The sequence below is a fragment of the Phoxinus phoxinus genome (genome assembly GCF_949152265.1).
Source record: "Phoxinus phoxinus genome assembly, chromosome: 11".
Classification (NCBI taxonomy): Eukaryota; Metazoa; Chordata; class Actinopteri; order Cypriniformes; family Leuciscidae; genus Phoxinus; species Phoxinus phoxinus.
Genome location: NC_136886.1, coordinates 4,654,954 through 5,141,114, shown reverse-complemented (window position 1 = coordinate 5,141,114; position 486,161 = coordinate 4,654,954). Strand labels below are relative to the sequence as shown.

The window sequence follows — 486,161 nt, the reverse complement described above, 5'->3', positions numbered from 1 at the left end:
TTAATGACGTGAGCGTCAAATCAAACAGTCTACTAAAGATTTATGTCCCTGAAATTTACTCAGTTCACCTGTCCAAAGTTCTTTTTGGGCCCTGGATGCAGCGAGTTGAAAAGGCAGGAAATGTCAGATTGATTGTTGAAACATTTGCATGTTCTAGGCAACTCTGTAAAGATCAATTCATCCTGAACCTGACTGTCGTGAACAATCTGGCTTGGCTGATGTTTTGAATTGTTAATTAGGTAGCGTAGTCAGCTGTGCTGAACGTGGCACAATGTTTGATGTGTATCTGGAGAGACAGGAGCACAATTTATAGTAAATAACAGATGATTAATTTACATGAAATTTATTGGATCATTATGATATGAATGCTAACAAATTTAAAAATGATTTCTTCTCTGCTCATAAAGTGCAGAACACTTCACCCGGGTGCGGATTTTAATGCCAAACCTACATTATTAAAATCTCATCAATCAAGAGTTTAGAGAACTATGTGCTTAGGGTAAAAATTGTCTTGTCATTCTCGCAGAATTGTTCTCACGTGTGCGGTTTTACATTTTCTGAAGAAAATGTTTTACAATGACTGTTTTGCATTTTCTAAAGAAAATTTGGGCCTTCCCTCTCCGTTAAAATGGCAGATGAGACAAATATAAATGGGAGATAATATCAATGCTCCCTTTTGCCCCAAACCTCCACCCATGAGCCTGTCCTGAACCTTTCTCCAGTGTGACTTTATGAGATCCCACCGCACAATTGTAAGTTAGATTGTTTGGAAATAATACATTCTGTTCCACAAGGTTCAAAATCATTTCTCTAGCAAATGTAGTGCACTTTTTTATTGTTAATGTTGCTTCAATACTATATGTATCTGACAGAAAGGACTACGTTATTAATACACTGGCTTAATAGCTTGTCTTATCAATGATCCAGTTCCTTCAACTATGGAGAATGTAAACAAATTGGCACCTGTATAGTTCTCTTCTTTGCATCTGTTATCTGATTTCCTATTGGCTTAGAAGTGACACACATCTGTGGCTTGTCACACTCCACCTCTCTGTTATGTTCAGATGACGTAGATATTAAAAGTTTTTGATGTAACCTGATGTCAAAACAGATTCCAGAATGCAGTCCAGGTGTCTGTTAGTCAACCACCATAGCAATGACAACCACAGCAGAACATGCTGGAATATTCTGTTTTAACTGGGAAAAAGGATATCATTTGTGATAATTCAGCCTTTTAGATATGTCTGTTTGGGAGAACTTTAGTTCTGAATCTGATAAATGCTTTTAACCTGTTCTTGGTGCTTTTACTCACATTGATCATGGATATATAGCCGAATACTTTTTTTACAGTTGTGGATGGGAAGTGAAATGACTTGACCTTAGTACATTCCTTGCACACATGGCATATGAAAGGTGCTATGAGTAAAATCAAAAGCTTGTTAGTGTACCAACCTGGCTTCAGGTTACCCTTTATTACATACTGTGAATTTACGATCAGGTGATCCAACGCTATCTCACGACCAATTCGTGTGAATTTGTATGAGTGATTAAAAGATGGCTAATTCGTACAAATTTGTACGATTTGTCTAAACCCCCGTGATGGGTAGGTTTAGGGGCGGGGTCAGGGGTAGGTCATTCGTACGAATTCATACGAATTTGGCAACTCGTAAAATATGTATGATTTAGCAAGAATCATAGAAATTCGTACGAGTGAGGTGATCTCAGGGTTTCCTCCCCAGTGCATTTCCCCATGCAGTGGGTTTGTGAGTTGATGAACCACTTATATTTAAATAAATCATAAAAATATAAAACGTAAATAATATTGAAATAAAAATAATAAAAATAAACCACTAAAAATGATTTACAAAAAATATTTGTAACCATTGACCAACATTAGATATATTAATTTGTAGTATGCCCAGATTTGTATGTAGTCATGCATTCTGACTAAAAACAAATTTTCAAGCAACATATAAATATTTTAATATTGAATAATAAAATATTAATATAATATATAAATAATAATATGAAATTGAATAGGTTTTAATCATATTATTGTAGATCTTCCACCAGGGCCTTTATTTTTGTTATATTATGTGATGTGATGTGATGTGATGTTATGTTATGTTATGTTATGTTATGTTATGTTATGTTATGTTATGTTATGTTATGTTATGTTATGTTATGTTATGTTGTGTTGTGTTGTGTTGTGTTGTGTTGTGTTGTGTTGTGTTGTTTTGTGATGTGTTGTGATGTGATGTGATGTGATGTGATGTGATGTGATGTGATGTGATGTGATGTGATGTGATGTGATGTGATTAACGAACGAATGAACGAATGAATGATTTGGTAACTTTATTTATTTCAGCATCAATGTTTCTACAGTATCACAATCTCCCAACCGTAGGCATTTGGGAAACCCTGCTCTAGACAACAAATGTCTTACATTTCCCCTCATAACACTGCCAGCACACATTGCCAAGATCTTAGACTCTTCAACATAATCTGTTTCATTCTGTCTGTCATATTCATTGTAATCATTCTGACGTTGCCTTTCATTTGTTACAGCAGGAATGCTGAGTACTGACTCCTGCTCCCAGTGTCTAACTTTACACAGGTCTGGCATTGGGCCTAGAAAGAAGACCGAGCCAAGAGACACACTCTCGCTTGCATATCTTTCAATGCCACAGATATTCAAGGACAGATGAGAACTTTATTTGAGCACATATATTTACATTTTGGTTTCAAATTTAATTGACAGTTAGTGTATATATGCTTGAATTTTATGAGCTGAAGAACCAAATCGTAACTTGATTTTATGATTTAGCTGATGTACAGTGAGCTGATGCCGATATACAAGCTCTGTTCCAAAACCGAGTGAGCTGTCTACAGACAGCATTAAAAAGCACAATTACGGCATTCTCAACACTTATCATAATTGTGATTTGCTATCACACAGTTGGATCTTTGAAATTTATAATAGTGAAACTTAATTTTCAGAAATGTTCTTGCAGTTTCTTCAAAATCGTATAATTCAATGGCCCAGATTCATATTTGTATTTTTTTATTCTAACCCCCCACCTTTACTTCTTGAATCTGACCATTTTTACCCCGCAACATCTGTAGCCATTTATCAAATATGGACTTTTCACCAAACTTCTGCATTTATCCACTGCTTATGTATTAACATACACAGCCTAATGTTAATGAGGTCGCCGTATTGCGTATTAGCATCAGTGGTGGCTTCATTAGCTGTGGTTAATATGGTGTAAAGGGTTCACACTGCTGGGCTGCAGCCAGCTGGCGCTTTAGCACTACAGTGACAGAGGATTGGCATGATGGGATTGCATGTCTAAAATGAGAGCATGATTTGGGGGGTTAATGACACAGTGTCCTTGTAGTTGTGTAGACAATGCAGATGCCAATGCTGGAGGCTTGCGTCAATCTATTAGGCCTTTCCTGCAGAAAGAGACAGAGGAACTTTAGACCAATCCACCGAAGAGTTATGAATCGCTGACTAAGATCCTGAAGTTTAAAGAAACACGCCGACTTTTTGGGACTTTAGCTTCTTGACCGTATCCCCTAGAGTTAGATAAGTCCATACATACCCTTCTCAACGCCGTGCGTGCCGTAACTCTGTCTGACGCACCCACCGTTAGCCTAGCTTAGCACAAAGACTGGAGGTAAACAGCTCCAGCTAGCATACTGCTCCTAATAAGTGACAACATAACGCCAACATTTTCCTATTTACATGTTGTGATTTGTATAGTCACAGCGTGTACAAATAACAAGGTCACATGAGACACAGCCATCTTCTAACCGTATACATACTGGGAACTATATTCTCAGAAGTCGAAGCACTGCTACTTCTATCATGGCATGGCAGTTCAATCATACAATGATAAGAAAATGCAGCACAACATTTTTACATTTAATAGCTGTTAACATTGTTTTAGTAAATAAATGTTTTTAAAATATCATGTAAAAAATGACCTTTATTTGTTGCATTTTCATGTGTTGTTGCTAATGGGGCAGAAACGACATACTTGACCTTCTGAGGAAACCTTATGATGGGATTGCATTCCTCACTTTCATTTGGAACAACCCCACGAAAACTGTTTCTTTCCAGCTGTGCCCTTCAGGGGCTAAAAGTGTCATTTGGAATTTGCTGACATTGACAGAGGGTTTTCTGCCAGCACTTCACAGCCAGAGCAACTCTATAATACAAAACGGGCTCACAAATATTTAGCATTTCAGGTGGTTTTGGATGAATTCTGAGCATGGTACTGAAGCAGTAAGTACTGAGATTTCCATATTGATAAGCTCTGCTTTGATCAACGCCCCTTTACGCAGGAAGTAAATAAGTAAGACTATTGCAGGGTAATGGCTGGCCTGAGATAAATCCCTTTTCACCTCCTTAATTATTAACATTGCATTATTTTTCACCATAGGGGTCAATACCTCTCTAATGACACACAATAATTTCAGGCTGAATTACAGCTATAATCCTGTCCCTGCCGGCTTCATCCTTCAACACACACACACACACACACACACACACACACGCACGCACACACACACACACACACACACACACACACACACACACACACACACACACACACACACACACACACACACACACACACACACACACACACACACACACACACACACACACACACACACACACACACACACACACACACACCTACTTTTAAAAAAAATGAAAATGTGGTTAGATGAATTGGTTTAGTCAATTATCAGGCCATTTTTTATGCTATTACTTTCTTTTCTTAGATATTTTTTCTTTGTATCCTATGATTGGCACCAAATCACTTGTGCACTGTATTTGTACCTAGCAGACTAAATTTTCATGACATATTGTAATTATTTTCTTTTAGAACCTGATCCATATGTGATTGTGTGAATTCTGCAGTTCAATAAGGTTGTTGATATTTGCCACAATGTCTAACAAAAGTGTCTTAACAACCTTCAGATGGCGTGTATGTGAGTGGAAAAATTGAATGATACTGGCCACTCAAGATTTTTGCAATTTGTGCAAAATCAATATGCTTTTTCAGTAGCAATGATGTGAAATTGTTACTCGTTTGCAAAGATATGCTCTCTAAAAACTGAACAATGGAATACAATTGTGTAAGCATATAGTTAAAATAATCTTGAGTGCTACAGTATCTTTGATATTGTGACTATTTTTTTTCAGGACAAGGACCAGTTGAAATTAATTCTGCATACGTTTAGGCCATTATAATATGGCATTATTAAACAATAAATTAACTAGAGCTCCACACAAGACTGGTTTCCTTTAAACCACAGTTTTATTGCCATGTTTTATTTTAAATCACCAAATAATCTTTTTTTAACAACAATCTTTTTCTTTGCATTGTGCATTTTTACACAATGCATGGCTTTTTCTAAAATAATATACAGTATATAATATAGTACAATAGTTGATTTTTTTAATATATACATTTTTTCCTGGTTGTTAAAACGTAATGAAGAGTTCCTGGTGCTGAACATGACTAATGCACTGATTTTCTATCATGTTGCACGTGTTAAAGGTTAATTAAATCTTGTTCATTTCGAAGCTGAAATGACAAACACATTGAGGCTGATAACTCGGGCACCTCTAATGCTTTCCACGAAGATTTGACTTTCTGTGATGTACACCTTGATTAACAATTATTTTAATGGAAGAATGAATTGGTTCAATTAATTCACCTCAGATCTTGACATTTGACACAAATGTGTGTTTTGGTGCCTGAATGATGGCATTTGACTAATTTGGCACAACAGTAGTCAGAAATTACTCTCTTATCCTCTCCCCATCAGTTATTAATATATCGCCTAATTTTTTTTCATTTGTGAAATAACACTTTTGACACTGATAAGAAAAATAATCAATGTGAATGCTTATTCAGATGATCATATTTATTAAAGTTTGAGGGTTTTTTCACAACTTACATGATGGTAACGGTGATTTCGCTGTCTTCAGAATTTTGTTTCCTGGTTCTTGACGGACAACCCACTTTGTCAGATGTCTTTATGTACCTATGCGTCTTGTCACTCTTGATCAAATAGGTTTGATCCGTCATTACTACAATTAGCCTGAATAATTTGGGTAAATGTGTAAGCTAGATTTCTGCCTATTTTTTATCTTCATGGACACAACAATGATTTCCCTCGTGTTGTAATATTTTTCCATGTAATTAATTGCTGCATCTGTGTAGATGAGGGAAGCAAAGTGTATGCGCACACTACATTATGGCCAAGCATGCGCCCTTAAAATAGCATCTGAATTACTGCGTCACTGACTTTTTAGTTTTTTTTTTGTTTTTTTTCTGGTCTGTGGCGGAATTGTTTTCTGAAGCTGTAAAATAGCACCAGGGAAGTTTTACGCTGGAACACGCCTCCTCTTTTCGCTGAACCGCCCCCGCGAGCGCAAGTTCATTCCCTAATTTACCGACGTGCATCTGTGGAGAGAAAAGTCCAAAAGTCCAAAATAGGAATGATGCATGCGCCGGCGTACAAGGTCATTGCGCTGGGTGCAAGATAGGGCCAAGAGTGTTATCGTGTAATCACGTGTCCTCCTCTCATGAATATGATAATTCTGGAATGAACTAAAGGTCCTGGTGGACTCAGAGCGCACTGGGTTGCCAGTGCTTGTTTGGTCCTCCTTCATTGTGTTTTAATTAAGGACAGGTATTGTTATTACTCCTCATGATCACAGTTTGTCCAGGAGAGGTCTCGCCCTCACTGTGCACTGATGAATGTGTATTGTCCTTTGGCGTGTTGGCACTGGCCACTTTGTCATACATGTTGGCATTATGATGCGTGTGTGTACGGGTACGTGTGCCTCAGATTCCCTCGCGTAAGCAAGTTTGGCACTGGACAGCGGGCATCCGCTTTGCCAGCAGCTCGATTCTCTTGGCACCATCACCTCTCGCAAAGCAAAGAATCGAAATGAGCTTTCAGCTTCAGAAAAAGGCCCTTGTAGGCACACTCGTCCAACGTCCAATTCTTCGTCCAAAATCAGCCTTTGAGCTCATTTTGCATGCTGGGAATTTATGCTAGTTAGCATGTTTAATTAGTATGTTTTGAGGTGTGTGATTATTTGTGTTATCGCAGATGTGTGTTCTGAGCACAATAGTCACGTTTGGATGACAAGGAGGAACAACAGAAGGTTCTGGATGGGAATGAACTCACATTCAGTGTTGTACTGTAGTGGTCAGCAGGACATCCCCTCTGGATCCCCAAAGCCTCAGCGCTCTCCGAAGCCATACGTACAGAAGAAGAAAGCACATCTCCATATGTCCATCATCACTGTATGAACCCTGGGCTCTCAGAAGCCGAAGTCATCATAGTTGGGTAAACTTTGACACAACTAAGACTCCATCATAGTTGTGAATGGGAGATGAAAGCAAATATAATTATTGCATTCCCATTTTTTCCAATAGGAAAAAATCTGTGATAGTGCTTCCACGACTTTCCAAAAAAGGCAAAAAATATAGAGAGATTGATTACAGCGGTCAGAAGAAAGAAAGATTTTTCAAATTTGCACTCTAAAAAATGTTGGGTTGTTTCAACCCAACTTTGGGTCAAATATGGACAAACCTAAACGTTGGGTTAAAAATTAAATTTAAAAATGTAACCCAACGGCTGGGTTTGTCCATATTTGACCCAAAATTGGGTTGAAACAACCCAGCGTTTTTTAAAGTGTGTAATCACTCCTTTAGCCGTTGAATTTGAAACACTCACACAGCAGTATTAATTAGTTTAATTTACTGGCAAAGTCATGCAACACAAAGTATAGCATTATAAATGTATATAATATTAAAACAAATATGAAAAACTTTACTAGATTTGCGATGTTGATGACACAGTCCGTAAAATGCGTCCATCGATCTATCGTTCGATCTGTCGATCACTCTATCATTCTGTCTTTAACTCTAAAGATATACCGGTCTATCAGTAACCTGGAAAGTTGCCTATCAATGCCCTAGCAACCACCTAGAGCACCCTAGCAACCACTATGAACATAGTGACCACATTAGCAATTTCGCTGTGGGTTTTGCAAAGGTACCACTAAATTATTTTTTCCCCCCAGATAATATGAAAATAGTTGCACTTTTATTGAATTAATAAAGCCACATTTATGAGTTTTCATAAAGTATTTTTAACTATATAATAATGTTACAAATATCCCAGATATTTGTTTACTGTGAGGGAACAGACTCATTTATCACTGCGAGCCGGTGTGAGTTTTTCTTCTGAGCAAAGGCGACGCTTCTCCAGCCAAACGATGGCAATAAAAGAGAGTTTTATTTGCATGAGGTGACAGTGCGGTGGAAGGCATCAGCCATTATCTGTTATCATAATAACACATTAAAACACCACAAACTCTCTTCTCACATTTCTCCCCTAGCTTCTCAAAGTGCTGTCTTAGGGTTTCCCTGCCTTTGCCCTTCTCATCCTTCATTGAAGCGTTCAGATATGCAAACCGAGCCCAGGGGGAGGCTATCTGTGCTTGACAGAGGGGTTAAGATGGTTAAGACGTGGAGCTCGCTTCATTTCGGGACTCTTTCAGAAAGGGGAGTGTGTCGCTCTGCTTTGGAAAAACAGCTTTTGAGAGATTATCGTATGTGTGAACAGAGGGAAAAACTCGACAAAAGAGATGGCTCTGTTTAAAGCCGACACAAAGCTGGGAGTGTTTTTTTCAACCATGCTTTGGTGATTGTTCACAGGATTTTATGTGCATAGCTGTGTATTTTTCTTTTCTTTTCTCTTTTCACCCAGCCCCTTTCTCGTCTACACACAATTTCACACAAACATCCTTTTTTTCCCCCTGCACTTTTTCCTTATGTTCTCTTCTCATTCCCTTCGGGTCAAGCATGTGGCTCAGAGATATGTGTGCATTATCAGATGAAAGATGAGAAGAACCTGCAGAGAACCTCTCCGTCTGAGACTGAAATCTCTGATTAGAACTTCAGTGAAGTTACAGAGTTCCTTACAAAAAGACGTTTGAGAAGAGAATGTTCTCTGCTGGAAAATCCAGATAAAGCCATATTAAATTGGTAGATGGTCTTGCGTGATTTCTAGCTTGTTCAGACTGGTCACTGATTTAAACTCATCGTTTGTAACCATTTGCTGGTTCAATCTGGTAATTTATGGTCCAAGCTGTTGTTGACAACAAAGTGAATAGAACAACCTTAGGCTACTAGTCGGTGCAAGTTTTACTGTTCATATAAACTCATCGTGCTGTGAAGCTGTTCGCATCAAGGACGATAAAGATATAGTTCTAAAAATGTTTAAATATGAAAGAATAGCATCCACACCACAACTATAATGGCACAGAGGAACGAACTTTCAGAATGATTTTTTTCCAGTGACAAAGATATTGACAGCCTATCAGAACCAATCCTTCTTTAAAGAGCTCGAGTATTTAAAGTGGCAGATGCTGGTATGGACACTAATAGTTCTCGTTATAGTTAAAGGTAAACTATGCAGGTTTTTTACCTTAACTGAACAGCTTCGGAGCATTGGAATGGTTATATAACTTTTTACGGGTTGAATGGTGGTCGTCTCGCACCCGCCTATCGTCTGTGAGCGGAAAAAACACCCTTGCAACGCCGGCGCGTCAGGAAGTATCGCGTGATATCACGTCTCGCGATGTAACAAATTGATTTACGGCAAAAAAAATCTGCTAAAATTATGTAATTATTGCGCTCCCTCACGCTGTCCGAACCCGAATGAAGAAGACGTTTTAAAGAATGTCCCGTCTGCTTTGATGTCGTTGATCTACTAGCCTCTGGTATCTGAGAGTCGACAACGAAATATATCTGAAATATATCTTCTACTACTCAACTTTCATTATGGACAGTGAGCCACAACTGCACCTTTTCCATATGTTACCTTTCCAATGCATTACATCAGTAGATGAGGACTCCAAACCCTTCATCTGTGAGAATTACTCTCTGACCGTGTGTGTGTGTGTGTTTGTTTTGGAGTGGTGGTCATGCTGCTTGAAGATATTTTTTGTCAGTGTCAGTGTCTTTCACAGGATGAGAGCATGTTGTCTCACTTTCCTCTCTCTCTCTCATTCCTTCTGTCTATATATGTGGGTAATCTAGTTTTAGTTTTAATAGTTTTATATTGTTTTATTGCTATTGTATTAGCATGCCCTCTTACATACAGTATATAAATATTTTAATAAATATTTTGTCTATAAGCCTGTTACTGTAATACGGACAAAGTTTCATATTAATTAAATAAAATACAATAAAATAAATACTTGGAAATCAGAATCTCGTCTTCACCCCGCACTTCCACAGAGTGTCCACAGGGGGAGACAGAGTGATTCTGATGGCGCTCTCTCATCCCACGGGCCTTTGAGGTCTGTATCAATATTTACAGGCGATAATTCTACAAACACGCATGAACCTTCAGATAGCACTTCAGAGGAGTAAATTTATATTTATATTTGGGAATTTGCAAATGCACACAGTGCCTGAGTTACGTTTCTTATTTCTTTGAACAGAACTTTTCTATCAGTCCAGCAAGGTTTAAGCTCTGTCTTCTTCATAAAAGCAATACGAGCATAGATGTTTCCATATCTTGTTGAGCCAAGAGTTAGGAGGTGGATCATTTCTGTTCTGCAGTACATTTTTTTTTATATGCTTATACTTGTTACAATTTAAGGAAATATTTCTACCAGTCTTTTGAAAAAATTGTCTGTTCAAACTTCATTAGTTATATGACTTCATTATTTACATAATGGGAAGAAAATTAACTTGTTAGTGAGGGATTGACCTTTATATTGCTTGATTGCTGTGACACTCATTTTATCAAAAGAATATGGAACATTTTAGAGTGATACAAACTGACTAATAACACAAACCATCACACAATTCCCAAAACTCATTGCTAATACATACTGATGTTTTCCTCTCCAAAATGATGTCACTTCCTTAAAGATGAAATTCACGATTAGGTGATCTACCGACAAACTTGAAATACGGTAATTTCTCTATTTCAGTTTACGTAGATGTTGACACTTTTTTGTTATGTCCCTGAGTGGTGCACAAACTTTTAACATGGAAATTAAACAAAACTTGACTTTATATAGTCAGTTTCAAAGAAAAGGCTTAAGCCTATTCCCAGACTAAAATGCATGTTTGAGCTGTTTTAACTGAAAGAAAGTTGAGCTGGCATATCTTAAAATGTCAGTGTCATTGTTTTGTCTGAAGATTCACACCAGGAATGTTATTTTTCTAAGGCACGTTTATAAAAGCTACTTAAATGCCCTAATTGAAGGCCTAATCCTGGCTTAATCTAAGCCTTGTCCCAGGCCTACATATTTTATGATTAAATATTCTATGTGATTCTAGAATTTTTGCTTTCTCTAATCAATGCTTCAAACAAATCACATTTTCTTGAGAATGTCATTTTTATTTAGTAATGAATTTGTAGATTGTTGACTTAGTATCACTTTCCATCCCTATCACTAACAAAAGCCAGTTTCTAATGACATCATCTTTAATACGTTTGAGTTTAATATTTTACCCAGGAAATTAAGACATATATGATATGGGACATGAAAATGAGAATGTCCGAGGTCAGGAAACTGTCTCTCTCCACCTGGTCTTACAGGGCGCATGATTGCTTCTAGTGCTGTATTAGAAGTGTGACAGGGTGTTGGTGTGAATCCCCATCCATCCATAAATCCCTCCAGTCAGAGAGAGAGAGAGAGAGAGAGGGAGAGGATGAGTGAGATTGAGAGAGTGAGAGATAGTATGTCAAGTGCCACGCTTTAGGGGACTTTAATTAGGATTTGTCAGATTGGAAAAGCTAATGCCTCTCCCTGACTCCGACACGGATCAGAACAACTGGAGTGGGCTGAGAGAGAGAGAGAGAGAGAGAGAGAGAGAGAGAAAGAATAAATACTTGGAAATCAAATAAACTGCAAAATGGCCAACCGTCTCTCCAGAGAGCACAGGGAGGTTACACTCGCTTCACTGGAGTGGAGAAATGTGGCAATGAAGAGCCGTGCTTAGCTTTTCCACACACTTTCTGAGACTGAGGGGAGATTACCATGCTCTGTAATGTTCTGTGAGGTTTATCACTCATTATTTGTATCTATTCAAAGTAGCCAGCAGGGCTTTAGAGTAGACGGGCTCCATTTGAGCTACACTGAGAGTAGAACGATCCCGTCGAGTCCTCGGAGGCTCCCAATCCAAGGTCATTTTGAGGATTGCGTGGTTGAGTTACATCCAAATCCCCCGAAATCCCTCTGCAGCAATTTAGGGTCTTTCAATCCAAGCTGACCCCTTTAGGTAAGCCGGAAACTAACCTGGATTGAAAGTAATATTCTCGTTGTCTACATCTTTCTATACTTCGTGCTTTGCTCCAAAAACTGTGTTACTCTGAAACCGTCTACAGTGCCATCAATGCATCTTTTACATTTAAAAATGTTTGAATGTCTTTTGCATTAGACAGAATATCAAACCAAGTGGTATCTACAGTACAGATACCGCTGGAACTTTTGTTTATTATTTTTGCACAATGACTTTGGTTCAAATGGTGTTTTAGTGGATATATTATGAAGTGTTTTTTTATCTTCATTGTAGTCATCATATCTATTGTTATATAATTTTATACCTAAAAAGCTTTTTTTGTGAAATATTTTGCTTAAAAATGCGTGCCTGTGCTTTATTCTGTAAAATAAATGTTATTATTTGCTAGTGCAATGACATTCTACCGTTAAAAATTATGGGGTCAGTTTGATTTTATATGGAATAAAGCTAATATTTTTATTTAGACAGTAAATACAATGTAAGATTTCTATTAAGTGGCACAACTGTTTTCAACAGACTGCTGAAAATTCAGGATCACAGAAATAAATTACATTTTAAAGAATATTGAAATACAAAAAATAACTAAACAACATTTTTGTTTAAATGTAGCCTTGGTGAGCATATGAGTCTTCTTTCAAAAGCCTTTAAGAAATCTTTTCAACCCAAACTTTTGTAGTAATGTACATTTTTAAATGTCCCTCTGTACTGTCACTCAAGCCAAAATGCCTCTTTAAAAAATATATAATAATAATTTACTAACACTAGCCTATAACATGAAGCCTTTAAACAAAGTCAGTGAATATAATTTGTATGATTATGAGTTCATCCACCCATAAAAATCACTCTAATACTGACTAAAAGACACAGTAGAAGTCATCAAGGACGTTACGGCCAGCCCATCATGCTTTTTTTTTTCACTCTGCGCGGTTTGTGGGTCTCTATCACCTTAGTTTGACTCAGTTATGTGTAAGTGTGTGTGTTTGTGTGTGTTGGTTGTGAAGTCATCTTTTTAGAAAACAGACTCTCAGACCTCCCACTGATGTGGCAAACACTAAGCGCAAAGACACATATTTGCCAAAAACATGTTGAAAAATCTCTAGAGCTGTACACACTGGAGAAATATAAACAACTAAGGAAAGAAACAACAGTAAACATATTATTGTTATTATTTTTTATCAAACTAATGGAACTGTTAGCATGGGTATATCAGATTCAGAAGTCTTTTAGAAGTGTTATTTCCAGAGCTTTTTGCAACTTTTTATTATGAGATACAGAGAGAGGGAATGGAATCGAGACAATTTACAGGCGGGTTCAAACTTGTATCTCCCACAAGAGCACCAGGAGAATATGTTCACTTACCTGTTTATTTTAATATATATATATATTTCTTTGTTTGATGCTTGCCTGGTATACTTTTCCATTCATCTTTGGAACACAAAAAAGATATTTTTGATGAAATATGAGAGCTTTTCTGTCCCTCCATTGTCAGATACACAACCACCACTTTGAAGCTTCAAAAAGTTCTTAAAGAGATCGCAAAAATAATCCATATGAATTGAGCGGTTTAGTTTAAATTTTCTGATGAGACCCTATCACTTTATATAATGAACAGATTTCATTTAGGCTTTTATTCACTGCTAAACATAGATCAGCAAACATAAGCAGAAGTTCAACCGAACCTGCTTGACGCGTGAGAACAAACCTTACTCCTTTGTTCCTCAAGGACAATTGGTTCTTGCTGAAGCTCAAAGTTCATGAAGAATTCTAAGTTCATGTTTTTGATGTGAAATGGCGAAAACTTTCCACTTTCTTGCTGGAAACATCATAAAATGACCATTTGAGACACTATCTGCAACTATGCAACAGTCATGTAGAGGCCAAAGCCGTACATGCGTTTACATAAGTCCCGTGAAAGAGCCTTAAGTCTTCTCCTAGTTTTTGTGGACAACATCTTAATATAAAACTAGGGCTGGGGGAATTAACGCGTTAATCTTTGCGATTAATTTGAGATGTTTAACGCATAAAAAAAAAAAAAACACAACAGCACTTTTTTTTTGCCTCGTTTTAATGACTTCCTGTTGCGGCTGCTATTGTGAGTGTGCCGAACCAAGTCACCCTGTCATGATGAAGGACAAGGATTTAGTTTTAGAAGGAATGTTTGCATTTAAAAAGTTGTCTAATGGTGTGTTTGACAACACATAGATGCTGTGTACAATTAGCAAAGCTGAATTCAAATGCCATAGAAGCTGGATGCACCAAATTTTCGGCCGCCGAAAATTATCGGCATTTTCGGTTTTTGGCCGAAAGAGAAAAAAGGCCAAAAATATGCCGCCCTGCTCCTCTGTGTTCGGCGATCAGGTTTCACGAGCGGGTCTTGTGTGTGTGTCGGTGCGCTGCGCGTTCTGCTCTGTCGTTCACGGCCCAAAAAAACGCTTCAATCATGTACGGATCACGCACTGGAAAAGCAAAGTCCGCTAATAACGTGAAATTTCTCAGTAGACTTCTGTTTGCAATAGCCCTACTGAGCTGGTATAGTCATGCTGGGCAACAATTTCTGCACTGATCACATGCTCTAATAATAGCTTTGTAGGACAATAGCCTACTTTATTTTGATAATTAGTAAAAAAAAAAAAAAATCTGTTAAATCTGAGTATGTTGCATAGAACTGAATGAAGAATAATATATTGATAGGCTATTGATATTTAATATTATTTGAATATAGGGCTATTTTCTGTTCCTTTTCCCCCCTCTGTGTTTAATTTAATCAGGTGATTCTACATTTAAATGTTGATGATTACAAGCTTGGGGGAAATGCGATTAATTGCAATTAATTACAGCAAATTGCGCAATTAATTAGTTATTTTTTTAATGGATTCCCAGCCCTAAAACGTCTTGTCTTGTTTGGTTCTGTAATCCTGCTGTGACCAAGCTCTTGACCACCATTTGTGCCTGTGAGGGTTTTGGCTGGCGTGAGAGTGTGTGACAGATGAGCGGGGAGTGTTCGCAGGTGCTGGTTGGCTCAGAGTAAGACATACTAAGACTGGAGCCACACAGAACAAACAGAAATCTGATAACTGTCCAAATTTGATCTCATTTGTCTTCTGGACCACAAGCCCTCAGGTAAATATGAATGTATGCCTGCATACTGGTGATAGTCTCAGTATTCTGTATGTGCACAGCATTTCTACTCAAGACAAAACACATACACACATGACATTCAATTGATATTAACACCGCCAAATGCGGGTGGATTTCAGCAGTGGTGTGTAACGCACTCAGTCCTATACTAGCCACTTTGTCGGGTTGAAATTTTTATAGAATATATACATTTTTGTCAAAAATATAGAATTTTTGAAACATATCAATATTGATATATCTAAAATGCTTTCAATACACACAAACCATCCTCCTCTCAATCACTTGTTTAATTTGCTCTGGATAAAGTTGGTGTAACAGGGTTTGAATTTCGCTGTGGGATTGCGCTTATTGCGCATAATTTGACTCATAGCCGCAGATTTTGTGCTCACACCCAAATTGCGCGCACATAAAGCTGCCTCAGAACTAAATTGAGTTATTTTTCTACGCTTATTGCGCTTAAACAGACAAATACACACAAAATCATGTCAAAATAAACGTATTTTTGTGTTTTAAGTCAACGTAAACAGTTGAGAAAGAAAACGTATGTGTAACAGTATAATGGAGCCGTGTGTCAGGTCTTAAAGGAACAGCAGCTTAATTTACCTGCTGCTGATCTTTATGGCAGTTTTTTCCCATGGTATCGATGTTAAAATTGTGGCCAGTGAGAATGCAGAGAGGCTTGTAACTTTGGAAAACCACTAGCCACAGTGGTTAATATCAAGCCCTGCATGTACATACAGTGCTCAAAGTGCACTTCTATTATTTATTCTGATGCATACCCTCACTTTTTCTTGTGTACCGGCACTTCTCACATGTTTCCAGTACTCTGACTGTCCGGCCCACCGAGACAAAATTCAACTGAGGAGGACCCCTCGCAAAATCTGGTGCCATATATATATATATATAATTTTTTTTTTTTTTTAATTTACATCAGAATTAAAGGGATAGTTCACATAAAATCGAAAATTCTCTCATCATATACTTACCTTCATGTTGTTTCAAACCTGTATGATGTTCTTCTGTTGAACACAAAAAAAGATATGTTGGTAATCAGACAGTTGACGGTAGCCATTGACTTCCATAGTATTTTTTTTCCTACTATGGAAGTCAACGGCTACGGTCAACAAAAAGGGCAATCCCAAAACCGATACTGTTGCAAAAATATGTATTTTATTACACAGTTCTAGGGGAAAACTTAATGAAATGAAAAACAAAGAGAACATTCAAACGCCGACCAGTTCAACCATGGCCACAAGGTTGATGGGACAAACGAATATCTCATGATGGTAGTCAGGAGTTCTAATCCAAGGACACCTGGCACTTATCCATTTCTGCAAAACGCAAGAAAAGAACAAAGAGCATGAAACAACTCTACACCACACCACGGTTAGCAAACAGCCCATCCAGACCAGGTGCTCCTAATATCACAATCACATACGGCAGTGAAGAATAACTGACAGAAAGAAAAACAAAACCAAAAGAACCGTGACACACCATTAGCATTTGAATTAAGATTTCAATGATGAAATGAATTAATTTAGTTTTTTTTTTTTTTTAAATCTCCCCAAGGCCTAGATTCTGTTTAAGTACTTCAGTGGTGTGAAGTGATTAACTTTCCTGTGGGACTGCAAAGAAGATCAATGAACTTCAGTGTGTCCTTGAAATAATGCCACTACATTCATACTACAAACATCAGTGGGACTGAAGGTAAGCATCTGAATTATTAAGCAGACCTTTTAAACGTAATTAAAAGTGTAACTCGTCTGACCTCATTTGTGTTATAGAAATGTTTGTAGAATGCTGGCTTAAATCATAAGTGATCAAACTTTTTCTGTTTTTCCTCTTGGTCTTTCACTTTTCTTCTTTGTCTTTGAGTCTTTCTCTGTCCTTTTGCACTTTGCTTCCATTTCCAGTGTGACGGATTAACCAGAACGGATATCTGGCGCAATTTTTTGCATGTTTTACTTTACTTTTAGAAGTCAAGATATTTCTATGCAAAGCGGATTTATAAATGCAAAACAACATTTTTATTTCTTAAATTATACCACAACATTATTTTTTCAACCCAAACAAACACCGCTCCTTTCATTGCTCCGCCCCCAAAATGCACAAACACACAATGTAAGAGTGGATGTCTCTTTATCATAGCAGAAGCGAAGCAAAATATTGCTTTTATTGCATTTAAAATGCTTGAATTCTTGAATTCTTGCCTGATCATAACCCTTCTTTTTCAAGTGTGACCTTTTCTCTTTTGACATGAAATCCATTAATAGCAAACCACAACCATCCAATCAATTCCCTAACGGGGAAGAAAAGATTTTCACAACTTCCGTTTCATACCAACTTTAAACATGCAACTCAAATAGGTGAAATTATTAAATACATTTTTTTGTTAAATATCTGATTGATATTACTATCACCAATATAACAGATCAGATATGGAGAGTTGAGCATTGCTTTGTGGGATACAGTGAGTGTTCAGAGAAAATATGCCTACCTCTGCATTTATACTGTAGAAATAGTATGGTAGTATATTCTGAACACAACCTCTGCCAGACTAACATGTGTGTGTGTGTGTGTGTGTGTGTGTGTGTGTGTGTGTGCGCGCGCGGGAGATCCATCTCTGATTAAATCATGTTCCAGCTATCACACCACCTGTTCAACACGTCCTGACTCACACACACCTCATTACCCCCAATATGGCCATTACATTGATTAATCACGAATGTTAATTGAAATATGGATCTAAAGCCTGCTACGTATAAATTAGAACATTTAATGAGCATTAGCGGCGGTGGAAAATGTCTCAGCAATGTGAGACTCACTGAAAGAGTGATCCCATTCTGATTTTCCACTTCCCACTCGTTTTCCAATAAAAGGTCTAAATGTCCTAAAACAAAATGCTTTTAATAAATAAATTAGATATTAAGATGTGCTTTTAGAAAATATGGCTAATTAGGTTTGTTTTTCTGACCTCCCTGGCCAATTGTTTTTAAACATAATTCTAATGAAATTTAGAGAGGTTTGTGCCTAAAAAGTATTTATATATATATATATATATATGTATGTACCGGTATGTATATTATGTATGTAGCCTATGTACAGTTTTAATTTATTTGTCTGTTCCCTGAAAACAAGTCTCATTATTTTACAGTTTCTTAGAAAATGTGTCTTGATTTAAAGATATTTAGATTTTTTTCTATTGAAAAATAAGACAGAAATCTATATTATTTTTATTATTATATTATTTGTGCATTGAGTACTCAGAAGAGGCTGAAGGGAGCAAGTACCACCACTTGTGTCTCCACAAAAATAATGCCACGATGCCCCTCCTTTAATAAATGTTTGAGTGCATGACAGTATAAATAAACAATAAATAATGCTGCAAGGCTTTTAAAATGTTCTATAGCTAATATTATACACGCTTTAGGTCATGGACTTTAAGTTGCATGTGGGTAAACATGCATGTGATTTGAGCTAGTGAGATATTGGATGGTGAAATATTTATGGTGCTCCTCAGGGTTGTGAAACAGCTGAACAGATGAAAAACTAAAACTAGCATGAGAAAAATATTGAATGAAAAAGGAAAGAATGTTTTTTTTTATGTGACTTGTCTCATCTGATGAAACATCACGCACAAATGTGGGCCTCCTGTTTTAATTTGCACACTCGACGAGGATCACCTGTCATAAGCCTCAGCTTTGAGTATCGGAGCCGTGCAGAATAAATAACCATGAATGTGAGAAAACTCCCACAGACCTTAATTACCACCGTAATGGAGCCAGAATTCACATTTGTCTTGCTGTAATTCCAGAGCTGGAACCTGAGCGTATGTGTCCTGAGACAACCAAGATTTACAAGTGCTCCTGATGGTCGAGGTGCAGATTTATTCGCCACCGCACACATACACACACTTACTCTGGACAATGAAAGTTTAATGTATCGGGGGCTGTAAGGCAAATGACCCTGCTGATTACAAGAGGGAGTATGTGTACGTACACACACACACACACACACACACACACACACACACACACACACACACACACACACACACACACACACACACACACACACACACACACACACACACACACACAGGGGAGATGGAAGGAAAACAAAGAGCAGAATGAGAATAGCCTGAGGATATGAAAAGAGCTCATATCTTATACAATGGCATAAAGTAATAAAAACACACACACACATACACATAAATAGAAATTACTGATGATCTAGGTGAAATCCAACACTCTCGGCATATTATTTCCCAATGTCACTCTTTGTAAATGTCATGGTTTGAAAGTCTGTAGAGGAGATCCACAACACTGGGCAGCTTTCATAATATTTGTCAAAGTGAAAATTGATAGATTATGTGATGAAGGTATGCTCTACATTTAAACTTAATTTTATTATATTCTCTCTCTATAATTAAACAACTGCTGTGAGTTTTATTTCAATAAAGAGGGCCTACTTAATATTCTTTTTTTTTCATATTGCATTGTCTAATTTGTCTTCAAGAAACTAGGACATCAATTATGAAAACCCGATGAAGACTACTGAGGTGAAAATGGAATCCACAGGTATGAAAATGACTGATAGTATCTCTGTTGTTTCTTCTTGACAATAATGAGAGTGAATGGAGCCTATTTATAGCCAATATCTATTAAATACTGAATATTCTCAGATGTTTCCTGATAGAGAAAATAATGATCTCACGTTTTAAAATCATGTAACATTTTCCGTCTCAAACATTCTCAGGACGTGACTGAGCTATACCGTTCAAAGTTTGGGGTCTGTGAGATTTTAAATGTCTCTTCTGCTCACCAAGGCTGCATTTATTTGATAAAAAATACAGTAAAATCAGTAACATTGTGAAATATTAGAATAACTGTTTTCTATTGTAATAGATTTTAAAATGTGATTTATTTGTGATGCAAAGCTGAATTTTCAGCATCATTACATTAGTCTTCAGTGTCACATGATCCTTCAGAAATCATTTTAATTTGCTGATTTGTTGCTCAAGACACTTTATGTATTATTATCAGTGTTGAAAACAGTTGTTCTGCTCAATATTCTTGTGGAAACTGTGATTAATATTTTTTTCAGGATTCTTTCATGAATATGAAGTAAAAAAAAAACAGCATTTAAAAAAATAATCTTTTGTAACATTAACCCTCTAGGCGCCACGGTCGAGTTTACTCGACAAGATGCGGCACTGAATAAAACCATAGACAGTATATGAATAAAACGGCCGATTTTGTCAAATAGGGTGTCAAATTTCCTTCGACCTCCCATCCACTAGTTGGCAGACATGTTATACTTCATCCCCAACTCAAAAAAACGTCATGTTTTTATACAAAATCTTCGAGCTAGAGCGCATTGAATCAGCGCGAACAAAAGCGGAGCTAGTGTGCGAGTGAGTCATTTTATCAGAGCAATATTGTCAACGTCAGCGAGTATTTGCATTAGATTATTATTATTATTATTATCTAATTGCATCAATAAAGCTTACCCACAATGAAGTGTTGGGTCTTCTATTCGCGGACCCTGGTTCTGAAGGGAAATATCTGCATTCAGAAGTTCACGGTGATTATGAAAGTGAAAGTATAGCGCGTACGTTACAACAAGCACAAGCGGTGAATCCTTTGCCCAATGTAGATGGTCATTTGCCCAATGTCAGTGGTGGAAACAATGTTTCCCGGGGTTGGAGTGTTCATCGCGAAGTTAGCAGGTGTGTTATTGTTGTGGGGAACGAGGCGGGAGATTTTTTTTACCGCGCTAGTCATGTAGTTTGTCTTCTGACCGTGTGCCTCTCCGCAATCGCGGCAACAATATTGTTGTGGAGACTTTGTCTAAAGCTACTGGGTATGTTAGACGAGGTCAAAGTATTCATAGGACAGTTATGGGGCAGGGTGGGGAGTCGCAATGACAATGACAGTAGTCCGAGCTGTGCGCACTCGGCGCGCGCGCGCGAGAGAGAGATCTGGCCGCGCCCACTTAGGTAAAGTTGGTTTTATATTCGCATATTCGCACATTCGCGGACTTCCGCGTTCAATAACTCGTGAACTAAACGTTGTTGCTACACAAAACACCTATCACATATAACTACACATATAACACCAGAAGCTACAACCTATTTTTCCTCAAAACGATCTTTCCTTCGCAGTGGACAAAATACATTGATCTCTATGCGCAGGCTTCTAAGAAGGGACCATCTGCAAAGTGCAAACCTGAAGGAAAGCTCGTTTTGAGGAAGATTAAAATATTGAAACAATGTTATTTGTGTAGGAACAATATTCAGCTCACGAGATATTGAATATCTCGGTGAGTATATGAATATAAAACCAAATTTACCCAAGGTTCAGACTGGATCATGACCTTCAGTACCACATACGTGGACAGCGCCACGCACATAGTCAAGTTTTCAAAAAAAAGTTGCCAAACAGGGTAAACATAGTTTTAGGTTTGATATTTGATGCGTATTCACCTAGACTGCTTTAGTTTACTTTTGTGTATTCTACATACAGTACGCAAATATTTTTATGTAAAACTTACAGTAATTCACCAAATGGATTTTTTCATGTTCCAAAGGTTGTAGTACTTTCCTAGTGACTGACTTACTACAGGCCAAATTGACAATACCTCCCTTACTGTACGTACAATTGACAAATATGTTTATGAAAAAATTACTGTAATTCGCTGTAAGTATTTTTTCGCGTTTCAAAGGTTGTAGTACTTTCCTAGTGACCAGACTGACTTACTACAGGTCAAATTGTGACAATACCACCCTTACTGTACGTACAATTGACAAATGTTTGTGAAAAATTACTGTAATTCACCTAAAGTATTTTTTCGTGTTCCTAAGGGCGTAGTGCTTTCCTAATGACCTGACTGACTTACTACAGGTGAAATTTTGCCAATAACTCCCTTACTGTACATACAGTACACAAACATTCAGGCTAACCATAAGCTACATTAGCATTAAGCTAATTTAGCTTGCTAATCTGGTTAACATGCTTTTGTGTTCTCATTTTTACACTGAAGCCTCTCCTCGGCAATTTAGTAAGACAGTGTCAACTGAGTGGCACAAGCTGCTAAACCACGTACCACGATCCCCGAACCATTCCGGTTGTGGGTTCGAATCCTGTGTGGCACATGCCCAGACCGCAAGAGGTACTGTGGCCTTAAGTGGTGGAAAAGTTGCTTCTTTTCCAGATATGGTGTCTATATGTGAAGCAACTCAATAAATACCAACATGCAGCAAATGTATATAAAAATGTATAATTTTGAGTTGCTTCTTACTTGAAGTATGGACCTTATGCACAAAAACACAACTTCCCAGTGGCGCAATGGGATGAGAGTCAGGCATCTCACCCAGAGATAGTGGGTTCAAGCACGTGTGGAACGACTTTATAAAATTGTGTGTAATGTTGTGTCATATCGATTCCTTTATTATTTAACATTGTACTAATCTTTCTTCCTCTTGGGTTAGAAATAAGTTTGTCTTGTTCATTATGTGTTCATTCTCATCTGAACTTCTGTTCATTTTGAGTTAATTTTCACCTGTACTTCTGAACCAGCTGTTTTTTCATGTATGTTCAATTTCTGCTGTTTTTACTCTTCCTGCTCTTGCTGCTGCTTCAGGGGCTTGGCCCCGTATCGCTGCTTGCAGCTATATTTCCACTTGTTCCTTAACCTGTAACCAAGAATACTAACACACACAGACACAGTTTATTCAAGATTGGATTTGGCCAGGCTTTAACAATAAACAGGAGAGTCTTTCTCTCAAGGAGAGAACACTTTAAATCAACTGTAAAGTAAAGACTTTAACTAAGAAATGGTCTCTCAACTATAGACTTCAATGACCCCTGCTGAGACCATTGCTATCAGGGTACCCTAGAAAAGCAGATGGATGTAGTAACACCTGTTAAAGAAGTCCATATTTCATCTCTGGAATCCGGGCTAAATGAGCAAGCACTGTTACTGCATTCCTGGCATGGGCCAGACCCTTCTGTCACACCTCAGATATCAAATACAGACATTTAAAGGATACATTAAATAACATTTTCGATAATCACACTGGTAATTTCTATAACAAAGTAAAATCTCATAAGCCTAGAGAAGTCATTCAACTCATTTGATATTTAGAAGGAAAAATATTGATTAATACCTTGATTAAAATCACTCATTAGATATACATTGAAGCAGCAGTGGATTCTAGAATCCACTTCTTCGGGACTTCATAACAAAAACTAAACTTGAATCATTACACTAAGGGTGTTGCTTATTTATAATGTTGAAAATATGATTAAGCTAAAATCTTTACCGTTATTTTAATCAATGAAAGAAATGTGTTGTACATGGAACAGCAGTTCTAATACTTACTTTTATCTAAAACATTTATCAAAATGAATTGAGTAGAGTGATCACTAGGAACATACTATAACCTTTGGAACATGGAACAAGCTGAAATTACAGTAATTTTTCATAATAATATGTATGTAGGGTACTTACAGTAAGGCAGATATTGGCAATATTTAAACTGTAGTAAGTCAGTCTAATCACTAGGAAAGTACTACAACCTTTGGAATATAAAAAAAAACATTATAGGTGAATTACAGTTTATTACATAAACATATGTAATAAACATGTAATAATGTGTATTACATAAACATATTTGATGATTGTACAGTAAGGGAGGTATTGTCAATTTGACCTGTAGTAAGTCAGTCTGGTCACTAGGAAAGTACTACAACCTTTGAAACACGAACAAATACTTACAGTGAATTACAGTAATTTTTTCATAAACATATTTGATAATTGTACGTACAGTAAGCGAGGTATTGTCACAATTTCACCTGTAGTAAGTCAGTCTGGTCACTAGGAAAGTACTACAACCTTTGAAACACGAAAAAATACTTACAGTGAATTACAGTAATTTTTTCATAAACTTATTTGTCAATTGTACGTACAGTAAGGGTGGTATTGTCACAATTTGACCTGTAGTAAGTCAGTCGGGTCACTAGGAAAGTACTACAACCTTTGGAACATGAAAAAATACTTACGGTGAATTACAGTAATTATTTCATAAACATATTTGATAATTGTACGTACAGTAAGCGAGGTATTGTCACAATTTGACCTGTAGTAAGTCAGTCTGGTCACTAGGAAATTACTACAACCTTTGGAACATGAAAAAATACTTACGGTGAATTACAGTAATTCTTTCATAAACATATTTGATAATTGTACGTACATTAAGCGAGGTATTGTCACAATTTCACCTGTAGTAAGTCAGTCCTTTCACTAGGAAAGTACTACAACCTTTGGAATATTAAAAAAAAATCACTATAGGTGAATTACAGTTTATTTCACAAACATATGCAATAAAAATATGTAATAATATATGTAATAATATGTTTATTACATAAACATATTTGATAATTGTACAGTAAGCGAGGTATTGTCAAAATTTCACCTGTAGTAAGTCAGTCTGGTCCGCAGGAAAGCACTACAGCCTTTTGAACACGAAAAAAAACTTACTGTGAATTACTGTAATTTAAAAAAAAACATATTTGTCAATTGTATGTACAGTAAGGGAGTTTTTGTAAAAAATATCACCTGTAGTATTTCAGACTGGTCACTGGGAACATGCTACAACCTTCGGATAGTAAAAAATCCCTTTGGTGAATTAATGTAATTTTATTCTAAAAAGTACTTATGTAAATTATGTACAGTGAGGCAGGTTTCCTAAATACAATCATTATAATGCACTTTTTATTGTTGCTAAAGTACAATCAATAGCATTAGAACACACAATGTGAGAGATATTTGCTAGTACATCTGTAGTTTGCAAAAATGTAGTTGTCTGTTTGCACACAATGAAAAAAAAAGACAACTTTTTAGACAGTCCCTATCTTGTTCACCGCACTACATTGGACATTCAGTGAACATTCGCAAGTTTGTATGCCATTAAAACAATACTTGCCCATTTTGATCGATTGTGGAAAATGTTGTAGTTCACCATCCTTGTCCTAAAGATCATGTAGCTGCTTTTATTTTGCAAATATATGCTTTATTGCATATGTTATTGAGACACTTTTTAAGCAAAAAAGTGTGAATGTGCGAATATAAAACCAACTTTACCTAAGTGCCGCGCCCGCGCTGCTCGTAGCAGGAGCAGAGGCGGTGTGACACGGGGCAACTGAACAGGTCTTGTCTACTTGTGTTTGTGTGTCATATGAATAATATATATGTGCCCCATACATGGAATAAGAGTGCCTACTGTATGTAAATGGATAATTTCTACAGCAAAAGGCCAACCGCTACATGCATTCGGTTTGTTTCTACCATTTATTAGTAATGATTTACAGTTTGTTTACTACTTACTATTTACCTGAGCATTCAGTATCGTGCAATATAGCATACAGAAGGTGAGAGACATTTTGGGGGGAAAGAAGTGCTGCATTTTATTATTTAAACATGTGACTTTTCATGAAAATTCTATAATCCATGATTGCCGCCACCATATGACGTCATAATATGCAAATTAGATGGGAAAATGTAATCCCTACATAAACTTTGGGTCATCCTTAATATTTCTCTAATTTACAGAAAGTCTCTATCTTTTATCACTTTTAAGATATAGACTTTTGAAATTAAGATGTCAAAATCGAACGTTTTAGGAAAAAACCTCTGGCGCCTAAATGAATTTGCTGTCACTTTTGATAAGTAATCACTGAAAATTATTAGTTTCTTTAAAAAACAAAACAAATTTCTTACCTCATACTTTTCTATCCCTCCAACTTTTGAAAATTTTGACCCCAAACTTTTGAACTCCTACAGTATATTATTGTCTCATTTGTTTATTTTTGTGTGGCTCCAAAGGGATCTTTAGGAGAAACATCTGAGACAGTTGATACTCAAATAACTGAGAACCCCCTTTATGTCTTTCAGGCTTTGAAAGAGCAACTTCTGAGCAATTAGTTTTCTTTTAGGCAGATATAGATGAAGGAAGTAGAACAAAGAGGCAAAAACAAATCAAGATAAGCATTTCATTGTACAAAGTGTCTGAACATTACAAAACACAATTTATCATCAATTTCAGAAGTTTCTTTTGAAAGCCAAATGCTTACTGAGGCATGCAAGGAAAGCCGACATGGACACGACGACGCTGAAGTCCCACAGACTGGCAAATCGCTGACTAACAGACTGTTTGAATCCCTTTATAAATGTGACAGACACTGATGCCTTGGCCACAGCCAGACAGTTATCTCCAGAGTGAAGGAGACCTTTTAAAATGTGACGGTTTGAATCGCATCTGTCAAAACTGAAAGGAGAAAATGAAGATTTCGTCCCAGTTAAGCATAAAAGATGGCATTAACCTCCACTGAGCTTTATGCAATGTTGAAATACTGCTTTAGAACCTCAACAGTTTTCACAGGCCATAAGACATGTTTATGGATTCATATGTGATGTCCTTTGAACATTAGACAACTTCTCTTTTTGATCTAGTCAATTTTGAAAGTGCAAATTTGACATCGCTAATACATCTAGTTTATGTACACGATTAATGTTGCACATTATTCCAAAGAAATGTTTTTCTTGGTAATCTGTCATCAAACTTGTTCCACCTCTGAAAAAAACTTTCCTTTTGGTGAAGTTTTCGGTTGCACTTTATTTCGATGGTCCACTTTAGACATTCTTCTTAGTAACTTTGAAACTAAATGTCAACCATCTCTCATTGACTGTTAGGTTAGGGTCTTGGTGTTAGGGTTTGGGTTAGTAGAATAAGTTGATGTACTTGCAAAGTTACTTCTAGTCAGCATGTCTGTTAGGGACTTGTTAGTTTTGCTCGTGCTTTTATGTCTTTTATTTTGAAATTTTCCATGTTTCCTGGTTCCTTGTCATGTGTTTCCCTTGCCCTCATGTGATACTGTCGTGTGCTTGCCTTGGTTCATGGCTGTGTCCCAATTCAAAGGGCACGTCTTCAAAAACCGCAAAGGTCGGACTGAGCTTTGTTAAATAGGACGGTCTAGCCTACGGAGCAACTAGCAACCGTGAGAGCTGCCGTTGATGAGTGGCAGAAACGCTTGTAAACGTTATTTTAAACGGTCTGAAAATAAAACTGCGTTCACAAACTGTCTAAATATGTGCACCATGGCCCATTTCTGTATATAATCAAGAGTATAAACTATATCTAAACTCATCTTAGTATATAAGTCAACATTTGAACCGCTTTAAAGTTTTATTTTTACATTTGTATTATTAGATATTTGAGTATGTTGAAACCCAATACTTGTGTAATTCAGCAATTTCTCTCAAAAAAGTCCTGTTGTCGACTCTGGGGTAAATGAATTCTGGGGTAGGCAAGGCCGCGAAGGATTCATCTGTGTTATCCTTCATTGCACGGGAAACAAAGGACGCATTTGGAGGAGGATTCCTTTGAATTAAAACTTTCGATTGCCGCAGTGATGCAATCGGCCTTCGAATGTGTCCTTGGAGGGATGCAGCCTCTGAATTTGGTTGCAGCACTTGTTATGTTCTCATTGGTTTGTCTTGTCGTACGATGCTCTGCTCTGCTTGTCATTGGCTCTATTTGATTGCTTACTGGTGTTTCTTGTTAGTCATTAGTCCATGTATTTAAGCCCTCATGTTTGCCTTGTTACTTTGTTGGGTATTGAAGTAAGTTGCTGTCTTATATATATAAAAGACTGCACTTGGGTTCATTACATCATTGTCCGTGTCAACACTGTTACAGGGACCATCAGAATAAAGTGTTAGCAGATATTAAACAGTTAACTAATACTCTAATCAGAGTTAGTTGACATGTTGTTCCAAAGTTACGTATTAGTAGAATGTCTAAAGTGGACCATCGAAATAAAGTGTTACCAAGATTTATTTTCTGATTATTTATTTCACCCGAATGTAGGCCTACGTCACAATATATCTGTCGCCACTCCTGTTGCATTGCTTTAAGTACATCAAAAGTGGTCTGCAACACCCTAACCGTGTTCCCTACACAGCATACATCCACTATAGCTACATTAAAACCGATAATTATACTCTCGAACAGCCCACAAGTTTAAATTAATTTAGAAATATCCATCCATCTTCATGATCGGGTTTTGTCCCCCCACCTCCATCACCCCCCATAGCGCGGTGCTCCTCTTTAGCCTGCACTGGGATTAATTATTTTCATTCTCCATAATTTGGTCCCAACACCTGTGAGCAATGAGGACAGAGAAGTCTATAATTACAGCACTCCATCATCCAAACAAGGTTTCCACCCTTAAATCTAACGCAATGAAGTCGTGATAACGAAGGAGGCTGATGTGTGTCGTGGGAAATGTTAGGGGTTGATGGGGTACGTTTCTAATCATTCTAATCATTCTTTTATTGATGCGTTTCATGTGGTTTGTTTTCTTAAGATGGAGAGTTTTCGGGTTTTTAGACAGCTGCACATGAAGATAAGGTAGATCTGAGAGTATTCACAATAGATGTTATGGAGATTAAAATGCATTTATTAAAATAAATGTACAATTATATAAGCTAAATCATATAGGAGACAGATTGATATAAATTTATTCAAAGCAGTGAATGTTCATTTCATGCCTCATTATGTCACGAATATAAACTTCCTTTTAGAAGTATTTCACTTTTTTCAAGCCATATGCTTTACATAGAAATGTTTTTAATGTCAATGTATTTTATGTTTTGCTTTTTTGGAATAGGTGAAGGAGATGTCTTTAATATCTTCATTGTTTCTTGTAGGCCGTGATGAGATTAAGTGAAGTGCAAATGAAGATGAAGTGTCTCACTTTCTCAGACCCATCTCACGATTCTTCTCTTGAAGTTCAGAAGAGATCTCAAAAATGTCTGGAACTGCTCAGATCAAAGTCTGCAAACAAAGGTCAGAGGTCTCAAACATTCCTCATCAAATTCTTCCTAGACCAACTGATCTGAACTGATATCCACAATCATTTTATTGCACTACATTCTTGCTGGATGTCAAACACCGTCTTATTTGTGTTGATTTTTATTCACGTGAAGAAAAAGTAGGTGAAAATTGAGTCTGAGTTGATACTTTTAAATGAGTCATAATTTTCCTCAGGGTTCAGAGGAGCCGCGTTCATTGTACATGGCAGTGCTGTAATTTAGGATCATTGAACGATAGACTGTGTTGTTTTCATCTTTGTTGACTCTGACAAGTCTCGCTGTGTTTGCAGCAAATGTATTGTGAGGTTGTCATCAATAATCCAGTCTGCAGCTGTACGGAACAAATCAGGGAACAATACACGGTCTAGAATTCAAACGGAGTGTAGTCTGCAACTTTAGACGAGTCTTTCTCCGGAAAGCACACTGAAAATGCACTCAAAACGTCATGTTTTCAGCTGCTTTCTTTGGAGTTGGGCAAACACTGACAGGGGCAGCTGTTGAGATCACAATGTGACCGTGAAATGTCAGTATATGTTCTTTTGACCTCTATTTTATCTGAAAGCCGTTTATGTCCAATAAGAAGGTCATGTATAAACAATAACGTACATCTGTAAGTCAGGATAATTGGACATTTTTGAATTGTATTCTTTAATGCCATTTAACCACATGTTTAAAGTTATCCTAATATTCTTACAGGTGTCATCAACTGGCATTTTGTCAGCTTATTATGCTCATGTCTAAAATGACCTTCATACTGAGCGATTTGCAGGGAGGATGCGACCAGTTGTCAATGATTCAGTTGTTTTTATCCATCTTGAACCAATTGGATTTTAAAAGTAAATCCCTTTTGATTTTAGGTCAGAACAGCTTCATACTGTATAATAAGCAGATTTTTTGAATGGCTATCAGGCGTTTGATGCACATGTAAACATGCTGAATGATTGATGGGTCATGTGCACTTAAAAGCTTCTTTCTAACTGAAATAAAATATTTTCTCTGTGCAGCTACAGAACACATAAAGATGATTTAACTGCAAGCTTTTCCAGAGAAGTGTCTCTTTACCAGCACGACGCTTATAAGCAGGCTAGCTGTCAGAAATCAGCTCTTCATCGAGAAAATGTTTTCCCATAGGATACTTCACGAAGAAGACCTCTCAGCTCTGACAAATGTCGATAGATCAACCTCAATGAAGCGCTGTGATGCCTGCAAGAATCTGCTCAAATCCGTTAGGATGAGACAATCAATTTGCAGAAGTAATTAGCATACCAATTAAAAGTTATTACATTGATTCTCATTATATATCAATTTTCCACTCTGTTCTCTCTCTCTCTGCTGTTGGAACATCTAATGAAATAAATTGAATGTAATTGATAAAATAATTAGGCATCATTTAATATGTCAATTATCAAAACGAGGTTTTTCTCCATATTAATTTTTCCCAGCACCAGGGGATTATGTGAAAGCATGTGCCAATTTTGAAAATCCAGTAACTCGTGAAGAGAAAATAATCTGAGGATTATGTTACTGACATCCTTTGCTCACATTTCATGCCAGATTAGTGTGATGATCTCTATTAGACCCATTTTGTTTACTTTCTTTGATAATTTTCCCTCCAATAATTATTGATTGCATGTTTCATGGCAGAAGTGTTGCACTTTATTCTCTCTTTAATCAGTGTTTAGTTTAGTCAGTCTCTACTCTGTTTTGGTATGTTGGAGTATTTGAGAAAGTGTTTGATCTTGGTGTGGGCCAAAGTTATTAGAAATCAAACCTCAACCACACGTACATTTTAAATGCTTTATTTTGATTCACAATTAAATCCAATAACTTTTTGTGAAAAAACAGTATTCTTTATTTATAATTTTAATAACATATTTTTGTATTTTTTAATATATAAAACTATTTTAATTGTGCCAGTTTATTTGTATTTAAGAGTATGGCGTTCTAATTTATTATTATTATTTATTTCAACAACTGCAAAGCCAAAGTTCTTGTGTGTTCCATCTTACATTGCCATTAAATAAACATTAGATTTTTATTTTGGTACTAATTTTAAACTAGAGCACCTCCACATATTCTATTTCACAGAATAAAGAGCGAGTCGGTGTACAGAACCGTTTTCTGTTTTCGAGGGAGGCTGAAATCAATAGGCTTAGGTAAATGTGCAGCCCACACACTGCTCCCTAATTAATGGCAGTAAACATGTCATAAAGGTCGTAAAGGATATAGATGAACATTCAATAGTTGCTCATTTTCAAAGGATGTTCAGGAGGGACTTGTGGAATGTTTATAGTAATTACTTGTTGACCGGGGGAAACGTAGGCGTGTGTATTTGCCGATTCACACACCCGCACGATTAGATCTGCCTGACAGAAGATCCTGATAGTAATCTGCAGCACTGAGATAAAAATGTTTTAATGTCCATCTAATCAGCCCTTTTCTTGCTTTAGAGAACTCTATATGGTAATCGGTTGTCTTGTTTACATTTTGTTTTCTGTAGTCTCTTTTATTGGAATAAGTTAAGGATGACCATTATTATATTTCATACACTTAAAAAAAATGCTGGGTTGTTTTAACCCAATTTTGGGTCAAATATGGACAAACCCAGCCATTGGGTTACATTTTTTAATTGCATTTTTGATCCAACGTTTGGGTTTGTCCATATTTGACCCAAAATTGGGTTAAAACAACCCAGCATTTCTTAGAGTGTACTTTGGGTTAGTGATTTGAACAAATCCTTAACCCTATAAGATTTAATGCATAACTTTCATTGGATATGAATGATACCTCCAATTATGCAGCATGACGAGGAGAGGTGTGCTAACAAAGTAAAAATTCAGGTTAACATATTAAATATGCTTTTCACCCGACAGTAATGTTCAGCGCTAGGTCTTCAAGAGTGTCATGACAGGCTTTGCCCTAGGCAGAAGTGTTGTTTAATATTACAGAACTCTGGAATTATTCAGTTCAGATAATCGCATTCTCAGGCACCTGCCTCGGGCTGTAACTGTATACATATTTAATTAATTTGAGATTTTATGGCTGACTATCCGAGTGTCACCTTCGCCAGTCATTGTTTGTACTCTTGAATCTCTTCAGAAGTCAATTTTCTTTTTCAGAAAATGGTCAGTGAACAGTGGAATATGTTGATCATCAACCTCAGGATGTCAAACCAAAAATGATATGAGGTGTTTAATTTTCTATTCATTTTGGATGAGGTTTGCTTTTTCATTAATTATTATGTCAAAAAAAGATATTATAATTATATAATAAAATTTATATCAGAATATTCATTATATCAAAAATAAATAGACAAAATGTCAAATGTAAAAATAAGCCAGAATGGGTAAGTGTAGTATGTGATCAGATGTTATCAGATGTTATGTTTTTTATTTATTTATGGAATTCAAATGGGTAAGGGGCATGTTGTCAGTCACTTTTTATTGAAATGAACATGTTAATTTGCCATCCCTAATTTTTAAGGTTAGTTTTGTGTTATACAAGTTCTGTCATGAAACTCTAGATGGTGCAGGCTGATAGGTCCTTAACTCAATCTGCTTGCAATCAAGTCATTCTCTATAGAGCACTGCTGATTTGTTCTTGCTGTATCATTCAGTGGCCAATGAGCTCTCTGCTCAAACTTCAAATATTTGTAGGAAAATCAAGTATTTGCTTTAGCAGTGCAGTGCGCTTTCAGAAACCCTCCACCCTCCCCAGCTCCACCTGTATAGATCTGCTACGGGTAGTTAATGTACACTATATTGTACAGCAGCGTGTCTTTTTTGCTCACAGCAGCGTGTCGTGTGTGTATTGCCAGAAGCAAATCTTGTACTTGCTCTGCAGCAACATCAGCGTATAGCAGATCTATTCCGCCAAAACCAAACATATCAGCATTGTCAAATCCATTACCATGCAAAACACTCAGAGTTGTCATGACAGAAATGAGTGTTAACAAGTTCTGGTTCAGACCTTTTGTATGTGTTGTGTTAAATATATAGCTGTTTTACTCAAGATGCCTTCAAAGGAGTGAGCAGAGATGAGCATAACCAATGTCCATCATATGCAGATTGATATCTAGTTTTTTTTCTTTCTCACTAACATTCAGATATTAAAATTGAATAAATGGCAACAATAAAATAACAAACTATTTGCGGATTACCTTAAAAGTCCATATATATATAGCACTTTCTCCGACAAGCGGATCCGATGAGCCCTATTTTCACATTAGTTCATGTGACGTTTGACATAAAGCCTATAGTAAGTAGTTTGTGTATAATCATGTTCTCACTACAAAAGGGAGACACGGGATTTAACACTTAAAAAAAAAGTAATGGGACACCAATTTGTACGGAAAATGTCATATGCATTGCTCCCGCATTGCACCTTTCTGTCTCTTTTTCCTATCCCCCCCCCCCCCCCCCCCCCCTTCTGTCTTTCAACCTTCTTTTTTCTCGGTCACACTTTTTTTTCTCTGTGGCATCAAGGGAACAATAGCAACCTTGAACTGTTGAATTCGTTTAGTTAGACCGGCTGACTTCTTGTTCAGAGGAAATCATCCAAGACCAGCATGTCTGTCTAGATTAAAGGGATGCTGGGGAGGTTCTGAGATGTTGAGGAGAGAGAGAGAAAGAGAGAGTAATTAAACCTAATAAGTCAGAGGGACCTTTCATTCGCCCAGGGTTACTAATGAGACCAGCTCCACCAAATGCTATACCCGCTAGCCGGAGACCACACGCACTGCAGGTGGAAAGACACATGAAGGAGAATGAAAGAGTTGAGCACAAAGGAATCTGTTTATCTGGATGTAAACTAGTGGATACATCTGAGTGAATGCTGGAGCCTTAGATGATGTAAATGAACCACTGTGAATGTTGCTGTGAGCCTTGTTTGACTCATACTGACTAGTCATTAACAAATCAAAGTTCATGTTTGGGTGTATAATATATATGATAGTATAATAACATTTATGGACGACTCCTGCAGCACAATTGAACCTCTTTGTTGCATACGTTTTAAGGCTGACAATTAAACATGTTAATTTACTGTGATTTATTGTTTTTTATTTATTTATTTTTTTACAAAAAATCTACAAATAACATTTTCTTTCGAGGAAAATTAAGTAAAGTAGCTCAACAAAAGTTGAATTCCTGAATTAATCAGTGTTTGAAATTGAACAGTTCAATGACTCACTCATAGAGATATCCATTTGTTTCATTCCCAAACATGATTTGATTTAGTGAATGTCTGTATCGAGGAGTCATTGAATGATTCATTCAGCTCATTTATTTAAAAACACTGATTCATTCAGGAACGAAAAAACTGAATGTTTTAATTAGGAGTAACTGCACCCACACACCGGACGCGAATAGCGCGTCAGGCGCGAGTGATTTCAATGTTAAGTCAATGCAAAGATGCGTTACACGCGAAACGCGTCTTTGCATTGACTTAACATTGAAATGACTCGCTCCTGACGCGCTATTCGCGTCCGGTGTGAACGCACCATTAGTCATTGAACCATGTCACTTCTTCAATGAATTAATCATTACCAAACAACAGGCTGAGGGGGGAGAAATCGAACACTGGTTTGGACCAGGCAATCAAACTAAATGTGAATGCAACCTATGATGTACCAGAACCAAAATCTTATTACAAATGTTTGTTTCACTGTTTCCCCCCCTACTTTTTACTGTCGTCCTAGCCAGTACAAAAACCACAATAACTCTGTTTTGAAAAGTTACTTATCAAAAGCAATTTTTACTCTCTTTTGAAAAGTGTTCATTTAGGACTGTGGATGTGCCGTTGATTAAACATACTTTGACAATACATCACCTTTTCCATTCTTTTCAATCCCACTCATCCGCCCCTTCATCTACCCACCCTTTCATTAAAATGACAGTAAACACCCCTCAAGTAAAGCTCACCCCAGGCTGCAGAGGGTGGCAATCTGAGTGATTTGTGGAGTGCAAAACATCTCGCAACATTGATCGTCGCAGATTGAAACTCTGTCTCCTTAACCATTCATTTGGCATTTATAATGGCCTGCAGTTTTCCTGCATCAAACCCCAAATCTTCTCCGCCTCACTAGACTTTTACCATTTAGCCAAGCTGTAAATTCTATCATCACAATTTCATCATTATATGTTGCACTAATCCACAAAGCTAATACTGTTTGATTTGTACTTCAAATAAGATGTTTAACTTTCTCATCTGCACACTAAAGATATCTCATCCTTTAATTGTCTTTATTCCTTTCTCCCTTAAAAGGTGAGAGTGACGGTAACCAATTCAGAGAGGAATGAAGCACAGCTAAATCTGTCTAGAGGACTGTGCATGACACAAGAATGACTCATTACAAAAGAATAATATTTGTGCTTTATGTAATGTATTTCAAAAGCAATTTCAGCACAAAGCCATGCATTCTGGGTAGAGCTTTTTACAGGAGCCAATGCTTTTAAAATAGTTCTCTTTTTGGGTAACAAAGGAGATGAGAAATGGTCAAATGATAGATGGACTTGTATTAACTTGAATAAAGTTAAAGGGCAAAATAAAGGGATCTTGTGAGATTTTGTCATGAATGGAATGCAATTTTCTGAATATAGGAGATGGACCCAAGGACAAAAGTAGTCAGGGCATATGGTTCACAATGAGCACATGCTATACGGCTCGCTCTCTACCAGAGAACAGATGATTTATGAGCACGGCTCATGAATTCAGACACAGAAGCATAATATTTTCTACGTTTGTGAGCGTGCCCAATGCTTATGATCCATGGAAATGTTTTATTGGCTAGAAGTGGCTTTGTAAGGCTCAGGAGAATGAATGGAGTTCTCAATCATGTCTCCTTAAATGCTTTAGAGAAGCAAATAAGACAATTGTTGACATGTATTGTTTTGACAACACAACCTCTCTTCCCAGTCTGTCTGTAAAACTGTTTTAGTTCCTGTCTCTATGAAGCCCCTCCTTCCAAAAAGTGCAATGTGCTTTGATTGGTTGGCTTGACCAGTGTGTTGTGATTGGTCAACCGTTTGGGAAGTGTCACGCCCCTCACCACAACTGCAAGTTTTAAAACACAGTAATGCAACTCAACCAGCCGTCGTTCCTTTTTATTTAGCATATTTGGACAGGAATTATTTAAATGAGGGATATTGTGACGTACGTTCTCGGAAAAAAAACCCTCAAGACTACAATCGAGGCTTTTTAGGGAGTTCAGAAACACTGCGCACTGATATAGAGAATAACTCTTTTTGGAGTGACATTGTGCTTTGTTACTTTGCAAACCTTTTTCATGCTCAAAAAGCAACATTAAACACTAAAGAAATATGAAAATGTAATATGTCCTCTTTAACACTTTACATCTCTCAAATCCCATCATCACCGGGCAGCTGAACCCCTCTGTTATCTATCCTCAGAAAGTAGAGATATGTTTATCACCCCTTGACTCCCGACCAAAAATCTCATTAATGTAATTCCATTATCTGTCCCTGGTAATTCTCCTCTAATGATCAGCTTTTTGTAAGAGTTTTATCTGACATGGAGCTAGCCCTCCACAGTAATCCCTTTACGACCCGCCATTACTAACTAAAAAAGAGAGAATGATGAAAAAGAACAGAAGTGTACTTTTTTTTTTTTCTGAGAGCCCACCTTATCTGTAGCATTTGATACCTGTCTCCCCTCTCATTTAAGACCCTATGACCAGGCAATTGCTGAAGTAGGAGGTGTCAGTATACAACAGCCAAACCTCAGCCAAAGGTTTCCTGTGATGGTGACCTTTACTTTTATACCTTGACCTCAATCTTGGTTTTATCTGTCCTTTGCCCTACATAAAGGCAATACACAATGCTTTCTTTGAAAGAACTCCAGCAAAGATAACTCACAATGATATTTTGCTTTAAATGGGGATTGAAGTCATGGTTTTAGTGATTGTTCAGACAACCTTGACAAAAAAAAACAAAAAAACGAAATTAAGTCTTCACAGGTAGAACAATTAGTCTTTTTTTTTTTTTTTGGCAGCCTACAATTTGAATGTTCTTGCCAGATAATCTTGCCAGATAATAAACAAACAGGTTTTAAACAAGCAGTCTTTACAGCTGTAATGTGAAGAATATTCACATTTCTTTTCTCTTTTCACACGGTGACAAGAAATTGAATAAATACCTAAATTGAATAGCATAACTGTTTTCAACATTGATGATAGTAAGACTTGTTTCGTGAGCAGCAAATCAGTATATTATAATGATTTCTGAAATATCATGTGGTCTTCATAAAAGTTTTTTTTTCATAAAAGTTTTTTTTGTCAATTGTTGGATTGACTAAATTAGGCATCAGTGACAGCGAAACAAGATTTTCCAATGATTGTAAAGCCAACCAATATACTAAACAAATGTTAACATTTGGCCTCATAAGATATGGAGGAAGGTGCCATATCCTTCTATGCTATTAGATTCACTCCCAAATGTCTGCCTTTTTTACAGGCGTATTCTCTCATTAAGGTTTGCCCTCTGCAATCAGGAGCTCGAGCTTATTGTTGGACATTAACAATTTAAATTGTTTTTGCTTTTTATCCTGCCAATTGCAATTACACTCTTCCAGAGGCACCAACTAATGAGTTTCCTCTTTCATACTCCCAAGACTTACGGCTGAATAGATCATCTTTCCCTCTCTGTATTAAATATATAAATAATGGCTGACAAAGATTAACACAAAAGGTCTGCGTGAACATCTCGGGCCGCCTGGAGACCGCTGTTAGTGGAGATTGTTTTAATGAGAATGCAGCGGAGTAGAAAGCTGCGCTCACGGGTTCTGTCCCAGCGTCATTTCCACACATCTGAGGTTCTCCCTCTCTGGCCCGTTGAAGCGAATGGGGGTGTGTTGGTAATTATCAGACCTCCGCTATCGAGTTCTTCGTCAATGGACAGAAGGAAATTGCTCTGTCCTCCTGGAGACTCTGAGCTTCTGGGTCGGTGCGGGTTCATAATCATCACCTCTGCGGGCACCAAAAGTGATATACATACAGAACATGATCATTTAGAGCTATTTACATATAAACCTATATAATCAAGTACACTTGGACTTGTCATATGAATATTTCTAGAGGTTTTAAAAGCAGTAATGTGAAGCTTATCTTTTATAAGCACTTACATTATTTCTTCTGTCAAAACGTATGTATTATTTAAGCCTTAACTTGTTTTAAATAATTTTACAGTTGTTTTAAGGTTTACAGCATTACGTTGTCATGGTAATTTTTCACACTAAATTCATGTTAACATGCATATTGTTTGTTTTGTGGCTACTGACCACTGAAACAGTGAGCATTTACTGTAAACCTTTGCAGATTGGCCCTATTGGCTTTCATTTTATGTGGCTCATTGTAAACCCAGATTTTTTTTTTGATAATTAAATATTTTTTTTGCCAATAAACATTTAAAAAAAAAGTTGCCAGCCACCATCAGCATTTTTTTCTCTGAATATTTTGTTGTATGAATCTCTGAACATGCAATATATCAAAATAAAGAACAGAGCCTCTGCTTTTAAACACTTTATTCTAGCTTTGTGCATTGTTTTTTTTAAATCAACATTTGAATGTGGGCAAGTTTCATTAAAAGAAGCAAAAAAATAATAATTTACGAAAAGCTGACAAAATCGTGTTTTTGTCAAAGACTACAAAATGCATAGGCAATGCTTTTATCCAGAGATTCTGAAGATGATTCTTTGAGAAAAGCGCTCCCTACCACATAACAGTAAAAACATGGATTGCCAAAAATTCCATCAATGGCGGGGAAAGAGTTAACATGCCACAAGTGCTGTTCATTGAGTCTAACCCATAATATTCCTTTTATGCATCTTTCTCTGTTGACGGCCATTCAAAATTAGCACTGCATTCTGTCTTTTCAAAACTCTTTCTCAGTGATATTTCTCAATGGATTTGAAGGCTTGAGGTTGTTTTAAAATGACATACTTTTGGTATTTTTACTAGTTTTAGCACAGAATATCTCTTCTACAGTGGACCAATATCTGTAGCAAAAAAAAGTCAAATGCATAAAACAAGCACATTTGTGGGGATCCTTCACATTGTATCCAATTACCGGCAATGTTACACTGCAAGAAGGAAGTTCCCTCTATAGAGATTAACGAGGATCGATCGGCAAACAGATTCTCATCTCAGAATCAATTAGCATCCCCTTTAGCTCTGAGAGAGGTTTTATAACGGTGACTTTGTGCAGGATGCAGTGAGAGCATCGATCAGACCGACATCACTTCACATTCTTAATGCTCTCTACACTCTGCTCTCTCATCCCTCTTGTGTTCTGTGAAGCTTGTTTTTCTCTAATTCATTTAATGTAATTAAGGCAGAGGATAGTAAGTCAACAAACCTGAAGATCCACTAAAGAATGAGCAAGCGACTTACGATGAAGAGGGTGTGATTACACATGGATGCAAGTCAGTAAATAAAAGTAGGCTATACTTGATACAAGACTCAACATTGTATTTGGCTGTATTGTGTTTTAAGTAACCACTTGAGGGAATAGAGTTTTCTGATTAAAAACTAATTATCCATATTGACATGATAGCAGTTTCTGCAGATTTGTGCATGCACATTCAAGATGTGAATCTCCCGATCCCCCACATGCCAAAGCTGCTCTATTGAGATCTGCTGACTGGAGGCCATAGTGAACTAGTGAAACCAGTTTGAGATGATTTGAGCTTTGTGACATGGTGCATTATAGTGTTGGAAGTAGCCATCAGAAAATGGGACACCGTGGTCATACAGGGATGGACTCAAGTCAGGATGGATCCATGCTTTCATGTTTACACCAAATTCTGACTCTACCATCTGAATGTCGCAGCAGCGTTTATCAGACTAGGCAACGTTTTTCCAATCTTCTATTGTCTAATTTTGGGTGTGTATTGTAGCGTCAGTTTGCTGTTCTTAGCTGACTGGAGTGGCACCCAGTGTGTCGTTTGCTGCTGTGGCTCTTCTGCTTCAAGGTTGGACGTGTTGTGCGTTCAGAGATGATCTTCTGCAGACCTCGGTTGAAATGTGTGGATATTTGAGTTACTGTTGCCTTTCTATCAGCTCGAACCAGTCTGGTCATTCTCTTCTGACCTCTGGCAGATTTCTACTCACAGAACTGCCACTCACTGGATATTTTCTCTTTTTTGGACCATTCTCTGTAAACCCAGATGGTTATGCGTGAAAATCCCAGTACATCAGCAGTTTCTGAAATACTCAGACCAGCCCGTCTGGCACCAACAACCATGCCACTTTCAAAGTCACTTAAATCATCTTTCTTCCCCATTCTGATGCTCAGTTTGAACTTCAGGAGATTGCCTTGACCATGTCTACATGCCTAAATGCATTGAGTTGCCGCCACGTGATTGGCTGTTTAGATATTTGTGTTAATGAGCAGTTGAACAGATGTACCTAATAAGTGGCCAGTGAGTGTATATATATTCTTTTGTGTTTCACAAAAGAAAGAATGTCATACAGAATTTCTATTTATGGCTTAACTATCAAACAGAAAGCTTGCATGACCTGGTACACCAATTGAAACAGTAAAGCTGGCTTTCATATGATAGCATGTTTGACGCCCTTCCTCGAACATTATTTGCATTGACTGTCTCTCTTTATAGAAACCTGGCAGCAGACTTCCTCAATCTCACAGTCTGTTGGAGCTGCACATGACCTCCTGTTCTGTCTGGCACGTTTCAAACACACACGCACACACGCACGGCAGACTGACTCCCACGGAGCCGTGAAGGTGCGTGTGTGTAGGGGGAAAAAGTCAGCCGTGTCAGACCTGAGCGCTGTGGAAAAATGTGAGATCTAATGAGTAATAACGTGCTGTAGCTGCAGCTGTGGTTGCAACTGCTGTTTTTTTATTTTTTTATTCTTACAGTTCTAATTTTCAGCTCGTAGTTCACAGTATTATAATTCACTAGATAGATAGATAGATAGATAGATAGATAGATAGATAGATTTTTTTTATGCAAACATTTATAAACTGTGAAGACTATCATGCAGGGACTTCTCTGAAATCTCAGACGCTGTTTAATATTTAAACTGTTGTGTTTTCATTATATTTCTTTCTATAGATTGCTATGTGATTGTTAACTGGCCCAAGTCAGAAGAAGTCCTCCCTCGAGTCTCTCTGTTGTTCCGGTCTGTAGATGTGGTCCCTCCTTCACTGTAAGATTGTGTTTTATCACTCGTTTTATCATCTGCCATCGTAAATCTGATCGCTTAGAAAAGTAATGAGACACACCTCTCCTCAATAAACCACTCGATATGCATTATTATTCATGTCTGTAGCACAAACGGATGGTTGCCTTTGCAAGCACCACTAATAAAGCAACTGACCATATAAAAACACATAAACGCACTGAAGAAATATTAAGCTAAACGCTCCGCTCACTACTTCACTGATACGTATTTGGCAGTTTCATTATTGCTCATTATTGACTGACATTTCAGCTTTTGTTTGATTAAACTGTAATGTCCATATCATGTATCAGCACATTTGACATTTACCACGAGAGTGAGTGTGAGGTGAACACTCATTTACTAAATGAGCTCTATCGCTCGGCTGAAAGATATGAACGACTGAAGAAAACGGATAGGGCCATTTCCTTCCCGATATGACCTGCTTCTCCTCTTTCTGAGTCATACTCCACAGCGCTCATGTTTCTGTTTAATTATAAAATATCTGAGTATTCTGATGAGCACGTGCTTCATATGGGATTATTTAGGGGAAATGCTTGTAATTGCACATCATTATGGCTAAAATCATTAATTATATTACCACAGACACTTTTTTCATAGCTCCCAAGTTCTCGTTTTCAACTTTATCTCGGATGTTTCTTGTAAAAAAAGGCGAATTACTAAAATGTTATGAGAAATGTTTGAGGTCATTTTGGAAGTCCTGATATTTTTATTGTAATTTATTTTATTTTTTTTGTATTATTGAGATACTATAATTTTGTATATTGTTTTGAATTCGTTTTTATTTTGACATTTTCCATTTTCATTTTAGTTAAAATTTTAGTAATTTTGTTGAGTATTTTTTGCCTTTTTAATAAATCGTTTCCCCCGATTTTTTACCCAAATTTCCCCAACAAGCTCGAAGCGGTTGACCAATCACAACACACTGGTCCAGCCGACCAATCAGAGCACAATACTCTTTTCGCAAGGAGGGGCTTCATACAGACAGGAATTAAACAGAGCATTACTGACAGACTGGGTAGAGAGCAGCTGCAACAATGTCAAATATGTGAAAATAATGTGTTTTTTTTTACATTTCAAGCATGAAAACCTAGAGCCCAAAAACAAAATCAAGATAAGACATAATAGGTCCCCTTTAAAATTGTGCAAATAGAAGGGGTCAAAGAGTAATTATTCTAATGCCACTGGGCGGCAGTGGCTCAGTGGTTCATGTAGGTTGTCTACAAACTGAAAGGTTGGTGGTTCAATCCCCGGTTCCACCTGACCAAGTGTCGAGGTGTCCATGAGCAAGACACCTAACCCCAGCTGCTCCCGACGAGCTGGATGGCGCCTTGCATGGCTGACACCGCCGTCGGTGTGTGAATGTGAGGCAATGTGTAAAGCGCTTTGGTGGCCATTGGGTCTGTGAAAGCGCTATATAAATGCAGTCCATTTACCATTTACCATAATGTGAAAAGCACATAAAAATCAGGATATTCACAGAGTTGTTTAATTTTACTGTATATCACTAGCTAAATGATTGCGAATATACAGTGAAAATTTGAGTGTGGACGGCTCTAAATGTTCATTATCAGTGGCAAAAAGCCATGAACTCTAAATCATATTTAACAAGTCCTGTCCTTCTAGTGCTCCACAAAGAGCTGCCAGCTGAATGATACTAATAGACCTTTGTTACTGTTTGATGTGCCACATGGGAAGTGCCTCCGGAGCTGCGATGTGTCATTGTTCATTCCTATTCTCTCTCTCTCTTTTCCCTGATGTTATTCAACTTTCAATCCGTTCTATTTTTCCTCCCCTCCAGGATATTATTCCACTTTTAATTCTGTCGTCTCTTTCTCTTTTTACCTCACCACGTTCCTTAACGCTGCTCTTGTCCTCATTCTTTTTCCTTTTGTTCCAGCTAATAGTCTCGGAGATGGTAATAAATCTCGACTGGCCCGGTTGAGACAGACGAGCGGCGACGTTGACGGATGGTGAGGAATTTACAGGATTACAGGTGGAGTCGGCTGATTGATTGGGTTTGCGTTGCACACGAGAAGAATTACTGTCGGAAGATGCGAGATGATGGGCTGATGTATTGCTCAGCCAAGCCTGATGAAGAGGAGAAAATGGACTTGAACAATGGTTTTACAAGCTTCCATCTCACTCCCATTCACATCTGTGGCAGCATGTCTTTGTGTACCTGGTGGTGCTCTTCCAGAATTCAAAAAAGAACCCAATTATTCTTTGACAAGAACAAGCTGGCAATAGCAGTTCAATCATATGCTCCTGTAGGACCTGTAGACACAAACACACTGCAGCTAAATACAGTTGTCACTCAATCCTGTTTTGTACGCAAAATTTGGTTATTTATGAAAGTGACAATAGCATTCTACAATCAAATTTGCTAGGTGTTAATGCAGTGCCGATGCTGACAGCTTCTCTGAGGTAAAAAGAGTTAGAAAACCACATGAGGTAGTTGACACACAAAGGCTGATATCGTCTCTCTCCATCAAAGATGTTTCCTCTAGCCATGCGGTTGCAGAGTAACCAATACGCTACATGTTGCTGACAGCAGTTTATTAATGATTGCTAGATAATTATACATTACTGTCCAAAAGAGATCCACCAAACAGATTAAAACATTCCTATGGTTATCAATATGTCAATCATCACAGCTTTGGCCGTTACTTGCAGTGGTTCTTAACTGGCGACCTGGGCTCTGCCCTTGCGAAAAAGAAGTTTATTTAAGTGTGCTATTAGTAAACTTCTTTTAAACTAAAAATATATATTTTTCAATATACTTTATATAGCCTATACTTCTCAATTGCACTACTCTAAGTATACTTGACTTATATTTGGCCTATACTAGTACTGAATATTTTGAAAATGAAAGTTATCTTGTTTACTTTTTAAGAAAATTATGAGTTGAGTTGCCACTTGATGTTCAGTGTAAAATCTTACTATTGAGGTACTTTGGGCATTGAACCAATTTTTATTAAAAATAAGCATAATGCTGTTTTTGCCAATATCTTCAATCAGCCGTATAATCCAGGCATGTAATTATGGCTGTATAATGATGAAGGGTATTTGGCTAATATTATCCAGTTCATAGCCCCTGAATCTGAACATTCATTTAGTGTTTCATATGCATTGTCTTCTGAATATATATGGAACAATGTCAGGGAATGAAAACAATAGGCTGCCGTTTGACACGTGGTAATTATGTTGTGTGATTGGATCAGGGATCTGAACCTAACTTTGAGGTTGAGGAGTACTGTTAATGAAGTACTTTAATTATGTCGCATAAGCAATTAGTCATAAACTAGCAGCTGGTATTGAGAGATAGATTTGCTGTAGATTTTCTTTGGTAGAGCAATAATTAAAAGCCATCTAGGGTCTGACCCATTGACACCAACTAAACAGCTAATTTGAGCTCAAATGAACCATAATAACTGTTAACACTTCAGAATATATATATAAGTATTGGATGGATGGATGGATGGATGGATAAATAGAAATGTAATCATATTCATTATAATTTTCAATGTTTTATTTATTTTAAAGACAATCAATTAAATATATATACAGGGATAGATAGATCTTGGTCGAACCACTCAAACAAACAGCGCGATGTTTTGAAAGCACCTCAGGAAGTCATTAAACCGAGACGAGCAAAAAATATTTTATAATGGGAAAAATTAGGGCCATTTTTATAAAAAGCCTGTAGAGATATTTGCCTTCTGGAAGCTGGAAATAAAATGAGCAGTACGAACTGGATGGAAACCAGGGGAATGAGCAAGTGAATGTTCATGTAAGCGATGAATCACATCGACTCTGAACTACACCCACCACAGACTGATCCTCTTCAGCCAAGAGCTGCATAAAAGACTTCATTAACCTCAAATATATGTTTATAAGTCACGGTATATTTACAGAGATTACATGTGTAGATTAGATGCTCAGAGTGGCACTTAAGACATTTGATGTGTGTGTGTGTGTGTGCCTGAATATTTATTGTGAAAATTTCATCTCAAACTCTCCTTTTTTTGTTTTATTTATTCCCACAAGGTTCGAGTGGACAGCTCTCCATCACAACGCTGCATTTGTTGCTTTTTTCTTTTGATTGCTCCATTTGCACTCTGCCGAACTCTACAAACCTGTTTCTCGCACAGATACTTGAACGGGGAGGGAGAGTTTGTCAGACACATACTGAGTGGAGTAAAATAAAAGCTCTCTGTTGGAATGTATTATTCGTTTTATACATTGTAAACATGAACAAACAGAGGGAATCTTCCAGACATTAACACATACTGAGAACCATTGCTACTATTGATTGCCTACAAAATCCATAATGTTTTGTAAGCATATGTGATCTTCCCTATAGAGTATTCACCCAACAATCTGAATTATCCCTCTTTTTTTATAAGGAACAGAAGTTTTTGAATTATAAATCAAGTTAAACTTGTAGTATGCTCTCTTTTTGTAAGAATTCTAATGACACAAATCGTCCTAAAATGATTCACTGATTCATCAGAGAATCATGTCCCACAATCTAAATTCCACTGAATCTTTCTCAAAAGAGACTAAATAGTAATATTTAGATTTTACAAACAATTTTTAATAACCTTCAATAGTGACTGAATAATTTTTTTCATCAACATGTGCACCTTTGAGGGTTAGAGAGAATTTTTCTTTATCTGGGAAGAAATATTTTTCAGAAACATCTTTAAATTAAAAGCTAAGCTACAAATTCTAGCTATCTCACTAAATAGATGTGTATAATTAAAGCACACACTGGATTATGATGGGTTGCTACGAGCACAAGTTTCTCAATATGGAGTCCAAGCTGATACTCGTAATCGAGTGCGACGCGGAAACGACTGCACATCAGTTACGTCTTTGCCTGATGAGAGCTTAGCTCATCGTGCTGGAAAAGTCATTTATATCATTGACTTTCCCGCTGACGGCCGGCCAGATGAAGAGGTTTTCCTAGACTGTCCGTTAATGAGCAGACAGTAATTATCACAGCAACCTGAGTGAGTCAGATACGTCCATTCAGCTCAACTCATTCATTAGGCCTGAAGCTGATATATACTGCACAGTTCAGACCTGCGGTTCACACCAGCGCTGTTGCTCTTGTATGAAAATTGCTTTATATTCATGTTAGTGCCCTGTGCCTAGACCTGTACACCCACCTGAAGGCATTTCTGGGTTTATTAAAACTTAAAACCAGCTTTCGAATCTATTGTTTGTTTGGATACTGTTGAATTTACTGTTTGGATGCAGTAACGAATGTAGTTAAATAATAAACCAAGTGGCATCTGCAGGAATTCTAGAACTTTCTCAAAACAAACTTATCAAATTCCAACCGAAGTGTCCAAATAGGAAATACATTTTTAACATAAACGTGTGCTTGTGTCTTCTCTTTCTTTAACAGAAAATGTCACTTATTTTGATATTTAATGCAATGACCTTCATGAAACTTTCCCTTATTTTGTCTCAAATATGCCTTTTATTATGACAGCTTTACGGACAAATATACAAAATGTCTGCTGTAAATGGCAGAGTTTAAAAAGCACTCATGGGTGTATCATTCTTCACTTCTAACAGCTTATTGTTAATACTCATTTCCTCATAAAAAGAGATGATCCCTTAAACTGCATTTCATATTTAAGACACATCACATGCACAAAGTGCCTTTGTTGTAAAAAGGGCCTCAATCCCTGATGTTATTTACTGTTGTCTGGCATTACAGCGCCTAATCTTCTTCTCGAAGGCAGTATCCGGTCATTGTCGAACGATATGCTAAAGAGGTTTTTAGTCTCTTTTCAGCGTCACAAAGGGGTTTTTAAGTACTTAAAAGGATAGTTAATCTTTTAAGTGTGTTCGACAAGTGCATTAGGGTCCCTTGGCCTGCGTTCTGCTCTTATTCACAGTCTGTTTTTTGGCACTCAGACCCACTGACCCAGAAAGCAAAGCCCTATTGTTTTTAAGCCTCCTTTATCTCACAATAGGGATGGTGTGGTAAAGGGAATAGGACTGCGGAGTCGTGATCTTTCCTATTTTTTAAACACACAATGGTTGCTTTTAATGGATGATAGTGTTAAGACAGATTTAAAAGTCATGCAAGTGCAATTGCAGTTCATTGGAAGATGGAATCAGCCATGGGACGCTGAGTTAAATAAAATAAAGCATAGGAGTTGTTCATTTTCAGATAGCCGTGTTCTATTAATCGTATTTTGTGCAGTTACAGCAAAATACATGTAAGCTGCATGCCCAACTTTCCATTTATAGTATTCTGTCAACACAAATGAACTCTGAGCTGCAAAACAGGCATAACAACACGAATTAAATGCCGTAGGTTCTGTCTCAGACACATATCATTACACCATTGCGTGTTTGTTACTGTCAGGGCCGCGGTCGTAAATCTGGCAGCGTGTCAGTTAGAGGTGGCTGGAAAATTAGGATGTTATGGATGGGAAGCTCTCGTGCACTTACACACACACACACTCGCACTCACACACCCTTGAGATGGCAGATGAGCGATTTTCAAAGAGTAGTAAAGCTGTCTGTCTCTCCTCTGTATGTCCTTGTCCGTTTCGTTCCATACCACCGTCTGTCAAACAGAGCCCTCCCATGGAGACTGGCACTCTCTCAAGAATCACACTGTATTTCACTGTCTCTTGCAACACTTTTTCTTTTTGAGTTTCTCAATAAAGAGCTAAAAGTCTTTACTGTAAATGTTAATCATCCAACATTGTTTTTGCAACTGTTACAGAAAAAGATACACATTTTTCATGCTAGTGCTATCACATTCTCGGTAGTCTTTGTTATACTTACCAGACCAGAAGACATCAATACAACACATATCAGTGTATATAGCACAGTACAAAAAGCATACAGAGTCATCTGGGAATAAAAAATATCATTGTTCATTTTTAATAGTCTTTCGCAGTATGTTTAGCAGTCTAATCAAGGAAAATAAACAAGAAAATCATGGTTGATATTGCATCCCGGTTGACTTTTGACCTCGAATACCCTCTTACAACAGCACCCAAACACATACTACTTATTTACACTTCGAGATAAACTGGATTTATCAGTATGGAGCCAGAAAGACAGTGTTGTCTTTGATTGACTGCACATTTTCATATATTTGTTACTGGTGTCGTGTGCATTGATGCTACCTCTCTTTTGATGGATTACCCCTTTCATCCATAGACTTGATGCGAGTTTTGTAACAAATTAGAATAAGAGTGTTGGATTTGCCAATTACTGTTTGACAGAAACAAAACAAATCACCTTATAGGAAATTACATTTTGAATATGCCTGGAGATTTCGGCTGATAAATACTGTATAAATAGAGGGAGCTTGAGATTTTTAAAGGAAAAGTCAAAGAAATAGTCCACCCAAGAAATGTAAAACTCACTATCATGTTGCTCCAAGCCAATATTTTTTTTTAGAACACAAAGCAGGATCTGAAGGCTGCTGTTCTCTGTCTCTTTTCAGTGTTTTACAGTCTTTTTTAGCTGTGATAATGAATAAGTAACATTTACACACTGAGAGTTTGTTTTGAAAGCCACAGCAAAGATGTGCAACACATAGTTGTGTTTAGTTTCTGAATGATTCAGTGTTAATGACTAATTCTTAGTCACGCTGTTTTATCAGACTCTCTGAATGTTTTATCAGAATCTCTGAATTCATTCTACACATTTATAATATATAATGATATATACTATATACTTTCTTTTCGCTAAGCAATTACTTATTCAAAATAAGTAACTACTCAAGATGTGGTTTTGGAGGCAGCCTCAGACGTGTGTTTTTGTTCCTCAATGAATCGGCGTTTGTGAATGAATCGCTTGAATGAATGATTCAATCACTCACTCTGAGTAGGTACACCCTACTACATTTGAATTGGAACTTACTTCACCACCGTTAAAAGTACGTTCTAGCCTATATGAATGTGTGTAGCCTATATGAATGTAATCTGGACATACCCCTTACTATTTATATACTTCTCAGAAATATACGGTACCTATATGTAGCCTACTTCTCAGAAATATACAAATTGCCCAATATACTTGACTGATAGCCTACTGACAGAAAAGTCTAAGGGCCCTATTTTAACGATAAGCGTATGGCCTTAAGCGTGTGGCGCAAGTGCAGTTAGGGCGTGTCCGAATCCACTTTTGCTAAATGGTCGGCGTGCCAGGCGCATGGCCCGTTGACAAAAAAGAAATTTTCTTAGCTTTTTGTTAAAATTTTAGATTTTTTTATGAAACGTACCCACATTCAAGTGTTGATAAAAAAGGATGCATGAAGCTAGAATATAAAAGTAGGCCTATACTTTTATACACTAAAAAGTGGACTAATTTAGTCCCAAGTAATATTGAAACATTACACTAACAAGTATACTTCTAGTACACTGATATTAGTATACTTACATAAAGTATAGTTAAAATATATTTGAACTTTACTTAAGTATACTTAATAAAATTAACTTGAAGTATACTTATTTTTTGTAAGGGACACTCGCCAAGATGTCATTATCATTGAACCTACCACTTCCATTCATACATCCTCTCCAATGGCCTCACGGGATAGTAAAATGTCCATCGAATGCGCACAGAATCTCGTTGGTAGTAGTAGGTCATCTGGGGGCTTTTCGCCTACTATTTTTTGAAATACTATGTATTTGGACATACTCTGTTGGCGTAGCCTACTGTAGGAAAATATTTGATTTCGGACGCATGAACCAGCGTTTTGAACGAATCGTTTGAGTGAAAGATTTAACCAACTCACTCATAAAGTCACTTGTCACCACCTACTGGTGCATCAATCTAACATACAGCACTGAGAAATAAAGGAAACAACATTAGGGTGAGTAAATGATGACAGAATTTTCTTCATTTTTTGGGTGAGCTATTCCTTGAAAAGAGATTTGTGAAGCTGTTTATGGAAATGACACTTTCACTGCATGAGCTGTTTGTGATTCAAATCTGATTTAGAGGTTTGCTGCACACGATTACAGAATGGCATTATGTAGTTTTGTCATTTATTGCAAAGGTGTACCGCAGTTTGGCATTTTTTTTAACCACAGGGTGAGAGTTACCTGTAGAAGTGACAGAAGATGACAAAATCTTAAGTGTCATTTTGTTGCTCTTTTTGTTTCTTCCTCATCTTCTTTTGCTCTTTCACAATGGGCATTTTTTCAGGACTGTGTTTCAATCACCCTTTTCTGCTCCTCTCAGCACTCCTCCTCTGCAGGAGACAAACAGCACAACATAAAACCTTCTGCCTCCCGCTACTTCCCCTCTCATCTCATCCTTTTCTTCCTCTCATCCTGGCATTTTGTCATAAGCTGCAGTCAGAATCAAATCCTCCGATTGCCACATCTGCATCAGAAAGGAGGACAGAAGATTATCTGTGTAACCGTACCATTTCGGATACAACAGGTGCACAGCAGTCATGCTGACATTTTTCTTTGTCCCTTGCTGAAGAAATGTTTACCATCCAGAAAAGTTTGGAAACTCTAAACTAGGTTTTTTACTTTTGTTGATGCAAAACGCACCAAACTGATGGTGGGGTGTTGTGATTGGTTGCCAAGGTGTTGCTAGGGTTTTGTGTGGTCGCTAGGGCTTTGCTATGCAGATGTTGATGCATTTTGAATGCTTTTTTAACATGTGTTCTGTGTGGTTGCCAGGGTGTTGCTGTGCAGTTGCGGAATTGCTTTTAACATGTTGTTTTACAGTTGCTGAGATGTTTCGAAAGGTTTCTAGCAGGTTGCTATGCGGTTAGTAGGGTGTTATCAATGGTTTTGCTTTGCAGTTGCTTGGGTGTTTGTTTGGAGTGATAACTTATCCAGCACCAAATGAATGGATTTTGTCCTGGGTAAGTTATGTTCGGAAATGTAATATATGAGTTTGAAGATTGTTTAAATCTCTAAGTATGAGCAATAATAACAACAGTGATGTCTTAGAACGCAGTCAAGGTAATTTCTCTGGGCTTTTCACTGAGCAGTGTGATACTGAATATATCATTCAAAGTTTATTTGATATGGAAAAAATAAGCCTGTCAGGACTTCATGCATTGGAGGATTTTATCCAGTCTCCTGCTGTTGATCTTGAACTTTAGCTCATAATAATATTGTGTCAATACAGCAAAAATCTGTTTAAAAATGAAGTCAATGAAGTAATTATTTATGTGTTATTTGGGGTGAGAAATGTCATGCACTTCACTGCAAAGTTGTTCATTGAGCAAATCGTGAATTATTGAACATTCAATTTTCCAGCCAGCCATACAAAGCAGTACGACGCCTGAAGAGCAGTATGGAAACTTGTCGTATAACATGGTCATGTAACACGTTTCACTGAGTTGTTTCTGCTTTTTTCACTGAACTGGAAGGGGGAGACAGCGAGTCTATTGATAATGTGCCTCTGGGCATTCAGACAGCACCTGTAGAGATGTGTCTCCTCAGTGACACTGTCCTCGCTAGACAATAACCTTCTCCAATATGACCTTCAGGCTCCTGAACTCAATCTGTGTACGTAGCTGTGTTACAAAACCTAGTGAGCTGCCCTGCTGACTTCCTAGTCGCAGGTAAGTGTTTTTTCTGTACATAATCTTAGTAGCTAAAACATGTTACATTTTAATAGTCAGAAAGAGGGTGTCAAATGGTCACATCAAACTAAATTACAATAGTTTTTGTAACGAGAAACTAATATTACAAGTGCACCCCAAGGAAAACAAAAATGTATGTGATATGACAGATGATGATACACACTATAGAGTGCAACAGTTGGGATCCCGAAATAAAAACTAAGGAAATTGATTTTGAATGATAACTTATAAACCTTTAAAGACAGACCTACTGTGAGCTATGAAGTTGTCAGTTCATGGTATTTGCTTCTGCTGAAGGCGTCAGCCCGCATTCTTTCAGCTTATTTTTTAAAACAATCGTGTTTAACAGTGGAATTGAAAAACTACATCCTGTATATAACGATTCCACCAATCAGAGAGTCGAAAAAAGCAATGTGCTCCAAAATATCTCCTTAGCTCCGCCCACTCCCACGAAGCACTGCGAATCAGGTCGATCTCCCTACGCTCTAAAAATACTGAAATGTTTGTGTATATATATTTATGCATATTTTGCAATAAACTGTTTATAAACTTAATAATAAACTGTATTATAAACTGTTGCAATAAACAATGTTTTATGTTTGCTTATAATCGACATTTGTAAATGAGTAGTTTAACCCTAACCCTATTTCTCCATCGGTTTTAATTCGATTATGCTGTTCGCAATGCTTCATGGGATTGCAGTTCTTTCCCTCACTTAAATCGTTAAGTACACAGTCTTGTACCTTATGTCTTTTTGTCTGATTTTCAAAAACGTTTTTGCTTCAGTTCACAGTTTAGTGTTATGATTCACTTGTAGCTGATTGGCTTGGTTCATAGCTTAACTCTTTAATGAAGACTATTTTAAAGCAAATCGTGGCTGCTGATATGTCAGCAGCCATATCACCCTGCAGCCCAAGACTGGTTGCCCACTGAAGCTAAGCAGGGCTGAGCCTGGTTAGTACTTGGATGGGAGACCTCCTGAGAAAACCAGGTTGCTGCTGGAAGAGGTGTTAGTGTGGCCAGCAGGGGGCGCTCACCCTGTGGTCTGTGTGGGTCCTAACGCCCCAGTGTAGTGACGGGGACACTATACTGACAAAGAGCGCCGTCCTTCGGATGAGACGTTAAACCGAGGCCCTGACTCTCTGTGGTCATTAAAAATCCCAGGATGTCTTTCGAAAGAGTAGGGGTGTAACCCCGGCATCCTGGCCAAATTTGCCCAGTGGCCTCTGTCCATCATGGCCTCCTAATCATCCTCCTATATATATATACTAATTGGCTTCATCACTGTCTCCTCTCCACCAGTAAGCTGGTGTGTGGTGGGCGTTCTGGCGCAATATGGCTGCCGTCGCATCATCCAGGTGGATGCTGCACATTGGTGGTGGTTGAGGAGATTCCCCCCTTCTATGTAAAGCGCTTTGAGTGTCCAGAAAAGCGCTATATAAATGTAATGAATTATTATTAATTATTATTATAATTATTATTATAATTATTAATTATTATTATTATTTTAAAATCCCTATGGGAAAAATGTATATATTTCTTTTTAACCAGAACCAGTGCTGCTGAAAAGGGCCGTTGCACACTATTTACAGTTGTTTTTTTGCTTTTTTCCAGTGAGGGGTTTTAGACAACATCTGAAAAGACAGCTTTAATATCATAAACAACTAGTGCATAGAGGAAAGCAAAAAGCCTGTGAAATGTGTTTGGCCTGATGCTTCCTGACTCTTTCACTTTATCAGCAGCTACGGCCTGTCTAACCCCACTCGTCCTCCATTCCCTCCTTTATCAGTCACTTCTTCTCAGGGGTGGTCAGACTCACCAGCAAACATTCGATCTAACTATACGCCGCTGCTGCTAGTCTGTCTGACACTGATCCAGCCCTGGGAAGATTTGTGAGCGAAGGGAGGAGCGACAGAGAAGGTGCCGGAAAATGGAAAAACTGCTGAAAAGGAATATTTAGAGATTACAGGAGAAGGACATCATAGGGCAAAGGGAGGGAAAACAAATAGTAAACTAGATTTGTGACATTATCTGAAGAAAAAGTGGTTGCTAGAGTATTGCTGCGTAGTTGATAAGGGGTTCTGGGTGGTTGCTAGGGCATTGATATGTGGTTGCTAATGTTACTTTATTTAATTCCTGTTATGCTAGGGTGTTCTGTATCATATTTCTCTGTGATCTTCTGGTACGCTTATTTTTGAAAAAAAAATCATTAAAAGTAATTCTCGTCTTAGCAAACCCATAAATAAAGCAGAAAGATATATAGAGACAAACGGATCAAAAGAAGTGGTAATTACACTATCCTCTCACTCTGGATGTCTGATAGAATTAGATTTAGCTGGGCAGCTGTCACCTGTTGGCTGATTTGCGGATGATGATATTGCAGACGTGGTTTGATGCTTGATTATTTTACAGCAATCTACATCTGAAAGAGTACCGCCTCTGTAAAAAACAATTCTACACACTTAAACTCATTCTTTGACATCCATGCCTGTTGTTTCTCGAATCCGAATGCCATCCCCCTCAAAGCTGCATTTTCACGCCTTATTGAACACAGTATGCTAACGAGAGGAATAACTCATCAAGAGAATTTGGAATGGTAGAAAAAAAGAGCATTTGAATGATGCATGATTCAGTTTGATTTGTGATGGTCATTGAATGTCGCGGAATGACAGATCGTTATTGATGTGAAAAATCACAGTGAGAATGTCTCAACAATTTCTCCTTGACAGTAATGAGATTAAAGTGAGCAAAAGGAGACGTGTGATCTTTTCCTCCATATTGTGACATAATATGAGAGTGAAATGGCTTCTCAAACAAAACACAAAAAAAGTGATTTTGTCCAATGGGAATTGATTGGATGGTTGTGGTTTTCCATTGGTGGATCTCATGTGAGTGACAGGTAGTCCCGCCCTCGTGCCAGTAAACACGTCATCAGGGAAGAGAAGATAAGTAAATGCAAGAGGGGGAAGTTATCATTTATAATAAGTAATATTCCATAAAACAAGAATTTTGTCCATTTTCATTTCATGTTGATTTTGAGATATTTCTCTTGATAAAAAAAGATAATCTTTTAATTACTCTGAGAAGTATATTTCGGAACTACTGATATATTTGTAATGTTTTTACAGTAGTTGTTCTTGAAAATCATATATACACATGTATCCATCAGATTTTTTCAAATCCACAAGATGTCTTATTTTTTTTCCTTTCTTACACAACCAATCAAAAAAGACAGGAAATTACCCTTCACCTAAAGCCACTTCGGTTTTGTAAACAACAGCACTATCTGTCCTGTGTTGCTCATGATGGAGTGCTCCTCAATACATGTGTGTCTTCGTGTATAGCTGTCTGTCAGCCAGTGAGTGTCACACACGTGTGTGTGTGTGTGTGTGTGTGTGTGTGTGTGTGTGTGTGTGTGTGTGTGTGTGTGTGTGTGTGTGTGTGTGTGTGTGTGTGTGTGTGTTTGTGGGGGCCTCTGGATTGAAGCTCCTATCTCTGGTGTGCAGCTGTGAAGCAGGTCGTTGGGACACATCTCCTGCCTGTAAATATAGCACACACACGTACACACAAGCACTGCCAAACCAGATTAACACCCAAATAAATCACCTTCAGAGATGCTCTGCTGAACATAAAGTAGAGGATCAGGCTAAAAAAAAACCTCTCTGTACTGTCCTCACCACAACTCTCTTCTTTATCTTCTCTTAGTTACTGTATTTTGATAAGTTAAGTTTGGATGTTTTACTTGCGTTAGAAGCGTGTGGCTATTTGTCATGTTGCAGATGCTTTTGCAGTGTACAGAACAAACTACAGGGACAATCTCTAAAGTTTAAGTGTTACTGTATTTTCAGTGGTTTATGTCAGTAGCCTTCCAGGTTCACTTCTTAACTGCATGGATCAGACCTGTAAAAATTGTATTAGCATGAGCTCCTTAACCTTTAGATCACATTTCCTGCCATATGAGGTCCATGTGGGAAAAATGTGACAAATACTGAAAAAAAGGTAATTCCTATGTTTTAATGTCCCCATAATATATTGATATTGGATCAAATATAAGATATATATATATACATATATATATATATATTTTTTAAATATAATAATATTAATTAAATATAATAATAATAATAAATAAAATATGAAAATAATTTATTTACTGTAGTTTGAACAGATGTCTGTTTTTGTCATGTCTCCTTATGAACCTTAAAAAAACAGGGCAATTTATAAAATAAAAAAAATCCCCTTTCGCTTATCAAAATGATACAAAAAAAACATGTTTCTCTTGGAATTATTATTTTAATTGGTAATCAATTTACGTGTGTTCCTGTTGCGTGTCCTCATCTGGCAAACCGAGTGAGCGTCGAGTCTGAGGAGGAACAACAACTGTAATATTTAGATTTTGGCCTGCAGTACCCATTTCAAACACTAGTAGTCCATATTACATACTGCACCTTTAATATAACAACAATAAAAAAAGCCAAACCCTTAATGACATCATCCTCCAGGTCAACAGCACGAACGTGATGATCCCCTCTTTCTCATTCCCCCAGTGAGCAGTGGATAACTTCAGCTCTTTGTTTAATCAAGTTACAATGAATACATTTTAAAGGCCAGAAGAACATCCCAAAGTCTCGTTACAAAGTTTTATTCATTCCAAATAATGTGGGTGCTATTGTGCAGTTAAGCAGCATGTTTGGCAAATATCACTTTCTGCCACGCTCATGGTGTGCTTCATGTTTTCTCGCTCATTGTTTTCCTTCACAAATCCGGCATGGATTTAAAGCCCATGTAAATGCTGCAGCTTGTGTATTGCGAGTTAAGAAATGTTTCTGAGGAATTTCGAACACCAGTCGCTGATGTAATTACATTTTCTGCTTTTGTAATAGTAAGACTTTGCATTTGAATTCAGTATTCTTGGCTGAAACCGGTGCCGTGTATGGTTGCAATTTTCTCTAAAATGGCTGATTAGCATATATACTGTTACATAAAAACATCAACAGTGTCTTTGAAATAGGCCTTTTATGTAAAATGGGAACAATAATATGAAAGAACCTATATTTTAAACCTCTTCCATGTCAGAATAAAAGTATTAGGCCTATATATTTTTGTCACCACGAAGTGTCGAGATGGTTTGCCTTGACAGTTTGCCCCCGGTGGTAGATGTTAGAACTAAATTTTATGACCATAGCTGTAAAGTATAAGTATATCAAACTTCTCGAATTTAACATAGTGTGCTCTTGCTGCTTATTTTTCACTGTAATGGAGACCTAGAACATTACAGTTTAATTCAGGGTCACATAATTTTCAGACTCAAACTTCACATGTCTAATTCAACTAATTACTGCACCAAAATTACATTTCAGCCATGCACAACTGATCACTTGGCTCTCTTTGAGTAAAGAATTTTTAATTTTCAACTCATTTTTACGGTCGAGAGGTTAGTTAGTGAATGCGCTGCGTCCAACTGATAAATTATGCTTTCCTAAATTAGATGTTTTAAAAATTGCTTTAGGAAAATAAGCTCTGATTTTATACTCGTGCACAGATGGTGTCAACCAGAATGAGAACTGGGAAATTAAATGACTGACAATGGAATTAAAAATGCGACACTGAGAGCCAGTATTCAGTAGCTGTAATAGTCTGTACGGTTCATTACAAAATAATTTCCTCTATTTGAATAATTAAAATGATTATAATAATTATTAGATATTATGTATAGAAAAGCCATAGATAATTACTTATAAGAAGAGAATATTTCTTACCATTATTTTACATGACATTGGATAAACTCAGTTTGGTAATTAAAACCATGGTAATTATGTTTAGAAATCAGTCGTTATTTTACCATTGTTTGGTCCAACAGTAATTCAGCTTTTGTAAGATTCAAAGAATACTGTGGTATGATCATCAGACAACATTAATGCACAGACTAGTATGTATACCAGTATAGTAATACTATGGTATTTGTGAGCAGGGTAGCATCACACTTTCATTAGTTCAGTACTGTAGTGGTACCATGGTGTGGTGATGGTTCATATGTTGAAATACTGTATAAACCATATAATGAGTACTGTATTCATGCACCGTGGTATTTTCATATGCACCAATACAGTTGATGTTCATACCACTGTAGTTTGAATAACGTGAATACCGTGGTATGAACATCGGACAGCATTCATGTATTTACATGCTCCAAGGTACAGCATTTAAAAGAATAACATGATGTTACTATAGTTTATGTATGAAAAAAAATAATACCATGGTGCCAATGTCCAAAAAAACAACAACATTGTACTTTTCTGTACTTTTGCTAGTGTAAAACAAGTAACTATGAGGCAGCGTACATCCTCACTTTCAGCAGAATGAGTGCGCTTCTAAATGCAGTGTGTTATTTTCAGACAAATTGCTTTTCTAGAGGCTTCTGATCATTTGGAGGCAATAAGACGCTCAGCTCAGGTGAGGCTGCAAGGGAGAGAGAAAAAATCAAAATAAAGTGAGAAATTTAGCATGGATTGGATAGCACAAATTCCTTTTTTGTTTGTTAAACAAATGCTGATATCACAGTATTAAAAAGGCATTGAGGTTTAACACGATTTGTGGTTTAAAAATGAAATAAAGCCCAAGCGAGCGCGGCTTTATTGCAGAGAGAGGAAATTGTGCTCCCTATTCCCCCCGCAGTTCATTTGCAGTCATTCTCCACAAAAATCAATTTTCAATTTCCTCCATAGGAAAGCACCTTGATGCACGCGGCAACAGCCATGCTATTTACGCTTCATTAGCCTAGCCCTACATTAGTTTTCTTTTTTGTGAAGATTGTGTACTTTAAAAGCAATTTTGCAATTTTTCACAGCTATACATGGCATTACTTAAGCTAATGTCCACTGGGTGATGTTTCGCATGGGTTCTGAATTTCACTTAGTGCCAAGGCAACTTTAGCTAATGTTTTAGCCTAGAGTGCAATTCAAACATTTACCACCAAATGTGTTCGGTGTCTTTAGTAGAGGTGTTTATTGGATGTGAGTATCAATGACTTTGACATTAATTATTATACAGGAAGGTGTATTTGACTGTGTAACATAAGCATGCAAATACACATGGTAAATAAGGAGCTATGTAGTGATTTAGGAGATGCTTATATTGAAGTGACTTGCAGCATAGTTATTAAAGCAACCTAATAAGAGAATCTGCTGAAAGTCTGTATTGCCTTGAGAAAGCTACACATTAGCATTCCCATTCATCTCAATAGCTCATATCAAATGCAATTTTAAATGTCATGCGTCTGAAAACGTAAGTACTTGATGCGTTTATAAGCAGTTAATTTACATTTGCTATTTATTTATTTATTTATGTGTAAAGTATGTATTTAGTCCAAATGCACAGCTTTTGAAGAAACTTGCATCTTGCAAGCATAATGGTGTACTTATGACATTCACCAGCAGGGTCTAACTGGACCATGCTAGCCAGCCAAGCCTTGACCTCCTGCTTGGACTGATTTTATTTCAAGAAAAAAAGAACTAATCCTCAATTGAAAAGGTGTTTCTCTTGACATGCAGCATTTTTTTTTTTTTTTTTAGATTTAACACTGAATTGCAATTATGGAAAGAAGGTGAATTCCTCGGATCTTTTTGTCCTTCGACACTCTGTCAAGTCTGCTTTTGGTAATTGCTCTGAAATATGAGGTAAAAGGCACTGGAAGACATTTGGGTTTCAGGGGGAAATTGAGAGACTTTCTTTCATTCTGAGATGCTGAAATGACAAGAACAGAAATGCACATATGAGCCCTGATGGTCTATTCAAGTGGGAACATGAAATGGCTAAAAAGATGATATTTCCGGAAAAGACGGTAGGCTATTGGTAGAAAGTTGAGTAATGCAAGTGCTGTATTTTGAATTCGGGCTGATTTGAATCAAATTAATGACATGATATGCTGATTAATTGCATATGGAAATATTTGCAGAGAAAACGACATTAATTCAACAAGAATACATTATTGTGGCAGATGCATTAAAAATAGAAGTCAATTTATTGTTTATTTCCAGATCTATCGTCAGTGTATTTATTTCCTCAGAAGTTGCTGTTGTCCATGTGTTGCATATATATATTTTTTACATAATCTTGAAGTGAATTTCCCCTCAAAAGTATGGATTTTGTGACCTGAACTGACAGGAAACCCATCTAGAATTCATTAAATCTGGCTGAAGAAAAACCAAAGTAAACAAAAACACACATACACGCATGCATACAAATAAAACATGTAGACAGAAAATGTTCAATACAAGGTTGTCTGCTGTGAATGAAACTGTAAATAATAAGAGATGCCTGCACCCCCTGCTGCATTCACTTTAAAACATGTCTGTATGCTAGTATGCTCCCTCTCTTCATTATAGAAATAAGTCGGTCTCTTTGAGCAGAACCTCCAGGCCACAGTTCCTTCCTCATTCATGTGCTGCTGGTGCCAGTTTGCTGTACGCAACCAGCTTATGGCAAAAGAGAGAGAGAGACGGTATACAACAAAAGAGAAGTTCTTAATCCAGGGAAAGCCTGTTGTCTTGCTTTGGAGTGGAACAAAGTGAGACATTTTTGGCACATTCTGGGGAGACGCCGCCACATTCTCAGGCTGACTAATAAGACTGCTGAGGTAGGGGAATAGATGGTCTGGGGCTCTCAACATTTGTGGCGGATTTTTTATTCTTTTGACAAATTTTATCCTTCAGATTTTCCCTTAAAATATGGTAGTTTCAATAATGCACTTAAAAAAGAAAAAATGTGTGCATAAGTTTATAGAAGTGGAAATATGGAGATCTTTTTTGTCAGCACTTGAATTACTTCCAAGTAACTTGCTTCTTTACTAGTTTTGATTCATGACTCAATCTTCTTTTTATTCAGGCTTTTTGCTTGTTTCCAGCAATAGTCTCTGTCTGGTCTCATGCACTTATCATGAAAGAGTTGTCTGGTTCATGACTAGATGTAACTGTAGACAGACAAGATCAGGATGCAATTCTATCAAACTAGTCAACCAACACTTATATTATTTCAGTTTAAAAGAGTGTGTTTTTGATGTTTGTTGTCTGGCCCTTATAACACACGCACATACACATACACACACGCATATATATACATATATGTATGCGTATGTGCGTGTGTGTGTATGTGCATGTGTGTATGTGTGTATAGTGCCCTCCTTCAGATATTGTGTGTGTAAATTTGATTATAATGTCGTTTAGATAAAGAAGGAACTATAGAAAAATGCATTATGCTTTAAAAATCCATATAGAGATTATTCAACTTAAAGGATATACAGTACACACACACACACACGTTTGATTATCTCTCACACTTTCTCGGTCCTCCCTCTTTATCTAAAGGGCATTATATTCAAATTCACCCACCGGATATCTGAATAGCAAAGCAAAGTGCCTTTGTTAGAGTCTCAAAAGCCACTGAATGGTTAAGCGCAATAATTCAGTTTGATAGATTTGTGATTCGATGGTGCAATTAAACCCAGGTGATGTGCGCGACTAAAGATCCCAGCCTTTGTGAGCGTTTTGAAATGAAGAGGATCAGAGAGGCACAGGCTGATCTTGGACCTGTCAGCCCAGCTATGCCATCAGCATTCCTCATTTATCTTTAATGGGCTCTCGCTGACACGGGTCCTGTCAGATCTGACTTCTCAGCTCAGTATTAGCTCAGCCACACTGTTTCAAAGAGAAGCAGGACCTGGCGTGTTTGATCACGCAAGCGTCTGAGAGCGAGACCTGAGACCAGATCAGAGGATGTGAGGGCAGTTAGACCTCCACAAGCCTGACCAATCACAAATTCAGAAAAAAAATTCAATCATACAATAGTGGGCATCCTTATAAATACTTGTTTTACCTGTCATTCCTGTAGTTGTATGACTATTAATGTGCCTTCTAGCAGTGTTTGACTATATATTTAGTAAAGACAGCATTAAAGATACACTCGTGTATCCACCAGTGCAATGCCACCAGTTGAGAAACATATTTTGTGTTTCATATTTTATATTATATAACAAAAATAACATTTTAGTTAATGAGAAAGTAATTGAGTGCAAAATTAAACCAAATGTTTATAATAATCAAACATTATATATATATTAATTTAAAATGTTTGAGTATTTGGATAGCTGGTATAACTACCATGGTTCTATGTAAACCAGACAAATCTTGACCACACCACCCAAGGGGTCAAGATTTGGGTGGTTAGCATTGGGTCTTTTATTCTCTGCTGGACCTTTTAAAGGAATTGCTCACTCAAAAATGAAAATTATAGAATAATGTACTCACTTCAAGCCATGATGTATTTGACTTTCTTTTTTCAGCCGAACACAATCAGATTTATACTAAATTTGTAATGGCATTGAATAGTGCCCTGACCGAGTTTTTACAAAAAACCCGTCGCTTCGCTTCAGAAGGTCTTTATTAACCCACTTGAGTCGTATGGATTACTTTTTTGATGGATGGATGTGCTTTTTGGAGCTTCAAAAACTATGCAATGTCATTACAAAGCTGGGAAGAGACTGTTCTGTTCATAGTTCATAGCTGGACCTTTAAAGGAATAGCTCACCCAAAAAATGAAAATTATCTCATAATTTAGCCATCCTAGATGTATATGACTATCTTTTATCAGCCAAACACAATCAGATTTATATTAAATAACCTGATAAGAGACAGGATAGTATTTAATGTAACTCCGATTATTTCCGGCTGAAAGAATAATTTTCATTTTTGGGTGAACTATTCCTTTAACTTGTCATTTTATTATAACTTGTAATGTTTTTGAAACTGTTATGATACGTATCATGCTTTTTAGAATGATTTCAGGACTTTTGCAAACATCACGGTGTCACATAACCCTGTGATCACACACCCATCTCTGTTTGAAACCCATTAGAGAACAAAAGCAAACGGTTAAACCGTTCACTCAACTCTATCTATCTCGATCCCTATAGGAGCCGGTGAGTTGAATAGTTTCCATGTTTGGAAATGCATTGTACAGCGCTTCCCAACACCTCAATAACTGTGCAATCTTGCAAATTGCATCCAAAATGATTCTCTATGGATGGCGTTTCTTCTTCCAAATCCATTCAATCAGCAAAGCCTTTAGCTACTGTCTTTATAGAATACTAATGAAAGTCAACTTGTTATCATATAAATAAGAAACATGATGGGGACGAATCATAAGTGTTTGTCTATACATCAGCGCACCGCAACAATCCACTCGCAGGTGCAGACGTTCAAACATGTTCTTTTGCTGCATAATCACATCCTCCTGCAGTTCTTCTGCTCAGCGGTCAGTGCTTCTGCAAGCTAATAAATATTTTGTTATGAGACGGAAAGTTCAGGAACTTGGTAAAATAATCATTGGCGCGCGTGCTGCAGAAAAGTGAGTGATGCCTATCTCATGAAAATACATAAACCCATCACGTCTGTTCTCCCAAGGATAAACTCGTCTTGTAGTGCCTAGGAGAATTGATGGTTTTCAAGCTGCCTTACCCGCATAAATCCTGTCTGACATTCATAATTTATTATTTAAAACCTCACAGTTACAATTACAGCCCGTATAATGCAGCTCTAAAAGCCTGCGTTCTTTCCTCAAAGCTGTTGAAATGAGGTAGATGTTAACAGCCACCGATGTTGAGGAAAATATTTCAAAATCCCAGCTTCCCAAGCTACTCGTACTTTAAAGAACTTATAAACTCAAACTACCCATTTGAAAAAGTACTTAGATATACTAAAAGAAACATTGCTGGCTACATTGAAGCAATTTAAGGGAGAAGTATCCAAAATGTCTTTCTTCTACGGAACAAAAGATGTAATATTTTGATATTAAGTCTTCTCCCTTTGTGTGAGGAACAGACTGAGCTTTCCATCTTTCCCTCAGTGAGCTGTTGACCCAAGAACTGCTGCGACTGGAATGAGTCAGTGAGTTACAATCGAATGAATCTAAACTAATCAATCAGTCCATTAATCAGCAGTCTTATTTAAAAGAACCAGTTTAAAAGAACAATTCATTCACTGATCCTGTTCCAACTATTACATGCCTTCAGAAGACCTACTGTAAAGCACAACTGCCAGTTTGGACTTTAATCTGTCCTTTTGTGTTCAACAGAAGATTTGGAACAACATGATGTTGAGTAAATGGCTACAGAATTGTATTTTCACTCTTCCTTTACCTAAATGTTTTGCACAAAATATACGTAAAATGACTCAAATTAATATGTTGATTGTTAATGGGCTTGATCCGTACATGATCCGTCTGAACGTATAATTTACTAAATATAAGAAAATGTGTAGGATATTGAACTACAGATAGGCTAAATATATACACTACTGTTCAAAAGTTTGGCGCCAGTATGTTTTTTTTTTTCAAAGAAATTGATATTTTTATTCAGCAAGGATCGATTTAACTAATCAAAAGTGACTAAAAACATTTAATGTTACAAAGGTTTCAAATAAATGTTGTTCTTTTGAACTTTCTATTAATCAAAGAATCCTGAAAAAATGTATGACTCAAAAAATATTAAGCAGCACACTGTTTTTAACATTGATAATAATCAGAAATGTTACTTGAGCAGCAAATCAGCATATTATAATGATTTCTGAAGGATCATGTGACACTGAAGACTGGAGTAATGATGCTGAAAATTCAGCTTTGCAATCACAGGAATACATTATGTTTTGAAATAGAAAGCAGTTATTTTAAATTGTAATAATATTTCACAATATTAGAGCTTTTACTGTATTTATTATCATGCCGCCTTAATTGGTGAGCATGAAGATTTTTCCCCCAAAAAAATATTTTCCAAATCTTTTGAACGGTAGTGTTAGTTATTTCCGTCACTTTTAGTTTCCGTCACTACATTTCGATAGCAACTTTCCTCTCAGTCTCATCCGCTGTTCTTCTTCTTGTTTTTGTCTTCACCTCTGGTTATGCAGTCGATCTTCGCTGCTGCTCTGGCAGTTCCCTTCATATTTATAACTTTCACAATTTCACCCCTCCACACGTAAACCAATAACAATTCAGCGGGAGAAGCCCATGATTCAATTCCCTTTAATATTTTCTTATTACCCACACCGCTGGGGTGTCAGTGTTTCGAGAGGGGGCGGCGCTCGTTCCCTGACCTGGTTTGATGAAGTCACAAAGGACAGTAGGTGGGGGAACCTCGGTTACTCAATGACACTGAGATGAAACCCGGCCCCGAAAAGCATCATCGACCGGCAGATTTAAATGACATCAGAGCAGCGAGACACGGGGCAGAAAGCTCGACGGACGCGCTGGTCATTTTTCAAGGGCAGCGATGTGTGATGAGGAGAAGAGGTGTGAGGAATTGCAGTGCTAAGAACACAGGAGGGGAGGATGTAGAGTCTCTATCCTCAGGAGAACAAACCCTCACCTCAGATTTACTGTCTTCTTCAACTATATAGTTCAGACTCACATAGAAGACTGCTTACCAAAGCACCAAACTGGTTCTGGAGAGTAAATAATGTACCAGCCAGTTTGAAAATAACATCTTAAAGTCACCATTAAATCAAAATATTGGAGAATTTATTATTAAGTATTTATCCGGGCACATCATTTTACAATTCATGTGCCCTCATGATCTTTAATCAGAATAACTTCCTCTACTTCTTGCATCAACATCTCTTTTCTTCTCAGATGACGTGTTTACTGGGATGAGGGCGGGGTAACCTGTCACTCACATGAGATCCACCAATAGAAAATCTTGAATCAGAAACTTGCTTAAACAGGAGAGCGTTTGGCGCTTGCAACGCCAAGGTCATGGGTTCGATTCACAGGGAAAGCAAGAACTGAGAACTGCTAAGAATGTAAAATATGTACCTTGAAATGCAATGTAAGTCGCTTTGGATAAAAGCGTCTGCCAAATGCATAAATGTAAATGTAAATGTAGAAAATTTCAACCATCCAATTAATTCCCCCTGGACAAAATCAAGTCCCGCCTACATTTTTTCTTGTTCGAGAAGCGTTTTCACAACTAACGCAACTTCCGTTTCATGCCGACTTTAAGAAAGCAGCTTTTCATATATGCAGCTAACAACCTTAGACTGTTTTATGTTGTATTTTGTTATCCACCATAAATAGTGTGGCATCATACACTTTCATATTGGTTAAATCGGAGTTACATTTTTTTCAAGTTTTCATTTTGGATCACAGCACCAAATGACAAAAATAGTGAGAAAAGACTCTTACAGTTCAGCGTTGTTATTGATAACTAAAACCCCAAACTAAAACTATAAATTGTTTTTTGGTAATTGAAATAAAATAAATAAAAATTGTATAAAATATTAGATAAAAAAAATCTTAAACTTAAAAAAAAAACTTGTTTTGGCAACTAACTGAAATAAGTTTGTTAAATAACAGTACTAAAAAACTGAAATTAATTTTTTAAAGCTAAATAGAAATATAAAAAAATACATAATTGTTTTTTTTTTTTACTAAAATTAAATGAAAACGGTACAAAACAATAATTGAAAACAACTAATTAAATTGTTCAACTAATACAATAATAGTCATTGAATTAGTTGAACAATTTAATTAGTTTTTTTTTTTTTTTAATCTATGGCGAGAGAATCAAATCAAAATCATCCTAACCTTACTACCAACTACCAACACTCATTTTTCTCACTGGTAAATGTGGCATAAGCACCTTAGCTAGGGTGCTTATGATCACAAGTGTTTGATTTTGTGCAAGATCTCACGAAGATGAAGTGCAAATATACAAATGAAAACAGCGGAATAATTCCTTTGTCATATGGAAAACAATGTGTGATGGGTAATGTACAGTCATCTGGTCATTATCACAAAATAAAGCGTGATCTTGCCGACGGCATCCCGCTCATCACATGGCTACTTTGCAAATAAGTAATCAAATGCTCATTAATTATTAATGTTGAGTTAAAATGACTTCAATATGTGAGAGGAAAGAGACTGTGGAGTGATACGAGAGACATGCTTTGGAGGAAACCAAATATACAATCTAATAAAATATGCATTCAATGAAATAATGCAAAATTGAGTTTCATCCTCTCTTTAGGTCGCTGTAAACCGATGAGTGTGTGAAGTGCTGTAATTGGATCTTCTTATAGACCTTTCGGAGGACTCGTGCACCATACAATTTAATCTACTGTAGTCACTTTGCAACAGTCAGCCCTTCAACGCAAACATTTCATCATCGCTTTTTGGAGCGCCGCAAAACAAGCCACACGTATTTACACGATTAAATTAGCACGTCCGTCTTCGAGAGGCATTTACTTTGGGAATGCTAACGTCTGGCAAAATGGTTGCCTAATCATAGAAGATGCATCACGACCCGCATCAGACGCTGACCTTCACAGTCGGCTTCCGCGACTTAAAATTAATCACAAAAGATTGTGTTCAAAGAAAATTGCTATCTTGTGGCACATGCAATTATTGTGTTGCATAACCATTATCAGAGTGACCTTATACAACACGGCAAAATGCTGCTCTTGTGGGCTTTTATTGGAGGTGTGAAAAGCTCGCCGGAGCCACCGTGTAATTGTATGTATGCTTATACAACGTCCCACTTACACACTGGACCAAAGAGTGTATGTGAGGAAAGCACGAACCTTTGGCAATTTCGCAAAATTACATTGTGCTTTTTGTCGTCTAACCCCTGTGATTGGCCCTGTTAGAGGAATAGCAAATAATGACAGAAATGTACTGAGAAATGATACTATTAGAGGGTATCTGGGCCGTGCGCTTTACAGTTATCTCGGCTGTCTGAGGAAGAGGGATTGGAGTTTGGCTTTGAATTGTCTGGACGTGTGATTGGCCATCAGACCTGGTCCAGCTGTCTCTTTAGTTGTAATGTGTGTAATGTGGGTTCAAGTCGAGGTGGTGTTGCCCAAAGGCTTCAATAATATCATGATCATCATCATCTTTGTTCTGCAATGAGCTGGAAACAAGAACATTGGATTTGCAACAGCGACTGTACATTGTCTTTTCCAATCATCGTATGCAGTATTATCCAATGTTGGTTAAGCAAAAGTTTGGAATCTGTAGGTTTTTTGAAAGAAGTCTCTTACCTGGGATGCTTTCCCGGGATTATTTAACTTGGTTCAAAAATATGGTACAAACAGCAATTCTGTCAGGACCACTATCGTCAAATACGATTGACAATTAGCATACAGTTGGGATTGGTGGTGTGTTTCTGTTCAGGGCAAGAACGCCCTGCGCATCCATACAGCCGAGGGTAAACAGAACAGAACCAATATGAATGTATTGCAGATATCATAATTTTTTTGTGTACAACATAATTAAAGAATTTTAGTCTGATTCAAGGGTAATCAGAATGCCAAATCCTGACAGATGAGAGGTGGAGCTGGGGATGGAGGAGGGTAAAAGGAGCTTATATATCTATACAGTGATAGGCGTCGCATTAGGTAGATGTGGGTCAGCTGAGAGTCAGCCGATGCGAGTTGACTCGCGTGACCTGTCAGAACTGACGCTACGCTTAATTATTGTGAAATATCATTACAATTTAAAATAACTTTTCTCTATTTGAATATATTTTAAAATGTAATTTATTCCTATGATGCAAAGCTGTATTTTCAGCATCATTACTCCGGTCTTCAGTGTCACATGATCCTTCAGAAATCATTCTAATATGCTGATTTGCTGCTCAAGAAACATTTCTCATTATTATCAATGATGAAGAGTTGAAGAGAACTGCTTTTTGTGTGTGTGGAAACTAATTTTTTTTCAGGATTCTTTGAAAAAAAGAAGCATTTATTCAGAGATAGAAATCTTTTGTGACATTAAATGTCTTTCCGATCACTTTTAATCAATTTAATGTGTCTGCGCACGTGTGTGTGTCTGTCTGTGTGTGGAAGAAAAAAAAGAAAATATATATATACTGTATATATTGTCAGTGTATTTGGATGGAATGTATGGAAAGAGCAGGTCTGACATTTTGATAAAATCTCTTGTGTTATTTTGTGTTCCTATAGGGAGAAGTCATAGGGAAAATGTTTTGAGTGACAAAACAATAATTTGTTATTCTCCAACTGAGCCGTGGTGCATGCTGGGAGCTCCATCCCCAGGTCTGTGGATACATGATGAAATTTAGTTAGTTCAGTGTAACTATATCAAGTACATAAAACTCACACTGGTCTGCCTCTACTCAAAGAGCTTTTACTTTCTTGTCGCTTCTTGTAAGTAGTTACTTCCCAACTCTAAGATCACCCAACACAACAACATTTCCTTTGTCCAGCTCTGAGTCATTTCCAACCCCCCCCCCCCCCCCCACACACACACATACACATTATCTCTCTCTTTCTCTCTCTATCTCTACTTCGTCCCTTGTGGTCTCTCCACTCCCACCCAGCCCCAGTCTGCCACTCTCAGGAATCAATGGCGTCTGATTCCTGAATTATTCCCCTCTCTCTGCTTTCCATTTCTAAATCCGCTGACCTCCACTTGTATCAGAATCTGGCATCATCTGCAAGGCCCTCAGTCCTCTCAGTCCTCCCTCCGAGCGTCTCCAAACAGCCCTGACTCTGTGCCAAGATCCTCCGCCAACACCAGAGCGGACAGACCGGGGCAGATCCCGTCTTTCTGACCGCTTTCCCAGCTTTCAAGGTCGGAGAGAGGGGAAAATCTCTGTACTTCAACCAAATTGGTCGCAATCTTGTGCCACTCGGCGTAATGTTGCCATTATTTGCCAAATGGGTAACCTTTACAGATTAAATGTCATTCCCAGTGGATGTGTGATTCCTTGTTGCGAGCCCAGATTTAGAATTGAATTTGAAATGATTTGCATTGAGGGATCGGCAGAGGGAGGAATCCAAGTTGTCGTACAAATGACTTGAACAGTTTGTCATTTATTAAGGCCAACTAATGAATTCTACATTGTCACGGCCTTAACTGACAAAATAACTGCATTTTCACATTGCTTTTTCCAAATTTTGGATGTAACTCTTCCCACATTGTTCTCCGGATATGAATGATGCTTAAACCATATGCTAGAATATTAAAAGTAAGCAAGTGCCGAGAAGCCACTATATGAATGTGACAACCAGCACCACATTTCCAAATGTTATAAATCTAACTGTTGCTATGATTTTGGTTACTGTACTGAATGACAGCTGATCTGATCACACTAACTGGATCCTCACCGGGGCGTTCCTCCATTAACTCCGCCTGCAGGTTTGTGTTAATGTCACGGCCATTAGTTAATCGTGCTGGATAAGGTTGCAGCGACTGCCAACCGGCCCTGCGCTTGTCCGATCACATCATGTCAAGTCATTAAAACAAGTTATACAAAATATAAATGCAGATTATGAATAAAAAATATACATATTTTAGAAAATAATTAGCGATTAAAAAACGGCTAAATTAAATTTGATTAAAACATTAAAAAGGGTGCAATATTTATACAATTTAAATTAACTTTTATATTTCAATATAGATTAACTAAAATGTATATCTTTGACGGCAAAGTTACATTTTTATCATCATTTCTCCACTCTTCAGTGTCACATGCAAAGTCTAAAGAATTTTAAAGGTCCTGTTCTTCGTGATCACATTTTTTAAACTTTAGCTAGTGTGTAATGTTGCTGTTAGAGCATAAATAATACCTGTAAAATTATAAAGCTCAAAGTTCAATGCCAAGCGAGATATTTGATTTAACAGAAGTCCCCTTTAAAAGCCTACAGCGAACGGCCGGTTTGGACTACATCCTCTACTTCCTGCTTTAATGACATCACTAGAACAGTTTTTTGACTAAGCTCCGCACACAGGAATACACAAAAAAAGGGGCTGTGGTCTTGTTGCGCTCCTACAGAGAAGAGGAAGACTTGCGTTTGTAGAGTGTTTGTCGCCATGTCGTCGAGACGCTGTTATTTTCATCCCGGAGTCAAATTTGGCCATGTTTACAATAACACTGAGCGCATGCATCTCCACGTTACGGTAAGAGGCGTGACCTTTCCGGGCAACGTGCGCTAAGCTAATGTCCAATCACAACACAGGAACCGCTGGCACAATCAGAACTCCTTACGTATTTCTGAAGGAGGGACTTCATAGAACAAGGAAGTCATCAGCCCGTTTTTAGGACAGTGAAAACAGCGGTATACAGATAAGTACATTTTGTGAAAAATACGGTGTTTTTTACACGCGAAACATGAACATGTCATATTGCACACTGTAAACACAATCAAAGCTTCAAAAACACAGGAAAAACGGGAGCTTTAGGGGAAGCTGATCTTCCCAGTCAACACTCAGATATATACTTGCTCACATATGCATTGATATACTGGTATCTAAAGTTTCATTCATTTGTGATTGTTTAGTATATCTTTCATCATATGTTCGAGTCTGTAATCTATAATTAAAGCAAGACAGTTCAATCAAACACAAATCCACATTTTCCATGAGATCAAAGCATCATTTTCTTGATTTTCTCGGCTCCCCGACGATCACGCAGCAGGACAGTCCAATCTTCGGACAGCCTTGGGTGTGTTTTACCGCTGGCAGCAGCTCTCCATAGGTTCCTCACATATACCACAGGTGTGAAAAAATAATGTTTATAAACAGTGTTAATAATTCATCAGTGCTGACCTGCCTCGCAGTGGCCTTGCTGCGAGAGGGGGATTAATAATTTGTGGATGTGAGAGAAAAAGCCCGCTGGCGGACAGAACTGACTGACAGACGCTATGAAGTGATCTCTGCGACAGACTAAACCTAAACCTTCTCGAGATGATGGAGCGACCAGCGTTACAGCAGCGCCCGTGGCGGAAGCCTCTATAGTGTCTCAAACCAGCTCAGAAACCCTTGGAATAAGATTTTACAGTAAACTAAATTTGCAAAGTGTAACAGGGAAGTAGATACGCGAGTTTGAGCCTGGCCTACATTTCCTGTTTTACAAAGATGCAAACTCTGCTGATTTAGGAACATCCTCCACTAAAGGTCACACCATTTTACCAATTAAACCAGCTAACAAACAAGCTTTTAAGTCTTTCTTAAGTAATGTTCTAGAAACGGGTATTTCAAAATGTTGAGCAATAAGGAACAAATCGTCCTTTCTACACGTTTCTAGCACCGCATCACTCGGTTGATTTATAAACTCATTTAAATCAAAAGTTGCCATAATAAATTGATGAGCAGAAAACAAAACATAATAACCATAAAACCTAAACCTGTACCTACCCGTGGTAGAAAGGGGAACATAACATACAGAAGGACACGTGAACCAAAATACGATGCTCAATCATTTATTTAAATAACGAAACTAACCGTAACAAAAAGGAAACGCGTATCATAAGAAAAAGATTTCTAAGATAACACAATATAAAAAGAAACAATAGTAGGACAACTCCAAAGAACCAAAGAAACAAATTATTATCAAAACCACAATTTAGAAAAACCCAAAGAAGACAGAACAAAACAAGTCATTATTCACTGAAAGTTGTGCTTGAATACATTTTTATGGAACCTTTTTGTCCTTTTCATAACTTTTGGTAGCCACTGCTCCCAATTCACTTTTTGTTGTTGTAAATTTAAGTCTGTTCCTTACAGTTTTCTTTTCTTTTTTTGGGGTGAACTATTATTTTAATTTGAATCAAGATGTGCTTGTTTGTCTTGGTGCAGTGACATGAGCATTTAAGCGTAGCACTATCTTCTTCTTTTTTTAAAGAAGAATCTTTCACCTCTTCGTTTGAACGAGTAAAGCTTTTCCAGCTCATGAAGGAGCGTAATTGCTGTGTTTTGTGTGGAATAGTAAGAATAGTTATAATGGTTCGTCCTCAATAGTGAACGCTTCACCTATAAACCCACACAACAGGCGAACAACACAGTGATGAATATTTAAGAATTACATCTCTCTTGTGTGGCCGGAAAACAAATATGGTACAGTCACAATTACATTTTCAAGAAAAACAGCCTCTACTTTTTATTGTGGAAAATGACCCATACAGTATATCTTATATTAGTGCTTCGAGTACAGTGGCGTTGTGTACAGTACATGCATGAGTTAGTTTGAAGGATGACAGTGTTGGGAACGCTACAGGTTTGCTACAGTTTACTATAAGATTACCTGTTGTGGTGTAAAGGTGAGCTTTTGGTTAGGTCTTGTGATGTCCAGTTCATGAATGGACTGTTCTTTTGAACCTGTTAATTTCAGTGAACTGGTTGAACGTAGTTCAGCAAATTGGGCTGAACTGTCTGAACTAATTCACAGCTCAAGTCAGTACAGATCTACAAGGGATTTGATCAATACTCACTTTTGGATGTGCCTGACAGTTACTCCAACATGAAATGAGCCAATATCTCAGAGCATCTGATCTTATAATGCTGTTTTTTTACCAACTCATTCAGGGAAACACATTATTTTGATGGTTCCTTTTAAACATTCTGTTGAATGTAAGTAACTTTGAAACTTTATGTCAACTAACTGTCATTAGAGTATTAGTAGACTGTCTGCTTAATATCTGCTAACTCTTTATTGTGATGATCATTCAACAGATATTCTACTAACTATGCCATCTTTGCAAGTACAGGTCAACTTATTCAAACCCTAACCCTACCAGTCTAATACTCTACTAATAATCTACTAATACTCTACTAATAATCTACTAATACTCTACTAATAATCTACTAATACTCTACTAATACTCTAATGAGCGTTAGTTGATATGAAGGTGCAACTTTACTTATGCACAACTTATGCCATGCACGACAATTCAAAGAATCTCATCTGTCGGATTTACATCATGTAAATTCATCCTTTCTCCCAAAATACACAAAATTAAGTGGCCGTTGAACAAGGAGAAGAATAGATAAACTTCGTCAAATTATAATTGAAAGGATTATTATTGCAGCTTCCATCAGTGTATGGAATTTGTATTTAACAAACTATAAATGTATTTTTTATAGTACTTCATTTAAATGTCTATTTGAATGTCTGAAACCTCAAATTAACATGTGGTTAAAAAACACTGAATTGTGATATGAAAAGCACTGAATGGAAGCGTCCGTCTCTGGCTCAGTTAAAAGAGTGAAAGCACGTTTGAATGATCTGTGACGCACTAAACGTTCTAACCGCACCGTGTGATCGTACAGGGTTCAAATCAACCGTGTTTCGGGGGTGGTGGGGGACAAATTGAAAATTGATCTGAGGGGTCAATACCCGATTTTGCCCTCTCCAGGCACCGGTCCTGGACTGAACATGTAATACGCATGCGCATGATGTCACCGTTTCCACAAATTTGTGTTTTATTAGTTCACTCAAAGACAATAGAGGTATCGTTTACTTTGAAACCCGTTTTCCACCTTGCTCTGGGGAAAGCAATTAGCAAACTATTGATATATTTGTCTCTAAAGCTTTTCAGTGCGATGTAATTTAAAGAGAAAACAACAACTTTCTACTGTAGTTTTTACTCCTGTTTTCTCTCAGATATCCTCTGCGTATATGACATCAAAGGTTATTTCTGTACTTGGTAGTCTGGAGTGGACCTCGTCTTTATACGAGTCTCTGCTGCAGTCTGGGTCTTGACTACTTAAAGAAGCACCTTCACCCTTCAGAGTTCTCATTGTCTTTGATGTCGGTCCTGTACACGAGGGCGGAGGAGATGAACACAGTTATGATAGACAAAAGGCCATTGCATGCTCAGTAGACTATCAAAATCATTCTTTCTGTTTTTTTTTCTTCTTCAACATCTTGACTTTCTCTGATTTTTAATAGTACATTTATATGCAAATGTTTTAAACAGTATTGTTTTGATTTATGCACATGACCTCACTGCATTTCCTGATGTCATAATTCATTGCTTTTGTGATTTTTGTATAAAACTGTTTTTTTTGCAGGCCAATCAAATGACTAAGAGGCTGTTTACACGACAACTAAAAACATGCAATTTGGGCATTCATTTACATGACAAGAGTGTTTTGGGGTCCTGAAAACACAAACTTTTGAAAACGGGTTTCAAAGTGCGCGGTTTTGAAACCGATATCGTTATCATCTGTGTAAACAAAAACTCGAATTTATGAAACGGTGACGTCATGCGCATGCGTATTATATGTTCAGTCTATAGGTGTGTAGTTTCTTTATAAAGTGTATTCTGGCAGAAGAATACAGTGTTTTTTGTCGGTTTCGCAGATCCATGAGAATGGGGATCATTTTGACAACGCTGGCGTTTGTAAGAAAAACACACAAGTAAAGGTTTTCCGTTTTTGGTACATTATTCTCGTGTAAATAGACTTTTTTTTAAAATATGGCATCCGGTTCATGCAATGCATTGGAAATGAAAGGTCAAGTCGAGTGCCTTGCATTATGGGATACAGCATCCCACCTATTTTAAATCAAATGATTCAACGAAAAAATAAAATAACCCTGAAATTTTCAGCCGCAGATGGCACCGTTTCCTCAGAATGACCCCATAACAGTTTTGTTTCCTCAGTGACTGTAGGATTGTAAAGTGCTGCAGATGTTCAGATGTCATTACTGGGAACTGTGGGATAGTAAACGAGAAACAGAACTTCAGCGCTTAAGAAAAGTTGCTGTTCAACATTTTGGTCCCTTTATTAATGTTGTCACAACTCCAAACAACAGAACCACCATGGTCATGAAATTACCAGCTCTACATACCACTTTGCTAGACAAATAAATGATAAATAATCATCGAAGAAAATAATGAAAAATACACATAGTGAAGTCAAACAAAAAGCAGGCAGTGAATTCATTCAAATTCAAAAAAAAAAAAAAGAATCAGTCCAAAATAAAAAGTGCCGTAACCTTTGTTTTCAGTGAAACATTCATATATTCTTCTGCAAAATACGTTTCAGCAGTTCAGAAACAAATATCACAGTCAAGTCACAGTTTTCGTGCAAAACTCTTGGATTTACAGTTAAATTCACTTGCTTTTTATCACACTGAAAACATGTAGCTGCAGTTTCGGAAAGCTCGAGGAGTTTGAAAAGCCTCTCAACCAAATTCTGGTTTAGAAAAATGTTGTATTCAGTTGCCAGCTGTTTATTAGTCAATGTAGCGACACAATGTTCCTGATATGCATCTTGTCTATGGTTTGGTGGCAGTCCTTCAGTTTAATGTGAGAGTATGGCACTTCAAATCAAACGATGCAACAGGATTTACAAATACTGTAGATACAAATATACTTTGGGGGTAAATCTCACAAAAAAAGATCCAGGACATATTAAAAAAAGAAAGAAAAAAAAGTACATGATTTAATTTAAAATCTGTTTTTTCATAAAGCATTTTTTTAAGTCGTTATTTTTTTATTTATTTTTTACAATGGGATTTTTTTTTTTGGCTTACAGTAGACAATTAACAATTAGGCAATTAATGGTCTTAAAGTAGCCTCTATTTTCTCGATGCTAAATATAATTTCTTTAGTTTATCATTATTTGTGAGATTCACCCAGGAGGTAACAGACATATAAAGTGCAAATGACAAACAGAAAATACTTTAGATACATTTTTAATCTTTAACATTCACTGCCTACTAGAAACCAAAATGGCAACATCTATTTCTAGAAAGAACAAACACTAAAAGAAAAGACAGAAACAGCAATAGAACAAATATTACCCAAAACGTCCAACTTTCGCAAATCTTTATGCTGGTCTGCAGGCGAGCGGCATACGTGTGTGAGAAAGCAGGCAGAGTGAAAACGCACCGAAAAGAGGAACCACAAAAATCATCAGAATAACAAAAATATCCATCCTCACACTTCTCTGCAAATTCGCTTAAGCTTTGTTTTGAATTTTTTGTGAATTTTCTTTAAATCTGTACAGAGCTCAGGGAAAGTCTATTTGGTTGATCCCAGCTGGCATGTAGAAAGAAGCTTTTTTTTCACCGTTGTTCTTTACATTGATGGGTAACATTCAAGGCGTATAGCTAAAAAGGAAAAGAACTGTACAAGATCACTTCACGGTCCAGGACACACGCTCTGATGCTGGACATTGACAGAAGAAGAAAGAAATGGCAAATAATGTTTTGTTTTATTTATACAGTATTTTACAGTGAAGGGCTGAACTTTAGTTCCCTGTTCTCCTCACAGAAGCTCCGAGGAAAGCCTGAACGATGAGTTTGTGATGAGATGTCATTCTGAAGGAGAAGAGAAGATTGCTTTGCTTGTTTTTCCCTCTTCTTCACCTTTCGTACGTTCAGAAGGCGTTCAAGCTTTCCAGAGCCACCTCGTAACAGAATTTGTACTGCTCCTAAACAAAAACAGAAGCGATTGCAACATGTCATTAGCAGTTCAAAGGACATTTCCCCTTTAACCCCTGCATTAATATCGCAGTATGATCAATATACGGTCACGTTTATTAGAGCAAAAACATCTGCTTATAACAGGGTCAGCAGCCATTCCTAGTTGATACATGTTCCTTGTGCACACTGTAATAGGAATGTCACTCTAGACAATGGCTTGTCTAGATTTTTTAAAAACATTATTATTATTTATTGTTTTGCAAGCACGAATGCAATTATTTGTATGACAATGCTTTTTACATTTTCAATACTTCCCCAACCAACCCAGAACAAACTGCTTTAAAAGAAATTAATTAGTTAAAATTCAAAATAAATTAGCTAAAAAAATTATTAAAAACAATAAACAATAAAAATAAATAAGTACTAAAATTATTTAGAATCTAATAAAAAATTTAATAAAAAATAATTGAATGAATGAATTCCGGTTGTTTCTCACAAACCTGTGAGGTTGCACTCACAAACAGGAAATTATAGCTGCTAACATATTGCTAACAAGTGAGTATAAATAACATAAAAATCACAAAAGATAGTTCCATGAATTTATTCAGATAAAAGATTAATTTCTTTTCCAGGCCCGGAAATCTCAGTTTTAAAATTCTCTCCTATTTCCAGGTTTTCCATGGCCATGCCTCGCACAGCCAGACCTTTCATTGGCCAGAGGCCGTTTGACTGACATGTAAAGAGACCAATCACAGTTTGCTTTGTTACGCATCATGTTTAGGGGCGTGAAAATGTAACGTTTGTCCCTACAATAATAGACCGGTGTGTAACGTATTTTAAAGAGTCTACTGTATGTCGCGAACATTACACACTTCACAAATCCAGTGTTTAGTTGATCCTGATAAGCGCTCACTGGGTGCGTTCCACTTCACTTTTAGACACATCCTTGGCAACTTCCCTAAGCTCTTCTCCTCGGGGGAATCCCTGCCACCACTTTGAAGTGAGTTCCACTTTGTCAAGTGCACGAGGGAAGTTTATGTGAATAAGCCCTCGTCCCTCGATTTACACTTCAAGCAGCTCTAAATCCCACAATTCAGTTTGATTGTGACGTCACAGCAGATTGCGCCTAACTGTAGTGTGTGATATATTCATTATTTTGAGAATTACTTGCATAATAGTTTATAATATATTATGTTGAGATTTAATCACATAATACTTGTAGCTAACTTACAGTCAAAGTTTATACGATTGATATTTTATTTTTCTCCAACATCTCACTTGTAGATATTTTCTCCAACGACTTGTATGCATATAGAATGGTGCATAAAAAACATTCATGCAACATAACTCCCGGATATCCTGTAGAGTTCAACCAATCAAATGACGACTTCGAAACTGTTTCCAGTTAAGTGTGCCATACGCACACTAGACGTTCATCCAGCAGTCCGTGGCCAACGCGTCTGGGTAATATTTTCGTCTGGGATCATATCAGATGCACAGCTGTGGAATCTGTTTTCTCCAGCTGAGTGAGATGTTTCGAGAGCAATCAGTGAAAAAGGTACAGGACAGATGTCTAAATACGCCTGAGACGGACTTCAATTGGATACAAGACGCTTTTTTTAGAACTGCAGAAAGTGCAGCTGTCTGTCTCAGGGGTTTGGAGGGAACCAATAATTACTCTCTTTTTCTGTCTCAGAGCGATGAAGATCAGCAGACAAGAAAATAGCAAATCAAAAAATAAAACCGTCCCACTAGAGGAGACTTGTGATTGGAACTAGTGTAGAAGAAGCTAACTATTACTGTACAAATGAGAAGCAGCTCATGTTAATGCCTGTAACATAACAAGCCTCCCCCCCCACAAAAGTCCATTTATTATGTCCAGCCACATAATACTAAATCAAACACACTCATTTATAGCAGATATAGTGTTGTGCCAGACAAGTGTAGCTCACCATTGTCTCCACCATGTTGGCTTTGTTGTTCCTCAGTGTCTTTACTGTGTGGAACACGTCCACGATGTTCTGCTGCTGGATCATCTCACAGATGCTACAGATGGCACAAAACGTCCCGCTGCGTCCTCCGCCAGTCCTGAAGAGATCCACAACAACATGAGAAACAAATCACACATCCCATAATGTCGCAGATAAGCAGAGTTAATATCCCATAAAATCACAGCTTGACTTATGCTACATTTCTGAAGATCGTAGACCTCACAGCTCCAACCTTAAAGCTGAAGTGTGTCGTATTATTTAAATGTTAAAATAGTGTCTCGTATCCCAGTGTAATGTGGAGCCGTTCGTAGGTTGATTCTCTACAAACTACAACCATTGATGTCGTATTATGCAAGGTTTAGAAGAACAGTCTTTACCAGAACTGAGATTACTAAAGCAAGACTGAGGGTTGGTATGAGTCTGGGTGTCTGCTTAAACAGAGGACATTCAAATAATGTGAAATCAAATAACTATCACTGATCACGGGTCAGTTTTACACGATTAGTATCAGTACAATAATGTGAGACAATCATCTTCAAAATGAATCGTGCGCTTTGCAGAATGTCAGCATTACTGGGACATTTTTAAATGATTTCTCTCAGGGAAACTGCTCTGCATTCAACAGCTGAACTTTTCTGACAGTGATGGGAAAGTAATGAAGTTGTCAGATCTTTTGTATCTCTCTGTCTTTAATTTGTGACGGTGATAAGATTGTCCTTGGCTCAAAGGCTGTGCGGTTTTATCCTTTAGTCCTTTTAAAGCTGCAGTTTTAATCTACGATTCTGTATCGACTGGTTTAAGGTGCACACAGACTTGGATGAAAAGCTATGAAATACACCTCTTGAATGGTCAAAATTTGCTGTATTAACCTCATTGAGCTACATTAACAGTGTCGAACACATGTCAAAAACTAAAGAGAAATATGTCTGACATTAAGTACAAAATTTTTACAATTAACATGATCCGATTTGCATTATATTTCAGGTTTATACAGCACATACCATACAATATTGTCCTGCTATGTGTTTTTCTCTGATTTATTAGTCAAATCTGTTTCTCCCAGTGTTTCACCAACCAAGACGAACTCCTTCATACGTTGATATGTTTATGGGTTTGTGCATAATAGCGTTGTGTTGTGGAGGTCACACTCACAGGCAGTGGACCACCGTGCGTCCGTCGCCTCCGTCATACTGCTCCTGCCACTTGGCCAGTCGTCTGACCAGCTGCAGGATGGAGCGTTTGGACAATGGTGTGTCTCTGTACGCTGGCCAACCGATGAACTGGAAATGCTGGACCAGCCGGTAGCCGTCTTGAGGCTGGAAGCAGAATAGGAGATATTTTGAGAACATTTATCCAGACGCCATTAATGTCAACTCTTGTTTCACTAAGTAGAAGCTTTCACTTCATGATCAAATCAATTGATGGATAGTTTTTAGGGTTAAAGTAAGAAGCTTAAATGCATTTTCATGTTGACTTTAACGTTTTAGTTGTCTCTCCAATAGCAATTGGATTAAAGAGGCATTATTATGCTCTTAGAAAGTCTTGATTTAGTTTTTGGAATCTACAAGCTTGAATGTTAAATATTTCTTTTTGGACATATTTGACATTGTTGCAGCTCCTCTCTTCCCAGTTTGTCAGTAACACTGTTTAGTTCCTGTCAATATGAAGCCCCTCCTTCTGAAAAGCACACTGTACTCTGATTGGTCAGCTGGACCAGTGTGTTGTGATTGGTCAACTACTTTGAGTGTGTTTGGGAAATGTCACGCCCCCTTACCTTATCAGTTTCAACACACTAACTCAACTTAAAAAGGCTCCGCCCACTTTTTTTCTTGCATATGCCATGGGTGGGAATTATGTAAATGAGGGATATTGTGACGTATATTCCCAGAAGAAAACACAAGACTACAATCGAGGCATTTCAAGGAGTTCAGAAACACTGCACACACTGATATAGAGAATACTGTAACTCCCTTTGCAGTGACTTTTTGCAGACCCTTTTCATGCTCAAACAGCAACATTACACACTAAATATAACGGTAAAAACAGGTTCTATTTAAATAGAAATCAAATTGAGACTTTTGTTTAAGTCTACTACAATTACTAAGATTGTCTTCTAAAAAAAGATCTCAGATTTCAGAAGAGATCACAAGATCGTCTCAAACTGCACTTAGCTCTGAACTCAACATGAACTCAAGCATTTCTCATCAATCATCTTCCTAGACCAAATGATCTGAGCTGCTATTCACATTCAGTATACATGTTGCTCTATACTCTTACTGGATGTCAACTATATTTGTATCTCTACGTATTTTAGAAGAAACATCTGAAACAAAGTTGATACTGTAAATGAAAAATAACTGAGAACTCAGTTAATTCTCCCTAGCTTTGAAATAGCAGCCTTGGAACAATACGCAACTGTAAGCTGGTAAATAACTGTAAGCAATTTGTCTGGATATATAACACTCACAGTTCCTCCAATTCTTGCAGTGACACAGAAAATAAAAAATAAAACATCAAAACAGAAGCAAAAGCAAACAGAGACGTCAGCTGGATACTACAGTCAGACTGGATCAGCTAAATGAGAGTCATATTTCACACAATTTGCCATCGATGGAGCCATTTCATGGCAAATTTGTGATGCTGTGGCACTTATTTATTTTGTGCCGCTATGCTGCGCCGGCAGTGATTAGCTACCCGGTAAACCTCGCCTGTCACCAGCGGTTAAAGAGAATGAGGGGGAAGAAAAGAGAAGGAAAGCAGGAGGAGGCGGGATGAGTCTTCTGTAACGTTTGACGCTGGGAACACGTCAAGCTTCAGTAATGACTGCTAATGTGCAGCAACAGAACGCTGAAGCTAACTCGCATGGAAAAGAAGAAGAAAAAAGATGATCTGCTACACAAAACCGATCCATGGCTTATATCAGCTGGTGCAGGATGGTGGTCAAATTATTTATGTGATTTTGGTGCATATGTGGCTAGCAAAACCAATCCCGTTGAAAGACGCATGAGATGTGCTGAGTGTTGAAATCATGTGGATTGAGAAGGACTATATAGTCGCGGCACTTTTTGGCTTAATGTAATTTCTCACTTCACTAACTCAACTGCTGTCGCATTAGGAGTCAAATCAAAGGGACTTAAGTGAATTTTTATCTCTTCTTGAGCTGTAGGATTTTTGCAATAAAAAGCAGTTTTATTTTAGTGAGTCACAGTAAGGATTGCTTGATACAGTGCACATGTATATAGGGACATACGTGGGGGTTCAAAATGGCTAATCTGTTGAGGTTCATCATCAGGAAATCGGTTTGAAAACCATCATTTTCAAAACACTAAAAAACTTTTCAACATATTTTTTGATAATGACAGTACTTGTTGAAAAATCGTTTGATACTGACACTAACAGGAGTAATTTGATCGTCTTACTGTTGCTATGGTTTCCTCAGGTGAACGTGACTTTTGTTCACAAGCATCTATTTAGCAGCAGGAAAAATACACTAAATGTATCTTTTGTTTTGATGCTGAAATGTTTAAAAAGTTCTTTATGAAACTATGTTATGTACAAAAGTATTTAGTCAGTCATTATCACAAAATAAACCCCAACATATGATCAGAAAGAAAATTAAAATGCGATTATTTTTTATGTAAATATCATGTATACACACACATATCGTCGCTGTCGGGCGCAAACCTTGTTTCTCCATATTTCGCCTTTTTTTTTTCATAAATCATTCCTATTGGTCACCCTTTACATCTGTCTGTGGGGTTTGCAAATATTTAATGATTGAAAAGTATTGAAAGGAGCATGAGACTAAACCTCGTAACTCCATTGGATCCTCAAACTGTCAGTCAAGACTCGTAACTCTGACCAGCCTCAATCTTGAATGAAGTGCCTCACACATTTTGGACAGTCTCTGCTTGTTTGCAATGCAACGGTAAATAAAGAACTTGCTAAAGTATTTGAGGAGAAGAGTGTCTTAATCTATCATTTGTCATCGAATCATAGCCAAACTACCTTAAATAGCCTGTGCGTAACACTTCATCTTTAATAACATGGAATTCTGGCCAAATGACATAACAAACTGAGCTCCCATATAGCTACACTTAACTGTATAACCTGTAAGTTGATGAAAACATAATGCAATGCACTTGCTGCCTCAGATGTCGCCGTTCTAATGATGGACAAAACATGTCAGAAATTCGCATTTGAGCTTGATTTTGGTCAAATGTTAATATAATATAATAACACATGCAAGTAATATCTTACAGACCCCAAACTTTTGAACTGTAGTGTACATATGAAATTTGCACCGTGGTCCGAAAAAAACAAAACGCTGACCACGCTCTGACAGACCTGATTGGAGCTTGTGGATCAGCTAAGGATAAAATGAACACATTTCTGACTCAGTCACGCAGAGTTATTAAACATCCAACAGTCCCAGTCCCTTCCCTGTGCACTGACCCCACTTACTCGTGCCATGTTGCAGATCCTAAAAATGCGATTGATAATGTCCTCGTCAATGTCAGCGGAGATGAATTCAACCTGAATGGGGCCGTAGCAGCAGGAGCCTTTCTCTGGCCAGTACTGCATGCAGAGCTGCAGCGGGGGCAAGAATTACGGCAAATAAGAACACTGAGCAGAAGTTCACATCCAGACAACGTGACTCAATAATGGACATCTAAAGAGTGCAGGAGAAATAGAAATAACTCAATCATTTTAAAGTCGACTAATTTGAACTCAAATTGCAGTGTGCCAAAGAAATCTGTTCCAATGATCCCTCACTTACTCACTCAAACTTAAATGAGTCACATCATGATGAATCAAACTTCCTTTCATCTTCTAAGATAAAAGAGTTTGTTATTCTATGAAAATATATTGTGACTTTCAGAACTAAAAAAAAAATAGCCATTTATTGGAACTAAACAACTGAATAATCTCATTCTTAGATTCTGCACAATTCTCACAGTAAACTAAAATGCAGACAGTGATGGAAACAAAAATACAAATATGTTATCATATTAAAAGTTATATTAGTTATATATATTTTATATACACTGAATGCATATATTTCATATACACATACTGTATACACTACCGCTTAAAAAATATTTATGATCCCGAGGCTGCATTTATTTGATCAAAAATACAGTAAAAACTGTGATATTGTAAATATTAGAATTTGAAATAACTACTCTCTATCTGAATATATGTTCAAATGTAATTTATTCCTGTGATCATTACTCCAGTCTTCAGTGTCACATGATCCTTCAGAAATCATTATAAAATGATTTGCTGCTCAAGAAACATGTCTGATTATTATTTTTATTTTTTTCAGGATTCTTTGATGAATAGGAAGTTCAAGAGAACAGCATTTATCTGAAACAGAAATATTTTATAATGTTATAAATGTCTTTACTGTCAGTTTTTATCAATTTAATGCATCCTTTCTGAATAAAAGCATTAAGGTCCGAGGTCCGAGTCTGAAATTTTCGCATGCGTTTTTTCGTAACCATCATTCGGTGGCTCTGAATTGTCAAAACACCATTCAAATGCTTCACTGTAAAAAAAAATTACATCCCCAAGTCAAAATTTTCTAGTGACTGATCACATCTAAATTTTTCAATTAGTCTGACATATTATTTCTCATTGAGCCATGCAATGTTAACAGACTATTGCAACAATTAATTAAATTTATTTTACAGAATTTCACTTGGACCAATTAAAAAATTTAGATGTGACCAGTCACTAGAATATTTTGACTTGGAGAGGTAAACATTTTTTTACAGTGTTGTTACGGATGCGAAAAACGCAGAAAATCGAACCTGATCCTAATTTTTTCTATGATGGACGAAAGTTTCGGAGGCAGTGTGTAAGCGTGATTGACATAACGTGAGGTCGTATTTATTTTTTAACATGCAAACATTTCGGACGCAGTGTGCAAGGACCTTTAATCCCAAAAAAATAAAAAATCTTTTGAACAGTAGTGTATATTTTTTATATTATATATAATTTATTATATTAATGTATGCGATTTTGGATTAGCCCTCTTATTAGATTGAAAATCATCCAAAAAAAGTAATCTAACAATATGTGGAAAACGAACCGTATCATCCACCTTAAGAAGTGCAATAGAAAACAAATGAAGGCGAGGGTCAAGTACCTCACATACCTGCGCAGCGTCCATTTCATTCAGCATCACAATGGTGGAGCAGTTGTAGTCGAACACTAGCCTCCAGAAGTCGGCCACGGTGTTGGGCAGAGGGTGCTGTGTTACGATGAAGGCCGCCGGCTGTTTGTGGCTCTAGAGCAATCAATAAGAGAACAAGTTAACTCTTCCTTCCAGCACTGAAGATGTGCCCGGACCCAACACATCCCAACGTGCCTCACATGTGTAATGACCAAAACTAAATGGAGACCTGCAGAGGGACAGGAAACACAGAGACTGAGTGATAACCTTGCCAGGGGATTCATTGACATGGACCGCCGAGGCTCCGTTTGAGACAAACACACACTCTTCTACCACGGGTTGGCCGTTCAATTCATTTGCTGCTTATCTTCTTTTTTTCATCTGGTTGTTCTTTATCTGAGGTACGTGTCTTCTGCCTTGATTATCCTTTTTGGATGCTGCGTGAAGATGCTGGTTTATGGAACGAGTGTGATTATGATCTATGTGTGGAGATTACGGAGATGTGATCTAATCTTGTACTTGTTAAATTGGCTTGTTTGTGAGATTGTCACTGTGTGATCTCCTGGGCGTTCTGCTCCGCTTACCTGGGATTTATCAGAGCGCACTATGGGAAGTGATGTAATATAAAGTGTTTTAGATATTTACTTGAAAATACTATACAATTATATATCCGCTATAAATAAATAAAGGTAAGAATATTACCATCCACACCAGCGGATGATAGTTTATAATAAGCGTGATCTGCAAATTTGACGTCTGCAGCTTTAAACGTTTGATCTCTTTAAATCAGGATGGATTCTGATTGGCTGTCAATGTTTTTATTATTCATAAAAAAAAACATTGTTAAAGTGATTCCAATGATCCGTTATAGTTGTGGTGTGAAGTCTGCTGTTCTTTTATATTTAGAACGATTTTCAGAAGTCAATCTTTATCGGTATAGTTTTCGTCCTTGGTGTAAACGGGCCTATAGTCCAAATAAACTATTTATCGACACGGAGCTGCAAAATACGACGTTCTTAAATATTCACATCTGTGACTTTAAAAATGAAGGATGAAACAATGCAAAATAAAATGAATGCAACAAACTCTAGATTCCTTCTAGTAATTTAGCTCGTCCTAAAAGCTCTTGCATTTGAAACATCTGATTCATTCGTGTGAATGTGTTTGTTTAGATGACTTTAAATAAACCAATCCAAAAATGACTAAACTATTCAAGGCCCTATATGGCATTTTAGGTATTTTAAATATGTAGATTTTTAGTAGTATATAGTGTAAATGTACCAGTTCTAGTTTGATGATATTAAATGAGTTTATTCGCTCAAAAAACTGTTGCTCAGATTACATTATGAATTGCATCATTGGAAAGTTATATATTTTTTAAATATATCGTCTTTTATGTAACATCGGTGTTGCTAGCTACTTGTTAGCTAACTACCTTTTAACAAGAGTATAGCTTGACTCTAGTTTAACTATTTTAAATTACATGTAACCTAGTTTTGAGCTATATTTTCAAAGTGTAGTTTTTGCAAATGCAGCCGCCAAAGATTGCAATTAATTACAATCAATGTAAAAAAAGTGGCCTATTTATTCCAGTGTTGTAGAAAAGATGCAAAATGGTCATAAATATCTCAATTATGACTGTTATACCATTATAAGTAGGAAAAAATATTACCCCTTTAAAGTTCAATGCAAGACTAGATTTTTTACATTAAACAATGTAGGCCGGGTGACCAAGCAATGAAACTTACGTCCATCAGCGCTGCATTGATGTAATTGCTGGACTCGCCGTCAACAGAAATGAGGAAAGGCAGGCAGCGGTCTACCGCGAGGACGTCCATGCTGCGGTTCTTATCGTGGTTACGCGGGAGCAGACCAACGCTGCAGTCCTCCGGACGAACACGCGGTGTCACTATATTCAGAGTCTGAGGAAGAAGACATGAAACACCTTCAAAACATAGAAAAACAAACTGCTCTCAAACATAAAGCTCACTTGGGGGGAAATGGTGCATTTATAAAAACCAATTCCACTCGCACTGCTGGTCCAGCCACAACCAACGCAAATATTTTAGTAAACTGAAGGTCAGTCATTACTTATGTATAAGACACACTGAAGAACATAGAGACATTGAGAGAGATGCAGATGGAGAGAGAGAGAGAGACAGACAGTGAAAAATGGCTTACAAGAGAGAAAGATGCAACGCTAGATAGAGAACGAAAGATCTGGGAGGAAAGAAAGATAGAAACATATTCATCATATTTTATGAGACGCCTCACAGATCTGAAGCTTTGCTTCCCCTCAGACGGCAGAAGCTCACTCATTTCACAGGGAATACAAAACATAAAGGCACCATGAAAAGAAACAGCTCAGCTCTGGGCTTTATTGGGCTCTTGCAGATCGCCAATGGCTCGTAAAAAGCGCTTTCTCCCCCGACGTCTGAGTCACTGTCTTTACTCACCTGCCTCATCTAAATGCATTAAGGACGCCACCACGCTTTGCCGATTGACTTTTTGAAAAGCACTTCGAATTTAGGGGAAATCATGCTGAAATCACACCAGAGAGCTTGATAAAGTTGTTAGAAATAGCCGCGAGGGCTTCAGCCATAATGCAGCACTGCCAATCGACAGCAAAAAACCTTGGAGGATTCAGTAAATTAGGCCTCCATGTGGGCTGCTCACTGATTATAGTTTAAGAGCCGCAGGAACAAGAAGCATAAAGCTTTAAAAACACGCATGTTTCAACCGTTTTAAGATAAATCACAAATGAAATCTCTTCAGTATCTCAATTGTTCCTCCTAGATTGTAATGAGATTGAATATAGGACAGACGCAGGACAATATTCAGATAAATCGAATCTTCTTTAAGAGGAGATTTCAAACAATTCCACAAGCTATGTTTAAATCCAAATATTTTAAAGCAAATTTTAAGATTTTGTATAAAAAATGCTGTCTGGAAAGCCAAGATGTGCATAAATTCTACAAGTGTGCATACAAACAATTATGCACGCTCAATTGGGGTGGATAATTTTTTTTATCCAAAAAGAAGATATAAGCGTAATCTACGTTGGAAACACATTTACTGAATTAATCGCTCGATGCGCAACGAGAGTGACTTTGCCTCAACAGAGGATGTGATTAGAGCTGGACTGATTAGCAGACCAATGTCACTGCACAGCATCTCAAATGTTGGTTTGGTTATTATCAAATGCATGCGCCAACGGTTTTATGTGGTTTTCCAATTTTGTGCATAAGATAAATTCTCATCTTTGGATAAAAAACATAGCAACAGACTGATCATAGCTACTGTACAACTGCTCAAAGGTGAGAGATCTCAATATGAACTCCTGTTATTTCTGGTCAAATTCTAATAAGACCAAATGATCTGAGCTACGCTATTACCCATAATGTTTTAAGTCTGTACTTTTACTGTATGTCTACAATTTGTGTCTCCTGAGCTACAAAAGAGCAACCCGTGAGAAATGATGCACAGTGATGCACTAATTCTTGTAAAATCCTAATACAAATTTTTGTAAAATAATATATTCAAAAGAGATCTCCTGGTGTAAGAATCGATTTCAGAGTTTTTTCATAATATCTAAATGTTTTTTGTGTGTGTGATGGCAAATACCAAATTATCTGCATTTTGTTGTATCTACGGTATTTTCACATCTAAGAAGGTATTTACAAAAAAACAACAATAAAAAAACAATGCTATTTTGGTGGAAATGGTTTGTCGTGGTCCATTCGTGTGGATTTCTCACCTGAAACTCATCTTTGATCTGGCTGGAGTTGGTCTGAGGGTCCAGTCTGCTGATGTTGTAGTAGATGGCTCTGAATTCACACACTGGGATAGCCGTGTTCCCACACAAACACGCTTCCAGAATGGCATCATGCACAAACACATACTGCTCCTGCAGAGAGAGAGAGAGATCAACACTGTGGTACACTCTTGGTAAGAGATGCTAATATCATGGTGCTTATGAAATTCAGTACCATGGCGTGTGTGTATGTGTGTGTGTGTGTGTGTGTGTTATAAATGGAAGCACTATGTTTTATGAATCATGTCTTGTGCTTGGTGTCCAATATTTTCTAGTTTGCCGTGTTGTTTCTTTCTATTACTGTTTATATATACATACATGTGTGTGCGCTAAAAATATATTTGAATATTATTTAATCAGTTTAAGATTTAAAAGTAACGCAATATCTAGATTTACAAGTCAACCATATTGAAAGCACATTTAATTATCCCACAGATTCTGAATGACTGCAGCTGCTGCTCGGCCACATGAGAAAACCTCCCTTTGGCATTTTAGAGCTAATTTTTGAATGAGAAAAACAATAATCACAGCTCTAAAATAATTAATGGTTTGATTTAAACTTTTACACCTTCAAACCAGCCAATGTACATTATTCATGAACATCCAAACACACAAGTTTCAGAAGCCCAAACTCAAGCTGAGAGTGAATGCCGCACAGCATCATTGCAAATCATCAGGGAAATATGGAGTCGATACCCCTCACAAACGTTCGTATGGAGCGGTGCATGAACATTGATGCATGAGCCGCAGTTTGCTGAAGGGGAATGACTCCTGCCTCAGGGACGTTTTACATGGATTTAAGCGTTGCAACTTCTGATGCTAAAGTCCTGCGGCGACAGCAGCATCCCTCGAAACTGCTTTAACTGCTGCCTTAAAAATGAGATCAAGGGGGCTTTCAAACAGCGTCCCCATCCTGCAGCTAATATTAAACTCCTTCCTAAACCCCAGCCCCACATATTGGCCGGAATTATCCATATTTTAGCTCAACAATGCCTCCGGCTTAAAGGTTTGAATGCTAATGTAGACCTTTGATCCACGCTAAGCTACAGTCAAGCTGAGCTGACCTCTCGTACCTATTACTCCATAACCTGGTGAGCACTTCTGCCGAGGTCTGAGGACAAAAGACGAGGAGAAAGCCTTTTAAAAGATTAATTGCTGTGTGTTGTGTCTGTGGAGGATTATCTTTGAATGGAGCTGCAGGCTGACACAAAGTGCCTCCCAGAAGCCATTATCACCACCACCACTGTGTTTAGTGTTAGCCCTTTAAAAGCATGCTGTCCTCACTGCAAAAACCTGTAATATCTGAATAGATCGAATAAAACAGCACATTGATTTGATGTAATATGTGATTTAGTCATTTATTATCATAAATGTTATTAAAGTAAATGTTACATTTATAAAAGTAATCAAATGTATCTAAAATGTTATATCATTTATAATAATAGTCATTTTTTATTATACCTAGGCTAATAATAATAATAATTGTACTAAATAACAATTACTACAGCAGTAATATGATTTTTCATGTCAAATGCTTGAAAATCAAGGCTTAAAGAGTTTTTAAACAACACTAGTGTCAAAATTTGTAATGTAAATTAATTAATAAATACATTTATTAATTTATACTTACTATAATTATTGCTTTGTTGCATTTTAAAACAGTGCCATTGTAATTTTCATACACCACTAGGGGGCATGAATTTAAATTCCAATATTCAGTAAATTGTGCCTGTCGTGGTCTAGGCAATTTCATGTTCAGGCTGTTTTGATGTTATAGTGTGGGGATTAATGTAGGGAAAAGAAAGGTTATCTAAGTTTTAAGTTGAAAATAGATGTCTTCAATATCATCTTCACAGACTGGAGAGCTTAATAAAAGGCGAGTAAGCGAGTGAGGTTGCAACTGAGGGATTGAAAGTAACACATTACTTTCAATTTAAAAAAAAAATAAAATAAACTTTTTTAAACAAGTCCCACAAGTTTCTTTGTTTTCCCATTTATTGACTGGCAGCTCTCCTGTCCTCATGCTGAGAGAAACCAGGGGTAAGTGCAGAGGCGTTGTGTGAGCTGTGTGTGAACATGATGAGTATTGTCGTTCTGGACTAAATGTGAGCAGGCTTTCACTCATCTCACTCAAACTTAATAAAAACAGTGAAATGCAAGCTGAGAATATTACACAAACCTGCAATAATTAAATATGGTAACTTACAAAAATATACTTTTTAATCTCACTTTATTTACCAATGTGTTTGCTGCTGACTTTTTACAAGTGACTTTATTTGGGAGCAACACAATATTGTAACCCATTACTTTTAAAAGTACAATAGTGAAACAAAATAGTAAATGACTGCATTAGTGAGACTGAGAAAAGTTTAGTGAGTGAATAATTAAGAAAATTAACGAATTATTAATTTAGCAAATGATTAAATAATTAAACGAGTGAGTATCTAAGCACAATCTGGTTGCCTGAACGACACACTCTGAGGTGAAGCTGTACAGGGTCATGATGGTAACCAGTGCTGCTCACCTCCGTCTGGACCATGTTGACTCTCTGTGAGCGCAGCTCTCTGATGCAGTTGAAGATGTCCACTACACCCTCACTCTCTGCCATGTCCAACATAATGTCCACTGCAATGAAACAGCCTGTTCTTCCAGCACCAGCACTGCGGAAATTACAGAAGAGTGAGATTCACCTGCATGATAACCTTCCACCAGCTCCATTTCTGATGTAAGACTGTGATGGAGAGTCGAAAGTCTCATTTTAAAATATTAAATGAAAAGATAACTTAATAAATGTATATTAAATTCTATAAACTATATATTCATTTATATGACAATATTATTAAATAACTCATTCATTAATGTAATCATTCATTCATTGTTATTATTATAGCTGAAAAGCAAAAATGACTTTGGTTTGATGTCATGGTGGAGACTTTCCATTGAATAGTTTTATTTTCTATCAATGAAAATTTCCACAAAAATATTAAGCAGCACAACTGTTTTTAACATTAATAATAATCAGAAATATTTATTGAGCAGCAAATCATCATATTAGAGTGATTTCTGAAGGATCATGTGACACTGAAGACTGGAGTAATGATGCTGAAAATTCAGCTTTGATCACAGGAATAAATTACATTTTACAATATATTACAACAGAAACCAGTTAATTTGAATTGTAATAATATTTCACAGTATTACTATTTTTACTGTATTTTTGTTCAAATAAATGCAGCCTTGGTGAGATTAAGAGACTACTTTCAAAAACATTAAAACACCTTAATGTTTCCAAACTTGTAACCGGTAGTGTCACACACACACACAATTGTTCAAAAGTATGAGATCGGTATGATATTTTTTAATAGAAAATAATACTTTTATTCAGCAATGATGCATTAAATTGATCAAAAGTGACATAAAGACATTATATACCTACCCTACAGGAAAAGATTTAGCATTTTTTTCATTTATTTATGAAGGCATGTGTATTTAAGGCATTCTTCTCGCAGGACCTGCTGGTCACCACAATGTACACAATTTAATTTTTTACTATGCTTCTGGGGACATTTGGTCCTCACAACACGGATAAAACCTGACCCACACACACAACACATTCATAAGGTGGAGATTTCTGCTAGGATCCAAATGTTAAGTGTTACGCAAACAAGGTTCTGGCAGACCAAGATGCTTGTGTGTGAGAGAGAGCATTTGGACAGAAGATGTGCTATCAGTCACTCCAAAACGACTCACACACACACACAAATACAGAGCAGCTCCACGGTGCCACAGATTGGCCGTCACTCACAGTGATTAATGGTGCGAGTGGTAAACAACTGACAGAAAGAAAGCAAGGGACGGAGAGGGAAAGAGACAGGGAGGATGTCCTTTACACCTCACATCCTCAGTCACTCATTCACTATTATTATCATCCCCAAATTGCTATAAGATACGAAGAGTTCATTAGTTCAATATGCCAAAAAAAAAGAGGAAGACACATTTCATCTTTACACAATCAATATAAATGTAATATTTATTTGCTCGTGTTCCTTTAAGGAATAACTCATAACATTATGTTTTAAATCTGTAAGACTTTCTTCAGTGGAACACAAGGAGATGTTTAGTAGAATGTCTTGGCTGCTCTTTCACATAAAATTTAAGTAAATGACAGAAACTATCAAGCAGCAAAAATGACAATTGAGCTTCATGAAAGCACCATAGTAGTTCATATCACTCATAAGTCTTTAGACGTCATATGATTGGTTTTTGTTACGGTCCAAAATGTAACATTATTCACTGATAATCTTCCCCTCCTCTGCAAATCTTCAATTTGAAATGCACTTTCGTATAGAAGAGGTAAATATGGCACATCAGTTTGTTGGGTCTCAAAATACCTCATTATTGACATCAAACCTGTTGTGAGCAGCCGAGACATTCTCCTAAAACTGCTTTAGTGTTCCTCAGAAGTAAAGACGGTTTGTAACGTTCTGAAATCTTAATCTCTGCACCAGGAGCACTTGACACTTGGGCTAATCTGTTCTGGAAGTTTCTTCGTCACATCTGCTTCGTCTCCGGCATTGCAAGGCCGACTGCAAATTTACACTGCCACTTCACAGTCTCCCGCTGTCACCTTTCATTCCCAAACCTTCTTCCCACACACTCCCAATTACTCCCCACAATTGTGAGTGCGTTTCTATCTATCCATGCATCCATGTTGCGGAAAGATTTATTGGTGAGTGTCTATCCATGTGCCGAAACATCCTACATTTGTGTCAGCTCATGAATATGTGTGAAAATCATCTTTTGTCTTGAAACTCCCTGGGTTCTTTTCCTGTTACATGTAAAATTAGCGCCTTTTATGATCCGCACCAGGTTCCTTAAGTTTGGGAGTTATAGCTGCTTTTTGGAAATAGGCAAATTTTCCTACTCCCCTAGAGTTAAACAGATGAGTTTTACCGTTTTCGAATCCATTCAGCCGATCTCCGGGTCTGGCGGTAACACTTTTAGCATAGCTTAGCATAGATAATTGAATCTGATTAAACCGTTAGCATCTCTCTCAAAAAAATGACCAAAGAGTTTAGATATTTTTCCTATTTAAAACTGGATTCTTCTGTAATTACATCGTGTACTAAGACAATCAGAAAATGAAAAGTTGCAATTTTCTAGGCCAATGTGACTAGGAACTATACTCTCATTCCTGTGTAATAATCAAGGAACTGCTGCCGTACAGCAGCACAATGATATTACAAACTTAGTGCCGGTCACAGGCGCTGCGTAATATCATTGCGCTGCTGGTACGGCTGGTAATACATTCATAATCACACTGTTAGCCCAACTTTACACCAGAACTTTGAACTTGTATGTAAGAAAAGTGAGAAACGGACAGAAAAAAGAAAAAAAAAGAAAAAAAAAGAAATCAAGATAAGAACACACCTGCAGTGCACAACGATGGGCCCTGCGTCTGGAGGATTGAGGAACTTGACCTGGCGGATGAAGCCCAGCAGGCCTGTGGCGTAGCAGGGAACGCCGTGATCGGGCCAGCTGGTGAAATGGAACTGCCGGATTTCCCGGATCTCGTGGTGACCCTTCTGCAAACAAGAGCATGTGGTGAGCTTAATATCTACAGGTGTCATCATCTGAAGGTAACAGGTATGTGATTATGGTAGAAGATGGGTAGGATTACGACACCCAATAAGTGCATGTCAATAAATATCAACACCATGTGGTATAGTTTGCAGTGTATACAGTGTAAAAACAAGGTGTAGTGCAAGGCTTAACAATATGGAATAAAATAAAATACATTTATTAAAATAAATGTATTGTTGAGCCCAGGGGCACAACTACCCAGTGTCAGAGGGGTATGCAGCAACAAATTAGGCGGCCCCTATATCATTTCTATACTTTACATTAAAGATGTGATTGGGCCAGCCCAGTGTCAATCTAGAAAAGAGCCAATGGGCCGCTGATCTACGTGTTTCATGAAAAATGTCAGAAAAAAACCTAACGCTGACTTTTTTTTTTACCAATGGATTACACCAGCACTAACCCAGGCGCCGGCAATTAAGCAAAAAACAAAAAACAAAAAAAACAATGAATGGCCTGCCGATGTATGAGTTTTATGGGCCGTTAAGACAAAGACAAAAAAAAAAAAAAAAAGTATGTATCGGCCCAAAAAGCACCCGGAATCTCCCGGTAGTGCCGATGGCCTACATGCGTGGACGTCACACATTGAATCCTACCTGATGCCTTTCACCATCCACTTATTTAGCTGCGCGCATCAATTGACATGCCATCTCCTTTTTCCCTCTTTATTTTTCTATTTTTAGCCCTTAGCTTTTTTACTTTATCCATCTTTTTCGACGACAACTCACTACTCGTACCTGCTCGCTCAGCGCTATTATTCCCCCTCTTATGTCAAAATTCGATGATATAATCTTATGAGGGTGCCTACTCTAGCCTGTTAGTCCTCTAAAAGGTTATATAACATTGAGGAAATGCAGAAATGATTTAGAAACGCACAACAGCAGCTCACATATAGAAAATACCCCCCTTGGTGCTGCGCCCCTATGCGCCGCATATAACGCATACCCACTTTTTGCGCCACTGGTTAAGCCCTCTTGTAATTAAGGTATCATGAAATATGGCAATGTGACACTGTAATTAGTTTCCCAAAATGAGTGTAGAAACTGCACTGAAAAGTGCGTCAGGACCTCATGGTCAGTGTTTGAACCACAGCACAACAGTACACGTGTGGTTCGATCTGTGCGAGCGCTGAGGCTTTTCCACACACAGTGTTGTGTTACAGTAGAAACCTTTTCCCATTACTTCCTTACTAGCACTTAATGCTCTGATAAGCTTTTAATTATAATTTGGGTTTGAGAGCGGCGTAATCCATGCCTGGAGGTGCTGATACCACCAAGCGAGGACCCATGTAGCCGTTAAATGCAGCTTGTGTGCATTAGTGTGTGTGTCTGGAGAGTCGTAACTGAGCTGCTATAGATGACAGGAAGTACTGACAGATGAAAAAAAAGAAGACGCTCTAATGTCTAACACTTGGGGATGAAATGCATACCTACAGTAGACACACAAGGACACTCAAGAATGATCTTAAGAAAGAGTTAGCGTTATTTTTCCTCCCCCCAAATAAATAAATGAATACAAATAAATAATATTTCCCTTCAAGAAAATGATAAAAATGTTATTAACTGTCATTAAAATAATGAAACAATGCAAAAAAAAAAAACTTGATGCAAAATATAATTTATAAAATATACGTATAAACTTAAAAAGGTCTATACATATAAAATACACATAAATCCTTAATAAAATAACTTTTAAAGTAATTTGTATTATTTGTTATGTAATGTAACCCAGGCATGTTTTCGTTAGATTTAAGGAGAAAATTCGAGGGAGAAATTTTTCTCTGGTGAAATGTCTGAGAATCAGAGATTTAAGCAAAAGTCCCCATTTGATATCCAGAAAACATCTCTTGTCATTTTCAGCTCGCACTCATTATGAAGCACAACTATGCGCTGAGAGGAGGATGTACCCTAACAACTCTCTTTCAAAAGTTGAGAAGCGTTTGAGAGGCAGCAGCCTCGTGAGACAGATGGATTGAGTGATTTAAGAAAGTTGCTGATGACATTCTGTTCCATACCGCGCTCTCCCCCTCAAAAACGACTCTCAAACACTAATTTCACCCACTATCAAAGCTTCCCTACATCTGTTCTGTTTGGATTACAACATTCAACAACAAAACTATACCGTTCCTAAGAGCTTTCTTTGCGATATGCTTTCATTGCACAATATTGTCTGTTGGCTTATGTTGAGATCTCGTAAAGTTTGTTTGTTAAAACATCATGGTTAGTTTTTTTTTTTTTTTCAATTTATGCAGATCTGACGTCAAGCTGTTCCTGTATAATAAGAACAATAAAAGTGATTGAGTGAGAGATGCATTATGAGATTAAACACAAGCTGATGGTTCATATGGTATGGATGAACATAAGTCTGGATGAAGAGATGCATGCAGAGACTGCTGAAAAGTTTTTATTTCTGAATGTACTTGCGAAACAAAATGCATGAGTTTTCATATTTTGAATCAAGTTTATTTTTCCTATCCCAATGGCAGTTTTAATAAATGAATCTCATTCTAATATTTTCTTATTCAATATTCTATTTTGTTCTCTTCTATAAAATTGCATATTAAATTACATACTGTACAGGCACTATATTATCTAACAATCTCCCTAGAATTTCCATTTTGGACGCATTAGTATACAAATAAACTGAGAACACCTGAGCAATGAAAGAGCAACCTCAGAGCAACTTGAGAGATTTGATTTGAATGGAGTACAGATGGAGGATGAGTTTGTACCTTCTGAACAGTAAAAGTCCTGATCACATATTCTGCAAGAGGCTCCGTTTCGATCAGCGTCACTTTGATGTCTCCGTACACCTCGGTCTCGTCAGGCCAATACCGCACACATTTCACCTTTACGGACACATAGACACCCACATGTACACATTATAACACAACACCTGCATCTTTATTTGTTTCAGTATAACTCTATTTTACAGCAAGGTCTAAGTCAAATTGGCATTTGCAGAAACAGTATTATCAAACAAGTCCCTGATGACATTTGAAAACACAGAGAGGTGTAATTGGCCACCTGTCAGAGAGGATGTTATCTCTGAATGAACAACCCCTGTGGTCCGAGTTCACTGGAGCCAATCATTGAACACCGCTCAATTATACTCATTGTGACATCAAACAGCTCTCGTTGGGGATCCTGTGAAGGACTTGTGCACCTAATTGTGCTCCATTTTAGGATGTCCTCCATAATGCTTGACTCACTCATTTAAAGTTTCCCTTGTGAAACATCCTTCTATATGATTTCCGCTTGCATTTACAATAATTGGTAGATCAATCACACAAACTACACTATAAAAAATATATGATCAGTAAGTTATGACAACATATGTGTTTACAATGCTTTAACATTTTTTTTTGTCATTTAATGTAATTTAAGTTTAAATGACTTAAACATCCAAGTTGATTGTACTTAAAAATATAAAGCAGCAACCTTTTTTTGTTTGCCATTTAAATATGCCATATTTTCTGAGATGGAGCCCACAACCAAGGTTGCGATTGCTTTATTCTTTGAGATACAGAAACATATTACACGTTTACATTGATTTCTTGCTAGATTCTACTTCTAAAATACATTGCGCAAGCACCTACCTCACAGATTGATATATTTGCGTGTAGTATTTAATGTCGACGCACTCAGTTTAACTGCTAGACCGTAGTTAAACGTGTAGCAATCGGAGGAGTGCTTATTAAATATCACAGAATTAAGAATGTTATTTACAAAGGAAAGAGATAATTACAAGAACCCTACCCTGCCCACTTCCACCAGGTTGGTTACCATGACGATACTGGCAGAATTCTCTTGCCAGATCATCCTCCAGAAATCCCTCACGGTCTCCTGCATGGGGCCTACAAGAGAGGAGGAGGGACAAATTTAGAAGCAAACCACCACCAAGATCACGCAACACTCACAAAACAACTAGAAATAAGATGCAATGTTTCTTTATGGATTCACAAACAGTTCCTGAGGGAAACAGTAGTTCATGCTAGTATATCCCGGGTTGATGTTTCTGTTGACCAATACATGTAAAGTTAATTAAGCAGTCTGGTGGAATACAGCACACCAACAGTGAAAGCTACTTCAAAACTAATTTAGTTAGTAATTTGCATTTTTACAGCTGTACTATAAAATCTAATTAATTTAAATTTAAATTAAAAAAAAAGTTAGTTGCAGATGCACTAACTCCAGTAAAACTATACTTAAACTAATAAGCTACACTGACAAAGACTACCTACTCTGTTACTATTTAAGTGGCCAATATCTTTTAAAATATGAAATGTTAAAAACAGAATACATACTTTCCAGTAATGCTTTGCTGATATTTAACTGATGCTGATATTTATGCATACCTTGCATATAATCAAAAGGACCTCAAATAGGGGGACATTTTAAGAAGCCTTATATGAAGCACAAAATAAACTCACTAAACTTCATGCACAAACAATGTGGCTCAGCATACTTTTAGTAAGCATTCAAAACCCAACATAAAACTGTAGCTGCGTCCCAATTCAGAGGCTGCATCCTTCGAAGGCCAATTGCGTCACTATGGCTCGGCGAAGGCTGTCCCAATTTGAAAGGCTCCTTCAAATGCGTCCTTTGTCTCCAGTGCAATGAAGGATAACACAGATGAACCCTTCACGGCCTTGCCTACCCCAGAATTCATTGTGCGCCAGAGACGACAGGATTTTTTTGAGAGAAATTGCCAAATTACACTATTAAACGCAAATATTGAGTTTCAACTTACTCAAATATCAACTCATAGCTTACAAAGATGAGATTATATATAGTTTATACTCTTTATTATATAGAAATGGACCATGGTGAACATATTTTGACAGTTTGTGAACCCTGTTTTGCAGTGGCGTAGGTTTGATTTTGAAATTGGTGGGGACGGGGACATCAATATATAAATATATTTTAAGTTTTGATCGGAATTATTGCTAGGGATATATCAGTGTCACTGGATATTGGTAGGGACTAAATTCTACGCCCCTGCTGTTTTGTTCTCAGACAGTTTAATATAACTTTCAAAAAAAGTCCAGAACAAATGTTACTGCCAATCATCAACGACAGCTGTCACAGTTGCTAGGTGACAAGAACAATTCTCCATAGGCTAAACCGTCCCATTGAACAACGCTCAGTCTGACCTTCATGGCCCTCGAAGGATAAAACCTCTGAATTGGGACACAGATATTCTTTTAAACGGTCATGAGACATCAAATGTGCCTTGATCTTTTGACATATAAGATGTCTTTGTACCAATTTAAACATTCTGCAAGTTTCATAGATTAAAACATCCTCCTCATTATAAACAAAGCTTATTTAATCAAGCTCTGAAAACGGCCTGTTTTGATATTGAGGCATCTGTGACGTCACACGGGCAAATTCATTTGCATATGACTGTCATAAGGGAAAGACATTTACAAATCCATTCATCAATCATACATCATCGCACCATAGGCCCCGCCCACTGTTATTCAGTCGCTTAATGGCTGACATTTGCCTCCACTGGATGTGAGCGTTGTGTCGCGTCACGTCAAAAGCAAATAGAAAACATTATAATCACTGACGCTGTCTACAATAGATACAGTGTACAGATGCGCGTTCAGTTTCTGATATACTCCATGCACTTGAGTCTGTCGACAGCAGGACAAATGCAAGAGTGAAAGAACGTTTGCAACCAGTTTAAATTCCGTTCGCATCTCTGTACAGACTGTTGGACACAAGTGAATGCTTTAATCTATGTTCTAATTAACATACTTTTTATTTTGAATATATCAACATAGATGTGTAGATTGCGTTCATGTCAGAAGAGTTCTCTTGGTTTTGTTAATTACCTTGTGTGGCTATGTAGTGCCTTGGTCTGTGGTAGCCCTGGGAAACAGAATGAAAAAGGAAGATGAAATTATTCAAATGAAACTAATTTCTCTACCTGCTCAAACCACATGCAACAATGAACTTGCATAAAGACTTTGTTTGAATCCAATTCAGCACTCAATGAGACATTATAATTTCACCTTTCTGATGCCTTTGGGTTCATTAGCATTTTAACCACTGTGAAACAAACTGGCAACCAATGTAGCTTTGCTCCTGTCAAGCTTTAAAAGCACCGCTGCAGTTTACGACCGGGTCTGTGGTACGACGGAGAACATAATTGTTTTATTATCAGGAATAAGATTGGGTGGCCCGATTATCGCGGCTGCGGGGCGAGAAGCCTCGCGCTGAAGCATATCTGCACATGTTTACTCTCCATTTTGTAATGATCACAATCATATCGACTGTGTCTTTATGGTGTTTAGATCAAGTTAGTGGATTTAGAGGAGCCAGGGAAGCACTTTCATTCGAGCTGTCGCTGGCTGTGGACACGGAGCGTAGAGTCATTTGCAGCAACGCGTTTAAGCGCAGAAATCCACTGTATCTTTTATTCGTTGTAAGCGAGGCTCTCGGAAGCGTAACACATAAATGATGCATTAATCTATTAAGCCCTTCTTTGACAGCAAAGACTGAAGTTGTTCTGGCATTCTGAGGTGGTTACGCAAGACACATTTTAAAGGTCATCAATACTATATTCAAACTTGAAGATCATAATTTTTTTATCAGCATATTCTGAGCTTGTTTGATGTTTAAGTCAACTTATACATTCAATAAACAAACATATAAACAGAAATCTGGATATATGAATATACACCACCGTTCAAAAGTTTGGGGTTGGTAAGATTTTGTTACATTTTTGAAAGAAAGTCTTTTATGCTCACATAATAAAACCCACTAAAAACACAGTAAATAATAGTAATATTGTGATTTTTTTCTTTTTTCTTTTCTTTTTACAATTTAAAATAACTTTTCTATTTTAATTTTAAAATGTAATTTATTCATGTGATGGCAAAGCAACATTTACTGCATCATTACTCCAGTCTTCAGTGTGACATGATCCTTCAGAAATCATTCTAATATCTGATTTGCTGCTCAAGAAACATTTCTGATTATTATCAATGTTGAAAACAGTTGTGCTGCTTAATATTTTTGTGGAATCCATCATACTTTTTTAAAGGATTCTTTGATAAATAGAAACAGCATTTAAATTAAATTTGATACAATTTTGACATTATTTGAAGCTCAGAAAACTAACAGTTATGTCTGGGTGAACGTGATTTCACCAAGTACAACATGTTCCTTGATCAACATCTTTGTTAATCATGGAATAACACTACAATCAACCAATCAGATTTGAGGGACACGTTTACAGTTTATGCCAGGTTGAGGCTTGCAACTATGGTTGGGTGCTCCTACATCACCTATCATTTCCCTCTGATTTCAGGTTTAGGGCTACATTTTCAGACAGAAATGTTGTTCTAAGATCAACAAAAAATGTTGATCCAGGAATATGTCTTGGCAAAATCATGTATGCTGAATGCAGATGTGTCATACTCACGTCTATATAGTTGGCGTTTATGTAGTCAGAGTGGGGGTCTCCCTCCAGCAGTTGCAGTCTGACACGAGTGTGATCGTCTGTGGGGTCAAATATTCACAGAAGAGCCGGTCTAAAGTTACACATACACTTTAAAGGGGAGCTACACACACATGAGCGGTCCAAGAATCACAACTCTTGTATTCACAATGTCATTTACCCATGATAGACGTTTTGTGTGTGAAAAATGACAAACTCTACAAACAAATTTGCAGATTTTTCTCCACGTTTTTGTTTTCCTCCAGGGTCAACAAGGATGTCAATTTGAGTATACCACTTTAATATAAGTCACAGTATGAGATCTATGCCAGCAATCCATTTAAACAAAAGACAACACATTTAGTGTGATTTACCAATTACCAATGTTTTTTTTTAAAGAACCTCAGCATCGTCTTTTCTTTTACATACTTCATATATATATATATATATATATATATATATATATATATATATATATATATATATATATATACACTGTAAAAAATGATGGGTTGGTTCAACCCAATTTTGGGTAAAATTTGGACAAACCCAAACGTTGGGTTAAAAATGTCATTGAAAAATTTTACCCAACGGCTGGGTTTGTCCATATTTGACCCAAAATTGGGTTGAAACAACCCAGCATTTTTTTAGAGTGTGTATATATATATATACATAATGATGAGGAACTTTTTTTTTTATAGCACTAGTTTCTAAGCAACTCAAGTCTTGGTGCCCCAAGTTCAGCATTGCACTCTGAATTAAAAATGAGGATCAGACAATTTTCCCCATCCAAAGAAGTGGATGTACAGTTAGTCAATGATGTAATTGATTTAATTACTCCAACACCGCCAATCTTCATCTCGTCTTTGCTATAAACACTTGACCTGCTCATGTTTAGCACGGGTACCATGCCTTTCCACCCTTGAAAGGTGAAGCTGCATGTCTTGGCAATTACGACGACACTTCTGGAAAAGTGGAAGAGGGTGGAAACGGAAAGAGAGGAGGGGTAAAGGAAAGGTCTGACACTAGCTCCGCAAACCTGTGTGGCGTTCTGCTTTGATCACATGGAGAATGCAAATGCGCTGTTGAGGCATGTCGACTCCAAGCCAACGGATGTTCTCTGATGGCAGGCAGCTCCGCAGAATCCCTCCAGATTTCTCTCCGTCTTTCAGTTTATTTCATTCCAAGGAGAAGTAGGCCCGTGTCTAGAGCTGTAAGCGGGTCGTGAATGTTGTTTACTTTCAGACAGCCCCTCCTTCCCGTCCAAACCTGCTGCGTTTCTCATTCTATCTGCTCAAAATTCACCAGCTTATCTTTTTTAACTTCACACTTTCTTTATTTGCTCCTCCTCTCTCGCTCGCCTCACAAACATCTCAGCTGTCTCTCACCGGTGCTTTGGTCTGCCTGCTGACCTCTCTGCTCCCCGAAAGGGAACATGCGTGAAGGAAGCCGAAAAGAAGGAAATTGAGGGATGCGGAAAGAGAGCGAGATGGGGCTAATTAGACGCCACCGAGTCAGTTGTCATAACAGCGAGCGCTCGGCAGGGTTCTTCTCCGCAGTGAGGGGCCAGACACAAAGCTCTAATTGGGAGAGAATGTCCAGACTACAGACGAGTGCTGCGATGCATGGGTACAGTAGTTCTGAGTCAGCCCTGCAAAACTATCCAGATGTCTGCATGATCACCTAGACGTTACAGTGACGTATGTTGATGAGTAGGGTTGCGTCAAAGTTTAAACTGTGATTTTTGTACAACCTGGTACTTTTGTTTATTTGAAAGAACCGCCCCAAAAATGTCAGCAGTCTCTTAATCAGCGCGTCCTCTCTGCTGCTCTTATATATAACCTCAGTGTGTGAGTGCATTATACACCTAAACAGCCTATTAAATCCCTGCTTGGCAGAAAAGAGTGTCAAATGGGCCAAGTGCTGTCGCACACACCTCGTGGCGTGAGAGCGAGGCACTCTAATCCAGTTTAATCCATTTCCATCCGCTCTGGGATAAGACGCTCTGCTCATGAAGTCTACCTGAGAGGGTTTAAGAAAGTAGCAGAAGTGTTTATGCGAACGCTTGAGCTTTGAGAGCTTGGTGTTAGGACAAGTGTCATCCTAATCTGAAAGAGATTCATTTCGGATGGTTAATTTGCACCAATGGCAACAAAAAGGATATATTTCCCCACATATATAGGACTTATTATTAAAGAAATTAATTTCCATCTGTTATTCGCACCATTTTGAAACCTCAGATTGTAATGAAGTGATCCTATTAGTTTATATAACTAGCTAAAGGAAAGAAACATCACAAATGAGACCCATTTCAAATCTCAATTTGTTTCTCCTAGACAATAATGAGATTAAATGGAGCTCAAATAGAGACTCTTGCTGACCTTTTTCAATGTTTTACTGAGATCTCACATGTATCTTCTATCTCTTTAATATCCCAAATGCTTCTCAGGGTTTTCTCTTAAGGAAAAGGCAATACAAGGCAGAGATTTGTTGATAGGCAGATTAAAAGTTGTTACTTGAATAAAGCATTAGAGAGTTTTCTGAGCTATGAAAGAGCAACCTCTAAATATTGATGATGCCTAATCGATTAATACTTTTAATGTAAATAAGGTATGAATCTGTCTTGGTGTTTATTCTTGGTTAAGAGCATTAATCGATGATGATAAACAAACAAACACAACCAAGGGCATAATACACTACACAGCTCATGTGTGAATGCTAATACTCTTGCTTTGGTCAATACATCAGAGGAGATTTTTTTTTTCTTCACCAGAAAGACTTCAAGGGAACATGATGATTCTGGCAGCACTACGTGAAGGGAATACATGTCAGAATTTTAGGGAGCTCAGAGAGAAGAAATGAGAAGGTGTCTTCATCCCGACACATGGATCCACACATGCAGAGCACTTAAAAGAGCAAGACACGCTCTCTTCTGTGTTTGGACTAATGAAGACGAACAACCTGGACATTTATTATTCAGCAGGTGCCTTACCTTGCATATTTTAACCTCAGATCCACAAAGGAAATGATACTAACTGTTTAAAATGAGTGACAGTTTGGATAATGAGCCAATGTGTGCTGGCTATCCGCTGGGGTTTCATCCCTCTTCATGGGATGATTGTGTAATGTTAGTGTTAGCTACATGAATTGCATCATGTGAGAATGTTATTCTGTAAAAGAACCGAATTTAGCTCATACTATGACATAGAGGACCATTTCCTCTGCACTACAAGTACAGCTAACAAATCAGCTAACAGCAAAATGATGCTGCCAAAAATAAAGACGTTCATGTGCTCAGCCCTCATGTTATTCCAAACCTATATGACTTCTGCAGGACACAACAAAAAGAGCTTTTGAAAAACGCTGTTCCGAACAACATTGGACCCATTGACTTTCACTGTAATAACACTGATACATTTTTCAAAATATCCTTTTTTGAAGTTAGACAGGTTTTGAACGACATGAAGGTGAGTAAATGATGACAGAACATTCATTTTTTTGGGTGCACTATCCCTTTAATTATCCCCCCTCATTCTGGCAAATATCTAAGGCAGAATTGCATGTATGGTTTGTTGATAAGGCATTGTGACAAACCCTTGCAAAAAAGATAGTATACTTTACTATAGTATACTTTTTTTTAAACTAAAAATAAGTATTCTTTCAGTCTACTTTTTATGTAGCCTACTTCTCAGAAATATGCTTAGACTTTTCTGTCTGTCAGTCTGTATTTTTACATGCTGTCTTATAAACATGTTTTGGCATCCAATACAATAGATTTGTTTAGAAAAATACTAAAGAGTTGGCCAATTTAGTCTTACAAGTATACTTCTAGTACATTGAGATTAGTATACTTACTCCATATAAAGTATAGGCCTACATAAATATACTTGAACTTGAAGTATGCTTATTTTTTGTAAGGATACTTGTCACAGCAGCCAGTGTACCTATAGGCCTATTTCTACAGATAAAGTATTGATTAAAACTCGCTCCATGTAATATTATCATGTATTTCGCTCATGAGAATATTTAAGAAGTTAGCTTAGCAACAGGTTTATGGCCAGGCTCTATTTGCTATTTTTGTTCCTTTACAAAAATAATGTTGTCTTGGCAACTAACTGAAATAACTACTAACATTACTATAAATGAAACAAACATTAAAGTAATATTGAAATATATTATCTTAAAAACACAAAAACTAATAAAAATGACAAAAGCACATAACAAAATTACTCAAACTTATGTAAACTAAAACTATATAAAGTCTAAATATGAATACATTCTACAATACTTTAATACTCAATACTAAAATAACTCTTATTGGAACAGACTTTGCTTCAGGGAAATTCCTGTGATGCCTATGCCTATTTTCTTCTGCTTTAAAGATCTGAGGTTTATCTCCCAGCGAATGTTTATAACTTTTTTTGAAATTCGACATTAAATTCATGAAATTCGTTTAAAAAACTTCAATTTCAACTAAGTAAAGAGCTGCTATCTTGTTTGATATTTTTAGGTGCTGTTTTAACATTCCATAACCAAGCTCTCTCTGTTTCACTTTCTGTGGTGTACCGTGTTGTCATTGTCCTCAGCTTTGGGATCAGACCCTTAGCTATGCTGTGACTCATCCGTTCCTTTACAAACCTGCTGCCAAAGCATTTACTGCAATCTCAGTCCAAACAGAGCTTGCGAAGGTGCTCAACAGCATGCATCTGTCAAACGCCCTGTGCCAAATTATAGTATGCTCACTGTCTGTACATACCTCCCTCCCTCCCGACCATAATTGACGAAATATAATAATGAGGAATCATTTGGAAAAGATACAAAAATCTCAGTGTACACAGGGAAGGAGAAATTGGTTTTGAAGGTGAGCAGGAGTAAATACGAGCCCCCCCCCTTCTCATTCTCTGATATGTAAATGTTTGCCAATAACAGTTTATTTTGGGTGTAGAATCTCGTGAATTATAGATGACCATATGGGCTTGAATGGCTGACACTGCCTGCTGAAACACTGAAGGGATGAGCGAGACTGGACAGATGTCTCTAATTGAAACGGCTTTCCTCGTCTCCCATAAATTGTCAAAGTTAATCAAGCAATGCACGGCCAATTTTGTTTGTGGGTTAATTTTTTTCTTGGCTCAGTTTGTAAGACATAGCTCCAATTTGGGGTGGTTAAACATGAATTCACATAATGAAATGCTTCACAAAACATCTTCCTCCTTTGGCTGGTTGACTTAAGACTTTTCAGTTACTTAAAAACCCATTTTCCCAAGTCCAAATGCAATGCAATATTAAATGTAGTCACAAGTTAAAGCTATGAAGCTATTATCATATATAGTAGGATGGGAACTATCTCAGAATATATATAATCATAATTACTATATCATTTTCATATTTCGACCATTTTTTTGTGCTACTTATTTACTTATTTAACTATTAATGGGATGTTTTGTTAAATGCAATATTTTATTTCAGGAGAAAGTCACAGTTACAAGCAAACCAACGCCCTAGGCACCGGTGTTAAATAAAGCCATCAACATTTTCACCATTTTTCCACAAAAATGATCCTTTGTACTGATGAACAGCCTGATGGACAGTTTTCATTAGCAACTTGTATAATTAAGCGGGTTTAACTAATAGCAAATTCATCATAATACCCGCTGGCCATCAGCGACTGACAGGTTATTTCATTTAGCCCACTGTTTCATCTCCTTTTAAGAGCGCCGTGGCAGTGACAACTAAATGATGTAGAAGAAATATATGTCAACAACTAGATATTACTGAATGCTGCTACATTAACTAAATAATTACCAAAGTGTACCATGGCAATACCATGTTTTGACCTTTTTGTAAGAAGTGGTACAATATTGTGCAATAATGTGTTTTTAGGACATGGTACCACCTTAAAGTGCTGTAAATGTTGTAAATGAATATGCTAACAATTCAGGACCACACTATTTATCAAAAGTGCCATGATATTACTTTCTGACATCCTCACTGTAGCAGTGTACTTTAGTACTTTTCTTATTGTAAATATGATACATTAAAATCAGGGCTTCTCACACAATATAGAAATAAATAGTCATTTGTGTGTTCAAGGAGATAGAACCTAAAAATGTGACTTTTTAGAATTTTAGAACACTATTTAGAATCCTCGATGTTTCAGTACTCACAAGCGATGATATTGCCGTAGCGATTCTTGTTGCGGTTCTCGTCCTTCTTGGCAGTTTCCCATGGGGCCGTTTGTCCCTCAGCCAGACCCTGGAATCAAATCAAAAATACTTTCAAATCCAAATGTTCATCCATTACAGAGACTACATATACAAATATAGCTAAAAGACATAATAGAAGTTCAACTTTTCACACTTTGAGATGCTTTTCTGAAATAGCAGGGCAGGTTAGGTGACTATTTTCCCTTGATATCACTGAAAGACTCTTGAGTGTGGAAGAGTCTGGTAATTGTAGACTCATTCTTTAGCCTTGGGGCAAAGACAAGACTCTGAAATGTCAGACAGGAGTGCTGAATGGTGGCCACTTAAAGCTGCAGTCCAATCTTCAACCTGTCCACCACACACACACGACAAGCCATTTACTGTGACAGATCAAGAGAAACAACAGTGGTCCGTGTCTGCATTAAAGAAAGACTTCATGGACAAAGTGATTCAAAACAAGCACATTTTAAAGATGAATGTGAGGGTTGATGCCACAGTTAACTGAAGGCCTGTGGAATAACAGAAACAGAGATTCGGACGAAGATAAGAGTTCGTTCACAGAGCTCATGATGTGCCTCTTTAATTCGTGGTAAAACAATATGAAAAATGATGAAAATTCACTGGAAAGTTTCCATATTTGATAATGTTATTGACATGAGCTCATATACTGTCAGTCAAAAAACTCATTATAAATTCATTACCAGTTTGTATAATTAAGTGAGTTTAACTAATAGCAAATTCATAATAAAAGAACATAATATAACATACAGGATATTTCATTCAGCCCACTGTTTCATCTCATTTTAATGCTGACATCTATATATTTTAGGAAAATCAGATAGTGAATTGAGCTGCTGCATTAGTAAAATACATAAGAAAAAATGAACGTATTAAAAATAAAATATATAAAAGATCAACATTCAAAGATTACACAAAAAAATATATATTTTTGTATATATCATTCTTGTATAAAATTTTATATTTTTTTTATAACATATATAAAAATATCTACTTTTGTTCCACGAATCCCTTTTCATAGAGTGGATTTTATAGATTGTTTTGGTTGGGTGAATCAATCTGCATCAGATGGGGTCATGTATGTAGAAGAAACGTTTCTCTCTCCCAAGGCTGTACGATGCATCCCATCTGGAACTAGTGAAGCATCGAAGCCTGAACATACAGACCGTATCATCTCTGCTGTACTGTTCCTTCACGTGCATTAAACATGATCTGGCACCTGTGAAAATCCAAACCTTACAAAACCTCATTTTTGTTGAAACTCTCTTTCATGTGTGAAATAAACATGAACTGGCAACCCTTCCAATAAATCAGTCACATTCCACTGCAGGGATACTGGGATCTGGCAACTCTGTCCATGGTCTCATTATAATCACGGTACATTGAGGGTAACGGAATCAGTTACAGCCAAACTCTCTGTCTGCCTGTCAGAATGTCATGCTAAAACTGTTTGAGGGCTTCTTAATGATACATTTGAGACATCTGGAGAGAATCGCTACACAAAAGGCCTTAAACCTTTGTCTTCTGGTAGTGAGCCAAACTTATTCTTCATTTGTTCTGTGCAACCTCCAAAAATGTTCTCACTGGAGCCTCTCTCGTCTTGTGATCTTCTGTTTTTGATGCTATTAAAGGTGGGATCAGTAGTTTTTGAAAATAACGTTTGAAAATGGTGTCGGGCCGAGTACCAAAACACACTAGTAACCAATCAGCAGCAAGGGGCGTGTCTACTAATGATGGGGAGGAGAGAGCGCTCAGTGCACACAGACATTAGCCGAACCACTACAGAAACAGAGAGATGGCAGATTTAAAAAAAAAAACAGGAAATGTCTGCGGGACTTAAAATGAAAAAGAAGGGTTACGATCAGGCAAGAGGTAGAACTCGTGTTAATATCGGAGAAGCTTGAGAGAACTCAAAGAGCAGAAAGGCCTAACGATAGGTGAGTAACATTGTTTAGCTTTGTTTCACAGAAATAATATATGCTGGCCATTGCTTGAATATGCTTGTTTTTTTTTTCATTTCATAGCTATGAAAAAGACACATTCATGTCCACACCATATAAGCCTGGAGCATCTAAACCTCCTCCACTGTCTGTTTCAAGCATCGGCTCTCAAACTGTGTCTGAGTAAGATAATATACTCCTAATATATGTTTGTTTCCTTTGGTTCCTCATTTAGTGATTGATATAACCCCCTAATCTTGCTATAGTTGTAATATATTCGTTACTATGACTGTCATGCTCGTGCTATCGAGATGATCATGATATTTTTGTGTTTTTGGGATGGGTGTTGAGTGTCGTCTTCCACGTGAAACGGAGCTGAACCATGCGTTGAAACACATATTACTACCAAAACACATTCGACAGGGATTACCATAGTAACACATTGCTTTCACTTATTGATGACATTATACCCTCGGCCGGCAGGTACAGCAGATTCCGCCATAGTCGTTGCCTGGGTTACGGTCACGTACGTAAGTTTGGGGCGGAGCTATCGAATTAGGGGCGAGATCCTTTTGGGGTAGAAAGGGTGAGTTTGTTTTGGTGATTTCAAATATCAACATTGGCCAAAACTACTGAACCCACCTTTAATACTTCATAGAAGTGACGTAAAGACAGGGAACAAAAACCTGCACAAAGACAGCAGACAAACTGTCATACCTCGTCCAGGTCTCCAATACCAAACATTTCATAACCCTTCAACACTTTCTACTGTTCATCACTTTGTTATGTTGTTATCTAATGCATATCTAATGCAATTCACACATTAAATGTGTCTTAAGTGTCCAAATATGGAAAAAAATGGTTTATGGAACCACTGTAACCTTCTCCGTTTCTCTGCATTCAGCGTACCATTAACTACTCGCTTTTTCTTCTCTCTCTAACATGAGCACAGATGCAGGATCACACATCTGTCAGGCTGAGATTAATGATGCGATTGTGCTGACATACACACACAGGTGGCCATCATCAGCTTTTACCAACATGATCAGATCTGCATCATTCACTCCCTGTCCATCATATCCCTCTCCATCTCTCTCTCTCTATATATATATATATACATACACACACACACACACACACACACACACACACACACACACACACACGCGCGCGCGCACACACGCACACAAGCACGCACACACTCACACAGTTAAAACACATAAAACTTAAATTCAGAACAAAATATTTTTTTAAATGACTGATATACCCACTTCATATATTCATAACTGGGAAAATGATTTTGAACAACAGCCAATTTGAACTAATAATGTGTTAAATATTAAATTAATTAAACATTTAAAATATGAACTTAAATTAAATTAACTTAAATTAAAATATTCAATTAAATCAAATGAGTCAGATTGTCTACTGATGAATCATAAAGTACAGATTCAAAGTATTTTATAACACCTATCTGTCCTGTGAGTGGATTTTAATTCATTAGCTAATTAACTAATCGCTCTATTTTAGAGTGTTAAAAGGCAAAGTTAAATTATTGAGTAGCAGTAACATTAAAATCTCATTTGCAGTAAAAAACACAGCTCTAAATTCACAGTAAAACATGCAATATGGCAAACACAGTATTTGCCCCTAATGTGCTCTCGCTCATATCAGCCAGTCACAAGCCAGTAAGCAAACACTCCATTCAACTCAGAGTAAATGTATTGAGTTTCTCCTCCTTCACTGCATATTAGGAAAAATGACTTATTTCTCAGGCAAGGATAGAGATGGGCTGATGCAAAAAGCTGCCAACTTCATTTGCAGGAGGCTGAGAGGAACTTGTGAGGCAAATCAGGTTAGAAGAGAGAGGCGATAACAAAAAGGCGTTATAAAAACGTCTGCCTTGATGAATGACCCTTTAAACAAGGAGGCACAAGCTCTGCTGCTATCAGACTGCCTATGACAGGCATGAGCTGCCAGCAATACATCTATCTCATGTTTACCTCTACACTTCGGACGGCCCAAAGCAGCCTATATAGGCTAGTCCCATTCCAATTGTGAAATTAGTCTAGACCTATCCTAACTCTTAATAATCAAGTGATCCTGAGAAAGAGAATTGGTTAGGGCTGACCTCTTTCTAGATCTCCTTTAGGCTCTGTGTGAAGCGCATTATCCAAAAGGCTAGATTTCTTTATTTGTGAAAATGTAAATTGGACCAAATATACTACAGATCATGTACCGCAATTTTGATAAGCATTCTGTTGTCTCCGAATAGTAAATCTGATGTATGACAGACATTTCTTCTTTAAAAATCCAATATCTTTGCCCTTTTAAAGATGCTCTCAATCCAGGTGATTGAAAATTTGGACACAGAGAGCATTTCTCCCACTTTAATTCAATGATATCTCTTGTTGCCAGGGCTATCCATCAAGACTGGGTCTGAATATATAATAATAAGCAAAATATGATTTATACACTTACTCAAATAAACTTCTCTGCTAAATCATGTTTATACACTCCTTTGATAGCCTATAGACTATACCTACATGTATAGTCGGTGTATGAATGAATGAGTGAGTGAATGAATGGGTGAATGTGAAGCAATATGTAAAGCGCTTTGGTGGCCATGGGTCTGTTAAAGCGCTATATAAATGCAGTCCATTTACCATTTTACCTATATTTAATAACGGATTCCAGACAAGAATATTAGAAATTGAATAACTGAATAAGATGTTTACATGCCAAAATATTCAGAACATGCCAACACTGCTTTCACTAATAATCTAATAAGCATGATAGTAGTTACTACATGAAAACCATTTCTCTCATCTTGGAGGGCAAAAGGATCAAACATTTCAAATAGTTATTTTTCAAGAAACACAAATGACTCAAATAAAAGGAAGATATGCCCCCAAAAATGCAGAATCGTGCATCATCTTTTACTCACCCTCGCATCTTTATGGTCTGTTTGTAAAAAAAAAAAAAAAAAAAAAAAAACACTTTATAGCTTCAGAAGACTTATATAGCTCAATATTACATTTTTGAAGGTGCTTTATTTGATGCTTTAAAGCTCCACTCCCCATTCATTTTAATTGCATGGACAAGAGCGGACAGATATCTCCAGCTTGTGTTTCACAGAAGAAAGAAAGCGTTTAGAATGACACAAGGATGAGTAAATGATTACAGAATTGTCATTCTTTAATGAAAACAAATCACGAAGTGAAACTGGAACTCACACAAAGCAGCTACTTTAAAGCCTCAACTGGTACGAAATACATTTAGAGGAAAAATAAATGACCTTATCGAAAGTAAATTTTATATCTATTGTTGGCGGTATCCTTCCTCTAGCCTAGCGCAATTCAAGTTCTAAACAAAATAACAGAGCCACAACAATGCCAATGCACGCTTTCCAATCATAAAACAGTTTACACTATTAAAACATCTGCAACTTAATAATGGAGAAAATCCACACACAAAAAAACACAAATGTTTCTTTTTAAATGACAAGGAGACAATCTAACAGACGCAGTTTTTATGTTGGTGACCTTAGTGAATAAGCAAAGGAATTCTGTTTTTGTATTATTAAAGTGAGCATATCATTTGTAGAGACTGCAGACATAAGTTATCCTTCAAACTCGAGGTTGGCGTGCTTTTTTAAAACTGGAGAAAGACATGCTATTGACACAAAGGTCTTTGCATATTCCTACCCATAAAGGTTTAGACAGTGAAAGATAATTGGTTTTATTATCACAGGGGTTGATGTTTTGTGAACCACAGTGTGGGCAGATTTTTCCTAGATGAGCTTCGTATCTCACGTGACCTTTTCTGAACAAAATGCCGGTATGTCATAGAGATCCACAGTCCTGCTTCTTTTAATAAGCACAGAGGTACTTTAATTAGTTATTCAAATGTTTAGGTAATAAAAAAATATGAAAAAACACACAGGAAACTAGCAAACAAAACTCATTATGGATTGATAAAAAAAACAAAAACATGTTTGACATTTTAATAACCCCCTAAATAAAACAGTTTTAAGATTCATTTCACGTCAACATTTTTTGGGCTCACTGTGCAGAGGCAAAAACAAATTTCATAGCTGCGCGGCTGTTATAATTACCACAGAGAGGCTCGGTCTAACAAATTCAGTGTATTCACTTTTATATTGTTTTTGAACATAATCATGTGTCCACAGTGTGTGTACACAATCACCCTATCTATGGTGGTAACATTTCATCCACTCCATAAATCTGAAATATCGCACAGGCCCCGCCCACGACTGGCGACAGAATCTGCTCTATTAGCTTAGCTCCTCCCCTGAGTGAGCTGTACACAGTCTGCCATGTTTATCTCCTAGAGCATTGAACAGCAACGCTACAACGCATGTAAATAATACACTTTCATGATGATGAAGAACTGCAATGTCACGTAATGGAGTGAGAGATTAACCTAAAAAACAACAACAGATATTTAGTTCGTTTTTGGCAGAGTATCCGAGGCACGAGCTGTAAAGGCAGAGCACTATAGAGCATCACAGTCCCGCCCACAGCCCGAGAGAGCTTAGGTGCCGGAAGTAAATTTCCCATTCATTTCTCCCATTGACGTTTTGGAAAAATCCGTATCTAAAGAGTTTTAGAGCATGTCTGAGGATAACCAGCTACGGCTGAACTCATAAGCATTCAACATATCATTTCGAGTGAAAAAACTAAGAGAAAATCCCAAAAAAGTCAAAGGTACAAGACTGTGTACATATTTTTATTTCCAAGCGAAGGAACTACTCATCCCATAAACCACCGCGCCTCACTGAAGTCGACTGAAGCCACAACCGCGAAAGAGCCTTTTGAATAGATACAAAATTTGACACAAAATATTAATTGAAAAAGGAATTTATTGATTTAAAAACGATTGATATGGCTTCCGCTAAAGAAAGTTCCGTCCGTTCCGTCTCTACGGTTAGAATCCTGCTTCCATGGCAACGCTCTGTTTTTCACGGACCTTCGCGGGGTTTAACCAGACAGTTACACGACTTCCACCAATCAGATGCATCACTGTGGGATTGTTCAGGATTGTGGGTAATGAAGTACTTCTCCAAGACATCGCAAATAAAAGGCATTTATCTCAAAACAAGGTTAGTGCCCCATGAACTTTGGGCATTTATATGAGCATATACAATCAGTACATTTTTTACAAACAGTACAGCCGTAGCTGGTTTAAGTCTACCATGTATGGTTACGTTTTTATGGCTTATACCCCAACTGTCAATGGAGAAATTGTATTGAATTCTTACTTCTGGCACCGGCTGTGGGCGGGACTATAATGCTCTATTCTGGATAGGGGCGGGAGCAGTAGCTCATTTGCATTTAAAGATACATGCACAAAAACTGTATGTTTTGCTTCTACTAAAAAATGGGCATTTACAACATGATGTAATAAATGATCTATGGGGTATTTGAGCTGAGATTTCACAGACACATTCTGGGGACACCTGAGACTTATGTAAAATCTTGTAAAAAGGGGCATAATAGGTCCCATTTAAAACGTAAGCAAATGATATGTTGAGAGCTACAGCAGAGAAAGATTTTCAGTAAAGTCTCACATAAAGATATTTTATGGCTTCATTAATGTATAATTATAAGACTTAAATATTGCATGAAATTCATTGTCAATATTCTTTACTCTTGTGTTCAGGGAAGAAAGAAAGCAACATTAAAAGTTTCATTCTCGTTGATGTCAATCACTCAAGCTCAGCACACAGATTTCGTTCTTACCTCGTACTCCTCTTTAAAGCCGTAACCCTGCCCACACTTCATCTGGGTGATGTGTTGGAGTAAGTCTGCCACTCTGATGGCCGGTTGGAACTGGCCGGCCTGGTAGGACATCTCCACTGACTCACAGCCTCCATATGGGTATGTCTGGATGGTCATCGAGGGCTGGGACATCTCACTGTGGCTGCCATCTGTGGAGGAACAATTCAAAATTCTTGAGTACCCATCACCAATGTGTGTTTGCTGGTTTGACCCGAACCATGAGCAAGGCACCGATCCCTGGGTTGCACTTCCCTTTATTTATGGCATAAAGCAATGCAAAGAAGCTCTACCAGCCCTGGTTATTTTGTATTGTAAATAAAAATGAATTGTTCTGTAGAGTAAAGTTACCTTAGAGCAGTGTGTTTAATATACAATTTATCTTGAAAAGGCATAATTCATTTTTACAACCTGTTGGAATTACAATCTCCCACGTATGTTACAATCTATAAATGTAAAAGCCTTAGGCAAACTAGCTAGAACATTTGCAGGTTGAACTGTTATAATTAAAAGTGGATATCTGTTTCAGATCATCTGAAGTTCAAATTGGATTATAAATGTTTCTCCTACTGTTACTAATATTATAAATATTTAAATAAATATATAAATACACAAGTAAACATGTTGAATGTGTTAAATGGAATGACTCTCCAATATATACATAAATGTATATATATTATTAATTTTTTTCACATATAGATATGTATATAATCCCTGTACACATACACAAAAAAACAACAACATTTGTATAATTTTAAATGTGTATAATAGGCGTGCTGCAGTAGTCTGTGTTATCGGTGTTAAGCGGTTTTCGGCTGTACACGATTACATTACTTGCCCACCACAGCACCGCCCCCACTGCCTTTTTGATTTTTTTATAGAAATAAAAAGCATTTAGTTCAGTTGGACAACGGACACTACAATTATAAGCTAAAAGCGTGTGCTTTGCTCCATTCAGCAGGAGCTGCGGGGTCACAGCAGTGCAGCAGGAGTCAGATTTCACTTATGTGACGAGAGTAAAGAGAGATGACTGACAAGACAATGGCAGAGGATTTTGTGTGCAACAGATCCTGAACATCACTGACAAATATCTTATCTTGTAAAATGTGCAGTCAGTACCGCCGTGTGATACCTATGCGTGATCACGAATTCGAAAGCGAATGTGAAAAGCGAGCGCGTTTTCAAAAGCGATTGCAATACCCCGCGCATTGACAGCAGCTCCCTGATGCCCACAAATTATAGGCCTATACACAGAGTATGCATGATTGTGAAATAGAATGCAAAAGTGAAAAGCGAGCGCACCCAGTGTTATCGATAATACCGGTGTTGTCGCAAGTTGGCCAGAGGAGAACTGTTTTTTTTCTCCATTCTGTCACCTGATGAAGTTTGCCACGGTCGCCTCTGGCTTGCTTAGTTGGGGACACTTAATATTCAACCATACTATTGTTCTGACTGTACTGACACTGTTGAATGAGAACTGAACTGAGCTGGACAATGACATAATTTTTTTGCAGAACTGCTTTATAGATGAAATAAGCTGATTTAATAATTGATTATCTTTACAACGGAACTGAATCAACACTGAACTGACTTTAGCTGAACAACAGCAGAAATGCATTATTTCCCTGTTATCACTGTGAAGCTGCATTGAAACAATCTGTATTGTATAAAGCGCTATTGAAATAAAGGTGACTTGACTTAATTTTAAAAATGTCCTCACCGTGACATCCCTAGTTTATACTTAATTTCATATTCAACTTTTAGGAGTGTGCTAGCTTATAGATGAGCACAAAGCAAACAGACGTGGACTAAAATACACAGAACATCATTTTGTTGTTATGGGGTTTAATTAACCTAGCCAATCACAGCATACAGATACCACAAATTCTGTAGAACTGCAAAAAAAGAAAAAGAAAAAAAAGGAAACAAAGAAAAAAACAAATATTTGCAGTCTAGGATATCATGTTGCTCTCAAAAAAGCACAGCTTTGTTTACTGTGCACTAATACCTCTCAATCAAGACCAAACCCATGAAATCTCAGCTAAGACCTCGACTACTGTGAGCTATCTCAGCTTCATTCAATCAGACTTCAGCGGACACTTATGGATGACAACATACTGAGATGCAGACAGTCCGTCATGGCAAACTCTCTTATTTTGATAAGACTGGGAAGTAGTTTATTGATGTTAATGAGTTCATTAACTAGAGGAACGGGGGAAGCAACTGATGGAGATTTTTTTCATTTGGCCTCCTTTAACCAGATAAAGCATAATTCAGATGCATAGGGATGGGATATTACTCAACAAATTATTAATGTGGCTATTTGCATCTTAATCGCCTTGAAAATTCATTATACACTTAAAGTAATTCTGGGGCTGAAAAATTTATAATCCACACCAAACATCTACGCTTTCGACATGGCAAAATATGAGTAATTTTGCATGACGTGTTAGTGCCATTGCATTTCTAGCGCCAGAAGCAAAAAGTTGAAAGTATTAGCGAAGACGATGTATTAAGAAAACGATTATGCCAGAATCATAGCTTCAGGAGGGTCTTTTTAAAGGGTACAAAAAAAATAACAAGGACAGAGATGCTGAGACTGCTCAATGAAACTGAACAAGATCACAACCAGCACACACACTAAAAACTCGGACTGACTGATCAGTGCACTTTGACATTTGTTTAGCCTTCAAAACATACAGTACATAGACAGATACTGAGTAATGCAGCAAAGAGTTCCGGTTCCCGTTGACTTGTATAGACAAAAATACAATGGAAGTCAATCTAAAATTGTTTGGTTACCAGCATTCTTCAAACTATCTTCTTTTACATTCCATAGAAGAGAGAAAGTCCAGTCCGGTACCGGTTTGGAATGACAGGAGGGTGAGGAAATGATGAGATCATTTTCTAACTATCCCTTTAAGTTAGTTATTTACAGAGACCAATCATTTGTTCCAGATATTCACACTTTTCCAACAATAAATGGTCCAGTGGATCTCTAAAGAACAATGCAATTACACCAGCCTCAAGTGAGAAAAGCATAGCATTTTAAGCTTAAAAGTAAGACATTGAGAGCAGCAAAACATTTTTGTTCAAAAACTTCTACAATTAACACTATTGTGCACAAAACCATGATACTTAAACATTCCAAGTCATGATATTTATTTTGGACTAGGCAAATTCAAATTGGAAAATATGTGCTTATGACTTACAGTAGATGGCAACATGCAAACAGTAAAAGAGAAGAAAAGTGTGTGATAGAGAAGTATACACTGGAGACTATAAGGTCTCTCAATTTACTGCCCCTGCTTCTGCCTTTCTCCTATCAATTTTTTCTTAATTAATTATTCATGTGTTTTTGTCTCAGCAGCATGAAGCGAATCCCAAAGTGGCGGCCCAGTGGGTGTATTATGTTGTTAAAATGCGCGTCTGCCACATCCAACCCAGGGACGTATCGAAAAACTCCTGCTCTGAAACAAAAGGTCAGCTGCACTTTGTAGGTGATCTTATATATCAGACAAGTTAACACACTCTTAGAAGAAAAGGTTCTATATAGAACCTTAAAAGGTTCTATAGGCGCTTCGTATTTGGAACCCCTAAAAGGTTCTATATACAGAACCCTTTTTAAGGGTTTTAGAAGAACCCTTAAAAGTTTCAAAAGAAGTCATAAAAGTTTCAAAAGGTTCTTTGGAGTTGAGTAAAGAACCCTATGGTTTCTGCTCGTACTGCCATAGCCATGACGTAACCATGGCGACAGACGTGGACAACTGCGTAGTGCGTAACGTTCAGCGGCACGCTGTTCTTATTTAGTTCAAACATTATAGACCATGGCAAGCAGAAATCTTGCTCTAATATATTGCACTTATGTATCTTCTCTTTGTAACACATTGCTCTCTCTGCATTCCTCGCAGTTGCAAAACATTGAAACGATAAAACAATATAAATACTGTTCAGAATGAATGCAAAAAAAAAAGGTAGCAAGAGATTGTGTTGTTTTGAAACTACTTGTGCATTTAATGCACATGCTACAACGCAACTCAATATTACAATGTGTGTATTGGACTATATTATTAAGCATACTACAGTTCATACTACATACTACAGCATACTACATATCAAGTGAAAGAGAGAGAGAAAGATGTATGCCAACTAATCTCCTTACAGAGGTAATTTTCTCATTTCGGTCCTGTTCCATCCCATAATGGCTTCTTTCATTTAAGCATGAACTCTTTGTGGCCACTGCATAATGTGCATTCAGATGTAAACAGCTAAAATCACATTAAAGCTCAATTATCAGCATGCACAATTACATTATGATAAACTACTATGGTGTTTGCCATTAACAATAATTACCTGACAAGTCACAATAAAGCACAGGTGACTAAATAATGACATTACAAATTACTTTCAAATGTCATATGTGAATGGGTCTGATGTGGGTATATGGAGGAAAATATGAGTATATGTACACAGTGCTGTCAGGTAAAAAGCAATTAAAGTAATTATTATTATTTGCAACAGATTATAAAAAGCTTTACCACAGGCATTGCTGCGTCACATAAAGTATGCAATATGAGGCTTTGCTATTTCTAACTTTTTGTCCTTGGCTACAAATACTGCATGTCAACAATGCCTGTCTCATTTGTGTCTATTTTTTATTTGAAGACACTCCATTAAGTCTTGCGAGCTCTAAAAGAGCAACCTCTGAGCAATGTTATACGCTGAATGTCATTCCGCTGAGTTAAGCTGGAGTTGTCAGGCGTCCTTCAGCTTACCAGCGGAATCAAGCCCGTCCCATAGCGGGTTATCCATTTCCTGGCTCTAAAACTATTGTTTCTCCGTGAAACAGAACCCTTGTCTCTCTCTCTCTCTCTCTCTCTCTCTCTCTCTCTCTCTCTCTCTCCGTTCCAAATTCTGTTCCTCCATTCTGTTTTTTTCCCCCCAGTTTCCATCGATCCTACAGATACACTCCACTACAACATCTAAATCTTTCACTCTTTATCTTGCTCTAATACACTTCACATGCCCTTTTTCTCTACCATTATCCTCTCTTTCTAACACAATGTCCTCACTCTCTCAGGTGCAAAAACATTTTCACCATTGGACTACTCATCAAATGCATCGATGATCATCATCTCTGCGTGGTTTACTGGAGAAATGATTTTAAGAAACAGTCGGCTCGAGTCCTCCCTGACAGTTCCTGTATGCGATTACCGGGGCTTTCATCCCGCAACATGATCGATAGCCTGTAAATGAACTGGAAGCCTCACATAATAGGCAGGTTTATAAATGATTAGGGACCGCCAGTCTTTCTCGACCTCGTAATCTCAGCGACATCGTTTCGGCAGGGAGCATCTCCAGAACAGAAATATGACCGTCTCCGTTTGGAGCGAGTGATGGTGTCTGTAAAACACAATGAAAAGGCCTTCTTCCTCATTTAATGCCCCATTCTTTTATCTGCACTAGTGGCTGTATTTCCTGCTATCTTCTCTCCATCCCACTATCTTTACCCTCCACTCGATTTCCCCTTTTCAATTCTTCTCTACACAATCCCTTCTTATTAAAGTGATTGTTAGACACTAATCCATACAACCGTTGTTTTGTACTTTCAATCTTAGTTGTGCTGTATTCCTTTTCAAATAAACGTTTTTACTTTTAATTTTTAATGCAATTCAACAATAAAGTCAACATGCAATTGAAACCCATTTTACTGCCGTGACGTATTGAAACATGATATTCAATGGGGGAAAAGCAGGCCAAGACAGAATCTCCTGAAATAGAAAGTCATTTCATATGGCAATAAAAAATTGCGAACACTTGATTTTGAACAACATGCACTGATGGATTGCATGTGCACAATAAAACTAGGAGCGTGTAGAAAGCAAAACATTTGAATTTGATTTAAACTGTATCTTACTGACAATGATTTCATCATTCTAATTTGTACCTTCTGATTTGTGATTTAATCATCTATAGCAAAGACTTCAGATAAACACAGAATAAATCCCGCCCTCTAAATAAAAGAGCCAATCGCTGATTGGTAAAGTCATTGAGTCACTGCAGGCTGATCCAGCCTGAATTATTATTTATTTTTGTCATCAGAAACAGTTTATGAGACAGTTGTTGTCAGATTAATTGTAAGCTTTGGAGAATTTTATGTTTTCCATTTCAAAGAAATAGAAGCTGTACTTGCATGACTGAAATAGCTGCCCGAGAGGCGTTTCAAAGATGGCCGCTGAGGGAAATGACTTGCCTTAAAGGGACAGTTTTGTATTACGTATTGATTCTTGTGCACAGCAATACACGAGCAAAATACATTGAAAACACTTGTACCGTTCAAAAGTTCAGGGTCAGTACTCTTTTTAAAAAATAAATAATACTTTTATTCAAGACTTTTACTTTGTTACAATTTTATTTTATTTGAAATAAATGCTATTCTTTTGAACTTTCCTGAAGTTCCTTAACTTTCACAGAATCCTGAAAACATATAACATGTTTTCCACAAAAATATGAAGCAGCACAACGGTTTTCAACATTGATAATAATAAGAAATGTTTCTTGAGCAGCAAATCAGATATTAGAATGATTAGGATCATGTGACACTGAAGACTGGAGTAATGATGCTGAAAATTCAGCTTTGCAATCAGAGGAATATATGACATTTTAATATATACTAAAATAGAAAACAGTTATTTCAAACTAAAATAAAGTATTTTCTTCTGACGTCCCAGAGTTCCACTCTAACTTGTATTCTTTTCCTCTGATCCATTCCTTTCTTCCTCCAATACTTATCTACTCTTATGTTATTTGTCTGATCATCCCTCTGCATCACTGGGTCAGGTTGGGATGAATCTCTCAAACAAGAGCTATGAATGTAAAAGTATGATTGTTGCATATTCCACGTCCAGTTTACAAATATCTCAGTCCAAATGCCTGAATCAACTACCCTAGTGCTTGATGGGTTTTCCCCACTTTGCTCTCTCTCTCTCCCTTTAAAACATCACCTGTGTGATCATCTTCCACTAAGCAAGCCGTCTCCACCTTCATAACCTCTGTAAATACGTTTACTCTCAGTGGTTTATTGGCGATGAGTGCGTATGTGTATGAGGGAGTCACAGTCTCCACTGTTGAGTGTATCTCAAAACGAGAGTTTTCAAACTCCTACTAGAAGCTGTCTGGATCAGAGGTGCGTGTTTAGAGACCCCTGCATCTGAGCCTTTTTAGAGTGAACCTTTGAAATGAGCTTTCGGACTGACTTTAAGCCCCGAGCCCACAAAGATATCTATCAGAAATCCCTTTTGAAAAGCTGCCTGTAAACGCTTTCAATATCTCCTGAAGAATGAGTAAAGGATGAAGCTTTCCGTGACCAGGAAAAACTTGAAAATGTCAGCAGTCGAGCTGAAATACTGTACTTTACTGTAGCTACTAAAGTCCCTGGTATGTTTTCATTCATCAGACATTAGTCAGTGAAGGCCACGTAAAATGGCGGGTTATTGCTATAAATTTGAGACATGGTTGAAATGTTTGATTTTACAATTCAGAAAATGTTGTAAACTGCCACTTTGCAAATGTCTCTCAAAGCTTTCAATGAATCAAGTGCTGCTGAGATGAACTGAAATGATAAATAATGATGAAAAATAGTGAAAACTCGAAACACAAGAAGGAAACCATGCAAGAAGGCAAGCAAGAAAGCTAGGAAGAAAGAAAACTAGAAACATACAAATGAATGTTCAAATGAAAAACAAAAGATACAATGGAAGGAAGGAAGGAAGGAAGGAAGGAAGGAAGGAAGGAAGGAAGGAAGGAAGGAAGGAAGGAAGGAAGGAAGGAAGGAAGGAAGGAAGGAAGGAAGGAAGGAAGGAAGGAAGGAAGGAAGGAAGGACAAAAGAACACATAAATTAGTGAATGAAAGAACAAAATAAACAACAAAAGAACAGAAGAAAAAACAAATGAACACAAAAAAATAAAAGGAGAAAAATGAATTAATAAATTAAGAAGTTAATGAAAGAACTAAGGAGGAAAGAACAACAGAAATGAAGGGTGGATATGTTTTTATTATAAGCTATTGTCATTGGCTGTGAGATGGTCAAACTGCCTTTGAAAGATACATTTGTGTGTGTGCTTGTTTGTGTGTGTTTGTGTGAGCGCGCAAAACTCACACACCAATCTGGCAAATCTGAAAATTAGCATTCCGACAGCTAACGATCTGATTCAAATCACTTTCCACACATTGGGATATAAACATAGACTTTGTTTGAACTGACAGAGGGCTTTCATTCCTGTAATCTTGCTCAGCGTGGGACGGACGCATCAGCGTGAGGAGGACGCCGCTGACTCTACTTAAACCACATTAGCTGCCGCAAAATTACAAGCTGCAATTAGTTTGATCGGATGGGAGCAAAAGTCTACAGCGCCTGCTTTTGACTTCAAAGGTCAATGTTATGATCTTTCATCATCTAAACCCATACTTTATGACTCCGATTTTTCACAGATACACACGCAGGTTTGGAATGGAACTGCTAGTGATTCACCTCTGAATATTCATATTGTCTAAGATCGGCTTCCTCCTACATTCAGATCAAAAGATACAGAAGGAAGGGTTTAACGTAATCCACATCTGTAGAACTGAACTCGTGATTTAGAATAAGTAGAGGAGGAAAAGTGTCTTACCTATAGATGCTGTGGCTGGGACTGGCTCCTTAGAAACTGTAATTAAAAACAGAATAAAACTGAAACCCAATTTTTGCTTTGACACAAATGCCACACAGCTACAGTTGTAGAGTATTGTTCTGAGATACTGGGTCAGATTTACTAAACAGGGCAAATTAGTGTGAGAGGGCAATCCCATAAAAGCACAGATGGAAGTGGAAAGTTCTGGGTGTGATCTAGTGACGACGTGCAAATTAAAGAACACAGACACAGCCGCATCATTTCCATAATGGAAAACGCAATCTACCAGGAACAACGCAAATTAGCGTCTGGTTTAAGACATGCTTTTTTTGGGTGGTAAATATTGGCGCCAATACTAGTAAATTGACTAGCGCAAATCTTAGTAAATCACCTAGCATGATTCAGCATACTCTCCTCCCATACATTTTGCATCTGAAAGGGAAACTTACGGTGGCCCAGTAGTGCACAACACAACGAAATCAAGCCACAACACAACGGAAACGCTCCCGACCACTAGGGGCTCTCGGAGCGCGGGAAAGTTAGTTTTCCTTGCCACTGTTCTATAGAGTCGGCAGTCTTACAAAGATATCAATACCACGATTCGTTTTAACAGTATGTGACCATTGTATATAAACATGAAATATTCATTTTAAATCACCTACAGTACGTGCATTATAGCTTATTTATACTCGAGAAGGCTTTGACACACTACAGCGGTGCATGATGCCTAAGGTAACGTCTGTACAATTCCACCAAGTGGTTAAAACATATAATTTGTATTAATTAAAATGACTTTTAACATTTAAAAAACAGACATGTTCAAATTCCAAATTCTTGGTTGTATTGGTAAGACTGACATACTACGGGTGACCTGATTTTGCCAATATCTCCCTTCATGTATTTACAGTAAACAATTAATTTCAGGAAGAATGACTGTATTTATTTTCATGTTCCAGTGGTTTAAACATGGTAAAATGCCTTAAACGTTCTGCATTACTACTGGAAACTGAAAGCATAATAAAAATGAGGCTAAATATTCATAAAGGAACACAAAAGTGGTAGGAGAGCTTCTGCAGTTCTGCAGCACTTTCTGTGATGGAACTGCTGATACATTTTAGGGTTCAAACCCACAACATGTTAGTTACCAGTCCAGGTATTTAACTACTATGCCTCATGAACGCAGTCAACACAGAAGGCTACTGTACATACCTGAGTAGTAAGAGTTGAGGAGGGTTTTGCTCTGGAGGCCTTTACCCTGGATGGAGAAGGAGCATGGAGAAGAGGAGGCTGGGAAAGAAAGAGAAGAGCACTTAGACAATTACTTTACATCCACCACATCATGTCTAGATTAATAGCAGTGCTGCGTTGTGACAGTAACAGTAATACCAATACTAGATTTTTAGGTCACTTTCTGCAAAGGAGACATCTCACTAATAAACTGCATCATGCTGTAGTCAGCAAGACCTTTAAATGCCATGGACTATTTTGAACATATCCTAGATCTGTATAAAGTTTTATAAAGGATGTCTGATTTTTGAAGACTCACACACAGAAGGACTTGTTGAAAGTCACAAAAACACACTCTGAGCATCACACACTCCAATAAACTTCCTTTACTCTTCTCGGCTGGAGCGCATATCCTTTTTACTTTCCAGTTTAATCACCTATCACTCCAGATCTCCATTTACACAAATCCCCACGTCTCACATGTGTCGGCGCATACGCATTCACTGACTCACATAAGGATTTCTACAGAAAATGCTTTCACAGCAAAAGCTCATGGGCCAGTGAGGTGAGATCGAGAGCGTCTGAATGGGAGAAGCGTGGAAGGTTAGAGGCAGGTGTCTCTGTGTTCATTTAAATGGTAATACAGCTAAAATGCTGAGTGTGTAGGCTGGGATCGCTATGATCTCTATCTCACACATCTTACGCTGAATCATCTTTAAAAAGCCCTGATACAAAAAATAATAATAATGTGTGATTGTAACTGTGGAGCCAGTGAGAGGAAAGTGTGGATATAAATGAGAAAAAATGTCAGTTACAATATGAGTTATAAAGGCCCACAAGAATTTGGTGCCCAGATTGGAAGGTCTGTCATTCACAAAGTTATATTCTCTACTCCAAAGATTTTCCTCCTGGAATCAATGCAAATTAAAAATATAAAATTCATAAAAATATATATTTTTAACAAAAACACAGTAAAGCCAGCTATGGGCTAGTGGTTAGACATCTTGAGCAACCAATAAAACTAAAATAAATATTTTTTTCACTAAAAGAGGTATGTTGATTAGTCTATATTTAATACATTTTGTAATGTTAAGATCATGAGAAAATAGGATTTGCACTGCAAAAATAAAGCAAATAATTAAATCTAAGAAAATTAAGAAATTAAATAAATTTCTATCATGACAACTCTGAAAAGTTTTAGCATGGTTATGGATTTGACAATGTAAATATATTTGGTCTGCTACACTGCTGCTGCTTTTTATTATTGCTGCTGTTGTAGATTATTGCTGCTGCAGAGCAAGAACAGGAACTTGCTACTGCAACACATACAATACGCTGCTGTGAGTATGTAAGACAAATAGCATATATCAAGATCTATACAGGTGGAGCTGGGGAAGGTGGAGGGTTTTAGACAAACTCTGATGCGTACTGCAAACTGCTATAGTGAATGGTAACCAGCCATTTAAATGTTGACCAGCAAGCTCATTGGATGCAGATGCGACATGAACCAATCAGCTTGTGCCAAGTAGTTAACGCTATAATTATCATCAGCTTGCGTTAAGGACGAGTTTCATGACGTAACTAGGCATAAATAAAAACAACCATTTTCTTAATCATATTTTGTTTCCCTGTAAATATAACAGGACATCTTAATTCAAGATATATCCACTGAAGACAAGTTTTAATATTATAAGAGTGTAAATGAGTAAATTTATCTTATTGAAAGAATGTTTAGATATTTTTTCTGAACAACAGGACAAAATATTGATCAAGACAATTATTTTGACGGATAAAAATCAATTGCAATTTGCAGTTCCAACACAAAAACTACCTGATGCAGCTGTAAAGTTTTAGATTAAAGTCTGATAGTGTATCACAAGCCCTTTGACACTTTTTTAAAGAACTGCTTACAAACAGCAGTTATGAGCTGGACTGAGTTCTAGATTGTTTTTGCTTCAACACCACAGCTGAGATTCATGTCTATAATAAAGAGCCTGTACTTGTGCTATAATAGTGACTCTCAGACCATTAGATAAACAACAGATAAAATAACAGTCTCCAACTCCGTGCCTGTAATGATCCGAAATAAACATACCAAATGAACTGCATTTGCACATCAACTGACCAATGACATTCAAAAGAACTGAGAAACACAATACCCGCAGAACACATTGCCAATCAATGTTGATTTTAAAGGAAATAAATGTGATCATTATGCATAATGACATTCTCTCTCTCTCCATGCATCTTGCTCTTACTCTCTATTGCCTCCTCTTCGTCCAGCTCCATTCAAATTATTCTGTACACAAAGGCCACAGTGACATTTTGTGCAGAAAGCGACTCAGAAAGACCCGTCCTAATTACATCCCCTTCACAGCATGCCAGAGCCCACTTAAAACTGAGAATGAAAGCACGAGAATGAAAAAACGGCTAGTCCAAATGCCACTTGCTATTCTTCTCTAGCTCCTTAAAGCAGCACGTCAATAGCGGCGTCTCTTGATATGTAGAACGCTTCGGTCCATGCTGTTTAGTGACAAAATAGCTCTCTCCGATTAGCGATGCTCAGATCTGTGAATGGCAGGTGCGAGACGGTGGCGCCCCATCATTTGGTTTCCTGACGGACGCTTAGCACAGACAATCAAGGAGAACAGTGAGTTGAGTTAAAATGACAGATTGTTGACCCCTTTTGACACCTTTTAGGGCTTCCGAGCTCATCACCGGGATGGTGGGACGTGCAGGAGGTTCGTGTGATTGCAGTAATGAGTCCTGAGACTGGAGCGCACACACACTCAGGTGCTTCAAAAGATCGTGGTATTTGGGGAACGAGGCTATTTTCTGACCTTTGCACTTTGACTTTTGAGATTAGTGGAAAGGAGCTGGAAGTTCTCTAAAGAGAAGCAGTGTAAAATGTCTGCCAGAACATGAAACTATTGCTGTATCTTTGAACATACCTTCTGATGTTCATTTGTTTAATTTGAGCTATAACTAGTAAAGAGGAAGAGATGATCGGTTCACACTGCTTGAACTGAAGTGGCTATCAATATTACATTTAGTGTTTGGATTTCATAATAAAATTGACAGTTTGAAAGCTGAGACTGTTTCATATCGAAAGTATAATTGTGATTATTGTGTGACAGGTTTGCTACAAATAATGTTTAGTGAAGTTTTCACACAATAGAAAACAGCATAGACGAAAAGATGGATCTTGGGATTTGAGAATAGATTATGGTTCATCAAAATAATTGATAAAAATAAATAAAAAATTAACATTGTCAACCGAGCCATTGCATTCATTCAGCGTATGTTTACCTGTTCATTAATGCTTGTCATTTCATGTGTATGAAATAGATGCTGACAGTCATTGAAAAAGTGTTAGTTAAACATCACTGTTTCACTGATTTTGGTCATAAAAAATAAAATAAAAAATTCCAGCTGCCGGATTTTCAGGTTGTCAGAATTCCGGTGAATTAATAATGGCTTCCCAACTTTGAAGTATTCTGAAAATAACACTAAAGTATTTGTTACATTATTCATCCATGTGTTCATTTATTTCATTAATTTGTTCATTCAATCATTTGCTTACATTTACAGTATTTTGTTCATTAATTTGAACATTTGTTAATTTATTATTTCCTTCATTCATTCATTTGCTTGTTCTTTTAATACTTCAGTTCATTCATTAGTTAATTCATGTATTCATTCATCGCTTAATTTGTTCATAAGTGCATTTGTTTATTCTTTAATTTGTCTGTTTGTGCATGCAATTATTCTCCAATTCATTCATCCATTAATTTGTTTGTTTCTTCATTTGTTGATGCCAACTTTCCTCTTTAACTCATATTGTTATCAGAGCACAGGAACACTTGAAATAAACAGATAATATGAAACAACAGGGCAGCACAAAATTTGCTGAACTCACAGAATCCGTTGAGGTCCTGGTTGCTGGTGGAGAACGGATCGTCCTTGTGTAACGTGCTGACTTTTCCTGTGCTTTTATCCGCTGTGCCTACGGGTCCCATCTCTCTCTGCGTACTGCTGCTGGCTGTCTCCTTCTGTTTTTTAGCTAGTTTCCTTCAAATTCAGCCACAACAGGACAAGTTTATACACATGATCAAAAATAGAAACTTCATTGTGTTGTTGCAATGCTTTTGGCAAGTGCAAACCGTTTTCCAATGCATACTGTAAATGTATGAAACGTAAAAGTAACGACTTTACTGTTTTTTTGGACAAATTTTTAAAATCAGTTATAAACTTAGTTACTGCAAGACTTGTCAGTTTTAGTTTTGACATACAGTATGTACAACACAGAGAGCACTAAACCAAAGCACCGCCAAAACACTGACATACAAAATATACAAGACAAGCTCGCACAGACAGACACTGAGCACAGAGGAAAAGAAGTGAGAATGGCTTTTGACTATTCAAATGGCATCGACTGTAAGATTTCTGTAATATAATCTAAAAACATTCTGCAGTGATATTTGCCAGTAAACCTCAAATCAAGAGAGAGAAAACTCAAAACCTTGCCATGCAGAACAAAGACACTATACGTCTATTGATCAAGAAAAACTTGCACACAAATATATTCACTCATATATACTGGAAACAAATACATTATACTTTAAAACAGATGCTTTTTATCAAAAGCGTTATTATAGAACTGTTGCAATGGGTAGAACATCAATTAGAGAATATATTTACTGACACTGGATAATAGATGCAATATTTCATTACCTACAGATTGTGCAACGCATTCTCATCCTAGGGCGTCATATACTGACACTTTTGACATTTCGTCTACATCCAACGCACATGGCACCCTTTAGCGTCAATATGACACGCACAGAGCTTTGTTCGGTTATGGTTGGGTTTAGGTCTGGGGTAGGGTTAGGGTTAGACCGCTAGGAGGCGCCTTCTGACCCATATCTATCTGCATCTCATATTGACGCTAAAGGGTGCCATGTGCGTTGGATGTAGACGATATGTCAAAAGCGTCAGTATATGGCGCCTTGATAGTATTTTTTCCTGATTAAAACTGTGGCACATAGGTAGTGACCTAGATTTTAGTACTCTGACGCATTAAGCTGTTTAGTTCAAACCTGGTTTGCAACATTTCCTGATCTCATCCCACCTCTTCACCTGTAATTCCCTGCATTATTAACCATAAAAATGGGCCAAAAACAAATACAATACAATAAAAAATAGCCTATGGCACTCTTTATAAAGGTAGCAGACTTCACTTCTGCTGGTCTTTGATTTGTTGATTTGTCTGGCGGTTCATAAGCTGGAGTCTCCCCACACGTTAGCACACAAAACTTCAAGGAAGATATTAGTGCCAGCGATGGATTGGAGTCATCCAATAAAATGACTCTAGGTCCCACAGAACACCATTTGACCTCAATATGAGCTCCCTTCTCTTACGGGGCCGTGCTGATAATAACTCTTTGTTTTGTTATTTTCTCTGCTGGGAATTTATATATATATAAAAAAAATCAAATAAAGTTTCAGCTTCCACAGAAACCAGGCCAACCTTTAAAATTGGGGCCATTTTACCTAGGTTGGAAAATAAATTCAGTAACATTGTTTTTTTAGTGACTAAGGATCAAAAGAGGACCAAAAACTGTTCAGAAGCGGGTCTCAACATCAAGCAGCAATAAGAGAAGGGTCACGACTTTCCAATTAAGCAGTCAAGCATCAATGTGATTGCTATAGAGTGCTGAGATTTCACTGTAGAAACTGCAAAACACAAACTCTACACCAAAACCCAGTGTGTTCCCTAAATAGACGGCATTTTCAGACAAAAGCATCAAAAAACCATCAGCTTATGCTGAAGGTCACCGTATTTTATAATACAACACCCATCAACTAATAAAACTAATGGAATACTGCAGTAATGAGTCTCGTTTCAAGTGCCACCAAAATCTAGACACATTGTAAGTGGAATAAACTATAGATAATCCTTATTTAATTAATGTCAGAGCAGCACCTCATTAAAAGTGAAGGCTATACTATAGTTAGGGCACCATAAACGTCTTTATAGCACCAACTTTGTTAATGGCATATTGTAAAAGAGAGAGAGAGATAGAGAGAGAAGCGAGGAACAAGAGAGACATAGCTCATGTTGGTCAAATAGAGATGAAACGGTGTGAACAATTCATATCACAATTATAATGACCAAAATAATCATGGTTATTGTTAAAATTAGCTGGAAATGTTTTTTTTTTTTTTTTTTTTAAACATTAAACTACCTTAAATAATTTAACCAAGTGTATATCGCAAACCAATAAACAACAAATAAAATTAGTAGCACTATTCATATTTCAGAATGCACATTAGCTTATTTTTTATTAACTGGTAAAAATTTACAAAAGTGCATAAAAAATAGAGCTATTTCCTTGTCCATTACATGGGATAAGATGAAAAGGAATCCATTGAAACTTTTCTGAAGACAGTCGTTTCATTCAAAAATACATTCATTAAATGTGCAGTATTTACCATGACTTCTTTCAAATCGAAGGTAACCTCCAAGAATTGTATCATGGTTTATCGTCAAACCGGTAACCGTTTCATCTCTACTGTAAAATTTGTTTTGTTCAGGGTACATTTTTCTCTTCATGAAATACACCAAATGTTCATTAATAAAGATATCACATTTGGTTGATCTAAAACGTCAATGGTGGAAATAGCACAAAGCATATGCATGTGTGACATGAGAACATGCAAAGACAAGGCAGCTAGCCAGGAAAGTGCATGTCAAAGCAGTATTAGTAAGCATGCAGAACATCTCAAAATAACATTTACACTATCCCGTATTTTCCAGTTGCATGCACACACAAGGTTGCAGTAGGTTAACTTGTAGGGCAAGGCATTAGCAAGGATAAGGTCATGGGTTTGATTCCCAGGGAACACAGTGTTAAAATTGTATTGACTTCTACGAATGTCACTTTGGATAAAAGCATCTGCCAAATGTGTAAATGCATGCACACACAAACTTAAACATGCTGATAAATCAGGAATAAACATTAACACCATGATATATTATGATTGCTATATTACTATACCATCCTAAAATCATAGTGCATACTAAAAAATATGCACAGTGATATTGGTTTATATGCTAATATCTTAGTATATACTTAAAATTATGTACTTTTGTAAAGTTTCAGATTACATATCGGATTTTTATCTAAGCTTTTACAACATGCGAGATCTCAGATCTCTTTGCTAATGGTAAACTCAGTATGTGAATGGGCAAGGACAAACGGGAAGACGCAATCATCGACTGCGATACTAAATCCACATGTGCCGACCTCAACATGCATACTGAAACCATCACTCAAATATGCCCAGAACATAACCCCACTGAAACTGAGAACGACTCGCTCTCTGGATTTGGGGGATATATTGGTGTCACGGCTAGCTTTAGCCTGTAGCTGTCTGTCTATGCCCTCTCAGATGATATCCTTTTGAAAGAGCTCCTCCTGGCTGTGTTGTTGCTTTCATCTATATTTCAGGAGCAGGGAGAGAGGAGTGAGAATGCACATAGTCCGACTGTGAATCTGAGCTTTTAAATCCTTTAACGTGTGAGGTAAACATCCTCCAGCCAGGCTCTGTTGCACACAGAGCAAATTAAACAATCCCGAGTAGTAAAATGCTGAGGAAGGCATAACGGTCGAGGTAATAGTAAATAGTTTAAGCGTAACGGAAAAGTAATAAAAAGTAGAGGTGGAGTCCGCAGACCAAAGGGAATAACATAACAGCGGAGCCACATCAATTTACGCGCACATGAGGGCAATTTATAACTGTAGGCCTGCTAATATTTCAATGCAAACTGAAAAACTGTTAGGTATATAGCATATAAGATGGTTTATGGGTCGAAAATTACGGTGTTTGATGGAACATGGAAGTATAACTTAAAACATTGGTGCAAAGTGTGATGAAGTATAGATTAAGACTTTGTTCGCCATGGCAAAGTTGAGAGATATTTGGTCCTAAGATATTTGTCACTTATTTTCATTTAATTCTTTCATTATCTCACCTTATTCTTTTAACGAACTAAGGAAGTTTTCAAATACTTCTCAGAAACTGGTAAAAGTTCTTTGTAGAAATGGATAATAGGAATGCATAAATTTAAGACAGGGATTGTTGATTAGATGTTTTGTATTTAATGCTACTTACAGGTAATACGAGTAGGAATACGCATTTCTTCTGGAGCAGCAAGATGAGGACAAAATAAAATCAAATAAATTAAATATAAGAAATTTAAATGAGAAAATTAAGCAATTGTCAAATAAAGTATAATAAAATAAAAATATTTAAGTTTTAGTAAAAATTTCACAAAATTATAAAATAAAATATCAATATGAATATGTAAAATAATTAAATATAATACAATTAAATTAAAACAATATGATAATTAAAACATTATCAATTAAAATGTAATAAAATAAAAATATGAAAGTATTAGTGAAAATATCACAAAATAATAAAATGAAATAATACCAAAACAAAACAAAGGACAAAAAAAGACAAACACATTGATTAGTATCAGTACTGTAAATAAAGAGATATTTAATGATAAAACTAGTAAAAGCGTGCCACTGTTTCATGTGCTAATGACCACATAATGTTCTGATCAAATAAAAGAGTGCTACACAGCTTCATGTAGATAAGCTACGGGTTTCTGCTACCTGAGGCTGTGTGGCTCTAGTTACATTTAGGTTTGTAAATATCCTTTGCATCAGTAATAGTTAGTAATAGTAAAATGACCATTAAGCAATCAATGAAATGTATAAAACTGCACATCTGGCTCCCTTTCAAGTGGAAAAAAAAGAAAGAGAAAGAGAAAAAAGAGAAGGAAGAGAGTGTGTGTATACTGTATACATGTAGGGTACGACGGAGATAAAGGCATACCTCAACAAAAATGTGCATTTCACTGCTCTCAATCATTTTAATAAAAAAATATAAAAGTAAAAATTCTGAAAACATTCAGGGAGATCCCTTTTTTAATAGCTTTACAACAGTAACAAATAAATGTGATATTTTAGAATATGATAATTAATATCATTTTTTTTTACATTTTTTTTTTTTAAATATGATGATTTCCTTATAAATATGGTGATTATCTCTAGGTGGAGACCTAACTTAATATACAGTATGATATTTACCATTTGAATCTAACCGTGTCATGTCAACAAATGGAAAAGTCAGCCTGCTGTTTATTACCATGTTCCGTTATTGAATGTTCCGTACAGCTGCAAAAAAAAAAAAAAAAAAAAAAAAAACCATTACCAAGACCTTTGCCTCAAAATACACCAATTTTATCGATTCTCATTTGCTACATAAATCAACAATTTAAAAATGACTATTTTTAAAATATTTGTTCAAATTAGCGCAGAATAAACTTTGTGTTGCTTTCCACGATCGCGTCAAGGATCCGCCAAATTTAGTAGTCAAAAGTGGTGAGCAAAATTGTATTTTTCCTTCTAGTGTTAAAGGAGAATAAAGTCAATGACCTTTAGCCCCGTTGTACCCTACTGGTGGGAGTGTGCTTGGACAGCTAAAGGGATGGACAGGGATGGTGGGTGTTTCACAGACACATTGTAGCTCTGTTCTCTGTTATGAGCTTAACATAGACAGAAAGAGAAAAGAGGAGGACAAGAGACACCAAAAGGAGTTGGCAAACACATCACGCTTTTGCTACTCCAAAATGAGGCCTTGTCATCTACGTGTCTCAGTGTTGACGTCTCTGTGGACTGGTTCTTTCCAGGTAAAGACAAGTGGAGACACGCTAGGACAGCAATAGTCTGATATGATAATAAAGACCAGATGGTGTCTGTTAATGGCGATTCGATTAACTGTAATATTGGTGATGACATGCAAGTGAAGTTGTCAATTAGCGACTTCGTGGCCGTCTGCTTCCTGACTGCGCTCTCACGGATTTTTATCATTCTCCTGAAACATATCTCACAGAGCTTTTTTTCTTTAAAATTTACAAATAACCTTCACATTTGCCACTTCGTGCTAATCTTTACGCTAAAACAAACCCACTAAAGGAATCATGCCTTAGCCTGAGTTATTAGCATGTTTGTCAATTGACAAACCCTTTTTTTTGCCACTTTAATCTAATTATTTGAATCATAGGAATTAATAGTCACTCTAATGATATATAAATACCATTCACAATTTGCCACTTACTGTAGCTCAAAACAAACCCACAAAAGTAATGATGTTTCAGCCTGTTATCGCATTTCATGCAAACAATAAACAAATATCTTTCAAAAGTCCCCACCATGTATAAACCTTTATGATGAACTTGCTTAAGAAATCATAGACTACTACAGTAGCCTGAGTTATTAACATGTATGTCACACTAACGATATGTAAATAATGTTCAAAACCTGCCACTTATCACAAACCTTTACAATAATACACACCCGAATAATCATGCATCAGCCTGTCAGCACACAGAGCTGCATTAAGTCACACACACTAAATTCCCGCCTGTACTCTTCCTGTATCATAAAAGCAAGCTATAGCACCCAAACTGCTCGCTTTATCGCTAAAGCAGCACCAAAGTAAATATATTTAATGACCCTGTGACTTCTCTGTAGGCAATAAAAACACAGTTTGGATATGGGCCGTTATGGCAAATGTGTTTTGCGGCGGGCTGACGGTGCTAAAACAGATGCAAACAGTCGATGCGTTTGGCGGCATGCATATGCAGCGGGGGCATCCATCTTTGGCCATTTCATCTCAATGGCCCTTTAAAATGGCCTGCTGACATTGTTCTGATGATATTAATAAAAGAGAGCGAAGTGAAGAGCACCACGGCGGGCGAAGGTGGCCATAAATATTAATAGAGTAGAACTGCGAGGAGCTCACAGCATAAGTGGCCTCTTTATTATTTTTTTTGGACTCTCCTGTGATTTATCATCATTTCTGGTGTGAAGAGAAAGTGTGATACTCATGGTGATGTTACACGCCTGTATTGTGACTTTACATGGGAAAGAGTGAGGGAAGATGAGAAATGGTTTGTTAACTTGACAAAGGTTGATTTGCCAAAGACTTTGTACAACTTTATTTCAGCTAATGACTAAATAAGATGCTCTGGTTTATTAGATCATAAAATTGTTCATTCATCCATTCAGGCTTGAAAGCACAATCGGCTGACAGGCGCGTAGAAGTGTGCACACATGGACAGACTCACACACACTCTATTGAATCTATCTAATCTGTCTCTCTGTCTATCTGTCTGTCCGTCCGTCCATCCATCCATCAGTATTTAGTACAGGGTAGCTAAATCTGACATCCTCAACAGTAAAAATGTATATATCTGAAGCATTATATAATGACAATACCATAGCACTTTGCTCTATACCACAGTACTGAATGATTATCATGTTCACATATTATGGAATTTACATGGCACTACATAGTGTAAACCATGTACAATACCATGCACCAACTACCATGGTACATGACCAAAAACATGGTTTTACCAACGCTATCTCACGACCAATTAATTTGTACGAGTGATTAAAAGCTGGCTAATTCGTACATTTGTACAACCATCACTCGTATGAATTCGTACGATTTGTCTAAACCCCCGTGATGGGTAGGTTTAGGTTTAGTTCTAATATAATATAATATAATATAATATAATATAATATAATATAATATAATATAATAATACATATTACTATCTCTTCATAGTAATATCACACGCACGCATGCAAGCACACGCGCACACACACACACACACACACACACACACACACACACACACACACACACACACACACACACACACACACACACACACACACACACACACACACACACACACACACACACACACACACACAGTCTGAGAAAGTCTGACAAGCAGATGAAACTAAACAGTAAATAAATTACTTAAGTGATTTGTTACTAAGGTGCACATCAAATATGCGAAACACAGAAATTTGAACGTGTGTGACGCGCTGGAACAGATCTTATTGGTTCTAGCCACCACGCACACAGGTTTGAGTTTCCATGTTTAGCATACCGCCAACTACTGCACGACACCTGCACTACAGCTGATGTAAAATAAAGGATTGTGCTTAGATACGCCGGTACTGTTTGGTTAAAAAAATGCTTAATTGGTCCCGAAACCGATCCTTGAGATCGGCTCGGGACGTCCCTAAATATATAGTGTTTTCTGCCATCACATTGCCCTCCAGTAGCAATCATCTATTATTTATGTCATAATGCTTTATGTCTAGGTCTGTCATTGATCGAAAGCGCAGATGTGCAAGAGCGTCACTCCTGTGTGTTGAGTGCAGGGTCTCACTGAAATGTGTGAGTGTGTGTGTGTGTGTGTGTGTGTGTGTGTGTGTGTGTGTGTGTGTGTGTGTGTGTGTGTGTGTGTGTGTGTGTGTGTGTGTGTGTGTGTGTGTGTGTGTTTGTGTGTGTGTGTGTGTGTGTGTGTGTGTGGTGTGTGTGTGTTTAATGGTCTGGGACTGAGTAGTGTCCGAGCGAACTCTGTCCGAGATCGACTCCCTCATTGCTCCATCAGAATGCTGACCGAGGTAGAAATAGATCAACACTTTGTGAAATAGCTGTGCTGCCTATGCATATGATTACACACTGAATCATCACATCCGTCTATTTTCAGCAGGGTCAGTCATAAGCCACTATATTTTACATATAATATATCTGCACCTCATGAGAGCTCTTAGCAATAAAGCACTGATCTGGAATCAGATAAAGCCACTTATGCACTTCTTGCTTCATGACAAAACGGATCCTAAACCAGGATATGTGATTGAAGGTATTTAAAGGGGCCATGTCATAAAAAGTCCAATCTTCCTCAATCTTTTGACATAATAGGGTTCTACGCAAATGAAGGATCCCAAAGTTAGGAAAGTCTACTTTTAACAAGGTATTTTAAGCGTTCAGGCAGAACAAGATCAGATCATTTCAGCGTGGATTGTTCTATGAATCTCTCACAAAGAGTCTGCAAAGAAGATGATAAGATGGGGCAGAGCCAATTATTTTACCTGACAGTAAGCACTGATACTTATTTCACCTGCAAAGAGGTTAGCCAATAATAACAGAGAGTGTTCACAAATTGAAACTCGAAAAATTCGAATATGGTGCAAAAGTTCATTTATTTCAGTAATTCAACTTAAAAGGTGAAACTAATATATTATATAGACTCATTACATGCAAAGTGAGATATTTCAAGCCTTTATTTGTTATAATTTTGATGATAATGGTTTATGAAACCCCAAATTCAAAATTATAATATTGTGAAAAGGTTTTCATATAAGCTGTAAGCCATAATCATCAAAATTATAACAAATAAAGGCTTGAAATATCTCACTTTGCATGTAATGAGTCTATATAATGTATTAGTTTCACCCTTTAAGTTAAATTACCGTCCTGAAATAAATGAGCTTTTGCACCATATTCTAATTTTTCGAGTTTCACCTGTACACGACAGTCTTTGCAGATTCCTTGTACTGTGAAAAAATCAATTGTGGAAAATTATATTTTACTTTAATTTGCAAGAAAGCATGACTAAAGTACTGTACGGAGCCTGTGAAGTGAAATTTACAGAAAAAGCCCTGAAAAGTTGCGTGTGCAAGATGACATTTTTGCCACACCTTACTTAAATCTTTATTATAAAGGTATTCATAATGTACGTTATAATGCATTATATCTTTTCATACAAAATTGGAACCAAAGTTAAACAGCATTATAATATTTCCAGATTCCTTGTTACATCTGGAATAGGTTGTTTATCATGTTTTAGTGCATTACAAAGGCATAACATACAGCAAGTATTATAATGCATTTAAATTGTGGTTACAATTATTTATGAGACCATAAAATGCATTATATGGTGCAATACAAGACATAATAGAAGTACTTGTATAATGCATTATAGTGTTACCAAATTTTTGTTAGTGACTGAGAAATGTTTATGTGCATACTCAAACAATTTAGATATTAGATATTAGAACTGCACATTTTAATATTTTGGTTTTGTTTGTTTTTCAGTAAAATTGCATTTCAGTGCCTTGAAATATACAAGACAGAATTTACTATTAAAGGGCTGATGCATGTCAGCTTATGGAATATTGCTATAAATATTTCAGTGCTGTTATGTTTAAGAATTTCAAAGAGACCTTATTTTTACAACATTCTATTTAACCGGCTGTAAAGAAAGCCCACAACGCATCGGTTTATGGTTCCGTATTGCAAAAAGCCACTTTATAGCCTATATGCGATTCCAAAAAGAAAATGTACCATAAACCATAAATCGTTTACCTGTTACTGTTGCCCTCTGTAATCCAAGCCAAACGACCTTAAGCACTGACATTATAATGTCTTCTCAGTAATGTTGCAGTTGTGTGGATTTTATAAGATTAAGAAAAGACCTGGCAACCTCGGAGCTTTAAGCTAAATCCTCTATACAGTTGGCTGTGTAGGTGGCTTGGCGTAGGAGTAATCATCCTTTGCCTTCATGAACATAACATATTAGCTTAACGGCGTAGTGCAGCACACGAGGCAGGGTTGTGACAGTATTAAAGAGGAATAATTACCAGCTAGCCTGGATTGTGGTATAAAGTGTCGTTTGAAGCCACTCTCTAAACGAACAAGAGCAAATGAAGTGCCCTTTTCACTGTAATTGTTGCACCATGGGACACATGCTAATGCTATTTATGAGAAGGTGATCTAACAGGCGACAGGATTCGCTATAGAAATTAAACTTATTTTAATATGCTAATGTGGTGACATTTGAACCGCCCTTAAATTTTCCCGGCACAAATCACTGCAGATTTCTCTAACATTTAACAGAGACAATGCACAACAACAAGCAATTAAAATAAGAGTGAGAGAATGCAGATAAAAACACATTAAACACAGGCCACATTGACAGCGAGCAAAAGCGTAATACTTTCACAATTAACACCAACAACCACTATTGCTCTGCTCCAAAACCTGGTGAACTGCCTACGGAGTAAGCATTTTAAGGCATCATAGATGCTCAAAAGATGCTGCCTTATGAGACTCCTTGTTTTTAATGAGTCATTGATGCATCTTTCACCTTTCTAGGTATTTATATTCAATGCAAACCCAAAATGCATCATGAAATGCATTTGATACTTTAAAAAATCTAAAATAGAGACGACGCAAGAAAAATCTCAATTCTTTTTACTGATAGTTTTCAGTATTGAATAAAATATATAAACTATTTTAGGCAATTTAGAGTTTTACATGCTAAAATCTATTGAAATAAACATTCTGTAAGACGCATGGAGTTTTTGCATATGTACAGCGTGTTCCAGATCAGTTGTATTAGACGGCAGGTGGCTAAGTAGGCAGTAGGCAGTGAGGCAGCTCACTAGGTTTGGGAACAGAGCTTATATTTAATCACTAATACAAACAAATCAAGATGATAGATTCCGTGCATGTGCCAAAATGTGAATGGCAAATACAAGCTAAAAAAAGTCAAATAAATGAAGATACGTGTATAACACGACACAAATGGGATCAAATAAAACAGAATGGTGTGCGAATGGGCTCAGGATGCGTACTGTGGCTAGAATTAAACATACAATACCCCACACTTAGAGTTCTCCAGGTGTGGATTTCTCTAGCAGACGTAGCCCAGAGGAGAAGAAATAAAAGACAGGGTATGATTTTAGAGGTTAAGTAACATACGCTCACACACGCACACAGACTAACATCACCTCTTCATACTTCACAGCAAATAATACAGCATCTGAAGGTTTCCTGTGTGGTAGGCCAAACAGTGAGTGTATATGTTGCGCTGCATGCAACTCATTGAGGTTTGACTCTAGCTGAAATGAAGAAGCTTGAGTGCTGAGATGGAAATGTTACGTTGTCCCATGCCTCACAGATAAATGTTTCAGCTTAGCGCTTGTTATACATTAGCTTTCCTGTAGCTCAAACAGTAGAGCGTTGGCGCTTACAATGTCTCATGGGTCATGGGTTCAATTCCCAGAAAAAGCAAGAACTGATAAGAACGTGAATGTGTGAACCTTGAAATGCAATGTAAGTCGCTTTGGATAAAAGCGTCTGCCAAATACATAAATATAAATGTAAACATCAATCTACAATATAAACTTTTTTTTAAAGCACTACAGCCAGTATACCTTAAAAATGTAAAATGGCCAGTATACATCTGACATTACCATGTGAGGTTAGTTTTAAAGTGTCAAGAACATGTCTGGGTCACATTTCTCCCCAAAATCCAAAGATTTTTTTTTATTTTCAAGTCAATTAAGATTGTTTTTAATTAAGCTGAAATTCTCATTATGGTAATGTGGAGAAAAAATATTAATATATAAATATATAAAATGTACTATGTGTGTATATATATATATATCACACATAGTATTTCACCAGGGAAAATGTTTTTAATTGTCATGAAAATTGTCAAAATGCAAAAATAGCCCATAATAGGCTTTCTTTTATTAAAAATATTTTGATTTGGATTGAATTGTGACCTAGACATGTTCTTGAGAGTTTTTGCGGGACAATGAAAACTATGGCGCATTGCGCAGACAGAAATGTGAAACAGCACATTAGACTTTATGGAGTAGCGTCCCCAATGCTTGTTCTTTCAGGTTGAGTATGTTTAGGTATCCAAACTGAGCGGCACCAGAGGCAAATCTCCTGTGACTCAATGCAAGAAGAGAGACACAATTCCAACTTTGAAAAGATATGCGAGCCATCCATTATTAATTACAATCTATCCTAGGCTTGGTCAAAGATGCCTGAGGGGACATTTTATTACCAAGAAGTAAAACATCAATTTGCCATTAGGCTCAGCCTGTCCACTCCATTCATCCTTGTATTATTAGTTTAAAAATGAAGTCCATCTCTCCTGCCTTTAAAAAAAACATGCTTTACACAAGCTCTGAGAGATAAAAAAGCATAGCTTATGAGCTCGCACGCATTTTTGACGCCACAGAAATAATTCATTGTGACTGAAAGACATGTAAAATGCTGCAATTCATGAGACATCATCGCCTGACTTAAGTGCTGGTGTCAGTGGCTAAAATATGAATGATCAAAAGAAGTTGAGGGATAAGCAATTTAGTCTTTTCTCCCGAATACAAAATGCATTAGTGAGCAACTATAAGAGCAGACATCTACAATCATTGCAAATTGAATTCTTGAGTTCTCGGATGCTACATTCTTGTGCCGTAGAATTGGTTCCACATCCTCGTGAGCTGCTCCCATAATTCCCTAAATTCCCCTCAACGTATTTGAAAACAAAAAATGTGTTATCTATTAACATGGCTGATCTTTTAACAGCAAACTGAACATAGATGATATTGTTCCATGATAATCAGAAAATTAACAAATATCTGATATTATCACTACTGATTTAAAAATTCCAAATTAATTTCTGAATTTGAATTGAGGAGGAAAACGAGATGCAGAATTGCAACACGCCTGATATACTAGTCTTTCACTAGTACAGAAAGGTACTTAAAATAGTGCTTGAAAACTACCTTTAAAAGTTACTCAAATCCAACATGTGCATGTGCTATGTATTTTTGTTTTTGCTAGCTCAGCAACAACTGCCTTAAAAAAGGTCGCTGCCTATAGATAGCTGACAGGGAAGCAGCTCGCATGCTACAATGCATTGGTGTCTAAATGTATGCATGATAGCTGTAAAGTTTTCAAACCAACCACAGTCTGAGCTATTTATGTGAACCCAGACTTGTAGAACTTTTGTATTTGCATATTACTTCTGCTACTATGACTCCCACACATCAGAAAACTGACAAAAAGCACAAGCTATTATTGTAATATCCAAGCTTCAAGATTCTGCCTTATGAATAGCAGAAGTGCCCTTCCTTCATCGACTGTGGAAGATGAACACCTACTAAGGCCATGGCTAACCTTTTGATTCCTGCTCTTTTAATAGCGAGATCTATCATTAAGTTTCAATTCACACTGCTCCAGACAGTGATGCATTAACAATAGTGCTGTCAAGCACTCCTTTACAATTCATGGTAATTAGAGCTTAATGATTTAGCTGCTGGTTTTAACCACTATTGTATTTCCGACTGTGGCTCGTATTGGCAATGTGCCGTGCACTCTAACTAAGCTCCCCGTGATCGCCTTGTCCCTGTGAACAATCAAACAGGTAAAACAATAATAATACTAGGTTTAAGCTAATGTGCATAAAGCCGTGGTCAACTTAATCAGCTATTTGAGTATAGCAGCATGAGTGCGGACCCTAAATATGCCATGAAGAACAGGAACGGTCACAGTGGGTCACGGTCACGTGATCTATATTCACTACTGCCCTCCTAGTATTGGACAATGTGCAAATTATATAATGACTTTTATGGATGTCAATGTTTTAAAGAAATTTCCATTGGTTCTTAAATGTGTAATCCATATATTTACATTTTTTAAATATCTTCTCCAAGTATAAGTAAGATACGTAAGAGTCAATTATAAGTAATATTTTAGTAAGCAAGGACTCGAGAATCGCTCTAGACACTTAAATTGGGTATTTTAAATGCAGAAAGTGTGCTTAACTACAGTGTGAGTCTGGATATGTGCCTAGTTATCATGCTCTTCTCCTCCATTTGATGAAGTACTTCTGTTGTGTCTTCAAGAAAATTTACACAAAATGTTCAGTTATTCTTCAATTACCACCAGTTTTCAGTGGTCAATAATAGGACATTGTTAATTGTAACAGGCAAATAATCCTGATGTTTGTGAAACAAGCACCTTTGTGGAGCTGTTTGCCTAGAACAAATATACATTAACCTACAGTAAATGGTGACAAACTTTAGTATGTGATATATACCTGGTGGTCAATGGCCTATATAATGGCAATATATTATAAATAATTCAATTTAATAATGCAAAATGAGACATGCATTAACTTATTTCTTAAACAGACATCTATTTAATAATAAACTTTCAGTTTTTTATTGTGAATTTTCACTAAATATTGTTAAGTTAATTTAATTTCATTACATGTCTCATTTTGCAATATTAACATTAAATTATTAGTGAACACAGTGCCAATTCATTATCATTAATACAAAATGTTTAAAAACAGAAAAAGTTTCTTATCAAATATCTATATGGACAATATAATGCCAGTGCAGTAGTGCTGTCAAAAATATTATTTTTTCCGATACATATCGATACTGAAATATATGAAACTGTTCTGAAACTACTTTCCCGCAGTATCAATACACTGATACTTGCTGCGCTTTCTCACTCTCTATTCTCTCTGACAGCGAGTTGACACACACCCGCCTTCTCTCTCTCACTCATCTTATTCGCTCTGGTTGTATAGTGTTGGCGTTACAGTGCCTGAAATTTGACTAATTCTCGTAGGTTTCGCATGCACACATAAAGTCGCCTCTCAAACAGCTCACGAGTCGTAAACACAGTCGGTTACGTATATGCTGTGTGTTAGCGATTGCAACAAAATTACCTCATTGTAAAAACACAAATACATTGAGTTACCAAACATTTAGGTGAGATAAATTCCCTTTCAGTCGGTCACATTCGACGTCATCTCCGTTCCCTCCTTCAGGGGACGAGGATTACATGTAACTGAGACATTGTAACTGATCAATATAATTTGAATAAAAGCCTTAATTAAAATCTGTTCATCATATAAAGCGATCGTTTAAACTGCTCAATTCATATGGATTAGCTGTTATGATGCGTCATGTACTTTTTTAAGCTTGAAAATATTGACTGAGATTTTCAATGGACAGACAAAAAAATGTGATAATTTAAAAATATACATATGGCAAAATGGTATCAAATATCAGTATTCTTCAAGGTATCATATCAAATTTAGAAATTCCATAATGACAACAATACAATATAGTATAAACATTTATGATATAATATTATTATATATATATATATATACATTTTATAATGAAAAATGAGGCATGCATAAAATTTCTAAAAGATTTAACAATATTTACTGAAAATTCACAAAAATATTTAAAAATAAAGTTTTTTATTAAATACCGATACATTTATAATGTAGACAAGACTGCAGATAGATTTTGTAACTGACAAAAGGGAACTACCACTTCTAATAATCACAAAATGGCCACATATTGGCGTATCGATATCTGATATATCAGTTTATTGCTAATAGGATATTTTTAATCGCATCCCATCTATCTCAAACTTTAGTTTTAACTTCAATTGAAAGGGTTCAAGCCTTAAATAGCAGGTCGAGCAAAGACCCCCGTAATTCCTGTCTAGACTAAATCAACTGTTCCAGACGGACACTAGAGGAGTGTGGAGCTGACAGCGAGGTGTGTTGGTGTGCGGCAGGGACAGCAGAGGCTCTATGGTGGGCTCTTGTAAGGCACAATGACATGAGGGGGTGTGCTGGGGGGGTAAAGATGGTGAGAGGAAGTGATGTAATGAAAGAAAGCCAGTGTGCATGTTTCACCAGGAGACAGAAAAGCTGATTATGTCAAAAGCAATGCTAACTAACACCCTCAAACTCCCCTGAAAAGAAATGTGCCTCAGCTATTGAACATTCAAACATGAGCAACTATATACAGTGCATACACTCTATTATTCATCATAATGTTAAGCTAAAAGTGTGTGCAAGCAGTACCTGCGTTTGAAGGTGAGAAGAACGCCCAGGAGAATGATGACAAACATGAGGATTCCCGCAATGACGCCTGCCATCTTTACAGTGCTGTCCACCTGTTTTTCAGGCTCTATGTCATTGGAATTCTGGGTAGATGCACCTTTAAAGCAACAAGTACATCACAAAGAAGAGAAAGGGTCTTTAACTAAGACAAGAGCTGTTGAGAAATGTTCTATGGTGACACACACAAGACCAACACATACAAGAATCAAATGAAAACACGTAAAAATGATGCCCACTCAAGCACGTCCCACATTCACACACTTTCATTTGCACAATCAGTCCAAATGAAACACACATTCAAAATTAAATAATTAAATGCATTTAAATTGAGACAAAACAAATGCACTAGTGACACTGATCATTACTGTGTGGCGGGTCTATGGCAAAGGGGAATCGTTTATTGAATGGCATTAATTAACAGGCAACAGACAAAAAAAAACACCTTAAGGAGCTTTTCAAAAACTGGATCACTGTGGTGAAATGAAACACTTTAGGGCCTTTGGATTTTGTGTTAGAGAATGCAAATAAACTGAAAGACAATTCAGTGCAATAAATGCAGGCATGAAATATGGATACCAGAATGATTAGAAAAACAAAAAGAGGATGAAGGCAGAGAACGAGGGTAGAGATTCATGCAGATGTACAGTATGTGTGTCTTTGTGTACATACGGGTGTTGCATACACGCATGCACCACATCTTGCAGGACGTTTTGTTGACGATTTATTGTTATTTTGATATCTGTATAAAATCTATACAACCATGCATGACTTTTAGAAAATACTGTTCAGATTAGTGTGGCTCCACACCAACGGCTCATTTGTCCTTCATCGGGCATGTAATTCTACTGTGAAATTGCCATTATTTCTATGGAAGAATTTCAGCTGTTTGCTGTTGCCATAATTCACTTTTGAAAAGATCATAATCATCTTGATATTTTTGCATTTTATTTTCAAAACATGAACTAAATGAAACATTCCACCATTTAATAATCTAAATAAATTGCAATAATGCCAAGAAGAAAGGATGCATATACATACTTTTATTCATATATAAATAAATGGTTGCATAAAATATCTAAAGATTCACAAACCTTAGAAAAGCATGTAATCCCTGCCTTCAATGATTAAACAATTATGTTGTTATTTTTACCTTCACTTTGTATTTAAGAGAATTTTTCTTAACCTGCCAGTGCGACATCTTTAACAATCTGCTGCATATTAACACATTGATCTCTCTGTGGGTGGGTTTCTTTCATGGAAGCTCAATCATTTGATTTATTTATTTCCCTCAAACCGTACAGTTCTTTTAAGCATGAGAAGATTAAACATTCAAAAAAAATTCTGGAACTGTATACTGAAGAGCTAAACCTACACAAAAAAAGTCATTTTATTAATCAGTATTTTTGGCTTGTTTTTCAGTTCTAAAAACAAATGTATATATAAATGCCAATGGTGTAAAAATACATTCAAGAAACTATTAACTATTTCATGCCGTTTTGCTTCAAGTAAATGTATCTTGTTTTAAGGATGTTGAGATATTTTAACATATACAGTGCATATGTGCCGATTTGCAGTGACATAACAATCAGAAAACATTCATTTCCAGTGAGCTTTCAATCTAAGGGGCCATTCACACACAATGTTTTTGCGGTTAAAAACGCGGGTCAGTGGAGGGGGAAAAAAGAGTTGTGTTTTTAAAATATTTTTACTTGTTTTAATTCTCTGGGGTCGACAAACGCGCCAGCACGTTTTGGTGGATTTTTTTTATGGGTTACACATTTTATTTTTTATACAAATAAAAGCAATACATTATTAGAAACTACTTTTATATGTGTCCACTTACAATAAAAACAAAATATTGTGCTTTTGTAAAACGAAGAAAACAAAACAGGGTGTGCTTTCTGCCATCTTGTGTTTGTGAACTTTTTTTCTGGAGCACGTCACAAAAATTTAACAAAACTCAGCGAATACTTGCCATACAGACATGAACAATAATACCTATAGAAACATTTAAGTATCTACTTTAAAATTTTCTAATTCAAAACGAAAAATAAATATTTTCTGTTTATGTAAGAGCATGCATAAGACGTTGCAAACATGATACACGATACACACACGCAACAGTTAAAGGCGTAAATGTAGCGCGTGTATATTGAAAATCAATAGAAAACTAGCGCAGGAATGGAAAGGTGCATTACTGTGAACTTGACCAAAGGCAACGTACGCAAACCCATGAGCGTCAAAACCCACCCGCTTTTAAGGCCAAAGATATTAGACCCACTCACTTTTACCATCTATAATTCAGCGCGTATGTCTGTTCACTTTTCAGACCGGCGTCAGTCAAATAATTTCCACTTGAGGAATGCCCTAAAAAAAATTATACTTTATAAACTTTTTAGCTACAGCATTGACTTCCACACTGCTGCTTCCTCAAATCAAATCCACTTGGCTCATGGTAGTTCTAAGTCTGTTTAATCACCATTCTATATTAATGCGTTGTTTTCATTGAAGCGCGCTGCGCACACACAGAAACATTCAGGAGCAAAGAAACTTGTTATCAACGCTGCCCCACTAAGTAATAAAATAGCTTCGCTACTGAAACGCTACATTATATTTCTCAGCAACGAGGGGGTTACATCGCTATTCTATTACTATTAATAAGTAATTAAACTCTGCCTCGTTGTTATTAATAGAGAGAAGCTGAACAGACGCAGGTATGAATCAATCTCTCTCTCTCTCTCTCTCTAATTAATTCATATAAATGCTATAGTTTGTTCATTCAAATAAATGTAACCATATGCACTTCATAATCAAAGCGGGCAGTAACGAAAAGTAACTGATGAAAATCAATAATTAAAATGAAACGATTTTGATGCACTTTGCGTCGGGTGGTTCTCTGCCTCCACGTCGTGGATTTTAAGCTAAAATTGTTTAATGCACAGCTAGCCGTGGATTATCCATTACTTGTTTAATTAAAAGGCCCCAGAATATAGGAAATGGCATCTACTACAATAGAAAAAATTCTGGGGGAGGACCCACCCACATTTTGTTTTGTTTCGCCAGGTTTACAATAGTCACTGTGACAGATTTGAGATTTTGACTACTAAATTCTTGTCGTGTCATGGACAAGAAACATGTCTTTAATGGCTACCGAAGTGGCGTGTTAGGTAAATGCTAATTCTAGAACTCACTGGGTTTCTGAATCGTATTTATCTTTTTTCACTCTGTGAACACAACATTGTGTGTCCCTCGAGGACACAACATTAAGGCAGGAGTACTGTTGCCATATCTTCACAAACTTTTCCTCCATTGCATAATTCCACCTAGCAGCACCAATACCATCGTCTCTCTTTTGATTTGCCATGTTTGAAAGCTCTGTATGGAAGATCTTCTGTGCTCCTATTGGTCAGTGTCACAGATGTGATGGAACCCGTGGTGGAGGACCGGGAAAAAAAATTAAGCATGCTAGTCTTTCTGTCGAGACGTGGTGAAGATTTGCAGATGCGGCATCGGTTGTCGTCTACTATAACACATTACAATAGATAAAACAATAGATTCTTGCGTCCCGATGCCCATTGTCGTTTACGAATCACCACGACACCCTACGCCAAATGAATCGTGCCAAAATTGGGCTGATATTTGTAGTCTGAACGCGGTAAGCAAGACACATATGTTTTAAACTGGAATTTGAAAACGATCACAAGTTTAGTTTCTTCTGACCTTTGAAAGAACACTAAGCCCATCTCTTCTAACCTTGCGAGTCTTTGGAGTGTTTTCTAGCCAAACACTTTTTAGCTCCATCCAGAGCTGTCAGAAGGTGAAGGCAGCGCTATGGATGGTTTACGCGGATGGACTATGTGTTCTCCTGACTCTATCAATGTGGTAACTGAACTCCATGTCCTCCAGTCTGCTCTGATCTGATTGGGTTCAACAGTTCATGATCCACACACACACACATTCACACATCCTAATAGACACTTTCACCATGATGTGGTTCTTTTCTGATACCATCCTCCCAACCAGCACTATTCTTCACAACAACAATATTAATCTTGACCTACCAATTTTGACTCATTTTACCAACCCTTTAAGACATCGCAAAATCACTTCTCATAGAGCTCTATGCAGGGGAAACTCCAAAAATTTGAATTTCGTGCAAAAGTTCATTTATTTCAGTAATTCAACTTAAAAGGTGAAACTAATATATTACATGCAAAGTGAGATATTTCAAGCCTTTATTTGTTATAATTTTGATGATTATGGCTTACAGCTTATGAAACCCCCAAATTCAAAATTATAATATTGTGAAAAGGTTTTCATAGCTGTAAGCCATAATCATCAAAATTATAACAAATAAAGGCTTGAAATATCTCACTTTGCATGTAATGCATCTACAGTATATTATATATTAGTTTCACCCTTTAAGTTGAATTACTGAAATAAATAAATCTGTGCACAATATTTTGTCAAGTTTCAAGTTTTACCTGTATCAGCATACACCTAAAAAAACAGATTCACTTTTAGCAAATAAATTTAAAATACTGATCAATTTAAATGTGTGTCCAATCTACCCTCAAAATGCCATCTGGATAGAAAATGCCATCAACTTCTGACCAGTAATAGCAAGCAGTACATCATAGTTTTGGTAGTGAGCTTGAAGTCAAATTTATTGGCCACTTAAAAAAATAAAGGAAAACCTCTTTGATGTGTTTCAAGAAAGCTTATCCAAACAAAATTGCAAAGATAACGGAAAAATTACACACTTCAGCTTTCAATAGTGATTTTTACAACAGTTACCACACACACAGTACCACCCACAACCTAGTAAAGGCAATGAAATAGCTATTCTATGTGCTTGTATTTCTATAATTTTGACATATTGTTGGTTCTAATGCCTCATCTGAATCATAAGGATCTTAGCAATCATGCAGAAGTGCTCTTTTAAGACCAATGCTATTTCCGTCCCAATATACGATGTAAAATAATACAGTAAAACACAAACTGCCCTTGATTAGAAACACTCGCCATGCATTTCCCTTCAACCACTTGCTCTGCTTGTATGCCCAATAAAAATATGTGAGTATGCAAATCCTTTTATTTTGATGGGGTAAAATTAAGTATCAAAGAGGAATTATTATCAAAGCCCATCATATTAAAACTTAATCCCTACCATATACAGGGGGCGTTGGAGTGGGTGCATTTTAATTGCCGACATTCAGCGATACTCTGTGGTTCTGTTAGCGTGTGAAAAAGGTACTTTTGTATAACTTTATTTAAAGCAGGTCTGTAGGCCGAGGGATTACGCAATGGTTTATGGGGGTGCATATCACCGTTGAAATCTCCACGGCTATTGTTCGCCAGGATTACAGATGCATCGTTGGATGCATCTAACAGGATTATAATCTCAAATGGACTCAGATTAAGACTAAGCAGTCATGTAAACAACCCATGACGCTAATGGCTCAAAAAAAGTGCCCCCCTTTACCAAATACAAAGAGGTTAAAGGGTGGATTTTAAATACATTTGACTTAAAATGCCATTTGTTTCTAATTCACAAGTGTATTTGGGTTTAAGCATTGCTGGTGTTTTTGTTACATTTTGTTAAATTCCAGATGGTAGCATTGAGAAACAAAGGGTATTTGTGTAAACTGTCAATTGATTTCAAGCTCAAAGTGTCCATGCATAATGCATGATGTGCTGTGTTTGTTTCTTTTGCTTGTTTTTGGAACTGTTGGGACAATGCGGCAAACACAACTAAGGTTTTGCTTTTTTTTAATGCTTAGTAAATATTACTGGCCCAAAAAAAGGGTTTGGAAAAGTCACATTTAAAAATTTATGAATTTCATTGCATAGGAAACAAAATATCAAACTGAGTGACATTTGCAAATACATATTATTTATTGATGCAAATTTAAAGTGAAATACTGCTAAATATTCATTTAAAACCCAACAATCTTCTTTTAGTAAAACGTGTTGCTTGAAGAGTGTGCTTGTACATTCTTTCTTTACAAAAAAAAGCTTCTTGCTTTGATATTTTGCCATCTGTGCATATTCACGTTTCAATTAAGTGTGCAATTACTTTTTGGGGCCAGTGTGCACTCAAATTCAACTCTCAAAATATAATTATGATCCTTATAACTGCATGTCAAAATATATATTTAAAATGTAAAATGACGACAGCTTTAATCTGCATAATTCAGACGATTAAGCATTGTAACGGTTCACTAGCTGGCTAAAAGTCGACTATCTCCTGTGCAACGCAGATATCCAGCAAGACCCTTCAGAAATGTGAGACATTTTAGTGCAAGCAATTTGTAATTTCAGTCAGGGCAATTGAGCATATTGTATGTGACTGTAGAGTGAAATGGAGAAGCAATGAGACGTGGACCATATTGCGCTGGAACTAAAGAGCTGACACCTGTGCATGTGTGTGTGTGTGTGTGCATGTGTGCAAGGCCTTGACATCTGATCTGAACAACAAAATCCACCCTTCAACATAATAGAAATAGAAGAATTATATGAACATACAATAAGCAAATATAACAAACACACTCAATACTTCCACACATACACATTGTATTTGTGCACATGAATATATATCTGGAATAGAAACACACACAAACATACAAGCGAACTAATGTACACAAAAAACATGCTGGCAATCACACTCACATGCGCGCACGCACGCACGCACACACACACACACACACACACACACACTGGTTAGGCTGGCAGGGTCAGAGTGTATGACTGGGGTTATGTTGGGTGAAGCGGTCACATGTAAGGGGTGGAGTTTTGAGGTAAGGCAACGTATATCACTTTACGCTCACATTTTGCTCAGAAACTTATTAAGCTCTACTGTAAAATATCTTTAGGCATATCCACATTTATATAATGGTCTGAATTAATTAAAAAGCCATAAAAAGTATATATTTTATATGCACACACATATAAAGACAGCCATAATAAGTATATATAAGTATACAGTAAATTGACCCCCAGTATGCAACAGATCATTCAAAAGCAAGATTATGTCATTTCTAAGAAGGCAAAATTTGAATAAAAATCATAATGAAATCACTTTTTCAGAGCATAACAAGGTCATGAGCAAAACTATATTAGAAGGGGATATTTGTTGTTTTTAAACATGAAATATTAATATTTAATATGATCATTTAAAACATGTGGGCGGCACTATACATTCTCAGGGTACCAAATTACATTAGTGTCAATGAAGTCAATGAGAATCAGCTAGACTTTTTAGTGGACCAGACATGCAAAAAATGCATTAAGATGACGATGGAGAGAAGCAGAATAAAGGAACAAGGTCTGGAAAAAAAGAGAGAAGGAAACAACAGCAGAAGAAATGTGGATGAAAAGAACAAAGAAGAAAGAAAAGTTTGACTATGGTATAATATTCACCTTCACTGGGAATGACAAGTATGTAGGGCGTGGTATTTTGTCCCCTACCTATTACCACTAAGACAAGGTTTTACGTTCCAGGCCGGCATGCATGAGAGAAAAGAAGGAAAGAAAAAATAGTCTAAAGAATTATGCTTTCAACTTGATCATCTGAGCTTCCTTCCAGTGAGTAATATTTGGCTGGAAAGGAAACTGAAATTTATGTGATACAACAGGTCGGCTAATGCGCAAGGGAAAATTAAAATTACTCCAGAATCATCTAATGGAACTGACAGAGTAGGCATAAGAGTTAGAGAAAATCTTATAAAAAAATAAAATAAATGCAATTTATTTTTCCAAGTTGAGGTTTTATGTGGCTTTTGTGAAAAGAATAATAAAACTGCAATCAAAAATGTTTTAAAATAAATACATTTTGGGGGAATGCACTAAGACTGAATTGCGTCTACTGTCATTTATTTGCATTTGCATTGTTTAAGCACTCGATTCAATAAAGGAATTATGCAAATGAGGTGACTGTGCTAATGAGACTACAAAATGTGTGCTGAATTCAAAATTGCATGTTACGATTCCCCATCTTGCATGCAAGATGTGGAGGATGCAGCAGATTTATGCATTTGGACATACTTAACTGCGACCCACACTTTAAAATACAAAAAGTGCACTCTGTGATCACTAGAAAATGAAGACAAACATATCTTAATGATATTTCGCTTACCGCCTACTTTACGTGGGAGGTAATATTTCCGCATTAATCGTACCAGGCACTGGGTTTCGTGAATAAGGCGCAATCTTAAACCAGTCTAATGCACACAGAAAAGAAATGTGTTTGAATTGAAATGAATGGAAATTACTTCATTTAAATACAGTGCAGTGCTATTTCATTCTCATTAAACTAGATTTTAGGTGGTGAGTGAATAAGACGAATAAGGTTTTTACTTAAAAAAGTCACGCAACCGTTTTAGTGAATTCACCCCGTAATCTAAACCTACTAAAAACTCCAACATTAAAAAGACAAGGAAAGGTAGAGAAACCTTAAATGTCTGTATTCAAGGCATCACAAATTTGAAACCATGTCTTTCTAAACAAAAGTAGTTGTTTTTTTTACAATCATAAGAACCCAACTCAGGACGGATCTATCTGGGATATGAAAGGAAAACAGGCCATGGGAAGAAAAAAAAAGCCTGACATGGAGCAAAATAAAATGAGTTCAGCAAAACAAACAAACAGGTGTGTGCAGAAGCAAGCTTATTGAATAAGATGGAGAAAAAGCCAAAAGGTATGAAAGAAAACTGGAAAAGAAAGAATGGGGAAGAAAAAAAATGCGATGAGTCTGTAGTGCTGCACGGCTATAGTGTCTCTTTATCCGTGATGTCCATTAAATAATAGAAAGTCTCTTGTGATTGCTCTTTTCCTGGAAGTGATTATGTAAAAGGGTCTTTTTTTTTACGGAGAGAGGGGGAAATGAAATGGAGCAAAAGAAACTGAACAAAATTGTTGGCCAGAGGCAGATAATCATGCAGGTAAAATAAAATGGGATTTCAGTTTTTTCAATGAAACCGGGAGCGCTAATCTCAGTCTGATGCAAGTGAGGTTTTTCATACTGTACAATGAAAAGACTTCGTCCTTTTTTAAAATATTTATATATACACCTCATCATGTTTAGTAATGGGTTCCACTATAAAATCAAAGGTCTATTAAGAATACAGAGGAAATAACATTTATAATATTAGATCCGCTAAATTTCAACCAAAACATGACTTGAGTTTCATTGAGTGTGTTGGGCTACAGGAACTTAAATTAAACAGAACTATCCAAATATCAACCCAGCCAAAGAACTTTTCCAAAGCATGTCTCATCTGAATATACAAAGAAACAAGCAAAATAAGTGAATAAATCAATAATAATAATAAAATGTGTCATTCATACAAACTAACAATAAGTGAAACAATTCTCATACCTTTGGTAGCAAGTCGCACACAGTTGATTTTGGTTTCCTGGAAGAGGAGAGGAAAGTTTGTGTTTTAATTAAATGTCAAAATGATACTGTATTGAGGAACATTGTTTTTGTCAAGCTACAGTGATCTTAGTAATTGCAACACAATGAAGTGCGGGTTATTTTCCATCATGAGGTGCATGACATTAAGAAACAGTTAATTATATAACAACATTTCTAATGATAGTGAAGGATTCACAAATGCAGTGCTGAGGCCAAACAGAGAGAAGCCGACATTATTGGTACATTTCCCCATGCATGTAAAGTCACTACAGCTAAGATAAGTAAAGGCATTTAAGGTGACAAACACTATATACCACATTTCTATTCTATTCTATTCTATTCTATTCTATTCTATTCTATTCTATTCTATTCTATTCTATTCTATTCTATTCTATACTATACTATACTATACTATTCTATTCTATAGCATTCATGGCTGCCTGGAACGCCAGTTATGATGATAAAAATCTCACTTGCATCCTTGGAATGCCATGTGTGTGGCGTGACGGGTGTTAATTAGTCGGCAGATTTCGGTGTGAAGTCTGCATGGAAGTTTAGAGCTCTGAGACAGGAAGCCAGATGCTGCCATGTGTTTCTGAGAGCGTTTACAACAGACACTTGTTTTTGAATAGATCTGCTGTCCTTGTGCACCTCATCTCAGTAGACAGACACGTAAACAACAATGCCTTCACATCACAGGGCCTTGAAAGGTTTTGCTAATGGCAATATTTCATTAAGTTAGATTATAGCAGCCTGTGTTACACATCTGAAAAGTGTGCCAATCTCAGCGTTGCCATAGCCTGGTTCTACCAGACTCTCGTACATTTCATTTGTACAGAGAGTCTGGCCTCTCCATTGACAAGCGTTAACTTCCTTGAGGTGGGTACTCTGTTGAAGTTTAGAAAGAAGAAACTATTGGATCTGCCCAGAGTCACTCTGGATCTGCCATAACCAATCGCTAACGTTTGGTCGTGACGTATGACGACTCAAACTAGCGCACAACCTCAACGTCATCGTTCTCAGCCACTCCCTCCGTTCGCAGATTGGACCGGTAAAAAATTGATCGGAGAAAACCCAAGAATACACCGCAATCCCAGACGTAGTATTGAAGGAAAATGAAAATTGAGCGGAAGTACGTAGGAGGGCGGAGCCAGGCTAGCGTTGCCTCTGAGACCTCTTTAATTGTTTTCTTCTATGCTCATCTTTCTCTTTTAGGTAAACTACTGTCGTAGCGGAGCAGCAGTTTGATGAGAATATTGCTAGCTAGCTACCCCAAAAAACCTCTGGTTTAATAGCACAGACATTTGAAGGTAACTCTATCGTTTATTAGCAACACAGCAATGCAATGAGCATTAAGTTGCATTTGCAATGCACATGCCCAGAGAGTGCTCATACCCTGATCAGTGCGTTACAAGTTGCATTTGATTAAATCATCTGCTAAATGACAGCTTACTAATAAATAAATCTCACAAACGAACAGTTGTCAAAATTCACAACTAACTTTTCTTTTTTGCTTTATTTAGCATCACTCAATATCACTTAGTAGCTGTATTCTGCATAAATCATTCAAATTAATCTGCCAACTGATTCTTTGATACACCGGTGTTAGATGAGAAGTTTATCTAGTCTTTTTACTCTTTTAAATTCCTTTTATAACTGTATCATCTTTAAAAGTTTTAATTTTCCTTGCGTTTAATTTGTAATTATTTTAATTCCTTTCTGTATAAAGCACTTTGAATTCCCATAGTGTATGAAATGTGCTATATAAATAAACTTGCCTTGCCTTTACAAGTGCAGCATGTTGCTACCCAGGGACGTGACAAAAATGGACTAAAATGTAGTTTGTTAGCATGGTAAATGCTTATTTTTTGCTATTAAAGTAACATGAAATAAAACTTGATGCTATAGCTAGTGTGTGCTTGCTAAAATGCTGCTAAAATGTTGTTAGGGTATTCTGGGTGGTCAAAAGAGTCAATCCTAGACTCTATGACATTCGGACCCCTATGTAGATATGGCCCCAGTCCCTCCTTTAAAGTAAGTCAATGGGATTTATCATCTGCCAGCTCAAAATCTTAAGTCTGATGGCTTAGAAAAGCAAAAGCACACATGTCCTCAACAGGACTCGTGATTTCAGGGTAACATTGTTGCAAATGATTAAATAAATTACTAACCCTAACATAATAGTAATGAAGCTCAACTTAGAAAACACCACTAATAAATCAATCGGAAAAGCATATTGAAGAGGCAGGCAGTCTCTCTCCTAGCATTTATTTTATAACTTCACTATGCCATTATCAGCGCCACTCTTCAGAAACATTAAAAGTCCCCTTGGCAACACTTCATTGCACATATCAATTTGGCTCACGAGAATCAAAACCAATATGAGTCAGTTTCTCAAATACATCCAATGCTGATGAATGCAAACAAGACACAGACCTCAACTCACACTGTTGACACTGAAAAATTAACCGTCAATGCAGTGGAAGAGGGCAAATACTAACATGTGACCTTGCTGTCAGTGGCGGTTTGTCCCATCTGATTGTGGCATTGAAGCAGGGGGTGGATTGACACAGTGAGGCAGAGAAGGGTCCATATGTGAGCGGACCATCTGTCTGTCAGAGTGCTATCGGACATGCAGGGTCAAACACACTAGCCAATGTAAAATGGGTGAAAGTAATACTGTTCGAGTTTTAATAGGATTTACCATGCAGATATGAAAATATATAGGATATATATGGATAATGTTTTTTTCAATAAAGTTTTCTATTCCAAATAAATGCTGTTATTTTTTAACTTTCAATTCATCAAAAATCCTGAAAAACTAAAATATGAATATTAAAAGCACAACTGTTTTCAACATTAATAATAAGAAATGTTTCTTGAGCAGCAAATCAGCATATTAGAATGATTTATGAAGGGTCATGTGACACTGAGGAATGAAGTAATGATGCTGAAAATTCAGCTCTAATCACAGGAAGAAAATACTGTATGCTTTAAAATAAATTTAAAAAGAAAACTTATTTTTAATTGTAACAATATTTCGCAATATTAGTGTTTTTACTGTATTTTATATCAAATAAATGCAGTGACTTCTTTAAAAAAAAAAAGTCTTTATATGTTATTCTTTGGTACTTCAAAGAATACTATGATTGTACCATAGTAATTTTTTGTAGGTGAACTAACTGAGTAATCATCATGGTAAATGAACTTCCGTAACATAGTACATATCGAAACTCTGATTCCATAACTGAATTATGGTACCACAGTACTTTTAGTAAGAGAAAAGGGTGAGAGGAAGGAGGTGAGGACCGCATGTTAACGGTGCTTCGTTTCTGAGAGCAGCCTGAGCGCTGGGACTTGGGGAATGGAATAATAGGAGGGGGTCTCGGCTGATGGGAAACATCCCTACAGGAAGTGACAGCTGAGCTATACTGTCTGCCCCTCCAGTCAAATAATTCACTGAGAGACTGTCAAAGGCTTTTTACGATGACTGTGTAATGACGGGGAGAAAAATTCAGAGAAAGATGGAGAAAGAGGTATGAAAAAGAACAAATCTTTGCAGCTCAGGGGAAACTGCAAGGTGAGAGAAGAGACTTCATGTAAACATTTAACTCAATTATTACTGATAGACTACACTATTACTGTTGGCAGATCTCATATCAATACTGGGTTTGTACATTTTCTAAAGGAAAGGGAAGTGATGCTGGTCTGTGCACTGATGCTAAAGTGTTGTGGCTCATTTTCAGGGTGTTGCTAAGGTATGCCAAGTTTCTCTTAGCACATTGCTGTGCGGTTGCTATGGTGGATAATCTGAAACAAAATGGAAACAAAAAAGAGAAATTAAAAAAAGGGGCATGCATGACAGTTTGGAGAGAAAGTAAAAGCAAAAAGAGAGAAAATAAGCCAATAACTCCACAGACCAATCCAACTGACTGCAGTTTACTAAGCTTGAATGACAAGTTTGCATTGATGTGTTTAAAAAGAACATGGGACTCTTATGACAAATGCTTAATGGTTAGCCAGAGAAGTTGAAGAATATGGATTTCATGTCACTGTCCAGCTTTTTGCCATGCCTACTAGAGCTAATCCACATGACAGCAGATTTACAGTCAATACGTTTTTCTAGTTGGTCACTCACTCAATTCTGAAGCATGTTATGGATTAGTTAGTCATTACAGAAGTTTTCTTGACACGCTGGCCACAATTCTCTTCTAATGACAACAGCTACTGCTGGAACCCAGGAACACATCTCTATTAATTAACGGTAAAAAAAGTGCAAATACACTGTTTTCTGCAAAATTTGGCCCAATAAATGGCAATTAACTATACGCTATAGACAAACTATTAATTTCCCCCAAAACCACAAAACAACCACCCAGAACACTAGAAATCACTAACAATGCCAAAGCAATGACACCGCCATTCACACCATTAGCAACTATATCTTGGGACAAGAATGTCAGCGAGACTTAAACTCTTTTGACTTGGGCCAGTAAGCAACTTTCTAATAACCAACCAGAACACTACACATAGCAACCACATAGCAACACCCTGGTAACCACCCACAAGACCTTGGGACGGCGAGTTCTGCACGGGCAAGAACGATTTGTTTTTGTTTAAATAAAAGTAAATATCTAGTTGTTTTCTATTTTTCTATTTATTTGTCATAATCAACTGATGCATGTTGCATAATCAGGCTGATAAAAAAAAATCACTTTCTAGAAGACGAACAAAAGAGAGATAACAAAATCACAAATTAAAGTGTATCACAATTTAAGCGGAGTTCATCCAGTTTCTGCAGTATTTTGAAATGGATGCTTATAATTATGAATTATGAACACGGGTATGAATGATTACAACAAACTCCTGAGGCAATCATCTACACATTAGGGGCTCGGGAGGAAAAAAACGCTCCAGTGAGAATAAATAAAAGAAACGTGCAGTACAAAATGACAAAAGAAAAGTGGCATCAGCCAGTCGTCTGGAGGTACAGTATTTGAGACAGCGGCGCTACAATTTCAGGAGCTGTTGCTTTCGAGAGTAACACCTCCAGTCTGGTGAAATGTATTAACAAGAGGATTAGGCAAAAAATAAAAAAACAATTTAAAAAAAAAACAATAATGACATGAGTTGCTTTTGCTGTCTATAGTCTTTCCATTCATACAGAGCACTCTGTTTTTCATAAAGAACAAAGGAAAGCATTACAGCTGAGTGCAGTGTTAGGTGTAAATGAAGAAAGAAACAGCAAGAGATTCTTAAAAAACGTGTGAAACAAGCATGAGACGCTTCAAAAACACTCCCAACCGCCGCAAGAGAGAAATGTTTTGTCTCCATCCGTAAACTATCAGCCGCTGATGAACTGTACAGAACAACAGGAAGAGGGTGATGTACTAATTAACCCTTGATTAAGGCTATTCCTATTTCATTTATTCAATTAAGAAGCAATTAATCATATTCATGAATATATGAATACAGCAAAGTATTTCACTGCACTTGTAACCAGTCTAACTCAATCGATACTTTGAGCGGCGTCTCTTGCATGGGAGGCGGGCGCGCTAACGCACTCATGCGCCTCTTGAGGCCGGGGGAGTGAGGTTTACTTGCACAGCTTTTACTAGCTTGCCTCCGTTACACTACCCACCATACCTCACTCCCATCCGGGTCACGGCACCAATGTAACCGGTCCTACTTGACCCGCTCCAAGCGAGATTCAAACCTCCGTCTCCGGCATGGAGGCGGGCGTACTAACAAAGATGCTAAAAACCACAATCTCCATTCCACATTGAGCAAATGAAAACTCTAAATGCAAACCTATTGGATAGTAGGCAATAAGGCACACAATTTGGACAGGGATTTAAAATAAATCAATAAAAAAAATCTAATCAATTAAAATAAATAGATTAAATAAATCAATAACAATTTTAATAAAAATAAAAACCTACCAATAAACCAAAAAAAACTAATAATAATCATCTTCATTTTATTATTCCTATAATAATAATAATAATTATTATTATTATTATTTAAAGTCCGCGTGAACCGGAAGTTGCAAACGACTTTTCTCAAGTGTTGTGACGCATTTCCGAGTGAACCGGAATATTGAACAGAGGGCAGGGTTTTACTTCAGCGCTCCTCCTCTCCATCTCTCGCCCACAGCAGAGTAACGGTTTGAGGGGAGTGGCTAAGTGTTTAAACAACCCAAGTTCTCATGCCTACGTCATCAGAAAAAAGAACCATTCCAGACCCGGAAGTAACTTTTCAGACTTTGATTAAAGATAACTTCGGCAAACAATTTTTTTCCGTGTATTAACTTGCACGGATTAATTGTTCACCACAAGACTAGTAATATCCGCTAACAAAGTAAATAGGGTCAATTTTGATTTCATGCCGACTTTAAATTCTAAAGAGCATCTTGTACTTCAATTGAAAAAAGAAAAATCGTGCCTTTTCTTACAATTTTATTTAGAAATAGTGCTGCCAAATAAATATTTCCTAAATATTTCTTAATTTATGTGACATGTCAACTGACCATTTAACACTTGACCATTAAACACTTTGTTTGCTTGGTTATTTTTTTTAATAATAGCTGCCACACTCCAACAAACAGTGATTTCCCCTTTGACAGGTCGTGACTTTTAAATGCAAGCTGTTTTCCTCTAGAGTGTTTGTTCCTATTAGAGCGACACGTCAGTGGAAACAAAGTGCCACAAACTTGTCCTTTCACCCGGCACACACCGAAGACAGGACGTTCTTTGCGGGTTCCATTTTGTTAAAAGCTGCATGTGCCTGTTTCAATCTCTGTCTAGTGTGAGTTCAGCCACTTAAACGAGTGAGTGCCTCTTCACAACTCCGTATCCCTCTTTCAGAACAAAAGACGCCTGCAGCGGCAATTACTTGCTCTTTTAGCCCGAGTATCTGCGGTCCTGTTCACAAACACACCGGAGGGACAAAAGCAAGTGGAGGAATCCTAATTTAGCTTAGAACAGTTTGAGACCACTATTCCCCTGACTGTCCCTCCGCCTCTCGCCATCTCTGGCAAGACTGATGTGATAAACTTTATCAAAAACGACCTGGTGCTATTAGCAGTGCCAGGAGAAGCTCTGTGGGCAGCGGCGCTCTGAGATGGCATCGTTTATGGACTGCTGCTACACTGAGGGATCAAGAAAACCGCAGTATTTTTGTCTTTAAAGGTCGAACTGAAGATGAGGAGGAAGCAACCTATGATTGGCTTAAGCAGAGATAAGAAAAAGTATTTTAACACCCCCAAAATTACACACTTCATCTTTAAGCAAATGAAAAGGCCTTTAAAAGTCATGCTGGCATTTCGCCTCTATGGAAAGTGTTAATGATGACTAGCTAATGTGGACTACAGTATCCTGACATTATAGAGCAATGATCGTTCATTAGAGAGCATTGCATTACTCATTAGAAATGAGTTCTGGTTTGTGAAGTAACTTTTACAGTGGCCCCAACATGTATTTGGACACTTAAGTGACACTTAAACATCTCTGAATGTTTGGATATATTGGGATACACGGAAAGAATTTTGATAGAGAAAGACTGAAATAGTATTTTATTTGAAAACATACTCCAATAATCTTTGGATATTTACAGCTTTATTTCTTGAAATGTACACTTGGTGTGATATTTTGTTATCTAGTGTAATCATACTATTCAGACATTATTAAGTGTTGCTTTATTGTTCTAAAACATTTTGGGGACACTTTATAAAGCAGTGATATTGTTTTCTATTTTTATGCTTTAATATGATTTATGCACCAAATGCATCAAGTCATTAGTAATCTACTAATGACAACTGCTAGATCAAGCCGGTTTGAATAGCTATCAGTGTGACAGGTAATCTAACCACTGAATTGTATTGTGAATTAATTTGTTACTTTGCGCCGTGGAAGAGAAATGAAAAAAATCAAATGGCACACATTTACACCGAGCGTTTCTCAAACACACTTGGAACAAGGTAAGTTGAAAACAAATCTGAACTACCAACCTAAATCCATATTTTATGCATGAATCTCCAATCAAATTATCTGGGTCACGGTCTGAGGTTGTTTTTGAGTGCTTTTCTCCAGCCGCCTGAGACTGAGAGATCGAATTGAATCAAATCCAATCAAATCGGGAACCACATACTTCAAAACGCAGTGCAATGCAGTAGGCCCAAGCAGAGGCTTTACAGAGCGCATTATGCCTGCTAAATGCTAATACGTAAAATATATATCTAAATATTATTCAAATATCTCCCGTTTCTTTGATAGCCTTGTAAATTTGGATGAAATACAGCAGAGGTCATGTTCTGCTAGACTTTTTACCATGAGTATCATGATGAAAACTGGGGCAAAATATGCTTGATTGCCATGAAGATAATGACATTGCAAAGAAGTTTCATTTTTAAAATATAATTCATCATTTCATTCTTTTTTATTCTAGGGTGAAATATGACCCAGCCCGGATTCATGAGATTCACAAATCAATACTCAAGCGTCAACATTTATCAAGAACAATGAACTGGTAAATGAATTAAGCAGTAAATGAAATACTCACCCCATTGGCTTTGCTCAGGGCCTGAAAGTAAATGCTGTAGCTTTTGGCTGGAGACAGCGGTGCGTTCCAGTAGCCATTATAAGTCTTGTTGTCTCCTATAGTAAAGGGCTGTACCACAGCAAGGCTAACAGGGGGAAGTTCAGCCGCAAAATAGTGAGGTGAATCCAAGATGGAGGCGTTTCTGAAACTAACAGGAATGGAGAAACACTCCAACACATCAGCGGCTCGGCGAACTTTCTTCTTCCGTTCCTCTTGAACCACCACTTGATAAGCACTAGAGAAAAAATAAGTTGTACTAAATATCAAAACAAGGACCTAATATGTCATTATTGTAGTTGCTCAAGAATATTAACGAAGAGGAACTATTTAAATAGTTTTTTTCACAAGATGTTTAATGAGAAACAAGATATTCAATGAGAACAGTAGGAAATGACTTACTAGATTGAATCTATTGGAAATTATAAAAACTACCCTTTGTCTTAAGAATAACATGCACTGGTGAATAGTGCACAATAAGACCAGCAGCATGTATTAGGAAAAGTAAAAAGTGTACATTTTGACTTTTAGCATATGTTTGCAGCCTCTTGATTTGGGAAATATCTTCAGCTAGTGATGGCACATCCAGGAAAGAGAGAGGCAGTTGTGCCCGAGGCAATTTAACAAGCCCTTAAAACCATCAAGAACTTCTCTTCCCGTAGCTTTCTAAGAATCACAAAAGGCCCTGTCAACCATCAAGAATTCTCTAACGCGAACAACTAGCTGCTAAACATGTCTCTTAAACTCTCGTTTTGAAAAGAAAACCTGCATGAGACCCAAAAATACACAGCTTCTCCTCATGAGAGAAACTACGAGGCAGGCGATGCGGTAGAGTGCCAGCAGAGGGAAATCTCTACTACGGTAATTAGCTGGAGGGGAGGTGTGCATGGGGCTTTTTGAAAGTGCTCATCATGGGGAGGGATTGGAGAGAGGCGTGTGTGTGTGTTTCAGAACACGGTGAATAGATAAGGACATTTTTTGAGCTCCCTGTGCTAATAGTACTTGTTTGCAATTATGTGGTCTTACGCCAAGAACATACTTCCCAATTATGTGCAATTAGGGAAATGTATGTTTCGCCGAAAAGACGTGGCAAATTATCCTAGCCTCTAATCTGGCATCTTTCATAAGGGATAATTTCCCATGACCAAAGAGGCCTGCCTGCTTTTCTCTTTTAAATACACAGGATCTCCATTTCAAACTAATGGCTTTAAGTGCACACTGGATGTCGTGTGTTGTGTGTCCGCAGTAACCCCGGTCGAAAGCTTCTGTAATTATAAACAATTTTCAGTTGCGGATTTTTCATAAAGACGCTTATGGATTGCCAGGGTCATATGCTTTATAGAGCACACAAACAATGGAAAAACATCCCTAACACTGGCACATTTATGTTCCAACTTGCTTATTATTAAACATGTATCAGTTTTTTAGGTTTTTTGTTTCACCCTTAAATATATATGAAATATAAATATGCAAAAATAAATAACAATTGTAAAAATATCATATAATATCATATAATATAAAATCAACTCAGAATAGTGCATGCAATCAAATAATTGTCATAATTACTGATGAACTCCCAATGCACATCAACTGTGCAATTCTTCCAAGTTAGTGGCGATTTCGAGAATTTGCCAAAATCTGTTGCACATTCACAGACTGAATTTCCACACAGAGAAAGACTCTGTTTGTGTGCCAAAACACAGCCAAATGGACCAGGATCCCCTTGAAGGCTTAGCATACAAATGATGCTTATTTGAATGACTGCATTTAAAAACCCTCAGGACCCCGAGTGAATCAACAGTAATGCACTTCTTCATTCAGAATATGTGCCGGACCCCTCTTGGATGATTGGAGAGAGGGATCATGGGTAATTTAGTGTCATCTTGTCTTTTAACGTGTTTCGCATCTGTGTGCGGATTTAAAAATAATTCTTGAAGGATTTTTTTTTTCAGCATGTCAACGAGTATCTACAGCTGATGTTTTGGACCAACTTTCAGGCTCCTAACCTCGTTCATTTATTCATTTAACAGCAAATTACGATTTTACTCATCATATCCTGTCCTCTCTATATTCACATTTGAATAGAAGTGTCAAAAGACCACAATTGACAAGTACTTTCTAAGACAATGTGTTAATCGCACACAATATCAATCAATGTAAAACAAATCAGCAAAATACATTGGATGACCAGTGGCATGATGAGAGGCAAACGCACCTGACAGGAGCCCCTCGTGACTGGGCCGGTTTTAAGAGGACGGTGATTGTCGTGTCTGTCTCATTGAGAGGAGAGTCGGTCTCATATTCAGGCATGGATGGAGCTGCAGACAAAGAAAGAAAGGATGTAAAGAAAGCACATACTGTATAGCTCAGAAAACCTCATCACAAGTGACAAGGACAAATGGAAGAGAAACTGATGTCTAAAAAACTTTTATTAAAAGCCCTTTTTGTCTAAAAAGCCCTTTTGTTCAGATTATGTAACAGAAGCATGAATTAAGTGTATTTGCAAGTATAAAATGACTAATATTTATGAGTATACAATAGTGGCCAAAAGTGATATCCAGCCTAGGAAATGTGACATCTTCACGCTTTATTCAAATATTATATTTTAATATAAATTATTATGTAATAATATTAATAAAATGTTAAATGATTTTTGTAAGCATAATGCATAGTTGTGCTTGAAGTAAATTGCTTTATTTGTGATAATACAGTGAAACCTGCCAAATTGTGTGATATAATGTTTGGCCGGGCTGTCAAACTAAGAAATTCGGAACATATGCATGAACAAGAGAAAACCAATAAAATATTAATATCTGATTATGTTGTAGTGAATGTAGGCTTTTTCCTGTGATATTTTTGCTTTTCTATGCATTTGTTTTGCATATTAAAATAAAACCAGTAGCTTTTCAAAAAATATTTTTAGACAAGTACCTTAACCAAATTAGCGTTTGTTCTTCCTTCATATTTGAAAAACAAATACCCCCTCCAGACATGACTTTTGGCCACTACTGCATGAATGTCCACTGTAAGTACTGTACAACTTCTTGACTGTTTTTACAAACCAAGAGATGTGTCTACGTTGTTGTCTGTGGCAATCGACACCATGCTAGAGTTTAGAGTTTAGCTTGTTTTGAAGCCTGAACTCAGCTGCCATTCAAACCCACTATGTTTTAATATTATGTATAATTAGCATTCATGCTTTTGTAAAAACATGAATTTCACAGTATTTACTCCTATTAGAAAGCATAACGTTTGGAAGCCTGACTCAGAGGTCATTACAATGTAATCATACTGAAAATGTCACTCTCTCATTACAGTGTTTAGATTCAGTGAACAATACGGTTTTAATAAATGGTGTCTGGTGTGCTAAACAAATGCCACGTCATTATGAAACGGAACGAACTGACAGCCGCGGGCCACAGAAATTGGGCTGAACTTGTGGAGGATGTTGTTTACGATTCATGTTCTCATTATTCCGTTCACTTTACATTAACTGTATTCCAACGATATTTATGCCAATAACACAACACGCTAATGAGATTTTCGCTCCAGCAAAGCTTCTTTAAGATACAAGAAAAAGTCAAAATGACAAAACTAATTATGCAAATTTTAGAAATGCAAGTGATAATTAGGTAAGCAATCAAATGAAGCTTATTTAACCCCATCAGTTCATGTTCTCTGAAATAATTTCATACATTATCATCAGTCTGTCCGACGTGAATGCTCTATATCCATGAAGAACAAACGTCTGTCACATTAACTCAATTAAAATGGAACCTGAGGGTCTGTTTTACCATAATTGTGTATAATTATCACTTCACTGTTGGAAAATACCCAACAATCTGAGCTGAACATTTGCCTGAAACCCTCACCTGCGATCTTGGTGGCTATACGGGTGGTCACGGGTGGGCCGAAGCCTTTGTTCGTGCTGGCTTTCAAAGTAAAGTAGTATGTGGTGCCAGGATATAACCCAACGAAGAGATGATGGGTCTCATTTTGGAGTTTGAAGACCCGGCCACGTTGTGTTGTCAAATCTGCACTGGGGTCCAGGGAGCCAAGAGCCTTATAGGTGATCTAATGAAAGAGACAAGTCCATTCGATTATTACAATCACTTCATCAAGAGTCTTGGAGATGCAGTGGAGACAAAAGCATACATTCAAATGTATTGAAATTACAATTATGACATTATGTCGTTTCAAACCCAAATTACTTCTATACATTTTGGAGCAACAAGAGGCTGAGTTTTTCCTTTAAGCATTATTCTTCTTAATAACATCAAACTTTTGAAACACGGAGAGCAATTTAGCACTGAGCGCTTTTGTTTTGCTGGATCTCTTTCAGTTACTTTAAAAAAAACACTTTTACGTGGATCTGCTTCAAACATGTATATGTTGGAAAACAATATCCAGCAAAGAATTAACATGCCCCAAAACAATTACTAAACTAGGTTACAGATAACCATTTTCATGCTAAGACACCCATACGTCATATCTCAGAGGAGGCTGATGGAAATTGATGGTCACAGTGTATATGGGTAATCAAAACATTTTAGCCCTGACGTTTCACACTTCATAACTCCATTCCACAATTCAAATCAAATAAATTGACAGCTGGGTGCCTGGCAGGCCTGCTGCCTAAAAGCTTTTCATGCATAGTGGAGTGATTCAGAATGCCCTCTAAACACTCTAAACACACACACACACACACACACACATGCGCGCGAGCACGCGCTCGTGACTGCTCACTGACCACAGGCAACAAAAGAGTCAGGAGAAGCAAATCTGCACATTCAAACCAAATATCACTCCAGAAAATCCACACACACATACAGACACACACATGAGAGAAAGACGCAATGATGACATTTTTCAGATATCAAAATAAGACGACTTGTCATTCTAGTGATTCTGAAATTAAAAATAATAGCCATTATTTAATTTCCTTGCCATTTTTGGAGCTTGATGCCCCTAGAATATACACTACCACTATATACAGTGTGTATATTTAAAATATATAAGACATACAGTAACAGTATCCAAATATAGCTGCAAGCAGCAATCACCGGGGCCAAGCGCAAGCAAGACGACAAGACATGCCAAAGTGGCTGGGAGAGTGTGAGACCCACTGCAGCAAGGAGCAATTAAAGACATTTGAAGATGAATTTTGGCAAAATGGTTGAAAAATCACATACAATAACTAAAAATATGATTATCACTTTCGACCAATAGGTGGCGCAGTTACGAAACTGATGTGATGTGGTCAGAGTGAAGTGACAATGACACATACAAAGTTTGGTGTCAATATGTCAAGGCATTGCAGATATAAAGCCTGAATAGTCATTTTGGCATCATGCCTCAACTTTGCCACTGCGGTATACGAAAACGGTTTTGTCTATCGACACGAAATCCATAACTTTTACTCGGCACAGTCTGGAGATGACACGATCCGATTTTGGTGAAAATCGGACGTTCGGTCTAGGAGGAGTTCGAAAAAGTAGGTTTTAAAAGAAAATAAAGATGGCGGACAGGAACTTTGATTGACTATGGCAAAATTGGTATCTATGTTTTCAGCATAACCCAAGGAATCTATTGAGATCAGTGTCATTACTATAGGCAAATTTATTCAAAAGTTATTAGCATTTTTGGAAATTTCATTATAACTTTTGACCAAAAGGTGGCGCTGTCTCATAAATTTTTGAGTACTTTTAGGGCGTTGTACTGATGACCCATACTGAGTTTCGTAACGATACGTTCATGCGTTCATAAAATACAGCATTTTAGCACATAATTCAAAATGGCCGACAGCCAAAATGGCCGATATGGGAAAATTGGATATCAGTCGACTCAGCACGATGCCCTGAATCTAACGAGACCACTTTTGTGATTTTTGGACAAACCGTTCAGAAGTTATAAGCAAAAATATAAATTCTTCATATCTCCGGACCAGTAGGTGGCGCTGCGCCGAAACGCAGCATGTAGCCTCAGGTCATGCTTGTGATGACATGTACCAAATTTGGTCTGAATCCGATAAAGCGTTGTGGAGATACGGCCTTACGTCTGTTTTCGCAAGCGCTACGTAAAATTTATTTGCGCGGTATTCGAGAACGGTAATTCGAATCAACTTGATTTCCATAACTTTTTGTCGTCACAGTCTCAAGATGATCTGGTTCAATTTTCGTGAAATTCTGACCAACGGCCTAGGAGGAGTTCGAAAAAGTAGGTTTTTCGGAAAATTCAAAATGGCGGGAAAACTATTATGACGGAAAATGACGTCATAGGGTGCAGTCGAATCGTCATGAGCTCAGGAATCAGAGGAAAAAAGAATTTTGTTTCTAGCCCTTGTGGTTCAAAAGTTATTAGCATAAACATGAGTGAAACTTTGGACAGCTGGTGGCGCTAGAGGGAATGAGTTGGAGACTCCAAATTTGCTATGGTGATAATTCAGGCTGTCCTCTATCACTGTGCCAATTTGTATAAGTTTCCCGCAAACGGTTCTATAGGCTGCCATAGACGCCCAGTCGGAAAAAGAAAAAGAAGAAGAAGAAGAACGGGAACAGATACAATAGGTGCCCGCACCTTCAGTGCTTGGCCCCTAAATATAGGTTTTCCTTTTCAAGTATCAATTTAAACTTTCATGCTTGTTGTTTCAGTTCATGTCAAAGGATTGTTTATACTGGCACATTTTTATGCTTTCCAGTGGCATAGTTTTGATTTAATATGCTATCATGTTTCATGTTCGGACAGTAAATCACACAGTGCCACTGAGGTGTAGCGGAGCAGCCTGATGTAATATACTGCCAAACACAAGTTTACATGTTATGGATTATAAATCAGTCTTAATAGAGAATTACAGCCTGAATGTTGCTTTTTCAGCTGACAATTTACTCTACATGTGAACGGAAATGTTTAAACCCTCTTCATGCCTGTTTGGACAAACGGGTATTTCTCTTTCTCCCCGTTATAAACAGTGTGCTCAATTGAGAGTATTAACCTACTCTCAAACTCGATGACATGCTGTTGATTGCCACAGACTACAATTTTGACATATCTCTCAGTTGATAAAAACATTTAAAAAGTTGAAGGAGTCAGTTAGATACTTTCACAGGTTTTCCTTTAAATGAAAGGGCATTAGTGGTTGATGGCAGGCTAGGTGCTTTTAAAATATCATCTATTGCCTTTAGCATAGCTTCTGTGTAAATTTGTGCCCTTGTTCAGTGTTAATATACTCAGCCAACAGCGGGTCGTATTGTTCTTTACAGCTCAATGAAAAAGAAACTGTGAGTTGGCTGAAGGGTATTGTTCATGTAATATACAAGCAGCTGGATAATTCGGCTGTAAGCTGATGGTACTGTAGGTTGGTTGGTTGGATGGATGGATGGATGGATGGATGGATGGGACAATGTTATTTGACTGCAGATGTTATAGTATTTATGGCTGAAAGAGACAGTACAGTATACAGTATGTGTATTTTTCATCTTAAAAAGAGAACACTTGGTCACTTAATTTATTATATGTCATTAAAACAATGTGTCCTGCACAAAATATTCCAGTATTACGTATATTCCAGTCACTAAATTTAGGGAAAACAAACCCATACGAGCTCAAAGGCCACCATGGAGATCAATAGGCCTCCAATTACTCTATCACTTAAATGTCCTTATGGAGAAAAAAAACACAAGGGATGATCAATCCTGTAGAAGACTGAAAGTATGAAATGAATAGGTGAGGATGGGGGGATCTATCTCTTGTTCTCGTCTGTCCTCCCTCTCTCTTTTCAGACTCTGTTGTCAGGGGAGACAGGAAGTGTTGGCCAGGGGGCATTTGATGCCACGCGACAGGCTGCTAAAAGTGGCCTAATGCACTACTGAACGCACTGTGGCTCTCTGTTAAAAGAGCCGCTTGAGTTTAATTGACCACAGCTGATTTGAAAAGGGTTCATTTCCCAGTTCAGTATGGCAGCGGAGATGGGAATGCGAAGAAAACAGTCCTGTTTGTGGGAGATATTGGATTTATGGCTACTTTGCTTCAGCAATAAGGGGGAAAAAAAGAGAGAAATGCTGTTTCAAAACATAGTGAGCTGCCTTTTAAGGCTGAATTTTAAGGCATCATATGTGCACTTGCAACAATAAGGTTAAGTACGCTGCCTCTTAAGGTACTGTACCTTGTTTTGGCTAAATGCATTTTTATGCAAAATGCAAAGCTCAATAAATAATTACTAAATCATTATGTATAATTTAAAAAGTTGAGTATTATACCCATTATTTGTTTTTTGTATGTGTTTTATGCTTATTAGAGTATACCATGGCATTAGCAACATGCAGTTGTCTCAAGTCTTCTGAGTTGCTGCCTGTATAACTCGTTCCTTATCAGACATTTATGAGGAAAGTACATAGGCAGCTCACTTTGTTACAGGGATAAAGTCTATTGTGACAGTGTCATACAGTAGTATCCCTTTTGTCATGTATAAAATAACATTACAGTAACAAAAAGGGCACTCTAGGACAAAGACTAACTCGCAACCATATTTACATACATCTGTCACAGAGAAGTACATCAATGAAACTCAAAGCAATTAAACATCTAAAATTTATCCTGTATTGACATTCAACCCTTCAGAAAAGTTTGCAAGAACTTAAAATCCAAGGCAACAGTTATCAAGAGTTATACAAGCAGAAACGTGAAATGCAAAACTAAAAACCCATGCTGGATTGGTTAGTAATTCCTCGGCAGGAGCCTCCTTGAAGCTAGTCATCTCTTGAGATTTACAATTGGTAAACAGACATGCTGAGAACAGAATATTTAGTATTTTGTAAGTTTGAGGGTGAGTTTTGAGGGTTTGGGATGCCAGACAGAAACTAGGTTACACAACATTTGGTGTAGAAAATAATATTGCACTCAATTCTGCAGGCATAAAATAGAAAATCAAAAAAAGTATAGAAGAAAATACAGCACTATACAAATACTAGTAATATAATAGTAGTAACAGTCATGGGGGACAGAGTTCCAGTTCAAAATGTAAAGGATTTCCATATTTTATCCATCTAATAGATATGCTATGCAAATTTCATACACAAATAAAGTGGGATTCGGCATCTATGGTTAAAAATAAATAAAATAATGTCCCCAAGTCCCCCAGTGAATCTCTGCAAGTTCATCACTGCTTTTACATAAGGTTTAATGGTGAATAAATCTTAAAACAATGATAACAGACGAATCATTCAAATAATAGTGCAGCGTTTTTGTAACAAAAAAAGTGTACAACAATCGAAGAGAAATTTGTGAAAGATGTCTATAGACTTTGTGATACAAATTTCTATCCTCCTAAAAGTAAAAAGTACACATTACTTTCCATACTCAGAAAAAAGCAAAATGCACAATATACTCATGAATTTTGTGTTTTCTTGCTACTAAACCTCTGAATATCTTTCAAAGATGCCATAAACCTGAGTGACTACAGCTCACTGCATCAACCGAGTCCTTCTTCCCTGCCGACTACTAGCAATGATACACTAATGTCTGCTGTGCTGGACAAAACAAGAGCACTTAAATCTCACTGTCTCATGATACATGACAAACGGTAAATAAAACCCCCACTCTCAACATTAACCCAGATTTAGAGCTTCCTCCAGCGGTCTCACACATGCAGGACCGTGAGCCCATTAACCGAGTTTGTCTGCTCTAGAGAGCTAGGGGTTGCTGCTTCTCTTAACTCGAGTGCTTGCACCTCAACCGTTTATTGATGGAAATGAAAACAACACCATGACGTGAGGGGGGTGATGTGCACAGGGTTTCCTCTATCCAGTAAGGGCAGAACAGGCTGTTTATCTTCATCAGAGGTCAAAACTTTCCCCACTACATCAGCACACAGAACGACAGCTCTTTACTTTGACTTATTTAGAGACAAAAAAAAGAGATTTTTACTTAAAAAAAAAACTACTATGGTGGTACCGTGGTACATAAATGTCAAATGGCACTGAATTATAACTTTTATATACTGTAGTATTTACACTAGCATTCAAAAGTTTGAGATCAGTGTTATTTTTATATATTTTTTAAGTCTCATGCTCAGCAAGGCTGCATTTCTTTGATCAAAATTCTGTAAAAACAGTAATACTGAAAAATATTATTACAATTTAAAATAACAGTTTTTTAAATACAATTAATTTATGCAAAGCTGAATTTTCAGCATCATTACTCCAGTCTTCAGTGTCACATGATCCTTCAGAAATCATTCTAATATGCTGATTTGCTGCTCAAGAAACATTTATGATTATTATTAATGTTGAAAACTGAATGTTGAATTTTTTGTTGTGCAAATCACATTTTTTTCAGAATTCTTTGATGTGAATAGAAAAGTTCAACAGAACAGCATTTGTATGAAATAGAAATCTTTGTAACATTATAAATATCTTTACTGTCACATCCTTGCTGAATAAAAGCATTACCTTGTTTTGCTGACCCTAAACAGCAGTGTACATTCTAAGAATACTATGCATTTACCTAAAAATCATGAATTACTGTACCATGGTATCATGACCCTTACAAAGAAGTATGTACATTTATGGTATCTAATGGTAAGACTATGGTTCTTTGAAATATACAACATTACTGAAATTAATGTGCCATATTTTTTAAACGGTACTCCATGGTACTTTTAAGAATATCATGATGCTATCATGCTAGATGTCTAAAATACCATAGTACTGGGGTGCTTTTTTGTAAGTAGTGAAAAAGGCCATGGTATAATACCATGGTACATTTCGTCACATTTTTGTTGATGAATATTCACAATGCATAATACATGATGCTTCATGTAAAGGTTATAACACAATGGTAAATTTTTGTTAGTGCAGTATAACTTAAAATACAATGTTAAACTATACTACAATGGTGCAAAAAACATGGTATGATAGATATGGTGCACTCAAGAAATATTTCTGTTTCCACATAAATAACAGTAGCCGCAGAGAGTGTCAATATCCCTGTCCATCACTTCTCCAAAGAAAAAACCATCAGACATGTTCTCTCTGTAAACAAGGTGGGTGTTTTGTTTCCATGTAACTCTAGACAGTAAGCCATCAACGGCATATGAGACACAGCGGAGGGGGAAAGACATCACGTCATCGCAAACTCACAACATGTCACGCAAGTTAAACAAAACAGAGATCAAGAATTAAAAACCTGGCGTGTGTAGAAATGTTCCGCTATTTACTCTTCCTCATTTGCATGGAGATAAAGAAAAATAAAGAAGCAGGAGGACAAAAGACACCTTCCTTTTACACAACTCAGAGTTGATTAAGGAGCTGTTGAGGATCTTCTCTGTCTGACGTTCCCTGCGCCTTTCATGCACACTCTTATTTTGTCAGCAAAGCAATTAATTTCTGAAAGGCTTTGATGGTTTGATAACAGGAGGCTGTTGTGCAGAGAAATGAAGGGAGAGGAAACATACAGAGAGGGGGGGATTGATCAAAAGTATAGATTTTGATGCAGGACACATCTCAGGTACTCATAAACTTATCTATCTATCTATCTATCCATCCATCCATCCATCCATCCATCCATCCATCCATCTATCTATCTATCTATCTATCTATCTATCTATCTATCTATCTATCTATCTATCTATCTATCTATCTATCTATCTATCTATCTATCTATCTATCCATCCATCCATCCATCCATCCATCCATCCATCCATCCATCTATCTAATATGCTTAATATATACAGTATTTTTATACATTATACAGTAATTAAAGCAATACATATTCATATGGTTTACTATATAGTGCATTTGATGATATATAATACTACATGTGAAGAATGTTTAAAATATTAAGGTATATATTAAATATATATACTATATAAAAATATTAAAATATCATATACAGTATATTGCAAATAATATTTCACACTATCAAAAAAAAAAAAAAAAAACAGTATACATTTGTAATGTTTTTGTTTTTGGTACTATTTTTTGCACCTCTCTTTTATTTCCTTCTTTGCGAGTCCAAACTTTTCTAAAGCTGTGAAGCAAGAAACTTGCTTGCCACAAACAGGGTCTTTTTGTGACCCTTCCGCTGCATTCATCTCCGCACCTTCCCTTTCCTGCCTCTGAGCTCTTTGTCCTAAGTCTAATTTGTCTGAATCACTAAAAGCGAGGAGAGGAGGCATACGACTGCTCAGATCTCCAGGATAATTCTATTGGACGCTTCTAATTAAATCAATGAGGGCTATTATAGCAATTATCCGGCCAAATGGGACTGCATTGTGTCCGCTCGATACATTTAGTAAATTCTGTCAATCTTCTTATCACCAAGATGGCACATGCAGTAACCCCATTTTAATGATGCACCTGAATATTCGCAATGTCTCGCATGTGGTTTCTCTTCCTCATCAAATCAAAGAGATTGTGAGGCTCTTTTGTGCCTCCAGCCCACTCAAACACACACACATTAAAGCACAATCTGGCCATAATTTGTTTTTGTCATGCAGTGACTTCATTTCTCTGCTTGCAATGTGCATTACAATAAATATACATGTACACATAAGGCTGTCCAACAAAATTTCCTGCAACAGAAAATAACTTTTACCAAAACGTATACTGCTACCTGATTTTACCACAGAAATACACAAATAAAGATAAACTGTTCTTACTAACTGTGTTAAAAAAAATCAATAACTGTATAGCCTAACTTACTTATAAAAACTTCTATTGCAGTGTAAACCCTAACGCTCAAAATAATTAATTGGTAATTAATAGGACAAACTTAAATTAAACTAATTAGTTCAATCAAATTAACTTTTATGAGTATTTAGCACTTTCTTTTTCTTTCAAGTTCACAGAACTGATATATTTTAAGTAAATTGAACTGTTTCATTATTTTGAGTTTTAAGAAATTATTTCTTTTAATTTAGACAAACTTAAGTTTAACTGAATCGGCTGGGATGTCTATTTCTATGTCTACTTTGCCAATGTCACTCGAAAGGGAGAGTAAATGCTAAAATTAAGTGTAATATAATGTTTTTTTTGTGTGTGCAAGATTAATGTTAAGTGGGGGATTTAGTGATTAATGTTTTGTTATGCTAATTTAGAATAATTTCTGTTAATGTTGGTTTTAGGATAGTTACCATCATGGTGACAAGTGGTACATGCAGATTAATTTGAGAGCAAATATATAAAGATTTATATTGCTGCACTCATACAGCAAGTGCTTCTGTATAATATACTATTGTTAACATGTTGACAAATTAGTATGTAAGCAATCTAGATTATTAAAGCTAGCTAAGGTTATACTAATAAAAGTGTTCACATTGATGTCAAGTCAAGTCAAGTTTTATTTATAGAGCACAAGTTTAACACAACCGTAGTTGATCCAAAGTGTTTTACAGTACAATAAAATAAATCAATTAGAAAAAACACGAACGTTTTTAAGTTAAATGTATGAATTAGTGTACTCAAACATTTCAAGTTAAGAACAAGTAAAAAATTTAAATCTGCCAGTTCTGCTCACTTAAACTTTGAATTTCTTAACTTAAAAAAAAAAGATTGCCATACATTTTTTGAGTTTTGCCAACTTATTTGGGTTTACAGTGTAGTACAAGTTAGATTGTGTGTCAATATGACAAAAAAAAAAAAAACATTTGAGTCGCTCAAAACCTTCACCTCTGCTGTATAGAAGCAAATAGAATAATATAAAATATATATATTTAACATTTCCTCACCTCATAGAGAGTAATGACTCCATTAGTTTCATTCGGGGCCTTCCATTGCATGAAGATTTTCTCCTCGTATGGGCCTGTCTGAACGGACTCCGTAGGAATGGGGCCAGGAACTAGTGTAGACACACAAACACACATTTAGCATTCGAGGTTACATTTACAAATGTTTAGTCAACAGTATTATATCTATAATTCAAACACTCAACCATTACATCAACACCGTGATACAAAACGTGATTGCTTTGAGAACAGAGGTGACGTAGGGTGACAGAAATGGCTTCTGTTGCTGGGTAAAAGGTAAAGTGAGGCGAGCAGAGATTGGCTGACTAAAGAAGTAAAACTATGTCAAACACACCTCAGCCGCAATATTCGAAGTGTGAATTGTAACAGCTTTGCTACCCTTCAGTACCGAGAGGTGTTAACAAGTGCTACGAGTACCACTGCGCGCATTTGCGTGTGTCTATTTGCATATTTTGTGCGCACGTCCCCTCTGGCACACATTGCAAGTTTTCCAAATATATTCTTGCTAGAACATCATTAACACCCTAAAAACCTGTTTTCAAGATGTCATCATCCATACACAGCTTCATCCTGCTCTCATAAGCCAGCATAGCATTTTCAAAGATGCTACTGTATGACTTGACAATTTTATAAATCAACATGCAAATGTGCTAATTTGTGACAGTTTTAGCCCATACATTAACTTGAGGCTACTGTAGTTGTCTTGGTTAGTGTCTTTAACTTCTGTTAGCGATGACACACTAATGAGTCAGACTGTTCATGATGGTGTGTGTAAAAAGAGCTAATGACTTAGCTAAAAAGCCGTTTAGTCCAACTTAGCAGCCCTATAGCGCTGTTGTTTGCTTTGCACTTAGTCGTGGCTAATTGGGAGGGCAGATTAAAGAGATGAGCGAAGCAAAGCCGCAACGGGGCGAACGGGAGAGACGCCTCGGGCACAAACAGATTAGCTGGCGGTCATCTTGAGCGGCAAAAAAAGAACTAAAACATCTATTGTTCATGCAGCATTTCATTTACACAGAAACAACACAGAAACGTAAATCTTTGTCACCATCATTGCTCGGCAAGCACGGCTAATTCCTCGAGGAAAAGCTAATCTAGCTGTACTTTTATTTTGGAAATCTTTTTTTATTTCACAAAAGACAAAGTTTCTTCGATCTCATGATGTTTGCCCTTAATCATAATTTAAAGCTAAATAGTCTTTGGCATTTATTCTTCAATGGGAAAAGCTTCAAATGCAAACATTTTTTCTGTGAGGGATTCAACTGAGATCTGAGAGGATGCATTCTTAAAACATACAATCATTCCACAAAATTATGATTTATGCAATAATGGCATTTTCATCCAAAAGTTTTACCATTACTGAACAACATTTATTGTGCATATGAATTTGGTTCAATATTGATTGATTTAACTAAATTATTAGTAGCAGAAATAACTTTCCTGAACTAATCACCTGAGAACAACTGCAACAAACATATTGTACTATAAAAATGATATGGATATAAAAAAAATCAGAGTGAATACAGATAATTTGTCAATGGAAATCTCACTTATGCCGAAAAACAGAAAGTTTCTATTTACCTCACTGAAAGGATATCATCTCATTTCATTTTATCTGTTTAATTCTAAGTTCCTCTTCAAAACGTAGCGAGGTTGAGATATTTGCCCTCAATAGCTATTACAAGCTGAATAGTCACTGGCATTTATGCTTCAATGAGAAAAGAATTGAGCTAATCAAAGAAAAGGTGAAAAACACTCTCTCACTGAGGTGCTGATGTCAGATATTGTACTGCAAAGTGAGGCCAGTTCAATTATATTTCCAACAATTCTTCAAATAGCTTGATTGGGCACTAGCCAACAAGCATATTAAATCACTGTTACAATGAAATATAATTAGATCCAGTCCTCCGTCCACTGTCTTTTCCACTATATAACCATGCCTGTGCCTGGAATGCTACTTTACATATTAATCCAGCTGATTAGCTTTCCGTGGGGAGACTATGAGTGATGTTTCATTAAGTTTGAGGTGCAAAAAACCATTTGTTCCCATTTTATGCTTGCCCCTCTCAAGATACAAACACCTTTTAAAAGGTTTCGTAATTGTCACACGTTCCATTTTGTTTCTGAATCTTACTGATAATTTTCATCTCTGAATAAATCACGCTCGCTCTTTTCCTGTTTATGCTTGTTTACGGGTAAGCAGGTTTCAGTACGTACAGGGTTCGGCGTTGTTGTTGGCCTTATAAGGTGAAAATTGTCTGCCGTCCTCATGTTAATTTCACCCTCCTTCAATTATCACCATATAAGGTTACACAGAGAGACACAACAGCTTCACTATTGATATGTTGCAGCTGTCTGTCAATTTGCTAACACAAAGGACAGCAATTATAGGTTTTCATATGCAAAAATACATAAAAAAGGGAAAACATCAGTGCGGCAGACAAGAGCAGATACTGAATAACCAAAAGAGTTCTATCCATATCAAAACAGACTCATCAGAACATGAAAATGAAAATCTGAAAGACCATGAGATGAGCTTGAATTAAACGCAATAACCTAATAATCTAAGGCCTGACAACAGGCTTTATTTCACATGGTTTTATAGCACAGCATTAAAAACAAGCTGGGAGAAATTAACTGTAAATGGAGGCTGAGCGCTTCCCTCTGGGAAATTTTCAAATTAAGCGCTGCAAGCAAACCTTCCCTCCGTCTGAGAAACATTGTGTCTCTTCACAGACTGTGAAGCTTTAACATGCTCCACGTTTGGGATTTCCTTTTAACTGCAACACATCAATGGAACAGATGGATTAAAGGAGGATGGCTTTCATCATCTTTGTTTCATATTTGTTGCTTTTCTTTAGGAAGAGCAGGGCAATGCTATGGTCTGACAATTCTGTTTCCATTTACTTCTCTGAGTGGATCTGACTTCTATACAGAAGTGTAGTGATTCCCAAATACACAATGCAGACAATCTAGTATCCTACAAACACTTTCACAGTGAGCATTACAACTACTGAGATCTAAGAGGATGCATTATTAAAACATGAAAATCATATCCATTATATCTAATATAATAATAATAATAAATGTTTCTAGATCATTAGAATTATTTCTGAAGGATTATGTGACACTGGAGACGATTTTATTATTTATATATTATTTCGAATTTTAATAATATTTCATAATATTACTGTTTCTACTGTATTTTTCATTTTAAAAAAATGCAGTCTTGGTGAGCATAAGGCACTTTTTTTAAAACATAAAAAATCTTAAACTTCAAACATTTGAATGGTAATGTACATATATGTAAATAATCAAGCTAGCTATACAGGCAACTACCTGTAAAACTTACAATTATTCACACTTGACCACAGCCAAAATCTAAACTAAACTTAAAAAACAAAAAAATTCTCTAAGGAATAAATGTTGCCAATTAATCTGCATAAACTATATGTGTGATACCGTTTATACACACATACAGTTTTATAAGCGATTAAACAACCCCAGAAGAAAGTGTGGATCTCCTCCACTAATTACAAAAATTACATCCCTGAGATTATAGTTTAATAAAAGGCAAAAAGCTGCTTTTTTATTTTAGAATATCTCTAGTGAGATTAGTCTTTTGTTGTCACTAAAAACAGTACTCTTGGATTTCTTTGTTCTTATCATATGTCCCAATGCTCTTATAACATACAGAAAGACAGTTAAAAGCAGTAAGACTCCCTCTCTCTTAGGCTATAAATGAAACAAAATACAGAATTTGCCATCTTTTAAATCACTTTTGGCAAACTAAGTTTAGTTTGGCAAACTAAGTTAATTTTCAAACACCACACACACGTAAGATGTTTTGAATGACCACTATTGAAGAGTACTTCCCAAAAGATTTCCATTTCCATCCCTGCACTTTAAAAAGCTTCAGAATTGCATTCAGCCGTAAAGAACATGTGAGCGCTCCAAGACAAAGACTTGAAAAAGACCCTTCAGTCCTCAAGAACCAGAGGTAAGAGTCATTCATTAAAACGTGGATAATTGAAATAATAGGCTGGGATTATTGAATTTTTCCCATTTTCGCATTTAGGATGTGGAAAGTTCCACGACTGTCAACATTATGTATAACAGCGGAGTCCCTGATGCAAAATATTGGCTATATGAAAGGATGTTTTAGCCATAATAGCTGTTCACTGTACAAAGAAATATTAACCTCCAGCCTTTCTGTACATGTGCCATTCTTCCAGCGAAGGTTAGTGGTTAATTCACTTATTCTTGTTTTATTCAAATATCTAGTGAGATTGAATAAGCAGTGTTAATCATTTCTGTACCCAACAAACCTCCATTTAAAATGTTCCTCAAACAACCTTCAAGTAAAAAGACATCAATTCAATGAGAAATAAACAATCAATGTATTTATAATGCTTACAATTATGCCTCTCTTCTGGGACTTTTTCTAATAAGGCTAAACCAGTGTTTTTGGTATTAAAAAGCTATGCTATTCATGCTATTCAATTTCAAATATAGTTGTTTTGAGAGTTTTGCTGTCAGTATACATGAATCTTGAATCTTGTAATAATGAAATAATGAAAATCTGTAATAATGAAATAATGACCAATAAACTGTATAATTGTTGTGTCTAGCAATCGATTTCTTACCAGCTGTGTTTCTGTCATGTTTCTCATAGCACTCCATGGTCTCTTTCTTTTCAAAATATAAAATAATTTCTTCTTTAATCAAATTTAAACTAAATTTAGTTATTTATTTAGTAGCCATGGTAATGTTCAGTCAGGTCTACTTTTATAACTTATTTTAAATGAAATGAACCATGTGAACCATGCAAACTTGATTAGTGCATTTATAATTTGTTTAATTTGTAATGAGAAAAATAATAATTTGGATGTTTGTTTGCTTATCTGTGAGCTAAAGTTGACAGCATTGACAGCAACACTAAATTTAATAATTTGTATGCATACTATAAAATACTCATATTACTTTTCCTTAACATTTACAAAAAAAAGAATATAAAAGTTAAATCAGGTTCTGGCGTAAACACCTCAATTTACAACCGGATGGACAATTTGGCATTTTGTGTTGTCCATCTGCTTAAGGGTGATGGTTTCAGAAATGAAGTCATAAGTGATCATCAGTAATGTGATTACTGTTCAGACACAGTAATTAGCAAAGTAATCTCATTACAAACTGGAAAAGTCATGCTGCAAATTATGAAGGGTTTGGTGGGTCTAACCCCCCTTTACTAAAGCCTGAATCCCACAGGAAGTAAACATAAAAGGTTTCACATCTGACAACATCTATCCGATTCCACCATCTTGCTTAATCAAGCTCACCGTCTTCCTCTGTCTGCTTGACGATCTCCTCGCTCTCCTTGCTGCCCTCAGGGTTGGCCAGCACCAGCCGCAGTCTGACCGTCACGAAAGGCCTGAGTCCCCTCAGAGTGTAATGAGAGGAGGTCGGTATCAGCTCCTCAGCGGCAAACTCCTGCTGGTTGAACACATACTGGTACTGGACGGTCAGGTTAAAACTGTGGCAGCGTGTCACCGCATATCCAAAGGTCTCCCACTGCAGGGTCAGCTGACGGGCACGGATGTCCACAACGTTCACGTTCTGGGGGCCGTTGACTGGATCTGTGGGGAGAAACAGGAAGGAAAGGGAAGATCAGAGATACATTTGACAGGAAATTTTGATTACAAGGTCATCTTGACATTGAGACAATATACCAGAACAATCATCAGAAGAGATATGTTTCCTCTTTTGCTTGTTCCATACTCCATAATGTACATTTTCTATGTAATACATGTGCACGACATTTCAAACGTTTTGGGGTTGGTAATATTTTTTAGTCTCTTATGCTTACCAAGGCTGTAATTATTTGATCAAAAATACAGTTAAAACTGATGTTGTAAAATATTATTACAATTTAAAATAACTTTCCATTTAAATATTATTTTAAATTTGATTTATTTCTCTGATGTCAAAGCTCCATCATTACTCTTTGTCACATGATCCTTCAGAAATAATTCTAATTTGCTTATTTGGTGCTCAATAAACATTTCTTATTTTTATCAATGTTGAAAACAGTTCTGCTTAATATCTTTTTTTGTGGAAACCGTGATAGAAGTTGACAGAAGAACATAATTTGTTCGACATAAAATTTGGTTTGTGACAGTGAACTTATTAAATATTATCATCGCATGGTTTTATGAAATACTTAATTCTGACTGGTCAATTGTTGCATTTTGCAGTCAAATATTTCTATACAATCCTGCTCATACAAAAAAAAAAAATTCAACTGCAATCAATATTTCATGTCCAATATTTTAGGTAAGTAGCCATGTGGTTAGTGAGATAATAGACAGGAAAGAGTCACAAACAAACCATAATAACTGCCTTTACAGCATTATATATATATATATATATATATATATATATATATATATATATATATATATATAGCTCAGCATTACTTGGACAACATGCTCTTTAGATGTTGTCAAAGACCTTTAAAAAACAGTTACAGAGGAGCACCACTTTTATAATAATCAAAATTGCAAGAATTTTGAACAAATAAATACTAAAACTAAGCATTACAACTATCCTCTGCTGTATATGAGATCCTAGAACAATATTAAGCACTGAAACAAACAGTATCAGAGACTCGCCAGTGGATCCAGTGCGCTTGTTGGACAAAATCTCTCACACTAAGTCCTCTAGATTAGAAGCAAAGCATAAAAGAGGCAGGCGACTGGTTTTTGACTTTGGCCTTGGACGAATCTTAAGGGAGCCGAATGTGAAAGGGAGTTTTAACGTCTTAAGATAGTTTACATCATGGCTGCTCTCTTAGGGCGCTTTCATTCTCAAAGTTCTTAGAGTTCCTGTGTGCAGAGCAATTTGAGCAATGTGAGAACTGTGTCACGTCTAGGGCAGACATCAGCGTTTTTCAGATTCGACGGCTCACTCATCAGTGGTTCCTACACATGGGAGGCTTAGACTTACGAAGTTTGAACTGAATTGTGTTCAGTTGCATTGTGTTCAATATCAAGCAAAAGACAGATTGGTAGGGAAGTCGAGAGAAAAAAGATCCATAACTGCTTTGTTGTCTGTACCTAATAATAAACGGGAAGCCAAAGCCTCATTTTAGATCCTCTGTGGTACATTTGCACAGTTGCTTAACTCTTTTGCTTAATCTTAGCTGAGCAAATTACAGAAAATTCAACAACAAATGACCCAAAATCCCAAATCCTTTGTTCCTGAAGGCCAGATTACAGCAGCTAATCTATTAATCAGAGTTGGTTCTTATCTAAAGGTGTCATCTAAGCAGATTTGAGACAGTAAATCCTACGTGGCTAAGCCTCACTAGAATGGCTATAAATGCAGAGACATATGTCCGATCGAGCAATGTTTAGGCTCTCGGCCAGCAAGGGTCCATGCCCAACATGTAGCCCCCCGTCGAGGGGAGGTGTCGGGGATTTGCCTGGTGGACAGGTGCAGGGTAACAGTATCACCATTAATCTGACAGAAAGAGGTGAATGTGTGAGAGCATTAGCAACACGCTAATGCTAGGCTGCGGGGTACGCCGTGGTGCCATAGGTGGGCTTTTGGAGCCTGGATGAAGTTTAGCAAGGGGAGATGCTGATGGATGGCGAGCGTATAGGGTCATTAATCGCAGACGTTGGGGAGAATTGCATAAGAGAAATCAATCTTCAGTACTGCTGCTGCGCTGCTTTGGCGCGATCTCTTCAGACCCAAACGCCCTGCAACATTTATCACACCTCCACCATCCCTCTTGCTCTCTCTGGAACGAGAGAGGAAACTGCAAGCAATAAACATATCAATAGGTGTCCACCATACCCAGATGCGTGGGGTTTATAAACTGAGATATTCAGATGAGGGGAAAACAGAGGCAGGGAATGAACAACAGCACAAAAACAACAACTGTGAAAAATGAAATAAAACAAAATGCTTCTCATTCGCCATAATGAAATTATATATCGCCCTCTGCTTTCTAGATATTATCAGCATACAGCTTTGAAAACGACATGATGGCCCATTTTAATTTTTCTAAAATAAAAGCATTTTAAAAGCATTTGCTGTATAAAACGAATGGAAACAATAGCAGTTAAAAATATACATATAAAATGAAAGCATCATAAAAATGAAAATGTTAATAACATTTAAAATAAAATTAATAAAAAATAAAACTATTTATATGATAAAATAAAATAATAATAATAATAATAAAAAATGTAACAATCATTTACTTAATTATTTAAAAAATAATTAATACCCCTTTATAAATGTTTTTTAGATTAATTAAATAAAAATAAAAAATACTAAATTATAACAATATATATTATAACAGGTTTACATGCATCAAAAGGTAAAAAAAAACACTTTCATTTTCTCATAGTATACATTGCACATCACCACATTTTTTCAATTATTCTCAAACAACTCGTTGGATGAATCAGTCTCTCTAAATCCCTCCTTTCTGCGAGCTACTCTGCTCTGATTGGCCAGACGTGATTGGTATATTCCTAAAGCTTAGTGATTGTACACACCCTAAAGACAATAACGATAGTGTCGATCTTACCTTATCAATCCTAGCGCGAGTCCGATGATGAAACATTGGAAGAACTAAAGAACTGGTCATTCAACCTGAACCTCTATCACAAGGACGACTTGAGCAGGACGCTTCTCAACGATACACTACTCAGTCTGAGTAATTCCTCACAATCAGCATTAAGTGTATGTCCATCAACAAACCAATGTGTATATTTCAAATGTATTGCGGTGCACATGCAGGAGCTGTATCATTAACAGCGCATACGTTAGCCCATGCACTAACGTGAATGTCTGAATGACTAATGTAACATTAAAGTTTGCAAAACAAATCTTGCTCCATCCTTTATCTTTACTCAAGTAGTGAGAACGACAGACAATCTGCATTACCGGTAATAGACAAAGCATTAGGTAATAGTGGCCCACAGCTGATTAGCATTAACTATTTCGGTAAGACCGTAATAACGGGAGTTAGCCGGTTAGCTGGAAACTTAAACAACATAAAACTGCAAATTTTGAACACCTGGTACTTACAGGTTGTGATTCTGAGGAGCAAGCAGGTCCAAATAAACTGGGTACTGACCCATATTTCAAGAGCAAGCGTTTTGCGAATCCCGCATTGAACTCCGAGATTTGGGAAGCAGTCGTCAGTAAAATAACGTGTTTGAGGGCGGATCAAGTTGCAATTATGCAAATGTATTATCTAGCAACATAGAACCATAACGCAGTGGGATTAGAATTAGAGACGACTCGTTTAGGCGGTTCAGAGTTGATTCTTTCTTTTAGGAGACGGTAACTTTATTTGGCGTGCACTTTTCAGAACGTTTACATTCACAAATAGCTATAATACACACTGCATGAAAGGGAATATTGGAAAACCATAACAGGGGCACTGTAATTACTATTACTCAGTACTTGCATGTATAATTACACTGTAACAGGGACACATTAATATAAAGTGTAACCAACAAAAAAAACCAGCAGGCCGAAAGATTCATTAGTACATTACTAAAGAGTCTGTGCTTTTCTTGAGTGAAAATGTTCAGATATTTGTTCAAGGCTGCACTTTGCCTTCAAAACTCACTAACCTTCACTCACAATGGTCATTTGTAGGCCAAAGTGCCATCATCGGTTACATGAAAACATGACCAACCTTCAAAAACATCTCCAACCAATCGAAGAAGAAAAAAAACTTCAAAAGGTTAAAAGACAGTGTAGATGGACACAAAATACTGTATATTAGCTTTACTCCAAAAAACAGTGAGCTGCTTTGCTGTCTATTGCCATGGATATAAACAAAGAAAAGATATCAGTCATAAAGGTGCAATTTAAGATTATCTCAATAAAACATGACTAATAATGAAACTGATCTCACACATGATGCCTTAAAATGCTGTCTTGGTAGGCTTCTCACAAAGTTTTGGAACAAAGCTAAAGTCATTGTGTTCACAGCTCATAACACAATTAAGGAATATTGAATGTGGACAGGAAGTGCGCATTGTGTGCCGTTAATGCATTTATAGTATTTGATATCCAAAGTCTCCTGAAGACTCGAGTCACCCCATGCAGTGACACGACTCAAATCAATTAGATTAACACTGGGAACAGATGTTGGGTCGTTTCTCTCCTGAGTGTTTTTTAATTACTGTCTGTTTTTTTGTTGATGCAGTAAACAATACTTAGCATTTAACTCTGGGTGTAACTTAAAAACTTCTCTCTTAATTAGGTGATGCGTAAAGCAAAACCGCTGTACTTTGCGCAGCGTGAAGTGAGAGTTTGTGAATCACGCTGGGACTTGACGTCTATGCCGGGTTACATTTACAGCTAAGGATCATCTTACGGCTGCAGAAGTCACAAACATTGTCATCATATATAGAGGAGATCCTCATACATGTTCAGCATAAGCAGTTTTCACCTTCACAACAGCATTGAGATCTAAAACGCAAAGCAAAGTTCTGCTATACTGTGCTTCTGCATTTTAGCCAAGGGCAAGCTGAAGGATCGAGTGTCACTGTGTGGCAAAGTTGAACATTTTACACTGTTATATAAAGAGGGAAACTCGATTTTCATGAGGATACCAGAAAGGATGCTGCGTTGCAATTTCACACGATTCAGTGCGTTCAGTGTGTGGATGGAGGAAAGAAGGGTAATTTAAAGGGATAGTTCACCCAAAATTCAAATTTTGCCATCATTCACTCTACCTTTTGTGTTCCACACAAGAAATAAATGAATACAGGTTTGGTAAGACAAGACACCCTCAGTAATTGGTTTCATCATTTTTGGGTGAGCTATTCCTTCAAGCGGCAGCAGCTGGCAACATCAGCAAGAGTTTCAAAGGCAACAAAATACATTTGGTTTGAAGACGTTGCGATTTCACACTGATGATCTTGAGGGGAAAAAGTAGAAGGGAAACAGGGGAAATGGAGAGATAGACTCGGCAGATCAAAAGGAATATACTCTCTGTGAGGCCGACACTGCCGTCTGTCTGGTTGTCCCTTTGTGGATTTGCTGTTGTTGTGGTTTATCCTGTAGTACACAATAACCTCCAGCAGCCAACTATACTGTCTATTCCATAGTGCTTGACATTCATCTAAACAAATAAATCCTTGACTACATCCTTTTTCCTTTCCCTTTTATACCTACCTTGAAAATGCAACAGCATCGTGGTAGTACTTGACATGTTCCATAGCAATACAAATAGTGTTTTTCTGAACATCATACCATATCATAATGATACTATGGTAATAGTATACAGTAGTATTCAATAGTTTGGAAAGAAATGAATACTTATTCAACAAGCTCGCGTTTAACTGATTAAAAATGACAGTAAACCATTTACAATGTTACAAAAAAAATCCTATTTCAAATAAATGCTGTTCTTTTTGTCTTTCTATTAATCAAAGAACCCTGACTTTTTTTTCTCAGTTTCCACAAAAAGATTAAGCAGCACAGCTGTTTTCAACATTGATAATAATCAGAAATGTTTCTTGACTAGCAAATCAGCATATTAGAATGATTTCTGAAGGATCATGTGACACTGAAGACTAATGATGCTGAAAATTCAGCTTTACATCACAGGAATAAATTACATTTTTAAATGTACTATAATAGAAATTATTTTAAATTGTAAAAATATTTCATAATTGTACTTTTTTACTGTATTTTTGATCAAATAAATGAAGCCTTGATGAGCAAAAGATACTTCTTTTAAAAACATTGTATGTACTTACTCCAAACCTTCCAGCAGTGTTATTGGTTTATATTTATATTTTGGTAATATGGTCATCATTCAGTAACATGCTACAGTATATATCAAAATGCAATGGTATTATCATCAGGTACAATCAGGAACCACCACATTTTTCAAAAAGTTCTCTCTTGCTTATCTTTGTTATTTCCTTCAATATCCGTAAGAATGAAATTATCTACTTCTTCAAATCCCTAAATAACTGAGATTGCTAATGTCAACCAAACGATTCATTGACAGACAGGAAGACAAATCCAAACTGAAAGCTGCATACAAACACAGAATGCTGAAGAAAATGCTCAATGTGCCACAACTGACAGCAGAAACTGAAAGTGGAGAAGCAGCCTTTGCATTGACCAAAAACATTTAGCACATCTTATTGGTAAATTCACCTTTTTTTACAGAGAGCAACTACAACAAGACCATGTGTAGTAAGGTGACATACTCTGTTGTTCTCAGTTTACCCCAATTGGTATGGGAACTGCTGAGGTGATAAGAGGAGGTCGGATGGATTTTCTCATTTTACACACACAATATTTCAGATGACCCAACTTGATATCACTGTCATCTGATCTGAGGACAGTGTTGAGGCCTGTAGTTCAGATGTTTAATTGCTGATTGCAGATGCTGAGTATAATCTCCCACAATTGCAGAAAACAGACATTTTTAACTTTCACCCACTGGTACTCGGTGGTCATAAATGGGTTAAAAATGGACAAGAAGCAAAGAGAGATACATTGTTTCAATAAAAAATAAACAAAAAAAAGGGAAGAAAATCTGTACAGAAAAAAAAAAACAATACACACAGAGGGGTTATAAAACGAAAAGCCATAAGACACCCTCACACAATCCATTCCCAAAAGATGACTCCAAGTCTGTCTTGTTATTGTTCAGCCTTCAACTGGTTGCTGGACGGGGAAAAAAGCAATCACCCTTCCCTCTTCCCAAGTCAATCATAAGCTCCAGGATTCCAATCATTTAAACCTTCCAAGATCAAAACAGTGTGAACTGCCTTTCTCTCCACTTCCTGCCGTAATGACTTCATGCAACGAGGATCATGATATATCAAACGGCGGGCGGCGAGGAGGAGAGCAGATCGGTGGGAGTTGGGATAAGAGTGGAGGGGAAAAGTGCTTATATTCATGAACTCGGCGGGAGGTTTCAGGACATTACGGAAAGAATGGGAGTGCTTGTAAGCAATCTGTTGTAGAAGGGGGGCGATGCAGGGCAATTGTGAAGAGACTTGGAGAGCTTTTGAATCAGAAAAGCTTCTGTGGTGGTCGCTGGTGTGCTTTGTGTGTATATTGCTGGGGTGTGAACAGAGTTTAACTAACATTTAGAACTCTAATTCTACAGACCAAGAAACCAAACAATCACATTCTGAACTCACAAAGCAATTCTGCATTCTTGAGCATGCAATTTGATTGTCATATAAAACAAAATTGAGCTTTGTCTCCTCACAGAGGTGATTGTTCCTCTGCTTTTTGTTCAGAGTTGAAGTGCTTTTTGGCAAAAATATCAACTTAAATTACTACAAGAAAACTGTGATAGCTGATTACTGCAGAAAAAAATAATTAAGCCAATCACAAGCATATACAATATCATTGAGAATAAATCCAAAACATCATATTATTTAACCCATTTTCATGCATAGTCAATGTCACACTATTTAACTCAATCATTACATAATGATCGCTTTCTCTTAACAGACAGACATTATAATATGAATAGCATAAAAATATTAATGCACATGTGTGCGTAATTTTCTCAATAGCCCCTTTCACTCCCGCTTAGCAATCCCGGTAAATTGCCGTAAAATTGCCAAAATGGCTATACCGGTAAATACACAAATATGCTGTTCACACACAAGCAACGCCATTCTGGCTTTTTACCGATAAGAGACCATTCACATCAGCTCCAAAATATCGGTGTAAATTCTGTGATGTCAATCATCGGAAGTGATCTTTAAACGCTGCGTCGGTGTCTTCATCCGCCCGCTTTAGTTTCACTCCCTGCTCAATTTGACAGCATTTTTGACGTCTAAGTGAAAGGCATAAAGGGATGATCAAGCTGAACGTTTTTGCTCTTAAAAACACGAACAGCACATAATAGTATCCATTCGACAGGTTGAACGAGAAGTGGCGTAACGGTCAATGATGATCATCTTGCGCATATTTACTTTTATTTACATATATACATTAATCAACTCACACACCAGTGGTAAACAGAAGCTCAGGCATGTTCACTTGGCTTGCGAGAACCAATGAAATTCATTGACTAAAATCAGAGGACATCTTCAGAACAAAACAGTTCCATAGCTATATTTATTTCAGTTCACTGTTGGCCTGAAAAAAAAGAAGAAGGAATTTGTGCATAAAAGTGCTGATTTTGTCATTTCAGCCAACATCTCATTAGTTATTATTTCTGAAGAAATAATGCACTAGGAACAAAGACTTTAGCTGCAAGTGTGCTAGTTATAATGCTTAGTAAAAATGAAGAAGAAGGTATGAGGTATTCCAATATAAACGTTGTGTGTATCACACTTTTTCAACATTTTATCACAATGGTGATAAAATACACAATGGTGATGAACATAATGACAAACAACTGTGATGATCCATGAGTGTCCATGGAAACTGATGAGTGGAGGGAAACTTGATCAAAGGAAACAGGGAACTGAACAATAGAAATCCATGATAGTGAAAGTAACTGAACATAAACGTGACACTACAGTAGTATGAAGTTACATGATATAAATTTTAATTGGCCGCTGAATCAAAGGCTGAAAAAGGTTACAATATTGCTATTCCCCTCCTATGGAGAGAGAAAGACCTTTCTGTCTCGGATGACCTCGACTGGAAAAGGCCAAGGAGCACATTGCTATGTGTGAATTATGAAATCACTCTGAGTCTCAAAGGACCCGAATGCCTCAGACAGTAGATCTGTGATATTAACTCAAAGCTTTAAAAGAGGAATAAAAACTATTGTAAAAAATGATTGCTTCATTATTTTTGCAGTATCTTTGTTTCAATCCACTCTGATATCAAAATTTGTGGGGGGAAAAACTGCAGCTCAATTTTTCTTATGAATAATTAAATGTAAAATTGTTGAATAAAGTGCAATGAACATAAACTACAGCAGACTCAAGTATTTTGACACTTGCAAGTCATATGTCTAAATGTCATTACATTAAATGCAACAAAAATATTTAGAATGTGTAGTCTGATTCATGAACAAATTACAAACAAATCTTTTTTTTATTTTGATCAAAAACATATGGTGAACTGTTTTTTTATTTATTTAGTTTGATCAATTAGTACTTCAAAGTTCAAATTCAAAATGCTTATGCTTAAAAAAAAATCTATCTAATTTACAAGTATATACTGTATCTAATGCAATGACATTTAGACATTTGTAAGTGTCCAAATAGAATACTGTTGGAGCGACTGTAACTTATATCACTTTGATTTTATTCAAAACATTAAGGCAAAACAAATGTTTTCATGCTGAAGTGGGTTAAAACTGTTTACAGTGCATGCAGCATTAATAATCACATTATACGGTTTTTTAAATGTTTTACAAAACAACAACAAATATAATTGAATTTTTACTGCATTCCGTTTATACCCGTCTGTGAAGGAAACTTTCAAAAAAATGTTGTTTCCCCCTCTCTGTCTCTGTCATTTTTGGATATACTTTAATGGTTGTGCCCAACGCTGTGTATTTCTGGGAGCCTGAATGAGGGGGGCAGCTCCACCTGTCAGCCGCCTCTGGTCAGCACGCTATCTGCAGCCATGCACGTCAAGACGGGTGACAGCTCCAAAGGGAACTAAAGAAGAGGGCTGTGCTCGCTTTTACCCTCCAACTCGCTTTCTTCACATTGTTTTCCTGCTCTCCAGTCCAATAGCTCTTCAACCAGCCATTCCCCTCAAGATAAGCCCCCCATCTACAGTAGCATCTCGCTCATTCATTTGGAGAACTTACTCTCTAATCCCTGCACAGATCTGTTGATCTTTAAACAAAAGGTCGGTTCACGCAAAAGCAAGCACATGAACAAAATGCACCATTAAAATGAAAGCGAACACAAGCCGCTATGCCTTACGAAACGTCGTCCTCTGTGAATACATTTCACTTTTCTAGACAAAAAAAATCTGACAGTGCAGTAAAACACTTCACTTGCAGCCCCCCATGCCGCACCGCGCTCGTTCACGTCTCTCTCTTAACTCTCCTTCCTCTTTCATCAAACTGAGATGATTACGTTTAGGATAGGTTGCCTGGAAACAATTTACAGAAGAGTTGACAATTAAATCATTGTTCCTCTTTTAATGTGCTGCGGTGAACGTACCACCTGAGTTAGCCTGAGCTGGTTATTAATGATTCCTCATTTTTTGCATGCTGAGAATCTGACATTGTCATTGGCAGCTTATGTACCTGCTCCCTAACGCACCAAAACCCACAGTGCATCTGGTTGACGGGTCCAAATATAGTCATGCAGAGTAGAATGGAAGACAGATATAAAGAAAGAAAGACTAAAAATGTTACTTTATCAATGTGGATGAAACCAAATGTATCATTCACTGCTAACCTACAACCTAAGTTTGTGATTTCATGGCTGATATAATGATTAAATATGGCATCTGACAGGGTCATTTAATTTTTAACTGCTGTGTTAGCTAAGGTGAGCTTCACAATTATATGTTTTAAAGGTGTAATTAGGGATTTCTATGAAGGATTAAAAGCAAAACAACAAAAAATATATTTGATACAAATGTTGATTAAAAAACAAAAAAATCTCAAGAATTCAGTCTATTGTGTAATATCTTGGTCACTATTTTTCACAATTCGTTCCAAAAATACACATCTGCTGGAAAATTATGGTTTATTATGCAAAAACATCACTGATTAATTTGAGTTTTTTATTAATTATTGTTTCTATCTAATGTTCATTCGACCATAATAAATCATTTTTGTAAACTAAGCCAGCTATCTGTATTAGCCAACTAATTATCTTGGTGACGCATCAAAAGAATTGAAGACAACAATGTAGAATAAATCACAGAAAATAAAACGTAAAAACAAAAAAAAAATTAGGTCAATGTACAAGATCAATGACAACGCACTTTTCAATGGCAATGAAGGTCTGGGCCAGTACGACATCCTTATTTTGAGCCCTGAGCCATTTTTTTATCAAATACTTGTAGCCTTGGTGGGCATAAGAGACTTTGAAAAACATTGCAAAATCTTACTGACCCACAACTTCTGAACAGTGTAGATCTAGAGAACCGTGTGGAACTCTAGAGGCCGAAATCTCCACACTAATTTGGGAAGAGAAATGCTGCAAACAAGCTCATTTTAAAGCAACTGATAATGACCACAATATAACTGAAAGCCTTCATCTGACAAGAAAAGCTGCATTATTCATGGCCAAGTAATTAATGCCACCCTCTTCTTCTCTCTCTCTCTCTCTCTCTCTCTCTCTCTCTCCAATTTTTTCATTCTTCTATGTTCATTGGTCCATCAAAATGGAAAGATGGCCTAAGGCCAGGCCTACAAGAAAACACGATTCCAGTCTCGGAAAACATCTGGTTGTCAAAGAGGCGAATGTGAACGCGGTGTTGTGAATCACAGTAGGATACAACCTAGAGCTACATCACAAAGTCTGCTTCTCCTGTAGATAAGGGGGTCCTTTGGGGGCTATTTTTAGTATCGGAACTCATAATCATGAGAAGTTCATTAAACGTCACCCAAAGCCAAACACAGCCTCCGTATGTTGGTGCCCAGTGGGCGCTACTCTCCCAACAAGCAACCGCCTCGTCCTCCCTCAAGAAGATGTTCAAATTAATTAAGGAAAAATACATTTTCCTCTCATCTCCATTACTGAAACAGTAGCTGCAATTTCAAAATTATTGGAAATTCTTCATTTATTTCCTTCTCTCTAGAGCAGTCTTGTGTGAGACTGAGATTTCTGTGGCTATCAGCAATTACACTCACAATTCTCCTTGTTTGATACATTGTCATCTATATAATTTCAAGCATTTTATTTTAATATGCAATACAAACAAATAAAAGCTTGACAACCACTTTGGTGGGAATAATGTCCATTTAAAACAGCAGAACAACTAGGATTTTTATTATTATTTTATTATTTATTGCGGATCATTACATTTAACCTGGCTTCCCGCTCTCTTTCTAATGTGTTTAAATTAAACCATTCTATACAGTATTTGTCCCTTGTAGTAAACATATTGATTTATTCATTGTTAAAGTTTGATTTATGTCCACAGATAAATCCTTTTTTTTTTAAATCAACAAATGTGGTAAAGCCACATTTCCCACGATCCAGAGGGATTGCTGTGATTCTGTTTTGAAGTATTCCATGTTAATATATAGAGGCATGATATGAATAACAAAAGTATTTGAGAGGAATTGGATTCCACTGAGGATCCGATTGGGTCATTTTTGTTGAACAAAAGAGAAATTAATATTTATGCTGAATGTTTCTCTTCTCCTCCTCTCAGTATTTCTCCCTCTGTTTCCTCACCCATTCAAGTCTTTTGTTCAAGTCAAAACAAATTCACAATTACATTCTTTACAGTTTCTTCAAAATTAATCTTTGAACAATGTCACCTGACATTATTGAGCACCAGCTCTTACCAGAAACGCCTAAAACTTAATAATAAAGCAAAAAACATATGATATACAAAAACATATATATATATATATACTCGAGGCACGAGCTACTGGTGTTTAAAATAAAGAGGTTTTTCCATAATGAAATTTCCCAGGTTCAATAATAAATAAAATGTAAAAACAATAATAGTGTGAAATGTATTACAAATTAAAATAACTGCTATCAATATTAAAATATTGATTCCTGTGATGCAAAGCTGAATTTTCAGCATCATTACTCCAGTCTTCAGTGTCACATGATCCTTCAGAAATCATTATAATATGCTGATTTGCACCTCAAGAAACATTTCTGATTATTATCAATGTTGAAAACAGTTGTGCTGCTTACTTAAGCATTACAGACCCCAAACTTTTGAACAGTATTTTCAAAGACTTAAACATAAAATATAACTTTTAGAAGTATTATATACAGTACATGATGCTAGTGTGATAAAATCACGTACTAACCCTTTCTTTTGTAAGTTCTGTCCAATATTTCAACTCATGACCATCTAAAGCCAATAAACCTGGTAACTTTCACATTTTATGTGCAAACCATGTGAAAATCACAGGAATTCATCTACAGTACCTAGAAAAGTAGTCCCACACACTAAAAGATGATTTAGACAACTATAAAACTCAAACAACACATGTTTGTCAATAAGAACTATTAATAATTTTTGGACATTTCTTTTAAACCCTCTTAAAAGCATCATAGCTTTCATAGTAAGTGTATTACTGTGCGGCACTTTCGATTTTTGCTTGTTTTTACAAACTGAGGGACACATCATAATTATTCTCTGTGCTAATCGTGTATGGCATGTTACAGATGCTGTCAACAGAGCTTAGGTTGTTTTAAACCCGGAGCGTTCCTTTAAGTACAAGACTTTTAGGAGCTCGATCCCTTCAGTCACATTCAGTCGGAACGCCACATTTGATGAGAGATCGTGATGACAGAGTGAGAGGGGAACTACAGCAGCTGATGTAAAATACAGAACGCCAACTGTATTGTAATTCAGAGAACATCTCCCAGAGGGCAATCTGAGGGTGTGATCAACCATCAAAAACTCGAGCAGACACACAATGTATTCTGATGTGGCTCAGGGGGGCGGACGGATGCTGTGTTTGGCAAATGGGGTGTGATGGGGCCTCAAACGTGGCACAAGAAAGATTTAGAACTCCTGTTGGAATACTGTGAGCACCTAAAGCACACAAGCTTACTGCATTACAGAAACAGCTGTAGAAAAGCCTTACGCATGCTAAGATGTCTGTAATGTTAAAGGTGCACTTGGTAACTTTTTCAACTTAATAAATCCGTTTAGAAATCATTTGGATGGTTAAATAATCTGTTCTGGTGAGAATGGTTACTTTCCCTGCTCCCCCCCAGCGTTCCCAGGCGGAAAACCAGCCTTGCAACATTGGGACTAACGTCCCGGTAAGTTGAAAATAGGAAGTCTCGTGAGAAGCGAGAACGAGCGAGAAAGAGCGAGAAACACAAACTGCTTTACGGAATACAAAATGTACATGTCAATGTTAAATGATACTGTGTATGATGTATTACCCACCTCGGTAGACATGCTCCACACGATAAAGTTGGTGCGTCTGGGACTCATTTGTTCACCACACCGGCTCCGACCATAACAAAAGCACATGAGCAGCGGATGAAAGGGGGAGGAGTGCGCCGGCGCGCCGCAAGTGACTTTACGACAGTGATGTGAAAAATATAAGCACCGCAGCTGTAGGGGGAGCTCGTTGAGAAAATCAGCAAAGCGGTGGCGAGTTACCGAGTGCCGCTTTAAATGGACATATTTTTAAAGGCGCAGTTCACCTGAAAATGACATTCTATCATCATTTACTCAGCATTATGTTGCTCCGAACCCATATTATTTTCCAAGACTTCTGAAGCTATATGATAGCTTAGTGAGGAACAGACCAAATTTTACATTTATATTCTCTCGAACTGTTCCACTCGAATACATACAAAATAAACAAATATTATTATTTACACTTAAAAATAATTTTTACCAACAAATAAAAAGAATGATTTTGTTTCAAAACTATCCCTTTAAGGCTATATGAAAGTTAAGAATAATATTCTTGAGTTTCCAGGAAACTTATAATCACTGCCACAGGCTCCACTGCAGAGGCCTTAAAAAAACAAAACCAACTTTAGAATCACAAAAAAACAAAGTTTATATCTCTCTTTCTCTATATACTTGTCAATCTCCACCCTCTCCCTCTCTCTCTCTCTCTCTCTCTCTCTCTGCCCCCTGTGCATTATTCACCATCTCTGCACCGTGACCGCCTGACGTGCTGGGAAAGACAATACAGCGTATCTATGTGCCTGCTTTGTTACGATACAGAAATCTCCTCTACGTTTCTCTCCTGCCTCATTAGCTTGTCTTATTAAAAATAAAACCTGGATTTATATTTTAAAAAAATCTTAAATAAAAAAATATCTAATATACACCATCACAAAGAAATAAAGATGTCCATGCTTCAAAAAGGTAAGGTGGTTGCCAGGTGATCATTATTAGATCATTATAACTACATTATATGTAGCTCCGCCCCAAACTCATTCCATTGGCTAAACGACAAACAAACAATGTTTTTCTCAGACACTCTTCAGGCAGTTAACCTAGAAATGTCTTACATGAAGATGCCTATGCTCATAACAACAGTGGATTTTCATACTGTGTTTTTAAAATACTGCATCACTGGCCCTTTAAAGAGAGTCCACTTTCATTTCCATTCTGTCACTGTAAGGTTCCACTCACATTTTTTATGAAACTGCATTTTATTAAAAAGTCAAAAATCCATTACAAAAGCCTCACACTGATAATGGCTGTGGCTGTGTTCTCCATTACTAAGCAAACACATATTTTCATTCAGGTAAGACAATAGTGCACAAGCATGTCATCTGCTGCCGTGCTGACGTCCAATGGTTCATGACAAAAGTTGAGACTGTAATTGTTTTATGAGGACATGAGGTCATTTCAGTATCTACAGGAGCTAATAGGTGATTTTATTGCTGTCTGAAATGAAAATGTCTCTTTTTTTACACCCATTATCCAGGGGAAAATATCAAGGCTGATTGACCTACTACTGTTTAATTTAATTCCCATCTGAATTGCCAACTCTAAGTTTAAAAAGAGAAAATGGCCAAAAAATTGTTTTGAAAGTCATCTTTGACTGAAAAGTGCCCCATGGCTATTATTTGACACTTAGCACAGCAATGAGAAACTGGATATTTGGCACAAAGTTGGCCAATTAAATTAGATTCATTTTAAATTAAGTACATGAAAAATAACAAAAACAAAGACTCGTTGGAAAATTGTGCCTCCTTTTTTTTTTTTTTTTATTCTCAAAAACATTTTTGCAGAAATTTCCAGCAGAAATGAATGCAGGATCTAACCGAACGGTTCTAAGAATGGTAATGAACCGTTCCAGTTATACTTTAAGTGGGTAAGTGATGAGAATGGTTCGGCCCGATGCTGGAAAAGCGGCTCTAGTGGCCATAAAACACCAACAACATTTACTCCTTTTCACACGAATTATAATCACAGGGCAGATTATCGATAAATGAAGATTATCATTTTGCTGCAATTCCTTAAATATATTTGACCTCAAATCTCTTGTAAAATAATAAATTTTGATGTTTGCATCACATAACCAGCTCCATGTGTGTGTCTTGTCTAATGCAGCACGGTTGCTTGGTTGATAAACAATTTTTGTGTTATTTAAACCCCAACTTTGGGTCAAATATGGACAAACCCAGCCGTTGGGTTACATTTTTAATTACATTTTAGAGCATTAACCTTTTTAGCGCCACTCATCGGACATTTAATTTACGATGGTCCATGATAGCTACAATAATCAACGTAATAAGATGTTGCTTCACGATTTCACGTTTATGTTTTGGGTAAAACTGGATGCACTTTTATTGCCACTCACTAGACATTTCGCTTTGAAAGTTTCGCAAAATGTGCAAGAATAAACGTTTTCAAATTTGCAGAAATGTCACCACAGGCATTTTTTTCTTGGGTTGATAAAATGACATTGAATTTTAAAGGGGTCATGACATGGTTTTTTTTATTTTATTATTATGTTCCCTTAGGTGCAAATATAGTATTACTATAGTTTTTTTTACAAAAAACTTTTAAAATGTAGTGATTTATGACCTTTTCCCACCCAGTTTCTCATCCTCTGATTCAAACAGTCTGTTTTGGGGGTGTTTCCCCTTTAAGAGTTCAGTGTTAACGCCCACTGTTATGATTGGCTAACGTCAGTGCCTATGCATCAATTATTAACGCCCCCAGCCAGAACATTTGCGGATTCGGCGTATTTAAAAAGTAGTTTAAAGTTTTAAATACATTACTTACAGTTTGCGTCGTCGTTGTTGAGCCCAGAATAGTCAGCACGGACTTATCTTTGAGCAACAGTTTTCTGGCAAAGCCAGCATCATTTTGGGATTTGTTCTCAAAACAGTCATCCTTCAAATGTATAGAACAAACACTTAAACTAACACTGCCGTGACTGAGACGTCCGCAAAAAATAAAGTGCATCCATTTTTCCCTGACGTCTGGATCTTTAGGCAGCGTATTCAAAGATGTTGTTTGTCCACAGCCAGGAACAGCACATCTGCGGCATCGTAATTTCCCTGTACACAGACCCACTCGCTCTCCGTCGACTGAACGCTTGTGAGGCGTGCAGCGCGCGGGCGCGACAACGATACGAAATGAGCGTAGTTGCCTTGCGCTTTAAGCGTAGTTGTCTTGTGCATGGAGGCGGTCATATGCAAACGCTGGTACGTCACTTCGTACCGTGACGTCACTTCTTACCATGGATCCAGAACGAGCTGTATTTAGAGCTTGATTAAATAAATTATTCGTTTATAATGGGGAGGACGTCTTAAGCTATGAAACTTGCAGGACGTTTTAATTGTACAAAGACCTCTTATATACCAAAAGATCAAGGCAAATTTGGTTTCTCATGTCATGACCCCTTTAAAGGTACTGTATCAGCAATAGATTCCTGCTGATTCCATACGAACAGTGCTAAAGACAGTAAAGGACACGCTAAGCTGCCCGAATCTCTGCATATATCTAATATCATTAACTGATGGAATGCAGAGTGCAGGTATCTCAGAGCTTATCCGTTCATAATGTTAGGACATAAGCCAGAAGACACATTAGGCCCTCTAACTCAGAAATATGTTGGTAATTAACTCATAAAGCGGAGGTGTTTTAAAATGTCATAAATTTAAGAAAAAAATTGTCCCAAAGGCCACAGCAAATCAAAGAGGTTCTTTGTGACAGGCTTTATCTCAAGGTTTCAGGCTAGAGAGGGCATGGTAATTGAACTTAGGTGTGTGTGTGTGTGTGTGTGTGTGTGTGTGTGTGTGTGTGTGTGTGTGTGTGTGTGTGTGTGTGTGTGTGTGTGTGTGTGTGTGTGTGTGTGTGTGTGTGTGTGTGTGTGTGTGTGTGTGTGTGTGTGTGTGTGTGTGTGTGTATGTGTGATGATGAAATGATGATGAAGGACCGTCTACAGGTAGAATAAATTTGCTTTAAGATCTCAGCGTAGAATTTATAGCGAGGGGATAAAAAGATGAGATATTGCCACTGAGAGCTTTTTTTTTTTCTTTTTTTGTGAAAAATTGCTATATTAAATATTAAGAGCAGCACAGTCACTTCAATGGATATTCAGCAATTAAGAACACACACATTATCACCTCCATCTTCCTGCCCCTGCAGAGGATGAGGATTTATCGTGAGTGATGTGGAAATATATTCAAATAAATCCACTTTGCTGGAGAGTCAAGCAGAGGACTACAGTCTATCCATCAATTGTTCTGGATGGAAGAGAAGAGAAAGAATGAATTGATGAGAGATCTTTAGACCTGAATATGTCAGTGCCACAGATGGTGATAGAGCAGGACAAAAACAAAAAGGCAGAGGGGAAGATTTAGAGCGGTATAAAGAAAGCAGTGGATGGAAGGAAGGAAGGAAGGAAGGAAGGAAGGAAGGGAGGGAGGGAGGGAAGGAAGGAAGGAAGGGAGGGAGGAAGGAAGGGAGGGAGGGAGGGAGGGAGGAAGGGAGGGAGGGAGGGAGGAAGGAAGGAAGGAAGGGAGGAAGGGAGGGAGGGAGGGAGGGAGAAAGAAAGAAAGAAAGAAAGAAAGAAAGAAAGAAAGAAAGAAAGGGAGGGAGGGAGGGAAGGAAGGAAGGAAGGAAGGAAGGAAGGAAGGAAGGAAGGAAGGAAGGAAGGAAGGAAGGAAGGAAGGAAGGAAGGAGGGAGGGAGGGAGGGAGGGAAGGAAGGAAGGAAGGAAGGAAGGAGGGAAGGAGGGAAGGAAGGAAGGAAGGAAGGAAGGAAGGAAAGAAGGAAGGAGGGAAGGAAGGAGGGAGGGAAGAAAGGAAGGAAGGAAGGAAGGAGGGAAGGAGGGAAGGAAGGAAGGAAGGAAGGAAGGAAGAAAGGAAGGAAGGAATGAAGGAGGGAGGGAGGGAGGGAGGGAAGGAGTGAAGGAAGGAAGGAAAGAAGGAAGGAAGGAAGGAAGGAAGGAAGGAAGGAAGGAAAGATGGAAGGAAGGAAGGAAGGAAGGGAGGGAGGAAGGAAGGAAGGAAAGATGGAAGGAAGGAAGGAAGGAGAGAGGGAAGGAAGGAAGGGAGGAAGGAAGGAAGGAAGGAAGGAAGGAAGGAAGGAAGGAAGGAAGGAAGGAAGGAAGGAGGGAAGGAGGGAAGGAAGGAAGGAAGGAAGGAAGGAAGGAAGGAAGGAAGGAAGGAAGGAAGGAAGGAAGGAAGGAAGGAGGGAAGGAGGGAAGGAAGGAAGGAAGGAAGGAAGGAAGGAAAGAAGGAAGGAGGGAAGGAAGGAGGGAGGGAGGGAAGAAAGGAAGGAAGGAAGGAAGGAGGGAAGGAGGGAAGGAAGGAAGGAAGGAAGGAAGGAAGGAAGGAAGGAAGGAAGGAAGGAAGGAAGGAAGGAAGGAAGGAAGGAAGGAAGGAAGGAAGGAAGGAAGGAAAGATGGAAGGAAGGAAGGAAGGAAGGGAGGGAGGAAGGAAGGAAGGAAAGATGGAAGGAAGGAAGGAAGGAGAGAGGGAAGGAAGGAAGGGAGGAAGGAAGGAAGGAAGGAAGGAAGGAAGGAAGGAAGGAAGGAAGGAAGGAAGGAAGGAAGGAAGGAAGGAGGGAGGGAGGGAAGAAAGGAAGGAAGGAAGGAAGAATGAAGGAGGGAAGGAGGGAAGGAAGGAATGAAGGAGGGAGGGAGGGAAGGAGTGAAGGAAAGATGGAAGGAAGGAAGGAAGGAAGGAAGAAAGGAGAGAGGGAAGGAAGGAAGGAAGGAAGGAAGGAAGGAAGGAAGGAAGGAAGGAAGGAAGGAAGGAAGGAAGGAAGGAAGGAAGGAAGGAAGGAAGGAAGGAAGGAAGGAAGGAAGGAAGGAAGGAAGGAAGGAAGGAAGGAAGGAAGGAAGGAAGGAAGGAAGGAAGGAAGACAAAATTAATGAGTAAATTGAATATATGAATTAAAAAAACAAAGACAGCATGAAAGGTCAGATGCAAAGAAAAGAAAAAGGAAAGAAAGAGCAATATTATTTATCTTTCCGTATGAATCCTGCTAGTAAGTCTGTGAAACTGCGGATATATCCCGAAGGATTACAGCAGTGCTGTAGATGAGAGGCTGAACTGCAGGAAAGTTATTGTAATAGATCTCAACTGTCAACAGTATTTTCATCTTATCCAACACTTCCTTCACTGACTCGAACAATATTAATATTACTGAGTCAATATCAGATAGTGGATAGTGGGTGCCTTTCTGTGATCATGGCCTGATTAAGAGGATAGGATAACGGCATAAATCTGAGGTATACTGGAATGGATAAGCTATCTATTCAGTAATATTGTGAAATATTATTACAATTTAAAACAACCATTTGAATATATTTTAAAAGTAATTTATCCCTGTGATGACAACGATACTTTTTAGCATTTTTAGCAGTTACACCTGTTACATGTAGTTACTAAAGTAATACTTATGCAACTAAACTTAACCACACCCTAATACATGTAGTTCATTATTATTACTCTGTACTTACATGTTTAATTACACTAACACAGACACCTTAAAAACGGGTGCAACCAAATTCTATAGCTTGTGTCAAAGTTTGACACGCTGCATTGACTTATGGGTAATACTAACTGAAGCATGTCCAATACCAGAACAAGAGCCCTGAAAAGTGTGTGTCCATCCTTTGTCATGACACATTAATTTTCCTGCAGCACACACACACACACACACACACACACACACACACACACACACACACACACACACACACACACACACACACACACACACACACACACACACACACACACACACACAGTTCCTCAAGCAGAACTCACCTGGCCAACACCTCCACACCTGTCTGCTCTAATCAGTGCTGTGTGACAGATGTGCACCGCTGTGTGTGCGCGCATGCGTGTGTGACAGGTAGACAGTGCCGTCACTTCATAAACACATGTTCTTTCCGACACGCTTCACCTCTCCCCAATCCCTCTGTCTGTCCTGTCCTCTCACTCCTAAAATGCCTCCCTGCCTGATGCGATGAAAGCTGACAGTGGATTTCACATTGATCTCCACACACAAACGTGGCTCACGAGGCTTTGATAGGTGCTGCAATCAGCCTTATCATTGCGTTCTTTGACCTCTCTCGCTCTTATTATCCCTCAAACTCTCCTGCTATATCAGCAATTTTAGACAGTGTGGATATTTGATAAAGCCATAGACTTTTTTTTTGTGGTACCTGAATGCCAATTGGACCCTTATACACCAAAAGTTGAAGAGCTCATTGTGCTGCGGGCAAGAGTCAGAATCGTGTGAGTTAGATGCCTGGCTTCCAGCTCATTAGATAGGCTGTAGCTGGAATCTCAAGGGCAGCGTGTCACCGGGGACATTTGTGGTTTTGTTCCATTACAGAAAGTGTATGAAGGTAAAATACAAACATTATGTGTCCTGGGGTTTATATTTGTAGGTCTTGTACAATATAAAGTGTGGACATGGCTTGTAAAATAACAGGTGTAAACACACTAGGGCTGCCCGAGACTAAAGATGTTTCTAGTCGACTAGATGTCGTTCTTTTCAGCCATTAGTTGACTAATCGCACATTTATATTAAATTAATTACTCAAATACTGGAGAGAACCATGAGCCTTTAATATATATGTGTAATATAGCGCTCAAGCGCACACATAAAGCTAGCTGCAAAGCACCGGCAAAAGTAATGATTATTAATGTGTCGGAAAAAAATTGCAAGGAGACATTTTAATTATTTATTAATAAACTAGTGTGTTCTGAGTCAGTGTCAGCTGCAAAGATGAAGTAGAAAATAGTGACTCGCCATCTCTAACCCTAAAACATACTAACAGGGAAATTAGAGAGAAAATGTAATACTTTGCTATGCGGTTGCTAAGGTGTTGTGAATGGTTGCCAGGTCATTGTTATGTGGTTGCTAAGTTCTGATTCTAAGTCCTGCACTAAGTATAGCAGCTGTATTGTTTACATGCAATACTATCCTTGTATTTCTGAGTAAATATTGAAACAGAAAGGCAAGATGTATGCGTGTGTGTTTCTGTACGCATACAATGACACCCTCCAGTCTGCTGGTGTATTTTAAAGAGGACACACTTCTGTGCGACTGTATTAGCATACCAATAGAGCTCCTGTGCTGCAGAGCGGAGGAGAAAAATTGAATTGGAAGGACAAGGAAGATCAGTGCTGTCGGCTGGAAGCAACTTCATTGGATCAAATATGTGTGCGAGTGTGTGTATATATTTAATAGACGGCTACCTGCGGTGAGCTGGCATGAACGCACTGATTATGCAGAACAGTCTCACCTGGACGAGTAAAAATCTGAAACAAGCACACATATCCATGGGCAAATACTCTAGAACAATAAAAAAAAGGGATGGTGAAAATTCGTCATCAACACACCTTCACCTTTACGAAACGTGCATATTTTTTTGCTTCAACAAAACCAGAAGTGCTGTGCACGTCACACCAGAACAGGGATTTATAAAGTAACTACTTTTCTTTACTTTTGGGTTATCCAAATCAAATTTTGACATTTTCAAGGTAAATATGTTAATAAAAATACAGAGGCCAAATTTGTAAGGAACGGGGTTGTGCAAATTCATGGCTCCCTTTCAATTCATGTTCAATTTAAATTAGTCTTGGAATAACAGAGTGAGGAATGTACTAAAGTACTAGTGCTGGAAAACGTAACTGTTGTTCCACCCTGGTCCATAAAAGCTCATTTCTATAGGCATCCATCCATTCATCCATCTATCTAAACTAGTTTGTCTTAACAAAGTTTGCTTTTCTTTGACTAGGAATCTAAAACGCATTCTCGATTCAATTCTGAATGGTGCACAACCCTGTCTCTGCCTCCGGATGTCCATCGGGTTGAGTTTATGAGAGCCAATGTGTGAGCACCCGCACATGCACATACATGTATGCATGATCATGTCAAATAATGAAAGCATCTGAGGAAGTAAGGTAGAGGAAAAGAGAATGAGGGAGTGTGAGAGGAGAGAGAGAGAGAGAGAGAGAGAGAGAGAGAGAGAGAGAGAGAGAGAGAGAGAGCCTCTCTGGATCTCCCCCACTGTGTCATCAATAACAATCCAGCTCCTTCATCACATAACCCTCACCTGGATCTCACACTCACACACACGGTGACTTCCTTCACCTGGATCACAGACTTCCCTACTTCCTAGGGCTCTCTCATCTGCTCCCATCATCTCATTACCTGTCACTTTATCAGATCAAGAGTGTATCTGTCTATTTGAGCGCCGCTCCACATGCCACCCTACTGCGTTTATAATTACACCCGAAAATTGTTCCCACCCACAGCCTTTGTCTTCTCTCCTGCTCCCCGCCATCATTCTGCAGTGGAAATGTAACAATGTCAATTATCATTACAACTAACACCTTCACCCCCTCATAAATCATATCAAATCACCCCAGTCTCTCCCTATATCTCATCAGGAAACTAGACAATAACATGTTCTCATTTTCTCCCTTTTCTAGCTTTTCTTTGTAGGTGTCTGCTGACTGATAAAGGGTACTTAAGCGCTGTCTATTCACTCACTCTGCCATTACCTCAGTCTTCAGTGTCACATGATCCAGCATTTATTTAAAAAAATATATATTTTGTGACATTATAAATGTATTACAGTCACTTTTGCTCAATTTAATCCATCCTTGCGGAATAAAAGTATTGATTTCCTTTTCTTCAAAAATTAAAAGATCTTACCGACCTCAGAGCTTTGAATGGCAGTGTATTATACAAATATTGGTATGTACAAGGATTTTAAATCAACACTAACTTCAACATAATAGCTGTGTGTATTGTTTTTTGAGTTATGTTTTTTCATGTTATGTAAATTAATTTCTAAATAAAGGCTTGTTAAAATTCAACAAAACTCAAAAACCTCATATGCAAATATTACACAAGCCTCTGGGAATTCAGTAAATACAGTATATAAAAAACAAATAGTGGTTTAACCACTAATAACACACAGCTCCTGCATTTACAGTAAAAAACGTAGATGCTTTAGGGGTGATCCAATGAAACAAACAGAATGGGCACTTTCTTGTAGTAATTGAGTTTCCTTTGTGGAACGAGAAAAACACTGAAGAGCAGCAACCAGAAACAAGTATGTTACTGCTAACCTCTCCACACATTGATCTATTACATTGCTCATTTCATCGCATTGTGTACAGTATACAGACACTTACCAGCACATTTGGTCCGAGTGATGAGGGGCGGTCCCGGTGGCCCAGTGCCACCCTCTCCAGGTCGGGTCAGAAGAACTTTAATCTCATACTCCACATCCGGGTCCAAATGCCAGAGCTTGTAAGTCGGCGCATCCACGACGTGCGTCTCGGCCCAGTTCCCAGTGGTGGTGCGGTACTCCACCTCTTTCAGGATGATGGGGCCATCGCCGATGATGGAGTTGGCGTTTGGTTTGATCCACAAGTAGGTGGCGCCAACTGCAAGAAGCTCAGGAGGAGCAATAGGTGTGGGGGGCGCTGAAGAAGAAGAAGAAAGAAAGTTAACATCAGGTTCTCTTTAATAATCACCACACAACCAACTTTCATGCATCAGCATCATTTTATAATTATGCTACCTTCATGTCCTTCTGGGAAGTTCCTACTTACAAATTAAGACGACATAATTATTGAAATGTGTTGATTGATTGTCTTTTTTTTTTTTTTTTTGCACTTTACATCGAAAAGCTTTTTAGCACTATAGTGCAACAAAATATGTGCATTCGATCTATAATCCATATTTTATCCGTATTTTTGATTATTCTTCATCAATAGCACACAAAACGTTTACAATCTAATGCAAACTATTATGAGCAAAACCAAGCAGCTTTAATACAGTATATGAACAAATACATATTTAAAGAAATAAAGTGACTGCACTAATGTTCATGAGCCATCGCGGGCAATCATTTTTCAGCAAATGTAAAAAGTTGTTGAAAGAGCAATTAAGGGCTGTAGCAAGTAATCTCGCTTCACTATTACACTGTATTCAGCCATCATTTCATTTGCCTTTGTAGTGCAAAATGGTGAGAGGAAAATGAAGGCTGGAATTACAGTGAAGCGTGCGGCCGAAGCTTTGGAGCTCATTAAGGGATATCACACAGACTTGCTTGGCCGGCAGAATTGTTAGAATAAATGGAATGAAACGTTTCCTGGAATCCCAGTTGAGAAGGTGGGCTATAGCTTTTCCCTAAACACTTAGCTAAGCTCTCTCTCTTCCTCTCTCTTTCTCCATCGCTTCTAACCCACTCACATTAAATCCACTGGAGACAGCTTATGGCTTGCACTGCATTAACTTCCTGTCTCTGCCCGTCTCTTCCTTCTTTCTTTCTCTCTCTCTCTGCCGTTGAGCACCTCAGATTTACCCTCAAACCTGAGAAAGGTAAACAATACTTCTTTGTTTCTTGCCTCTTTCCTTCCTTCATTCCTGCTTTGACTTCTTCATTACTTCCTTATGCTCTTGATTTCTTCCTTCATCTTTCCTTCCTCCATCTAGTTTCCTTCCTGCTTTCTTTCCTTTCTTACTCCGTACCTTCCTTCCAACTCTTTGTTGTCCTCCTTTTTAGGATACTTTCCTAATCCCTTCTTCCTTCATACATTTCTTTCTTTCTTTCTTTCTCTTTCTTTCTTTCTTTCTTTCTTTCTTTCTTTCTTTCTTTCTTTCTTTCTTTCTTTCTTTCTCTTTCTTTTTTTCTTTCTTTCTCTTTCTTTCTTTCTTTCTTTCTTTCTCTTTCTTTTTTTCTTTCTTTCTCTTTCTTTCTTTCTTTCTTTCTTTCTTTCTCTTTCTTTTTTCTTTCTTTCTCTTTATTTCTTTCTTTCTTTCTTTCTTTTTTCTTAATTTCTTCTTTTCTCCTTTCCATTTTTAACCTTCAATCTTTCCTTTCTCCCCTTTTCTTTCTTTTTAACTTTCTCCATTTTTTCTTCAATCGTTTTTCCCCTTTCTTGCATTTTCCTTCCTTCCTTTCTTCTTTTCTCCATATTTCTTCTTCCTTTCTCCCCTTCTCCCTTTTTTTCCTTTCTCAATTTTCTTCCTTTCTTTCTTCATTTCTCCATTTTCTTCTTTCATTCTGTTATCTTCCTTCCTTTCTCCCTTTTCCTTCATTCCTTCCTTAATTTTACAGGCTTGTTTGATTTCAAGTAAATAAAAGAACCTTAGCAACCACATAGCGAAGCCCTGGCAACCTCTCAGAACACCTTAGTAATGACCTGGCAACCAGACAGCCACCAAAACTAACATTTTCTTCATAAAATGAAACAATTCAATCAGTTCAAACAATATTGTTTCCAAATGCATATGATATGTCCCTGATGTAAAAACAGAACAAATATTTTTATTTTATTTTATTGTTTTATTTCTCAGTTCCTGGCTTCCATCTTCTAATCGTCTTCTTGGCACTCTCTCTCAGCAGGAGAGGGGGCAGACAGACACTAATCCAGGGTTAGAGGTGAGTAGCAGTGCATGAAGGGTTCATCCGAGCATGGAAGAGCCACCCAGGCCCACTCTAATGAGAGGCTGCTGTCTCTACTGTGCCATGTAATCAACTGAGCCAGATTACCAAAGCCCATTTACCCACAGCTGATAACCACTGACTCCCTCAGCTGCCCGAAAGGATACGCTCTGACTCGGAGAAGAGTTTAGACGTGACCCGTCAACCTCCGAAGCTTAAGAGCGTTTAGTGCTTGAAATGAAAATGAAGGTGGGAGAAAATAAAAATGATAACAGGAAGGAAGGTGGAATAATAAAAAGTAAACAGAGATTACCACAAAAAAAGACAAGAAACGAGAAAAACTTTGTATTTTACATTTTTCTGCAGAAACTGTCCGTATGTCTCTATGATATTCTGTTTTTTAGACTAATTTAATACAAATCTATTAATTTATTATTTAGCCTTTATTGACTTTATTGAGTCTAATATACATGTAATACTGAAGCACAGGTGTTTTAAGCATATGGTTCAAATCCCTAACCCAACCATAATTTGCTTTAGTAAGCCCCAGTAATAATGACTGCAAACATCTTCAACACTTTAGTGTGAAATGAGATATTGCTCATGGACAATGTCTTATTTATCATATGAATGAACGCCAGCGTGTTGTTCATCAAGGTAGCCGTCACATCTAAATTGCAATTTTGAAATAGTGCCTTTGTTCAAACCATTAATCCACTTCCATCGTTTAATGCACTTTCAGCAGTCTTTATGTCAGCACATTGTCCTGGCGTGGGCATTTATGGTCCTGCAGTTGATAAACTCGGCGATTAGTGGAGTGTTTTTGGATTGCACATTTATGATTGCAGCTGGATTGAACTGAGGTTTGGATGCTGTTGATGACTGGCTGAATCTTGATGATTGCTTGTTGATGATTGGCTGAGTGTTATTGTGCTCTGGATGATTGACAAACTATTTTGAGCTTCCAGCCCTGATGATGTGTATATATAATGTGGTTGTTGATTAGCACAGTGGTTTGTGGCTAGAGAGATCAACAGATGTTCAATATGGGAATGTTAAAACATTTGATGTCTATTGCATACTTTGTAGAGCCATTCAGGTCACTTATTGCTTTTAGGAAGCAACAGTTTTGACAAAGAAATAAGATATTTTAGTATCATGACAAACAGCAACTAATAATTGAAAGTGCAAGAAGATAGAGAGGGAGTGCTTGTATAGAAATACTTCCGCAGAAAAAGGCAAATATATGACACACAGGCTTCGGTTCAGTTAATCTCAGCTACCTTTTAAATTCTCTAGTTCTGATGTCAGTAAATTCTCTCAAATACTATCATTCACGCAAGATGAGAATAACTAAGGAAATATGCTAAGCTCAGACAGACTAGACACACACTGCCACACAGTATGGATACAGATAACAAAAGGAGCATTACCCATTCACCAGGGGTCCCTTTCACTCCAGGAAAACCCATTTCCTACAGACATAAGAGGTTTCCTGCACACACTATTTACTATTTCAAGTGTAGAAGTTCATGTGCGTGAGAAAGCACAATCCTAAACACTCCCTCACGTCTTTTCTTATCAAATTCCCTCGATACGTAAAGTTCATTCCCATTTCCACTCATACTTTGCCATACGTTCAGGAATATAAGCAGCAATGTGGTTATTGGAGTCGGCTCGCAGCCCCCGTGCAGGTGTGTTTGTGTCCATGTGGCCGAACACCCCTGTAATTTTATCCTTTATCACCTGGTGTCCGCAGGGAGGTTTTAAAACCAGCTGGATTTGCAGGAAATCTCCAGAAATCCAACCCCGCTATCTGATCAAAGCCCACCGGGTCTGTCTGATAGCGGAGCTGGGGGAGAGAGAGATGAGCTGCACCGTCAAATGGGAATTTGTAGCTGTGAAACAACAATAATTGCAATCTGGTTTTTCACCTGTCGGAACAACCGATTCAACAGAGACCAAGAGCCAAGAAATAGACAGAGAATATGGCCACAGTGTGAGACAGTTAGATTTAACCTATAACTGGAGTGTTTCTTCATATCCACATTTCAACTGATGCATACGCATGTTTTGTAGGCAATGTGTCAATGAAATTATAAATTTTCCTGGTCTTATTGCGAATAATTCATTGGTGCACAAAAAATATGTATATGTATATACATACACACACGTTTAATATTTTTTTATCAGAAATAGCACAAACAGAAATATTGTGAAATAGTATTTAATTATAATATAATTTTAAATAACTGTTTGAATATATTTTAAAATGTAATTTATTCCTGTGATCAAAGCTGAAATTTCAGCATCATTACTCCAGTCAGTGTCACATAATCCTTCAGAAATCATTCTAATATGCTGATTTGCTGCTCAAGAAACATTTCTGATTATTATCAATGTTGAAAACAGCTGTGCTGAGATTTTAAGTTCACATAAAGTTCAAAAGAACAGCAATTATTTGAAATAACAATATTTCGTTTTTACTGTCACTTTCGATCAAATTAATCCTAGCTGAATAAAATGATTATTTTATTAAAACAAAATCTTAATGACCCCATAGATAAAATATTGTCAAAAAGCTTATTTTTATTATTTTTCGGTCAGTTATATCACCCATCTCTATAACACAAACACACACAAACCTTGAACCTCAATTTAGCATCATGTCAGGCTCTTCCACATAAGATGAATTGTTGTTTTTATCATTGAAAAACACACGTCTAATATGTTGTACAAACAGCAACCTTCGTTTAATTTAAGAATTGCATGACATTATGCACAAAAAAACAGCAAAACTCTCAATAGCAAGCTCTCTGCACATCTATACATCAGACCTCAGCAGCACCCTCACAGATCCTCCATCCTCTATACCTGCAGTCTCATGGGAAACTCTTCTGAGTGACTTAGACAGTAGTTTCGTCTCATTCACTTTATTGTTTGGATCAAACCTCGGAAGAATGGCTCAGGGGAACCAGACGGGAGATGCAGTCTGTGCCTTTGACCTGACCCTTATCCCTTGATGCAGTCTCTCTTTGGAGGTTTGACTCTCTTTGTCAGGGCGAGGAACTACATTTCCCCTTTTTTCTTCCTTCCATCTAAAAACTAATTCCCTTCTATTATTTTTTTTTTTTTTTAGTTGTGCATTGGTGTTAGAGAGGTTTCTGTTGAATGCCCTTGCAGAATGCTTTAATCAAAACACCATATTGAGCATTGTGGAAGAGCAGGGAACAAGAGAAATACAGAGGAGGAACGCTGTAAACATACAAGCGCAGTAAGAACAGCGTGAGGTGAGTGAAGGCTCTTCAAACCCTCTTTCTGAAGAAGTACATCAGGTCTGGACAAATAAAAGCAATGCACAGGGAACGGATGACAAGTGAGGGAGAGAGTGAAAATAAGGGAGGAGGCGTCTTTCGCTAGACTGAATTCACCAAACCGCGCTGTTCAAAGGCGGCATGCTGAGGACACCTGTGCATAAAATTCAAAATTCAGCTCTAAAAACATCTCTGGACTCAGTGAGACGTAAATCACACTTGCACACACACACACAATCTCTGTTCTACTGCCTTCAGAGGCCGAAACGGAGACTCATAAGGCCTGAAACGTATGCAAACACAGACCTTAACTATACAAAACTGACTGCAGAAGACAATTTACATTCATATTCAATAAAATTAGATAAAGAATTGTGTTGATGCAATTGCATATTTGCATAGAGCATGTTTTAGGACTAAAGACCGATACAAAGGTATAATAACTACACAAACAGCACTGCTTATGTGAAGGACACAATAAAACTTTACATACAACTGATTCCGTGACCTTGAGATAAAAATGATGCTAAGCTAAAGATACAATATACTCTAATATGCATAAAAAGATTTTCTAGACTTGAACACTATCTTGAAATAACTTCTTCATTGAGGGGCCGTTTACACGACACTGATTTCAACTAAAAATGGAAAACATATTATGCATTTTGGCCGTTCATGTACATGAAAACGGCGTTTTGGGGGGCTAAAAAAAATTTTTTTAGTTAAAAAAAAGTGTTTGAAAACGATAATGTTACCATCTCCATGTAAACTACAAAAAACACAAATTTGTGAAAACTGTGACGTCATGTCCATTGGTATTATGTGTTCAGTCTATGTGTGTAGTGTTTCTTTACAAAGTGACATCGCCACCTACTGGCCTGGCATAAAAATGTTTTTAGTCGTTTTCCCATTTTTGCTGTCGCTTGTACACGAAAAACACAAACCTTTCCGGATTTAGTATATCGCAGTTGTGTAAACGTACCCTTAGATTGCCACAATGCTTTCTGGGATTGCATTCTCTGTAAAGAATATGCATTATGCTATTTTTTTTTAAAAGTCAGTTCACTTTGCAACCTTCTTGGCTATTTTCTACTTATGCACAAACAAAGTTTATCCCAACATCTCTTAAACTGTTTGTTTTATTAAAAATAAGTTGAGCAATAACATCTGACAACAATTGTATAATAAATTGTTATTAAATGACTTTCAGAGTGTTGTAGAGAAAACATGGGCTCTTTTAATTGAAAGGAGTAACTTATATACGCCACCATATGGAGTGTTGTGATTCTTCCACTTTATTTTTCTATAAGTGGTCTGTCTTATATTCATTATACTCTCTGCAGCCTTTCTATCCATAGCTCACCTACGATGACTTCAAATACTATCTAGGTCAACCCGGTCTCACCCCAAAACGTCATATACTGACGGGTCTTGACCATACGTCAACATATGACGAAAAGGGTACCCCTATAACGTCAATATGAGACGCAGACATAAGCGCACCAGCAGCGCCTCCTAGCGGTACCCTAACGCATACCTAAACCCAACCATACCCGAATCGTCACACATGGACGTTATAGGGGTACCCTTTTCGTCGTATGTTGACGTATGGTCAAGACCCATCAGTATGTGACGTTTTGGGGTGAGACTGTGTTATCTAGGTAGGCTCACTAGGTTTTTGGAACAGAACTACTGTATTCCTATGACATGGAGATTCTGTGAAAGATGTATTTCAATGCATACTGTATGCTGCGTATACTTTGAAGTCTCGGTTACTTGGAGAGCAGTGCATCAAACTAAATAAATAAATATTCACACAGACAAATAAAGTGGCTGGGAGTGTTTGAAGTGCTAACTCCTCGGCTCCTGCTTATCTGGGCTGTAGTATTACTGCGCTCTAATCCATCTCTGTAGTGAAGCCCACTCGCAGGCAGTCTACGGACACACACACAGACTTCCAAAATCCTTCACTAATACTTCTCTCTGTCGGTGTGTAGATAACTCAGTGCATCGCCACCATCACCATCACACACATAAACACCTCTCTCAAAAAATGCACACAGACCAGCGATGTTGGCAGACAGAATTGTGTTGAAACTCTATATGATCATGCTGTATTTCTATCTAATATATCCTGAAACCACACATAAGCTCTGTTCCAAAACCTAGTGAGCTACATAGACAGCTGCCTAACATGGCACCTCATAAATAATTGATGTGGAACGCTCTACATAGGCTGAAAATCAGTACGCACATCCCAAACAACTCACACTTAATTCCAATATTGTGATATTAGCATGTTGCTTAATGTTTTACAATATTTTAATACGCATACAAATGAATTTTTTTTATTAGATTGAGCTCTTTTTTTATTGATACTTTGCAATACTGAATAAAATATATTTATAAATAATATATTTATAATATTATATATAATTTATAATATTTATTATTTACATGTATATTATGTACGTTTTTATATTTTGGATGAATTTAGATTATCTTGTCACAGGACTGCCTTAATTTAAATAATAATAATTTTCAAGATCTTTTTATGATGGATTATTTAATTTTTGGTACAAAATGTAAAAACAAACAAACAAAAAAAACCTTCACCATACTGTTTTAAATGCATGCTTTGGAACACAAACTGTAATCTTACATAGGCTACTATTGGAATGAACAGTATAATTAACAAATAAAACAAAAGAATAGTTCAATTTTTTTAAAAATAATTGCCGCCAACTTGAAAGAGAGGACAGGAAGTGATTGGGAACAGAAATTGATAAAACAGTATAACATTTTTATTATTTATAAGCAGTGTTTCATTAGTTAATTATTATTTATTTACTCAATGTGCACTATTGTTACTTTAATTTATTTTTATGCTTTGTCAATCCAAAATAAATCTTATTTAAATGCAGTTTCTGTGTCAATTCAATTAAATGCCAATAAAAATAAATTAAAAATGAATTGAGAAAAAATCTGCAGTCTGCTGCATTCTTTTACAGTAGGTTAATATTCCGTACATGTCCTTCATCAACTACACGGACATCATACCAAACAAGAGACTACAGAGAATCGATCCAGATTACGCCAGTCCCAGATTACAGCTGTCACCTGTCATTAGCACCTCCACCTGAGGCCAGCCCTCTGTCTATGAATGCATTAGCTATATCAACACTATATTATTCTCTTTCATTCACCCTCACATGAAAGGTCCAACGCTGACCAGCAGCATATCAATAAGGCCATACTGGACAGAGCTTGCTATTATTCTGCTGATGTGAGTCAGTGGGGAGAGTGTGGTGTGGAGGGCCCTGAGGGCTCATGTCTTGTCAGAGGCAGAAAGGGGTTTCATGAACCATGGGGACGCCAAGACCTGCATACAAACTAGTCTAGCGCATACTGCCCCTGTCACATCGTGAGGTTACAGCGCACAGGCCCAGGATTCAACGAGAGATAGTGAATCTTCAAGAAGAGGAGTTTATTTCTACATTAGAATAAAGCAGATTTTATAAACATATGGTAATTGCATTCATTTTATATCAATGATTAACCAGAAAAAACAGTTCCCTCCAAAATCCTCATTTAAACCATAGATTTGTTTTAATAACCTGTGCAAATGGTTCAAAAGTAGGCCTACCTGTGCAAACGTACTATAACCCAGAATGAACTAAAACTCTTCTTTCTCCCACATCTCTCAGCCTCTGACACTGTGATGCAAATGTGTATAAATGGGCTAATAAGGCACAGAGGGTTTTGGGTTCAAATTGCATCAGGGTGAGATTGAGAGAGGACATGAGAGAGTGAAAAGCGACTGTCAGAAAGAATATTACTTAACACAGATTAGCATAAATTAAATATGAAAAACGGGAGAGGTTTGACACCACATAGGCTTGAAGTAGAGATAAGAAAACAGAAACGGAAGAGAAAAAAGGAAATAAAGATGATAATGCAGGCAGATGAAAATTATTGTACGTCCAAATGTGTCTGAGGCAGAAACCAAGAGTAATGACAGGATAGTGCTGCCCACAGGAAAGATAAATGGCAAAAGACATCTCGATTGTTTTTCAAAGACGAAAGGAGATTAAACAGAGAGAAAATTGAGAGGTCTTCTACTTCCTCCGGAGAAAAAAATAACCCTAAGTTTTAAGTCTCCTAAGTTTGTCTTCTGGAATCTCAATAACGTCTCAGAGCATGTTCAGGTTTACCAAAGAAAAAGAGTTCTGTCAGGGCCACTGTCGTCAAAGATGATAGACAATTAGCATACAGTTTGGTTTGGCGGTGTGTTTCTGTTCAGGGCAAGACCTCTCTGGCCATCATACAGCCTAGCATGGACAAGAGCAGGAACAGCGATAACCTCCCTTAGGGTAAACAGAACAGAACCAACATGAATGTATTGCAGATATTATTAATGTTCAACATGATTCAAGAAAAAGGAGTCTGATTCGAAGAGGAATATCAGAAGGCCAAGACCTGACTGGACAAGAGGAGGAGCTGGGGATGGAGGAGGGTAATTCGCTCCTGAGCAAGGCGATAAAGGTGCTGATAATACTGAATGTTCATTATACATAGGGATGCAGTGATAGGCGTCGTATTCCCAGTGGCGCCACCAGGGGGTGGCCAGGGGTGGCCGTGGCCACCCTTGGCCGACTCCTGGCCACCCCACTGGCCACCCCACTGGCCAGTATAAATTTTAGTAGCATCAGTTATGCATTTCATCCCTAATGCACAGCCAGGCAGGCAAGCCGCTCTAGACCTTCGATCGCACACAGTAGCCCGCCCCTCCCCCGCCCCTCCGTACATGCCGCTGTTACGCGCTCAGACAGCAACAGCTCAGCGCGTGCCCGTCGGTCAACAATTTTAAAAGAAGTTAAGAAAGAAGACGAAGACTATCAGTAAGTAAATAAGTAAACAATATTCTTTAGTAAAAGAAGACAGGGAATTATGTGTCGTGACGTGCTTTTTAAGTGCCAAATGGTTACAGTATATGTTACAGCAGCTTTTTGATGCGTCTTTGACACGTTTTGACAAGAGTTACCTAGCTAACGTCGTTAGCTGGTGCATGTATATGTGTAACGGAGTTTAAACAATGCTGTTAAATTCATGCATTAATTGGGAAAACTCGACATTGGCTGTTGCATCACTCGCATTTGTGTGCGTGATATCGCGGGCGGAGCTACGTCACCACCAGCAGAGTCTCACATCTCTCGCTGCTGGTAAGTCGCATCAATAAGAGCTGCGTCATAAAAACAGAGTTTAGATTGTTTTCAAGTGCAAGGTTGGACTTTATAAACTACACACAAGTTTACTTAATGTGTCTGTTAGTTCCTAGTTCTGTCAGTCGAGTCATATGTGTTATTTGCAATGATGAAATGGAGTGTGTGTATGTATTAACCTGCTTGTGAACTCTGTTTATTTCATTTAAGAAATTCATGCAACGTGATGCACTGTCCGTTAAATATAACACAATAAACCAAAGTATATCAGTAGGAGTTTCCTTAAGTCTTTCTGATAGTTTTCTTCAGGCCGGTTTACTACAACAGTAGAATAAAATTCTGAAATTATGGTTTATTGTTTTGGTGTGCCACCCCAAGATTTTAAGTGGCTTCATCTGGCCACCCCTATGAAACATTTCTGGAGGCGCCACTGCGTATTCCTACAGGTAGACGTGGATCAGCTGATGCAAGCTTGACTGACGTGACCTGCCAGAACTAACGCTACGCTTCAAATTCGTAGTAAATTCTGTTGTCAGTTCACCTTTTAGTGCTTAATGCCGTTCTGTACGCACACAGTTCAGTAATTTACAGGAGTTACAACCGCATTTTACAACCAAATTGATAAAGTGACAAACACATTTACAAAACTTCTCCGCAGTGTGTACGGAATCGAACTGAACAGTTGTTAATGATGTATTTATCATCAGAGATCTCTCTTCTGTATATTCACGGTGCTAGAAAACCACTGAGAAAGCGCTATGAGCTTTAACTCATTCTGGTTTCCAGATCTTGCTAGAAAATTAAGACATGCAGCGAACAAGAATAAGGCCATCATACAATTAGATATATCCAAGTGCTTCATATTCAAACCAAGACCAAAATATCTTACTGTACTTAAACAATCATCTCATTTGTCTCTATATTTATTTGTCTAAATTAACTTTAGGAGAAACATCCATGAAAAGACTAATAATTAAACTACACTTAGATTTCCTTGCAAGGCGGTTAAAGTTGTAAACGAAAGTTTAGGTTTCAGGTTCTGGATCTATATACTGTAGGGGAAGCCTCATCTTTATGCAAGAATGTCAAACCAATCACAATTCAGTATGCAAATAAGTGTTAGACAAAAGACCAATATCAATTCTATATAAATATCTCAATGACATCATGAGTGTGTCACGTAGCCTATTATGAACGTATGAATGGAAGTCAATGGGAGATTTTCAAACTTTATATCAAGCATAACATTTACCAATACAAAAATTAATCTATATAGAATACATTTTAAAATTGTAGTCTGTACATCTCAAAAGATTTAAGCTTAATTAGTTGCAAAAGTTTAAGTTTAGGAGTTTAGAACAAACTAATTGTTTGAAGAAGATCTACACCTCTGCGTAATGTAATGAAACATAATTGTGAACTCATTAAAACTCATGAGCTATGAAAGAGCAACCTGTGAGCAATAAAACGTTCCTGTGGCTGAGAAAACAATCAAGAAAGGGGACACATGCATGCATAAGGGAAACATATTTACAAAGCAAATCCCAAAAGAGCCAAAGCAAACAAGAATAAAACAGCAAAATGAGAAAAGAAAAAAGACAAGTAATGGGACTTTTCCATGGTCACCAGCAGCAACATTCCCTCATATCACAATTACTACCACCTCTCTGTCTGTCTTTCTCTCTATCTCTCTCTCCTAGCCATCAGCCGGTGGTTATTAATGACCCCTGCACCCCTCTGTGAGCACCCCATTTATAAAACTCACCGTTTTAATCTCTCTCAGTGTGTGTTACTCCCCCGCGCTCCCTCAGCCTCCAAACACACTCATACATTCAGTGGCTGACACCTTTCTGGAGGATTGAGAATGCAATGGCCAGTACTTACAGTTCAGGCACCTGCCCAAAACTGAGCACACTTCCTCATATTTACACCCCATCCTTCTCTCTCTCTCTTTCTGTCAGATGCTTAACCAGTTATACAACTCATCCACGATGTTCCTTAAAGTCTTTTATGGTGTTTCTCTGCTTTTTAAAACTTGATTGACGTGTTAATGCGCATTAAAAATGAGCTGTGATAAGATTCTTTAAAATTACTCCTTTAAATTTAAGAAAGGAATGCTTTATGCTTTAAACAAGACAAAAACTATTTGCCAGTTTATTTTAACATACTCAGATATATTCTGATACTACCATTCAAAAGCTTGGGGTCAAAAGCTTGGTTTTCTTTACAGTAATAAATTCTTCTTCTTTTTTTCAGAAAGAAAGTCTTTTAATTAATTGAAAGTGACAGTAAATACATTTATAATGTTACGAAAATATTTTTCAAATAAATGCTGTTCCTGTGAACAAAACCATTTAAAGGGATATTTCACCCCAAAACAAAATTTTCTGTTAATTTACTCCTCAGGACATCCAAGTGTGTGTGTTTTTTTGTTTTTGTTTTTCCATTAGAACAGTAAAGATGATGTTTAGCTGAAACCGTGGCTCCTGACAATACTTTGAGGTCTTATGAAGCAAAACAATCAGTCTGTGCAAAAAACTGAACATCATTTACAACATGTAATCCACAGGCTGGGCAAACAGCAGTATATGCGGGAACTCAAACGTTGGGAATCTGTGAAAAGTCAATCTTCCCGATTGGGATCACGCAAGCCAACATAATCTTGGCATCCAGGATAAGCACAACTACTGTAGTACCATTTTGATGACTAATACAATATGTGTAATACTAATACTATACTAGTAATACAATACACGTGTCTACACGTGTAAACAAACACAGCGTCAGCTCACATGCGAGATTCTCCGCACATGTGTGATAATGTGAGGGCAAGCTTGCGCTCCAGACTCTCATGAACACGCTCAGGAATGTTTGCTGAGGCTGTGGATTACAGGTAATAATGTTGGAAATAATGCTTGTTTGACTTTAGAAAACCTTAATGTATCGTCAGGAGTCAAGTTTATTCATTCTGTTTTGCCTGTACTGTATATGTTTTTTTGACTCGTGAAGTGATGGTAGCCATTGACTTGCATTATATGGATCACCAATGAACACTGTTTCTGCTAAACATGTTCTTTACTTTTTAAGAGAAAAAGACACCAACATCTTGGTTGGCCTGAGGGAGAGTAAAACTTCATTTTTGGGCGGACCATCCCTTTAAGCTTTTTCAACACTGAAAATTATAAGAAATGTTTCTTGAGCAGCAAATCAGCATATTAGAATGATTTTTGAAGGATCATGTGACACTGAAGAGTTTTTGCCATCAAATAATAATAAATTACATTTTAAAACATTAAAACAACAAACATTTGATAATATTTCACTTTATGTGACACCACTTTGGTGAAAGAGACTTCTTCTAAAAAACTTTTTTTAAATCTTACCAAACTCAAACTTTTGAACAGGTATTTAATTATATAAAAATAAAAAATAAAAAGTAAAGAAAAATAAACAAACCCCAACAATTTAACAAATGTTGTGATATTCGTGCCAAAACAAGAACAAAATTAACTATTTGCTAACTGGGTAAGAAAAATAATAGAAAAAAAAATGTTTTGCCAACGAGTCAGGCATGATTTCACTTCTCCAGTAAATGTATCTTGCATTAAGGATGTTATTTTTGTGCCAGTCCACTTAGTCTTCATTTCTTCGGGTCAAGCTTTTGGCCCTTCCAGCTCAGCTAACATTGAAAGCTATGCACCCAGCAAGTTCTCTTTATTAATTGTCACTGTCTAGCTGGAATGGTGCCACTCATGCCATCCACGCTGCCCCCACCCCCTCCCCCTGGACTGAATCCTTGGCACTGCATGCATTAATTAATGCATATTTCATTTAGCATGCCTGTGCTGTGCGGCATATTGCTTTGCACTCTATTCATTTCCCCAGGGAAATGATGTTATACATCACCCCTCTGCTGGCTCTCCTAATCACACACATATCCAGACGCATCCACACACCTCTGAATTCCCAGGATGACACTGGAACCTCTGAGCACCTGAGGCGCTCACAGCCTGAGGGATATTGCCCCATCGTGAAACACCCCTCCCAGGACATGCTCAGTAAGGCCAGATGGCAGTGATCGCTGGCAAAGAAAGCAACAAACATGCCGCTCGAGAAATCATGCATGCAGCCACTATAAGTGACACCTCTGTTAGCTTCTATATTTGGCATGTTAATCAGATGCATATAATACTGTAAAGATGGGTCATTACTGTACAAGAAAATCTGTTTGGATGAGTCACAGAAAAAAGCCAATATATGATGATAATACTCTAAATCAATACACAATTTCACAAACTAAACATTGTTTATCGCAATTATAATTAATAATCATAGATATTTAATGAACATGGCAGTCTTATTTCAAGTTGTTGCAAACATTTCATAAAATCAATAAACCATCATTTTGATTTAGTGCCCAATAAAACCACTGTTTTGGTTCCTCTGTTTAGGTTCACGGACTATTGCATTGATAGATTAATTTAAGCATATTTTTTAACAAATGAGATTTACTATAAAATGCTAATCAGTGCGGAATCTTTAATTTAACACAGGTATCCCTGAAATGCACTTAGTTACATCTCTAGTTTGCTGTAGCTACTCCGAAATACAAAATGTAATCTTACAATTCATTCACATATTAATGACCTTTAATAAAATGTGGAATTCAAGCAATCACTGCTTAAACACTTGGAATGACAGATATGACAACAGCCTTGAAAATAGTTTACCTGCATGCCTAACATTGCATCTCAGGATAATATTATGTGGAACTTATTTGCAAACTTGCAAATGCTTATTTAATAACTCTACTGTGCTTTATACAGTAAATACATAAGGTTACCAAAATAAGAGACTATGTCCATTTGTACTTGAAATCCATATAATGAAAGCTATAACCAATCAAACACTACTGTTCAAAAGTTTGGGGGCATGCTTTTGAAAGATATTATTATATTATATTATATTATATTATATTATATTATATTATATTATTACTCCAGTCTTCGGTGTCACATACAAGCTCTTCAGAAATTATTCTAATATGCTGATTTGCTGGTCAAGAATAATTGATTATTATTAATAGTTGCTGTTTTAATCATTTTGAGCAAAAAATGATTTTAATGAATAGAAATCCATTTATATTATATAAATGCATCCTTGCAGAATAAAAGTATACATTTCTTTAAAAAACGAAACTTTCGAACGGCATAATCTATATATCCATATAATGAATCACATCACGCATACAGTCTAAAATGTACAAACCGGTATTTAAATTGTGAACAGTATATGCAAACTATTCAAGGTATTACTGAGCAATGTAACGAATGATGATTGTGGTTCAAATGAGGTTTTTAGCTGGTTTTTGAGCTAAAGTTTCTATTTTCCTTTTTTTTTTCTCCCAAAATGATACTGGGACAACCAGGTCTTAGAGAGCAGATAAAGGACTTGAAACTGTCCCGCAGTGTTCACTCTAGCAGCAACAGCAATGCCAAATCATCTGCAAAGAGAAGCTTTAGATTCGCTGTCATGCTGGGTACACCTGGGAACTCCAGGAACTGCAACTGTAATGCAGGTTTGTCAGGCCTTAAACTTACTTTTACTGTCGGAGTCAAAGATTCATTTCTTTTTGAATTGGTGCTTTGATTCAGAGCATTGTGCATTGACAATTATACGCAAGTCATGCACAGAACATAATGGAAATAGGTTATACAGTCAACAGTCAAACGTGAAGACTAAGCAATAAGAAAATATTAACACTCATATATGTCCTCTCAAAGTTCAACCAATTGTGTTAGACAATCTGTTTTGTCTAATAGCCGAAGAGGTTTGGGAAACAACAATTGCACACTTCACCTTAAATGATTAGTCAATTAAATCTACAATCCACCAATTATTGTTCAGTCTACCTTAAACATATTTTTTTAGTTATCTCATTAGTATTCATAGATATTCATAAATTTTTCCTACATATTCATACTATTTGAATAGACACTGATACATATAATATCAACATATGGATAGCTTTTTATGCATGACTTCACAGAAATACAAAATCATCTGTTTAGGTTCAAAGAATATTGAACAGATAGATTAAAGTTAGCGTATCCCTAAAAAGTGAGACTTATTAAATATGCTCAGCACCCACATATAACTAATTTGACATTTAAACTAAAAAAAAAAGTTTCATATATCAGTCTAAACTCAACATGAAACAAATTGTGTGCTGCAAATACACTTTACATAGAAATAAAAGGGGCGATGTTGAATTACTGGCCAAACGATGTTCTAGTACTTTATAAAAAGCCAATTTAACTAATCTTTTGCTATCTGAAATGAATAATAGCACCTTCTAATAAAGACTAAAGACAATTAGCGGTGATGTCTCTGCAGTGATTAAAGGGTTTAATCATGTCTTCTTCCCAAAACAGCTGTGAGAAACTGCTGGATTTGAGCTATTTCTCCTTTTTTCTTTCCAACTGCCGTATGTTAAGACATGCTTGAATCCCAGGCAAAGCTTATCAGGGGTAAAGAGCACCACTAAAGGTGTTTTTGGCCATGCTAATCACACACAGTACAGATACAGCCAAACAGATGCAAGCAATTTTCTCAAGTTCAGTGACCACAACCACAGGCTAACAAGCCTTGCAGAAATGGACAGACACTTTTTGTTATTGTGGTACAATGTCTCTGTAGTGAAGCTGAGGCTCTACCCCATTATATTAAGAAACAGAGAAAATCAAGGCCTCTGTACTAGTCGTTAGCAATGCTAGCTGAAATAATGAAGACTCTGTGGGTAACGATTCAGGAGGAATCCTGCTGCTGAGAGTTGAAACTAGTTATAAGTGCTGTATTGTGGGCTGTGTTTGTGTGTTTGTGTTTTAGTGAGCATCTCTCAACGCGCACAGCAGCATTTGAAAGCCAATGTCCCTGCTGAGCCACATTTATGAAATGTGAGTTATAATAATTTGCATAAAATCAAAGTAAACTTTCAACATACAGGTTTTTCAGGACACAGACAACAAGAATGCAGAATTTAATTGTAAAATGTAAAAAAAAGGGCATCAGTATAGAAAAATCTTTTAAATTATTGCTTGATTTTTCAAATAAAGTTAATTAATTAATGGTCAAGAAGTGCAATGAACAAATGCTAAACTAAATCAAAGTAACTTTTGATTTTGCTTAAAACTTATGTAAACTAAATTTAAGATTTATATTCTAGTAAGCAACTGATAAATTACACTGCACAATAATAGTAAACTGTCCTCCAGTAGACAATAATAAAACTCAGCTTTGATCACAAAAATGACACATTTAAACGTTTTTTTCCTGTGGGAAAAAAATGCTTCATGGCTTGAATGTAACTACACCCTTGCTTCATGTAGTATACACGGATCCATAAATATGCACATTAGCCCCGCCTCCAGTCACTCACACACGCTCAAAGAACTTGTCTTTGGTCTGTGTTACGTTCATGTTTCAAATTTTTCAGCGTTCTCTGTCCGCTTGTTTAGTGCACAACCGGGTTCGGATGGCAGCGTTCACACTTATTTAAATGAACCACACTATTAGAGCAATCACATCAGAGTTTGTTTTAATCCAACCAAACATGCCAAGTGTGAACACACCCTTAGATACAGCCAGTCAGCCAACTGAATTAAATAGCTTTTAATGTGGCCAAGTATAATACTGACAATTGTCTTTGACAATTGAAGAGCATATCAAATACTATATGAATACAAGAACATTTCATAAGGCCCAAACGTAATTGGATTAGTATTACAAATTCCCAATCATCATTTGGAAAGAACAAATCCTTTAGAACCAGTGTTTTCAGGTTTCCATACGCACCTTTGACGCTCAGCTCAGCGTAGTTGGACACACCAGATCCTCCATCGGAACGAATCACGCAGCGATAACGGCTGGTGCTCCGCTGTGACGTGTCCGTTACGCTAACGGTGGCGGAGAATCGCCGATGGTTCACCACACGGGTTACCATGAGAGACGTGTCTTTACCGTTCCATTGCTGAAAGACAGGGAAATTATCATCCTTGCAAAACCTTCTAACTGATAAGAAGCACACATAATATGTTTGAAATATATTTTACAAGATGGTCCATAGTGTCACATCAAGAACAGAGGCACAAGCTCTTATAACACACTGTACACAGTGAGAACTGGCGTTATATCTTCATGTCTCAGAGCTGTTGCACAGGATTGATGGAGGCTTAAGGTCTCCAGCCAAGGGAAAAAGTAATTTTATCCAAGACTTCATGAACACAGACACTGGCTTAGAAACCTTGCTGACAAAAATCTCCAACAAGTTATTAAGTTTCCTCAAGTGATGTGTCTCGGGACCAAGGTTCAAAACCTCCCAACGCACACACATAATAGAGATGCAGAGAGATTTAAAAAACATGTTAAGCATGTATCATCAAACCAGGGCCTTGTCCACACTAATATGTTTCCGTTTGAAAACGCATCTTTTTCTCTTCATTTTGGCCTTCAGTACACACTGAGAAAGCGTTTTTGTCCTGCGAAAATTGAGCTTTTTGAAACCGCTTTCCAAAGTGAATAAATTTGAAAACGCCGTTTCCATGTGAAAACAGAGGTATTAGAAAATGATGACATATTTAGTCATGTGACACATATTGAACCGATAGATATACATGTTTATACCGCTATGTGCCTGTTATGTGCTATTCACTTTTACACTAAAAACTTACGCTAAAGATATGTTACTTTGTACACTTCATATCGCAGTCCTGCAAAGATGACAGAAAATTTACTCGCAATTGCTGTCCTGTGGCAAACCGAGAGCAATTGCGTTTTAGACCAAACATGTAATGGTGACTGAGTGCGACCTGGACATATCAGTAAATGGTGAGATAGTTTGCTAAAGAAAATGATCCTGCCAGAAGAATAGCTTTATTATGTCTGTTCCGTCTGTATCATCTCAGTGAGCTTTTACGCATGCACAGTAAGGTGAATTTAGCTTTCCCCGACGTTTCAGTGTGGATGAGAAACATTTGGTAAACGCTAGCGTGGACGGAGAGTGTTTGGAAATGAAAACGCCATTTTTAAATGTATCCAGATTAATGTAGACGTAGCCCAGGTTTGCTGTGTCTATGCATGTTTCTATTGGTATGTTGATGTCCCTTTGTGTGGGAAGTGTGTGAGGTTGTGTGCGTAACTCACCTGTAGCCAGAGTTTGTCATGTTGTGACCATTTCCCTCCAGCAATGCACTGGAAGGTTGCATTCTGTCCCACGTTCACCTCGACATTCTGCAGCCGCAGAAAATGTGGCGTCTTGCCTATTAAACAAAACACATATACCTTCAAAAACATTCCTAGCACCCATGCCAATGATATTAAGCACAGACACTGATTGTAAAGTATATTGTGCTCCCTAACTGCTGACAATCACAAAGTGTTAAAAAAAAAGTTTTTATATTGTTTTAAGGCATATCAATTAATAATTTCAAACCTAACAAACATATTTTTGTCAAATATTTAGCTTATTAAGTGTACTTGTGCTATCTTTTCTTACAAAATATCAAAACAAGTGTCTTTTATTGTACATTTAATGACATTCTGTTTTTTGAAGTGTCCAAATGCTCTTTTGAGCTCTTGTATGTTCTATGACGTAAACATGGTTTCTTTATTTGTTATTTCTGATTGTACATTTAGAATCAACATCTGAGACCAAGAAATGTAATGGAGCTTGTATTGTATTTAATACTATTTGCAATATACATTCTCTCTCTTTACAGGTCATTTGTCTTAACAACAACAACACCAACTCTTGCACTATCTGAACTCACTACAGCAGTCTCCACCCACTCTCCCAGCCAGCTTCATTATCTGGGAATGTACAGTAAGCCTTCTGCACAAAAGCAATATCATTCCTTTTCAATTAAAGTAATTCAGAATATGGATTTCAAATTTAGTACCTCTGCTATAACATGTGGAAAGCATTAAGATTTAATGATGAAATCTTAAAATTGGCCACACAAATTTGTATGGCACATAAAGTCAAGAAAAGATCTATATGTGTGCCTTTTCAAATCAGCTCTTATTATTTTTATTTATTTTTAATTCTGGTTGTGTATAATAAAATACTAGCTTACAGCAATATCTACTGTTTTTTAAACATTGCATGTGTAATGAAACTATCCATTATGCAAAGATCCATTGTGTTAAGATGAATTGCTTTACTTTGAATAAAAGTGTCTGCTAAACTGATACATGTAAATGTCACAGTCACGTTACATTGGCTTTCAGTTATCACATAGGCTAGACCGTCCCATTTAACAACACTTTAAAGGAACACTCCGACTTTTTGGGACTTTAGCCTATTCAACTTATCCCCCAGAGTTAGATAAGTCCATACATACCTTTTTCATCTCCGTGCGTGCTATAAGTCTGTTTGACGCACCCACCGCTAGCCTAGCTTAGCACAAAGACTGGATGTAAATGGTTGCAGCTAGCATACTAATCCAAATAAGTGACAAAATAACGCAAACATTTTCCTATTTACATGTTGTGATTTGTATAGTCACAGAGTGTACAAAAAACAAAGTCACATGAGACACAGACATATTTTAACTGTATAAATACTGGGAACTATATTCCCTCATTTCCCTGAAGGCGAAGCACTGCTACTTGGGCGGAGTGATAACCGCAGCACCTGAGACGTGCTCTGAACGAACTCTCTGCTCCTCACCACGGCGCGTCTCAGGTGCTGCGGTTATCACTCCGCCCAAGTAGCAGTGCTTCGCCTTCAGAGAATATAGTTCCCAGTATTTATACGGTTAAAATATGTCTGTGTCTCATGTGACTTTGTTTTTTGTACACTCTGTGACTATACAAATCACAACATGTAAATAGGAAAATGTTTGTGTTATTTTGTCACTAATTTGGATTAGTATGCTAGCTGCAACCATTTACATCCAGTCTTTGTGCTAAGCTAGGCTAGCGGTGGGTGCGTCAAACAGACTTATAGCACGCACGGAGATGAAAAAGGTATGTATGGACTTATCTAACTCTGGGGGATAAGTTGAATAGGCTAAAGTCCCAAAAAGTCGGAGTGTTCCTTTAACAAACAGCTGTGTCCATGCCTTCGAAGTCCACGTCCTTTGAAGGATGCAGCCTCTGAATGCAACAGGTCATCTGAATGAAGCGTGATACGTAACATGACGTGCCATTTGCAACCCATTTTACTTCTGTAATCGGACATAATTCCGAGTGAAATTGGATTTTCAACATTTTTTTTTTTAAGTCAACATTTTTCTGGAATAAGATGCAATGATGAATCATGCACAGTAAGACTGGGGTCTTCTATAATACGCATTAACCTAATTTCCTCATTGGCACTGCTGGGTTTGCATTAGGGACAGAGAGATCTAGGACAATGGATGTCAAAGGCTAAAGTTCTCCTGTCATAACAAGAATGATGAGGGCCTGAAGTCTGAGCACTCAGCTCTGCAATCTGTCTCCCTCTCTGCCTCTCTCTCATCCACAGACTTGCTTGTTTGCTGGCCTTTTCCATCTCTGTTCAACCCTCGATCCACATGAAGTGCTTTTCACAGTAGTTGACAGACTGAGCTCCTACAGCGTAGCCAAGACTGTGAAAGTAAGCAGGCGCTGTGTGTGTGTGTGTGTGTGTGTGTGTGTGTGTGTGTGTGTGTGTACTCACGGCAAGGGTGGGCCAAAACGTGCATCTCATCCACTGCGATGAACCCAGGATGCCCTTGTACAGATACTGCCTCAAAAATAACCTAAATGAGAGAAGAGGGGAGATGAAACCAAGCGTTTAAATCAAGTCAGCTTGTTTCAGACTGAACTGAGATGGTCAATTTATTTCAAGCAAGAAAAGGATTGAAAATATTCAAATTGGCAAATCAACAGGAGAGATCTTTGCTAGATTAAAGACCTGTGGCTGGTAGCAAAAACTGCTTAGACTAGTCTTGCAAGTTAGTCACATCATTTTTTTTTCCTTCAAGACTGGTCATAACTTTAAGTCAGTTACATAAAAAGGTATAAATTATGTAAGATTGTTAGCTGAAAAGTTCATTGCTAGTTGGCCAGACTAGTCTTAACTTAGCTGCTATGTTTATGCAACTTGCCCCTGTTCACACCAAGGACGATAACCATAACCATAAATATATAGTTTTAAAAATTATTTTAAATTTGAAAGAATAGCAGAGTCCACACCATAATTATAATGAGTATGGCACAGAGGAATTATATCTTTGGAATCACTTTCAGATTTTTTTTTTTTTTTTACAACTGATGAATGATAAAAAAAATATTGACAGCCAATCCGAGTCCCCAAACTTTCAGAAAGTCAGAAGCTCGAGCAAGACATAATAATCTGATAATCTCGAGCACACACATATGGGACTGGCATGGTTTGCATGACATACTGTACATGCCATGTGGAGAAGACATGTGTGGTCTGAACAATGCCCTCTCTTTCAGAGCTGCCAAGGGCTGGCACTAGAATGCCGCAACCTGGACACAGGATGCACTCGAGTCCCTGGCTTTCCAAAAAGGCCTCACAGTGATCAGTCAAGGGACTGAATATACTTGCCCAGATTCAATTCTCACCATGTTATTCAGGGTGAGACAGTAGAGACTGAAGGTGTGTGTTTTCACAAACCATAACCAGAGAATTTCACATTTCAGATAAGAAATGTTGACTTTCAGTAGCTTTAGCTTTGTGTCGTTATTTACTGTAGATTGGTTCTCCATTCCAAACCCGACAAGAGACCAGTGTGAGTATCCTGCCTCAAGAAAGTCATACAGGTTTGAAACGACATGAGGTTGAGCAAAATGATGGCTATATTTTGAATGAGCAAACCCTTTGCATCGTAATTTTATCAGCCTTGCTCCTACTCAAGGACATTGCTGTATTCATAATTTATTCACAGCATTATGGCTGACTCAAATGATCTTTAAAATTGTCATGACATGGGGGAAAAAATGCTTTTTTAAAACAAGTTCAAACAGAGACTGAATTAATTGGCCTTTTTTCCCTTCTGCATATCATAAAACTTTACCCTTTAAACACTGTCACGTTGAAAGTGGGACCCTACGATTTAAAATGCATCACGGCAGGAAACGAGTCAATTAATCCAGAGATTCGTTTTGGCAAAATTGGCCACTTATCTGGCAAATGTGTTGCTCTAATCAAACTCTTAGTGGGATATTTTTTTGGTATAGTTTATGCTCCCAGGGGCAGATTTTCTAGTAGATATTACTGTAGTTCTTGATATTTAACAGGCAAATTATTAAGTTCAACTCAGCAAGAGAAGCGAGTCCTTTTAAAAACTGTCATTTGGTGAACACAAACTGGGAACAAGCACACACAGTGTGAATCTCACCGTTTTTGTTGAGAACATGTCCAGGTCATATTTCACCACAAAATGAAAATAAACTAAAATATTAAATATAATTGTAATATTTTATCATAAATCATAAAATACTATTTTTATTATTATAAAAAGAAAGAAAGAAATTGCAATATAAATGTATATAGACAAAATACGCACTCACATGGTAAAGTGGAACAGCCTTTAATGAACTGGGCTAATGTCATGAAGATGAATGAGAGTTCAAATACTGGTTTTATAGGTTTCTATAAAACCTAAAATGAAAACAAATTCAGGTGTTCCACAATGACAAAGAGAAAGTAACAGCATGTGTAACACACACACACACAAACAACAACTGACAAACACAGAGTGAAGGTGAGAAACTTAAATGCATAGTGATAATGAGGAGATGACGATAAGTGTCCATGACAACTGATGAGTGGCGGGAAAATCAAACAAAGGAACATGAATGAAAACAAACTGACCCTGCGTCTCAATGTCCATACTATCCATCCTAAACAGTAATGTGAGGTTAAAATAAGTGTGTCCCAAAGCATTGTATGTTGAAAAGAGTATGCCAGAAGTCCCCGGATGGTCTACTATTTCTAGTCGATTTTCGAAGTGTGGATCCGTGCACACCATATAACGGCTAATATTGCCCACAACCCATTGCGCTTTGGAAGAGGAACTACAAACACAAGTAAAAAGTGTTAAAAAAAACGACAAAACATGGTGGATATGCGCGACCGACAGTGAGAGGTTTAGATAATGGTTTGAGTGAAAAAATGATTTGTTTCATGTTATCTGTGATATATTTCATCTGTGGACTTTTATAAAGATCCATTTGACCATTACCTTTTAAATGCATCATTATGCATTAATATGAGGAGAGTTCTCTGTATGAAAGACCCGCGACTGCAGATCAACGTGCTTCTGCGATATGGTAGTAAATTAAATGAAATGTGGAGGACTTTAACTGTGACAAGATGATTGACAGGCCAGTTTACTGCGACAGAGAGTAACTGTTCAAGATGCAATTGTATGACGTGGAGATAGTATGTCCCAAAGCTTGTGTAGTCTTTTGCTACACACTCAAATCTACTTTTTCTTCACAAAAAGATATTTAAAAAAAGACATACTTTTATGGCGTAGTATAAGAAGGTGAATTGAGACGCAGCATGAAAGTGAAACTAAAGATGAATTAATCCAGATAACTGTGACAGCTAAATCATTAAAACCAGTTAAAAGTTTATCTTTTCGTGTTTCGGCCTTCTTCAATATCAATTTAATTTACAATTATAATATTTATAATATGCAATTACCAATATACTAAATAAATAAATGTATATTAGTGTTATATATACTTATTGATCATATTTACCTTTTGTGAGATTCACCCCAAGAGCACACACACACACATGCACAAAAGCTCTGATATTGCCTGCTGATCACATAGATGCCCTCAGCAAATATTGCCTTTAGCAAATATTGGTCTGCTGTTTGCCAAGTGAAGTTCAGTATTCCCAGCACAGGCTAAATATTTGCTCTTCTCATTAGTTAATTCAATTACACTGCTAATCTTATGAGGGTATTTCAATCCTCAAATTGATAGGTGAATCTATAGACAGAAGGAAGAGGAGGATAAGAAGCAGAGAGAGAGAGATCTGGGTGTAAAGACTCAAAAGAGAAAAAGGAGGAGGGGGCGAGAGTGAGAGGTAATAAGCAAAAAGACAGATCTAAAATTAACAGCTAAAAGCTTATTCACCAGGGCCATTTGTGGGTGCGATTAGGGGACAGAGATTGCAGTGGTAATTGGAGTAGAGAGCAATCTACTGCCCCACTCTGCAGTTCAATTGGAGCTATTCACCACAAATATAAGGCAGAAAATAAACTTTAGTCGATTTCAGTGGCCAAGGGGACAAAATTTGCACTACATTTAACTGTGCTTGCTATGGGGCTCCATCTTGCTAAAAAGAAAAAAGTGAGTTGAGTTCTCTTGCTAATCATGACCAAGAGAAGAGGTCCATTGTAAGTGCATATTTTTTTTCTTTATTTAAACCAGAAGAAACCCATGACTTTGGCATTGTTAGAGTCATGCTTACCTGGTAGGAGTTGGGCCAAAAGGTGCTGATGGCGAGTTCAGCCTTCACCCAGCCTTCAGTGACGGGTGCTGAGGCATTCCAGATGGGATTCCCCTGTGGTCCACCGTCCACTTTTATGTAGACATTGAGGGTTCCGGGACTTGTCCCATCCCGGCTGGACAAGGAGTAGTGGAAGTCTATGCAGTGGGTGTCATTCTCTTTTAGTGTGGGGAGAAGCAGGTGGGCCTTCTGACCTGATGCACGACCTGAAGCATTCACCATCATGAAGGAACCTATAAGAGGAAAACATAATACAATAGGTCAAACAAACTCCCATAAACTTAACTTCAAGGAACTGGATAGGATAGGATAGGATAGAATAGAATAGAATAGAATAGAATAGAATAGAATAGAATAGAATAGAATAGAATAGAATAGAATAGAATAGAACACCCCCACCACACTTCCAAAAAAAAAAGCTCTCTAAATGAAAAGGATGTTTTGATGCTCAGTTTCTCATGTGGTTTTCACACACTGAAGGCTACACTGTCATTTTACACAATCATGTTATGGCCTTTTGTGCCTTTGTAAGCAGAATACAGCACATAACTGGCTAACTGCCTGCTATAAAACCACATTGAGATTGTAAGTGCTGAGACACTATTTATGAAACGATTCTGCAGACACCTTTTCATCCGTTTTACTCCAATTTTATGAGACAATGTGCAGCCTTATTAGTGGTTTTGTACAAGTCTCTACTAACAACGGCACTGCATTAGAAAGAAGAAAGAGTGCAGGGCTTTAGAGGATACAAAAATAAAGATTTTTAGATAAGCTAAAGGCCCAAAGGTGGGTTATTGGGTTATATTTTAAATATAATTTATAGTAATTCATTTAAAGCTTTTTAAATATTCCCACAAAAGACTTAAACTCATTCATGTCGGTTAAAAGGTTTCGGCCTGAACAAAAGTGACAGCCTGGTAATCAATCAAAACTCTGGCTTTTCAATGGTATTTCTACAGCAATTATAGTGCTGGCCTGTTCATGGCTAGGTGACTCAAAGGTCTTAGAAACATTTCAGAAACTGTGTGCATATGCATCTCCTTTCGCTTGGCACATATCTAAGCTGTGAGTGACATCCAAAAATTTACTATACTCAATATACGCTGCTCGCAAAATTTTCATTTCATCAGAACCCATGGCTACTTCTGAATGCCCGTCAATGCAGAACCAGTCTTTTTGGATCCAGATGGTTTACATACGTCAAGCAATGTGCACATGTTAAGGGCTAGGTTAAAACATCACATATGTAGGTCAAAATCCGTCCCAATTTTCCCGACACCTTTATGCCTGGCTGTGCTAAATCATCACGCATAATTTGCAAGGTGGGCAGAAGAAGCCATTGCCATAACACCCTATTCATCACAAGTATTATCTAAGACATGACCACAAGCCCCGGGCGCATCACATCTATCAATCAACACAACCTTGAGCCCTGGGATGAGGCCAATCAATTCCGCACACTGATCCAATCTAGCGAAGGCCCCCTAAACAGCGGGCTGGTAGTGAACTCGCCTGATTGCATTTCATATTCAACCCTCTCGGCCCACGTGCATTTTCCATCAGGTATTCCGAGCAGACATCTATATATTCCCTACCGTTGATGATTGCCAATATATATGTTCGGGCAAAACGAGGCCTTTGAACCAAGAGGCAATTTAGACCAAACCTACAAGCATGCAATCAGCCCTACTACCACGGTCAATACGAGTGTCCTCAATCACACCATCGGCCGCTTCAGTAAATTACACTGTCTTAAGCTGAGCTAATGTGAAATCGGATGTAATGGTTCCATGATAAATAATTCAACACGTTTTATTCCAGGTGGGCTGTTGGATGCACACAAATCACTCTTGATAAATCAGCCCGCACAAGCATGACAACACTACAAACATGGCTGTGATTGGCAGAGTCTTGCGGTGGGACTTTGCATGAGAATGTCAAATGTAAATTAATGTTTACATCATGAAGAATGCGTTGTTGCCGCAGCTCTCGCAGGAAAACAGATTAAAAACATGTCGCCTCTAAATTGCTTCAATGGTATTAACTGATTTCAATTATTTCCAGGAGTCCCAATGCATTGGAGACACTCACATTCACAGTACGTTTCGTTTCTTTATGATTTCTGGGGTGAATCAAAATATATATATATATATGAGAAATACTTGTGCGCTCTCAAGGGCAACACTATTTTGAATGATAATGCTTTTTCCTAGAACTGTGGGCACAGACAAACACAGATCAATGGCGATGAAGATTTCTCTCAATACTTACTGCAGAATGAAAATGGCTTCTGGAGTAAAACGCAGCACTTGGCGATCTCCTTTTCTAAAATCGATAGCAATATGAGAGTCTTTCTCACCTATCAGCAAACGTGCCATCAAAATAGAGTCCTCAGAAGCTTCACGGAATCACAGCTACACTACTGGTGATTTAATGTTGCTGACATCAACTAATAACCAACACATGGTTTTCAAGACCAACGACGAGACAGATCCATTATTTTTTTCTAGGACAGCGCAGCAGTCTGTACAGCATCTTCATAGGGGCCACACAAGGCAACCTGATAAGGTATCGCCTCAGTGGCGCTTGGTTGACAGCTGTCACCTCTGCGTTAATATGAAGAGATGTTATGTGAATTCATTTATGTCTAAATGCCCTTGATTGGAAGATTTATCGGTTCAAACATCTGAGAAGCAGTTTTAGAATGACGTGCAATTCACATCAATCTTCGAGACGCCTGGCCCTTGTGCGGCAATTTCAACTCATTTTCTCTGAGAGGATTCTTCTGCGCGTGACTGCAAAGTACCAAGAGGACTTGCCGGTGAAAGTCATTATTCCCTCTGAGTATTTCCACAGGGAGCTCTTTGCACTAAATGTCACATTCCCGCCATCATAATATGATCCCCAACATGACAAATAGCAAAAACTCTGCAAGTTGTCACTTTAATATGCAATTATGGCAGGTCTTTGTACTTTGGGCCCTCTGCTGCTCGGTCTGATAAAGTCACGGCATTCCTCATTTCTGCCTGGCAGTTTTATCCCGGGAACAATAAAGTACTTATTTACCATTGAGCCAAGCAAGGGCGGTAATCTGCAATGTACCATGGAAGAGCTAATACGCTGAGAGGGAAAACACAGGGAGGAATAAAAAGGAAGTGAGAAAATAGCCTCAATAGGTGTGACAGCATATATCATAGATCAGTATCGCTTTCTGGATCCGCAAAAATATTCAACAGTACAAAAAAAAACCTTTGCAAATACACTACCATTAAAAAAAATGTGGTTTTCAGTAGATTTCTTTTAAAGACATTAATACTTTTACTCAGCAAGGTCGCATAAAATGTATCAGAAGTGGCAGTACTGACGGTTATAATGTTACAAAATATTTATATTTCAAATAAATTATTCTATTCAAAAATTCAAATTCTATTCATCAAATAATCCTGGGGGAAATCGGTTTCCACAAAATAAATCAAGCAGCACAACTGGTTTCAACATTGATAATAATAAGAAATGTTTCTTGAGCAGCAAATCATCATATTAGAATGATTACTGAAGGATCATGTGACACTGAGGACTGGAGTAAAAATGCTGAAAATTCAGCTTTGCATCACATGAATAAATTATAATTAAACCATTTTTAATTGTAATAACATTTTACACTATTACGGTTTTTAATTTAATCATACCAACCTCAGAGTTTTAAATTGAGAAACTGAGGTCCTGTAGCGTGAATGTGAGGGGGGGGGATTGGAAAATGCATGCGAAAAGTCACATGATAGGACTACATTGGTTGATTACACTGTGAATGAGATAATTCCCACATATCATGTTCACAACTGATCCACAAATAACCCGAGAGGGAAATGGACAGACTAATTGCTAAGTAAACAATTCACCCACTCGGACATTGCATTTTGAGTCATATCCAAAATTAACCTGAAATGACTTATGAAACACACCATGAGTCAAGTTTGTAGTGACTTCTCAGCTTGGTTAATCTCAGCTGATGTAGTTTTGTGTGTAAACCTGAGAAAGGTCAGCTGACCGAAATGTGATGATGATGCAAGTTTTGTGCAGTATTGATACTTTTTTTCCCCAAATAAATAAATAGTGTAAAAACCAGATGCATCTGAACCTTTAATTTACATAAAGCTAAATAAAAACCCACACAGTTTGCCTTCTCATATCAGAGGTCTACTATACGGAGGAAATGGTAATGTGTCAGCTGCAAACATTTCATTTGGAGCAGCTGCGAGTGAGAGAAGATGCGTGCCTGATGCACTCCCCCCAATGACAGGCTGCAGATGGGCCGTCCCATTATAAACGCATACATACTTTTCATAGGGGTCCCAAGAGCACAGTGGATCTGTGCTGTGGTCCATTTGACACATTCAAGCACAGTAAATTCCCCAATTCCCTTCTCACCTCATCCAGGGTGTATATGTGAAAGTCAGTGTAAAAGGAATGGAATGGATGCTTTTATGGCAGAGAGGCAGGATGGGAGACAGTTGGGTACTTCCGTCAGGCCCCATATGTTTGCTGTCCTGGATGTGTAATGGACCTTCATGATGTGACACTATCCATGTCCTTTCCTCCTCTCCGAAGCCCTCATTATTACTTTTCACACATGCATGATCTCAACCAGAGCAGAAACAGCCTCGCCCTGCTTGTCGCGCCAAATGACACGTGATTGGCGTAGAGTCAACAAGACCCACCGGCTGTATGCCGCAATTCGCCATGGCCCTTTGAAATCGCGCCAGCTTTTACTTCCGATTCCCTCTTTCCATGAGCTCTCACAGCTATTTTCAAGCAGACAGTGGACAGTGTCGCAAACCCCAGAGACTGTGATAATCTGATAAGTGGAAAATCAATAATTGAAGTGTCATTATCAGAATGAAGACGCCACGGTTGGGCACCTTAATGCAAATCAGTGAATCGGCCAATGGCAAATCCAATAGATACAACTTCATCTGTGGTTAAGGATTGCAGCTCACACTTTCTGCTTCACTATATGTTTGCTGATTGGCTACAGAAGAACTGATTGTGACTATTTAAATCAAGGGTAAATCCATATGTAAATAGGGATCCCACCAATTGCTTTTTAAAAAACAGACATCTAATTAATATTCCAATAAGGATGTGTTTTGAAGAATTACAGTGAACCCAATAAGTATTTTGACTCTTAAAGGGATAGTTAAAAATCACTGCTCATCACCAGTTATTAAAGTTAAATGGCATTTAAAAAGTTCTCAGAAAATCATGCAGAATTAAATTTTTATAGAATCCACTTGGTTCTAATGCAATGACATAAATGTGGTTTAAATGGACAGTTCACACACAAAAGAAGATATTTTGAAAAATGTCCATACAATTAAAGTAAGTGGGGTCTAATGTTGTTTGGACACCAACATTATTCAAAATATATTTTGTGTTCTAAAAGAAAGATAGTCAAACAGGTTTGGAACAACATGAGGGTGAGTAAATGATGACAGAATTTTCATTTTGATGTGAATTGTCCATTTAAGCCACATTTATGTCATTGCATTAGAACCAAGTGGATTCTACAAAGAAAAAAAATTCTGCATGATTTTCTGAGAACTTTTTAAATGCCATTTAACTTTAATAACTGGTGATGAGCAGTGATTTTTAATAAATATATGAAATCACAAGTTCAGCACATAAACTAAACACATAAACACATACAAATTTTAACTTAATTTTAACATTTTGTAAATTTATTTTTAACTGCTTTAAATTAGGTATTTCTTTATTTAAAAAAATGTCACTTGCAATGATATTTGTACATGATTCATATTCATTTCCAGATAGTTTTGTGGCCGCTGTGCATGCAGATTTCAAGAATGCTGGTCCAATTTGTTATGTTTATTTTTGCATTTGGCATTTGAATGTTACTTTCTGAAACTGGGCATCTTGGCATTTGAATAACTATACGGTTATTTGAAATTCTGAAATCTGCATTTCAGAATGGATTTTAAAAGAAAAAGGATTCTTCTGCTTCTTATTCTACGTTTGTGTGTTCATTTTGCAACAAAGGATGGCCTTTTATCAGTTCCTAATAAAGTCTCCCTCAGTGGCCAAGTAGTTGAATTGTGGCTATTTATTATTAGCATCTAAAAGGAATGGACTGAAAAGATCCAAAGGTGGTCAAATTGCCTGGTGAGATCATAGCTAGACTAACAAGGGAGAGGAAGAAGAAAGAAGAGAAGGTAGAAAGATAAAGGGAGATGCAAAAATGTCCAATAATGTCTAAAAATACATTCTAAACAGATACACATCTCCATGTCTGAAAAAGTTTCATATTTGCTGCAAAATAGTCCGGAATAATGAATCTCAGTTGACAGACTGCAGATATGTGTATGAATGTGGAACCTTTTAAAACAAAAAAAGGAACTGTCTAAATTGGTGCATTTGTGTCAGTGTTTTCAGAAGCAGAGAAAGACTATTTCAACTCAAACTCCATTTATACTTAAATAACAAGTAAATGTAGCTCTAGGTCAAAATATTTGTGTCAAATTACGAGTTGTGTTGGGACAGAGGACCTGCTTGCTCCAAATTTACAGTAGCCCTGGCCCTCTTATTGCCGGCCCACGTCCAGATTTGTGACAGGAACAGGTGGCTGAGAAGAGGGGCACAATAGCGGCACCCTACTGGCAGCGTGCAACGAGGCAAACTTGATGCTTATTGCACCTTGTCACACTGCCATATATCCAGTATTGTTTCTATTTTTTGAGACTTTGGACTTTCCCATGCATAGACAAGGTGTCCTTGAGTTCCAGGTATGGTACAAAAGGAGAGCATAGCAAAGGCCCGCACAGAGCGGGGCGAGTAGAACCTGATGAGTTACATTGGTGCCGTGACCCGGATAAAAACACATACCTGGGACAAACACGACCAAAAGCTGGTTAGAGTACATTCATCGATGTTGCATGAGATGTCTTAAATGAAATAAACAGAGGTTCAGAGTTCACAAGCAGGATAACACACATACTCTCCATTTTATCATCACAAATATCATACATTGACACACTCGACTGACAGAAACGGAAAGCTGACAGACGTAAGGAATAATATTATTGTTTATATTTCTTCTCATCATGAAATTATATCTTTTGTACACACATATACATACAGTATATACATACATACATACATACATACAGTATATATAAATATATACACTAGATTTATATACACAAACACATGCAATACATATAAATTCTGGTTAATATGCAATAGAAAAAATATAATGAATTTATGGGGGAAAAAATGCTTTAGAATCGAAGGAAAGATTGAAACAATTTCTCCACTGCAATGTACACTGATTGTTCAAAAAAAGAAAATTAAGGAAAAAAAAGAAAACTTATTTTAATGTGTGTTAAGCCTGACAGTCTGAAAGTTAGTCAATCAGTCAGTCAGTCACGTGTGTTTAAAAAGCACATTTAAAAGCAAGTGAAAAAGAAGCGTATAGTGCAATATATATTGTCATCGGCCAAAATTGATTTGAGATATATTTGCTTATATCATCCACCACTTATCATTGCTCTAACCATCTTGACACCTACAGAGATTTGTCTTGCCAGTTTGGTAGAGATATCTTGGCTTCTGTTAACTGTTATGGTGGGCAGAAGTCCGTTGCTGCTTAAGTAGTCCCTGTTACTGCTCCCTTGAGAGCAATTGGACACTCTCGCCTATGCTACTGCTATAAAATGTTTCCAGCTGAACTCTTCAACCTCACAGAGGGAAGTGCAGTCCTGGGCCCTTGAGAGTGAGCCACGAGCGATTTTGTCAGCCGGTTATTGGAGGTTGTCCGTATGCTTTCACACAGGGACGGCCCCTGAAAGCCAAGTTGAGGCACTCAAATCCCAGCGACAGACAAAGCGTTTACGGATAACAATCAGGATGGATCCACCTTGGGTGAAAATGAAAACAGAAGCTGCACTCGTAAAGTTAAAAATTAGACGTGTCCGATGAAACTCCATAGGGTTTTCCTGGGGATCGTACTGAAGGGCGTCAGAGCAGCAGGAGGAAGATCAGAGAGCATGACAAAGAGTTACAAAGGAAATATTGAGAGAGAAAGAATAGAAGAAGTCCAAATGCACTGTCTGGATAAGGAAATGGTCATCTTCCTTCTACCTTTAATGCTGTCTATATGTAATAGTATTCTGTGGCCTTCTACGGATCGATCATTTTGACTTGTAACTCAGTTTGTAAGAGCAAATGGAAAAAGAGTTTACAGAAACATGAACAATGGTTGTCTTGTACTCTCAAAAAAAAAAGACTTGCGACTTGACTTGACAAATGAACAACTGACTCAAGACTTGACTTGGAATTGAAGATAGAGACTCGTGAAAAAAAAGTCATTTTGATTTGGTATTCCCGATTATGTTCTCTCTTTACTACCCCACATGACAGCATTAAACACCACATTTTACTATTCATTCCACATTCATTCACTCCCTATCAATATGAGCTGTAGCAGCAAATACCACAACAATTCATCTCTAAACCAAGCTACAGTAGCATTATACATGTGTGACGTATGTCACAAGTCACACATGTTCATCGCCCATTGGAAAAGTGTTATTTAAAGGAACAACAAACAATAACAATATAGCCAAGTCTTTAACTTGTCACAATCTTCATGTCGCTTAATTTGAAAAGCAATCAGTTAATCCAAAGGGGAGCTGCGGTGTTGCACAGCACAGCTGTCAGAGGCATGCTCGCTGTACATTTTCAAGAAGTGTTTTCAAGCCCTTTTCATGTATCGGTGCAAAGATAGTAGATCTGTTACAGACATAGACAAGCCAACAAAGCTAGTACTCATCTAGGGCATAACTAAATATAAATAAGACCCAAAAACAAAGGGTAAGAAAGATTCTCTCGACTAGATGGTGGCATCAAGATTACTTAGTAGAGTGTATTAGTCAGTGAAAGGGAAGTGCACTTGGCAGGAATCAGGGTGTATGGCGTAGGGGATAATGACCTACAACTGGAACATCGCCCTGTGCTCTGTTCTGCTTCAGTGGTGGCATGGAGAGCATCACGAGCCTGGGGTTTACAGCACTTTAGGACACACACACACACACACACACAGTCATGATACAATGGTTCAACTGGAACCTTACACTTCGTTGGACACGCTGCATCATGCAACTGACAAGGGCTAAAAACATAGTGTGTAGTGATATCGATCCAGACATGCCCCCACACACAAATTTTTTTAGTAGCCTCTCTGCTCTCTCTCACTCACTCACACACACGTCTTTTATTAGTGTCAACAGATACACTCGGTGGTGCAAACACCAACACAGCGCTAACCTTTGGCTGGTTGCTGTGTTGGATGTGCCTGAGATCATCTACTAATGATGAGGTCACAGACACCAACACAATAAAAACTTCAGCTGAGAAACTTTGGTACGGACAACTAATCAAAAAACAACATTCTATTGCTCAGAGATTGCTCTTGGACATTTCAGGATACGTTTCAACATGTTCTCAGATGTTTATTTTAATATAACAAGAATTCGATTAGAAATGTTTGAGTTTATATTGAGATGTCTGACCTTGTTATTGCAGAATTTATTTTTGAGAAACATAAAACCTCTGAGAAGCATCCTTCCATTGAACAGCACTAAGCAATCTAAGCTGATATAACTGATATAGTAAAGAGATCTCATTTGAGAAAAGAAAAAAAAAAGCATCTCTTTTGCTTTTCACTAAATTTAGACATCAAAAAATGTATGTTTTTGAAAGAGATTGAGGTAGAAGCAAAGTGTTGGTTATCTGCCATCACATTAGCTAATTTTAGATTGTGACAGAACAAATAGGACAAAAGGAAAAAAGGAGGCAGGCCTTTCATACCAGAGGCTATCTATCATTAAAAACCCTACTGGGTATAAAAATATCCCTGAGCAACAAAACTGTCATTGGTCCTGTAGGCTTGTCATTTATCAAACTCTGGCCAATTGTTGTGAGGCCAGGAGGGAAAATGGGAATTCTGGGAGACATTTATCCTGTTTTGGAGCAGGATGCTGTTTTTGTCTCTCTCTTTCTTCTTCCTCTGGTTTGATGTTAGTGATTTCTCTTCACATGTATCTAGAGTGAGAAGCGTAAACCCAAGGGAAAAGATGACACCAGCAGAAAGTACGTTATCCTATCTTTCAACGGCAACGCATTTTCTAGCGTGTGAAAAGAACAATAGTAGAGGTCGAAGGCAATGACAGGAGTGTTACATTTTAAAGTTTAACATGTTACATTATTACTCATGTTACTCCTAAAAAAGGTACTGTAAGTGCCACTTGCTATGTAGATCGCTTTTGTAATGAGAGCGACATGTGTCACACTGTCGTAACTTACAGGGCTGATATGGTGTTGGATGCACTGGGTAGTTCGACATGAATACTTAAAAAAAAAAAAGAGAGACTGCATTTATCAGTAAGTTCATTTACAATTATTCACTTAGTAGACCCGTTTATCCAAAAAATACTTTCAAATTAAGAGCATCACAAGTCATTTGTCATAAAAAAAAAACAATATTTATGGTAAGGTAAGTTGAATGAATATAAAAGTAACAAACATTTAAAATTCACTTGTTCACATTCACTTGTTTAAACGAATTGCAAAATAATACATGCTTTATGTATTGTTTGCTACAAAATATAAAAGAAAAGCTACATTTCATTTTCACCACTCACCACTTTTTTATTTTTATTTTTTACAAGGATGCATTAAATTGGGGGGGGGGGGGGGGGGGGTAACAAGATTTCTATTTTAAATAAATGCTGTTCTTTTGAACTGATAAAAGAACTTAATAAAATAATCCGGAAAAAAGTTAATAATGTATCATGGTTTCTACAAAAATATTTGTATATCAATATAACATTGATAATAATACGAAATGTTTCTTGAGCAGCACATCGCCAGATTAGAATGATTTCTGAAGGATCATGTGACACTGAAGACTGGAGTAATTCAGCTTTGCCATCACATGAATACATTTTTAAATATATTCAAATAGAAAACAAGTTATTTTTAATTATATTAATGTTTCACAATGTGGCTCTTGACTCTAATGATAAATTGCTTCTGATGTTCCTCTTTTGTAAGTCACTTTGATAAGAGTGTCTGGCAAATGACAAAATGTAAATGTTTTATGTGCGTACAGTGGATTCCTAAAGCTTGCTCTTAAGATACATTTCCTCAAAACATCCATCCTGCTTCTGCCATTTTCATTCACATCTCATATCTCAAGGCTTGATGCTAAATTTCCACCAGCATATAATTAAAAGAGCTCTCAGGGGTCAATCCCGGTGTCTACAGAGCAAAAGGACAAACAGTGGGCACCTGTCCAAAGATAAGATTTAGTGTGCATTAGCCTGTCCAGATGATTTCCACATCAACATGTGCAAGACGGCACACAGATTCAATGTTATTTATATATAAAACAACAAATATCAGAAATTGAAGTCTATAACGCATGCAGGCAAGACAGCATGCAATGTATAGTTAACACTGCCTTGTGCACTAATCCATAAATGATCAAATCATGACCATAATTAGCTAATGGCTCCAGCAGGCATCTCTCATGAAGAATGCATGTAACCACAACTCTAATGACATTCTGTCAGGGAGTTTAGAGGAACGGAGAGCGAGAGAAGGTGCAAGGTACACACACACACACATTGAGATAAATCACCTGTCTGCCTTCAACAAATGCACAAGCGTAATAAATATCAATATTGCAGATTTATGTTCTTCAGACATAATTAGATCTTGAACAGTGATGTAATTCTCAGCAAACACACATTATTTTGTTCTTTACTGACTCTTGAGGATGAGAACACTTTCATTTTACATATATTTCAATACACATAATCGGTGATTCAATTTAGGAAGAAAGTGTTCTGAACACAATTGTAATCTCAACAACATCTTGATGTGTTCAGTGGTACGTGACAGCTTGTTATAAATCAAACAAATAAAAGAGACCGTGTTGTTATTCTCCTTTTCATTCATTTAAATGAATCTGGAAAATAAAATATAAGTATTAGATGAAACGTAAAATTCAAACTAAGAAATGTTTCCTTGGCAACTAACTGAAATACAATAAGTTGAAGTAAAAAACAAAATATCTAAAACTAAAATGAAAACTGAAAATACAGAAAATAATACTGTTGGGATATTAAATCAGGTTTAATCAGGCTAAATCATCATACAATGTCATTCACAAACTATTTTCCTTCTATAATGCATTTAAAAGTATTCAACAAGAAAAAGTGTCACCGTTTCATATGTGATGCATTGAGACGTTCTGAAGGGTGAACTTTTGATTTCCCCCGTTCAAAATCTCACAGTGGAGCTTTAAGTCCTTTGTTTCTACTTGAACAACAGTTTACTGACCTTTCACTACGTCAAATGACGGAAGTAAAATGGATTGCGAATGCAGTTTCAAGTTGACACGATTTCCAGAGTACTGCATCTTAAACTCATAAAGGCCATAAAGACCACGGGCACATATACACACAAAAAGTTCTTTCTTGCTTTTATCAAACATTTTTGTCATTCAGTTTATCCAGACAAAATTTCAACACTGAGAAGATGTGAGGATTGGGTTGAGAAGGGAAGATGAAAAAAGCCAGTCTTAAGCAAAAAGGTGTGGTGGTACTACAAAAAAAAAAAAAATTGACATGGTGGAGATAGAAGTAATTCTCACTCTCTCTCTCTCTCTCGATCACTATAACTGTCGGAGCAGCAATGAGAGAGAGAAAAGAGAGGAATTCGGTTTATTTGTAAAAAAAAAAAAAGTAGGTCAAATGACACTTTGGGCCCTATTTTAACGATCTGAAACGCAAGTGTCAAAGCGCAAAGCGCAAGTAACTTTGTGGGCGGATCCCGGCGCTGTTGCTATTTTCCCGGCGGATAAATGACTCTTGCGCCCAGCGCAAATCTAAAAGGGGTTGGTCTGAAGTAGCTTCATTATTCATAGGTGTGGTTTGGGCGTAACGTGACATAAACCAATCAGAGCGTCCTCTCACATTCCCTTTAAGAGCAGACGCGCTTGTTCCACGGCGGATTGCTATTATAACGGCGGATTTGCCAGCGCACGCCAGGAGCAGTTCACAGCCAAAGAGACCGACGTTCTCGTCAGGGCCGTAAAACACAGAGAGAAGTGACAATGGGGATGATGGGAGAAACCCACCCAAATTAGCTTCGGTTAAACAGGCGTATCTTTTTCACATCTTCACGGACACAACCTCCCTCGTGTGTTAATATTTTTCCTTGTAATAATGTATGATTTGCAAAAATGAAAACTGCTGCGTCTGTTTATAATTATTAGAGAATCAAAGTGTATGCGCGTTAACACACTGCATTATGGCCAAGCACGCGCCCTTAAAATACCACATCACTAACGCGCAACACGCCACTGTCTTTAGACTGTTTTTTTCCTGGTCTGTGGCGCTATTGCTTTCTAAAACTGGAAAATAGCACCAGGGCAGTTTTGCGCCGGAACACGCCTCCTCTTTGCGCTGAACCGCCCCCGCGAGCGCAAGTTCATTCCCTAATTTACCGACGTGCGTCTGTGGAGGGAAAAGTCCGCTGTGCGCGGGTGCAAAATAGGAATGATACATGCGTCGGTGTTCAAAGTCAATTGCGCTGGGTGCAAGATAGGGCCCTTTATCTGTGATAGGAAGAAAAGGAGAATGGAAGTGATACAGAAATACTGGCAGACCACGTGCAGCTGTGTAGTAAGTCTTGAGGACCAATGAAAAGGCTTCTTGTCGTAGATGCACTGCACTCATTACCTTTAAATATCCCGGTGAGGGCCTCCATTTGATCAAATAAAAGGAAATAAAAAAATAACAGCTGTACCTAGCCCAGCTTTTCTTATGGACTACCAAAGCCCTGTTAAAGAGGATTTAATAAAGCCTTGGTTATCATCAGATGTTATTACGTTTTTGAAGGATGCACAATTCAAACAACAAAACGGTCTGATATTTGTTAATGACAGCACCATATGAACAACATTAGTTTGTGTAAATGCCGTTTACTCGGCACACTATAAGCACATCAACATGTGTAATGAAACATGCGTGTTAGCAGTAACAAGTCTAAGATATGGTTAGAATATGACAGACTCAGAGAGAGAGGTGGAAAGTAACAGCGCTTTTTTTGCAGGACAATGTCAAACAGGTAAGTGATGATAATGGTTGAGGTGAACACTTTAAGTAGAAGGTAGTCAACGGAACAACAGGAGACAGACGAGCTGGAGACTTCAACTGGTGAGTACAACCACACACCTTTTTGTGGCCAATGAAGTTGAGGAATTAACTGAAATGTCTTACAGGGAATGGAGAAAACGCAGAAGAGACGCTGGAGTTAGATCACAAGGGCAGCTAATGCAGGAACAAGGTAAGAAGGTAATCACAGGAGGCGCATATACAGTCCAAGAGCATGAAAAGATATCTGAGGTCCAAGTCGAGACTAGACAGTAAGTGCAATTGAAGTGTGTGCTTTTATATGAGGGTGATAGATGCTGCAGGTGCGGATCATTTAACAGGCAGATTAATAAACAATAACGCTAATATAATATATATATTTACATTAAAAGCTGAAGTTTTTAATACAACCAAATCATAAGAAACGCAACATGTACAATACTTCAAGTGAAGTTGAACCTCCAAATTTAAAGACTTTACAAATTCTCCAAAACAAAAATAAATGTTTTTGCCCTTCAAAAAAAAAAAAAGTAGGTTTACAACTGTGTTTCAAGGTCAACATCAAACAATGTTTGCATTTTACTTCCATAACGAGATTATTTCCAAATACAATAGAATATAAAAAAAAAAGGAAATTAATTAGGAAATGATTGAATCGGGGAAAGAGGGGAGGGGGTGTAAAAAGTAAGAGGTCTTGGTGACGTTAGTAAAAAAGGAAAGTGGAACAAGTTATTATATTTTAAATAGTGTACAAATGAACCAAGTACACCAAGAGAGGCTAAAACTGCAATGGGGCAAATATATGAGAATTGGATGGTGAAAAGTTTGCTAAACCTGCAATACAAAGGAGAAGTGCTCATTTAAGATTGGAGGAAGCTTTAACTGAGACATAAGGAACGAGTCATTTTCTGCAAAATATCAAAGATGACATCTCAGTCTTTTCCCAAAGGCTGCAAGCCTCCTAAACTCAGGCTTTCTCTTTGAAACGAGAATGATTCAAAGCACACTGAGGCAGTTGACCTTCCGCTAACACAATGCAACAAATGTGGGAAAGAGAGAGAGATAGAGAGATAGAGAGAGGTATGAAATAAGTGGGGGAGGAAAGCAGATGCATAATTGTCCCCAAGGTAGCAGCAAAAGTGAAATCTGTTGTTGGTTTGGCAAAAGAAAAGGTCAGTGCTTTCAGAGGGCCTATTCAATATCGCACATACGCCCAGCCTGGTGGTTTTGGACGGCCACTCTTGAATCAAGCTTTTAGATGAGGTCCCCGAGGGTTGGGGAGAAATGCTCCGTCAACAAAGGCCACGTCGGGGTCTGATTGCAAGGAGGACAAAGAGAGCATTCAGCTGGAACCACCATATTATATCTGCTGATAAGCAATGGTTACAGTCTAAACACACACATGTGCATGAACACACACAGAAGAAGATAACCAGGCTAACAAAACAGTAAAGAAGGACAAAGACTTACGATAAATGACTTGTAGCAACTAAGAAAGCCGTATAGAATGAGGTTTGTGTTGTGTGTTGAGATATAGGATGCTACTTTTGGGCTTGAACAGAGAACAGAGAATGCTCCTTTTCGCTGGAAACACAATTTCTGTGCTTTGAACTCCTATAATGAAGTTGTAATACTATTGGCAAGTCTTTCTAAAAGGAGTTGGGAGAAAAATGAGACCAGAGGGTGTCCCTTTTTCTTGCAAAGCATCTTCCGTGTTTGACTGTTTAGTTTGGCCCTCCCAGCTTTCTGTACTACAAGCTACACTCACACACGCAATATACACATAATAGGTACTTAAAAGCCTAGTGGTCATTCTATAATGAATAGTCATTATGTTACACGAGGCAGTTAGCAAGACAACAACAGGTGCAAAACAGGAGCAGCCTAATACGCCTAGCAAACATGAAGTATGTCTGATGAGAGGAGGTTGCTCTGAATCCCTGAATAGATGACCGCAGATAAATTCCATTTTAAATCACCAATTTAGCTAATGTAAACAGCCTACTTTCATGCTGATGAATGATGTATTATATTACTTAGAATGGAGAACTGATACATTTTTAGATGTCGGTACTCAAAATATGATTAGCAGATGATGCCTTCTTTACAGATGTACTGATGATGTATATAGCTGAATCTCACAAAAACTGTCATCACATTTAAACACAAAATCAAAAGAAATTGAAAGAATATACAATATATATTTGGTTTACTTTGTATGAAATGATTACAAAATTGTACATTTAAAAAAAAAAATCAGTTCTAGGTGCGCTACATTTTTTTTTTTTTTTGCATTGTGGCATTTCTGCACATTTGCCTCCAAATGTCACATTGCTGTAATGGCGTTTACTTGAGGGATTTTTTAGTCTAATACAATTATATTTGTACTGTATTACAGTAAATAACTATTTTAAAATCAACATAAAGGAACTACAAAAAAAATACCAGTTGAATTACTTTAAAGTGCCCCTATTATGCTATTTTAAAAGTTTTGTTTTGTTTTTTTAAAGGTCAAAAAACACTTTCATTTTTTGCATAACATACATTGCACATCACCTCATATCTCAAAGTGTCTGAAAATGGTTCTTTCAAAGATTCAGTCTCTCCCTCCTCTCCAAGAGCCTTCTCTGCTCTGATTGGTCAGATGGCTCAGTCTGTTGTGATTGTTCTACCGCTTACAGTGCGTGTTGAAAACTAAACGTCCATTACCATATCTGAATTTCAGTTCCAGGGGCTTCCTCAGCACTCAATACACAGTGGTACGAACAGTAGCAATGGTGTTGGGATTTTTCCGTATCAATTCCAGTACAAGTCCTCAAGAGGAGGCAACATGGATTCACAACGCTGAAAACATCGTCTTCTCGACGTGTCGACAACATGAACCAAACTCTTCCAGTCTCAGCTACAACTACAGTGTTTGAGGGCGGGGCAAAGTAGATGTCATTCGTGGGCAGCCAATGAAGACCATAGGCTAGCATTATGCAAATTTCTTACGAGAAGTGAGACTTAAATTGCTGACGACTCTGACAGCAATTCAGAATCTATTAATTATTTTAGTCAATAACTTTATTTGTCGTACACTTTGATCATTAAAACTTTGCAGACCTTTTACTTTCACAAACAGCTATTATTAAACACTGCATGGAAGGTAATATTCGAAAAAGCAGAATAGTGGCACTTTAAGAAAAAATTGTTGCATTTCAGTAATGAGAACTTGGGTGGGAAATATGCTTAATATTGCCATGCAAATAATATTGCAAAGCAAAATCTTATTTCTTTCTTTTGATTAATGAGGTGAGATACATATGACCCAGACATGTTCTTTAGATTCATTTCAACAGGTACACGTGAATCATGATATCAAGAATGCAAATCTACTTTTTGTGGCCTAAATCTCGGTCTGAGCAAGGTACAAGGTAAGAAATAAGATTAATAATGCCATACCAATAACGTCAATGTAATTTAAATGATTCTAAACATTTATTTTCTAATTTCTTTCTTTTGATTTTTGGGGTAATATATGTGACCCTGGATCATAAAAAACAGTCATAAGTCGCACGGGTATATTTGTGGCAATAGCCAACAATACATTGTATGGGTCAAAATTATAGATTTTTCTTTTATGCCAAAAATCATTAGGATAATAAGTAAGGATCATGTTCCATGAAGATGTTAAGTAAATTTCCTACCGTAAATATATAAAACATTTATTTTTGTGAGTGAATACAGCACGATTGCGAACATAAATGCACAACTTTAAAGGAGATTTTCTCAATGTTTTGATTTTTTTGCACCCTCAGATTCCAGATTTTAGAAATAGTTGTATCTCGGCCAAATATTGTCCTATATCCTAACAAACCATACACCAATGGAAAGCTTATTTATTCAGCTTTCATTTTGAAAATTTAACCATGTGACTGGTTTTGTGGTCTAGGGTCACATATGACCCAGACATGATCTTGAGAAATTTTGTGAGTTTCACTAGTACACATGATATCTGAACAGCAAGATCAAATTGGTGATCTACAATCTGAGCAAGGTACACACACCTGCAGTTAGTGTCCTGTTGGGTATGAAAACCACCAGATAAATAAAAGTCACTAACTAACACTTCCTGAATTTAGCCTTTGTCACAAACTGGACCCAAACTTTCTTGGCGCGAGACTGAGGTTACATCACTTTAAATCCAGGATCAGTATAGATCTACTGGGTTCAACTGTTCCGAGTCGAAGCTCTCTTGCGGTATTTAATTTCAGCTGTAAAGTGGCCCTCTCATCGCCCAGAGCTCTGCTGTCTGCTTCACAATCTGTGGAAAGAGACAGTAGAACATTTCTGCTCTCTCTCATTTTTATTCCCGCTCTCATTAGGCATGCCTTGCAGTGCCTCATATGTCACCCTGGATTTATTAAGTCACCATCAAATTAATTATGCCCTTCTCTCTGCCAGCCCAATGTAATCTTTCTGGTCACATTATTTCAGATTAAACTATTCCAGTGAAGAAATGGCTCCCATGAATGAAATTTGGTGGAACATAAGGTGCATTGTCTCATAAAATCATTTCAAACAGATGTAATGTGAAGAGAGTTAACTGATTTGTTGAGGACAATTTGCTGAATTGTAATAGCATGCTTACGAACAAGAGGCGAAAAATCCAAACAGATGTTCAAACGAGAGATTTTAAAGGGACAGGAGTCAACCCAAAGGAACCGAAAGCGCTTTCATCTTTTACTCACCCTGATGTCTATTCAAACATATCCATATCTATTAGATCTGAGGTCATTTATATGCAGCGCACTCCTAAAAACATGCTACTTTTCTATTTGTCAAATGTATCTACTGGAAAAAAAACATTTCAAAATAAAAAATAAAAACACCTGGAAGCCAATCTATATTTCTGAAAGCAAGAGAGAGAATTTTGGCAAAAGTAACACAAAAAGAATTATTAGAATAGAAGTCAATAAAATGAATAGATCAACAATTAGTTACTTTTATAGTAACTATTTATTAATAAATGAATTATTAATTAATTCAGTAGCGTAGTGTGTTACTTAAAGTATTACACAGTATTTTGCACAGAAAAAAATTAAACTGTCAACAGCCGTTGTGTGATTCATCACCCATATGTGCAATACTCGAAATGAACTGTATTTGCTTATTACAATGGAGAATATTTTCCTTTGTTTATTTAAAAAAAAACTCATCACTAATACAACATATAATGAGCAACAATTCCCCGTCTCTGTGACTTAATCTAGTTTGCATCGTCTTGATAAACATTAATGATGTGTATTGCAGTTTTATTATCTTGGTTAACAAATGCACATGCAAACCATTTAAAACTGTAAGACTCAACAGATTTAAAGGTCTGTCTGCTCTTTTAAATGAATGCTCACTTAAATAGGTGAGCATTACTAGAAAAGTAAAAATATATAATTTGCTTTTATATATATTCTTTTGGTGGCTTTTCCTGGTCTGGAAAACTTTAATTACCGATACTTTTCTATTATGCATAATGTTTACACCTCTGAAATAAACTTCCAGGTTGCTACATCTTTTGATCAATGAATTGACCATGAATTTTCCAGTCATTTATGAGCACTGGATATGGATTAACAGCTATTTTCCATTTAACAAAAATGGAAAATTCTATAGTGAAAAAATACATGTTCTATATTTTAGGACATTAATATATTAAATATGATATAAAATGTATTAGATATGATATTTAATTATTATAAAACCCACTAATTTAATTTCATGTTTACTGTGTGAGAAAGCTGGAACATCCGTCTTTAAATATACAGCTCTGTGTAGACACAGACATTACATGTCTTCAGAACTCCCATACAGCATCAACCTTAAGAACTGAATGACCTATGTAATGCATTACAGTATGATTATTGCAGCGCATGCTATTCTTAAAGCACGATCACTGATTTGTTCTTACTGAGGTAGTGCTGCATAAAGCTTACTATATATACTCAGCATGAAAAGAAGTACCAACTCTCTGCATTTCTCTCTGGGGCCACATTGCTCCTGACAGCAATGGCTTTTAAATGCTCTGCTGGTCAAACAATGGCATTGACTTATGGTTACCCATCCCTGTTTTCTCTATGCGTACAAAGGAAAAGGTGACCACACAACCACGCAGCGCTCAAGGTCGTCACCAGACAACATATTTCTGGCCTTCGTTACGAGTGATGGATAACAGAAACTCCTTCATCCCGACAAATGATCAGAAAATTGTATTATCCAAGTACAGAGATAAAAGGATTACTACACAGAGGAGATGAGAATGTGAGCGATATGGGTACAATGAAAAATGGGGGATATATTGAAAAAATATTGAGGGATAAAGGGAGGATGGAAAGATGAAGCATTTCACTTTAAAAGGTGCTGTACGAGCGGAGAGACACTGTGTTTCTGGCAGGCGATCACAGGGCCTTCAAGCATGCATGTCTGTCAAATTCAACAGCGCGCACACACACACACACACACACACACACACACACACACACACACACACACACACACACACAGACGGCAATGGTCTTTCAGTCACAGAGAAACTAATGCAAAGTGAATTTAGGCTCCCAAGCTTAAAAAAACTGAAGGGAGAACAGGTAAATTTGTGAAATCAAAATATCCAAATTTTAGATCATTAATGCAAAAAATAACGCAAAAACATCATGAGGAATCAAGTTTGCCGTACTCTTTTGAGATAAGAGTTCATTTAAACAAAATGCTTAAACTAAACAGCAAAAACTCATTAGAATGGACATCAGAAACCCAAAAAATGACCATATGCACACCCACATTTACGTGCCAACAGTAATCATAATCTTGGCCCACCCAATCGTGAGGATGTAAACATTAAAAAAAAACTCATGGTGTTGTTTTTTTGCAAAAGAACTATACTAACATTATAAGTACACTTCAGGGAGGCAAATTAAATAATTAAATTGCATAATTAAACCTCTTTAAATCCTAATTCGCTCTTCGATGAGAAGGGAGGCATGAACAGGCAACGAAACAAAGCAGACATGGACAAAAAACATTCTGTTTTCCTGGCGAGAACAGATGCATGTTTTTGTCCTGTTAATCACAAGCTCTGATTCCTGACCCAAGCCACCAAGTGAGTGAGAGTGTGTGTGAGTCTGAAAGTGTGAATGCATCACTGGGAGTATGTTCACCGAGGCATGTAAACCAGAGCAGAGACATGTAAGTCGGCAGAGGGCCCGAGCGGGGCTTTAATGAAAGCAGCGTGTCAGCGGAAGGTGTGATGAATTTGGGAGACATGGGAGGGGGAGAGCGAGAAAGCATAGGGAAGAAAAAGCAAACGGGAAGATCGAGACAGTGAGAGAAGGGAGGAGCGGAGGGCTCTTAGCAGTCGGGTCCCCAGTGTGAGAGCGTGATCCCGGCAGCTCGCAACAGGAGACACAGAGAGGCAATAGCTTTGCTTTATTGGAGCTTAAAAATCAGTAAACAAGACTGATGTGTGTTGGGATACGCTGCTAAATCCACTACCTCACTCTCAATCGTCTCCTTCTATCTGTCTTTTCTGCCTATCGCTCTCTATTTCTGTCTATTGTCTCTTTTGACCTGTCAATCTCACTCATGGCAATGTGCTGCTCTCTCTCTCTCTCTCTCTCTCTCTCTCTAACATTTGAACATAGTCACTGTTGTTTAATGATCAAAACCACCTACTCTGTATTTCCAAATTACCAGATAAGACTTTATTACCACTTTAAAATGGCAGATTGTCACAAACCTCTAATACAATGAAGCCTGTTATCCTATTACTTCCAGCTAAAACTTGAAAGTATGTTTGCAGAATTTGGAAGGGGGAAAAATCTAATATTTGAAATATTCAAAAAAGCTTCAGGTTTGCTGCACCTGTTTGTAGGGCTGCACAATTTGTCAAAAAAATGTTTTTGGTTATTACCGGTATATATCAACACGACTGCAGTATAATAATAATAATAATGACAACACTTGTTATTATTGTTGTTTAATAAAAATAAAATAAGAAATATAGTAATATTTCACTGTAAACTTATGCATTATGCATGCAGGTTTATAGCCAAGCAAACTGAAGCACTAAATGTCATCTAAACATTAACTCTTACAAATGAACCTTTGGGAAGATTAATTTTAGTGAATCTGTTCACCTGGACAGTTAATTTGAAAGCACCAGTTCGTTGCTGATGTGTGTGTGCCCATCTTCCTTTTTTTATTGATATATAACATAATATTTTGTTAAATTGTGCTCATTATGTTTTTACTCAATTATAGAAATATGTTTTATTAGTTATATTAGTGGCATTTTGTGAATAGATTTGTTCATAAATCATCTTAATTAGGATTCTCAATGTTTTTGTGTCAGAAAAACACTGCTCTGATTTAAAAACATTTTTAAATTAATTCATTAGCTTGTAGTGTAACATGACTAGTTTAACTACTTTAAATTATGAGCAACTCAAAGATTCACTCAACACTGGTTTTTATGTGTCTATATGATTAAGTGCATGTGTAAGTGGGTGTACGCAAGTGCTCGCCTAGAGCTCCTTCCCTGTCAATTTCTTTTCAATTGCAACCTTTTCCGCCCCGCTTTCTAATCTTAGAGGACAGAAATCAGACTCACAATCAAGCACTGCTGCCCATGAGAGCTCTCAAATCATCACGAAGAACAAAAAAAAATATGAAAAAGTAAAAGTGAAAGGCTAAAAACGCCATTTACCCCCGTCAACCATCTGTAACACGCACATTAACGCAATACTGCCCCGACAACCTATAATTCAGAACTCAATTACCATTCCAAAAAGTGCACAGTATGCAGAGGGACTTTGGACACCCAAGAGGACGGCTGCACAGAAATCATTTGTCATGATTAAATGAAAGCTCTTTTGATTGGCTCTGATTTGTTGACAGCTCTGGCCAATCAGAGGATAGAAATAGTAGGACAAATATCATAAAGAGATGTGAGAAACAAAGAGAGGAAAAGTGAAAGGCCATGGTCTTTCATCTGTCCGTCAAAGACAGAGTAAATACGCCTGGAAATAAATGGCCTCTGTGAGTTCATTAAAGGTCCAAAAAGTTTTATAAATCAAACACATAGCAAAATATAAACGCATTAAACGTTCAAAAAGATACTTAGTTTTTCCTTCAAAGAACAAACTAGTGACCCCAAATCTCACAGACTAAAAATACCCAGATTAATCTTACATTTAAAGGGATAAAGTTCACCCAAAAAGGAACATTTTGTCATCATTTATCACTCTCATGTTGCTCCAAACCATTTTTTTTCCTTTCTACCTTTGAACACATAAACAAAAAGTCTAAAAAACATATGAATACTATTGTACATGTTAATCAAAAACTTTCTCAATTCATATGTGCACATTGCTGCCTAAAATGAGATGTTTTTGGCATCAAAGCCACTGTTGAGCTTGACTGCATGAATTAACTCTAACTAAAAGTACTGGTGCACATTCCCTCGCCCTTTACATTTGAGAGTGTGACATCGGAGGGATGATTGGTCTCCTCTCTGAGAGCAATAAGAGCGTGTGCACCTGGCCACAACATCTCATTCACAGATGTATTTTCCCTGGAGAAGCTTGTCTCTGAAGCCCTCAGAGGGCGGCGGTAATGAGAGGAATGGATTGTATTGATGCTAGTGACCCGCGGTCCACGGAGGAATAAAATGAAACAGTGGCGACTGACAGGCTTCATTACACTTCCTGTAAGAACACATTAAGGTGCCTTCATCCCCACCTGAGTCGTCTTTCTCTCTCTATCTCTCTACCTTTTCTTGCTCTGCCCGTAGAGAAAACAAAACACAAATGATACCTCCATATTATAGCAATTGATTCTCCTAGGCAGCAATGAGACTAAATGGAGAGGGAAAGGAGATATGCATTTAAATCCAAAAGATTTCTTCTAATACAAATATCCTAATATTCTCTCACACACTCTTGCCAAGATACTGAAGTTGACATTTAAAATATCAATATGACCTAAAACATTGCTCTTCAAATTCTTTCAAGATCATATTATGATTATATCTTTTAGCTCTCTGAGAGATTGGCATGGTAATAGAGATTGGCATGGTAATGGACATGGCAATATTAATGTATTTGGTCTTGGCGGGGAAAAATCTGCTACGCTGCTGCTGCAGAGCAAGTATTGAGACTTGCTACTGCCAATACATTTACATTTACAGACATGCTGCTGCTGCTGCACATGTAACATACATGTAATAACCCTATAGCAGATCTATACAGGTGGAGCTGGGGAAGAGCACTGCAGTCTGCAAACAGCAAACACTAACAGTATTTGAATGTTGAGCCGCAGCTCATTGGCCGCTGATGCAACAGGAACCAATCAGCTGCGCAATGTAGATGACAATGCAATCGCTACCAAATGAGTTAAGGACCTATCAGCCTGCCCCATCTAGAGTATCATCCCAGAACTTGGTATTTATTCTAGATACAGTATATGTAATTCCATGAACATGGAATTTAGGATGTTCTACACTGGCTGTAATCTAAGCAGCACTTATTACGCAAAGAAGCACACTTCCAAAAAAGTCCCTTTAACGCAATGACTTTACCAATCAGTGATTGGTTCTTTTATTTAGAAGGCGGGATTTATTCCGCCATATTGCGAGTTTAACTTTTTTTTTCCCATTCATAGTAACATGAGTGTGTTGTCTTTTTATATCTAAAGTCTTTGATTAGGTCTCCTGAGCTATAAAAGAGCAACCTCTGAGCAATACAATTTTCCTGTGGATACACTCTTCAATTGCTCCTTTTCATCAGGTCTTTTGCATCCTGGGCGTAATTCACTGAACACTGTATTAAGTGCCGCCTACAATCAGAGAGGAGAGACTGATATCGGTGCGTCTCCGCGGGGCTTAATGACGGAAGGATCATGCCGCGGCCCAATTTCCTCCCCTGATTAGACAATCAGATCCTGATGACATCAACACGCGCAGATGGTGCTTCTTCAGCCGTTTATTTATTAATGAGTGCTTGTGTATTTTTATCAGATGGGGCCTGATGCTAGTGCCCCCAATAGAGAAAAATTACTAGACTTTGATGTTTTCGGCTAGATTTTGTTTGATGCTGTTGACGACCTCGTTTCTTCAATACAGTTCGTCTCAACTGGTTTTGCTTTAGGACCCAGATTTTACTTTTGACATCAAGTGGCAACTCAATACAGTGTCCTAAACAGGAATCGCATTATAAAGCACTGTACCCATTCTGGCAAACGTCCTTTCAATAGAGTAATCCTAAACTTCTAGTGCTTTGAAAGGAGCCCAATACCCCCCAAAATGGTCATTTATAAGGATGTCTTTTATAAGCATCTTTCCAATGGAGTGTCTGTGAGCCGGAGTGCTTGGTGTCAGATGTAGTGTGTAGGGAGCAAATGGGGTTAAATAAGCTGACGGGGAGGGACGCAGTTGTGTAGCTGACTCTATTGTCTTTAAGGGTGCTGTGAGACAGAGGTTGTTGAGCGCTGCAGGAGATGGCTGAGTGAGAGTGACAGCGAACTTGATTGCCATTTGTCTCACTGTGAACTACTGCCGAGCTTCAGAGAGAGATGGACTGAGAGAGAAAGAGATAGACTTCGAGACAGACTGGAGGCCGAAGTGCCTTCTCCACAGGGTTTGAAATGAGCTTTTTCACTCACCAGCCAATTTGGCTGCTAAATGTTTAAGTTAGCTGCCATTCAGAACTTCTACTAGCCAAAACAAAAATATCAGAAATAAACCAGATTTTCAAAGTCACAGCTTAGATTTAAATTTGTTTATTAAAAAATCTGATTCGGAATCATTGGTTTGCTTTCAGCTTCACGACAGTCAATCACTGTTTGCGTATACCACTCCAAGTTTTAAAAAAAATAAAACTTCTCTTATATTTGCCATGAGTTTACCTGCACGTAGCAATAAAGATGTCAGGGCGCTTTTTGCCCAAAAGTCTTGAACATGCAGCCTTTATGAGAACGGGTTGGCTTCCCGCGCCGAGCCTCGAACATCTCACATGCAGGCTTATCGCACACCGGTCGCGTCATTCTGTGTTTCAAGATGGCAGTCCAAAACAGTAAATCTAATCACCATACAGGACAAAGTTCACTTCAAGAAAGAACAAAGTGGCATCAATGAGTTTGAATTAAGGTATTTGAAGAAAAAAAAACACGAAAAGGGAAAGGCTGATCTATTATTTCTCTATATGAAGCATATTTATATTTAAGCCACAAAAGCAAACCTGTTACTGAAAAATGCACATTACACAATCTCCTAGGCTAGGGTGAAGTCAGGACCTACATATATGTGTCCCAAATCGTTGTATTTTAATGTTGTTTATTAATTTCAATGTAAACTATATGTGGGTGATGCTGTGGCGCGGCATGATTTTGAACAGCTGGAGTCTCAGTTGGACAGATGCCGAGTGGTGCGTATGGTCATAGAAAGTGAAAGTGATGTGACGTGTAGCCAAGTATGGTGTATGGTACATTTCACCCATCCAAGTGCACACACAGAGCAGTGAGTATTAAACACACACCCGGAGCAGTGGGCAGCCACCTTTGCTGCGGCACCCGGGGAGTGATTCGGGGTTAGGTGCCGAGTCTTCTGCCAGTTTGGAGCATCATAGACATGCTTCACATAAATTACCATTTTCTCTTTCGAGTGAACTATTCCTTTAAAAAGTCTCCAATAGAAGAGAAAGAGAGAAATAAACCAGGGAAGAGTGAGGCATGTAGGTGTATCCCATACCTGTGGGAACGGCCGCGTCCATGGAGGGTCTCTCCCAGGTGTTGACTTGCTCCCAGGCGAAGCCATTAGTCCCCAACGCCACGCTGTAGCCACAATTACTGTAGTGCTCTTCAAACGAACAGCTGCCTACAGAACACACAGGAGAGAAAAGAGGGGAAGATGGCATATGTCAACATGATTAAGCCACGGAGTGCCATCATTACTTCATCTTCGCTAAAAACACGATTTTCCACCGCATTAAGCTTTATGCTAGCCGGGAGCTAAGGATTAGAAACCAAGGATGAAATAGCACTAATTAAATGGACTCATTTTAACATGTCTTCTTGTATCGTATTTTAGAGAGGGGGATTATTTAAGCAGTAAGGTAAAAAAGGGTGTGCTATATTGGGAATATAAATGGTCAATACTATATGACGTGCACTAGAGTGACACAATGCAGCATATAGCTTTGACTTACAGCTTTTATGAAATGGTTACCATATAATAAAAAATATTACGATCACAGATTTGTATTAAAATATTGCTTTATCAAGCAAATGTATATATATATTCTCTGAATATTTATTTATTTATTTGTTTGTTTGTTTATCATGGTTGTATATGCAGTATTCAACTTAATTTTGATAAATTCCGATTTTAATTTAAAAAAATCATTATATTATATTATTTTAATCTGGACAAAATGTGAAACTGTCATTTAAAAAAATAAATATATATATACATTTTCTTTATGCAAAAATAACTCATTGTAATTTTTTGTGTCAGATGTACAGACTTTTGTGGGCTAATAAACAGGTTTTCACATTATATTGCTATGACTGGAATTCTGTATTGACCAATCAGCATCCAGGGTGGAAACTATCCTTTTTATAAATAACTTTTTATACTTTGTGTTTCCTGAATCTTTGTAGGCTGGACTGAGCGTGTCATCCAGGCTTATTTAAATGGACGTTGTTTCTGTACGACACAACGCGGAAATCTCTTTAGCTTGTGTGCACGTTAAGTGCTCAGATTCAACATGATGAAACTTCTGCCTGCAGGATACTTACATTTACATTTCTGCATATTTCAAGGACCAAATATTCACTGGCGTCTTAATTTGCCCCTGCGTATTAAGCTACACAAGAGGATTAAAATGCTACAAAAATAATTAATTTGCAACGAGCGCCGAAAGGCGATGAATCCTACAATACTAGCAAGATTCGCAAACCACATCAAAGATATTCTCAAAGAAAACGCACAACCGTAAAAACAACAATTGTAAAATATTCAGAATTTTCCAGAGGGAGCGATCGGAGGGCCTAGTAGGAAAGAATTAGTCAGTCAAAGACGTGATTTTGTGGAACACTTCTGCCCACTGGGGTTCAGTTCAGACAGCAGCAGAAGAAGAAATAAGGTCTCATGTAGTTTATGTAACCCTCGGTTCCTAATTGACTTTGAAGTGTGCACACGTTCATACTGCCACCCTGCTTGTCCTCAGCCTACGCTGGGGAAAGAAGACGTTTTCTACTAAAAAAAAAAAAAAAAGTGCTAGCATATTAAAAAAAGTGTTAAACAATTAGCATAGCATAACAGTGCATGTGTTTGTACTGAATTTTGCGTTTGTAGAGGGATGTTTAGGTATTCGTACACATTAGTATGCATTCAATAACACTGTATCATTTATAGCATATAAAGTAAAAAAGAAAAGAAAAAGAAAAAGCCTTTTACATTTGTACAACTTTAGAACAAAGACTTGTTTACTTCTAGGTGACTGTGTTAAAAACTCAAACACAAACCCATTGCAGGACTTATAATTTATCAATAAATAATGGAGAAACTTTCACAGTAAATACCTTTATAAATGACTATTTTGTTTATAAATTCAATTAAATGAAGACTAATAAAAGTTAAGTAATTTGCATTATTTGTATGGCTCAAGAAAGCTCAATCACTATGAAATATAAGTGAAACAATATTATGGTAAAACAAACATATTTTAGTCATTCATTCTGTAGAAATCACACAGAACATACAGTCTTAGACAAAGGGTTCAATGGGGTAATATAGAACAATTTTCTTGATTTTAAATAACACTATTAAGGAGAAATGCCTTAAATGACTGCATAATACTTTCATGTTTAAATGGTTATTTCACATTTTCCTAGCGATAAATTATGTTTACGAACCGCTTAATTCATCAAATTTAATTAAAATTAAAAATGAAAGAAAAGTTAATTATAACTAAATTCATAAAATGATCACATGATGGGAACCCCTAAAAGGTCATATATAAAGCGCCTGACAAAATCCTGTTATTAAAAAAGTGATTAAAAGTAATAGATTAAACAATTTTTTTCTTTATAAAATACAATAAAATCAACCTGTCAATTGCGCGAGATGAGAACACATTTTTTATATTTCTTGGGTCAAGAAAAAGTCAGAGTTTGCGATATTTCTCTACTGCGAATCATTCACTGTGGCTGGATGCGCTCAAATCTGCCAAATACTGACGCTTAGTTTCTTGTCACACAGCGCACTTCATAAGATGACAGAACGCAGGTTAAGGTGTTAACATCAGGATAACTCCCAAAATCAGGGTAATGGGCAGAAGAAAAAAATCTAGCTCTTTCGATCGGTTTATTCTTCAGCCGTTTATGATCTTACGCCGACAAAGAAAAATGGTTTACAGCGTTTACATGACCACACGCGTTATCGCTTAAGCATAATCGGTTTAAGAACGTGCATGTAAATGTACTCACTGATATCAAAATTTATAGAAATGTACTAAAATAAGCTAGTACCGATATGCTAATGAAATCACATTGCACACACACTCACACAACTGTATCTCTCCTCTAATTAATGCTGCCTACCAATTTGATCCATTATTGATAAGTTGCCCCACAGCAACAAGCAAGAGTTTCCAAACTCATCAGTGGCAGACTCGTCCCTCACATCTGCTGCTCATTGCTCCACACCTCTCACAGCTCGCTGGCATATGCCCTACCGCTGGCACGCTGTCAATACTGTGTTTATCGAACAGAGCGCTCGTGCTGCCCTATCAGGAGCTCTTGATGAACTTCGAGATGATTTCACAGCTCAGGAAATGAAGAAGTGAGATTTGGGGCAGATGTGGAAAGGTGGATGGGTAACATCTGCTAGATTAACAGAAGGATTGGTTTACGCTCTGAAAAATAACTGCCGTGTACAGTGCAGGGTCTTTACAGGTCTATTAACAAGTTGGGCCTGTTTCTGTAAAAACAAAACAAAACAAAAAATAATATGACGTGTTTTTTTTATTTAACTCTTTCCCCACCAGTGTTTTGGAAAAATGTTGCCAGCCAGCGCTAGCATTTTTTATCATTTTCACAAAAGTTTCATGGCCCCCAGAATATTTTTTTTGTACGAATATCTGAACATGCAATATATCAAAAGAAATAACAGACTCTATGCTTTTAAACCAAAAATCGGTTTTATTCTAGCTTCATGCATTCTTTTTTATGAACATTTGAATGTAGGGTAAGTTTAATAAAAAAGCAACATTTTGAGCAAAAAGCTGAGAAAATTGCGTTTTTTGTCAAAGTCTACGTCGGGATCAGATTCAGAACGATGATCAAAACATAGATGGAGTAGATCGAGTCCAACAACACCCCCACTTCACAGTCCTATAGCTCGTCCTGGGTCGACTTTTCATTCAGTAACGTTAGACACTTTTGATTTATATTCTGTTTATTGTTGATGATCGCATTATTTTACATAAGCATCTGCTTACATATGCTATCGCTTGTTCCTGCTTCTTATTCTCCTGTGATTTGATCAGGATATTCAGGACTCTTTCAGAAGATGCGTAATACCGTATAACAGTGAAAAAATGGAAAGCCAAGGAAGCCAATAAGTCAATGAGAAGCGCTGTCTCATAAATGACGGTAAAATCTGTTTTATGACGGCATCTATTCTATAATGCCACCAATTTGCTTTTAAAATACAATAAACTAACTGAATGTTTTCAGCTACAGTTTTCGTACTTTATTTAGGATCTTAGTTAATAGATATTGAAGTTATGTTCATGTTTGAGAGTTTAATTGCATTAGTCATAAGCATATGCTGTGTCTTTCTTGGCCCTCACCAGCGGCATTTCCAGTCGAGCAGACAAATAGTCGGTTTGAAACTAAAGTGATTATTTCCACCCCACTAAACACAGATAATAGTGCAGATATCTGCTGTTAATGCAGCGATCAAAGTGATGTTTAAAATATCATCATCTGTATAGTTTATTTTCAGTTTCAAGCCACATTCAAATCTATCACATTGAAGAATCATGCTGAAAATCCAAGCCAAATGAAAGGGGGTAATTTCTACCCAAGAACATGATCTTTTCTCCATCCTAGAGAATAGACAACATTAAATTGTTAAATCATTAAAGCATTAAATTGCTCACAATGTTAAAATATTTGTTAAAAATGTTTAACGAAAATCATAATTTATTTGTCCTTTCTCTAATCCAAATTTTGCACACACAAAAAAATGTATGCGTTCTTAATGAATTCTTAAGTTGAATATTATTTACATATTTTTACATCTTTTTACATCTTGTTAGTCTATTGTAAAAATCATTTTACTTACAAAAAACAGTTCCTAATCACCTCCTCCAGGAAGTAAAATAATTGTGGGGTTTTTTGGTTTGTCTCACTCTATATATACACTATAAAACCCCTCTATGTTTAGCTCTATATGCAGCTTGAACCAGGAAGTGGGCCAATTTAATCCGTTAAACACACGTACACAAACACACACTCATTTTGAAGGCAACCTCGCATGGCTTGTCGCTCTGAATTAAGCAAGAGCGGCCTGACACGAGCGTACAACGAGAAAGGAAACTCCACATCACATGCTCACTTGTTTCCCGTCTCCCAACACCTTTTAGCACACGGACACGTGCAGCGGCTCTCTAGCGAGCCTGTCACTCATTCAATGTAGCAACTCCGTCAACCTAAGCTAATGCCACTTTTTCCAGCTCACCTGCCGCCTTTAACCTTGTCCGCTCGGGCCACAGAATCCATTGTGCGCCGCAAATCTCTCCCATCCATCATCTGTGCTACAGGTGCAGCCGTGCCTGCCGGACAGACGCTGATTTCCTAGTTTCACTTACAACAGAAGGACAAAGAGGTGCCAGTCCACCCACGCCCGAGCGGATATTTACCACCCTACTCAACGCCAACTTCCTAATTGTTCAAACTCATTCATACGTCCCCATGTATTAGCTGTACACACCTCAGTGATTCCTTCATTTAGTACACATTACACCCACACAAAGACAGCAGGACTCGGGTCCTCCAAGAACAGGCGCCCAACAGACATTCACACTTTCTCCAGCGCGAGTGGGAAGTGTTGTGTTGCTCGAGTAGGTTTTCGCACCTTTAAAACGCTACAAGGATTACGGGGTTCTGTACCCCGCACCACTCCCATGGATCCACACTTGGCGTGACTAAAAAAAAATCACATTTTACACCTTTGGTTGCAACACTCTGGAGTTAAATATCAGCATTAGAAAAGCAGTTTTGACTGGACATTCTGTGCCAAAGCACTTTCCCCCACAGACCAAGTGAAAATGCAACATGCCTTTGCCAAATACTCAATTCTCACCTTTTACAATATCCTGCCGTTCTGCTGACAAATGGCGTGTTTAGTCCTTTACAGAGCTTTTTTGTTGAATAATTGGTAATTAACCAGTTACCAAATGCTTGTGTTTCAAAAGCTCTGGGAATTTGATTAATGCTAAAAGGTGACTCAACTGAACTTGGGAAGTCTTCTCTTGACCTGGCTTGTTCTCACACACTGACTCCAGCTGGAGTGAAACTTCCTACAGACAGGGGATTCGTACAGCTATTATGCTGCTTTCACGTGCTATCGGAATTATCATAAATACAAGTTTCCTAGTTAAAAATTGGAAATGAACAACCTCTCATTTACGTAGCTCCCAAGTTGGGCGGGCCATGAACTTTAACCATGGCAGAGGGCAGAACGATTGCTGCTGTGACTGGTATTCTTTATTAGTTTTTTTCCACAACAGCAAAATCACCTTGTCTTGTCATTAAAGTAGTGCATATTTACATGTATGAATTATCATTTAAAGCATATTGTATGTTTTATACATATAGCGAAAATAGCCTGTATTCGACCGAAATCCCAGAATTCTCTGCCAGTGCTGTGAATGTTTATATGGTCGTCATTGAATGGGACGCTAAATATCATTTTGGCTTCAATATACAGTATATCAATATAGCAAATAGTATGTCTTAATATATATTAAAAATGTGAACAAGGATTGCAAAACTTGCCACCATGACGCTAAGCGGTTTATCAGGACATTGCTAAGATCTATTTTTAAAACCTTTAAAACCTGGCCGCTGCCTCTTGTCAAGGGAACCCTTAAAAAATTTGTAAATTTAAGTTAATTTGATCAAGTTATGTAAAGTTAAAGTATTTTTACTTTATGTAGCAAGTATACTAATATCAATGTACTACTTTGTAAATTAACTCTTTCAATACTACTATTCCAAAACTAACTTGGCCCACATTTCAGTATACAAAAATATACTTTTAAGCATACTTTAAGTGTAACAGTAGTACATTTTGAGTACACAACTAGAATTTTTAAAAGTGACCACTTATTAAGGTGCGGAAACTGCAATTTTTTGCAGTCGAAATTTCATTGAGCATTCAGGAATTTCAGCGAAATATTTATTCAAGTAAAGATTTCAAAGATTCTCCGCATTGACCAACAGAAAGCTGCTTTTTTTAAAAGTGATTTCCGTGTGAGTAGTGCTTCATACACTTTTTTTAGCCCGAAGAATTTCACAAAAATGTGTGACTGCACCTTTAGGCAGTTGTTTAGATTTTCAATGTTACTAAAGTGTTCTGGGTGGTTTCTTCCTGGTCCAAGTTGAAAGTTGGTTAGAATAGCACATGCAATTTGAGGTACAAATCATGTTTGAAGCACAAATGGTTTGTCGCTGCATAAATACCTTTTTCCTGGTTATGTGTATTTGTCCGTTTAAGACTTTACTACTCACTTTTCTACCTCATTTTATGGAGTTTCCCCCTGCAGACAGACAGACTCATAGTCTCAATACTGTATGTCCTTGGAAGTTAATTATTATTTTTTTCCCCTCCACAGAGGCCAAGTGGAGGTTGGCAGCCGAAACAGCAGAATTCACATTCGGGGAAGGTAGAGCCGCCTCAGGTAACACAGAACACACCTCAGGAGACTCTCTCTCTCTGATTAAAAATGACAAATGTTCCAGTGCTGCACTTCAGGTCTTAAAAATTTGCCAATAAAAATTATTAGCTGCCACAAACTGCATGTCCTGCAGTTTTTCTTCCCTTAAAAAATGATTACTGGAGAAATGAAAGCTCATTCGGGCAGTAAAACACGTCTGCGTGTGCAACTCTAAACAACTGTTTCTGCCGCTTTAGACGGGTCATAAATAAAAACGTCCTACCGCTCTCTTGTTCGTCCCGTGGTCGGCAATGAGAGGACATACATACACACACAGACAGCAAATGTCCTCACAAAGTTCAAACACCATCTCTTCAAACATCACATACTAATTCTCACAGATGTTTATGATCATACTATATATTCAGCATCTTCTACAAATTACTAATTTACAATTTATGTTTTGGTAAAAGTTATGGGGTCTCAAAAAGTGTCAAATTTCACCCCAAAATTTACAAAAAACCTACAAAATAATATATCCGTAAAGAATACGAAGAGTATTTGCTATGAGACATTAATTTAATCACAAATAAGCAAATTTCCCCCCACATTCGCAGTACTAACTAATGCTTTTTTTTTTGTAAATCCCATAATTATCAATGATTCCTGTAGTTCATTGTCACTACACTTTATTTAAATTTCTGTGTTAACTTTATTTACAGTAAAACTTACTATATACAGTGATGTTTTTATCAGCATTAATTTAAGCATAAAACAAATACTACCAAAAATAGTTCAAAAATATGTCACTACACATTTTGCATTACAGTACAGATAATGAGATACATGTAAACATCAAACATGTCACAACAAAAATCGTAATAGTTCTATAACAACAAATAAAATAAATAATATTAAATATATCAATATTTTATTTATTCATTTATTTTATTTTTATGTTATTTTTTGACAGAAATGTTCCTGACAGGTTTCATAAGGTTAGCAGCACACTTTTCAGACAGCTGAAGATTTGTATTACTAAACCACTCTCACAAACACACACAGCAGCTTTTATATGTCTGTACATAGCCATCCATCTCTGTCTACTCCAATCAGCTCAACTGCTATCACTGGCTCATATGCACACACACACACACACACACACACACACACAAACACAAACATGCCAGAGGAATACACGCTTCAAAGAGCTGTTAAACTTCCCATTTAAGGGTTTTCAGCCCAGGAGGCAAAGGTTCTCCAGGATCATACTATATTTGAAGAAACTCCTAACCCAAATAATTTGGAGTTTAACTCACCCCACACCGCTTGTGCTACAATCATGAATAATACCTCAAATTAAGCATGAAACAGGTGAACAAACATCCCATATACCCCTTTTCCACCAAAGCATTTTGAGAGCCGGTTCGGAGACAGTTCTTTGTGTTTCGACAGCCAAAGAACCGGTTCTCGGCCAGGAAAAATGGTTCCAAAGCGGCATCAACTCTTTGCTAGAACCGTTCTTTTACCCCGTCATGCTTACGTCGGGGGCTGGGGGCGGGGTTATTGTGACCAACGAAACGACGGGAAAGGTTTCGTTTGAAACCACCACGTTTAAAAGGTCACAAATGTGTTCTTAACGTCTTCTTCTGACCCCAATATAGGATCGCAAAGCCAGGAGAAACATTTTCAGAAAGACGATGTAGTCCGCCATTGTAATTGTTATGCTTGAAGTTGGCGCAAGCGTTTCTGGGAAAGCTAAGACGTATGGCGATGTACACAGTGACGTAACAACGTCGTTCGCTGGGCTCTCTAGTCAGTGGAAAAACAAACAGGTTCTGAGAAGGTTCGCAAGTTGAACCAACTTTGAACCAGCACCAGTTCCAAACCAGTTCTTTTTAGGTGGAAAAGGGGTAATAGAATTGCATGTAAAAAGTAGGCATCATAATTCTAATAAACAGACCAATGCATATAATTAACCGCAAACACTAGCCAATACCAATATGGTCGCCAATACCATACTGTACATATGTGTTGTCAGCCCATTTCTCTGTCTATACCACCAACCCTTGACTATTAATACAGTAGCAGCTCTCTATGAACATCCCGACCGCAGAGACTCCCTGTGCCAATGCAACACTGCTCTGAAACCTCTCTGAACAAGCCATAATGGATCTCGGTGTCTGAAAACTGCAAACGTATAGTGAGTGTTTTCAGCAATGCGCTTTGTTAGGTTTAATGTCACGCTGAGGCTTCAGGGTCATGCATGCCTCTTGGGAAATTTTCACCTGGGGAGATGCTTGTTACGTGTTACCTGTTCGACAAAACCTATCAGCCCAAAAAAGAAAAAGAAAAAGAAATGACAGAAGTGGCAGAGCGAAGCTCTGAAAAACAGTGGAGACATAAAAATATTGAGAGCGTTTTAGGAGGAACACTAAAAGCATTGTCAAAGTGCACTTCAAAGTGCCCTTCTGCACGGGGTTTGAACTGAACATGCTCATTTGAAATACTCCCGGCACCCAGGCTGTCAAAAACCTGAGCGTGTGAAATACCAGAGAAAAAAAAAAAAACTAAAGTTCAAGTGCTGAGTGAGAAATGAGTGTCAGAGATCTTCACCTGCATGACTGTTCTCGAGGAAAGCTCACAGTGACGTGCTTAACTGTGCAATTTGCATGAAGTTTTACATTAAAAGGTGTAATGTTGCGGTTTAAAGTGCAATAATTTAACTGCTCTTACATGCCGAGGTGCAAAGATTAAAGTTCACCCAAAAAATACATTTGTGCACCGCACAATAAAAAATTCATAAAAGCACCATATATGCTATAGTATATTCCACATGTTCTGATACAACTTTGTGTTAATGAAATGGAAGTCAATAATCATGGAAAACTTCCCCTCTTCTTAACATTGAGGTTCAAAATGTCACTTTAACATCATTGCATTGGTTCTTGTATATGTCATGACGCAAACATTTATATATGGGCAAAGGAGAATTGTAAGGGCAAAATTTTCAGTTAATAACCTGAATTTTGGTCCGTTCCTCACACAGAGCTATCAACTGACTACTTTTAGAGATGTGTGACAGATGTGAACACTATTGTTGTTATTAATAAAGTAACAAAGCAATAAACAATATTATCACATTTTCATTTATGGGTGAACTATTCCTAATTATGCTAATTATCAGGGGGGGGGGGGGGGGATATGCTCTGTCAGTTGCAATATTTATTTGACAGTCTTGAAGTCATATTGTCTAGCTAGCTGCTTGCTAATTTCTACTTAGTTTCATTTTACATTAAAAAAGAAAAAACTGAATAAAACATTTGTGTGTGTGCATGTGTGATAGTCAATTTGGCACTTATTTATGCAAATATGCAAGTAAAATGGAAACGTATTCTCATTTACTTCTTTTAAAGTTGTCGGTCAGCCTCAAGTGAGGTGTTAGTGAGAGTGGCTAATGAAACTCTTTCAGAGGGAAACAGAGGCAGTAAATTAGCATAGAAAAACATATTTCAATTGCCAATCTAATTTAGCACCCAGTGGCCTCTGGTGGGAGTGGTGTGTATATTAGTATTCTGCAAGGCTAGTGAGTGTGTGTGTGTGTGTATATGTGTGTGTGTGTGTGTGTGTGTGTTTAGGTGTGTGTGTGTGTGTGTGTGTGTGTGTGTGTGTGTGTGTGTGTGTGTGTGTGTGTGTGTGTGTGTGTGTGTGTGTGTGTGTGTGTGTGTGTGTGTGCGTGCGTGCGCTTGCACGAGTGCGCGTGTGCGTTTACCGTTCTCTGGATGTGATTGTCAGTATTCTAGTCCAGCGCCACTTGCTGAATTCTCAGCTGCATTAGGTCCCCGGCACTGTGATTAAATTGTGTAACTATGAGCTGGTGTGTGTACGCAACAGCTTTTATGCAGATGTTAAAGCAAAAATTAAACTTCTACATTAACAGTACTGTACGAACATCACACAATAACAATGAGAAAGAGTTAACGTCACGTCAGTGTTTTTTTGTGCGGGAGAAACACCGCCACGTTTCTGAGCTGATCCTTGCTTCAGGATTGCAATATTTTTAAGCTTAACTCCCACTCTTTTTGTCTTTCTCTCACTCTTTCCATCCCTCTCTCTCAGGTGCTCATTACAGGTCCATCTATTGCTTCGTGCGCTCCGCAGGGATGCCCGCTAACCCCCTTCTCTTCCTGTCTCAGCCCCTCTCTCCCCTCTAACTCCCTCCTCTCTTCTTCCCCTCCTTCCACCCTTATCACTGCCTGTAGAGGGAGTCGTGCTGTCCTGCAGTGAGGAGAGAAAGGCGGGAAAAGACACAGAAATGAATTAAAGGATTTAAGAACTGATCTAAGAAATAGGGTGGATTCATTTACGAATATTTGTGTTGCTTAAAACCTGTATTATTTCTGTTTTTCTTCTGTGGAATGCAAAATAAGATGTTTAGGACAACACATGTTTTTCAAAGAAGAGTTCTGCTCACCAAGGCTGAATTTATTTGAATAACAGCAAAAACAGTAATGTTGTGAAATATTATTGTAACTTAAAATAACTGTTTTCTATTTGATTATATTTTATAAATGTAATTTATTCCTGTGATGCAAAGCTGAATTTTTTAGCATCATCATTACTCCAGTCTTCAGCGTCACATGACCCTTCAGAAATCATTCTAATATGCTGATTTGCTGCTCAAGAAACATTTCTGATTATTATCAATGTTAAAAACAGTGCCTAATATTTGTGTGGAAACTGACAAATTTGTTTCAGGATTATTCGATTAATGGAAAGCTCAAAATAACAGCATTTATTTGAAATATAAATATTGTTTAACATTATATGTGCTAACATTGAATGTATCCTTTTTGAATATTTCAGAAAAAATATATATTTGTTAAAACAAATCTTACCCTAAAACTTTTTAACAGTAATGTATATAAAATAATATAAAAAATGGCAAAAAAAAAATCATTCATGTGTATCTGTAAGTCACAACAATTGTTCTGCGCATGAGTTGAACTCGGCCATCCGCGCTCATCCGCGGTTGAGTATACTTAGAAAGCTGTGCCGACACGACTGCACGGGAGACGCGTCTAAATGCGGAAAATAAAGTATACCTGGGCCTTAAGACATGCTGCTGCTATACAATAAAGCGTATATATATATATATATTACCTGTAGCAGATATGAAAGCTGGGGAAGGTGGAGGGTTTCTGAAAGCGCATTGCAATGCTAAGGTACAGTAAATGCTAACCAAGTATTTGAAGGTTGAGCAGCAAGCTCATTGGCTACTGATACAGCAGGAACCAATCAGCTGTGCCCTATAGAGAATGATGTGATTGCAAGCAGGTTGAGTTAAGGACCTGTGCCATAAAGAGTTTCATGACAGAACTTTGTATTTAGAAGATCTGTCCCTTTAAGGCATAAACAAAAGTACGGTAAGTCAAACTGAAAGGAAAGCTTCAGAAAGATCTGTATGAAGCAAAGTTTCAGTAAGTTAAGTACAAAGAGGAGGCATAAAACATATGGGTGACCGAAGGACAGGAGAAAGAGGACAGTCGGATGATAGAGAAGTGCTGGATGGAGTGATTAGTGAAACGAGAGCAGTAATGCATGCTGTCATCCTCACCATATCCCATCAGACCGTTCCCCTCATCAGCATGGAGGAGCTCAGATGAAATTGAATTCATTTGGCCCTCTCTCTCTATCTCTCTCTTTCTCTCTGAGGTGGGAAAGCAATGATCCATGTAATTATTATATATTATGGGAGGATTCCCAGTCAAGCAAAGCATCTAATCTTACAGTAATCCACTGCCCCTTACACACACACACACACACACACACACACACACACACACACACACATTTTGAATGTCACTCCCTGGAATAATCTGCCACTGGATATTCTAAATGGACTGGGTTGCTGTCAAAGTCATGTATGTGTTAACTAGATTGATAGACTCTTCACCTGTCCTTCATTTACTGTCAGGTCCTGTGTGTGTGTGTGTGTGTGTGACCTTCAGAATGAAGCGCGCATGCAAATGGTTCATTATCATCTGGATTGGTGGCATGTGATGGCAGATTCTGTGCAGGGACCAGTAAACACACACACACAGCTCCGAGCTCCTGTAACCTGCCATGAATATTTAGCAGACGTTCTGATTTCTTGCCGTTTAGCCAAGCTCTGCTGATATGACATTTTATTACTACGCCAATATTAACTCACACGCACACACCCAAACACACACACACGGTTAGGTAAACAGTACTATCACTGTCAGCACAACTTTAGGTCTGCCCGGAATCTGTCACACATTTTCTACATTTTTGGTGCTGATTGTTGGGGAAACTGTGGAATTCTGGGGAATGGATTTAGATATGGAAAAATATGCTAAACAGAGCTAAGAATAGTACACTTTTATTGGTAGCTGAGAGCATCATAGAAATTTGAAAAGATAAACAAACACAATTACACTAAATAAATAAAGTTATTAAAAGGGGTTTTCGCGTGATGCCATTGAAGAGCCATTTAAGGTTCCCCAAAGAACGTTTCAGTGAACAGTTCTTAAAAAATAATTCATAGTGCGAAGAACATTTTAATAATCTAAAGAACCTTTTTCCATTATAAAGAACCTTTTGTGCAATTGAAAGGTTCCATTGATGCCACCAAATTAATAACATTTTACATGTTAAATTTACATTTATTTTCCAAAGACTCCAAAGTGAAAAACAATTGCCAAAAATGAATGTGATGAGATTAAAAAAACAAGTGTACCGCAAAATAATGTCAAGAAAACTTTTGAGTTGTCCTCACAGACTGTACACAACATACAGCAAAATCTGTAGTCTGAATCACAACAAATGACTTTTATAAATGACTTATAAAACACAGCAGTTATGAATCTGAATCAGTCTGACAAATCCTTCAGCGAATGAACTCACTGAAAAGTGTTTACTGAATCGGGACATCACTGGGATATTACTTTCAATTATGTTTGTTGGATATGAATCTGATAAGAATCTGGGGGGTTGGTCACAGTTTTCAACACTGATAATAATAAGTTATGTTCTTAAGCAGCAAATCAGCATATTAGAATGATTTCTGAAGGATCATGTGACCCTGAAGACTGGAGTAATGATGCTGAAAATACAGCTTCACCCTCACAGGATTAAATCATATTTTAAAATATATCAATATAGAACATGTTTTTTAAATTTTTATAATATTTCACAATATTACTGTATTATTTTTTTACAGTATTTTTTACTTTATTTTTACTGTATTTTTTATATTTAAAAAGCCTTGGCAAGCATCAATCATAAAAAGTAATGTGAGAAAAAAGGTTGAAAACACCCCAAAAAAACAAGTCTAAAGAAGCTTAGCCATCCAAATTCAAAAGTAACATGCATTCAGTACTCTTTCTATTCACTGTTTTCAGCTCTTCTACCTTCCTTACCCACAGATTCACGATCTCAGCCAAACGTGGAACACTGATCCAGAACCAGTCCCGCTGATCTCTGTGGAAATGACTCCGCTCTATTAGCGCTTTACTTTAGCGGGATGGATTCTAGCTGGCTATGGGCTGACGCTGCTGATGAATTACACACATTTTTTGGAACACCATCAGGATTTTAAAGTTAAAATGGAAAATGGACAGGAAAAAAAAGGAAGAAGAAGAAGACTGCTCAGTCGGTCACATTGACAGACAAAGGAAGCCAGTAGTTTGGCTGTGGGGGGAGTGTGTCATGTGCACATGAACAAATCCACACACACCTGGGGTCATCCTGCCCAGCGCAGAGCATAAAAGAGTTCATGTCTCGCTCTGAGAGAGTGACGGTGCATTGAGGCATTGCTACGGGCTGCGGGCTTCCTATAAACACCTAGCAGAGGGTTTATAAGTTTGGACAGGTATGACACACACACACACACACACACACACAGCTGATCCATGCTAAGCATTATTGCCAGCAAACAAAAACTTAATTGAGGTCACCAGTGTACATGTCGATCTGAATTGCATCAGCCCATGAGCTGCACTGAATATGAAGTGCATACTAACCCTAGCAGTTCATTTAAATTGTTGCGAGACTATACGCACTCCTCCAGGTTTGCCTTTAGTCGTAAATGACCTTGCGGTACTACAGGAGCACTTGCAACTCATTGCCTAACAAGCAATTCATTACACAGCAATTAGACACCATATTAATTAGCAGTTTAGATATGTACCCCTGTTAAGCAACTTCCTTCAAGTAAAATGTCCACTTAGGAACACATTCAGACATACTCTGAGTAGATAAGTGCACACAAACACACATGCCTTACAAAACCTTGATCTCTACTGTATAGTGATAATGACAAAAACACTCGTATGGGCTGAAACAGAACTGCTAGTACACACACAACACGAGTCTCCAAAGGCCTCATCAGTCACCATATACTCAATCATTGGGGAAGGGGAGAGATAGATAGAAAACTGTCCAACATCCTCCAACTTCTATAAATGTGCAAAGAGGATCCAGACACTCCTTTAGGCCTTCAGTACAGCCAAAAATCTCATCTAGAATCCAGACACCTCCAACTGTATAAAGCTTCTTCTTTCCTTTTTTTTTTTATGTACAAACATTAACAATCTGTGTGATTTGTAAAAATCTTGCCATTTCATTACATTGAACGCTGCAATTTTCCAATCAACTAGAGGTTTACTCAAGCGAGGGATGCCTAGGAGGCCCGTCGAAGGTTGTGTGTTCAGCTACATCTTCAGATCCCAGCAATACAGTTTAATGCACAACAAGCCAACCTTTAAATGGGACAGATATTTCCCTGTCAGCTCCTATATCTTAAGAGCACCTCAGACATCCACTGTCATTTGAGTAACATATCTCAGCAAGGCAGGCTGAACCGAAACTAAATCACCCATAATGCCTTTCTCTTGAGTGGCCAAGCATTGAGTTTCCACATATCAGGATCACAGCACAATTATGGTACATTTAGACATTTTGTGAGAGATACCATTTTATTTGTTTTACACTTAAAACAGGGCTATAAGGAAACTATATGAAATCCAACAGATGGACTGCATAAAGAACCGCAGTGGGAATAAAATGAGGTTCTGTGAGCACGTCAAAGGCAAAAAAAGAAAAGTCCACTGGCCCAAAAGACACAGATGTTCGAGACAAAAATGACAAGAATGATGAATGGCTCCATCTTAAAATGCACCGGAGTTACGAGAAACACTTCTGAGTCTACTATTCAAAAAAGTTCTCCTTTCTGACTCCTTACAGCAATAAAAGTAAGAGAAATAACTCATAAATGCCCAGCACTGTTATCCTAAGATCACATTTTCATTTTGAGGACATTTTCTCTAATATGCAAGGATGTGTTACAACTTATCCGCCTTGCAGGCAGCCACACAAAATGGATCTTAATTAAAATAACAGAGAATTAGAAAACTAGATTTACTTGATTTACAGTAGTTCACCAAATGCACCACCAATCAAAAGTTTGTGTTCAGTCAGATATTTTTTGTTTTTGTTTTTGAGAGAAGTCTCTTATGCTCACCAATGCTGCACATATTTGATCAAAATACAGAAAAAAAATGCAATTTTGTTACCATTTAAAAACAAATGTTTTCTACTTTATTATATTTTAGAATGTAATTTATTCCTGTGATGCAAAGCTGAATTTTCAGCATCATTACTCCAGTCTTCAGTGTCACATGATCCTTCTAATAAATAATTTTAATGTACTGATTTGGTGCTCAAGTAACATTTCTTTCCTTCGATGCAAGTATAATTTTGCCCAAATCAGGCAAAGGTGGTAGATTGTTTAAAAAAAAATATAGCACATCCCTCTCAACAAGCCACATGATTTAAGGTATCATTTATGCCTCAAGCACAAATGGTAAATTTGTGCTTTCTATCTGCTTCCTTTCTCTGGTTTATAGAGCTGAAAGATTGACTGGCAGATGAAGAATACAAGTCTGTGTTAGTGGTTCGGTTCAGTTCATTTCAGTGGCCCTTGTGACCTCAAAGAGCTGTCAGCAGTTTTAGGGTCCAACATTGACAGAGAGACTCACAGAAACACACACACACTTAAACGCTCTATCTGAACGTACCCTACACAAAACAACACCTCTTGGAAAGAGATATGGAGCAACTATGGTCAAGCCAGTCAGACCTGCACAACCGTATGTTTTTGACAGGAAGCACCTATAGGTATATGCCTCTAATGCCCCAAGAAATAATTCTCTTTCTGTCTCTTGCAATTTCATGTTTTATAATTCATACTTTTAAAATATCAAGCATTCATCCTGCACATCAGCAAACATTACTGAATGCAGTCAAGATGTGCACGCCGTGCAACAATGTCATTCAATCTGTTCAAAACAGCCACAAGACAACAACAAAAAGAAACGAGCTGTATAAAGAAGAATTACACACACATTTGTGAAAAGAAATTATATCAGTACTGTGGTGTTTGTGTGTCCTTCAAGCAAATAATGGGCTTTACTACCCTGATATCAAAGTCAATTTGTACGATCAGTTAAACAGGCATCCAACTGCCTCTTTATTTGACTCCAAATACACAGAAATAAAGCTTTTGTTGATTTGAAAAACACTTGCTCAGTATTCAGCACCATTCATTACCATGGCAGAAAAGAAGCCATCTGAATGATGACTTGAAAAACAGACAGAAAACAGTTATTCATCAGAGTCTAATAAGATAACATTAAAACGAAAGAAAGACAAGGATGATGCAAGGGAGCAAGGAAGGAAAACAGATGGATGGATAGAAAGATGAAGAAAGGAAAATGGATTGATGGATGGATGGAAGTATGAGGAAAAGAAAATGGATGGATATGGGGGAAGGAAAATGGATGGATGGATGGATGGATTGAACAAAGCGTATTGGTAAAATAAGTTTATGTTTGACATTATGTGAAAGTTGCAAAAACAAATAGATTCAGTATTCCATATTGAATTCCTCTGCATGATATTCCTGAGAATAGAAACACAAACAAAGGATCATAGCTGAGGTCTTTACTGGTCCCTGCTAGCGTGAGACCAGGAGACCTTATTCCCGTGCCAATCTTAAAGAGCAAGCTTTTAAACACCAAACAAATTGTGTATTCAAGGTCACACGCTTAATTTCTGGGTTCATTTGAGCTGCTGCGCTCTCCCGAACCTTGTCTACAGTGATAGCGGAGTGTGTTTATGCCTGCGTGTGTATGTTGATCGGAGCAGAGATGGCTCATTAAGCAGTGTGTTGTGTAGGGGCAGGCGCAAGGCCTCGTCCTCCTGAATTCAGCAGTTTTTTACAGCCATTACCTTCTCCAGTATTAGACCTACACATTAACATTCAAGAGCTTTTTATTACAAATCTTTCCCCTACACTGAGCATGTGTTTGTGGGTAAAGAACGGCCAGTAACGCAGCAGGACACTCCAATGCCTCCCACTGTCTGATGGACGGCAACGATTTGCTCCATTTGCACCTGTGAGCAGGTAATAAATGAGGAGGTTTGCAGAGAGCTTTTACCCACAAGGACAAAGACAGCAATTTTCACCCTGAGAGAGGAGAGTTTACCTTGCACTACTACACACACATACACGCTTCAACCAGCTGCGTTGCACCATATGGACCATAATGGCCTAAAAATATGTGTGTATGAGTGTGACAAAGTGTGTGTGTTTCCATGTTCATTACAGCTTACATGGCTGTTTTTAGGGTCCATACGGTGCACAGACCGCTTTCAGCCACTTACAAAGAAATAGATTTTTTTTTTTAAGAAATAGTTTATCACAAATGTAAATTCATTAATTTGAGTACTTTTGTATGTAAAAAAATATATCAAATATTTGATCCATTTAACTTTATATAACTAATGGAATTCCACAATACATTAAATAAATAAATACATTAGTATAAATAAATAAAAAGTAATAAACATTATAAATTAACAATCAATAAACACACACACACAGCCACACTGTCAATATATACACTCAATTGAACCATTAATAAAACTCAATTAGTTATAAAAATAAATACAAATTTGGAATTTCACTGGTTGAATATCCTGAGCAGTCCAATCTTACAAAATTCTTACAAAAACATTCAATAATGTTCCTAAAAGGCAGTAAAGCAACAGCTACACGCACTGATTTAGCAATTAAACAGCAATGGAATTTAGTTAATTAACTATAATAATAATCTAGCACCATTAACATACACGTATTAACAATTAGCATGCTAATTCTCAGAGAAAATGTGAATAAAAGGCTGATGAAAATATCCCAAACCAGTGACCGCCTTTGAAAGGTAGGACACCACTTCTTTAAAGTGTTCTACTGATTGTATCTTCTTTGACCGCCGGTGTCACTCCTCTCTATTAGCATTCGTCTCCAGCTAATTTAAATGCTAATATATCCTAGCCTTTTCTCTGCGTGATAAAGCTAACAATCGACACTGGAGGCCTTTTTGCAGCTGAGCTATGAGGCAATTAGCTCAAATAGTATAACCATATACAGCGAGAGGAAGAGAATATTAAAAAAGTGATCTGACTGCCCTGAGAGAAAACGCAGGAAAAAATGTAGAAAGTGAAAGAGTGCTGGGAAGGGTGGTGAGCGGTCAGAATAATTTCATAGTTTCGTGGACTCCTATATTGGGCTGCCTGTGATAAGAGAGAGGTTAAAGGTGAATTGGTAGACTCAAACATTACTATCATGAAGTCAAAGATGGAGGGCGAAAGAGAGCCATTTCCTGTTTGCGATTTTATAATGTAATGCAGGGCGGCTTAGTCACGGTTAAAACATATTTCAGCAAAGGCATTTACAGATAACCAATGCCGAGGATAGAGGGGTTTCCTTTTATAATTGGGGATAGTGGAACATGATGGGATATGCAAATGAGGTGCATATACCATGGCTTCCAATTACAGAACTATAGACAGAACGAACGATAGACCGAACGATAGAATGAACGAGAGATAGACGAAATGAACGATAGACTGAACGATAGAGAGACGGAACAAATTATACGAACGAACTATAGAGAAATGGAACAGACAGACAGACAGACAGACAGACAGACAGACAGATAGATAGATAGATAGATAGATAGATAGATAGATAGATAGATAGATAGATAGATAGATAGATAGATAGATAGATAGATAGATAGATAGATAGATAGATAGATAGATAGATAGATAGATAGATAGATAGATAGATAGATAGATAGATAGATAGATAGATAGATAGATAGATAGATAGATAGATAGATTTTCAGCAGGGCAAATACAGCAAAATCTGAATAAATAACACGAAAAGCCCATCTGGAAGTCACATATGCGTGTGTCTGCATCCGTGCGGGTGTTTCAAAGCATTTCGGCATTTCAAAGAGAAGTAACTGTCCTGTAATCATAGCCATCCTTTGCTCAACTAGATTGTTGTATTAAATATTCAGAACCGGACAGACTGCATAAAAACCAGGAGAAAAATTATTCATAATGCAGGTAACACTCGCACAGGGACCCCTGGATGAAAGGAAATGTCATTTGTCACTGGCCTTTGTTCATCTTTCACAGCCTGTTGGGCATCCAACCATTAAGTAAGCATTATTAATTTATTTATTAATTAAAGTACCCGTGGTCTCACCGTGATGGGCCGAGGGTGCAGCCTTACGTGTTATTTGCAGCTTAGGGGCCCACAGAGACAAATCCAACCAGGAGAGAGAGACTTAATGAGAACAAATAGGTTGAGAATGCAAATGGCCGTTCCCTCAACTGCACTCTGCCACCAGTCACATCTCTGAATATTACAGCTTCATGGGCACCCTAGTGGAACCAGTGTGTGTGTGTGTGTGTGTGTGTGTGTGTGTGTGTGTGTGTGTGTGTGTGTGTGTGTGTGTGTGTGTGTGTGTGTGTGTGTGTGTGTGTGTGTGTGTGTGTGTTTATGTGTGTGTTTATGTGTGTGTGTGTGTGTGTGTGTGTGTGTGTGTGTGTGTGTGTGTGTGTGTGTGTGTGTGTGTGTGTGTGTGTGTGTGTGTGTGTGTGTAAGAGCTCCTCCTGTGGTTTTACTCATTACTGAGTGGAGAAACTAGTGCTTGTGACTTTTACACCAGATGATTTGAACACACACACACACACACACACACACACTTTCTGCTGATATTCAAGAAGCAATTAAGCTCTTCTCAGCACTGCTTCCTGGCTTGATATCCTAAGTATTACCTGAACTTCTCATCACTGTGGGTCACACACACACACACACACACACACAAACACATTTGTTTTTCTGTTATGGTAGGGATTTTCTATTGACGTATATTGTTTTATACTGAGATAATCCGTTTTTCTATCCCTTAACCCTACCCATATACAGTATATATTAAATTATATAAAAAATATTGAAATAAAATATTTTCACTGTTGTTTTAGACATTTGTGCTGCTAATATTTTTGTGGAAACGATGATACATGTTTTCTAGGATGTAAAAGTCTTTACTGTTATTGATCCTGCTAGTACCATTAAAAAAAAAATCGTACAATCCCCACAGCTATAAACAAAAAGTCAATAGGTCTTATTTGCTAATACTTTTTCTAAAAGTTATGTTCTGTGAGCAATAATAATAGTACTCATAATACTAATGCACACCTTAGCAAAGACCATAAAAGTGCACAAATTACATACATACAAAGGACACACTGACCTTTGCATGAGCAGAACAGCAGCACCGGTTCCACACGCAGTGCAGGTTCGAGACAACAGCCGTAGGGTCAAGTGTCTAGAGTATTCATCGCAACTCCACACACACACACACTCACATCAACGTCCTTGAAAACACATGAGCAGTGAAATAAAAAATAAAGCAGAAAAACAAAAAGCAGGTGATCTACTTCTACAGCAGCCTGCTCTTCTGTGGTTCGTCAGCTGGCATCAAGAACATCGGTACCCTGTGGCAAACGGGGCAACGGCAGGACCACTGAGGCAGAACGAAGGTTGTGTGTGTTTTTCAGAGCATAACGGAGGTCATGGGGTGCCAGGCCGAGCTGTGTAGGTTATGATCAGTGTCAGCGTGTGTGTGCGGCTTGTGTTTGTGTGTTTTCACTCTCCAGGGGCCAGGGTTGATAAAGTAAAATGCTTCCAGGGCCAGCGGGGGGAATGGTAGCGTTCCATTAGGAGCTGAGTAGCGGGCACATTTGCCCTGATCTATCATTAGCCTGACAGGCAAGACTAATCAAGTGCTGCACATACAAATGAAGATCTCCCCCTGTGGCCCTCTGAAGTCTCTGGGCATGAGAGCGTGTGTGCTGGCATGCGTTTCGCACCATGCTGCTGTTGCCTAATCTCACTGGTCAACTGCATTTCAACTAATGCTAGAAAGAACACATGCAGTTACAAACAGACAAGCCAAAGAACTTTCATCATAAACAACTTTTGTTAAAGCTGAAGCATGTAATTTCTGCTCCACTATACTAAACAGACTTCAAAACAGACTTCCCAAACATTCACCAGCTGCCAGTGTTCAGCAAACAGGTAGTCCTGTCCTACATTCACAACACTGGCTGTTCAGAAAGTCAACCTAAAAATTGAACGTAATGTATTTTCATTCAAAATCCTTAATGCGTTAAAATAAATTAACGCAAATAAATGACTGAAGCATGTGAAATCAAATCACTAAACCTAACCCTACGTCACGCAGTTAAACGATCGTAGAAGTCGGGGGGTTTTCACACTGAGCATCTACAATGGTAGCCAGGTTGACACCAGACCCTTCTCAGTTGTAACTGAGAGTGGGTCTGGGGAAGGTTCATTCACAGCCCATTTCCAAAAGGGGCGTCACCAACGGACGTCGCTCAAATGCCTCTGGGCGCAATTGGATAGACCTAAAACCAATCAGAGCGAGCGTCACCGTGTAAAGCCCGCCTCAACGTTTGTGATTGGTGCTTCGATTTGGAAAATTGGAAATGGGCTTGAATTTCCAATTCTGACTTGGCCAGACAGACTTGCAGAGCAAATCTCAAATTTGTCGAAAGTTTGTCTGGGTTTTCCCAGGCTACTACAATGGCACAATCACATGTAACCTTGGGTAGAATTTCTATTCCAACCCTTTTTTCGCTTCTCTGTTTGCGATCAGATCATTTTAAGCCACTGAACTCCAGGAAGGTTTTCAGTCCAATGATCCAGTAAGTGTATTCATTCAAACAATCAGTCCAAAAACCAGGATGATCACATCAAAGATAGCTGAGTGACTCTAGTTGCGTTTTCAGTGAATTATTCATTCCAGCAAGTGTTTCGCTTTAAAACGCAAGCTTTGTCATATGCTGTGGTTGTTTTTGAAGAGCTCGAGCCCTAACGTATTGTACAGACTAAACGCAATGTCAAAACATCCCACCGTTGTATGGCCAGATGATACCCAAACTTTGTTTCTCTGTTGGATAAAGCAAACCAGCATCTCGCTAGTAAAGTTTTGATGGATGCGGATTGTAATCAAGGTAAAGACGATTGTGGTGACGTACAGGAGTCAAGAACACGCGAGAGTCTGTTATATTGATGTGCACACAAACCGTGAAAAATATGTAAAATATATTCATAACATTAATTGCATTCATAATATGTATGTATTTGTTCCAGTTTTTTGCACCAGAAACACCTAGTGTCATTTTTATTTTTATTACATTTACTTTTATTAAATTTTTACTTCATATATAAAAAAAGATTATTTGAACTATCGTTTTCATTTACAAATATAAAAAAGCATGATTTTGTTTTTGTTTTTTTGTTTACTGCGTTATTTGTTATGGTTCAAGCCAAAACAAATTCTAATTCTCTTTTTCAATTGTATGGCTGTGGTTTCAAATATACTGAATCCCCATCATTCAATATGCATCCAGACAATAAGCCCTGTAAGCGTAAATGCAGCCTAGAGTGCTTGGGTTTTGGGTTTTAGCTGTTAGATTGGCGCCATGCGAATGCGTGACTCGCTGGCGTGCAACATGTCATTAGTGTACGAGATCCACTTTCCCTTGTCACACTCCCTGTGCACTGTTGACAGACTGAGGCTGAAACCAGCCGACACTTCGAGTAAACTCAATTAGTCTCCCCGCCATTATGACACGCATCAAAAATAAAAGAAAATATTTACATAGTGTCTGCCGTGGACCAATTACACACTGGTGTGGGGGAAGGGGGAGAGCGGCATTAGCATATAATTTGCATGAAGCTTTAACTTTTAAAGTTTAACAGGTGACATTTTGATGTAACTTGTACACAACAAATAGGGTGAGAGCCGGAGGTTATGAGGGTTTGTGTTTCATTGCACATTTATACATCTTTTCCACCAAATGAAAAAAGTCTGTGATCAGGGATGAAGAAAAGTGGAGGGACACAAATAGAACTTAACAGATTGACTCATGAATATTAATTACGTGAGACAATGTTTGCCCAGTAATCCTTAGGAAAAATGCTGCATAGTAAAATTGAGGATTTAACTCCATTTTCGGTCCAAAAAAAAACTGTTTGTGCATTATTGCATACCAATATTACAACAAAACGCAATACAAGTATGCATTGTTTTCTCAACGTTGCCACAAGGGGTGCTATAGTGGACATTAAAATAAACAAGCAGAAAACTGCAAAAAAAAAAATCCCCATTTATAGGCTATACACCTAATCTCAATTGCTGACTTGGAGAAACAGTTGAGATTTCGAAGAGATCTCTTTTTTTGTTTCGTGGCAAACTCTCTCTCTGTACTTTATGACAGACCATCACAGCATTCACCACCAAGAACGAATAAAGATATATTAAATATAATGAGTTATGGCTTTATGACAGTCATCCAACAATATTGCAATGTACAGCTGACACATCAAACACAGAACTAATAATAAACCTCTGAGGCTACTGACTCTGCTCATAAAGAGAGGACGTACACACACACACACACACACACACACACACACACACACACACACACACAGTCTGCAGAAATAGTGTCCTTGATACAATGTTACAATTGCATTAATGAAAACAGTGAGGGATCAAGCACATATACAAGGACAACAGACTTTTATAATGTCACAATGTCATTTATGAGCAGCGATGAGGAACATACGATATAGGTTTTATTAAAAGTTTATATAATATTCAACTCAACAATAGATATCAGCAGAGAAGCCAAGCTGCTGTTCTATGTGCAAAACTTGCGCCAAACTCACCACATTGCTATCCTACATCACTTTTCAAATTTGCCACTGAAAAATTGCCGAATCTACAAAGTCATATAAAAACAAGATAAAAAGACTTTTATTACTTATAACATACAGCGCAACCGATGTCCGAACATGCTTATGAACAAAGCAGGTTTATGAACCAAATATTTTAAGTGAATCAAAAATTTATAGCATGATCACGTTCAACACAAAATAAATGGCTCTTATGAGCTGACTCTTAAAAGTGAATCAAACTAATAACATATACATCCAGTGTATTTGATTAATAAACAACTGCATTTTATGAGGTTGTTTTAAGTGAATTAGAACAAGCTTCAATTCAAACTACATACTACAATTCAACTCAATAGAAATGACTCGTATCCATCAAATCTCTTAAAGGAATAAAAAAACTACTGCACAACAAATTTACAATCAATCAAATCATAAAGCAACTAGTGTAGTACAATTGACAAACAAATGACTCTAATGAGCCAGTTTCTATTAATGAATCACTCAAAAAGGTTTTGGTTAGTTAGATGATTCTGGCTTTAGACTTGTGGGTTTGTATAAAAATGTTTACATAGCAAGCATCACAAATAATATAGGAAAGAATTATGCCTATTATGTCTGTTTTTTTTAAAAGATTGATGTTTTCCTCTTTATCCCCTCTCACTGTCCGCATTCACTTTATATCCTCAGCTCTTTCATATAACATATTTACAGTCCCGATGAAGGAGAGTTGGCTATTATAGCGGCTGGAAGCCTGGCGCGCTAAAGCTTCATCAAATAAACCACAGGTATGAAAAGACAATAATGATGATAAATCAACTAATGGCTGGGGGGTATTGACCAGACACAGGTGCACACGAGGCCTATGAAAGGAAGAGGAGAGATAGATGATACGGTGGATAGAGACAGAATGCAGGTCTGATGGGGGCAAATTACGGCTAATGGTATTTTAGTTTTCTTTCCCACCTGATTCTATTTGTCCATGATTCTATTTCACTGGAGAGAATAACTCACCCTCGGTGTCTAATAGACTGCGGGGAGAGCCGGAAGGAAGTAATGTGCACACCGGGAGAGAAATGTGCATTCCTGGAATATCAATGTGTTATCTATTATTTAGAATAGAACAAACTGATCATTTCAAGGGATTTATTGATCATTGATCCAACTGAGCAAAATCTATAACAATATCAATTTTAGTTAGTACTCTGCCCTGTCGAATTTAAAGTTGTTTTTTTTTTTGTTTTTTTTTACTAGTGTCACTAAACGAAATTTTCATAAATAAATTACTGTTTTCAAACAGTTTTTAAACACCACCCCCATCTTCCATTGGTTGGACAAACAGATAGCCCCACCCCAAACTGATGCTATTGGTTAAGCTAGTATGGCTGTGTTGGGCTGGTCAGAATGATTGGATTGTACCCAAGAGCCAGTATAAGCATTTTGGGGGGAAATAAACCTACAAATTGCTTTCTTACATCTCTGAATAGGGCTGTGAAACGATTAATAGCGATTAATCGCATCCAAATTAAAAGTTTGTGTTTACATAATAAATGTGTGTGTACTGTGTATAATTATTTTGTATATATAAATACACACACGTGCATGTATATATTTAAGAAAAATGTGTTATTTATTTATAAAATATTTATATATAATATTAATTATATATAAATCTATATACAGTATATACATGCAAAAATTTCTCAAATGTATACAAGCATGTATTTATATATATATAAAATAATTATACACAATACACACACATTTATTATGTAAACACAAACTTTTATTTTGGATGCGATTAATAGCGATAAATCGTTTCACAGCCCTATTTCTGAATATTAAGCTGGGATAGTAGAAAGTATTATTTTATGTATTTATTTTTTTCATCTTTTCCAAAGCATTAACAAATAGCTTAATACAACTGAAATTTGCAAACTTGTACATATATTCACCTACAGTAACCCTTTCCACCAAAATAATTATAAGGTACTTAAAATAAATATCAATAATAAACTAATAAATAAATAAAATGCAATACATTTACACTTGCTTATACCATGGTCTGGGTGAATACTCGATTCTAATTGGCTGCAGGGTGTCCATTAAAAAGTGATGTAGGACACCTGGTAAAGGAGTTCTAAAACCGTTAGATTTCGATTGTAAAACGAATTAAAATATAAACTTATTTTTAAAAATGTGTTATTTGGCAAGTGAACATGGTATAAGCGGGTTAATGCCCTTCGAGGTGTCCATTGTCAGGTATTAATGGACTTCGGCGGAGGCAACCGTCCGACACGCCCCGCCGTCGTCCATTCTGACAATGGACACCTCGTCGGGCATTAACCCTTACGTCACCTTTAATCACTAAAATCCAGTTTGATTCTATTTTGAGCACGTACAAACTGTGAAGGAGACATGTATTATTGCTAGTGAGAAATAGACTGTGGTACTACATTAACTCTAAATGAAATTTAACGATAAAAAAAAAGAGTGTGTGGATTAATATAAAATGGGACAAGTTTGGTTTGACGAAACATGGCATGATCTCCTGCTAGCTTATCTAACAGCAATAAAAAGTCAAAACACTGGCAAGATACTGCCAATGAACACAACACAATCAAATATGGTATTTGGGGATTTGCAGGGAGGAAAAGAGCGAAACACCAACCGCTTTCATCATATTCTGCCACCTTCATGCTGATAGAGAAAATGAATAGCTTCTTAACCGGGGAGAATAAACCAACCCCCTGCAAATACTTTCTAAATCATTTTGAAACATACTGCTAACTCTTTTGGCATGTTAAATGTCATTTTACAAAATCACTTATAGCAAAATCACATTCACTTATAGCTTGAGATAATAAAACATAAAATTGGAAGAGGTGTAAGCTAGTCCATCTCCACAGCTATTACTCCCAATGTTCCTATTAACAGCAACTTTTAGATTGTGTATATTGTTATATAGAGTGAGGTTCAACTCCAATGTATTCAATGTGTATTTTTTTTTAGCTACACCACAGCCAAATTGAAAGAAAAACACCTTGTTTTATGCAAAACCTGCTGAAGTTATCACCTTGTGCTTAAGGTTAAACGCAACCTCAAATAGAGTCCAAGAGCGTCCAAGCACTCAGGAAGATCTTATTTCAAACCTGAGCACCACCTCAGATCAATGTCACTGCGTCCCTGAGTTAGTCAATGGATCCCAGGGGTAAGGTTGATCTATTTGAGGGAAACTTTATATAAAACTATACATATACTATATATCTATATACAAAGAGAATGACTGAATATCCATTTAAATGAATGAAATAGCGTTCCATGAAATTCCACCTCACAATTCAACAAGCGGCCTAATGCTCTGCCATTTCAAATAATGAGGGGTGCTTTGCTGGATTTAGGTCAAAAGTCATCATTTTAATACTTCCCATTAGTGGCGATCAAGGCAAACGGTCTGCACAAAAGAGTTCCTGTTGGGTTCTGGCATCTCACTGTCATGTCGAAGGCGTAACTCATCCATCATTTTTACGATGGCTTTGGTTTTCACGTAATTAATGGCCGTCAGCAGGATGTAAATGTGTGAAGATGAAAGAATGGGAAAACATTCAAATTAACACTGTCACTTTGAACAATGGCGAGCTGGAAAGACGATTGCGTTCGCATTCACAGGAGATGAAGTAGCCACCAGAAAATGAGAAAAGCGAGGCATTTATCTTTAAGCGCAGGCAAACCCGATGTATGAACATCGGAGTGCACCTTGAAAACAATACAATGTGTCTGAAAGTCACACACTTTGCTGACATTTTCAATATTCATTTTAATATGATTATGTAGAGATTCATGATTCAAAGAGAATTCTGGGAGGCAGAGCGTGACACGGGATGAGCTATGGATGTGTAATGTTCAATGAGGATTTGAGCTGCAATGTACCCAGTTTAATGATCCGATAGTATTATTTGGCTGATCATATTTTTCTCACTTTCTTTTTTGTGGATTTTAGTACTTTGGAAAATAATATAGTTAGTAGACGGGTCTTTTTTCTTCTTTTTGGACTGATCATCAAGACTTACCACAGTACAAGGATGCAAATTTCTGCCAGGTTCTGACCCACCACCAAACGGAAATATATATATTGAAGTTGAGCCACCGTAGTCAAAAGCTTTCTCGCATACCTCGATCATTAGTTATTCAACTTTCCACCTTGTAATGGTTCTGTTATCTAGTTTGTTGCTCACGATACATTTCAAAGAGTGCAAAAGAGTGTGCACCTTTCTCTCGCTCTCTCATTTAAATCCTTTTACTATGCCCTCCTCTCATCCTCTAACACACTGCTCTAGTGGATGACCTTTTCACAACGTCCAAATAATGCACAGAAGTGTGAATCCACTCCAGAAAATCGCCATTACCCACACCAATTAAAAACGTTTTTTAATCTTCCACTGGGGAACAAAGCCTCCTTCTCGAATTGCCAACAGTATCTGTTGGATGTCCACCACAGCCCTTAAAGGTTAATGGTGTCTCCGAAGAGGGAAATGTAAGGAGAATGAATGTGTGTGGGTCTTGTTACTCGCCTCTTCCTTCCCTTGACTTCTGATAGAGCCCTGACATAAGAGCCACACAGTTTATTATGTTCATCCCACAGTGCTCTGAAAATATTACTGCCCTTGCAATCTTCATGGTCACGTTTCCTTTCACTCACTCCTGTTTATACAAGCAGTTTAAGTCAACATGAACTAGCAGTTACAACTTCAGTATAGTGAGATTATTATATTATAGGGACATTTAAAAAAAAAAGAATTGTAAAGGTAAGTTCTTGCAAATAGGAACAGGTGGATGAAAAAGCTACACAACAACAGCTGTTTTTAGTCATTGAGAAGCAGCGTGAGTAAAATAATGACAGTAAAACAAGCTGAATTACAAAAGCAAAGCACTTTCAGTGCGAAAATGGATCAGCCAATTAATCATACTTCATCTCAATGCATTTGCCCACACGTTTCCGTCTGTGAATCAACTGCATGGTACGGGGCAAAATGTGGCAGACAGTAGGGTTTCTAATGGCTAATGAGGGGGCTTGGGATTTACGAGGGTCTGACTTTATCTCATGAGTCTGGATAGCTAGGTTGTTCATTCATTGTTCACTCTTATTTATTAGATTGACAGAATTAATTGTGTGCATACTAAAGGTGAGGTTAAAGTACTTTTTCCAATCATGCACATTTTAAGGTCAGAATGCTCGACTACTTGTCAACAGTCAACTAGTAATGTAATGAGTTTGATTAATGAGTTAATCTAGAGTTTCTTTCAATATTTTTTTTAAAATATTTACACATTATGTAACTCAAGAAACATTTCTTATTGTTGTAAATGTTGAAAACAGATGTGCTGCCTAATATTTTTGTGGAAACTGTGATATACTACCATTCAAAAGGTTTTGGGTAAGCAAGTAAAAAAAAAAAAATTTTAATTCTCAATGGATGCATTAAATTATCACGATTAACAGTATAAGATATTTATAATATTACAAAATATTTCTATTTCAAATAAATGTTGAATTTTTGGATTTTTTTCTATTTATAAAATACATCCTGAAAATGATTTTTAACAAATATTAAGCAGTTTTCAACATTATTAATACTACTACTAATAATAACAAAACATTTTTTATTTTTTTTAAAAAGCAGTTATTTTAAATTGTAATAATATTTCACAATATTATTGTTTTTACTATAAATGTAGCCTTGGTGAGAATAAGATACTTTCAGAAAACCTTAAGAAAAATTTATACTTTTTTTCTTATTCTTTTGGCAGGTACAGCTATATATAGTAAATTCCTTTTCAATAACATTGCTGCATAAATAAGTAAATACACACTCAAAAGACAAAAGTTGCACACTCGTTCATGATGCTAGAACACAAACTTCCTGCATCTCAAAGTTTGAGTGAACTTTAGCACACTAAACTCTCTTCTTCTTGTCAGCGAGGGCTAAAGCCTTGTTTCCAGCAATAAACGGAGAAACAGCTGGATTTTGGATAATTACCACATATTACAAGTGAACAGCCAGACCAGAATGGGGTCCTTCAACACCTTTCCAATGCTATTCAAATTAAGGTTCGCTTAGAACTAGGCTATGTGCAATCTGTCTTCATGGTGAGAGATTTAATTATCAAATTAATCAAATCTTAACTGACAATCAAAACACTCTTCATCTCAATCAAATTAGACTGAATTTATTGATGGATTCATTGATGGCAATTACCACATTTGTATGTGCACACATCTGTGCAGGTTTCTTTGTTCCTCTCCATGAAAGAACTGTAGAGTAAACAGAAGGACAGGATATTTCTCAATGCCAGCCATATGATGTTTGCTCAGCTCTCCAGATCTACACCGTCTGCATCATTCTGCCAACACCTTCCTATTCCTCCCTCTCTCATCCGCTAGAATAACCCTCTGCCAGAAAACCTGAGCCTCTTCCTCTTTATCTCAACCTCCCCATACCTCACTCCCTCTCTGAGGAACATCTACTCCGCTTCGCTTCACTGCTTACAAACATTGAGTTTCTGCTGTGTCCAAGTCCTCCAGGGAAGTTTGTACTTATGAGCTCAGAAGCCATAATTATGACGTGCATTTTCTTCGCTCTCTTTTACGCTTACTGACAAACAAAGACAACTTTTTAGCACTACTACAACCAAATAAAGAGCAAAGGATGTTCATTAGTTGTGTAATTGACGCATTATGTATTTTATCCATTTCGCGCTGCCACTGAGAATGAGCCCAAGCCACAAATTATAAAAGGTGAGCTTTATTGCTATTTTTCACAAAATGCATGTAAATACGATCACATGACTTGAATGTATGTAGTAACAACATACATTGTCTCCATTGGTTATGATACCAACATTTCCAGTACCATAGCAAAAACTATTTTTTTAATATTTTTTTGATTTATCAATTCAAAATAACAATAGAATTGTTAATAGAATTTATTTAACAAGTAAATAATACATTAAATATTTTCAGTTCAGATGCAGCATGAGCTCAATGACTGAGTGAAAAGTATCATTATAATAAAAACAAATCTGTCTATTACTAATACTACACAATGAATGTTTTATTTACATCGTGTTTATACTGTGGTAATAACAAAATGATTCGCGAGCTTGCAGAGCTCACACAGAATAAACTGGATTCTGACTTATTAAAAAGCATTGGCAAAATGCTGCAACAGAGCGCTCATAAATAAACATGGGAGCATTTGAAAGCATCCGCCGATCCGACCCAGTACTTGGTTGTAACGGGACATCATAAAGGCTGGAATCGTTACATTTTTAAAACTCAAGTATAACAATTCTAAAAACCAGTAACAACTGTGACACAAAACACATGTCAGGGAACTGTAGAGATTGCAGGGAACTGTAGAAACCAGCAGTTCTAGCTAAAATCGAATTGTAAGAGTCACATGACGTTTGAAGCCAAAATACTGTAAGTCAACCTGTGACAGGACATCACCAGGTCAATTTTTCTAAGCTCACTGACTACAAAATTGGATGAAATTATTATTATTAACAACAACCTTTTATTCTTCACACTGTGCTTAACAGCCCTTAACGATTTAGTAAAATCATAAAGCATTTTTGTTGTCTTTGTCTCTCTCCCTCCCCTCTTTTTCGGTTTGGTCTAAGTGGGAACCTCTTAGCAAGCTTTCATTGAGACACTTACGGCTGTGAATAGAAATCCATCCCCTGCTTGTGCGCTCAGGACAGAGAGGTATAAGGTGTCACATTGAAATGAGTCCCCCGCTGTTTTTGTCCAAAGCTCTTTATTGCTCTATTGATTCTGAGATGACAGCGCTGCACGGAGACTGACAGTGATTTGATGGGGCTTCAAATGAGTCTGTGTCTCTTTAATGACACTGTAATTGAGCCTCACACGCTACGGAAACAAAACAGCTCAATCTCCAACCCATGCAGAGGTAAATAAACGAATCATGGGCCAGATAGTTAATTCCATCCAAAAGTGTTTTAAGAAAGTGATGTATTTTACCAAATGGTGAGCAGCTGCAAAGCGATTTATATCGTGAAATAACGTGAAACATCGTGAAGTATTGTGTTATGTTACAGTGTTACCTACAGTGTTATTACAAAGTATCAGTGAATACTTCCTAATGTGTGTCCTAATGCAATCAACTCAATTCATTCTCGTGAATCAGTTCAAAATCTCTGTTTAAATTATTCAAAAATTCATGGTAAATATATAATAAATACGTACAATATGTATTTTTTGTCCACAAAATCACTTTAAAACTATGAATGAGATATAAAAAATATTTTTCACAAATATTTTTCTCTGTCTTTCTTTGACATTGTCTCTTTTTTTCCTCCCACAGGAGCAGTCTCTTCCGACCTCTTTCTTTCTCTCTACTCTTAAACTCTCATGAATCTTTCAGTGAGAATGTCTGTAAATCCGGCCTAGCACATACAGTAGAAAAAAAAGATAATTACTTTTTATCACACATTATATCCCTCGACACCATGGACATCAGAGAGGGTCTTTCTGCCCATCCAGAATGAGCATGACCCTGCTGGAGTGCTGACTGAAGGGGAACGGATGTTTGTGCCCCGGAGAAATGGATGAAAGAAGAGTGGAAGATCTCGCTTTCATGTTCTCTCTTAGCATAAGACTGGATCACAGTCACATGCTTAATTGATTTAATGTCAATGGCATTATACGAAACCTAATAAGATGCATGTCAAACCACAGGGAAAAAAATAAATGTAATTGGTTAGGCTGGGACTTCATTGTATCCACCTGGAATTAATCAAATATTTAAAAACAGTCTCCATATAACAGGTGGTTGAGGAAAAATAAGAGGGTTTGGTTACCAGCAAAAAGGTATTTAAAAAATAGTTATCTAAGAAAACATAATTGTAATTAAGGTTATATTTTCCGATATAACATGGATTTGAAAAGTAATTAGGGTCGGTTTTGATTTCATGTTGAAATTTAAGTTTAAAATTAAGAGAACTTGGTGTCATCATCTAAAAAGGAAAGGTATTTCAGAGGCTGGTCAATTTGATAAAAAAAAATGTACGCAGACAAAGTTTGGAAATAACAAACCAATAAACATGTTCTAAAACAGTGAATATGGTCCATTTTTGATTTCATGTTGACTTTAAGGAGCTATTGGGTGTTGCTTTAATAATAAATAAAATACAATAAACAATAATAGAATGAATAAAAACAACTTTCACTTCCTTACCTCATACACTTTCACTGTATGAGCAAATTAACATTATTATCGACTAAAAAGTCTTTGTGTTTCACAGGGGAAATGGGTTTTGAGTGACCTCAAATACACAAATTGAGCGGACTTACTCTTTTTAGGTGAACTGCGCCTTTAAATGTGGCTCATAACGCCTCGGATATTAAACAAGGTTTTCACTTTCTGTACAGTACGAAGAGGAGACGTCTCATTTATAGTGGACTTGGCCCGCACTCCAGTATTGAGCTGTCATTTAGTCAGCCAAATAGAATAAGTGGGGAGGATTAGACCAGCACAGTCATGCAGATAACACCTCTGACAGTCTTCCTTTCTCTCTCGCTCGCGCTCGAATACTAAACAGGCCACTGAGTGACAGCTTGTCAGAGGGCAAGAGTGGAGCGCTGAAACCTGGCAACCCAGGAGCAGGGCGATAACAAGCAGGTCAAAGAAAACAATTACGGCCCTGGCGCTTTCTAATGGACACACGGGAAATAATCATGTTCCTGTGTGTGTGTGTGCGTGTGTGCGTGTGTGCATGTGCGTGTGCGTGTGTGTGTGTGTGTGTGTGTGTGTGTGTGTGTGTGTGTGTGTGTGTGTGTGTGTGTGTGTGTGTCTGTGCGTGAAATCCATTATGTCCCGACAGCCCTTGCAAAGTCATTTGTTGGTCCTCTCAGGTGTCTCATTTTTTCGACCACTTCAAGTGTTGTTCTTCCACCCCTCCCCTCCCCTCCCCTCCCCTCCCCTCCTCTCTCTTTTTCTGTTTTCCATCTCGGTCTAGAGCGGCAATCACAACAAAACATAGATCAGTCCCAGTAAGGCAACTCGTTTTGTTTCCATACATGTTGAAACGGAGTGAGGCTCATTTAGACCTGGCAGCCTCGGCGAGAATTCACTCACGCTATATGTGGCGGTTTCTCTCAATGAAGTTTAAAAGTCTTTTTCTTTCCTTTTAAATTGCAATCATCATGTGACTTTACTAGGGGTTTTTACTTTTTACTCTTGTTTGACTTTGAGAGGGATGGGTTTATAGCACAGGGGCGGCTATTAGACATGAAGTGTCTCATTCAAGGGCTCAGAATAAGTGGTTGGAGAAGGAATGAGATTTCTGTTCATTATATGGAGCTTTTACCCACTGGGCCGTGTGTTCAAGGCTCATATGCCGTTTCTAATGTCTGTAAATCAGAGTGTTAGAAAACATTAGAAAAAAAAGAACACATTCAGGAAGTAGACAGTGTTGATGTGGACATAATTTTGCATCTTAATTAAGTAAAAATAATTCAGCCAAATTCAATTATAAAGCAAAATCTTGTCAAACACAATCAACATTTCTTAAGAAACTTTCCTTGTCTCATTGTGAAAGATTTACCAGTGCTCATTACTACAAAAGCTTAAAAAAAGAAGAAATGATCATTCCATTAAAATGTCCGCCTCTAAAATGACTTAATGACATAAAGTGGTTCTATATGACAGCTGAAGGTCAGATGAAAATTAATAATATCCCAGACTTATATTTCTCATTGTTTCTGAATGTTCTGTTTGAAATATTCTATAAAAAAATCATGTAAAAAAAAAATATGAATACAAAACCTTAGCTTTGATTGGAGTTAACTTTATATTGTGGTTTTGATATACAAATTTAAATATAACTTGTGTAATTTTTTTCTGAATATATATAAATATATATAGACAGTGGCATAATAAAGTACAACAAATTAAACATATACAGATGTTATTATAGGCCAGGCTTAAACAAAAACACATATTTTATACTATTAAATTTACGGGATGTTATCCCCATCTTTCTTTACAGGGAGTCCTTGGCCTGAAAAAGGTGTGGACAATGAATCTTATGTAGACATTGTGAAATATTAGACATAATGCATATGTATTCATAACCACACTCTTAAAAATAAAGGTTCTCTATTGGCATCTATTGTTCCATAAAGTTCCATAGAACCCTTTTCAATGCACAAAAAGTTCTATAAAGTGGAAAAAATTCTTCAGATTATTAAGATTTTCTTCACACTAAGGGGGGGAAATGGTTCTTTTAAAAAATGCTGACTGAAAGGTTCTTTGTGGAACGAAAAAGTGTTTCCACTATGAAAAATTGTTTGTCATGAAAACCCCGATTTTGAAACCTTTATTTTTAAGAGTGCATATCTATAAGGGTTAAATGCATTAAACTAAGTAAATTCAATTAGTGAATCCTTCAACTACGTAATAAAAACTCTCTAGAAACTGTCTGTCCTTCAGACAGACATAGCAAAGGTAAACGGGAAAACAAGCAACAGTAGCCAAAGAGAAATATATAAACTCCTAAATGCCTCAGGCTCAAGGATTTATTTAAATTAATCTAGAAGCCCTAAAGAAACACACGCACACTGAGTGAACTGGATTATCCGGTAGTCTGGCAGTTTCTGGATTAGCTATTAGGCAGTGCACAGATGATAAGAGACTTCACTGAGCTGCAAACGAGTAGCTGTCAGAGAGCAGGAGACAGACAGAGAGAGAGAGAGAGAGAGAGAGAGAGAGACAAATCCTCAGCTCCCTCGGGGTATATGATCTCTCATTAGTTTTAATTAATCATTCTTATTAATAATAGGCGTCTCCTCGCAACCTCGAAGAAATAAAAAATTCTGCCAGGAAAATAAATAAATAAAAAATATGCATCTGAGTTAGATAAACTTGCCCCACAATAAATGATCATGCTGCTGCTAAAACAGACAGGGCCGCGGGCTAGATTTACATGGGTGGGCCGCCTCACCCCCGGGCCCAATGAATAAACTTATGATTTATTACGAGAGCTCTCGTCATCACCGGTCCTTAGACAAACCTTTTTTAATACAAATTAATCTTTTTTTGCTTTAATGAATCCATTTTGCCATATAAAAGGTCAAACTGCACACACAATATATTCAAAGACTATAGGTTATTGAAAGAAAGCTCTATTCACAAGCAAGCTTGTGTTATCATTAACAAAAAGAGCACCAAAAGTATACAATGGTAATACAATGAGTACATTTAAATACCAAAGTTAAAGACACAGTACTTGAATATAGTAATTGTTCAGATACCAAAATATACAGTCAAAAGTCTTAAAATTAGGATAAATTAGGATAAATTAAACATAAATATCGGGATAAATGCTTTAATTAAGTTTATGTAATTAAATATAGCCTACATAAAAATACAGTAAAAAATACCTCTAAGAAAGGAATTCATGTTTAAAAGATTAAGTGTCCAGAAGAAATGGGTGAGAAACACCGTGTTCAGCTCTTAAAGTGGCAGTTTTTCCAGAGGCCAATAGCTTTAGCTCAGTTCAGTATACGTCACTGCAGCTGGTTCACTCTCCTTTGTAAAAAATACCTTTGCATTTTTACATTTAGTTTATTTAATAGATTTATTCAGAGCCTGAGCAAATCGGGGTTTTTTTTTTTTACTTTTTATATTGGAAAAGTTGGACCAGTTTGTGAAGATAAAAATAAGTCAACAAGTGTCCAGCCCAAACTGAAACTCTTCAATGGTGTTTAAATATGAAATATTAAACAAAAATAACACTAAATATTGTTATTTTCTAGTTTAGAACTAATTTCTTCTAAAACAAATTAGTTCTAAAATGTGCAAAATACTCATAATAAAGTGAGAAGGTCCATCAAAACCTTTCATTGATAATATACAGTATAGTATTACCATCTCATACCATCAAGCTATCACGCCCCTGTGCTCATTGTAAGGAATTTCACACTCTCGTCTATAGGTCGACCGATAGTGGGTTTTACCGATAACGATAACTAGACTGGCCGATAACCGATGAATTAACCGATAATTTTAAAAATGGATACTGAATGAAACTTAACACATAAAATAGTGCTGAACTTTAATACAAATATAAAAATAGTACTGAACCATAAAAATGTACTATACTTTTTAAATATAAATATTTACATATTAATTTTACCTTGATCATTCATGTTAGTTCCTAGTGCATTAACTAAAGTTAAGAGAATTGAGTTAAAAATGTATGATCAAATGTTGAAATTAACGATGAACGATACTTATTAACCTTAGTTGATGTTACAAATGGACTCTTACTGTAAAGTTATACTATTTCATATAAATACAAACAGTCATGCAAAGATGGCCATATTTAAATATCTACACAAAACCCATAGCATTGAAATTAGGCACATATGTATATTGTTTGTATCCTCTCCCAATTTATTTGCATTTCTGATTTGTTTATATGTTTCTGGCTGCGTGAACTGGCATAATTTGCTTATTTACATCACTAGCTTGAAAAATGCAACTTCACTGAATAACAACTGCATAAATGCGACCAGCTGGATACAAACTAATTCAAATAGATGGTAACAATCGCGACATTAAACATTTGGGTCCGACTTGCGTGTGTTTTTGTCACATTGTTTTAACTGCTTGAGGTAGAGTACAACTAATGTTAGCGTCCTCTAAGCCTCGACGGCAAACATACTGCTGTTCTCCACTCCAGTCAACAAATTAATTAGCCTACTTTAATAATGATATGTAAATATGTACTGTAGTGTACTGTATACATACCGTTTTGTTGTCTGTTGTTTTTGTCGTGTTTTAAATCCGCATCTAAAGTGTTCCACTCATTCTCACGTGTCAAAACAAACTCCTGCAGGCATCAGGGATTTGGCCTCTAGAGGCCGCTCTCGTGCTGCTGTATAAAGACAGCGGACGCCTCTCGGCTGCTCCAGCAATGAACCATAGACAGTATAAGAGCAATGAACGCAACAGGGGGAAACTATCTGTATGGATTGTTGCCGAAAGCCAAAAAACGATCAGTTGGTCGACCTCTACTCTCGTCACACGAAGACAGACAACTTTTACAGAGAAGACTACTGAAAGTGTGACATCTGACGACAGGAAGATGACAAGGAACGCTGAGAGTTAAGGCACGTTAGGTCTTCCCCGTTTTGCTCTCTGCTGCCAGCTGAAAATATTCAATTAAATGCCAAATGAAAATCTTTCAGTGGGATAACTGCCACTTTTAAATCAATTATGGCACACTCAACCGCTTTTGCCCATAGGCATAAGACAGTTAGATCTACTGCACCAGTTGTGCACTAAAATAGCTTTTAAATGAAGCAAACATCAATAAAATACAAGAGACAGCCATCAATATGCGGAATAAATGTAATGGAAGCATTTAGTTCTGTATGTCCTGAGGGTCCCATGGTACAGTAATGGAATCAAACAGTAATACCATGGTACTTTGATATATATATAATGGTACTAAATGACTATACTCGCATACCATAGTATTTACATGCTACTTCAAAGAATACCATGCGCAGAATAGAATCAAGTCCAAAAAAAGATGTACTTTTTTGTAATAGTCTTTTTATGTTGATAGCCTTGCTTTCATTTCCTCAGACTGGTGAATAAAGATAGGCCTTTACTTGTCAAGCTGTTCACTGAAGCACAGAGAAAGTCTTGTTGGCCCTGCCAAAATTACAAGCAAAGATAGAATGGAACACAAATTATCCTCGCAACAAGAGCCAGGCTACAGACGTGACACTAAAAAAGCATTGAAATTTAAAAACACTGGTCTATTGGGGCTTATTAAATGAACATGTTAAGCCATGAAAGATATTACAGAAGCATGTCGTATTTGCTCAACAGGTCAACAGCACGTGACGTGAGAAGTGTGAAACAATCAAAGCTTCCAGATATTTATCGTACAAAAGTCAACTGAAATTGCCTTGGTTTCATTAGCCATGCCCAGAAAATTAGCAATTACTGTTTTAATATTTGTCCATTGCGGTTGTCTGTTGATTAACTTCATTGTCTGAGTGTCCGTCTTTAGCACACAGACCTACAGCCAAAAGCTGAAATACACAAACGGCAGGAACATTTTGTTTATTAAGCATGGCCTATATAATAATCGGCATTACTTAACCTCTATGCTGAACTTAACATTCTGTCCATTGATTAAAATGATTTTTGTTGCATGTTTTTAATCATTTGTCAAAAATTGAATGAAGATGCTGTGTTTTCATCATTATATATCAACATCTCTGTTTCCATCTGTCTAACTTGTACAAATGGGTAAAAATGGTAGAAATTATTGTGACAAGTTCTCACAGTTTCAACTCAATTTTCTACAATTAAATTCAAAGTGGTTGAACACGTGCAAGGAACTTATTATCACCACAGGTTGCAATTTTGGAATCACTTTATTTCATTTAAGGCAGTAATTAAACTTAAGTTTTCCATTTTTGTGTGTTTTACAGTAATCCAGGACATGTTCTACTAGAAGTTATTGGCTTATTTCAACATTAAAACAGCTATTTAAAAAATAATTGACTTTTCTAACCTTCCAGGTAAGATTAGATTAAAATAGACAGCTCTCTATTTTGCTTTACAGTCAATAATTTCTTCTAAGCACATCTGGAAACTTGCTTAGTTCTTTTCATAAATCCTCCCCATCAATCAACTGCATCATTATTGTTATAATTTAGCTCTTTCTTTGAACACTTCGGGTTATTCACGACAAAGAAAAGATGCTATTCAAAAATATATATTATCATGTTTAAAACAAAAGAAATGGAGAATATTTCCTGTTCTAGGACAATTTCTCATCGACCCACGATTCAACCGGTGATGTGTGGTTCAGGGTTTGGATGTGCCCAGAGCGCCACCCGCTGGCGGAAAGATGAACTGCAGTCATTCAGGACGGAACGGACGCGGTGGCCGATTCCCTCACTCTATACGAGACTATTTTAAGATCTCATCGCAGAGCTCAACAATTCCCTTAAACCGATCACTGATAAATGAGAAACTTTATAAATGACCCCCAACACGAATTACAAATAGCTAAAATTAGGAGAAGTGACTGAGAAAACTTTCTTCATCCAGTCTGAGGTATCATACAAACAGAAGAAGAAAAATATATATATATAGCCTATATATATATATATATATATATAGCCTATATATATATAGGGTTAGGTTTTTTAATTAATTAATTTAAAAAAAATTACCCCAACGGTTGGGTTTGTCCATATTTGACCCAAACATATGGTGAAATAAACCAGCATTTTTATATAGGCTAATATAATGCAATATGATATACTATAGTAGCCTACAATATAATGTTTTAGAGCGGTCGTCTTTCCAGACAAAATCAGATAAACTTCCACAAGCTAGTACTGAGGTAATAGCCTACCGATACAGCTCCGTTTAAAACATGTCTGATATGACTATAAAAAGTCACAACAGTAAATAAAGCAAACACCAAATCTGGTAGAATTCATATTCATCTACACTGACGTTATAACATTAAGTTACATCTCCCGTCAGAATATCGTCATTAATAAACAACATACAATTATTAAAGTTTCATCCCGTATTGGGTTACGGCATTCAAACCTCGCGTAACCTCCGCAAAGTGTCCAAAAGAAAGAGAACGGAATGCAAACTTGCCTGGAAAGAACTCTCCAAATGTGAGTTGAACGTGGAAAACGAGCAGCAGAACGGCGAAGTAGTTCCTTTGGTCCATTCTTGCGGTCACTACTTCACACACTCGCTGTCCGTGCGTGCGCGAGAGAGCTGACTGCGCGGACGCTTTCCCGGCATTGGTGATGTAGCGCGCGACTCTAGCCGGCAGTCGACAGCTGTCTGATTGTTGGGTTTCTGTACTGCTACGACAGGGTGTTTGGGGAGGAGAGTGGGTGCGAATGAACGAGGAGAGGGTTCCAATATATCCCCCAGGTCCTTAGACCTGCCTGCCAGCCCGTTCTGACACGAAATACTGGTGAGATGATGGTTTAGACACTACAGCGCGCGCTGAAGACGCTACCGTGCGCACTTGCGCGCTGCCTAAAAGTAATTCTACACCCTCTGAGCAATGAGTGAGGGAGGTTCTAGGACACTCTAGTTTCTTTGTTTTCCATGGTGTTATATACAGTGGCCCCGAAAGTATTTGGACACTTAAGCTGTGGTATGAATAATGTGGGATTACATAAAATATCAAACCAGCATCTATTTCAAAGATAGGCACTTTTAATGCTAAATATCAAACATTTTTTTATTGTCCAAATAATGGATATATGCTTATTGCTCAACATGAATTTAAAAAGTATATGGAGACTTTCTGGTGGCCAAACTTCACACACACACACACACACACACACACACACACACACACACACACACACACACAGTACCGGTCAAAACTTCGGAAACATTAGTATTTTTAATGTTTTTGAAAAAAAGTTTCTTATGCTCATCAAGCCTGCATTTATTTGATCAAAAATATGTGATAATTTTGTGAAATATTTTTACAATTTAATATAATGGTTTTCTATTTCTGAATTTTCAGCATCATTACTCCAGTCTTCAGTGACACATGATCCTTCAGAAATTGTTCTAAAATGCTGATTTGATACTCAGTTATTATCAATGGTAACAGGTGTGCTGCAATATATATTTTTGGAACCTGTGACACTTTTTTCAGGATTCTTTGATGAATAAAAAAGGCTAGGGAGATCTGAGACACAAAAGTACAGTTAGTCTGAGCATAACTGATTTGCAGATGCAACTTGTTTGATATTTGTGTTAAATTGTTTTTTGTTGCCACTGTATCCTACATAGCTTACAGCATTTCCAACACAACCTTTGACTGCACAATCCCCCCTTCGAGATATATTTTGTGCATGTGTGAGCAAGAGAACACAAGATCTAGTTGAGAAATGCTCATGGTCAACTCCATGGTTCATTTATAAGATAGAAACTCCCTGAGTGGGCAGATTTCAGTTACAGTGTTTTATGGCTAGGCCTAATTTATGAATTCATTATTTAGTGATGTGGAAATCAATGCCTCATTAACACAGAAAGGTGCCCTTTCATTCTTCATACCAGCCCACACTTGTCCATGAACCTTCACTCCACTCTCAATCTTCTATTCTCATCTCATCCTATAGGTTTCAGTAGCATAAAGACAGCTTTTAAACAAAATTAATCTCTGAATTAACACAGAACAGCTATCAACAATGCAGGTTATGGCTCATTGTGTATTTGGTATGTCTTATTAATAATGCTTATTAAAGTGGCGATAAAACAGAAGTAGCAACAGATCGTTTCTTCCATATTGTGACGTCCATCCGAGTATACGGATTAAAGAATATTATAGTAACGGAGCGGGGTCTTGGTTCAGTCCCTCAGTGGTTGATTGGACGGAGGCAGCACTGAATGCAAGCTTGCACTCTATTGTGAGAAAGGGCCGGGATTATGCTGACTTTTATTAGAAAAGTCTAGCATGCGTCACCAGAGAAAAGTCTGTTTCACCCGAAGATCGAGTTATGATATTTTGGTCAAAAACATTTGAACTTAAAACACATGAATGCAGGAATCGTTCAAAATAAGATAAATAACATGCATTTAGAAAATTTTATTTGATGCCAAAATATATGCCAAATATTACATTTCTGTCCAAAATTTGAGAGCATATCTCGAATGTAGTTCCTTATAACTTTAAAATCAATGTGCACCACCATGCATGACCCCAGTCAGCCACTCCCCAACTCATAACTCTGCAAGACAGCAAGAACTTATTTCCATGCAAAATAGAATGGCTTCAGATCAGAATTACAATAAGAGGACAAGAGTCAGCGGCGTGTAGTTTCCCCCCTTCCTCTGAATGCTCACAGATACAGTGTGATATTCAGTGTGATATTGTTTTCAAAAAAGCTTAGAAGGGTAAAATAAAGTGGAGCTGTTTCAAGCTTATGACATACAATGATAAACTAATATTATGCATGTCTGTAATAACGCTTCATATAAAATATAATCACCAGATACTTTTATTATTGACGTCCAATTCAAGGCATTTGGCCATAACCACAGAATCAGCAGTTCTGTTGTTCTGTTGTTTGTTTAATTGACAATTCTTATTTTTGTATGCAATATTGCAGTTTATTGCACATCATTATTATTATTTTTAAATCCATGTGCCTCAATCTTTAATCAAATTAACTTCTGCTCCCATTTGCAGCAACAGAGAACTCTCTTAAGACTCTGATGACGTGTTCACTGGCTTGAGGGCGGGACAACCTGTCAATCACATGAGATCCACCAATAGAGCTGGTAAGTCCCGCCCCCTCCATAAAACCCCGCTGGACCTCAAAGTTGAAAAACCGTCAATGCAAGTGAATGGGAGAAAATAATTATTTTCTGGTCCCGTTTGAATTGTGCCATGAATGTGAACATATGTTGTCTGTGAATTTTTTATATAATCTTTCATGTTACAAGTTTGACAGTATATGGTATGATTCGTCGGCTAGCAGTTGTGGAAAAGACATAACGAGAAAGACTACATGTCGCCTATGTGACGTCACCCCATAAAGTTGACTTACCCGTGGTTTTCGCCAACCTCAACGATTTTGTCCTCTCCCTGAAAGAAGGCGGTGAAGTGCACCAAAGACACAGCCATGTCTAGCGGGATCCGTGAGCTAGAGCCGTGAGCTAGTGGTGTTGACGTTTCAAACGCGCCGAAAGCAGCGAAGAGTTGTAGTCCACAAAGTGCTCTCACACAAAGTCTACCCGTATCAAACTTCTACCCGCTAAATTGTAGCATTCTTCACACGAAAGATTATATAAAAAATTCACAGACAACATATGTTCACATTCATGGCACAATTCGAACGGGACCAGAAAATAATTATTTTCTCCCATTCACTTGCATTGACGCTTTTTCAACTTTGAGGTCCAGCGGGGTTTTATGGAGGGGGCGGGACTTACCAGCTCTATAGCAAACCACAACCATCCAATCAGTTCCTCATGAAGAAAATCAAGTCCCACCCTTTCATGTATGCAGTCACAATTGAGAAGAAAAAACTATCGCAACTTCCATTTTACGCCGACTTCAAGTGCATTGATATGGATTGACATATTACATATATACATATTAGTGTATATAATATGTAAGGAATAATTGACGACAGGCCGTTGAATTATTATAAAAATAATGCACACCCGAGGTGTAACGGCCACTCCGCTTCGCGTCGTGACCGCATTACCACCTTGGGTGTGCATTATTTTTATAATAATTCAACGGCCTGTCGTCAATTATTCCTTACATATTATATACACTGAACAAACTTATAAATGCAACCCTTTTGTTTTTGCCCCCATTTTTCATGAGCTGAACTCAAAGATCTAAGACTTTTTCTATGTACACAAAAGGCCTATTTCTCTCAAATATTGTTCACAAATCTGTCTAAATTTGTGTTAGTGAGCACTTCTTTGCCGAGATAATCCATCCACCTCACAGGTGTGGCACATCAAGATGCTGATTAGACATCATGATTGTTGCATGGGGGGGGGGGGGGGGGGGGGGGTGTCGAAAACCAGTCAGTATCTGGTGAGACCACCATTTGCCTCACGCAGTGCAACACATCTCCTTCACATATTGATCAGGTTGTTGATTGTGGCCTGTGAAATGTTGGTCCACTCCTCTTCAATGGCTGTGCGAAGTTGCTGGATATTGGCAGGACCTGGAACACGCTGTCGTATACACCGATCCAGAGCATCCCAAACATGCTCAATGGGTGACATGTCCGGTGAGTATGCTGGCCATGCAAGAACTGGGATGTTTTCAGCTTCCAGGAATTGTGTACAGATCCTTGCAACATGGGGCCGAGCATTATCATGCTGCAACATGAGGTGATGGTCATGGATGAACGACACAACAATGCCTCAGGATCTCGTCACGGTATCTCTGTGCATTCAAAAGTGCCATCAATAAAATGCACCTGTGTTCGTTGTCCATAACATACGCCTGCCCATACCATGACCCCACCACCACCATGGGCCACTCGATCCACAACGTTGACATCAGCAAACCGCTCACCCACACGACGCCATACACGCTGTCTGCCATCTGCCCTGTACAGTGAAAACCGGGATTCACCCGTGAAGAGAACACCTCTCCAAAGTGCCAGACGCCATCGAATGTGAGCATTTGCACACTCAAGTCGGTTACGACGACGAACTGGAGTCAGGTCGAGACCACGATGAGGACGAAGAACATGCAGATCATGAGCAAACCGATTGTTGCAGCAACTGTCCGGGTGGCTGGTCTCAGACGATCTTGGAGGTGAAGATGCTGGATGTGGAGGTCCTGGGCTGCTGTGGTTACATGTGGTCTGCGTTTGTGAGGCCGGTTGGATACTGCCAAATTCTCTGAAACGCCTTTGGAGACGGCTTATGGTAGAGAAATGAGCATTCATTTCACGGGGAGCATACCAATTGCACACTTGCGACATCTGTAGCATTGTGCTGTGTGATAAAACTGCACATTTTCGAGTGGCCTTTTATTGTGGCCAGCCTAAGGCACACCTGTGCAATAATCATGCTGTCTAATCAGCATCTTGATATGCCACACCTGTGAGGTGGATGGATTATCTCGGCAAAGGAGAAGTGCTCACTTACACAGATTTAGACAGATTTGTGAACAATATTTGAGAGAAATAGGCCTTTTGTGTACACTACATAGAAAAAGTGTTAGATCTTTGAGCTGAACTGCTCATGAAAAATTGGGGCAAAAACAAAAGGGTTGCGTTTATAATTTTGTTCAATGTATGTATATCTATCAGGTGCAAACAGAAATTGCAACATACCTAATTTAAATCAAAATAAGTATAGCCACAATGAAAATCTATTATTTACGGTAACTAAAAAAAAGCGCAATATGTTTTTGGATCTTTCTCAAATCATGCTGCAAAACATGATCATCATGTTTTAAACAAACCTGTGCGGTTCATGTCAGCTCGATGCTGCAATTAAAGCAAAAGGCAGACAAACTAAATACTAAGAAAAAGAAAATGCATATTAATTTTCCAGTCCAACCTCCCACTTCAATTATTATGCTGACACTATTACTTGTAATGAAAAAAAATCTGTATTAAATTAGAGAATATCAAAATATATGTATTGTCTCTAGTGGTCTCAGCCTTGGACCCCCACTCTAAACATTTTTTTAAAACTCAAAGGCAAAAGCAGAACTAGTGTCAGGCAGCAGAGTTATTAAACACTGGAGGGGGCAGTGGATTGAAAAGCTCCATACTGTAGGTGAAAATCATTGTGTTGATGCGAGAGCTGGGAAGCCGTCTTGAAAAGGAACATGTGGACATCAAAACATGCGAACTCAGAGCGAGGGTTTAATCTTATTGATGTATTCTCTTGTGGTATAGCGTAGGTTTATAAATGATAGCACTATGCTATTTTATATTATGATTTTTAAATTGTTTTAATATGTCATGCAGCATTATATTATTATTACAGTCTAATAATGTGGTTCATGGATTCTTATCTGTGGAATGCATAATTTCCGGTATTTTAACCGCCATGGGTAAATTGCAATCCAGGATTTTTTTTTTTTTTAAAGAATCGAGCACTTTAATATAATCAAGGAATCATGGCAGCTTTACAAATATCTTTACCATGGTTCAAGGTATAGGCCTACTGTGTGTGTGTGTGTGTGTGTGTGTGTGTGTGTGTGTGTGTGTGTGTGTGTGTGTGTGTGTGTGTGTGTGTGTGTGTGTGTGTGTGTGTGTGTGTGTGTGTGTGTGTGTGTGTGTGTGTGTGTGTGTGTGTGTGTGTGTGTGTGTGTGTGTGTGTGTCTGTGTGTGTGTGTCTGTGTGTGTGTCTGTGTGTGTGTCTGTGTGTGTGTGTGTGTGTGTGTGTGTGTGTGTGTGTGTGTGTGTGTGTGTGTGTGTGTGTGTGTGTGTGTATGTGTGTGTGTGTGTGTGTGTGATATGTAGCCTACTCTGTGCCCATATGTTTCAACCATTTACCAAGCTAATAATCAATCATTGGAAAGGTCATAGAGAACTGTTATAAACTTGATTGTCCCGCATCAAATGCATGCAATGTGTCAGCCTCACTTCTTTTCACCAATATGCAGCGAACATCTCTCGGTTAGTCAATAGATTCAATTGGGTGGCTCAAAGCCTGCTGGGTTGAGTTGGGTGATTTAAGAGGCGGCCCTAAAAAAGTTTTAACTATAACAATATTTCTTTGGGCAGTATTGGAGAGTAGTGAAATGGTATGGCAGGGAATTAGCTAGACTGTATTTTTATGAGTTTAAAAATAGCTTTCCAATCACCAGAGAGATGGACTGGCTATTAAGGATTCAAAATGTCTCTAGCAAACTAGAAGACAAGAAAGATGTGTGGTGTTAAAATCATGCATTATGTATAAATATTAGTTCTCAACTTATTGATTCATCTATATGCCTGGAATCTTCCACAACCTCCAAATGCAAATTATACAAGTTATAGTTAGATGTTTCTTCAAGTGATTAATGTAATTTTTTATAGCAGAGTTACCGTATTTTACACAATATTAAGGAGTTTCTTTTTGGAACGTTTATGATTAAAAACAACAGATTTAATTTTGCATTTCTATATAAAAAAGGACACATTAAAACTTTTGTTAGCAAATACATTTTAGATTTTTGTTTAACATCTATAAAATATTTTGTTTAAAATCCATAAAATATTTCATAATTGCACTGTATGTTGACTATTAATATAAATAATTTTCAAACAAAAAAAAATAGGTTAATTCACTCTTTGACAACACTAGTTTTAAAAATGTAAGCACAAAATAGACCATCAATAATCAATGCTCAATAGTGACATCCCTCAGCAATGGGATAATTTCCATCACAACCAACAGTTTTATATGATGTATACATTCAAATTAAACTAATAGTCACAGGGCCACGAGTGGCAAGGTGAAGAAACACCCATTAGCTCAGATAATACACAGATGTGTACTGAAATGCAAAGTATATCAGCCTATAAAACTTCATCATTGACAGTTTATTGGCTATATTAAAAAGTCTTTATGCCTGTATCTTTGTGATTTTTTAAATTCATATTTTTATAATACAAAGGCTGTTGTTTACCGAAACTCCTCAGGTAATATTCATTTTCTCTCCCATTGCAAATAGGCCCCACGACCTTCAAAACTCCTCGAGAAGTTCATTTTAATTCTTCTCGCACACCACCTCCAAACACTTTCTGTCCTTCATTAAATACACTATGCACAACAGATAATTGTGATCAGCCAGATCTGATACTTCAGCACCAAGGAAGTTATTGGAGCCAGTGTTAGATTGGAGGTTGGTTTATTGGGGTATTATGGCTGTGATGTGAAACTAACAAATCACTCATTGGGACCTTCAAATGCCTCCTATAATCACAGGACCACTGACATTGTATTAAATGTTCCCTCTGTTTAAAGGGATAGCTCAGCCAAAATTTGTCATTATTTACTCACCCTCATGTTGTTCCAAAGCTGTAGGACTTTTGTGTTCCACAAAAAAAAAAGAAAGTCATACAAGTTTGGAATGAAATGAGGGTGAGTAAAAGACAGTATTTTCATTTTTGGAGTCAGTGAGCATACAAAGATTGCAAGGTTTGTAAACTGTTTGATGTAGTGAAAAAAAAACATAATAACCAACCTTCAACTTCCAAATTAATTAAATATCTCTGCTGGTATCAATGTAGGCTAAACAAGTCGTAATTGTGAATGAAGATTAATGTTACAATAATCTGACACAATGTTAGGGTGTTTCTTCAATTATGCACACTTTTATATCCTAATCTCTGACTAAAAAATGTTATGCAAGAAAAAAAAAGGGGGGGGGGGGCCTGAAATATTTTTTTAATTATTATTTTCCTTACATAAAGAACATAATAAAACTTTGCAGATTTTTGTTTTACAACCTATTTTATTTTAATAAACTATTCATTTAACTACTTATTCAACTACTAATTTAATGACCAAGAACCGCTTGTTTTAGTAATATTCTTGAGTCAATGAGCATACAAAGATTTCAAGGGTTTGTAAACAGTTTGACAAAACAGAAAAAACTCTGACCCAATCATGACCGAGCTACAACTTCCGATTCAATTAACTACTCCGCTGGCGTCAAACTGAACAAACACGTACACAGTCAGTCGTAATTGCGAGTGAAGTTTAATCAAACCAACTTTTGTGTAATGAAGCTCTGTATCACCGGTCACTGACTTTAATCGATTGCACAGCTGTGAAACTTCGGAAACTTCATCTTGTTTGTCTTGCGTCGGGATAGTTCTTCCGTGCAGGGCTATATACCGCTGCGTGACTTCACATGGACGCAATGCTCCCTCCCATGACTTCTCTTTCAATTAAAACTGTCTCTCCCTGTGGAGCCGCTTAATGAGATGACTAATGTGTGTAATATCAGCTTCACCTCAGCGCTGGAGAAGCACCTCACTACTGGCCTTTTAATACCAACGCATGTGTGCTTGAGAGACTCGGGACTCCCTGCTGTTTGCCAGAAGCGCGAGCTCCCGGGAGGGACAAAGACCTCTTGTGGAAATGAAGCGACTTTCCTCTGAACTCGTCTGATGTCACGACCGCATCTCAAGGATGCAAATGAAGACCTGAAGACCTCGTTGTTAGATCAAAGTGTTTAGGAGAAGGTAAGTGGTGGAGAAGGGAAGTGTAGAGTGAAACTTGAGCGAATATGGAAGCCCATTACTCATCTAAAGAACTGCATGGATCAATTTTGATGCACTACCTTGGACATAATTTAATGAATGCATGATCAATAGTCATAATCTCATGTGCTGAGCACATTAAGAGGCTATCATTTGGAGAGCACCAAAGGGCAAGGACGAGGACTGGGCTGAAAAGAGTCTGAAAACAGAACTAGCACGGACAATAATATTCTTGGTAAGTGCACATGCAGTTAATATATTTTTGATTCAATCACACAGTGGCTGAATATGGCCAATTATGGATAATTCAGTAAGCACTTCCCAAAAGGCCAAGATTAGATTTCAATTTTACAAAGAAAATTGATAAATTAAAGGAGATATATCAAGGCAATGGAATTGAAAAATAAAAATATTAAAGGGATAGGTTCCTTAATAAAGAAGATTCTGTCATTATTACTCACTCTCCATTTGTTTCAAACCTGCATTACTTTTTCTTCCGAGGAACACAAACGAACTGGTGTCCAAACATTGGACTACATTTACTTTCATTGCATTGACTACATAAATAAATAAATTACATTAATGTCTTCTTCCGTGTTCCACAGAATAATGAATTTTGGGTGAACTACCTAGAAATTAAACCTAGAAATATTCACATGACTTATCCCACATGATAAGGGGATTTATGTTAGACACACTAAAAGGGATGAGAGAAAGAATTTGAACATTAAAAAACAATATTTATAATAATACACTATAACTATTCCATAAAGATTAAAACCATCTACCAACAACAACAACAAAAATAGTTACAAAACGTATTTAGAACAAGAAAAAGTGGAGGAATAAAAGAAATTGTCATTTCTGTGTTTAAACGCAACATCACAACTTCTTTGTACGCCAGTCTGGATTTCAGCAGTCACTGCGGTGGGAATTAAGATTTTAACTATATGAATAATTCATGTGTTCAAGCATATTTCAAAATATTCATCTGTGCAGTGGAAGCATGCAGTGAACAGGATGTTTGCCATCTTCAGTCTCTGTATATGCTCTCAAGTTTGTGAACTTGTGTAATTTCAGGTAAATATTTGCCAGATGATGCCATGCTGTGAACATAGTTAAAAATGATTGCCTGTCAACTATTATAACTTGCATGAATACAATTTTCTGGAATTTCATACAAATACAATACCCACCTACTCATACTCATTGAGAATATACTCATGGAGAAAAGGACAAACTATTAAATTGGCAATAAGGCTTTGGACGTCAAGCCTCAAACAAAGGACCTGAGAGTTAATTTGCATTCTGAATGGAGTGTTAAATCTCACATTGTCCATGTCACAAAGACAGCTTTCTTTCATCTGAGATGTCAAATCTTTCCTTGACTGCATTATATATTTAGTTTTGTGGATTTTGGTCGATGTCTGTTATGCTTTGAGCTCATCTGTATACTAGTGTACTTATAAAAGTAGACTAAATATCTTTTGGTATGTTTAATTAAAATAAGCATTCTTTCTCTTCCAATAAAATGGACCCCAAAAAAATGATGATGCATTATATTAAGAAATGGAGGGTACATTCGGTCTGTATTGTACCACTACACAACCTACACAGGTTCTGAATTTATAATGGCATGTCAAAACACATATATGGTTTTCATTCATCTCTCTTAGAATGCTAGACGGTGCGCCATAGCCTACGCACATTTGTCTGCATTTCATCCTAAACAATACCTCGAAACCTTCGGGGAGATGAGGGGAGAGAAGTGCACAAGTGTAATATAAGAGGAGATGAAAAATAAATAGCATTTTTATATGATTTTCCACCCCCTCCACATCAGTTTTATAAAAGTGGTGCAATGGGATGCTATGAGAGGCTTCTCTAGTAACAGGTATTGGGAGTGCAGAGTAATAATTTTCTTTCTCTGGCCGCTCAACATTGATCTGTGCTAGTGAAATCATCTCTGGGCTGTTATTAAATCATCATAGCACAGCGGTATACCACACACACACACACACACACACACACACACACACAGCTACACGGAGACAACCATTTCTTAATGTTTTACATTATTGCACCGGTAGAATATAAATTTATTTTATAGCTGAAGTCAGGATATAAATTGTGCAGTTTGTTAATCATAATAAATCAAACATAATTTGTGACATTTATCATATAAATATTAGATTTTTCTAAATTTTGATATATATACACACTACCGTTAACAGTCCCTTTTCCTCACCAAGGATGCATTTATTTGATCAAAATACAGTAAAAACAGTAACAGTGTGAAATATTATCATGAACATAACATAAGTTGTTACGGTAGATGGAAATCTATATAAATATATTTTAAAACATATTTATTCCAGTGATGCAAAGCTTAATTTTCAGCATCATTACTGCAGTCTTCAGTGTCACATGATCCTTCAGAAATGTCTTATTATTATTCATATTATATTTAAATCCCAATGTCAATTGCCAATGCAAACAGTATTTTATTTTATTTGTGTTTCGCTTTTAATCACTAAAATATTCTACAAAATGCTCCTAGCGTAATATGTAATCTATACAATAAATAGATGAATTAATAGTGGGCTTGAGACAGTTACAGTTCTCGCTTCAGTTACAGGCGGTTTAAAAAGCTGTTGAAGTCAAAGTAAGCCACTAAATACTAACCTGATCTTTACCTATATGAGGAAGTAGCACAGCTCAACTGCAACCAATTGGCTTCTGTAGTATTAACATATATGTGTGTATACACACGTCTCAATGTTTTCGCTTTGCACACAACACAGTCTGACGCTACATTTGGAGGATACACACAAGAAGCTTGCGAAGGCAGCGTCCTCTGCTAATCCAATGCTAATACTAATCTCCTCACTGAGAAATACCCGCTCACACCTCTCCCTATGACTTCTGCGCAACGAGAGACATCAGTTGCCTTCGGAAGAGAGACGTCAAACTGCGCGACTGAAAGAAAGATGAGGGAAGGCTTGAGAAAAGATATAAAATCCCTCCTGAAGGAACATAAAAAAAATCCTAGTTTGACAGTTAGGCCTCTAAGAATGGTTTGGCTCAGAGTGTTTTTGCCGTGAAACTGTGGAGAGATGGATTTGGAGATGAAAGGTGAAAAGCGAGACGGAACATTTTGTAGTTGAGGAGCATGTTTTTCCATGGAAGCAATCACAAAGAGGATTTACAAGATTTTCTTCTTTGATCTTTACTATTGTCAATAATAGGGCACGTAAATGGCAACCCTGATTCCGTGTTGTATCATGCCGAGAGGTCAGGCAAGGATAGTCCAGTAGAAAAGACAGAAACCTGGCCTTGAAAATCCCCCTTAGTCCTTGCTCCCTGTGAAAAGTGTCTTCATCATTAAATAAGGGCCAATGACACACACATGGCCAGTCACCTCCGTGGCTAAGCAGATAATGGATTAACAGATTATCCCATCTGAGCTGTGCTGTTGCGGCTTAGAAGACTTCGCAGTTCGTCAACATCCAGGCAGGTCAAGTTATCATAAAGGACGGATAATGACACATGACAAAACACTGGCACTGACTAAGCAGAGCTTTAGATAAAGATTAGGGCTGTCAATAGATTTAAATAATTAATTGGGAGTCATTTGTAGAATTAGATGAAGTTTGCCACGTATGTTTCCTTTCAAAATGCAGTGCCTTTGGGTTTTAGTGCACTCAGGTCAACATGAAATCAAAATGGTCTTACTTTATGCGTTCCTACTCTTATTGTGCACATTATTCCATTCTTGTGCATTCAGCTCGAATAGTAGAGCTCGGCGCTTGCAACACAGGGATCATGGGTTCAATTCCCATGCAGGGAATGCATGAACTTGAAAAAAATGTGTGCTTTGAATGCAATGCAAGTCGTTTTGGAAATAATGCATAAATGTAAAATTCAATTGTGTCAATATAATCTTTCATTAATTGTAAACATTGGCCAATAGTTAAGACAGCCATTAACTAAATACAATTTAAAATAACAATAGATTTGAAGAATATCACCATTAGAATATGTAAAAAAAGATGTTCTGATCAAAAAACGATGCAATGCAGCGACCATACGGGGTTTGATCAATGGTCGGAAACTCATGGAAGGCTAAATTGCATTATACACGTCCGAGCCAAAACTGCAAATGACTTTTAAATTTGCATTTAAAAAGGCTTTCCTCTATCATTAACTGATAAGCGAAAGTCTTTAGGCGATAAACAAGCCTACAGCACTGTTTTAAACACAAACACCTGCGCTGGTCCTCTTGTTATGACCAGTCAATCACACAGAACAGCCATTTTAAAGTCAAATTAGGTAGAGGCATTAAATGTGTCAAATAATTTAAAGGGGTTTCAATCTTTTAGACGCCACAGACCCTCAATAATGATCCTCCTCGTCTGAGGAACTCCCATCCTAACATTTTAAATGCAGCTATATATTTTTATGTATAAAGACCCCATTAATTCTACTGTGAAAAAATATATATTTTAAATGTTTAAAATATTATTTGTAAACTCTTTAGTTTCCACTGTGTTACATTACATTGTTGCCTACTCACTATACTGTATTTTTAAATTTATTATTTATTTATTTAAAAATATATATATTTTTTATTCTTTTTATTTTAAAACATGTTTATTTTAAATCGCAGATTTATTTTAATTAATAAAATTGTAATTTTTTTTAATCAAATTTATTATTAAAAAAATGTGTTGGTAAGTTTAATCTTATTTTAATTATTGATACAATTACTCAGTTTAAAAACCCTAAAATAAGTTACACTAATTTAATTAATCTCAGTGTTTACTATTATTGTAACCACCTTAGTACACAAGCAGACACTTTACATCATTTTAAACAGCTGAACAGTGAGAACAAACTAGCTCTCACCATTCTAGTGTTCATAGCGGTGCGTCTGTCGCTCCACATGATTCCTGCCAATGCCAGTCCCCAGGAGAAGAACCTTAACATGGGCTTGCTCTCCATTCATCCCGCTTGCTACCCCCTGGCGGTACAGAGACAACTGGGCATGTTAAAGCCAAGAACGAGCAAACAGAACATTATCTGGGATCCACGGATCACAGCCGAGCACAAAAGCCTCAGGAGCAGCAGGGAGGATATGGCAGTCTGTGGAGCAGGAGCGGGACGTCACTCACTGCTGCTTCCAACTACCATATGCTAATGCTTTATGTCCTATCTCTGCACGATTCTGCCTCTGCTCAATGTGTTTATATTTTAGCAGTGTGACAGTTCAAATTTCTCATGGCTCATTTTGTGTTCCGGTAGTAGTTCGGTAAATACTTTGTATGTTGCTATGTCTATTAAATCAGTGCTTTAAAAAAAAGAAAAAAAATGGCTCAACCACCATAATATCTTTGGCATCAGTATTGTTGACAAATGTTGGTACTTAGTAGAGTTGAATAATGAAAAATATTTACTTTTTTAAAATATATTCAACACATACTTTTAGTCAAAGTGACTGAAAAATGGTTTTGGATGCTGGTTTGTCCCTCCTCAGACCCCTGTTGGTAAATTCACACCACTGCAGACTGGGAGCAACCCAGAAGCCTTGCCGTTTCAGAGATACTCTGACCTAGTCGCCTTGACATGACAATTTGGCCCTTGTCAAAGTTGCTCAGATCTTTACTTCTGCCAATTTCTCCTGCATCCAACACGTTGATCACAAGAACTGATTGTTTGCTTACCATCTAATCTGCCCAGACCGTAATATGTGGCCTTGTTAGGATCAGCGATATTCGCTTCAACTGTGACTGGTCATAATTGTTTGGCTCATATAGGTGTGTGTGTGTGTGTGTGTGTGTGTGTGTGTGTGTGTGTGTGTGTGTGTGTGTGTGTGTTTATGGCCAGGTTTCATAGACAGGGCATAGATTAAACCTGGATTAGGTCTTAGTTAAATTAGGGCATTTAAGTAGCTTTTATAAATGTGGCTTAGAAAAAAAGCATTATTGGTGTGAATCTTCAGACAAAACAATGGCACTGACATATCTTAAGATAATCAGTGCAAGTTGCTTTCAGCTCAAACATGCATAGTCTGGGACTAGATTAAGCCTTGTCTGTGAAACCGGGGGTATATTTATACATTTTTATTTATATATGCAAATATTGCAAAATTGAGTCACATTACCAGGAAGAATGCAATTAAATTAATTGTGACTGATTAATTTAATTTATAATCTATAATCTTGCATTTGACTACAGTCCAACTCTTTATGCATGTGTGCCTAAATGGTTAAGCTTTGATTATTTTCCTGTTACCTCTTTTTCTATCCTTCCTCTCTCTGATACCTTCACTTCATCCGCGAACTTCCACGAAGAAGCTCATTGCTGTACAGACTGCGGTAGTCTTGACATGTGGGGAATTGCTCAGTCAGCTAAAACTAAATACATTGACAAACAAGAAAAAGACTTCCTCCTCCTCCGGACAGGATAAACATATCTGTCAACGGAATGCACATTTCATTTTAACCGAAATGAAGCTTCTTTTCATCATAAGATACAGTTCATCTGCAAACAGTCCTGGCTAGAGGCGCATATGAGAGAGACACTATCAAACCTGGGAATTCATGCATAAAACTTTGCATAGATTTCCCTTAAAATGTCTGTGTACGCACAAACGTTGTTTGTGTTTTTTGAGCTGCTCTCCTGGGTACAAATTCAATGCTAGACCAATACGATTCAGCCTTTCAGAGGGTGTCCTAATGTTCATTTGATAGCGTCTTTGCAAAATGCAAGATCAATGACACCGACCGTTTCATTTGTTTTCCTATTTTCTTTATTACACTCATAAGTTAGAATAGTCTTTCCCAATCCCAACTAATTTAAGGGCTAAAAGCTGAATATATTGCTCTTCAATATTTATTGAATAATGAATAAAAATGCTCAGAATATCAGATATTGTCTGGCTTTGTTTCAGAAATCCTATTCTTTTGGGTTGTGCAATATAGTGCAATAAAATAACTTGTTTTAGGCACCTGATACATTATTCATAATATTTAGTTGGTGACAGGAAAAATACAAGGCAAGGAAGGTAACACTAAAAAGTTGTAATGTCAGAGATTGTATCAGTGACTGAAATATTACTCACAGTACTACACAACTTCTGATGACACAAGCATTCACCGCTGGAGACATCTGATCCCAAACTTATCATGACCACTTGGTGAACCGAATGAATGACTTGCCATTGGTAAGGTCAAATGATGGATGGATGGATGGATGGATGGATGGAGAACAGATTGACTGAATTTTGTGATTGATTGTGTCTATATCAACAGATAGATAGATAGACAGACAGACAGACAGACAGACTCAATGCTGCAACTGACCAATCAGAATCAAATATCCTGATCTGCATCAGGGAGTGCTCAATCAGCAAGATGCAAGAAGCATAGCCCGATCAATGTATCAATGTATCAATGCAATCCAAAATTGCTCAATAAACAAAGAGTAGAAAAAAGATCCAACTTACCCGGATAATCTAGAATGCTGAAAATTACAACAAACCTGACATAAGTGTTTGGCCTGAGCTACAAACATATTCCTGACAACTGAAAAGATACAAACATGTGATCAATGGTGGCTTGAGGGAAAAAACAGTCCGTTCTCTGAGGAAGGACCTCTGTTGGAGGGAAGGTGGAATAACATCATGACTAACTTTAGCAATAAAGGCAAAGGCAAATCTTTTAACAGAGTTTGAAAGCATCTCAGTTGATAACAATATGGCATGTTGCATGGTTATAATTTCCTCAAATTATCCTCAAAAACAATTGCTTTAGCCAGACTGCTGTGTCAGCCTTTGCCTTATAAAGCCCAATAGAGTTGAGAGAAGATTATTGTTATCGATATCAGAATGAAAACACTTAAACCATGGAAGTTGTGTCATTTTATTGCACGCCTCTCTGAAATTCCAACCCGATCTCACGGCAATTCGTACGAATTTTACGAGGTGGCTAATTCGTACCAATTCATACGACCTCACTCGTACGAATTTGTACGTTTTTTGCTAAATCGTACATATTTTACGATTTGCCAAAATCGTATGAATTCATACGAATGACCTACCCCTGACCCCGCCCCTAAACCCAACCGTCACGTGGGTTTAGACAAATCGTACAAATTCGTACGAGTGAGGTCGTACAAATTCGTACGAATTAGCCACCTTTTAATCACTCGTACAAATTCGTACGAATTGGTCGTGAGATAGCGTTGGAAATTCTTGGTTCTGATTGGTCATATCAACCAACTAGGCAACCAATTGCTTCTCAGTTGAGAACACGGTCTGGTCCATGGGGTCTCAGTTTGGATTCATTCAGATAGAGGCTTATCAATAGAGAATAGCGTTTATTCACTCAGAAGCAGATGAAGGACACAAGTAAAGGGAGAGAATCAATCTATAAAGTGTTGCAGATTTAATGGCCTCTCCTTTGTTATGCAGTTTCTACAAATCCCGTCCTGTAGTGTCAGATGGGATGTCCGTGCATTAATGTGAAGTCTCTCTCGGTGATGCAACCGTGGCAAATGTTTCCCTGTCTAAATAAGGCACAGTGCGTCTAGACCTGCCCGTTTCAATTTCTGATATATGTGTACTTTTATATAAACTGCACTAATTATGTTAATCATGCTTTGCTGGCTTGTATGTTGCAGTCCATGCAACTAAAAAGTCACAAATTCCAAGTACAATAAATGGCTTCCAGAGACAAAATAGTGGCAATAAAGACATTAGTTGCTACATTAGAGGACAGTAAAAGATAGTTAGCAAACTTTAGCAGAGAAGTGTGAAATGAATATACTAGCTCTGCAAAGCATCATTATTAATTTTTTACATTTTATTATTCCGTTTGTTTTCTATATATTATCTATGTAATAAGCTGCTTTTAAATATCAAGTAGTAAATATACCAAACTAACTTTTTTATATATATGACTTAAAAAAAAAAATTGACCAGTCTTGAGGAGAAAAATTCGATGACTAGTCTAACTTGTAGGACTAGCCTAAGCAGTTTATGCAACCGGCCACTGGTGGTTAAAGGTGAGGTGAACGATTTCTGAGAAACGCAGTTAAAAGTGGATGGGACTGTGTCCACTCATGATGTGAGAGGAGAGAGAGTGAGAAAGAGGGAGGTTTGAAGAAAGACTGTAGAAAGAGAGATACTGAGAGACATTACAAAAGAGAAAAGGTCTGAGAAATATCACTGGAAATAGAAGGGTTATGATTCAGGCAAGAGCTTTAGGAATGACGTTAATATTAGAAAAGCTTTCCAGCGCTGGAGAGACCCGAGCGGGAAGGCCTGAAGACGGACACTTGAGTTGTCTGTGAATAATATTGTTTTTTGAGTGTGTGCTGCACCTAACAACAAACACTTGCTTGTATATACTGTGTGTTAATCTGTATATTAATTTTTGTTCTGCCTTGTCGTTTGTTCGTCATCTTTGATTTATTTTTCTTCGCTTCTGCTATGATCAAAAGACATCCGCTCTTCCATTGCCTGTTCCTGCATTTTGGGGGCGGAGCAATGAAGTGTTTGTGTGGGTTGATTTCAAATATCAACATTGTTCAAAAATGATTCTCAGAAATCGCTTACTGCACCTTTATGTTAGCATTCTTTGACACGCTTTATTCTTAAAATGATCCTTTGCACGGTAAGTGGGTTTTAAAATGAATTATGAATGTTAAACGAATTGGGAATATTGCAAATGTAAATGCCACTCCAGGCAGGTGACAGATTCAACTGTGTGTCACGGTGCAATCGTCAAACTTGTTCTAAATACAGATGGCCTTTCGGAAGGCAAAGCTTTACCTTTACATGTGACAAGGGTTGTCAAACCCTTCCTGTGACAGTATGGGAGGACAGGAAAAAAACAAAAATTAAACTAACATACAAGAATAGTCCTCATTATAATGGAACGCCCCACCAGAAGTGTCACTACCTCCGTCTGTTGAGGAGCAGGACACATTGGCGTGACAAGGGGGTTTCACGTATTTTCAAAGTTGTTTACAGTCATTGTTGCTGCTCCTCTCAGCTCTTTCGCAACGTTTCTCTGTGACAGTTGACTCAGCCCCGCGCACACCGGTTATATTTGGGCTCTTGAATGTCACAGAGAAATTGTGCGGATATATCATCCCTTCGTGTACAGTCACAAAGCCACCTAAAGCTGGCGGATGAGCAGAGCCCGTGTGCTGCCTTTTACCCACGACTCGCAGAGATCTGCAGGGAACACGGGGTCGACGGATCAAGCGTCCTTCAAGTTCGCCCGAATAGTTCAGCTGAAAGAAATTAGGAGGCATAGGAATACAAACAGAGAGATGGACAGAGATCCAGAGTGTCCGCACAGGCAGATGGATGCGTGGGGGAGCCATTGTTTAACCTGATAGCAGTGACCCATGAAATGTTCCCGCAAGCTGCTAAATGAGGCCCAATCAGATTCTCTACATCTGTGGAATGGATTCAAATAGTAAAATGTGCTCAAAATATTCCAAAAATACGTCATAAAGGAGGAGGCAGAGGATGTATAGAGCTTTGTGAATGACAGGCGGTCCAATTCTGCTGAGCTTTCAGTGGGTGCAGATTCTGTGTGGGCCATCATGTAGGAAAACCTCAACAGACACAATAATATATCTTCAATAACGGGTACACTTTTTAACAAAGGACAATAAACTAACAGCATGATCTAACAATGACCAATTTATACATCATAAATCCACTGTATATCCAATCCATATATACTTTTATACACTAAATAAATTAGGCTTTACTATTTTTTATTCAGCAAAGATTCATTACACCGATCAAAAGTGAAAGTAAAATGAATGAAACCATGATCCTTTTTAGAGGAATAGAAAGACGTGGCAAGGGTGTTTTCAACATCAATAATAATGTTTCTTGAGCAGCAAATCAGTATAATAGGATGATTTCAGAAGGATCGTGACACTAAAGACTGGAGTATATATAAAATATTTTAACCCATACAAATTTGAACTAAAAATATCTAGATTTTTGTGGCAAACTCATGACAGAGCATGCTCAAATTTCTCATTCATTCTCATGTAAAATGCATATGAATTTTTCATCTAACCAGGCACTGGATATTCCCGCAATGTAAGTGTTCACTTTCAAGTGTTTGCCTGGGAATACCCTGTAAACGAGGCATAAATTCACAATAGCATCACAAAGTTTGAAATCGTTCTGAGTAAAGTATTAATGTTCTTTTTTAAAGAACAGCAAATCTGAGATATTAGAGATCTAGGCTTAACTGTGCCGAACATCCGGACTCTAGACCAACTCTAAAGGATCTCAAGAGTCGAGATGTTTTTCAGTTTGACTGCAGCACTTAACAGTCAGTCATCTTTCTGAGGCTAAGGCCAACATTTCACCCAGGAGGGAAGTGTTAAGTGTAATCCCACTCAGCAAGACCCCAAGAGCAGCTGCTTCACAGAAAACCATGCCCATTATGTTTGACATTTCTCATCAGCCTCTCGCTGGAAAACCACGGGAGAACTCTTGTGAGGTTCTTTTATATTTATTCCAGTTATTTATTAATTACTTTGTGCTTTCACAGGGGTGTCATTTCATGGAGCACTCAGCTTTACCACAAAGGCCTTTGGCCATTTTGTGGTGTACCAGGTTTTATGAAGCTCTGACAGATACTTTCAGGTTACAAACTGTACTTTCTGCGGCAGACGTATGCTTCCAACAAACTTTCAATCTTCAAAGTTGAACAAACTCAACGTCATGTGGACGACATCTACTTCCCTCTCAGCTATAGAAAAAAAGTGTAGAGTATTTGTACAATTTAAGCCTATGGGGTCAATGAACTGTTAGGCTTAAAAGCACAGCTAATTTTTTTTAAAGCACTTATAATAATTATTCCATATAGAAATAAATGCAATGTGAGCTGTAAAGTTTTTTAAATGATACAATTAGTCATGAGACTACTTTTCAGAAAGGAGAAACCAGGGTCAGTCGGGGGCCAGTTCTTCTCTGGCCAACGAACGAAGTGTATGATTCAGGCAGCATTACAGGTCAGAAGTCAGATTGGATCAGAACACTCACAATATTTATCCAGTTCCATCTGGTCATCACGCCGGTACGGAGACGAGTTTGTTGAGGTGTCCAGAGACCTTCACTGGGCCGATGAGGCTGGCACTTCAGGGATGCGTTGTGGTCGTGTCCAGGCGCAGGTCCACCGTCTGATCTGGATACGACCCGCATCCGGCTGACTTCAGTAAACCTCGGAATAAATGGAAAGACTAACATTAGCGTAGATGCCATTCTCCTTATGATGTAACGAGTACATCAGGTGTTATAGGAAGTGTCCCCGGTTCCAGCTGACCTAATCTATGCAGCCAAATAATAATATAACTGATTTTAATAATAGAAATGTATAATGTTCTATGTGTATGCCAGGAAAAAGAGATGTGTTTTTAGTCTATATTTAAACTGACAGAGTGTGTCTGCTACCTGGACAATGTTAGGGAGACTGTTCCAAAGTTTTGGTGCTAAATAGGAAAATGATCTACCACCAGCAGATGATTTTGATATTCTAGGTATTATCAATTGGCCAGAATTTTGAGATCGCAGTAGACGCGAAGGACTATAATGCGTTAAGAGCTCGCTCAAGTACTGGGGAGCTAAACCATTTAGTGCTTTGTAGGTAGTCAGCAATATTTTTAAAGTTATACGATGTTTAATAGGGAGCCAATGCAGTGTTGACAGAACCGGCTAATATGGTCATACTTCCTGGTTCTGGTAAGAACTCTAGCTAATGCATTTTGAACTAGCTCGAGTTTGTTTGTTAAGTGTGCAGGGCAACCACCCAGTAGAGCATTACAATAATCTAGCCTTGAGGTCATGAACGCATGAACTAACTCTTCCGCATTTTTCATTGAAAGCATATGTCGTAATTTAGATATATTTTTAAGATGGAAGAATGCGGTTTTACAGATGCTAGAAACGTAACTTTCAAATGAAAGATTGGTATCAAAGAGCACAGCCAGGTTTCTAACCGACGACGAAGACTTAACAGAGCAGCCATCCATTGTTAGACAGTAGCTACTCTAGGTTATTAAGTGAGAACGTTTTTTGGCCAATAATTTTAATCTGTTCAAGGCAAATAAACTACTGGTTATGTATTACTGACCATCCTAGTTTTTCTTTACAACATTTAAAGGTATGTCCTTTAAATGTACAAAATTGAAACAATAAGTCAAGGCATGATCATGGGTGTATCATCATATCCATCATCACACATGTCACTTAAACGCGTGTACAGAGTGGGATAGGTTCGTTGTCACAACAAGGTGAAAAAGGTTTACACGGAGCAGCTAAATCTCCAACCTCCTGGGAATCACCCGTTTAAAACATACTCCGAACAGAGGAGAGTGGCAAAAAGAGAACGCGACAGCTCGTGATTAACCAGAATCAACACTGGCAGATGGCGAGAACTGAGGGATTTGAAATGTCGTAAAAAGCATGTTTATTACTCAACAGGTGAGTAAGGTATTTTATTGAACAGATACATTGTCATATGTAGCTCTCTAACAGAGTTCATTGTAAAGCATTATCTTTTGTGAAGGCTCATTTCATTATGGTTGTTGTAGCGCTGTGCTGGAATACATTTTTTAAGGAAGTAGCGTAAATAATTAATGGTAAAGCTACCGTCTTCAGTTAGTCAGCTTGAGACCCTTTCCATCTAAACTGGTTATATCTCTTTTAAAGGGCTTCTACGTCAGAACGTCGGCCCACTATTGGCCAGCATCACACTCATGACCAGCATCGCCCAATAGTGATCCGACGTTCTGACGTAGAACCCAGAAGCGCTGCACTGTTTACACTACGTCAGCATAGGAGAATGACATGGAAGAGAAGAGATTGTTGAATAAAGTCGTTTTATTTGTTTTTTTGCGCACAAAAAGTATTCTCGTCGCTTGATAAACTTAAAGGGTTAGTTCACCCAAAAATGAAAATAATGTCATTAATGACTCACCCTCATGTCGTTCTAAGCCCGTAAGACCGCCGTTCATCTTCGGAACACAGTTTAAGATTAGATTTAGTCCGAGAGCTTTCTGTCCCTCCATTGAAAATGTATATACGGTATACTGTCCATGTCCAGAAAGGTAATAAAAAAATAATCAAAGTAGTCCATGTGACATCAGTGGGTTAGTTAGAAGTTTTTGAAGCATCGAAAATACTTTTTGGTCCAAAAATAACACAAAATAAGACTTTATTCAGCATTGTATTCTCTCCCGGGTCTGTTGTGAATCTGCGTTCAGGACTCCGCAGTGACGCTGCTGACGGAAGACGCTGCTGACGTGTTATCTGGTGCGCCCGAGCTTCGTTTACAGTCTGAGGGAGACGCACGCTATATTCAAGCTATTCTACATTGTTTGCGTGGATATCATTTTTTTAATGGTGCGTAAATGTGCATGTCGCGGATGAGACACTTTTACAGCGTGCGTTTCCCTCAGACTGTAAATGAAGCTCGGGCGCACCAGATAACACGTCAGCAGCGTCTTACATCAGCAGCGTCACTGCGGAGTCCTGAACGCAGATTCACAACAGACCCGGGAGAGAATACAATGCTGAATAAAGTCTTATTTTGTGTTATTTTTGGACCAAAAAGTATTTTCGATGCTAGGAAAACTAACCCTTTTTGGGTAAACTAACCCTTTAAGCCCAGTAGTGAATGTTTTATGAGAAGTAAGATAATATTCATCCGCACAGTCACGCCGAGCCGAAGCACAACCAAAACAATGTTCTTCCACAAAATGCCTGCAGTTTTGTTTTCTTAACCAGATTTCTTAACCATAATTATTATTATCCTGTAGTAGCTCAAACAAGCACGGCGCTAGAATTGCTGAGATCATGGGTTTATTTCCAGGGAATTCATGAAATTAATAAAATGTGCACTTTGAATGCAATGCAAGTCGCTTGATGTATATGTATATATAAGCAACAGTAAAGAAAGTGAAAATCCTAGCCAATTTGGCATCACAACAAAACCACTGAACAGAAGACAGAGGTCTGTGTCAAGTAAATGTAATTTCTTCCTGTGAGAAGTAATAGCAGGAGGGAGAGCGAGAGAGAGAGAAGGAAGCGGAAATAGAAATGGTGTGATAGTGAAATAGAAACGTGACACTGAACCAAAAAGATAATTGGAAAAAAAAAATGGTTCCAAATCTGTATGTTCTTATCTACTGTTGAACACAAATGTTGACATTTTTGAAGAACTGTTACACAGCTCTTGCCATACACCAACAGTTCATACACTCTAAAAAATGCTGGGTTGTTTCAACCCAATTTTGGGTCAAATATGGACAAACCCAGTCATTGGGTTACATTTTTAAATTACATTTTTATCCTAAAAATTTTAACCTTTAACCTTTGGGTTTGTCCAAATTTGACCCAAAGGGTTTGGAACCATAGATTATTTAAAAAAAAAAGTTTTATCTTTAATAACAAATGTAGGGCGGGGCTTGATTTTGTCCATGAGGAATTGATTGGATGGTTGTGGTTTGCTATTGGTAGATCTCATGTGAGTGACAGGTTGCCCCGCCCTCGCGCCAGGAAACACGTCATCAGAGAAGAGGGAAGTTATTTTGATTAAAGTTTACGAGGGAACGTGATTTAAAAAAAAGTTATGTGAAAGGATAAATAATTTATAATAAATACTACAATATTCAATAGTTATATGGTGACTAAGGAAATGCAGGGGTTTGTGTGATAATGAAAAGCAAATTAATTCATTTTTAAATAAATAACTTTTAAATAAAAATCGATCATATAAAGATCATATAAAAATCGATCATTTTTTATTTGTTAAAATAAAAATAAAATCACAGAACTGTGAACTTGCAAATGTGTTAATAAATTATTGAAATATTAACTTAAAATCTCAGAGGGTACTTCAAGAAAATATTTTGCCTGGGGCTTGACTGACAAAAACTGTTTAGGAATCTCTGCTTTAAACAATTTCTATGAAAATGACCTTGCTTTTGATTTAGTTTTTTGAATATTCGATTTTGATGAATCATTTAATGAAAAATGATGGTAACATACATACGTTATGTTAGGAGCACAGTCTTGCAAAAAATAAACTGCATTTACAGTACAACCAACTTTAATGCTGTATTGTGTCAAACAGAACTTTAAACGAGGTAGAGCAAGACTGTTATCTATTGGGAATTGATTGTGAAAATGTGGGTGTAACATAACATAAATCAATGAATCGTTTAGAACAAGTAAATGGGGACAATTTTGATTTCAAAGGCAAAATAATGTCCCAAAAACCAACAGCTGGTAGTAAACTGCCATTAAGTGAATAAATATAAAAATATTAATATGTTTAAAGAATAAACAAGACCTGCCTGTAAATCTCTCTTAGATGTGTCTAGTGACAACACCAGAGCAAATATGAAGTAACCACCTTGCCATCTACAGGCCAAAATATGTCATATGGAGTACAAATGTGTAAAGGAACATGAGATGCATTTAAATACACAGGCACAGTCCAGCTAAGAACATCTACATTTGCAAAGCAAGCTTTTTGGCCAATCAAGCAAACTGTTAGCACTCCTCTTTATCATTCTGTCCTGGATCCCTGGCCATCTTGTCTTTCAGATGCTTGATTTTGAGTGAATAGTACTCTTCCTGAAGCTGTAGGACTCGTTCCTGTCTGCGCAGCACACACATCTCCAGATCGCTCTTTCCTGCTGATTGCGTAGGCGGAGCTGAAACGGTCTCTGTGGTGTTTGATTGGCTGTCATTTGCACTGTTAACTGGCTGAGCGTCCAACACCGGTGCAATCTCAGCTGGAATAATGTATTTCTCCTCTTCCTCCTCCTCCTCATCTTCCTCCTGTGAGATTGCGCTTTCATTCTCAGTTTCAGCTCTGTGAGAGGACAAAGCTGTTAAATTAGCAAAACGGTGATTGGCAAATATATTACACATGGAAATTCTGTCACCCTAATGTTATTCCAAACCCGATGTTATTTTCTCACCGATGCTGAATTTATATGAGCAAAAAATACAGTTTGTGATATATTATTACAATTTAAAATAACTTTTTTCTATTTAAATATTTTAAAATGTAATTTATTCTTGTGACACAACATTGAATTTTCAGCATCATTACTCTTCATTATTCTTCAGTGTCACATGATCCTTCAGAAATCAGTATAATGCTGATTTACTGCTTAATTATTACAAGTGCTCAATTATTTATAATGGTTCTTGTCAATGTAGAAAACAGTTAATAGTTTTTGTGGATTTTTTCAGGATTCTTTGATGAATAGAAAGTTTAAAAGAACAACATTTATTTCTAATAGAAATATTTTGAAGCATTATAAATGTCTTGCGACTGAAGTGATCCCCCGATCAGAAATGACGGGAGGGGTTGTGTCGCTCAGATTTGCTTCTCCCGGTCTGCATTTTCCCCAGACATACGTTCTTCTCTCACACAAAAACAGAATTTCATTCCAAATATGTAAAATTCCACGGAATTCCGCGTTAACACTAGATTCCACGTTAATTTGCCAATTCCGCGATTCCATGATCACGGAAATTATAGGGCCCTACATGCTGCTGGTATCGGTGTATCGATACTGCAGAAAAGCATTGGATATTTCAGTATCGCTACATATCAAATTATCAATATTCTTGACAACACTAAATGATCATGTTGAATGCTTACATTTAGAAAGTTGGACATGATTAGAAATGAAAACAGGACAGCAGAGTTCTGTGGTCATACCCTGGAGAAGCGTACGGAGTCATGTAGCTTGTGCTCGGAAACGTAGAGTGTCCTTGGTTGTGATGAGCGTGTCTGTGGTAAGACGGATGTGAAGGCAGGGCCGGCCGGTGGATAAACTCCCTCAAGAGGTTCCCTTGAAACTCCATCATCTCCTTCCACATGGCCATCAGACTCGCCTGTTCCTCCTTCTGCTCCTCTCGGGCTTCCCTCCGCAGACGTTCCTCATACTCCCTCTGGTTCTGCACATGGAGAGCTTCTTGATGTCGTACTGAGCCAGTAATTGGATGTTTTTTGGCCTTCTTCCTCGCAGGTTGAGCGAAAGCTAAAAATAAGAGCACACAACACAACAGTCTGTTACGAATGAACATCATGATTCACAAACGTTTTTTTGTCCTTTGAATTTCCCTCTGAGATTTTAGGCTAATATTTAAAAAAAGAAACAATATATTTGCATATTCAGTGTTCTCTGATGTCAATTAATGGCCACATGACATGCTGTCAAACCAATAAAATATTTTGGGGTAAGCATTTTATTTTGATTTATTTTTACATTTTATTTAAAAAATGACTGGCTTTATGGGAAACCCAAATCAATCAGATCTTTTTTTATTACTATTAGTATTATTAATTTCAAACCGATTTGCAAAACTTTATTTTTTCAAAAGAATTGTGTTTATATTTCTATTCAAAACACAAAATAACCTTTTTATATATAGGGTACATTTTTGGAAACTTTCCATGGGAAGTTAAGCAGGGGAATTTTGGAAATCTTCCAAGTTGGAAACTTAATGGGAATTTACAGTAAATCATTGGAAATGTAGGGAAATGTATACAAACTATATCATAAACAAACATAAATATAAACATTTTGATTGCAGAGTGACCAGGATCTGTCTGAATCGGACTCATTTCCCCTTTGAATGGAAGCAGAGGAGCTCTTGCCTGGGGGGGTTGCATGTTTTGAGCCCTGGGGAAGCTTTAGGCACTTGACTATATGCTGCTGCATTTTTGTGGCATTCTTAGCATAGGTCTTTGCACAGTATTTGCAAATGTACACATCCTTTCCTTCTACATTGGCTGAGGTGAAATGTATCCAAACATCAGATGGCGCACGTGGCATTGTTCTGTAGAACAAGATTAGAAAAAAGCTTGTAATGAAAACTAATGCAACGCCATGCAGAAGTGTATAGCTAGCCTCTTCAATCGTCAATGAAACTGTATTAGCTAGCTTACATTTAGCATATCTGATTTACTGGCTGGCTAGCTAGCTACTGTATAAACACATTTTGATTTCGTATTTGATAGTTTAACTTTAAGTTACAAATATGTTTACCCTGGTAATGTCATCAAAACTTACTTGACTTGATGTAGTCCTTGGGCTCAAATGAAGTAGTGTGGCTTCAATAGTCCTGCTGTAGTGTCTGTGCAGGAGTCTAGAAATGATCTGAGCATGTGATGGAGGAATGCACAGCGCATGCAGGGGGTGTGGCCTCAAGAGCTCTGCAGGAAGTAGTGTGCATGTGATTGAGGAAATTCAACTGAATTTGCATTAAATCTGGTTGGTTTAAGATGGTTTTTCCAACTACATCCCTGTTATAGGCTGACCTGCAATTTTGCAAATGTCCAGTTTATTCCCATTAATTCCCATGGAAAGTTTTAAACTTTCAAAACTCCCAGAATTCTGCAACCCTATTTATATCTGAGGTGATAATAATAACTGGACACTACTTGAGGAATTAAACATGCAAAAGAGGTCGTATGACAACCAGACAGCATACTGCAAGCATGCATACTTGATTACAAACTATTTTGAACAACTTTGTGCACATTACTAAGTGTACGCTATGCATTAGGAAGTATAAAGCTAGCATTGTACGTAAAACACAGCCTCCCCTTCAATTATTATTTATTTGGGCAATTAAAAATGTAAATAAACCGTATTGCACATAAAATAGCCAAATTAACATCCAAGTAAGGTCATGTTTTTATGTCATGTTTCTATGTCATGTGTTTTTGTAATTTATTGTAAAGCGACCTTGAGTCTTTAGAAAGGCGCTATATAAAATAAACTTATTATTATTATTATTAGTAGTAGTATTTTCATCCAAAACAAAATAATAATGGTTATATTTTGCTGTAGGCAATCTTTATTGTAAGTTTGATACAATCTGTATTGTAAAAAGCGCTATATAAATAAAGGTGACTTGACTTGACTAGGCTATATCTTTTTCTGTAGTGTGCAATAAGAAAATATCAGTTTACATTTCCAAACATTCCTTTTGCCATTAATTGCAATAATCCAGTGAGATTTTTGTACGCACAAAGAGTCTGACAGCAGCCGGTATGATCTGATCTCACCATCATCATCCGTCCGGGATTACATGAAGAAACAGAAAAAACTGAGACAGACTAAACCCAGAAGAACTGCAGCAACATCTCCATGACACTTGAAGAAACCTCCCTGCAAAGCTACAGTAACGTTACTGTGAAAAGTTTTAGGCACTTGTGTAAAAATGCTGTAAAGTTAGGATGCTTTAAAAATAATGTCACTATCTAATAGATTGTATTTATCAATTAACTTCTATCAACTAAATCAAATCAATATTTGGTGCGTGCACCCTTTGCGTTTAAAACAGCTTTTATCCTAAATAAACGTGCACATAGTTTTTCAGGTAGCTTTGCAGGAAGGTTTCTTCAAGCTCTTGGAGATGTTGCTGCACTTCTTCTGGGTTTAATCTGTCTCGGGTTTTTCTGTTTCTTCATGTAATCACAGACGGACTGGAGGATGGTGAGATCAGATCACACCAGCTGGTTGTCCGACTCCTTGTGCAAACAAAAATATCATTGGATAATTATAATTAATGGCGAAAGGAATGTTTGGAAATGTAAACTGATATTTCCTACTGACACACTACTGCAAAATATATAAATAACGTTAACTAGCTTAAAGCATATTTATTTATTTTTGGTGAAAATACTAACGTGCCTAAGACTTTTGCACAATACTTTATATTCAGTGTTTGTCATGTTTATAATTGCACACTGTTTGCATAGTTTATCATTGCACAGCTCTGTTTCACAGGTTGTGTAGTAAGCGAAATGCAGTGTATAGTGCGCATTATCTAGCATACTGTCTAGACTGCGCAGTATTTAACATGCAGTGCATCAACGCACCTCCTGTCATCATGTCCTCCGTCTCCGCGTCATGACTGACGGACACGTCGATGTCAGTGGATGTGCTCCTGCTCTCATTCCGCGCGTCCTCGATGGATGTACTCTGGGGCTCTTCGAGTTTCACATTATTATGAAGTGTTAAAGTGTTCGTAGGGCGGTTGCAGCCCCATATAGACTTGCAGAGATCATAATAATTCCAGTACACTCTGCCGTGCCCGGTGTTTTTGTGATGCTCGTGGATTTTCAGGAACTTCTGCTTGAGTGTTTTCAGTTTGGTGGTGACCTGCCGCTTGGTTCTGTGGATGCCCTGCGCCCGAAGGAGCCTCGATATTTCGGCGTAAATAAGAGAATCGCGAACGGTCCCGCTGATTTGCCTACTGATTTCTTCGTCCTGTCGGATGTACAGCAGCGCCCTCGTCTCGGTGTCCGTCCAGTTTCTCTCTACTGACATTTCTTCATACATTTCGCGGCGTGGAAACCTTGGGGAATCACGTAACGTTAGGGGGTTCATTGACTCAAACAACCATCAGTTGATTCTACACTCGCGCATCACGCAGGCCTGCAAGTGCATGACGTATGTACGTCACTCGTTCTGAACTTTCTGATTGGCTCAGACTGACGGGCCGCGGCAGCCCTCTAGCGGCAGAACATGAAATATAATCACAAATCGTTCACTTATTTCAATACACAGTAATAATAATTAGGTGCTTTCATTGTGTATTATGCGTTTGTATTAAATTTTTTTTGCCAGATAAATATATTAACCATATTTAGTGTTTTGTTCTTCTTCCCTAATATAATAAAATCCTCATATTTTTGTTTAATCAAACTTGTAGGGTCATTAAATTGTAATATCCCCTCCGGACATGACTTTTGGACACTACTGTAGTTCAGTAACCAAATTAAGAAGAGCCAAACCCTTCAATAAGGGTGCTAAGAGTGGTCAACAATAAAGTTAAAGGATATCAGGGACATTATCCAGAAATCCAGGTAAATCTACATTTATTTTCCTGCAATGTTGCTCAGATGAACGTGAACCCTTAGAGCCCAATTCATTTTGCAGATGCCAAAGTTGACTGAATTGCAGATAAATTAAAATATAATCTAATGTGGGTTTCTGTTTAGATCAGAGCTCTCCAGATCACTATGGCTCAACACTTCCTGCAGAAATGAGCCTGAAAACAGTGTCACATGAGGTCTTCTGAAGCAAGCACAACGTCAATTCCTATAAAAATACAAAAACGAATCTGAGAATTGATAAAACATGTTTTATTGTTATGTACATGCTAAGGCACTGACTGTAGAACAGACCAACAGCTGATTGGTCAAACCAACAAACACAATAAAGATAAATTACAGACAGTCACTGAAAAATAAAACATGTTTTTTTGGGGGAAAACATAATAGTGTGAAGAATTATTTCTAAACTTAAAATATTTAGGGTGTATATGCAAATATTTTAGAAGATGTTCCAAAGCTACAATACAAAGCACCAACTGCAAAGAGATCAACAGTGTTGGACATCGAGTTAGATGAAGCCAACAGAACATAAATGGATAAAATAAACAAGGTTTGTACAAGAATTAAAATTTAAATACCAAATTAACCGTCAATACTGAGAAATACAGATACAGCTTGCTATAGCAAGCTGAGACTGGTCACATGATTTGAAGGGGGAAAAAGCATTTCACTACTAATTTTTGGCATGTGACCAATAAAAGTTACTTGACTGAATAACATGAGCAAAAACAAACAGCAACTGTTAAAAAAACAACAAGTGTTAAGCAAGTTATTGTACACCACACACTCAAGACAATGGAAAAATACATCAAATTTAACATCTAAATGTTAAAATGAACTGTAAACATGACCATTTCAGGAAACAAACAAAAAACTGTTCTGATAAGAGAAAATTAATGAACCTTAAAAGGCATAATACATAATTAATGGAGAGGTGTAGATACCACACATCTGAATATAGAGCTGTACAGAGCATTTGCAGGATGGTTGCAAAACTTTAAAATGACCACACACACACACGCACACGCACACAAAAAAGCCAGGTTAAATTGCCCTGTACATTGTGCCAGTATATAATTTGAATTAAAAACAAAAAAATTCAATCAAATTATTCCATGTGATAAAATGTTCCTTTCATATTGCTACAGAATGTGAGGGGATATAAACGACTGGGAGATTCTTTACATACTTGAGGCCGACTCATCTACTGCAAAAACGATGGTCACATGACTTGATTGCAACAGCTACAGAATATCTCTGTAATAAAGAAACAAATCATAATGAAAGGATGATGCGAATCGTGAAAAAACGTGATAAATGTTTCTTAGATTCAATACAAATCATTTAAGTTTGTACTGATCTCCCTGATGGTGTTGTAAACCCCACATGGGGTTGATCAAAAATCAGTCAAGATGGTTTTTGGCTTTGATGTTGTTGTTCTGTGACATAATTAATGCGCTCGATTCGAAACTGATAAGAGACTGATTGTTGTCGCATCTCTCTCTACATCCTGGAGTCGTTGAGCAGCACATAGGAAGAGTTTTTGGCTTTTTCTTGGGTCTGTGATGAGCCTGGGCGTCCCACAGGTCAGAGACTCGCTCTCTCGCTGACCACATCCTGCAGGCGTTTGAGCAGAACGTCGTCGTTCTCCTGCCGGAGGCATTTAGACGGAGACTCGGTCTCATCGCCATCCATTGTGAACGCCCGCTTCTTGCTCACCCCACCCTGACGGATCATCTGGTTTATGTCACTCAGCTCCTGAAGAGAAAAGTAGAAGGCTTTAACCACAGCCATAACTGAAAAACCTCAATCTATCTATATTATGGAGGTCATTAGGAGTTTGCAAAAAAAAATGATGAAACTAAATTAACTGATTTTTAACTGTAATAATCAGTTATAGAGACTATAATAATGGTACCCAGTTGCATTGTATTTCATTCTATGGACATTTCTCAAATTATCTTCCTTGTGATCGACAGAAGAAAGAAAGGCATACAGGTTTGGAATAAGGATAAATGAATGATGGCAATTTTCATTTTTCCATGGAATTATTGCTGTTGTGACCAACCTTTGATGGGCTGCCAGTGAACTTGTACGTGTAGGCACTGGGGGTGAGACTCGAGCCGTTTTTATGAGGAGAGACAAAGATGGAGTGTCTCTGAGACACACGGCGAGGAGAGAGAGGCTGAGCCCGAACCGATGGGAATGGAGATAATGGAGGAGCCTCCATCTTTATAGAGAAACAGAGAGAAAGCTTGTTTCCAAACGGTCTAATATATTAGATATTAAAGACATGATTTTCAAATGAGCAAGTAATTCACCAACCTTGTTATCAAGCGTGGAATGTGCATATTTGAGAGCAAATGATTTCATCTTTAACACATAAACAGAGTTATAGAACTGGATGAGGTCTCCTCTATTGTCTGATTCGCTGTCAGCCTGTTCCATCCTCTCATTGGCTGCTAACATAAACATAAATAAAAACATTATATATACACAACCATTCAAAGGTTTGGGGTCAGAACGATTTTTTGTTTTTGAAAGGAGTCTCTTATGCTGCTCACAAAGGCATTTATTTGATTAATATATAGTAAAAACAGTGAATTTTCAGCATCATTACTCCAGTCTTCAGTGTCACATGATCCTTCAGAAATCATTCTAAAATGCTGATTTGGTGCACAAGAAGCATTTCTTATTATTATCCATATTATATCCTTTAAAACAACCTTTTGACCCCAAGCATTTTGAATTACACTACTTTTGAACATTAGTGTAATATTGTGTTTTAAAAAAAACATCTGGGACTTTGTCTACATCATCCTTACACTGGTCTGCTGGCGGATCCACCTCCATGTTCTCATCTGCCAGCTGCTCTCTGGGACGCCTCTTCAGTAAAACACTGCGGTACACCTACAAACACACAAACAGGATGTTGTGGATGCCTCATCACAGCTCAAATTCCAAGCTTCTTGACATTAGGAAGCTGGGGCACGCAACCATCTTGTACCTTTGTCAATAATATATATGTGCAATTCCACATTGCAGGTTTGAAAAGATACTCACGTGACTGTGGGCCTGAGGCTGGGTTCGGTAGCATTTCATAATGTCCTGAAAAGTGTGCTCTTCTTTAGTTATCTGCAGAAGAAGAAAGTGAATAAATTTTTTTATTTGATATTCGTTTGATATTATATTTTCATCTGATGATTAGAGAATTCTTCAGCAATATACATGTTCAAAAGTTTGGGGGCAATATTTTTTTTAAAGAACTGAGAAGATTGGTCCCACTTTATATTAAGTGGCCCTAATACCTGTGAACTAACATGGTAACTACATGTGTAAATAGTATGTAACTACAGTGTAAGTACACATTGGTACATAGTATCTAGAACTGTATTATTAGTGTAACTACACGTATGTAACAACCCACGTAATGGTATGTGTAAGTACAAATGTGTAACAGGACATTGGTAACAACACTTTTTTCAGTGTAACAGGAATTATGTAACTACATTTTGTAACAACATGTAGCCTATTTGTTGTTCCACTTCCACATGCAGTCTTAGATACTGCAGTTACCAGTTGATGTACACAACAATTACCTTAACAATTACACTTTATATTAAGTGGACAGTTCCTTAGGAGTTACCATGTAACACTGGTATCACAAGGTGAAACTTTAGTTGTAATTCAACATTAGTCCTGCCAGTCATAAATACATGTATTCCAACTGGTAACTGCAGTATCTAAAACTGCATGTGGAAGTGGAACAACAAATAGGCTACATATTGTTGTTACAAAATGTAGTTACATAATTACTGTTACACATGTGTACTTACTGAAGTGAAAAAAATGTTGTTACCAATGTCCTGTTACACATTTGTACTTACACATACCATTCTGAGGGTTGTTACATATGTGTAGTTACGCAAATGTTACAGCTGTAGATACTATGTACTAATGTGTGCTTACACTGTAGTTACATACTATGCACACATGTAGTTACCATGTAAGTTCACAGGTATTAGGGCCACTTAATATAAAGTGGGACCAGAAGGGGTATCTGATAAAATGTTACAGTAAAGACATTTAAATTGTTACAAAAGATTTATATTTCAAATGAACGTTGTTCTTTTGAACTTTCTATTCCTAAAAAAATCCTGGGAATTGTTTTTGATGTTTCCACAAAAACTGCACAACTGTTTTCAACATTGATAATGATAAATGTTTCTTGAGCAGCAAATCAGCATATTAAAATGATTTATGAAGGATCATGTGACACTGAAGCCTAATGAGTAATGATGCTGAAAATTCAGCTTTCCATCACTGGAATAAATTAAATTTTTAAATATATTAAAATAGAAAAACGTTATTTTAAATTGCAATAATATTTCACAATATTACAGTTTATACTGTAATTTTGATCAAATAATTGTCGGCATAAAAGACATTTCTAGTTCTGCATCTAGAAGATGTACCTTCGATATAATGTAGACGGCACAGAGCAGCAGCTGGTCCAGGTGTCTGTCCTTCATCAGGTCAGTGCAGTGCAGCAGAGAATGCTCGAAACACGTCCAGATCTTGCCTCGCAGCTCTGAGGAGATATCCAGCTTCAGACACAGGTCTCGCAGGCGCACGCTGGCTAAATGATACACCTGAAAGAACGAGCAACACAATTATGCACTTCAGCTAACACAGATCCTCATTCAATACCAGAGATGTCACAGATGGTGGAAGTCAGCAAAGAACACTCTTCCTCACCTTCCTGAAGAACAGCGCGAGGGATCCAGTGCGGCGGGGTTTGCTGGTCACCAGAGGCTGTGTGTCGGAGCTGGCGAGTGGAGCTGCGGGTCGGCTGGGGGAGGCAGTCAGTAAGACATGGCCCGTGAGAGGGTTCATATCATTGGCCTGAAGTTGGATGACTGTGATGCCGCCCATCTCGTTTTTCATCACTAAAGGATACGGAACACCAGCACATCAAAAACTAAATCGAACAAACATCTTTTTGGAAAATGTTTTGCTTGCTATAAAAAAAAAAGAGAGTAGTACTCGGCAGTGGAATAGTGAGCTGCTGGCCGTTTATGGTTGCCATGGAGAGGACAGTCGTTGTGGCGGTGGTGTTCTGGTTGTTTTCCATGGAGTTGGGGATGATTTTGATGGGAGTGACTGAGATTCTTTTCACTGGGGACTGTGGTGGAACTTCGTCACCAAACAAGCGTCTCTTAGCGCTGCCAGCCGCTGGAGAGCTGTAGCGATCGTGGAGAGAGAGGGGAGATTGAGGGATGTCTAAGAGAGAAAGGACAAAAGTGTTATTCAAATGAGAACATCTGATTCAATATTCAAAGAAAGCATTAAAGCCAATCTAGGATGGAAAAAAATATCAGGGAGGCTTTTATGTGGTTTTAAGTCGGTTAGTTTTGAGGTCGTGTATGCTTAGGGGGAAAAAATTTAAATGACAAATTAAATATAATAAATACCAAAAAGTACACAATATATACATTTTAAAATGGTAAATGGATCGAATATGTTCATAATAAAGTTTTTTTTGTGCTATCAAATGCTCTCTAGAATATCCTTCCCCTTTAATTAGAAACATTCAAAGGGTCTTAAAGCCAAGCATCATTTTGAGTCGTATAGTACCTTTGCGCGCGCTGGAGCCCAGACCTGTGCGGACCTCCCTGATGCGAGGGTGGATGATGGGGGATAGCGCTACCAACGGTAGGTGAGTGGGACCGCCTGCATTGTTGCCCGTGTCAAAACTATTGGAAAAATTTACCTAAGAGACACACACAAAATAGGTAATATCTGTTATTTAAATGACCCCCATGACGCTTATCTGTTCTCCCAACAATGTAGTTTGTGAGTGTGTGTATACCTCTTCCACAGTAGGGATTTTATTGTTAGATTTGTTAAGCGCGTTCCACAGGGCCGAGTCTCTAGTCCAGGCTTTGCTTTCCAGGACCTGCTCCTCGATACTGTTCAAATGCTTCACCATGTCTCGGGACAAACCCTCCTCAGAGCGGATGAACACCTCAATCACCTACACAAACACATCATGAACATTTACTGTGTTTCAGTTTCCTTTAAAAGCACAGTTTTGTTGTGATCTTCAGAGACACATCCATATCTACACTGCAATGTGATGTAATAGTACACTAAAAACTCTAACAAGAATAAAAACCACACCCTAAAACTGAAGCGTGTCTCTGCAAGCAGATAATGAGCTGACACTAGTGGTTCATCGGATCACAAAACTCATGGTTCAGATCATAATATAGTTTTTGTGTCACGGATCGGATCATAAAAACGGATCAGCAAAAAAAAGGAGGGGGGTTAGTTTTGTTAGTTACTAACAAAACTAACACACAAAACGAATGCCTGTATACTAATTACAAGCATAGATAAACACAATATAACAAAGTTACAAATAATGTACGGTCTAAATAGTTTTCAGTATTGTTTACGCCTAAATGTATAATAACACTATAGTATTCACTGTATGAATTAAATATAGATTAAAGCTGTCTTTTGTTGATTGATTAACATTAATGACACAGACAGCAGCAGGTATTTATAGGCTGCTGTCACTTTAAGACCTAATGCACGGATCAAATATGATACACATACGTTCACTTAAGACATAACAGACTGTGTTTACAAGAATACTTGCCGAGATGAGTATTTTGAGATAATTGTGTGTGTAAGTGTCTGTTCAAGTGCAAGGACATGCAAAAGAGGAATCAATTTAAATTACTTAAATGTGTTACCTGTCAAGAAAAAAACATGTGCAAATTATAAACTTGCAATTAAACTTTTGCAATTAATACGCGAATCACATGCGTGCCAAATCATGGGGGCTGGTCCGTACGGATCACGCATCAACTACGATCCTAGCTGACACCGTTCAGTACCTTGTAAAAGTAGAAAGGTGGGATCTGTAAGATTTCCAGTATCCATGGGAAGGTTCTTTGAGAGCTGTACGCAAACAGCACCACCTCCAGACAGCACGCCAACAGAGAGCAATGGAGCACCTCCTGCTCTAACAGGACCTGATAGAGATCAGGAGGAGAGAGGAAGAGGTGACAATCTCACACAAAAGCAGACAGTGAGAGCTGTAGATATAGAAAAATCCATTTTCCTCTTACTGTTTGGTGATATAAACAGTGAAGAGTTAAAATTGACTAGCATATTTATTTTATTTAGCAGGCATGGAGACTTACCGCCATATCTTTGCCCTGTAATCTCTTCATCTCCAGAGTCATGATATTCTCCAGGATCTTGAAGTACAAGATCTCTGCCAGCTTCAGACGATTCTCTGCAAAATCTACACACAGAAACCTGCACTCAGTAACATGATAAAATGTGAGGCTTTTCAGAACAGTTCGGTTTTTTTAGATGTGCAGCATGTCTGACCCATATGTGATCCTGGCAGGTCATCTGTGGGTTTGGTGTAGGCCTGTTTAAATATCTCTCCCATAGTCTTCACTCGGTTCAGAATGGATTCAGTGGGATTTCGAGAGCAGGAACTATAAAATAATGGCAAAAATAAAACACAAAATCTCTATAAGAAAACATCATGATGGGTTATGCATGCTCAGATGGATGTGCAATTTTAAAAAAATCAAACTATTTGTGCATGGTTTGGTTTTGGCTTTGATACTTGCTTAAATATTTGGACCAGAGCATCACTTGGTGCGTTTCGTAGGCCGGACACCATGCTCTGTAGTCGGCTCACACTTTGGGTGGCTGAGGAAACGGGGGTGACCAGCACCTCTTTCTCCTTCAAATACCGTCGACCCGTTAGTGGTGTAGAGGGAGCAAGAGATCGTGTCTACACAAAAACACAGCAGGATAGGTCAAAGGACATACACCACCATTTAAAAGCGTGGGGTCAAAACGTTTTTTTAAAGGATATAATATGGATAAGAAATGCTTCTTGTGCACCAAATCAGCATTTTAGAATGATTTCTGAAGGATCATGTGGCACCGAAGACTGGAGTAAAAAAAAAAAACAGCTTTGCCATCACAGGAATAAATTACATACTACAATATTTACTGTAGAACTGTGTTTTTATCAAATAACGGCAGCCTTGGTGCGAGACTTTTTAAAAATCTCACCGACCCCAAATTTAGATGAAACATCCCTCTATATGAAATAATAAATATGTACACTAAGTTTGACAATCAAGATGTTAAATGTTACTTTAATGTAGCAACGGTAATAGAAAGCTTCAGTACCTTTTCAAAGTGCTGCTGAAGGTTGTTCTCCACCTGCATGCGGGCGGATAGTTGACCTGACGGGGGATCAGCGGTGGATTTGCGAGGTGTGCCGATCTCCTCATCTGCATCGGCCCCCAAAAACACTCGCTCGTCAAAATCCCCCACAGTCAAAACATATTCCTCATACTCACGATTTACGGCTTTACTGAAAAGACAAAAAGATTCATATACAGGTGCATACTGAAAAAAGGCATTCAATTTGATGTGTTTATATGCATTTTGTGTTTAAATAAAAGTCATGGCATATGCTTACTTGTTGTCTTGGAAATTTGGGGTGTCCAGTAATTCAGTCAGAGTGTCAGCATCACCCTTTAATATCTGAGAAAAATAAAGGAATAATTTGAGAATGTGGGAAGCATGACCAAGCTGTAAAGCAGCAATTGTGTTGTTCTAGCAGTGTAGATTGGTTGTAAAAGTGTGTATTCCTCACTTTTTTCTCAAACAGTGTCTTTATGTAGGGTTTGAAGTAGTGCTCCTTTATGCCTTTGGCCTCCACCACCAAACCATCATGCAGTTCACACAACTTGTCAATGACACAGGGCATCTCCTCCAAGTTCTCTGTGTCCTTTGGCAGTCCTACACATTTACATGTTTATTTTTCACAGATACAAATCAACCTTCAAGAGTCTGTAATTGAATCTGATAAACACAATACAGTACTATGACTGGTGATTCAGGATTGTTGTAGAGTGTTGTAAAAGCTTTTAAACCACGAGTATGCCAGTTAGAAATCAATACAATGCAAATTATGTATGATAGAAACACAAACTCCTGAAAATCGGATTAAATTCATATTTTAAAAATCACCTGAAATGAAAGTAAAGTTTTTAGCTCATGTTTTAGTCCTAAATTGTGCCATATGTATGCTAGTGTACTCAAAGTTGACTAAATAAAGTGGACTGAAGTGGTCAAGTGCATTAGTCACTTTAAACGAGTAGCTATTGGGGACAATCGCTTGATATGTTCGGTTGCTTGCCACAACTTCTCAAAACGTAATACAGGAAAGAAAACAGAGGTCATTCATTAGGAGTTATAATAAGTTGTACTGTTTTAAATGCACTAAAACGTCACCTATACAGTCAACAACGCATTAACTTAATCAAAAATATCTCAAAACTAAGTGCACGACCTTGGCTAGTAACTCCTCTAACGCAAGCAATGGGCTTTCTTGTATCTCTGTCTGCCTTTTCAAGGATAATGATTTGTTAACACAAAATCAACAATCAATCAAGGAAACATATTCTCTCACAGCAAGGTGAAGGGACCTTTACCTCTGAAGTGTTGATTGATGAGATCTTTCCTGTTGGAGCACATGAGAGCGTTGCAAAACACCAGGTCCAGACAGCAGAGCAGGAGGTGATAGGAGTTTACCAGGTCATCTCCAATCATGCGGAAATTACCTGGGATAAAGTAGTACAAATCATGTCATTAAGTTTACTATAGCATTCAGATAAGTCAACAAGAACGTTTTGGCCAAATCTGCACGTAGATTAAAATACAGTGGGGTCAGTTAGATTTTTTTTTTTTTTTTTTTTAAAGAAATGAATGCTGTTATTCACCAAGTACATCACAGTCTCCATAAAAATATTAAAGGGTTAGTTCACCCAAAAATGAAAATAATGTCATTAATGACTCACCCTCATGTCGTTCTAAGCCCGTAAGACCTCCGTTCATCTTCGGATCACAGTTTAAGATATTTTAGATTTAGTCCGAGAGCTTTCTGTCCCTCCATTGAAGCTGTATATACAGTATACTGTCCATGTCCATAAAGGTAATAAAAAGATCATCAAAGTAGTCCATGTGACATCAGTGGGTTAGTTAGAAGTTTTTGAAGCATCGAAAATACTTTTTGGTCCAAAAATAAAACAAAATAAGACTTTATTCCGCATTGTATTCTCTCCCGGGTCTGTTGTGAATCCGCGTTCACGACTCCGCAGTGACGCTGCTGACGGAAGACGCTGATGACGTGTTATCTGGTGTGCCCGAGCTTCGTTTACAGTCTGAGGGAGACGCACGCTATATTCAAGCTATTCTACATTGTTTGCGTGGATATCATTTTTTTAATGGTGCGTAAATGTGCATGTCGCGGATGAGACACTTTTACAGCGTGCGTTTCCCTCAGACTGTAAACGAAGCTCGGGCGCACCAGATAACACGTCATCAGCGTCTTACGCCATCAGCGTAACTGTGAACGATTGACAACAGACCCGGGAGAGAATACAATGCTGAATAAAGTCTTATTTTGTGTTATTTTTGGACCAAAAAGTATTTTCGATGCTTCAAAAACTTCTAACTAACCCACTGATGTCACATGGACTACTTTGATGATCTTTTTATTACCTTTATGGACATGGCCAGTATACTGTATATACAGTTTCAATGGACGGACAGAAAGCTCTCGGACTAAATCTAAAATATCTTAAACTGTGTTCCGAAGATGAACGGAGGTCTTACGGGCTTAGAACGACATGAGGGTGAGTCATTAATGACATTATTTTCATTTTTGGGTGAACTAACCCTTTAAGCAGCATGTACTTAACCACAAAAGTACTGAGTAGTGAAAGGTAACTAAGGTTTAGGGGTAGGTTCAAATTTAGTAGATAATCATTACCCCATTAGTGTCATTAATACATATAAAGAATGGTTTCTGTGACACTGAAGTATTGCATTCATTATTACTGTGAATTAATGAACTGATTTATTTTATGTTGTTAATAGCATTGTTTATCTAAAGTGTAATGATGGTCTATGGTTCAAACAGGGAAGGCTTCTTTCAGTCAGCTTACCTTTTGTATACACAAAGAGAGTCCAACAGAACTTGAAGACGTCACTGATGTGGCATGGAAGACGCCTACACAGAAGGAAATACATTTGTAACCATGTTCTTTTTCAAAAGAAAGCTGAGAAAGGCGATAAAAGGCAGGCCGTTTTACCGGTGTTTGCGGCTTCTAGGCAGGCGAGGAGGTTCGCCCTGAGGATTCTGAAACATGTCCAGAAATATTGGCTCAAATTTTCGGAAAATCACTGTCGACACTTCGAAATTGCGCTCTAGTCGACCTATGCGGCTACGGAAATCCTGAGAGAGGTTCGACATGTCCGACCATTTCTTCATCTTGCTGAAGAACTGGATCAAACTAGAAGAAAGACATAACACAACACTCACATCTTAACATACACACCTACATTTATTTGAAATTAAAAGACTTGAATGAATGAAATAAATGCACTTGACATTGATCATATTGTTTCTCTTCTTATTTTTTAAAACTAAAACTTTTACATTGTATAAACTGAGATGACGACAGATGATGTCCATGTCTGTTCGAGGCCCTTACCTGAGCTTGGCTGAGCGCAGGATCCTCGTAAGGGAAACACAGTTGCCCTCCATCACGCCTCGTCCCACTGTAGGGATAGAGCTCTTCCTACAGGCAACATACAGAGAACAGGCCAGCCAGTGCACGACATCACCCTGAGACAACCAAACACATGACAAAAATTAAGATATAAATGTCGTACAGCTGAATTAACCCCATAAAACCTAACGTATCAGTATCATATTTGATACATGAATGTTTATGGCCTCTAAATTACTAACATGATCAAAACTGAAAGACTTGCCCTCTAGTTGACACTTCAATTTTTTTAGCAAGTAAAATGGATTTTAGTATAATGCTAAAATGTCCACCTTCAGGTTATGGTGCATGTGTGTATATGTGTGTTATTAAATACACGTAAAACAACTTTTCATATTGTTAGTAAGTAGCCTAATATTTCAAGATTAACATTTTCTGAACTAAAGCATCTTGATTATATCGATCATTTTCTTCTCAATTATGAGCTCCATATATACACCAGAGCATACTATACATAATAGCATGATGTAAAAAATCTGATACAAAAGAAAAAAAAAATCATATTTGTGAAATAAACTGTTCAGTTTAAAAAAAAAATATTTTATGTCTTTACAGGGTTACCCTTGAATAGTGAACACCACTCGTAAACATGTATAGAGAAGTTTACTATACATAGATCACCTAACTTATATATGACAGTAAACTAATTGTAGAACATTTAAATGTTCCCAGAATTCCCTTGACTTGACTTCCTCATCTTATATTTGTTTACATCATGTGAAGTCTCTGTCGTTTTAGACGCATAACATTAATTCAAGTTTGTTTGTTAGTTGTTTTCTGTTTTGAAAATGGTATCATCTGACATATTTTTTATATTGACCATGATGTTACTTGAAGTAAGTTACTTTAATTGCCATGGCACAATATAGTAAACAAAAACACTGTGGTGATACCATGGTAAACAAATAGAATCAGATGATGGTGCTATGTCACTAAAGTTAGCAAAATATCTTGATACTACTAAGGTATTTTGTATATGTACTATAGTATTCGTGGAAGAGCCATGTAAATAATGTATATTTTATGCTACGCCAAGGAGAGCACCAGTCCCGTAACGTTACCTGTTGCAATCCCTTAACGTTAGACTAGTTAGGGTCTGTAAAGGAAGCTTTACTAGCTGGTAATGGTTATTCGACTATATATCTGCATGAAAACAAGGGTGAGTTGAAGGCAGAGCGCGAGATGACAGCTGTTCCTGTCGTTTGGTTGTTGTGGTAACGTAATGTGAATTAAAGTGTAACCTCTAGCGTGTACGTGTTCCAGATGGAGCTGAAGTTCTGGAGCGCTTCGGCTGCCGTCTCCTCGTCCATATTGAGCTCTTGACAAAGCGCCTCGAGATTCCTCCGTATCGAGCCATCGTCCGATTTAACCGACTCCGAATCAGTTTCATCTCCCCGCATCGCTGTAATCCGTAAAATCCGATAATATCCAAAGAAAAGTGTTTTGGGTAAAACGGAATTGACCCAGAGCGCCGCGGACCTCCTGATGCTATCCCACAATGCCGAGACATACGAATGGCGCGAAAACGGGCTCCTCTCAGCCAATGGCAGAACAGGATGAGATGGCGTCATTACAACAACAAAGACGACAGCGAGGTAGCATGGAGGATTTAAACTACCCCACAGTGTTTACCAATATATTATACAACATGTAAAGGATAAAATACATGCTGTTTTACTTTTGTTCCATACTATTTACCACTTCGTACAGAAATGTAATAATGAGAATTGTCTATGCAATACTATTTGTGAATTTCACAACTGCTCTTATTTTGATCTTAAATTGTAACGTTACTTATCTTGTATTATGTGACGTTTATCCGTGAATACTTATAATTATATAAAGTATAACTTAAATTATTGTAATTAAGTAACGTTAGTTGTTATTATGTGTAATTATTATATGCTACACAATGAATATCAGCAAATCTACATATTAAAACTAGAAAAAAGCTTGGATATTTAAAAAACAATGTTTAGCATACAGTAACTAACTGATTAACATCAGACTTATTGACTTGAAAGTTGAAAGTCATCTTTTATTGCACAATAAAAGATCACATACCATGGTTTGAATTATATGATTGGTCCACATCGGTGTACAGGAGCTATTTGAACAGAACAAATAAAATATCCCAAATAATAAAAAAATAAAATAAAAACACCCACACCTCTCAGCATTGCTGCAGATTTCATACAAAGAGTATGTTCACTTTTTTGTCTCGTGTAATCACCCAAATATAGTGCACTTGCTTCAAATGTAACCACAAAATTACAGTGCTTCCTTGCCATGAACACTGACCATTATTAGTTGCATCAAATCCATCTTGAGGAGCAGAACTTCCAATATAGGGTCAATAGAGATGAAAGCACATTTCTACATGGTACACAATGCTCTAATGTGCCTTGAACACTAAGGACTTGACCCTGGATTTTATTCTGTCTGGCTAAGCAGCTCTGTTATAAGAAACACTCCATAGTAGCCTGCCTTGCATACTTAAGTTTGGGAACTGCTTCAAATGTAAAGACTGGGTCTTATTAGCAGGTCCTGGCATGCAAACACTGACAGTGGCCAAGCAAAATCCAGTCTCCTACTACGTGCATATTTAAAAGCATTGGAAATATTCAATGCAGACAGAGTCTGACCAAATGACACTGGCGTATGGTACCCAACAATTCCCAATTCTCTTGTTCCCCATCAGAAAAAGCTACTAAAATAATCTCCCTTTGATTTATCCATGAAAAATGGAGGTAGGGGGCTGAGGGGAAAGGCTTTTTGCTCTCAGAGTATCCAGGAGCAATTATCCAGAGACATATTTTTACATTTTGGATACAGTCAGCATTACCATTTGCAGAACAGTTCAGCTTTTATGGAAAATAAAATGAATCCGCGTTGAAATCAAATATAGGAAAAAATCCCAAACCTGGAGACAGAAAGTTTATGTACATGTTGCAATACACAAGGAGACAACTTTGAGACAGTAAAACACAATAAATACAGGTAAAATTTGAAATTTATCAGACTCTTGGATGAATTATCAAACCGTTCCAGTTGGGGGAGAAAGACAAAAATGGTTATTTGGAGTGTTATTGAATAGATATTCATTGATCTTAAAATGGGCCCAGATACTGCACCAGGGAGACTTTCGTTTCAAACACCATGTTTCAAATAGAATTAAACGGGAGTGTTTTTGAGTTTCCAACAATATTGTTGGGTTTTCAAACTATATATTTCCAACAAACGGTACATTAATAAAATCAATACACTTACAACCAGCAATGCAGCATTCTCAGCCTAACAGTCTGAACTCTCCAGTTGTACATATACTGGCTGTGCTTCTCCTTGAAGTTTTGAAGGCCTTTAATGGAGTTATGAATTTATCAAGATGTCCAAAAGCGAGGGTAACGTAATCATCCAGAGGTCTAGACGAGGGCTGTGGGTTTTTGTTCACCAGATGTTACTGAGACAGTAGTGTAGGGGCAATAGAGAAAGATCAGAACTAAGCTTTCAGACTAAAAAGTAGACATTTTTGAAAGTCAAATAGACTTTGTGCTTTGCAATACTGTTTTGAATGAGTTGAGAGAGGAAATAGACCTGGTTATGCTATTTGACAAGTGTTAACTTACGACTTCACAGAGGCCAGTATCTGTACAACTAGAGCGTCTGCATTTTAACTTGAATGACTGAGTCTGCTTCCCAAAACGTTGACACTGTACACAAGTACTTTGATATATATTTTCCCAACATGAAGATGTAACAAACATCCATATATAAAATGCTAAATAAGGCATTGCAAAGTGAACACAAGAAGATATATGTGATGAGAAAAGGGAAATGTCGTATTAGGTGAATCTTGAAAAGTAAAAAAGAGAAAAGCAAAATAAATTACATTATGGTGTCACAAATAGTGTGACAAGGCAACAACAGCATGTTTTTTGAAGGTGACCATGATTTTTTTTGTTTTTGTTTAGACAAGAAATATACAGTACAGGTTTACATAGGTCAAAATGTACAAGAAGTGACATGTGCAAGCGTGCGCATGCGTCCACACAAACACACAAACAAACAAGACTGAACACAATTACAGGTAAACATTCACCAAAAAGACTGTGCAAAAACGTTTTCACATCCGAAAACTGAAAAAAATTAGTAAGATGAGAAGGTGGAAAATGATTACTCCCACAAAAGAGAGACCCTGTTGCGATTGGGGGAGAAAACAAGTTAAATTATCTCTGGTTATCAACTAGTGTAAAGTATTTCAAATAATAATAAAAAATTCACTAGTGCTGCTTTTTTTCTTCACACGTCCCCCCCAATATGAGACATACTGGCAAGGGGAAAAAATAACATTGTGTGCTTGTAAACAAAAGTAACAGCAATATACAGCTAGATTGATTTACATGTTTTCAAAAATCTTGGTAGGTTTTACTTTACAATATTTTCAAATGAACCAGAGAAAACAAGAGCAATGAAACCCATGAGAACGAGACGGTCTGATGTCTTCCTGTCAACCCACAGGGCTTTAGTGAATGCAAAAAAAAAAAAAAAGATTTGCAAAGATATTTTGGTCTTATTCTGGGTTAAGTAATATATCACCCAAAACAAAACAACTTTCTGGCATCATTTACTCACTTCCAAACCTGTGTGACTTGCTTTTCTTAAGTGACACAAAAGCACAATGACCAGGACTTATCAAGCTTCAAGGAGGACAAAAACACTATGAACAGTCCAAATTAATTATGCACTGTATTCCAAGTCACACAATACCTTTGCATGAGGAAAAGTGTAGTTGCATGGTTATTTTTGAAGCTTGACAGCCATTTTATGCTTTCATTGTATGGAAAAGCTTTTGTGCTCCACAGTCAGTCATACATGTTTGAATGACATGAGGGTGACTAAATGATGACAGGGGACTATCCCTTTAAATTCACGCGTCAGGCTTTTATTTTGTACGCCCATGTACCAAAACCTTTTAGAACAGAGTCTCATCTATGGCACTAATGCTTCGCCCTTGGACTTGCAGAACCCCCAAGTACATATAACCATCTATATAAACGATTAGTAGTATCGCAACGGGGGCACTTTATCAAAAGCGACAATGTGGAAACGATACCAAAAACAAGGAGACAAACAAAATAAAGATAAATCAATTTTTGTTTTGGATTGTTCTTTGCCATCACCTTCAAGCCTTGCTCTTTTAGAGTTTCCATTGCACTCACCATGTTGCACTCATGCCATCTATAGCTTTGTTAAAATCTTGACTAAAATGAATACATAGCAGCAAGCAACTAAGAACAAAATACTGTGGTCCATCAAGAACGAATCAGACGCAGCACTGCTGGTAATCTACCAATGGGATGAGAGTTTTCTTTACATTATTCTGAGAAATGTTTCAAAACATGAATCTAGGCCTTATGCAACTATAAAAGCATGATCCGAACCACCATTATGGAGTGAGACTGCTGTCTTTTTTTTGCACAATACCAACATCCTACCACTTTCTGAGAATCAGTGAAAGATGCTAGTGAATAACACCTAATCGAGGGAGGGGGGGAGGGGGGGGGGGGATGCTGGGGTCACTAAGAGCGTTCTCCGTCAATAGACAGAATCTTCTGAGTGTCCATTCCCATGATGCAAAAGGAACCTGCTAACAACAATGATGATGTTGCCCCTTTGTAGGATTCAAGACCTCTGAGAGTTTGCATGCTTCAAGTGTCTATTTCTTTAGCACACACCCAGAAGGTAGAGTAGATGTCAGTGAAATTACAAGGGCAGATCTATAAACAATACATTGATAATCAAAGTCCTATACACAAACTTTTACCGACACGACACACACAAAAGTACTGCGGCCCAAACGTGAGGATTCATTCTAGTCTCCACCGTCACACGGGCCTTGAGAATCTTGCTCAGGTTCTTCTCCCGTTTTTTTTTTTTCCTTTTCTTCAGTACTTTTATCCTCAGAAGGATCTTGTATATGGTCAGAAGAATCTTTGACCACAGCTGAATTTACATCATGTCCATCTTCTTCCATTACACCCTCTTGGCTCTTTCGTTCGGGTGTCTGTTCGACTTTAACCCCCTTCGACTCCTCGCCGTCCATCTGCACACCAATGTTCCCGTTTCCCTCCACGAGTCCTTCCTCTCTGACCTTCTTCCTCTTCCTCTTAGGGCTGCCCGTGCTGTCTGCTGCAGGCATAGCGGGCAGTGCCATTATACTGCCTGGTGGCAAGAACATATGCGGATACAACAGACTATGTGACATTCCCGGGATTAGAAAGGGGTTAAAGGTCAAATGGCTGCCGGTGCTTGTGATGCAACTACTACTACTGCTGCTAGTGGCCGCAGCTGTAGACACCGAAGCGGACACTTTTTTCTCTTCCCCTCCTTGCTTTGCTTCCTCCTTAATCCAGTTCTCCGTGCTCATCGGAGAGCTCGTGTTATCCCGCTGAAGTGCAGTATCCGAACTATCCGGCGGGCTTGAGGTTGAGGTTACGGTTGCGGAGTTCGTAGTCATGCTCGCTGTTGTGGATGCAGTTACGGTGGACATAGTGGCTGTCGCCGTGGAAAGTGACTGACTCATCATCCCACTCATGTGAGCGCTATACATGGGCGGCTGCACGGCCGCCATGCCATGGAGCATCATGGGCAACATGCCGAGACCATTCTTGCCATCATCTCCGGATGTTACAGCAGTGGCGAAACCATGAGGAAAGCCCATGATACCGGTGAGTGGGATACCAGGGACATTGCGGAGATTGGGTAAACTAACCAGGTCCATGCTGCCAATGAGCCCACCGTTCATGAAGAGCGGAGCCATGCCAGCGGGGAGCTCGGGGGCTTTGGGCATCTCGCTGCGGGGTCGCCTGCCTCTTCTGCGTGGACCGGGATCCCGACACACAGGTCCAGTGAGGATGCGTGCGAATTTACCCTCCGGTAGAAAACCCTGGGATATGAAAACAATATATGTACATTCAGTATATCAAAGATTGTATTAATAAAGTATAAGTTAAATTTGGACATAATTTAACAAGTTTAAAGATAATTAGGTTTAATAATAATTAGAAATGAAGTACTACAATATCATTTATAACTCTCTGGAATTCTTGATTCTGATTGGTCAATCGCAGAATTCAAACTTGAATGGATTTCAGTAAAATACAGAATAAGCAGATAAGATATTTTCTAAAATAAATTTAGAAATAATACATTAAATTATAAATTTTTTAGACATTTAAACAAATTTAGACACCCTACTTACCCTTATAACATATTAATTTACAATAGAGCATGGCAGACTATAGCATAGACTAGTACAGACATCCCTATGAGGGATTTCATGCAGATGACATGAACTCAGAATCTGTGAAATGGCATCAAGAGATTAGCAGAAATGTATCAAATGCTTTTCATCCAAGGAAAACCATAAGGATTTTGTGGTGCTTGAGCAAAACTGATCTTATTACGATTCTGCCTCAACTCTACTCTAAACCTTTCAACTTTAAGCAACGTTTAGCTGCTTAACCTTGTTGATAATTAGGATATATTCAGTTATACTGTATTACTAAAAACTACATGAATATACTGTATTACTACAAACTACATATCCACAAGTGGCTTCAGTGTATGTCTCTTTCTAGACAGAATATGTATGACTTACTGAATGCTTCACCACATCCGCCCAATCAGGAGCCACAGAGTATTCTGAATTTGCATCCAGCCATCGAGAGAGCTCTTTAATGGCTGGAGCCATAGCGCCTCCAAGCTGCAACCAGAGGAATTGTTGGTATTAAAATTAAATGAAATCAATCTGAGGAAACTAACAAAAACAAAAAAATGGTATGTGTGTTTTTGTTACCCTGCGGCCTGTGTTTCTGTGCACTACTGGGACTCTCTCCTCTCCAGTTAGAGAGCTGACGTCAAGCTTGGTGGGATCTTTGCAGCGATGCCTTCTCTGCTTTGGACGCTCCAAGAAACTGTGCAACATGCTCACGTTCTGAGACTATGAAAGACATACAATATAAATTAAGTTATAGTAATGTATTAAATGTCAATTATATTATTTATATTAAGGCGTATATAAGCTGTATACACTAAACATTCACAATTAGGATCATTTAAAAATATCTTTCTGGATGAAAATTTTTTGTTGTCAACCTTTTTTAAAGCACACAAAAATACCATTAAAGTCAACATGAAACAGCATTCACATCTATTTTAGCACTAATGTGAAGTACTACTACTAATGTGATAATTTTATCCAATGGAAATGTAATGGATTGTGTAAACTACCGAATAATGTGTGCGGTATTATGCCCAAAAATAAGAGCAACATGAATTCAGAAATAGGGTCACAGAAATATTACTTTTTAGTCTCACAACATAAAACTGTTCTGTTTCTAACTTACCGATGGAAAAGCAGAAAGCTCCATGTTGTAGTTGGGGTTTTGTCGGAGCCATTCCATTAAGCCTTTATTGGCCGTTTCCCTGTCCACGCTCACATTCAGGGTCTCTGAGGCTGGAGGAGGAGCTGGAGAGTTTGCTGGAGGGTGAGTAGGAAGTGTATTCGGCGTGGATGGAGGGCATTCTGACTGAGAGGATGTTGAGGACACAACAGGCTGACTGATGCTCTCTGACCCACACTGTGTAATATACAAAGATAAACACATGAATGATTCAAATGTATTTATATTAAAATGATTAGTAATAAATTAAAATAATAATATTTTTAATATATACAATTAAATTAAATATTCATTACTAAGAGATTCATTACTAAATTTATTTATTTATTTTAGTGTCATATAAGCATCAAAGGCTATTTTCATGGCAGAATTAAATTTAAAATAAAAATTTCTTTCAAAATCACAGTAATTCAGATTTTTTATATTTTCCTGGTAAAACTTGCCATTGTTACTATTATAAAGCCATATTGTATCTATTTCAGTGATGTGTGGTTCCACAAACCTGTTGTTCAGTCAAGTTCATGGCTCGTCCCTTCATAAAGCCGAGATCAGGAGTCTCTACATTTCTTCTTCGTCCTCTTCTCCGTCTCAACATTGAATCATCACGACGAAGACTGCCGTTGACAATCTGCCCTGTGACAGGGTGAATTAAGCCAGCCTGCAAAATGCCAGCCATATCCAATCCCAGTGAGCCTTGTATGGAGCCTATCCCGGTTATTTTGTGGGGCGCTGACTGGACACTGTGGCTCATATGACTGATTGGCCCACTGTCTCCACCAACTGTTAGTTCTGTTGGTTTGGAGAGGTCAATAGCAGTATCCTGCCAACCATTAAGAAGAAGAGCATTAGCACGATGAGACACGCCAACCTGGATCTTTTCTCCAAGATGGCTTGGTTTGGCAAGAACTTCTGCCTCGAATTCAAACCCACGCCTGGGACGTTTGAGCTCAGAGAGAAATGCAGGGGCAACTAACCGCTCCTGTTGGGACAAGCGTTGTAAATCAATGGGACTGTATGTGTATGACATTTCAAGATCTCATTCATTTCCATGACCTTTCAGCCCTCAAAAATCACACGTTGGAAATGTTTTGATATTTCCAGGTTTTTCCTTTAATTTATTTCAGGATATTTCCAAAACTTGCTTTGAATTTAAGACATTTCAAAACTTAAGGATTTGCAGACACCTTAAAATACATTTTAAATACACCTTAAAATCCTGTCTGTGGATGTGATCTTCTTACCTTTGATAAGTGGGGTACTGTATGTGGGAGGTTGAAGTTAAGGCTCTGAGATATAGGCATTCTGGTGGTCAGAAATCCTGCCCTCTGGTGGGCACTGCTGGGCATGCAGGTGTTGGCCAATGCAGAGGGAGACTCATACTGTTGACTAGAGGAAGGCCACTTCCCCTTTAAGATAGTATGGCAGATACTGTCAATACGGTTGATGATCACTCTGTCCTGTAGGTGGCAAAAACACAAGACAGTGTATGAAATGGGTCAAACTGCAGCAATAGGTGACTGATACATGTTTAGTGGCGTGATGTGAGCTGAAACCAACTTTACCACTTACTTTACAAGACTTTCACATATATATATATATATATATATATATATATATATATATATATATATATATATATATATATATATAACTAATTAACGAGACATGGAATAAGACAATAAAACAGACAAAAATCACTAACATGACAATACCTTAGGCCACTCTGAGAAGGAGAAGAGTGCTTTCTCCTGTAAAAGCTGAGCAATGGTTGGTTCCCTTATTTCATGGACACTGTCTGCCATCTCGCACATGGGCAGAGCAAAACGTGGTGCATCCACATCTCCCAATAATGCTAAAAAAAATGAATACGTTTTTTTAAAGCATGTTGCTAGACAGAGACTAAATAAAACTAACTTCAATTTGTTTTCTTTGGTTTTAAAAACATTGTGAGAAACAATCATTCATCAGCATGTAATTTGTCTGAATAAGTTCGCAAAGTAACATAACAGAAAATATTAAGTGATTACATCAACCAAATCAGTCTAGTGTTCGTCAACGTTTAGAAATAACTAATGACAAACATCAAGAATTCAAATTTTAATTCTGTCATCATTTACTCACCCTCAAGTTGTTTCAAACCTGTATCAATTTATTTCTTCTGCTTAACACAAAGAAAGATATTTTGAAGAATGTCAGTAACCAAACAGTAGTCTGTACCCATTGACTTCCATAGTAGGAAAAAAAAATACTATGGAAGTCAATGGGTACAGACTACTGTTTGGTTACCGACATTCTTCAAAATATCTTTCTTTGTGTTCAGCAGAAGAAATAAATTAATACAGGTTTGAAACAACTTGAGGGTGAGTAAATGATGACAGAATTTTAATTTTAAAGTGAACTATCCCTTTAAAACTGGTTTGTACATCCTCATGGTACCAAACAAGTTAGCTTAAAATAGCCCAAGTTAGTTTCCTGGTCTCTCAACCTGATCTGGTTAGTTTGTGGGCACTAGTGCTGGGTATCGATTCAAATTTCAAGAATCGATTCGATTCCGATTCTCAAGATCTTGAATCGATTATCATTATTCGATTCGATTCGATTCGATCCGATCCGATCTGATCCAATCTTATATTTTTAAAATCAAAAGTTTTTATTGTTCATGAACAATCAAGTTTTTGTATTAAATAACATTCACAAACATACATTAATGTTGTAAAAATGTATTGTTCACTCAATGTATTGATGTTAGATAAGGCATTAATGTTAATGAATGGTGTCTTAATGTAGTGTTACCAACTAAACAGGAGATAAAACGTGTTTTATTTGACTTGACTGTCCTTTTATTTAATCCAAAACTGCGTTCATATTTAGAAGGCCTTTTAAACAAGAAACAACCGCACACGATACCACTTTAGGGGCTGTTCACATATCGCGTTTTATGCGCGTGCAAATTCAGTGAGAAGCACTTCAATGCATCTCAACAGGTCATGTGACAAAAACCAGCGGTCTTTCCGTAACAACATGGAAAGCTCGGCCGAACAGCTGATCATAGCTGTACAGGGCGGCTTTTTATTTCTCATCTCAATGAATATATCTAGTAGTAAAGCTAATGCAAGGGCTAGAAATCAATTAATTATTTGATGATACTTCCTCGTCATCATGGAGAGCGCAGTTTGCACCGCTTTCTCCTCTCCACAAGCGCGTGCTTTCCCTTTGCGTCTGTCGTTGCTACGCAACCATGAACAGAGGCGCGCTTAGAAAACGAATTTGCACGCGCAAAAAACGCGCTATGAACGGCTCTTTCCTCCTCTCTTGTCAACAAGTGGATTCAGAGAAACCGCATTAGCAGCGCCGCCGGTCGCCATGTCTCGGTGTGTTTATGGGGAAAATGTAGGCCTGTTATTAAATCGATCCTCTGAGTTACGGATCGATCTTTAGAAATTAATATGAAAATCGATTCAGAATTGGTGAATCGATTTTTTCAACACAGCACTAGTGGGCACTTATAAGTTGGTCAGACTAGGAAAACAGTTGCCCAACAAGCTGAACACCAACTTGGCCAGGCTAGAGGCAAGATAGGCTTACACCAGCTAAGACAGGCAAACCAGCCATTACTAGTTTTGTATATATATATATTTTTTAAAGTAGCTTAGTATTAAGAAACATGAATGTGGTCAACAGACCTGGAACTACTACATACGTCAGTATTCAACAGAATCAAGAACAAAACATAAAAAGGAAGAAAGCTAAAGTCTACAGCCACAATACCTGATGTCTTTGGATCTTCGTCTTTTATCTTGTCCTTTACATCCAAAACCTCAGTCTGCTCAAGGTGAGGGGTCTGTGTAGTGCTGTCTGGCTCAGGCTTCACATCTGACACCACTGGATCCATGAGGAACTCTTGTTTTGGGACTACATCAAGGACTGGCGATACAGAGGTGTCAGGTAAGGTAGTTGGAGATGATGGGAGTGAAGGAGGCAAAGGGTAATCTGTTGAGAGAGTAGTGTTAGTTAGATTGCACTCTTCTGTTGGCTCTGATGGTTCTTTGCAGGGTTCATCCACCAATTGCTGTTCCGCTGAGTCTTGCTGAAACCCTTCACAAGGTTCCTGCAGGGTCTCGTCACAAGTCAAATCATAAGACTCCTCTAAAGGCACTTTTTCTGGCTCTCTTAGAGGCTTCTCGTAAGATTCTTCCAAGTCTCCTTCATTGGAATCATCAAATGTCACCTTGCAGTCCCCTTTCTGGGATTCCTCAAGACAATTTTCCCTTGGAGACTCTATTGAAGGCATCTTGTCAATTTCATCTTGAGAATCCTTAGTCTTCAGACTGTCTGGAGAAAGGTCTTCCTTCTCAAAATGAAACCCTATGCTTTCAGCACCTTCTCCTGGACTAGGAACACCGTGTGTGATGTTGGAATCACTAAGCTTGTCCTCTTGATCCTCACTAATGGAATCTGCCTGGTCAAGACTAACATCCGGGAGACCAAGAGGTGGTGGAACATATTCTGGAAGACTGGATGATAAATCTGTCTGATCCACAGATGCCTCTCCAACATTAAGGTCTTTGAACAACATAAAGCTCGGTGCCAGTGGCTCGACAGGGTTGCTTTGAGAGTCCGAACTGGGCATGCTCAAACAGTCGGTTAGTGTTTCATCACCCTCCCGTCCATCATCTGGTTGAGGAGCATCCAAAAAGCTGGGTTCCAAAGCTTGTGCTCCCAAAATGGGATCAGTCTCATTGAACATGTCAGAGGTTTCAACATGGTCTGAGCTTTCCCATGGAGTTTGAAGTTCATCGAGTTCCACAGAAGGAGCCATTAAGCCAGTCTCCTCCGAGGACCCTTGCTCTCCCACCAGAACATCGCTGCGAAGTTTCCCAGCTATGGAGTCCGCCATATCTCCTTGAGCCCCATTTAGCTCCCCCTGCACACCATACGAATTTAGCATATTCAGCCCACCAGTTGCAGAATTGAACGGGAATCCGTTGAAGGCCTCTTTACCAGATTTGCTATGTAGTGTGTCTGATGTCAAGCCTTCATGTTGTAAAGACCCCAACTCCAGTGAGTCATCTAATGGAGGGCAGTCCAAAAACCCTTCCCTGTTTGCTGAACCTATTCCCAGGGAACTTCCAGGCTCCGACACTACCACTTCTGTGGGCTGGTGATGCCCATGAGTATGGACAAGTTGTGTTGGTGTGTGGGGTGAAGGTGTGTGGTGATACTCCGGAGGTTGTGGGGACTGACAATGTCCAAGGTTGGCATCATACAAGCAGCAATGATGGTGAGGCAAGCCTGGGACTGGATATCTGTGGTTTTCTTTATGAACATAGTTCCGATGGGCCTCCAGGAAGGATAGTTGTGGGTCATTGAGGATGTAGAAGTCAGTTCGACTCAAGCCATGCTTAGCAACACCGATGAGAAGATCACGGTCATGTTTGCCACACTCCCACCAGACGGGTAAGTACAAACTAGGGCGACAAAGTTGCAGTCGTGCTCCCAGGAGTGGGTGCCGTAATACTTGCTCACGGACCTTTCTCAAAAGCTCAATACGGTATAATGTTCGGGCAGCTCGCTCTTCTGTAATGGGTTCCACAAACAGCGAAGGATCAACGGTACCTACATGAGACAAGAATTTGTGTATACGTTATGACAGATTGAGTTGCTATTAATCTTCTCACCAAACTATCTCTAATTAGTTTGTTCGTCTCAAGTCTAATATCCAATTTTACCTTCATCTTTTCTAGGCGGCAGTCTACATGCAGTGCGACACATTGAAACAAAGCTGTGGAAATATCTCTCCAAGCTTTCGTCAGTCTTCCTCTCCAATCGAGCAAGGGCACGGAACTGGCCCCAGTCAAAGATTTTCTTGTCTGGGTCATACACTACTCCAAACGAGGACACTGTGCGATAGAAGTCAGCCTGCTCCCGACGTGTCCACCTGTGTTAAAGGCAATATGTTATCTCAGGAGTACATAAAACCTTAAAATCTGCCTCAAATACTGAATTAACAGATTTTCAGCTATCATAAACTATTAACCTCTAACCTGATGCAGTACCAAAATACTATTCTTCCAATGTTCATCACGACCTTTCAATATGTTTCAGTGTTCATACTATCCTCCAGGATTTTATGCTAACCAATAATCCTCTTTAGCTGTTGTTGCTGCTGCTGGTAACTAATAAGTCTTATGAATGCCCTGTATAATTAGTCTGGTTTCAGGTTCACCTCACCTCAATCAGGAACCTTAAGACTTAAGAAATGTACTCGCATTTAAAAAACAGCAAGATAGGGTGCAATGAAATGGATTATTTTTTATATGACATGGTATCTTAAAAACACAATGCTCTGACGGGATGCTCTAAAACAGCATAGCTAAGATGTTTTCAAAGGAAACATTTATAAAAATAAAAAAATAAATAAAAAGTTTAATTCTCCAAGAGAGTTTTATTGTGCTACCTGCCTAACAAAGAAAACCCTGAGATCGTGTGTGCTCATCGTTTATCATGATCATGTCAACATGCCTTGTACCATTATTATCAGCAATAGTAATAATAATAATAATAATTCATTACATTTATATAGCGCTTTTCTGGACACTCAAAGCGCTTTACATAGAAGGGGGGAATCTCCTCAACCACCACCAATAGTCCATTTTTCTCCAAATAAGCTAATTTTCCATTTGCAAAATAGCATGAAAGATTACATTTTATCTTGATAAAATGACTAAAGAATAAAACTGCAGCCACATCGCTTACCTTCGTTGCCACTCCAAAAAGAGTGGGTCAGGCTCAGTTGTGCAGTGTCTAAACTCTCCAATTTGCCACGTCACAGGTGCCATTCCATCGTGTAAGAGGAAATCATGACGAAGAGGCTCACGGCGCGTGTAACGCTGATATGCAGTAATGAGGCGGCGTAATCGTGCTGTAAGAGCCGAACCTGCCGGCCACTGTATCCGCCCCTGTTCCATCATCTCTGTAATTAGGTCTCCTGCGAGAGATGCTACGAAGCCCCCTTTAAAAGAAATGTTACATTAGACTCAACCTGAAATAAGATCATCTTAAGGGGTGGTCACATTAGGTTTTGTGTTGGATTCATACAGATTCCAATGAGAGTGAGCAGTTCAAAAAAATGTTTTAACGTTTTTTGTTGCATACTATACATGGGTTTCTGTGCAACGTCATCACGTAGATGCGCGCGCATCTAAGAGGCAGAAAGCAACAGTCTTTACGGCTATATCTAGCAGAAGCAGAGATGACGCGGCGCTGTTGTGCTGTAAACTAACCTAAATGCATAGGGTATGTCATGTTTTTATGATTCGCAAACTTAGTTGGACAATTTCATACTAGTCAACTAACTAACTTTTTACATAATGTTATATTAATATGCAAATGAAACACAAGCAAACAGATTCAACTCTGAAATTGCAGTTTATTATTGAGTCAACAAGAATTTACAAACAATGCGAAATCTACGTTAATTACAATGTTCTTTTACAGAACTCGGCATAACATATAGCGGTCTTGCCTCTTGGATGCGCGCGCATCCGGTATTGTTTGTATACAAGAAACCTGTGTATAAGTTTAGAGAATTCTGACCTGTAATTTTTTTTTAAAGTAAAATTATAATATCTGATCAAGAGGATTTAAACTGACCTCCAATCTGTAAATGAAAAAAACTAAAATAAAAAATAATAATAATAATTCTCAGCAGGATCCAGAACAAACACACAAAAAAAGCTTTGGCAAGCAAGTAAAACAGTTACAGTCTGCAGCTGAAATGCAAATGGTCTACTAAGGATCAGTAGCTGTTGTGTATAACCGAAGTAAGTTAGGATGTCAAAATGTGTATAGTCTTAAAACTTCAGGACCAAAACTAAACGATCTTGCACAAAATGACAAGATAAAGTGACATTTCTGCAAGTAACAAAATGTCCTCATATTTGACACAAATATACAAGAGAATGCAATATATTTATTTATAGTGTCAAAATATTTATGTCTGGTTAAACATTTCTCTTGGAAGATGTTACAAAAGTAAATAATTTAGAATATATTCAAAATAGAATTCCTGGAGTATGACATCATATCCTGTTAAGTTTGACGTAGGGTGCGAAATAACTCTGCATGCTGAAAAGCTAGTGACCACCCCTTAACAGTATTAACAAACAATGAAATGTTTAGTTACAACAGTAATAGTTACATTTCAAAACATACATGCATGAATAAATAGATAAGGAGGGTTTAAATACCTGTCACTGTAGTGTCATTTTTTCCTATTTCCTCTGACATGGGCTCCTCCTTTGTAAAAGAAAACTTTACTTAAAGTAACAGTCTGTGCATTTGGTTAAAACTCTTTAGCATAATTAATCTGACCTCATATTCTTTGTTTTGACTTCCTATTATTACCTTGATCTCTACTTTCTCTTCTAAATCCTCAGACTTCATGTCGTTTTCCTCTTTAATTTCATCACTTTTGCTGAGACTGCACAAGAAGAAATGTGTGTTTATGGTTGTAAGAGTCAAAATATGCAATTGTTGTATTCCAAAATACAGCTATATTATCTCCGCTGCTGATTTGAAAGGATATTACCTATCAGGTGCATCTGAAGCAGTTTCTGCTCCACTTTGTTCTACCGTCAGTGCAGTGACATCCGGCATACCCACCCTCTCCAGGAAGCACAGAGCAGGGTCTGCACGCATGGCGTTATACCGCTCATACCCTACATGGGACACAAGGACAAGTTAGTGCAGATGTTGAAAGCAAGAGGAAGTCAATAGGAACCATATGGACATTTAAAACATTTCAAAAGATGCTCTAAATGCATTGAAATGCGTCACATCTCTGCTATATTCAAAAATTAACTGTATGTATTTGTGTCTGCACAGATTTCCATTGCTATATTGCGCATGCATGGGAATAGCATCACAAAACTGGGTGTGACGGTTGCACTATGATGATATCTCACCATGTTTGTGAACTCCAATAAGCAGCGATTTATCCGCCTCAGAATCCCACCAAATAGTAGGGATCTCAATGTAGTCGATATCAGGCAGGGTTACCTCCAGTTTACTGCATAAAACACACAGATCCTTACATATTAGGCTACTCAACAATGACAACTGCTTTATACATAATTCATTAAGTATTCATGAGGTTAAAATGGGCTGTGGGCCATGTAGTACCTGGCTGGGATCCCTTCAAGAGCCTGATTAGCAGCCTCCCCCAGCACTTCAACCTTCAGGTAGTACAGCATCCGCACCCTCAGTAGCACCCTGTTCATGACAGGATACATGATGATCACACAATTAAAACTTGTTCATAAATTGTTATTATTTCAGTACAATATTATGAGATCAGACATATTGCAAATATATTTGTATTACTGGCAGGATGTTGGAAATGGTTAATTATACACCCCGATTATAGAACTCCCTATTTATGTAGGTATAACCAGGGTGCAAAATGTACTTTTGCTACACTGACACTAAATGCATACTAATGTTACACATTATCTACATGTTCATCTGCATGCATTACAACTAGGGCTGTCACTTTTTATTCGATATTCGAATATGCATTCGAACATGACGTGAAAAAACCGTAATCGAACTTCAAATAAACTATTCGGTTTTTAAAGTGCCATGTCTAGCGCATTTTTTACAGTCTATGATAAGACCGTTTGCTTTTTATTTTAAAAAAGCGTGTTATTTTGAAATGGTGTTATTTTGAAAGCGTGTTACAGGCTGTATGTTATAGTCAGATATGACGGCGCGCTGCAACACGCATCACCGCAGATGATCTATTCATCAAGCGCCAAGCCAATGTGCAAACTATCGCAAATCAAAGTGAAAGTAAGTCGCAGACGCTTTAACGCACAATAATAATAATAATCTTCATTAAAAGTAAAGAAACGAAATGATCTTACCAGGGCTGCCGCTCTCTCTTATTGCAGTCTTTTATGTTAGCTGATGATCAATAAAATGCAGCTCATATGTTGCTTTCGGTGACATTAAATCCATTAAATCTGCATAGGCCTATAGCGCGGGAATTGAATATCGGATTTATATCCGGTTTAAACCACATTTAGGCCTATGTGACCAGGTGTAAATGGAATCGTTTTGATAGCTATCCGATCTGAGAAAACGCATGAAGTGGCCAGGTTTAAACAGCCCCAGAAACGCAGCAGATATTCGAATATATTCGAATACATAGGCTGGTATTTGATATCCGTTCGAATTTGATTTTTCTCAAAAGTGACAGCCCTAATTACAACATGCAATTTTGAAGATGCTTTATGAAGTCTTACTTGTTGCAATGTTGTTTGAGGTGTTTCTTGTAGCTGTCGTCCTGAAGCACGACCTCTGGGTTACAATGGACCAGCCAGTCAGCATTCTTCAGCTCAGGTGGACTCAACTGGTTCTTCAGTTTCTTTCCTTTACGACCACGCGGGACAGGAGCAGACAGACCTGGAAAGGTGAAACGCAATTATTATGTTTTTTTTTTATTGTTTTTATTTTGCTCATTATGCAACAATTGTATGAAAAGCAGTCAGTTCATATAATTTGAATAATCAAATAATGAAGGATTAGGGATTCTTATGATTTTATTGATTAAACATACTGACTGTCGATCAATTTCCGCACAAATGTTTTCAGTGATCATTCAAGCAGTGAAAGCATTTCATGATGTGACTTGTTCAAAGTTTAAAAAAAAGAGTTGATATGTTTACTATTATATATGGACATATAAATAATATGTACTTTTTTAAATTGTTATTGGTAGATTAAATAATATCCTGACATTAAAATAATGATAATAAATTGCAACTAATTTAAACTGATAATTAATTTAATTTGTAATTGAATTGGTAGCAAACAAATGAAACTGTGAATTTAAAAATGTTTAAAAAGCTCTAAAAAAAATGTGGTACAATTTTAACATTGATGTTAATTATTAGTTGATTAATTTATTGTTCTATTTAATTGATTATGTCTAATCGTGAATAAAGTCATCCCAAAAATAATGAATGAATTGATGCAAAATATATATATAAATATAATTAAAGCTGCAAGCAGCGATTGCGGGCCCAAGCCGGTGGCACCGCCACCCTGGTGCCTTTAGTTCCACTAAAGGCACCGGGTGGCGGTGCCACCGGCTTGGGCCCTCCATCGCTGCTTGCAGCTTTAATTATATTTATATATATATATATATATATATATATATATATATATATATATATATATATATAAAAAAAAAAATAAAAAAAAAAATATATATATATATATATTATGTAAATTCTTTTTTCCCCCTATTTTTAACATATATATTATTATATATAATAATAATAATATATATTATTAACATTTTTGGATGCTAAACTATTCTTTTTATAGGCTTTGTACTTTGTACACTTTGTACACTCACGTTCCAATATAGAAAAATTATCCTCTTCAAATGCGCAAAAATGTGCTTGGAAACATCACAGTGGAGCGGTGCTTACTATGAACGGCACAAACTGTACAAATGACTATTTAAACAGAGCAGTGTAATTTTTATATGTAAGGTTGACGATTTTATTATTATATTTTATTAAGGCTATAATGAACATTCTGCGATGTCAAGATTGCAATGCTGGAATGCTGTGTGTGTGTGTGTGTGTGTGTGTGTGTGTGTGTGTTTGTGTTTGTGTTTGTGTGTGTGTGTGTGAGAGAGGCTCGATCGAACAATGGAGACATAAAAACATACTCCGTCATTTTGTTCATACAGAACACAACATTGTGCTTTTGTTAAACTATAAACTCTTGTCAAACTGTAACCTACAACTGTCACCCAACCAAAATCACACACACACACACACATCCCCCCTCCCCTCCCCTCACCTCCCCTCCCCACACAGACAGACACACACACACACAGAGAATGGCAGAGAGACAGAGAGAGAGAAAATACACATTCAAACCACAATATCTGACTTCCTGTTGGTCGGAGCTAATGACTGTAAATTAGAAAGTTGTCCGGATCGAAGAGAAGAATATACGTACCGAGTTTGGTTACTGTAGGTTAAACTATAACTAAGTTATAACACACTTTATGCATCCTTTTTTAATCATAAATTTGTTTCCTCGCCACGGCCAAACCGTTCGAGATATCAAAAATCCCCTGGCAATTTATCATCCTCCATGTCTTGACTTCATGCTGACCGAGTTTCGTGGTCATCGGATGAAATCTCTAGGAGAAGTGTTTCAAATGCGAGAGCAAGCGTTCTCCAATCAACCCGTAATAGCCGACTTCCTGTTGGGCTGGCGTAAAACTTGACCCAGGGAAAGTTGTTCGGCCCGATTAAATCTATATGTGTACCGAGTTTCATATTAATTCATGCAAGCGTGTTTGATATACGGACAAGTGTTCGAATCCCATTCCAGGGGGCGCTGTCGAGCCCCCCTGCCACGCCCGGGTACCAGCTTCAGCCTGGCCCTGATGGGTTCTGACCTGTGTGCAAAATTTCAAGAGTTTGAGCATGTTAAGGCCCTCAAAAGTGCCAGAGATTTTGTACACAGCAGAGAAAGGGTTAAACTAAACTAGCCCCCCTCCTCTCTCACACACACACACACACAGAGACGCAGAGGGGCAGAGGGAAAATGCTCCAAACAGTACACATTCAAACCAAAATATCTGACTTCCTGTTGGTCGGAGCTAATGACTGTAAATTAGAAAGTTGTCCGGATCGAAGAGAAGAATATACGTACCGAGTTTGGTTACTGTAGATAAAACTAATACCCCATTTTTGACTAAAGGTGGCGCTACTGAGCCCCTTACCACGCCCGTTTCTGAAACTTCGCACATGTCTATTAGACAATAAATGTCAAATGCATGTTGAGTTTCATGCAATTTGAAGCATGTTAAAAGCCTCAAATGCATCCAAAAAGAATATAAAAGTTTAAAGCGTTGCCATGGCGACAGTATTAAAGATATCAATAATCCTTTCACAGGTCTACATCTGTCGTGTGTTTACATTATACAGATGAAGTTTGAAGCAAATCGGGTAAAAATAAGAGGGTGATTTCAAAGCATTTTGAAAGTGACACACTTCCTTCTGCCAGTTGGTGGCGCTATAACGTTGACTCACAATAGTCACATCCATGTGATCGGCCTCTTACAGCGAACACACTGCTGAAGTTTCATCAAGATCAGTTAATGTATGAGGATGTTATAACACACTTCCTGTTTCCAATATTCGCCATAAATTAGTTTCCTCACCACGGCCAAACCGTTCGAGATATCAAAAATCCCCTCGCAACTTTTCATCCTCAATGTCTTGACTTCATGCACACCGAGTTTCGTGGTGATTGTTTGAATCGTCTAGGAGGAGTATTTTAAATTCCATTGCATGTGTTTTTTAAACTACGCCAAATAGCCGACTTCCTGTTGGGCTGGGGTAAAAAGTCAGAGCATGAAGGATATATGAACCGATGAGATCTATAAGTGTACCGAGTTTCATATTATTTCATGCAAGCGTGTTTGATTTATGGACCAAGTTTTCGGACCCCGTTCCAGGGGGCGCTGTCGAGCCCCCCTGCCACGCCCGGGTACCAGCTTCAGTCCGGCTCTAATGGCCACGGGTTCTGACCAGTGTGCAAAGTTTCAAGAGTTTTTGAGCACGTTAAGGCCCCCAAAAGTGGCAAAAACCTTGAAAAAAAATTTATTATAAAGAAGAATAACAAAAAACCCTTAGAAGAACAATAGGGCTCTGCGCCCTTTCAGGGCTTGGGCCCTAAAAATGTCAGAGGGTGTGAACAAATCCATTACCTGAGTGGTTTTGCAGTGTTTGATTATGTCCATCTTTAGTGGGTGTAATCAGATCCCAGATGAAGCTTTTAATTTTGTCGTCTCCTTTATAATGGCGAACACAGTAGACCAGAAGAGCCCTGCACAGCACCTCCATGTCTCGCTCCGACAGGTGCCATTTAAAACGCCCATGATTGAGAATATCCTTCCAGCGACCCCACCTGTACAATCAGCAAAGACATTTCATCAGAGTCTGAGATATATAACTATCATATAGCCAAATTTATGGCTACAAAGTTTATTCCAATATATGGTCTGCTTGATATGCAAAAGAAAAACGGCAGAAAACTTCTATGTTGAATTCCTTTAGTTGCTTGTAACAATACTTCATTTGATTAAAAGTTGGTTGTAATGCAACAGAAGGTGACCCAGAAGGAATGAGTGGGCAGCCGAAAGCAAATGAAACACTGACCCAAAAATAAGAAGGTTTTTCTCCACTCTGAAGCACTCTGCTCGGAGGTAGCGTCTGTTGCGATCACTGAGACGTCTTGTGCGACAGGGTCGTTCCTCTGAGTCGCTGTCCAGTTCAGAGAACTCCATCAGTTCATCGTCCTCAAAAGAATTATAGTGACGCGTCTGCTTCCTTACGCGAGGCGTGTCGATCACCAGACTCTCCTGGCAGACACACAGACATGAGTCAGAAAGTGTTGCCGTCTCAATATTTTTCTCCTTAAATGTCACCAACACGCAAACAGTGTAGAGCACACACATTCACAATCACACATTAATCCAAGCCATCTGTTTTGAATCAGCTGAAATTCAAATGACCCCCCCATTCACTTTCTCTCTCTGGTGAAGTCTATGAGCTGATTCTCTGGTGTTACACCACCTGAGTCACAGTGAGCTCATATGCAAAGCTTCGGCTTTTTTAAACCATCATACCTTTTCTGCCTTGGAGTCAATTTCCAGTTCAGCAATTTTGGCCCACTTTTGCCAGAAGTTTGGATCATCCAGAGAGATGTCTGTACGGTTCCCTGAAGACACAAAGCTAGCCTGGAAATGGTAAATAATAAAGGATTATAAGCATTTTATCAAGATAGAGATCACATATGTAAAAGCCTGTGTTTTACTGATACATGCAATGCTTATTCATATTTTATATTTGCATAACTAATAATATTACTAATAATTGGATTTGATCCATACCACGTCTCAAAACATTAAAATTTAGCACATAAAATACCAATATAACATTTGTTGACATTTATATATAGAGATGGATTGTGGATGTGTAGACAAACCTACAGATCAAAAGTTTGGGGTCAGTTCATTTTAAAAAAAAAATTTAAGAAAAAATCTAATTAACAATTAATACAAAAATGCATTAAATTTATCAAAAAATTGCAGTTAAGGAATTTATAATTAAAAAAATATTAAAATAATCTTTAATAAAATAAATGCTGTTCTTCTGAACCATTCATCAAAGAGTTATTTTCAAAAAAATATTAACCGAAATATGAGCAGCATATCAGCATATTAGAATGATGTCTGAAGGATCCATGTGACACTTATATTTTTAATATATATTAAAATAGAAAACAGATATTTTTAATCATATTGCTGTTTTTACTGTATTTTTGATCAAATAAAATCAGCCTTGGTGAGCATAAGAGACTTTCAACAACAACAACAACAAATCTGACTGACCCCAAACTTTTAAACGGTAGTGTATACCTTGGCAAAAGTTGATCCCTTCCCTTCAGTCTGGATTGTGATGGTCTGTGTGCGGCGCTGCAAGATCTGATCAATATCCTCCTCGCAAAATTTAGAGCCTTCATCTTCCTCATCCATGAGCGCCCCGTACGCCCCCTTCCTGAGAAGATCTTCGACCTCCATCTTGGACAGTTGCTGAACCTGAAAGAGGATGGTACAGTAATTAAACAATACTGTCCAAGTCAGTGTAGCAAGTCATGGCATAAACTAAATATAACACTTCTGAGGAAGAAATAAGACAGTCATAGCGTCCTATTCCAGTTCTGTCTGCCCAGGATTCAAAATTGAAACTCATCGTTCTTAAAAATATTCTCACTGAAATGGTTTATCTCAGTGGTAAAAAAGGGAAGCAAAACTTTTCCAAATAATGATGGGTCTTGATGTTTTATTTACATGTTTTTCTTGGAGAGACCATACAGCAGAGAGTCCAAAAGTTTTTTGTCACCTGAAACCCTTTGGCCTAAAATATTTACTTATAGTCCCCTTGAGATTTTATCTTAATATTTCAATAAATTTAACAAAACATTCACATCTTTATGGTTCTCTGATGTTATTTAATGGTCACATTACCCACAGACCAAAACAATTTTTTTTTTACTTTAATTAATAAAGTTTTTTCACTATTTTTCATTTTTATGATTTAATTAATTATTAGCCAGGGGTTCACAGCCCACAGTTTGGGAAATATATCGTTTTCTTTCTTTCTTTTATTATTTAAGGCTGATACATTTTATAAATTCAACACTGGCAGATGTGGGTAAAAAAAAGTTTAATGTTGTGGATCCCTCACCCCATTGAGACTGCCCTTGCGGTTGATGTCCTGCAGAACAGCCTTGTCCAATCCCAGTTTCAGACTGGCCTTGTCAAACATCTCCCTCTCGTATGAGTTTCGCGTGATAAGTCGATACACTTTCACCGCTTTGCTTTGACCGATCCGGTGGCAGCGAGCTTGAGCCTGTGGAATTCAAAGCATGTGTATAACAAATGAGATAATTGTGTTTTTTTGGAAAGGATTTTTTATATATGGGATGGAAATCGCTAAAGGAGAGAATCAGTTACACTGTATATAAAAGATGCTCCGCATTCACCTGCAAGTCGTTCTGCGGGTTCCAGTCCGAGTCGAATATGATACAGGTGTCGGCGGCGGTGAGGTTGATGCCCAGACCTCCTGCTCGTGTACAGAGGAGGAACACGAAGCGGTCAGAGTCCACCTTGCTGAAGCGATCGATGGCAGCCTGCCTTAGATTCCCTCGAACTCTCCCATCAATCCGTTCGTATGTATATCTACATGCAGCATACACATTTCAGATGATAAGAAATATAGTTTTTGCATCTAACCCACATAAAACTTAAAACTTACAGACCCATATGTTTTGACCAATGAATTTCGCAATTTTAAAAATGAGCATAGCTAGAATTTTTTTAATAGGCATTACAGAAATTGCTATGACTTTTTAAGATTTTTATATATTTGCACTACCTTTTTAGGCCTGGAAATATCAATTTTAAAAATGCAGTTTTTCTTGACTATCCTTGAAGAAAAGCAAAAAATGTTTTAATTTCATGTCTATTACGTCTATTTTCTCATTTACCTGCAGTCTCAAAAACAGCTTTTTTATAGAAGTACGACTAATATTACTGGATAATAACCAGCTGTCTCACCTCCTCTGAATGAGGTAGTCCTCCAGTATATCAAGGCATCGAACCATCTGGGAAAACACCAGCACTTTATGTCCTCCGGACAGCAGTTTGGGCAGTAACTTGTCGATAAGCACTAGTTTACCAGCGGCCTGGATCATTGCCTGAAGCTGAAAATCCAGAGCATCAGAACTGTAGGTTTTCCTGAAGCTCTCAAGAATTTTTTCCTCAGCACCTGACAGAAAGGTAGATGGGAGACTATGTCAGCATTACAAATTAGAGGTGTGACTCCTGATATGTAGAGAACTGCAACCAAGATATTTCAAGAATTTTCCCACGTCACCTGTAATGAGGTATGGGTGATTGCAGCACTTGCGAAGCTCCATCATTGTGTTGATGAGGTTGGGCATGTTGTGCTGGTTCGCTCCCTTGGCAAGGAAGGTAAAGTTTTTCTCCAGAATGGCACGGTAGTATTTCTTCTGAATGTTAGTGAGCTCCACCTCTATGATTGTCTCCTCTTTAGGGGCCAGATTCTTCTCCACATCATCCTTCAGTCTCCTCAACATCATGGGCTTCAGAATGGCTTGCAGTTTCTTTACCTGTGGGAATGTTCATGTTTCTCAGGTTAAAACTGGGCATATTCATTTTCACCTAAATCAACAATAATCAGGCCATGTTGCCTGGAAATAATACTTCTGGTTCCACCGTCCCAAAGTCAATGGGTTTTTTGTTAAAGGGGTGGTAAAATGCCCTTTTCACAAGATTTAAAATAAATCTCTGATGTCCCCAGAGTGTGTATGTGAAGTTTTAGCCCCACAAATATTTAAAATACCCCACAGATATTTTTATATATAGCATGTAAAGTTGTCATTTTTTGAGGGTTTGAAAAAACGCACCGTTTTGTGCCTGGCTCTTTAAATGCAAATGAGCTGCTGCAGAGGGCGGGGTTTCAAGAGCTAGTGTGTGTTAGCAGCTGCGATTACCTCACGCAGACACACTAAAATGGCAGAAACTGTTCTGCCTTTAATGTTAAAACGGAGTCAGACAAAGATTGAGAGACTCAAGAAGAAGTGAGAACATGTAGAATGCAACAGGACTTCTCTGAAAGGTTAGTTGATGAATTTATGTTGCTGATGTGGAGTTAACGATCTTCAATTAGGATATTCTGTCATGATAATCTATAAATCGCTCGTATAGGAACTGTTGTGAGATGCACACAGAGTGACTTTCTATTGCATGTGAAAAGATGGATGCTGAGCTGACTCACAAATGTACTCTTATACAACAACTTTTCCTCTTCTCAACATGGACTGCGTGTTCCCGGGGGCGGGGGGGTTTATGTACATTTTAGGGTTGCTGATGTCACTAACCCCGGAGGAATGTCGTGTAGTCGCTACCAGCCATTTGTTGTAGTCCTTTTCTTTAAAAGCAAATATCTTCCTTTGCTTTGAACTTTGAGCGTTGTAACTTTGCAGATGTTGTTTATGCTCAAACAGCAACATTACACACGAACTAAAGTTAGAAAAGTGAAATCATAATTTACCACCCCTTTAAATGCCTGAAATAATGTCTGTGGTTAACACAAGCTCAAGATATTTTCACGTTTTATTCTATGACATTAAATACATCGGTAATACCCCACTTGTGTTTTTTTAAAGTGTTTACTTAAAAAGGTATAAAAAAAAAAAAGGTTGCTAATAAGTGGCTGAATGAGTGGCTAAACATCGAGGCGAACAGGTAAAATCATCTACTCACCAGTACACTTGTACAGAATTGTTGTGTTTATACTCGTGCTCTTGAAAAGTATTTTAACACTAACTTTCCAACTTATAGATTTTTTGAAAGAGCTGTCAGAAGCTTTAGCGGTGGTGACGTAGAAGTCATGTGACTGTGGGGAGTTCGTTTATATACTAATATTAACTTTTTATTTCTGTCAATTATATTTAGGCTTCTAAATTCAGTTGTGTTCATTTGTCAAGATTATCTTAAATCGTTAATGTTTCATGGTCACAGCTTATTTTCTGCACAAATTCAAAAGCTAATGGAAAAATCCTATTGGCGTTTTGTTGAAGGAATCAGGGTGATGCTAACTTTCAGGTTGGCCTACAAAAATACGTTATCCCTGCAGCACATTATTTGGCTATTTTGAGTTGATCAGCATTGGCTACTTAGGATGTTACCTACTATCCTTTAGAATAGATAGCTCGGATAATTGGAGGTGAAGGTGTGTAGATGTTTATCTAGTCCATACAGCCCATTAGGCAAGATCACAAACTTCCTATTAAGCATTTGAGGATTAGTTCTCACCTGCTCTTCTGTCTTTAGGTCTCCGAACTCCTCCAGGAACGTGGTCTCGGAAGGGAACTGTAAGGGTTCGAGAAAGTTAAGAAGACTGAAGAGTTCCTCAACTGAGTTCTGCAAAGGGGTTCCTGTGAGAAGAACTTTGTGTTCCTTGAGGGAGAAAACACATAGAAACTTTAGGTTCAGCCTACTGATTCACTAAAATGTATGTACATTTTTAAGGTATCTATACCAACTCTCTCAACTGTCTATTTATGGACTTTCTAATAGTTTTATCTATATGGATGGTGAAAGAGAGCACGGGAAATTATGGGGAGAAGACAGAGGAACAAGACTGGGAAACATTAAGCTGGATTTTATCTAGTCTCACCCATTTTGGCTCCAACAAAAGGGTATATTTCTATATCGTGGACCAAAAATGTATTTGGACACTGAAGTCTCACTTAAAAAAACATGAATGTATAAGATACAAATTATCAAACTGGTTTGTATTTATTTACACATTTTAAATATAGCACAAATGCACAATTTAGACACTTTCTGGTTGTCATGCACTATTGCATCATGTGCCTTATGTGTCCAAATACTTTTTGTGGCCACTGTACATCAAAATGCATCTGTGAACACCAAATCCTCAGTGAGGGGAAAAAACAGCACTGCATCAAATGTAGTTTGCACACACTGGCCATCGCTGCAGTGATATGTAAAGCGAGTGAGATTACTCATTCTGTGTCCAGAGAGGATGTGCGTATGTAAATGTAGTGAAGCAGAACTCGGCAGCTAAATGAGATGTTTGCAAGAGAGATGGCACAGTAGTTTAGATCGCAGATGGCTTCACTTCCCCTTTTCTGCATTTAAACCTGAACCCTATGACAAAAATGTCTGCATCAGGTTCCTGGTCCACAAACGAGCAAACAAATAAATAAAAACAAGCAGGTTCATTAAACTGACCAGGTTCATGAGTTTGAGTCCCTCCAGCAGTTTACAGTTGCGGTTTTTTAGGCGATGGGCCTCGTCAATCACCACACAGCGCCAGTTAATCTTCTTCAGCTCCGGACAGTCAGCCATAATCATTTCAAATGTAGTGATCACGCCATGAAACTTAAACTGACCAGTCATGATGTTTCCCTGAAGGAGCAAGAGAAAGACTGATTGTATACATTGTACTAACAAATATGTAAAAGTAAGTGTAAAGTGAAGTCAGACATTAAAAAATTCTTACTGATCTGTGTCATGAACCCTAGTTAATATTTTTGAAAGTCCCTTATGCTCAGCAAAGCTGCATTTAACTGATCAAAAATACAGTAAAAAAACAAACAAAAAAAACAGTAATATTGTGAAATATTATTCCAATTCAAAATAACAGTTTTTAAATTTTAAAATGAAATTTATTCCTGTAATGCAAAGCTGAATTTTTAGCATCAGTCTTTAGTGTCACATGATCCGTCTTTTTTTTTTTTAAGCCATTCCGGCATCTATGGCTATGTTCATGGCAAGAGCCAGGTTTAGTTATTCAAAAATAAAAATAAAGATCTAAAAACCTTAAAGAAAAAATCTAAAAACCTTAAGATTAAATTAAATTATACTTGATTCAAAACTTTTTTTAAAGTCCTTTTCATGATCCTACAGAAATCAATCTAATATGCTGATTTCCTGCCTCAATGATTTTTTGATAAATAGAAAAGAACCACGTTGATTTGAAATAGAAATCTTCTATCACTCTGTTTGACCCACCTGTTCATCTCGGTAGTACGTCTCATACTGCAGGATCATCTGCCGACTGATCTGGCTGCCGTGATAGACAATGACGTTCATTTCAGTCCATGTGCGGAATTCCCTCTCCCAGTTGGTGATGGTGGAGAGCGGGGCGATGATGAGGAAGGGTCCTCTCAGACCCATGAAGAAAATCTCAAAGAGGAACGTGATGGACTGGATGGTCTTCCCCAGCCCCATCTCATCAGCCAGAATACAGTTTTTCCTACATCAGGAGAAACATGGTCAGGTGTTCATTAATCACGTCAGATTGCAGTTATGAGGAATCGGGCGCATTGCGGAATGTGCGGATGCGGAATATTTCACAATATTACTGTTTTTTTGTTTGTTTGTTTTTTTACTGTATTTTTGATCAGTTAAATGCAGCTTTGCTGAGCATAAGGGACTTTCCGCTGTCTGAAATTATTTTATCATGTTTACTAGTTTAATTAGGTAAGGGTTAGGCTAAAACAATTATAATAAATGTGCTTATTGTTGATATTTGTATTTGCTTACAGCTAGGGTTGTTAATAAAAAAAATGAAGTATTACATTATATGCTGATAAATTAACAAAATAATAAAAAATAATTACATTTCTCAGCAAATATTATAATTGATAAAAGTCTTCAGATAAAAGATAAATACATTGCATTGTTTTAGATGATATCATAAAAAAAATTGGATTTTGAAACCTATATATTGCTTTGAATTTTTTTGAATTGATAAAAAACAAATACCGGTAGTTTAATTAGGAATTATTTGATTTATCCTAGTTTTGATTATTTTACAAGATCAATTTAAATGGAAACTGAAAACAAACATTATATTACGGTCATTATGCTTGGCCTTAGTTTAATACTTAAATAGTTCTTAATACCTTAAACTAGGATCATAATTTGGTGTAGACCCTACAAGAGCTGATATTAAAAGTCTCGTTCACCTGTTGTACCAGTTGAAAAGAAGCCAGTTCATTCCCTCTAATTGGTATTCTCTGAGCTGGTTCCCATTCCTGTAGTCTTTGGACTTCTCCAGTTTTTGCCACCGTTCTGGCAGAGGCCTTTCCTGTATTATTACAAAAGACAAGAGAAATGCCACTTCCTTTAAAATACATACTATAAAGAAGAATAAACATGTTTTGGATAATACAATCAAACATAGAGCTGAACCATGTGATCATAATGTAAACATACGCAGTGGAAACATCCAATAAATCTTATCTCGTAAGGAAAAAATAATAATCTAAAAAACAATTAATTTGCATTTGAGTGCTTACCAAGAGTTTAATTTCTGGAATTTTCTTGAGGTCTTCAAACTCTCGAATTTTCACAGGGTCAACATCTTCCTGAAGCTCCCACGTACTCTCCTCATATGACAATGAGCACCATTTCACCAAGTAGTGCGTAACTTCCTGTTTTCATGCATGCAAACAAACCAAACTTTAAAAGACTGGCACTACAAGCACAGGTTTGTTTTCAGGAGTTCATTTGAAGAGTGGCTCACCTCTCCTGTTTCTGTATCAGTGGTGATAGCGATCTCTAAAACCCGATCAACCTCAATATAATCTGGATTAAAAAGGTCTTCATCCGGCTGAGGAGAAACACAACATCATCTCAAGCATATTTAGGCAAATAATACACATGTAGACAGGAAAGTCGTCTATAACAAAGCCGCAGATTTAAAGATGAAGTACTTGCACAAAAATTTCCGCATGGATTTCAGCTTTTATGTCATAATTATATTTGATGCATTTCCAGGTTTAAACTTTAAATGAGCAACAAACAAACAGCAGCATGTTTTTTGGCAGACACACCTCTGTGAAAATGTGCTTCATTTGTGCCTGCTTGTTTCTGAAGCGCTTGATTTTTTGTTGAATGCGTGGGTCCTTTTCTAGTTCCTCCAAGGTCGCCCATTTACAGTGCAGATAGGAGCTGGCAATGAGAAAAAGCTTTCATTGCTGACAATGTGCTGTAAACAACACTGAATGCATTTATCATGCATGCATGCATTTAATTTAAAATAGCATTGTGTTCAAAATATGTCCTTGTAGCATTTCTCCACCCATATTTGTGTGCATCACACAAAACTTGTCAAGAACAAATCACATTTAAACTCAAAATCAAAAGAAAGAGATAAGAAATTATATTCTGCAAAAAGAAAATTAAGCTTTTTTACGATCAATAACAACAATGTTTGTATATATTACATATTACATTACTGTATTGAGGTATTACTGACATGAAAGTAAGCACATAACCCGTTTTATATCAATACTGTAATACAAAAATAAAAACGATATATTATATAAATAAATTGTAAATTATTTATACATTACAGTAAATTGAACAATAAAATGTAAATATCTATGAAGGAAATATGAGGAAATATGCTCATCATGAAAATCCTAAAAGCCATCTTTCTTATTATGTCTTTAAGCAAAAAAAATTCTATTTTGTTTTTGAGGTTAAACTTGACCCAATAACTAGTACTGTAATTTCCAAAACTACACCACAAAAAGATGCACCCCATTGTTGATTCAGCAAATAATTTCATGAGGCAGGGTGTATTACCACTCTACCAGATGGATAATTTAATGCATAAATGATTTGAAGTAATGAATTACACAATAAAGGTGAGTTATGCTTTTGCTCTGACAGTTTGACAAGCTGAGTGTTCTAGAGTTTGAGAGCACAAAAAGGTAACAGCAGTTTTAAGCGCATGAGTACACTTACAAATTTCTGTACTTGACGTAAAACTCCTCCAACTCTTCTGGTGCTTCATCAGGGGAGGTCTAAATGAAAACCACAGATCAGACACTGAGAATGTTCTTTTTAGGCAGATGTTATTTGCACCCCAGTGTAATGAATAGTATACGCTGCAGTAATGCATTTAGGTGTATTCAGTACTTTGTTCTTTTAGCACAGTAGTGTAAATCAAGGATTTAATCAAATGTTCAAAGTGGTGGTGGAAAAAATATAAAGGTTTAAGAATCACTCATTGAACAACACATTTAATGGTAAACTTCATGGCCAAATAAGAAATATTGTTGCTTAATTTTATATAACTAGAAAATATATTGTGGCAAATTGTTAATAAAGTCTTTATAAATGTAACATGTAATCTGATCACTTTACCTCTTTCTTGACCGTTCGCACAGAGAGTATTTTCTCAATAATATTAGCCTCATCTTCAGGGGGTTCCTGGGAAGAAAGAAGGTGGGAGTGATTATTTCAGTGTGTGTTTGCTCGACCCCTCCAGAAGTAGGGCAGGTGTGTGGTGTGGCATACTGGCAGATGTTGCCTCAGTTACCTCAGCCTGCCAGGCGAGAGTAGAGGAAGACATGGCAGCAATTCGGCCCGTGCCCAACACGGCAATGGTCTCTCCGTCATCATCCACGACCTTGAAATCAAGATCTTCGTTGTACTTCCGCCGCTTCACTTGACGCCCTGATCGCCTCTTCTGCACAGAGAAGAAGAAAAAATATGAAAGAATAATTTGGTTGTTTAGTTTGTGTATTTTTATTTATTTCAAATCACACTAGATCACTCATAACACATTTAATGTTCACATTTTCTGGAAACACTCTTTTAAAATACTGTGTACTTTAACATTTATCCCACCTGACTTCCAATTTAAAATTGCTCTTATTTAAATTATTCAAAACTCTTATTACATTTTTTTGCATTTAAATGGTTACTCTAACCATGTTTTCTTTCTTTTGTAGTTTTTATTTCTTTTAAAAAATATGGAATGACGAAATTTGAAACCCGGAGGCCTGATGAAGATCGGTTCAGGAGAACTCACAGTGTTATCCATAGGGTCGGTGCTTTCCTCCCCGCCGGTGGCGAGCGTGCTGAGAGAGGCTGTGTCATCACTCTCCACCATCTCAAGTACAGCATCACTTTTCCTCTTTCCCTTCTTCTTCTTCTCCGGAGGCATGGCACCCTGCTCTCTGCATAACAGCAACACATACTCTTAAAATCCATCTTACTGGCACAGTTTTGCACAGGTTGACAAATCATATAGCAAACCACCAAGGGCTTCTTTGACTGACAAATATCAGGCCATATTATGGTCCAAAACACCAACATGTGCAGTGTAGACGCTTCCTGGGTTATAAGTGGACAACTTACACAAGCAGCACAAGAGTTTTGCTGGAGCACAGCACTTGAATAAAACCGCATCATGTCATTGCTTTACTGTTGGAGAGTGTTGAAGGGAACCACAAAGTGGATAAGGAAGTTAAAAAAGGGAATGTATCCCATAAAAGACAATTGGCATAAACTTTAAAAGCCATAATTGTGGTATTTACTGTTTATTTGCAACCCTGAGGCAAATGACATATTTTGAATACCTTATGCATGCATAAAACTGCACCTTTATTTCTCCAAATACACTAAAATAACCAAAAGTTCAAATAGCCCTTCACATGGTTGCAGGTTTCATATTTTGACCTTGGTTTCAAATTGAAAACCGATAAGCACCCACATTCACCTTGTAACCCCTGTATCACATTTCACCTAATCAAGATATGAAAAGATCTATGATTGAGCGTAGCAAGAACAGCGTTGATAAGGTACATGCAAAACTGTGTCAACTATAAAAGATGCAATTTACAGAAATGAGACTGTTTTGTCAGTTGACATTTGTTAATCAGCAGCTAAAAATAATTTACTGCCATAAAACTAGTTTGCTGCCTTCAATTAAGATGTATCTTAGTAAACTAGGCACCAAGTGTGTTGAATATAATATACTTGGCATTATGGTCTTGTTATAAAGCACATATAGAACTGAATATTACTGTTTGTAGCATTGAAAACATCTCCATTTCATGTCATGTACAATACCGTTCACAAGTTCGGGGTCAGTATGATTTTATTCAGTAAAGAAAAACGCTTTCTAATAAATAAAATAATTAAATTCTGTTCTTTTAAACTATATTAATCAAAAAAATGTATCACAGTCTCCACAAAAATATTAAGAACATTTGTAACATTGATAATATAATAATAAGAAGAGACTTCAAAAAAAAAAAAAAAATCATACTTGTGAATGGTTGTTTATGTATAATTACCCAAAAAAATTACAATTCTGTTATCTTTTAACCAACTCACTTTGGCTTCCTCCCTCTTTTGGAGGGCGGATGTGTTGCAGTGTTCTTGGGCTGTGGTTTCACTTTCACATCTTGACCTTTCTTGACCTTTTTGACCTCCTTTTGACCTTTCGCCTCCCTCTTATGATCCTTTTGTTCCTTCACCGCCTTTGACTTTCTCGGAAGAATCTCCTTCCCTTCCTTTTGCACCCTTCTCTTTGGTTTAGCGTTGCTCTCTCCATCTTTGTTCCACTCTGACTCAGTCTTGTCTTTTTTCCTTCGTTTCTTCTTCACCCTGGCCCCGCCCCCTCCATCATCCTCCTCACTGTTGATTGATGTAGGGCGGAGACTGTGACTGCTGGCCGCAGACCCAGCCTTTGTGTGAGTCATGCAATGATTGGGCGGCCCTCCGATAATCCGTAACTGTTCTTTGCCCAAGTGGCCGATGGGAAATGTAGTTTGTGCGTTTTGGTCAGAGGCATTTGAGGCAGCAGCGGATGGAGTGTGCTTTAGTACATGGGTGGCAGACATCTGGAAAAACAGGAAACAGATTAGAATTCACTCCTCGAATTAAACACTATTTGTGTTGTTTGAAACAGACACATCAAATACTGTCCTGTCCAGTCAAACCATCTGCTAGTTATCAATAGAACATATGTTTTGGGCAATTTCATGCTGGTTTATTATACATTATATATACTGAACTAAAACAAACTAAAAAAAAGTGATCAGGGTCGACGGACCACGGACAGTGTGAATGCAAAATGAACTGGGGTTGTTTTAACTTTTTAATTCATTCACAGCTCTTTTAAAGAGCACTCAAAGTTTTAAAACACTCTAAGCTGTTTTTATCAGTAGGGTAATACATGCATTACAGGTTTTTTTATGGCACAAAGTGAATGAGCTTTATAATGTATTCAATCCATATTCACTCCTATTTACATATGTGCTCTATCGTAAAAAAATAAATAAAAAAAAATAAAAAAAAAATCGTAGTGCAGTAATGAGATGCCTAATTACACATTACAGGGCAGATTAAATTAAAACCATTCTTCTACTTCAACAGGAAAAAACATTTATGAATTAAACAGAATTCACTGCCATCTGTGAGCTTTGTGTTTCTGGTACACATTTAGCCCCGTATCTCTTATTCCGTGAAGCACGTTTATTTTTAACTACGCCTTAGTGTTGCAGTGCACACGTGGAACAGCGCGCATGTGCAGGCACACACACACACACACACACACCACACATACACACACACAGACGCACTCCCCGACAGGGCATGCGACTGCAGGCAGGTATGGGGATAATGTCAATGAATCACATGCTTTCCAAAGCAAGCGGGCTGGAATCAGGGCCGTCGTCATGGCAACAGGCTCGGGACCAAGCTGTGGGAAGCGGGAACGTAAACACGCAGTCTCCGTGGTAACCCTTTCCTTTCTGGGGTCTAAAAAGCATCAACCTCATTGTTCCTGAAGGTATATTGCCAATATCTACATGGGTGAAAAAAAACACTACTTTTGTACTTAACTGCACTGTAAAGACAACATGAAGTGTAAACGGCAACTTGTTACTGAACTGCTCTTTCCACTTTTGCCCTTACATTGACCTTTTTTTTTTAAATGCTCTCTCTATGCATCACACACATATGCATGCGAAGCTAATGCACGGAAGCAAACACTGCAGACTATTCCCGTGACGTGCTGCAGTATGCATGCTTGCCAGGCAAATCTGCCAACCGCAAGCGCACACACATACACACGTTGCAATCAAATTCCCTATGAATCAATACCAACTCCCAACTCCCAAACGCGACAGCTGCAGTTCAGTCAATGCCAGATCCAAACCTGAACACACCTTGCTCAAATGTGCTTTATAAAACATCCACACACACATCGCTCCTACTATGCATTCACCTCTCCACCAAATGCATGCTAGCAGTCAAGCTAACTGCAATAACAAAAAGCAAAATCATGAAAGAATTCATTGTTTTTGTCCTTTAATTGCTCTACACATCTGTGAACATCCCTAAATAAAGTCCATTGTTTTGCTTATGGATTCAGACAAAACCCGAATAAAATTGCACACTTGGAATGAATGGAAAGACGATATGTTCTTGTGTTAAAAACAGACAGAGAAGAGGAGAAGGCATGGGTCTCAAGGAAACATTTGATCAATTTATTGGACCTTTGCCGAAAAAAATCATCAATTTCTTAAATAAAAAAATTCTTATTGACCACAGACTTTGGTTGGTAGTGTACATGTATAAAATTGTTTCTTACATTTGTAAATAAATTCATATATAGGCATAATGTGTATTTGTAGTTGTAAAGCCTCCTTTGACTTGTTAATCACTTTTTATAAACCTGCAGTGATTTAAAATTGGTCAAAATCAAATAACCATATCACTGGGAATCCCTGCTGGTTCTCCAGGAAAGCCTGATAATGAAGCTCTCAGGGTCGGAAGTGCCTTTTGAATCACTCATCTCGCAGTGAGGAAATAATAAAACTAAATTGGGCTACTTTGATTTGACACCACCAAAATTCAAATCAAAATGTAGATCAGATCATTTGTTGTGAGCACGTTTACATGCACATTTGTACATTGATAACTCACAAAAATCAGCTTATTGAAATAACCCGTTGTGTGGTTTACATGCAAACCAATAACCCGACAACGCAAGTAAACCGCTTTTACAAGACTTAATAAATTAATAAATCAGGTTTTTTCCCGGTAGTAATGTCAAAACGCAATAATTTGCATATCTGACTCAAGAGTATTTTATTTCTTTTGTCAGTTGTGATGTTAAATAAAGCATTAAAAACCGAAGAAGAGTATTGCAACATGTCAGCAGGAAACTTACGGCTCATATATTATCCTCTCATGCAGTTACAGATGAAGCATTTTGATTATACCACTTCTGCATGAGATTTCAAGAAAAGGGTGTGATCAAGAAAGAATGAGTTTGCGATGCATTTCTTCCTCCCTTACTGCAAAATGCTCACTCTGTCTGGATGTGCTTAAATCCACAGTGAGGACGCGTTCATGTCACATATCACATATGAGCACTTCAATAAGCCAACAGAAAGCAGGTTAATGCATTTACATGCTGGGCGAAAATCTAGATGTGACTGATCAGTTTATGGCCTTACTCCGATAAAGGAAAACGGGTTAACACGTTTACATGATCACATGCATTGACTGCTTATTAAGCATAATCAGGTTAAGAATGTGCATGTAAAGGCACTCAAGAGTCATGAACCTTATTGAGAAGTCTCTCAGTGTGAAAATGTTTCTTTGGCCTTTTTTACCTTTTAATCTCTTATTTTTTTTAATCTGCTGGTGTCCCCGACGTGCTTCTATCGTAAATGCGGTGAAATTCAGGTGGTCAGTTTCAAAGCAAAGAACACATGAATCCCGTTGAACACTACATACAACTGACAAAGTGTCAGAGAGGTTGCTATACTGACTACACACAACCATTCTTCACTTCAAGAGATCCCAGCGCTGAGTCTAGATCCTCTGCGCCTGACAGTAGACCAAAAGCCTCGCAGATCCGGCGGACAATCCGACAGATCCACAGAAGTGTCCTCGGCTGGTTTTCCACATAAAGGTGCAAAACGCTGTACATTTCTTGAAACCAGGAAAGACATACTACAAAGTATAACAATGATATGTATTATTTACTGACGCAGCAATAGTTATCAAGGGGGAGCACGAGAGACAGAAGAATTTTGAGTGAAGCTGACATTGATTTATGTTCTGACTAACAGATACATGATCACAACGCTGGCTAGGATTTATTCACAACTTATAAATGTCACAACTGATTCTTTGTACTAATTACTATGGTCTGTGGAAACAGACAGGCACACTGGAATACACAGACATGCCTGATCCATGATAAAAGGCAATTGATCAAAATGTTTAAAGTACTGTATTGTGGATTATTTTAGTGCACACGTAAATTTTCATCAAGGGAACTATTTTCTACCCCCTTAAATCTTGACTTAACTGAAATTTAAATTTTAATACTGATTTCACGCTCCAATGCATTAAACTCCAAGCATATTGCGGCAAAGTTCAACTTTGATCTCGTTTTCCCATGACGTTTTGAAGCACAGCCAATGATTCCTTGACAATTAGCATGATTAGCTGGGTGTTGCTAGCCTGAAAATCAAAACAAGCTGGAAGACAGATTGGATCGAGATGTACAACATCAACATCATGAAAACGGCAAAGTGAATCTTTCTACACAATGCTACACCAAACACCATCTTTATAAGTACTTAAGTTGAATTTTATAAGAAAATTGCTAAACAATATCATTGATTCCTAATCAAACATTAACAAAGCAAAACTTTAAACAAAGTTAAACATTATCATCATCTCAACGTCCTCATCTGAAAGTATCATGAATGGAGGTCAACTAACTGAAGTACTTATCAGACATAGGGGATTTCCACAGACTTCAGACTCGCATCACACACATTACACTTTCTAAGACAATAATCGTTCTTAGCTCTGTTTAACACTTAACTACTGTATAAATCAATTCCATGAATTTCACTGCATATAATAAAGTTACATAAAATATGTTATTCTTATTTCTTAAAATGTTTTTATTAAATTTAAAAAGGTTTAAAAAAATTATGCAAAAGCTTGTGCAAATAAATTCTCTGTATGCTTGATATTAATATGCAGTACAACACTGAAGTAGCACGTGTAGTAGACAAAATATATGTATTGGAGATGCATACTAATACCACGTCTTCACTGACCACTTGCGATTGGATCACCAAAACGAGTGTCAAGTGTATACAGAGCCAATACTTAATAGGAGTTATATGCTAACGCTGTAATATAACAGGCGCACATTAATAAGACATGTAGCAGTAATGTAAACTAAATGCCAATGTAACTGGTTTGCCAAAACTTCAAATTTATATTTCAAGTCAACTTCTTGCACAACATTTACACTGGGTTTAAGTCATACCATGTAGGTGCAGCAGACAGCATATTTGCAGCATATGCCAACTCTAGATATTAAATTCAAAATCTTAGCATTTGCCTATAGGAAAGCAATCTTTGCACCAGCCAGCCTGCACTGACAGAACCTACTCTTCTAGAAAGCATTTGACTCAAGCATCAACTGAGAGCATAAGTAACAGCCGTGCTGTGGTCAGTTATGTCAAACAGACGTTCTCCTGCCTGGTAACTTGTTAACTGTCAGTATAAAAACTCTTTGATTCTTCTTGAGGAAAATCTATCACCAATGTTTTCAATGAAATTTTCCAAACATTTGATCCACCACATGTTTTTATAAGCTTACGCTATGAAGAAATGATCTGTCACCAGTAATTGTGACCATGTACTTGAGATTATAAAATGTATAGTTATGACAAAATCTGATACCGAATGAGCCACATCCAAAGCCATATAAAATGCTTTAATGCTTATAAACAGCCGACAGAATTGTTTATTTAAGAACACACCTTCATCACCTCAATCATTGCAATGCAAGGCATTTTGTTTGAATTTATCAGTCAAAAGAAAATCAAAATTATTATTTACACATCTCCAAATCTAATTCTGGAAAACAACTACATTGAACTAAAGAGTAAAACTTTTATAAATCAAAAGGGCACAGTCAAGGACATTGTCTTAACTAGTCTTAAAATGTAGTCATTATTTTTTAATTCAAGACAAGTCCTAAATTGTTTAAGTCAGTTAAAAGGTAGATCGGCCTAATTTGAATTAGAAGTAAGGCTGATTGCCTATTAGCAAAAAAAAAGCGTGTTGGTCAAACTAGTTCATAAGACACAGTCTTAACATAGTGGCTATGCAACTGCCCACTCGTCTAATTGTGAAAAAGAATTAAAAGTGTTTTAAAAGTCCACAAGAAAGAAAAGAAAAAACACACAAAAGTGAACTTATGAATATCTTGTTTCTCATTGGTAGTGACAGCTATGTTTCCATACAAAGTTCAGAATTTAACATAAAACATTTGCGAATAAAGCATAATTTCCATCCCATGTGTTCAAGAGAACAAAATATTCACTTCATGGGAAATTGGATATCTGTAATAAAATTGGAAGTTGCTGCAATCGGTGAAGCCAATGGCTCTTTTTCCTACATCATAAATGACTTGTGTCTCAGAGCGCACAGATGAAACGCAATAAACGCTGTCATGTTATCTTGCATTCGGATGCCTGATGTTTGTGTATGCAATCGTGTGAGACAGTTCTGGGAGGTCATTATACCAAATATTTTGATGACAGACTTTGAGTCAGGAATTTCAGAATGATCAAACCAAATATTTGAGATGCTGTGCGATGAGGTTAGTCCAGTTATCCAATCACATTCACTGTTGAGGCAAAGTCGCATGAGTTTTTTTGTTGCGCATCGAGGGATTTACTTGGTAAATGTGTTTCCATCAGTTTATGCATATGTCTTCTTATCAGATAAAAATGTATCCACCTCAATTGAACGCATCTTGGTTTTTCTATCGAGTGTTTTTATGCAATATCCCAAAAATGAGCATTAAATCTGGAAGGAAACATAGCTTTTGAGATTAAATGGAGAGCAAATGAAGAACAATATTTTCAGAGGTTTCAGAAGAAAACTGAACACAAACTCTGCTCAGATTTGCCAGCAATCTAAATCCAGAGATTTAATTATGAATTCAACAATTTCTCATCAAATTATTCTATATATATATCGCGAGAGAGAGAGAGAGAGGAGAGAGAGAGAGAGAGAGAGAGAGAGAGAGAGAGAGAGAGAGAGAGAGAGAGAGAGAGAGAGAGAGAGAGAGAGAGAGAGAGAGAGAGAGAGAGAGAGAGAGAGAGAGAGAGAGAGAGAGAGAGAGAGAGAGAGAGAGAGAGAGAGAGAGCTATGCTATCCTCAATTGTATAGCTCTATACACATACTATGTGTCAACATTTTTCTCCTTTGATTATTTTTACTTATCCTAAGGAATTCTAGGACACACATCACAAAGTTGATACTGCTATGCAACATAACTGAGTACTCCCAAATGCCAAAAAAAAAAACTCAATTATCTTCAGGGAGGAAACAGTGTTATCAAAAAAAAAATGTCACAAGCTTTCTTCTCATTTTGCATGCAACTTAAATCCAAACTGAAACCTATAGTCTCAAGTGTTGCCCTCGAGAAAGTTATCATTATGGTTAGTTTACCTACCTAAGAGAAGCTAAGTAAGGGAAAAAACTCAAGCAACAGACTTTGGGTCAGGCATTTCAGAATGATCAAACGAACATTTGAGATGCTGTGCGATGTTAGTCCATTAAAGTCAAATATTAAAGTAAAAAAGAAGGCTAAATCTGAGGATCTTTCTGAAGTATAGCTAAAGAGCCAGGACTAAAAATTATGCTAATGATGACGATAAAAGTGTGAGAGACAGATTGAGGGAACTCTCTCAGAGTGTCTGACAGGAACACATGTGATACACTGACCTGCTTGTCCTTCTTTTGTATTTTCATTTTTTCTTGATCTTTGTGTCTGCGTCTGGAATACAGAGATATAAGGATTCATGAATATAGAAATTAAAACAAATCATAAAAAACAACTGCTAAAATTATTTTAAAAAGCATGGAATGTGAATTCAGAATGCACAATAAAAAAAATAAAGGCAGTCATCTTAGTCGTTGAATTCTTATGACAATAAATAAATAAAGTGGGAAAAGTGCATATTATGAAGACGACTGTAGTAGACATTAATAATGTTTAAGATATATAACTAATGTATATAATATAAATAAATGTATTCTTATTCAACACTTCCTATAACTATTGTTCAAGGTGTATATATTGTATTGGGGTACGACTAGAAGTAATGAGTCAACTTTATTCTATCTCTATCACCACCTGGGACCAAGGGATCGCTTATAACAACAAAAATGTTTTGTTCAAATGAATGAATTGCATTAATAGCAGGTTATAAAAACAAACATGTCCACTTAGGCAGCCTAACTAACTTCAATCTCTTAATGGGTTTGATTAAAATAATTTGAAATAGTTCCAAACATTCACTAAAAGGCCCTGCACTGTCATTGAATAAATAAATAAAAACAGTATGTTTGTACAGTAATTGCAAGCAACATTATTAGCGACATAAAGCCATTTTAATCACAGAATTACATCATAAACCAGACGGGACCCCTGATACTAACTAACCCATTACTTGAGGTAAGACAGCTGTCAGTCTACCTGTGATGCACTGTAATTATATTCAAAAGAAATTTAAGTTTCAACATTAAAACAACATTATTGATAGTGGCATAAATCCATATTATCACAAAATATTCACCATGACCCAGGTGGGACCCTTGACAATAATTAACTTATTGCTTGTGGTAAGACAGGTGTCAGTCTACGTGTCATGCATTTTAATTGCAATGCATACAAAAGAAAAGCATAACATGTTGACACTAAAGCAACATCATTAGTGATAAATCCATATGAACACATTAATTTCAAAAGGGTTACATTATAAACCAGGTGGGCCCCTTGATACTAACTAACCTATTCCTTGAGTTAAGATGGGTGTCAATCTACATGTGCTGCATCTGCATTGTCATTGAATTCAATATAAAAAAAAAATTTTTCGCAGTAATGCAACATTAATAATGCCTTAATTCCATAATAATCATAAAATTACACAATAAACCAGGTGAGACCCCAGAAACTAACTAACCCATTGCTTGAGGTAAGACAGCTGTCAATCTACCTGTGGTGCACTGTAAGTATATTAAAAAGAAAAAGTGTTTAACTAAAGCAACATTATCAGAGACAAATCCATATAAACATCTCCTATGTTTCTGATACACCATAAACCGGATGGGCCTCAGTGATACTAACGAACCCATTCCTTTAGTTTAGACAAAATCAATCTACCTGTGGTGCATTGACATTAAATTAAAAATAATATATAAAGATGTTACAGTACTGCAACATTATTAGTGACAAAAATATATAATAATCACATAATTACCCCAAACACAAACTAAGATACTGATTGAGGTATGATAGGTGTCAACCTACCTGTCATGAATTATAATTGTATAAAAAGTAAAGAATAGCCTAAGTGTTGACACTAACGCAACATCATTGGTGATATAAATATATAAAAAAACAATTTATCTCAAAAGGGTTACATTATAAGCCAGGTGGGCCCCTTGATACTAACTAAGCCTTTCCTGGAGTTAAGACAGGTGTCAATGAAGCTCTGAGGCATTTGCAATGTATAAAAAAAGGAATAGCATAAAGTTGTTAAAGTAATACAACATTATAATGTAAAAAAAAAAATCAATAAATGACACGTTAATTTCAATAGGGATGCAGCAAAAACCATGGGTTGAAGCAAACCACATGAGTGCTAGAAGTTACATTGTTCCCAGTACTTGATAACAGTCATGGGATGCTTTGTGCCTCAACAGATGCCAAACTTGCCTCATAAAACACTCTTATAAAAACACTAACATCGTGTCCCATATACATTAGCCCCTGTAGGGCGCTAGCCAGCTTGCTAACTGTAATGTCACGGCAACGGTGCTCTATATTTCAGGCGTTGCACGCGTGAAGAGCCACTCAAACTCCGCGGAGGGACCGTCAAACGCGACCTCACCTACCTGGACACGCCGGCTCCGGACATCAGCTAGCGCAAAAACCTACGCGTTCCTCTCTCCGCATTTATTTCCAAGGACACTAAACGCCATGACAGTTTAGAAAAATGCATAAAAAATTAGAGGGGGTGGGAGTCGGGGAAGGGAAAAAAAACTCAGAGCAATTTCTTTAATCCTAACGCACAAGAGCAGTTCATTCATGAGGGGATGCGAGAGTTTGACGCGTCCGCGCGCCACCTACCCCGTGCAGTTTTGCGCGCGACGCGTTAAAATAAAAAAAGTTAAAAATGTGCTTACCTAAAATGGCTACTGCGGCAGCCAAAATACAAACAGCTATTATTTGGTGAAGTTTAGCGCTGGCCGCCTGCTACAACAGCCTAACTTGCGTTTAGGCCCGTATTCTCCCGTTCGCCATTGGTCGGTTCTAAGCGCAGCTGGGCCGCTGGATGTTCCTATTGGCCAGCGAGCTGTCACTCAAGCGACGCTGCGCTAAGCTTGTCTGAGAGACACATATCGCCAGCGACCATTGTGTACTTTTAGCTCCTTGTGTGGATGTGGATGTTTTTGCTGTGATTCAAGAGGTTTTTCTTTTTCAGTTCTTCACCGGTGATCGAAAGCACGCGCTGGATTCATTCGCGTTTGTCGCGTCGCGTCCGGAGTGCAAAAACAACGTTCTTGGGTTTTATTTTTCTTCTCGCCTGCATCCACCAATCATGCTGCTTTTTACTCCATCATTACGGCGCATGAGAAAGAGAGAGAGAGAGAGAGGAAAAAAATGTAACATTCCACGTCTTTGCTCATGTTTCATATCCCGGATGTGAGAATAGCAGGGGTTATAATGAGGCGTGTGGGTGAAGCTGCATATGTCCTTGTGATGTGCTCGGTTTCCTGAAGCTCTTTTGAGTATTCCGAATCTGTGTTTGACATAGACAGAAATTCACGTTGTGCATCAAACAGTCTGGTGTATGTCATTGCTGTAATTCAGGCGTACTTGTCTTGCACTGACCAAAAAGTACCATGGTAATATCATGGTACCATTGTTTGGACATGGTGCGGTGCCATGGTCTTCTGGACATCTACTGCGTTTTCTTTGAGTAACGTTACCATGCATTTACAGTAAATTGCATGGTAAGACTATGGTGTCAGATGGTAATACTATGGTACTTTGAAATATACCATGGTGCATGTCATGTATAAAAACCCTGGTAATAGCGTGGCACTTCTTGACATTAGTGCTGGTACCACCACATTCATTTTTAAGTAATTTTGTAAGTAATAACAAAAATGGCATCATATACAACTGTTCAAAAGTTTGGGGTCAGTAAGTTTGTTGTGAAAGAAATGAATACTTTTATTCAGCAAGTATGCACACATTGATAAAGATTGCAGTAATGTTACAAAATATATGTTTCAATTAACTGCTGTTCTATTTTAACTTTTCATGTACAAATCAGGATCATGACACTGAAGTCTGGAGTAATGATGCTGAAAATCAGCTTTGTCGTCACAGGAATAAATTACATGGAAAAAAATATGAAAGTAGAACAGTTCATTTTAAATCGTTATAATATTTCACAATATTACCGTTTCATGTATTTTTTATCAAATAAATGCAGCCTTGGTGAGCATAAGAGACTTCTTTCAAAAACATAAAAAAAATATTTCTGTATAGTTGTTTGCACTTTTTGCATGCAATAAAAATGTTTACTTTATCAGTCTCATCTCCTTTCTTGCTAATGTCTATATTAGTTTATTCTGTGCCATTTATGAGCATTAAACCTGCTGGCACAATACTTTATTCCAGATAAAACTACTTCATATATGTATCTGCATGTATGAATGTACTTGTTTGTAAACTTGCAAAACTTCCCAGGAAATGACAAAAAAGCTGAATTTGGCATCTTCCGCTAAATGTTTCTGGCTGTAGTTGTGGCTTGTAATCGTGTTCTTGGGGGTCTGAGTTGTGCACCGCTGACCCAAACAACCTTATTTACAAAACTCCACCAAGAGCGACTCTAGGACTTTGAGGAGTACACTTCAGCTCTTAGTGGTTGTTCATTTATAAATTAATAATAATAAAATAATTGTTTTTTGTTTTGTTTTGTTTTACATGCAATTTACTTTTTTATGCTTTCTCTTTATAGAATGTCTAAGCATCTCTCATGCCACTATAACCACTATACTTATATTGTAATAAACTATTACAAAGCAAGTAGTTTAGGATGCAAGTTATTTTTGTCAACATATAGGTATTAAAGTGCACTAAATGAGTAATTGTATTGAAAAGTGCAGAATGCACCAGAGCTCACTGTGGAATACTGTTATCCCACAATCATGACCGTTCAGTCTCTTTCTTGACTCCTTATATTATAGACTGCAAAATAAATAAAAAGTACACAAAATATATTACAAAATGCATAACCAAGATGATAATGGTATGCCACTCATTGATAAAAACAATGCCATATGGTTTTAAATGTTTATGCATACTGCATATTATGTCACTACTGTTTTTTAGAAGTTGTAGGTATATAACGCATAGTTCACAGCATGCATTATAGTCAAGGACAAATCTGCTCAAGGCCACAGAAGTGATGCTCGTGGCTCACATCAGACCAGCCTCTGTGTTTTATATATATGAAATCACACCTCCAACAATGGAACCAGTCACTTTCATTGACACAAATGCCCATTTTGCACATAACCATAATATAAGGGCAAACACATGGAATACCTCTGTTGAGTCTGTTTTTAAGGTTGCAGTGAAGGGATGTTCCCCTCGTGTGTGTTCACCTGCACACGTCTCACTTTCACACTGATTGAGGTTCCTCACAGCAGCTGATTTCCAAACCATCTGTTCCTTCACCGCACATATGGTAAACTGACTGGAAGAGATGGAAGCAAAGAAAGAACGATAGAACTATCAGGAAGTCAACTTCCCATCTGTGTGTCCTCTGAGCATGTCTGACCATGACCATTTCAAATCTTGAAGTCTATAGCAAAATGTTTCAATTTTAATCATTGAAATGCATGTTATTATTATTATTATTATTATAATAATTGATCAATAATATTATTATTATTAAATTAAATTAAATGATTCCTTGTTAGTCCTTTACCTTGTTTTTTGGGCATTGTGAGAGTGCATACAGACTAAAATATCAGTATTATTGTAGTCTTTAATTCGTATTTTGAATTTGATTTTATAAGCTTTATAAAGCTTTTTTACTGTGTCTATGTAGTTCTTATTAATTTTTATTTCAGTTTTAGTTATTTTAGTACATTAAGTTAAACTAAATAAAAATAAGTAAGGTTGCCTTGGCAATTATAGCGGAAATAAAAAAAAATGTGTAGCCTATATGTCATTTATTTTAGGTAATGTTTATTTTTATTTCAAGAACATTTTTTTAATGGTTTTAGTATCACTTAACTATAACCCTGCAAAATATGGAGATCAGCTGACACTTTAAGTTTTTTTTTTTTGCTAAGTTTTTTTAATTAATCATACAACAATGTACTGATCCAATAAATACAAAACATATAGTGGAACATGTTCTTAGATGAACTTCACTTGTGGTTACACCCGTGTGACCTTTAGGAGAACTAACTTCATGAATCTAATGAAAACCACTAAAACCCCAGCTGATTAAAAAAGACACCAAAAAATGAAAGAAGAGGAAAGATCCAGCAGCATTTGGGCACAAAAGGAAGCGTCTAAATACTTTAGGGGCCAGATGTAGTTTGGTGTTTATATGCATATTGTGTTACAGTGGTGAAGAGGCTGAGAATGCGCAGGTAAGATGGCATACATGAAGGAAATTATCAGGGCATCTGTTTAGGAGCACGTAACAAATCCCCAAAGCTCCCTGCCTCTCCTTTGGCTCTGAGCCCAGAGTGCCTCTGGCAGGAGTTGAAGAAGTTCATTGATTCTTCAAGCCATAACCACTCCTGCAGTTCATCTTGCTTTACTACAAACTTCATTTTTCTATTTATTTCTTTGTGTTCTCAAGCCTAAACCTCAAATCCAACATCTTTAAAACAGCTGGAACCGGACACAAGTGGTGATAATGTACAACCAGCAGGGGGCAGATGTGGCATTATTTTAGAAAGCAGAGAGGAGCAGAGTCATTTTATCAGACTTTTTCCTCCAGTGAAAATTTCTCAAGGAAGGAATGATTTTTACTTTATTGAATTTTTTTATCGATTCTATATAGACACAATTCTTAAGGTCTTGACTACTTAAAAAGCTACTGAACATTTCCACCATTACTGTCCAGGAAACATACAGGGAGTTCACATATTTTGTGACATGCATAACGGGGCATGATTTCACCCTTTCTTTTTCTTTTTCTTTTTTTTTAAAAACACATCTGTATTAAAACTTGCGTATAATCTATTGCTTTCAGAGAAAATATAGGAAAGTAACATGACAAAACATCAAATCATAAATTAAATAGTAATCAAATACAGTAGTTGATAATAATAGAACTGCATACAATTTTGTTTTATTAAAGAAATTAATACTTTTGTTCAGCAAGGACACATTTGAAATGTTTTCCAACATCATACAGTAAATGTCTTGATTTTTATTTCAAATAAATAATGTTCTTTGAAACTCAAACAGTTCCCAGAAAAATATTAAGCTGTTAATATTAAACTCTTTTCAACATTGATAATAATATGAAATGTTTTTTGAGCAGCAAATCATCATATTAGAATGATTTCTGAAGGATCATGTGACACTGAAGACTGGAGTAATGATGCTGAAAATTCAGCTTTGATCACAAGAATAAATTACATTTTAAAATATATTCAAATAGAAAATAGTTACTTAAAATTGTAAGAATATTTCACAATATATCTATCATTACTGTATATATATATATATATATATGTTTTTATAAATGCAGCCTTGGTGAGCATAAGAGAAGTCTTTTAAAAACATTAAAATATCTTATAGACCCCAAACTTATGAATGGTGTGTAAAGTGTGACAACTTGCCCCACTATAAATGAGACAACCTACCACTCAGATTCACTTGAATGTGTGTTCCCAGCATTACAAAAATTGCTGGAAAAAAAGACGACAGAATTCACAAAAATTATGCCATCCTATATTTGCCTGTCCAAATCTAAACTCAGTATGCAGATCCCATCGAACCCATTAAAAGGAATGATTCCTCCTTCAACACAAGACTGTGTTTGGAAATATGTGGCAAGCAGTACGGTTTAATTCAGACGAGTCATTGGGGGTCTTGGCCAAGCGTCCCACGAGCGCATTCACAGGATATTTAATGGACTTGTACAGTTTGCACGGAAACAGTTCCAAGTTTTTCAGTTCATCCACACTGCCAAATGTTTAGAGCAGCCAAGAAAATATGGAAGATTTCTGAATTTACAGCTTTGATGTGTTTCCTGCCTGGTGTGACAGAGGAGAGAAGTGTGTGTGTGTGTGTATGTGTGTGTGTGTCTCAAATGAACAAAAATGGGAGGAGAAAAGGAGAGAGAGTGAGAAAAGTTAAAGCCGACGAGGGAGCATTGTGAGACCGGCTCAGTACAGGATGAGGGACGGAAGAGAAAGCTACAGTCGCATTTGATGCATTCAGTCGCTTTGCTTTTCGCCCTGTATAAGCAGCTTCTCAGAATCTGGTGTCATTTCTGCCTGCTGGAGAAACACACGCTATCAGGAGTCAACAGACATCTGCTGCTGCAACACACACACACACACACGCACACATGCACGCTGCAGAGATGAGCCCAAATGTGCTTTTGCTTAGTTGTCAGACATAACCCGGCTCTGGAATAGAAGAGCTCTGAACAAGGTAAGACAAACTATTATAAATACAGACTTTTATAATTATATACTGGTTTGAGCAGTCCTGCTTTGTTTTTTCTTTTTAGACAGAAAAAACAGTTGTTTTTCCCATGAAAATGTGAAATTATAGTGTGTTTTTTCAAAGTAATATAAAAATTAGAATGATTCAAACATTTTTACTAATACACGTGTTTCTGGCGGGACTATCTGTTTGCCTGACCAATGGCAGCCAGTGGGAATGTCCAGGAAACCTGTTTGAAAACAATCACTGAACAGTTGATTTCCCATTTAAAGTGAATACGAAATTAAAATATACCTTGTTTACTTTCTAAAGAGATAGTTCACCCCCCCAAAAAAAAACGATCATCATTTACTCACCTTCATGTCGTTCTAAACCGATAAGACTTTCGTTCATCTTTAGAACAAAAATTAAGATCTTCTTGATGAAATCTGAGAGCTTTCTGTCCCTCCATTGACAGTCTTAACTACCACTTTGATGCTTCAAAAAGTTCATAAAGAGATTGTAAAACTAATCCATATGAAATTGAGCGGTTTAGTCAAAATTTTCTGAAGAGACTTGATTGTTTTATATGGTGCACAGAATTAAGTTAGTATTTTATTCACTTATAAACATTCATCAACTCACACATCAGTTGTAGCAAATAGAAGCTCAAGCATGTTCACTTGATGTGCAAGAACCAATGAGGTTCATTCTTGTGTTACGCATCACGTTTGTGCTTCAGCAAGAACCAATGAGGTTCATTCTTGTGTTACGCATCATGTTTGAGCTTCAGCAAGAACCAATGAGGTTCATTCTCGTGTTACGCATCACGTTTGTGCTTCAGCAAGAACCAATGAGGTTCATTCTTGTGTTACGCATCACGTTTGAGCTTCTGCAAGAACCAATTAGGTTCATTCTCGTGTTACGCATCACGTTTGTGCTTCAGCAAGAACCAATGAGGTTCATTCTTGTGTTACGCATCACGTTTGAGCTTCAGCAAGAACCAATGAGGTTCATTCTTGTGTTACGCATCACGTTTGTGCTTCAGCAAGAACCAATGAGGTTCATTCTCGTGTTACGCATCACGTTTGTGCTTCTGCAAGAACCAATTAGGTTCATTCTCGTGTTACGCATCACGTTTGTGCTTCTGCAAGAACCAATGAGGTTCATTCTCGTGTTACGCATCACGTTTGTGCTTCAGCAAGAACCAATGAGGTTCATTCTTGTGTTACGCATCACGTTTGAGCTTCTGCAAGAACCAATTAGGTTTGTTCCCGCACGTCTAGCAGGTTCGGTTGAGCTTCTGTTTATATTTACTGATGAATGTTTAAATGTGAATAAAAGCCTAAATTCAATCAGTTCATCATATAAAGCGATCGTGTCTCTTCAGAAAATTTGGACTAAACCTCTCAATTCATATGGATTAGTATTACGATCTCTATGAAGTTTTTGGAGCATTAAAGTGGTAGTTGCGTAGCTGTCAATGGAGCGACCGAAAGCTCTCAGATTTCATCAAAAGATCTTCATTTGTGTTCAGAAGATGAACGAAAGTCTTACTGGTTTGGACTAACATGAGGGTGAGTATTTTTTGGGTGAACTAACAGAATTTGGGGGTAAACTAACCATTTAAAGCATGTTCTTGTGTTATTATAAACAATTTATCACTTTCAAAGCCATGTTTTCAAAAGACACCTGGGTCAAGGCTGTCAGAATCTCCCCTGCTGCCCTGTGTTTGTATCGCTAAATTAACACCAAACAGACGTCTTTGTGTATCAGTGGTCATCTGCAGCGTTCGGACAGGGATGAGGTTCGCTGCACAGGTTGGCTGAAAGAAAAGCGCCTCAGGCTAAAAACTGAACGCTCTTTTCTCAGTCTGGGGTTCATGTTTATTTTTGCAGCTGCTGGCACGTGCTCTTGGAAAAATGGCAAGTAATAGATCTCTAAGCTAGTGAGAGAGAAAAACAGGGATGTATTTAGGTGATTAACCTTAGGGGGGAAAAAACAATTAACAGACGTCAAAATGTAATATTGGGCATTGTTAACTAATAGACAAAAAAGTCAATATAAGTGTAAGTTAAAATCAAATATAAATAGATACACGTTAAAATCTGTAGATTATGACTTGCACCATAGTCTGTAACAAATGAACCAAACAAAAATTGATGCGTTGATGTGTTCCATTGCTTTGTCGTCGGAAAGTACTGGAATCATGTTTATTCTTTTATTGGGAGAAACTTATTAAATATAATTAAAACCAAAATTATATCTAGCATCTCATTCACTGACAACCAATGCGCTGATAATAAGCTTGCAGACGATTCTGGAATTTCGATCGAATACAGGCTATTTTCGCTGTGTATAAAATACAATATGCTTCAAATGATTATTAATATATGTAAATATGCACTGCTTTAATTACAAGAAAAAAAGATGTTGCGGTGGTGGAAAAAACTAATAAAGAATCACAGCAGCAATCGTTGGTCCCATTGTGAGTGCATTACTGTAAATACGGTTTTTGTTTGTTTATATGAACTGAGTAAAGAGTCTAAATTATTTTCTGGGATAACCGACAGCATGAGATGCTGATGATAGGGCTTAACCTGCATTTAACCTGCAACACTGCTTTAAAGGCAATAAAAGAGACTAGGCCTACAAGCATTTCCAAGAAGACAGATGATGTTTAATACAGCTCTTTGTCATGCGTTAATACAAACCAGCGGTTGTGGAAAAAACCCTCAGACAGGTTCCACTGCCCTCGAAGAATGAGTTCACAGAGAGGCTCCTCACGATTTTCAATTTACACTCCTTCACAGTCCAGTTTAGCTCATCCCTCCATTCTCCTGACTTCCCCACCTCGCTCTCCCTGATGGCCCTTTATGGGAATCTGAAACTCAATTCCCTGTTACAAGACTGCCCCGAAAACCGTGAGACTCAAAATGCAGATTCTTCCTCTCTCTCTCTTTTGTTTCTTACACTTGTCTCCCTTTGTTGGCCTTGTTTCCATTTGAATGGATGCAACACCCTTTGAAAGAATCTGGGAATCTAGAATTCCAATTAAAAACAACAGTTGCTTCATGGAAAGGCAAATAAGTCGACAGCCATTGATGGTCGTGTTACAGGATTGTCATGTTACATTACGAAACTTGTCAAAGATTTGAAGACATGCTATATATCAGAAAGTGTGTGAAGGTCTGTAATTGATCAACTTAAATATGCAAATAAGGCAAAAACAGGTTCCACCTTTCCACAGAGAGATTTTATGGATTATGATATATGATATACGAGCATTCATGGATTAACTGTTATTGAAATATGAAATATTCACATTGCTATGGCAAAGGCATTGCTATTTGACATATCTGTCCTGTGAACAAACAAGTATTGCTCCGGCTCTGGCAGACACACCAATAGAACAAGAATTACATTTTCTGCAGTTGATTAGTTGTGTCTGGAAGAATGTGAGTTCTCAGAACAGCCATAACCGATTCTTCAACATCTGTGTGAGTTGGTGGGGCTTTCCCAAGAAGCGATCGTCTCACAAGTGATGTTGTCTTCGCTTTTGCCAGTGAGAATTGAACACACCCGTTTAATCTAATTTAAACCCTCGACATAAACATTTTAACTCACCAAATGCTTGATAAATCAATTGCTTTCCTGTTCAGGAAATATGTGCAAGGATTTGCATTTCACTAATGTACAACACTCTTCCATCATGTTTATATATGACCATATGTGTATATGCAATCGTGTCTCACACTATCTACACCCATGCACATAGACGACAACTCCAAAAGTCAACTGGTGGTCTGCTTCAGATAGCACATGCCCAGGCACAAAAACACAAGTTACTATCTGTCTAAACCTTTATCATTGGCTCACCAGCTCAATCAGGAACTGGTGGAAAGGGTTAGTTCACCAAAATTAAATGTAATTTATGCAGCATACAATATATGAATTTCAGAGGCTATAGGGTGGACTGCATGATCCTATAGAAAATAAGTGCATATTTCAGTCTGTAAATTGCCACATTCATGCTATATGCCATCAGGGGGTGAGCCGTTTTAATATCAGTTACATACATTAATGCCAAGCAGGAGAGCTGGAAGCTATTTTTTCCCCTTTCGATCAGATATGAAATGCAATTTCCATGTATTTATATTACCTATAAAAGTACTGGAATGTGAGCAATTACATTGTTAAAAGGTGTGGCATGGGTACACACAGAAAGAGAAAGTGTATGTACCAGAGAAGCAAGACGAACAGTGTTTTCATAATATCCAGTCATTGACTTCAGTGGTGGTACACCCTGCTGAGATACCCACATATCCAATACGCTCTCATCCCCGATGAACTCAACCTTTTTTCACTCCATTTCTGTAATGCTTTATTCGTTTACACAAGAAAAACAAAAGGAGAGAAGTGCAGGAAGTGCAGAAAAAGGAGGGATTTGCACATCAAACATGCAGCCAGAAGTACAATCGCTCTGGTGGAAGAACTTAAAGTGAGGTGGACCCAGGTGGACCGAAGCCAGAGCGGAAAGCCCCACTTTGTAAAAACACACCGCCAAAAGTAGTTCCATCCGCAAGAACGAAGGGCTACTAATTGTGAGGACTGTCAGAAAGGGCATATCATAAAATCAAGGATTGAGGAGGTTCATAAGCTCTTTAAAATCTTAAACTGCACATTTTCACAAATCTAGGTTGGGTTTAGTCATGTCTACCTGACACCCATCAGACACGTTACTTAAGTACAACACTGGCAGATATATAACAAATAAGCAAGACAATGACACATTGCTCACATCAATCATTATGAATCCTGACATGTAAAAGTTCTTACAAACCAGTCTGGCCAAGCTGGTGTTTAGCCGGTCAGAAAGCTGGTCCTGAAAAGTACTCAAGCTGACAGCCTGGTTTAAACAGTTTTTCACCAGGGAAAAGTAGTGATTTGACAGATAGTGCTATCAATATGCTAAAACATTCATCAAAAAAAAAAAAAAAAAAAAACATTCACTAAAATATTAAGGCTAAAAATATATGGAGATAATCTAATTGCCACTAGCCTAATTGTTGACCGTCTTTATTGCAGTATAGAAACGGAAGTGTTCATCTTTTCTTCCCTACTGTGACGTATATCCAAGTGAAACGGCTTCTTGAATGATAAAAAAAATGAGGACTAAACTTTGTCACTGATGCCGAGTTCACACTGAACGATTTTAGGCCCGGTTTTCGCTCGCCGACATGTTTTGTGAGATCGCCGACAAATGCCCGAAATCATAGGCAAATCGGTGCTCGTTCATGTGAGTGACCATCCCGCAGTGTGAATTATCAAAGACGTGATCTGAGAGAATCGCAGACGCCCGTGAAATATTTGGCATGCTAAATATCTGGACCTGTTGGCGATTCACAATCGTGCTGTGTGAATGTGTTCTGACTGAAAACTACATCAGCCAATGAGAGAGCAAGAAACAGGACAGCGGGATGTTCGGGGAGGAGTTATAGACCACAATATCAGTATTTTAATAGATATATTTACAATTATATCAAACAGAAACAAAGCACAAACATTTGCTTGATCAGCAGCACATTGCAAAATTATTATTTACCCCCAACTCTCTTTGCAAAACACATAATCTTTGCTCCCCTCGTCTCCCCAACCATTTCCTCCTGCATAATGTTTTTCTCTCTCCTTTTTGCTGCAAATCAGCACACAGACAATTTGGATTGCAATCTTCTTGCAGGCTATAATTTTGAATAACAATTTTGGTCTCACACACGTGTGATCTTGCGTTATTTCCTTATCACTTTTCACGTGTGTTTGGTTGGGAAACGTAGTTTGCGGACCAGACAGAAGATGTCAGTGATTCTTTCTTTTGTAAAGTGTGAAACCTCCTGTCACTGATCCATCGTGGAGGGTGAACAACTGAATGTTACCACAGATAGTCGTGCAGTGTGAAAAGGACAGTGACCCGACTACTTTGAAAATAGTGCAGTGTGAACTCGGCATGAGGAATTGGCTGGATGGTTGTGGTTTGTAAGTGGTGGATCTCATGTGATTGACAGGTTGTCCAGCCCTCACAGCAGAAAACACGTCATCAGAGAAGAGATGTTGCAAGAGGAAGGGGAAGTTATTTTGATTAAAGATTCTGAGGGCATGTTTTAATAATAATAATAATAATAAATACTACAATATTTCACAAAAATGAATCGTTCATTTTTATTTCACTGTGACTTTAAAGTAATCTTCAGTGCATAACTTTCCAAGCAACTGCATAGCAATGCACTTTGAACACAATAGCATAGCAACACCCTGGCAACCAGCTTAGAATTTTACACTGACAAGCACCACACAATTACTTATGAAATTGCTTTTAATTCAATTACATATAAAATCAAATAATACAAATTTTTGAGGACTGTAAAATGTGACCTCAAAACTCAAGAACAAGTCTGACTTTTTGAAAAATGTCATGACTTGGAAGTGCACGAGGAACATCTCTGTAAACTATTACAGTGGAAAGAAAAAGAAGGATACTGAAAAGAGAGAGAAACAAGAAAAGACAGAGTGAAGAGTAATTACGCATACACTGTTCATGGCCTTCTTTACTGACTGCCCTCTCACACACTTAAACTCATATGGCACACACAAACAGGATGTACAGCCGCCTAAAGCTCTGGGATCTATTAAAACTCAAATGCAGCCAGAGCAAAAAGTAAATAAATAAAAAGAATCCTTAATTGAACCTTTAGCTGGCATTCTCACTGTCTGCTTTGAAGACTCTTGCACTTTCAAGTGGCCACTGGTTTGCCGCCGAGATGCAAGGTAGTCATTTGGATTTGTTTACACTCTAAGAGCAGAGCTGAAGACATTCAATGCTCTAACCGCGTAATGCATTTCCTCTGTTAATCATATAAATCATGAGATCTGAAGGCATTCATGCTGTTCTGAATTTGAGGACAGTCATTTTTGTCAGAGACTGTTTTAGTGGTGTTTGAGAAAGACAAAACAACGTTGAAGACTTATATTTTCTATTTAAAAAAAAAAGTGAATAGGCAAAACTCACTGTCATAATGTTGCCATGGCATTGCTATATGATTGCTAGGGTGATTAGGTGAGGTGGTTACGTATAGGCTTTACAAAATTGTCTCATTGCAATTGAATAGGGATGCACCTCAGGTAAACAAATACGGTTTTACTAACTTACTCAGCAAGATTCACTTCAAACCGTTGCTCTACAATGCCAGTAGTTGACCTGAAAGAGGAAACTAACCATAAAACAAGTCAACACATGTTAATAATTCTCTATAGCAACCCTTGTGGAAAATCTGAGAATGCAACTCACATTTGTGTAGCATAACTTGCATTATGAATTGTTTTCTGACAAAATGGCTTAGTGTTATGGAAAAATAAAGTGTGAAATGTAACTGCTAAAATTATAGAAAACAATAGCCTATATGCAACGAATATAGCATTTGATATAGCCTTTGATACAGAACGAAAATCCATTAACACTTTTAGGAAATTATTGGCAAAGGATGTGGCTAAGCAGCATTAAACCCTTTTTGACCTGGCGACAGTCTACAGAACAAACCATCTAGCCACAAACCCTTTCACCGAAATTCATCTTGTGTACATCTGCTGAATAATCTAAAAACCTCATAGATGGTTTGGATTGGAGAGCTGCTTCTCCAGTGTTTTGCCATCCATACTTCATACCATCCAAGAAAACGTTCAAGCCGATGTTCAATCTTCACCAGAAACCAGCCAAGGAGGTGAGGGAGTTCAAAGTGGTTTAGGTAAAATGGAGACAATGCCTCACTGAGAAATACTGGATGAAATGTTAGCCCACATCCTCTGGCAACAACCTACATTCTCATTGGCTCAAAACTTTTTTATTTCACAATTTTTTTCTCGTTACACAAAGCACTGTATTCACGTTACTGGACAAATTAATCCAGAGACTGGACCTAACCTCAATATAAAGATTTCACTTTCTAAGCTACTATTCAGAGGAGATTTAGACAGTGACCTTAAACTCTCGAGACACTAACCAATTTTGTGGCTGTCGCAACCTCCCAGACGGACTCAGAAACCAAATCCATGCTTTACTCCCGGTAGTTAACCAACTTCACAAAGCACATGGAAAAATGTCTGTCTAGTCTCAACTCATGCACAGCCTTTTCAAGAAACACTGAACGTCATACACTAAGTACACCCATAAGAAATCTATTAGACATACACTTATTGCCAATACATAAAAATCCCCTTGTGTGCATAAAAGCTAATCTTAAAATCTCGCTAACAAGCTGTCTAGAGAGATGTTTGCATGTAGCCAACCTTAGTAAACAAAAGTATTTCTATCACCAACTCTGGGCTTTTATATTCCTAGATTCACTTGGACGAGAAAAACAGCTCCATAAATAATGCTAATCATGAGATAGCCGATCATTCAGTATTACTATCATGAGAATACATAGGAACCTATTTTGGCACAGAAGAAATATGGGACAGAAATCAGGAACTGATTATTGAGGGACAAGGTCATGAATCATCATAGGACTGAGAGGAAGATGCAACATCTGGCAAAAACATTCCATTCAACCACCAAACATCAGGAGCTCTTATATAAAGACCATCTCCATTAGCCACAAACATGCTAAGCTTTGCCACATTTTGGGTTTAAGGAGGAATTACGAGCTAGTTTGTTGTAATAGTAAAACATGTGGTTTTAGGTTACCAAATTAAGACAGGTTTACAATCTACCCTTTCAACAACTGCCTTCATCAAATGACTGTTAACATTTATGCATGCACTTGTGCATGTTTGCGTGAAAAAAAGACAGGAAAACAGAGAAAGAGCTGGGAAAATTGTGCAACCTATTTATAATTATTCATTAGGCATTTGAACATAAAATATGTGTATGGTTGATTATCACAAATACATGTCTAGGGCACATATCACCCCAAAATCTAGTATTTACATTAATAAAATAATAACCAAAATATATAACAATATATATATATATATATATATATATTTATATAATACAATCAATTTAAAATGTTCAGACTATTTATTCTAAAAATCTAAACAGAGTTTGTAAACATTTCTAGGTCTAAGGTACAGGTTTAGAAGCTGCCCACATTGATAATTTACATATTAGTGTATATACGAACATATAACAAATGTATGAGTGCATTTTACATACAACTACCTATGAATACTAATGCGATCATCTTGAATTGTGAGTGAAAGCACATGAGTATGTGCAGAGGCCTCTGGGGTCCCAATGTGATGCAGTGGAAAAAAGGCATTCTTAACAATTACGTCTGACCTCCCTGTGATTTATGCAGCCTTTCTTAAGCATGCACACTCACTCACTCATATATCATACACAACACCGTATACATCACTGGGAAGCAGAGGGGCCAAACGTCCCTCAGAAAACATAAACAAAGCCATGTGAGCAGACAACCATTTCCTTCCATGTGTTTACTGTCTTTACCCACTTCACACTGATTTTACAGGTGCAGTTAGGCTAACTCATAAGTTTACCAAACTTTACAAAAAATTATAGATGGCACTAGAGAAACTTTTTATGACATAGCCTATTGTTTAAAGGCCATGTACAAATTCCATTCAATCATTTGCTATCTAAATTGAGAATGCCTCTCACTCTAGTTTCCACCTTCATGTTTTACGCAGAAATTATTAATTCTAGCTTTAGCGCATGTGCACTATATCTAATTAGTGATACTACACCAAACCAGCAGAGGATCGCATGAGTACAGAAAGAAGTACAGAAGAGAAGTTAAAATGCCTAGATGTGTATATTCTTGCAACCAAAGTTGAACAAACAAGATGCATATATCTTCTTACCTCTCCCCACGAGTGCACCTTAGTTGTTTCCACCTTTGACTTCTGTTGCTTTTTCTTGCCATGCATTTTCAATCTTCTTCTTTAACTAGTTCTTGAAAGAAACACAATTGTATGCAATGTTACAAATGAACAAAAAAGTTGCTTTGCATTTTTTTTTTCACTATCAGATCAACAAGCAGTACACGTTAAAATCATAGTTGAAAGTTGTCTCCCAAAAGACACACTATAAATTGTGCACTTATGGTTGCATCGAAAATCGCATACTTCCCTACTATATAGTAGGCGAGAAACAGTATGGGACAAAAAAAGTCCACATTCACAGAACTCATAAAAGAGTAGGCAAAAAGTACCAGGATGACCTACTACTTCCGGCGAGATTCTGAAGTGCCCGGATGATGGACACTTTCTTTTTTTTCTCATGAGGTCACGGGAGAGGATTTATGAATGGCAGTGAAGCGACTGACGCTGGTTGGTCACATGATAATGACAACATGGCGAATGTAGTATGTCCAGATTACATTCATACGACACGCACTTATAGGCCTGCTAGAACATATTTTTTAGCGGTGGCGAAGTAATTAATTATTCAAAATAAGTACCTACTCAAATATGAAAAAGAAATCATCTTGTATTGCCCCTTACTTGTGGTAAGTTCTCAGATGGCTGTAATCTTAACAAAAAATTAAAAGGTTTGTGATTTTCCCTTTGCTATTCTGTCAAATGCTTCTTTCTCCCGAGGAAATCCTTTCTCTGAACTCCTCGTTCTCCACTCACGTTTTTCATTACTGCACTAAAGACATGTTTCTGTCATCTAATATGGCCAAACTTGGACCACGTGTGATGTGTGTGTACTCATAATAACTTACAAGACTGATGTGCGTAACTCCCCTGTTAATCTCTTCACAAGAGCCCTTAAACACAAAGTTATTTAGCACCTTTACTAATTCATGAGCTCCACATAAGTCTTTTAGACTTATTTTTACAGGTAGATTTTTTACAATTTCAGTGACAGTGACATGACGTGAAGGTCATGGATGGTAATCCTTACTTGGAATTTGTCCTCTGCGTTCAACCCGTCCAAGTTTGTGCACACACATTATGAGCAGTGAGTAGTTAACACACACACAGCAATCTGTGGACACACACCCGGAGCAGTGGCCTACCAGTTTTGCTGCGGCGCCTGAGGAGAGATTGGGGGTTAGATGCCTTGCTCAAGGGCACCTCAGTCATTTCCAGCTGCATTGAGAATTGAACCGCGAGACCTTCGGGTCACCAGTCCCGATTTAAGTTGTGGTTTAGTCATATAGGCAGATCATTTAGAAAACAATTAGTATACCTCTTTTCAAAATTCAGGGCAATTTGAGGTCTCATTCATGATTGCAGCATAATCGTTATGCAAAGAGTTAAACCAAAGATTATTCATGTTTAGGACCCCGTTTTAATCCCCAACTCCAAATATGAACAATAGTTATAGTGATCTTTGCCTTAGTGAGCGCACATTAAACATTACACATCGGTCCTGCTCGTGGGTATTGGGTAATAATATCTTAAACAGCAGAATAAAGGTGGTGATTTTTCACAAAACTCAACATTATTCAATTAATGTTCTGTGTGCTGTCATCCATGGCTTTGTTCCAGTATGGATTGATAGGGGTGATGTGTTTGTGTGTGGGTGTGTATGAGCTCTATGGGGTTCGCTTTGAGGGGGGCAGAGTTCATTACAGCTAAGATCCCCTGAGATCTATTTCTTGAAAGTTATTTAAGAGTGAAATCTATGACTCAAGCGCTATTCAGCAGAGATTCAGTTCCAGATAACTGCAGAACCATAAACAATGCAAAACAAAAGGCAGAACGAAAAATTGTGCAATCAAGGAGCTCACAAATCACTCTTAATACACAACATACGGCATGGGTTCACAGAAATGCACATGGAAATGCTTTCGAATTTCTCACGTTAGAGATATTTTGTGGTCTTTAAAGTTTTGTCCGAGACCCTGTGAATGCAAGCGACGGCCTGACCCTGACTAAACTACATTCCAAGCGGGTTCTTGGCTGTAATGTATGGATATTTGGTTGATAGGTCTGTTTCTTGTTATGACTAAATTCTATGCAATGTCCAATTTGATAAAGCTTATTAAATTCTGTTAATACATATGATATTGATGGTTGTAGTCTACTTGTCCTTACAACTTCCATCTGGGTCATGAAAATAGGCAGGTTTCATATCAGCATGTTAATGAGTGTCATTAAAAACTCATTTCTATTTCAAACATTTATGAAAGAGGGACTTCAAAAGATGCTGAGGCTAGAGTTTCATCTCACATGAGGTGGTAGTTTCTTGGTTAATGATCAAGGCTAATAATTGTAGATTCAGACGGATAGGCTAGTTCCTGTAATACCTGCATGACTTTCTTTCTTCTGAACACAAAAAATAATTTGGAACAATGTCTGGTGGTTTTTTTTGTCCTTACAGTAAAAAGTCAATGGGTTCCAATGTTGTTTAGACCCCATCGTTCTTTAAAATACTTTTTTGTGATCTGCCGTTTTATAAAATAACAGGTAAAATACCTGTTTTTTACTGAATTACCTGTACAGAAGCTTTCATATCAATTTGTTATGTCCTGTTAAGTCCTAAAAAATCCATCCCACCCAACTGACCTAGATTGTGAACCCTCAACTCTTCAATGGCATCATTACCCTGTGCTTTTCTTGATCCACAGCTTTGTGTGCTCTGGACTATTATCTATTCCCTTTGGCGCAAAATCCCGTGAGTCCCCTGTGTAAATGATGGATGGCAATCTGGCCGTTTCCAGGAAGATTTACATACGTGATTGCTTAGCAATATTGTAAAGTGTTAATACATATGACATGTCAAACTATCCCATGGCTACAAATATACAAAATGCCAAAAAAATAATAATAATGTTTTGGAATGACAGCCATCATACTCTGAATCACAGTTCAAGCCAGTAAATCCACAATACCTCCCCTCTACACCCTTCTGTTTTTCTTCCTCCTGCCAAAAAACAAATGGAAAAAAGTCTTAGTATGGCAGTTTCTCATGCTAGACATGATCCTTGTGCTAATATTTTGATTGGCCAGCCCTCAGATATCTTACTGTGCATCCCACTGAGAATGATGTGTGTGTGTGTGACTGTGTGTATATAAATAAATAAATATAAATGCATATTCGCTATAGACACAGGACTAGATGTTATTTGCAAATAAGTATATTATTGTGCTTATCAAATGTTCAGTATGACTGAAGTTTCTTAAACAATCTGTCTTATAAGAATAGTATCATCATCAACATTGTCATTATTTACTCACCTGCATGTTGTTCCAAGCTTTTATGACCTATGCCATGCGTGTATGGTGACAGAATTTTCATTTTTGGGTGAACTATCCCTAACTGTTTGTGTAAATTTAATTAAAATGCTGATATAATTTATTGTAATGTCTCTCTGTGTTCTCTTGACATGTAAACCCCAAAATTTACAAGATTCTCTGTTCTAGTCTGGCCGCACGCTCTGATGTTTTTGTCCTCAAGGTCAAGGATATAATTAATCTTTTTATGCCCACCACTACTTTTGGAGAATGAAATTTGTTTTTTCGCTCGGTTTGGGGGAAAATAATCCAAAACACAGATGGATTGGGTTCATTACAATATTGGGCTGCTTTTTTGGTAAACTTACCTCAGAGCCATTTGTTAGGAGGAGGTTCAACATTTCAACACTTGTTTCAAGACACAAATTAACAACGCTTATTCTGATTTCAGACTACTTTTTGTGGTCAGATCATGGCACTATAATGTCCAAAAAAAAAAAAAAAAGAGTTTTACTATATGGTCAAAAATGCTACATTTGTTATAGATAGGTTAACTATTTATATAACTGGCAATATTCTGTCTGAATGAAACTATATTCAACCCTATTTTATCAACTGCCAGGCAAAATCGTAAGTGTGAATGCTTAGAAAAGTGATAGCTTGAGTTCTGTGATAAATTTTGCGATTTGGTTAACAGAACTCAAGCTATCACTTTTCTAAGCTTTCATACTTACGATTTTGCCTGGCAGTTGATAAAAAAATAGGGTTGAATATAGTTTCATTCAGACAGAATATTGCCAGTTACTTTTTCTTTTTTACTTACTATTTTGGTCCTCTCTAGCCTCTAACGAAAACAGGTTCACCGACCACATGAAGAGCAGACCCTATGAGGCGATTCGTTTCTGAATTAATCTGTGTTTTGAATGAATCGAACAAGTGAATGATTCAATGACTCAATTCAAAATGTTTTGTTTCTGAATGAATCTGTTCGACGAATTGAACGAACTCATATCTTTCGCGGAGATTAATTTATAAAATATTGCATCTATCTATCTTGCAAAATATTTAAATATCACTGCATGTAATTTATATAATAATAACCGCACCAACGGCTTCAGTGAGTCAGGCTGATTCAAACGAGAGTTCATGAGTCTTTTTGAAAGGATTCATCAGTTCGCGAATCAATCTGTGGTTAATGTTAGTTACGAAGGACAACTCGATGAGGCGGACAACTTTATGGAAATTTCGGGGTAAACGGACTTTTACTTTAATTCAGACAGCAAACTATTGTAAAATATGACTTACTTTGCAGGTGGCTGTAGATTTAACAGCGGCGGGGTTGTCCTCCTCTAAAAAGCGGTGTAGGAAAAACAACTGACAAAAAGCTTCTTTTTTTCCTTTTTTTTAGAGATAACGTTATCGAGATCGTTAAACTGGAAAATCAATATTTTTACCCAGCGCTAGAAAAAAAATTAACCTAACGTTTTAGACTAACAGTTAGGCTACAGTGAATTAACTTACGGACCCAAGTCAAGGTTTCTTTGAGGTAAGTTAACGTTAAACTAACGTTAACGTTAGGCTAACTAAACCCTGAACTCCTTAACAACGCCTTGCAACCTAACCGGATTTTTTTTTTTTTTTTTACAGGCAAGAAATTATAATTTTCTTTGGGGAAAAAGTACTTTAGTTATTTTAAATTCTCATGGGCTGCACTCACTCATGGTAGTTTAGTGCTGTTTTCATGGTTCTTACAAACATGGTTTTCTGAAACTCCCTGCTCATCTAACGTTAGCTAACTTACCCCCCACATGTCTTCATCTAACGTTAGCTCTCAGATCTCTCTCTTCCTCTTGTAGAAAAAGGAACATGAGTTACTGTCCTGTAGAGAATGATAACTGCCTCTGCGTTTGCAATCAAGACATCTCTCTCTGTCCCTTTCCTGTCTTCCATCTCTCTCTGTCCCTTTCCTGTCTTCCATCTCTCTTTCTTCATCCTTTCTTCCTCTCACTTCTCCACTCTGTCTCTCTCTCTCTCTCTCTTGTGTGCCACTGTCAACAAAAACGTTTCCTTGAGCCAAACAGGTGTAAAAGCCATAAGTGAACAGTGTTTGGACACTTAAATCACACGTATGCACATAAATGCAAAGTGTCAGCTGTGCTCAAATGCTGCAGGATCTTTTTGTATTTTTTTAATCTTTTACTTGAAACAAATGGCAGTTAGTTTGAATATTTTTTCTTATCTAATCTATAGACATTCAGACATTTTAAGTGAAACGGAAGTAGCGGCATATCTTTTCTTCTGTATTGTAATGTACATCCTGCATATAATCACCAGAGATCCAGCAATTTGATTAAACGTTTGATTAAAAAAGGTAAAAAAAAATGAAACCTGCACGGATGAATTGCCTACACAATAATAACATCCATTTAGAAAATAGATAGGAAGAATTTTCATTTCACAACCACTTTAAGTGTCTTTTTGGGGCCACTGTAGGTGTTTTGGGGCCTTAGTGTCTGAGGAATGTTCAAAAACTGTGTACAATAACAGAGGAGGGAAGAATTATGGGATGAGGAGAGACAGAACAGAGACATGGACATTTCTCATAGAAGGAGAATAGGGTGGCTGTCACTGAGTTTGAAGGATGAGGAGATCGTTATGAGTAGCTAGCTTTATGTTTAGCAGATACGTGTGTGCATGTGTGACAGTGACAATAATTTGTTCTCATCCTTTTCTAGTTTTCTTGATTTCTCTCTTTAGTTTTGCTTTTTTTTTTTGTGACGATATAGCCTAGGGTTGATATAAGAAAGTACATTCTTACGTTTTCTGTGAACAATGTGAGAGATGCTTGCTTGCCTGTGGAGAAATCCCTGCCACAACAAAGTGTTGTGAATGGTTGCAGGAATGCTAAGGTTTTCTGAGAAGTTGCCAGGGTGTTGCTAAGGTGTTTTAAGGGTTGTTTTTAGCGCTTAGATGTGTGATTTGCGTTGGCATGCGGATGATAATGTGTTCTATTTGTGAGTGCGTTGCTTTTTGGTTGCTGTGCTGTTGCGGGTGGTTGCCAAGGTGTTGCTATGCATGTTCTAGGCTAAGCTATGACTCTAACAAAAAGCAGATTTCTAACCGTTTTTCTTGTTTGTGTATGTTGTAGACGGGGGCGAGATGTCAGTAAAGCTGAAGTTTGATTGTCCGGCTGATGGCGGCATGGTGCAGCGGAGCCGCTCCTTCACTGGAGTAAACGCACTCGGTGGCCGGAGAAGGTAAGCGAGGATTGTTTGTGTTTGAGACTAGATGATGTGTTGTTTCCATCTGCGTCAGATTGTGTTACTTGACTTTTCTTAAGATAAATGTTCTCAAAGCAGGGGCCATGGAAGCTCACGAAAAGCATGACTCTTGTTCACTGGAATTTATGAAATGAGGACATCTTGGGGAGGTTTCAAAATGTTGCACAAAACATTTGTGAGGAGTCTGAATCTTTTCTGCTATAAGGCCAAGCGTGTTGTTGTTGTAGTTAATAAACTAAAACTTAAAAATCTGCAATTTACAGTAGGCCTAATAAAAATGAAGCTGAAATAAATTATAAATATTAGATGAAAAATGACTTTTTTCTGAGGAAAAACTAACTTAAATAAAAAAATGTAAGTTAGGATGCTTTGTAGGGCAGCTCACTAGGTTTTGGAGCTTAGTTTATATCGAATGTGGCTTACAGTTTTTCTTTGATTGCTTATAGTTCTAATTCGCCATTCCACACAATCCGAAACATAAACAAGCTTGAGTTATTATGTAACAGCAGTAGTTATTTCAAGAACCAAAGGTCCTGAGAGGATGCACGGTTCGGATTCAAGCACTAGCATCCTCTGTGAGCATTGTGACAGCTTACATAAGTAAACACAGCTGTGTGTATGTGTGTGCATTTGTTCAAGTTTTTTATTTTGTCACAATAGCATTACATTCCTGCATTCCCCCATCCAAGTAAAAGACTGAAAATAAATGATTGCAGACAAAGGCCAAAACAACTTCAGAGGCGTATCCGCCTGCTTCCAATTTGTAAACTCTTTATTATATGGCAGAAGCTTCACAAAACTGCATTGTGAGAAAATGCTTTTTAAGCATATTAAAAATATTAATCAATGCTGTCAGCTACAATCCTGTTAAGATCATGGATTTACAGTTATAAAAAAACAAAACAGATTTCAACCAATCTTTTGACTTTTGTACAGTGAGTAAATTGGATACGGTTAATTTATCCCTTCTTTTGTCAACATATTTTTGAAAACATTTTAAAAAAATCAGGCAATATCATCTTCAGAATGATGGGTGACTGACGTATGACTGATAATTTTTTTTTTTTTGTGTGTTAAAACCATAACTCAGATTTCTGTAACCTAAATTATAAAGAAATTGTTTGGCTAATTTTAGATTTTTTTAGATGATCATTTTCATTGTTTTAAGTAGGTCCTATTAGTATCTAACACAATTATTATTATTATTGGAAGAAGCAGGGGGTTGCATCAAAACAAATACCTTTGAGATTAATGAATACCCCAGAACATGTTTAATAGATTAACTTTAATAAACGTGCTCTATTTTTCCAATTCTGTTACCAGTTTTGTTTAACCTTCATTGGTAGTTGGGCGATCAGTGATGACGAGCACTGCATATCAACAATTTTATGTCGATTTTCGGCAAAAATGACCAGATTACTTTTCTTGAGACTGTGTACAACCTCTTTGGGTAGTGACTAATTTATGTAAGCAAAACTTGTATTAATTAAGCTACATTACAGTGGCTGTATTACACCAGTCCTAACCAGATGCAATTACATTCCAGAAACAAGCCATTTGTTTGTCCACAGCAGACGCAACGTGACTACGAGATGCGACAAAATCAATCAAAAATCACAACCAATCAGAAGAGCGTGTGTGGCAGGCTTTCTTGGCAAGCGGAATATAAGGATATAACCAAATTCATAAATATTACACAATTTTAACAACATTAAAAATAAAAAAGTTTTTGTAATATAGCCCCATTAAGTAAGTTGTTTTTCACTAAAAGTCTGTTGTAACACTCACATAAATAGTTTTAAAAATACACTAAAAGAGAAAGTATAGAGAATCAAGCTCTTTATTGAGAAAAAGGGCGTTACTTGTGTCATTGTCCACTGAGGGACCTCGAGTTACAGATGTCAGTGATGGAGCCAGGAAGGAATATACTGATGTGAGAGAGCCAAATCTTGTGTTATTGGTGACCCCCAGAGCAGCGCAGAGGAATGCCTTCCCTAAGAGAGTTTATTGACATTGCAGAGTCATTGAGTTTGTATGCTGTGTAAGCATACACTGTCAGAACATCGCTGAAATATGTAGATTATATTGTGGGTGTAACTAAAATGGGATGTGAGGATTAAATTCAGAATATAAAAACATATACTACTGTTCAAAAGTTTGGAATTGCTAAAACAAATGTTGTTTTTGGAAAGAAATCGATACTTCTGTTGACCAAAGTAGTGTTTAATTGACCAAAAATACATTCAAAAACATTATTAATGTTCAAAGTTATCATAGTTTGAAATAACCACAATGTGATCATGAAAACCATCATTTTCAGTGGCCAACACTGTTTTAGGAAAGCATTCTAATGTGAGAATCTGTTGTTATTCTGGCCAACTGAAACCATTGTGCTACTTAATGAAGTGTGGAAATGGCAATGCAGTCTTTTTTCTGTTTCAGATTTGATAAATAGCGTCTGAAGAACACAGTATTTATTTGGAACAAAAAGGCATTTGTAACATTATCTTTATTGTGATTTTTATTAATTATTGAATTTCACATTGATTTAATAATGATTTCAAATGTTGAACTGTCGGTCTCCATCATTCAAAAGTTTGGAGTCTGTAATATTTTTTAAAAATGTTTGTGAAAGAAGTCTCTTATGCTCACCACTGTATTTAATTGACCAAAAATACAGTAAAAACATTAATATTGTGAAATTATTATTATTTATAGGTATCTTAAAATGTAATTTATTCAGCATCATTACTCCAGTCTTCAGTGTCACATGACCCTTCAGAAATCATTCTAATGTGCTAATCTGATTAATAGAAAGAGCAGCATTTATTTGAAATAGAAATGTTTTATAGCAATATAAATGTCTTTACTATCTCTTTTAATCAATTTAATGTGTTCCTTGTTCTATAAAAGTATTAATATCTTTTTAAAAACCTTTTGGACAATAGTGTATATAACAATAGTGTATATCTTTTTTCGCCATCTTGACTATTCCATCTGACCCTGCAGATTTTCCTCGGCTCGTAGCTCTCTCCGCACAAAAGTCATAGCAGGGAAATCTCCCAGAATTCCCTCTTCGGGTCGGGTGGGCAGCAGCGTCTGGGGGCAACAGCCTGAGCAGGTGGACAGAATCTTCCAGGCTTTGAGGAAAGGGCTCAAGTATGTGCAGTCCTCGTAGTAGAGTAATGAAGCCATTTGTGGACTGCACACATAGTCTTGTGAATGTTAATGACATCTCATCCCGTATAGGGACTACTTGGAAAACCATCAAACGGAGCTGGACTTCCTGTCATCCCAGCAGAGAGACACAAAGAGGAACTCCAGACTGGTGAGACTTTGTACTGAGAATTACTAGTCCTTTTTCATGTATTTTATTATTATTATCATTATTTATTTTTACACAGTTTTAAAGTAAATATAAAATAATACATTATAACTATTCTTCATTCCTCAGGGTTTTTTCTATGACCTGGAAAAGGTACGTTGTCATTAATGCTAATACTCAATCAATTGAGTTTTGTGTCAAAAATGGTTACAAAATGTAATCTTTTTATGCCCTGCTTGCTAACAACAGGAGATACGAGCCTTAGAGAGGTACATACGACGCTTAGAGTTTCAGATTAGTAAGGTAACACAACCTAAAAATACTAATTGTATATGAACACTGGTCTGATTTGTTAAGAATAAACCTATATGGTGTAAATGTGGTCAACAGGTTGAAGAGCTGTACGAGTCGTACTGTATCCAGTGGCGGCTGTGCCAAGGTGCTTTGAACATGAAGAGAGCGTTCTCTCTGTCCCCGTCTTCACGACAGTCTCGAGAGAGTTTACTGGAGCTGAACCGTAACCACAGACACAGCCTGGAGGTAAAGTCTGTCTTGGACACCATACACACACAACAAACTATTTGTGTGGTCATTTTCCCAACCAGCGTAAACACTGTGGCTCCGTGACTCTTTCAAAACATCCCGGCCAGCCCAACATAACAAGATTGGCTTAACCACACTTTGCTTTTCCTCTGTTAGCGAATGATATCTAACCAGTGCATTGATGAAAAAGAACCTGTAATGTAAATTCAAACTTTTTTACACTCATCTCTTCCTGCAGGACATGTGTGCAATGGAAGGAGAACTGGAAATCTTGCTGGGAGAGCTACAAATCAAAATGAAAGGTACATACACAGCACCTCACATACGCAAGAATTTGAGTTTCAGATGAACGTTAGTCTCCTACATCTAATGCTTTCTCTCTTTTGCTGAGGCAGGGTTGATAGGCTTTGCCCGGCTTTGTCCTGGAGATCAGTATGAGGTGAGGAGGTTTAACCCAGCATCCTGTTGCTGGACCAGTTACTGTTGTTATACACTTAAAGGGATAGTTCACACAAAAATTATAGTTCCATCATCATTTACGCACCCTCATATGTCAGCACACTGCTATTTTCCAGTGAAAATGAATGTGGATGGTTTGATGGGGCATTGGTGGTCTCCCAGACTGACAAAAAAGCACCATAAAAATATATGACTGAAAGAAAGTAAGTCATACGGGTTTTGAAGTAAATAATTGAGTAAATAATCACAGAACTATCACTTTAATACATAAAAGAAAAAAAGACGTGGAGGCATTTGACCCCAAAACATCACTCTTAATCCATAATAATCCACAATAGTCTTATCAGCCTATGAAAGACACAAATGAGTTATGGTGCTTTTATGTTAAAATATTAGGCAGAAATGACATATTTCACCAGCTATTCGATTACATTTTTAAGGCCAGGTTTCCAGTGACTTCATGCACAATGGAATGTGGTCACAGGAGCCATCGACTGGCTGATGCACAAGACCACACATTCACACGCAGTCGCCCCAAAAATTATTCGGAAAATTTAGATGGTGTATGAATTTCATTGTGTTGGATATCAAAAATGTATGCAAATATAATGCCAGACATAAGAGAAAGTCATTCTTAATGGTTGTATGAAGTTTGTCACATTAACTATGGACATGTTCATGTAACTATAAATTACTTACAACAATTTTCAACATTCTTTCTTGATTTTGAACAGACATTTTTTCAGTTAAAACCTATTTATTTTGCTAAATGGTTTGCTCGTTCTATTTTTTTATTTTTATATTAATGCACACTTGGTTTGATATTTTGTTATATAGGTGTTGATCCGGCTGGGCCGTCAGAGATGGAGGATCAGAGGGCGAATCCAGGCGGATGACCGACAGCTGTGGGACGAAGAAGAGATGGTCTTCCTCCCTCACATCCATGGGAACTTTGAGATCAAGGTGAGCTCGTCCACGTATACTCACGCACACACCTGCGCAAATACCACTTCCTGTCAGGGTCGTCTGTGGGGGTTGTGATGACAGAAGGTTTCAGGCCTTTTGTCCATATACTGTTTGTTAGATCTAAATAGAAGAAACCGCCCACAGACCCCCTGAGAGAGAATGATAGAGATGTTTAACAGATTGTCTGAAGCTTTTTGGACCAGTGTAACAAAGCTAATGAAAGGTTTGGTTGTCTGAAATGAATTCCATCCCTGAAAATACAGACATGGAGCCAAACTAATTCAGATGAAAATTATGATTTCCTCTTTCTACTCTCTTAAACCCTTGTTACTCAAAATCAGATCTCAAATATAACATTTCAAATTAATGGCATGTGGCTTTTTTGAGGAGAGGTGTGCTGTTACTTTTCTAAGTGATTTGACTTACTATTTTGGTCTGATCTATGATGAAATGGGCAAAAAATCCCTTAAACTAGTAAGCAACCACACAGCAACACACATAGAAACTCGCTGATATGCATTAAGCTGATTATGAAGATGCTTCAAATTATATGGTTTTATCATGGTGCTTTTTGACACTGTTAATGCATGTTACACCGTGCGGTCTCTTGTCCTGTAGGTAACAGAGGTCAAGGGGTTGAGCTCTATCCTGGTCGGTATGGTAACGTGCAGGAGTGCAGATTTTTTCACAGCACGGCCACAGATGATGGTTGTGGACATAACAGAACTGGGAACCATCAAGCTACAGCTAGAGGTTGTTTGGAAGTAAGTGCATGCGTGGAGTTGCGTGGAGACAGACAAACTTTTATAAAGTGCTAAAAATGCAACTATATACTTAAAAAGTGAATGACAATGGGCACTTTAAGACATTAATGACCAGGTTTAATATCAGTGAGACCAAACTATTGACTTTTACACACCTCTTGTGAAAGTTTGGTTCAAGTACTATCAGGGTTTCCACAAAAAAATAAGAAATGTTTCTTGAGCAGCAAATCAGCATATTAGAATGATTACTGAAGGATCATGTGACACTGAAGACTGGAGTAAGGATGCTGAAAATTCAGCTCTGCAACTAAATATATCAACCAGCCACTGTTACAGAGAGGTTACCATTCGTAGGGATAGCTTAGATGCCTTGACCGCACACTTGATGGATAATTTACAGTAAGAGTGCTATTCACAGAATATTTTAGGCCACTTTTTCATGTAATTGAGTCGACAAGACACTGATCTCGCACACCCCCTGTAAAGTATGGCTTTGCTATCAGCTAACACACACCAGCTGTGGAAGAACAGCTGACTGCAGAGAGATGGATAAATAGTCCATCACTACCCCATCCCTCTCACACACACACCGCTCGAATTACATTGGTTTTTACACAGTCCAGGTGGAAACGATTTTTCATAGCCTCTTTTTACAGCGTCACTAAATTAAACACATCTCACAGCCTGTTCAGCATCTCCATGCTTGTGTGTGTGTGTGTGTGTGTGTGTGTGTGTGTGTGTGTGTTCACTGCTGTCAGCTCATTTCCTCTGGTTCTGCTTAGTCTCTGTTCACAGTGTCACTCTTCATCAACCAGTGATGACAAACACACACTGCCACTCCACACATCATGTGTAATCAGAACCTGAGCGAGTTTTATTCACGCCATTTTTGAAGTCTTTCTTCTTTATTGAGTAAAACAGTGAAAACATTGTTTAGAACAAAAGAAAACTGTTTAGACATATAACATCAGTCTAAGTTTAGTATCAAAATTCAGTTAGATTTTGAGTGTCATTTAATGGGAAATTATTTAGATATTAAAAAGTAAAGATAAATAACACACCTAGAGATAATATTTAAAAATATATAACTAACTAAAGAACTAATTATATACACTACCATCAGAAGTTTGGGGTCAGTAAGATTTGTTATTGTTTTTGAAAGAAGTCTCTTCTGCTCAGTGCTCACCAAGGCTATGTTTATTTGTAAAATACAATTAAAATTTAAAAGAACTATGTAACTATAAATAATATAATTTATTCCAATAATGGCAAAGCATCATCTTCAGCATCATATTCAGTGTCACATGATCCTTCCGAAATTATTTTTACATTTCTTATTCTTATCAGTGTTGAAAACAGTTGTACTGCTTCATATTTCTATAGAAACCATGATGCAGTTTTTCAGGATACTTTGATGAATGGAAAGTAAAAAAAAAAACAGCATTTAATTGAAATCTTTTGTAACATTATAAATGTCTTTACTTACACTTTTGAACAATTTAATGCATCCTTGCTGAATAAAAGTATCGTATAAATAGTTTGTATATTTTTAAATACAGATATAAAAGTGTAACTTAGCATTTTTAACATCAGTTGGTAGTTTATTGTTGAGTGCGAGTAAGTATAGGAGTTTCAGGGAGACTGAATTATGCTTAAGGATAGGAATGGGATTATGGGGAAGGTTATGTTTAAGGTTTGAGGGTGGGGTTTTGTGTGTAAGGCTATGGTTAAGGTGGGAGGTTGAGGTCTCACCTACAATTGTGACTATACGGGTAACAACTAGCTAGATCTGTAGTTAGCTCTAAACACAATGGGGGATGTCCATTGTGTTTAGAGCTAACTAGAGATCTAAATCTTTAAATCCAAACACCCAATATTTAATCCTTAGGCATTACTCATCTGCATTCTGTGTGTGGTGCCTAGAGTACCAGAGTCAATTTTTCTTGACAGTCTCTTGTTCCCTCACTTTTTCTTTCCTTTAGTCCATTTGATAGCTCTGAGGTGAGGCCTCTCACAGCGTCCGCCAGCCGCCAGTCCATCCACAGCAGAAAGGGATCCGTATATAGCTGGACACCTCCCAACACACCCAGTTTCACTGAGAAATACTTTCTAGTGAGTTTGTGACCTACAACCACACATGCACACACTCCCAGCATGACCGCTCACAAAGACTTAAAGGTGAAGTGTGTAATTTCCGATCCTATCTCGGTTTAATATGCAGACAACAATAACCGAAGCCAGGTGTGCACTGAGATTTTATCTGTGCTTTTTGATTGTTACGTGACAGATTGAACAATGTGACCCAAGTGAGATCTTGGGTGAAAGCCAATGCAGACTGTGCAACAACAAAAAATCCTCATTTTGACATCCTCAAGTTGAAATGGTGCAACACAAACCCAAACAAGATTTTTGCTGATGTTGGAAAGGTTTAGTCTGGAGTTTGTCGTCATTGGACAAAAAGGACGCTTATGATGCAGAAATTACCCACTTCACCCTCACTAAACTCTTGTCTTTGCCCTGAAGAGCTTAAATGTTATCACATGATTTGATCTGTCTTTTTATGCTGTAGTCTATGATGCGTCAGATACAGGATGCAGATGGCTCTTTTTCCATTGGCTCACGTGAATCTAGGGGTGTGTCTCTACTCAGCTACCTTGCTGACTCCACCCAGGCACTTAGTCCTCCAGCCTATGAGAAGACAAGCAACCCGGCACTTACACACCTCCCTGTTCTTGACACTAAGTTACAGGATGATGATCTATCAAAGACGCCCACAGAAGATGTATGAATTGATAGTTGTTTTTGTTTTTGTTTATATATATACACACAAGTGCTGTCAAAAAGATTAATCGCATCTAACATACATTTTTGTTTACATACTCTATGTGTGTGTATATATTATATTTAGTGTGTGTGTGTGTGTGTGTGTGTGTGTGTGTGTGTGTGTGTGTGTGTGTGTGTGTGTGTGTGTGTGTGTGTGTGTGTGTGTGTGTGTGTGTGTGTGTGTGTGTGTGTGTGTGTGTGTGTGTGTGTGTGTGTGTGTGTGTGTGTGTGTGTGTGTGTGTGTGTGTGTGTGTGTATATATATATGGATAAGGTATATACACACAGACATATATAATATATATAAAAATAATATATATACACACATGTATTATGTAAACAAATCTTTTAATGTTAGATGCGATTAATTTATTTGACAACACTAATATATGTGAGTGTGTGTATATATATATATATATATATATATATATATATTATACGTATATCATTGTATATAAATCACTTTTTGCTTTTGGTATTTAAAATATTGTAATTAAAATATTTTAGATATTAAATATTAAAAAAATATGTCATTAGCAATAACCACTTTTATAATAAAAAATAAAATCATTATTGTACTTTTTGTATTATATATATTTGTTTTAAAATGACATTAAAATGGTTTAATGTTTTATATATTAAGAAAACATCTGTTTAGATATTAAACAATAAAAAATAAAATAAAAAGCTAATCAGTTATGAAAAAATATTCAGAAATGACTTCTTTCCATTGCTAACCCTAGGCAGAGGAGAGTGTGGAATGGCCCTCGGAGACTGACACGGCTTCCCCCAGTCCTGCGGGCAGTAAGCGAGACTCCATATTCCTCTTCCACCGCTACAGCACGCCTGACATCCTCAAGCAAAATGGAGAGGTGAGCCCTAGCACAGGTGAAGGAGACGCTCAAGAGACGACGGCCGATGAAGAGGAGGCCACGTTCAAGCAGGGACTTGACAGACTCGCACTGAAGGACAGAAAAGCAGGCAAAGCACAGAAGAGAGCCGTGGCTAGGAGAGTTGGTTCACTGCTCGAGGAACTGAATAAAGAGCTGGAGGAAACGAGCAATGTAGAGGCGTTAAAGAAACTTGATCTGCAGATACGCCAACTCAAGGAGGTCTTGAAGGTGAGATCGGTGGACTAGTGTAAATGTATGGATGTGTAAATGTGTAAAACATATATCTGGGACATATTTCCCCCCAAAATCAAAAGAAGGATTTTTTATTATTATTATGCCTTTTTTTTTTTTTTACAAAGTGTAATGCAAATAGGCATGTTTTAGGACCATTATTTTTTTTTTTGTTAAATATAAATATATATTTTAAATAATTTTTATGACAATTTTATATATCTAAAAATCTTAATGTAAATTACTTTTTTTTTTTTCATTTAATTTGTGGGGTGAAATTGAGCTGAACATGTTTTCATGAGATTGAACATGCATTGTGATGGAGTTGGACTGTTTTTCTCTATGCATTGTGGATAAATGTCTGTTTGCTGCTGTCTCATTGACTTGTTTTTCATCTTTCCTGATGTTAGAAGGACCTCGACCCTCCACAGATGCCCTCATCTCAGACACTAGCAGTAGAGGAAGAGGAAGTGCTGGGCAGTTTCGACTTCCTCTCTGCAGATTGTAATGAAGATGAAACCTCATGTATGGGCAGCATCAGACTCAGGTACACTGGGTAAGTCCACACATATTTAGCTGGGCTGTACAAGTAAATCCCATAAAGAAATGGCAAAACAATTGCCACAAATTCAAGAGACAAAAAAAATTATGATCATTTGAAGGGCTAAAATGTAAAATTAAAACTAAATGTTGTACAACAATTACTAACATGATCTATAAATACTTTAGAATCAAGTAGCTTTTTTTCTCATTACATAGGTGGTAATGGTACTAAAAAATAGTTTACATTTTTTTAATTGGGGGGGAGGGGTAATTTGGACATGTTTTTGAGTTTAAATGGCAAATCTATTGGTACAAAAGAAAGATTTTGATCTTCAGCATTGATCCGACCATATGGGCCACTGAATAATACAAGTCTATAAATGCATGCAAAAAAGGAAAGTTGCTGTGCTAACATGGTAAACTAAGATTTAAAGTGCCATCTTGTGGATGAAGTGGAGTAATGCATGAAATGTACATTCTCAAATGTATTTCTCAGGCAAAGGTCAGATGCCTATGCATATTATTTTATGTAATTAACAATCACATAATAAATAAGATATGTTTAATTTACCTTTGCATGAATATCATGATATTCCACAATTTTTTTTTTTTTTTGCATATAAAATAGCAAATGTATTAGTTTATAGCAAATATTAATTCAGGTTTAAGGTTTCAGAAAAAAAATAATACCGGTACTAAATATTTATCTTTAGGGTTTATTTATATTGCACATTTTATACACAATGGTAATCCAAAGTGCTTTAAAATTGCTTAAATATTAAAAATGCTTATATATTAAAATTGCTCTGTCTCTGTGTGTGTGTGTATGTGTATATATATATATATACATACACACACACACACACACACACACAGTATATATATGTACATATTTGTATATTTAAGGCCAAACTTGATTTGATTTGATTTCAGGATTGGTTCGTTTAATGAGAACAGCCTGAAAAGCATGGGTCTGTTATCTCAGGATAAGAACTCTCCATCCTCTGAGGACAGGGGTGAAGTGCAGGTCAGACAGCGAGGAGACGGTGCAGTAAAGTCACTCAGTACAGGAGTCTACAGTCTGGATCAAGCTCTTGAAAGCCACCTCAGTGTGTGTGTAGTGCTGCTGAGGGTGAGGAGTCAGTCTCATTAAACCAGTGTTGATTAATCACACACTAATCAATATATAGCCTTTTGTTACTTTGTGTAAGTGTGTGCGTAAGCTCAAGTTCTGTCTTCTCCCAGGCATTGAAGCATTCTGACTCCGATCTTGTGCATGAAGACATCATGGAGGAACTGTCACGGCAAGTTGACGTGCTGGAAAAAATGGGTGCTCTGGCGCAGAGGATGATAGATGAAATCTCAGTGACAGAGCGTAAGTCTTGCAAAATACAAGGCCTTGAATGAGTAGCTATACCACAATCTGTCCTTAGATCCTAATAATTGAGATTTATAGATTTCCCACTAATTCTAACCCTTAGTTTATGATTGATTACGGCACATTTCCGTTCCCATACCATCTAAGAGTAACACTAGAATATGTCATATGAGCTATGACTGTTACTTTATACTGTTCGCGGTCACAGGCTCTTTCCCGTGTCAGTGTGAAGCGCTGTAGATGCATTAGTCATGTGTGTGTCCATGTGTCTCAGTGTTGGCCAGAGCTCCTAAGGGGATTGAAGTATTTTGGAAGGACTGCAGCGAGAGTGATTCTCCTTTCTGCTGCCCCGCGGATGCTTTTCTCAGGACACTGCGCAAACATTACATCCACAAAGTCAAAGCCAAACAGCCGGGCCAGACCGATGCAGGTGCAGATGTTCTCTTCTAATGTAATCCACAAACTACTGAAATAATATACCCTAGCAGATTGATAATGTTACAGTTTATTCTATTCTTTCTTGAGAATCTCATTCACAAAAATATTTTACTAATTTCTGCAGGATATTTATATTCTATTATATTTTACAAATATATATATTTTTGTTTTTATATTTCTATTCTAATATTTTTTTAAATAGTTTTTTTTTTATATATATATATATATATATATAATTTAAAAAGATTTGTATAAATAATTCTACAATATAAAAAAATGAAATAATACTTAATTGTCCTTTGTATAATAATCTTTGTATAATAAAATAAATGTATATTCTTGTCCCTTCGAATTCAATAATTAATTTTCAAAGAACTGAAATCCCTTCATTTGTAAATAAATATCTAATAATATATATATATATATATATATATATATATAGAATAATTGCATATAGTTTTATAGTATAATTTCTATAATAGAATAATTTTTTATATTTTAAATTACCGGTATATTATTTTATTATTAGGGCTGTCAAAAGATTAATCGTGATTTATCGCATCCAAAATAAAAGTTTGTGTTTACATAATATATGTGTGTACTGTGTATAATTATTTATATATATAAAAACACACACAATCATGTATATATTTAAGAAAATTTGGTTATATTTATATATAAAATATTGATTTTTGAAAATATTTATATATAATATAAATTATATAAATGTCTATACATTATATAAATGCAAATATTTCTTAAATATATACATGAATGTGTGTGTATTTATACATAATAATAATACACAATACACACACATATATTATGCAAACTTTTATTTTGGATGCGATTAATCACGATTAATCTTTTGACAGCCATATTATATATAGTTATTTTACTATATTTTAATTGTAGTATAATATTATATTTTTCTGAAAGATATTTCTATTCTAATAATCTAATAAACTATATCTAATAAACGAAATGTACATGTATGGTTTATTCGTTGTCATTCATTTCATTTTCAAACAACTAAAATATTAGTTGTTTTTTATTATAAATAAAATAATTGTATACATTTTATTTTACTATATTACTATTATTATATTTAGTGTTTCGTCAGAATTTAATTCTTAAACTAGCATCTAATAATTTGTAAAATAATAAATATATTTTGTGTTGTCTGTTCTAACTGATTGTTCCTTTAGAGCTTTATTCTCAGTAAAGTATAGATGTGTGTGGTCTCTCTCTGTTTTCTTCGGTCCTGCAGTTTTCAGTCAGTTGCTGTATCAGGTGCAGTGCAGCTGTATGATGGCGTCTGTGACTCTGTGCACTACAGACCGAGTGACTGTGTTTCAGCTCTTAGTCTACCTCAGCAGATGGAGTATAAGTGACTTTGGGGAGCACATCTCTCTCCTCTCTAAAGAAGGTAACAAACGTCACAGAAACTAGCCTTAATACAGATGCTTGTGTCCTCGATGGTTCCCTGCGAGTTTACTGCTTTCAACATCAATCAATCACCCTCAAGGATTCTTCCCATTAGATCTCATTAAGAGACTTCCCCCTGTCTTTCTCCCTCGGATCGGCTTGCTGCAGTGTATCTGATAGCCTGTCTGGAGAGTCCCAAGAGGAGGCGAGCTCTGCAAAAGCTGAAAGGGAAGCGCATCTCTGAGCTGCAGCCGACAGGACGTGTCCTCCAGCTCCTGGCCAAGCTACAGACGGACGCCAATCACAAGGTGTCTTCAGCGGCCTCGTCCTGCCTCAGCAGAGCCTCGCGCTCCAAATCCTTCAGGACAAAGGTAGAAGAAGCCAGAAGGCCTGTTCACATCATAGATGATAATGATATAGTATTAAAAATAATTCGAAATCTAAAACAATTGCAGAGTCACTATAACTAGAACTAAAATGGCACAGAGGAACGAGATTGTTGGAATCACTTTCAAAAGATTTTTTACAGCTTATGAACAATAAAGATACTGACAGCAAATCAAAATCCATCCTACTTTAAAAAGCTTGAGCATTGAATGTGGCAGACCGCACACGCATAGGTAAATCTTTATAGTTATCGTTCTTGGTGTGAATGGGTCTTAACTTGCTATCAAACACACATACTTGTTTTTCATTTTTAAGTGTGGATTAATAGAGCTGAGCTTTTCATGTGATATAGTTGTGTGGCTTTTCTAGGCAGTGGTTCACTACACAGACCTGTTGAAAAACAGCAACACACATGTGCGGCATGAGGCCTGTCTGGCTCTGAAAAGTCTGAAGGTAAAGAGCTGCTCTTTTAGTGGCTTTGCATTGACCTTTTATTGCTCTTGATAGTTATGATGCAATCAAAAGTGACACTTAAGACATTTGTAATGTCATTTTGAAAATGTTCTATTCATCAAAAAAAACACCCTGAAAACACTCACATTTTCCAAAAAGCAGCACAACTGTGTTCAACATTGATAATATTAAGAAATGTTTCTTGAGCAGAAAATCAGCATATTTGAATGATTTCTAAAGGAACTGGAGTAATGATGCTAAACATTCAGCTTTGCATCACAGGAATAAATTATTTAATTTTTTATCTAATAAATGCAGGCTTGATGAGTATAAGAGACTTCTTTCATAAACATGTACAAATCTTACAGACTAAATTTTGAATGTTCGAGAATATGCATTTGTGTGATGAGTTTTGTTGTGTTTCTGAGATGATCAGTTTAGATTTTAGGTTTTGTTTTCTTAGGCCTCAGAGAGTGCAGAGCATGTAGCAGAGCTGTGGCGCTCCGCAGACGAAGACCTGAGGAACGCCGCACGAGAGACCGTACTGTCCTTTGGTACGTAACCCTTGGGCTGTAATTACTGCATCTGTCATATGCCTATCAGCACATACATGCGCTGTGTCCGAATCCAAAGGCTTGCTTTGCTGCCCAGTCAGTCAGTCAGTAGCTATGTTTCCATCCAAAGTTGTGAATTTAACTTGTGTGCAAAATTTGGAATATCACATAAAACATTTGCGAATAACGCAGCATTTCCATCCCATCACTTCATGGGAAATTGGCAGAAACTATTTTCTGTAATAAAAATGGAAGTTGCTGCAATTGGAGAAGCCACTGTGGCTCTTTTTCACAAATTATAAATGACTTGCACCTTGGAGCACACAGACGACAGCAATAAACACTGTCATGTTCAGATGCCTGATGTCTGTGTGTGCAATCATGTGAGACGGTTCTGGGAAGTTATTATACCAAATCATATTGATGGCAGGCTCAGGCATTTCAAATGATCAAACCAATATGTGAGATGCTGTGCGATATAATTGGCCCGCTGGTTAGTCAAGTCTAGTCACCTTTATTTAGATTATAGATTGTTTCAAAGCAGCTTTACAGTGTTAACAGGGAAATAATGCATTTCTGCTGTTGTTCAGCTGAAGTCAGTTCAGTGTTGATTCAGTTCCGTTGTAAAGATCATCAATTATTAAATCAGCTTATTTCATCTATAAAGCAGTTCTGCAAAAAAACAATGTCATCCAGCTCAGTTCAGTTCTCATTCAACTGCGTCAGTACAGTCAGATCAATAATTGTTATAATATTGTTGAATATTAAATGTCCCCAACTAAGCAAGCCCGTGGCAAGGAACCCAAACTTCATCAGGTGACAGAATGGAGAAAAAACCTTGGGAGAAACCAGGCTCAGTCTAGTTCTCCTCTGGCCAACGAACAAACACGGTGTGATTATGATTCAGGCAGCATCACAAGTCAGAATTCATCTTAGCATTCAAATATTAATCTAGTTCCTTTTGCTTAAAGATCGGATTCATCTCGCCAGAATGGAGTCGAAACTGGCCATAGAGTCTGTGCGGAGGACCTGTCTGGTTCTTGTGGTCTTTGCTGAGGATCTGTGCCGATTGGCCGTCGTGTCGATGAGGCCTGCACAGGGGATTGTCTAGTTGACAGAATCTCTGGGATTCAGGGATGTGTTGTGGTCGTGTCTAGGTGCAGGTCCCCCATCTGGTCTGGAAATGGACCAGATCCGGCCGACTACGGTAACCTCGGGGAAACGATGAGACTGACAGACTAATATTAGTGTAGATGCCATTCTTCTTATGATGTAACAAGTGCATCGGGTGTTCTAGGAAGTGTTCCCGGTTCCCTAACAATCATTTAACGGATGTGAATTATAGAAATGTGATAATGTGTTATGTGTATGCCAGGTTAAAGAGATGTGTTTTCGGTCTCGATCTAGTGTGTCTGCTTCCTGAACGAGACTAGGAAGACTATTCCAAAGTTTGGGTGCTAAATAGGAAATCAACTGGCCAGAATTTTGAGATCGCAATAGACGTGAAGGACTATAATGTGTTAAGAGGTCGCTTAAGTACTGAGGAGCTAAACCATTTAGTGCTTTGTAAGTAATTAGCAAGATTTTTAAATGTATACGATGTTTAATAGGGAGCCAATGCAGTGTTGACAGAACGGGGCTAATATGGTCATACTTCCTGTTTCTGGTAAGAACTCGAGCTAATGCGTTTTGGACCAGCTGGAGCAGGGCAACCAGCCAGAGCATTACAATAATCTAGCCTTGAGGTCATGAACGCATAAACTAACTCTGTGTTCGTCATTGAGAGCATGTGTCGTAATTTAGATATATTTTTGAGATGGAAAACTTCTGTTTTACTGATGTTGGAAATGAGATTGGTATCAAAGAGCACACCGAGGTTCCTAACTGACGACGAAGACTTGACAGAACATCCATCAACTGTTAGACAGTATTCAGGTTATTACATGCGGAGGTTTTTGGTCCAATAATTCGAATCTATATTTTTTTCAGAATTTAGTAGTAGGAAATTACTAGTCATCCATTTTGTTATATCAACTATGCATTCCTTTAATTTTATGAATTGGTAAGTTTTGTCAGGGAGCAAAGAAATATAGTGCTGAGTATCATCAGCATAACTGAAAACGCCATGTTATCCAATCACATCCGCTGTTGAGGCAGTCATGTGAGTTTTTTGTTTCGCATCAAGGGAGATTTATTCAGTAAATGTGTTTCCATTGTAGTTTATGTCAAATCAATGTCTTCTTACCGGATAAAAAAAATGATCTGCCTTAATTGAGCTCATACGCTTTTATGTGGATTTTTTTTTATTTTAGCGTTTCCATCCAGTTTTTTTATGCAATAACACAAACTTTGCATAAAAATAGATGGATGGAAACATAGCTAATGACTCAGAATTAACTAACTCCCTCACGGTTTTCCATACCTGTATGAGATTTTTTCTTCTGCTGAACACAAAAGAAGATATTTTGAAGAATGTTGGTAGCCAGACAGTTGATGATAGCTATTGACGTCCATAGTATTTTTCTTTCTACTTTTGAAGTCAGTGGCTCTCGACAACTGTCTGGTTAGGTTACCTACATTATTAGAAATATCTTCTTTTGTGTTTTGACAAGAAACTCGTACAGGTTTGGAACAACTTGAGGGTGAGTAAATGATGACAGAATTGTTGGGTGAACTGTCCCTTTAATACACACTGTTGCATGAAGGCACCTCCTTAGTTTTGAGACCATCTTCCTAAAAATGTCACGTCTCATTATCTAGAACAAATTCAAGTCTGTTTACAAATAACGATGCAAATATTTAATGACTACGATGCTTATTTCTCAGTAGAAATGATAAAATAGTGTCTATTTTAACTTGAGGGGGAAAAATTACTTATTTTCCTACTAAGTTTCTTTTCATTCACAGGGAATCATATGTTCACACAAGTGCTTATCTTCTTTTAAATTACATGTAATTTATCCCCATACTACATATAACACTTCTTGTAAAGTGCAGAGGTGCCGTCACCGTTGTTTTATGTTGTTTCCCAGACTGAGCCCTTGTTCTTTCTTAGGTAAGAAAGGTCACATGGCATTCCAGCGCATGGATCAGATCTATGAGCTACAGGACGAGGCTTACAAGAACCTGGAAACAGAAATCACAATCTTATAGGACGATCACAAACTCAATCTGTTACCTGATTGGATGGTGCTGAGAGACTGCGAGGTTTTGATTGAATACGTTCTATCTGTGTGTGTACACATATTGCCAAGTATTTAATATGCATTTTATTATTTTCTTTTTTGTAATTTTAATTTTTTAATTCTAAGTGAAATATTTATAAATAAACTGTCTTCTATATTTCATATGTATCAAAATGAGTAAACATGAAATATATTGATAATAAATGTACATAAGAGAACTCTGACTTGATCAATTACTGTGTAAAACCACTATAACTTCCTCATAATAAGCAACCCAAAATCAAATGATTAATATGCTCACACCTCCAAACATCAACAGTTTGAATTAGTTTACATAAAATTGTCTGTAACACTTTTCCATTGTTAACATACTTCTAAAGCATTCATGGATCTTAATTCATATTAATTTAAACATTTACTAATACATTATTAAAATAAAAAGTTATGTGATTTTAATAGACCTGAGCTAACATGAATTAAAATGAATAGTTTTTTATTTTGTTTTTAATCAAGTAAAGTTAGTTATAGTTAATGTAATATATCTTACCAATTTTTCTTCTACATTCCAAAGCAATCCATTCCATGTCTAGGTTTTTCATCATACCAGGATGTCACAATTTTTTTACAAAAAAGCACAATGTCACAAATGGAGCTAATTCTTCACATCAGCCAAAAAAAATAAAAAAATATATATATATAAAATATATATATATAAAAAAATTCAAAGAAATGCAGACTTTGTTACCATACTTTCATGGTAATCGACCTGAACCTTTCATGACTTTATTTTTTAATGCCAATTTTCAAGGCGACAACAGAATATTTCAGAATATAACAAATAATAAACAAACTATACATTTAAATTTTATAGATTTTTTTTATTTATTTAATTTTTAAAAACTGTATTGACTGTCTAGTAACTGCTTTGAGACTCCCCCTGCACTATGGGTTGTGTTTGCTCAATTCCCCCAGAGAAAGGCATGTTTGTCTTGGATGGGAAAAACTTATTTCATGATTGATCCACACAGCTGTTCTGAAGTCGTTTGTAGCATCACAATGTCAAAAAGATGACAATTTTTCATCTGCACACACACACAGCAGCAGGACTTTGATCATTAGAAACTTTATTGAATTAAAAGTGGTGACAGCATTTGAGCTGACTCAGCAGTGTATAAGCACGCCTTCAGCTCAACGTACACAACAAAATTCATCCGCCGTTTATCCGCTTAACACTTGGACTCATACTGATTATTGACACCCAAAATCGCAATATACCAACGTATACACACGCACACACATTATCATCTACCCCTTTTGGAAAAATTCAGCATTCAGAAATGAAAAAGTGCACCGAACACAACGAGAATGGAACCCATGCAAGCTTCAGACGCCCTTCGCCGCGGGGGGGGGGGGAGACTCAAGTCAGGGAGCGAGGGCGCCTTGTTACGGGTTACAGCGGAGAGCGGTTTTCAACATGGGTAGAGCGAACTGAAACTTCCCAGCATTCCCCGTGGCTCTTCTACTATCAGTCCGGGTTGAGACGGCCCAGGGTCTGGGGGTGAAAACCGAGTCTAGGTGCCCACAATGTTGGGGTCGTGTGCGGAGTCCGGCAGTGGAGAATCGTGGCAGTGGTACAGAAAGCAGTTTCCCCAGCAGCTGTAGCAGATGAGGAACAGCGCCGCCAGGAAGACTAAGGCACAAATGGTACACGGCTTCCTCTCCAACAGGAAGCTGAGCAGGTAGAAGCCCATGAACATGGAGTGGTTGAACCACAGGGCTGGATTTAACGGTTTGGGGATCAGGAGGACCGGGAGTAACCACTGGAGGCAGTACATGATCTCTGCGTGTGGGGCCGCCTAGTTTGAGCTCAGATATCCGACGTGACGCTACACAATCACAAATCCCCTGTGTATCTGCAAGGGATTAGAGACAGTATCCAAATACCAGGCGAGGCCTTTGGAAAAGGAGAGAGAAAGAGAAAACAATTTGATACTCGACTCACGCCACCTTATAAGGAACCGAGGTCAAAGCATCCGTGTGTATTTTAAGAAAATGTGCAGCTGAAGGCTATTTTTAGGTCCTGGCCTTGAGTCTAACTTCTATCTACATAAACATGACAGCACCTTTAGTCGTATTTGACTAGCGCAACTTAAACGCTTAATTTCATCAACCGTTTCAGAAGAGGAAGATTTAATAGACAATCTCATACTGGAACAGTTGAGCTATTTTAGTAGCTTAACATACATTTAAAAGATTTAGGGGTGTGCAACATATTTTTAAAAAAGAGCAAATCAACCATATATATATATATATATATATTCCTATTTTCCCCTGACTGATATTACACTGTTTACATGAAGGATTGACAATCTACAAAAGTGATAGAAATTTGGCAACTAGTGTGACAATTAATTATGGACATATCCAATTGTTCAGTTCAAGTTTTTATTTTTATTTAAATGTTTAGGAGTATGACAAAAAGGCAAAAAAAATTGTCCCAATTTAGACTTGCATTCCTTACACTGTTTACACGAAGGATCGACTAAACAAAACAAAAAATATATACAAATGTTGTCATTAGTGAGGTATTGTAATTAATTATGTACATTTCCAATCTTTTACTTTGTCTTTTGAAAATTGTTCTTCTTTGCACACCCCAGACATTTTAAATGTGAGCTAAATTTCCCCATTTTGACTTCCCACACCGTTTCCACGATCGACAATAAACAACAAAAAGCTATATATCTGGCACGTAGTGTGGCATTATAGTTCATTATGAACATATCCAAAAAGTCAGTTTGTGTTTTTAAATTATGTCACCAAAAAAACACACATATGAACAATAAAAACATTGTGATGTTAGCTTGATTGCTAACCGGATATCTAGCATGTGGCTAGGTGTTACACGAAAATAAACTTTCCGACCACAAATGTAAACATATATAATTGAGGCAGTCTCAAATAGACAAGTTTTAAAACTAAAAAAGACTGAAATGATCATGTTCAGACCTGCCATTCTTTAAATTCAATCCCGATCGTGCATATAAGCCGTCGCCATTGAGCTCTTTAGGTGATTGCGTAGATTTGTGGAGCTCTAAGGACCCGACCGACGGCCTGTGTCCCACAGATGCCTGATGAAAATGCATTCACTGTTTTTCTCTAAGATCTAAATGACCACCAAAGATACATTTTTATATAATTATTTTCGCATTTCTCTCTCAGTGTGTTTATTGCATATACGCATGCCCTTTTACCAAAGTGTTGTGTCCAAAAATACCATGTTTTTTTGTATCAGGCCCGTTTTCTAAATTTGATATAGGGTGTTTATCATTGATGTAAGGTTGAAAGAAAAAATATTTGTATAATAAAGAAAACTATTGTAATGTGTTTTGCTGACCTATATGTCTACAAACTGATGCCATTGGTCCGACACCTGGTTTTTAGTGCTTAAGCATCCATTTGTGCATCCCCATTCAGACTGGGAACTAATTTTAAACGCAGTGTGTGTGTGTGTGTGTGTGTGTGTGTGTGTGTGTGTGTGTGTGTGTGTGTGTGTGTGTGTGTGTGTGTGTGTGTGTGTGTGTGTGTGTGTGTGTGTGTGAATATAAAACATATTACTGACTATAAATAAAATATAATTGATAGGCTAATATGCAGGGCAAAAAGTCTGTCAGAAGCCCTAACAGCATGTAAAATCAATTCTAATATTGGCATTTTTAATAATTAAACATAACCTATACCACATCCTTGATGTGGGCATCTTAACAGACACCATTGAAGCTGATCTAGTGCATACTAAAGGTGCACTTTTCAGAACCACGCAAAATGTGCATCGACAGCTGTGGATTGTGTCGTTCATAATGATGAATAATCTGACGTTTTTTCATTTGTGTTTAATGCTGCCTGAAAATGAGCGTGTTTGTATCGCGCATGGCTAAATCTCCCCTCGAGATCTTCCTGTCAGCATCCCACCGTTACTATGATATCCGCGGAGCGATCGCGCCTGGAGGTGAGTGCGCCTTCTCTTTCTTACCAATCATACAAATATATTAGGAGGTGTTGATCGCACGCTACATTGTCTTTTATTAAACCCTGGTTTTTAAATATTCAAAGAGAAACATAAAACTCTTGAGGTGTTACAAGGTCATATCTGAAGCTATAAACGCACAGAACGCGTAATGTGAGCGTTTACACGGGTAAATAATAGTCGACGCGTCGCCTAGATATTATCGCTCGCTCTCAAGGAATGAGATTTTACGCGTATTCAGGGTGAAGTCATGTAAAATGGGCCAGTCTGTGGTAAATCATCTGGAGCAGAATTGGATGGCACATTGTCCAGACCGCTATTTGTGTTGTGTGTTATGGTATTATTCGTTACAAATATGTCGCAAAAACAAGCCCAAGTCCTCCTGGTCATCACTGCTTGCTTCTTTCAGGTAAAACAGGCCAGAGAATCCATATGCAAAACCATAAGGAACAAAGAAACAAACAGACTGTTGTAAATTATTACAGTTCAATATAATTTAGTTTATGACATGGCATTACAAAAATGTAAGAAATGAGTGTAGCCCAGTGTGCAGTGTTGGGGGTCCTTCGGGAGAGGTTTGGGAAACACTAGGCTATGGGTTGAGAGATTACGTTGAATGTCGGGGTTATTTCTCTAAATTGTAATTTTTAACATGTAATAGTTAAAATTGACATGTAGCCTACATTACCGGCTGTCTTTATGTAGTTTTTCTTGTGTATGTGCAAATTTATAGACCGCGAAATAGACTGTGGCTTTAATGGGGAACGGTCTATTTAATTTCGCATTTTCAAAAATGATAATAAAAAATAAATAAATAAATAAATAAACATCTGACAGTTGATTAATGGTAAATGTAAAGGTAATTTTCACAGCAAATTGTTAGACTATTAGCGTCCACCTAAAAGTAGCCTAAATCTAAGATTTTAGGTGTGGTGATTGATTGTATGATAAAGTGATACTTAATTACCTTTGCCTGTTAAACGTATCGCAGCAGTGGTTGCTATGGTTACCTACCTCCCATGCAAACTCGACGATATATAGCGTGCTCTCGCTCTCTTGTAATCTGTCTTTTATAATCCTATATACTTGTATGAAAAAAAAATTATAACTTCACACCCCACCCTCCATATTTTGCTTTGGGGGAGGTGGGTGTGGAAATCACACCGTGAATACGTAGGCTAACATTATTTCTGAATGTTCTCTGTTCAGAACGTCCGTTTAAAAAAGTTATTTCTTGCTTATGCGAACGTTAAGGAAACATTCCATTTTATATTACAGGAAACATTCCATTTTATCATTTTACATTGTGTGGGATAATTGGAATGTTCTTTTGGGATGTTCTTTGAACATTCTGAAATTAGTAACATATAAAAATGTTAGATGAAGATCTAAACTTCCGTAAACAATGTATAAATAATGTTTTGAGAACATTATTAAATACCACATCATTTGAATTAACGTTCCATTAACATTATTGGAAGAATTTGAGCTAATAACATTTAACGTTATATCTGTGTACAGTTCTGTGTTAGCTGGTTAGGCCCACTATATAAAATTACATCTCTTTTTTCTCTGCTTATCTACAGAAATAATTTATGATATATTAATTTTGGATATTCAGTCGTTTTTTATATGAATATAACCTGTCTAATCTTAAATTATCCCATCCATTTACCCACAAAAAAAACATAATATTGTGGCAATTGTTTAAAATAGCTTGCAGTGATTGAATGTTATTCAATTCAGTGTTATTATTTAATACATTAAACCACTAGATTAATATCAGAGCAGAGTTATGTTGCTAATGTGACATTTCAATCTTTTAACTGTAAACACATTAACTGGTGTATTTCTTCTATTGAACTCAAAGGAAGATATTTTGAAGAATGCAACCAGACAATTGAGGCTCATGGATTGGCCTCTGCCGAATCTAACCTGTAACATTTTGGTAACAAGCTCAAGTTTTATTTGATTACTCTGCCACACATCCCAACTTTGACATGTTTCCAAAGTGAAAGACAAGTTGAATTTCAATCCTTAAGCCATGAAAACAATGCTTCTATACTTATACTTCTCTTGTTGATACACAGCCAGGCAATCGGTTTTGAATACCAGTATTATCAGTTTGATTACTTTTGCCAGACATGGTCTGAAGGTAATCTGAATTTTGGGAACAGTTTGTGTGGTGATTACTGAAACCACATTCAGCAGATTTACAGTATACAGTTATTTTGTTTACAGTGATAAAGAAAGTTTTGAGATATGTCACAGGCTGCCATGTTTAATTTTTTTATATGATTTTGTCAAAAACGGCACTGTGTAATAGATTCACTATGTGGATTATAGGAACCTGATGTCCTTTAGAATGGACTCTCAGGCCTAAGATGAGTTTTGTTCAAATCACATGTGGATGACGCTGAATACAGGTGTAAACTGGGGCTAAAACATTTTGACATTTGACCACAAAACGCATTCAACCAGATTGCTTTCGTAGTGTAAACACTCATGTTCGAATAGCCACAAAAGACGCCTACTCTCCGCCTACTGACCTAAAACATTATGGAAGTACACTAGGTAGATGGGATTCAAACTTTGTTGGCTGAAGAAGACCTGAATTTGTTTTAAAGATGACAAACGTACCAAGCACAATGTTCTCTCACCATTCCTGATTTCTAACACACACTCAACGTTCGGCTGGTCTTGTGGCAGTCAGAGCAGAAAGTAAAGCTGCCGCTCTCCGCTTGTTTCTCCGTCTTCTCTGGTCGCGTTCATATGTAAACTACTCAAGCTTATTTTGTCCATTAGATCTGAAAAAAAGGCCCCTACATTTACCTGCTCATATATTCTCCCCTTGAAGAAATCAGGACAGAAGTGGTTTAAAATGTGGACAAAGGAGACGAATTAAAACTCCAGGTGTAAACCGGAATGTCTCCCTTCGTCTACTTGTCCCAGGTGTAAACATGGCCTCATTTGAATGAGTTGGTGTTTTTAAACATTTCAAAGATGTCTATTTTATGCTTTCGTTGTTCAATGCATAATATAGGCGATATTTTCTTTTGAAGGTGAAACAAGAGGCATTTGACTGAACATGAGTGCAAGCGCTCAGTGTCGATGGAGTCCCTGAACGCTGTGGAGCTCCGTGAACTGGGGGATGGGAGCAGGCGAGAACCTCCTCAGGCCTCCTCAGGACCACGGCCGGCCACCGGCATCGAAAACGCATCGTTTGAGGATGAGGACCCGGCAACGAGGATCCGCGTTACCTCCAGAACATCTGGAATTGACTATCAGTCAAATCCGCTGCCTATTCAGAGAGAAGTGCCGTCACCGCGCACTGAAGACGAACCTGAGCTTGAATACAACGACCAATCGGTGGACTACGGGTTCATTTTCGCGCTTGTTTTCCTTGTAAGCGGAATCATATTAGTGGTAATCGCATATACAATCCCAAGAGAGGCTAAAGTCAACCCGGACCAAGTGACAGCGCGCCAGATGGAGAAACTAGAGATGTATTATGCACAGCTCGGTTCTCACCTCGACAAATGCATTATTGCGGGACTTGGTTTGCTCACTCTGGGAGGAATGCTCTTATCTGTTTTATTAATGGTGTCTATATGCAAAGGGGAACTGTATCGGCGGAGGACTTTTGCTAGAAGACCCATGAAATCTTATGGATCCATTAATATGAGGATGAGGCAGCTAGCTGAAGGTGATGGAAGGGAGACGCTCGTGGAATGTGAACCGAACGTCACCGCCGACGCCGCGAACGGTAATCAGGTTCCTTCGGAAACACTAAACACGTAGCACAAGTGAATCACATTGATAAAACACATCTGCATTCCCAAAAGGAAATAGTGCTTGCAAGGCAGCATAAATAACATGTTTAGGTAAGTTTACGTTTTTGGCTTCAATTATCAGTAAATTAAACGTCTCATTGCTGTAGCCATGACACTCAGCATTCGTCGATTTTGTCTGCTGTGTTGCCAGATCTCAAAAAGCAACTTGGTTAAAAAATAAATAAAAAAAAAAGCAAATTTCCTCACTAAACATAAGCAAATAATAATAATATTATGAAAATATAATAATTGCTTAATTGAATTGATCAACATAAAAACAATTATTACAATCAACATAACATTTTTATTATATTATTTTATATTTACACTATATACAAGGAAAAAGATGCATTTACCCAATATATAAGCCCAGTAAACTGCAATCCATGACTGCCCACATTTATTTTATAAATTATTTTATAATTTATAAAATAAGAACCAAGTCCCGTATCATAAGTGGACATGACAATGACGATAAATGCACAAGGCTATATAATATGAATAAATATAGAAAACAAATAACATTCATGATTCAGTATGCAAAAAAAAAAAAAAGTAAATGGCAGATTTTCACACTCTAATCTTAAAAAAAAAAATCATATTTTCTACAAAACAAAGTTTGAAATCAAAGAAACCTCTCATGGACATTCTCATTTTTCTACAAACTTATTCATTAACAATGTAAAAAAAAAAAGTAAAAAAAAAAAAAGTCACAATGCCAACATCTTGATGGTCTTAAAACAGGCTTCATTTTCTTTGTGCCAAAATATCTATTCTTATTTTTTCCATTTAATTCTGGGGTAAAATGTGACATGTTTTCATATACGCTAACTTGTTCATGCTGCCCTGCGAGCACTGGCGTCATTTTAATCATTTTTAAGCTGTAGGCAAACACGCAAAACACATAATGTGATGGTGCAAAAGCGATGCTAAAGACTCAAAAGACAAGTGAATGAAAGCACAATGGTGAAGCTTCATAATAACGTAACATGCTGCAGAACAAACCGCCATCTGCTACTTTACAAAACTTGAAATAAATGTCTGTATAATCTATAACATCACTAAAGACACTATGAGTGGAATATATACAAGCTATTATTATCCAAGGATGCAATATGCCTTAAGACGTTACAAATGTTCACCGTGAACACAAACATTGGCTTGTTTGTATTTGTCTACTGTTCAGTGTTTTGTATATGTGTCACACACTTGCTCGTTGTCATCAACCCACGTTCTTGGAGTAGAGGACAATGTACCGCAAACCAAGGGAAGAGACATATGAATGCTTAATGTTTTAAACAAGATATCTATTTTACAATATCTATCATTATGGTACTTTAGTAGATTTGTGCTAACAATTAACTAAAAATGTGAAGTTTTACTGTAATGGTGCAATATGCATAGATTCCAGTAGAGAAATATATATATGTATATGCCAGCGTTGTTGTCTTCTCAATGACACAACAGATATAGGTTACTGTATGCTTTAAAGTGCCCCTATTATGCTTTTTCAGATTGTATCTTTTATGCAGTGTGTAATTCAGCTGTTTGTGAATGTAAAAGTTCTGCAAAGTTTTAAAGATCAAAGAGTTAGTCTCCTAAAAAAAATATTAATTCTGAATTTCCTGAAACGAGTCGTCAGTAATTCCAGTTTCACTTACTGTACAAACCTACGTAGGTTTTGCATAAATTTGCATAATGCCCGCCTATAGTCTTCATTGGCTCCCCACGAACAACATCTACTTTGCCCCGCCCTCAAACACTGTTGCTGAGAAGAGTTTGGTTCATGTTGCCGACACGACGTGAAGACGCTGTTTTCTGCGCTGCGAAAGCAAATTCACTTTTTGCGCACTTCTAAAGGATGAGGACTCGCGCTGGAATTGATACGGTAAAAACGACGCCAGTTCATATCACTGTGAAAGAGCTGAAATTCAGATATGGTAATGGTCAAGCGGTACACCAATCACAACAGCCTGGGCCATCTGACCAATCAGAGCAGAGTAGTTCTCGCAAAGGCGGGGTTTATAGAGACCAAATCCTTTATCAAACCATTTCAGTCGCTGTGAAAAAAAAGGTGATGCTGCAATGCATATTCTGAGAAAATAACGTTTTTTTTTACCTTGGATGCTTGTAAACCTGAGGTAGGAGACCTCCAAAATTAGTAACCATTAAAGTAGCATAATAAGGGCACTTTAAGAATATGCTCATCATTCCGTTTAAAACAAAGTTATTGTAATAGCACATAATCAGGTTACATTTGACATTTGTGTGTACCGGTACTTGATCCCTGATGAAGCTGCCTAAGTAACTATTTTCTATAAGTACACTATTCAGAGATTGTAATCAAAACTAAGCAGAAACCTAACAAGAGCAGATGTCTTACACGATGTAGTAAAGATCACCCTGGCCTGCAATTATATATTTCCTGGTGTGAGGCATCCAAAATACATATCGCTCTGTGCAGAACAGCTTTATAATGGTATTAATGGAAGTGGCAACTGGTGTATAAAGTTAAGATAGGGAAAGCAAAATTCACATTGTGTCAATAAGAGTTTCAAAAGTGCACTTGATTAACAGAATGCAAGTGAGTCACTGTAGAATCATGGAGATTAGCTTAAAAAACAAAAAACACAAAGTAACATTTCAACAAGAGTTTGTCAATGTAAGGCTAAATCAAACGGTTAATGAGAGCACATTGTATCAGAGAGAGAGAGAGAGAGTATTGTTACTTACTATAATTTATCTCACATTCCAGTGTAATAAATATTCTTTACACAATATATTTACTAAAGTCTAAAGATTGTTTGAAATTGACTATATAATGTTGTTTGGTGGTGTATAAGTGATGCATCACTAACTTAAGTGCTGTTTAAATGCTGGTTAAAGTGAAATGGACTTGTTGTAATCTTTCTTTGACGCCATCATGTTTCTCATTGCATCCCTAAATTATAGTAAATATATCTGTCATGTATTATTACCTGTAAGATGTTGGTTATGGTGTGATGTAAAGTTATAAGGAGAAAGGAAAGTGGTGAATTGTTTTCATGTCTTCAGTTGTGTAAAATATTGTCTTGTAAGCACAGAGGATCTAGTATTGAGCACACTAAGCATTTATCTTGCACCAAAAGTGTGCTGTTGTCCACATTGCTCACGCACAAGCCCCTAAATGAATGTGAATGTCCTTAAAACGCATTATGAAACGTTGTAACACTTTTTCAACACGACAGCCTGAACCGAGCAAGTCACATTGACTCTATTGAGAGTGGAGTACTAGTATACTTACACTATTGTTTAAATGTTTGGCATCAGTAAGATTTTTTTTAATTAATACTTTTTTTCAGCATAGATGCATTAAATTGATCAAAAGAGAAATATATTTGTTACAAAATAAGTTTAAAATAAACACTGTTCATTTAAACTTTATATTCATCAAAGAATCATAAAAATGTTTTTTTATCATGGTTTCCACAAAAATTTAATAAGAATATGTTTCTTGAGCAGCAAATCAACACATTAGAATGATTTCTGAAGGATCATGTGACACTGAAGACATTATGCTGAAAATTCAGGAATAAATTACATATTCAAATATATTCACATAGAAAACAGTTTTAAATTGTAATAATATTTCACATATTTACAGTATTTTGATCAAATAAATGCATCTTTGATGAGCATAAGAGACTTTAAAATCATACCGACCCCAAATTTTTGAACGCTAGTGTACGGCCTCACCATATTGCATGTTATATTCAGCGAGTAGCATTAATAATTCCTGAAATTAATGTTGATTATTTCAATATGTTGTGTACTGCACATTTGATCAAATGTCGTAGGTCATCCGTGTATTTCATGCATACAAAAAAATGTGCATATATTGCAGAAATAGTAAGTGTAGTATGATAGTATGCTATATCCAAATGAGCACAATTATGGGATGTGTATAGTTGCTTGGGCTGATTAGAAGCAGCTGCTCATCTTTGTTCAAATCATCATCGTTGTACAATCTGTGAAGGTTAATCATGGAGTCAGGCTAGAAAGAGTTCCTAGAAATCCTTGAGAATTACAAACGCAGCTTTCTAACACCGCAGAGGCTTAATGATGTGCATAATAATTGTGTGAACCAAACAGACTGTTATGTATTCAAATGAAATGCAGTACCACGATACTTTGGGCCAATCACTCTGTTTTTTTAAATGTGGAGAGCGGGGGTGTTTGAATTGCATGTGTTCAATGTCCGCTGTGCATTTTAAGTCTGTTACCACTTTATGTGTGTTCAAGGCAAATGTGTCACCTTTTTATACTGTTACCATGCGTGAAATAAATCTTTTTTGTTGCTATACCTGTCTGACTGAATTGATTCATGGAACGTCGAGGAACTTTAAAGAATCGCACGGACAAATGTATCAATTAAAATCTCTGGATATCGTTGCGCAACAAAACAAAAGACACATTTATTTGCTTTAAAAGTTAGCACACTTCTCAAGCAAAACATTTTTAAAGAGGTTTGTTAATGATAACCTCCGGATGATCAAAGTTAAAGGGTTAGTTCACCCAAAAATTTAAATTCTGTTATTAAATACTCACCTTCAAGTCGTTCCAAACCCATAAGACTTTATTTCATCTTCAGAACACAAATTAAGATATTTTTAATGAAATCTGAGAGCTTTCTGTCCCTCCATTGTATACGCAACTACCACTTTGACGCTTCAAAAAGGTCATAAAGAGATCGTAAAACTAATCCATATGAATTGAGCAGTTTAGTCCAAATTTTCTGAAGAGACTCGATTGCTTTATTTGATGTTTAAAAGTGTTTGGGCACACATTCGAAGTATTTTCACTCTGTTGTGACTAACAGTTCTATATCTTCTGAATTCCCTTAACAAATAAGCACTTAATTCTCCCAGTGATATCCACTATTTTAGTGCAGTCATGCCTAGAGGACACTGGAGTGTCTTTATCTCTGGCAGTAAAGGACAGTCACACTGACATTGCGGACATCATGACTCACTGTGGCCATTACGGGCATTGATTTCCACTACATCTGCTTCTTCATGTTCCTCTCACTGAATCAACCATCTCAGAAGCTTTGCATTCATCTACTGACACTTTAAAGAGACTAGTGAACAGTGGCATAGGAGAAAAGCCCTCACACAAATCAAAGCAGTTGTAACTTCTCAGATGACTTGTTTAAAGTGTGTAAATATATATATATATATATATAGATGGGCTTTTCTTGCCTTTATTTAGTTAGGGACAGACAGAACATCATGGGAGAGAGGAGATATGGACTAGGAAAGGATCTCAAGCTAGGCCTCATTTATAAAATGTTACATAGAAACCTTATTTGATCTTACGATAATGTCTCAAATGCGTACTTCTCGTCGGTGATTCAGAGAAGGAATGCTTTCAGAGCTCCGCCTGGTAAACGCTACTTAATAAATGTCATTAACTTAACAGCACTAACATCCAAATCCAAATCTATACCGCAAGAATTGCTTGGATTTCCAAAAACCTGCAGTATTCCGACTCTCTGCCAGGAAAAGTGCGTACGTCTGCTTAGACTCTAATGTGGCGCTATAAGCACTTTCCATGTCAAAGACAAAGTATTGTATAAAGCGCTATATAAATAAAGCTGACTTGAATTGACTTAAAACCATTTTTAAAACCAATTGTTACTTATCATTTTTATTTCAGCTTGTTGCCAAGGCAAAATTTCTCAGTTAATTTAGTAACTTTATGTATTAAGATAAACAAAACTGAAATTAGAATATATAAAAAATAGACACATAAAAAAACTATTAAAATTGAAAAAAAGTAACTAAAATGACAATGAGAAATTTAATAAAATAAATTCAAATATTAAACTATTATAGTATCTCAATGGTACTAAAATATCCCTGCTTCCTACTGATGCACTGCATATTTTTATTATCTTTTCTTTTTATTTGTTCTTAATTATATTTATTTTTAAACCAATTTCATTTTATTGTAAACTAAATATTTTTTTATTATAACCTTATTTTTTTTACTTTTTACTTGTTAATTTTATTTCTTAAACATCTGTAATGATTATGTATAGCACTTTGAATTACCATTGTGTATGAAATGTGATATTGTGTATGAATATATATAAACGTGCATTGCATTTAATAGAAAGAGATCATCACATCAGAGAAATGGGACAGAATAAAAGCAGTTTAATATACCAATGCAGAATCAGAGTCAGTAGCACATAACAGTGGAAAAATAATAATTATTTTGTCAATGTCAAAATGAAAATGATTTGTGCTATTATTTTTTTTAAGGAATTCTGTTTCACAACAGTTTATTCAAACACAAAGTGCATAAGACTGCAGAGCAGTGAGAGTTATGGGATGTTGTATAAGTGCGTCCTCTTTGTTCTACATGAACATGTCATCGTAGCCTGGTGGAGGCATGTGATCGGGGTCTGGCCTGAAAGAGAGAGCCAAACGAAAGGCATTAGAGGTGAGGATATGATGTCAAATGAGGTAAGTGCAGTTTTACAGCTAAATAAAGATCCCATTACTGCTCTTACCCGGGTCTGTGTCGCCCAACCGGACCGAAGGGGTCAAAGCGGGCACCAGGGGGCACAGCGCCTGGAGGGAGGACTCCAGGAATACCAGAGGAGGGGTCAAACCCTGAGCGAGGAAACCCGGCACGTAACGGATCGACGATCATTCCTCCTGCCCTTCCCCTGGAGAAAGACCCGAGAGACAACAAGACCTATTAATAATTCAGCGAGCAAGGTCGTTCCTTGAAGGTGCACTCATTCATTTTCATTCTTAAATGTTCTGTGATGCCTTTTATGCCGTGCTACTTTGTCCAACTGTTTTATTATACATAAGGGTGGTCCAAAAATGACATTGTGCACATCTCAGGGTGCTTCCACACTGGCAGTTTAGTTCGAAACAGCACGGATCGCATGAAAAACTGCTAATGTGAAAGCTGCCATATGGACCCTTGAGCATATGGAGCAAAGGCGCCCGTTTGCAAGCAGCAGAAAGCCGAGTTCATACAGTAGACGCATTCACATAACGCTAAATTAATAAAAAAACACAATATATTGACTGGATTCTGTCTTCTATCATGCGCCGTGCATATTTGTGATGACGTAAGATGCATCGGGGTTCGATAGAATCAAATGTGTGAAACCAGACTCTACAAGGAGCGCCGGAAACAAGCGCACTCGGGTTTGGATCGTGGCAAACATGACCAGTGTGAAAAAACCCTGAGAAAGATTCTGTATCTGTAATCTACATTTACAGATGAGTGTTTCGGCAAATAAGTGATGGGATTTCTCACCCAAAGGGATCCAGATCGGCACCGCCTGCAGCAAAAGGAGCCATCGGGTCAGGCCTGAAAAACAACACACAAAGAGACATTTCAGAAGCATTCTGTATTGAATATATATATATCAATGTGATATATATTAATGTTATATATATTACTGCATAATACTATAACAATACTATTGTATGTTTCTGAAAGAAGTCTCTTCTGCTCACCAAGGCTGCATTTATTTGATCAAGAATACAGTAAAAACATTAATATTCTGAAATATTATTACAATTTAAAATAACTTTTCCCAAATTCATATATTTTAAAATGTAATTTATTTCTGTGGCAAAGCTGAATTGTCACATGATCCTTTTTTTTAAAGATTCTTTGATTAATAAGCTTTTTCAATACGAAGTAATTTACCTGAAACATATATCTTTTGTAACACCATAAATGTCTTTACTGTCACTTTCAATCAATTGAATGCATTTTTTGTTGAATTAAAAGTATTAATTTCCTTTAAAAAATCTTACAGACCCCAAACTTGTGAACGATAGTGTGTGTGTGTGTGTGTGTGTGTGTGTACAGTTTCTATATATATATTGTATTGTATACACAGTATATTGTATTTTTTTTGTCACTGAATTAAATAAAAACAAGATATAAAGTGTGTATAATTCCAAGTTTTTTTTAACAACAACAACATACGATTGTTTGATTAATACATTTTCAGTATGTAGATGATCATGTGGCTTAATCTGTGAATCTCCATATGCAGAATGTGGATTGGCTGAGACTCACTGTTTTGAAAGGCTCTTTGGCTTTAACCCGAGACACTTTCTGAGTGTCTGGCAGCCGAGCACGTTTGACTGAATTACATCACGCACACAGCAACAGCAAGTCGATAAATCGCTGACATCATAAAGAATCTGATAGGGGTCACAGTGAACCCAGGAAGGGGAAGGGGAAGACAAACACCAAACTCCACCTCTGGGTTTCTGCCATGACCTTACGAACACCACTGCGCAGTCTCTAACCACTATTTTCCTCTTCTCTAAGCGGCCTCTCCCACAGCTCCTTCCTAGTACGTTACAAAAATATATAATAGTTTGAGTGGGTTTCAACCAAACAGACTTTCCTAAATCTCCCGAACTGTCTGCGTTTGATGGAAGTGGTGCCGGCACTGGGCATCTCTCACCCAGGGGTGCGTCTCAATCCGCTGCCGGGGATCAGTATATAGTGGACACAAATTCAGGCACTGAACAGGACCCTGCGTGGCTCACTACACACTGATGGTGACATGACAACGACCTCATTGTACAACGTTACTACTGGCATCTATGAACAACAGCAGAACTGATATCTCTTTAAGATCATTTTTTTATATTATTTAAAGTACATTAGTATAAAAACTTTGCTTGTTACTACATACGTGCAACACTTCAGCCGAAAATGAACAATGTTAGATAGATTATGCTCATTACCTGTCTAGCGATGTATGTTTAATTTATGCTGAAATATAATGAAATGATTTGTTGTGTCATTATGTGTAGTGAGTTGGCTCACGTGATTTACGTTTAGGCTTCAGAACTTCCTTGAGGGAACATAGTGATTGTTAGACTTTTAAGGGAGTGAAAGTTTCAGTGCACTGGTAGGATTTTGTGATTGAGACAGCCCTTAAAATGTCCGCCTTCCTGATCAGTGCCCTGACTCCTGAACTAGCGAGCTGATTGAGACGCACCCCAGTCTCTCAGTCTCTCAGTGAACAGTCTGCAGTGCCAGACACACAAAACGCTCAATGCTTCAAAAATAGACACAGTACAGCAGTGAGAGCTCTCGCAGGACTCACGCTGGGAAATATTAAACAGGACAGAGGACATGAGCTGACACCTACACAACACACATACAAATCTCACTCGCAAAGTCCCAGCGCACCCCATAACGTCCTTCACACACACAAACTCACAGAGAGATCTATCCGAATCTATTATAGTCAATATAGCAATATAGAGTTAATATATTCAGATGGTTGTGGCTTGCTATTGGTGGATTGACCGGTTGCCCCGCCCTCCACCAGTGAACATGTCATCAGAGACGAGAGGTAGGGGAAGTTATTTTGATTGAAGATTATGAGGGCACATGAATTAAAAAAATATATTTATAAATATATAAATCAATATGATGTGCCCGGTAGATCATTTATAATAAATACGGCTATATTCCATAAATAAGAATAAAACAATTCTAAGTAAAATAAAATAAGAATTGTCTACTTTGATTTCATGGTGACTTTAAGAACATGGTTGAGCTTTTATCATGCTGGTTCACTGTTCTCAGAATAGATTGCAGGCATTATTTTTAATAATGACATTTTGCACCATTTAACAAATAAATAAAATAATACTGCACTCTATAAATCTGTCTTTTTCGTTCATGAAATAACAAAACAAAAGAAATCTTAGTCATACAGACCAGTGTTATTTTATTATCATTGAGATAGTATTATAGTTTTTATTAATATTACAAATTAGATTTATGTTTATAATTTCCATTTCCCGTTAATTTTGCTGTAATTTTGTTGTGTGCGTCTATATAGTTTTTATCCATTTTTTATTTCAGTTTTAGTTTTGAAGTTAAACTAAACGAAAATGTGAAATGTTACCGTGGCCAATTTTTTTATATTTAATTTCAGTTAACATTTATTTTATTTCAAGTAACAAAATTTTTTTCATATGGTTTTAGTCTTAATTTCAGTTAATAACTCTCAGACCATGAATACACAAACGCAAAGGACTGACCCACTAAAAGGTCCTTATTTCATAGTTTAGCTGTACAATACAGACCACAAAAGTGAAATCAGAGTGCATATGATTTTCACTGAACAGATTGCCAACAGAAGTTAGCATCACCCGAGGCGGTAACCATAGCAACAGCTGGCTGCTGGAGTGCTGTTAGGTCGGATAACTGTGCTATACAAATCTCCACAGACTGCACCTGAAAATGACCTCGAGACATTCCTCTAGAAAGATGATAGCTACCCTTGAAAACCAATGTATAAATTGCATGAAAAGAAGAATGAGAGAATGAACGTTCACCAGTTAGGAGGCTGTCTGTTTGAAGGGCCTCTGGTCGGGATCAGGAGCGGATCCCGGTGAGGGTCCCTTAAGTTTGAAGATCTTTCACTGTCTTTCTTCCTCTCTGTCTTTCCTTGACGCTCCTCTTTTTTAGTGGGTAGCAGTGAGGACTTTAGCTTTGCGGTCAGCTCATCTGTGTTCTTAAACACGCTGAAAGCAAAATAATAAGTTGAGAAAATGCATAACTTTTTTTGATTTACCGCAACTGATTAGTCACAGATATGATCACAGATATGCTGGTATTGAGCTTTTTTCCAGAGAAAGTTTGCATATAATCAGAAAACTATGGAGAAACTTTTTCTTTTCTTTTTAAAAGAAGTCTCTTATGCATCAAGTCTGCATTTATTTGATAAATAATATTGTAAAATATTATTACATAATGGTTTTCCATTTGAATATACTTTAAAATATATATTTTTTTCTGTGATGCAAAGCTGAATTTTCAGCATCATTACGGTCTTTAGTATCACATGATTCTTCAGAAATCATTCTAATATGCAGATTTATTATCAATGTTGGAAACAGTTTTGCTGCTTAATATTTTTTTATAACCTGCATAAAAAATAACAGCATTTATTTAAAACAGAAATATTTTGTAACAAATCCTAACCCTAACACAAATTGTTCAAAAGTATGAATACTTTTAATCAGCAACGATGTGTTAAATTTATAAAAAGTGATAGTAAAGATTTATAATGTTAGAAATGATTTCTATTTTGAATAAATGCCTTTTTATTAATCAATAAATCCTGACAAAAGTATCACAGGTTCCAAAAAAATATTAAGCATCACAACTGTTTCCAACATTACTAATAACTGAGTATCAAATCAGCATATTAGAATGATTTCTGAAGGACCATGTGACACTGAAGACTGGAGTAATGATGCTGAAAATTCAGCTTTGCATGACAGGAATAAATTGTGCTGTATATCAAAATAGAAAACCATTATTTAAATTTTTTACATTTTACATTTACAAAATTACATTTTTTTCTGTATTTTAGCTCAAATAAATGCAGGCTTGATGAGCATAAGAGACTTAAAAATATTAATGTTTCCAAACTTTTAACCGGTTCTGTACGAGTAATGGACACCTAAACATTGTGCCAAATGAATACACAAACCTTTCAAACGTCTGCATATTGGCCTCATCAACATACTCACTGACGTTAACTGTGAGATCGGTTACTTTTTCTGTCGTGGAGTCCTACAAATGATTCAAAAGAAGTGTTGAAATTGAAAACCATCCAGTCTAACACACTATTATGTCATCTATGTGATGCAATGCATTGCATATAATACAATTGAATTACCATTAAATTAAAGATCAGGGTTGAATCCACTGTGAAGGCTTTGAGCAGTAGGTTTGACCTGTCATCATTTGATCTGTATCTGAGTGCATACAGCTCATTGCTTTCATTCCAGCCGGGTGGAAGCAGTTCTGACGACTTCTCTCCATCTTTAGGCTGTGTGGAAAATCAATCTTTTATAATCAGGCAAATATATATCCGCGCGCCTTCAAAACAAAACAGTAAAGCGTTTTCTGCAAATGCCTATTGGCTCGATAGTTCATCTAATGCAATGACAATCAGATTTTTTGTTTTTGTGTAGTGTGAAAAAGTGTCTTTTAGTATGACATTTCAGTTAGGACACAAAACTGCTAGTTTTTGTACCATATTATCATCAGTCATCATTCACTTACATCATCTCCAATGCCGAGACATTTATAGCCACCTTTCACTATTTCCCAGTGTACAAAACAGATCAGAGCATCTTGAGAACATGTTATAGAGTTTGATACGCAGTTGAAGAGCAGCTCCAGTCCAGCCATCTTTAAACAGAGTGATATTCAGCAGAAATGAAACCAAAACAAACAGCGGTCTGTGTAAAAAATAAAGAGCGACTTAAACTCTGAATGCATGGCGTATGGACGCCGCAAATGTGACCGCAATATTCCGTTTGAATTGCAATGCTACGCGCGCTTTGAAATAACTATATGTTTATTTAAATGTAAATTCTACCAATGTTTATTGCTAAATGTGTTGGTCATGCACAAGTGGTCCGACGATAAATGTTCCCGACTGGAAACAACAACAGAGCGAACGTTCATTCCGTTTATGTAAAAGCGATAGAACACTTTTGGAAAATAGATTTTCATAATTTCTAAGTTCTGATTACTAACATTCTTTGACTAATCCGAAACATACCTTATATAGGCTAATATAGCATATTTTATATTAATTAAATACATTTCAGCCAGTTCGAAAATGTTTGTTTGCCTGGAAATGGGCGTTTTATCTGTGGAGTTTGTGTGCTATCCTAAAAAAGTATTACAGCTTTTATTTATTTATGCTTTACCATGTACCAGGGTATTACCACCTGATACCATCATTGTATGGTACTGTCACTGTGCTTTCTTGTAACAGCAACCATATATAGTTCCTCTCTTTATCACCACCTGCTTGAGCTTTTTGATTAATCCATAATTAATTAATGAAATATGTTTTCATTATGTTCCATTATATGCATATGATGTTTGCAGGCTGCAATATTAATTTATAAATAGGATGAGACAGTAAACACAAAAAGCTACAAATAAAACAATACTTGATCACAATGCAATGGTGCATTAGATCCCTTCAAGTTATCTTTGTCAAATTTAATCTTTGTTCATGAAAGAATGGAAAGAATCACATTCATTGTTCGTGTACATGGATTGACTTGACATTCTCAAGCTAAGAATAAAGATAACATCAGCATCTGGTTCGACTTACAGTGCATTGAAAACACATTGCACAGAAGCTCACTTCAGAGAGTAGGCCGGCCATCTAATCAATGCTTCAGTGTTGCTTACACTCATTACAGTTCTTAAAAGAGACCTTTGAACTTTTATTTAAAGAAAACTCATACACATTGAGATTCACTGCTTTGACAGAATTTCTGTGACTAGTTGTATACTGTAATAAACAAAATCATACCGACCCCAAACTTGTAAATGGTAGTGTACATAATCATTTAAAAAAAAATGAACACAGAGCAGAAACACTTTTCCATTTGCTTTCGAGGGCGCTTTGAAGAGTGTCCTTTTGCCATTATGGCCTCCAGATGTCTGTGTGATGCCAACATCTACCCTGTATGATGGCACTCAAGGTTTAAGGGTTTATGAATCATGGCTCTCCCTCCTAGAAAGGTTTATTAGCTCAGCATTACATCAGAAGTACTGCCCTTCAACATTACCTATGTGCACTCAAAAACTATATGCTTCAATGAAAAGTGATATATAGCCTATCAGGGCAACAGTATATGATGTCTAGCTTGACTTTTGACATCATATGGTCCAGTTTGTTTGGCTATATTTCTTTTTCTTCATTTTGATGTGCTGTTTAAGAGAATAATCGAGGTATGCTGTTACTTTTATAAGCAATGACTTGTGATTTTCGCTGCCATATAATTAAAAATGTGTGAAAATCTAAAGGAGCTATATTTAGAAACAAAATATGCTCTGAGATCACCCTAACAACATAGCAAATGACTAACAGCAACATCCTAGCATCCACAGCAATCTAGGTTTTGTCAGGTTTGTCTCGTTAGACATGCAGGAAAACACAAAACAGGTGCTTTCATTACCATGTTAAAGACTGTAGGTATTCAGCTTGGAAAGATTAGATCAGTTCAGTTCTCAAAGTCTGGAGGATTTACTGTCTGATAGGTATGAAGTTCTAGAGCCAGCCGTCTTGAAGGCATATGTTGACTTCAGATCACGTACAGGTCTTAAAGCACATAGTTTCATAGGTTTGTCCACACAGGTTCAGGTTTGTCTGAAAATAAGGCCACCATGTGTGAAGGTTTTCCACTGGTTATCTAATGAGGTCCAGACATGACACATTGTTATCATGAAATACGAGCTATTCAGTTGCACATCAAAGCCGGACCAGCTCCATGAAGCTACCTATCACACCACAGTCATCGTGATTAAACATCCAAATAAGCTGTATTATGAAGGTTATACTTCCATTATTTAATTCATTTATTTTTTATTTATTTTTATATATATATTTTATAGCATTGTGCCATTACATCTGCAGAACTTTAGATACAAAAACATTTCTGTAACTACAAATTGTGGTTGTTTGGTAAAGGTTTCACTGCATGACAACATTATAATAATGTGGTTGCTAGTAGCATTGTAGTAAAAAACAAACATTATCCAAGAATGCATGAAATCCTGAAAGCATTTCATTAAAAACAGACATAGATACACATGCAACAGAGCTATAAAATACAAAAGAAAAATATCTGAAGTATATTCCCATTAATATTTAAATATTTTAGCACACCAGGTTGCCGACATTAAATTGTCTATGACTTCTCGGTTCACAGGAGTATAAATATGAGAAAACACAAAGGCCAAATTCCCTTAATCATCCATCACAAGAAGTAAAACCAAAGAATATAGTTCTGATGTGCAGCAAGAGATTGTTGAGCTTCACAAGATAGAACGTGGCTGTAAGAAAATAGCTAAAGCATTGAAAATCCCCAATTCCACCATCAGGCCAATATAAGAAGTTCCAATCAACTAAAGATGTTACGAATCTGCCAGGGAGAGGACGTGTGTCTGTTTTGTCTTTGAGTGGCCAAAGTCTCTCCAAGGATCACAGATGGAGAATTGCTGAGATTAGTTGAGTCTTGGGGTCAGAAAGCCTAAAAAAAAACATTAAAAAAATCAAACAACCCCTACATCACCACATGTTGTTTGGGAGGGTTTCAAGAAAAATCCTCCTCGCTCCTCCAAAAACAAACTCCAGCATATTCAGTTGTCAGACACGATTGGAACTTCAAAAAGGACCGGATTTTATGGCCAGATGAAAAAAAAAAAACGTTTTGGCAGCAAACCCGCCAGATGGGTTTAGAGCAAACAGGGATAAGAAATACCCCATGCCCACGGTTAAATATACTGCTGGATCTTATATGTTGTGGGCCTATTTTTTTTCTGAAGGTCCTGGACATCTTGTTCAGATACAAGGTATCATGGATTCTAGCAAAAAACAATAAATCATATCAAAACCTGACAGCCTCTGCTATAAATCTTATAATGGGCCAAGGTTGGATCTTCCATCAGGACAATCAAAATCAACACAACAACTGAGCACAAAATGAAGCTTCTGCCATGACAATCCCTATAGGAAATGAGTGGGCTGAACTGAAGAGAAGAAGCACCAACATGGAGATGGGAATCTGAAGAGATTCTGTGTGGAGGAATGGTCGCTGATCTCTTGTCAGTTGTTCTCCAAACTCATCAGGCATTATAGAATCAAACTCAGAGCTGTTATCTTGGCAAAAGGAGGTAGCAAAAATGATTTAATATAAGGGTGCCAATAATTATGGCCAACGTGTTTTGGAGAAAAGCATTTATTTCATAATGTGATTTACTTTCAATTTTTTTTTTACTTCAATGAAAGGTTAGATTAATTAAAACATTTTGAATGAAAGATCAAAAGAATAAACAATGCCTTTTTTTGCAGCCATCTTTGTAACAGTGCCAATAATTCTGACCACAACTATAGACGTACTATAGAGTTTTAGGGTTAGTTACTGTAATTATGCATAATTTACTGTTATTACTATATAGTAACATGTATAACTACGCCACCTTAAAATGAAGAGTTGCCGATGGTTGTTAGCGTGCTTTATGATTGTTAGCGTGCTTGGCCGCTCTTGTCCTGTTGAGCACATTACACACACAGTTCGGGTTGAGCATATGGTCCTTGTTTGGGATGCCCTGCTACTTTATAGATGTGAGCTAAAGTCTGTAAGCACTTGAACTTATTTTCTTTGCACCTCAGAGCGAGTCTCCACTTCGTGTCTTTCTCTTTTACAGACAGATACTGCTAGACCATTACGTACATCTCTTCAACCTGTCAATCAACTCACATTGTTAAACTGTCACTTAAACTTGTCTGTTAACTGAAATGTTTAGTTTGGATATATCCGACAGGAGTGTAAATTGACCCCTGAATGACTTTATAAATAAAATGAATAATCAAACAGACATTAATAATAAAAATGAATTCTACATTATAGATATTTGACAGAAATGTGATGTCTTCAAAACTCGCTCCCGCATTCCTTCTGTGGAATATTGAAGAAATGTGTGTTTCATGCATTCCATACATTCTACGCACCAGTCCTGCAGACTTTAAGAGTGTCAGTCATCATTATGTGTGTGTGTTAAAGTCAGATGATGAATGGGTTCAGGCTAAAGGGAAACAAGAAGGTGACCAGGTCAGTGTTAAACGAAACTGCTTGCTTTAAAAGTCGGTAGCAGTATGTTATCTTTTTTGGAGAGGCGAATCAATCTTCCTTCGAGGACTAAAAGTTATATTTTGAATTTATAAAAAAATTGTTTGGGATTTTTGCATATAGGCCTAGCAATACTGAAAAGTCATGTTTGGTCTTTTCCAGTAAAAATATGCATTTATCTAAACTATATACATTTTTTTTTTAAGAAAATATATTTTGAATTGTTTTCTCCCATTGGGAAACTGCATATTGTTTTCTATTTTTTTTTTTTATCTTTCATTTTCAGTATAAATATTTAAACATCTTTAGAACAAGAAACATCCCGCTAAACAAAAGAGTTTGGGTGTTTTTGTATTTAGAAAATATATATTAAATTATTATTATTTTCTCCCATTGTGAAATTGTTTTTTTAAGAATTACAAAAATAGTGATGTTTATGAATATCAAATATTTCTTGGTTTCACTGTATGTAACTTCATTACAGCGTTTTTAGTCGTTTTTGTGGAGCCGTGCAAATGGGGGATCGTTTTGACAATGTTATCGTCTTGTACGCGGAAAACTCAAAGGAAAAACTTTTAAGTATATGGTAGTTGTTTCCCGCCAGTCATCAGTTGTCATGGACACTCATCTAATCATCACACCTGTTCGTTATCATCTCATTATCACTGCTCTGTTTCACCCTTCAGTTGTCCGCTGTTGTTTGTGTGTAGACACGCTGTTACTTTGCCTTCATCTGATTTATTACTTGAGATTACTTTTTTTATTGAAACCTTTTTGAACTCTCCTTCATTTTCATTTTCATTTTCATTTTCATCTTCATCTTCATCTCGTAAGACTTCTATGCTTTTTTGTCCTTTTATTAGCTTGACAAGCCAAGGACACAATATGCTTTCATTTTATGGAAAAGTGCTGTGTATTTCTCAACAACAAAAAAATCGTATTTTGTTTCATCGTTTCATCCTGCAGGAATTGGAACAACATGAGGGTGAGTAAATAATGGCACAATTTTCATTCCTGCATGAACTTTCCTGCTAAAAATCTCAGTCAAAGGAAATGTTAAAGGGAAAAGTGATTTTACTCCTTACACCGGATACAAGGTTTGATAAAATGAAAAAATATCTGCCATTTAGGGTTGAAAAACAAGAGTAGATATGATATATGTTATGTATCTGTAACTCTGTGCATGTCTTTATCTTCTGATAAGATTGAGTACCAAGTACTTCAAGCACATGGTGGGGAGATGCCCTTCTCACTACATCCATAACCGCCTCAAAGGAAACCAGAGAGAGACAATCCAACAAACGAGAACCAGCAGGGAAGTGGGCTCCCCGACATCACAACAGACCAGGGCTGACGGCACGCTTTGAATCCAGTGGTGTTACACTGATTGGAAGAGAGTGCAACAGAGACGTGTGGTGTCACTGCCTCATGGCGTGCCTCAGACCGGCCAGTGTCTTCCCCGCTGCATCTGGTGCGTATTTAGTTGGATGTTATGAGTGCAACGGTGCCTATCCCCCCTCATGCACTTCTCAAACACAGTCACACAGAGCCAATTCAAGAGTTCACAACCTTACTGGAGCTGCACACCTCAGCTCTGGGTTTTTGGCATGTGTACATGACACAGCGATTACACCAAATGAGAATGGTGCGACATGACAAAAGCAAATCTACACTGGATGCACGTGGCCCGTCACGATGAATTATAGAGTGTAAACTAATGCCCTGTGCTACTTCTGATATGAAGAACAAATGGATTTGCAACGGTCGCTTCGTAGCGTCCAGTGTAGACAACCACAAGCTGTTGCGGGACATCCAGTGTAGACATGAGTAAGAAGATTTCAGTTGCTCTAATATAACGCATAACTTCAGTTACTGTAAGTCCCCCAGAGAAGCTGTAGGCTTCAATACCATTGTAGAGTAATATCCGATGCTTGATAGTTTGAAATTTACCATCATTCCATCTGACACAGTTATTGTTTGTAAGGGTAATTATGTTTGATGAATGTTGCATTGAATATACCATGGTACTGAATGATTACCATATAGGCTACCATGCAATTTACATCAAAACTACCAAAACATACCATGGTTCTACTATGTTTTTGGAAATGTACAATGGTAGTACTATGGTGTTTTTGGAAATACCCTCTTGGAGTACCATACGAAATACCATAGTACAATAATTTTAGGACCATGGTGTAAACGTATTTCAATGTACTATAGTATCCCCATGGTAACATGTCCAAAGTACCATAGTAAATATACCATGATACTGTTTGGTACTTATTTCGTAACAGCTATCATGTGATTTAAAATAAAATAAAAACAAGTACCAAGGTAATACCATGTTTTTTGGATGAATGCCATGATGGAATGATTCCTTGTAATTTGGATATAAAATACTACTGTACATACATATTTGTTCCATGGTATATTTCAAAATACAGTACAATGATACCATGGCCAAAAAACAAAAAAACAAAAAAACTATCATCTAAAAAAAATAATGAAACTTTTTTGATGAAAACCATGGTATTCTTCAAATCACCTTAAAGTATACTGATGACCTAATTCTTGTATTATTGAGAACATGGTGACATTATATTAATATCAGTCATTTATTCTGATTTAAACAGGCAATGCACTGGAGATGGACGTAATAGGGAGAAAACCTAAAGCAAGATCTAACTGCATACTAATGGAATTTTAAAGTGTGTTGTAAACAGCCCTCTTGCCAATTTGGAAGCGAGAGTAGCCCAATTACCCTCGAAAGCTGTTTTCACTGACTGTTTATATCTGGTCATTTTCAGTCTAATTCCTGCATTTGTTTTTTTGTGGTACATTTGCTGTAAGTTAAGACGGGTCCATGAAAAACTGTAGATGGCAGCCACAAAATGTATTTAATTTATAAATATAAGCTCACTTTTTCCCTTCACAGATTTTTAATGATAGAGAACACGAAGGATATCTGCATGATCCAGGCCACCACAACCACAGCAAACTGCAATATGTCTCCCAATGTGTTTGGAAATATAAACCTAAAACTTCTGAACCGTCTAAATATAGAGGGATGAAATAGTTAGGCTAAGGATTATGGTTTGACGCAAAGGTCAAAAGTTGAGTTTTGCCTCAGGTATGCGAAATTAAAGGTGGAATCACGCAAAACAACATCCTGAAACGAGCACAATTACTCAACAGCTGAAAAGTAAATTGGACAGATGTTTGTGGAGATCAGGTGATGTGGGCAGGGTGAGCATCATGCTGTTAGCGATGAGTTTCCATGAGGCCGGCTCTCTTTCAGAGGCAGTCTTTCAGGCAGATGTTACGGAACCTGTTCCTTGTCGAGATGCATTGGCAACATTTGGCTCTCCTCTCGCTGTTTTGTCAGACGCTTTTACCGCCGGTAGCTGCGGGAAAAAGAAGTGGTAAGACAACTTTTATCCATTGATAATTTCTATTTCATATCTGCTTATAAATAATGCAAAATAGTATTCTTGGAAGTTACCTTCACTGATAAAAATGATTCTGTGGTGAAGTAAATACTACAGAAAAAAACAAAAAATTCTGTCTGAATAAGTTAGTTCTAGGCAATAATTAAAAAAAAAAAGTATTTTCTATATTAGTGCTCATTTTAATCTTGTAGAAATTAAAGTGTAAATTTTAACGTTAAAAAAATAAGCAAAACCAACTCAACTTTCTGTTCCCATCATGCACTGGGGCATTAATAATTAACAAGGTTGCACTTTTCACTGTTTTCCATATTTACACTGTTTTATCATTGCTTTTGTTGTTAGGTTTAGTAACTTGCTGTTTTGTGACATCTGGGGTTAATTTTTCTACTCAAAATGACACATTCATACTTAAAAATGATCTAACGAATATTTCCGTTATTGTGTAATTGTAATCTCTGTTCTGGTAGGTACCAGTACATAACTATGTTGTTTACAGTTTTATTTACTGGTATGTTCTAAGTAAAGCATACATATTCAAAGAATGGCTTAAACCAATGTTAAATAAATGTACTTTAAACATAAACTTGTAATCTTCCACTAAGTACAAATTACTCAAACTTTAACTGGCCAGGTTAACGTTACTTATTTTATTTAATTGTACTTAACTTGGATAAGTAGATTTAACTTAATGCAATATGTGAAATTAACTTAAATATGTATGCAAAATCTTTCAAAAGAAAAAAGTACTTTTATATGCACAATGGTAGTGCAATTCATGTGCCATGGTGCTTTTTTGTAACAGTAATTTCAATGTATGCACCAATTCACAAATATTGCATTTTTATTTTGACATGTTATTTTTTTGTAATGGAAAGAACAGTTCCGTCTCCCAAATCCGATTAGATGAGCCAGATTCAAAGACATTTAAATAGCTGATAATGTGATTTCACAGGCAGGTGAATGATTATAATGTTGAATTTTATATTAATGTGAGGAATCGCTAATTTGTAAATTACTGTGTTGCAGTGTTTCCCTGCATGCCTTTTAATTTACTGTATGTCTGTATTGTATTGTATTCTTGTTGTGTTTTGACATCCCGTTGAAAGAAATAACTTATTGAATAAGCATTATAAATTGGCTTTAGAACTCAAAATTAAAATAAAAAATTACGCTTTGTGAGTGGTTTTAAATCCTTCATTTATATGGGATGTGTCCAATTGGGAGGCACGGGTCTAACAGCTGAATGGAGTTGATAGCGCTGTGAGTCTATATGTGCTATAGATGAGTATCTTATAGCATCCGTTCAGTGCTGCTATAGAAGATTTCTCTCATACATTACTGCGATTTGTTGTCATCCAACATGTAAACAATGTTCTTACAGCAGCTATCCATGCTACTACTGTAACAAGGTTTGTTGATGAGGGGGAAAAGGCAAACAATAAACACACTTTAACCATAGAAGAAACATAAACAACAAAACGAAAGTAAACTAAAACAAAAAACATAAAGTCCAGGTCTGGTCCTCTCTCGTCCTTCACTGTCGTCACTTCTTCTTTTATCCTTCCGGAGCTCCTCCGTGGGACTCAAGGCCATGATGGACAGGTGACACTCATAATCACTGGCTCCATTCCCACGGCTCTCGGCCCCGCACTGCTTGCCACAAGCATTTTTTACTGAAGAAAATGACTGTGTAGCCTGTAAAAAAAGTTCTGGGTGGTTGCTATGATGTTGTTAAAGAGTTCAGGGTGGTTGCTTACTTCCCTTAAAAGACACCCTTGTTTCTATAAAAATAATATTTCTCTTATTTGCTGGGTAAAAATATAGATTTTCCAGCTAATCAGAACCTTTATTTATTTAAACAATTGTTACTATCTGATTTTAATGATCCCAAGTATACAGTATAACAATTCAAAATAGGTTTTATTTAATATTAAGACTGCAACCCGAATGTGTGCAAAAAGATGTTTAGGGCCTCTGGTATATGGCAATAGTGAGTGATTGCGCAAACTTCACCATATGAAAATACTTTTGATACAGCATGCTAGTCATTATACATAAATCTGCAACATTTCTTAAAAAAACAAAAACAAACCTTAAAGACAAATATTTTCTTTGCAGTGCATTTAGACAAAGTTTTTTTTTGTGTGTGTATGTTTTTTTAAGTGTATCTGGTACAATTTGTTTAACAACTACCGAGGCTTCAGTTCATCCTGCATGAAAACTTCCAAAGGTTTCCAAAAGTTAATTTAGGCACCCAATGGTTCAAGAGTATAGGACTGTATATGATAGTGTGGTTACATTTTACATCATATGATATCATAAATATTTTTGCTATAGAGCTGATATTGTGGCTTTTTGATGTGACTACTGTAAATAATCCACTTCTACAAGAAGTGGATTAGAATTAAACATCCATGAATTAAACATCCATTTGAATGTACTATCTGACTAATATATTTCATTTAGCCAGGTATTGTTTTATATAATAGGCTATTTTATAAAGCGCATATCATTTTGCAGCTGATGTCTTAACCATGATGGCTTCATATTTATGTGCTTATTTTCTGCAGAACATGAATGAAATATAGACCATTTGGTAATAAACGTTGATGTACGGCAGTAATATCTATCAGCTGATTTACCACTGATTTTCCAGAATAGTCACAAAGCTTTGGATTTAATTTATGAGCCTCTTCAATATGCATTGCACAGACCTTTCAGGCTCAACCATTAAAGAGCACATTCACTTCTCCATAAGCATTGTTGAAGTATCTGGCCTTCATTTCTTACTTGTATTTTCTCCCATATTTTCTCAATTTCATTTGATTGACATCCATGTACAAAATATAGAAGGATATAATGATGAGAATGCAGCAGATGCTGCTCGGCTTGGCTCACCAACATCTTTTTAGACAGTGGTGTCTCTCTTTATTTCCCTAATGAAGGACATGAAGATAAGAACCATCTGCCACTTCCCTCACATCTCCCCCCTGCGAACCCTCTCTAGTGGCTCAGTGTGACACAACACACAGACAAGAGCCCTCAATCTCCACTCTCTGGCTTTGGCATTAGTCGGATGTGAACATGCATGCACTCTGTACATTAAGAACACATTTTGCGAAAAGAAAAAGAGAGACCGAGACAGAGTAAATGGTTATAGCTGATGCTTTTATGCAGTTGAATTACAGTACAGGGACAAACTCTTGGAGCAGTGTAGGGTTAAGTGCTTTGCTCAAGGGTACAATGGTGAAGGCTTATATCACTTTCTTTGAAGGGATTGAACCAGTAACTTTGTTTACTGGCCACGACCTTTGACCACTAGGCCAGTTGTTGTTGCTCATCCTTAATGGTTTTAATGATAGAACAATCTAAAAAGTGGCCAAAAATATATTGCTAAAATCGATTTTTAAAATGTGTTTACTGTAGCCAACATAAATGCATTTTTAAAAACATTTATTTTGTCCTATACATTTTGTTCAAATCAATTTTGCATTTTTATTTGGATATATATAGCCTAGGCCTATATATAGACATATATCCAAATACAAATGCAAAATTTATTGGAACAAAACTGTTGTTGCTTTTGTCTACCAGAAGAAATTCTTAAGTCTGATTGCTTCATTAATCACCATTAAACCATGACAATTCACACGTCAAAATTAAAATCTGTTCTGCCCTGACAAAATACTTTTTTGAGTTTAGCCAGTTGACAGTAAGAAACCCGGCCCTTTTCAAGCAGCCAAAGAGACATGCGTGTTTATGGCCTTTATAACGTCACCTCAAAGCCCCAAATGTCAGCGCAGAAGGTGTAATGTGTCAGAGAATTGCACATAAATCCCAAAGCACAGTTCGAGACACGTCCCCTTGCGATGCTACTTTCCCGGTTTTCTAATAAATCATTTGAACTGTTTTTCAGAGAGCTGGCGACAGGAGTGCAGGAGCTGTCTGGAGTGTTCGAAGGAAAATGGCTGCCTGCGCTGCTCTGAGCGGCTCTTCCTGTTCCTGACCCGAGATGGCATGAGTCACCGCGGCTCCTGTCTCCACTCCTGCCCCTCTGGACACTTCGGCCTCCGCGCCAAAGATCTCAACCGCTGCATGAGTGAGTCCAAATCACTGTAATATCTAAAAGTCCAAAAGTTTTAATTAACTTATTATTTATATATTTATTTAAAATTCTAATATTCAAAAATAAAAAATCTGTGGGATGAATTTAAACAGTGAAATTTGTCATGGAGCTGAAAATAAGAATAATAATGTTTTCAAATTTAAATGTCCTTAATATTCTATCATACAGTATAGGCTAGTGTTTATTTTTTATTATTTTTTTTAATACGATTTATTTGTTTGTATATTTGTTTGTGATTTCGTTTTTTTTGTTTTTTTGTTTTTAATGAATATTTTTTTAAAATATATATGCTAATATTTTTAAAAGAATTCTGTGGGATTTGTTTTATTTCCTTCCTTCCTTCCTTCCTTCCTTCCTTCCTTCCTTCCTTCCTTCCTTCCTTCCTTCCTTCCTTCCTTCCTTCCTTCCTTCCTTCCTTCCTTCCTTCCTTCCTTCCTTCCTTCCTTCCTTCCTTCCTTCCTTCCTTCCTTCCTTCCTTCCTTCTTAATATCTTGAGAAAGCTTGTAACAATACCATGACTGTAATCCTCATACATCTCCCAGAATGCAAAGCTCCAGAGTGCGAGAGGTGCTTCAACAAGGACTTTTGCACCAAGTGCAAGGGCGGATTTCTACTCTTTAAAGGCAAATGCTTCAAAAGCTGTCCAGAGGGCACATTTCCTCAGTCCACAGACTGTGTGGGTAAGAGCTTCACTTGTTTACAGACCTTCTTTATGGGTCGATGCCATTAAACTCTCATTACCATACTGAAAGAAACCTATCAGTCATGTTTTACATAGAACAATCACATCAAGATGTTTTCTCTGTGTGGCAATAAAAAGCAGCAGATTTGGGCTTTCTGGTTGCATTTACTAGTGTATTCACATGCCATTAATTTGATGTTGTGCAAAAACAGCTTACTGACACAGTAGCTTTGATAAAAAAAGTCAAGTCGCATTTCATTATATAGCACTTTATAAAATACAGATTGTTTCAAAGCAGTTTTACAGTACATGAAAATAACAGTATTAATGTTGCAAAGTTCGCTAATTATGAAACGAATACAACGTCAGCTGGAAAAAGACAAGTGTCATTATTCAGCTCAATTTAGTTCAGTGTGTTGATTCAATTCAGTTCAATAACCATGTCTGTGCTGCAAAGTTCATTAATTTTGAAGCAAACTCAGTTCATCTATGATGCTCTAGTAGTGTGACGTGTCATAATTCTGCTGAAGTCAGTTCAGTGTTGTTTCAAGGTGCAGTATGTAATATTGACAGCTAGTGGTTGAAATGGGTACTGCAGTCCAAATTCAAAATATTGGAGTTGTTTCTCCTGCCAACTCCTCCGACTTGACACTCACACTGGTTGCCAGATTGAGGACACGTAACAGGAACAAGTGCAATTGACAATGGAAGACAAGCTTTACATTGTAAGTTGATGCGTCGATTTATCTGAGTTTTAATATGCCTCTGGTCATAGTGCTTTTTAGAAGGATGCCGAGGCATTTTAGGTTGGGTAGAATCTGTGATCTCGGACATAGTTTGTTTGCTAGTGTCCGTAGCTACAATACACACTGTTTTCCGCCAAATGGCAACCCGTGGTGTTGAAATACTATTGGGTTAATCGGCAGTTGGCTGTAGTATTGTTTTTAGGAGAAACAAGTAGGCCTATGTGAACTTAGCATGTTTCCTAAATCTGTACAAACATATTTTGTGCTTTAGTACAGTAAACATTTTTTTTTTTTTAAATACAGCACCTTTTAGTTTAGTGCGAAGTTAATCAAATTATGAAGCAAGCTTAAAAGGTTAGTTCACCCAAAAAAAAAAAAAAATTGTGTCATTGATTACTGGCCGTCATGCCGTTCCAAACCCGTAAGACTATATAAGACTATATTCGAAACACAAATGAAGATCTTTTTGATGAAATCTGAGAGTTTCTGTTCCTCCATTGACAGCTACACAACTACCACTTTGACGCTTCAAAAAGTTCATAAAGAGATCGTAAAACTAATCCATATGAATTGAGCAGTTCAGTCCAAATTTTCTGAGGCTTGATCGTTTTATATGATGAACAGATTTAATTTGGGCTTTGGCTTTTATTCACGTATAAACACTGATCAGCAAAACATAAACATCTGCTCAACCGAACCTGCTCGACACAAACACAGGACCTCACGTATGATAAAACGCTAACCGACAAGGCGAAAATAATGGAAGACAGGTGCAAATTATAAGTAACCACTTCAGTTCAATAACAATGTCGATGTTGAAGACCTCATCAGATCAGGAATAGCTCATATCTTGCAGAGTAAGTAAAGATTGGTAACGCAGTTTGCTTTTATGATTCAGTATTCTTTATCTCTTTGGACTCCAGAAGGATGTGTGTTTGGCGTCTGGAGTGAATGGAGCCTGTGTCAGCGCAATGGCCTGAGCTGTGGCGTCAGATGGGGACAGCAGATCAGGACCCATGAGGTGTCCAGCAGAACGCCTGAGGAGACAGAAGTGTTATGTCCACCTCAGACTGAGAGCAGAAAGTGCCGGATGAAGAAAAGGTGTCCAAAAGGTAAATAATATTTTTAGTATTGTTCTTGCTAGTAGCAGAATTTCTTTCAATAGCTGACATAAACCCAACGTGACATTATAAAGCTCAGTGATCCTCACTTGTTTCCACATCGAGCTTCTCTATATATCGTCTTGCTGCCCAATGATTTACACATTACACTAAATACAAGATCCAAACATTGTAACTTAAAAGAGTTGAAATGATCCCTTTTCCTTTCTCTTTATATATGTTTATGGGTTGTGCACTCTTTATTGTGGTGCATTATGGGATTGAATAAGTGCACTTAATAACGTCCACTGTTTCAATTCGGACACACACCACTACAAATGGCTGTCCCCCTTTTATTTTTTTGGCGATTTTGGACACAGCCCCTGTCAGGACATGAGCAAGTGGAAGCAAGCTTGTTTCTGTGCATCAGAACTGTGAGTTTAAGAGGACCCTTACGGGCTTAGTGATAAATAAAGTTGATAAAAGCAGTACCGGAATTGAAGCGTTTCTTGTTTGGATCTCATGCGTCTGAGTGACGCCTCTTAGTGACTAAATGGTTATTTATGTCACTTCTTTTCCATTTGATGCTCTACTGGAAGTGATTTGTTTGCAGCAATACTCATCATGAATGTCTGGTGGCATTAGGAAACCGAGACGTGATATTTTCTCTCTGTCACCTTCAGCCGCACTTAATGGCAGCCATGTGCGATGGAAAGACTTCATGACATTTCATTCTATTTCTGTCATTATAATTTCCATGGCTGTTGACTTCATTTGACAATGTGGTATGGCATACTACATACTATTTTGGTGAGAATAGGGTGCAAAAATGCTGTGTCCTACAATGCAATGCGCTCAACTTGATACTAAATTTCTAGTTTGATATGGGGGAAAAATGTCCTTGACTCATTGGGCAGATGAAAACATTTTAATTGGATTAATAATGAAAAATAACATATTATAGTGTAATGCAAAATAATATTTTTTTAAAATGATATTGCAAAATATACTTTTTATATTATATTAATTACATTTTATATTATTCTAAATGATATTATAATGTTAAATAATATTTGCATACACTACAGTTAAAAACTTTGGGGTCAGTACTTTAAAAAAATTAATTAATTAATACTGCTATTCAGCATGGATCCGTTAAATCCGATAAAAAACATTTTATCACATTAAAGGCATTTACAATGTTTAAAAATATTTTATACATTATAAAATTTTAAACAATTCTGATAAAAAAACATATTAAGCAGCACAACTGTTTTCAACATTATAATAATCAGAAATGTTTCTTGAGCATCACATCATTATTAGATCACAGGAATAAATTACACTTTACTATATATTCACATAGAAAACAGTTGTTTGAAATTGTTAAAGTATTTCACCAGATTATTGTTTTTTATTAAATAAAGCAGCCTGGTGAGCATAAGTGACTTCTTTCAAAAACATTAAAAAAAACTAAAGACCGCAAACTTTTGAATAATATAATATAATATAATATAAGAGATAAAGCAGAATTCAACAGAAAGTCTACTCAAATACAGTAACAAGTATTTTACTGTTATTATCCACCCCAGATGCTCTCCATCAGTGCCAAAGACTTACTCATGGTGTGACCAATGAGAACCCGATGAATTAATTTAGTCCTAGGGTGTCCTCTAGATTAACAGAAGATCGTTTCCTTTCTTCTCAAGTTTCCTTTACTTGTGTAACTCTGAGAGCTAATGAAAGTCAGGCGGCACATCTCAGAACGGATCACAGCAGAAGATTTGCCAGTGTTTTCTTTCAGGACCCTACAGGTGACCCAAACTTACCTGCCTAAATCATAAAGCACAAACCTCTGATCTTATTAACCTGGAGATTTATGTTGGTTTTGGGATTAAAGGGTGGGGTGGTGCCGCTGTGGGACTAAACCAGATGATCCAGGGCAGTAAATATCGGCTTTTAGTGCTTTGTGTGCCCATAAGTGGAGAAAATGAAAAAGATAGGAAGCTTTAATCATAGCAAGTAAAAAGCAGGGCAAAGTTGGGCAATATTGAATAACAACATATAAAAGACCGAAAGAGAACCAAGAGGAGAAAAATGATGGAGAATGTGATGTTCTTGCCAGGCCGTGGTGTTTTCCAGACCACAGACCCCATTCCTTTGGCCATAATAACTGTTTACTCCAGTTTTATGATGCCTTTATTATGTCCCCTTTAAAAAGACAAACATGGATTATAATTTGGTTTAGCTAACAAAAATGTTGAATAAATACTCTAAGCACCCACCTCTGCACACTATTTGTTCCGCTTTGGCTCCAGTGTAATTGTTCAGCTCTTCTCTGAGAAGGACAGTACACACCACCCTGAAGCTCCTCTGGTGTTGATTTTTTGAATCTTGAAGTCAAACCAGACATGAACATTTGAAGCACTGTTAGAAACTTGACGCACCATTCTCAGGTTATGAGCTGTTAACCAGAAACCGACCGCTAACACAGAAGTTATACAAAAAATAATCCTTGCTTTTAGGATGTAGAATTAAAATTAAGGCAATGAAAGTCAATATAATTATGATGATTTATGTGAATACTGCATTTTATTTTATTATTTTTGTCCTGGCAGTTAGAAGGGGATGAGGTAAAAAATTGTACATGCTTGTCGGCTGACTTGTATATATTTGTATATGGAAAAGTGTGTTTAGATGCTGTAACTGGTCATCATTTCTGATTTTTAATAAACTCAAGGTATTCAGGTATTTGTCACATTGTTTATAACCTTTAGATTCCCATATAAATCAGTAAACAGAAGTTTGGATTTGTAAAAATGGATTTTGTGAGTCACAAATTATAGTATTTTGAGATATTCTTGTGTATATTTACAGCAAGTCATTTTTAAAAATAGTGCCCTATTAGATAATGCTAATATATTTAAACAGTATTTATATTAACATTGTTTGTTTTGACATGCTTCACATATTTCACAGTTGAAGATGAGGACAGCCATCGCAGGATTTTAATTGATTTCTTTTTTTAAAAATGAAGATGTCATTTCATTTTTTTTTTATTGACAATTTGTGTTCTTGCTGTCCAAATTATGCTAATTTAAAAGAAAAAGAAATATGTCCTCTTTCTTCGAAGACAGCGAAATGTCCTGTCAACATGATTTAAAAAAAGTAATTTCTATAAGTGGTGATGTAATAAAAATGTCACTCGGGCTAGATTTTGGACATCGCCAAACTGAATTATTAATGCTTTACATCAGTAATGAACATATAGGCCTATGACTCAAAATCTGGTAATCAATTAACAAATCATTAAAAAATGTATCGTCTTTTATTGGAAAATTAAAAAAAAATGTATCAAACTTTGAAACGAATGAGAAGATAATGATCAAACTCCATTTGATAAAAAGTCACCCGTCAAGTTTATAATATATATTAGATCAGCATATGAGTCAAATTGGACGCCTACAGGGACTAATTTAACAGCTCATCTATTGCCAAAATTATGAACAAAAAGATCATGTCAGATCTGTCAATGTTAGAATCAGAGTGTGTAGTTTGTGCATACAAATATCTGTCAAAATCAACACGTTGAACAATGTTCAAAAACCCAGAAAAGTGTTGGGTTGGGATTTGATCCCTTTAGCATGCAGTGTGAAGTATTTCACTCAGTTCCCTGATCCTTCCGATTCAATTTCAGAGTGAAGAACACATGTATACTCCCGTGCATTATGTATCACGCATGCTATCATCTCTGATGTTGAAGCTGCTCATTCTGCCATTTTATTGGAAAGCGATGATGTAGTCGACACATCCGGTGTGTGTTTTCCAGGAAATGCATGACCTCTGAGGGGTGGTCATGCATGAGGGGTGAACTATCTTAATTATGCAACGTGCTGGAGAGTGGAGATGTTTGAAATGCTTTTTGGGTTGGTCATTATACTTAATTTATGGAATGAAATTTATTTTGTGGCTTGAAAAAAGTACATCACTCAAGAGACTGACATGTTTGGCTTGTCAAAAGTGTTACATTCAGCTGTCGCAAATTTGTTGACTTTTTAAAAAATTTTAAAAGTTAATTTTTTATTTTTTATTTTATTTATTTTTACCAGGAGAGCAGTGGTTTTGATGCAATAAAAAATGGTGAATAATCACTTTTTAAAACAGTTTTTAGCATATTTTGACTTGTATGGTTCCTATATTATTGAACTTTAATATGATTCACTATATGATATGGTTTTATCTTGACAGATAAAAGGAAAAATGAAAGGATAGAAGAAAGAAGAAAGGCACAGAAACATTTGAAGCTCTCACCCGTCACAGAACCTCCATGGGGAATGTAAAATTCTGGAACGGAAGACACTTTTATTCCTTTTCTTAGTAATATATGTAAACAGTTTTTTATAAACAATATATTTTTGTATAAATGTTTTAATTGTAATATTGCTACTTTAATCATCAGACGATCTGATATTGCACATCTTTTTTAATGCAGATGTATTTGTTTACATTATTACGGCAGATCCTAACCTGTATTTATGCATTTATTTTATTGACAAGTTGGGGAGGGTGGGGTAAACCCGCATGGTTTAACAGACTCGATCCATGTTGGACTATGACACTGTACATTTCCATCTGATGAGTAACAGACGGACAGCTTCATGTGGTTTGAGCTTTATCTCCACAGATTTCTGTACATGCCTTGCCCTTGGGCTGTTCTGTTTTCCAACCACATACTCTCCCTATATTTGCACTTCTTAACTATAATTGTATTAGAGTAATAAGAAAAAAGAGACATGGAACAACGTAAAGTTGTGTAAAGGGATGCCAAGCTCATGAACTTGTGCTCCATTAATTCAAGGTGCATTCACAAAGCGTCCTCGTAGAGGTCATAATTACAACTTGTAAGCTGGGAATTTCGAATAGCTTCTACTTGTACCACATGACCGCTGTATCATCACCTGACTGCTGCTGGTTCATTTAGGAGTTGATGCTGCCAAAGAAATTAGGCTTGTTTGAGATGAGCAAAATCTGCGCAGAACCGATCACCGGTGATCAGCGCGAGATGCATGCCGGTTAGAAAAGTGTCCGAGTGCGGTCCGCCTGGCTCTGATGTTATGCTGACGTATGTCAAAAAAACTCTCGCGAGCGCAAGGCGCACGTGTCGGATTCTGCAGTCGAGCGCAGTTGCTCTCCACCGACTGCGCTGATCAAAAGCACGATGAGAAACGACTCGCTGAAGACACAGCTTAATGCTCATTGGTTTAAACAACCTTGATGTATTGTTCTCTTTTAAAATGTTTGAATTTAAAACTCTGATTTCGTGTTTTTATGTGTATAAAGTATGTGTGAGTACTCCCAAACTCTCTGACAGTGTGATCTCATGGTTATTTGATTCTTGTCATATTTATAAAAGTTTATAAAACATATGTAATTAAAGTTAAAAAAAAAATTGATAAACACGTCTTTGGTATGTTGTTTTGTCTTGTTCATTATATTTATTTTCTTATAAAAGCAACATAACTTAAATTACATCCAGACTGGACAACACGTGCACGAGCGTGAATCCCGCGATATCCACCTTTGATCTCGTTGATGTCTGATCCACTACGAGAAGAGAGAACTGTCCGGCTTGCCTGCACTTTTTTCACTCCTCCTTTAATTCACTACTCTCGCATACATTTCAGGCGAGGCAAGGCGCATCTCAAACAAGCATATTCATACTTCCCATTCTGATAACGTGAACAGATCTTATAGTTTTATACTAATTGTCATCTTATAGTTGTGATAAGTACGAAATAGCGTGAACGCAGCATCATTTCAATAGATAGATATACATAGATGCCTCATTGACAGCTGTTTCGATGGGTCTCTATCATAGACAGTATATAAAGAGGCCTCTATAGGTAAGCCGTCCGCCATATTGGAGTGGTCAAAGGTGTGTGAACATTCAAAAGCAAGTTAACTGAGCATTTGCAACCATAGTTAGACTCATTTATGAATATCTATATATGAAATAGACTTCAACAGATGATTTTGCTAAACTAAAGCAATACAACAAGATACAAGTGCCATATCACATTGGAATTGAGCCATGTTATTGGCTCTGGAGATGTCATGTGACCTAATTTGTGAGACAGGTTTATTCTTAATAAAAGTGATAAATAAAATATTTTCATGTAAATTCCTAAGATAACTTGCCACCAGTGTGCATTCTTTGTCTAAAGACTGAAATAAAATATTGTCTGAAATTAAATATTGCATTATTTTCTTAGAGCCTCAACTGTACCGTTAAACTGTTTTCTTCTTCTTCATAACTGATTATCGTCCCCCTGTGAAAACTGAAATGTTGTACAACATATGCTGCTTTTGATTTGAGATGGATGGGAATGTGCGGAATAGAAGATGATTTTTTTTTTTTGCACTTTCATGGTTGAGTTGTATTTACTGGAAAAACCACAGTTTTGCTCTCTAAAGCTATTAGCCCCAAAGGAATATTTTAAGGAGTTATGAAAATGATACTGATAAAAATTGGATATTGTATTGTATTATGAGACTGCCAAGTTATTTGAGAATAAAAGCCTTTTCTGAAGAGGATTGCAGATGTTAACCGTGACTTTTGAATTTTAACTAATTTGTATTTTTGCTATATACATTTACAACTAGCCTAATTAATTATAATGCCTATTTTTTATGTCACCTTGTTAGTTTTTGCTGATACATGAATCGTTTTGTGTTTCATAATTGTGTAATTATTTTTTTGTTGAAGAACCAATAATAAGTTTTAAATACACACATAGTGATTTTTTGTTAGCTGTTTTTTTTTTTTTTTAAAGAGTAGGCTAGTTGTGTTAGTGTCAATAAACAGCAGCTTTTTATAGTGGCATCTCTGTGCATTTAGTGTGACAACATATAAAGTCAATGTGCATTTCCTCTGCAATTTCAGGAAATGCATAAAACCTGACTTATAAAAGCGAAATTTTAGCTGGAGTGAAAAGTAACCCTGGCCTCCCCTTATACTTGTCAATAACCATTAGTGTGTATGTTTCAGCCAATTTCTAAATTGTTTGGTGATTTATAATAATCCAAATCAACCCTGGTAACTGTAACTTTGAAAGAAAATCTTTAATTTGTTTTGCATTAAACTATGATTAGATAGCATAGATCTTCTTTTAGGATCCTGTTTTTTTTTAAGGGCAATGCTCAGAGCATTAACCCACATTCAATCTAAGTGAAAAGCTTAAATATAGCACTTTTTTTATTGTTCCACAAATGAGTAGAAACAACCATTTACTAGGCCTTGCTCCCAGAGTGTTGTTGTTCCATATTCATGCACCAGATGGCAGGGTTCACCTGAAAATAATACATGTACATTAAAAGTCAGTCTTCTGTTGGAAATGAACATCATACTGGAGGCACTAAGTTCAGAGGTCATCCGCTCAGCTCAGGGTCACCAGCTCCCAATGAAACTTCACAACAAACCTTAAACATCTCTGTGGGAGTCTCGGAGAAAACATGCCAAATACAATGTGAAGTGACACATTATATGATGTGCTGTGAGCTTGATGCTGAGCGAACAGCATCAAACCTGACACACGTCTTCTTAAGAATGCAAACACCCTCCTTTTCCTAAGATTTATGAGTCCTTGTGATTAAAGCGCCTCTGTTTGAACTGTTATCAGTGGTGTTTTCTATAAGAGAAGCATTGCTTATAGGGTTATGTTATTGCTCTAACAATATTTGCAACAACAATGAATGATACGGTCTCTAAGTTGCGTTTATTCAGCTGTCTTCAGATGCCTGTAACCTTTTAACCCTGCACACACATGCACACACACACACACACACACACACCCACCATCTGTTAATTGTCAACAAACTCTGCTATTAATAAAAACTTTTTAATACTTTTTAAACCTAATTTAATACGTTGAAATTGGGTAGTTGATAGGGAGTTCTGGATGGTTATTAGGTGGTTGCTCAATGTCTCAAAATGTCCTAGATACTAGGCTTTTTTGATTTTAATATTGCAATCCCTATTCACATGTTCACGCTCTCTGGTGTAGGTTAAAGGTCACATGACATGCAGGTAGACAAATAAGGCTTGTTCGACTTGAACCCTCGAACTGGCGCTGCACAGACCGATCGGTTTATGACATCAAAGTACCGCGAGAGCGATTGAAAAGCATACCGAGCCTTGTGTACTAAATCGCTCTCGCGGTATTTTAATGTCATTCACCGATCGGTCAAGTCGAACAAGCCTACAGCCTAATCTTCTTCTTTTTTTCAATCTGTTTTAGTCTTTTTTTATATTGTTAAAAAAGGGAGAGACGTCAGCGAACGAACATATGAACAATACGAGAGGTAATCATTCGTTTACTTTAAAAAAGATTCGTTCAAAAGATTCGTTCACTGACGAAACAATAGCCTACGAGCATTTCTTGAGCGATTTATTGTTTTCTACAGTTAAAGTGAAGGTAAGCCTACTTAACTTACTGTATTCATTAGATTATAGGCCGTTGAAATTTCTAAGTAACTTTAGCTAACTAGCAATCAAATGTTTGGATCGTGTCATAGTAATCAACATATTTTAACGTTAGATGTTCACTTACGAGAGGTTCTCTCGTACTGCGTAATGTAAAATTACGCACCGGGTAAAGTCTCTTTGCTCGAGATACTGAAGCCAAAATGTATCCTTAAATTTGTATACATTGTCAACACAGTGCAGCAGCAGGCAGACCTAGAGAAACATTTCGTATTATTATCATCAATGTTGAATTATGGTAGCCTATGGAACCTTTTTTTCGCCACAGAATAAAAAGTAGCTAAACAAGATAATTGCGATCTCCCCCCTCACAACTCTGTCTTCTTCTTTTTTTCCTGCAATGCGAGTTTATATCTCGCAATTCTGACTTGTCTCGCAATTCTGACTTTTTATTCCTCAACTGCGTGAGAGGATACCTAAACTCACAATTGCTAGTCATAGATAGCCTACTCGCAATTCGGAGAAAATTCTGTCTATTCCCTCAGAACTGGACTTTATAAATCTTTCTTTTTGAATAATATAAAGTTCATAGAAACAGCATTTATTTAAAATATAAATCTTCTGTAGCATTATAAAAGTCTTTACTGTCATATTTGATCAATTTATTGTGTCCTTGGTGAATAAAAGTATTTGTTTCTTTTAAAACAGAAAAACGTACCTATACCTCAAACTTTGAACAGTAGTTTATCACAGTTTCCACAAAAATATTAAGCAAAAACTGTTTTCAACACTGATAATAATAAGAAATGTTTCTTGAACAGCAAATCAGCATAATATAATGATTTCTAAAGGATCATGTGATGCTCACTTATTATAGATCTACTGTACAGCCGAAACAAACTTAGTTGCATTATTGTCCTGTTATCACTGTAAAACTGTTTTGAACAATCTGTATTGTAAAAAGCGCTATAAAAATAAAGTTGACTTGACTGAAGACTGGAGTAATGATGAGAATATTCAGCTTTGATCACAGGAATAGGCTACAGTACATTACATTTTAAAAATATATTTTAAAAGAAAACATTTCTATAAGGCTAAACTGTAATAATATCTCACAGTATTACTCTTTTTACTGTATTTTTATCAAAGAAATGCAGGTGAGCATATAAGATACTTATTTTTAAAAAAATCTTAAAGGTTTCAAACTTTTGAACAGTACTGTGTGCTTATGTGTATATATATAAATAAGAGAGATTTATTTAAGATTTATGAAGCTCTGAAGTGCTTATGGCAAATGAAGAAAAAGTAAATCGTTAAAATATATTTACAGTATAAACTTAGATTACATATGACTTTGGCATTTGGAAGATTGCGCAAATGCATTCACACATAGGCTCCATGAACACACTCATACACAGACTATAATTCAAAACATCTATTCAACTATGGGAATACAGACATTAACAAATTATTATCATTGCTTACCCTTGTGTTGCTTTTAGGGCCACATTCTAGAAAATGTTTTCCCATTGTCAAACTGCAAAGTGCGAAACAACCCCTCTGGGACATTGTCAGCTTTGACCTGAACAGACATCAATCGCGGTCTTGCCTTTTTGTGTGTGTGTGAGGGTGGAGATTGGACATTATGGTGTGTGTTTATGTTTGTGTGCACATGTGAAAGAGAGAATGCTGCGGACAGTGATCATGAACCAATTGTTCTGCAGTCTGTAAATTACATCTCTCCCGGGAGCAGTGCTCTTAGCTGCAGGAAGTTTCCTACTCAAAGGAGGATTAATGAGGGAAGTTTGAACACTGCACAGACCCCAGACCCTCTGAAACTCTGACCGTAGTTAAACATGCCCCCTTAAACCTCGCATGCTCTCTCCGAGGAGGAGGAGGAGGAGGCTGATGCAGATTCAGTTTCTAAACAGTCATTTAGCAGACTTTTCTTGACATAGGCCTGCCAGGTTTAGTGCAACTCTTAACTTGTTCTTAATCTTTGTGAAAGGCAAAAATGTCATAAATGTCATTAAAAACTTTAGTGTTTCCTAAATATCATTGCAACAGCAGTTTGAGACCGGACATTGTCACTTTGAGTGACCTTTCAGTGTTCATTGGGTGATATTTTTAATAATTTGACAATTTTATATGCATTTAGACACTGCCACAATAGAGCAAAAGCAAACCAAACTAAACAAATTCCTCCCTGGTGTTTTGTGAGCTGGTACTGGGAATTACTTCAATACCATGTTTAAATTGTCATCACAAACATCACATTTTGTTTCATTTGAATGAATAGGTTTCGCATGATACTGTTGATAGTATAATGAAAACCGTATACTGTATGATACAAACACCGCATTCTTTGTAAATCACATATTGACTGGTGGTTACATCTTTCTTTTTAATGATCTTCTTTTTCCCTGAAGTCTATTTATAGTGCTATAGTTGAGCTTCCTTGCGACAGAAGTCATCATTTAGTTTTTACACCCTCTTTTTGAGCCATTGCATTAAAGAAAGCTGTTTTTGCTTTTGTATCAACAAATAAATGACCTGTGTTTTGATTGGCTAACCCCTTCAACAATGATTATATTACTTACAGGTTAGGGGGTTTCTGTCAGGTCCTGTAGTTAGTTTGCAGTGCTCAATCCTTCAGCCCCTTTTTCACAGCTGATAATTTCACATAAAAATGATGTATAAAATTGATGAATTACTGAACATTTCTGAAATGGTATCCATGAACATTTCTTGGCCATTCTTGCAGCTTAGTTTGAATAGATTAAGTTTTGGGGTCAGGCAATTTTTAGTTCTGGAAATAAAAATAAAGTGTGATTTTAATTGGGCGTTTACATCTTAAAATACATCTGAGGTGATTTTAGATGTTCTATGTATGATCATATTCATGTACAATCAGCATCTGTACTAAATATCAGGGAAAACTCAAATCAAATGTTCATATAAATCTAAGCACACAAATTGAAATGCCGCTCCAGTTGCACAATTGAACTGTATAGCTGTACACAAGTTGAGAGATATTAAGCATATCCTGCCATTCCTGAAAACTTTTATCTCAGATGTTGATTACTATGACACGTTCGTTGTTTTCAGATCAACAGAGCACATGTAAGTGCAGCTTTTCCACATAAAATTAATGATTTGCTGACTGATATATTAAAGGACATATAGTGTGTACAACATCACATTTAAATCGCTGATACTGCACTCCACCAGATAAGATTGATTGCTTTTTCGTTGAAACTGTTTATATTTTCTCTCTTGGTATATTTAGAAGGTCATTCCTCAAAGCTTAAACACATTTCTCGCTGGCTCGGGTTTTGAGATTTCAAATCTGGTCCATGTTGCCAGCTCCAGTGGTCACTCCAAAGGAAACAAAGCTTGTAGGGAACGTGTTTACGAGTGGTTCTGATTTCGTAGAAACGTACTCCAATCTCGTAAGGAAAACAGAGATAAGATAGGATTTACGCAGAGCTTGAACACAGCCAGAAATCCAAATGGCAACGCTCGACAAGTAGTTTAAACACCCCCGGCCTTAATTTGTTTAGGAGGACCTGATGGAATCGCAGCCGTAACATGTTGATTGTTGGCTTTCGGGAGATAATTGCGATTCACAATCAAGTACCTACTGGTTGATAAAACGGCACCAGAGGCTAAAATAAACAGAATAATCAAAAAGAGTTATTAAGAAGACAAGCCTGAGATTGCAATTAAATTTCAGTGGGTTCATGTTGTCTTGGGAACTGAGCGCTGTGTTTATGTGAAGACTCTAAAATTGTCAACCAATGCAGGCATTTGCTTGTGACCTTTTTGTTGCTCCCGTTAAAATGTCCAGCTTTTGCCAGAAAACAAGACGTCCAAGCTATTCACGGTCATTTCAACCATATGCATGTTTTATGAAGACCTGGTCCAATAAACACAATGAACGATGAGAGAGACAGGCAAAGTATAAAAGCTACAGTGAAATAACGATAAAAACATCAGGTGTTAGCATCTTATTTCTGTTATATTGTCTTGCATTATACATGGGTCATTATCATATAGCCTCTGCCTTAATATATAGGATACACATTAAATTAACATTTTAAAAGATCAATTATTTTCCTTGTAACACTGTATTAAGGGATACAGTGTTACATTTGACATAAGTTTACTTCCTTGATTTGAGCGAATGCTGCTATTCTGATTGTCATGAAAAAAAAAACTTTATTGAGTTGTATGTTAATGAAAACATGCTTTCTTTGAAATAATTCAGCTTTCTGTGTCCTCATTCTTTTGATAAATCTATTTAACTAATACGAACCAGTTTCTAATGACATCATCCTTAATTAAGAAGTGTTTTTAGTTGGAAATACAGTTTAAACATCATTAAAAAAAAAGAAGACATTTATATCAGTTTCAGGAGTGTGTTGGTGCTGAGAGATTAATTTATGGAAATAGAAAGAAGGATGTTATCATAATAGGGCATATAGATCCACCAATAGGAAACCACAACTATCCAATCAATTCCCCACGGACAATATCAAGTCCCACCCTACATTTTTTTTTGTTGGAGAAGCCGTTTCACTCAGATAATGTCACAACATGGAAGAATCACATCTTCCTTTTTATGAGGACTTTAAAGGTATGCTATTATAACCGGTCCTACTCGACCCGCTCCACAAACCGGGGTCTCCGGCATGGGAGGCAGGCATGCTAACAAGGCTAAAGACCACAGCCTAGCATCAGTCGCTAGCGCGTCTGTTACACTCTCTAATGCCATCTATGTTTTTTTGCAATTTTATTCGCAGAGACGTGTTTTAGTGAGTTTGCTCTTCTATACATTACATGAATCTGATGGTATTAGGTTCCCAGTTGCCTGTGATCACTATACCAGAGAAGTCCTCCATAGTGTACATTTATACTATAATAACACAATATTCATTCAAGTTAACAAGTTCAAGTTAATAAGATGATCCTAGAGGGAGTTATGTCAAAAAAAATCATTTCCAGGACAAGAAAAGTCAACACGTTTCTTAAGTTTTACTATTAGGCTGTTCTTGTATTTCATAGCTCACCTTTATGTTGTCAGATATCTGTGGAAAACCTGCCTAAAAACAGCCTAATTGCAATGCAACCAAGCCCCTTAAGAAGTGTAGGTCAAATCTGAAGCTAAGGCTTCCCCCGGAGTATTAGACCTCTGTAGATCACGTACATGATTAAACAAGCTTGAATATGTGATTGAAAGCACGGTCTAGCTCTCCGGCTGCAGTCATCGCCTTGACTCGCTTCAAGCTGCAGGATAATGATTAAAAAGCAATCCAAAGCAATTAGCCATATAGCTACTCGGTTTCAAAATATATCAGCCAATTTGTCAAGATTTCATCATATCTGAATGATTGGGCCAAATAGCGTCCAGTTGATTGAACTTTCTGGGAACTGAGATATGACTAATTGTTGGGGTTCCGCTGGCAGTGAAATCGGACTTGCATAACAATATGCGATCACAAGGTAGCGATCAGCTTTTTGACCTCTTTTTACACATTTTGGGCTTGTTAAACGTTTTACAGTTTACAGCTGTTCTTTAACTGCCAAACCTAAACGTGTTTATATTCAGAGTGCATGGAGATGCAGCTCACTCGGGTTTGACCTGATGATTTCAAGCTCATTGTTTCTGGTGTTTTTTTTTTAAACAAATTGGGATAATATGGGGTTTCAGAAGTCTTTGAATGCCGTGCACATGCCGAGTGGACCTATTTTTTAATTACTACTATGTTGCGTTTTGTCTTTTTCAGAGTCTGGTATGAAACATGTGGTAGGAAAAAGAACAGTGTGACACAACACTGTGCTAAACATGCAGATTTAAAATGACATGAAGGTGAGTAAATGATGACAGAAATTTAAATTCCGGATGATATGATGCTACATGGCCAGGCTGTAGCAAAGGCCGATTTAGGCAGTTTTCTAGAGTGCAAAAAAGAGTGCGCACGAGAGGAATGCCCTGTTCTACAGGAGCTACGCACCCTCAAACTAAAGCAAGCATCCTCAGTTGATACTGTAATAATATAATATTAATGAAACTGATTTGACAAATGCTCCAGTGCGTATTTGTGTTTGTGCTCTGAAGTGTGTCTATTTACAACGGGTTTTTGCAGAGTTGAAAAAACACAGAGTTCTGCATGCTTGCGAATCCTCTCATTAACAAGCGAAGTGTAGACACGATGCACGTAAGAGATTCATTGTGCACTGTAGACTGCTTCATTAATTATAATGGAACTTTATGAACTGAGATGAGTGACAGCTTTTTAGTGATTTTAAATGAAGCGTGTTTATTCCAAGTAATATCCTTTTAGTACTTAAGAAGATAACAATGTTTACAATAACATTGTTGATATCAACAAAAAAAATGTAATAGTTGACAACATGTTATGTTGGACTAATTTAAACGGCCTCATGACGCAATTATAATACATCACAATAACTTGTTAATTATGTATGGCAGGCAGCACAGTTACCTTAGGTATTAGTTTTGCCATTAGCACTCGCCGTTTAAACTATACTTTGGAAAAGTATAAAGACTCTTCATGGCATTGATGTTTGTGTACTATTCTGAATGGCTTTTTGTAGAACCTCTTTAGTCTTTACTGGCAACACTTACACTGGCCGTTTTTGCTTGTTTTAAACTGGAAGTGCTGTGTATTTCTTTAAATTAAATTTTAAGCTTCTTTATTATTATTTCAGTTATATTGCTACTTGCTTTTACTTGACCAAAAAAAACTTTTAAAAGAAACCATGACCTGGACTGTAAAGCATTCATGAATTGCAATCATGAATGCTTAAGGCCCCCTGAAATCAAAATTTTAAGTTTTTTAGCTTTTAGTATGAATGTGTTAGCCTTGCGATTATGAGTAAGCTGTGTTCCAAAACAATGACAAAATTCACATTTAGGAGATATAAGCAGTTAAAACTTACAGTCCCTCACTTCCTATAAAATAGATCACAGATTTTTATTTCATCACCGCGGACTTCCGCTTCTCATCACATCTTGTGTCCAATCAGATGTTCTCTAGTCTAGAATGTAAAGTGTTCAGCCTATAAATATACATACTCCGCTATAAATACCACCTGACCAAAGTGATAGAGATGGGATTTATGGCTCTTTGAGGGGATCCGGATCTTGGCGATCCGTTCCTTTCAAAGAGCCGTTCAAAAGAATGGCTCTTTTGGCTCTTTTTAAATATTTAGTCAGTTTTAAGAAGCCAGCTTTGGGGCATCTCAGTTTATCCTGGAAATAATCACTGGGAGGAATGATGAGGTGAGATTTGTAGTCAAATAATTAAAACACCAATATCTGAGTTTGAATTATTCTGAATATTGATTATTACCTCATTTGTCATGTGTGGACTATATTCCATAGGGTTCCACAACATCCCTCTGCTTAGAAAGTAACATCACTATTTTGGATTTACCTTTAGTACAAAGTGTGTGTATGCAAAGCTATGTTGACTTATGTTATTCATATAATACCTACTCACAAATAAACATAAAAAACAAAGCCGGCTGCAATGAATTTCTGTGCAAAACAGCTTTTACTACAAACACTTCCACACAAGAACATTTTGATAAAAAACTAAAAATATTTAAAGTTTTAAATATATACTGTAGATAAAATTAGAATAAATAAAATGGAAATGTCTACATACAGTCCACTATTACTACTATTACTTATAATATTATTAATAATACTATTAATTATAAACTTTGCAAATAGGACATCACCCGATGATCGATGATGTGACTTATATGGTTATTTTTGTGTGATCAACTCCTTTGATAGGCCTATTCCTAAATATTCCTTCATTCAAAAAACGTAATTTGATTTAAGGATGGAGATTGCACAGGAAAGTAAAGTGAGTGAAAGCAATTGGGACATTGCTTAATTTGTATAATCTTTACTCTTATTGGTGTCGTGCTACAGACCTAATTTAAATATTATGCAGGAAACAGAAATCCGATCGGTTATCCAGATACAGAGGCTACTTAATATGAACAAATGTAAACGCACGGTGTCCTGATTGGCTAATGATCCGATCTGCTTGATCGGATCATGGTGATTGATTGCATGTTAATGCCAAGTGTAAACGCAGCCTTTGTGCGCATCTGTGTGAAACACGCATAGGAAAAAAAGAACGACAGAAAGAACGGCTCCCCTCCCGCCGCGACTCGGCTCCCATCGTTCATGTTTATGAGCCGTTCAAAAGAATCGGTTCGTTCGCGAACGTCACAACTCTACAAAGTGACCGTTGACACGTCACAGAGCAATATGGGTTTGAGATGTGTGTTTGGTTGCTCAAACGCTCGAGTGTTATTATGTTTTCCAACTGTTGGTTAAGAATGATATGTACAGAATTTATTCCCATCTCTACTATTGAATCCAACGTATCACCAGCACTCAGATTTGCTTCCATGGTGCTGTCAAGTACATTTTTACAAGTACAGTCTGTGAAGTAAACTAAACCCTATTGGCTATTTGAAAAGGAGGAGGAGCCATTCAATATGTCCCCCCTTAGCTTCCTGTTTCAGTGGAAATCACGTCAATGCATAATACAAAGTATGTTTAAAGGCCTTTGTCATTTTCCAACACGATCTCATGAAAGTGTGTATCTATATCACGAATGTTATTTCTCGTACTATTTATATGGCAAAAATATTTTTTTGCGTGCATATGCTACTCACTGAAACCCTTGGGTAGGATTAGGGGTGGGGAGTGCGCATAAAGTGCGTATCATATGCACGCAAAAACTATTTTTGGCGCATAAATGGCACGAGAAATAACATTCGTCATATAGATACACACTTCAGGTAAGAGGATAGTTTATTGCACTTTTCCGTCGATTTGTAGTTTATTTAATTCATGTGTGATTCCTTTTTCCAGATTTGTGAGTTTTTGTTTATCATAGTTTTTGTGGGAGGGGGGGGGGGGGTAGCAAGTATGATTCATCTATTTATTGAGCATTGTAATACTAGTATTTTAACAAGATCTATTTTTAAAGCTTGCTCAGCAAAATATGTGTTTCTGTTCAGCCTAATGAAGGGTTTTATGAGGTCTTTAATGCATTTCCATGGGCAATCATAAACGCTACTGAATCATCGCAGGGGAAGTGAATTAATCATCCTTATCATCACACTCAGACAAGCCCAAACTGAGAGGCTGTCACACTGTTCTGATGGTTTTATTTTTGTAAGGGTTCAAGAGTGAGTGTGTGTGTATTTGTGCAGGTGGAGAACATTACTGAGAGAGTGAGGCACGTCTTGACCTAATCTTTGAAAATGAGAGAGTACGAGAGCAAAAAGAAAGCATGGATTTATAATTATGGCTTATACATCAGTATCATTTTCAGTTCATCTAATCTTTCAGACATAAATGCTGTCTGGATAAATCTTCACACGTTTGATCTCTCAAAGACTGATTTTTATGTAGGAGAAATGGCCAATATGTAAGCAAATATCTACTTATTAAGTGTTCAAATTTCACCATTTATCACCTTTGGAGTCCAACAAAAAAAATGTGTGTGAATGACACATGGTGGCAATTTTAGGAGTTTCTCAAACATTTTAGCCGAATTTGTGAGGTAATTCCTTTGAAACCAGTATCGGTACAACAAACCTCGCACATGCATGCATGACCTAAATGTCAAACGTGCTTTAAAATCACTGTTGTATTTCAACAAAGCACGCTTTGATTCAACAGAGGCTGAAAGAGTGAAATTAACCTTTAGGATCATTAACTATGATCAACATCTGTACTATAAACAATGTCGTAACTTGGAACCACGAACGCATGCATGATAAATCAGCGGTTTACTGATAAATTATGCCGCCAATTGCTAGCTGGAAGCTAGCGGTCTCTTTAGGCATGATAAGAGCTTTCATTAGGAGTACCAGCACTGTTAACACTGCAGCGTCAGACGTCAGACCCCCAAAAAACACAACATAACATTTCCCCCAACAATTACCTTGGGCGGGAGTAGTTTAGGTCATACTTCAAAGTTTGCCTTATGCGACGGACTAGCAAAGTTATGTTTGCAATTCAGAAATTAAATTAGAATGTATTAAAAAAAAAAAATAAGTAGGCTATGTATTAAAAGTATTAAATTATTATTTAATTTAGATAGCACATTTAAAGTAGGTTTTGAAAATGTATGAAAACAAAAAATAAAAACTACCCTAAAAATGTTTTCACATGTACTGTATGTTGGTTTCATTGTGTTTTGGTTTGTTTTAGTACTAGTTCCTGTTTCCTTTGTTCTAATTTCCATGCCACTAGTCTCATTTCATCCTGAAATTATCCTCTTTTCTGTTGATTAGTTTCCCTTTTGTCTTTAAGCCCTTGGTTTTCCTCAGTTCCCTGTCTAGTGTTAACAGTGTTAGTGGCTGCAACCCGAAATCGCATACTTCCCAATATATAGTAGGCGAAAA

The 486,161-nt window shown here is 37.2% G+C and overlaps 9 protein-coding genes across 35 annotated transcripts; 3 read left to right on the top strand and 6 right to left on the bottom strand.

Annotated features, from left to right (window-relative positions):
- Positions 1-76,649: 76,649 nt before the first annotated feature.
- On the bottom strand, positions 76,650-305,012 carry ptprt (protein tyrosine phosphatase receptor type T). 13 transcript variants are annotated; one of them, XM_079628114.1, is made up of 35 exons: positions 304,642-305,012; positions 262,494-262,619; positions 235,434-235,705; positions 231,651-231,732; positions 229,151-229,266; positions 227,804-227,978; positions 209,153-209,446; positions 184,227-184,523; positions 178,873-178,982; positions 169,022-169,223; positions 167,365-167,467; positions 165,114-165,387; positions 156,516-156,552; positions 154,559-154,615; positions 147,098-147,233; positions 142,055-142,087; positions 134,617-134,646; positions 130,358-130,509; positions 126,421-126,498; positions 125,212-125,247; positions 116,506-116,693; positions 108,744-108,831; positions 102,562-102,638; positions 100,967-101,003; positions 98,880-98,977; positions 97,853-97,969; positions 94,912-95,066; positions 92,006-92,141; positions 89,425-89,574; positions 87,416-87,589; positions 85,641-85,781; positions 83,951-84,076; positions 80,639-80,802; positions 79,448-79,583; positions 76,650-77,503 (listed from the first exon to the last, which is right to left on the bottom strand). In XM_079628114.1, the coding sequence occupies exons 1-35, from the start codon at positions 304,715-304,717 to the stop codon at positions 77,450-77,452; spliced, it is 4,527 nt and encodes a 1,508-aa protein (XP_079484240.1). In that variant the 5' UTR covers positions 304,718-305,012; the 3' UTR covers positions 76,650-77,449. The 13 variants fall into 13 exon arrangements, with proteins under 13 accessions (XP_079484240.1, XP_079484235.1, XP_079484241.1 ...); XM_079628109.1 differs by having other exon boundaries at positions 262,494-262,615; positions 304,638-304,820; XM_079628115.1 differs by having other exon boundaries at positions 85,650-85,781; positions 262,494-262,615; positions 304,638-304,820.
- A 24,516-nt stretch (positions 305,013-329,528) lies between these two features.
- On the bottom strand, positions 329,529-335,400 carry LOC307007331 (uncharacterized protein). Its single transcript, XM_079629232.1, has 3 exons — positions 334,673-335,400; positions 331,499-331,820; positions 329,529-330,637 (listed from the first exon to the last, which is right to left on the bottom strand). The coding sequence occupies exons 1-3, from the start codon at positions 335,181-335,183 to the stop codon at positions 330,313-330,315; spliced, it is 1,158 nt and encodes a 385-aa protein (XP_079485358.1). The 5' UTR covers positions 335,184-335,400; the 3' UTR covers positions 329,529-330,312.
- Positions 335,401-335,921: 521 nt separating this feature from the next.
- Positions 335,922-349,022, bottom strand: rbl1 (retinoblastoma-like 1 (p107)). Of its 2 annotated transcripts, none has more exons than XM_079629231.1 (22): positions 348,624-349,022; positions 347,305-347,438; positions 346,903-347,103; positions 346,756-346,820; positions 345,241-345,369; positions 344,400-344,545; positions 344,223-344,287; positions 343,928-344,114; positions 343,354-343,520; positions 343,103-343,215; positions 342,910-343,013; positions 342,601-342,738; positions 341,565-341,729; positions 341,330-341,465; positions 340,739-340,975; positions 340,451-340,641; positions 340,168-340,344; positions 338,756-338,827; positions 338,518-338,602; positions 338,018-338,151; positions 337,761-337,922; positions 335,922-337,450 (listed from the first exon to the last, which is right to left on the bottom strand). In XM_079629231.1, the coding sequence occupies exons 1-22, from the start codon at positions 348,951-348,953 to the stop codon at positions 337,280-337,282; spliced, it is 3,309 nt and encodes a 1,102-aa protein (XP_079485357.1). In that variant the 5' UTR covers positions 348,954-349,022; the 3' UTR covers positions 335,922-337,279. The 2 variants fall into 2 exon arrangements, with proteins under 2 accessions (XP_079485357.1, XP_079485356.1); XM_079629230.1 differs by having other exon boundaries at positions 338,018-338,154; positions 348,624-349,021.
- A 1,355-nt stretch (positions 349,023-350,377) lies between these two features.
- On the bottom strand, positions 350,378-392,645 carry chd6 (chromodomain helicase DNA binding protein 6). 2 transcript variants are annotated; one of them, XM_079629228.1, is made up of 39 exons: positions 392,131-392,174; positions 391,840-391,915; positions 389,665-389,716; positions 382,210-382,718; positions 380,900-381,047; positions 380,405-380,554; positions 380,230-380,295; positions 379,828-379,886; positions 378,909-379,026; positions 378,599-378,685; positions 378,372-378,506; positions 378,039-378,160; positions 377,080-377,323; positions 376,297-376,473; positions 375,352-375,495; positions 373,388-373,643; positions 373,069-373,279; positions 372,495-372,690; positions 372,197-372,361; positions 371,368-371,547; positions 370,576-370,686; positions 370,106-370,308; positions 369,655-369,854; positions 366,155-366,314; positions 365,031-365,120; positions 364,814-364,917; positions 364,438-364,567; positions 364,254-364,329; positions 364,097-364,145; positions 362,604-362,859; positions 361,577-361,785; positions 359,616-361,463; positions 357,560-357,699; positions 357,089-357,304; positions 356,350-356,826; positions 355,791-356,024; positions 355,241-355,384; positions 355,043-355,147; positions 350,378-354,328 (listed from the first exon to the last, which is right to left on the bottom strand). In XM_079629228.1, exons 2-39 carry the CDS (start codon positions 391,860-391,862, stop codon positions 353,255-353,257), a joined length of 8,868 nt encoding a protein of 2,955 aa, XP_079485354.1. In that variant the 5' UTR covers positions 391,863-391,915; positions 392,131-392,174; the 3' UTR covers positions 350,378-353,254. The 2 variants fall into 2 exon arrangements, with proteins under 2 accessions (XP_079485354.1, XP_079485355.1); XM_079629229.1 differs by lacking the exon at positions 391,840-391,915 and having other exon boundaries at positions 392,131-392,645.
- Positions 392,646-397,389: 4,744 nt separating this feature from the next.
- On the top strand, positions 397,390-432,722 carry ripor3 (RIPOR family member 3). Of its 11 annotated transcripts, none has more exons than XM_079628101.1 (23): positions 397,390-397,654; positions 414,003-414,111; positions 417,145-417,294; positions 417,385-417,463; positions 417,590-417,613; positions 417,710-417,763; positions 417,851-418,000; positions 418,242-418,305; positions 418,399-418,442; positions 419,300-419,425; positions 420,047-420,192; positions 422,175-422,304; positions 422,762-422,974; positions 423,758-424,135; positions 424,549-424,685; positions 425,615-425,813; positions 425,927-426,056; positions 426,334-426,489; positions 427,768-427,926; positions 428,094-428,296; positions 428,682-428,765; positions 429,229-429,319; positions 432,375-432,722. In XM_079628101.1, exons 2-23 carry the CDS (start codon positions 414,014-414,016, stop codon positions 432,470-432,472), a joined length of 2,913 nt encoding a protein of 970 aa, XP_079484227.1. In that variant the 5' UTR covers positions 397,390-397,654; positions 414,003-414,013; the 3' UTR covers positions 432,473-432,722. The 11 variants fall into 11 exon arrangements, 9 of the variants coding, with proteins under 9 accessions (XP_079484227.1, XP_079484226.1, XP_079484230.1 ...); XM_079628100.1 differs by having other exon boundaries at positions 397,391-397,654; positions 424,549-424,694; XR_013799513.1 differs by lacking the exons at positions 397,390-397,654; positions 432,375-432,722 and adding exons at positions 412,018-412,104; positions 428,455-428,545 and having other exon boundaries at positions 424,549-424,694; positions 429,229-429,281.
- An 886-nt stretch (positions 432,723-433,608) lies between these two features.
- On the bottom strand, positions 433,609-435,645 carry blcap (bladder cancer associated protein). The gene is made up of 2 exons (XM_079628095.1): positions 435,514-435,645; positions 433,609-434,458 (listed from the first exon to the last, which is right to left on the bottom strand). Exon 2 carries the CDS (start codon positions 434,337-434,339, stop codon positions 434,076-434,078), a length of 264 nt encoding a protein of 87 aa, XP_079484221.1. The 5' UTR covers positions 434,340-434,458; positions 435,514-435,645; the 3' UTR covers positions 433,609-434,075.
- Positions 435,646-436,274: 629 nt separating this feature from the next.
- On the top strand, positions 436,275-440,949 carry tmem74b (transmembrane protein 74B). The gene is made up of 2 exons (XM_079628982.1): positions 436,275-436,513; positions 439,594-440,949. Exon 2 carries the CDS (start codon positions 439,643-439,645, stop codon positions 440,330-440,332), a length of 690 nt encoding a protein of 229 aa, XP_079485108.1. The 5' UTR covers positions 436,275-436,513; positions 439,594-439,642; the 3' UTR covers positions 440,333-440,949.
- A 5,600-nt stretch (positions 440,950-446,549) lies between these two features.
- On the bottom strand, positions 446,550-452,893 carry psmf1 (proteasome inhibitor subunit 1). Its single transcript, XM_079628933.1, has 7 exons — positions 452,503-452,893; positions 452,114-452,266; positions 451,925-452,007; positions 450,762-450,950; positions 447,691-447,744; positions 446,924-447,082; positions 446,550-446,820 (listed from the first exon to the last, which is right to left on the bottom strand). Exons 1-7 carry the CDS (start codon positions 452,629-452,631, stop codon positions 446,769-446,771), a joined length of 819 nt encoding a protein of 272 aa, XP_079485059.1. The 5' UTR covers positions 452,632-452,893; the 3' UTR covers positions 446,550-446,768.
- A 4,844-nt stretch (positions 452,894-457,737) lies between these two features.
- On the top strand, positions 457,738-472,575 carry rspo4 (R-spondin 4). Of its 3 annotated transcripts, XM_079629082.1 has the most exons (8): positions 457,789-457,929; positions 458,067-458,085; positions 458,305-458,571; positions 459,737-460,525; positions 464,469-464,651; positions 465,221-465,358; positions 467,030-467,218; positions 471,455-472,575. In XM_079629082.1, exons 4-8 carry the CDS (start codon positions 460,381-460,383, stop codon positions 471,544-471,546), a joined length of 747 nt encoding a protein of 248 aa, XP_079485208.1. In that variant the 5' UTR covers positions 457,789-457,929; positions 458,067-458,085; positions 458,305-458,571; positions 459,737-460,380; the 3' UTR covers positions 471,547-472,575. The 3 variants fall into 3 exon arrangements, with proteins under 3 accessions (XP_079485209.1, XP_079485210.1, XP_079485208.1); XM_079629084.1 differs by lacking the exon at positions 459,737-460,525 and having other exon boundaries at positions 457,762-457,929; positions 471,455-472,195; XM_079629083.1 differs by lacking the exon at positions 459,737-460,525 and having other exon boundaries at positions 457,738-458,085; positions 471,455-472,314.
- Positions 472,576-486,161: the final 13,586 nt, after the last annotated feature.

Bases quoted from the DNA above. Each gene is read 5' to 3' on its own strand.
- ptprt (XM_079628114.1), bottom strand. From the start codon at position 304,717: ATGGACCAAAGGAACTACTTCGCCGTTCTGCTGCTCGTTTTCCACGTT. The intron at 167,468-169,021 runs GTGAGGGTTTCA...CTTTGTCTGCAG, and splicing joins TATAGCCACCAAGATCGCAG to CTCCATCCATGCCTGAATAT. The intron at 98,978-100,966 runs GTAATTAACAAA...CCTCTCTTGTAG, and splicing joins GCACTACATAGCCACACAAG to GCCCCATGCAGGAGACCGTG.
- chd6 (XM_079629228.1), bottom strand. From the start codon at position 391,862: ATGTCCGGAGCCGGCGTGTCCAG. The intron at 378,161-378,371 runs GTAAGCACTCAA...GTAATAATACAG, and splicing joins TTCCAGAAATTAAACTCTTG to GAAAGGCCTCTGCCAGAACG. The intron at 372,362-372,494 runs GTGAATGCGGAG...TGAATTCCACAG, and splicing joins ACCCGCAGAACGACTTGCAG to GCTCAAGCTCGCTGCCACCG.
- LOC307007331 (XM_079629232.1), bottom strand. From the start codon at position 335,183: ATGAACCCCCTAACGTTACGTGATTCCCCAAGGTTTCCACGCCGCGAA. The intron at 331,821-334,672 runs GTGCGTTGATGC...TCTTATTTTTAG, and splicing joins GGAGGACATGATGACAGGAG to CTTTCGCTCAACCTGCGAGG. The intron at 330,638-331,498 runs GTATGACCACAG...GTCCTCTCACAG, and splicing joins ACTCCGTACGCTTCTCCAGG to AGCTGAAACTGAGAATGAAA.
- ripor3 (XM_079628099.1), top strand. From the start codon at position 412,050: ATGTTAGTTACGAAGGACAACTCGATGAGGCGGACAACTTTATGGAAA. The intron at 419,426-420,046 runs GTGAGCTCGTCC...CTTGTCCTGTAG, and splicing joins ATGGGAACTTTGAGATCAAG to GTAACAGAGGTCAAGGGGTT. The intron at 427,927-428,093 runs GTAACAAACGTC...GGCTTGCTGCAG, and splicing joins CTCTCTCCTCTCTAAAGAAG to TGTATCTGATAGCCTGTCTG.
- psmf1 (XM_079628933.1), bottom strand. From the start codon at position 452,631: ATGGCTGGACTGGAGCTGCTCTTCAACTGCGTATCAAACTCTATAACA. The intron at 452,267-452,502 runs GTAAGTGAATGA...TTTTCCACACAG, and splicing joins GTCTCGGCATTGGAGATGAT to CCTAAAGATGGAGAGAAGTC. The intron at 447,083-447,690 runs GTGAGAAATCCC...GTCTTTCTCCAG, and splicing joins GCCGATCTGGATCCCTTTGG to GGGAAGGGCAGGAGGAATGA.
- rspo4 (XM_079629082.1), top strand. From the start codon at position 460,381: ATGAGGCCGGCTCTCTTTCAGAGGCAGTCTTTCAGGCAGATGTTACGG. The intron at 465,359-467,029 runs GTAAGAGCTTCA...TTTGGACTCCAG, and splicing joins TCAGTCCACAGACTGTGTGG to AAGGATGTGTGTTTGGCGTC. The intron at 467,219-471,454 runs GTAAATAATATT...TTATCTTGACAG, and splicing joins GAAGAAAAGGTGTCCAAAAG to ATAAAAGGAAAAATGAAAGG.
- blcap (XM_079628095.1), bottom strand. From the start codon at position 434,339: ATGTACTGCCTCCAGTGGTTACTCCCGGTCCTCCTGATCCCCAAACCG.
- tmem74b (XM_079628982.1), top strand. From the start codon at position 439,643: ATGGAGTCCCTGAACGCTGTGGAGCTCCGTGAACTGGGGGATGGGAGC.
- rbl1 (XM_079629230.1), bottom strand. From the start codon at position 348,953: ATGACGCCATCTCATCCTGTTCTGCCATTGGCTGAGAGGAGCCCGTTT. The intron at 347,439-348,623 runs GTTACACTTTAA...TGGTTGTCTCAG, and splicing joins GGAACACGTACACGCTAGAG to GGTGATGTCGTGCACTGGCT. The intron at 337,923-338,017 runs GTTGGTGAATTA...TTCTCTATAAAG, and splicing joins ATTCCACGCTTGATAACAAG to ATGGAGGCTCCTCCATTATC.